We start from the raw sequence: 417705 nt of genomic DNA on the forward strand, positions 1-417705 counted from the left end.
GGGCCTCCAGAAACCAGTTCAATTCATGCTCACGTCTAGAGTCTAACATGTAATTCGCCTTTAACCTTCAATGCAGAATGTATTTTCTTGTAATTAGTGTCCACTGCAGGTATGTATAAGGCCTCATTAGTTAGCATAGAAGGGTTTTATTTTCATTAGATGGCAAGGTATGAGAAGACAAACTTGGCAAGGAGAAGTGCAGTAATGAGCAAGGAGGCGAGTTCTCATGAGAGAGGAGAGGAATGACCAGGATGAACGAAGTTGCAACTTATCGATGTGAAAAAGGTGGTGAAAGTATCTACTTGTGCCGGAGCCATGTAAATTTACTAGCAAGGGTCATGTGGGATTATCTACCCTTAATGCAATTGATATCTTATGCTGAACTCAGTGAGGGACGGGAGATTCCACAGACAGCAGATCTGTGCTTCTGCTTGTGTGGCTTTATACTACCTAACCCATTGCTGGAGTGCCTTCTACTGAAGACTCCGACAGCTGACACCTTTCTGATTTCACCTTTACCAAATGCTTCTTACCTTAGTGGTGCCCCTTTTAAGGTAATGTTGGGAAAGTTAGCTCGCTCATGCTTACTTTGGAAAATCATCTGATGCAATTTAATACTCAATTCTTTTTCCTGATCATCTTTACCGTGGAGGTTTGGCCTTACCTTGGTCTTTCTGTATTTCTATAGTATCATGTTGAGGGTGGTCTAAATGAATTTGCTCTAAATGTATAGTTAAACCTTACTAAACTCAGATTAAGTTGTTGAGTGGCTTATTGTGTGGCCACATGTGTGGCCACATTTGTTAGACTATATCGAGATGTAAACAAAGTGATAGTTTTCTCCCTTTATCTCTCATGTTGCTACAAATGTTGTTGGTCTGAAAATAAAATGTTTGAATGCGCCCAAGCTCCATCCATCAGCTGGTAGTATTATCGAATGGTTAGCTCTTGAAGTAAAGGGAGTTAGAACCTAACCAAGAGTAGTCTAGACCCCAACCTCCATGGCCCTACTCCAGAATCCAGGATCGAGATGTGGAGGATAGACTGAGTTCCAGTGACATGCATTGAAAAACCGACGGTGGAGGAGTGAGTATCACTAGGGATGTGTCTTTAACTGCCGCGGCCTGTGGAGGGATTTCCGTGGAGCAGGCAGGTGGGGGAGGGGCAGGGTGGGGGGTGGTAAACACCGGAATATGGATGATAATACATTTTTTAGAGGGCCCTGCATCGCATTTTGCGATGCAGGGCGCGCAACAAAATTAGTTTTTTTTATTTAATTGTTTACTTACCTGCAATCATCCATATTCCAGTGTTTACCACGCCCCACCCTGCCCCCCCCATACCTCCCTCCCCAGCCTGCCTGCCGCACGGAACTCCCTCCACGGGTTGCGGCTGGTCTTTAAGGATTATGCTTAGCTTGCAGTACAATACTGATTGTGTGATGTCTGGCTGATATGTTGTGAAAGTTGTATGAATGTGGTGTTAAGTTGTCGAAGTTGTACCGACGTGACCTAAGATCCCGGGATATATAACAAAGGTGCAGAAGACACTGTGTTGTTTTGCCTGCTATAGGTTTGTGGAGTTTGTCGGGAGATGTCATCGACAGCCCAAAGCAGATAGGGAACTTCCGTATGCCAGATAGAGTTGCAATTAGTGTGGTGAACCTTTTTGCGCAGAAGGGAAACTATACTGATCTAAGTGATTCCCCGCTGGTCGAAGTTTCATTTGTATAAGTGTGTTCTTTGGGTGATTGATTCTATGGATTCTTTTAGCAGAGCAGACAATTATTAGTTGTTGTTTTAGTATAAACAGAAGTAAATGAGAGAGAGAGAGAGTGTGGGAAAGATTATGAAGGAGGGTGAACTGCTGTGAGGAGTGAGAGTGACATCAGAGTGTGCCATGCTGGGATAGGTCGGTTGGTGTAACGCTGTGCTGGGATAGGGTGAAATTGTCCTTTGGATGCTGAGCTGTCATTGGTGATTGCAGCTCAATTGAAACATGTTTAATTTTGATTTGGTTGAAATTGTTAAAATAAAAGATTGACAAATGCGACTTTTTAAAGCAAGAAGTAATATGATACGAGGGGATGTAGGTGTGCCTACTAGAATTGTCGAGGAAGCATCACTGGAAGATACGTCAACTCATTATATGGTGACGAACATAGGGCTCCATACTATTATCTGGCTTATGAATTGGCACAGGATCACAGAGAAAGAACGTAAATGAATGTTTCCACGCACAGTACTTTCAATTTGAGAATACTTGACCATTTGATAGGGATATTATTTGCAATGAAATCATTACCTAGGCCTACACAATTTTAAAGTGCTTAATGCATGGAACCTATAGTACATGTAAAACAAAGAGACCAATCTCAAGGGAGGATGAAGAAAGTGATATGTGCATAAGCAGATGTGAGAGGGGATGACCAACAGAAGAGGTAAAGGGTAGACATGATTGAGGGAGTGAGACTATACCCTGTCATAACAAGTGAGGGAGAGGGAAATGCAGACAGTGACAGTGATGCAAGTGACAACCTTTAGGATGGAATGTTAGCTAAACGTACACCCCCATGTAATCAGACGCACATGGGAAGTGGGGGAAATATGAGTGGTACTGGTTGTTCTGGAAGTGCTGCAGCACAAGTTGCTTCTAATCCTGGTATTGTCTGGGTTATATAAACTGGCACAACAGACTATAGCAGCAGGAAATATGGGAGAGTGTGTCCCAGATTCTTCAGGAAATTGTAGCACTAATTTGGCTTTGAAACTTCTGGATGCTCTTACAGTACCAGTTAGTATTGGACCTATAGTCCCTATATACTGTCCTCGTCCTGTTGGGAATGAAAGTCAGGGAGTGCCTACTTCTACAGAAGCAAGGGTACCAGAAAGAGCAATAGATAACCAGCGAATGCAATTTGTCCCATTTGGTTTCAATGAACGCGAACCCACCATGTTCAGCAACTGCACACCCTTCTGTAATACAGAATGGATTCAGACATATACGGTCTTTTCCTGGACTGGCAGGTCTGGATTCCCCTTGTTGTTTTCTATCTAGGACCCCGATCAATATTGTGACCTCATGCCCCTATACAGCTATAATCAATACATATCCCTATAATGGCATAAACAATCAGAGCCATATTTCAGTAACTCATCTCTGCAGCTCATTACAGTACATGACACAGCAGAAGCCACTTCCTTAGATTCCTAGAAAACACACCGAGTTCTTCCGACAGCTCAAACCCCCCAGCAACCTGGGAAAGCCCCGCTTGCTTTGTTTTGATTAGTAATAGAACTCTTGCAAGCACTGTAAGAACGACCAGTTCTTAGTGACATCTTTATTGACGTCTTATGTCCAAAAACGTACGTCAAACTCGGCACCTTTCAGGTATAAATATACCAACGTTGCCTTAAGCAAACACGGTGGTGGTGAATACTGGAGCAGAACAGCTGTCCCTTGCAGAGAGCCCAGCACATGCGAGAAGCCCACGGACGCTGCCCCTCCTCCTTGACGCGCTGAGAAAGACGCTGTCTTTTCTCCTGCCGAGAAAATCCAGCTCCGGTGTTTCCAGCCTACCCTAGCGGGTGACTGGAATATCGAGTCCTGAGAGGAGATACCAGACCTCCAACATTCTATTCCAGAGGTACGGTGCTGACTAAACCCTTAGAGAGAATTCTTGAAGCAAACCCTTGGCAAAACCAACTTAACTTAAACTGCTACTTACTTACTCCCTCCCATGTATTAGGCTTAGGTCAGGTACACCGGGTAGGCGTAGTTAGAAGCACCAGTTGAGGACGTCAGACAAATGTATATATGAATGTATATATTTTATTCATTTTAACTATCGTACGGCTAAGAAACCATATCAATGCTTTTACAGTATTATTTCGTAATACTACTTTTACTGTACGCACTTTTTATAATAACAAGTCTTGCAATTGTGGCAATTAATTTCTCTTGCATGAGAAGGAAGACTGTTCAATAAATAATACCTTTTATTGAAAACGCCCGTCTCTCTATTCTCTGCATACTGGTGAAAGTAATTCTGCAGAACTGACTGAGTGAAATAGCTGTCTATTGTTTCACACGACTCTAGAGATTGACTCTTATTCTGAGGAGCAAAGTTGTCATGTTAATGCGGTTGTTGGAAAACTGAATCCCTTCTTGTCTGAGCCAGGGAAGCTGATCACTTCCTATTCAGTCAAGAAAGTTTCCAGTGACCTCTGAGCTAGCTGGTACAAACCCAATTAAGTCTAACATAGTCAGTAGAGACCTAGAAAACCGCAGTCCGACGTCTACACTGCTGTTTATGTTATTCCAATGCGCAGGGCCTATAGGGAAAATAGGAACTACACTACATGGCGCCCAACGTTTGGTAAGGCGATAAAACTAACACAAGACGTTAGAGTAACTCAGTCGTGCTTTTTCACACAGACCCTTTCTCCCGTAAATACTTCATTAGACGTCTGGAGTGGGTGAAAGGTTAAAATCCGCCTGAACTTAGTAGGAAGAGATTCCTATGTAGAGCTTCTGGTTTATTCAACGTTGAAGGATACAGTGTTCCAAAATATTGTGCACCTAATCTTTGTTTCCTTGAAACCTGACCTGCAACAAAAACTTCTCCAGTAGAATGGTAGAAGGTGCGGAAGAAACGGAGGCTTTGAGAATAGCAAATCAACTCCTAGAGGAAGACACAAGTCTCCTACAGACTGACCGGGATGCTATCATCATTCCGGTCAACATAAGAAAAACTATAACGTTAAAACTTATAGAAAACGGACTGACCTCACGAGGTGGTACCGTCATTTTCGTGATAGAGGCACACGAATATCGGCAGACAGAGGTATTCTATTCATGGATAAACTTTCCAGCGGCAAACACTACAACACATGAATTCCACTATTACAAAATAGAGGAACCACCGGATGAGTACGCTCCTTTCGAGGAGATTGAAATTCCATTAAAATACCAAGAGCACCTGCTCTGGTTTAAAGGCGCCCTAAAACACAATGATCACATCACCAGGCTCGGTCCACTAGGTAGACCAGGAGCAATGTGGCCGGTTCTAGCCAGCTACACACCACATCCGGACATTGAAAAAATGTCTCGCGAAGAGCTGCTAGCACAGCTTAAAACATCAATTAAAATACATAGACAGTTAGTCCAATATGTAATGCGGACTGCAACAGTCCAAACAGCTGTTAATGTTCCACAGCTGACCCCTCATCAGGGGAACACAAATAAAATTACACCACAGAACATACAATCATGTCTTGGTAAAACACCCATAAAACGGGAACAAATTCCTTTCTGGTTAGCACAGAAAATTACTCAAATAGAGGCAGTATTCCCGAATACTACCCCTATTGAGAAACACAGAATTCTGACCATCTGCCTTCCAATGGGGGTCGCACCACACGTGGAGGACTGTGACACTTGGGGTACAGTCTTTGCTTCCATTTACACAAAAACACATGGTGTTCCGTCCATGGCGGTAATACCAGATGTGCTAAAACAAATTCAGAATGAATACGGTCCAGAACCTGCTTTAACTCTTGGTATGAAATTACTGAAAGACTTCAGGTCTCGGCTATATTACTAGCCAACATAAAAGGAGAAGCAGCATCTGTGGCGATCCGCCAGAAATTGAAAGAAACAGATATAACAGATCAACCAATTGAGCTTGCCAGAATTATAGAAAAATGCTATGAAGAATTAGGCAGAGATAGTTTGGGTGGGAAACCAGTAAAACCCCAACTACTCGAAAATCCTGAAAAATTATTTATTAAAAATAATCTAAACAGTCCTAAAAAGAGCTGGGATAGAAATAAACAATCCACTCCCTAGGAAAAAGTTTTCCAGTCCAGAGGAAGGTCTCCTCGACGGAGGGAAAGAACTCCGACTCGAGAACACCAGTCTCCCCGGAGGGAGCCCTCTGAGAAAAGATATAACCTTAGAAATAGGGATAACTTGAAAAAGCCTGATAGATATCAAAGTATTGATACATGTCCCTCTTGATCTTTTTATTTTTTTTATTTTTATTTTTGTTGCAAAAATCAAATAGTATCATCATCATTATTCACATGAATGCCTACATCCCTGAGGCCGGCTTGTAGTATGAAGTAAATATAAACAATGCACATGTTTCTGGACCTCATCTGATTGTAGAACAGCATCATTTATCAAAATGTTCAGATGGACGGAGCGAATATGTGTACAGTAAAAATACAATTTGCTTTTTGTGTTTTTTGTTTTAACGTTGAACGTAAACTAAAAGAAACTGTACACATGAATCAGCATGACATTAAGTGAGATTCGGTATAGTATCCAGCATCATAGCTGTCATGTGAGGGACCAACCGTACATCCTCCATACCCCACACTCACCCGCACCCCCCGTCTTATTCACCTGCTACATAACCATCCCCATGTCCTCTATTCGAGTGGCTTACCATCCTGCCTCGGCCCCCATTCAGTGTTCTTCCTCATCATCAGAACCCTCAAGATCCTCTTCCACCAGCGGCTCACAGATATCCCCCCCTATAGGAAGTCCACGGTTGCCAGACCCCATTCCACTTGCGAGGGTTATCCCGCAATTTGTAAACTGCTCTTTCTGTCAACATTAGCATGTCCATGTTTCTGATCCACTGTGCCAGTGTGGGGAGGTCCGCCGATCCCCATTTCTGTGCGATATCTCGTTTGGCTGTGACAAGACCTATCGTGGTCCATACCCTTGCGTAGAAGGTAAGATCAGTAGGCCCCCACACATTCAGTAGACACATCCGCGGGTCCACTGTGAGTGAGGTGTGGAGTGTCTGTGCGATGGTACGTAGAACCCGCTGCCAATAACTAACAATATACTGGCATTCCCACAGCGTGTGTATAAACGTGCCTTCTGCCCCGCAGCCCCTGAGACAATACGGATGATCCGCCCTTTGCAGTTTGTGTAGTGTCGTTCGAGTGTAATAAATCCTATGTAAAATTTTTAACTGCACTAGACGGAATTTGGATGATATACCTGCCTCACGCGGAGATGCCATGGCTGCGTTCCAGTCGGACTCATCTAGGTCTCCGACATCAGTCATCCATTTGTCTTTTAGCTTCTCCAGTGGGTCAGGTAAGTTATTGATTAATTTGCGGTACGTCAGCGAGGTTGCGCCCTCCTGTAGGAAGTCTGTGAGCAGACGGTCCTCTAGCGGGGAGGATTCTGGTGGGGATGTGTCTGGTGGGATTGCCGTTTGTAGGGCATGTCTGATCTGTATATATCTGTATAATTCGTTATCCCCCAACTCATACTGTTCCTGAAGGGTCGCGAAGGAAACCACTCCCTCCCTAGTCCACATGTCTCCCACAGTTGATATCCCGATGTTATCCCATTGGGTAAAGCCCTTAGTGCGTCGCAGATGACCCAGTGCCTTGGTGTCCCATAAAGGTGTGAGTTTTGTGATGGTCCCATCCCATTGTAGCTTCGCTTGCGCCTTGTACCACAGTTGAACAGTGTGTTTAGTGGCTCCCATGAGTTTTGCCGCAATGCCTCGATGATATAGTGGAGCTAGCAAGCTATTCGTGCCCAGTTGTGCTCTGTCTGCCTTGAACGCTGGGTCATCTTGCGGAGTGTGCACCCACTGATTAAGGATCTTGAGTTGGGCCGCCCAATAGTACAGTCGTATATTGGGCAGTGCAATGCCTCCATCGTACCAGCTCCTATTCAGCTTTGTGTGGGAGATCCGGGCTGGTCGGTTCCCCCAGAGCAGACCCGTGGTCTGTGCCGTTATTTTTTGGAGGAAGCTGTCCGATATCAAGCGTGGGGCATTCTCAAGAATGTACAAAAAGCGCGGCAGGGCCATCATTTTAAATAACGCCGCCCTGCCCAGCAATGTCAGTGGGAGTTCTTTCCAGTGCTGCACATCGTTACGGAGTCGGAGCAAGGGAGGCTGCAAATTGAGCCGCGCAAACCCCGCTTTGTCGCGAGTAATATGGATTCCCAGATATTTAAAGGAAGAGGGAGCTATCTCCAGCGGACATGAGTCTGGAAGTGGCGGGAGTGGCCCCTTGAGCTCAAAAATTATCGATTTTACCCAGTTGATGGTATATCCTGATACTCGCCCATGTGAATTACAGAGAGCCAGGAGGTTGGGAAGGCTGTTCTCTAGGTCAGTAAGGTATATTAACATGTCATCCGCGTAAAGGGACACTCTGTCTTCCCAATGCGGGTCCCATTGGATCCCCCTCAGGAGCGGCGTGGTACGGATAGTGACCGCCAGCGGTTCCAGAACCAGAGCAAAAAGGAGGGGCGAGAGTGGAAAACCCTGCCGTGTGCCACGCCCTAAATGTATGGTTCGAGAAATGTGGCCATTAGCTACCACTCTGGCCATGGGATCTTTATAGAGCATACGTATCCAGGAGATAAACACTGGACCAAAGCCCATACGTGTGAGCACCGCGAAGAGGTAATTCCACTCCACCAAGTCGAACGCCATCTTGGCGTCTAATGATAGGATCGCGGCCGGTTCCCGCAGCATCGAGAGTCTCGCCACAACTCCATGTACCCTGCGAAGGTTTAAGGCCGTGCTTCGATGCGGCATGAAGCCGGATTGATCCGGATGAATCAGTTGATTTAAGCACGGCAGGAGTCTGTTCGCCAGCACTTTAGCTATTATTTTGGCCTCTGGGTTCAGAAGGGAGGTAGGCCTATACGATGTGCAGTCGCTGGGTGGTTTACCCGGTTTCGGGATAGCAACAATAGTCGCCATCCGCTGGTCCGGCGGTAATGTTCCCTTCAACCTACTCTCTTCGTACATCTGAAGAAGGGGCGCACTCAGGGATTCTGACATAATTTTAAACCACTCGATGGGCACCCCGTTGGGGCCCAGAGCCTTACCCGAATGAAGGGAGTTGATGGCCAATTGAATTTCGTCGACAGTCAAGGGGGCATCGATATCCTTCGAAGCCTCGTCCGTCAGTTTCGGCAGAGGCACACATTCGAGGGCGTTTCGGGCCTCATCTGCTGTTACCACAATCGCAGGAGTATACACGTCATTAAAGTGATCAGCCAGGACTTCCACTATATCACCTGGTTGGGTATGGACAACGCCACATGAGTCTGTGAGCTGTAATATGTTCCTACCTCCCCCTTGCTTCTTATCCAGCCACGCCAGGAGTTTGCTAGCTTTGTCCCCAATGTCATAGACCCTGTGTTGAGTCGCGGCAATGTCCGCCAACGTTACACGTCTCAAGTGGTCGGTGAGGCGGCGCTGGTGTATCTGTAAGTTGTGAAGTGTGTCCTCCGATGGGTCTGCCATATGGGCAGTGTTGGCCCTTTCGAGGCTCAACTCCAAATCTAATGCTTCCTTCCTATGTGCTTTCTTGTGGTTCGTAATTATGGCGATGGCCTGGCCCCTGAACACCGTTTTGTAGGCTTCCCACAATGTGGAGGGGGAGTCCACCGAGGACCGATTCTCCTCAAAGTAAAGCTGGGTGACTTTCTTCAGGCCCTTAGTTATCTGTGGGACTTTAAGATACCCTGGAAAAATCGGATATACCCTTTTTCGTTTGGTACCTGTGCTGGTGACTGTCAGAGTGATCGGTGAGTGGTCCGAGACTCCTCTCGGCTGTATGTTTGCCTCAGCAACGGTAAGAAGACCGTTGCCCAGTGTGAAAAAGTAGTCTATCCTGGAGAGACTATTGTGGGTGGCAGAGTAGTAGGAGTATTGTTGCTGACCCGGGTGCAGTGTACGCCACACATCCACTAAACCCTGTACATCCAAAAATGTCTGCAACCTGCTGGGGCCATCTGTGTGTGTTCGTGCGGGGAATCAGTCGAGGGTATCTGTGAGTGTCATATTGAAGTCCCCACCTACAAGCAGGTCCCCGTCAGGGAGATCTAGCAGGAATTTGCCGAGGTCCGGCAGAGCTTCCGAGTGCAATGCCGGCGAAATATATACGGAGACCACATTCAACAATTTTCCCTCCCACTGGCCATGTACTGCCGCGAAGCGGCCTTGATCATCGGCTGCCGTTGATTTCACTATGAATTGGGAGGATTTCTTCAGCAAAATACCTGTGCCACGTGACCCTGAGGTAAACTCCGTGTGTACTATCATATGATATCCTCGCCTATCTAGAGTCCGTGTGGCCACCCCCATCAAGTGAGTCTCCTGCAAAAGAACTAGGGCTGGTCCCTGTCTCTTAATGCCCTGTAACACCAGGCCCCTCTTGATCTTGTCCCCAAGGCCCCTAACGTTCCATGACATGACGTGCAAAGGGGCCGGTGTGGTATGGTTATCTATCCCGGCCATGAGAAAAGTGGTGAACAGCCAAGAGGCCAACTTGCCGTGAGCAAGGTGGTGTACGGAGACAAGTGTAGGGCAGATGTGACTCCTTCCAGCATTCCGATACCTTGCTGTCCCCAAGATACATGATGCTACCAGAATAATGAAACATACCAAGGAGCATGTGTGTGCATAAAACAAAAACTCGCAGGACCAAGTGGTCCTGAATTGTAAACATTCCTGAACCCCTACCCACCCTCCTCCCTGCCCCCCTGCTGCACGGACTCAAAACTGCCCGCCCCCCCAACTGAGCAGGGTGCATATCCCATCCCCAAAACAGTGTACTTGCGCGTTGGGGTGAGGTACTCTCCGCTGCCGGCAGTCTCTCATTCACACCCTCGGAGGTCCATCACCCAGTGTCCAATGGCGGGAAGTGCGTGTACAGCACTATATGTCTATTAAAGTACAAAAGTCTGAATATCACTGTTCCTCGTTCTCTTCTTGGCCGCCGTCTGCTCCCAAGGATTCGCTACTCTCTGGTCCTCCTCCCGAAGCCTGGGAGTCCGGGTGTTGACCTGTAATTCGGCCCTTCTTGGGTCGGTTGGTTCGTCGCGAGTGTTGTCCCGGCCTCCATCCCTCCAGCCATTCCTGTACAGCCTCTGGGTTGTCGAAAAACCACGTTATGTTTTCAGCTACCACCCTAAGCCTCGCAGGGAAGAGCATGGAGTACGGTAGTTCTCGTGTCCTCAGCTCCTTTTTTACCTTGAAGAAGGTTCGTCGCCTACGTGCGACCTCCGCCGTATAGTCGGGGAAGATGGCGATAGTAGAGTTCTGTAGTTTAATAGGAGGAGAAGTCCTGGCCGCCTGCAAGATAGCGTCCCGGTCGCGGAAGTTGAACAAACGGGCTACTATGGGCTGCGGAGTCGCCCCTGGCTTCGGCTGGCCCCCCGGCACGCGGTGGGCCCTTTCCACGGAGAAAAAGGTGGACAAGCCCTTCGGTTTAAGTTCATCCGTGATTAAGCTCTCCACAAACAAGTCAATGGCCCTAAGTCCCTCCGACTCCGGCACCCCAATAATACGGATGTTATTCTGCCTAGAACGCCCTTCCTGCTCATCAAGCTTCTCACAAAGCATTTTATTGTCCTGCGCCATCTTCCTCATTGCCTGTTGAAGTTCGGAGACGTCCTCCACTAGGGATTTCGTAACCACCTCCATGTCTTTAACCTTCTCCGACATTTTGTGGAGATCGGCTTTGAGCAAGGTGACATCCGTGGAGATCGAACCCACTGTCGTCTGTAGTTGAGCCAAAGCATGCATCACATCGTCCAGCGTCGCCTTCTTTCCTCCCGGGGTATCAGCAGTTTTGCTCCCCGGATCTTTCCCCGTCACTGGGGAGGTAGTTGGCTTGTCGGAGGTGTATCTTTCAATGCGGGTCTGTGTGGCGCCGCCCTTGGGACCTTTCCCCTCCATACCGTTGGGTTTCGTGCTTCTCGTACCTCTCTGCTCCAGGTTGTCCAGAGTGGCGTATTCGCCCTTCCAAAACCAGATGTAGTCGTAGATTGTGCTCAAACCCTGGTGAAGTGTTCCATAGGGCGAAGAGTGTCAGTAATCACTAAGTGCACAATAACTTCTTCGGCCTAGAAAATGGCGGCTGCCCTTCGCCGTCTCAGGATCCTTCACGCTTACGACCGCCTTTTCGATATCAAGGAGGGCCGGGGCACCGGCGATAATGCTATAGTCTGTCACACTCCTTTGGTCCGCATGCATCGCCCAGTCTGGCTGCTCGAGAGTTACGTGTCTTGTCGTCCTTCGCGGTCTGCGGGCACTTCCGGTCTATACCCCCAGGACCGTCGCACTTCCTGCTGGACCACTCGACCAGGGGAGACCCCGGCTCAGGAGGTTGGAGTAGGCCAGACCGCAGCCACGACGTAACTCGGTCTCCAGACGTCGGATTTGAATGCCGCTTTTTGCTGCTTACACTGCCCGGTCCTGGGCTCTGGTACCCTCCTGCAGAGCTTGAAAATTGTGTCGGATTATGTGTCGGATAGACGAAGAGGCCGCTTCAGCTGCGGAGCTCGTCCCTTATGCTGCCGCCATGATCGGCTGCTAGCCACGCCCCCCCTCTCGATCTTTTTCGCAGAAATCGGAAAGAAGAGGACGGTCAGACCCAAGGGAAGAGCACACCAAGTCCAAAGACAAGGAACCTGCTCAAAGTAAAAAATTACAATTCCCAAGGAAGAAGGTAGCCAGTATTAGAGTAATCGAACATGCCGAGAATACTGAGGACACAGCTGAAAAACGGAGAGTGGGCACAGACAATGCTAGACAGCAGAAATAACCATAGCTCGCAAGATCCTGATGAGTCATCTGGAGACAGTGGACACGAATGAATACATTCAAGTAGAAACTGCAGACAGCAGAGTTAGCGAACCTCATAAGATATACGAAATAACACTGCGTATAGAGGGAGATAAGACTAGAAGAATAAGGGGTCTATTTTGGGATAACCTCTCAAAAGGCTATGATATCCCCGTTAGCCGAGAAAGATTGGCCCCCAGAGTTTGTCAGGGAGTGCCCTCATGGCGAAGAAATGATTATGCCTGCCTTCTCGAATCACATTCCAATTCACACTAAATATGTATATGCAAGGAAATGGGCAGTAGCCCAGGCACCAGCATTATATAAAAATCATGTAGGATGGGATGAGGACTCTCCTCCTCACAAAATCCAGTTGAAATGTCAACCTACTGCACAAAGGCAGTACCCAATTAAGCAAGAAGCTAAACACAGGTCAGGGAGATTTTAGATCAACTTGAATACCAGGGGGTGATTGAAACATGCACCTCTCAAATGAACAATCCTTTGTTTCCTGTCTCCAAACCAGACGATTCGTATCGTCTAGTCCTGGACTACAGACACCTTAACTCGTGTTGCAAAACATTTGCGGTACAGAACTCGCACAGTGCGGCACTGATGAATAACATAGTTCGGAAAAAATATAAAACAACATTAGACATATCTAATGGGTTCTTTTGTCAAAATATTGCATCAGAAAGCAGGTACTTGACCGCTTTCTCAATAATGGGGTAGCAGAAAAATTTCTGTAGGCTCCCACAGGGGTTCAAGAATAGCCCGGGATTATTTTCAGCCAGAGTAACAGAGTTACTACAAATATATGATGATGAGGCATTATCTTATGTCGATGACATCTATCTCACGGACGACGACTTGGATACTCACTTGAAAAGGGTGAACACCATAATACTTGGGTTCGCAGCAGAGTGTTACAAATTCAACTTTAAAAAGTCAAGAATTGCCCATCTGACAGTCTTATTTTTAGGATACGAATTATCAAGTGAAGGAAAAAGCCTAGCGGACAACTTCTTAGAGAAGTGCGCTGTACTCCAAGCACCAAAAACGCTGAAGAACTTACAATCGATTCTAGGCTTCCTGAATTTCGGAAGAACTTACATTCTAAACTATGCAGAGAGGATTAAACCTCTCTACGAATTAATTAAACCTGATTTTAAACCAATCAACTGGACTCAAAAACACACAGAAATTTTGAGATCACAGCAAACAGACATGTTAGCAAAAACAAAATTAGAAACACGTGACAATACACGCAACCTTGTAATCTGAGTCATCCCAGGAAGATGCGGATTCACGTACCTGACCTCTAATGAGGGAGAAACGGTACCAATAGCTTGCAAATCTCATTTGTACACACAAGCAGAAAAAACATTCAGTCTCACAGAAAATACTGTGAAAGCAGTGCAAACTGCTATAGTGAAAGAACGAGAACTAGCACCAGGCAAAAGGATCACTGTTCTCACAGCAGAATCTGCCTTTGAGACACTATTCAGCCCAGTAAACCTGCCTACAGTATCACTGGATCCGAAATGGATACAGTGGGAAAATTCTCTTGCTGCAGAAGACGTGAAATACTATTTCGCCCCGCAGATGAAAAAACGGAATGATTTAAATTATGAAAAAGAATATCCTCTGCCAATCGAAATTCTCCCTCTAGAACAGTACTCCTGTATAATCTATACAGACAGATTTGTACAGCATTACAATGTAGAAAATAAATCCTACGATGCAGCCTGTGCGATTGTTAAAGGTCGCTGGCTCTGCGGTAAATTCAGACCGAAAATAACAAAAACTGAATCACTGAGAAAATGTTCGGCTCAGCGAGCTGAAATCAGATCTTTAAAGATGGCGCTTGAAAATGCCGAACGTGAATTCCCGACACTAATCGTGTGCAATTCGCATTTTTGCGTCAATTCTTACAATAATAATTTGCAGAGCTGGGTTCAAAATGATTACAAGGATGACACAGGTGCCACAATCAAGCATAAAATGCTTTGGGAACAAGTAGTTCTTTTACAGAAAGAACTACAAAAGACTCACGTGATACACACTCTGAGTCATCAACGTGATGGCGTTCACGTTGCAGGGAATTCATTGGCTAATACCGCCATAGCGGAAGCAACTAAACCGGCTTCCGTAGCCACAAAAAAGCGTTCAGAAAAATACATAGACGGGGAAACCATGCTGGCAGTAAAAACGTCTTTAAAAGGCAACTGTGCAGCACTACCCGTGAACTATCCACTCAATTATACATACGTAATTGATGGAAACTCCGTTCCTTTTGCTCGAATCCCTGGAGTGGGGGATAGGGTAATTCCAAACACGAACCGGAGAATCTTTTTAATAGCAGACGCACATATGGGATTGGGTCCAAGGCACAAACAGATGAAGGAATCTCTGACTGAATTACAAACAGTATACTGGTGGCCGGGGATGAGCCTGCACCATTATAAATTTGTAAAGAGCTGTCCAGACTGCGACAGAGACCGCAGTAACGAGTCAAGCGGAGTAATGCCATGGCCTTGTATGAGTGTAGAATAGAGCTATCTACACATGCAATCCAGCGCCCTATTAATTGTTTAAGACTACATTCACTATAAAATGTGGCCCCAGCGCTCGGCTGACGCCAAAACTGTTATAAAAGATCTGCGAGTCTTTATCGGCACATACGCAATTGCCATGCTTCATTCTGACCAGGGTCCTGCTTTTAGCTCTCGAGCTTATAAGGAGGCCATGACCAGAATGGGCATTGGATTGCGATTCTCTTGTCCCTTCCATCCTGAGGGAAACAGCGTAGTGGAAAGAAAAAACCGAGACATAAAGCAATCTATAACGGCAAAGGTATTAGGTTCGGGTGATGGGTGGGTCAAACATTTAATAAGTGTCCAACGTAGTCTTAACAACATGCCAAGAAATTTTCTAAAAGGTTTCAGCCCGTACGAACTATTGTTCGGAACTAGAATGTATGTTCAGGACTTTGATAGTCAGGCTTCAGTGGTAAAAGATAAAAAAAAAGACTTTGACAGCAAAGATCGTTTGGCTGTTTTACAGGACTTGAATGAAACAAGAAAATCCTTAAGCAACAAAAAGTTAAAGCAACAGCCATCTACCACTGAAGACACACCACCTGTCCCAGCAAAACCTGTCTGGATTCCAAAAATTGGGGATCTGGTCAGAGAAAAAATAGCGGTGAAGAAGGAATTTGGGCCTTCTTACAGAAAAGCAGTACCTGTCTTAGCAATCAACAGAACAAGATCAGTAGTACTACCGCCACTTGCTGGTAAAAAGGAGAACCGAGTTGTATCCATCGACCTGGTAAAACCACAAGCATGTGGCCAAAAAAAGTCAAAGTCAAAAATTTTTATTTGTGTAGGTACTCAACAGAGGACCACAAATTTACATTTTACAAAATTTTAAGAAGTAGTTACACATTTTTATCAATACAGTGTTAAAAAAGATTTAAGAAATTTATAAAAGTTATAACAGACGAATTCATTTGGAGGCTGTTTACATAGATCTATTAGTTCGCTCACTCGGGTGATTCTACAAGATCGATAAATGGGGGCAAGGAATCTTGTCCGTGCAGTAGTTACCTTCAAGTTAGGACACACGAACAACAGGTGCTCTAGGGTTTGGTCTCCCCCTTCACACAGGGGGCATATCAGAGATCCCTCTGGCTGCCATCTTATTGTGTAAGTTAGTATGGGTAAGGTGCCCAGTCTTAACAAGGTGATTGTCCTCCTTGCACCATGAGTCAGTGAAAACCCAATATATGGTTGTTTTTGTTTATACTCCAAAGAATCTACGAAAGATTTGTATATTGACAATTTTTTACAGTGTTGATAATCTAATTCGTAGCTTAATTTCGGAGTGAAGCATTTCAGGAAAAGTTTCATTTGAGCGTTTGTCCAGCCTTTTAGCATTTCCGGGGTAATCTCTGCCATTTGGAAGATTTTTGTCATATTTTTTAAAAACGTCTGATTTTTAAATGCACCCTCGAAGATTTCTTGTCTCAGCAAATGTCTTAATGTGCCCTCCTTTGCATGGAGAAGATTGTAGCTCCACCTGATTACATTTGCTACCGCCGTGGCGTAGGAGCTTGTGATCGAGAATTCTATACGTAACGCTTGGACTGGTGTGGAGTCAGAAACTTTCATTGTCCTTTTTAAAATTTTCCCCTCCTTGCGGTCCATATAGGTCCATTGTTTCATTGGAATGTATTCTGTTGCATGGTAGACAGTCAAAATATCGAGTTGGAAATATCGACTTACCATAATATCGAGTCTGTAATATCGAAGGAGCATAATATCGAAGGCAAGAATATCGTAGGACAGAATATCGACCCAAGGTAAGTAATATCGAAATACTTAATATCGATGTAAGTAATATCGAAGTTAGTAATATCGATAGCATATATATCGATGTTAATAATTTCGATGACACTAATATCGATATTTGTATTATTTTATAGTTTTTTATTATGTATGTGTTATATGTTTAATTTAAGTATTTAAAATAATTACTATTATATGTGTATACATTTTCTATAATAATATAGAAATTTATAAGGAAATTTGATGTTTTAGTACCGAGCGGGTTGTGGGTTTATAGGGGAATAGGGTGGGAAGTAATTTAATTATGGTAAATTGATTAATAATTAGTAGGATTAATTAATTAATTATAATTATTTGCTAATTAATATTGATTAATTGGGAAATAATTAATTGATTAATTGATATATATATATTCTTTAGCGGGATGTGGGTTTATAGGGGAATAGGGTGGGGAGTAATTTAATAATAATCAATTAATTAATATATGTTTTTAAATATTTATAACTAATTAATTGGCAAATAATTAATATTAATTAGTTAATTAATTAATATAATTTGGTACATATTTTAAATTAGTAATTAATTGGTAATTAAATAATATTAGTTAGTTAATTACATTATTAGAGTAATTTATTTATATATATAATTTTTAGTTACTGTTAATTATTTATTGGGGAAAATGATATTAATTATTAAATTATATTAATTACAGCTTATGTGCTAATATATTTATTTTATTGTTATTGTTAATTAATTATTAATTGCTAATTAAATAATATTATTTACCTTTGGGTTAAGGAGTATTTTTAGGGTTCAGGGTCATTTTTGGGTTTTTGGGTAAAGGGGTATTTTTAGGGTTCAGGGTCAGTTTTCTGTTTTTGGGTAAAGGGGTATTTTTAGTGTTCAGGGTCAGTTTTCAGTTCATGGGGAAAGGGGTATTTTTAGGGTTCAGGGTCAGTTTTCAGTTCATGGGTAAAGGGGTATTTTTAGGGTTCAGGGTCAGTTTTCAGTTTTTGGGTAAAGGGGTATTTTTAGGGTTCAGGGTTAGTTTTCAGTTCATGGGTAAAGGGGTATTTTTAGGGTTCAGGGTCAGTTTTCAGTTCATGGGTAAAGGGGTATTTTTAGGGTTCAGGGTCAGTTTTCAGTTCATGGGTAAAGGGGTATTTTTAGGGTTCAGGGTCAGTTTTCAGTTCATGGGGAAAGGGGTATTTTTAGGGTTCAGGGTCAGTTTTCAGTTCATGGGTAAAGGGGTATTTTTAGGGTTCAGGGTCAGTTTTCAGTTCATGGGTAAAGGGGTATTTTTAGGGTTCAGGGTCAGTTTTCAGTTCATGGGGAAAGGGGTATTTTTAGGGTTCAGGGTCAGTTTTCAGTTCATGGGTAAAGGGGTATTTTTAGGGTTCAGGGTCAGTTTTCAGTTCATGGGGAAAGGGGTATTTTTAGGGTTCAGGGTCAGTTTTCAGTTCATGGGTAAAGGGGTATTTTTAGGGTTCAGGGTCAGTTTTCAGTTTTTGGGTAAAGGGGTATTTTTAGGGTTCAGGGTCAGTTTTCAGTTCTTGGGTAAAGGGGTATTTTTAGGGTTCAGGGTCAGTTTTCAGTTCTTGGGTAATGGGGTATTTTTAGTAAATTAATTATTAATACTTATTGTTCAGTACATATATATTATATCTTTACTGTATATATTTTTATTTATTAATTTTAAACATTATTAGATACTTTTAAATATGTATATTTTATTTATTAGTGTTATATACTTACTTTTACATTTATATATATTAAAAAAAAAATCGATATTTTTAACATCGATATTTTTTACAACGATATTATTTTTTCGATATTTTTGTACTTACCATGTTGTAGATAGGATGTCGATATTTTTGCCCTCGATATTGTTGACTCGATATTCTTGTAGGTCGATATTTTTGTAGTCGATATTCTGTCATAGATCCCTGTTGCATATGACAATACAGGAGGAATTTTTGCCTTATATATTTTTATTAAAGAGGAGAAATGCCGATTCCCAGTTGTCTGATATAGTCTTAGGAGGGCCTCAGTATGCACCTCTGACTTCCTCATTAGATTTTCTATATGTTTTCCATTCGTAATGTTCTTCGAGAGGATCCTGCCTAGGTATGGATATTCACTTACTGTTTCTATTTTCTCTCCACCTAGACTCCATCTATATTTAACAGTAGATTTCTTCCTTGAAAAAACCACAATTTTTGTTTTTTTTAAATTGGGGATTAGAAAGTTTGTTTTTGAGTAATCATGAAGAATGTCCAGGGATTGTTGCAGACCATAGGGAGTAAGATCAAGCATCACAATATCATCGGCGTAGAGTAGCACTTGTATGTTTTGTTTAGCGATTTTAGGGGACAGATTTGAACCTTGATGTAATTGTTTAGGTAAGTCGCTGAGATATAAGGAGAATAGTAGTGGGGCCAGAAGGCACCCTTGCTTTAGGCCGTTAGATGTTTTTATCCTTTCTGTTAATCCCTTTTCGCCTCCCATTTGGACCTGGCACCAGGTGTCGGTGTGAAGGTTCACTATAGTTTGGAGTAGTAAATCTGGAATGCCAAGTTCCTTGAGTTTGCGCCATAGAGTAGGGCGATCTACTCGATCAAACGCCGTTGAATAATCTACGAACACTGCGTATACCGCCTGAGATTTACCTGTTACGTATTTGTCTATTATTGTTTGTATTATAGCAATAGTATCCGTAACTGAATGTTTTGGCCTAAAGCCAGCTTGGACCATTGGAATTTTGTTCAATGAAAAAGCCCAATCTTTTAATCTTTGTAAAACCTCTGCTGCGAAGATTTTTCCAGCAGCATCCATTAAGGCGATTTGCCGATAGTTTCCTGCGATTGTCTTGCTTCCCTTTTTATGTATTGGGATGATAGTGCTTCCCTGCCAAGATATAGGCATTTGTTCAGTTTAAAAAAAGTGATTAAATAGGTTTGATAACAACTTACTCCATTCTCTTGGATTTGCCTGGTAGATCTTTATTGGGATCTGGTCTGGGCCAGAAGCTCCTGTTTTCCTTGCTTTTCTTATGTTCCATTCCACTGAGATAGCTGTAACTCTATATATTTGTGGGTCAGCGTCTCCTTTGTCTTGTTCTGAGCTTTTCCCCTCAAAGTTAATCAGGTTTACTTTATATAAGTCTGTTAGATAAGTTTCCCAGTCCTTTGGTGTAACGGGTATCGCTTGTAGCTTCTTTTTTGTGCCAGTTAGTTTAGCTACAAGGGACCAGTATTTTCGGGAATTCATATCTTTTGCAGCTTCTTGGATGTCCACCCAATTACGGTCTTGATTTTCTTTTATTATTTTTTGCTTTTCTCTTCTGAGTTTGTTTTTTAGTTTATTTATTTCTTTCTTAATTGACATAGAATGTTTCAGATATTGTGCACGTACCAGTCTGTTCAATTTTTTCTTAATTATAGAATTTTGGATATTTAGTGTGTTGTTTTTATTGCAGCTATTGTTTCCGTAATTCACACCTTTTGGGGCACGTTGGAGTTTGTCCAATAGTAGATTTTTTAACTCATTAGTGATGTGTTCAAAATTTTCTATTGGGTCATCCGAAATTGTTTTTAATAAGAGATCATCCTGCTCAATCAGTGTCGATATTCTGTCCAATACTTTCGAGCTCCAGAAAATTCTTCTTTGGGCACTATTTACCACAACAGAGCTTCTATGGAATATTAGCTGCTTGTTAGTAGCTGTTTGAGGGCTCCATTCAGTTTTTAAAATCAGCAGAGCATGGTCGCTCTCTTGGCTTAACTGTATATTTAGGTGAGTAACAGTCTCCATTAAATTCATATTACAGATAATATAGTCAATAATGGATGAACTTCCATTACCCCGTCTGGTGTTCGATGCCGGAATGTCTCCTTCTATGTTTCCGTTCAGAATTACGCCTCTTAGGGAAGGTAGTGTCAATAATAGTAATTTCCCTCTTTTGTCACATTTTGCACCCTTTGGAAATTGCGGGGCTGAGAACTCGGCAAATTCCTCGTCATAAAGTTGCATTCATTTACCAATTTCTGGGTTTGAAATTTTGCCGTTTAGATCACCTGCTATTATGTATGGGATGCATGATTGATCTTCGACAATTTGTGTGATGAATTCCATGATTTCTAAAAAGGTATTATCGTAGTTCTTGCCCGGTGGGGCATAGACATTAAACAGCAGAAATGATTGTTTAGTTGCTACATCATGAGTTTTTAGAAGGATCTTTAAGCATTGCAGGTTTTGTGATTTGGTCTGGATAATTTCCTTGGCCCACATATAGTCCTCCTTCAATAGAATGGCTAGACCACCCTTTGCGTGGCCCCGAGTAGATGCTTTGGCGGGGATGTCATATACGTAGTAGTTATTTTGCGAGAATGTTTGTGTTGCCCAGGTTTCCTGTAGCATTAAGAGGTCCGGGTGGTTGTTTATGGCTTCCGTCAGTTTGATCTTAGTTTTCCCCGCTATATTCCATGATATTATTTTAAGACCATTGCTAAACCGGTTGTCCCGAACTTGATGTGGATTTATTGCTGTTCAAGTTCTCAGATACCCATGACCAAGATCTGATGCTTTCTCTGCACTCCTTTCCCTTTGGGTCTTGTTGCCATACTAACCTTTCACCATTTTCCAGTTTTACCTTCAAAGTGTCTTTCCCTGAATACTTAATTCCTGAATAGGTTGCTCGGGACACATCAGTTTCTCCCAGAGAATTTTTGTATTGCGAGTTAGAGATTCTCCATATTTGTTCGTCATATCTTGGGGGAGATCTGTTTTCTTTAGGATCCCTTCTTATATAGACATCGTATCCATGTCTGTGTAGTGTTTCCTTTTCACTGATTATGATTTCAGGTATAACGTTTGACCAGAAGGTCACTGTAGCTATTTTATTATTATTTTTTAGTGGAAAGATTACTAGATCAATCTCGTTGCTATTCAAGGATTCCAAAGGTTTGATGTGACGAAGGAGATTGATGATTCTTCTTCTATTTAGTGGTGCTAGGTCCATTGGAAAAAGTTCTTCAAGTTGTAGTGTTCTGGAGTATGATGTTCCTGCTCCATGTTGGTTTTTTCCTTTGTTTTTACTTTCGATCGTATTTTGGAGTTGTAATTCTTCAGGGACATTATACGAGACAAAATCCTTTGCAGCCGGATCTAGTGGTTTCAATTTCTCTTCTCTTTTTTTTGAACTAGTTTCCATATTGCCAGTAGCCCCGAGTTGAATAGGTTCAATTTCTAGTATTTCTTGTTTACTATTGGCAGTTGTATACTTTTGGAATTTCAGCTTGCGATTTTTTTTCCTATGTATACGTCTTATTGGTTTCTTCCTCTTTCTTTTTCCTTCTACTCGGTCAGTATTTATAGATTTGTTTGTTTTTTCTCATTTTTTACTTTCAGATGTATTGTTGGAAGTGACTTTTTGGGTATTTTCATCCAAATCTTCATCTTTTGGTGTATCCGATTTCATTACCTTTGTGAAAATTGGATATTGTTTGTCATTAACAGGTTTTTCTTTGAAAAGTCTTTTCAGGGAGAATATTGGTGTTTCATGTTGTCGTACTAACTTCTCCTTTTTTTGTTTTGGAGATACTGATGTTTGTGTACCACAATCATTTTTTTCTAGGTCTTTTTCGCTATTTTTGTGACTTGTGTAGTTCCTTTGTTCATTGTCATTGAACTTCAATTGGTTTTTTTCCAATTCAGGGGGTTCTTTCCTTTTCTTTTTTTCCTCTACTAGATGCTTAAGGATTCCAATTTGAACATCCAGGGTTTGGTCTGAATTTTCTAATATGTTCCCTAGAAAGGAAAGGACCGACTCGAGTATTTCATGTAAGGAGAACAAGGCTTTTGACATAGGTGTAGCTATGTTAGCTGAGTAGTTGGTTTTTATGAGAAAAGGGTCTACCGATGTTTCAAGTGTTTGAGGTTGCTCTTGATTTTTTTGTAAAGGGGGACTATTTGTTATTTTTGACTCATGTTGGTTTTGTGTTATCTTAGAGTTGTTTGCACAAAGTTCTTCCAGATGACAGGTATTTCCTGGGCCTTTTTTTGGTGTTGAAGATGTTAACTGATTTTCCTCGTGACCCTGAAATTGAAAATTTTTAGAGTTATTGAAAGACTTTTGGATATTGTCGGAAACAATGTCACTTGAGTTTGGATTTGGATTTGACCCAAGTTTGGTGAGCACACATTCTTCTAACCCTGTATGCAGTAGTGAGTTGGGTATTTCTTCTGCCACAAGTAATTTTTTGTCAATTTCATCTTTAGATATTAGAGTAGAGAAATATTCAGTAATGGCCGGGGTCCGTGTAATGCGACCTTGTTTTATTGATTTGTCTGATGATTTACGAACAGCGTCCTCCGTGCCCATACGTTTCATAAAGATGGTTCTGGATCGTAATTTTTTAAGACCCATTTCTTTTTGTTACCGCGATTTCTGTTGGTATTTACTTACTTCTAATCCCTCGTCGTTTTTAGAGCAAGGGTTAGCGCTAGTAGGGGAACAAGTCAGGAGAAGATTTGGCTTACCAGGAGCAGATGGTTAGCGGGGTGGCCCGTCCCGTCCTAGTACGACCTCGGACGGCCTCAGACGGCCCGCCCTTTGCCCGGGCTTATCCCCGCGCTTGGTCCCGCGCGCGTCCCGCGTCGCGGGGAGCGAGATGATATTTATACGTTTCGTTGGGGGCGTGTCCGTGGGCGGTTCGCCTGGGGGAAGAGGAACCAGCTGATCCCAGCTAGGAATTCTGGTCCTCGCAGTCCCCCAGGCTAGGTGCGCTCTCAGTGCACACCCTGGCCTCAACCCCTCTGACTCCAGCTGGGAGCGACAGGCAGAGCGTGCAGGATGCAGCTCACGCTCACACCAGCGAGTCAAGGGGAGGCAGCGCCACAAAACGATGATGGTTGATCGTCAGCTCCGTTCAGGCAGCACAGGTCACAGTCAATGTGGAAGGGTTCCACGCACAGCAAAGGAGAGTACAGCACCAGTTCCAAGCTCCGGTGAGTGGCGCCCGCGAAGCGGGTGTCACGAAGCTATATCCAGCTCGTTGGGAGCGTGTCCGTGGGCGGTTCGCCTGGGGGAAGAGGAACCAGCTGATCCCAGCTAGGAATTCTGGTCCTCGCAGTCCCCCAGGCTAGGTGCGCTCTCAGTGCACACCCTGGCCTCAACCCCTCTGACTCCAGCTGGGAGCGAGAGGCAGAGCGTGCAGGATGCAGCTCACGCTCACACCAGCGAGTCAAGGGGAGGCAGCGCCACGAAACGATGATGGTTGATCGTCAGCTCCCTTCAGGCAGCACAGGTCACAGTCAATGTGGAAGGGTTCCACGCACAGCAAAGGAGAGTACAGCACAAGTTCCAAGCTCCGGTGAGTGGCGCCCGCGAAGCGGGTGTCACGAAGCTATATCCAGCTCGTTGGGGGCGTGTCCGTGGGCGGTTCGCCTGGGGGAAGAGGAACCAGCTGATCCCAGCTAGGAATTCTGGTCCTCGCAGTCCCCCAGGCTAGGTGCGCTCTCAGTGCACACCCTGGCCTCAACCCCTCTGACTCCAGCTGGGAGCGACAGGCAGAGCGTGCAGGATGCAGCCCACGCTCACACCAGCGAGTCAAGGGGAGGCAGCGCCACGAAACGATGATGGTTGATCGTCAGCTCCGTTCAGGCAGCACAGGTCACAGTCAATGTGGAAGGGTTCCACGCACAGCAAAGGAGAGTACAGCACCAGTTCCAAGCTCCGGTGAGTGGCCTATAATCAACAGTAGGCCAAGTGGACTCCCAAGAAATAACAGAATACCCAAATTTGCAACAATCCAAGAGGTTCAAACTGAAAGACCAATCACATTTGATAAACCTGCAATGCACAGAAAAGGACTATGCAACAATGCCTTGGAACTCGTGTCTCTTGGAACTCAAATTAAAACAGTTCGTCATGAAACACCAGTCTACAATGATGTGGCATCAGAATGTGCTAATGAAAGGCAAATGGAGAAAACAATTCCAACAATCGACAGAACTGCCTCTGGCTACTTCATCAATTTCGATAACTTTTCTGAAGATCAAAGCGACCCTGAAGTGACGCCAGAAACAAAGACTTTTAAAGAAAAGGCAACAGAACTCTTTCATCAACTCAAGGAAACTTATCTTATTTCTCCATGGTTAGAGTTTTGGTTTGGGCTAGGTGTATTTTTCCTCCTGCTTTGGCTCATCATGGTACTTTGTTTGGGAAAATTCATTGAGGGAAAATACAGTTCAATGGACCCAGCAAGTCAGAACATCAACTTAGTTCTGAAACCTCACAAATCATCTCACGTCAAGAAAAGAGAACTATCATCAGTAAATGTCACAGCCATTCCAATACCCGGTGGGGTAGTGTGGGACAAGACTGACTATGAAATATATAGCCCGGTCGAGATCTTGAAATATCCTCATCAATTTAAGGTTTCATTAAGTGACTTTGTAAAACCAAGTGCATTCTCTGATGATTGGTATTTTGAAAGTATAAATAATATGATGTCGGATTTAGTGTTGTCAGCAAAATTTACAGAACATGATTATTTACAAGGTTCATCTAATTATGAACAAATGTACTGTTTTTCACATTACGCAGACCACTATTTACATAAATCTGCTCAACCTAGAAATGTTTTTAAATATAACCAATGGGAACATTGTGCTACTCCACCTAAAAGCAGTTCAAAAACATTCTAAGAGAAATTCCAATACTTCTCAGGGTTTAACACAAGTAATGCAGAAACATTTTATTATAAACTGTTGGATAAAACAGGACGAAAACCATGCTGACAAATACTAAATTGATATATTCAGAAGCATTTTATGAAAAAACGATTACATTTGGTTTTGATTTCTGGAAAAACAACATTGAAACAAAAACAATCTGGGGTACAAAAGATTGTCAGGTACAAGGCCTAGAAGCATTATTTTGAGCCTGCATGATCCCAGAACAAATAATGTTCTTAAATGACACAATTCACCAAACAACCTGTCTTGGCCTAGCTAAGATTAAGGACCTAAGCAAACCGTCTATTCCAAAGCCAATACCTAATAATGCTACCACAGATATTGAAATAGAGGTATACCAAATTTTACATCAAAACAGAACACATCCTGATTGGAAAAAGTGGTTAATCTGGCAAGAAGACTCTAATAACTGTCAAGATAGATTCCTGGACAAAGCAAAGGGGTTAAAGATGACCAGACCAGACCCTAGATACTCCCAGAGACAACATCGAGGGATAGTAACAACATACAGTGTAGGGAAACTGTGCCTTGAATGGCTAGAAACATCCACACTGGCAGAAATTAAGCAACACTTATCTTTACTTAAAGATGGTGCTGACTTGCGTGATTTCATTATGGGACCACGCAAACAGAGTCAAAAACGTTTCATAGCGGCAAGTGTATATGCGGCATACAACGAGGCATGGAAAGTAATGCAAATTGAAACAGCAGAAAAAATACGAGAAATTGATTGTATTAATTTGGAAAAATCACTTTCTGTGGTGGACAATGGGTTAATGACTCTGTCCTCCAGAAGATATTCACTGGACAGTATTGTATCATCTGCGATCGATATAATAGATAAAGACTTGCTATTGTTACAACATGGCCAGTCCCAATTACGTTCTATTGTACAGCTAGGCTGGACGTTGCAAAATCTTCGTTCAGGCTATGTGCCATGGCGTTTCATCAACACAACGTCATTGTTTTCTATCTTCAACCTCACTGATAAACAAATCAGTTTGGCACAGAAAGGAGCAGACTATACAATCCTGAGCATCGAAAAACTTGAGAGATTACCATTAACAATGTCAGAAAGACCTGTCATTGAATGGATAATACACAGGATTATCACAATTCCGATAACAACTTTCCGATTTAAAAATTGCCTTGAGTATATACCGACAGGCCAGTATGAAAGGTTGGGTAAAGGGTACATTAAGTCATCATGGAAATTACCATATACACACACATGCTACAGTGACAACGACAAAAATGTATTTCTTAGTGGTGAAAATTGCAAACATTCACTAGGCGGTATACTTTTGTGCCAGGGTATTAATTTACATGGGGCCTGTGAAGGGACTTCAAACAACCTTTCATGCCACCAACACGTCACACCTGCAACACAGATAGAGCCCTTCTTTAGGCAACTTTCTAACAGGAGTTACATTCTAATAACGGATCACAGCTGTTGTGGCTTGGTGCCAGGGGAAGCATATCTCATAAGCGTGACTTCCATGGTCACTTGCTGTATGCAAGCATTGTTTCCAAACGGCCCTGGAGATTCCGAGACTCCGATTTGGCCTCCTTTGAATATCTCTTCTATACGAATTGATACTTTAAGCAGAATGAAGTCTGTGCTTTTGCAGACAACAGTGCCCATCACGTCATCAAAAGAAACGTATGATCTCCAAGTTGCAAGGACAACATCGGAGATACATGAACTTTTATCAACAAATTGCCCCGTGCATTTCACAGAAATGCTCAGCCAAATCCTAAATATGTTGGATGCCATTGGTATCTCAAACGTATTTAAGACAATTTTTTCGGGACTGTTAACACCATTCAAAGCAGTTCTGGGCATTATTCCCAATTTTGTCCATTCATTCTTTGGCGGCCTACCACTACTTTTGGGACTCCTAGCAGGCATTTTATTTTTGACCCTTCTGCTCCGATATGGCAAGCCAAAACACAGACATGACTCTGGCAAGGATGGAAGAAACGATCCTAGCAATGCGCTACCGGGACCGCATAACTAAGGTCCTTGGATTGGCCGGCTGAGAGATCTGAACATGACCTGCTTTCTTTCATTCAGACCTATATGGCAGACCTGCATCTTACCTGTGCTTCGATGTATGCTATGCGGAGAAGAATGCGTGTTAGACACCTGTCTTGCACTACCATCAGCAGTACCAATGGATATCGATACTTTGCTAAGTCCTGTAACGGCTCACGCATCGTGTTGTCCCCAGCGGCTACCAATCCTGATGACGGCATTCGTTGAGACTCCTGCGCTACGACTAGGTGGCGGCAGTGGAGCAATAAATGAAAGCAGCATCACCCAGGTACGACCTTCTGTGAGCATTGCTGATCCAGACATCGATGATAGCAATCATTCTCACAACTGCCAGGTTACTGCACTATCGACCCTGGTAGACCTGTCACCTGAATATGTAGACCTATTCTTTGAGAGCCTGTCTGATATGATGTTCTCCCCTGAACCAAAACAATGAAATTTGGAAAACAATCCAGCGCACAGCGTTCCCATGAACTCTGAATTCGGCCTTCAGTTTTGATAAACAAAAGCTACTGAAAAGCGTTTGGAACTCTATTTTCCCGCTCCCCATGAAAATAATTTTTTTTTTAATCAGACATTTTTCAAAATATTTACCTTTTTACTGGCACAAATACTTTTGCTTAAAGTAGAACTATTCATAAAGAACAGAGCTTCTATTTTTAAGTAGATCTAGAGACAAAAAACTTTACCTCAGCCTCTAGCACATTTTACAGCAATTGTATTTATATGTGATCAAATAGTCTCGCCCTTCTTTTCTGTATTAAGAGACATATCATGTGTAAATTTTTCGCAAAATCGTTCAACTGATTACATATGCAATCATTTTTGAATGATTACTATGCTTGAAAACGTACAGTACCTATATTCTCATGTATTTCATATAAGCCATTTCAAATGCAATATGTATTTTGGGGTGGGTAGGAATACACACGCATCTTATTGCTTTCGTTTTTAGTAATTTGATGGACATAAATTTGTGGAGTGGGTGTTGTGTTCTATCTAGGACCCCGATCAATATTGTGACCTCATGCCCCTATACGGCTATAATCAATACATATCCCTATAATGGCATAAACAATCAGAGCCATATTTCAGTAACTCGTCTCTGCAGCTCATTACAGTACATGACACAGCAGAAGCCACTTCTTTAGATTCCTAGATAACACACTGAGGTCTTTCGACAGCTCAAACCCCCCAGCAACCTGGGAAAGTCCCGCTTGCTTTGTTTTGATTAGTAATAGAACTCTTGCAAGCACTGTAAGAACTACCAGTTCTTAGTGACATCTTTATTGACGTCTTATGTCCAAAAACTTACGTCAAACTCGGCACCTTTCAGGTATAAATATACCAACATTGCCTTAAGCAAACACGGTGGTGGTGAATACTGGAGCAGAACAGCTGTTCCTTGCAGAGAGCCCAGCAGATGCGAGAAGCCCACGGACGCTGCCCCTCCTCCTTGACTCGCTGAGAAAGACGCTGTATTTTTTCCTGCCGAGAAAATCCAGCTCCGGCGTTTCCAGCCTACCCTTGCGGGTGATTGGAATATCGAGTCCTGAGAAGAGATACCAGACCTCCAACATTCTATTCCAGAGGTACGGTGCTGACTAAACCCTTAGAGAGAATTCTTGAAGCAAACCCTTGGCAAAACCAACTTAACTTAAACTGCTACTTACTTACTCCCTCCCATGTATTAGGCTTAGGTCAGGTACACCGGGGTAGGCGTAGTTAGAAGCACCAGTTGAGGACGTTAGCCAAATGTATATATGAATGTATATATTTTATTCATTTTAACTATCGTACGGCTAAGAAACCATATCAATGCTTTTACAGTATTATTTCGTAATACTACTTTTACTGTACGCACTTTTTATAATAACAAGTCTTGCAATTGTGGCAATTCATTTCTCTTGCATGAGAATGAAGACTGTTCAATAAATAATACCTTTTATTGAAAACGCCCGTCTCTCTATTCTCTGCATACTGGTGAAAGTAATTCTGCACAACTGACTGAGTGAAATAGCTGTCTATTGTTTCACACGACTGTAGAGATTGACTCTTATTCTGAGGAGCAAAGTTGTCATGTTAATGCGGTTGTTGGAAAACTGAATCCCTTCATGTCTGAGCCAGGGAAGCTGATCACTTCCTATTCAGTTAAGAAAGTTTCCAGTGACCTCTGAGCTAGCTGGTACAAACCCAATTAAGTCTAACATAGTCAGTAGAGACCTAGAAGACCGCAGTCCTACGTCTACACTGCTGTTTATGTTATTCCAATGCGCAGGGCCTATAGGGAAAATAGGAACTACACTACACCCTGTATGGGAAACTCTCCTGAATGTACGAAATAGTACGCACTCCCTAAGGCAGCCCTACACAAAAAAGGACTTCTGAGAGTCAACATCTATTTGATATCCAGGATTTGGTTGAAGGAGCATAGCAATAATGATTCAAATAGGAATCAGAGTGCAGAGGTGAGTCGGGGAACAAAAAAATTAGCTGTAAAGGTAGATTTGATAGATGTATTTTAAAAAAGATTATTCATTGATTTTCATAGAGCGTCATACAATACACAGAGACAGCAGTATTTGATAGATGTACTTAAATAGAAAACTGAATTAGATGAAATGATAACTGGGAGTTTACAGCGTAATAGAATAGATACCTATCAACAGAATGAATTGTTATTCATGAGTAAAGATGTCAATAGGAGAGAAATTATATGATTTGGCACAGATACATGATGTTACTATAGAACGAACACAGACATTGCAGAAAAACCACAGACTTGCATTTATCGATCAGGACATAGAGAATCTGAGATTACCAGGACTTTAGACCCAAATTCGAGAGTTAATTCTAAACATTCGGATTTGGAGCACCTTAGGCAAATGGGAAGAAAGATGGGAGAAAAGAAAGAGTTCTAAAAGAACAACGGGAGAATATCCTCCTTTGGGAGAGAAGGAAGTGGGTGTCAAGGCTTTTCTATTGCGGGAAGTACCGAATGGAGGTTATGTGCATGTATCTTGGAGTAGAGGTTATCCTGCAGCTTTTACCAATGATTTCCCAAGGCTGAGAGAAAAGCCTGTAGAGTGGTACAAACAGGTTGATCGATTTGTGAAGATTTCGAAGGTGTTGTGGATTAATTTAAATATATTGTTCAGAATTGTAGTCCCCAGTGATTTGTGGTCAGCATGTAAAATAGCTATAGAATGGCCCAAAGGTAACCCCCAGAGAGAGATCCACTGACGCATGGTCCGTCACCAGTAATGATGTCGAAATACGAGGAGACTTGGTTGAAAGCTAAAGTGCGACCACAGGCTATTGATTGGGTAAAGATTAACAGGACGACTCAAGAACCTAAGGAGATGATTAATGCGTTTTATGAAAGGTTGCAGGCTTTCAAACAGTATAGTGGGATGGACACCCAAGAACTCAAGGATATGGTAAAGTTTGTGTCCCGATTTGTGATGGTGTTGAGACCTGAAATTAGTGTGATGATACAAAAACATTTGGTTTGTTGGCAGAATAAGTCTGTTGACGAAATTTTGAATTATACAAAGTATCCTTGAGATGCGATTGAGATCAAGCACCAAACGTTGAAGGAGAATTTGTTGGTTGCACAGATGCTCAAAGGGGTCAGAGACAGCCTTATGTAAGGACTACTACCCTTATACAAGGAGTCTATCAGTCTAGGACTCTGATGCAACAAGGTGGAAGATTTCAGGGCCAAGTAAGGAGAAGAGGTGTTCCCATAGATCCCAAAACTGGAGTTGATGTTGCCACTTTAAATAAGTCAAACCCATGTCACTTTTGTAACAAGCTGGAGCATTGCAAGCAAAATGATGCTTTAATCCTGCAAACCAATAACAGAATGGAGGATTAAATCAACCCCAGGGTAATGTCATGCAACTCCAGAATGTGGCCAGATCGAGATTCCAAAATCTGGCAGGTTCCCAAGGTCCAATGATGCAAGTACCACAGACCCCGATATCACAGCAAGCTATAAATAGTGCCCAATTTAATCAGAACACAGACATGAATGGGAATCAGAATTTGTACTTTCATAATGGCCAATACCAACAGTTTCATGTATTTGACACATCTATTGAGTACTGCTCAAATCAGTCTTATGACAGTGCATGAGGGGAGAGGAAGACTGTAAGCTTGGCGCAGTCTTAGAGGTAGACTAGAGTGGACCATACGTTGACGCTGATGTCGATGGCCTCAATGTTACTTTCCTGATTGACACTGGTGCTACCTGCTCTACTGTGAGAACAGCAGAGGTTCTAAACCTACCCCTTTCAGTAAAAACAAACCAAGTTGTAGGAGTTGCAAATAAACGATTGTCCAACCCCCTTACTGAAGGAGTGCCTTTGAAGATAGGGACATTTGAAGATAAATCATCAATTTGTGGTATGTGATTCTAGTCCTGTCTGCCTGTTAAGACGTGATTTGCTGTGCAAGTTAAGTTGCACCATCTATGGCACCCCGCACAGTATTGAGCTTCAGACAAACAATGAGGCCATTGCCTTTAAATTAGCAAGTCGGAACTTGCACGTTTCACTGCTCCCCAAGTTGACAGTGGAAGATTACTGTTAAATCTCAGAGATACAGTGAGAGACCTAGTTTGAGATTTTTCTGGAAAGGTTGTCGGACTCATCTGAGGGGATGAGCCAGTTCATATCCAAGTTAAGCCAGATGCTGAATACCCAAGAACACCACAGTATAAACTGAATATGAGACAGATGCTGGAATTACACCTGTGATGGAAACTATGATTGAGCAAGGCATTTTGAAAGAGGTACTGGCGAGTCCATGTAACTCATCCAGTGTGGGCTTGCAGAAGCCGTATGGTAAGTGCTGCAAGCACAGGATCTAAGGGAAAATAAATACCATAGTGGTTCCTTGATGTCCCGTGGTACGGAATCCATCTGTGATATTGTTTCAGATTCCATGTGAGGCTGAATTGTTTACTATTATTGATCTTTGTCAAGCCTTCTTTTCCTTTCCCCACCTTGAGGAAAGCCAATTCTTTTTTTGCTTTCCGGTTGGAGAATCATGTTTTAATGTGGTGTCGTGTCTCACAAGAGTATATGGAGAGTCCTTCAATTTTCAACCAGATTTTGAAAATTAATCAAGAGTCCCTGGTTATGCCCTGTAATTCTGTCCTGATCCAGTGCATCCATTACCTTCTGGCTGCATCGAATACTTGAGATGCCTGTAAAACTGATACAATTGCCTTACTGAACCATTTGGCTGAGAATGGACATAAAGTGTCCCCAAGCAAGTTGCAGTACTGTATGACAGAAGTCCTTTACTTAGGACATCACATTGTGAAAGGTATGAAAAAGTTGTCACAAAAATTAATTTTGCAGATCATGCAAATGATTCTGCTTCATAATGCAGAAAGAAGTCAGGATATTTCTGGGTATGGTGGGCTACTGTCGCCAGTGGATACCCAACTTTACCCGAAAGGCTGTTACTCTACTGAGTTTGACACACAAAGATGTGTCTGATCTGGTGCCCTGGGGCAATGATTGCTTGAACGCATTCCTGGAGCTATTGATTAAAAACAATGTGTAAAAGAAGCACAGTCCAGATGTCTATCAATCAGGTCTTGATTGTCTTGACCTAATAGCTGCCCTCAAGAAACTCATAACTATGAAAAGAGTGTGGTCATTAGGCAAAAGCTGCAAGTACATGAGCACTATATAGGCTTGCCTATACTTCATGGATTTTAAAAAAGGCCAGAGAAATTGTCTCCTGCGGTGACTAAAGTATTTACATTTGAAGGAATAAAACCAGTCGGGGAAGACAGGAGATGGTGAAGCTGATTAAATCAAAAAATCTAAGTCGAGTTTCTAAAAACCTGTTGCTAGCATTTATGAGGACTGAGAGATATTTCTCCATACCCTTCGTTGATTTCACCACGGCATGCCCTCTCACAATTGGTTACAAAAGCTTGTTGTTTTCACGATGAACAGCAGTATGTTTAGAAAACAGCTCCTTTACTATATTGTGGTCCTGTGACCTCACAGAGTCGGGTTTGAGAAAAATATCTGCCCTTCGTTTGGCAGTGAGGGACTCTTTTACATACTGTAACCAAGGAGTTTTAAGTGCATGGTCTAGTGACATGCAATCTGGTATGGTCAGAGGGTTTAACTCGGCATCTACTCTAGACCATATCTACAACCAACACAACAGGGTTCTCAATGCCCCCAGGTCAACTTTTAGTTAGCTCCAAGTTCTTCATGTACGGTAAACGAGGGGGTGCACTGAGGGACCTTCAGAATTCCTCTCAGGAACTTGTTTTGAGCAATCTGTAACTTATTAGCTCATGTATACCCCAATCTTCACTACCGTATAAAACCTTGGAGATACATATGGACTGGTATAACTTTAAAATCACGCCTGGTGACCATGACCCCAATCTGTGGGCATAGTTGGCAATGGCCCCCATTAATTTATTCATATCACTCAACTTTCCATAAATCAATTGGTTCCAATTAAGTTTTGTATCAAATAAGATTCCCAGGTAGGAGAAAACCCAGACTTTTGTTAAGGTGTGGGTCCCTACCTTAAAAGTTTTAGACTGAGTTGCTCGATGGCCAACTTCCAAAATGTACAATTCTGAGAAATTGACCGTCAGGTCCAACCTGGCCATAAAAGAAACAAACTCATCTATTAATCGCATGCGCGCTAGCGGGTTTTACCGCTGCGCGCTGGAATTTCAAAAATCCCGCGTTACGTGACAAAGCCAACTCGTCATGTGCGCAGCGCAGATAACGCCCATGACGAGCTGGCTTTGTCACCCGCATCGAAGGGGTTAAAACCTGCAGGCTCAAGGGTATACGTACCATAAGTACTGCGTTGTTGGCGTACAATACAACTGGCAATGATATCCTACCAATTCTGGGGCAGTCACACTTTAATGTAGAGAGGGCTGCTTCTAGGCCATTGATGTGGATGGCAAATAAAAAAGGGGCTAATATGCAACCTTGACAGACCTACCTGGTGCAGTTAAAATGTTCTGTAAGGCCCACCCCCTGAGAGTATCTAAACACCTCTGTGGTATTGGCATGAAGGTTCATTAACAAGGATACAATGGCGGGTTCAACGTCAAAGGAAATAAGTAGGTCTCACTATTTCTTGTGATTCACACGGTCAAAGGCAGACGTGAGGTCCATAAAAGCTCAAAGCAGACCACCAGGTTGGGCTACCGTATATTTATTCACTAATGGTTAAGGCATTGCTCGGTGGTCGATTTGCCCGGGCGGAAACCAAACTGCACCCCATAAATTATTCAATTTGTGTCAGCCAATTTTGAAAGTCTCATCAGTAGAACCAACCCATAACCTTGACTGCAGAATCAGTGAGGGATATGGGGTGGTAACATGGGGGATTGTCCTTATCCCCCTTCTTAAAAATCAGTATAATTTTGGCAGTTGACCAAAAAAGCTGCGCCCCTTTTCCAGCTGCAGCGTTTAGTACCATGGTCAAGACCGGGGATCAGACATCTATATTATCCGCAAAGAGATCCAGAACAATCCCATCGGGTCCGGGTGCATTGTTCCGGGAAAATGCATGTGAACTTCCTCCAGGAAAAAAGTAACAAGTGTTTCGCCCGGGCTGAGTTCTATCACGTTGTAAGTCTCTTCGATGTGGCCAAAGTTGTATCCACCTTTGAAGTTGTCAGCCCACTGTTCAGGGGTGATGTGATGGCGTAGAGCAGGCTTTGTTGGCTCAGAAAAGCAGGGTCTGTTTATGACCTGCCAGAAGAGTGTGCTATCACCCAGCTCACTGGCTTTAGATAGCCTGTCCCATGCCTGTCTTTGTAACAAATGCTTCCGATCTTTCAAAGCCCCCTTATAAGCGCTGCAGTAATTTCCATGTCTCAAGAGGACTGCTTTAGGGCTTTCTTCAGAGGAGGAGAGCCTGGGAGCCACCCTCACACAAGAAGTGGAGCCAGGGAAATGGGCACCACTCGCATTCTTTGGCAAAGCCCTCACTCCAACAGAGACCCGATACTCCCAAATAGAGAGATAAGCATAGGCCATTTACATCTATACCTCAGGGGTAGGCCATTCTGTGTGGTCACTGACCATTGGTCGCTTGTCCCTCTATTTTGTGGCACAGCACCACATCCTAATCCATGGATCGAGCACTGGGCCATTCAATTGCAACACTACCACTTGGAGATAATTTACCGAACTGGGCCTAGAAATCCAGCTGACTTCCTCTCCCGGTAACTACCTACTCATGCCAAAGACAACCACGACAGGTCGGAGGCCACGAGGAGTATGTCAGCATGGTGACACACCACGCATGTCAGCAGGCACTCAGCCTCCAGGAGATCAGTGATGCCACTAAGTCTGACTCGGTCCTTGTGAAGGTCATGGATGCCCTCCATCAAGGGTCATGGCAAAGCTTCTTAAGAGATGCCAACAACTGGCATGGCCCTGAAAAAGAAAGCCTGATCAAAATGTGGACAGTGCCTGATGAACTGAGCACCACTAAATAAGGATTAGTGCAGGGAGGGGCAATGCATCGTTATATCTGAAGACCTGCCTGACAAAGTGCTGGCCCTAGCTCATGGAGGACACCAAGGGACAGGTTGAATGAAGTCCAGGATGAGAGAAATGGTCTGGTTTCCCAGGCTAGAGACAGCCATTGATGAAGCTGTCAGATGCTGTCCTCCATGTCAAATCACAAGTCTCCAGGAACCACCAGCACGCATCATCACCGAGAAACCGAGCACCACCCCATGGTACCAGGTTAGCCTAGACTTTGGGAGCTTCCCAAATGGACGCTTTACCGCCGTAATGGTCGACAGCTACTCCTAGGTCTCATTGTTGAGCCTTCCTAAACATAGCCCTGGTGCTGAAAAGAACGTGCCACATGAAATAAAGACGGACAACGGCTCACCCATCCAGGGATCAGATTACAAAGAACTCCTTCACAACTTGAGGATAAAACACCTCAGGATAACCCCTCAATGTCTGCAAGCCAACTGCAAAGATGGGCGCTTCATGTGCACCCTGAACAAAACACTCAGAATCGCTGAAGGTGCCAATCCAGAACTGAGCATGCACAGGTTCTTAACCCTTTCCATGCTCATGACGAGCTCAGCTCGTCATGATGCACAGTTGAGCTGTGCTGATGACGAGCTGAGCTCGTCATGAACAGTGGTGAATCTGAGATCCCAGCACCGGGGGGGGGGAAAATGCACAGCAGCGATGTGGTTAAGAGAATACCAGGTAATACCTCACTGCACTACACAACGGTCTCCATTGTCCCTGACACCATCCCAGTCTTCCGAGGATGGACTCCACCTTTAAAATATCCAGCATGTGCCCTGGCCAGGTGCACTCAAACCAAGGTGCTCGCCAGCGTGAGGCGGCATGCAAGAGTCCGAATAATATCCCCTGGAGACAAAGTATTGATAAAAGACAGGAGACCAGAATGGAAGTTTTAAACTCCATTTGAACCCGGAACCTGGACAGTCATCCGCTCAGACTGTACCATTATCACCGCACGAAAGGGCAAAGAAACAGTCACTAGAAATGTGTCATGTTTCCAAAGAGTTGACTTCCCAATGCAACCAGTCTCAGAAGCAGAGGAACAGAAGAACGAGTTGTAGAGCTCATATTGGCAGCCAGGCTCCAGGGAGACCCCGGAAAGCAGCCCTATTCCTGCATCAAACGATTCGAAGGACAATGTTGTCAACTCCCACTTGGGCAGGCAGGAGTCTGAAAAAGGTAACAGCCACTTCTGCCATTAGCGATATATAACCACAGGGAAAATCCACCCCCAAGCCAGAAGCTCAGAGACTTTGTATGCCAAGCACAACAGCAAAGTCCCTCGCCAAGTTATGGAGGGATGTGATCCAGCGCAAGACTAATACCTAATCAGGAATTGATACTCAATATCATCACACTACAATGGCCCATACACATTCACCCAGAATCCCTGATGCGCTGGGGCCAATTTATAAAGACGTTTAATTATTTTCTTTCATAGATTCAAGTTGACACTGGTGATGCTGTGTGGTACCTTTTCTGTGCATCTATTGGAATCTTGCACTCCGGTTCTGTGGATGAGAGAAACATGCTCATGTGGTCCCCATGGGGAGCCTGTTCTGTGACTATTGTTTGTTGAGTTACACCTCTTCTGATGGGCCGGGGAATCTTTGCAATTCTAATGGTCATGTGTCACCTGTTCTGTGTTTGAGAGGGAAGCTTGCACTGCTAATGCCCATGTGTTATCTGTTAACTGTGTCGGAAGAAAGTTTGTATTCCCCCAGCTCAGGTGCAGCAGCAGTATACCAAATGGCAATGTGTTATCTTTGAGAAGCAGACATGTGTTACTGCTGTCCTAATGTTACATTTTCAAGCTCATTAACACATTTTCAATGCTAAAAAAATCCAAAACGACTGCCATTGCCAATGCTTGCTTCTGTAAAGGACTGACACATCCCTAATCACATGATATAGAACTTTGCATCTCTTTTGATCTGCAAGAGTTGTACCTGGTATCTGTCTTCTCTTTTCATTATTGTTATATTTTATATACAAGGAGTTTATATAGAAACAGTGGAGTCCCTCTTGTCCGTGAACATTTTAAAATTAGCTTAGAATATCCTAAATAGAAAGAAGTGGCTCCGAATAAGGTTTAAAATGGGAGAATTGTACGCCCTTATTTTTGAAAGTTAAGAGAAAAATGTTTTGTTAGGGGATGAAAAAGTCATTATCATTGCGGGAGACATTTTAATAAGGTAATAAAATATATATATATATTTTAATCTGTAAAGCATTGGAGTTTATTTTGTGTAACCCACACTTTCTTTGTAGATGAAAATTCACATAAATGATGCAATATAATTTGTATCAATTACTTCTAATTTTAGATCTTGCCTATTAGACAGAGCATGCTCTGTCTGTTGCGAGATGTATTGTGAGCTTACAGTTGACCTATAGCCTGCCCGTGCTTACCATTGATTGCCTTTTTGTCACCCTCATTTGTATGCTTCTTCCTCATACACTTGTGTAGGCTTTCCTTACTCTTGTGTTTGTCCCTCCCAAGGAGCATAGACGCATTACTTGTGTCTTTCCAGCGCTCACTTTTTATGTGCTGCTTTTTTATTTAATTCAAAGTAAGGAAAAGCTACAAGGAATTTAGTTTTTTAACTTAGTTGAATTGATTTACTGGCATCAGTCAATAAAGTTAGTTCTCAGGAATCTAACTCAAATGTAACCATAGGATAACGGTACAATTTCTTTCAATAAGGAAAACATTCAAAGACAAAAGCACAAGAATAAAAGAAGCACACGGAAAAATAATTATATCTGAAAAGGTATTTATATTGAGTTAATAAAAAAATTTGTATCGCAGGGAAATCAAAAACAGATAAATGTGAGCAAAACAAGTTATGGACAGATGTATGCATGAATCAACAGATCAGTACATAACAGTTCATCAACTCCTTTCTTTAGTACAATGTAACCGAGTCCATTCATGAACAAAGGTATACTCTTGAAGCGATGTTTAACTTTGGAGATGATGATTTGGTCGACGTTTCGGTCTTGGGTGCTGATGTCTATAAGACCATCATCAGGACTAATATTTTTGCACAAAAGTTGCCCCTTAGCAGTGCGGCCAAGAATGATCGGGCCAAAAGTACAATAAGAAGACTTGGATACCGCAAGTATTTTTGCTAGTATGGGTATCTTCTATTAGAGCGTCTGAAATGTGAGTAGTAGGTCCAATATATGGAGACCAAAGTTCACAAAATGGTTGCTTATAAGTAGATATCTGCACATAGCGTTTCGGGAAAATAAATCGTCAACATCAGCAAACGCTCCATGAGCATGTGAACACAATTTAACAGCTGTCTCATGTACGTCTCCCTCCTCCCGTAGTCCTCTGGTGTTCCTCTCTCTCACCCATATCCTTCTCCTCCATTTCCCTTACGTTGCTTTCTAACCTGCATGCTTTTCCCCATCAGCTCCACATTGCTGTTTTTGCCTGTTTTCTCCATCCACCGCAACACTTTGCTCTATATCGGTGTCTTTTGCTCACCTAAGCCCTCCATGTTGTTTCCTTCTGCCTCAACCTCCATGTCACTTCCAGTCACTCGTGCCCCCCCCCCATGTAGTGTGTTGTTAGAAACTGGGTTTCTGTTTGGCAGAGGTACGCACTTTGTCCAAGCAGGAGCTACAATCTTAGTAGGGGTAAGTGTACTACACACTGAAAGTTTACCCGTGCTCACCCTTGGGTAACCTGGCACAGAGCAGTCAGGCCAAACTAAAGAGGCAATGTGTAAAGATTTTGTTCACACACACACACGCGCACACACACACACACACACACACACACAGTAACAGTGAAAACACCACAAATGTACTCTACACCAATTTAGAAAAAAAGTCAATGTTTATCTAAGTAAAAGTAGAACAAAACAACAAAAATCCAACATACACAAGTCAAGTTATTAATTTTGCAAGATTAAATCAAAATGCAGTGCTTAGAGGTCAGTAGCTCCAACTGGGGCTATCTAGTTGTGCTTGACCGGTGCAAATCCAAAAGTTCTGTCCCACCGTAATGGAGCGTGGGCTGGATACCGGAGTCACGCAGACCCGCTGACAGTACCTTGTATGTGTTGATGCTCGGAGACGATGCATTGCAATACAGAAGTGACGAATCGCTGTCATAGGTGATACGTCGATTCCGAAGTCTGGAAAGTCATTGATGTGTCAATGTCAAGAGTGCTGTGTGTCGGTCACAAGGCATCAATACCCAACAGCTGGACTGAAGGCGATATGTTGGCTAGAAGCCACGTCGGGCATGCTTTGGAGTCAGAAGAGGGCATTGCAGACAGCAGTGATGCGTTGTCTGAGACTCACACAGCAGCAATGGTTCAGAGGCTCTGCTTCCAGAAAATGTCTGGGCTGCGTTGTAAGTCGAGGTTATTGCGTAGCGCACTTGTCGAGAAGTGTACACGGCTTCGGTGCAGGCATCAGTGATGCATTGATTTTGCATGGTCTGTGCAGAGTCAGAGCAATGCGTTGGTGTCAATACGTTGGTTACATGAGTTGCAGCACCAAACACTCACTGCCAAAGACCCCGGGCTGGATTTGTCACCACTTGGCAGACTCACAGCAGAGGAGCCCAGGTGCTGGTAGCAAGATGCAGGTGAAGTCTTTGATATCCCTCATACTTCAGAAACAGGAGGCAAGCCCAAATAAACCCCTGGAGAACTTTTAGAGATGCAAGATGTAGAGAGTACAGTCCAGTCCTCTCACTCCCAGGGAAGATGCAGCAGGTCATCACAACAAAGCCAGCAGCAAAGTGACATTCCCTCCTGGCAGCACAGCAGCTCATCTTCCTGGCTGAATGTCTTCAGTCAAGAAGTGTTACGAGTATCTGGTGTCAGAGGTCCAGTACTTATGCCCATTTTAGCTTTTGAAGTAGGGAGACTTCAAAGAAAGGTCTTTGTTGTGCACAAGACTTTGATCTTCCTGCTCCTGGCTCCAGACACACTACAGAGGGGTATGCAGCTCTTTGTCTGGTGAGGTACAAGTGTCAGCTCCTTCCTCTCGCTCAGAAAGACCCATGAGCCTGGTGATGGGCCATCAGGAAATGCAGAGTACACCTCAGCTCCTTTTGTGTGTGACTTTCTAGAGGGAATGCACAAAGCCCACCTGTCATCCAACCCAGACGTGTAGTCCAGGGACAGACAGAGGCATAGAATGGTTAAAGTAAGAAAATGACAACTTTCTAAAAGTGGCATTTTTAGACCTGGAATTTAAAAAACAACTTCACTAAAAGATGTGTTTTAAATGTGAGTCCAGAGACACCATACTACTCTTTCTATATTTTCCCAGTTGGAAGTTACACTAGTAAAGCGTTACAAGGCAGCTCCAATGCTAACCTATGGGAGAGATAGGCCTTGCTGTAGTGAAAAACGAATTTAGCAGTTTCTCACAAATTTTAAACTAATTTTAAAATCTTCACGGACAAGAGGGACTCCACTGTTTCTATGTAAAGCTTCTTGTATATAAAATATAACAATAATGAAAAGAGAAGACAGATGCCAGGTACCACTCTTGCAGATCAAAAGAGATGCAAAGTTCTATTTAATGTGAATAGGGATGTGTCAGTTCTTTACAGAAGCAAGCATTCGCAATGGCAGTCGTTTTGGATGATTTTTTGCATTGAAAATGTATCAGTGAGCTTGAAAATGTAGCATTAGCTATTTTTATTAAACCGAGTGGACTCCTTCACTTGTCCCAAGCGCAAATGCCGCATTGTTGACGCCACTCTCTACGGACAGCGAGGTCATGCAGTCGTAGAATTTATTTCCCGACTCTCCCGTCGGAGTCTTTTTTGCGCTTGGGAAAGTGAAGGAGTCCACTCAGTTTAATAAAAAATAGCTCCCTTCTAGCAGTGTCGTGTCCCTGGAGCCGTTCTTCATATTCAAACAGCACATTCGGTGATCCTTGGAAGTTTCCTTTGTGCCCCAAGTCCTGATGAGGCCCAGACGAAAAGGGCCGAAACGCGTTGACCTGACAGAAAAGAGAAGCCCTCAAAATAAGACTTTTCAGCAAAGGAAAAATACAGCATTCGGTAAGAGTGTATAGGGCGTTAGATAGATTTTTCGCCAAATCGGTGCTGCATCAAGGGCTAACTCTTGGATATGGGTTGCGAACTATAATCTATGAAAAAAAGTGTTTCCTAGCAATCCTTTAAGAAATTAGGGCAACAAGGATTCTTTTTGTTTGTTTGTTTGGATGTGACCTGTTGGTGCTGCCTTGGACCCTGCCCCATACTCACCTTAAGGCCAGAAGATTGGTCTTGTAAGTTGCTGAAAGTGTTTGTGTGCAGTATAGGATCCAGTATGTAGGCCTTGGAGTCTCAGAGACCCCTCTGAGAGAGTCTACTGCGTAAAGGGAGCCTCCCGCAACAGAGATAGAGAACTGATACCACTTCCCCTGGGATCACAGCTTACTGGACTTTGGACGTTGCTTTGACTCGTCTACCGGTTTGTGTCCCCGTCGCCCTTCCCCTCCTCTTTCCATGCAATGTCCTTCACCCTCCCCTCCCCTTTCCCTTCCCGCCTTCATTACCTGTCTACTTCCCCAGCTCCTACCCTCCCTCCCCTGAATCTTTCCCCTTGCCTGCTTTTTCCCTTCAGTATATTTGCTTATTGTTTATCTCGACCTTACAAGTAACTGTGTTGTCATGCTCTAATAACTGTGTAACCTTTGTAATGATGTAACCTGTAACTATGATCTGATGCTCATGTAAAGCGCTCTGATATCTCCGGGTCTAGCCAGCACTATATAAAACCTTTAAAATAAAAATAAAATAAATGAATATGTATAACAAAAAAGCCTTTTGTATCATTTTATTGTCTGTATGTCTAGATGATTTCTTTGGACAAATATACATAATATGATCTAAACCTAGTGCATAGACTGGTGCGTGTTCTTATATATTAGAATATATGGTTTTCTGGGAATTTTTCTCACCTGAGGGATTAAGTAAGGTTTCTTTCATCGTGAAAAACGATTGTCCCAGATCTGTTCCACAGCATCCATTCTTTTCTTTGTCGTGCATGTGGCTACATAGAGCTTACCTAAGGGGTGCCTTACATGTAATAAAAGGGAAGGTTTCGGACTGGCAAGGAGGTGAACTTGCCAGGTCGACATGGCAGTGTAAAACTGCTCACACAGGCTCTTCAGTGGCAGGCTAAAGACAGATTTGAAGGACTACTCATATGTGTGGCACAATCAGTGCTGAATGCTCACTAGTGGCATTTGATTAACAGGCTCTGTGCACCTGTAGAGCACTGAACTAGGGACATATTAATAAATCAAATATGCCAATAATGGAGAAACCAAATGCCATTACATTTTAGACTTAGAGCACATGCACTTTGCACTAGTCAGCAGTAAAAAAAGTGCCCAGGGTCCTAAAACCAGCAAAACAAAGTTCAGCACACAGTCAAAACAGGAGGTCAGAAGGCAAAAAGACAGGAGAAATCATGCGAAAAGATGCCAGGTCTAACACTTATTATATATTATGTGGATTTGTACAGCGCACTAATCACCTGTGAGGGTATCCAGACGCTTTACAGGTGAGCAGGCAGCTGTCGCCTGGTGAGGTTAATCGAAAAGTCAGGTCTTCAGCTTGTTATGAATCTCGAGAAGCAATGAGGAGGCTCTGAGGTGGTGAGGGCGGGCATTACATGCTTTGAGGGAGAGATATGAGAAGGTGTGGCCTTTGGCTGTGGCTTTGAGGATGCGGGTATGTATGCCAGTGAGAGTATGGCTGAGCAGAGGTGCCTGGAAGGTGTGTAGAAGTTTATGCGAAGTTAAGATATGCAGGGAAGGGCCGGTGTTGTGTGGTGCTTTGTATTTATATATGTGTGTGAGCTTCTGCCTCCCACCCACTCCCACCATATTGCTGACGGCCCTCCGGTCCACCATGTTACTTCTTCCACCGCCCCCACCCAACCCCATCCTGCATTGCTTACCTCCCTCCACTTTAAAAAAAAATGCATTCACGTTTTTTAGGGCTCGTCCTTTCCTTTTACGCAGTAATAGGAAACGAGCCCTAATGCAGTCAACCCATTTCTTAGTTCAGAGGATTTTGGGAAGTGCACGCCGCCTCATGCACAAGCATGCCTGAGCCTTCTGCCCATCAGCCTGCCAGTTCTCCTCCCCTAATTATTCACTTCACTTGTGACTCCCCACATCAAAGCCTCAGCCTCCCTCCCTTGCCGTTTGCTTCCTAACCAGCCTGCCTCGAGAGCCACTTTCACGGCCCTGCATTTCTCTCTCCCCCCCCTCCTCCTTGTGTCCACATCAAAGCAATCACCCTCCCTCTCACAGGCTTCTGAAGCTTCCCCCGTACTTTCACTTTCACGGCCGGGTCTCGCATTTCTCCTCCCCACCGCTTTATTTTCTTTTTATTAGGGCTCGTCCTATTAATTCCGCAAGGAATAATAGGACGAGAGTATTGTGAGTAAACCCACAGCAATGCCAAGAGCTTGTGTAAACATGGCATGAATTACCCTGAATCACCTTCTGTGAAAGCTTCACATAGAGTCTGAACCGAGCTGGCAATCTCCAAGATTATTTGATGTTTAGCTGCAAACATCGGTATTTGTAAACTCGCTCTCTCTGATCTTTTAACTCAGCCACATATTTTCTTTTCCGTTTGATTTATATTTTGGGTGGTTAGGTTCTGTAGAGAAGAATTCTGCCAAAATACGGAAACGTGATGCTCTCAAACGTATAAAAAACAAGCATTGGAAATGCAATAGGTCTCGCAGCATTAGAGTTAGTGCTTTTAGAATTGTTTATGGGTTTTTTTTGTACATCTTTAGCATTTTTGTTTCCTGTAGCCAATGCTAAAGAATTACAAAAAAAAAAGGCATAAACATTTCTAAAAGCTCTAACTCAAATGCTCCGAGACCTATTGCACTGTGTGAGGGTGAGGGGTTGAGGGTGAGTGAGGGTGAGTGAGGGGTTGAGGGTGAGTGAGGGTGAGGGGTTGAGGGTGAGTGAGGGTGAGTGAGGGTGAGGGTGAGTGAGGGTGAGGGTGGGTGAGGGGTTGATGTTGAGGGTGAGGGGTTGAGGGTGAGTGAGGGGTTGAGGGTGAGTGAGGGTGAGGGTGAGTTAGGGTGAGGGGTTGAGGGTGAGTTAGGGTGAGGGGTTGAGGGTGAGTGTGAGGGGTTGAGGGTGAGTGAGGATGAGTGAGAGTGAGGGTGAGTGAGGGGTTGAGGGTGAGTGAGGGTGAGGGGTTGAGGGTGAGTGAGAGTGAGGGTGAGTGAGGGTGAGGGTGAGTGAGGGTGGGTGAGGGGTTGATGCTGAGGGTGAGGGGTTGAGGGTGAGTGAGGGGTTGAGGGTGAGTGAGGGTGAGGGTGAGTTAGGGTGAGGGGTTGAGGGTGAGTTAGGGTGAGGGGTTGAGGGTGAGTGTGAGGGGTTGAGGGTGAGTGAGGATGAGTGAGAGTGAGGGTGAGTGAGGGGTTGAGGGTGAGTGAGGGTGAGGGTGAGGGGTTGAGGGTGAGGGGTTGAGGGTGAGTGAGGGTGGGTGAGGGTGAGGGGTTGAGGGTGAGTGAGGGTGGGTGAGGGGTTGATGTTGAGGGTGAGGAGTTGAGGGTGAGTGAGGGGTTGAGGGTGAGTGAGGGTGAGGGTGAGTTAGGGTGAGGGGTTGAGGGTGAGTTAGGGTGAGGGGTTGAGGGTGAGTGTGAGGGGTTGAGGGTGAGTGAGGATGAGTGAGAGTGAGGGTGAGTGAGGGGTTGAGGGTGAGTGAGGGTGAGGGTGAGGGGTTGAGGGTGAGGGGTTGAGGGTGAGGGGTTGAGGGTGAGTGAGAGTGAGGGTGAGTGAGGGTGAGGGTGAGTGAGGGTGGGTGAGGGGTTGATGTTGAGGGTGAGGGGTTGAGGGTGAGTGAGGGGTTGAGGGTGAGTGAGGGTGAGGGTGAGTTAGGGTGAGGGGTTGAGGGTGAGTTCGGGTGAGGGGTTGAGGGTGAGTGTGAGGGGTTGAGGGTGAGTGAGGATGAGTGAGAGTGAGGGTGAGTGAGGGGTTGAGGGTGAGTGAGGGTGAGGGTGAGGGGTTGAGGGTGAGGGGTTGAGGGTGAGGGGTTGAGGGTGAGTGAGGGTGGGTGAGGGGTTGAGGGTGAGTGAGGGTGAGGGGTTGAGGGTGAGTGAGGGTGAGAGGGTGAGGGTAACTCGAAATGGCCACGGACACACAATCAGAAAACACTACGATAAGCCTCAAGCTTTGAAATGTCCCGCTGTAGCTTTCACTTAATAACCTGATTTCTGGCTTGCGCTATGATAGGACACAGAATAACATCGTATGTGACGGTAGGAACGTTCCATCCGAATCTGTTGCAGAAGGAATGGCAAACCAGAGTACCCGCATCTATGGGTTGAAGAACATGCTGTTGGTGGAAGCAGCCATTGTAAGGTCATTAAGGACTGTGCACCCGCCTAAACAGACCGACTGTGAAACGGAAGCTCAAGGTCGCTAAGGATTGGTTCCCCCCAGGTGACTATCACGGAAAATAAGTTAGCCTCTACTCATAGGTGCACTTTATTTCGCGCCGGAAGTAGGCGGGTTCTTTGTCTTAGTGTAGTAGGTTTGCATTTCTCAAGAAATAAAGCATCTTCAAAAGACGAATTGAGTAGCCATGTTGGAATGGGGAACTCAGCGTATCGTATCCTATACTTATAGAGAAGTAATCCCCATAGTGCTTTATATTCCACTAAAACACCTTAATGAAAACTTAAAGCTTTCGATAATCAACAGACCGCCCAGTTAGAACAGTTACTACATCAACATTTTCAATATTCGTCTTATGTCTGTACGCCATATTTGAGTTAGCCGTCGAGTAACTGATGTGTGTGAGAGTAAGTGTGTCCCTTCGGCACCCAGACCCACTTCACCGGTTCCACATTATAGTCAGTGAGAAAATTCCACACGGCGATTTTATGGAGTTTTAAACACGTTTCGTTCGGCAGCACGGGAAATGAAGAAACTGGGCTTCGATGCAGACAAGCGAGCAGCAGGAACTCTGATCAACGGAACCGTAGTTGGATGCAATTTTATGCGGGTTGCGGAAAGAAGCAAACCAACGGAAGTGTGTTTGTTTTTGGTGATTTGAAATGACACCGTCTGAGCCATGAACCTAGACATCAAATAGTTGTGTTCCCCCGAACCTCCAAAGGCAGAGCTGCACTGCTCATGTGAGCAAGGAATTTCAACCAATTGAAGAAAAAATAAACTCAGCTGACAGTGGCGGACGCATACAATCAGTGCCGATGTGCAACTAAAATCCATTGGAATTGCCTTGCCAACAGTTCAATGTATGCCCAAAACCCATTACGCAAAATACATCTCGTAACAAGACGGAGGGAAGAGAGGGGAGGGGGGAGGAGAAATGCGACACGGCGGGAAGGGGAGGGGGCGGAGCGGGTTAAATTAAACTAACAAGACGGACGGAGGAGAGGGGAGGGGGGAGGAGAAATGCGACACGGCGGGAAGGGGAGGGGGCGGAGCGGGTAAACAAAGACGGACGTGCACGCGCTTTTAAGCTCAATGCGCATGCGCATTGAGCTTAAAAGTCACGGGCACTGCAAGGAATCGCCACGATTCCTTGCAGTGTGGATAAAGAGTTGATAAGCCCCCATAGTCTCGCTTGCTCGATGCGCATGCGCATCGACAGGCGAGACCTAAAAAGGGACACTTCCACAGTCATTTCCGCACTTCACTTCTTACTACTGTGAGGCTTTCATTGCTAGCAGCAGGAATAACATATTTATTAAACCTCTTACAAAGGATTACTGCCGGACCCTTTCCTGTTTGCAGAAAATACCGGGTCTTTTGCTGCCGTTCTGCTGGTGTTCCTGTGGGGGCTAAAAGGTGACGAGGGGTGCCGATAACAGCTGGCAGTCCCGTCCAGGTCTCCCCCGCTGCCGTTGCACTTTCATCTGCGTGCGCGGCCGCCGAGGGGGGAGACCACAAGCCCCACCACTCCCTGCGGCTGATTTCACCTGATCCCGCCCACCTAAGGATTGCGCGCCAGCCGGCGCTTTAAATCTGGGAGAGAGGTGCTGAGGAGCGGGTACCTCTTACAAAGGATTACTGCCGGACCCTTTCCTATTTGCAGAAAATACCGGGTCTTTTGCTGCCGTTCTGCTGGTGTTCCCGTGGGGGCTAAAAGGTGACGAGGGGTGCCGATAACAGCTGGCAGTCCCGTCCAGGTCTCCCCCGCTGCCGTTGCACTTTCATCTGCGTGCGCGGCCGCCGAGGGGGGAGACCACAAGCCCCACCACTCCCTGCGGCTGATTTCACCTGATCCCGCCCACCTAAGGATTGCACGCCAGCCGGCGCTTTACATCTGGGAGAGAGGTGCTGAGGAGCGGGTACCTCTTACAAAGGATTACTGCCGGACCCTTTCCTATTTGCAGAAAATACCGGGTCTTTTGCTGCCGTTCTGCTGGTGTTCCCGTGGGGGCTAAAAGGTGATGAGGGGTGCAGATAACAGCTGGCAGTCCCGTCCAGGTCTCCCCCGCTGCCGTTGCACTTTCATCTGCGTGCGCGGCCGCCGAGGGGGAAGACCACACGCCCCACCACTCCCTGCGGCTGATTTCACCTGATCCCGCCCACCTAAGGATTGCGCGCCAGCCGGCGCTTTAAATCTGGGAGAGAGGTCCCGCGTCACGGGACGCGCGCGTCGGGCGCCGGGCGAAGCCCGGGCTAAGGGCGGGCCCGTTTAAGCCCGTTCAAGACCGGCCAAGGACGGGACGGGCCGCCCCCTTTTCATCTGCCCTCGTGATTTAAGGTCAGTCTTCCTCATCTTTGTTTAGTTGCAACTGGTCCTTTTCAACAAGGAGTTAAGTGACAAGCCCACTAAAAACAACCATGACAACTGTACCTTTTGACGCCCCAAATATTAGGAAATCAACCGGGGGCTCACTTTTGGGTACCCTAGATAACTTCTTAGTCAGGGTATCGTCAGCCCTGGCCAAGGACATTGAACTTACCGAACAGAGACTTTCCTTGGAAACCCCATTTGATAAAAGATCCTCTCTGGGAAGCCTGGCAAAGGCAAGATCCCCTCTTCGCCATCTACCTAACTCCCAAGATACACTGCCGCCTTCAGGAGTTGTAGAGCGAAGTGACACCCCACAGATAGTTGTCATTGATGACATTAGTTCAAATTCCCCTATTGGGACGGTTGTTCAAAATACTGATAAGGCTACACTTTCCCCCAATATTAAAACCCGCTCAGCCTCTAATGCAAAATTATCGCTTCCCCATCATGATGTGGGAGCGGCTGCGAAAAGGAAGCGCACTGGCGCCCAAACCAACCTAGGAGGCAAAAAAGCCAAGACTGGTAAAAGGGACATGCCCAATGAAGCACCACCTGCAGGACTTCCATCTAGTCCACCCCTTCCACTAACAAATGCCATAGAAGAGCACAGTGGACCAAGAAATGTTCCGGAAGGAGAAGACCAATCTGACATGGGCCCACTCTTCTGGAAAAAGCTGGAAAGCACTTAAAAAAAAATGTGTACTCCTATTACTACACGTCTAGATTCAATAGAGAATAGATTAGTCTGCCTCGAACTCTCAGTCGCATCACTCCAGAAGCAAGTGGGTACGAGGGCTACTGACTCTGTGATTAGGCAGACAAAAACTTCAGGCCTAAGGCCAACCGATTCTAACGCTGCTGCAGCATCTAATAGTCATACTGTCCCCATCCAAAGATCCTCTGCCTTAACCTCTGTTGATACCTTACCCTCCAGCTTGCCACCAGGTGCAAATACTACTATAAGGGACAAACCTCATCAAACAGCTGCTGATAACACAGCACCAAGCCCTAAAAATCCCCCCTTGGCCCTGAACACTGATCCCTTGCCCAACATCGATCTTCCACCACAATCAGCGCCTTATGTGGTGGTTTTGGCGGGGGTCCCTGCTCTGTCTCAGGGAAAAAGGGAGACCTATGCAGAACTCAAAAATAAGTGCACCTTCTGGCTCAACCAGAAACGGCCACTTCATACAAACATTGCAGCAGAAATTCTTTTTGCAAGGAGAGTGAACTGGATTGGCAAGAGCACCAAAACTATTGTGGGGGACTGTGTCATTATTAATTTCAGAGACTGGAGGTGTGTCGAATTCATTTGTAATTGGCCCCAAAACACTCTGCTGCCCGGAATCTTTACACTGCCACTGTCCCACTTTTACGAACCCCTGTATCAAACCGTGAGAGACTTATTCCCACATGTTGAAAAGCTGAATTCATGTCCTCCAGGGAACATCATGCTCTTTAATAGATTTGATGCTTTATCTGGCTTGGGCGACTGCCGCTTTGAGTCCCAAACGTCTGCACAGAATAGCATATCCTTAAATAACGGGGGATCTGTGGAAAAGGGACTCAGGCGAGATCTTGATCAGTCACCATTAGATGCTACATTGGAGTTGAAGGGTGTAGAGGACCGTACTGACTTCACATCCTTCAGTGATGAATTCCCCTTGGTTGGGGACTCATCACTAAGAGGTCCAACATTAATTCTACCAGCACCCTCTACTACCGTTCCCACCCCTGTACCATCTAATTTAGCACGAAATGGGCCCACGAATGCCCCTGATGGATCAATCAATCTGGTTAATCGTGGCAAACAGCCACCTAGTATTTATAACCATAACAAAACATTAAAAATTCTAACCTGGAACATAGCGGGCCTCGCCGTTAATCAGGATAATCCTGACTGGTGCGCTTTTGTAGACCTCCACGGGATATGTATATTTCAGGAAACATGGGCTCTTAACCCTATACATAGACCGGGTTATGTTACGTTTATGGAGCCAGCTCTGAAGGGCCCTAGAGATAGACCATCGGGGGGACTATGTATTTGGATGAGTGCTCACCTTGGGCTTTCTGTAAAAAGGATTGATACTAACAGCCCTGACATAACCTGCATCATACTGTCACATATTAAAACACCTAAATTGGCACTCATTAATATCTACGCGAGGCCAGCAGGACAGGGGGGCACCTCCAAAACCTTAGACTCTTTGACCTCCCTTTTGTACTCCCTCCCGGGAGACGTTGAGTTAATGATTGGTGGTGACTTCGATTGTCACTACGAACCACTCACTGGAGTCCACCTCACCCCAACAGAAGAGGACGAAATATGGTCAATACCCCATCCTAGCATGTACCCAGCTAAACAATGGGCATCCACGGTCCTCCAGCTAACCTCCATAACCTACTCTTTTTCTATTAGAGCATGTAATGGGCGCTTTAAGGGGGACAGCCCAGGCCAATCAACTTATAGTGCTAGGGGACATTCCTCTGTAATTGATTACTTCATGGTTAGTATGCCCCTATGGCCCAGGATTCTAAACTTCCAAGTCTCTAGTCGTACGGAAAGCGACCACAACCCATTGTTAATTGAGATTAACTTTGACTTGATAACTGAGACCACCGAAACTTACGAAAATAGTGATCTAAGAATAAGGTGGGAGGAGAATTAGATGGGCCAACATGAAGAAATCCACAGATGAATTGGCTAAATTGTACCTGAGTATAATCCCCCTCCTAGAAAGGGCAAACTTAATTATGACTCAACCTTTTAGTGATAATGTACAAAGGTCCCTGGTAGGGTTGCATGAGGAACTAATTGATTTATTGGCAAAGTCCTTTTATATAACTATGCCTCGTAAACCTAAGCCTTTCGTTATTAAACACCCCTGGTTTAATGGGGGATGCAAAGAAATGAAGCAGGGGCTACTCATGGCATTGAAACAAGGTACCCCGGCCGCCGTGATTGAAGCCAGGCGTGCCTATAAACTAATGATTTTTAATGCAAAAAAAGAGTGGGAAGAAGATCGATGGTATGCCATCCGACTCGCACTTGAGGCCAAAGATACACGGTCCTTCTGGAACTTAGTTCACACAGGGAAACCAGAAGGTAGGACCTCAATTGATCCAAATATATCTGAAGAATCTTGGTCTTTATATTTTAAAGAATTATACTCTATCCCCCTAACACCAAATAGTTTAGTCCCTACTGTTTTAATGGATTTGGACCCTAATTGCCCAACACCGCTTTTTACCCTGGATGAGATTCTTATTGCAGTACATTCTCTGCAATCTAACAAAGCTCCTGGGTTAGATAGGATACCAGGTGACCTCTTCAAAGAAGAACCAGTAGTATGGGCCCCCTATCTGCTATTACTCTATAATGCAATTTTGCAGGGTCTACCTTTGCCAGCCACATGGCTGGGGGCGGAGATTATCCCCATCTTTAAGAAGGGTTCTCCGTCTGAACCATCAAATTATAGGCCAATCAGCCTCATTGATGTTAGTCAGAAAATCTATGCGAGACTACTTTTACAACGCCTACAGGACTGGGTAAACGATAATAATATACTGACCCCCCTCCAGGCAGGCTTTAGGCCCAAAACGTCTACCATTGACTAATTCTTCCGGCTCCAGGTTCTTTACTGGAAGCATGTTATCCTGGACCGGGGAAGTTTATATCTAACGTTTGTGGACCTAAAGTCAGCTTTTGATATGGTGGATCGTAACCAACTCTGGGCAATGTTATCATCAATGGGGGTGCCACTCTACTTATGCCATCAATTTAAACATCTACACGATGGCACCTATGCTAGAGTGCGTTTTGGGAAGTATGGTCAGTTAACAGGGCCCTTCCCGGTTGAGAAAGGGGTTAGGCAGGGCTGCGTTCTTGCCCCGACCCTCTTCTCCCTTTTTCTTAATGGGCTCATTGAAGACCTACTATCAATTAATGACATTGACTCCCCAAAATTAGCCTCGCTGAGGTTTCCTGCTTTAATGTTTGCAGATGATACTCTGCTCCTATCAAAATCCCCTATGGGTATGCAGAGGGTTTTAAACCAGTTTATCAAATTCTGCAAACACAGAAATCTAGTAGTTAACATCAACAAGACCAAGTATATGGTATTTAATGCTAACACCACCAACTGTCCTCACCCCATGATGGAAAGTAGAGCGTTAGAAAGAGTCCCAACATTTGACTATCTAGGGTTGACTCTCATAGACAAAATGGGGTGGGGAGCACAAATTGTTAAGGCAAACCTAAAACTAGTACAGACAAGTGGGGGAATTTTAAAAGTTCAAAAAAACTGTGCGAATAAAATTATAAGTGCCCCATTGGAAATCTTTAAAGTGCAAGCAAGATCTTCCTCCCTTTATGGGGCGGAACTTTGGGGACATGTTCCATCTACTGACCTAACTATCACAGAAAACAATTTCATTAGGCAAATCCTAACCCTGCCCAGAAGTACTCCTCTAGTTCCACTTAGGCTGGACCTGAATATTAGGCCTATAGCCGAAATCATCGCCTCACGCCCCCTTCTTTATTGGAGAAGGCTCTGGAGCACCCCCGAGCTGGAAAACTACAAAAGGGAATTAGAGGTGGTTCTAGCCTCCCCAGGGGCAGGTAGAATTCCATGGTTACGCTTTGTAAGACAGTCTCTTGCTCAAATTGGAACCGAAAATCTGTGGTTAAATCCTGAGGTCGCATCCTCAACTATTTCCCAAAAAACCTTGTCCAGTGCTGTGAGGGACTTTAGCCTCCGGAGGACCATCAGCTCAGCATCACCAACGAGCCTGATTGGTACCTTCCTGAGCCATAAGTCCACATACAGCTTTGAACAAGAAATTGACGTAATCCAACCCACTCTAGCGAAGAAGCTGTACCTACAGTTTAGATATGGAACGTTGCCCCTCTATTCTACGACCGACAGGTGGACGGGGGGCCAAATCCATTTATGCCCCGGCTGTAGAACCGAAAATGAAACCACCCTCCATGTTACTCTGTTCTGTCCAGCCTATTCACACATACGAAGAAAGTGGATAATACAATTATGTAACAATCTGGGCCTAAGGGACTACCAAGTTTTCGTTAGGATCTTAAATTCCGACATGAACCCTTTGATAGTGTTTGCTATCACTAAATTTCTGTTTTCTATGTGGTCTATACGAAGGAAATCACTTAATGACACGCCATTTTATGTTTAACCTGTTGAGACGCGATAAATATTTTGGACCAACAAATGCTATTTTAACTTTTTAACAAAAATTTTTTACATTATTTAAAATGTTATTGTCTTAAATAATTTGTCTTCGCCCCTCTGATTGCATACGATGTATTTTAATATTACAAATGAACTGTGGAAAAGTGAAAACGTATATTGCATGTACTTTTATGGTTAAAACTAACCGAAATAAAGTTTATTGAATGAATGAATGAATATTTATTAAACAACAATTCCAAGTTTGTTTGCGGAAAAAAGTAAGATAACGTTTTGGAAGGTTGCCTTTGTCATTTGTTATGACCGCAAACTATTACTTATGTTGTGGAGGCCAAAAGGTTCTAACGTGCAAATTCATGATATCGCATCTTTCATCTCAGAATACGCACTGGCCCTCCAGCTTCTCTGCAAATTTAATGCTTCTGAGGCATTCATTCGCTTACAATAACCACTTTTAGAGTAAATAAAGTCCAATTTCTGTCTTTGCTCTATCTGATCAGGTTATTTCATCTGGCCTCAACCTTTAGCAGAGTTTCAAACATGCTGTTTTCAGAAAGCAAAGTAGCGCAGCATACTAGTCTTTAATTGGGGTGCCTGCGCTCTTTGTACATTTTCTGAACTTCTTACGCTTGTACATTTTCTGAACTTCTTACGCTTGGATCATCAGGGTTACATCTTGAAGTGCAGATTAATATGGGAAATTTACTAAAATGCTTGCTGATAGCCGCGCAAAATTACAGCTGTTTGTGTGTTTGCCTTTGCATTGCATTTTCAGGGAAATCCCGCTTAAGCTAACTATGCTTCTGTGAACCGGAAAAAAGATGGGCCATTTATATTATGATTTTATGCCTCGCAGCAAGCATTGGCAAACCCAATAAATAGGTTGTACCGTTTTTTGCCAATCCAGACCTATTAGCTTGTTAAAGTATGCATTTCAACGTGGTTTGCCCAGGACCACACAGTTTCAGTCATGCGAGGGAGCTGCGATTAGAGCTGGGGGTTCAAGGTTAAGTTTACAATTTATCCCTAAATGAATCCATGCAGCGTTCCTCAACTTGTATTTGTCCCAAGGGTATGAAAATATGTTAAAACCTACTTACATATATGGTGCCTGACAGGACTTTGTAACGGGATGTGCCTTCTGCTCCCCTGATTGCACTCGTTTTTTTCTTGCCTTCTGCTCCCCTGATTGCCCTCGTTTTCTTGCCTTCTGCTTCCCTGATTATACTCGTTTTTTTCTTGCCTTCGGCTCCCCCACTCCATCCATCCATCCATCCCCCCACTCCATCCATTCATCCCCCCACTCCATCCATCCCCCCACTCCATCCCCCCACTCCATCCATCCATCCCCCCACTCCATCCATACATCCATCCATCCCCCCACTCCATCCATCCATCCATCATACTCCATCCATCCATCCATCCCCCCACTCCATCCATCCATCCCCCACTCCATCCATCCATCCATCCATCCGTCCCACTCCATCCATCCATCCGTCCCACTCCATCCATCCATCCCCCCACTCAATCCATCCATCCATCCATCCCACTCCATCCATCCATCCATCTCCATCCATCCATGTATCCCCCCACTCCATCCATCCATCCCCCACTCCATCCATCCCCCCACTCCATCCACCCATCCATCCATCCCACTCCATCCATCCATCCCACTCCATCCATCCATCCATCCCACTTCATCCATCCATCCCCCCCGCTCCATCCATCCATCCCTCCACTCCATCCATCCATCCCCCCACTCCATCAATCCATCCCCCCCACTCCATCCATCCATCCCCCCACTCCATCCATCTCCGCACTCCATCCATCCATCCATCCATCCATCCATCCATCCATTCCCCCGACTACATCCCTCCCCCACCCCCACTCCATCCCTCCCCCGCCCCACACTCCATCCCTCCCCCGCCCCACACACCATCCCTCGCCCACACTCCATCTCTCGCCCACACTCCATCCCTCGCCCACACTCCATCCCTCGCCCTCTTGCCCTGCCTCTATCTCTCACTCTGCCTCTGTCTCTCGCCCCTCTTTCTATCTTTCGCCCTCCCTCTATCTATCTATCTCCCTCACTATCCATCGCCTCACCACAGCATCACTAAGGGGCACCACAACATCACTATGCGCTACCACAGCATCACTGAACGCGACAGCATCACTCGTCGCCGCCACAACATCATTCAGAGCCACCACAGCATCAATCTGTGCAACCATTCAACAAAAACTGATTCAAATATGTTCTCTCAATGTTTCAAACTTTATTACAAATGTCACAAAAAATTTTGATATTTCACTTCTGTTCTTGTATTTTCATCACAATAAAATACATTAAACATAATCTTCCAAAAAGTTATTTGCAAAAGTTTAAGCTATTGCCATTATAAATTACAATAACTTTTATTTAAGTATTAAATATTGAAAAAAATACAACCCATTGTTATTTTTAATTTTAATACATCTAAGTCATGTAAAGACAACACATATTGCATTACAAATGCTATAGGTGTCACGTTTGCAAAAGTTAATACTATTGGCATTGTAAATGACAAAGTTATTAATTTTGCTATTTTCAAAACAAAAACATAAATACTAAATTTGTCATTTACAATACTAATACCTCTAACTTTACTAATGCGAGCCCTATTGCATTGCAAATGCTTGTTTCTTTTAAGCTGCAGATCCAACTTGGATCAGTAACTAAAAAGAAAAATAAGCTACCATATCATTTTTTCGGCCCGCATGCCTACAAAAGTTCTTTCCTTTTTGACCGTGTGCACATCTTTTTTTTATTTAATTCTTTAGCCATGCTGCTTAGCATCAGGGATGCTGTGCACCATGAGTGAAAAACGTTGACAAAGGTAATTGGTCACAAAGGCGAGACCTATTGGTTTTTGGCAATGCTTGTTTCTGTTTAGATTACTTGATAGAGGATACTGAATAAAACAAGCCAGGAAACTTGGCAGGCAGTCAAATAACTATTTCAGGGTCACAGTAACATTATAAACTATGCAGATAATCATTTGATGTTTACTGATTTGCATGTCGATCGTACATAACCTAATTGCCTCCAGGTGCCACCATGGCTAGTAGCCAGAACATATGTTTCCTAAAAAACAGAAGAAACTTAAAAATCATATTGAATTGCAGATTGTAGTTTAGTTTGGGGTGTTATTGAAAGGACATTTCCAAATTGAGTAAAATGTATGTCGTCTTTTGTTACTTAAAAAATAAACAGGTTATTGGCATGGATTGGAGCATTCTACAATTGCTGGATTTTTCACCTATAGAGTTTACATAAATGTGAGATCTAGCCATGACACACTACGTGTGAATGAGGCAGAATGTTATACGAATCTATGTTTTATGTTAAGTTCATTTATTAAGCGCCTGTGAGCGATGCTTCATGGCGTCGTAGAAAAAGTACAAAATAACCAAATGCATAAACAGAAATAAATAAAACTGGGGAATGTGAAGACAAGGAGCTACTGACTAAAAAAAGATTACAGATCTTTTATAAACCTGAATAAGCTGACCTCTGCCTGCAAGGAAGGTGGAGTTTGATGCAACCTTTGTTGCCACAACCTTTGGCAGTTACCACTGAGAAGGCCCTGTCCCAGCAGGAGACCGATCTGTTCCTAGGTACCGACAATATGCACTGATAAGCAGGTGATAAAGGCCTGCCTTGGGACACCACGTGGACGTGTCTAACCAAAGGGACAAGGTGTGCTCATGAAGTGCCTATTAGGCAGTAACTGAACGACAGTTTTTAGGTTTCGACCTGGCCGTAGCTCTGCGAAGCAGGGCTACGCCCAGGCGAAAGCTATTGTTTACATTATGGGGGACTTGAATCCGCCCCTTCTTCCATTGGCTAGCTCCATAAATGGAGACTAGCCATTGGAAGACAGCGTTGTCAATCAGTCTTTCCCAGTGAGAACGCGATTCGGGGGCGTTTCTGGGTCTTTTTTTAAGCCCCGCCCCTTGTTGCCGTGTGTCCCGGGCCGCACTGTGATTGGCTGCAGGCCCGGGACACCCCAGTGATGTCATTTCCCAGGCCGCGCTGTGATTGGCTGCCGGCCCGGGACACCCCCGTGACGTCAGCCAATCACAGCACGGCCCGGGACCTGACTGCTGTCGTGCTCTGTTAACACCCGAACCCGCTATCACCCAAGACAGCAGCACAGCGCCTTTCTGGCTAGCCGTGCAGCACACCAAAACATCGCACACATGATCACAACCAATAAATCGTTATGGCAATCACACAATCCCCCGGCGTGCAGCCCGCCGCCTGCCCGAAAATTTGCTTCAGCTTCCCATAACGGTGTACGAAGCGCTATACAAATGCTAAAATATCATTATATTCATAATGCAATTAAAATATTAGCACAAAGGAGCTGTTACCTGTGAAGCCAGGCAAAAGCAGTAGGTATGTAAATATTTAGCACACATGACAAACAGAATTGCTTCTAGGCGCTTGAATAACACGTTACTATTACCGCACTCATTTTATTTTCTGTCGATGGATGAGAAGCAGAGCCATTCCTGTCTGGACTTCTAAGCTGTAGAGGACTCTCAGATGGTTGTACAGGCACACAACCAACAGGTCTCTCAGTGACTTGCATCTCCTATTAAACTGGTGTCAGTAACTCAGGCAGCACCTCCGAAAATGAATTCCGCTCTAGCCGTGGGAAAAACAAGTCCTTTAAACAAGAAAAACAGAAATCTTAGTTTTAACCTTTCACGAGCACTAACTCCCTTACATGAGTGTCCGGGTCTCAAACTACTGCAGCGTCCAGCTGGAACTCTATAAAAAATTAAAAATCAATGGGCCACCTTTTAATTTTCTAAACACATCTGCGTATTCGCACAACAAAATGTGCTTCAAAAAGGACATTTCATAAAACCAGACACAGATCCCATTTTATATTTTCAATCGCTTTTGTTAGTAGACTGTAAATGAAAAGATTGGGGTAATAGTTATAGCACTAGCAAAAGGCGGCAGGTTCCCAGAGGTCTCTTCTTTCCAGAGAAACGCTCTCATTTGAAAGGTTGTTTTGAACTTATATTTTACTGTTTTTAAATATATTTTTATTTTTCTGTTTTACTCTACTGCTTTGTTTATTTATTGCTCTTGTCAAGGGGAACAGTCAAAACCTGCTAAAGTCCCAGCTTTCTGCCTGCTACTCGTCGGAGATTTAAGAAGATGAATTCCGCTTTTTGAGCTTTTTTATTGTAAACATATATTTATATAATTAATTCTATTCAGGAATTGAGAACGTTCCATTCGGTCTTGGCATGACGTGTATTGCCTAGCATCGCGCGTGCTGCAGACTTATTACAGTTCTAATTAATGGTTTCAGTGTTTCGGTAAACGTTCTCCGGGGTTCACTATAACACAGAGTGGCAGAAGGGGGAGGATCAGTAGAAAGACTGGGGAGGATAAGGCGACATATGGGGGGCGAAGATGCAGTGGCAACTGGTGAGGTTTGCGAGTGGTGGTGCTGGGCGTGTTTGGGGGGAGGGGGAAGAGATGCACTTGGGCTGCTCCAATGTCGTGTCCATTAAAAGAAGTTTCCCATGCTATGAGTAATGTAAAATGATTTAAATTATTATAAAGGGCAAGTTTAGATTTACTAGTGCAATTACTACAAAGATCCATACAACGTATAACCGTGCATTCTAATGATTATTTATGCCATGAACTATATAATTGCTGATGGTTGATGTGGCACAGAGCACCTCCTTCAGTCCCAGGGCAGAAGTGGTAGAACAACCTGCTTTGAAACCGGGTAACATGTTTGAGTCCCCGCATCTACAGTATGTACTGTGATCTTCGGAAAGTTGCTTAAGTTTTCCTGGAAATAAATTCATTAAAATAATAAAAAAAAGAAATCCCCAATACCTCCAAAGGTGATCTTTTCCAGGCATTCTACAGTCTGCTGTCCAGGGGGAGAACAGAGCGACGGCAACCAGATGCTGAATGATGCCTGCCATGGGTTACTGTGACCACGCATCCTAAGATTCTGTAAATGGCACAATATAAGTGCGTGTGAATTGCTATGTTCCGGACCAGCGAGCGTGACTCAGCGCCACTGAGGGCCATGCCTTTCACCCAGGCAGTACAGGCCATGTTTGTTTAATGGCTGGTGACTTGCAATGTTGTGGTCTGGCTGTGGGGTGACTATATTATTAGCTCAGGCGTTTGAGCTCGTGGGAGTTCACATCCAGATATATCAAATGATTCCACATCCATATGGCTGCCTGACTTGTGCGGTTAGTCAAAACTAATTTTACCGATCGTTATATAGATAGAAAGACAGACAATTAGATAGCTAGATCGATAGATGAACTGAGTCTAGTTTTTGGTAGGAATAAAAAAGCATTTTTTTTACAATTCATTTAATTTTAGGGAAGGATATGTGGCCTTGTGGCTGTAACTGGCCGCATTGAAATGGAACCGGATTCGAATCCCGGCTTCGCACATTTTCCGTGATTCTGGGCAAATCACTTATTTGCCCCGAGCCTCAAAACATGAATAACATTTTATGATACGTATATAAAGTGCCTTAAAGCACTCGGACAACTTCGTGGTACCTGTTAAAACTTAAATATAAATAAATAAATATATGTCTATGAAATGAGAGTTCTGAGCGTGTGTTTACGTGCATTATTGCAATTTCTTGGCGTTTGGAAAGTAGGACGTCAGTGCTGCAGTGCTCACTGGTCACATTTTTTTGTAATTCTATCCCGAAATAGCACAACGAAAGAACAATATAAAAATGCAAATTAGGAACATTACATTCTCAGCTGAAGCCAGTCTATTTGAATGAAGAAACACTTTACTACACTATAAAGTAAAGCCTCCCTGGCTTGCACTGGAATTGCTGGATAGCAGGGTGGATTATGCGGTGTGTGAAGCCTCCAGTGCACAGATTTATGTCTTGAGTGACGTCACTCTGTGTCTCATCCTTTTGAAGTTGTTAAAGCGGCGGCTCTGGACCCGGAGTACAAACATGCTGCAGCAGTTCTTGGAGACTGTTCTAGTTGAGCGAGTCAGAAAACATCGGCTATTTTATTTCACAATAAGACATGGGAAGTATCTTTCAGATCTTGAGGAGTACCTTAAGGAAGTTCGTCAACAAAGACCGGTAAGTGCCTGAACCGCATTTCAGCAAGAGTTTTGAAGACATAATTATAACACGCATTTGCAGAAGTTTGAGTTATTGGCATTGTAAATAACAATGACTTATTTCTGTGTTTTCAAAACCTGGAAGCAGTGTGTAAACACGCACTTTAAACTTATAGTCCTTGCTTATGAGAAGCACGGCTGGCAGTAAAAGAGGTGCAGTTACTGGCAGCATTGCTTCTCCTAAGCAACGACTACATGTATAAAGTGTGTGTTTACACACCTCTTGTCCTTTAAATTATCACTCCACTTTAAAAAACATACCTAAAAAACATTGTCATTTACAATGTCAATAACTCCAACAAATGCGAAACCTATTGCATTGCAAATGCTTGTTTCTTTAGCATCTTCAGTTGGAAAACGCAGGTATTTGACCAGCATTTTGTGCAATCAGTGAACTTTGATACTACTGAAGAGGCTGGGCCTACTCTTTCTGGCTCAAAGCAAACGCCCCCACCATAGCAAGCAAAAAGTAGCTATTGCCCCCGTTAACCTCAACAATATAAGAGGCATTTTCAATTCAATAGGTCTCGCATTTACGAGCGTTTGAGCTAATGGCATTGTAAATGACAATAGCTTAAATTCCCGCAAATCGAGTCCTATTGCATTGAAAATATTTTTGCTTGCAAGCGCCCCATTCCGCGCTTTCAAGTTAATAGAGGCTGTGCCCTTTACTTTAGTTTAGACAAGCCGCGTCTAAGGAAAGGGGCGCGGCCGCTATTAAAGTGAAAGCGATGTATGGGGAGCTTTTCCCCCAAAAAATATTTGTTTGTCAAGATGACAAACAATTGCTTTTTTTCGTAAAAGCGCCCCTTGCCGCCGTTTCACTTTAATAGCGGCAGTGGACTTTTCTTTAGATGCGGCTCGCCTAAAGAAAGGGGCGTGGCCTCTATTAACGTGGAAGCACGGCATGGGGTACTTGTAAACAGCACACAAAATTTGAATAAATAGTCAAAAAACATGCAGCCGCTTTAGGTGAGACCGTGTGTTGCCTGCAACAGCAGGCAGGTGAAAACAATTTAAAGAAGTAGTGCTTGGAGGCTGTGATTAAAGCCTACCGAGTATCAAAACACTTAAGAGGGCCAGTCCTTTTGAGAGTTTACAAGATGAGAAAAGACGGTACTAAGGAGGAACTACTAAGCCTATTGACCAATGAAAAGCCACAGTTTACAAAGGACCATGACACAAACCTATAAAAAATATGGGCAGAGAGTGAGAGGAGCTTCAAGTCCATACCTGAATACAGCATGCCTCACAGAGCACTGCATTCGCGACCCAGGCTCGACCTATAAAGAAGAGACTCGATGATGAGGGAAGGGCTATCCTCTCAGAATGTTTTTTTTTAAAAGAGTGGTTCACAGTGGTGAGACTTTAAAAAAAATGTATTCCTTTTATTAAGTTTTTTAGGTATACCATATCAGCAATACCACAACAACAACTTGGAGGTTACAAGTAAGTAGTTTACACAGTACAATTCCAGCCGGGGGGGCATATGCACCCTAGGGACCGAAACACAGTTTCTAAGATGCTTCTCCCGGTCTCTCTATGACAAATATATCAGGTTACTTTGTTCTACTCACCCTAAAGGTGGTCTGTTATTGGGGGTGGGCAGATATTTTCACTAACATTTCTGCCCGTTCCCCAAGATTTTCTGTTACTTTGTTGTCTCAACGAGACTGCTTCATAAGTTGTTCTTTGACTAGAGCCCACTCCATCAAACCTTTATTCCGGCGGTCCTTCCCTGGGGACCCCAGAGGAACCCCACGAATACCGACCCGTCTTTACGCCAGGACTGTGCCAAGTGCCCGCATTCGCAGGCGGATTTTACAATTTTGTTTCCATGACCACGTACTCAGCAAATATGTTTTAATCAATTTTTATCGTAGCCAGACCTGTTATTCTGTTCAAAGTTGTTACCACCTCAATTCAGACTTCCGTTACCTTAGGGCACACCCACCTTGTCTAAGAGGTCAGCATTGACTATAATACATCTACTCCAGAGGGATGTCCTACCTGAATAGATCAAGACCAATTTGCAGGGAGTCAAATATGTTCTGTGTAAGTAATGACATGTTATTACTCAAAAGAGGGTTTTGGAGGAGATCTTCTTGACCTGCTTACCAGGATTGAAGTGGGATTACAAATCGGCCCAGGCATGCTTAAAAAATGTCGCCCACTTTTGCATATTGCCTTTCTGCAAAACACTGCTTTGGGGAAGTTTTATAAAAAGAAGTGGGGTGATCTCTGACAGAGGCATGTCATCTTATCTTCACACTGGTGAAACACACCTGAAAACAAGTGAGGCCACTTCTGCTCAGGCCCCCTGCCCCCACTCAATATGCATAAATTAATGGGCCGGGCCAGCGAGAGAAAGTGAGTGACACCTCTATCCGTTGATAAAAGGGAGGAAATGGGCACTCATCTGCCTCCAGAAAGGCAGCTGAGGCACCCACTGGGCCGCTGGTGGCATCCGAACAACACAGACACTGCAAAAACCGGCCCCCAGGCTGCCCAAAAAAGTAGCCCACAGCTGGAACTCGGATAACAAGCCCCTCGGCCATTGCCCGAGTGTCCGCCTTACCAATCCGACCCTGCTGCTTACCTGCCTTTTTCCACTCAGACCACATTAGGTCCTCCTGGCAGTGTGCCGCCCAGCGGTTTCTATCTCTGCCTGTATCTCCCCTTCTGTTCAGGACCATCGTGGCATAGAGTGCGATAATCAATTTCCTACATCAGGCCATATCTAGTCATCTGCATGTTGTCACACGATCAGCCCAAGCCTCAAGAAACCTGCTCCAAATAGAACGAACTGTATGCCCCATCCTGGTGTATTGTTAAAAATTGGCCTGGTCTGAGCCTAAATTGCTCTTGCGCCTGCAGCTCAAACACAATAAACCTATTATTTAAGAACAGACCCCCAGCCTTGTTACATCCCCGTACTTGCCAAGCACGAAAAGACATCCCTTTCCATGTCTGGAAAAGGTTTAAGAATCCAAATGAGCATGAGACAATGACCATAAGCTTATAGTATGATTACTTAAAATCGTTACAAAACATACAATATCTAGATCTTTTGATGCAGGCGCCTTTGTTTGGTCATTATAAAAACAAAATGTTGTTAGGTCATAAGGAAGCAGTACATATCGAATATTTTATAGAGTATTTAAAAGCTTGATGGGGTTTATAAGTGAGCTAGCGGCATCATGTGTTTTTAATCGGGGGTTATAGAAGACAGGAAGGGGAGTGAGATCACATTGGAATCAGGGGACAATTCTTTGGAAAACATTCTGGGTGCAAGGGATGAATGAAGTGTTCTGGCGTTGTGGGTTGAGAACAGATCTGGAAAAGGAACAAGCATTGGCATTGCCAATAGGTCTCGCCTTTGGGACCTTATAAGTGTTTAGTTATCCAGCACAATATACTTGGTGCAACAACATCAAGTGTTGCATGGCTAAACACTTATAAGGTCCCAAATGTGAGACCTATTGGCTATGCCAATGCTTGTTTTGAGTGAGTGGCTCGTGCAGGTATGCCACTGTGAGGTAGAGATGCTGTGAGTGCTTTTACAGGAGCCCCTGTGACATTGCCCCTCTTCAAAATGCATCTTGGGTCTAGTGTAATACTTCTAGCCCCTATTTCCGATGCATCCTTAAATGTCCCATGTAGAGCTGGGGTTATCACTCCTATTACCCCTGCCCTCCAGTGACACTTTACCCGTTACGGGTGGTGGTGGTGACGTGGTGGTGGGGGTGGAGGTGGTGGTGGTGGACGTGGTGGTGGTGAACGTGATGGTGGGTGTGGTGGTGGTGGATGTGGTGGATGTGGTGGTGGTGGACGTGGTGGTGGACGTGGTGGACGTGGTGGTGATGGTGGACATGGTGGTGGTGGACATGGTGGTGGTGGACATGGTGGTGGTGGACGTGGTGGTGGATGTGATGGTGGTGGACGTGGTGGTGGTGGTGGACATAGTGGTGTTGGACATGTTGGAGGTGGATGTGGTGGTGGTGAACGTGGTGGTGGTGGTGGATGTGGTGGTGGTGGACGTGGTGGACGTGGTGGTGGATGTGGTGGTGGTGGACGTGGTGGTGGACGTGGTGTTGGTGGTGGACATGGTGGTGATGGTGGACATGGTGGTGGTGGACATAGTGGTGGTGGACATGGTGGGGGTGGACGTGGTGGTGGACGTGGTGGTGGTGGTGGACATAGTGGTGTTGGACATTTATTTATTTTTATTTATTTTTGTAATTTGTTGAGCGCGGCGAGTACCCGTGGGCGTCTCGGCGCTAATTGATTCCATTAAATTCCCTCATCGCTCATGGCAGGCTGTGTTGGACTACTGATCGAATAGCCAGGTTTTCAATAACTTTCGAAATTGCATAAGTGAAGGAGAGGACTTGATGCAGAGAGGCAAGGAATTCCAAAGCTTTGAAGCCGCAACTAGGAAGCGACGGTCTCCCCAAGATACTGTCTTGGATCGAGGAACCACTAGATGATTCAGAGTGGTGGATCGAAGCATTCTGGTTGGTTTATAGGGTGTCAGATTTGCCTTAAAGAATTGGGGAGCTTGGTCATGTAATGCTTTATACACTATGCATAAAGATTTAAATTTTATGCGGTTGCGGATCGTTAGCCAATGATAGTTTTTGAGGGTGTCAGATACTGAGGAAAATTTAGGTGTTCCTGAAAGGAGCCGTGCTGCAGCATTCTGTAGTGACTGAAGTTTGTTTATAATCCTGGTTTGGGCATTTAAAAATAGCCCATTGCAGTAGTCAAGAGAGGTTAGCACTAGCGAACTGACTAGTGTTTTTGCAGCAGTAGCTGGGAGAAAAGGAAGGACCTTCCTAATCAACCTCAGTTTATGGTGGGCAGTTGCCGCTACCTTGTTTGCATGTGCCATGAAATTTAGGTCCACATCGAAGGTTACTCCTAAGTTCCTAACCTTGAGTGTTGGTTTCGGAGGCTCACCCATTTCCGATGGCCACCAAGTTGATGACCAGTCGGGTCTGAGGGGTCCGAAAATTAGCACTTCCGTCTTATCGGAATTTAGCTTGAGACAGTTGCAAGCCATCCACTCACTGATTGCGAGCATTCCGCGCCGAAATCGGTCAGCCACCTCAGGTCCATTATCTTTAATACCCAGAACCAGCTGGGTATCGTCTGCATAGGAGGTTACGCTCATCCCATATGCCTTGATGACATTGGCAAGGTCCGACACATAGATGTTAAAAAGTGTCGGACATGTTAGAGTTGGAAGTGGTGGTGGTGGATGTGGTGGACGTGGTGGTGGTGGACATGGTGGTGTTAGACATGGTGGTGGCCGTGGTGGTGGATGTGGTGGTGGATGTGGTGGTGGTGGACGTGGTCGTGGAGGTGGTGGTGTTGGACATGGTGGTGGTTGATGTGGTGGTGGTGGACGTGGTGGTGGACATGGTGATGGTGGACGTGGTGGTAGTGGATGTGGTGGTGGTGGATGTGGTGGTGGTGGATGTGGTGATGGTGGATGTGGTGGTGGACGTGGTGGTGGACTTGGTGCTGGTGGATGTGGTGGTGGTGTTGTACATAGTGGTGTAGGATGTGGACCTGGTGGTGGTGGTGGATGTGGTGGATGTGGTGGTGGTGGTGGTGGTGGACATGGTGGTGTTGGACATGGTGGTGGATGTGGTGGTGTTGGACATGGTGGTGGTTGATGTGGTGGTGGTGGACGTGGTGGGGGACATGGTGATGGTGGACGTGGTGGTAGTGGTTGTGGTGGACGTGGTGGATGTGGTGATGGTGGATGTGGTGGTGGACATGGTGATGGTGGACGTGCTGGTAGTGGATGTGGTGGTGGTGGATGTGGTGGTGGTGGATGTGGTGATGGTGGATGTGGTGGTGGACGTGGTGGTGGACGTGGTGGTGGTGGATGTGGTGGTGGTGTTGTACATAGTGGTGTTGGATGTGGACCTGGTGGTGGTGGTGGATGTGGTGGATGTGGTGGTGGTGGTGGTGGTGGACATGGTGGTGTTGGACATGGTGGTGTTGGACATGGTGGTGGACGTGGTGGTGGATGTGGTGGTGTTGGACATGGTGGTGATTGATGTGGTGGTGGTGGACGTGGTGGGGGACATGGTGATGGTGGACGTGGTGGTAGTGGTTGTGGTGGACGTGGTGGTGGTGGATGTGGTGATGGTGGATGTGGTGGTGGACGTGGTGGTGGACTTGGTGGTGGTGGACGTGGTGGTGGTGTTGGACATAGTGGTGTTGGACGTGGACCTGGTGGTGGTGGTGGATGTGGTGGACGTGGTGGTGGTGGTGGACATGGTGGTGTTGGACATGTTGGTGGACGTGGTGGTGGATGTGGTGGTGGTGGACGTGGTGGTGGATGTGGTGGTGATGGTGGATGAGGTGGTGGACGTAGTGGTCGTGGCTGTGTTGGTGGACGTGGTCGTGGTGGACGTGGTCGTGGACGTGGTGGTGTTGGACATGGTGGTGGTTGATGTGGTGGTGGACGTGGTGGTGGACATGGTGATGGTGGACGTGGTGGTAGTGGACGTGGTGGTGGTGGTGGACGTGGAGGTGGTGGTGGGGGATGTGGTGATGGTGTATGTGGTGGTGGACGTGGTGGTGGACTTGGTGAACATGGTGGTGGTGGTGGACATTGTGGTGGTGCATGTGGTGGTGGTGGACATGGTGGTGGTGGACGTGGTGGTGGACGTGGTGGTGGTGGATGTGGTGGTGGTTGACATGGTGGTGGACGTGGTGATGGACGTGGTGGTGGACATGGTGGACGTGGTGGTGGTGGACGTGGTAGTGGTGGATGTGGTGGTGCTGGATATGGTGGTGGACGTGCTGGTGGTGTGATGGACGTGGTGGTGCTGGTGGTGGTGATGGACGTGGTGGTGGTGGATGTGGTGGTGGACGTGGTGATGGTGGTGGAAATGGTGGTGGACGTGGTGGTGGACGTGTTGGTGGTGGACATGGTGGTGGTGGACTTGGTGGTGGACATGGTGGTGGTGGACATGGTGGTGGTGGATGTGGTGGTGTACGTGATGGTGGTGAATGTGGTGGTGGATGTGGTGGTGGTGGACGTGGTGGTGGACATGGTGGTGGTGGATGTGGTAGTGGTGGATGTGGTGGTGGTGTGGACGTGGTGGTGGTGGATGTGGTGGACATGGTGGTGGTGGACGTGGTGGTGGTGGTGGTGGTGGTGGTGGACGTGATGGTGGTGGTGGACGTGGTGGTGGTGGTGGACGTGGTGGTGGTAGACATGGATGTGGTGGTGGACATGGTAGTGGTGGACGTGGTGATGGCGGTGGACGTGGTGGTGGTGGTGGTAGACGTGGTAGTGGTGGCGGATGTGGTAGGGGTGGACATGGTAGACGTGGTGGACATGGTGGTGGAGGTGGTGGTGGACGTGGTTGTGGTGGACATGGTGGTGGTGGTGGACGTGGTGGTGGACGTGGAAATGGTAGTGGACGTGGTGGTGGACGTGGTGGTGGTGGTGGTGGACGACTATTGGGTAGGAGGGTGCTGGTAGAATACGGATGCAGAGGAGTATCTCTAAGGGGGCACATGGGGCATCGCTCTGGTTGATGTTTGGGAGATGGGAGGGGTGTTCTGTGCAGAAAGGCATTATGGCTCTAGTAAATAAATAAATAAAACAAGCGCGGAACGGGAAAGTGAAAGCGACCGCATTCAGAGCTGAAAGTGCACACTGTGCTTAATGAGCCATGATGAGGGAGAAAAGCCAGACCGAAGAAAGTGTAAGTATAATAAAGATAGGTTTGACAATTCCCCCCAACAGCTTAAGGCCAAAGTGCAAAGTCTGGTTCTGGAAGGACTGCAGGATATTAAGAATATGACGACATGTGCATGGCGCTGGGGCATGGAGGACAGATGCGGGAGAATTATGCAAGGCTACTGGAGTTGGGACTTCAGGCGCTGTGCTAAATATTTTCGGCCTAGTATGGGGTATGCATGGGATGAACTGGGAGCATTCGAGTGCAGCTGGCCAGTCTGGGAAACGGTGACTCAGTGCTTGGCTATAAAGTTAAAATGCAAGTTACAGCATTGTGTAAAAGAATAAATAAATAAACTGTTTGACTTCTGTGAAAATTAGATAGTCCTGTTTCTTATCTGGTTGCGGACATATTTGATAAATCTGGCCATTTCAGACCTGTTTCCATGGAATATAAACGTACAATGGCTCCTGTTGACTGCACAAGTCCCATGCTGTATGAATATTGGTCTCAGTAAAGTCCGCCTGGCTTGGAACAATGCATGGCAGCACAGCAGTAAATGTGCTAAAGATTCTCTTCTGTAACTGCAAGGTCGGCACCCCATGATGGGCTTGAGTGCTTCTAGCCCCTATTTCCGATGCATCCTTAAATGTCCCATGTAGAGCTGGGGTTATCACTCCTATTACCCCTGCCCTCCAGTGACACTTTACCGGGTACGGGTGGTGGTGGTGACGTGGTGGTGGTGGACGTGGTGGTGGTGGACGTGGTGGTGGTGGACGTGGTGGTGGTGAACGTGGTGGATGTGGTGGTGGATGTGGTGGTGGATGTGGTGGTGGTGGACGTGGTGGTGGATGTGGTGGTGGTGGACGTGGTGGTGGACGTGGTGTTGGTGGTGGACGTGGTGGTGATGGCGGACATGATGGTGGTGGACATGGTGGTGGTGGACTTGGTGGTGGATGTGGTGGTGGTGGACGTGGTGGTGGTGGTGGACATAGTGGTGTTGGACATGTTGGAGGTGGATGTGGTGGTGGTGAACGTAGTGGTGGTGGATGTGGTAGTGGTGGACGTGGTGGATGTGGTGGATGTGGTGGTGGATGTGGTGGTGGCGGACGTGGTGGTGGACGTGGTGTTGGTGGTGGACATGGTGGTGATGGTGGACATGGTGGTGATGGTGGACATAGTGGTGTTGGACATGTTGGAGGTGGACGTGGTGGTGGTGGATGTGGTGGACGTGGTGGTGGTGGACATGGTGGTGTTGGACATGGTGGTGGACATGGTGGTGGATGTGGTGGTGGTGGACGTGGTCGTGGACGTGGTGGTGTTGGACATGGTGGTGGTTGATGTGGTGGTGGTGGACATGGTGGTGGACATGATGATGGTGGACATGGTGGTAGTGGATGTGGTGGTGGACGTGGTGGTGGTGGATGTGGTGATGGTGGATGTGGAGGTGGACGTGGTGGTGGACTTGGTGGTGGTGGACGTGGTGGTGGTGGTGGACATAGTGGTGTTGGACATGGACCTGATGGTGGTGGTGGATGTGGTGGACGTGGTGGTGGTGGACATGGTGGTGTTGGACATGGTGGTGGACATGGTGGTGGATGTGGTGGTAGTGGACGTGGTGGTGGACGTGGTGGTGATGGTGGATGAGGTGGTGGACGTAGTGGTCGTGGCTGTGGTGGTGGACGTGGTCGTGGTGGACGTGGTCGTGGACGTGGTGATGTTGGACATGGTGTGGTTGATGTGGTGGTGGACGTGGTGGTGGACATGGTAATGGTGGACATGGTGGTAGTGGACATAGTGGTGGTGGTGGACGTGGTGGTGGTGGATGTGGTGATAATGGATGTGGTGGTGGACATGGTGGTGGACTTGGTGGACATGGTGGTGGTGGTGGACATTGTGGTGGTGGTGGTGCATGTGGTGGTGGTGGACATGGTGGTGGTGGACGTGGTGGTGGACGTGGTGGTGGTGGATGTGGTGGTGGTGGACATGGTGGTGGACGTGGTGGTGGACATGGTGGACGTGGTGGTGGTGGACGTGGTAGTGGTGGATGTGGTGGTGCTGGACGTGGTGCTGGACGAGCTGGTGGTGGTGATGGACATGGTGGTGCTGGTGGTGGTGATGGACGTGGTGGTGGTGGATGTGGTGGTGGACGTGGTGATGGTGGTGGAAAAGGTGGTGGACGTGGTGGTGGATGTGGTGGTGGACGTGTTGGTGGTGGACATGGTGGTGGTGGACTTGGTGGTGGACATGGTGGTGGTGGATGTGGTGTTGGTGGATGTGGTGGTGTACATGGTGGTGGTGAATGTGGTGGTGGACGTGGTGGTGGACATGGTGGTGGTGGACGTGGTGGTTGATGTGGTGGTGGTTGTGGTGGATGTGGTGGTGGTGGTGGTGGACGTGATGGTGATGGTGGATGTGGTGGTGGTAGACATGGATGTGGTGGTGATGGTGGACGTGGTGGTGGTGGACGTGGTGATGGTGGATGTGGTGGTGGACATGGTGGTGGACTTGGTGGACATGGTGGTGGTGGTGGATATTGTGGTGGTGGTGCATGTGGTGGTGGTGGACATGGTGGTGGTGGACGTGGTGGTGGTGGATGTGGTGGTGGTGGACATGGTGGTGGACGTGGTGGTGGACATGGTGGACGTGGTGGTGGTGGACGTGGTAGTGGTGGATGTGGTGGTGCTGGACGTGGTGGTGGACGTGCTGGTGGTGGTGATGGACGTGGTGGTGCTGGTGGTCGTGATGGACGTGGTGGTGGTGGATGTGGTGGTGGACGTGGTGATGGTGGTGGAAATGGTGGTGGACGTGGTGGTGGATGTGGTGGTGGTGGTGGATGTGTTGGTGGTGGACATGGTGGTGGTGGACTTGGTGGTGGACATGGAGGTGGTGGACATGGTGGTGGTGGATGTGGTGGTGGTGGTGAATTTATTTTATTTTATTTTATTTTTGCCATTTATAAAGCGCGAACAAATACCCGCAGGCGTCTCGGCGCCATGTGGTGGTGGTGGTAGATGTGGTGGTGGTGGACGTGGTGGTGGACATGGTGGTGGTGGATGTGGTAGTGGTGGATGTGGTGGTGGTGTGGACGTGGTGGTGGTGGATGTGGTGGACGTGGTGGTGGTGGACGTGGTGGTGGTGGTGGTGGATGTGGTGGTGGTGGACGTGATGGTGGTGGTGGACGTGGTGGTGGTGGTGGACGTGGTGGTGGTAGACATGGATGTGGTGGTGATGGTGGACGTGGTGGTGGTGGACGTGGTGATGGCGGTGGACGTGGTGGTGGTGGTGGTAGATGTGGTAGTTTTGGCGGATGTGGTAGGGGTGGACATGGTAGACGTGGTGGACATGGTGGTGGAGGTGGAGGTGGTGGTGATGGTGGACGTGGTTGTGGTGGACATGGTGGTGGTAGTGGACGTGGTGGTGGTGGACGTGGTGTTGGTGGACGTGGTGGTGGACGTGGTGGTGGTGGACATGGTGGTGGTGGTGGACATGGAAATGGTAGTGGACGTGGTGGTGGACGTGGTGGGGGTGGTGGACATGGTGGACGACTATTGGGTAGGAGGGTGCTGGTAGAATACGGATGGAGAGGAGTATCTCTAAGGGGGCACATGGGGCATCGCTCTGGTTGATGTTTGGGAGATGGGAGGGGTGTTCTGTGCAGAAAGGCATTACGGCTCTAGTAAATAAATAAATAAAACAAGCGCGGAACGCGAAAGTGAAAGCGACTGCGTTCAGAGCTGAAAGTGCACACTGTGCTTAATTAGCCATGATGAGGGAGAAAAGCCAGACCGAAGAAAGTGTAAGTATAATAAAGATAGGTTCGACAATTCCCCCCAACAGCTTAAGGCCAAAGTGCAAAGTCTGGTTCTGGAAGGACTGCGGGATATTAAGAATATGACGGCATGTGCATGGCGCTGGGGCATGGAGGACAGATGCGGGAGAATTATGCAAGGCTACTGGAATTGGGACTTCAGGCGCTGTGCTAAATATTTTCGGCCTAGTGTGGGGTATGCATGGGATGAACTGGGAGCCTTCGAGTGCAGCTGGCCAGTCTGGGAAACGGTGACTCAGTGCTTGGCTATAAAGTTAAAATGCAAGTTACAGCATTGTGTAAAAGAATAAATAAATAAACTGTTTGACTTCTGTGACAATTAGATAGTCCTGTTTCTTATCTGGTTGCGGACATATTTGATAAATCTGGCCATTTCAGACCTGTTTCCATGGAATATAAATGTACAATGGCTCCTGTTGACTGCACAAGTCCCATGCTGTATGAATATTGGTCTCAGTAAAGTCCGCCTGGCTTGGAACAATGCATGGCAACACAGCAGTAAATGTGCTAAAGATTCTCTTCTGTAACTGCAAGGTCGGCACCCCATGCTGGGCTTGAGTGCTTTCCAAGATGGATTCAGTCACCTGATTGGGAATGGAACTAATCTCGCTGGCAGAATATGTTTTGGGACGTGTTTGCCTTAAGCTTGGTGGAGGTGGTGGTTGTCGGGGGTTTTCAGTTGTGGTGCAGGTACAGTCTCATGTGGGGATGTAAGTAGGAGGGCTTCCATATCCACTTCATGTGACCGGTGGTGGAGCTGCCTGACATCCTCTCCTGGCATAAAATCAGGGCTTTAGCACGCTCCTGACAAGCCCACGCAGCGGATCTTAGCGCTGCCGCGGAAGCATACCAACAAACACCTTGCCGCCATTACCGGCGAAACGTCAGGCCACGCCCCTTTCCTGAGGCCACGCCCCCGCCGATACTACATAAAGGACGCTGACTGCTAGCGCCTTCAGAAACACTTATCTCCTGAGGCGGAAGCCGGGAGCTCGACCCCTTATTATTTTAAAATTTTGAGTGTCACTATTTGTGTTTTAACTCACCTGACATCCTCTCCTGGCATAAAATCAGGGCTTTAGCACGCTCCTGACAAGCCTGCGCAGCGGATCTTAGCGCTGCCGCGGGAGCATACCAACAAATACCTTGCCGCCATTACCGGCGAAACTTGAGGCCACGCCCCTTTCCTTAGGCCACTCCCCCCTACTGCCGCCTTCCATCCCTATAAATCATGTGCATTTTACGGACAAGCAGCGGACGAGCGCAGCGGGCACGCCTAAAGCAAGCCCGTCTGCGCCCGTCCGCGACTGAACGGGGCTCGGGGCTGGACCCCCTCGCTCATCTGTACCCTTGGACATGACGGGAATGGGAACTCACAGCCATAGGATACACTATACTAGACAACAATTACTATCTCTATGCCCGAAACTTAAAAATAGCTGCTACCACACCCTGCAGGCTGACTCTTTACCTTTCTTCTGTGAGACCTGTAAGTACACTCTTCAATTCTTGAAGAAGGAAAAAAGGGAGACAGCTAAATTAAAAATGTTGCTACTAAATTGTAGATCCATGAAAAAGCATAAAACAGAGATATAGGATCTACTAACGGAGAGCAGCCCTGATGTACTATTTGTAACCGAGACGTGGCTAGACGAAGCTTCGTCGCCTGAAGCTCTCGAAGCCACTCCTCCAGGTTATTGCCTACTCAGATTAGATAGACAGAAACAGAGAGGTATGGGGTTAGCTCTTATCTATAAAACAGACTTAGAGTGTGAGAGAGCGCAATTTGAATGAAAAGTATATCTGTACCATATTTACAAGCATATCGCATAAACGTAGAAGTTGTAACATGAAATAGCACTTGTAGCGTAAAGTTAGCCGATGTAACTTAAGTAATAGGAAATGTATCTGTATTCACTTTAGAAATGCATTAGAAAGACCGTATATATAGTGGTCCAATATAGAAATGTGAAAATGCTTAAAACGTGCTAAACTGAATATACGTATGCAATTATTAAACGGAGAAAGAAGGTGAAATATAAGGCGAAGAAATGTGTAGACTATATAGCACTGTGTAGAAATGAGAATATAAGCGTTGTATTTTATGTAACATGGATTCAAGTATAATCACCGATTCGCTAATTCGATTATATATATAAATGTGTGTTAAAGGTTATACTGTGTAGAAGAAGGAGTTTTAGAAAGTGTGGTCATGTGTGATTTTAACCTAACTGACCAAGGGTTCGCGAGAGCGTAGTCCGCTGTATGTAATTTAGTGGGCTCACAGGAACAGGGGATAGCCTTGATCTGTACGTGCGAGACAAGAGTCAAAGGTCTTGCTAGATTTAAGGTGACAATGCTAGACGAAGTTTATGGCCTAAGTGAGATAAGAGACACTTGGAATTTGGGTCTTGTTTAGAAATGACCGTTCACAGGACCAAACGAGGTTACAATCACAAAACGAATGAATGGAGTTCTGTTGAGGTGATAGACTTTGCTCTGAAAGTGCCAACTGGAATGTCAATGAAGTCACCAGCACGAAGACGAAGATGGTGCCTAAGAAGCAAGGTCAACTTAACGGACGACGCGAAGAGATGAAGCTATGGAAAAACCCAAGAATGAGAGCATGTGTAAATGTATACGTGGTGGGCGTCAAGGGGCGTTCCATCCATACTGTGATTGTGTATTTAGGGACAGCACCCCGGGGAGAAGGAGAGCAAGAGCAAGCGCAGATGGCCTGAGGAGAGAGAGAGAGAGAACAGAGCGCAAGAGAGCAGTAGGCCGAGGACCCTTAGAGAGCGGATGGGTAGGCAGAGAGGGTACTGTTTCTCGATATAAGTTACCATTAGAGGCTAAGAGAGTTTGAACTTCTTTGGAAGTCAAACTGCTGACACCTTTTTTTTTAGGTAAGGAACTTGCGAAGTAGGGATGTCACCTAGTATAGAGTAGGGACAGAATTAACTTGTTTTTCTCTTTTATAGATGACGCAACGGATCCACTTTGTGTCTATGCTTTTTAATCTGTTGATTCTGGAATTGATATTAATTGTATTCTTTTGTAGACTTAGATTCTTTAGGGAATTTATGTTCCTTTTAGTTCCTGTATACTTGTTGAATCTTATCCTGAGAGGATTGTATATGCAATTAATTCTGATTTTATATTAAATTTTAAAACTTTATCAGTCGTAAGTGGTTCTTCAGAGTTGCGTCAGTCTATGGGGTTGATTTGACCTATGTGGGTTTGCCTTTTACTCAATGACAGAAAATAATCGATCCAAAAGGAAGAATGAGATAGGTATCTAGGTCATCAGAAAAGATATCAAAATCTCATTCCCCGCAAGTGCACCTTACTGAAGGCTACGCTACCTAATAGCGAGAGCGGCTTTTTCACAATAAAAGCAGGACCCAAAAACATCATTAACGGACTGCTTATATACCGCCCGCCCGGAGGGGCTGCACAGTTCGGCGAACAACTCACAGAACTGATAACCCAGCCAGCACTTCGATACAAAAAATTTCTCATCCTAGGTGACCTTAACCTTCACTTTGATAATACGGAATGTGGGGAGGCTCAGGCTGTGGCAGAAGCATTGAAATCCCTAGAGCTTAACCTTCAATCCAGATACCCCTTGCACCAATTAGGGCATCTTTTGGACCCCATCTTTGGTAACTGGGAGGGTGTCAACGTCTCCTCCCCCATCAGAACAATTTGGTCTGATCACTTTATCATTCCGTTCGAAATAGAAGGTATTCCTTCAGATATCAGAACTAACAATCCCTTACATCAGAAACGCAGAGACTGGAAAAAATTCAAGAAGGAGACATTCAAACTTGCCCTACTTGAGACACCCCCACCCCCTAGCAACACTTTGCAGGAGGCGTGGAACAATTATGAAAGTTGGGTGTCCAATGCATTAGATACGGTTGCACCCTGGACACTCAAACCTCCCGCAAGACTGACCAAAACTGCCCCCTGGTTCTCTCAAGAACTCAAAGGAGCTAAAGCGAAATGCAAAAATTTGGAAAGACAATGGAGGAAAAGCTACAATCTAGAAAGTAAGTCACACTATAGAACAGAACTAAACAAATATCATAAACTTGTAAGCGCAGCGAAAGGTGCCTACTTTAAGGGTAGAATAGAATCTGCTGATAACCCCACTAGAGAACTCTTTGCCATTTATAAAGAGTTAACGGTCCCGACCAGACTTGAAGCGCAAGACACCTACTCCAGCGAGCTATGCGACTCCATAGCTGATCATTTTGTCGGCAAGGTCGACAAAATATATGCCACTTTCACAGACGAGCTAGTGTAATACACCTTTTCTTACGGGGACCCCGTATTTAAACTAGCTAGTGTAATACACCTTTTCTTACGGGGACCCCGTATTTACATGTACCACGTAGCGCCCAGGTCCCCGTGACTGCATGGGTTAAACCCCCTTTAGTGTAATGACTTTCACAGACGAAGCTGATTCCTCAAGCAAACATATGGTAGTCCGAGATAACTCCACTGTTAAACCCCGTATGACATGTTTTAAAGTACCTGAGAGACAGGAACTGCTGAACATTGCTAATAGCATACAGTCTGGCTCCCCTTGTGACGTGTGTCCCCCCAATCGCTGTAAGGGAGTCTTGGAGAGTATGATCGATAAGATTACTCATATCGTTACTCTCTCTTTCCAAGAATGCCATGTGCTTGATGCATGGAAAACAGCCCAGGTTATCCCTTTGAAAAAAAAACCCAATGTCCACATCTCCCAACTTCAAAATCTTCGTCCCATCTCCCTTCTTCCCTTTTGTGCAAAAATAATGGAAAAACTGGTAAACGGGCAACTCATGAAATATCTGGAGGAGGAATCCCTCCTCCACCCTACTCAATCGGGGTTTAGAGCCGGCTACTCGACAGAGTCAGTCGTCCTCTATTCCACTGAGTGCCTCAGACAGATGGCGGACGAAGGACAGACAGGAGCATTGGTTTTATTATACCTCAGTGCAGCATTTGACACCGTGCTGCACACAACGCTGCTGTCTCGCCTCTCCGACATGGGAGTGGAGGGATCTGCCCATGCCTGGATAAAATCTTTCCTGGTTAACAGAAGTTTCCAGATGCACTGTCCCCCTTTCAAATCCTCCCCCCGGAAGCTGAGCCATGGGGTTCCACAGGGCTCCAGCTTAAGCCCTACCCTGTTCAACCTTTATATGGAACCCCTGGCTCATATAGTTGAAGCTTTCGGGGTGGATATTGTCACCTATGCTGACGATACCCAACTGATGATCAAGCTTTCGCTCAACCATACGGAAGATGCCATTAACTTTTCCAAATGCTTGTCATCAGTGGCAATATGGATGAATAACAACTGTCTGCGCCTGAATGGTGAAAAAACTGAACTTTTAGTTGTTGGTAAATCCCTCACTGCCTGGTCGCACATGTGGTGGCCGGTGGAACTGGGCAATTTTCCTTCTCCCGCGGACTCTGTCAGAAATCTTGGAGTGATGCTCGACTCGGATCTCTCTTTCAGGTCTCAGGTCAATAAAGTCACGGGCAGGTGCTTTAGCACACTAAAAACCCTCCGTAAAGTCCTTGACCTTCTCCCCAACAATGCCAAAAAGACACTTGGCAACGCCCTAGTAACACCCCATCTTGACTACGGCAATGTCCTGCTCCTAGGTCTAAGTAAAAAAGACCTGCACCAACTGCAGTGCGTGCAAAACGCTGCTGCCCGCCTGGTACTTAACCTGCCTCGTAGAGCATCTGGGAAGAATGCTCTAGCAAAGCTTCACTGGCTTCCGGTCAAGGAACTCATTAAATTTAAAGCCTTATGCTTTACGCATCGCATCGCGCAGGGCAAAGGCCCAGGCTATTTGCAAAAGCTCCTCACAATTCACTGCCCCACCAGAAACCTGAGGTCGACCGGAGCTATGCTGTTCAAACTCCCCCGTACCCGCAGAGCCAGGATGGGTGGTCATTCTTTCAGGTACATGGCTCCTAAATACTGGAATGAACTACCACTTGACCTTCGAATGGAACCTTCAGAAACTAGATTCCGTGCTAAACTTAAAACTCATCTGTTTCCAGTTATCTAATTCTCTCTCCTCCCTCTGACCCTTGCTTCTTTCTCTCCAACTTCTGTCTCTTGAGATATAGTAGCATTCTAGCGCGGGGACACACTATTTTTAGTGCAGCCAGGCGCTTTAGAAATGGCTTTATTATTATTATTATTATTATTGCGGATTTAATACAGGAGTATAAATAAATAAATAAATTGTGTTATAATCCCAGTTTTTCACGTCCAATTGCAGGCACTATGTGGCTAATTGTAGGTTGATTGACCAGGAGTTGTTAGCGCTTGTACAGATTGTTTTTATTGAAGATTTCATGGAGTTTTCCAGGGCGGTCAATATCTGGAAGTAGGACTTTGCCTAAGCGGCCAGGTTTTCTAGTTTTTGTTGCGCGAGCCCGAAATCTAGCCTGATCATGGTAGTTCTTATGAACTTAGGAAGTTTAAATAATTTCTTGGAAGCCGTGCACTGGATTTTCTCTAAAGCAGAAGTCAATTTGGCTGGGAATGCTTGCTGTTCGCAGTTAAGCACGGGGAAAGCTTTGCCAACACCACCCCCCGTATAGCAGTGGTCATTGGACTGTCTATAGTGGCTTTTAGTTTACACAGGGAATATGTGACCATTCTTGCCTTTCTTTTCATTTTATTTAAATGTAAAATTTTTTCCCGGTTTTGCTTAACCAAACTTCCAGGTAGTTGCAGTGTTGCAAGTAATCCAATTTTAGAGGCCCCAACCACCATTTACTGACCCTCTTTTTTGAGAACTTTCCAAAGCCAAGACATTTGTTTTGGTACCATTAGCAACAAGCTCATTCCTCTAGTTGTATGTGTTCAGAGCAGTAAGAGCTTTTTTGCAGGCCGATTTTTGTGTGGTCCAGCAGCACTAGGCTGTCAGCGTATTGCATGAGAGAGATTCTCCTTTTGCCAATTCTGGGGGTGAGTAGGGCGGTGCCAGTTATAGCCAGACCTAGGTCTGCTGTGTAGAGATTAAATAGAAGGGGGGGTCAGTCCACAGCCCTGCTTTAACCCTCGATCTGTTGATCTTAGTGGTTGCTGCCTCGGCTTTGAGTTTTACTCGGACCCATGTCCTTGTGTATAAGGACAGGATTGCACATAGACTTTAGGGTAATTGTTCCATTTCTCCAATTTCCCTTATAAGATGTTCCAGATGACTCAGTCATTCTGGCTGAGCAGACAATAAAACATGCAAACAGGGGGGGCGAAATACGAGAGAGCCAATATAGTGTCCACTATTGATCCCCCTGCATTGAACCCTGTCTGCCTCTGCCCATTGCGTAAGCTTCTGTGGTGGCGAATGCTTTGACCTCAATGTCCAGCAGGGCTATGAGCCGATAGTTGTTTGGGTCAGCGTTGGATCCTTTCTTAAAGATGGGCTGAAGGAAAGAACCCCTCCATGATTCGGGGACCTCTTCCAGGAGACAGCTTTTGGTGTACAGTGGTGCTAAGGTTGAAGCCCAGAACTGTGGATTTTTTTTAATAGAGGCCCTGGGAGGCCGTTGGGCCAGGGGCGCCATCCCTTCTTATTTTCTTTAGTACTTTGAGGATGACAGCTTACCTCGTTCCTAGGGGTTTCCTTGGGTTTGCTTCCTTGTTGTGCTGATCAAGGCTTCTCCCTCTTGGGTATGCAATCTGTGTGTTGACCTTCATCCCCGGGCTTGGTATTGCTTTACCTAGATAGCACCAAGACGTGTTAGCACCATTTGAATACTTTTAATAGAAGGTCTCTTTTCATGGATGAAACCCAGAAGATCCTGGTAGCTCTTAGTTGCTGATGTGTTTGGTTTAATCTTACAGACTGGTAAGATATCACAGTGAGTTATGTGCTTGCTAATGGGGTCCGAGTGTGATGGCCACGGTGGATTCCCCCTAAGATGGACTTGCAAGTCTGATGCAAGGTATTCTAATTTTGATTGCGTAAACAGTTGATCTCTGCAAAAAAGCATAGGTGAAAACATTACATAAACAAAACATTATTATTATTTATTTTGCTTTTGGATAGTATTCAAGAAGATCACAATACAGATGGTTAATTCCTTTATTCCCCCTTCTTAAAACTTAAAGCAACAGGAGAAAGGGCATAAGGAGAACAAATACAGAGCTCCATTTTGTCAGTAGGGACTCTCTAAGCACATGCCCTGCAATGGAACGTAGCCTGTGCCCGCTCAGGAACTGCACTTAAGGCTTTGTGGTAAGATGGGCAGAGAATGGGGTGAGTTGGCAGCTAAAGCCCTGGTTTGTAGAATGTGCACTGCCTGTAATGAGTACAATCCCCTCGGCCTTCTGAGAGATCTTGTAATTTAAGTCATTCTACGGGCTTACTTCCGCTTGTACTCAGAGAACAGTCTAAAGGTCCGAATGGACATTTCTGGCCTGGATCACAAAACAGGCATAAATTACATCATGCATAATAAATGCATGTGCATGGTTTTAATTTACACCCAATTGCTAATTCACAATTTTTCCGCTGACACCTAAAAACGTGCGTGTATCCTAGTTAAAAGAGATTTCACGAGTAAAGTCATCTTCAGGCTGCATTTAAAAACAATAGCTTTCGTTAAAACAAATCACAGATATGGTGGTCTGCTGACCCCCCAGACCACCATCATCCCTGTGAAGGCAGCAAATACAAATGGGCCGCAATTTGTGACCTACATCATGAATGTTCATGAGGTAGGTCGGATTGCGACCCACTGCAATTCGGTATTTTGTGAAGAACATACAGCGCTAGATTCATCATTGTCCCGTTTTGCGATTCTTTAATAGCGATTATTAAGGAATCGCTATTAAGGACTTGCAAAACGGGATTCATGTAGGAATCGCTAAATAAATTGCGATTCCTACACATTCCTTATTTGGGATTAGCAAATTGCTAATCGCAAATAAGGAATAACTCCCCATTCATTCCTATGGGCCCAGGAATGAATGGGGAGTTATTCCTTATTTGCGATTAGCAATTTCCTAATCGCAAATAAGGATGCGATTTCAAGGGTGCCAGGGGTATCTAAAGGACACCCTGTAGCACCCCTGAAATGTAAATTTAGACTTATGTTGCGCACACACATGTCCAAAGGACATGTGTGTGTCTAACATACAACTGAGAAAAATGCACAAAAGTGCATTTTTCTCAGTTTTCGCTATTTACCACGAAGTCAGACTTCGCGGTAAATAGCGGCAAAAAATAGCGAAATCGCAATTTTTTAATGGTTCATGAATAGCATTTAAGGAATCTCAAATTGAGATTCCTTAAATGCGATCGCAATTTGAAAAATTGCAATTTTTTGCGATTTTTGAAATTGCGAGTTCATGACCAATTGATGAATTCCAAATGCCATTTTTGCGGGCGCAAACGGCCGAATTCTGCGATTCGCACCGTTTGCGCCTGCAAAAATGCTTGATGAATCTCGCTGATAAGTCGGTTCGTGAAATACAGCTGAATTAGCCAAAAGTCGGTGCACAAATTGCGACCACTTTTAGAGAATCCAGTGTGTGCTCCTCTGGCACGATGTGTGTCTCATAATGATGAGCTCGTTAGAAGATTGTCTATAAATGTGCCCGATTCTCAAAAAAACTATGAGGCTATTGTGGCGTGAATGAATTTAGTGGGTTTCAAGCAGTGTACCATCAAGAACATAAGAAAGCAATGGTACGACTTGGATCAAGAACGAAGGAGAGAGTGGCCAGTGTTCTAACTGAGGCACATGGTACAGAAGAACGACCCTCTCCTCAGCCACCACAAACACCTCCAGAGGAACTCATTGAGTCTATCTTCGGGCCTGAGAGATTCATTTCAGAGCAATACACACATCACTATCACCCTCAACTGCTGAAGGTATGAGAATTCTTTTCAATGTTTATATTTAAACTTGACATTGACTTATTTTAATTTATTTGAGCTGTTTATGGCTTGGTTTTAAAATTTTAGCAAAGTGAGATAAAGAATGCAATACCACTCTAGATGAGCTTTTGGATTTCTATTTGCAAAGAATTATGGGAAACGTAGTGCTATCAATTTTTGTAGCCTACCGACATGCATTCAGAAATTTTCATACATGACCCATACAATACCAAAATGTAACAAAATCTACTTTCTACAACCACATTTGTATGAATAGCTAATATTTTTTTTAATTAAACTTAAAGCTGCAGTTTTGTTACATATCATCACAGTTATACACAGTCTGTTTTTGGGCAGATGTGCCAACACAGAGAAGACAAGAGCCTGACGCAGAGGCACCTCAAAGCACTGAATCTAAACTGGAAGAAGTTAATGAGCTCCAATACATCACCACACCACCTGGTCCTTCAAGGCACAGGACAAGAGTCAGCACCCTCTGAGGTTTTCCTGAACAGTCTGAGAAATCTCCAACACCCAGGGATATTCCACCACTGGCTATAAGGGCTAGGGAATTGTGCATGAGGATTTTACAGAGGTGTTGCAGTACTTTGAGGTCCAAGTGCTCTGTTGGCTTAGAGGCATCCATGTTGTCAGTGCAGCGCCTACAACATAAAAGTATAAAAGGAGTTAGCAAACAGTTAGAGGCAATTGAAAAAACAATAAAAGATGGTTTTGAAAAGGTTTATAATACCGTAGAGGACAATAAAACTATCACTGTGGGAAAACTTGCTAACATAATTGAGGCAGTGACTCATTTATGTACTGTTATGCAACAGGTAAGTGTGTCTCATAGATGTTGACATCACTAATATGTCTCACGTATCGATAGTTTCCATCAATCGGTTCACCGTCTTGCGGATGCTACTGCCACTTTGGAAGGCATATGGTTAACCTCCAATGTTGAAATGGGGCACTATAGTAGGGATGGGGCTCTTGGCCTTGTCTGTGTAACCACTGCCCTAGAAAGCATCCAAAACACACAAATAGCTACTGATGGTTAAGTAGATGGTGGAGAAATTGAAGAGGCTTTAAGCCTAAAGAGCATCTCTGTTTCAGAAGCTTCAGCGTGGTTGGCACTCCTAACCACGCTGAACCTGTTGCTGTGTCTGCACCTGCTACTACTGCAACCTCAGAAAAGGGGCAGTATTGGGAGAGGAAGAAAAAACATTAAACAACTGCTTTGTGGTTGCCATTTTTTCACGTTTTTTGTTTGATCAAATCTAAGTTTGTTCATACTTTGAGACAAGTATTGTGACTTGGCAATATTATTTACTAAGTACAAGCCTGAAGATGAAGGTTCTGTTTACTTCCAGAAGCGGCAACACAGTGATATTGTGTCTTTTGTGAAAAAAACACTTCTATCAGTACTTACCATCAAAGAAATGATTAGCAATGTCTGGTTGTCATGTTCATCCTTCGGCTACTTTTGAAGGATCGGGAGGTAGATATGGTAGTAGAATCAATTCATTATTATGTGTATATGATGGGGACTCCCTGTATAGTTGCTAAATTATGCACTAAAGTATAGGTAGCTATAATCTTACAGGAGATTTCAGGGCTTTATTGCAGTGCTCCATCAAACCTATGCAGGCACATACCTCTTCCCTTCAAAACTCGAATAGTTTGCTCAACTACAGAGTGTGCTCTTTTGTGAGGTTTATTGTATCTTCCCTCACTATGGGTGCTTGGGTTTAGATATGGGTTGAAATCCCAGGCATTAATGCATAAACAACATCTCATATAAAATAAACACATTGGTATTAATAATTCATATCAATAACCCAGGTTTTATGTGTCTAAATATCTATTGATACACTTAGCATGTACACGTCTATCACCAAAATCTCCTCTAGCTAGAGGACTGTAAATACCACAGTGCCTAAACTTTTAGAACTTGTGGCTGCTGCCTTGGAAATGTGCTACAATGTCTGTGATGTTACGTGATGCATTAAACACAACCTGTATATCTAATGAGTAAGTATGTTTCCTGTTTTTAAATAAATACTAATTAGCAGATGGTGGGCACATGCCTACATGAGTGCCAACAATGCAACCTATGACATGTGGCAAATGTACTATGCAATAAAAATGTAATTTGGTCAGTTATAAATCCTGTTGAGTGTGACGGAAAATGCTTTGGTTAATATTGTTTGCTAACATTACATCAAGAAAATGCCTAAATAATCTAGATAGGGCACTTTGGGAAGCACTACCTGACATCTTGATAACTAATGGAGACTTAGGGGCCGATTCCGATTCAGGTCGGAAGGGCTCCACCGAATCGGGCCTGGAGGCCCATAGGAATGAATGGGAAGTCATTCACTATTACCGATTCCGTAAATACCGAATATGTAATAGGGGGAACACATTCAAGGGTGGCAGGGTGTCACATGACACCCTGTTGCACCCCTGAATCGTGCATGTGTGCAAATGCGGCACACATACATGCCCTAGGGCATGTATGTCTGCCATATCGCACTTTTCAAAAAACACAAATTTGCTTTTTGAATGGTTTTCGATATTTACTACCAACTTGTAGTTAGTGGTAAATAACAAATCCTCTGATCACAAATGCACTCACTTGAGTGCTCCCTACATTGAGGATTCGGTAATTTACCGATTCGGTATCTTAAGGATTCAGTAATATACCGATTCCTTAAATTACCGAATCGGTAAATTACCGAATCCTTATTTATACCCACCTACATTGGAAAAAGCTAAATACTGGTCGGTAACGGCACATTTACCGATTTTCGGCCGTTATCGACCGGTATTTGGCTACCTACATGTGGCCCCAAGTTCTGAAATTAGATCCAAAATAACCTGACTACTAAGTCTGTATTTCTCAGAAATCTCCTCTGTTTGCAAGAAAGAGGTTACTCCTGACCCCGGATATCCTGTCCTGTCTCCTTCTCCTCTTCAGTCCAGCCAGTATCTGCATCCTCCTCGCCAACACATACAAAGCTGCCATTGTGAAAGGCGCTGGTAAATTCTGGTCCTGTTTATATGGGTTGCACCTGTTTACCACCTGATTCAATTTGGTGGTAAATTGCATGTGCAAAATTAGCATTGTGTGACTAATTGTTATTTGCGAATCCTTCGTACATTTAAAAAGTGATTTACTATTAGGAATTCCCTAGCAATGAATCGCTATTTAGAGTCAGTAAATTAATGAATCGCTAGTTATTGAGTTCGAAAAATATATAGCTATCAAATGGCCTTGGTATAGGTAAAGGCATTTTTAATGGCCAAAAGCCAGTTGGTGACTGGTTACCGATTTACTAATCTTTCATACATCTGGCTTTAAGTGAGGTTCACAAATATTATTGGGTTTAAAAAACACAATGCCAGCTACTAGATGATGTAAAACTCCTAGCTCTTAAAGCACCATTGCATGTTGCTCCATACACTGGCAAACCTGGTAAAAAGGAATGTGGGCTCCAAAGTGCAACTGGTGAGTAATCTTTGTCACTTTATTTGGGTACTTAGTAATGAGTCACTTCAAAAAGAAGGCCATTGATTCACTCTCAGACATTCTCTGCCATGCCACTGAAAAGCTCGACCTGACAGGGGAGGCATGTACGATAGAAGTTTTAGCAAAGCACGTCTACCGTTATTGCCTGAAACACCGGTGTTAGGTGCATGTGAAATACCTTCCGGACTCCAGAAACTGTGCATTGATGTAAGGTTTTAATATGCTGCAGCAAGGTATTCAATCACATTAACAAATGTTAAAAGATTGTCAATATATTGAATTAGAGTAGGACCCCCAGGAAAAACCAAGGTGTCCAAATCTTTTTATGAGGCTTGGGAAAAGATCTATAGAAACTCCCTAAAACCTTGATCGAGGTGCAAGTTAAAATCTAAAGAGTGAGAACATGGAGAGGAACTGGCTCTCTTGGTAAATGGGTAGGGCCCACTACAATAAACCATTAGACATTTGCGGGGATACAGGAAAGGATGGTGGTGGCTTCAGGACCCCTTGGAAACTAGGGATAACCATGTCCTGCCCGGATCCATACACATTGGTTTTTCCCCTCTTCTTGACAGGAAGTATGGGCATACTACATCTGTGAACAATTGACAGCAAAACACCTTGCTTACTAAGGTCTGTGATGTCTGGTTAAATCCCTGCCTCTGCTTTTGTTTTTAAAGGATGCTGTGGAATGCAAGACAGATGCCCTTGCAGCAGCAGCACAAGAGCTGTTGGCCGGAGAAAACTAAAAGGTAGTGCTTGTAAAGTACGCAGCGGAAGGACACAAGTGATGAGGAAATGCTCCAGATAAATGACAAACACAAGAAGAGGAAGATAAGCCCACACAAGCTAATGAATTACATGTAACTAAATGGTGCAAATGAGTTTGCATTGGTTTGTACTTTTTTCACTAGTGAAAGTTTCTGTGATAAAGCTCAATCACTGATATGATGCGAGTCTGCCTGTGGAATTGAGTTAATCAATTTAGGGACTGGTATTTAACAAGTTATTAAAGATTTCTGAAAGGTATGTAAATGTATTTTTCACCACATATACAGAATATGTTTTAACCAAATTTATTGTATGCCGCAACACAGAGTTTGTTTGAAGATGCCATTATCTCTCAAGGAAAGCCATGTTCATGCAGGAGAAAAGAACAGTCATGGAAGAAACCGTCTCACCTGATGTGCTCAGGAAACTAAAAAAAGGGCAATGAGAGCATGGATGTTGTTCACCAAAATGCGGGTAGCGGTAGTGACATCATATCAATGTTATGTTATGTTATGTTATTATCGCTTGTATAGCGCGCAGATGCCGCAGCCAAGAGGCGTCCCGGCGCTTTCCGGAGATGGTAAACACAACACAGCAAGAGTAGACCAAGTAAGAAAGCTAAACTGAAGAAAATAAGAAGGTTTTCAGAGCCTTCCTAAAAGGGAGCAACTCGGAAATGGAGCGGAGAGTGGCAGGTAAAGAGTTCCAAAGTGCTGCCGCCAACACTGAGAAAGAGCGACCACCCATTCTAGCTCTTTTAAAGCGTGGCACTATGGCAAGATTTGCACCTGAGGAACGAAGGGCTCTGGAAGGAACATAGTGTTGAATTGTCTGCGATAGGATAGGAGGGGAGGCAGACTTAAGAATTTTAAAAGTTAAGCAGAGAGCTTTAAACTTAATTCTTTGCCCCACAGGCAGCCAATGGAGGTCTTGGATAGTGCGGCGAGCAGACACAAATTTTGGAAGGCCAACCAACATCCTGGCCGCCGCGTTTTGCACCCTCTGAAGGCGAGCCAATTCTGCTTGGTTCACACCCGAAAACAAGGAGCTGGCGTAGTCCAATCTGGTAAGAACCAGAGCTTGGACTATGATCTGTCTGATATCCGCATCAAAAAACTTGAAGATGGGTCGGAGGCACCGCAGAGCACCAAAACAAGTACCAGCTACGCGCTTAGTGTGGAATGTGAAGGAGAGTTTATCGTCAAGCCACACCCCGAGATTTCTGACTTCGGCCACGGGGATGGGAGCAGGGCCCAATTCAGATGGCCACCATTGATCTCCCCAGAGTCCGCTTTCCCTACCAAAAATAATGACCTCGGTCTTAGAGCATTAAGTTGGAGTCGGTTGTTGGCCATCCAGCCTGCCACAGCTTTAAGGGCTGACTGAAAGGTAGGGGCATCCATGTTGGAATCACCATTGAGTGCCACCGCCAGCTGTGTATCATCGGCGTATGACACCATGGTGAGACCAAAGCTATGGGCTACCTCCGCCAGTGGCTGAACATATAAATTAAAAAGGGTAGGGCTGAGGGCCGATCCCTGCGGGACGCCCTGATGGATGGAATGAGAGGCCGAAACAAAGGGGGGAGTGGATACTTTAAAGGTTTGATCCGCGAGGAAGGATCAGAACCATTCCAGAGCTAACTCTCCAACTCCGGCCTCCATGAGACGGTGTAGGAGGATCTGATGGGAGACCGTATCGTATCAATCAATCAATCAATACATTTGTAGAGCGCGCTACTCACCCGTGAGGGTATCAAGGAGCTGAAAGGAGGGGGGTGCCACTACTGCTCGAATAACCAGGTCTTGAGGTGTCTCCTGAAGGTGAGATGGTCCTGGGTCAGTCGTAGGTGTGCGAGGAGGGAATTCCATGTCTTGGCTGCCAGGTAGGAGAATGATCTTCCTCCGGTGGTGGCTCTGCGAATCCGTGGGACAGTGGAGAGGGCGAGGCTGGTGGAGCGGAGCTGTCTGGTGGGGGTCTAGAACGAGAGGCAGTTGTCGAGGTATTCAGGGCCCATGTTGTGGAGCGCTTTGTGTGCGGGTTAGCAGCCTGAACGTGATCCTCTTGTTGACGGAGAGCCAGTGCAGGTTTCTCAGGTGGGCGGATATGTGGTTGTGGCGAGGGATGTCGAGGATGAGTCGTGCGGAGGCGTTCTGTATGCGCTGAAGCTGTTTCTGAAGTTTGCCTGTGGTTCCTGCATATAGGGTGTTCCCGTAGCAGAGGCGGCTGGTGACGAGGGCCTGGGTGACCGTCTTAATGGTTTCGGTGGGGATCCACCGGAAGATCTTTCGGAGCGTGCGCAGGGTGTTGAAGCATGAGGACGAGACTGCGTTGACTCGTCCTCTATGCTCTTTTACCCTCTGACATCACAGGATGAGACATCATATGGTGTTTAGCCTTGATGCCACAAGAAGTGGTGAAAAGAGTGTTTTCAAGTGTGAGAGAATGGATAGACTGAGAGGCCCTGTGTAAGAGGAGACAGTGAAAGAGACTGAAATGAGGGGTAGGAGTTGGCGAAAGTGATAGCAGGATATATGAAATCATCTATCATTATAGGGGTGAAGATAAGTCACTGGCAGACAGGAGCACAATTACAGTAAAGCAAACAGAGAATGGGTTTGGGCATCAGTAGTTGGGAGATTCGACGAAACAGGAAGAAACAGGGAAAATGAACGAGCCGAAAAAGCATTTGACCGAGTCACCTGGGAAGCACTCTTGAAAGTAATGGCAATATTCTGGCTTGGAACCCGGCATATAGCAATGATCCAGAAGCTATATATAAATGCAACTGCAAAGGTTTCTGTGGGTGATATTTTATTTTCTCAATTTTTTATATACAGAGGGACACATCAGGGATGCCCACTTTCCCCAATATTGTTTGCTCTATATATCGAACTATTTATAAGGCATCTTTAATGTCATAAAAGCATACAGCCAGTAAAGTGGAATGAAGTAGAACTGAAAATCACGGCATATGCTGATGACATTGCGATATTCGCTTATAATCCGCTGGCTTCTTTGCTGATTATATCAAAGGAAGTAGATTCATTTGGTTGTTTCTCCGGCTACAAGCTCAATCTGTCCAAAACCCAGATTATCTTGAACTTTCAGCCACAAAGTCAGACGTCAGTAGTTGTGAAGATGGCCACATACCTGGGCGTTCGGCTGAGTGATTCTGGCAAAGAGATTATTTTGCCTAACTATGAGCCTCTGCTGAAAACTGTACCTGCAAAGTGTGGATGTGGCATCAGCAACCTCTTAGTATACTGGGACGATGCAATGTTATTAAAATGAATATATTACCTAAATTTCTTTATTTTGTGCCATACCTCTCTGGGTCCCGGATTCTTTTTTAAAATGTTTGGAGGGAATCATCTGCAGCTTTATCCGGGGCTATAAGAGAGCAAAGCAGGCTATTACATTTCTTAAGCTTCAGTAGAGGCAGGGGGCTTCAATCTACCAGATTTTAAACTATATTTATGGGCAGCAGATTTATACTCCACAGATTGACAGATCCTAACTATTTCAAAAGGGCTATATTTAAGGCAGGCAAAGAAATAGCCACAATCTGGGGGGAAATTAGCTCTATGTACTCAATGCCTGTTTTACATACATATACCCCCCTATGGGATAATCCTTTACTTTTCATGATGTGGTGGGAAAGGCATGGCAACAAAAGGGGGTATATAATCTTGGGCATTCGTATGACGCTCAAGGGCTTCGGCCCTTTACCTCACTGTGGGAAGAGTAAGGGCTCCCACATTATTTTTCTTTAAGTTTCAAGTAAGGGATTACTTAATGTGCGGTTGCAAATCGGCTATCATGGAGGAGAGGGTAATCATATTCAGTGAAAGTGTGAGTTAGAGAAAGGGAAGAGAGTGAGACAGAGAGCACAAGAATAGGGAAATGAATAAGGAAAAGAGGAGGAAAGGGAGAAAGAGAAGAAAGGAGAGAAAATAGGAGAGGGCAAGGAATCTATGTAGGCAGAGGAGAATGGGGTAAAGCATAAGAGAAAGTGAGAAATGGAGTGAGAGGAAAGAGAAAAAGAAGGAAAATTGCATGAGGAGGAAGAGGTGCAAGGAAAACGAGGCCAAGGGAGAGGGAAAGATTGAAACAGAAGGAGAGATGAAACGAGAGCAAGCTAGACAAATGAACATTGAATAAGAGGGTGCACTGATGGTCCTGTAGCTAGTATAGAATTTGAGATTACCTCCCGGCCGGGAGGATAAGAATAGCAGCTGGACAGAGAGTAAACAGTAATCAGAAACCCGCCGTTTTGACACATACAGAGTGGAAAGTAGTAACAATAGAAGTTGTCAAACACAACCCAAAAGCTTTTTTGAAGGTGTTCTTTCACAAATATTGTCTTAGCTACTGGTTTGTTAAAGTCCTTTTAAAACAAGTATTGGAAATGCAATAGGTCTCGCAATAGAAAAGTTGGAGCTATTGGTTTTGTAATTGACAATTTATTTTTAATGTGTGGGTCTTTAAAATTGCAAAAGTAATAGCTTTGTGATTTACAATGCCAATACTTTAAGCTTTTTTAAATGTGACACCTATAGCATTTGTAATGCTAAATGTTTTGTGTGTACGTGACTTAGATGTATTCATTTACCAAATACAAATGGTTTTTAATTTTTTTAAATAATTAAGACTGAAATAAAAGCAATTGTGAACATCTCCAAAGTAAAAGCATATCTCCACCACAATAAGTGACACGCAACAGATATTCACAAACATTCTTGTCTCACGTTGCTACATCCAGAAATCTGCTTTTCTAATATGATGGTAAAAGGGGGCTGCATCCACCACTGCACCTTTGCTTGATTACTACCATACATGCCAACATTTTAGATTCGAAAAGTGAGAGGTTGACAAAAAATCAGGGGAATTAATTCCCTATTGACTTTTATTGAAGCAGATGCAATTTCATGCGGGAGACGGGTAAAATAAAGATGTTTGGGTGTTCAGAAATCGGGGTTCTCCCGCCGCAATCGGGTGTTTTGGCATGTATGTTTACTACAAAGACATGGAATGGCGCCAGACAAAAATGTATCGTGATTCAACCACAGTGCTCACATTATGCGACATGGCCCCTGTTCTCGTTGTGCTCTTCAATTGCTTATTCGCACTGCTGCAGCTGTGTATTATTTTCTAGATGCGTAAAGGTTAAAATCAAAGTACATTTCAGCAACAGTTTTCGTAACACACAGCAGAGGTATTCATATATTTATTTCTGGTAAGCATCAGAGAGTTGTGTGGAAAAAAATCAAAGAAAGAAAAAGAGTGCATTTGCGTGAACTCTTGTGTGTATGTGTGTGTGTATGTGCGTGTGTGTGTGTGTATATATATATATCTATACTACTATAATAAAGTAAGATCTGTGAACCTTTGAGGCAGGTAAACTCGGGAACCACAGCGCCAATTCAAACACCCGATACATCTTTGTAATTGTCAGGGTGTGCAGATGGACATAGGCTATATATTTTTTTTAAATATATACGGGGTTTGAAAAATTTTACATAAAAAAAGTAGTCCCTTGAAAGTAGCGCCGGCCGTGACGTGCGTCATGACATCAGGAGCGCGGGGAGGAGCGGCGTACACAAGTGCGAGGAGGAGAGGCGGGAGGAGCGTCGTACAGGCGGGGAGGAGCGGCGTACAGGCGGGGAGGAGCGGCGTACAGGCGGGGAGGAGCGGCGTACAGGCGGGGAAGAGCGGTGAGGAGCAGCGGAGGACAGGCGGTGAGGAGCAGCAGACAGGCGGTGAGGAGCAGCGGACAGGCGGTGAGGAGCGGCGGAGAGAAGCAGTGAGGAGCAGGGGAGGACAGGCGGTGAGGAGCAGCGGACATGCGGTGAGGAGCAGCGGACAGGCGGTGAGGAGCTGCGGACAGGTGGTGAGGAGCAGCGGACAGGTGGTGAGGAGCGGCGGTGAGGAGCGGCGGACAGGAGCGGTGAGGAGCAGCGGAGGACAGGCGGTGAGGAGCAGCGGACAGGTGGTGAGGAGCGGCGGACAGGTGGGGAGGAACAGTGAGGAGCAGCGGAGGACAGGCGGTGAGGAACAGCAGACAGGCGGTGAGGACTGGCGAACAGGCGAAGGTAAGTGAAGCAGCCGCGGGTGCGCCCAGGGGGCGGGCGGGGGTCCTGAAGCCTGATTGCTCCCGGACAAGGTCGGGACGGGCTGCTAGTATATATATATATATATATATGTATGTATATATATATATATATATATATATATATATATATATATATATACATTTCTGCAAAAAGAAGAGAGGAATGCCTAACTATTAACGGTGCATTTGCTCTGCAGCATCTGGAGGGTTGAGGGCTGGGTGCAGAGGGGGAGAGCTTGCAAAGAGCTGCACGCGCCCTTAGGCCGAAATCTCAGCAATGTGTTGAGTCTTGCTGCAGATAAGAAAGCGGCTCGGCATGAAGTTGTCTGGCAAAGCTCAACTCTCCAGGGGCCGCCAAGAGATTTGCATTTTATAAGGACTCTGGTCGTGCATGCTGTTTGGTTTGTTTTCCTGACGGGAGATATTTGCTTCCTGCAGCAATAGTTCTAATAGTGGGAGTTGTGTGAGGAGGAAACAGGGGTCACATCGTGTTATAGAGCGCCCAGCTGCTCCTAATCGCTGGGACACATTATTTTCCAAGGAAGTAAACATGGAATGTAACGTGAAAACAAGTTATGTAAGATTTTCCGTTTCAATCATTTTGTCTGTTAAGGGATCCGGTCGAGATGAAAGTCCAGTGGTCAGTATTCTGGAAAATATACATACACATATCGATTAGAAAATATTTGCTGGAATAATGACTGTTAAAAAAGGACTTTTATCTCTATGATCCCTATAGATGTCTAATGTTAAGGTATTTACGCGTGAATCTCGGAGGGTTAGCTTGTGCCGAGAGAGCATCTCCTGGAATGCGTTCAGCTGATAAAGGAGGGCGCGTTCTCGGCAAACTTAAAACGGTATGAAACTAGCACTCACAAGACAATGCATAAACAATGCGATAGTAAGATGGATAAAAGGCGCACAACCTTTACTGAAAATCAAATAGGCTTACACTTAATTTTTTTTAGTAAATCAACAAGAAAATAAAAGAGACCAAACTACGACAGAAGGCAGAGAAGGGGAGGAGAAATGCGACACGGCGGGCAGGGGAGGGGGCGGAGCGGGGAGAGCGGCGATGAGGGTGTGAAGCAGCAGGGGCCTTTGAAGTGAAGCTAAGCTTCACTTCAAAGGTGTGGGAGGAGTGCTGCTGGGGAACAGATGGCGATTTGATGATGTGCACGCGCATTTTAGGTCAATGCGCTTGCGCATTGACCTAAAAGCGCACGGGCACAGCACCAAATCGCCAGTCTAGGTAAACCTTATTTAAGCCCCTAAAGTCTCGCTCAATGCGCATGCGCATTGAGAGGCGAGACCTAAAAATGATAATTGAGGATGCGTGAAGTACAATAAACCATGCTTTGGTGATAAAACAATTGGCAATTTAATTTCCCAAATAAAGGTACCCCAGCATCTCTCCCACCTCAAGTGCCAGGAACCGATTAGTAAATAGTTTATAGCGTAGAACCTATGCCACAGCCTGAGGCAAAATATATTAATGAGTGCCCAGAGACACCAGTAGATAATGAAACTAATTCACACATGTTAAAGAATGAAACACAGAGAAGTGGTAGGTTGGAGAGGAAAGAAACAACACAGGCAAATTGTTTTAATAAAAGTACCTAAATCACAGTGCAAGCAGCGGAAAGACACTAAGTAAGCAGAATCAATTTGTGCAGGAAGTGATGCCTGGCCTGCACGACCAATTAAGAGGCAGTAAAGAAGAAGTGACACTGAAGCCAGGGAATGGTAAGCAATGGGCAGGCTCCAAGCCAGGCCCGGTTCTAGCGGGTGGGCTGGTTGGGCCCGGCCCACCCAAACATGAGCCTTGGCCCTTGCAGTGAGTGCTTGAAGGCCAATAGAAAATGGACACTTCAATTTAAAACGTTCCTCTGAACGTTGTTTTTCTTTGTGCTTAATTGGGCCTAGGCTCTATCTCACAGGCAGCCTCAACCATGCATCTCCTTTTAGAAAGGTGGGCTGTGTCTCGTGCAGCTTCAATAGAGGCATGGCGAAAGGGGACAAATCCTTTCTTTGGCACCGGTAACCTTAGCCTACTGTCCTGCTGCGTGGATAGATTTTTTTTCTTTGCACCGCACGGGAAAACTAGTTTATTTAATCTGATTCACCTTTCCTGGCCCCTGCAGCTGCTTATCACATCAGGCTGTGACACAAAGTTTGACTAATGGAGCAGGTAAGAGAATGTGTTACTATTTGTTTTTCTTTTTAAAATCTGCACAGGCCCAGCAGGACATATACTTTTTGGATGCTTCATTTAAACAGCTTTTTATCATTATCATGGCTGATGCAAGCCAACAATAAAAAATGTCCAGATAATGCTGGTGATTGATGATCTTGCTGAAGAGCAATCATTTGTCTGCTAGTAGTTTTTAAATGCAGATATACTGTTTTTTGTGGAAGCTCAGTTGGTTACTGCCTTTGTCACATAGATCGTTGTGTTACTTGCAGTTCAGAAGTTATAATCCTAACATAGGACAGTGACCAATGAACTGTCATCAAAGAGCTGCAAACAAACATGAATGGTATAGTTAGAACTTCACTTTTTTTGTTTTGTGATATTGGTAGAGATTTCCCAGTCTTTCATTATTCTAATGTTGCTTAAATGAGTATGTTTGGGCAGATATTCATTTTTATCAGTAAAGCCAACCCCCCACCACTGGAGTCCTCTTTAAATCCTGAGTTTGTGCTTCTCCAGACCAAACCCTCTTAAAATATACTGCCCACCAGTATGGATGACATGCGATTCATAAACCTTGTAATCCTCATTGGCTTATGTGACATTCCCTGTAGACTGATTTACAATCTTGTATTACTCATATACTCATAGTCTCTGTATAATGTGTGTGTGGTGTAAAGTACTGACACACACTACACTGACATGAGTAGAGATATACAACAAATGAAATGCATATGAGAGAGGGGCTATGGAAAGATGAGGGGCACTGTTGGAGGGTGGCAGTGAAGGAATGGGGCGAGGAGACCCTATGGAGTGATGAGGGGCACTGTTGGAGGGAGGCAGTGAGGGAATACGACGAGGAGGTCATGAGGGGGAAGGGGCAATGGGGAGAAGAGTGGCACTTGTGGAGTGTGGCAGTGAGGGAATCCGAGGGGGAGGTCAATAGGGTGGGAATGGAGGGATGAAGGGCACTATTGGAAGGTGGTAGTAAAGGTATCTACAGAGAAGGAGGTTATTGGTGTGGCTCCAAAAAGACGTTGTTATCGACCCTGTCATTTAATTAGCAGTCGGGTCATTAGGGCTACTGTGGAACATACTTTAAAGTGTGTGCTAATTATATTTACTGCTATATTCAATGTTTCAAGTTTGAAGGTGATTTTACTAATGTTTTTTACCCAGAAAAATGAAAGTGGAGCCCGTTGGTGGCTGTTATGGGGCTGGGGCCCAAGGCCAGCTGTGAGATAAGGTGTACTGGAGAGTAGTAGCAGAAAAGTGGATAATCAAGGCTGTAAGGGAGTGCGCTGCAGAGTCTAGGGTCAGGTGGAGGTAGTAACAAAGAGGGATTCTTCCTGAAGGCTTGCACAGAGGGAGCCCGAGAAGTGTCACTTGCCTAATACTCCCACCACAGGAACCACCTCTTCCCACAAAGGAACATTACATGGGGAAAAAACACTTTTTGAGAGTGATAACATTTAGAAAGAGATTTGGAAAAGAGTGCGTTTTACTGGGCCTTGTAAGACTAAGATAAAGGAGGGCCCTGAAGCAGGTCTGCCAAGACATATATGCGACAAATCGGGCTGTCGTGATCCACCCAAATGCACCCTTGGCCCACCCAAATAAAAATTCCTTGAGCTGGGCCTGCTGCTCCAAGCCATTTTTGTAAACAATAGTGTTTCACAAGTGAAAGCGCATGCGCTAGCGCAGTGACTCTGAACCTGTGGCCTGGGACCATTGGAGGTCTGCGACTCCTAATCAGGGGGGTCTGTGACTGCTTAGAAACTTAAATAATACTAACAGATAAAAAAAGTGCATATAAATGAAGAAGCAAACTGTACAATATTTTTTTTTCAACATTCTGTAAATGTGGGGAATGTGAAATTTAAAGATAAACATTAAGCTAGTATCCTCATATTGATTTGTGGGAGCAGTGGAAATGTATCAAAAAGAATACAGTATGGACCAGGAGTGGCCTCAGTTTAATTTAGATAAGCTCCGACCTTCAAAATAAAACCAACATGCTTTTTTATGTATGTGAATTAAATAGAATGTTTAATCATTTGTGTATTTCTTGGAATGAATGATTGTGTCTGTATCTTTTATGTATTCTTTTGCTGTTCAAATCAACGAAAATGCTTAGGTGGAGTCCCCTAGATTCAAGTAATGATGTAGTGGGGGTCCCCAGTTTTCAGTAATGATTAATTGGGGGTCCACAGAAGTCAAAAGGTTAAGAACCACTGCTCTAGGGCATGCCTGGACCCTAAACATTACTATTAGACACAGACTGCACAGCAGGTGTTCTGAAGGCAGCCCTTTCATATCCCTGCCATACTGGTGTACTAACTGAAGCTTTGTAAGCAGGGTGAAATTTATTTTCAGCAAACTGGTTATTGTTTACTCTGAGATACAATTCCCTTATTAATCTGCCCACTGATTATGTGCTCCTGGATGGACCCCGTGGAGTCTGTTTATCCCTGTTGGTTTAAAAGTGCCTTGTGGGGGTGGGGGGGGGGGAGGTCAATATAAGCTGTCTCTCGTATACATTTCTTCTCACCAACATATTATTGTTAGAGATGAGGGGGTGCTGTCCCTATGATACCCTTTATTTTAGATTAATTTATGGGCATGGTAGGCCAAATGAGGTATATCACAAGTCATCAGATGCAGCGTTTGACAGTACGAGGTTTTTCGGTATGTGTGTCACCTCCTCCCCATTCCAGCACTCAGAGTCGTCACGTATTGTCGGGAAACAGTGGCGCAACCTGAGAGCATTAGGGCCCGACAGAATTTCTTCTTTCATCACAACGCACAAATGCCGCCCAATGGATATCTTGGACGCGAGAGAAGAGGCGGGATCTGCGTCTGTGAACGCCCAATGGAAACCACGGTTCGACTTTTTTGATTGTGACGTCAAGAGTCATCGATTAAACAGGTATCCGTTTCCTTGAGAGCCTGGAGGCAGCAGGGCGGGGAGGTTCGAGTCAGCAGCCCTCCAGAGCCGCAGCGGCTAGGCAGGCGCCCCGAGCGGCCTCCAGACACACATTCAGAGGAGCTGGAGGTAGGAAGCTGCACTGGTGGGATGCTGCTGGGATGGAAACGACGGGAGGGGGCGCGGCAAAGGAGCGAGCCCGCTAGCTTTTCTGTGCGTGGTCGGTACGCAGCACGTGTGACCTGCTGACCTCAGGGGTCGGGGTCACAGCTGAGAGTGTCTGTGAGGTCATTGGGGCTGGGTCTTCCGGTGCTGTACGTAGACTCCAAGGGCGCTGTCTGGCTCGGTCCCCACAGGGGCGTGGGCTACTCATTCACAGACCTGGCACAGTGTACCCTACTCCGGGGATGTCTGACTCCTGTCCGCTCGGGCGTCTGCTGCAGGCAGGCGAGAGTGCAGTCCGGCTCCACCTCCCGTACAGGCGGTGGGCACCCGTCCTGCTACTCCCCTGGTACGGAAGTGCCTTTTTGGTGTTTTGATTTGTCATCGCACGGAGTCGTGGCTACCGAGACCGCTACAAAGAACTCCGACCGCACCCACATCCTTGGACCCCCGAGGCATCGGACAGTACGGTGACAAAGCAGGCCACCCCGGCGAACGCATGGCGGTGGGATACAGTGTCCGCATTGCAGAGCGTGTCCCCTGGACTAACCACCCAGGTACATATCGGTGCCACAGAGACGAGCTTCCTCCCTAGTATAGCCAAGGTGGCGATGTTACCAGGGCTCGTCAAGGCCTCCGACATAGGTCTGTCTGAGGGACAATCCCCCACCCGACAGTCAAGGCAGGAAGCGTTTACAGCGACCCAGACATAACCCGCTGTGCAAGACACTCCCACCCCCTAAAAACATGTTCAATGAGCAAGGTGATGAGGGATGTTACAATGGGCTCCAGGTGAAGTACCGGGGCAAGGGAGGCGCAGTGCCCAATATAGGGGAACACCATCTCGCCGCACTGTAAATACTCACACATCAGCTGTGAATTAAAAATAGTAAAACGAGCAAGGGGTGGTAGAATCCTTGCAGCTCCAGTATGAGCATAACGTACAAATGTTTCTGAAGATCATTAAAATGCCCTATTTAGTGGGGAACGAACCCCTTTTTACTGTTTTTGATTTTTGGATATTTATTTATGCCTCTAGAGACAGCCAATTAAAATGTAACTGTGCATTGCAGGTTGTACCGGAAGCAGACTGTCTTGTGGCCCAATTAAAATGCAACCGTATATGACAACGACAGACAACCTATACCGGAAGCAGACTGTCTTGAGTTCAATTGATAGCTTTATACGATTGTCTGCGAGGCCGATGGAACCAAAGTCCGCCACTCGTAAGGGAGGTCTTTCAAAGGCAATCGCGATATGAGGCTGGCTACATTCATCATATTCTGTCTTTGTGAGGAACTAGAGATTAGGCAGGAAAAAAAATACTGCCCACCTTGAGCTGTTTGGCAGCGGATGACTGAGCAAAGCAAGCGCCCCTGACCTTTCCTACGAAGACTAATGGGAATTGAGCCCTAACATAACATTTGCGAAAAATAGTGCAAATGGTACTTTTACAGCATGATTTAAGGAGAATGTGGTCGAAAACGGCATACTTAGTATTGCTGATTTATTACATTCTTTTCATTTACTACTTTCATTTTTTGTCTGCTTTTATCCATTATTTATTTGCATATTTTCTTTCTTCTGTTCAGTTTTCTGTTCATCTATTTCTTTTTAGCTTTTGTCCATATTTTTTTTTAATTCTTACCTTATTTGCTTGTTCGTTCCTTTTTTTTTTCTTGTAGTAATCTTGTCCTTATTCTCATTCCAATGTTTTTTTTATTCATTCCATTATTTAATGCTTCCATTTTTTTTCTATTTTCTTGCTTCTTTTCCAGCTTGCATTTTTCTTTTGTCCTTCCATCTGTTTTCTTGGTGCCCTTTTATTTTTCTTCCTTCCCTCGTTGCTTTCTTTCCCTTTTACATTATTTTGCACCTTGTTCACCTTCCTTTTATTTGTTTTTTTCTTAATTTGCATTCTACCGAGCCTCCTTTCTTTCCGCTCTCTTGCTTAGTTTGCATCTGACCCATCTTTATAATTTGTATATTGTCTTTCTTTCTGTTAACTTTCTTGGATTCTGTGGCAACCTTTGGCCCCACACCCCTGCTGTGGTATGGGAATTTATTCCTGCAGTTTTGAGCGAGGGCAGCGCATGCAATGCTGAGAGGCTCCACCCATATTTTTAATTGGCTTGTGTCATTGTCCTTCCTAAATGCTAGCTTCCGAGTCTTTATTAGGTTTGTTAACCTCTTAGGTGCTGCGCCTATTCCAATGGCCGACGGCACCACTACCTCAGGAGTGCTGCCGTTGGACGTTCGAACCTCACCTGCGCAATGGAACGTTCAGCACTTGAGCTGGACGTTCCATAGCTGCTAAGAGGTTAATCCCTCCTTGGTACCACCTTTTCTGCATTTGTAACCTCCCATGCGGACTGGTCTTTTTACTGGCATTGTTACACGGTCTGCTTTATAAGTAGGGCTCCTGGTTTTATGGTATTTCTTTTTTTGCCATTTCCGTCTGTATTTATCGATATTTATTTTCGGGCATGTTATCTGTATTTATCTACATTAATTTTTGCCACAAGTAAAAGACGATGCTATAGCTAGTGTTTTTCCACATGTATTCAAATTGACACTGCGCACATGTTTTCGGTTGTTATTGGTCAACACAATACATTCATATGAAATTTTGCAATTGTAGTACTAGGACCTGTGCATTTATAGTGACTGAGGACATATTGAGAATCTTTCTGGTTTGTTAATGAAATGAAGACCACTGAAAACCCATTCAGTATTTGCTGATGATACTGGAATGGCCAGAACATTCAAGAAAGATTACACAGTGTTAGCCATTCTTGCGTCTGAGAATGCCAGCCATATGTCATTGCACTGATGTCTTTTTGTGGAATATTGTGCATGAATATTTGTTGAGTTCTTGTTCAAAATTTTTCATTATGTCATCAGAAGCTCCAACCAACATTAATAAATATTTGTAATCATTGAAATCCTGACTAGACTAAACTTTCTTGAATGGATCCAGCATGGTAACCCCTTTCCAAAAAGAGCTGTAACTCATTTGTCCGGTTATGTTACGGCCTTGGACAGCATCCCACTTGTTTTCAGTGCATCTTTAAAAATAATCACCTCTTTAATTAGGGCATATGTTTTTTGTGGTAACGTTTGCAATAGACTGGTGGTCATTGGGTCCTGCATAAAGTCTTGCTCCAATGCCAAAGACATGTCAACATATATGGCTGAATATATTTGGTGGACATGTGTTTCTTCTGACTCCAGCTTATTCTGAATGTTGATGATACCAGTGGGAGTTTTAACAATGAAATGCAACTTCACATAGGAAGATTGGTGGTTTGCACTGTTGGGGCATAGTAGTTTTCGTAGGTGATCAATTTTGGATCCAGTGATTTCTTCATTGTTTACAAAAGTAACAAAGTAGTGCCATATTTCCAAAGTCTTGCTGCTCCCTCATACCAGTTGAACCATCGGATCACAATACCCACCCTTGGATATCCCATTCTCCCATCTACATTTCCTTGAGAATAAAAGTGTTTTAAGTTTTGTGCATACATTAAGACTGCTCCAGCCTTTATAACAAAATCATGCATGTCCCGGTTCTCAGTTTGACAGAGCATAATAAACAGCAGCATGTATAAGATGACATAGATCTTGTATATGAATGAAATTAAGCTCTGAGCAGCGCTCAAATCATTTACTGCCTTTGTCATATAGGATGCAGAATCAGAACATATTGCAACAAGGTCATGCCCTGAGGTACCCAACTTTTGAAGCACATTATATACAATGAATCCAATTTTAGCAGAATTTCACTGATCAGATTCAGTGATGTCAACTAAGGCTGAGCGGCGACCCTTTTCTTCATCATCGCTGTAATATGTGACCAATGTTCCAATGGCTGGATCACCATGCACCTCTGTGGTTTCACCAATTGTTCGAGATGGGGACATTAGCTACAGCTTGACATATATTTCCAAGCTGGGCTTCAAACACTTTGGGGAGATATTTTTCATTTGGCTGGATTTCCACATTGTCCTTGCTGCGGGGCACATCTGCCTAATCAGCTCTCCAGTTGGACCATCAGTCTGGTGAAGTGGAACACCACCTTCACACAGAGCTTCCACAACCTGGTGCGGGATACCCGCAGCCTCTTCAGTATTGTGGTGTGCACGAGTTGTGCATTCCTCCGTGGTCATTTGCTCCTTGTGGGCCTTCTTTACGACTGGAGAAGAAAGTCTCTCATGGGTTTTACTCCTCAGTTGGGCTTTGATATTATCTGTTGCCCTGTTTTCAATGTCAACAGTTGTTCAACATGACTTGGCAGGTTAACTTTTTCACTGCTTTAAGGGATACAGCTTCAGATTCTGCATACTCCTGTACATAATCAATGTCCTTGCATTTGCGACCCATCTCTATAAATATAAGGATTCAGCAATTAAGCAGTCATTGGGTTGATGTTTAAAATACTGTATGTGAACAGGACAAAACACATAGCCATTATCTGCACTGCGGAATTGGATACAGATATGTAGGAATTTTACCCCAAAGACATTGAAATCCGTCAATGTTTCTCGTTGATCTTAGCATGTACATTTTTAGTTGCAAACTTTATTTATTTTAGGAGTTTTATATAGCGCTGGCTTGACCTGTAGGTATCGGAGCGCTTTACATAAGGGAGAACGTGGACAGTACACAGGTTACATACAATAGATACATACATCAATGTCCTCCACTCAAAATGCAAGGGAAAGATCAGTTAAACATAGCAGAGCGGAGAGGGGGATAGGGAATAAGGCAGACAGTAATAGAAAGGAGAGTTCAAAGTCTAGTAGACCGGCCTAAACAAGGAGGACCTGATGTTAGTCCATCCCACCGGGCCCGAACATAGGCAGTCCAATTTGAAACGAGTGAGGAACCCACAGGAGGGTTTATGTCAAGGTTCAGTAGAGCAGCGGGACGGAAACACTCTCCCGAAAACAAGCATATTACTGCGAGGGCCATCAGAAGGGGTGAAATGGCCGCCTTGCACCCGCCATCACTGACTAACAGGGAGCAGACGAGAAGCAGAGGGGGAGAAAGAGTGGTTTATTGAAGTCCAACGCTGGGAGGAGACCAGCTGCAGAAATCAAATAACAGGAATGGGACAAGCTGCAAGAGGTGCTCCTGTGGGGAAAAAAAACACCTCCCAACTCAAAGATGGAGGGCTCGGTCAGTTATCGCCAGACCCAAGAATAATTTCTTCTTTATAAAAATAGGTCAGCTCCTTTCAAGATAACCAATTAGGTTTCAGGTTTTCGAGGAGCAGAGAAGACAGCTTGGTACAATTGCAGATGGCAATAATATGTTCATAAATACCAAAGTTCCTTCGTTGATATATTCAGTTAATCACCCGAGAGGGTATCCAGGCACTTGCAGGGTACGAGAGACTCCTTCAGATAGCCAGAGCATAAGATCATTTTGAAATTCCAGAACAGATCGGCCGGTCTTGAGTTAGAGGGCGATAGAAAAAGTATCCCCCCACTCGTTCTTCTACTGATGCAGGGAGTGTGGGCAACAAAGAGGGTGGCAATGGTGACGTGCTATGTAATCTGACCTCTGCAATCTTTTGTGATATTGGTAATCTATCAGTCATATCACAAAAATAAATGATGCACAACGACACCCTGGCCAAATTAGGAAAAAGAATAACTTTTGAAATTTGCCCCTTATGGCAGAAATACTCACAGCAGTGGTTGCCTTATTGTTCGGCTTCCCTCTGAGATAAAAAAGCTTTGAGGTTTCAAATTCTAGTTTTTCCAGTGGGGAGACAGAGTTGGACAAATGGTGTTTTTTTTTTTTAACTTGTTTAATGATGTGCTTTGCTTTGAAGAGTTACCCTCACCTTAGGCGTACACCATACTGACTTGAAGCTAGGTGTTTTATCGACCTGATAAGGATGAAAGGCTGAGGGGACCCACCGGATTCAAAACTGTGACCATGAAGTCGTACACAGTTGCACTGACTCAATATTAGTCCACTCGGCTGCTCGACGGCGGGGTCAGTGTGACACAGTTCACTCTAAGGTCAGGTGTGGAGTCGTATAGTGACAACCTCTTTTAAACAGTATGCTAATAATTACATGGAAGTACTAAGGTAATCGGGGCACCTCAAGGAAGTATTGAACGCTAAACTTAACAGGCTTACCTTAATTAATGTTAAACATGCAGTGACGTCAGGACCTTGCAGCAGCAGGCTAGTTAGTGCCACACACTGAAAGCAAGCCACACAAAGTGAACAGGGACTACTCGCATATAGTGCAGACTGACCTCCTACAAACACCATACGTCACATGTTACACCAGTATAAGTTTCAGCATGGTCCTCCGTCCCGCACACAGCGCAAAACTAGGACGAGGTGAAAACCACAAACGCAACGACCACATGTTGTGCATGACAGAAGCTAGCAGACTGCATACACGCATGTAAGCACCACGAACTGTAAACACCATGAGGGCATTAAACAGCGATGAGTTAATATGGGCGATGTGTGAGAATCTATTACAGACATTTAGATCAAAACATACCTCCCCTATGAAAAATGGTAGGGTGTCGCATCGATTATTTTCAGTATTATAAATAAATAAGCTGCTGTTGTGTTACATCAATATTGAAAACGCACCTCACTATCTCAGAATTATAGATATAAACACATTTAGAATTTGGAGGAGTGTTACTGTGCACTCTTATGACCTGGCCAAAGAGCATGAAAAGCTGAAACACATGCTTGTTCCATATTAAAAAGAAATTAATTAAAAAAACTGTAGCTTAGCACTCTTTTTAAGAAATATTCAAGGTGATTAGGGCAAGACTGCAGAACAGAGTTGGCTCTATCAGGGGGCCCATGAAAGATTAAAGTAAGGCAACATTTCAAATTACTGTTTAGCTGCAGGGTAACAGCCAAGAAGACTAGGGGGGGGGGGCACAGCATGCATAGGGGGAAATTGCAGCAGGGAAAGCTTCTGGAAAAGAGTGAAGACCTGCAGCACAGTTAGTAAGATAGAGGGGTAGGGTTGCAGGAGGCTGGTAGATGTACAGCTTCTGGAGCTGCTCTCGGTACAGCCCACGACATAGAGGGTATATCTGATGGGTGCTGAACTAAGTAGGGACGGGGTGCCAGCAAGAACGCAAGCTGCCGCCCCTTCTTTAGAATGCAGACAATGTAATCAATGTGCGATATGGCAATGGAAGGTGTTTGAGGCTTCCCGATTTACAGCCTAGATTTTTTTTTGTATGAATTAATAAACACATTAGCTTGGTCGTCTCGGCCAGCTTTAACACCTAAAGATTTTTCCGTTTATCCCCATGACCACCAGAAAACAAGCATTAGAAATGCAATAGGTCTCGCAGCATTAGAGTTAGTGCTTTTAGAATTGTTAATGGGTTTTTTTGTAAATCTTTAGCATGAGGGTGAGGGTGAGTGAGGGTGAGTGAGGGTGAGTGAGGGTGAGTGAGGGTGAGTGAGGGTGAGTGAGGGTGAGTGTGGGTGAGTGTGGGTGAGTGTGGGTGAGTGTGGGTGAGTGTGGGTGAGTGTGGGTGAGTGTGGGTGAGTGTGGGTGAGTGAGTGTGGGTGAGTGAGTGTGGGTGAGTGAGTGTGGGTGAGTGAGTGTGGGTGAGTGAGTGTGGGTGAGTGAGTGTGGGTGAGTGAGTGTGGGTGAGTGAGTGAGTGTGGGTGAGTGAGTGTGGGTGAGTGAGTGTGGGTGAGTGAGTGAGTGAGTGAGTGTGAGGGGTTGAGGGTGAGTGAGGGTGAGGGGTTGAGGGTGGGTGAGGGTGAGTGAGGGGTTGAGGGTGAGTGAGGGTGAGGGTGAGTGAGGGGTTGAGGGTGAGGGGGTAGGTATTTTGGGATGCGAGGTGACACCGCCACGAGACCTTGTCATAAATGCATAAAAACATATCCCTATAAAAAGAAAACAAAACACGAGATAAACAACATCCCTTAAGGAAAGTTACGTGCTGTGAGCCGCGGGGAGGGCTGTCGGAAACACCTACGGAACTGACATTTTAATAACGCGTGGGCTGCAGGAAGGTCCCCCGGCACCTTGCAGAACAGAGCCTGCTTGTGATTGTGAACAGTGTGTGGTCGAATCTGCCCTCCAGCGGAAGGAACGCATCACATTGTAAATGCACGCAGCAGGGGGCGTCATGATTACCAGAGTGGGCACAATAGCACCGGAATACCGCCTATGGAGGGGTGTGGGCAGTCTGATTCTATCAGGCAGCCCCCTGCAGGTGCTGCGTGGGGTGGGGCTTGAACTACAGGCCGGGGAGCTTTGTGTACTGTGCTTGTGTGACTACTTTCAGTAAAAAACAAGCTATAAGACGCTAGCACCAGCGATCTGTAGAGGACGGGACAAAAGTGAAATGTTAAACGCTCGAACATCTAGGTACAAATAGTACCCTAAGTCTCAGCGTAAAGCGTGCCATTAGACTTTTCACAATATGATCATGTACACTTAAAATCTAGAAGAAGATTCCTGCAGGACTAATCTCAGCAAAGAAAGAAAAAAATCGGAGGAACGGCTCCATCATAACAACATACGATAACACTTCCATGGAGATACCTTGCTACCGCCCCGTTTACCCGCGTGACACTGGGTTCTCGCGAGGACGCCTGGTGTTTTTTTTTTTATTCCTACGTAATGTGCCGTGCTGCTTATGGCGGCGCTGGTGATAGTGCTGTAAGCTGTTGGGGTGAGTAAGACTCGTAATTACAGTTTTCGGGGTTCTTTTAATTTTAAAATCGTTGCGAAACGTCTCCGAAACTCACCTCAGGGAGATGGCGGGTTCAAAGGCTTGTAGTAGGAGGAATGTGAGTCTTTGTAAATAATTTAGGCACAGGAAGAGAGAGGGGTAGAACTGAGCAAAAGAACAAGACGGACGGAGGAGAGGGGAGGGGGAGGAGTAATACGACACGGCGGGAAGGGGAGGGGGCGGAGCGGGTACGGCGCTGGTGATAGTGCTGTAAGCTGTTGGGGTGAGTAAGACTCGTAATTACAGTTTTCGGGGTTCTTTTAATTTTAAAATCGTTGCGAAACGTCTCCGAAACTCACCTCAGGGAGATGGCGGGTTCAAAGGCTTGTAGTAGGAGGAATGTGAGTCTTTGTAAATAATTTAGGCACAGGAAGAGAGAGGGGTAGAACTATTGAGCAAAAGAACAAGACGGACGGAGGAGAGGGGAGGAGTAATACGACACGGCGGGAAGGGGAGGGGGCGGAGCGGGTACGGCGCTGGTGATAGTGCTGTGAGCTGTTGGGGTGAGTAAGACTCGTAATTACAGTTTTCGGGGTTCTTTTAATTTTAAAATCGTTGCGAAACGTCTCCGAAACTCACCTCAGGGAGATGGCGGGTTCAAAGGCTTGTAGTAGGAGGAATGTGAGTCTTTGTAAATAATTTAGGCACAGGAAGAGAGAGGGGTAGAACTATTGAGCAAAAGGCAGGCAGGGGAGGAGAGGAGGAGGGGGGAGGAGAGTAGGGGAGGCACGGCCTAGCGGCCGTGCAATCAAGTAGTGAGGGGGCGGAGCAGGGGGAGGCTGTGAGAGAGAGTAGGCAAGGCAGGCGGCTGGGGGCATGTGCACGCGCATTTAAGCTCAATGCGCATGCGCGTTGAGCTTAAATTTCTCGTGCACTGCAAGGAATCGCCACGATTCCTTGCAGTGTGGATAAAGAGCGGATAAGTGCCAATACTCTCGCCTTGCTCGATGCGCATCGACAGGCGAGACCTAAAAACAGTTGTCTCTTTATTGATCTTATCGAAATTGGATTACTGCAATGATCTTCTTGCCAAACTTCAGAAACTCCAGAGTGTACAGAATGCATCAGCAAGGCTTGTTTTCGACTTGCCTAAATTCCACCCCGTTTCATTTGCCATCAAGGAATTGCATTGGCTGAAGGTTGCAAACTTCATCAAATTTAAGGCATTATGCCTTACTTTCAAAGCTCTGGATATTGAAGGCCCTTGCTATTTAAAAAAAATCTCTCTCATGGTATGTTCCTAATAGAGAACTTCGCTCTAAAAATGCCATGACAATGCCTTGGTCCAGGTACAAGAGACAAAAATGCGGAGACAGTTGTTTTTCCACCGAAGCCCCTGCCCTGTGGAACAGTTAACCTATAAATATCAAAGCAGCTCCAACATTGTTGGATTTCAAGAAGCTAATAAAAACCTGGCTTTTTAATTCTTGGGTGCATAATCGCTCTCACCACCAGTTACCCTCACCTGACTGCCACTCAAACTGCGCCAAGACACCTATGGTTATTCGAGCTCTTTAGAAACATTTCAACATAAAGATATTGTACATTGCTAAATGGAGAACGCTCTTCAATCACATTGATTAGTTGGAGAATGGGGTGGTAAAGCTGATTTCCTTGGTTTGGGATTTTACAATGACTGAAGAAATAATGGAATGTCCATAGTGTTTGCTCTTAGGCTACAGTAATGTGTTTTTAAATTAACAATCCATTTCAGAAAGGTCAGCAAATTGAATTAATAATATAGATTCATTTTAGTGTAAAGATGGCATCTGCAAATCAATTGGTGCTGTAATTGTCCTATCTTTGTGTATACCGAACAGCTATGGATGCAATGAAGAAGTTCGCTTTTGCAAAAGCTGAACACCCCTCATGAATGAAGGATGTGCTTCAACTGGTTCTGTCTCTGCCTTCTTTCCTTGCCTGGCTTAAGCGTCCAAGTCATGGACTTCGAGACTTAATGCCCAACAGCTTGTGAAAGGTACTACTGCAATTGCACAAAAACATTCATGGCATGTAAATAATCTACTTTAATATGCGCCCTTGGTCGAGGAACAATTATGAGCTGCAACTTTACACAACTGTTACCTGTGCAACATCCCTGGCTTGTGCACACGACCTGGGTAAGGACACCCTCCCAACATTCACCACACAAACTCCCCAAAAACACACGTGCAACTGCACAAACACCACCATTGATTCTACACGGACATGCAATGTTTCATCAAGGGACCAATAAAGAGCAGAGGGAATGACAAACTAAACTGGCAGGTTAAACCCCCCCCCCCCCCCCCACATGAGGAAGGAGGACAGAGGATATGATTTCGGACTATGGTGCTGCACGTTCATACCTGGAGATGGTGAATTCCGAAGAGCCGGGGCAGCAACAAATGCTGACTCTATCAACACGGAGGTGTCTTTCTGGAATCTCGGTGGCCCAGTGGTGATCGTAGTGTAGGTAAAAAGGAGGAAATAGTGAGTACTTAAAATAAAGGGCAAACTTTATGAGGGTGGGCCCGGAAGGTGATTCTTCAATCTGACCAGGATTGGTTCAGGGGCACGGCAGTAGGTCACTTTATGACCCTGATTGGAAGGATTAGAAGGAATTTCTAGCATCTGGAAAAGGGCGTGGTGAGTAAACTCTGGATTTGAACACAGCAGGGTGGCAAAATTTGCTAGTATTTTGCCGTTTCTAAATATAAATACAGACAAAAGAAAAATAGTTCTCCAACTGTATTTATATGTGAAAATCAGTTTAAACGGAAGACCGGGAGCCCTAATTATAAGTCTGTGAGCACTATTTTATTTAATACTCTTCCCCCTATGCCACCCACTACCTCACAGCCCACTTTAACAACAGCACCTTATTTATTTATTTTTAGCAGCACGGTCCGGATTTAGCGGCCGCACTTATTTATTTTGCTTACTAGTGCCCATGTGGCACTTTCACATTCATAGAGGCCACACCCCTTACTTTACACAAACCTCGTCCCAAAAAATCTGTTTGTGAATTTGACAAACGGAGGCTTTTTTTTTGTTAAAGCGCCCATGTCGTACTTTCATGTGCTTTCACTTTAATGTTGGACACTCCCCTTTCTTTAGATACGGCGTGTTTAAAGAAAGGGGTGCGGCCTTCATAAATGTAAAAACGCAGAATGGGCAATAGTAAAAAAAAAAAGATTTGCAATGCAATAGGTCTCGCATTTCCGAGAGTTTAAGCTATTGCATTGCTAATAGCTTAAACTCTCGTTAATGTGAGACCTATTGCATTGCAAATGCTTGTTATAATTTTCTGCTTCTGTTTTGCCCGAACTGGCAGCCATAGATTAAAATTAGAAAATGCCAGGAAACAATTCAGTCTGCTGCTGTGGCACCCCCGTTTATTGTGATGCCCTTGCTGACCCTGAAGGTTTGGCAGATACTGCCACCAAGTCAGAATCTACTCTGTCCCTTCAACCACTTTGAGTGTCACCTGGCATTTGACTGCCTCTCCTAGTCGGGCCCAAATTGTACCTACTTGTCCTCTGATGTGTTTCCTGCCTCCTCGGCATCGAATTTTCTATATCTGGCAGAGTGCTTGGCTTTAACTTCGACCGCCCACTTAGCTGTTGTGTACATAGTGCTGAGCAACACAGTCACCTGTGCCAGGGTAAATCTTTTGCTAGTGCTTCATCCAAAATATTTGTGTGCTCCGTGCCAGGTTTACTTGCATTCTAGAAGCGACGATCTCCTTTAGTGATGCTTGACCATGCGTGGGAGTACAGTAAAAAAAAGCCAGTCAAAATCACCTGCATCTGGCCAGTAGGAGTTGGCAGTTCTTAGTGCTTTAGAACTAGGCGCTGCTAAGTGTTGCCTTCTGATCGCTAAACGCATGAACGTTTATCCATTGTGCTTCCACTTCACCATATGAACTCTTTGGAGTGCCATCTTAATAGAAGAGTTCTGGGAAGGGGCTTGAGGGTAAATATTCCAACGCGGTGTAATAATGCTGTTCAATATTTTTCGGACCCTAACCGCTGAGACAGGCCGTTAATCGAAAGTCAGCCTGAAGATTTCTGCTTTAAGCAAACTGTCGAAGAACAAGCGGTTAGGGCCTTTTTGGGATTGCATGATCTGAATGTAGGTTCACGTTTCTGACGTTTGTTCTCTCGTTTGTGGATCTGCCTACCGGTAGGTGAACATAGTTCTACCTGGGTGCAGCGGAGTACCACTTAGTTTCTGTAAGCAGATTTGCCCTTTGCTGCTGTAAATCCTGTGAATGATGCATAGGGTTTTGGCTTTCATCCTTAACTCTCGTCACTTTCTGGCCTTCTGCTTCCACACCTGTAGCGGTCGGTCAGTAAGTTTCTTTGGTTGACCGTGTTACGCTGCTGAAAGTGCTGGCTGTGAGTTTGAAGGAGCGGGAGGATTCTCCAAAGCGCGGGAAGCTGAAAATAAATGAGATTTTCCGTGTTGTTGCCCTGCCCCCCTGCGGAGCAGATCCGAGTTCTATGTTAAGTAAGTCCCTCGGATTTTTAGGTCGAAGGCCTAAACGGCTGCGCTTGCGCAGTCTTAGGCATGAGATTTAATGATTATTAGTAGCGCAGAAGGTCCCGCCTCCCTGCCCTCTCTCTCCTTCATTGGCTGGCTTCCTAAACGGAGGCCAGCCATTGGAGGAGAGATGCGTCACTTCAAACAAGCCCCGTCTTTTTCGGATTTGGGGGCGTGATATTTTGCATTCTTTAGCCCTGTGACGTCGTCCGTCACTCAGGACAGCAAACCACGCCCCCAATTCCGAAACATTCTGAGCTGAGCGGCCGCCATTTTTTTGTTTGTGGTTGTTCTCTTCGGTTGGCAATGCAAGGCGCGGTGTCGGAGAGCAAGCAGAGGACAGGCCTGTAATCTATTTTCAATAATTTATTTTGCAAGTAACTTCTTTTGAAAGTGTAGTCTGGTTGTTGCTGCTGCGTGGAGTGCCCGGAGCGGGGAAGATGACGAGTGCTTCAGAGCGCGGCGGAATGTGGGGCCTCGCGGAACTGCCGAAGGAATTTCTCCCCTACCCCGTCCAATGCAGTTCTCATTGGAGGTGTACAACACACGGGGGCAGCCTTGTTTCTTGTTTCTAATGAAAAGAGAATGTTTTTTATTATTTTCCGCCTGCCACCCACATTCCCGCTCCCATTCTTGGGGGGCATCGGGACCTCGGGGAAATGCTGCTGCATGCCCGCCAGGCACGGCGAAACCTGGTCTGTGGTTTCTGCGTGGCTGACAACGGAGAAAGGAGGCGGATCGAATGCCGCAGATTGAGGCAGATGTCGGGAGCAAAAAGCTACGTGTGGGTCTAAAGAAGACATGGGCCCGCTGCGGGAATGCATTGCGAGGTGTCTCACAAGCGACGCACAACCTCGGTGGCCATGAGGTCCAGAAGGAGGGGAAGGTGAGTGTTAGGAAACGTACACTCGCATGCGGTTGTGTGGGTAACATTGGTGATTTTCAAATCACCCGGCCGTCCAGACTCTGCTCCCGGCATCAGCAGCTCGGCCCGCTCGAGCAGACCGAGCCACCGTGGGAGATGATCGGGCGGAAGGAGAGCAGCGCACTGTGCAGCTCTTGCATGTTTAGACATGGGGGTGCCTGCGGGGTTTCAATGTGCTATTCACCCTCCCAGTCCTTGTCCCAGGGCAGCGCGTGCTCACCAACGCATGTGTCCCCTCCGCGTGTGACTCCTGATTTTAACATGCTCTCCTCCCGCCCCCCAAGCCACCCGCGCCCCCCCCGGCCACCCGCTCTTCTCGCCCTGGTCTTGTGAGCTGGCCACCTGCAACCCCCTCCCGCCCCCCCGAGCCCGGCGTGGCCGGGGCCCGCTCTCCCCCTTCTCGCCCTGGTCTTGTGAGCTGGCCACCTACACCCCCCACCCCCCCCGAGCCCGGCATGGCCGGGTGCGATGTCTGCTCCTCCGACTCTTTCAACGAGGACATCGCAGTGTTCGCCAAACAGGTCTCCGCATTTTATCCACCTTTGCCCCTTCACCCACCCGAAATACCACCACACTGGCCCGGCAGGGCACACTGGCTGGCTGCAAACAGCCGCTGCACGGTCACTTCACGCGTGTTGTGCTCAGTCCTCGTGCACGTGGCTGTAGCGCCTGGCAGGCGGCTTCAGTGCGCTTGTGTGTATGGAGGGTGTACCTGTACAATGTGCACTTGGAGACATTCATGGCTGTTGTAATATACGTACTTCTGCAGGCAGTGAAAAAATCTAGCCGCGATTAAGAAAGGGGAGGGGAGAATGTGCTGCAGCTGAAGGGAGAGCCCCGGACCCATGGAGGTAGTTGCCCGGTCATCCCAGAACGGGGAGAATAACGAGGTGAGGTTATTATCTTGAAGGGGCTGCGAAAAGGGAGGGGATTGAGGGACAAGAGGGAGGACACACACAACATGCATAAACGATCCCAGTTTATTTAAGACTCCGAATCACAGCTCTGCTCTGTGTGGCGAGCCAATGTCCATCCCCAGGCATGTCTTCGCTGGTTCTAGTAGCCCATCCACAGTCTGTGGCAACCAGCTCCATGGGAACACATCTGCAGTCCATGCACTTCTTAGGCGCGCGTTCAACGGCTGATGCCCTTCCAGACTCTGTGTGGAGATCCCATGTCCTTCCCTGGGTATATCAAAGCTGGCTATCCCCGTTCTGTGCACCCGGCTTTATGGGCACATCTATAATCCTGCGTTTCTTAGACGCGCGTCCGTATGCCGCCCGCCCGACAAGGCTCTGTTTACATAAACCTCTAGTCGCTTAAGAGAGCAGCGCAGCCCACCCCATGACCCATATCTCTGCAACTACATACAGAGCCCATGCACTCTCCCAGAATCATTTACTTATCCACAGTCTTTGCCTTCCAATGCCCCCCATACCCTGTGTGGCTCTATAGTCAGCCCCATCCCCAAGGTGTGTGCAGTCACTGACCCAACACTGGTACGCACACTGCATAGTAACACTCTATGTTCTCGACTTTATATGTAGCCTTCCCCACCCATTTTTTTAAATTTCTGCAACGTTTATGCACGCCCAAAGTGTATGTTCTGCGAAAGATGAGTGCATAACCCCGTCTATGACTGCCCTACGCCTGTGTATCCTCCCAGCTGTAAGATCCAGGCACACTTTCAGTGATTACGATTGGGCCCTCCCACCAGGACCGATCGTGGGTTTGAAAACAGCGTTTCAGCGGGGCTATTCTGGGCATGCTGATGCAAGCTCTTCTTTTCCGGGAGAGTCCCCTGACAAAGTAGGTTTACCGCGACTCCAGGACTAAGAGGATCTTGATTTGGGCTTAAGCCCCGCTGCGGAAAGTATAACTTTTTGGGGTTTGCGCAGGGATTTATTGAAATGTCTCTTTTAATTAAGACAGTCTGCATAATTGTACTGTGTTGGTCATTTGGCACATCGTTGCAGCATTTTCATTGTCCTGACTTTTTGTTCAACTTCTCAAGTTCTAAGCAATCCTCTTCCCTGCCCCCTGGCTGTGCTTGCTCCCCTGCCCCCTGGCTGTGCTTGCTCCCCTGCCCCCTGGCTGTGCTTGCTCCCCTGCCCCCTGGCTGTGCTTGCTCCCCTGCCCCCTGGCTGTGCTTGCTCCCCTGCCCCCTGGCTGTGCTTGCTCCCCTGCCCCCTGGCTGTGCTTGCTTCCCTGCCCCCTGGCTGTGCTTGCTTCCCTGCCCCCTGGCTGTGCTTGCTTCCCTGCCCCCTGGCTGTGCTTGCTTCCCTGCCCCCTGGCTGTGCTTGCTTCCCTGCCCCCTGGCTGTGCTTGCTTCCCTGCCCCCTCGCTGTGTTTGCTTCCCTGGGTGTGTGTGGGGCTCTGGGTGGGTGTGTGGGGGGGCTCTGGGTGTGTGTGTGGGGGGGGCTCTGGGTGTGTGTGGGGGGGGGCTCTGGGTGTGTGTGGGGGGGGGCTCTGGGTGTGTGTGGGGGGGGCTCTGGGTGTGTGTGGGGGGGGCTCTGGGTGTGTGTGGGGGGGGGCTCTGGGTGTGTGTGGGGGGGCCTCTGGGTGTGTGTGGGGGGGGCCTCTGGGTGTGTGGGGCTTTGGGTGTGGCTCTGTGTGTGTGTGTGTGGCTCTGTGTGTGGCTTTGTGTGTGTGTGGGTGGCTTTGTGGGTGTGGCTCTGAGTGGGTGTAAATGCAATAGGTCATGCATTTGCGAGCTATTACGCCATTGGCAATGTAAATGACAGTGCCATTTATTTATGATTAAAAAAAAAGTCATGAGCAATGCCAATAGCTCTACCTTTAATAATGCCGAGACCATTGCATTGTAAATGCTTGTTTTGTGTTGTGGTCAAAGGGTTTAGTCATGTTATAATGGGCTAGATTATGCTGGTTTCCTCCCAGCACCAAGACGTGATTTACTCACAATTTTAAAAGAGATATCTCATTTGTTGTTGGTTGTGGTTGAGGCTTTGGTGATATTTGGCTACCCCAGTTGTCGTTTAGATGGTTGTGAATCTGTGTCCCAGTCAGCATCTGTACCAGCGGTCTAATGCACACCTTGAATAGTGGTGGTGTAAGGGAGGAGTCGAGCGCCTTGATACACTCTCGGGTGACCAGCAGCGCTCTATAAATGCTTCTTGAGCGATTGACCGCCACCTGTCCTCTTATTAGAGCGTGATCCCAGAGCTCTAACTACACCTGTGTGCTTCGGTCACAGTGGAAGAACTAGATATCTTTTTAAAGGCAATTTCAAATACCCGTGCCCATTCTCTTTATCTTAAGATGAACTGTGGTCCGCTGTATCGTATGTTAGACGTCAGTGGCAGTGTCTGCAGCAAAGCCTGTGCTTGCTTCACATGATGGTGCAGGCTAGTTCTGTGCTGCATAGTTCACTCGGCAGCATGTTGCTACGTTATCACGTGCTTAATGCCAACATCTGCGCTGTCATCTGTCAATTTGGTCCACCAAATGGGTTAATGTCTATACTGGGTGTTCATTTCTTCTCATTTTGTGTAGTGATCTGTTGCTTCATTGTTTGTGGGGGTGTTTTTCATTTTTAGCTTTGGCATTAAACAAGACCTTTTGGTAATTTATCTATTGGTCTATTAATGTGTGGTTGACGTTTTTGATCCACCCACCACATCATACAGTGTAGGGCACAGTCCGCCCATGTCATCCATTGGATTTTTCCTCTGTGTTTTCCACAGTGTGCGCTTAAAATTAAAAAGTAACCACCCTACTACAGTTATACAATAAAGGTAGCAGAGCCAAAAATCATCAGCCAATCCCAGACCTATTGGGTTTGCCAATGCTTGTTCTTCTCTGTTTTATTAAATCACTCATTTGACAGTAGTTCGGGTAGAGGCTTAGTGTATAAAAAGCCTGATTGGAATTGGTTTTGAGGTGGCCATCTCGTCCGTTTGTAGAAATTAATGTGCAGAATTTAGCAGTACATGAAAGCTTTATATTCCATCTAACTTTCCGGCCTTCTCTTCATTCACAAACCCAGTAATGTCCCCGACTATCCCATACCGATGTAGATGCATTTTTTCATACAGGCTACCTGCTATCCCCCTTACCCGAATGTCTTTTAAGCAGATCAAATTATATGGTGTGTGAATGTAGCTACACATGGTGTTGTGTATTACAGTGGAAGAGGCTTCATAAAGTATGGGCACAATCTCTGCCGAAGTTACAGATGCATATTTCAAATTAATTGTTTTCTACATTGGTTGTGTTTATATTAGGGAAACCTTTGACTCTTCATTTGCCGTTTCGCAGCTCACTGAGCCATCCTGCTGCCTCCTCAATAACTCGCATAGCAGCATCTTCAGAAATTAGCCCTTAAGAGATATGTGTAGAGACAAATGTGTGCCACATGAATCCGGAGAGAGAAGTAAGACACCTCCGGGGCAAGAATCTTTTAGAAATGAGGACTTAGGAATCAGCGTACTCTTATTTTGGTTGTTTCTAGAGCTCTTAATACAGCCCTCTAGTTGCTTCAACACACTGAGCGATGGATGGAAACAGAGAGGGCATAACTTTGTGAATGGAATGAGGGTTCTCAAAGTTTTTGGCCCAATGCAGAGCGAAGCACTAGTGAATAAAGGATAGCCAGCACTGGGGTTTTGATTAGTGGGATGGAAAGTTGGAAGCAGAAAAAACATGGCGGGGAAAGAGTAGAGAGGGTGAAAATATTATACTGGAACGATGGTGTTTAAGATATTACTGTCCAATAGTGAGTGTCTCCTTCCAGATCAGTTACTGCCCTATGGTATGGAATGAGTGGTCTACACCCATTAAGCCCTCGGTGCTAGCACCATGTGTCTGGGACAAGCGTGCTCGTACAAGTGGGACCAGTGAGACCAGAAGGCACTCTAGCAGCTGTTTGGTAGTCGGACCCACTGCTTTTTCGTGTATACAGTAGGCAGCACAATGAAGTCCTTAAGCAGTATCCCGCAGTCCAATCCATAAGGAAACCGTATCAATAAATCTAAATAATGTAAATAAAGCAACTATATACGATCTTTCCCTATATTAAGTATTGTTTTAGAACTTCAGAACAGAAAGCTCCGTTTAAATAAGCACATTTCAACTTCTACAAAGACTGGTCGTTATACATTGAATACCTCGAGTAGACCGCACATAAAATAACAATCATCCCCACGTCTTTTGAACAATGATGTATGTTCAAGCTTGCTTTAAACAATCAAAAACAAAGTTTGTTCATTTATTTTCAGTCCCCTTATTAGAATCCTAAATAGACCTAATATTCAAGCACCACCATCCTTTCCTTTCTAAGGACCACGGAAGTCCGCTAATCCACTCCTAATGTTATGCAGGGGTACATCTCACATGAGTGCCCCATCTTCTTCTCGCCCTTCGTTACTTAAGTCCATCAAACTGAATGTTCCATAGTGCTGCATTGGTCCTGCACGAAGCAACCACTTGATTTCTTTCTATTTCTTTATTTCTTTAAATACTTTCTTTCTCCTAAAAATTCACAAGTAAGTCTGAATTCCAAAACTACGCCTGTAATAGTCACAAACTAGCTTTGCTAGCCTCGATGGTACATGAGTTGCACAGACGAAGTGGGTTCCTCGGGTCGATAATAAAACTGATATTTTGACTCCCCACTCTGAATCAATCAGACATATGCAGGGCTTGGTTATGTGGCTGCAAGCTTAATTTCCCAGGTCACTCGGCCTGAATCTCCTGGAATGACGAATGCATGAAGTTTGCCTCCGCAAAAAATGCAGTGGCCGAGCTGTCGCGCCTATTGTCCTGCAATTGTAACTCTTGACACAAGAATAGGGATTGCAGGCTTTTTGAAGAAACAAAACATGATACTTAGTGATTTGAGTTTTGTAAAACACAAACACTGGTGACTTTTCTCCAGTGGCCTTCTTCGCAGGGTTCTTCCAGAAGTATGGGTTATTCGGTAGCTCAAGTTGTGGATTGCAAACCTCTTGATTCCACATGACCCTGTCTGCATAGCTTTGGAGCATTCTTTGAAGGTTGGTATTGTTTGGACTGCACAAGATCAAGACATTGTTATCTATACAGGAACAAGTCCTATGATCTGTGTTACTCAGGGGAAGTCTGACATCTTTCCCGTGTGACCTCTACAAGCATCACACGCGGTTGGCTACATGTTTGCCCCAGTTGTTTAGTAGCTGTGCAACTGTCCAGGACAAAATTATTGAAAACTTTTCAGTATATGAACAGTGTAGGAATGGGACATTGAAGCTAGTTTTAGGGTTATCTCTTACAGGTTTTTATTTTATCCGGGATTTAGGGATTTCCTTAATAGCAAGATTTAATCAAAGGGGCAATTCCCCGCCTGGCAAAACCTGATAGTCTCCAACTCAAAACCAGTCATCCTTTTAGTAGGAGAACCTAATTGCATTTTCCAGCTGGATTCTCTCTATTTTGGAATTTGTGTTTCTCATTCAGCTTCAAATTAATCATTGACTGTGACATGCAATTTCAAACCTCAACAGCTGGACAACAAGCAGTGTGTACCAGAAACCTATGTTTAACACCTTGGCTGTGTCGAACGTTCAGCACCCAGTGCTGAACGTTCGAATAACGAGCGCTGGCCCGCCGGCCAACGGTCGTGCGCAGCACTGACAAGGTAGTGCTCGCGACGACCGTTGGCCGACGGCAGCGCTTAAGGGGTTAAGCTTTTAATCGGGTGACTTCATACAAAACATTTTAACCAAAGCAATCAACAATTGCCTTGGTAGTAACCTCTTTTCCCTAGGAAATCAGTGAACCCGTTGCCTTGCAACGCAATAGAGGATCCATGTTGCTCAAAATAATGTTTTGCCAAGCAAAAACTGTAAATAAATGTAGGCAACAGGACCAAGGTCCGTGATGGATATCGCACATATGCTGCCAGCCACACTTTACTGGGTATGTATCCATAGTTGGTTCTCGTGTTAGAAAGTTTCTGACACTTAAGTGTTCCTGTATTTTAACATTGAGAATGTGCCTTTTTGATGCTCGTTGCATTATAGGTCTCTTTCCTTTTTTTCTTTTTTTAAATGTATATATTTTTTCTTTTTTCTCCTTTTGCTCTTTTGTAAATGTACATGTATTTATATAGCGCAAATCACCCACATCGCAGGCATCTATGCGCTTGCTTAGGGAACCCGTCCTGGTATTCCCCTGTGAGGTACCCCGGCAGGGTATCCACAAGGTGAAAGCCAGGCATCCCACCGCGAGGAGCCGTTGTGGAGATTAAGCAAGCTATTGCCCAGAGTCGCAGAGTGTGAACCCGTGAGTCGAGAAGGCACCGGAGCGAGAATTATCGAGTCCGTGGAATTATTGAGCCCAACCCCCGTCGGGCGGGGAATTGAACCCTGGTCCAGGGCCGATCTCAGCTTCCGGGTCTGCCGCCTCTAACCCCTGAGCCACACTTCTCCACTGTCTGATCAGGGTTGCATTTTCCTTTCCTGTTCATAGCCCTTTGTTTACTTTGGCCATTCAGTTACCAGCATGACTGCCTCTGTTTATTTTGAAGCTCATCTTCCAAGGCTTGATAGATAACTTAAATTAAATCGATAAAATTGCCGTCTTATTACTTTGTGCCAACCCAGCCGACCTTTGATGGCTTTCATCCTGATATTGCCAAATACCTAATCAAACGCCTTAGTCTTTGGCGCCTGAAAGCTTTTCCTGGTTATTAATTGTTGTTTGACTTAGCATAGATTTGGTCCACTGACTGATTAGCAGCTAGTGCGCGTTTTAACCTAGACCATTGCTTCTTCAAATGTTTCTTGGTCACTTGGTGTTTGGTTTTTCGAAGGACATATAATTGGATCATGCTATCCTTACCGTATACAGCAGTGACCTTTGTTATTGCTGTTCTGTTTTGGTTAAATGGCTCACAAGCCTTGGTAAATAAATGGTGGCCATGTTTTTCCTTTGTAAAGAATTTAGGCTATTGACTTTTATTCCGAGTTGCCTGTAATTGTTACAAAACTACATGGAAAAGTAGTCTTATCTTTTTTTTTAACACATGGAAGCATTACACCTTAGTACATTAGATTATATCACTGCATTGAGAGAGATTAATTAAGTGATACGTTTTAAACGGAACATAGAGGCAATCCTGCCACCCTGCCATGACAATGAAATTCTTGAATGGCTGGGCCCAAAACCGGGGTGGTGTGGTGAGCAAAAGAATGATTGATTAAACCCTTATCCTTGTGACTGGGGTGAATGTTTGCATTGTCCAGCATTCCGTCCATCAATTTTCTTTTGCATATGTTGCCTAAGTGGGAAGGATATGCCCAGAAGTGGGTCCTATGCTCAGTACACCACTGGATTCAAGCTAGCCTGGCTGATGAAGGGTGATACCCTGAAACTGGTCCCAGGATGCTAGTTTCCGGTCCAGGGAGGACCTGGCTTGGCAGTTCGGGCTGGATTGTTCCCATAAGGAACATGGTCAAGACTGATTTGCATATGGCAGGGTCCAAACTGGGGTGATGTGGTGAGCAAAAGAATCATGGATTAAACCCAGATCCCTGTGATTGGGGGTGAATGTTTGCATTGTCCAGCATTCCGTCCATCAATTGTTTCTTTTGCATTCTTGAATGAAGAGGCATTTACTCCTATTAGTGGGGATAAGTGCAAGTGCCTTGAGTAAACCTGTGGTCTAACTGTTTGTCAGACCTTGCTGTTTCAACAGAACAATTACTACCCAGCATTTGAACTTTTTCCCATAGGGAAAGCCCCTGACTGGCTAAAGGAATCCACGCTCTACCGACCTTTGACCGTATCGTGGTTCGTCAACGAAATTTTACTTTTTAGGGCGTTTATTGGGACTCGACCCTAAAATTTGAAGCACATTTTTAACGTAACACATCCAGAAGGAGATGTTACTATCCTGCTGTTCTATTCATTGTTGTCTCTTAGCTGTGCAACAGTGCATGCTAAAATAAATGTATTCAGTTTCCTCCCAGTTTTCTTTTATGCTGTGTTATCTATTGTTCTTCGGGACATTTTGTTTTGAAGTCTTGTAATTGCTTTGTTGGTGTATCTTTAAAACCTTCTGTTGATGTGGGTTGGTAGACATTTTTTACTTTATTTAAATATTCAGAAATAAATGTGTAGAATGGACATGCATATATTGTTCGTACAGCCATGAGCAAAAATATTAGAAAACTCAAAGGCGAAGTTTATACAGCGCATACCGTTTGTAAAAGTAAAATAAAAAAGCTCCCTTTTTGGCTCGTTTCCACTTGCACAAACTGTAACGACAAATTGCTTAATCAAGCACTACGTTCATTTTTGGGGAGGTAAACCACATCATAACCACTGGATCCTTCGTCTTGCATGTTTTGCCGTCTCCTGTCCACAGCCACAAATATCCTGTTTGTTCACTTTCTTACACTCCATTTTAGTACGAAAGCATGTCCTTTGTTGTTGTGGTGATGGTGTTGTATGTGCTTAAGTGAAAAAGCCTGTAATGTGAAGCGTGACTCTGTGTTCAAAGATTCGCTGCAATGTGAAACATCCAGACAATCTGGTTTGGCCTAAATCACATTGCTAATTACAGGGAACGGCCGCGCTGAAACCTCGCAACCGACGGCTGGGTCATACTAAGTAATCTTCTCTTAAATTACTTTCTTAAGGGATTCAGTTCACTTTTTAGGCTCCTCTTAAAAGGGTTGTGGGCCTTGACGTTTTAATTATCCAGAACAGTGAGTCTCAAAAGATTTCTGACTAGCTTGCAAGTTTGTGCGGTCCAAACCATCTCTGTTCATCCACCCGTCGTCCATTGCATCTGTGCAGATGGTCAATATATAATTATCTGGAACTGCAACCCCCCCCCCCCCTCTCCCCCACTGTGGGTAGTGTGAGATTTGCTAGTGCTACTCTGTGTCTTGCAGAGCCCCATATGAAATCGGCCAGCATAGTGTCTAGCTCTCTGAATGTGTCTCTGGGTATTTTTATTGGCATCGGTGTGAAGTAATAAAGGTGTTGCAGGTCACCATTTTGGAGATAACTATCTTCCTGGCCTCTTAGGGAGTAGCATGTTCCAGAAATGAGTCCTTATTCTCAGTGCCTTCACTAGTATCACATTACCATTCAATATATCTGGATCAGCCTATACATTTGCATTAATAAATGTTTGAGTTTAGCCACTTCCCATCTCTGCCTTTGTATCTCCTCTGGCAGGGAGTTGACTCCCAGTTTTAGATGCTCTGAGAAGATATTGGATTTACTTAATGCCACTTGAAGCCACGATAATCTGGCAAAGAGCTCTAGGGCTTCTATCACTTGTACGATGGGTGTGTCAACGCCATCCAAGTATAGAACTATGTGATCAGCGTGTAGTGAAATGTAATGTTTTGTCACCATCTTTGATCCTTGTGGAAACTCTTCCTTGTCTCACCCTGCTAGCAAACTGCTCTGTTGCAACAGTAACAAGTTGGGATAGCAGACTTCCTTGATCTGTTTCTGTATGTGTTTGATATGCTGCAGATATCTCAGTACCCGTCCTTACCGTAGCAGTGGTATTGGTGTATAGTATAGACACCCATGTCTGAAACTTTATGCAGCCCCGTTTTTCTTTTTTTTTTTTTTGCATTACTATGTATAGTTATTGCCAATTCAGTGTAACAAAAGCGTATTCAGTATCTGCGGGCAGATTTGCTAATGTTGCTGCTATAAGTCTCCTAATATACACGGTCGTGTTGCACCCTGATATAAACCCACACTGATCACTGGTTATTTGGAGCTTGGAGGAAAGCAGCTTGCTGGCTTGTCTTATTCAACACTTTATAGTCTGTGTTCTGCATCAGAAGTGGGTGGTATGAGGTCAGCTCAAGCGGACCTCTGGTCTTTTTAGGCAGTGCTACTATCAGTACTTTACATATTGTGGTGGGTAGGCTATGTCCCTTCCTGGCAGTTCCCTTGGGTGAAATCTGTTTGGGAGTGGGGGATGGGTATTCGCTCCCTGTCTCCACCTCTGCTTTTTTCTGTGCACTGGCCTCCTTTGACATTCTTGCCCACTCCCCCACCTGATCCGGTCCCATGTCCGCTGGTGTCAGCACTGTCCTCACCCCAGGTACTCGGTGAGTGCCAGGGCTATGAGACTACCTTCTACGTTCTCTTTCCCTTCATGCTACACTGTCAAGCTTGTGAATGTGGTTGCCTCGGAAACACCATGGAATTGAAGCACTGTCCGCAACTCCCCCCCCCCCCCTCACCGGTTCACTCTGCCCCAAAGTATATATATACAGGTAGCAATAAGTGATGCCCGTGTGGGGAAAGCAGGGAAACAAAACACGGTAAGGAGGGGAAACGCAGAGTCTTCATATACAGTAGTTAGGGTCGTCTGCTTGAGGGACAGGGAATCTTCTGGTGTTCTTTTCCTAAAAGACAAAGCATGTAGGTAAATAACAACCTCTCTAGGTATGTATGTATGTATGTGTGCTAAAGATGATGTACGTGACTACCTGTGCATATACTGCAGGTGTGCATAGATCACCAATGTCCTGTTCCTTCCTCCATGCAGAGATAAATAGGGAAAAAGATGCTGGAAACACCCTATGAAGTAAGTATATCTATGAACCCAATGCCGTAGTACATGTAAAATTCTTACATTAGAAGGAAACTATAGGTACCTTAGGAAAGTATGTCCATGTTCTCCTGTTGTCTTCACAAGAGACTGGATAGGGTGGTAGAACTGTATATATTCTGTGATACAAAATGCCACACATCAATGTTATATGAACAGCAGCACCCTGAATATATTAAAAGTAAGTTTACACAGCTCTATTACCTGTGTTGGGGGGATTCTGAGAGTCATAAACAATTCCGGAACTTCAGTAAACCCTGAGTCCCATAAATAAAGAGCGAACGCTCTATACAAAAGAAACAACTAGGTATTCAAATATACCCTGAACACCAGTTCCTAATCTCGGACCTGGCACGTAATAGTAACCACGAACAAATGACAAGCGCCACAAGAGACGTCTAGCTACACACCAGCTAGAGGAATTTGAGTACCTGTATAGGCAACAAACGAACAGGAGATGTGAGACACAGGAGCGACGATACCCGACTAGGACCGCAACGCCACCACCGTGACCCGGAAGCAAATCAGGACTTCTCTCATACCCGGAAGGAACGCGAAGCGCTCTACGAACAGCGAGGGAGGAGTTTATGCAATTCTTCGCGCATGCGCTTTGCGCGTCACAGCCATTGTGCCAACCATTCGTTTTGAGACCAACGCCAACCACGACTGCCGCTTTTGCAGGCACGACAGTACACCCCTCCTAAACCCCCTCCTACCGGTTTGGGCTTTCCGGGGTACCGTCTGTGAAACAAACGTAACAGCCGTGGCGCATGTATGTGGCTAGCAGGCTCCCAACTGCGCTCTTCAACACCATATCCCTTCCAATTAATCAAATACTGTAACCTGCCCCTACTTCTACGGGAGTCAATGACAGCTTTCACCTCGTATTCCTCATCATCATCAACCACAACAGGGGTAGGGGCCAAAGGAAGACTAGTACCTGGCGCAACAGGTTTCAGGAGCGAGACGTGAAAAACAGGATGTATTTTCATGGACTGAGGTAGTTCAAGCTTTAAAGCAACAGGGTTCACTATCTTGGACACAGGGAAGGGACCTATGTATTTAGGTTGAAATTTACATGCCCCTCTCAACGCAATGTGTTTGGTTGACAACCATACCTTATCCCCTATCTGATACGTGGATTCAGGTGTTCTACGCGCATGCGCTTTACGCGTCACTGCCATTGTGCCAACTATTCGTTTTGAGACCAACGCCAACCACGTCTCTGCCGCTTTTGCAGGCACGACATACACAGACCGTTTGTTCTACTTCACTGTTGGTTCTTATTCAGTCGACGTTTCAGGCGATTTGGGTCACAGGACCATGAGGCATCTTAGAAAGCATGCCTTTCTTTCTTCAAATTGGAAATCCTAGGTCCTGTTTCGATCTGGCTTGTTTTTAAGTACCAAGACCCAGGTTAACTGCTACATCATTGCTGTGTGTGAAGCAAACTGATTATTGCAGGTTTTCCAGCAGAACTTTGATTGATTAAATTTAAAAAACTAAAAAAAAAGTTATTCTCTTAAATTGTCTTGGATTGCTATGTCCTTCTCGTCGATGGCCAGAAGGGGGCAGAAGTGAGCATGTGGGGTGCACAGCATTAACCAAGTTATCATAACCGTCCATGTGGAGTCAGCAGATTGGACTGGGGTTCCATGGAGGATATTTGTGTGTCAAGTGAAGATGCTGCCCACATAGAAGCAGATTCGTGTAAAAGGATTTGCCAGATAAACCAAGAGCTGGTTTGTTCTGCCCTCGAACCTTATGATATATGTAGCCCAATTCCATAGCTGCCACGTGTCCCCATATCATTTCTATTAGCCAGCAGCAGCTTTCATGCTGATACTTTTGAGCTCATTCTAGTTCAAAGGAAACAGTTTCCAGAGTGAAGTGTGACTTGTCAACTATGCATTGTTGGTGTTTGAGAAAGTGCTCTGCTGCTGGGCCACTAATAGCAGGGCTGGTGTAAGGACAATAGCAGACTTTGGGGTATGTAATGGGCCCCTGCCTCCCATCCCTGCCTGTGGCGAGTAAATGCCTAGCTGCTACTTGTCACTAGTTCCTGGAGTCAGCTGTCCCAAGGTATTTGAAGGAGAGGACACTGGTGCCACTGGGGGTCTTTTGGGACTATCTTGAGAATGCTAGGGATATGCTGGCTTGATGGTAAGATGTGGGGAGCTGCAGCAGTCCCCACTTTTGTTGTAGTAGACGCACTTCAAAGAGGAAGATGGGCACTCCAGTGTTATCAGTTGTTCCCAAGGGACATCACATCTGTTTTCAGTTTCCACTACATCTAGCGTGCAGTCAAGTAAACATATGTAATGTAGTACAGAGTTTACATTTAAGCTAATGGATACAGTACTTAATGAATAAAGAGTGTGGTATGATTGCAAGCTAGCACCATTTAATCGTACTTCATTGGTTGGGTTCTAATGTCTAACTTTCTAGATGAGTGAACTCAATCTTTCAAATGCAAAGATTTAATACACATCATATGTTCTAGCAATACACCAGGACCCTGTTTATTTGTGCTCAATCATGCAGGGGCCAATTGGAGAAGGTTATTGATTAGAGAAGCGGCAAAGGAGAGGGGGAAAGGAGGAAAAGGAGGGTGGAAAGGAGGGAAAAGCTAGTTTTGGAGAGGGAGATTTAAGTTGTAAAGAGAGACCAAACTGGGCTCATGAGGCAGAGGAGAGGATGTAGAATCGGAGTTGTACTACAGTTATGGCAGAGGTATTGTGAAGCACAGTAGTTCTTAGCCTTTTGACTTCAGAGTATCACCCCATTTAGAATTATTTGTGGAAGATGGGGACCTCGGCCTAAGCTATTTCTATGATTTAAATCTCAAAACAATGCACAAAAATAAAGATGTGGACATCAACAAATATGCAAATTCTGAAATATTGAATTTAATTCACTATCAAAACACCACAATTTAATTTTCATGAGAAGGTTTGGGGTGTTTCAAAAATCGTTTTTATTTTTAAAAGACGAAACAGTATGCTGCATTCTAGTATATTGCTGCTGTTTTTTCTTGTAATGCATGTTCTTGTTGGTACATGCCAGTTGTTCAATGGAAGCTACTAATTATCAGTACTAGATTGTGTTTGTACTTCTTGCGCCACTCCTACAAATCAAACTACGGATAGCCACTTAATTTTTAACCTCCGATATGAAATTTCGTCACAATTACAAAGCATTTTAGATTCATTTTTAAATGTAGTTTTTTTGTGTGTATGTATAAATGTATGTGTGATGCTACAAAGAACTCCTGTTTCTTGCACCCTTTCGGAGTACGTGCTTTATATCATTTGTATGATGAAGTTTGGTGATAATCGGTGATCTGATTATGTGTGAGGTTAAAAGATCTGCATTAAGTATGCTGCTGCACACATTGGTGTTCAAAAGCATGTGATATTCCAGAAGTGTTTGAATATTTTCAGCTGGGCATGCCCATGACCCAGTTATGCAAAGTTGGCTTACTATCAATACAAAATTGCAGATTTGGCAAAGTGGGTTTAGAGGAATGGGGGTGTTAGGTGCAGCAGCATAAGAGAAAGGTCTAGTTGAAATATTGTCGATTTGTCAAACTGCAGTGAGGTAGCGCTGTAATGCTTAATATTCTACGAGCCCACACTAGTTATTTTTATCAAGGTTCGACTGTTGCACTGGTATTGCTAGTAAATTCTACGGTACATGCAAGTAATAGTTTATTTTATGAGCAAGTGCATCTCTTATAGATGATGCAACTCTTAGATCTACGGTGCCAGCTTAATGGTTTGGGTTTTTTTGTGTTTTTTTTTTGTTTCCCCAAGTTTGATGTAAGAGTGTTTTTTTTTGTTGTTGTTTTTTTTAGGCTTGCTTCATAGTGTTGGCAAGCACGCTTTTTGATATATAGAATTGTTTTCTTGCTATCGTGATTTAGATTTGCGACTGATTCAAATATTATTTATCTTAACCAATGTTTTAATAGTTTTTCTCCTTATTCGGCAGTAGACTGCGAGTACACTTTAGTCAGCAGTGTGCAGAACTGTGAACACTGAGGAAACGAGTTATGACCGCAATGTATGTCCCCATTGCTCACGTTTACAAATAATACCATCTTCGTTGTCATTTTACAATCTGAACGAATGCTGAAATAGAAGGTAAGAGGTCTGTACTGGAAGCATAGTGAGATCAGGACACTGGCACCTCTACAGTTTACCCACATGTCTATGCCTTGTGACTGAAGTATAGAATCTGAAATATCCAGAATAACTGATTGTCTGCATTCATCCCCTACTGGGTATGGAATCTCATGTGATATTCTTCAAAATCGAGAGCAATATTATAAGGTTTAATTTATGTTCGAGCCCTTCTCAAAATATAACTGCTTTGTCATATTGCCTTTCTTCTGTTACCATACCTGAAAACCTTCTCTTACAAAGTTCTAAATTGCACTGCCTAGTTAATTTTGCCTCGTGAGTATGAGGAAAAAAAACAAAATCTTTGCCCTTCCACAGATGTCTCCCATCTTTCTCAATCGTAGCACCAGGACACCCTCACTTTTTACAGAGCGCTTTGCAAATAGCTTTTCATGATCACCTTCCTTTTGTCAGGTATGTTACCATTTTTGTCATGCACATAACTGCATGATCACATAAAAAAATGCAACGCACATCCATAAATGTCTTATTCCGGATCCCTGCCTTGCTACATGATTTCCACAAGCATTTCCCTTCCCCCAAATGCTTAAAGTTCATAAATTATTGAGTGACATTGACGAGTGGCCAGGAAAATGCACTTGTAAAACTACTTTTGTTTCACTCAAGTTACGAAATAAATCCTCTTAAATTTGATGAGCTGGCTTTATTCTATAGTTTTAAATCTATTTAAAAAGAGGCAGTCCACCTGTTCATTAAGTGTTACAACTTTCGCAGTCCAAAGCCATGCTCATTAAGTATCACTCCACGCGCCCGATGTCTTGTGTGGAGCATGAAGTGTTAAGTTAGAGGGAACTGTGCTCTTATCTATAAAACATGTATTTTTTAAAAAAATGTAGCGCATTCTATTTTTCTATCTTATTAAAACTATAATTCTTCTCTCCATGCTGTTTGAGAAACTTTATACGTTCTCAGCATTCTCTGAGATTGCAGCTACAAGCGATTTAGGGAAACGTTGAAAGATTATTCACCTGCCAGCAGATTTCCAGGCAACTCTAACTTCATGTCAACTGAATTTAGCCTTTATTGGGAACACCATCTGCCAAATTGGTACCAAAGGAATACATATGTCGGTTACAAAATATGATTTGTTTTGAAGATTTTTTCGGACTCTTTAATAATTTAATCTAGGTTTTACTTTCCCTGGAGGCGTGTCCTTGTTCAAGGCCACAGAAAAATGTATATGTTCTAAGAGCGAAAGAAATATATATCCTAGTATGATCCATTTTTAACTAGTGCATCAAGTCCTTGTTTTAACTTTAATTAATCTAAATTTAACCAGTTTCTCAGTGTTTAATGTTGGGCCTAGCGTAGTCAAAACCTCTTTGTTTTGAACAAATACACAAAGCCTGTTTTAGGCCATTCTTCTTCAGCCACTGATTTGAAGATATGAATAACCTTATTTCAATCAGCCCAGAAGAGAGAGTTCATCTCTGACATTCTATTGGTTATTCTATATATTATTCTACCTCTTAAGATGTGCTTCCATTACAATGCATGAAGTGCCTTGTTTTTAACAGCTGGCAGGGACTATTAATGAACGCAGAAGACTTATTAGAAGGCAGGCTTCGCTCACTAGAAAGACATTTTGAGTGATTGAAGTTTGAGCGAAATATGGATATAAGTGCAGTGGAATATCAGGTGTTTTTTTAACAATATTATTTTGTTTTCTGAAGAATGTCAATATGGCCGCTCCCTTATCATTCCTGTTTGACCTTCTATTCCTATAAGTATAGGAGCCTGGTGGGTCCTTACGAGTGAAGGTGCATCCTGTGTCCCCAGAAGTGAGACTTTTTAGATGAAAAATTGTCTTATGTTCACTTTTGAAGGAAAAATGCTTCCTTTTTTGGTTAATGAGAGCTTTATGGGATTGGTGCATGGCAAATGCCATTGGAGACAAAATGGGGGGAGGGTGTCTGTAACGGCCAAAGCTGGCGACTTTGGACCTTGGAAGCCAGGTGCGAGTCTCTGCATCAGCTCAACAACTTGTTTATTCTCAGCAAATGACTTCATCTCCCCGCACCTACAAAAAATGATAGTACCCTTCTGTAATGTATTTGGTGCTCATGTAATGGGCTCCAGTACTTTTGTGCTGAGTTCGCGCTATATAAAACTTTTTTTAAATGGGCATACACACTAATAGATCTGGCGGAATAGATTGTGGGACAGGTTAGGAAAACCTGGAGCAGAACAGACCTCTGGCTGTACTTGGTGGGGGGTGGAGAAAACAGGAGCACAGGTTTTGGAAGTAGAAATCGGTAAGCTGGGAGAGTCATGGGAGTAGGGAAACGTAGATCTTCTTCTCTTGGCGTCTTTTAAAAATCCCATATTCTCCAGTTTGAACCTACCATTGAAAACAGCTAGAATAGGTACTTTGAAACGTTGGATTAAAATATTTAAAATCCACATCTTGAATGATGTTTTACAGATAAATATTGTCAAAGCTAACAGATCAACACTTGTGTTTTGCCAATCCTTGCTTATTTTGTTAAGCGAGCATACAGCCCATATCTGTTCCCTCACAGTTTGTCTTTACACAAGTGTAATGGAAGTGCGGGCCGGCGGTTTTATCACTTAGGTGAAATAGGTCAAACACAGTTTTATTTATATATATATATATATATATATATATATATATATATATATATATATATATATATATATATATATATATATATATATATATATATGATGTTTGGTTGCAGGCAAACAAAGTCAACCATTCGCGTAAGGAAATTTTCCTCAATGAATTGCAGCTTTTTGCAGTGCACCCTTCAATGCAGCACTGAAAAAGCTGCATTTCATTGGCCGATGTTAAACACTTAACATATCAACTGTGGTTTTGTCGTTGTGCGCGCTGCATATGAAAAGACCTTTACCTATCGATTTGGTTTTGCAGGCAAAAACGTGCATGCGTTGCATTGCTTTGAATGGCGTGCACGTTTGGCGATTACCTTGCAGGAGCAGCTTTTAAAACATCTGTTTGCAATTAAAATGATCACTTCCAGCACATGTGTTCTGCCTTTAGAGTTTAGCTTCTGTACATGGTATACGCCTCACTATATGCATTTTCTCCCCACTCTCACTGGCACAGTATCATTTATGCAAAAACATGAATAGGAAAGGAGTACATTTTAATTCCTACATTTGCACCCGGTGTCCCTGCTGTCTATGCTGTCATGTTTCCTTGGCTAAAACCGCTCTCGTTGTTTTGCCAGTTTTGGTGTAATTATATGAACGTGTTCGTTGTGGTGTTTTAGGTGCAAACTGTCGCTATTATTTTCTCTCTTCCGACGCGAGTGATGTGCTTTCGGGGGTTTTGCTTCTGTAGAGGGTATAAGCTTCTACTCCTACTACCTCCTACTTTTCCACTGTTTTCTCTCCATTCTCTTTCCTTCTTCTTTTTTTAAAAAGGTCAATTCACGGCACTGCAAACAAAACAAGCATTGGAAATGCAATAGGTCTCGCAGCATTAGAGTTAGTGCTTTTAGAATTGTTTATGGGTTTTTTTGTAAATCTTTAGCATTTTTGTTTCCTGTAGCCAATGCTAAAGAATAAAAAAAAAAGCCATAAACATTTCTAAAAGCTCTAACTCAAATGCTCCGAGACCTATTGCACTGTGTGAGGGTGAGGGGTTGAGGGTGAGGGTGAGTGAGGGTGAGTGAGGGTGAGTGAGGGTGAGGGTGAGTGAGGGTGAGTGAGGGTGAGTGAGGGTGAGGGTGAGTGTGAGTTAGGGTGAGGGGTTGAGGGTGGGCGAGGGTGAGGGGTTGAGGGTGGGCGAGGGTGAGGGGTTGAGGGTGAGTGAGGGTGAGTGAGGGTGGGTGAGGGTGAGGGTGAGTGAGGGTGGGTGAGGGTGAGTGAGGGTGAGGGGTTGAGGTTGAGGTGTTGAGGGTGAGTGAGGGTGAGGGCGAGTGAGGTGTTGAGGGTGGGTGAGGGGTTGAGGGTGAGGGTAGGTGAGGGGTTGAGTGAGGGTGAGGGTGAGTGAGGGTGATGCTGAGGGGTTGAGGGTGAGTGAGGGTGAGGGTGAGTGAGGGTGAGTGAGGGGTTGAGGGTGAAGGGTTGAGGGTAAGTGAGGGTGAGGGTGAGTGAGGGTGAGTGAGGGTGAGGGGTTGAGGGTGAGTGAGGGGTTGAGGGTGAGGGTGAGGGGTTGAGGGTGAGTGAGGGGTTGAGGGTGAGTGAGGGGTTGAGGGTGAGTGAGGGGTTGAGGGTGAGTGAGGTTGAGGGTGAGTGAGGGGTTGAGGGTGAGTGAGGGTGAGGGTGAGTGAGGGTGAGGGGTTGAGGGTGAGTGAGGGTGAGTGAGGGTGGGTGAGTGTGGGTGAGGGTGAGTGAGGGTGGGTGAGGGTGAGTGTGGGTGAGGGTGGGTGGGTGAGGGTGAGTGTGGGTGAGTGAGGGTGAGGGTGTGTGAGGATGAGGGGGTGAGGATGTGAAGGCGCGCATCCGTAGACAAAAAACAGAGTAACCTCTTACTCTTCTACCTTAAAGCGCTTTGGGCCTCGTAAAGTGTAAAAGCGCTACAATTGATCCATTAAAGTTATTTATATCCTGGCTCCAGTACCTACAAATACAGGGAGCATGCCCCCTTTAAAACCTTGTATAACACCTTTAAGGGGCACTAAAGCTGTGTAACTATTCACGCCCTGCGCAGTTCCTGGAGCGGGTGTTTAAAGTGACACCTACGCCCCTCACTGAGGTCTGAAGGCGCGCGCGCCTCCTCGGGAGGTTCCCGGGCAGTGAGGCGAGCAGCGGGCTGGGGTGTCTGGGGGGGTGGGGGGGGAGTGGGGGGAGTGGGCGCGTGCCGGGGGAGCGGATCTAAATAACCAATCACACCACATCAAATTAGACCGATGCAAAAACGCTGAGCAAATCCCCCCACCGGCCAGAGCTGGGAGCGTTTATCGTGCCTATAAATTAAATTATTGATACCAGATTGCAGACGATGCGATTGGACGGAGGGAGGCGGCGAGTCTATCTGGTCCCTGCCCCTCCTCCCGCCACGCTCCGGGGCAGCTGTGGGGGATAATCTCCTTCGAGCCGGAGGCGGGCAAGATGCGCGGTGCTGTCAGGGAAGAATGCGAGCAGCGGGACACGGCGCTGCTGTTTTCGGGGGGTCTAGGGTGAGTGCCACAAACTAGTGATGCTGGGACGCGTCCGACAGTTAGGGTAGTGACGGGATTGTATGTGTGTGTGCTTCGGTACTGGGACATAAGGGGGCGCTGCAGGTCAGGTTGCAAGGCTGGACAACTGCTTGGTGTCCTGGTAATGAAAAAGTAGGGAGTTGTGCAAGTAGGGGTTAAGAAGATGCACTGCTTGATCTCAGTGTGAGTACGAGTACAGCGGCAGTACGGCTGCTGCAAGTCTGGATTGGGCTGCACTGGGTGCTTGCACTGTGAGTACAGGTACAGGACAGTAGGGCTGCTGCAAATGGGGGGGTGGGGGTTAAGTGCAGCGAAAGCGATTACCTGCGGGGATAAAGAATAGGAAAACCTAACATCAGAATGTCTCAGGTAGCTCATAATGCACTAGGGATTGATCATGCACTGTTAAAACATAGGGGGCAATCTATTCGTGGTGGTACTCTAAGAGGCGTTTAAATGAGGATGTTAAAACCCACTTGTGCAGCTAGGGGGTCAAGTGCCTTTGACACATGGGATTTTGCGAGAGTGAACGGTAATTAATGTCTCTGCCCGATATGTCATGGACAGCCGAGTCAAGTGAAAGGTATTGTGGGCAAAGGAACTTAGTGGAAGTGTGAGTGGCAGACCAGTTGGTCGGCCATATGTGCCACTCGTTGAAACAATAAACATGCAGAATAAGCGTCATTATAGTAGGCGCGGGCGGAGTTCTTTTTACCTAGCGTGATTCAGGAAGTGTCTAAAGAGAGGACCAACAGTAATTGTTATCCTCATAAACATTGGGTGCAATCAGTTAAACAAACCGTGAGCGGTTAATACGGGTCTTTCGTGGACTTGTGCCGGTAAGGTGTCTTGTTTAAAATGGTGATTTCTGCCGTCTAGCGAGAGCAAAAGTGGGGCAGACTTACTTTCGAGCAGAGCTGCAAGGGTCTATCTCCTTCTTGATGTGGCTGGTGATGCGTGAAGTGCCGCGTGTGAGGTCCTGTTTAAATACTGCGTGGCGTGGCCAACGTGCTAGCATGCACGTTCTAACCTGTGTATGGCGCTGAGTTTAAAACCTGGAACTGGAGGTTTTCTCGAGCATACCTGTTGAAATTAACTTGTAGTCCAGAGAATTGCGTGTTATAGCTTAGGGATTAACTAATTTGTCAGCAGGATGTGTTTTGCGCAATACAGTACATGTTATGTACATTGTCAATTGCAAGCAGGAGAACAGTTTGTGAACTTTAACATCCTAAAGAATCGATGACCACATACAAAGTTAACATGAACTAATGTCGGATCTGTGTGAGACAGCAACAGGGAGCGTTGCGAGTGGCATACAAGACGGAGGGAAGAGAGGGGAGGGGGGAGGAGAAATGCGACACGGCGGGAAGGGGAGGGGGCGGAGCGGGTACAATAAACAAGACGGAGGGAAGAGAGGGGAGGGGGGAGGAGAAGTGCGACAGGGGAAATGCGAGACGGCGGGAAGGGGAGGGGGCGGAGCGGGTAAACAAAGACGGACGTGCACGCGCTTTTAAGCTCAATGCGCATGCGCATTGAGCTTAAAAGTCACGGGCACTGCAAGGAATCGCCACGATTCCTTGCAGTGTGGATAAAGAGCGGATAAGTCCCAATACTCTCGCCTTGCTCGATGCGCATGCGCATCGACAGGCGAGACCTAAAAATAAACTAAAGCATGCTCATTTGCAATACTAATAGCTCTAACTCTCCCTACTGTGAGACCTATTGCATTGCAAATACTCGTGTATTTTTGGTAGGAATGGTGGCTGAAACTTCTTGAACAAACTAGAGTTGCTCTAATTATTGAAATGCAAAAGCATCAATTCTTGTTTTCAATCTTGTATACAGACCTAAATTAAAGATAAAAACTACTGTACCGTGTAGGTAATTTTACATTTTAGAACCCCACCCATTACACCTGTGCTCCCTCGAGGTCGAAGTAAAAACCACACCTGATACAGCTTGTACCAGGGAGAAATCTATGCTGAAGCATGCCACTGTAATTAGCAATGGGTGAGTTATTTCTCCTAAAGGAAAAACTTTTCCTGGGTGTGTTTAGGGAGTTCTCTTAGCCTTAATTATTGGGTCAACCAAATGATATCATCTTGATGATGCACTCAGTTTACTCCAAATTTGACTTCTTACTACCCTAGTCTCTTTCTGAACAAAGTGACGTTCGTAGTTAAACTTGATACCACACTCCTGCAGTTATTTTGCACCTGGATGTCTTTTCCCAGTAAAATGATTTAGTGCATACGTTTTGATGATATATATTTTTGTTATGGCACCTAAAAGTTTCTCCACTCTTTTTGGTTGCAGCATGTGTCATTTTGCACACTAATAATATTTGATAACTTGCTCTTAAATGTGATTTGTGATCCAAGAAGCTGGAGACCACTCCTAAAGAATCCTGTCCTTACTTGCATATTAAAACACCTTTCTAATATCCCAAATACCAAGCTGACAGCCAACCCCGGAAGCCTTAATTCATCCCTATTACTGTTATCTCTGTTATTATTATTTTTTAAATAAAGTAACATACCATTTGTGGACAGACATTAGTCTGCTAGAGCTCACATAATCAGACAAGGGTCTAAAAACGGGCTGAGCGGAGGACTTTGGCTTCATTCATTTTGTTCATCAATCACCTTCCTTACAGCATCTTGCTCGTGTTGCAATTTTACAAGCCTGCCTAAGTAGTAGTTTCATTGTTCTTAACTTATAGACCTTGTTAATGCATAGCCAAGGTGTTAGACCCGTCTGCTTCTGAGAGTCCCCTCACCACTATGATTTCTTTTGTTCCCCTGTACCTCCCAAAATTTGTCGCTTTTCTTTGTCTACCAGGACCTTTTTGTGTGCTGTTTCAATGGGGCTAGATGTTCCTTGACGCCCAGTTGTTCACAAGGTTTTTGGCACCTATTCACAAGACACCTAGCGAAACCTGTGACATTATAGACTGGGATTGGCAACCTGTATGAATGACCTCAAAATGGTGGCCATTCATTTTCCTCATGAGAGTGACTCCCTGTGGAGCCTCCATGAACCCTGACCTTTCAAGGTTTTGGCGCCCTTTTACTTGGTGCGCATTCCTAACAGGAATTACTTTATTTCCCTCAGGTACACAAAATGGCTGCTCTAGAACCCCAGTATGGTGGCTGTTAGAGACCCAAATACCCCAGTAGTGCCATGTCATTGGCCTAACCCAAAGAAGGTTCTAGAACCTACTGGCACGAGCCAGCACCTCAGGGCACTGGCTATATAAGGTCCAGTCCCTGGCGGCCATTTTAGATGACCAGAAGACTAGATAGGATAATGATGTTCCAGATCTAGGTGAAGAAGGAGATTCCAGACTTGACACCAGATTGACACCTGCCCTGTTGACCCCTGAGGCGGCTGGAAGTGTGGCGGTAGAGCAAGCAAGAGTCACTGGCGTGGATCCTGACTGGCGTTCCAGTCAGCTGTGTGTGCGGTGACCTCGCGCCTGCAGCGCCTGCCCAGCGAGTGCCTCGTCACCCTCAAGAGACTGTGGCCGATTTTTCGTGTGCCTCCCCGCCCCCCCTGGTGGCGAACTACGACTGACTCGGGTCGTGAGGCGAGAGCAAGTTCGCCGCGACCACGAGCGTCCTCTGTGCCCCTTGTGTGACAGGCGCCTCCAGCGAGGAGCTCGGACGTCTCCGAGCTCCACCGGCGTAGAGTGCTTCCTGCGCAGACTGAGGTGAGGTGGTGCGCCGGGGCGGGGAAAGGCCAGCCTTCGTTGGGCGGGACTACTGTCTCTGGCCCTCCCCAGTGGATCGGCGGCTGTAGCTGTGGGCGGGAACCATCCCTGTTTGAGGAAGTCTGAGGGAGGTCCGTGGAGCCCCTGAGAACCCGTCGCGAGGCGAGAGAAGTGCTGAACCCGACTGAATCGCTTTTCGATTGCAGCCGATGTGAGGTGGGCCCGTTTCTTCAGGTGGGAAGCGCTGTCATAAAAGAACTGTGAATCGGCATTTATTTGACTGAGCGCGAAGATTGTGTGACCTCTACGGCAGCCCCGTTCGGCAGTCTAAAGACTTGGAACTGGTGCCGCCTGAGTGCTAGCAGGGACAGAAACCCCTAGGCGCCCTTAGACCCCCACCGGCAAACCGAGATCCCAACCCGGTGGCAGCCGAGTGTAAATGAAGTGTTCACTGTCTTTCCTTGCCTTTTAGATATACGCGCATAACCCCCGTGTGATTCTTAAAGAGTCCCAGTACTCCTTGTTAAGCCCAGAGAAGCCTGTGTACACTAATGGTGAAATCGTCATAAACTGTAAGAGTAATCTTTCCATTCTGAAATGTATTTGCAAATGTAGTGTTCCTGAAGTATTTAATTGGTGGCAGCGATACCAGAATGAATCTGTAGATGTTCTTGAACTGAACCAGTATTTACTCTGCTACACAGACAGTGATATTTATTCTATTTATTGACAATATTTATTCCTGATATTTAATCTATTTATTAATGAACTGTACTCCTAAGCTTATGTATTGAATCTATTCCAAAATCGAAACCCAGCAAATTGTGACCCAAAAGAAATGTAATTGTGCTTTCCAAATTGATCCCCATTCACACCAGAGAATTTTTACATAAAGGAATCGTATTTTTCTACAACAGTGGTGTGGTGTCCTTTTTGGTGGTTGTTCAAGGAGATATTATTGGGTCGAAGCCGGCTTAACACGATAGCCTTCACTTGCCTTGACACTTGAGCCAAGCTACCCCCTTTGTGCTGGGCTTGCCCATCGCAGGTCCAACACAAGGCAACTGGTATTATGCGATAGTCCAGCTGCGGCGATTTTTCAATATTTATAATTTTGCCACATAATCAATCATCTGCTGCAGCTTTTAACAACAAATTTTGTTTCCAGCGCAAACGCTTGAAAAGTTACTTAAACCCCAGCGGCACACATTACCATGCAGTGGAAGGCCTTTTGCAAAGGTTGACTGTTCACCTTTCTGTTGCTTATTGCTATATTTGTGTCAAGAATTCCCGTCAGGAAAGGGTAACCAGCACCAGAAAACACGGACTACAAATCCCAGGATGCTTAGCGACTACGAATGTTATGTAAACGGGAGAGCCGTTACATAACTCAAGGAAACACGCCCTATAAAAGGAGGAACCCGGAGGAAGAACACTGTCGGATATTGTGTTTCCACCGACATACCTGCTTCGTGAAGAGCAGCGTTCTGGAGTGGTACTCCAGTCAGGCAAGAACGGAGGTAGGTCGAGTCGTTACTCCCTGGGCCGTGTCTTGCCAAGCGTAACCTGTTTCTGTCCCGGAAGCTCTACCGGACAACCATTGAGCTTCGCCTTGACTCGGCTGAGTCTAGGCGCCTTGACACTTGCGCTGGTAGGAGCCGTAGCTCCCAGCCCGACCCGAGATACAGTGACTACCAGCTGTAACGCACACCGGGAGGTGTTTGCCGCGTTACAGACTAGGAAGTCCACAGGATCGATCGAGCGGCTGCTCTCTGTTCCGTTATCTCACTTTGATTTGGGCATCGGTGACGCATCACCAGGAGGTGACTTCGCGTCCCGGTGCAGTACGAGGAAGAGGTTGAGCGGCTGCTCCCTTCAGGTAGAGACCCTGGCTGGGTGTTTCCCTGACTCCTAGGTTCTCCCCTTCACTCTTCGTGTCCCTCACAGCCTACCGATTGGCATTGTCGGCCATTACTTATCTGCCCTCTGTTGGCATACGCCGGGACCGGCGTATATGCAGAGGACGGTTAGGACCATCCGGGCTGTGGGTTGGTAACATAGAAAGACTGGAGGATTCCAGTGACTATATCTTTTGATTACTTATTGTATGATTTATACCTTCATTAAAATAACTAACCATACACAAGTGGTTGTGTCCTCATTGTTGTGTCTGTAAACGATCCTGAGACGTTCAGGACGTTACAATTTGGGTATTAAACTAGTACTGATGAGGTGCACTCAATACCCAGACAGTGTTAAACAAGTGTTAAAAAGTTCAAAATAATGAAGTAATGCTATTAAATGTGCTGCATCACCCTGCATAATTTGGCCTTCTCCTGCTGCATTATTCCAGTGGCCCTGTCCATAGCCATTTAATACAGTAGGAAGGGGCTTCACATTTTGTATCCCTACTTGAAGATCTTTGTGGCCAAACACCCCAAGAAGGGGGGTTTACATTATTTTACACTAAGGGGTCATTCTTACACAGGTTTCTAGTTTAGGGAGGGTTTAATGAGGTTCGGTGTTCTTGGTTTGTAAATTTAATCACATTTTTGTGTGGATTACTTTTTCATTTTTAAATTTAAAAACGCTGGCTTCGTAGTAATTGTATGTGGAGTTTCTGCCTCTCACCACTACTTTTGGGAAGCTTTCGCCTCCACTGTAATTATATGGTAGTCGAGTCGCATCATAAAGCTTTAAGGGCGGGTTTCCTATCAATTCGGAAAAACAACTACTGATGTTGTCCCACTTCTCACTTGCATGCTGACAAAGATTAGGAGAGCAGCACTGCAGGCACACCACAAATAACCTTCTTGACAACCGATTTCTCAAGGTCGCTCGCGACACTATTCTGGGTGTGGGACAGGGCTTTGCTTTCAGTAAACATGAGTGGAACTTTGCTTTTGGTCAGTTGAGGCGAGAATGTGCTGTTCTTAAACATTGTTGGCGGCGTCCTGCTGTTTTCATTTTGAGAACACCATACGAGAGTAATTTTTGAATACATCGAAAATATTTTGAAAAGATCTTTCCCCAGAAATGTGACGTTCTGTTCAGATTTTAAGTTAATTCTTAATTGCTAATAATAATTTGTTTGTTCTTTGAACTTGAACATTTATCCCTTACTTCTGCACATTATTGATTTGTTTCAGTTGTTAACTGCACTGTGTTGGATGCCTGTGCACAAGCCTTGCCCGTGAAAAGTCTAATAATATTGTTATTGGTATCACATCTGCCATGTGCCTTACTCCACCATACTTTGTAATGCCCTGTGTGACATGACAACTGCCCTCTTAACTCAAGCGCCCAGTGCAGCGCGCTCTTGCTTGATACTTCTGGCTAGGCCGCGCACGAGCATGGGTGATCTGGATGTTTCTAATTTTCTTTTTTCCCTTCCTTCCAGGGGCTCGGGCTGTGTTCTGAGAGATGTCTTGCCCTGCTCAGACGACGGCGCAGGGCCGGGAAGCATTCAGGGTGGCGTCCCCTTTGTAAGAGCAGGCCTGCTAGGCTGGTTTTAAAAGGAAGCCTTGCACGGAGAAGGCGGAGCCATGTCGGTTATGATGGTGAGGAAGAAAGTGACCCGCAAATGGGAGAAACTGCCTGGAAAAAACACGTTCTGCTGCGATGGAAGGGTCATGATGGCCCGCCAGAAAGGAATCTTCTACCTGACGCTGATACTCATCCTGGGCACCTGCAGCCTCTTCTTTGCTTTCGAGTGAGTTCAAAGGCCAGCTAATTGGATCTTGTGCTCGCGACTTCTCACAGGGTTTAATGCTCCGGCCTTTAGTTCGGTCATTTGTGCCCGCTAAAGATGCCAAAGGATGAAGGAGTTATGTGTTTTTTAAAATTATCAATGGCTACCAATATTGCAGGGTTTGAAATGGCGTTATTGTCCAAGGCGCTCTGGAGTTAGTTTTTTTTTTTTAAGTGTCCATCCACTGAATATGCCTATTCTTGGTGATTGTTGGAGATGCAAGATTGGGTGAAAGGCAATTTTTTTCTCTACACCGAATGGGCCCTCTATATCTTGAAACTTAAAACACAAACATTGTTAGAGCTGGTTACTGAGATTTGTGTTGCCAACAGAGGTTGCTTTAATATGTATAATTTTCATTGGATACAGAGCCTGGTTGTCATTAAACTGATATCTTTTCATTTGTACATTTTGGTTGTGCGATATTACATTTGTTTTTGATTGGTAACTTTTGAAATGTATCTTCGTCTGGCTTAAAATAAGGTTTTCTGTATTATTTCAGGATTTTGGAAAGCAGCGTGATAGCTTGAGGAGTTGAACGCTTTCACATAAGATTTATGCGCTCTGCAGGTCACAGGTTTGAATTGTGGTAGAACGGCTAACACGTTCCTCCCACTGAGTCTCCTAAAGAGAGTACCATTGAGTTTGCTAGTCATAACAGGTTTTATGAAAGAGCGCTACAACATAACATTTTGTGACATCAATCCATGTAGAAAACATTGATGATTTGACCTCCACCATATCTGCTGTAGATTGCCAGTTTTTAAACCTTGAAAACGCAGTATTTTGATCCCTGTTGCAGTACTTGGAAATACCAGTGTTTAAAATTGGTTCTTTTAAAGAAAACCTTTTCCTGCCACCATAATTTTTCCCTTCTACCCTCTGCTATGTCGTACTGCACTCCTGGGAACGGTGGCTTTTATTTGTACACTCAGTCTACAGATATTTTTGGGCAGATTGTGTCCAGCGAGTTTTAAGAGCGTGGGATCTGGGTTGGAGCATCTTGTCATTCAGGATGTGTACATCCGAGTGAAGAGAAGACTATCCTGTCACTTGATCAGTATGACAATCATTTGGGTCACATTTTTAAGACGTGTGCTCCTATTCTTTGCAGAGAATATTAGTAACCACTTAGTACATTTGGACTCGTGGTAGAGGAAGGTTGTTTACAGTAAATGTGATTTTCATTTTTTATGATGCTAGCCTTTCACTGTTTATAAGAATACGTCTTTTATTATATACATGTCATGCGTTATTTTTCATGCTATTAGATTTTTACAGTACTGAAATATAATTTATACAAATCACCAATGCAAATTACACGTTTGTTAAAGGTTTTCAGCAAATAAAAGTACCTCTTCTGCTTCTTATGAAATCCATCCTTTTTTCCCCCTTCTGGTCTCTGCTGCGGTGTTCCATTTTACTATTTATCACTTCAGTTCAATTGTCACTTTTTGGGCTTCCCTGACAGCACACAGCTGTTGCCTGGAAGCCTCCCTGTGCATTGCCAGCGGGATGGCCACGAACAATCCTAGTGGGCACTTTAAATGTACAAGTGGAGCCTCATCAAGTTAGTACTTGGGTGCTCTATAAACAAGCCTCCACTTTGCTTCTCTAGCTGTTTATGAGCTGGACCTGCCATAATGTGGTCTGTAAATAATTAGATTTGAAAATAAGTAAACCCTACCCAAAGGGGCGGCAGGCGTGGCTCGCAGGTAGGGGCCACTTGGGGTAGGGAACGGTAGGGGTGCGCAGAGGCGGAGCTTACAATAGAAACATTTCCACAAGGCCGGCTCGCGCGTCTTCTGTGCTCCTGCTCTCCTGAGCCCGCTAACATGAAGCAGGCATCCAGGCTCCCTCCCCTAAGCCAATCACAACGCTGTAGTGCACCGTTGTGATTGGTCTGAGCGCCGTGACCCGATGTTCAGCCAGGGGCTATAAGGGTGGGCATGTTCTCCATGCAGGCTGTAATGCAGCCTGTATTGAGAAAAAAGAAGTGCGCAAGACTGTTTTAGGCGGCCCGAGAGGGCTGCCCAAACAGTCATTGCGCACTTGAGTGGGCAAACCACCCCGTCCCTGCCCAGCTCCGTGAGCAGAGCAGCCCCACCCTCCCACCCGCAAAGGAAACCGAACATGATAATAACTGAAAGTCTTCTTTTCTAGTGAGAAATCAGCCTGGGTATGTCATGGTGTGCAGTTTTCACTTCACGGTTGTGAGAAATTAGGTTGTTAGTTGAGGGTGGTGTCAGCCCTTCTCAAGCAACAGCCACAATCTTTGTCAGGGTGGTGTACAAAAGTGACTAAATTAACCTGTGCTTTACTCCTCTGGTAGTTTTAGTCCGTCTTAACTTGGAGACACTGTGTTAAGTATTTATGCAGTTCTCAAACAGTACTAAAGAGAAAAGAAACTCACGAAAAATCCCACACCAATTTTGAAAAATAGAGTAAAATGTAATACATTATTTGACACCAAAATGTCAAATATCCGACCAGTAGAACCGGAGATATGCAATTTCAAAGACTTAAGGTAAGCATAGTGCCTAAAAGCACAAAGCGCCACTGGTGGTTATCTGGTCGTGCGAGACCAGGTGACCAGTTTAGGCCGACCGCTATGCAGTGTGGACTAGAAGCAAGGATCAGGTTAGTCCAGCTGAAAGCTACCGACCCAAAGTCCAGGGCGAAGAGACCAGTTTACAGTGAAGTAGGTCTTGAGGAGCAGGTAGCGTGTCACGGATTGTCGCTGTAGCACGAAGATCCGGTAGTTGCTGGTGGTCACTGCAGGCTGTTGATGCTGTACCACGAAGTGCAGATCTCGCGTTGCCCGTGGTCTCTGTAGCACTAAGAGTCTGGTTCACTGGGGCTTCGCATTGCCGGATGTTGTCAAGAATGGGCCAATTTTTGTTCACAAATCTGGCCCATTCGCAGTCACTAAGAGCCAACAACGCCCGTATTTCTCCTTTTCTTCCAGAAGGAGCTCAACCGATGCCACCCTAAACATCCAGTACCTGGGAAGCACCTCTTGGGAATCAGGAACTCACTCCAGCAGAGGTCAGCTGGGCTCAGGCAGGCGTATAAGCTGCACAGTTGAAGGGAGGCCTCTGAAGCTCGTTGTGTTCCTGTAGCTCAGAACAGGAGGGCAGTTAAGTAGCCCATGGAGTTGCTCAGGTAGCCAGGGAAGAAGGGAGCAGGTCCAGTCTTCTCAGAAGGCATGGTGGCCTCCTTTTTTCAGTGTCCAAGAGTGTACTGCAGAGTGGGTCTGAGGGATCAGATTTGTACACCTGGTGCTATGTTTGAAATGGGAGAAGCATCTGGAGTTTTCACCCCAATAGAGGTGTTTGGTATTTTCTTCCTCCCTGTCCCAGTCTGTCTGCGGTCACTATAGGCTAGTGTGAAGTTCTTTTGTGTGTGAGCTAAGGCAGAGTCTTTGAAGTGCAAGTAAGGCTGTACACAGCTCCGCTCCTCATCCTTCCTTAGATGGCCCATCATGCCAACTCTCAGACCCTCTCTTGTGTGATTGTCTGGGAGGAATACGCAAAGGCCAGCTGCACTTTGTCATGTCACACAGGAAACCTGCTGCAGGCACCAAATGGTTAGGACAAGAAAATGACAACTTTCTAAAAGTGACATTTTCAGTATTGTGACTTGCATTTCTACTTTACCACTAAATAGGGCTTTAAGTTATAATCCCTCAGACACCAAACATGATATTCCTACCTGCTCCCAAATAAAAGTTAACACTTATTCAGTGTAACCAGGTGATCCAATGGCATCCTAGGTAGTGGAAAACTAATTTGTTTTCCACTACCAGCACATGTAAATCTCAAATACGTGTCTAACTTTTTAAACACAGTGCGCCATGCCCCATGAGCTGTTTAGGGCCTAACCTAAGGGTGACTTAAATGTATTGAAATAGAAGTGTTAGGTGTGGCAAAAGGTTTTTCTTGCTAGGCCGAAATGGTAGTTTAAAAAGCATACACAGGCTGCAATGGCAGGCCTGAGACATGTTTTAAAGGGCTACTTGAGTGGGTGGCATAATGAGTGCTGCAGGCCCACTAGTAGCATTTAATTTACAGGCCCTGGCTACCTGTAGTAATACTTTACTAGGGACTTTCAAGTAAATTAACTGTGCCAATTGGCTTTACGCCAACTTTAACTTGTTTAAAGGAGAGTGCACAAGCACTTTAGCACTGGTTATGAGTTGTGCACAGTCCTAAAAGAAGACCAACAACTAATTAAGCAAAACGGGGGTGAAAGGAGAAAGCTTGGGGGCTACCACCCGAGGGTGTCTCGTCTAACAACGCTTGCCAGGGGTTAACTAGCTAGCTATGGCATCATGTGTTAGTTGTTTCTGGATTCATATAGGCTGATTGTAATCTGCGAATGTAGGTATAATTCATGGTACCTCTCTGCTACTAATAACAGAAGGTCCAAGAACCAGAGCTCCAAGTAATACAGCTGTGGTGTACTGGAGTTATCCTTGTTCCTGCTGTCTTTTTAGAAAACTAACTGCAACTAACTTCTTAGACATTTAAACTGATCTTTTCAAGCATTCTTTTTAGTCTTCCTCGAATACACCCAAGAACATAGATTCCTTGATGGCTTGACGAAACAATCCGGATTGACTTTTATTGATCAAGACCTGCCACCATATTTACTCCTTTTGAATCTGTTTTGAAAGTCAGTTGTCCAACTGAAAATGTTGGTCTGTGGCAAAAGTTGTGTATGTGTGCGCTCTTTTGTATTACTATTTTTCAAATATAGTATTGCCTTTGCATAAATCATAGTTACCAGTTTGCAGTGCGTTCCTGACAGAACTGTAAACAAGTTATGTTTTCCTAAAGTCGGTGGTGTAAGACTGTTTCTTTATATCGCATACAAATCTATTATTTTTTTACTCCATATCTGGCGCTAGAACTTGACCTGTAGAAACTGTTAGGCACGTCATAGTTGCAACTCAAAATAATGCTTTATTCCCTCACCTAGAAGCAATCTGTATTACAATGATGGGGTAGAGGTACATGGGAATGGATGCCACTTTGAGGAGTGATACAGCAGAGTTGGATGTCTCTAGACAATCGTAGTGTTTAACATATCATTATGCATTTAGGTTCAGTAGCTATTGGCAGTGTCCTCAGACAACGTAAGGTAAAGTATGTAGGGAAGTGAACACAGACACTTTTGACTTGAAATAGCAGGCATTAGAGGACCCTTCTGAAGATGATCAGTGAGTTTCCAGATGTTCTATGAAATGGAAGGGAGTAGTACCTGTAGAGGATTGTGAGGTGTGAAACCAATCTGCATCTTGACTTTGGTATGTACTATAAGCCAGCCCGGCTGTTGCAGGTTGGGGAAATGACTGTAGTTCTTGGGAGGGAGAACTATGTGCAGTTTACAATATTTACTAGGGTTTGGAGGAGTTTGAAAAGTTAGCAAGGAGGCCTAGCACAACTGTTGAAGCAGTTCATCTCGCTGAGAAATTAAGTGAATTGACAACTTGGTGTAGTGGCAGTTGAGGTGGAAGCCTGTCTCTTGGACGGAATTTCAGTTGTCAGAAGTGTCGCACAAGATGACCATGGTGAAGAAGCTTTACTCTGTTTAATGCACCCCAAAGTTGCTACAGAGGGTAAAGGATTAACAGAACCAGGTAAATATCAAATTACATTATTGATTATTTTTTTTGGTTGGTGCAGTGGAAAAAAGTCTTTGCAGCACTGGAGATTCTGTAGGTCTAGCTGGTCTGGAGGTAGGGAAAAAGGGAACATTTTCTTTGGTGTCCTCCATAAAGTGGTGTGAGAAGTAGTTTTGCCGCTATGGGATCTAGTGTAAAGGGAAAATAGGGTCACACACTGCTTCATTGGAGTCAAGTGAATAGAAACAGTTTAGCCCTCATCAGTGATATATCGCTTGTGTAGTGTGCTACAGGACTCTAGCAATACCCCTAGACTCGGTCTATTGTTGCTTATGTTCCTAGCTGGCGGGGACCTGGCCTGGTAATTTGGGCTGAACTATTCCTAATGGAGCAAGACCAATGCTGATATTCATATTGCTGGTCTTTCTCTAACGTTACACAGTGTGGAAACATGGTTGCTTGTAATGCAAACGAAACGATTGCCAGTGGGTGACTTTAATTCAAGCATTTCTTACATTACTTTGTTGAAAAGGATTTGAAGTGGCATTGTGTGTTGCAGGTTTTAAGGCATTAGATTTTAGGTAGGCACACCCAACAAATTGGAAAAAAACGAGTTAAATGGGGGGGATGCTCAATCACAGTACAATGGCAATGCCCTATGTTTTGTTAGAGTTGTTGGCAAATCACGGTTAATGAATTTGATTGCAGCTGCACTTCATCGCTATAATTGTCTGAAGTGTTATTTGGAGAAGAAAAATCAGTTCTTGTTGCAAGTTTTATTTAGTTTTTTTGTTTATGTTTTATATAGCGCAAACTCGACCCGAAGGTATCGGATCGCTTTACATGACCACCAGTTGTGTTACAGACCAACATATTCATTTTGTTAGGCTTGGAGAGATTAAGTGATTTGCCCAGAATCCAAGGATGTTGCGCGTCATTGCTGAGACTCAGCAGATTTTAGGTCGACCCTCCAGCTGCCTGTCACAACTAGACCAAATGTGATTGAAGTGCGTATCCTTAAGTTCTGTGGGAATGTTTATTTCTGTCGGAAGTGTTTTTTGGTTTTCTCGCAAAAATGTGGTGTGTGCGCTTTACTTGCTTTCATAGAATTGATGAGCTCTGGTGAAGCTCTTACCTGTGAGGTAACTGCTCGTTTCTTTTTAAGGTGCACCATTTAAAGCACTTGATGCTGCTAGACCTAGTACAGCTTTCTTCCTCCTGCAGAGGGAAGCAAACCGTGCTTGTTACAGGCAGCTGTGTTTGAGGCAAAACACTGTTCACTGTGGAAGGAGGGCCTTTTTAATCGGAAAGTGAGATTTAAAGCCAGTGTATAAGTTAGTGGTCTTAATTTAAAAATGTGTTGTCTCGACGGGTACCCGCGGGACCCTCGTTTTCCTTCTCTGAAGGTGGGTATTTTCAAGATTAAGTAGATATTACCCCCTCTTATTCCTTCTCCACATCCTCTAGTGTTTCAAACCCTAACGGATAGGCAAATGGCAGTAACATAAATAATGTATAGGAGGTGTAGGATGACAAGTTGAATACAAGTCATTGCATTTGTGAGAATATTTGCCACAGAGGGTGCAGGATGGCCTATGTAAATTTTAGGATTGACCGAGCCGGTTTAAATTGAAACCGGTGTTTTAGGAGTACTGATTTGAAGGCATGTACTGAGATGGCTTTTGATGGATCTAAGAAGCAGGAGTCACTCGAACGCTCTTCAAAAAAGCACCTTTTCATATGTTGTGATGACAGCGGTGTGTTAGCCATTAATCTGCCTATAACTTCAAAGTGTGGAGGAGCACCCTACCTTCGAAAGGAGAGGTTGGCTGTTAAGAAACTAATTTTTAGGTCTGGACTAGATACGGCTTTCTTTTGGCCACAAAATGTGATGAAAAAAATCATAAATGAAAAAGGCATCCATCTATACATACCTGAGGCTTATGGCCAGTTCTCCTCATCCATTGATCTGTTCAGCAGTCTTTCATGTTTTTGCTCACCACAACATGGAGGCTGAGCCAGTCCGCTCACTTCAGTAATTTGCTTGTCTGCACTGAGAGCAACTTCAGTTTCTCTGATTATGTGCACATCGATCCAAAAGGAAGCGTACCTCGGTGCCAAAGATGGAAGGGCTATACTTTACTTTACCAGTGCGTGTTTTGTATTTCTTCATTTTTTTAAAATTTTTTAAAGTTTTGTTTTTAATCTTCCTGGTGAGTTCAAATTAGAGCTTTGATTTATAGAAATTCAAGACCAATGGGTGTGTTTTTTTTCTTTGTGCCTGTAGGAATCCTATTTTCCTGGATTTCTAGAATTGTTCTACGCAGCTAGGAATCAATTGTATAATTATATTAAAATTACGTGCAATAGTTTAAATTATGCGTAGTATTTACAGTGGCATGTAGCTGCCACTTTTAGGTAGCCATGTGTCTTCTGTTTGTGTGGTGGATGGTTGCAATAAATAAATTGCCAGTATTCCAATATCAGACATTTTCACTTTACCCATATTTGCATATTTTGATAAACTAGCCCCCAAAAGTTGTCTTTGTTCCTAGAGGATGGGACAGAGAGCCATGTTCAAATCCTGGACCAATGATTGTGTTGATGATTGGGTTATGGCAACGAATAGAGTTTAAAAAAGTAGTTGTGCTGCTGCTAAGATGAGAGTACCTTTTATTTATTTATTTTTTTTGTATTTTTTTTTTGCATTGTGGTTTTGCAATCTTGTAGCTGGTCCTGGTCTCTGTAGGGGGGCAAGGTCGAATGCAGAGCGGTCTTAAGTTCCACTGACTAATTTAAAATCTTTTGATGGCTATAGAATTGACCAGAGAACTCTGACAACGCCTTCTTCATCCAACAAATTAAATAGTATTGCATCCGGTTAGAAATGGGGTTTCTGTTTGGATAAGGTATACACCCTGGCCAGGCAGAACCCATCTCTAAAGTCAGGGAAAGCTAGATACACAAATCAGATAGCCTGTGTTCACCCTCTGGTAGCCTGGCGCAGAGCAGGCAAGTTTATCAAAAGAGGTACTGTGTAAAGTATTTGTGCAACACCCACAGTAACACAATGAATACCCCACAAAAAGACTACACATAGGTTTATAAGAATAGCGTTGTGTATTATTAGCAAAACAATATATATATATATGAGATATATGCTTTTCAAGATATGGCCATTTTAAGTCACAAGAGAAAATACAGTACTCATGGCTCTCCCTCTATTTCCCAGTTTTTGCATCGTAACGCTGGATTGAAGAGAAATGGTCAAAGGCGGAAGGAGGGGGCCCTTCATAGAGGCTGCCGCCTGGTATCAAATAAAAGTAGGACCGTGAAGGCGGTCAGTGGGCAGGGGAAGCTGTCCGCGTGGGCGTATGGGTTTGGAAAAGTACAGTATCTTGGAGTGTTGTTGGAGTGTAAGCCCACAGTGCCCTGGTCAGTCGAGGAGTTTGGCTGCAGTAGTTGTCATTGGGCCTCCGGATCGGGGCCCACGTTGTCAGTTTATCAGGATCCTCCGTGATGGTTGACGCAGGAAGCACCGTGGGACTCTGGCATGCGGAAGGCCAGTGTGCCTCGCACTTCAGTATGCACCCCTCATCACCAGGGCAACACGTTTTGGTGAGCCATGCTGAAGCCAGTGCAACTGCTTTAACTGGCGATTTGGCAAGAGTTTAGCCATTGTAGCGCGGAGTCCTCTGGAAAAGGGGACGGCGCACTAGTTGATTTGAAAACAGTCACTCTTAAATGCAAGTCAGAGCGGACTGCTCGACCTTTGTAGAACCCTCCTACTGTCTGGAGTTTGAAGTGTTTTGTGGCTCTGAGACTTCAGGGGGCAAGCTAATGAGCTCTTGGAGAACACTGGTAGTGAGCACAGCACAGAGGGAGCAGGCCAGTACACAAGGCAGGTTGCAGAATGTAAGTCCCTCCTGCAGCACAGTGCTCAGCAAGCAGCAGGCCAGCATAGCTAAGCAGTTAAAGTGGCAGTCCCTTCTGGCAGCACAACATTCCCTTCTGGCAGCACAACATTCCCTTCTGGCAGCACAGCAGTCTCTTCTGGCAGTGCGCTCTTGTAGAGTTAGTTTAAAGTTCCACACAGTGTGTGATTTGGCCAGAGCCATATTACTTGTACCCAAAAGTGTCTTTGATGTAGGTGGTGACTTAAAAAGAACTTTCTGAAATGCACAAGTATTCCTTTCAGCCCAGTCCTGCCTGCCAGGCTAACCCTGTAGGGTAAATCAGTGCTTTGTGTGAGGACAGGACGCAGCCTGTTAAGATGCAAGTGTGGGCCACCTCTTACCCCTTCCTGCCCAGTAAAGCGATCAGAATACAGATGAGTGATCAGAATGCAGCTGAGCCTCACCTTCCTGTGTTTGACTGTCTAGAGGGAATGCACAAAAGTGTAGCTGTCACCCAACCCAGATGTGTACTGTAGACCGGTTGTTCGGCAGAAAGTACAGAGAAATGTCCACTTTCCAAAAGTTAAAACAACTGCATGTTTGAGTCCTTTCTTTTCTTTGTTAAAAGTGTGTATTATTTTTGAAGAATACACTGTGGACTGACAAAAAAAATTCACAAAAACCAGTTAAAACTTTCTCTATATATGTGCATAATTGTTTGTTAGTCACATGTTTGCCAGTATGCTTGGAAATACATGTATGCCATGTGAGCATCTGAGATATTGAAGTGTGAGGAGAAGCAGGGTGAACATTACAAATAAATAAATGGCCTATGTTGGTCTAATGGGTACGTAATAATAGCGTAGCCTATACATTGAATGCACAAATCCATGTTATGTGTGGGGGTAGACTTTTTCATAAGATTTCACAGATACTGCCCCCCTTCTCCTCAACAGGATCACTTTCCGCCACAATAGACACTTTCTAAAAGTGGCATTACTAAAACTGTTAAATCCAACTTCACTAGTGAGGAGGATTTATAATTTCCCTTCTGAACCTATCCAATATGAAAAACCTACTCCTCTCTGATCAGGAATTACGGCTTTAAAGTATCTCTTAAGGAATTCCCAATGTTGGCCTGTGATAGGGGTAGGCCTGACAGTAGAGAAAAACTAAATAGCATGTTTGGCACTACCAGGGCATGCAAAACATAAAGGTACATGTCCTACCTTTTACTTACATAGCACTCCATCCTTTATGTTACTTAGAGCGTACCTTATGGGTGACGTATATTTAACAAAAGGTGCGTTTAAGGTTTTGCAAGTAGTTTTAAATGCCAAGTTGAAGTGGCAGTTAACTGCACATACGGGCACTGCAGTGGCAGGCCTGAGACAGGGCTTAAAGGCTACATATGTGGGTGGCACAATGAGTACTGCATGCCCACTAGTAGCATTTGAAGTACAGGCTCTGGGTATATGGTATATCACTTTATAAAGGACTTACCAATAAAACAAAAATTCCAATTGGGTATACACCAATGTCATCATGTTTAGGGGAGACACACATGTGCTTTAGCAGTGGTAAAGTGCTCAGAGTCCCAAGGCCAGCAAAAAGGAGAGGCAAAATACAAAATACAAACATCTGGGGAAACGCCACTCTAAGAATACCAGGTCTAACTCCACTTTCTGGCTAGAGTAATACACCAAGTTAAATGTAATGCAAAATACCTAACTGATCATTTGATCAAATGGTAGTTGGTTTATTGATGAGGTTTTTAGGAAAATATGTGAGCTTCATATTTTATTTAGAAGGGCTTATTCCTTTGGTACTGGTATCCTGCTCTGCCATCGGATACTATTGAAGCACAGAAGATTGTGTTAAAAAACAGCCATTAAGAAGAAAAAGAAAAGACAGGCGATAAAACAAATTGTGCATTAATGGCACATACATTGAGATCCAATTGTGTTTGATCTCCTGTTGACTAAAATTAACATACAAAGTTGACCATGAAGCGGTTTTACTGATAAAAGCGATTCCTGGGTTTCATATATATCAGATTTATTCAGAGATAATCTAGATTTTCATCCTCCTCAGTTATTTTCTATTATGGTCAGTTATGCTCCTACATCAGATATTTCCAATTGATATGGAAAGTCGTAACTGCGGTAGACCCAGATGATTAGTTTAGTAATCATCTAAAGATCACTGTTGATTGGTGGGTTACTCTGTCACCCACCTTACAGTTGTATTCTAGATTACAGGGAAAATTCTAGAAATGTGAAAAGGTTCAATAATCGTGCCTAAATTTCAAAAGGTAATACAAATTGACTTTAATTAGTATACGGTTCCTGATTATTCCCTTGGTCAAAACCTATTCCAAGCTCCTTTTAAAATAAATAACTGACCACATGCATTGAACACCAAGTGATCCCACCTTCTCAGTCCAGATTTAGAAGGGGATTTGCTGTGCTCTCAGAAGATTTCTTGTTGATCATTACCATGTGTATATGAATTTGTGGATTTACATTTCTTTGTAAAGCCTTTAATCTGAGGAAGATCAATTGTTTTTCAGCAGTTTTTATAGGGTTGAATCTTGTATTCAAGTCTTTTTCCTCCGCTATGTTTAAAAAATGCTGAATCAGTCCTCAGTGAATCACCCAAATGTTGGAAAGCAGGCGGGTTTGTGCATTATATTATACAAATAACTTACTGGCTTACAATTAAAGAGTCTCCGATTACTTCATAATTGCTTCCCCAATTAGTCTGCATCACTGTGAACAAATGCCAGAGCAGGTAGGGGTGTCTTTGTTACACAGGGAGTGTATGGATAACTGCAGAGGTTGTACGGGGTATTGAGCTTGAGAAGCCGGCATTCTAGTTTGCTGACTACTTAGTTCCACTGCTGACTGTGCTAGTGTCTTTGCCATGTTGACGTTTATTAGGTGAAGTAATAAGGGAGTGTTATGTTTTGAGTCTGAGCAGCAATTAAATTATTATTGGACATCATTCTCATTTATGCACTGTAGGGCATCTCCGCCCTCACCTTCACTTCAGAATTTAACCGCGATGAAAGGTTTTTGATGTGGTGAGCACTCAATGGATTCTTGCTGAGATTTCAAGCAAAAAAAATCTATTCTGCACCATCCTAATTTTGTGAAAGCATGCAGTGTGCTGACATAACACCTGCTGTGGTGAATAAATAGAAAATACCAACAGTACACCTCACTCCAGTTTTTTGGCGTTGATTAGGCAAACTAATATGTCAGGTGGATGATCAGTGTTCTGAATGTTACATAAATGTTAGTAACCGTAGGTGACACTGGAGACAATGAAGGGTGAAAGCAGTATTTTAAAATTATAATGGACTTATAAGTTGAGGGTCGGTTGTTTATGACCAGATTTGAGGTGCTGCTGTAGTGAGAGAAGTTATTGAGTAGAAATGGTTTAAAGTCTGGCAGTGTGTGGCTAGTGCATAATAAATCAGTTTGATTTGGTTTTGGGATTTGTAAAGCGCGTAGCTACCCATTGGCCGTTGTTAGACCTGGCATCCTTGGCATGGTTCGCCCTTGTCTTTTTGCCTCTGCCTCCTGTTCTTGCTGTGTGCTAGATTTCGTTTTTGCTGATCTAGATGAGTTTGGCACTGATCAGCAGTGGCAAGTGCAAGTGCTCCCTCTATAAATTGTGAATATGGATTGGTGTTTCCATGATTGGCTTATTTGACTTACTAAGAAGTCCCTAGTACAGTGCAGTGTGTGTGCCCAGGGCCTGTAAGTCTAAGGCTGCTAGTGGGCCTGCAGCACTGATTGTCCCACCCACAGAAGCAGCCTTCTCGGACCTGCCTCTGTAGATTCTGCGTGCAGTCTCTACTGCCATGTTGACCTGGCAAGTGCACCCACTTGCCAAGCCCTAACCTTCCCTTTTTATTACATATGAGTCACCCCTAAGGTAGGCCTAAGGTACCCCTGTGGGCTGGGTGCAGTGTATGTGAAAGGTAGAACACGTACTGATGTGTGTGACATGCCTTGATAGGAAATAACATGTATTTTGTTTTTCACTGCTGAAAGGCTATCTGTCCCATATGATGGAATGGGAGTTTATTTATAACATCTCACAAGTAGAACGTCCTTTTGGGACAAGGTGGAAGGAAGGAGTTTAGTATGCCAGAACTCCGAATATAATAATGCATCTTTTAGTAAAGAGGATTTTTATATTGTGTGTTTGAAAATGCCACTTTTAGAAAGTGGATATTTTCTTGCTTAGCCATAATTTGTGCCTCAGCTGGTTTGTGGATTGACTGTTTGGCTTCGGAGTGACCAGGGCAGGGGATGTGCCTTCACCTTAGACAGCCACTGGGGGGGCTGAATAGACCTGGGCCGCATTTAGAGTAGTGGTATGAGATTTCCTTGGACCTGAATGGGCCTAGTCTGCCTTACACAGTTCTGTCCTCTCCTCATGCCCGGAAGCTGGACCAGGGAGTACCAAACTGGTTTTGACTGTGCGCAGAGCCTCTCTGTCACCAGAGAATGAAGGAAAATGCTGCATAAATATTTGGACCCCAGAACTTTAGATTACTTCTTGACTCGAGGAACCTCTGCCAAGGAGACTAGCTGGGAAAACTGAAGGAGTAGTACTGCCCCTTTGCTGTGTGCTGTCTGGGGTTGACCTGCAGTGGCTGTTTCTGTCAATGAGAGCACCAAGACTTTGCTGTGTATCGGCTTGAAGATCTCCAAGGGCTTGGTGTAGAGCTCGTATCCTGTTTTGAAGTCTCAGGGACATAGACTTCATTTCCTCTGTTCTCCTGCATCTGGAACTGCTGTATCAGCTGCCACAGAGGGAAATTGAAACCCAGACGCTGGCCGGCCAGCGGCATGGTGACCAGCAACGAAGTCGCGGACACTGCTCGTGAAGTGCACCAGACTTGCACTGCAGCCCCGCCGCCTGCTGCCGCCACACTGATTCCGAAGCAATCACCAATGCCACTGCCTGCACCAGAGCAGACGGCATTGCTCGTGATGCTCTCCACGCACCGCCCCGACTTGCAACGCAGCCCGACTTCACCGACGCTGGTGCTTCATCATCGTGGAGCCGATACCTGACATGGGTGATTTCTATATCCATCAAAACCGGACCGTCGTAAGGAACGGACGCCTCGTCACCATTGTGACATCACCTCTCCGGCAACAGTAAGGAACCGAAGCCTCCCAGACCACAGTAAGGAACTGACTCCTCGCCTCTCCTTCATTGCAGTAAGGAACAGAGGCCTCACCTCCCTTTGGGTCATAAGGAACGAATGCCGTCCGGTGCCAACTGAGCATTACCTCCCTGATGCCGTGCACTATCTTTCCTTTCATCGTTTGCCAAGGTACTGTTCCTTAGGTGTCTGTGTGACTGCACCCGACACCTCGTGGTTGGCGCTGTACTTTGGATTTTCATCTGTCACGAAGTCGTTATAGCTCTAGGTGGAGTTATTTGTTGCTACAATCTGTATTTGTCTGAATAACCCATTTTTGAGGACATCTTGGTATATGTATTGTGGATTTTTGCCGTTTTGGTCTTGTTTGGTTTAGATCAAGATTACTCATTTTGCTAAACTGGTGTGGTGTCCATTTGTAGTGTTTTCACTGTATTATTGTATGTGTGCTCAAATGCTTTACACATTGCCTCTGAGATGAGCCTGCCTGCTCGTGCCAAGCTACCAAGGGGGTGAGCAGGGGTTGTCTAAGGGCGTAACTCCCTTATCCTGACTAGAAGCAAGGGAGTGTGGAGGTCTGCATATTCTCCATACAATGAGAATGTGATGACGACACAGTGGGTATAGAACAATAGAGAAGAGGCCCATGATTTTGGGGATACCTGCTTTTAAAGAGACAAATGTGCTGCAGCATCGGAAATAAGTGCTGGAAGGGTGATGCATTGATTTATTCTTGATTCCTTCAAGCTTTTTCAGCTCCCAGCAATAGGAACAACCAGCAGAGGCCCTGAACTAGAACAGGCAGACTAGAACTCCCAGCAGTAGGGTTCAAGGAAGCTGGTGGTGAAGTCTTTGTGACCCTGAGGCATCAGAACAAGAGGCAAGCACACACTAGCCCTTGGTGATTCTTTACAAGCAGGTACACTGCAAAGTTCCAGTCTTTGTCCTCTTCTTGGCAGAAGCGGCAAAAGCAGGCCAACCCAGCAAAGCAACATTCAACAAAAGGGCCATTTTCTCCTCACAACTCTTCTTAATTTGGCAGAGGCTCCTCTTGATTCCAGAAGTAATCTAAAGTTCTGGGGTCTTGGGTCTCGTATTTTTACCCCATTTTCTCTTTGTGGTTTTTTGTTGCAAGGGTCTCTGAGCGCAGTAAAAACAGTCCCTTCCTGCTCCAGCTTCACTACAGGAGGTGGAGACCGCATTGTGCAGAGCAGACCCAACCTATTCCAGTGCTAGTGAAAACTCCTCCCACCTCTCTAAATGCAGAAAGGTCTATGCAGCTGGGCCACGAATCCTCCAGGAAAGGCAGGGCACACCTCAATCCCACTTGGGACTGTCTAGGGTGAATTCACATACCCAGTTCGTCACTCAAAAAACCAGACGGTGAATACACGCAGAGGTACACAGGATGGTTATACAAGAAAATGCCCACTTTCTAAAAGTGCCATTTTCAAAAACACAATTTAAAAACCATTGTCAGGAGTTCAGAGAGCCTAAACTCCAAATCTCTAGCTTTTCCTAATTGAAAGTCACACATGTAAAATGTTACCGTGCAGCCCCAATGATAGCCTATAGGAGAGCTAGTCCTTGCAAAAGGAAAAACGAAATACACTGCATTTCATTATAAGGACGTGTAAAACACACCAGTACATGTCCCACCTTTAACACACATTGCACCCTGCCTGTGGGGGTACCATGGGCCTGCGAGGTGACTTTCATGTAAGAAAGGGAAAGATTAGGGCCTGGCAACTTGCCAGGTCGACATGGTAGTAGAGACTGCACGCGTAGACTCTGCAGTGGCAGGCCTGAGACACTTTTGAAAGGCTGCTGGCGTGGGTGGCATAATCGCGCTGCAGGCCCCCTCGTAGCATTTGATTTACAGGCCCTGGGCACACATAGTGTTTTGCTAGGGAGTTACCAGTAAATCAGATGTGTCGTTCGTGGATACCCAGTCATAATTACAATTTACACAGGGCGCTCTTGCACTTTGACACTGATCAGCAGTGGCAGTGTCCAGAGCTTCTACGCCAGCAAAAATGAAATCCAGCACACAGTCAGAAATGCAGGATGTAGAGGCAAAATGTTGGGGGAAACAACAGCAATTCTAACCATACCAATGAGAATAAATGTGGTACAGCATAACATTATTTAGAGCAAATGTATTAAACGCATATTAGCATTTCAGTTGTCAAATTCAATGTCATTACTCCTGTAGTATGTAACTGACATGGGAAAACGCTGGGTACTGTCTTTCAAAATCGAAGTTACTTTCTTGAAAGAAGAACTCTAATTGTCACAAGGCCTGTTCAGTGTGATTTAATCTCAATGCATGAATTTAATTCTTTGTCTTGGTTAAATAAATTTGTTTATTACCACTTTACTTGGCAAAACAGCATTTATAAAATATAGTGTATGTATTTACTTATGCATATAGTGTCTATTTATGGTTAACTATGTGTATATATACATGCAGTGTGTGTGTATATGTATGTATGTATGTATATGCAGTAGTCTGTATAGTTGTGTTTATCAGCATGTATGTTTATATAAGCTGCAAAACAGTTTGTGAAGTGACAAAACCAAACCGAAAAAATTGCTTATTATAGTTAAGTTAATTCACCATAACTCGCACCCCTATCATGCACTGCTCATGACCTCACACATATATCATAACTCAATATATAAATAATAACTTAATTGATGAAAGGGATTTGCCTTTACTTGATACTTTTTTTTGCTCTGTGTGGCTTGTGTGTGTACTGAAACTGTAGAGGGTGTCTTCAAAATTGTGGGCGCTTTTTTCTATAGGTTATGAAATGTATTTTCAGGTATGGTGTTAGCCAAGATCTTTTTGATTTTACTAAAATTATATGTATAACCTACTTAGTTATAGGGCCGTTCCTCTTCATCTCTTGGTCCATTATCATTCACGTTTTGCTTCTGCCCGCTACAGCATGAGGCAATGGGGCTGTACCGTTCAGCCATTGGCTAACTTTAGTGTTTTTAACTGCTTTCTACCCTTTCAGAAGGAGCCATTCATTCCACACATAAAGTAGTTTCCTTTATTGCCAAGTACTAATAAATCAAACTTTTTTCGGTTTTACATAGCTAAAACCATAAAAGTTGGATAAAATCCATCATACAATAAAATATGAATTCATTTAAAAATCACAATTTATAAAATATTAAGTGAACCCATTGCACATCCACCAAGATTAATCAATATCAGTAAAATACATGGTACCATAAAAGCATCCCCTTGAGTTGATTTTTCCTTCTAAAGTGATCAGGTCCTCCTCATCCGCTACGATCTAGCTGCTTCATTAACCAAATGGCTACATATCTAGGCAGGCCGGATGTATGACGTTTCAACGCATGCTTTTACCACGCATGCCTTTACAACGCAGGTTACAACGACTTGCGTTGGGGGGCGCTGGATAGTGGAATAGAAAAGTGGAATAGTTTAATTTTTTATTCCAACTCCGGTCCCCGTGGATAGTAGGGAAGGTGTTGGATAGAAATTAAACTATTCCCTATCCAACAGCGCCCTCCAGCGAAAGTCGTTGTAACGACTTTCGTTGTAAATCCTGCATTGTAATGGTAGTGCGGGGTAAAAGTTTAATTGTAAACTATGTTCCCCAGGCAGGCCCTGGTTTTCACAGCAGATTTTAGGAAGCCCACAATAAAGAATATACATTCCTCCTTCAACAGTTGAAGATATAGGAGGGCAGGGCGAGCCTGGGTAAAATGCATCTTCTTTAAAATGGGGATTAGAGGGGCCTTTGAGGGGTCGCAAAGAATTTACAGAGAAGCATAAAGTGTTGCAGTTCCTGTGGAGACTGTCCATCACAGCCACAGGGTGCCAACACTTGACCTCTACTGCATCCTTTGGGCCTAGCTAGCAGGAGGTGAAAGATTTATGCGAAACCTAGTCAGTAAAAACCGCTCCAATGTGGATAAAGACCCCAGGAGATGAGGCTTGGTAGAAGGAGATGTTTTGAGCATTAAAAAGATGCGAACATCCCTGTTCAGTTTCCTAAGGGTAAGAAAGGAATCCCTTACTAAATCCACGTCCTTTTTTAAGATGATTTTAGGCTTTAAATATAAATCAACAAGCCCTACCCCTTCAAGGCTATTTTTAATGTAATTAAGATGGGGAATTCGTGATACATTGTCAAGGGACATACACTCTCTTGAAATCAGATGATTAAGTGTTCATGCCAGGTTCAACCAACACTTCAGCCAAAACACAAGTGGACGTAGAGCCAGGGTGTCACTTAGAAAGGGGACCCCACAGTTCCTCATGGGCCGCCATATGCGACAGACCACGCGGAACACACAACAGGCGCTTCAAAAAGTTATTCTGGTCACCTGAAGGGAATCCACAGCAATATGCCCCCATATTTCACTTACATAACTAGGTAGAGCCACACTTTTCGCGGGGTACACTTTCAACAAAGCTGCGATTTGTCTACTCCCTAGTAGAGGCGAAATTGAAGATAGCCACATTCACCCGTGTCAAATCCCCCCTTTTCCTAGAAATATTTGCCCCCCATTTTATTTGATCATCCAAGAGGACCCCAAGATAAGAAAAAACATCAATTCGGGGGACTTTAGCGGGGCTGACTCAGAATTGAAATGGTTTTTTTTGTTTGAGACCTCACCTGCATTATATAAGATTTTGAGTTGTTAATTGATAAGTCCCGGTCCACCATGAAGTTAGAAAATGCATCTAACCAGGTTTGCAGGCCTATAGCAGACCTAGATAAAAGGACGGCATCGTCCCCATGAAGTAGAACGGGGAGGCCACGCCCTACACACGGATACTCTACCCCAGTAGCTCTTAATACTCATTCCAAATCATTAATGTAAAAATTAAACGGAAATGGGGCCAAGATACAGCCTTGCTGTCCTCCCCTCTTAATCTCAAAGTCCCTTGTAACACGGAGCACCTGAGCGAACCTAACATTGGCCTTAGTTGACTTATGAAGTTCCTGTAAAAAATTAACAATACTATTCTCTACCCCCATTACCCTCATGGACTGCCATAGTTTATCCCTATTCGCCGAGTCAAATGCGGAAGACAAGTCAATGAAGGCGAGGTTGACCGTACCTGGGCGCGCAACTGTGTATTTGCTTAATAACCTAGTTAGATCAAGAAATTGTGCCATGGTTGATCTCTCAGGACGAAATCCAAATTGGACGTCCGACATGATCTTGTGCTCCTTCGCCCAGGTGGATAATCTTTCTAGAAGTATGCGGCTGACAACCTTGACCACTGCGTCAAGAAGGGAGATCGGCTTATAGCAATAAGTACTATTCCTATCCCCCTCCTAGAAAACGGGGACTATGGTGGAAGTGGCCCTGGACTCAGGGCAGCCGTTCGAAGCAGCTGCATTAAACACAGCCACTAGGACCGGTGCCCAAAAGGATGGATCAGACTTAAACAAATCTGGGTGGGGGGGGGGGAGATACCATCTGTACCCGTAGCTTTATTACTGGATAACCCTGCAATGCCAGCTTCGACCTCACCCTGTTCAAAAATCACTACAGAGGCATTCGTATCAGGGCATGGCTGACCAATGTGCTCCATAGGGCAATCAAACATTGATTCAAAGTGGAGCACCCATTCCTCCTCAGTAATATGCAAATCTTAAGCCCCCCCCCCCCCAACTTCGTATTCAAAAAGTGGTCTAATAATGATGCTCCAAAACCTGGAGCTATTCCTGAGGGTACTTGACTCAATCAACTCCCTCCAAGCCTCCTCTTTCAGAATACCCCGCCGTTTGGCCAGACTTGTTTTATATTCTTTGCGGCGTACGCACACCTGGGATTGTCAAGCTGGGAATCCCAATTCTGGTTGTGTATGGGCCTTTGGGTAGGCCATGCGTGGGCCCCTTCCACCAGCTCAGTTGAAAATAAAATTTATATTTATTTTGGATTTGCAGAGGGGTGAGCCTGCCCTGGCCCAATAGACCCCGTGAGGGGCACCAAATTCTGGATGTGTATGGCCCTTTGGGTAGGCCATGCATGCCCCCCTCCACCAGCTCAGTCGAAAATAAAATATATATTTATTTTGGGTTTGCGGAGCTCATCATGGGTTTTGTGAGCACCAGCTGACTTGTGGGCTTGTTTTAGACCTTTCGTGGTCGAGTGAACCAGGATTTGCATTCTCGGAACCAATTAAAGGACATCTTGTAATAGCGGCCACAAAATGTTCTTCAAAGTTGTAAATATCGTCTGTGGATTCAACTCTTGTTTTGTGGAACCAAAATAGATGACCGAAGAAAAAGCTTGCTTTTCCAAACAGAATTTATTATTTTTTGAGTTCTGGATCATGCAGAGGTCCAAGAAACCTGGTTCACAAACATCTGGGAAATAATGTTCCAGATATCTCTAGAATTTCATCTCTTCAAGCCCAAAACGAAACTGTTTTTAAACACTAATTTATGTAAAATGCCAAACCAAACCATGGCATTTCCTCGAGTAAAGTTCTAACATCCTGCCACCTTTTGTGCATTTCCATTCAGCCAATTTTCCTTGTTGCAGAGCAAAGATTTCTTTAGGAATTAAAATTGGAAATGTCACTTTCGACGCCCTCTTTATTTGCCACCCGCTTGATAGAACAGTGTAAAACTTGCTATGCTGAACCCAAAGTGGGTGACCATTTTTTTTGGAGGGGGGGTTGGGGGGGGAACGTTTCTGCAGATTCATCGACCAGTGCCAACGTTAAGAAAATTGAATACCTTTCCCCAATATTTATCCTCTGTGGAATCCTTAATGGTAGTAAATAAAATGCTACACCTTGCACTTCTGCTTATTTATCGCATGTCATGGAGGTTTCCATGTGTATTTGCCTTTACAATAAAAAAAGTATTTAACTACAAAGAGTTCGATGCAGCTAGGTAAAATCACACTGAAAAGGCCTTGTGATTTGGGGGGTTATGACGTTAGTGTGTTAAGGCATCCTAACATGTCATTTTAGGCTTTTAGTTTTGTCGTCCTATTATAATGAAATGGCATTTGACTTTTGCAGTATTGTGCGAATGTGCTTTTATAAGTTATATATTGCCCCATTTATTTGGGGATTAAATTATTATTATATTTTTTTTTTTGCAGAACCTTAAATTGCATAAATGTGCATATTTGTTTAAACAAAGTGTCCAGACTAATGTATACTGCCGTACCCTTTTTTATATCTATAGATCTGGTATCGGCTTTGAGTAATGTTAAATTGGAAAATACTGAATAAATGATGGACCCTGCCTAGAGTAAGCACCTGACTAACTTTCCCCCGTGAGGTATCTTAACCCTTAAGTTTAATCAAGGGGGTTGTGTGCACACTGAATGGCACCCATCATCACCGTGCCTATTCCCTAGGGAATTTTAATTCAGATCAAACAACCGCAAAGGTGCACCACAAAACATGAAACAATAAGTGCAAACGACGTTTAAACACAATAAGAAGATATTCCTCAGAGATGTTGGAGTTCTTCTTTAAATCTTTATTTTCAAAAGGCAATGAAACACATACAGCCGACGCGTTTCGTCCCAAACTGGGACTTCTTCAGGGCTGTCGGTAAAAAACATATATACATATAATCAGTCTTTATGTACAAGAATCAACTTACAATTTAAAAACATTGACAATACCAAAATATATTAAAAACATTGCTACCATAGACGTGGAGCCTATGCATGCATTTGATGTTGAAGCATTAGCCCACTGCCAATCTATCAGCAGGGTAATACAAGATGGCCTAAGAATCTGTACATGCGTGTAAACATTGTTTCCAATTCAAGTATACAAAGTTACAATTCAAATATACATAGTTGGAAATTACACATACATCATACGGTTTCCAGAGAAAGGAAGCAGATATGTACACATGGCATAAGGCCCATGTGTCTGACCATGACACAAAGAAAGAAGTAAATTGGAAAAAGGATACTTGTATAAGTTTAAAGGAGAGCACAGAAAGGGCAACCCATTTTGAGGTTGAGGTACTTCCATGAAGGCAGCTTGGTGTTGTTGATTAAGCAAGCACCAAAATGTCTTTAAGAATAAGAGACCAAACAGGATTTATAATCCTAATTTTGCCTGGCAAGTCATATCACTGGTACGTAGAGTTCAATACTCATTTACCTTTAAGTCAGTTGGACGTCGTATGTGGGGAAGAATATGTGAGGAAGCGGGGTCCAGGGGTCACCTTCCCGGCTACTGTAATCCTGTTATATAGTTGTTCTTTCAGAGGTTGATTTTACAAGAATAGGTCTTAACTGGGATATGAAAAGAAAGAAGATATCTATGTAACCATACCAGACTATGTTATTGTGTTAATAGACAACAGAATCGGCAAAGTTTAATGAACCTTTTAGCGTCAGGCAGAAGGGGAAATTGGGCTCCTTATCAAAAGTTAAGTTTAGTTTGAGAAACGACTACTTACTATAGGTTTGCTAGCGGGCAACAGACAAAAAGTATCCTTGGAGTTCTTGGGTGGTATAAAGGGTCATGCCACCTTGCTCACATAAATGGCTCAGTCCGTATGCTGGAAGATATAAAAGCGCGAAGAGCCAGCTTATAACCTGTGCTAGGACTGGTAACATTACTGTATACAGACATTGGAGAGCCAATGGCCAAGGATCAAGTGCAAAAGGTAAATAACTACCATATAGTGATTACATGAGTCAAAAATAGAACTGGTGATGGACTGAAGGTCCTGTTAGTCCAATGGAAGAGGGTGTGGGCACTGTACCCCAGTAAGCCTGTTGATTAAAGGTAAATAGAATTCAGTTTACAAGTTGGGTCTAGCTCCAAGAGTATGAAAGACCATGGTTCTGTGTTAATTTATTTGGATAGGTATGACCAATATGAACATGGTTCCAAATTATACCGCCCCCGGTGTGGAGTCTAAGTTGCAAGAACCACGTACTAAACCCTTAGTGCTTAGTAGGCTAATATTAATTATCAAAACTGGTTATTACAGGGGAAAGAAAATCCCAGATTGTCCAAAGTATCTTAAGTAAGATGTCCTGGATAGTAGTTGCCAAAGTCTAAAAAACGCAGTGATTCTAATATGGTAGTTATGCCCAACCCCTGACCTAAGCTGTGGACCAGTAGTAAATCTGGAATTACCAGAAAAGATCCGCTGGTTACTTGTAGGCAAATGAACTCACCGTTCTTGATAAAGCGGCCGGCACCCATCCACAGCCCTCGTCCTGACGAAACACCCGCAGCGACGTCGTGTTCAAGTGTTGTGAGCCCATGCTGCTCGTTTTATAGCTGGAGTAATTGAGTTAAAGATCTACACCTGTCAAAATTCCCGCCGGCGTGAAGGAGCGCTGTGCGAGATGGCAAGGGCATAGCGTGATGCCGACTTGTGTTAAATTGGACTCTGTAAACATTGCTGCTCCTTCCCGCCATCATGTTGTATAACCCCTACCCTGCTGCCTTCGGCCGTTGGCCATCACGAGCACTACCTCGCTGGTGCTGCGAACGTCCAACGGCCGGTGCGGCCCCGTCCACTTATTAAACTGCTGCGAAATAACGGCCGCGGTTAAGGTGTTAATGTAGAATGTCTTATGTGCACTGTTACTCTAGCATTACGTTTTTGTTACATGTTTATTTGAGACTGTGCGTTCTGTTTTTAGTGATCTGCTAGGAAATGAATTTAAAGGGGGGCTTTTTTGCCCAGTGGCATTTTAATCTGATCTGTGAGTATGGCTGACTTATCAAGTGAAATTAGAACAACCCTTACAGATCAAAACGTTATTTGATTCACATGAAGAGTTTTCCCCCATAGGGTTATCTTTTATTTTTCAACCTCTTGTCCTCTATAGATGGGTTAAAGAAATTCTAGTATAAGTATTCTGGGGAGCCTAGACTACAGTCCTCCAAAGTTTACCCCCATATTGAGTGTGGATGTACGTTGCCCTCCAGTCCCAAGAGATGATAGCAGCTGCATTATTTTAGTCAAGAGGTATAGACCTGTTTAACCTGTACCACCTTGGAGAAACTGCATGTTAACTGTTTGTTGTAAAGGGATTGCCTGTTGCCAAAATCTGGTGTCCATTACCTATTAGTCTCCTGAATGGGCAATTAATTAATAGCCTGTATATGTCATGTGTGCATGTATATCAAGGTACGTGGTGTATAGTGGTGTCAATTTTGGTCACTGCGCCTGCTGCTCAAGATGGTGGTATTGCTAGCAGTTTGTTAGAGATGTAGATCTATTGATGTGTCTCCGGCTAATCTGCATCATAGTTAAAAGTTCCAACCTGGTCTTGCTTGGGATTCTATGCTTTCAGTACTCTGAGAAACAAGATAACAAATAGGAAGATCCACTTTTACAGTTTTCATTTTTTTTATTTGGGTTACTTCCCTTCGCCTAAAGTGGCATATATTCTGGGCCGTTTTATATATATTTAGCGTTTGGACATTTAGTGACTCTGCAATGGAACCTCCGAGTTGCTTTTCTACGCAGGATGGGGACAAATTCTGAACTTTTGGATGTGTTGCTGTTGTGACCGATTATGCGAAGAGGAGTCGATTTGCCATTTCAAGAGTTTTGCCCCTGCAAAGACATTGTCACTCACCTTTACGGACCTGCCATAGGCTACTGGCCCATCTACTTGGCCTGTCCAAAGCAACTGCCCAATCTCCTTGGAGGGTAGTTTTAAGGACACCCCTCCCTCCATCCCCCTCATTTTCCCCCAAAGCTAATTGGCCTTTAAAAGTAAAGTCAAAGCACTGGGATGGTTATACAGCTGCAAAATAAATTTCCTTTAAGGTTTTGTGGGGAGCTTGCACTCCGATACATTTAGGGTGCTACAATGCCTCCCTTCTTAATCCTCAAAGGGACCAAGAAATTTTACCTTTACGCTCCTGTCAGGGGATTGGTTGGGATTAGGTTTTATCTCCGAAATCAGTCTCCTGACACATGCCCCCCACCTCCCCCACCTAGAATTTCCCCGATCGGGGGGAAAGAGGAAATCTGGATAGAAAGTCTGTGTTACTCTGATCCGTGCACTTCCGGTGGCGGACCTCCAACTGGTATGGATGAAGGGCCAAGAACCAGTGGGGGAGCTCGTTCGTTGCAGCCCTTATTCAGTTGGAGCCAGGTAAGGGGAGTGTGGTCAGTGTACAGGATAAAAGACCGTCCTTCTAAATAGTACCATAGTTTCTCATACCCCACTTCAAGGCCAGGCACTTTTTTTTTTTATTTTTTATTTTTTTATTTTTATCGAGGGATAGACCTGGTCTCTGGGGAAGAGTTTCCGACTTGTATAAAGTATCGGCCTTTCAAGTCTGTCAGCGTCCAATTGAGGGGCACGGCTCCTATGCCAATTCCAGAGGCGTCAGTTTGCAGGATGAAAGGTTTGAGAAAATTAGGAGTGAGCAACACTGGAGATGTGGTAAGTATCGTTTTTAATTTCTCGAAGGCCATTCTCTCGTGGTCAGATGGGGTTCTAAGTTGAGAAGGCAGAGTAAACTTCCTCAATTGATTGGTGAGGGGTGTAGCATTGTCAGAGAAGAGGGATGTACACCGTCTGTAAAAACCGACTAACCCCAGGAAGGCCTGTAGGTCCTGCCTGGTGGTCAGAAAGGGAGTGTTCTGAATGACCCTGACCTTTTAGGTTTGTGGTTTGATCAGTTCTTTTCCCAACAAATACCACAGATATTTCACTTTATGAAATGCCAACTTCGATCTTTGAATTGATATGCAAGCTAGCCCTTCTTAGTTCAGAACCAAATTGCCGCCATTTTGTCAGATGTTCCTCCCACATTTTACTGTGCACTATTATGCCATCTAGATATGCTGATGAGTACCCTAGATGTTGTATCAATAGGGTATCCATGAGTCTTTGGAAACTGGCAGGGGCCCCATGTAGGCCAAATGGTAGTGCAGTGAACTGAAACAACCCGTCGGGAGTAGTAAAAGCGGTTTTCTCCTTGTAGCTAGGGTGTAGTGGGATCTGCCAATAGCCCTTGGTGAGGTCGATGGTAGAGATATATATCGAGCCTCATCCAGGTGTTCGATCAATTCGTCCACTCTCGGAAGGGGGTACCCGTCTTGTTTAGATATGCTAGTTACTGCTCTGAAATCAATACAAAAACTGGTACTCCCATCCGGTTTTGGAACCAGATCTATAGGGGAACACGAGCTGCTCTTGAAGGGTACTATGACCACTAGGTCTAGCATATCTGTCGCTGTCTATTTTAGAGTGTCCCAATGTTCTTTGGGAACTCAATAAGGTTTGTTTGATAGTGACTCCTTCTGTGGTTGGTATGGAATGACTTGCCAAGTGGGTTCTACTGGGTTGGTCTGAAAAGAAATCTGAGAAGGAGTGTAGGATGGTTACGAATTCCTGTTTTTCCTTACTGTTAAGGTCAGGGCTAATAAGAGTGGCATCAACCGTGGTCAAGGAAGCAGTCGCCACAGAGACTGCTCAAGTCTTGCTAGGGGCTGGACCCAACCATTTTTTGAGTAAATTGACGTGGTACATCTGGGTTTTTCCTGCTGACAGGCATAACCCGTAGGTGGTCTTCCCTATCTTCCTGATTATTTCGTATGGACCCTGACCTTCTTTCTTTGGTTAATGGGTGGAGTAAGGAAGGAGGATCAGAATCCATTCACCGATTTGGAACTCTCTCCATCGCTTGCCTTTGTCATAATGATATTTTTGCTGGCCTTGTGCCCTCTCTAGATTGTCATGGGCTAGGGTTCTTAACTTGTGCAGACGCGCTTTGACCTGGTTGACATAATCATTTAGGGCCTGAGCTTCTGTTGCTACCTGCTCCTCCCAACTCTCTTTTGTGATTTCCAGTAGGGTGCGTGAGCTTTGTCTGAACAGTAGCTCGAATGGAGAGATGCCCAAACTGCTCTGGACTGTACTGCGAATCACATCCCAGTTGATCTCAATTCCTTCAGTCGCCGGTTAATAGGTTTTTTAGTGTGAGCTTTAGGTTGCCATTGTACCTCTCCACAAGGCCATCTGTTTGGGGATGGTACACAGATGTTTTGGTATGCTTGCTATCCAACTGTTTACAAACACCCTTCATTAGCTGGGACACAAACAGTGTACCCTGGTTGGTGATAAGCTCCCGGGGAAATCCCATTCTGAAAGACTTCGATCAGCCTCTGTGCTATGGTCCGTAGTAGCTGCTCTTACGGGGAGGGCCTCAGGGTACCTTGTGGCATAGTCTACGATCATTAGGACGTGCTGGTGACCCTTGGTGGATTTAGGGAGAAGGCCTCTGAGGTTCATTCCTATCCTCTCGAATGGACGACCGATGATGGGCAGAGGCTGTAGGGGTATCTTTGAAGGCACATATGGATTATGTTTTTGGCATATGGTGCACTCATGACCATATATATATTTTTTTATCTGAAGGTATACCCCTGGCCAGTAAAAACAGTTCAGGGTTGCCTTACTGGTTATTTCGGCACCACAGTGGCCTGCCAGGAGGTGGGAGTGGGCAAAGAACAAGATTTGGTCCCTGAAAGCTGCTGGGACCAACTACTGGGGCGCCGCCCCTTCTTTAGCGATTCGATAGAGGAGACCCTTATGCTCTGAAAAACAAGGATCGGTTCTTCTAGAATAGTTTTTTGTCTCCCTTGACTTTTGCCAGGCGTTGCTAAGGGAGCTGTCATTTAGCTGAGCTACCCTTAAATGATTGTCCATAGCCCATGGTTCAGAAGTCAGCAAGTTGTCGTGCGTGCTTTGGCCTAAAGAACGGTATTTCAGTGTCTTGGCTAAGAGAGCAGGAAAACCAGGATCATCCACCCCTAGTATAAGCTCTTCAGGGAGTAACAGAAGAACCCCTACGTCTGCTATGGTTTTTACCCCGGTCTCAGTACAAAGAGTCAACCGGGATACCTGATAATCCTTAATGTCCCCATGAACGGAACATATACTAACAGTCTGCTTGGGTATGATAGAGGACACTGGGACTATCTCCTCTCTGGCTACTGAGTGTTTACACCCCAAGTCAAGAAGGGCTGTCACTGGTTGTTGGTCCACGGTGAGACTTGCATAATAAACAGGCCCCATTTCTTGTGCATAAAGGACTGTTAGGGGAGCATAGCTGACGTCCATGGGTTCGTCTTCTGGTTTGTCTCTTTCTCCGGCAGAACCGGGCAATGTGGCCCCACTCGCCACATTCAAAGCATTGGGGACTGGAGGTAGGGAAGACTTTGTGTCTTCCAGCTCGGAGTCTGAAAGGCTCCATGGCTGGTTTTGGCGTTTTTCTTTTGGTTCTTGGCGGAGGGAGCCCCTTCTGTGGTTTTTCTTGTTTCCTCGTCGTGTTGCGGTATTCGGCCCATGTGAAGGAGGTGGCATTCTCTAGGGTTAGGCCTGCATGTTGACCGAGCCACCTCAGAGTTCCTTAAGGAAGGGCCTCAAGGTATTGTTCGAGGTAAATCTTGTTCATTATGTCCTCTTTGCTAGACTCCAACTGTTTCATCCACCGATCTGCTGCATCCTTCATTTTCATAAAAGAGGGATTTTTGGGGTGTCCCCCGGTGCTCCGCTCTCCTGTTGGAATTTCAGGCGATGCGTCGCATCATCCACACCTAGGTGGTCTAGGATCTACTGTTTTACCAGGCCATAGACTGTCGCCCCGTCCTTAATGATAACCTGGTAGGCGGCCTGTGCTTCGCCTGTAAGTATGGCGTCCAAGTAAAAGGGCAATCGATCCATAGGCCAGCCATTAGCTCTTGCGGCTCTTTCAAAGTTAAAAGAAGGAGATGGGGGTCTTCCCCTGATATGTATTTCTTAAGGGGAACCACTGTCTCAGGGGGTGCAGGACCTTTCCGTTGTCCCAGTCCCATGAGGAGTTGTGCCTACCCTTCTGCTATCTTGACCATATGGTTGACTTGGGTCTGGATGGCCGAAGTAAAAACAGCCCGATCCAACTCTGCTTGGTTCGAGGTCTTCTCTATGGCCCATTCTACTTGGACTGTTCTTTCAGCTGATACTCCAAATTCTCCATCCTGTATCGGTATGAGTCTATGCCCACATTCTCCACCACTTTTTCAGGGGATCGGTTGGGATTAGGTTTTATCGCAGAAAATAAGGCGATCGAGACTGGAATGAAACCTTGTTTCCCTTAGTTTTTTTAAATTTAAGTACAGCAACAAAAGGAAATGTCCAGAGTTCCTCTGCTTGGTTGGGGTTGCTCCTGTCTTCACTAAGGTGTTGGTCACCAACCGGTCCGGACCCCATAGAAACCAATAAAACGAGAAAAAGAAAACCAGGGTCAGTATAGAGGAAGATATAGCTTCCTCCTACAGGGAATGGGGGCGTGAGGGAAGTATCACCCAGATACAGTCACCAAGTGTTTGCCGTGTCCTGAAAATCCCCAGATTCTAACCCGTACCTTGTACAGCCACCCTCCTTCTAGAGCGTGGCGGGCCGATGTGTGGCGCTTGGTTCCCCTTGAGGACAGCGTCTCTCCATGGCTCTTTAGTCTCGGTGATACACGTCCGCTTCAGCGTCTTCGTCCACTCTCCCTCTGTCCTGGCCTCGTCTTCCGCCTTAGTCACTGTTCCCGGGGGCCTTCTTCCGTCCAGCTTGGACCGTTGAGTGAAGCTTCACTGGTCACAGCCCTTTGGTCTCTTCCTGGTGGCTGCCGACCAATCCCTTAAAGGGCTCCTCCACAGCCTCTATACGGAGGGACAGTACATCAGTCAAGGTGTCGGAAGGACAATATGGCACTGTAGTTTTTCTGTCATCCGTCTCCTGACGGCTCCATACCAGCCTATTGCTTTTGGAACAAGCACTGTTTCAAGATTAAACACCATTTGGGGTCTTAGCTATTTTTTGAAAACATTAAAGTGTATCTTGAGCAAGCACTGATAAATAGACTCATGGTCTAATTAAAATACACTTGCCTGTGTTACTGACATAACTGAGTGGGTCCGGGCCCTTGTTGAATGTTGGACTTTTGGGTTCAGGAGCATTTTACTATTTTTGTTGCTGAAAATGTTGCAGCTGATGCTTCAGTTCTGAGTTGTCCAACGTTGCACCCATAGCTGGAACCTCTAAATAGCAGCCTTGACCTATACTGGCAGGCTTCCTATATTGTATTTTATCTGGAAATAGTGCCCCATTGATGAGAACATCAAAGAACTGTAACTATAGCAAACCGGGGTCTTGGCTTATGTATCTTTGAAATAAGTGCCTAAAAAATATAGTTCTGCTATGGCTGAGGGTTTTGTCTTGGTATTTAACGAGTTAGGGTAATGCGGTCTGTGATAGATGGATATTGACTGAATACCTCTGAAACCGTGTTGGCTCTGCAAACCATCTCTGCAGTCTTACAAAAGCTAAAGAAGAAAGGAGGTGCTGCACAAGAATAAATAGCCCGCCTGCGAGACTGCTGAGGTGGTGGTGCAGTAAGGCATAAGGAAAGAACAGATGGACATGGCGGTGGATGCACCGGGACCAGAGATTACAGCAGTGGCAGCTTGCGTTCTTGCCCCACCTGTGCACCAACTGTGGTCTGTAGCTCTCCTTGCACCAGCAAACTTTTGCGACCCATGAGGATAAGAAGTTACACAGCAAAAAGAAAAACTCAGATCGCAGGTTCCAAGGCAGAAGCGCAGTTGTCGGTCTGTGTGTTTCCCTAACATGCTCTCCCTGTATTTTGTTGCAATATAAGAATGAATGTCTGCCTTCTTAAACTCAAACAACTGCATCTTTAGTATTGTATTTCCATAGCGGGACCAAGAGCATTAATGACAGCCAGGGAGATCTTTGCATGGAAAGAATATCCTGCAGCTTCCTATGCCATTTACTGACCTCTGGTGCTGTGGCTCCCTCCAACAAGACCTGAGGTGCAACAACGAGGGTCCTGGTGAGTTGTTTGCCTCAAGCAGATCCTACTTGTTTAACAAGGCAATATAGTTTTGCAAGCATTTTAGGCTAGTTTATTCTGGAATGTGTGTTTATTAGAATCTACAGCTGTTTGATCATTGTGGACAGGAGAGGTAGACCAATAGTTTAAAACAAGTAGAGTATCTCGGGCAGGACCCTCATCTTGAATATTTACATGCGCCCTAACCAGGAGAATTGTTTATTGTAATTTCTGGAAGTCTCGTTGCAGGTCTGTGAGCGGTCTAGCATAGTGTTTGGGTGCTATCTGCAAAGTAGTGCTCACTAGAGTGGTCGTCAAGTAAGTTAAGGAATCACTAGATCATAGTATTGGATTGAGTTTGCTCAAAGCAGAAACCTGGGGAGGCATAGCATGCAATAATAGTGCCTCATTTGCCAAGGTTGAAGTAACAAACCGATTGGAAGCTGCTGAATGTGGTACGGAGTTCAATGGCTCCTTTAAGAAAAGTATGGTGTTGTCTGCGAACGTTGTACATGTAAACTTCTCTGTGCTTATAGAGGCCCCTGAGATCGCCCCTTTCTGACTGTGCTGGCGAATGGTTCGTGTGAAAGCAAATATCGGGGGCGGGGGAGAGGACATCTTTGCCTTCTGCCTCATTCTATATTCATTGGGGAGGAAGTGGTACCATTAACCTGAATCCTAGCCATAGGATGGGGATACCTCACCATAATCCATTTCCACATACTAGGGCCAAATCCCAGGAGTTGAGACACTTTCATGAATGTCCAGTCGACCCTACCAAAAAACTTTTTGGTCAAGCGATGAGTACGGTGTTCTTGAATTTCATTGGAGAATTTATGATTATGTGTAACGGCTTTTTGTGTTAACGCCACATTGGCAACTGGAATAAATACTGCCTGGTCTATAAAGAATATTAGGTCTATGTTCAGGAGGGAGATGGGGCGTTATGAAGGGCACAGGGGTGGGTCCTTACCTGGACCGCTGCTTATTTACTTTTGTTACCGGGAATTGTAGGTGCGAAACTTGTGTTACAGGCTGTTGGAGGCAATTTGAAGAATGTACACAACTACAGTCTGACCTGCTGGACGAAATTACACCATACTTAGCTCTTGGTCCAGAAAGAGTGCTTTTTGTCATTTGACGTAATCCGTTCAGCAGTTTTTGAGTTATTAAAATAAATTTAAATTAGCATATCAAGGGACGAGGATCCAACATTCCCTGTGCTGAAATCTGTTTGGCTGCTAACACTTCAACCAGGAAGTGTTGCCAGCCATCTTGGGACTCTTTCAGCAGACCCTCACACAAAAAGAAAAGGGACCAGGGTAGGAATACCCTGACCCCCTAACTGGTCTGCGGGACAAACTTTTTTTTTTTTTTTTTTTTTTTATTATTTTTCGGTGGGAGCTGTGCTTGATCTACGCTTTTCTACTGTTTGGCTCTCTGGTGGGCCAGGTCCAGTGGACATGCAGGAATAAAAAAAGGTGGGCACACAGGGCCTGCGCGGCCCCACTCCTTCCTGGGCCATATATGGCCTTGGGGACAACCACCTCGCTGGGGCTGGCGTGTGCAGTTCTAAGAAGCCATATGTGGCGCTGGGGCCCGCCGCCAAAGAGACTACTGCTTCGGTTTCCCAGGGTGCCCACCCCTGGGACATAGCGGTTTGCCTTGACTTGGGGGGAGCTGTCAAAACTCTCACCAAGTCAGTGCAAACATGAACTCCGCTCTCAGCAAGCGAGAGCTGTGAAACCACTCCCGCTTGCTGTGAGCTGGGATCTGGCTGTTTCCCTACCTGCTGTCAAGTGGGAAGGTAAACAGAGGCGGGCATTGCTCACACAGACTGGGAGCTGCATGTTTAGACGCTCCCTGTATGTGAGAGCAATTCTAACTCCTAGCTGGGGCTGTGGGGGCCTTGAGGCTCCCCAGCTGTTCCGGGTGGAAAAAAGGCAAGATCTGAAACTAGCAGAAAGAGGAGTGATCAAGGTGAGAAGCAAGCAGAAAAAAGCAGAATAGAGGTTGGAAATGAGTAGAGGCAGATTAGAGATCAGAAAAGGGCAGCAAGAGGCAAAATAAAGGTCCGAAACCAGCAGAATGAGGCAAAATAAAGATCAGAAAGAAGCAAAGAAGAGGTCAGATAGGCAGAGAGGCGCAAAATGGAGGTCAGAAATTAGAAGAGAGGCAAAATGGAGACTAGAAACCAGCAGAAGGAAGCAAAATAGAAACCAGAAACTAGCAGAAATAGGCAAATTAAAGGTCTGAAGTGAGCAGAAAACAAGCAGAATTCACTCTGGTACATTTCAGACATTTATACCCACTCAGACAGTCGGGCATGCATGCACCCACTTAAAGAATCACTCATACTCTCTCCCCCCCACTTGCAAATCTACTCCGACTCACGTACTGCCTCTCAGACACTCTCAGATTCTCACACCCACTCAGACACTTATAAACACTTACAGCCCCACTCATACTTTGACACCCACTTCCAATCCTACTCAGGCACTCCTAGACCCACTGCGACACTACTCACTCCGTGTCAAAGTTAAGGGGTTACAGTTAGGAAATAATATTTTTAAAAAAACCTTACAAGTTCACTTAAAACACCAAAGGTTACAAGGATGTTATAGTTAGGCAATACAATTTTAAAAAACTTGAATGTTCACTGAAACACCAAAGGGTACATTGAACGTTTTAATTGGGCTCTGATTTCACTAGTACAAAACCAGTAAAATTCAGCAGTTCTAGTTACCTGTGCTGTCTATGACTAACTTCCTCGCAATGCATTGCTTATGACCACCCATATTACATCACTCATGACATGGTCAGTGACATCACTGATGACAGTCCAAATGACATCACTGACACCATCCACAAAACCACTCACATATCCACTCACCCCATACAATCTCACACGCCCACTCACACAACTACTTGCATACCCATTCACAGACCTATGGAAGTACTTACACTGCCATTCACTTACCCATAGCCACTCACAGACCCACTCACTCACAGAGCCTGATCATACAACCAGTCACTCACACAGCCACACACTCACCTATACCTCTACTTACACATTTACTCCCTCATAGAGCTTCTCATACAACCACTCACACAGCCATTCAGATGCCTACTCGCCAACCCATACAGCCTGTGACACACCCACACGGTCAATGACACACACCTCCACTCACCCACCTATACAGCCACTGACACTCTCTCATACTGCCACTGACACTCACCCATACAGCCACTGAAGAACCCACTCACGAATACAGCAAATCCCCCACACTCACACACCCAGAAGCCACTCACACACCTGTACAGTCACTCAGACACCCACTCGCACATGGATACACAGTGATACAGCGACTCACAAATTTAGTTAAAAATGGAATCACTCAGTAGTACATGAAGTATAGTAATATAACTTTTGTGGTACCTTAGTATATACGTTTAACACCAAAATGTTTAGAGAACAATCACTGGATGGTGTCTACAGTGATCTCATCAGTGTCCTATTTGGTGTCCTAAGCAGTGCATTTTAGGGGCAAAAGTTAGTTAGCTCAGTTAATTATAACTGCTGAATCTCACTGGTTTTGTGTGAGTAAAATATTAGCCTAACTTTTCACGTCTCAGTAACTACCCTTATCCTGAAGGCTCTGGTGTCAACCAGTGCTACAAAACAAAATACGTCAAATAGAATATTGCTAAGATAAAATTTGCTTCATAATAAAAACTCCTACTATCCTCACCACAAACCGTGCCATACATAAAAACCAGCAGTTTGCAACAAGACTTAGAAATGAGGACTGGACTCCAAGACCTTCAATACCGAAATGCAAAACCAATCATAAAAGACCATCCCAAAGCACCTAATTTAAGTCATAGGACCCAATAAATTATTTCTCCAGTGAAACAGGCTGAGCTTTAGTCATTGAAACCACTTGGGCATTCACTACCTTCAAACTTCACATGATAGAAAACTGGAGTATGAGTTACACCAGCTGCAGAACGCTCAAGAAGACTTGGAAAATAGAGAGCATACACTTTCATGGCGTGCAAGAAGGGAAAGCACAATCTGAATGTAATCTTAGAACTTTCTGTCAAATACTAGGTCCAGGCAAATAAAATGTTACAGATGAAAGAACAATAGTATATACAGCTGAAACTAATTTCACATATTCTCTATGCGAAGTAGTTTCTAAATTGGTGTAAACTGTAGATGTCCAGCTTTATAGGAGGTCTACAAAAGAATAGAAATAACAAGTATTTGCAATGCAATAGGTCTTGCGTTTGTTAAAGTTAGAGCTTTTTAGTTGAGAAGTGTTATTGCCATTGGTATAATAAGTAAAAAAAAAACATTGTCATTTTCAATGCCAACAGCTCTAACTTTAAAAAATGCATTTGAGTATTTACACGAAAATTGAAATAGCACTTAGTGACTTTAAAAAAATGGAAAGCGTTACTTGCCCTAACGTATGGTGTGGGAGCACTTTGCATAATATGCACAAATTGATAAATTACAAGTATGTTCATGAAATACATGATGTTACAACAAGGGTTTCAAGATGTAGGAGTCAGTCTTTGCTGGTATGAATTATATGTAACAAGAGAGTGGCTGGGAGAAACACTAAGTCATGATTTAAAATGTAAGGCAGTGCTTAGAGTTGTCTGTACTAAAAAAAGGTTATGTCATAACAGTAACCCACTTACCGATCTACATAAAATGAAGCTCATCTGCATGTAATGGGCTTTTCTTTGCTGTAGACCTTCACTGTAACATAAAGTATGTTGACTGAGACTGGTTTTTATGACTCAGCCCCTTGCAACTCTACCCTCTTTTGTAGCGACACCTTAACCCCAAATTAATGGTTCCCGGAGTAATTGACGTTTTTCCAGCACTGAAGCAAAATGTCTTAACAAGCCTCCGTATGCTGTTCGCTCAACTTCGTTACTCTTTGCCTCGGTCCGCCACATCAACTACATAACTACTGGAGGGCGCATCTTTTTGTTCCTGGCTGCATGTAGTTGGAAGACCCTACTGTTGCAACCAGAGTTGCGATAGTGGCCTGTGTTGCGCAGAGGACAGATTAAGGGAGGGTGAAGGCTGCCCCAATCTGGGGGAAAAAACACGAACATTATGAAGTGGATACCGTGTCCGGTAAAATAAAATAAAGGCATGCAACACGAAGTGCATATATGGGGGGGGAGAAGGGGTGAGGGAAGTGGAACAGTGGCCTGATGGAGGAAGATGGACTGTAACAAACTAGCAGCAGGAGGGAGGAGGTGGCAGCTACAGCCTAGGGAGTGGACGTCAGCTCTTGCTACAACTTTATTAAAGCCATTAAAGTGAACACTTGATAAAAAAAATCCTTTGTTAAAGTAAATACAGCAAGCCGCATGTAAACATAGGTGCGTGGTCGCAATGGAAGAAAGCGCAGCTCAAAAAGAAAACAGTCAACACTGTAACTGATCAAGCAGGCAGCTTATAGCCCAGGGAGTGCATTCACATGTTCTCACAGCAGCTGAATACCGCGCATTACTCGTCGCTGTAGCAGTCTCTGTAACTTCTGCAGCGCAGCAGTAATATGCCCTTTTCAGGCCACAGGAGAGCGGCTGCTGGTACCGCACACTTCATCGTTCTTGTGGATCCGATCCACTGAGATGAAAGCACTACGGCTGGCTGTAAAGCGGGGAGGGGCCATATTTTAAAAAAAGGCGCAGTGTCCATTTCGAGCGTACGTTGGCATAAACCAAGTAATTTAAAAAATGTATCTAGCAGGCCGGGTGGCAGTGAACCAGCATAGCGTGTGCAGGAGCCGCGGTGCACAAAAGTAAAGAAATGGTAGTGTTTGCTTAAAGACAAAGTAGCTACACCACAGCGCCAGAGGCAGAACGCAATAAGGAGTCATTACTAATAACCAGTTGGGTGAGCTGCACAGCCCGTGCGTGCGACCCTGTTGTGAAAGTGGAAGCTTGCATAGCGTGCTGCAAATACAAAGTGTCCGCTATTGCTAAAGCTGGTGTCCCACCAGTGCTGTTTACATTAATTAAGCAAAGAGTTCTCCCAAAAGGCCAATGCAAGCTATAGCGTAAGAACACACGTAAATGAGCCAGTCCTGATCGGAGGTTATAACAGAAGACTAAGGAGGGACTTATAAGCCTATTAACAAATCAAGAGCCAACATTTACATAGGATAATTGCAGCCACCAGTTTAAAAGAAGGGTAGAGAGTGGGCGGAGCTTCAAGTCCATACCTTAATACAGCATGTCTCGAAGACACAGCGCAAGTGCTGCCTAGGTGAGACCTAAAAAACAGGATAACATGAAAGATGATATATGTATGGAGCAGCAACTGGCTTGTCTAATATGATCACTTACTTTCTGATAGATTAAATAAACTCATTGTTTTGGGTAAAGAAGAATTAAAAAATTGAAGAGAATCCATGAAAATGTCAGAATAGTTATTATTGAAGAGGCTGTAATCGAGATCCATTTATTAGTTGATTATGAACCCTTAAGCCTCATTAGGGTTTGAGTTCCCTCTTTCATATATTTCTTAATATTTACAATGCTACACAAAGGTTCATCCATAAACAAACCTAACATCAGACTGTTAGCTAATGTTACTTGTGTTTGCCTCACAAACATTTCTATCTAATTAGAAATATCCAAAACCTCGAAGTTTCAAGCAGTGGTTAAATACAGTATGTTTTTTGCACACACTGGAATATAACCTAACATTTGCAGTTTAATTAACTGAAGAATAATTGAAATTTTATGGAATTCCTGAATAAATGTCCAACACAGTGCTCTTAAAAATACCAACTACAATATAGAGATTGAAAAACCTCCATAAGAACCTTGGAAACTGGAAAGACTCGCAGATCTGATTCTCACTTTAGACTGTATGTTCCCCTTTGCTTCCGGCCTGAATCTCCAACAACATAAAATGTTGTCCTTGACCTTTTCTTTCCATTTAATTTTTATTGATGCCTCTATGGCCCTGTGACTTCAACTCCTTTTATGTGTGACTAGTAGTTTTATAATGTTTATACAAACATCAGTACAACATAATGAATGCAAAACAAACTGAAGAAAAACATTTAGCAGAAAACCTGATGAGCCACTGTACGATTTGGGGGTCTCTAGTTGGCACAGGTAGGTACTTGTGACAAATAGGGACCCTCTCCTCTAGTCAGAACAAGGGGATTACACTCCTAAAATAACCCATTCTCACCCTCTAGGCTGCGTGGCGCGAGCAGTCCAGGCTTATTTCAGAGGCGTTGTAAGTTAAGCAGTTGTGACCACGTACAGTAACCCAGTGACAACACCACAAATGGACACCACTCAGGTTTTATATAAAAAATAAGTAGACTTTATATAGAGTTACCACAAGACCATAAACGCCAAAAATACACACTATGATTACTTTAAGATGGAAGATTTAAGCTTCGTTCAATTCAGTTCTTAGATGCGACACTCTGCGTCAATTTACGTTAGTTGCGTTGCGCTTCCAAGACCAGCAATGTCACAGCGATGGGAAATGCGGCAAAGTTCAGATACAAAGAAATAAAGACGTTTAGAATTTCCAGATGAGGCACGCTTCTCGGGGATGCGAGAAGTCCTCGGTTCGATGCGTGGACTGCAGCAGCGACACCCTTACGATGCGACTGCAACAGCTCCAGCTGCGATGCTCTCCTCCATGATGCGTGACGCTTCCGCTCAATGTGACAACTACAGTGGCGACATCCTAGATGCGATGGCAGCAGCTCAGACGGCGGCGCGCATCTCGGGGATGTGAGGTGCTCTTGGTCGATGCGGCGCGATGCGACCGTTCCAGCGGCGACACCCTCCTACTTAGGGTTTGCGACGGCAGGCACAGCGACAGTGACACGCTCCGACCTCGTTGCGATTCTTCTCCTGATGCGGTGCAGTGCGACAACTACAGCGGCGACACCCTCCTTCGGAGTTGCTACGACTGCAGCAGTGACGGCGAAACGCTTCCAGACTGCACGCAGGCTCTGCAATGGCAGACCTTAGGCACATGTTACTAGGCTACTTCTGTGGGTGGCACAACCAGTGCTGCAGGCCCACCAGCAGCATTTGGATTACACGCCCTGGCACACTCAGTGCACTAGACTAGGGTCTGACAAGTATACCAAAATAGCCAAACATGGAATCACTAATCCATACATCAATTTACAATAGGGAGCACTTGCACTGTGGCACTGGATAACAGTGGCAAAGTGCCCAAAGCAACTAATGCCAGCGAAAACACTTGAGGCAACAGCAAAAAATGGAAGGGAGACCCACACCAATGGTCCAGGTCTAACAGACGCAAATTGTCTCAAAGTTCCACTAGTCTCAGAGTGCAACTGTGCTGGAAACCAGAAACTAGACAATCGCATGGTTAACAAACTCATGCTATGGAAGCCTTTGGTGTTGTATCTCAACCCCAAAGGGTTAACATCTTTTGATTTTCTTTGCAATTATATTTTAGATGCTCATTTACGTACATTTAGTTTCTTATTTTAAGGTAGCCCTGGTTTGACATGGTTTCTTAAAGAAATATTTCATAAGTGGCAGTCTTGAGATTTTTTTATTCGATATTCGTTCTAGTGCAAACTAAATAGATTTATAAATTAATGTACTATCTATACGTGTGTGTGTGTATGTGAATATATATATATATATATATATATATATATATATATATATATATATATATATTATATAATAGGAAACCTATATTTAGCACCTAGTTTCGATAGGAAAAGCGTTTTTTCTTTTGCCAGTATCTTTGGCGCTATTTGACAAATCTTAGGAAATTTTTTAAACTAACGGGGCGCTTCTGTCTTAAGTTTCGGGGTGATTCGTCAAGTGGGGGGAGAGAAAAAAAGCTGGTCCCAAAACGTGTTTTCTCCATGTTAATTTCCATTGGAAACTTTGGACAAAGCTACAGCCCGAACTGCACGGAATTACACCAAATTTGGCAAAAAGGTAGCTCTCGGTTCAGAAAGCGTTCATTTTTTTTTATGGTGTAAATCCGTTCAATTGTTCCTGAGAAATAAAAAAAAAAAATAATCCATCTGGTGACAGTTGTGGATCTGCAAACCCTACCAAGCATAATTCTGATTGGGAGGGACCGTCTCCTCCCTGGGGCTTTATTAATTATGCACAGGGGGCACGCAGCCATCCCTTAGCCCTGGGGACTGCCACCTCCTTGGAGCTTTCCTTAATTGTGAGCGGGGTGCCTCGCGATTTCCCCCAACCCCGTGGACCGCCACCTCTTCTGGGCTACTAAAAATTGTAAGTGTAGAGGGGACTCGAGCCCCCCACACTGCCCCGGGGACCACCACCTCACTGGGGTTATGTTCATGTTGGGAGGGGGACCGCACGGCCCCCCTCCAGTAGCCCTCCTAGACCCTAGGGACCGCCACCCCTCGGGGCTGGCTCCAGCAATGTCCCGGGGTGCTTAACCCCGGGACATTGCGTGTGCAATAACAGGGCGGGAGCACTGCTCCTGCCCTGCCATTGCAAACCTGTGCTTCGCTTAATGGAAGTGAGAGCAAAAAACTGCTCTTGCTTCTTCTGCAGCTCCCCTTGTCCAAAAGCAATGCTGGCTCACGCAGGTGGCGGGGAGCCAGCTGTGACAGTGGGGCTCCCCCTGTGGTCCCCAACGTTGAGGCCAGGCCCCGGGGATGGGGTCACGCAGCACCCTCCTGTAATAAAATTAATTTAAAAAAAATGGAGAAGTGGCAAAGACCGGGGGATGTGGTCCCCAGGGACAAAAATGGCCTCCGGAGGGGGTGGTGCCACGCCGCGCCCTTCCCGTTTCTTAACAAATAAAAAAAAGTCTCAGGCCCTGGAGGATAGGGTCCACAGGGCCCAAAAATACTTTGAGACGGTGCCCCCTAACAAAATAAGAGAAACCGACAACTTGCCGGAGGCCCCGCCCCCTCCCTGCACCACTCTGCAAACGAGCTTCCTGATCTGTTTTGGGTTGGGGTATTAAGCCCCATTGATTCCTAAGAGTCTTTGGGGGCCAACAAGCCCACCAGGTAGCTTCAGTAAGCCCTACACAGCTGGTTTGCTGAGAGGTGGTAGGAGGCCACGCCCCTTTTTACACCACTCTGCAAACTCTCCTTTTGGCACACTGCTGGTGGAGTAATTGGGTCCCCTTGAGTCCTGAGGACCTCTGGACTTAAGTGGACTTAATCCCCCTAGCAGCAATGTGACAGGAGGCTTGTTTGCAGAGTGGTCTAAAAAGGGTGTGTGGCCTTTGACCAGTCTCAGCAATCCAGCTGTGTGCAGCTTACTAGAGGTAACAGGGGGGCTAGTTGGCCCCAGGGACCCTCAGTAGGCAAGGGGACTTCATCCCCCCATCCAAGAGCGCGCCAGGAGGTGCGTTTGCAGAGTGGTAGAGAAAGGAAGCGTGGCCTCTCTTACTTTTTCTGCACCCCTCTGGCCTCTTTCTGCACTCTTTCTGCACCCCTCTTGCCTCTTTCTGCACCCCTCTGGCCTCTTTCTGCACCTTCTTCCCTCTTTCAGCACCTTCCTCGCCTCTTTCTGCACCCCTGTTCCCTGTTTCTGCAACTTGCCTCTTTCTGCAGTTCACTTGCCTCCTTTTGCACCTCTGTTGCTTCTTTCTGTACTTCTCTTGTCTTTCTGCAACCCTCTTGTCTGTGTGCACCTCTGTTGCTTCTTTCTGCACTGTTCTTGCATTGTTCTGCACCTCTGTAGCTTGTTTCTGCACCCCTCTTGCTTCCTCCTGCACCCCTCTTGCTTCCTCCTGCACCCCTCTTGCTGCACGCCTCTTGCTGCACCTCTCTTGCCTCTTGCTGCACCTCTCTTGCCGCACCTCTTGCCTCTTGCTGCACCTCTCTTGCCTCTTGCTGCACCTCTTGTTTTTCTTCTTCAATTTTTTCTTCTTTCTGTACTTTTTCTCGCCTCTTTCTGTATTCAAATGGGAAGTGCAAGCTGTCAAGTTTAAAGGTCTGCGTGCTCTCGTGATTGAGTTATGTGTCTACTTATATATGGATTCTCACATGTTATGCATTTGAAGATGGTAACTTAAAAAGTGCGTACTTCTCCTATAGGTGGTAAATCTTCTTAGTTCTGCTCTGTCTTTCGATTGCACTGGAAAACATGTCTTATGTATATCATTGTTATAGAGCCCCTCAAATATGCTATTGAATACTCATTTGCCCTGTATTATGAGCAGAAAGAAATGCATACACCTTTTTTGTACATACATTTCCAGAGCATGCATAACTTTACAACCTTCATGACAAAAGTGAGGTTTAAGACCTCTTTGGAGAAGGATTAGTGATTAGTCTACTTTGTATGAGTCTGTTGTAAGGTACAGTCGAAGTAGGCCTCTTTCTGCACCTCTGTTGGTTCTTTCTGCACAGCTATTGGTTCTTTCTGCACATCTTTTTTCTGCACCTTTCTTCCTCTTTCTGCACGTCCTACCTATGTAGGCATAGTTAGAAATTAGCATTTAAAAACTGTAGAAATTTACTGAAAAAAATAGGTATCGGGGACGTTCTAGTTGGGCTGACATTGAATTTGTACAAAACCAGAGAAATGTAGCCATTCTAGTTAGCTGAGCTAACTAGAACTTGTGCACCCGGAATGCACTGCTGATGTCTCTTATTACATCACTGATGACGACATCCACTTAATATCTGATGCACCTCTTCACACCCTAATATAACCTTTCATACAACCCACTCGAAAATGCACACTGCCATTATCAAAACCATAGACACACCAATACCAGCTAGTACATACCCACTCACTGATTCATAGGTCTACTCACACATCCTCACCCATACAGTCACCCATACACACAGTCACTCATCAATACAGCCACTGATATATGCACTCACACCACCACTCACCCATAGTTACTCACACACCTAGTCACCCAAATAATCAATCATATTGCCATTTACTCGCCTATAGTTATACACACACCACCTCACTTATTCGTACATATAGTAACTCTCTTCTTCAATCAATGACACAAGCACACATTCATACTCATAGCCACTCACACATGCTCAGTCATTTATATACTCCAACACCCACATATGCTGCCTTTCACATATGCACCACGAGACATCTATACACTCACCTACACAGCCGTACGCACACTCACTCAACCCTACCGTCCCCTCACACTCACTCATGAACCCATACACCCAGGCATTCACCCACTCATACATCCATGCAGGGAGTCACACAGCCCCTTGTAGTGTAGTTCCTATATTCCCAATAGGCTCTGCACATTGGAATAATATATCCTATAGATTTGACGTAGGACTTATGTCTACTAGGTCTCTATCGAAAATATTAGACTTAATTGTGAGTGCTAGCTCAGAGGTCACCAGAAACTTTCTCGAATAAACAAGAAGGGATTCGTTTCTGACAACCGCATTAACATGACAACTTTGTTTCCCCAAGAATAAAACTGATCTTCAGAGTCGTGGAAACAATAGATAGATACTTTACTCAGTCAATCGTGCATGCTTCGTTTCATCAGAGGTGCAGAGAAATAGAGAGATGGGCGTTTTCAATAAAAGGGTTTTATTGAACAGTCTTCTTTCTCAAGCAAGTAAACTGAACTGCTACAATCATACTGGTTGCAAAGTATAATGCGTACAGTAAGACGAGTATTATAAAATAATACTGTAAAATCATTGTATGGTTTCTAGACCATAGATATATACATACACAAATAACAAAGGCTAAAAAGTACTCAACTGGTGCTTCTAAAATGCACCTACACCAATGTACCTAACCTAAGTCTAGTACGAGGGAAGAAGTAAGTGAGGTGTAGCATAGGTTTACTTTTTCTTTGCCAAGAATCTAACCAAGATTTCTCTTGGGGTCTAATGAGCTCCGTACCTTGGTTTTAGAATGAAGGAGGTCTGGTATGTCTGTCTCGGACTCTATTTCCCAACACCCCACAACAGCTGGATTCTCGGCGACAAAAAAGGCAGCCTCTCTGTCAGTGCGTCAGCTGGAGGGTCAGCTTCCTTCAGCACTTGCTGTAGCGAGCTGCGTCGGACAAGTAGATGGTCGAGCTGCTCCGAACCACTTTGTGTTTGCTAGGGCAAGTGTAGGCATATTTATACCTTGAAGGTGCCTAGTTTGATGTAAAGTCGGACATAATACGTCACCAAAGAACCCCAGGGGAATGGTAGTTCCTTAAACTCCATGATTTCTAGGACAAATCAATATTCAAGTAAGGGGATTTCCCTGACTGCTGAAGACGAGTTTTCCAAGAAATCGTTGTGGCTTTTTGGAACTAGTGGAAGTAGCCATGCCTGTATTTGGACTGGATGGGTTCTGTCTAAATATGGGTATGATTTCTATGTCTATATAAGGACAATGTGATTTATACCTATATAAGGACATGAATCGGTAAATTACGCTTGGATTCTAAAATGCTACACAACACCCCCACCCACCCACACATAGGCACACATACAGGTACGCAACCAATCATTAACCCATATAGACACTCACCAACCCATGCAGCCACTTACACCCCAACTGACAGACTGATAGACGTTCACCAAGATTAGTCATTCACCCATGCATTCACTAAGACCTGTTCAATCACTCACTTATACAGTCAGTCACGCACCCACTAAATCATCTATTCATTCACTCGTACACCCACTCGTTCTTCAACACACCGTGGTGTATATACACATATAACATTCTAAAACTTTTTAGAAACACTCCATCACTAGATAATGTCATCAGTGCTGTCACTGACCATGTCATGAGTGATGTAATGTGATGTCATCAGCAGTGCATTGTGAGTTATAGTTTGCTCAGCTAACTATATAATGGCCACATCTCTCTAGTTTTGTACAAGTGAAACCTCCAACTTACTAGAACGTCCCTGAAAATTGTTTTTTTTTTCCAGTGAATTTCTAACGTTTTTTAAATGCTAATTCGTAACTATAACGTCCCTGAACATTGTTTTTTTCAGTGAATATGTATGTTGTGTGTGTGTATATGTGTGTGTGTGTGTATGTATGTGTGTAGGTATGTGTGTGTAGGTACATATGTGTGTGTGTGTGTGTGTGTGTGGATATAGTCTAAAGTACCCTGAAGCACTAGGTGGTCACTCAGCAGAGCCTCGCCATGCGGCTCTTTGATAGTCTTCCTTCCTTCTCTTAATTATTCCAAATGCCAACGCGTTTCGAGGAAAAAGCTCCTACTTCTCGGGCTGCCAACAATGAAACACCTGAACCTCGCACTCCTTTTACTTTGCAGCTTTAATGAGTTACATTACCACCCCCAGTGGGCGTATGCTCAGTGCAGGTTTTGATATATGCTGAGACATGAAGTCCTGAATGCGAGCTTCATTATTATCTTGCAGTAAGTTCAACTGTTTCATTAAATATAAAGACACATTTCTTTATCCTATAGAAGGTGTAGAGCATTTGGCAGGCTTAATTTGGCATATTTAGGCACTGTGCTGATACTGTCTTGATTCGTGCAAAACCTCCTCACCCTGCTGGTGTGTGGATTTCTCTTCCAGCTTTATCAGCCACGGTGCTCCTCCTCACGTCCAGGCTGCAGTGTTAATTTTATAGTCCAAAGTGCCCTGAAGCATTAGGTCACTCAGCAGAGCCTCGCCATGCGGCTCCTTGATGCCGCCTGCCTTCCTGCTCTTAATAATTCCAAATGCCAACGCGTTTTGTGGAAAAATCCCCTTCTCGGGCTGCCAACAATGAAACACCTGAGCCTCTCACTCCTTTTATTTTGCAGTTTTAATGAGTTTCATCACCGCCCCCCTGTGGGCGTATGCTCAGTGCAGGGTTTGACATATGCTGGGACATGAAGTCCTGAATGCGAGGGTCAATATTATCTTGCAGCAAGTTCAATTGTTTAATTAAATATAAAGGCACATTTCTTTGTGTGTATGTGTGTGTGTGTGTAGGTATATGTGTGTGTGTGTAGGTATATGTGTGTGTGTAGGTATATGTGTGTAGGTATATATGTACATGTGTGTGTGGGTATATATGTACATGTGTGTGTGGGTATATATGTACATGTGTGTGTGGGTATATATGTACATGTGTGTGTGGGTATATATGTACATGTGTGTGTGGGTATATATGCATGTGCATGCATGTATATGTATATGTATGTGTGTGTGTGTAAATAAATGGGCACTCTACAACAAACAAGGTTTGATTTGACCTGGTTTATAGACCTGATTTGCGTTATTTTGCTTTCAGTGTTCCTTCATAGTTGCCATGCTTTACATTTAATGTATGGTGCCAAATTGTGTGCTCCCTTTTCATTACAGGTGCCGCTACCTCGCTGTCCACCTGTCTCCAGCTATCCCAGTCTTTGCAGTTGTTCTTTTCTTCTTTGCCATGGCAACACTCCTGCGGACAAGTTTCAGTGACCCTGGGGTAATACCGCGTGCCCTGCCTGAGGAAGCTGCCTTTATCGAGATGGAGATTGGTATGTGGACTTAACGTGGAAAATTTTGTAGGGCATGTTGGGTGGAATAAATAAAGAGGAAGTAAAAGTTCAGGTGTAATTTTGTCTTGGAGGTAGGAGAATAACACATTCATCTGGGTTATTTGCAGTTTTTCTATGAAAAGCCTAATGCTTCCAATCGTCGGATATATGAGCGATTTTTCTCCCAATCAAGTATAATTCTGGCATCTTACTTGTTTTTCTCAAACTTAATTTATCAAAATGATCCTAAACTCCATCAGAACTTCTCAAATACTTTGTTATACATTTCACATCTGATTGGACTAAGTATGTTAGACATTTAAAACTGACAAGGGTGTCACATAATGAAGTTTATGTTCTGTTATGTTATCAGTTACTTGTAAAGCGCACCGCCACCAAAGGTTTCATGGCGCTGATCATGCATCAGGTTGTTACGTAAGGACCCATTTAAAAGGCTAACCCAAACAGCCATGTTTTCAGGGCCTTTCTAAATTCAAGTAGGTTATCACAGCTTCTAATTGTCAATGGGAGGGAGTTCCAAAAGGTAGGGGCCAGATAGGAAAACCTGCAGCCTCCCTGCCGTTTAAGTTTGATAGCCGGGACAGTAAGAAGATGAAGATGAGCTGAACGTAAATTGCGCCGGGTGATGTGCTTATTGATCATGATATTGATGAATTTTGGACTATTGCAATTCAGTGCTTTAAAAGCTAGACAGCCAGTTTTGAATGGAGCACGTTGCTTCACGGGTAACCAGTGAAGCTTCATCAACAAGGCCCTGGCAGAATGCCATTTTGGCTGCTTATAGATTAATCTAGCCGCCTGGTTCTGAACTATTTGCAATCGTTTGAGCAGATACTGGGGCAAACCGATGTAGAGGGAGTTTGAAAAATCCAGGCGTGAGAGGACCAACGCTATCACAACCTGAACTAGGGCTGAGTGCGTCAACAAGTGAGCGATCTTCCTGATTTTGCGTAGTTGGTATAGACTGGTGGAGATCACAGCACCCACTTGTCCTCTAAGTGAGAGGTCAGCTTTAATTACGACCCCTAGACTTTGTATGAAAGGGGACGCAGTAGGGGGAGGACCCAATTCACTAGGCCAAAAATGTGGTCCCCAGCAGTCCTTGCTCTTCCCAGGCAACACCAGTTCCCTCCTGGCTGGGTTGAGGTTTAAATGGTTACTATCCATCCAACGCTGAATGTGGAGCATGGTGGTTTGAAATTCCGCAGCAGCGTTAGGAGAGTCCAAAGGGAAGATCAACTGGAGGTCATCTGCTTAATTAAAGATGGTTCTTTTCCTATTTTTTAGTGAGTAGATCAAAGGCCTAAGGTAGAGATTAAATAGCAGTGGCGACAGGGATGAGCCCTGCGGGACACCACACAAGGTGGTCACTTTGAGTGCAGTAAGGGTACCAAGACGTACTGCTTGCGGTCTGCCTGTAAGAAACGACTTGATCCAGTTATAGGCAGAACCTCTGCTACCTGCTTGTTCAACACGGTTCAATAAGATGTTATGGTCGACCGTGTCAAACGCCGCTGACAAATCCAAAAGCACCAAAGCCTGGGAAGTCCCCTTATCGGAATTAACTCAATGTATCCAAAACTGCGAGGATTACAGACTCCGTGGAATGAGCTGGCCGAACGCCTGCTTGATTTTGCTCCAGGTATTCAGTTTGTTCGATAAAGTTCGACAAACATCTGGCCACATGGGCCTCCAAGATCTTGGCGAAACAGGGAAGAAGAGTGGTAGTTAGAGGGGGCTAGAGGATCTGCCCCGGGCTTTTTCAAGGGAGGGACTATCAAAGCGTTCTTAAAAGCACTGTGTACCACCCCCTTGACTAGAGATTCGTTCAGGAAGGGGAGGATGCTATGTCGTAGTGCTAAGCCTTGAGAATAAAAGGTGGGCAGCAATCATTGGGGGAACCTGACTTAACGCGGGTCAGTAGGTCGAAGAGGATATTAGGGCATGATACTTAGAAGTGGTTCATAGTGACTGAGTTTCTGGAGATGTCATTCTGTGGTTCCATATTAATAGTGAGGGGAATACTGGACTTAATGAGGGCAATTTTTTCCAGGAAATAATTATTTAGAGAATTACACATCTCTTAAGTGGGGGCCTGGTTAGGTAATATTCTTTCATCACTGCTTAGATCGTTGACTATTTAAAAAACTTCCTTGGTTTTATTATGGGCATTGAGTATTATTGCTGAAAAGTAAGCAGCTTTAGCAGACAATATAGCCTTATTATACTCCTTACGGGCTAGCAAAAACTGTTGTCCGTCTTCAATGTTGTAACAAAGCCTCTCTAGTTGACAGAGCTTGAGTTTTTGATCTTAGTTCGATAGTAAAACATTTATGAGCATCATTGTGTCTAGTATGAGAGAATTTAATCGGGGGGCATGTATGTCACTAGCCAACCTTAACCAATCCGCAATGTCATTTTCCATGGCGTCGACATTGGGATTAAAGATGGGTGGAGAACCAGCTAAAGTGTGAATAAATCCTTGTTTATCAAGAGTTCTCCACTTTCTTTTTAATCTTCCCGGCATGTCTGACCTAATAGAATATAACAATGAACTATTTTGTCTTTGTGAAAATCAGTCTTTTATTGATCTGCTTGTGAATCCAATTCCAACAATTACATTTTTTTTGTGTCCAAATTTTGTATATCCTTTATCCTTCTGCTTTTCCTCACATTACTACTTCTTTATGATGTTCCTTTTTTAGAAAATATTACTTGGTAATAGGAATAACTAAGGCTACTAAGGTTAAACTGATTAAGAAGCAGTGGTGGCTTTTGCATGTTCTTCTGGCTCTGATGGCCTTGGAAGCAGCCTGGCCAACAACACTGCTACGAAAGCCTTGAAACGTTAGGCAGTCAGACCTAAAGTGGAAAAAGAAATGTGTATATATACTGAGCACTTTCGAAATGCAGTCTAGATGCGGAGGACTCTATGGTCCAGTAGAAGGCTATTGGAAGCCGAAACATAGAACATAGAATGTGCTTGAAAGGGTTTTGTTTTGACTTCTACTGGTTGCTCCCTTGTGTCTGGACAAAGCTATACCTCTCTGAAGAGCTCTAATTAGACAAAACACTGTGTCAGGGGTTGCTTTTACTCATTTCAGGTTGGCTTGAGTTGGTATTTTACCATTTCAGAGCTGTAATACTGTGCCTGGAGTGATAAATGGCTTTTGTCATTTTACAGCTCGACAAGGACAGCACTGTTCGTCCTATGATTAAAGACTTTGCTGTAGAAATGGCAAAAGACTTTGTCCTATTCTATCTCGGCGTGGATGGCACTGTGCTAATCCCATTCTTAAAGCTTTTGATAGAAAAACAGACATTTGAGGTGAGCAGATCTAGAGTGTCGCTGGTGTTGAGTGCTCTAACAGGAGCTGCTTTCCACCTAAACTGAGAACTACCCAGAGTTCTCCTTCTTTTTTTGTGTGTGTGTATATATACATGGCCTCAGCAATGTCGGAAAAGAATTGTCGGGGTAACGCGAAGCTTAGAAACTTGGCAGAAATTATCACCCATTGAAGGGATACTACCATTAGCGGTGAAGCAACTACAATGACCAGGATGCTTGAGGTTGAAAGAAACGCCCATTGGAGGGCTGGACAATAAATATGAAGCACCGATATGGCCTTTGTAAGTTGAAGCGCTGCCCGTGATATGTGCCGTGCTCCTCCTCCTCCGAAGAAGACCGAAGTTACGGTTGAAATGCATTAGGTAAACGGAGCCGCTTAATAAATCAGCTGAATGAGGGGTCTGTTTCGTCCTCGGTGTCCTTATGGGAGGCCTTTAAAGCTGTTATTCGCGGACACGCCCTATCGTTAATAGCAGAGACCAAGAAAGCGAGGGATGGGGAGGTCGAGAGTCTTGAGGCTGAAATACTGGGCCTAGAAGATGACCTAGATACGGGTGTCACCCGGGATAGACTCCACACCCTTAGCTTGAAACAGTTTGATTACAAATCCCTTGTGACAGAGGCTGCCAAATCGATGTACAGAGAACAACAAGGTAGAGTGTATGACGTTGGTGACAAGGCGGGTAAGCTGATTGCCTTGCTTGATAAGGAGAGAGCGAACCGTGTGGTCCCTATGATTTTATAATTCCGAGGGTGTGGAGATGACTGACCCTGGTGAGATTGTGGAATCTTTTGCTGACTATTTTCGTGTGGTCTACTCCCCGGTGTCCGACAGAGACGAGGATGACTCTCGGCTTTTGCTGAGGGATATCACGCTACCCTGATTGTCCGAAGAGGACGGAGAGAGTATGGAGGTATCGTTGTCAGTTGATGATAGCTACTGGCATTTGTTTCCTCCGATCCGGTAAAGCCATGGGGCCAAACGGCCTGCCCATCGAACTATATAAACTTCGCCCGGACAAGGTCGCACCGTACCTCCGTGACATGTTCGCGGAGGCGCGTGACCTTGGCTACCTTCCGTTGATCAGCGCTTGGCTACCATAGTGGTGATTCCCAAAGAGGGCAAGCCTCATGACCGTTGTGCCTCATACCGACCTATCTCTCTACTAAACGCTGAGCCTAAAATCCTTGCGAAGGTTCTTGCAACTCACTGTTATCTGTGATCTGGTCCATCCGGATCAATCCGGCTTTATCCCGCACCGGAACATGGCTCTGAACCTGCGCCGCCTTTATGGCGTTCTTGCAAGGGCGGAGCTTCTGTCTGAACCAGCCATTTTGGCTTCATTAGACGCCACGATGGTCTTTGATACAATAGAGTGGCCGTATCTTTGGGCCACACTTGAGAAGTTTGGGTTCGGTGCGGGATTCATTAGTTGGGTGAGGCTATTGTACTAGGACCCTCTGGCTCGGGTGGTTGTTAACCGTAGAGTTTCCCAGCCTTTCGTTCTTGGGAGGGGTACTAGACAGGGGTGTCCGCTGTCCCCCCTGCTCTTTGCCCTCACCCTGGAACCGCTTGCTGCCTGGCTTCGATGGGAACCCTCGATAAAAGGCATTCGCTGGACCCCTGACTTTGAAGACCGGGTGTCATTATACGCAGATGATATTCTCCTGTACCTTACCTCCCCCCGTAAGTCGCTGAACATCCTTTTTGATGTCCTAACTTCCTTTGGTAAGAACTCCGGGTTGATTATCAACTGGTCTAAGTCCTGCGTATATGTAATTTCTGGTGGTCTCCCCACCCCCCCCCCTGAACCCCCCCCCCCTCCCCCGACCAAGTATCCATTTCAGGTTTCCCATTCCGCCTTCAAATATTAAGGGGTTTATATATCGTTGGACTCGGCTGCCCATTACGAACATAATCTCCTTCCTCCTTTGCGCCGCTTTAAGCTCGACGTGGATCGTTGGCGCAGACTGCCACTGTCCCCACTTGGTCGAGCGGCGCTGTTTAAAATGATGTCCCTACCCCGATTCCTTTATGCACTTCAGAACTCCTTTGACATTATTCCTGCACGCTCCTTTCGGGAGGTTGAGGGACTCCAGAGGAGACTTGTTTGGGACGGCCGAGCGCGCATTGCTCTCTTGAAACTGACTCTCCCCTGGTACGATGGGGGTATTGCTCTCCCGGACATCAGGAGGTACAATTGGGCTTCCCAGTTGTCCGTAATTAACCATGCCACATACGCTCCCGGGCCGAATCCTGCCTACGCTATGGACAAATACTTGTTGCCCGGTGGCGACTCTACTCTCGGACGGCGGGGAGGAAACTTACGGGACCTACTAAAATTGCAGTGCGTGTGTGGAACGATGCAAATGTGGCTCTGGGATGGAATGATCGATTGACGCAGGCGACCCCTTTGTTTGCTTTGGAACGGTTGGGGTGCCTCTGGAAGACAAAAGGTTTTGAGAACTGGGATATGATTGGATTGAACAGAGTAGGTGATCTTTGGGTGAAGGGTGCAGTTAAAACTTTCGCGGAGCTTTGGAGTGAATATGACTTGAGTGAGCGGGAGTTCTTTAGATACGCACAGGTGCGTCATGCTTTACTGTCTGTCTTCACGGCCGGTACTGTGGTTCCTGAATCTTCCCCACTTGAGGATCGTATACTTGACGGTCATCTGCCCGATAGTACAATTTCCTTGATCTATAAAAAGTTGATCAACAATCGGGCGGATCTCCTCGTGCGCCTCTGGAGATCTGGGCTGGAGACTGGGTGGAATTGGACGACGAAGACTGGCAGTCCGCTCTATCCTCTCCTAAAGAGGTTGCTATTCCGGCCCGTCTCCGCCTTGTTCAGCTGAAAATTCTTCCCCGCGTGTATGTAACTGGTCCTCGTTTGGTTGCCATGGGTTATTCGACGGATGGGTTGTGTAGGCGAGGCTGTGGAATGAGTGCCACCTTTCTTCACATCCTCTGGGAGTGCCGTGAGGTCGCTACGTATTGGCGCCGTGTGCATGCTGTGATGGAGTGCGTTATTGGGGTCGCTCTGTTGCCTGATGCTCGAAGGTGTTTGTTGAATGTGTGGGAGCCGAATGATTACAATGTGGCCCAGACCCGGTGGGCGGCCCTTGGGAACATGATTGCCAAAAGGGACATCGCACAGCTCTGGGGATCCCAACGCCCTCCCACCGAGTCAAAGTGGAAGGAGAACATTGATTGGTGCATGTTCAGGTAGAAGACTGTGTATTTGGCTAGGGGCAAGCCTAGGGCGTGGAGTAAAATTTGGGGCCAATGCAATGCATACCGTGGAGACATCTGCACTCCCCCCTTCGCCGATATCCCTGAGGTTTCTCAGTCCCCCTGACCTCTGAGGTTCCTCGATACCTTTCTCCTTGATTGAAAGTCCTGACTTCCCCACTGCTTCCCCCTCCCCCATCGGTTCCTCAGTGTCCTCCTGATTCCCTATCCATAATGGTAGGTCCCCAGAGTTGGAGCTCGACTTCATTTTTTCTACTTTTCGCCTGGAGTTGTTTGTTTCTTTGTTTTTCATTGTTCTTTTCATAAAATAAAAAATTGCGTATCCTGCATGCATCCTTATTGCCGATTGTGTATCCTGTACTTTTGCTGGACCTACCCGGGACCTGCTGCTATTTCACTGATTGCCTATTTATTTGATGATTACTAGCGGCCTGCCTCTGGGTTGTAGGTCCATACTTGTAATTCTTCTGTTTTGCACAATAACGTTTTTTTAAAAATAAATAAATCAGCTGAAATTGAACCGCGTTGTGTGTGCGACTCCACTCTTTCCAAGAAAGGTGATGAATATATATATATATATGTATGTGTGTATATATATATATATATATATATATATATATATATATATATATATATATATATATATATATATATATATATATATATATATATATATATATATATATATATATATATATATATATACACACACACACACACACACAAGGTTGTCCCCAACTGGCGTGGTATTCCATATACTCAGGTAAGCAGCAGCCCAGCGATGTACACAAATATTGCCATACGCGTTTCAACCTCGTATCAGCTCTTGTTCACTGGCGGCAAGAAGACCGAAAACGGGATTCGAGAACATGCAATTTATTTAAATAAAGAGTCCTGCCCTAATAGGCACAGTGGCATGCTGGTCATTGTAGTCTCCATAGCTGCCATGACTCCTCAAGTGTTCATAAACCAAGTGGCTCCGTACCTGCCTTCTTAAAATAAGTTACCCGGTTGGGCATGTGCTCATTGCGAGGCTTGCAAAGTTCCATCTTGCCTGTGTTGGCCACGCTGTCCCTCAATGCCTCTCAGTATCCTGCATGGAGGTCCCGCATGTGTTGCGGTGGGGCTTCGCCGCGGCTGGACCAGCCGCTTAACATAAAAACACAAGGTTGTCCCCAACTGGCGAAGCCACAACTCAGCGTGGTATTCCATATACCTGAGTATATGGAATACCACGCTGAGTTGTGGCTTCGCCAGTTGGGGACAACCTTGTGTGTGTATATGTGTGTGTGTGTGTATATATATATATATATATATATATATATATATATCCCAGCTCCAAACTTCCCTCAAATCCTTTAGGAAAGAAAAGCACTCGCGAGGATTCTTTAGCTCAACAGCAGTTTATTCAGAACAAACGCGTTTCGGATTTACATCCTTCGTCAGTGTCGTAAGTTACGACACTGACGAAGGATGTAAATCCGAAACGCGTTTGTTCTGAATAAACTGCTGTTGAGCTAAAGAATCCTCGCGAGTGCTTTTCTTTCCTAAAGGATTTGAGGGAAGTTTGGAGCTGGGATTTATATCGCGGTACGCCACCGCGTTTACTGCACCCGACCAGGAAGTGCCCCGCCTGTGGCGTGTGGAGAAGCAAGATATATATATATATATATATATATATATATATATATATATATAATGTATATATATATATTTAATATTACAGCTTTTGGGGCTTTATTTTGAGGGTGGTGCCCTATCAGTGGTTGGCAATGTTGGTGCTGGACCACAACTACTGTTTTTTGGCAGTAGTAACTTTTTTTTTTTTTTTTAATTTAAAATTTTTTTTATTGCGGAAACACAGAAGGCACAGGTCTTCATAGCCTCCCCGATGAGTTGAGGACAAGGATTAGCTACATGAAACGTTCAGGGTAAAACACAGCCATTTGGGCCCACATCCCGGAGGCTGGGCGGCGTAAAGTCCTAGCATGTCACACGTAGTCATAGCCGTATTGCGAACAATATGCATACATCGTTATATCCGCTTGTCTTATTTTTCTTTTTATATATACACGCTCTTCTATGTCCTCCATGTAATCCTACCCCTATCCCTCTGGATAGATATGCTTTTCAATAAAACACAATTTTAACATATAACAACCAACCCCCCTGTGAGTGGCATCAGTAGTAGAGTATGTGCAAAAGTCAGGTCATTCATGTGGGGCCCGAGGCGCAGACATCACATCTAGAAGTAGATCTTCGGGAATCAAAGCAATTCACAATATACACAGCAGGGAACATTAGTGCGCGCTGAGCAGGGCCTCACCACGGACCAAGCCTTCCAACCCATCTCTCTCCCAGTCTCCCTCGGAAGCAGATTCCCTAGGGGTGAACAATTCGGTACTAGTGGCATCTGAATCATCATCCGCCAACCCCTCCGCACACATCATTCTCCAGGCAAGCAGGATATCCTGAAGCTTCCCATCACGGCGTGTGCGCTGCATATGCGTCTCTTCAGCTAGGGACCATTCTCTAGCATCTCTCAGCCAGAGGGACATCTCGGGAGCTCTCTGCCCCATCCAAGTTATGGCCACACGCCGCCTTGCCAAGACTAGCAATAATTGTAGAAACTTGTAGGACAGGTTCCTCTTTTTGGGCTTGGGTACCAGGGCCAAGAGACAATGGAGCGGATCCAGAGTAATCCGCAGTTTCGTAGCACGACCAATATGGTCCACCACCTCCCTCCAAAAGTTACCGACCTGCGGGCACTCCCAGGCTAGATGGAAGAATCCAGCTCTCTCCGCCCCACACCTAGGGCAGTTGTGTCGCCTATCCGCAGAAATGCGATTCAGAGAGACCGGGGTTATATAGGTATGGTGGACAAAGTTAAAGTGGATGAGCTTGAACCGCGCATTACACAAGACTTTCCGGGTCAGGAGCCCATTACGTTTGCGTTGTCCTGGCTCCAGAGCCACCCCCAGGTCCGCCTCCCAGGCCGCCCAGGACGGAGCGGTCGGTGGGGTCGAATCCCGTCTCATGGCTGAGTACCACAGGGAGACCAGTCTCCTCCCTCTACTGCATGATAAAAGGATGTCGAGGGTGTGGGTCAGCGGCGGTGCCTCCGGGAATTGAGGCTTAGTTGTTTTAGCCATTTCCTGGAGCCCTCTGTAGTGCAGGTATTGCCCCCTGTTCAATTCAAAGGACTCCGTGGCCCGTTCAAAGGACACACAGGAGTCACCCGGATAGAGATCCGCCAGGGTCTCACATCCTCCGACCCGCCATTCCCGATAGGACACGTTCTCCATCCGGAGCACCGGTGCCAAGATCCACACCAGCAGCTCCCTATGAAAGTGGCTCGTCTCAATATCTTCTCTACAAATCGTTGCCAAACTCCAGCGGTGTGTCGTACCACGTAGGGCAAAGCCGCGTCTGCTCCCCTTCCCTGCATCAGAGCCTCTCTGAGTCTTCTCGTCTGCTCTGCCCATCAGTAGTTGCAGCTCCCAGTTGTCTTAATCAGGGAACCACCGTGCAGCTGGCAGAAGCTGTGCCGCATAGTAATAAAGGTCGAACCTAGGGGCCTCTAAGCCTCCCTCCTCCCATCTCCGGACCACTGTGCGTAGGGCAACTCTACTACGCCCGCCCAGAGCAAAGATGTGAGCAATGAATCGAGCGTGCGAAATATGCGAGGGGGAAGCGGGCACAGGGTATTTTGCAAGATATATAACATTCTAGGGAGCATCACCATCTTGGCAACCGCCAATCGTCCCATAAGGGAGAGAGGAAGTGTGTTCCAAAAGGACTCAGACTGATTTAGGGTCCGGAGCACTCGGTCGGCATTGCGGGCCAGCAGGAGTTAGTCAGTCGAGGCCACCTGAATGCCGAGATAGCGGAATGCCTCTCGCTCCCACCTAAGTTCTAGACACGGGAGATCCACGCCCGGGTCGGCGGTAGGACCCGCCAACGGGAAAAGCAAAGATTTTCCGAGGTTGATGCGCAGTCCAGAGGCTGCGCCAAAGCGGTCCAGAATCCGCATCAAGGCGGGAAGCGAGTCACTGGGGGATGTCAAATAGAATAGAGCGTCGTCGGCATAGAGGGAGATTACGTTCAGTGTCGCCCACCTTAATACCCCATTGCTCCATCTCAGTGCGAACTGAAACCGTCAAGGGTTCTATTGCTAGGGCAAAAAGGAGCGGGGAAAGGGGGCACCCCTGACGAGTGCCTCTTCCCAGGGACCACTCCTTCGAGCGGGCCGACCTCTAGCACTGGGTGCCCCATAGAACACTCAGATCCATTGACAGAACACCGGCCCATGTCCGGTCTCTGAAGCATCTCCAATAGATACCCCCAGTTAACCGCGTCAAAAGCCTTGGCCAGGTCGATTGACACCAGTACATGGGGATCTTCCCTCCCACGCACCTCGTAGATGATGATTCAGGCGCCGCAAATTCATCGCCGTGTTTCGGCCAGGGATAAACCCGCACTGGTCCGGGTGGATCAAGTGGGCCATGTGCGGGGCCAGGCGAGTGGCCAACAGTTTAGTGAGGATCTTTGCGTCTGTATTGATCAGAGTGATAGGCCGGAATGCTGCAACAGTCTCCACCCGGTTTCAGGATCATACAGACCTCGCCCTGGTTCATAGTGGGCGGTAGAATGCCAGATTCCAGGGCTTCATTATAAACCTGCAACAAGAGGGGGGCCAGGACTGCACCGAACGAATGGTAACATTCAGGTGGGAAACCGCCCCCGCCTGGGGTCTTTGCCCGCGGCAGGACAGCTAACGCGACGTTGATCTCTCGAAGCGTCAGCCCTGCATCTAGTTCCTCCGCTGCTTCCTTAGAAAGGGTCTGGAGAGCCAAGTCTTGAAGATAGGGCGGATAGGAGGCCTCCATGATCAAGGGGTCAGCTGCATACACAGTCTGCAGGTGCGATCGGAGGACTTCAAGAATGGCAGATTCTGAGTGTACCATGTTGCCAGTCGGAGCCCGTAGGGCAACTATCCTCTCAGGTGCGAATTCCCGCCGAAGAATCCAGGCCAGGAGCCGGCCAGATTTGTGCCATGACTTCCTTGAGGCGCGCCGTCATACGCGGCTTCGTGCCAGAGCGAGGAGGATGTCTATCCATATCAGGGTCCAATACGCAATTGAAATCCCCAAGCCAGAGGAAGGGAGCATCTAAGTCCGAGACAATGAGGTCCTGAAGGCGGGAAAAAAACTCGGGTCATCAATATTTGGTGCATAGGAGTTCAAGAGTAAGAATTCCCTATCATCCAGCCTGCATGTCGGCTTCAACATATTGAACAGCACAGGGAATCCCAGGTGCCACCCAAATAAGGACCCCCCTGGCATACGTGGAGATGGAGGAATGGAAGATCTGGCCTCTCCACTTCTTGACAGCCGCTGAGCGCCCTCCTCATCTAAATGGGTCTCCTGAAGGCACGCAACGGAGACCCCATGCTGCTTGAGGAAGGAAAGGACCCTGTGTCTCTTGGTGCAAGTACCCAAACCGCGCACGTTCCAAGTTAAGAATTTAAAACCCATGGTCGATGGTAGTGCCCAGCTGGGCCAATTGATACATACAATGCGACCTGCCACTTCTGGGCCCAGACACTAGCCAGACCGGACAAACCAGCCCACCCAGCCAGCCACATAGAAACCTGAATCACAATATTTTCAATGCCAAAAACATTTTCCGCACTCCCCCCATCCCACCCTCCCGAAACCCTCAAACTCAAAACCCCCTCAGAAACACTCCCCCCCCCCCCCCCCCCCCCCCCCCCCACCCACGAGCAAGAAGACAGCAACAACCAAAAATGCTACTACGCTCTTCCCCTGCCAGTGCCAGGACATACACAGCCACCCCATCCAACCCAATCAACACACACTCACACACAACCAACCCAATTCCAAACCCCCCCCCCCCCCCCCCCCCCCCCCCCCCCCCACAGCTCCCCTTGGGACCCAGCTTTCAGGACAATCCATGTCCACCAGTAACAGCCCCAGGTCGGGCCGGTCATCCATCCAGGATATATGGACACCACCCCGCATACCTCTGTCCAATGAAATGCAAGTCCTCCGTTCCAATCGGCTATCCAGGGACTCCTAGCAGACGTTAGGAGCATCAGTGAGCCAGCGATAGTCTACCAAAAGGTCCCTCAAAGCGGAGGAGATCAAACCCTAAATAAAACAGTACCTCAGGCTGGAGCCTCCTCCAATTGTGGCTCGGAAAGACCAGTTTCTGGGATCACTGGAGCCGTAGAGTCCATATCCAGCATAGTATCTTGCAGGGTATCCGGGACCAAAACTTCCCTAGGGGCGGATGCCCTAGGGGACTCCGAGGCGGCCCCTGGTGACGACGATCTCATAAGGAAAGCACCATCAGCTCCCACTAACTCGAGGCTCCTCGGAACCCCGTGATCTAGATCGGCGTCTCCCTCTAGCTCTACGTCGTCGGTGAGGACGGGTCCCCCACGACTCACGGGGACCACCACGCTCACCGGGGGGTAGGTCATCCCCCTGTATCTCCAGCCACTCCCACACCTCCGCTGGGGATTCAAAGAAGTGCGTGCGGCCCTGTGAGAGCACCTTGAGCTTGGCCGGGTATAAAAGCATGTACTGGAGCTTCATCTCCCAAAGTTTTTGCTTAACTCCCAGGTAGGACTTCCTCTGGCTCCTGTACTTGTTGGGTATAATCAGGGTAGATGGACACTCTACTGTTCTCTATCGTAAGAGACTCCGCTTCCCTTGCAGCCTTCAAGATACAATCACAATCCTTATAGTTCAGGATCTTTGTGATCAGAGCTCCACGAGGTTCACCTGGGCGCGGTGGGGGGACCAGGGCTCTGTGCGCCCGCTCGATGACCAATACGTTGGAGAGGCCGCGTTGGCATAGCTGGGTGCAGATCCAGGTCTCTAGGAAGCGCTCAGCGTTTCCTGCCTCCAGTCGTTCCAGCACTCCCTGGACCCTGATGTTGCTGTGACGGGCCCTACCTTCCGCGTCTTCAGCTCTTCTCTCCAAAGCTCTGGTAGTAGCAGTAAGATGTGTGACCTTCTTCTGCAAGGAAGCCACCTCGCCCTGCAGTTGGGTGATATTACCCTCAGCGTACGAGACCTTGTCCGCCACCTTACGTAGATCAGTTCGCAGCAGATTAACATATATTGATACAGTCTCCATCTGCCTTTCCAGGGCAGAATGGGATCCCTGTATGGCCTTCAATATCTCCGCGTAGGAGGGCTCTGCTGGTCCGTCTCCACCGTCTTCCGGACCCGTCTGGCACGTAATCCGCTGCGACGGCAGGCGCGGGGTGGTATACTGCACAATGGTGTTAGGCTGAGAAGACTTCGAGGACCTGTCCTTGCGGGTCGCCATCAGGAAGAGAAAGTCTCGCACCCCGTCCAGGATGTCGCAAAGGGTTCCCCCCAGCCAGGGCTCAGCACTAGGACGCTCTGGAGATATAAATGTCAAATATTATGGCTCACCTCCAGGCAGCAGCAACCTGGGGGGCATCCAGACAAATCAGAGTTGCAGTTGGGCCAAACAGGGGCGGAGGGCCGTTTACTTCTCCCGGTGCAGCCTTGACCTCAAATGTAGGAGTCCGTGTCTCCGGAGAGCGCCCTATGGAGGGGCGTTCAGTGGTGTACAAACTACCCACCGGGACAGGCAGCGGGGGCGCAGGTGATCCGGCCGATGTGGCGATAGGGCTCCTGTGACGAATAAGGTGCCCGGATCGCCGTCACTCACCCCCACATCCAGCGGCACGACCTCTGAGTCCCCAGGGGCGCCCCTCCGCAGGATCGCCCGATGGCAGCCCAGCACAGGTCAGCGGGCATCTAGATGGTGAGTCTCCGCGGCGCCGGAGGAGCGCCTCGACACAAGGGTAAGATGGCGGCCCAATGGGGGAAGGGCGCCGATCGGAGCTTGCGTATCCAATACCCCGAGCCGTCCCAGGCTGCCCGGCAGCCCCCCGGGGCCTCAGAGTAGATATATGCCCTCCGCAGGGGCGCCCACCCGGCGGCGGACTCCACTGCGTTGTGGCGTCAGGGGGAGGGGTGAGCGCCGCAATCCTCTCCCGGGATCAAGGCCCGACAGGACGCCGAGGCTGCCCGGTGGCACGAGAGCTGCTCTCGGACGTCTGCAGAATGTCGCCCCAGGTGAAAGAAGGCTCCGCTGAGGCTGGACCCTACAGTGGGTCAGTCGGGAGCTGCGTGCGGGCAGGCCACCTCCTCTATGGCGCTCCGGCGTAGGCCCAGACCACGGCCTCGCGTAGTGCACGCCGGAGCCCTCAGATCGCCCGCAGTATCTTCAGCACAATTTGCGCTTTCGCCCAGCGGCCACTTCAGCGCGAGGGTCCCTCCGGCACAAGGGAGGCTTCAGGTTCTTAATTTCGGAGTAAAACAGCCCAGGCAGGATCTGTTTTAAGGATATCTGGGTCCTCTGGGACGAGAGCTGGCGGAGCTCACGTCCTGTCGGCCATGCTGCTTGGCTATGCCCCCCAGTAGTAACTTGACACTTGTAAATTAGGCTCTTCCACATTTCAGGGTGCGGAGACGTACGTCTACACTCATTTGATTAACTATACACTCTGATTTTGCCAATAACCCAAAGTAGTAAATTACTTGAGTGCAAGAGTAAATTTACTTGTATTAAATCTGTGTAAATGTACTTGAACATGGCCCATGGTTCACATGATAGCAATTGAGGATTGATGTCTATAACAAGTCCCACAGGAATCTGTTGGCATAGGAATCTCGTTCAATTTCACAAAACATTTTTAAGAAGATCCTCATTTTGCAACAATATACTCACTGTTCAGTCAGCCTCCCCTTTTCTTACTTTATTCATTTTGAAGCGATAAATTATAAATTTGTGAACCGCGAAATAGAACAAAGTGGCACAGTATCAAACGATTACTAAAATGACTACAATGATAAACTATAACCAAAATGCAACCTTTGATATCGATTGCTGTTTGTTAATCTGAGAAGCAACTCCATTTTGAGTAGTTTTCAGGACACCCAAGTCCTATATGTTCTTATGCATGTATTATCATCCAGATGATGAATTACCAACATCTGTCTGTTTTTTATCGGAAGGTCAAAGTCGTTGGCTAAGAGAAGCTGTGTGTAATCTGGAATGCAATGTATGTAGGGTAGGAAGCCTTTGGGGATGCCCGTAGTCTTATTCTTTTTAGAACTGCACTTGTAGCTTGGTATATTGGTGGCTTGTGGTGGGAGGAGGTAAGGTTTAGTTTAATTGCAGATATTTTTACTTCTGGAACATGCTCAAATGGTGAGGAGCCCTTAATATTTCACAGCAAGGGCATGAATATAGAACTCGAGAGTATACGCAGTTTCATTTTCTGTCGCAGCAGTGTTAGTAAAGGAGCTAGCAACCATCCCATTTGGCAAGACTCCATCACAAAATAGTTCTTATTTGGTGATGTGCTTTATGTCGGTAGTCGTTAGTGAACAAGTTATGGCACTTTCTCTTCTTTCCAAACTCCTCACATAGATTAAGAAAGTTGCTTCCTGATTGAAAGAATTATTGTAGTGTTTGGCTATTGAGGGTGCTGGATTGAATGTTTTGTACGTCTGAGACAGCTGGCAGACTATAATAGTGCGGAGAAGAGCAGCTCTGCCCGTTACACCTGCAGACATAAGAGGGTAGATTTCCAACACAGAGCATTTATTTTTTGACCTTTCCTTTGCTCTTTTTTCCTCCAACTGGAGGGGGTGGGTGTCTCCAGCCACTACTAGTACCTCTCCAGAGTTAAGACGCCACTCTAGAGTAATTAAGAGAAAAGGCCGACCTCATGTCAAAAGAGTTGTTTGCTGAGCTACTGGATTCCATTAAATTAGACTGAAGGAGAAATTGAAGGCCTATGAGCAAAGATGGGGCGTGGATGTACCGAACCAGTAGGTGTCTTAGCTTACCTAGAGGGCCATGAGGGTTCACATCTTGATGCCTAACTTTGACCTTTGTAGAGCCCAAAAATACAGAATTGAACTAGAGGATGGTTATTGTGCTTTTGATTGAGGGGTACCAACTAGCGCAATTCAGCCTTTTCAATCCCCAAGGCACACATTGAGAAACTGCTTTGTAACATGCCCAGCAGAATGGTTGCCTGCACACCAAGTAGGATTTGTACTGGAGTATAAAAATACTGAGTTTGGTTGCCCTAACTTTAAATATTTGCTTTACCGTCCAGTTGTATGAAAATGAGTCGGAGGAAGGAAAAGCATTCTAATATCCAATAGCAGCATCCTTCTCAGTATGTGGATTAAAGTGGTTTTACACTTTGGTCCATGTGGGGCAACCTTTCGCTCCATTATTCCCCTTTCCCCAGACCAAAGTGTTAATGGAGGCATCCTGTTGCCCCATTAGGAGCTTGTGGTGGTGATGTAATGGAAAGACTGAAGTGCATCAATAAAATGTGGTGTTTAATAAAAATGTAAGGGGTCATATATGACCTAGATGACCCATTTCTTATCCAGTTGAGATATGGTTGTTTTGGTTAAGTAAGAATGAATGAGGACTTCAAGTATTAGTAAAAGCTGTTTTCAATACTAGACAAGTCAACCAAAATTATGGGAGTAAAGCCACTGATGGTTATGCTATTGAAACATGTCAATAGCAGATGACTCCCATGACTTGGTCTCACTGAATAAAGCAATCTGGCCTAATACCTTCCCTTTTCTAATGAGGCCAGATAACGGTCTCTGAAGTAATGGCGCTAGTCCTGTGATAACAAAAAGGGCAATTTCCCCAGATGATGGGTGTTGAGCAAGACTGGATTACACCAACTATTGTGGTAAGGGAAAAGGAGTATCATAACTTGGTAACATTGAAAGTGGACCAGTATCTGTAGGAGACACAATGTTGGGCCTGAGGCTTTCTTAGTAGTAGTGCAACATATTTTTCTGCCCCGAAGGGCTTTCATTTTCCAGTTGAGAAACTGTCAATGCAAGTGTCTTTTCTTAAGCCCTCAATAATCTTGGTCTCTCATTAGCTGTTAGGCTTATGAATATCACCTGGGTATAACACATTAATATATTCCTTGAATAGTAGTGAGATCCCTGAAGGCCAGTATTTTGATACAATTGTGGCCCAGCATTGTTGGGTCGCATGATGGATTCCTGCCAATTGTGCTTGGCAGTAGACCTGTCAATGAAAGCTCTTTGCCTAGAGTGTTAGTGAAATTCTTCCTTGGATTTTCCCATTCTTGTTGAAGCAGACAAATAAAACAAGCCAATCGAACCTGGTCAGGTTGGGATAGAGGCGTATATGGCCAAATCATAAGTTCTTGACTGAAATGTACCCTGTCTATGTTTACAAACGGTACGTTCGTTTAGAATGTTGCAGATGAGCCTTGATGGCCATAAATAGAAATGCCTGATTGCAAATATTGAGGTAAATGTATTAATTCTTCCACCACCCACCTTTGAAGACGGTCTCGTATCCATTTTCATTGTTGTTCCTTTTTCGTTCACATCTCTCTTGGTTAGCTAACTACCTTTGTCCTTGTGCAGAATGAGAGCCGTTAGTTTATTTTTATAAATATTACTGACTCACTCCTGCTTATTGCCTCACAGTAATAGTCACACCCATAGTTGGGATGAGGCTATAAAGCCCAACCGCAATTCTTTTACAGGATAAGATTTGTCCAGAATTCGGACAAATGTATTAGCTTAAAGAAAATCGCTGAACTAACTTGTGGAACTTGGCATTTTGTTCTGCATAAGTTGCTCTCCATGCTAAACATGCGGGGTAGAAACATAACTTGTTTGACTCAAAAGAAATGGTTCACAAAGGGACAACAAAAACAACCTTTAAACAAGCACTGGCAAACCCAAAAGGTTTCCTATTCAAGATCTTTTGGCTTTTTCAATCTTGTTTTAGCCACGTTGTACATGAGCGTGCCTCCTGTTCAGCATGGCTAAAAGTTAGTGTTGTGGAGTGTTGGAGTAGCGTAGAGAGTTGTGGAGTGTGATGGAGGGAATAGAGTGGTGTAGTGCAGAGTGGAGTGGTGTAGAGGGTAGATGGCATAGTGCATAATAGATGGCCATGGAGTGGGATAGAGTAAAGTGACGTAGAGTGTAGTATAATAGAGGAGTAAAGTGACATAAAGGATGTTGCGTAGAGGATCGTAGAGTGAAGTAGCAGAAAGTATAAAGTAGATTGATGTAGAGTGCACTGACATGGAGTAGCAAAGAGTAATTTGTTTCAGAATAGAGTGAATTTGTGTGGAGTGGTGCAGGGGAGTGGCATAGGGTTGAGTGCAGTGGTACAGAGAAGATTAGAGTGGTGTAGAGTTTAATGTAGTAGAGTGGTGCAGAGTAGAGGGATGGACTGCAGTGTAGTTGCTGTAGAGTGCAGTGGATTGTTTCAGAGTAGAGGATTGGCATAAAGTAGATTAACGTGGATTGGCATAGAGTGCAGTGGTGTGGAGTGGAGTGGTGTAGGGTGGCCTGGCATAGTGTGGCGCAGAGTGTAGGGGTGTAGAATGCATTTATGTAGAGTGGTGTAGAGTGCGTTACAGATACATGAAGTCATTTATGGGTTTATTTTACTCCTACTGTAAATGAAAAAATAAATGTAAAAAAGCTTTTACTCTGTCAACTGCACTACTGTCTCACCATATACCTCTTAATATATCCTTTACTTCCACTCTCTCACTCATCTCAAACCTCATTCTACTGCTATGATCTCCAAAATAACCCTTTCTAGACTCTTCCCTCCTCTATCCCTCTGGCTTACGCCAAACCTCATTTTACTACTATGATTTCCCAAGCAACCCTTTCTAAATTCTTCCCTCCTGTATCCCTCCTTTGACTCATTCCAAACCTCATCTTACTACTATGATTTCCAAAATAACACTCTCCCTCTTCTATTCCTCCATTATTCCATTCAATCCAACTAACACTCACATGTCCTCTGCTCCAATTTCCCCACACTAATCCTTTTGGGTAACCAGAGTAGTGTGCTACTTGCCGAAAAGCGCTTGTACGCCTTGTATGGGGTAGTAAGCGCTATATAAATGCTTACAATTTACATAGTGGTGCAGATTAGTGTAGTGGCATAGTGCCTTTATGTAAATTGCAATGGCACAGAGAAGTGTCATGCCGTGGTGGCATAGAGAACAGTGGTATGGAGTACAGTGGTGCAAAGTAGAGTAGTGGCGTAGAGTCCAGTGGCATAGTTGGTTGCACAGTATAGTGGCAGAGTGCAGTGGTGCAGAGTAAAGTGGTGTGGAGAGCAGTGACATAGAGTGCAATTGCTGGAGTGGAGTGGCATTAGAGACAAGACATCTTAAATTGGAACGACCATTACATTTGCATAGATGAACAGTTTTACTAATAAAACTATACAGGCACGTGCCATAATGTGTGGAAATGCCATCACCTAGTGTAATCATTTGTTTTGATTGTATTTCTTTCCACCACACTTCAGAATAGGCAAAAAATTTGCTTAATTTGTGCTTCCCTAATTCTGTAATGTTAAGTATCTGTACAGTACATTTACATTTTGTTGTGTGCTAGAAACCAAATAACATCATGACGCCTTCCACCCAGCTCCACTCCTGCCCCAGTATTCAGCACAATTGTCACATAAATCCTCTCACTTCGAAGTCGGAGAGAAAGGTTAACACCAAGCTCCATCGGAAGAAAGAGCCTGACATTTGACCTTTCTTTGAATACACACCAAATATGACCATATAAGAACAAGATTTAAAGGCCTGGTTACAGAAAACAAGCACTGGTGGAAGGATGACATAGATAGGATTTGGGCTACAGAAGGAACGAACTCTAGCTGGACCGCCTAAAACAAAGCCAGCAAATAGAAAGCAAGCAAATGTGAGTTACAAAACGCAGAAAATGGTAAGCGGTGGACGGAATTAATTTCCAGCAAAGCTTTCTAAATGTCCCTAAGATGTCATAGCGGAGACGCTGTCTACTACGCGGCGCTGCACATTACATTGCTATTGCTGGAACTGATAACTTGATTTTGCTTTCTGTTTTAAAAAACGATTTTAAAGTTCACTGATTACCTACCTGAGCACTCCTAGGCTCCGGTCCGACGCGGCTGGTGCCGATTATTCGGAGGGTCTGTCGGGAGGAAACAACTTCCGGTTGGGTTAGCGCTCTAGCATACGCGCGGCCACCGGTATTTAGAGAACCCCTGATGCGCACGCGCAGCGGACGTGTTCAGCGGGCGCGCCAAAGGCAAGCCAGTCTGTGTCCGGCCGGGAGCTGGGGCCAGGACCCCTGGACTTTTTGATAAAACTAAGTCCTCCCACCATAGCTACAATCCTCAGACACTGCGGAACCTAAGGGCAACCCCTGATGATGGGTGTCTTCACACTATGTGCCTGGCCGACAATGCTCCAAATTGTGCCCACTGATTTTAAACTCAAACCTCACACTAAGTCAGCACAGGGACCCCGGCAACCAATAAAAATGTTTCTTCTGAATTGTCGCTCCCTGATAAAGCACTCTGAAGAATTGCTGCTCCTTTTGGAAACCTTTAAATGTGACGCTCTTTTTGTCGGAAACATGGCTGCGGGACGAGGCTGATCCTGCAATTACACACATTTCACAGTCAGGGTATTCATTACATAGAGCTGACCGGGAAACTGGCAGAGGTGGGACTGGGGATAATCTTCAGGGATTGCTTCCGCTGCCGCTCATCTACTGCAGAAGTATCAGACTGTGAAAGCATGAGCTTCGCTCTTGATATCTCACCCACTGCTACCTTTTCTGGCCTGTTACTGTACCGACCACCAGGACCGATGGGCCGGTTTCTTGATAGCCTTCCGCCCATTGTCGCAGAACTAGCACTATCCGCAGCAAATTTTACAGACCTCGGGGACTTGAACATACACCTAGATGACCACTCTGATTACCAAGCAAGGGATCTTCTGTCCAGTTTGGCAGCCCTTCGAATTGTGCAGAAGGGCTTTGCACCAACACATATTAAGGGCCATCTTCTAGATGCGGTGCTTAGCAATAATTATAAGCTCCATGTGGGCCCCCAATCTCCCTCCCATGGTCCGATCATCTACTTGTACCTCTGAAGTGGGAAACTCTGATGCCCCCTGTAGTGCAGACTCTAGCTCCACTGTTGGGGAAGGAAGTGGTCGAAACTTTTTTCACCCAGTGGTCGACCTCCCTAACAGCTATCGTCCCTCTATCCGGCCCTGACCCAGGTAAAGCCAACAGTAACTTTGACAATTGGATACGGACCTCGTTGGATCCTATAATCCCTGAAAAAGTCCTATACAAAAAAACGAAATCAAGAGGCACCTTGGTTCTCTTCCAATCTAAGGGAATTAAAACAAAGATGTAGATAATCAGAGAGGAGCTGGAGGCATGCTCAAGATGCCGAAAGCAGAAATGCCTACAGAGAAGCTACCAAAGTATAAGGCGGAATTAAAAATCGCGCAAGCCGCACTTTGAGGCAGGATAAATGCGGACGCTAATTCCCCATGGGGAAATCTTCCGGATTGCTAAATCGCTCATTAACATCCCACAAAAACCCCCCGACCCTAGAGAGACCCAAAATCGGTGCGACAAGAAGGCTGAATATTTCCACCAAAAAACTCAGCTGATCTCCCTCTTTCACCCCGCCACAGGGCAAACCCACTCCTCTTGGTGCCGATAGTTGTTATGTTATGCTAAAATTTATTTATTAAGCGCACGTACGCCCTTGGGCTTCATGGCGCTATCGAAAGAGGAACATAACACAAGGTAGTGAAGCTAATAGTAAGCTTGTCTAAAAAGCCATGTCTTAAGAGAATGCCTAAATGTGAGGAGGTCTGGGCATTGTCTCAAAGATAGTGGGAGAGAATTCCAAAGGGTGGCTGCTAGATGGTGAAAGGAGCTGCCGCCCAGCCGTTTTTTCTTAAAAGACTGGATAATTAGAAGCTCTTTTTTAGCAGAGCGGAGGTTTAATGAGGGGCTGTATCTGGACACGAGTTGCGCAATGAATTTGGGACCGGTGTTATGTAGGGTTTTATAAATGATGCAGCCAGTTTTTAATAAGACTCTCTGTTCCACCGGCAGCCAGTGAAGATGTTCTAAGCCGGGTCTAATAGACTGCCATTTCGGCTGTTTGAGGATCAATCTGGCTGCTTGATTTTGAACAAGTTGGAGTCTTTTCAGCAAACCAACTGGGAGTCCTAGGTAAAGACTATTAGAAAAGTCCAACCGGGAAAGGACAAGGGCTATTATAACCTGAGTGAGTGCGGTTTGAGTTAGAAATTGAGAGATTTTTTTTAATTTTTTCTCAGTTGGTAGAAGCTGGCAGAAACGACAGCACCAACTTGTCCTTTCAGTGAGATATCGGCGCTAAGAGTAACGCCCAGACTCTTGACAGAAGTGGATTTCGTTGGTGGGTTTCCCAGATCAGGTGGCCAGAAGTGTGGACCCCAACTCAGCTTGCTTTTCCCAGGCAAGATCAGTTCTTTCTTGCCTGGGTTAAGTTTGAGATGGTTAAGACTCATCCACCTCTGAATGTGTTGCATGGTGTTCTGAAATTGCGCAACAGAGTCTGAGGTGTTAAGCGTAAACACAAGTTGAAGGTCGTCTGCGTATTTGTAAATAATAACATTAAATTGTTTTAAGGAGTGTTGGAGCGGGCGGAGATAAAGATTAAATAATAAAGGTGATAGTGAGGATCCCTGTGGGACCCCACAAGTGGATGAAGTTTTAGGTGCTGTAAAGGAGCCAAGCCTAACTGCTTGTGTGCGTCCAGAGATAAAGGAAGCAATCCAACTTAGTGTGGGGCCTCTTAGACTGGCCTGTTCGACACGGTTGATCAGAATAGAATAGTCAACCGTCGCCGATAAATCAAGAAGCACCAACGCCTGATGTGTACCTTTGTCCGCGTTGGATTGCGTGGTATTTTGGACGGCCAAAATCACGGATTCCGTCGAGTGACAGGGACGGAAACCGGCTTGGTTAGGCTCTAAGATAGTTGCCTTGGTTATGCTCTAAGATAGTTGCCTTTTGTTTACGTATTGCCCTCTAATGAAGTGCCTCCTGCTTGACGAGGGACTACTGAACACTCTAATGTCGAGAGTATCATCTGGTTCTCCGACTGACTCAGCCCTGCCACGCCACCTTATGTTAGTCTCTGATGTAATCCGGCCAGTGATCCTGAAGGTTTTAAACGCCTCCATCACCGCAGGAAAGGTGCCCCTGGCATGGAAATGTGCCCAAGTCAGAGCATTATTGAAAAAACCCAGTCTGGATTCTTCCATCATGGCCAACTATGGCCGGATGGCGCTCTCCCATCTAAAGCTAAACTGGGACAAGACAGAACTTATGTTCTTGGGTAAGTACCCGCCACCCAGAGCAGCTATAGACTGGCCGACTTGTATGGGCACTATGCCAGAGCCTAAAGACAAGATTAAGAGTCTCGGAGTATGGCTTGATAGCACTCTGCTTCAACCAGCAACCTATCAATCTCTCCGCCACCTGTTTCGGCCTGGTGAGGCTGCTGAGAAAAGTGTTGCCCCTCCTCCCTTTTCAGGCCCGAAGGATTATGGTGCAGGCTCTGATCTTGTCCCGCCTGGACTATGGGAACGCCCTGTACCTGGGTGCCCCGCTGATCACCATCAAAAAACTTCAGGTAACCCAGAACTGTGCAGCACGTTTACTCCTGAAGCTACCTCGGAGACACTCTGGGTCAGCCGTCCCGGAAAAACTCCACTGGCTACCTATCCAGGCCAGGATTCGATTCAAGGCGATGTGTACCCCACAAAGCTATGTGACATGCTGGCCCTGCTATGGTTTGCTCCTTAGTGACACCCTACCACCCTGCCAGAAATCTTCGCTCCAGCACATCCTTTCTTGCAGTCTCAGGGGAAATGCAACAAGCCTGATGGGGAGATCGCTCTTTCTCCTGGAATGCTGCTTCCTTATGGAACTCCCTGCCCCCCACCATACGCAGCGAACCTAATCTACAAAAGTTCCAAAAACTTTTGAAAACCTTTCTTTTCCACTAACCTGCGCAGCCTGATTGTTGTCTCTGCCTACCTGTCCTAAGCGCTACGAGGCCTCCGGGTAGAAGCGCGCTTTAGAAAACTGAATTTCATTTCATTTCATAAGCAAACCCGACAGCTGCGCGGTCTGGTAGACTTCGACCTAAAAAGAACAAACATGCTGGGTGACGCACGAGCAAAGCAAGAGATTGGACTTTGGTCTGAGTGCACAGGGATACCGCATCCTTTAGCTGCAGCTCTTCTAGACTGTTGGTTGATATAGGTTGGCTTTTACAGAGAAGTAGTCCTCTCCATGCATGATCTGCCAGAGCAAAGATGTTATGAACATCTGGCCTGCAGCCCTGACATCCTTTGTGTTTGGATGAAGGTTTTGGATGAATGTGGAGAGAAGGCTGCCATAACTAATGTGGGTACTTATATCATTTGATGCATCTGTTGGTGTAGTTTAGTGTTTTATATAGATTGCTTGTAAGTCTTCTTGAGTCCATGAAGTGCTGTGCTACTAGGCGGACTATTAACATGTGACATCCCCCCTTTTTTTTTTTCTTCTTGTTTTTGATGTATTTCTTAATTAGCATTTGCATAAGATCAAGTAAATAGTAGAACAACAAAGCAAAAAACAATTCTGCACCATTGTATCTCCAAGGTGTCCTAGGAATACCCCTTCTCCGGGCTGGCATGGTAGAGTATGCTCACATAAGTCCACAACATAGCACACTATGTAGAGAACACCTGATGCACACGCGTGGCGGACACAGCGGAGACGCTGTCAGCTATTTCTCCCAAAACCCCACACCGCCCCCCTTTTAAGACCCACGGTCAACCCCTGCAGCTCCAGGTCTCAATCTGCATGATCATGCTTTCATACTTTCTTCAGCCTATTCTCTTCAGCCACCGACCATTCACGGAAATCCGCCGTCCACTTACATAGTGGTGGCGGCGCTAGGCCTACCCATTGAAGTGTGGCACCTGGCCAGCACCAGGCCCAGGAGGGCAGACTTGAATCTCATCCTCTGACCTCCAGGGGGAACGGCAACCACCTGTCCAGTCAAGTCCGCACCCTGCCTAGAGCAGACTCACCCAGAACAAGAAAACCAGCCCCATCCTTCCTGGCATCTCCCAGAAGTACCCCCACTCCAGTGTATCGAATGCTTTTTTAATGATCTCCAGGAGTCTGGGGAGTAATTCATTAAAATAGAAATGGTAATATTGTACTGGGAGCCTATCTGGCCCAGGGCTTTTGCCCTTGTGCCATGTCCATGAATGCCCCCTGGAATCCTCCAGGTGCATCTCCTCCTCCAGTCCATCTCTATGAACTGCTTCCAATTTGAGGAGCACCACTCTATTCAGGAATACCTCTAAATCACCATGTCTCCCAGAAGGGCTGTGTATACTCTCGCTAGGTGATCCAGCAGGATCATGTTAATTGTTGTCTGCACTAGTCAGGGAAGGATCGGGGGGGTGGGGTGGGAGGGGGTTCTCTCAATGGAGCAACCAGGTCTGTAAGTGCCTGGAATTGTCCGCTGCCGATGGGCTGCACAGCCACGTACGAACTGACTATTGCACAGGCATGCTTCAACCAACGCTAACCCCTACATTCGTTCTTTCCACTGCCTGTCTCTGTAGTTGAGCTAGTAGGTCCTCTCCTTCCCGCAGAGCCTGCTCCAATTGTCACCTAATGCCGTAAATCTTGGTCTCTTCCCCTCACCACCACTTTTAAGGTGCCCCATTCCGTTCCTTGCCTCTCAGTGGTATTCCAGTTAGTATCAAAATATTCCTGTAGGGCTAACCGCATGTCTGTCTGGTACTCTGGGTCGGCCAAGGTCTCAGGTCAGAGACGCTACAGAGGGATGTTGGGTCGCCGCCTTCCCAAACTACACTCCAACAACTGGGCACGGTCCAGAAAAAACTCACCAGTTGCCGCCCACCTTGTATATTCAGTGCACCATCGTCCACCGGCACCAGCAGTAATTAATCTAATCGGCTATGTGCGCTTTGGGAAGGTATATAACAGGAGAACTCCAGCGGCTGGGTGGAGTTCCCGCCATATATCCACACAATGTAATCTGGACATTCTTCCGTAATCCTGCTGTCATGTTCTGCTTTATTCCCTCTCTGGTTGGGTGCCTATCTATTTGGCTGCCTAGCACACAGTTGAAATTCCCTCCGCTGCCCAGACAATCAGAATTGCCACCTAGGGCAAGAGTTCTTCTTCCAGTGCCAGAAAGACCCCCCCCCCCCCCCCCCCCCAATCATCTACATACTGAGTGTAGACATTGGAGAGGCACAATTCTATACCACCGAGTCCATTCCCTCTGTCTTACCTGCAGCTGATGATCTGAAGCAGGAGCCCAGATACTACCAATTAGAAACCCCCCTAGCATATGTTGAATAAGTCTACATTCTCTGCAGCTTCTGTGCTTCCCCGTCCATAAGGTGTCTCATGCAGCATGGCCCATATGCTCTGCAGATAGCCATGCACTCTGTATCTTTTCAAAAAGACAAAGGAGTTCAGGTCCCTCCCATTCCACATGAGGAAGCATGTGTTCCCATCATAATGCGATCAACTGCGAGTTCGTCCCCACTCCCATGGCCCCTCACCACTCCTGCTCCCCGTTGTCTCCTTGTACACCCACCAATAGGGTCAAGAGCTGCTGTGTGCTGCAATATACATACCAGACCCAACAATCTCTTCCTCCCTCCCCCTCCCAATTCCCTTCCCGGGAAACCCATTCACATTTAACTTGTCTCCTCAGCCATGTGGGACACCTGCCCACCTCTAAATTAAACTATCCCAAACAAGGTCTCCTACAGTCGTGTGTGGCAGGCCTCGAACCCTTCTTCTAAGATATCATGGGGGTGGGATGCGGTCTTGGATAACCACTGTAGGGCGACCTGGGTTACGCTCCGACTCCTGTGTTTGTCCCCAAGAGTCCCTACTCACCCACTGCTCTATACAGTCATCACTTGCCCACTCGCTGCCACTCTGTGATCCAGTATTAATCGCACTCCACACACTCACAACCACGAAACGGTGAACAGTACACAGTGGGAACAAGGGGGTCCCTGAGACACTAAAAAGTGTAAAGTAAGAAAAAAGACAGTAGAAAGGGGGTACCAGCTGTATACCGTGCCCACTCTGTGTTCTCCACGCCAAGCAGCCCACAACATAGTGTCCAGGCGCACAGTTCACTTGTGAAGTAATCCATACTTCCTGTCCGACCTGATCCTCTCGGGCTGCCCTGTCTCTGCAGTCATAAATTTGGTGGCTACACAGATACGTGTCTGGTTCTGGAGGAGTCGTCCCTGGTGCCCCACCCAGTTTGCCAGCCCACCACACGTGCAGAGACAAAGACCGGGGTCCAAGTTGGCAGGCCTTGGGTTAAGTGGATGCAAGGTCCGGCATGCCCACCACCAAATCAGAGCCGCTCCATTTGCTTGTATGGGCACCTTCCATTTTTGCAAGTATCCTTGGCTTCAATTACCTATTCATGTTATTATATAGTAGAATGCTACAGGGTTACTGGGCAGCCTCCACCCGAAGGGCAGGCAGAAACCCGAGGCACCTGTTGCTTTTAGACAAATTGCCTCCTTGGAAGACCTCTACACGGATGCATGTATGCTAAGTTGCAAGTGCTTGTATTCTCTATTTATTGATGTTATTGATGCACAAATAAGTGTTTGGCTTTTTTGTTGTTGTCCTGCTTTGTTTTTAGTCATTCATACTTTTAACTCTTTTAGTGCCTACGAAGTAAAAGGGACTGGCAATGCCAATAAGTATAAGGGTTGTAGGCCTGATCCATCCCCTGCCACAAATGACCCCACAGAATCTTTCCTCGCTTTAGACAGTCAGAAGATTTGAGATATAGGTTGGCTTTTACAAAGTAGTCCTCTCCATGCATGATCTGCCAGAGCAAAGATGTTCTGAACATCTGGCCTGCAGCCCTGACATCCTTTGTGTTTGGATGAAGGTGGTATGTGGAGAGGAGTCTGCCATAACTAATGTGGGTACTTGTATTTCATAAGGTCATGTACACAACCCGACACTTTACCCTTTTCCGTGCTCATGACGAGCTCAGCTCGTCATGAGCCGTGGAACGCTCACACGCAGGGATAATTCCCCTGCTGTGCTGAGCGTTCCACAGGAATAGGTGTGGTCATGACGAGCTCAGCTCGTCATGAGCACACGAGCACTGTCTCATGACGAGCTGAGCTAGTCATGAGCACGGGGGCGCAGTGCGCGCCCCCAAGTTCAAGTTCGGTAATTTGTATAGCGCACTACTCACCCAGAGGGTCTCAAGGCGCTTGGGGAGGGGGTTCATTATTTGTCGAATAGCCAGGTTTTAAGTTCTTTTCTGAAGGAGATGTGGTTCTGAGTAAGGCGAAGGTGAGTAGGGAGTGAGTTCCAGGTCTTTGCAGCAAGGAATTAGAAGGATCTGCCACCCATGGTGGATTTACGGATGCGCGGGACTGCGGCGAGGGCTAAATTGGACGATCTTAGTTGGCGGGTGGGTTTGTAGAAGGACAGTTGAGTGTTGAGGCATTCAGGTCCAAGATTGTAGAGGGCCTTGTGTGCGTGGGTGAGAAGGCGGAAAGTAATTCTTTTGTTGACGGGAAGCCAGTGGAGGTCTTTTAGGTGGCCGGTGATGTGGTCTTGGCGAGGGATGTCTAATATGAGTCTCGCTGATGCGTTTTGGATGCGTTGGAGTTTTTTCTGTAATTTTGCTGTGTGCGCACAGCGGGGGAATTACCCCCGCTGCGAAGGGGTTAAGCAATTCTATATTATCCTGTGGTAGAATCCAGGAATAATTTCTAAGGAGCAGTACCCACCCTCAAAATTTACATGAAGCTGCCCTCCATCTTCTATCTGCTGATCCGGTTTCAACTGGTTCAGAACTGAGCTGCCTTTATTATCTCAGACCTCTCCCGGATTGTGAAGATTAAGATTTTAATTCAGAGACTATTGCACAGAAATTAGTCCTGGTAGATCAGTTAAACTATTTAGCCTCTTAAACTGGCACAAATCGACTTGTCCTCTACTGCTTCGGGCTGCCCTTAGATGGACAAGTCATGAAGAATGGCTGCAGCTTATTCATTTTGCAGCTCTGTGGAAGTCTCCCTTGTCTAACCTTTTGGAGAAAAAGTGTCTCACTTGGTCTTGCAAGCTTTTTTAATATTTAGTTATTTACTCAGTTATATCAGTTGACGTTGCAATACATTTTGGAAGGTGTCCTCACCAGTGAGAAGCCTGATGCTAGGTACATGGTTCGAACTACATATATCGTTTTACTTTATTCAAAGTTCCTGGACCTTCCCATCTTGGTTTATCTCCTGCTTGGAGTTAATTGTCTGTACGGAACCACACACCTGTATTTTAAACCTCTTTAATTTAACCAGATTAAGTGTACATTGTCGTATTCCTCCTTGGACACATTTTCATTATTGCTGAATATCTGTTCTCTGTTTACAGAGACTGACTTTTGGCCTTTTCATACTCCCTGTTCGAGTCACTCTTGACAACGCTCCAGATGACGCCACCCTGGGATTGCAGTATATTTGATTGAACTTTAATATCGATTCTTAAGAGTGGCCTTTGCAAAATCGAGAGAAACTGATCTGCTTGCAGTCCGATTAAAGCAGCACGCCCAGTTGATAGCAGTCACTTATATCAAGCAGGCCCTGCATCTGTATTTGAACCTCCCACTTTCATTGGAAAGAAAATACAGACTCCGCATCCGTGGTCGGTTTGTGAGTGAAATACGGCAAAGCTGGAAATTCAAGAGAAGTAATCATGCATGCCTCTGTTTTTGCCCCAATATTGAAACCGAAAGAAAACTGCTCTTAGTATCCAAATTTCGCAAAGCTAATATAAGAAAATCCCAGTTCTCAATTCTACTGTGCTTTGGCTGTAACAACGGTATACTGAACAGCAGATTCACAAAATATATGAACATAGTCTCAAAATCCATAGAACTGCAGCCTATGTGATAATTTATTCATATCCAACCCTATATAGATGGGGGCGTGACCAGCCAGCGAAGCATGGGGGACGCAAATCCCTAGTGCTCTGCTCCAATACCCCTAGTTATCCTGTTTATCATCGAAATCCACCGACATTGGAGCTCAATCCAGCGGTGGATCTGTACCTACGCGTCAGCGGCCAGTTCTAATACCGGGCAGGAGTGGGAGAACCGGCGAGAGCTGAGACTGCAGACCCCACAGGCCCCGCCGGTGAGACATCTCCCTGAGTGGCGCCATTGTCGCGAGTGTGACATTCCCATTACTGGCCGGTCGCCGGTGTTACCAAAAACTGAGGAGGCGGTAGCAACGTCTTGAAGTCTCCTGGTCGTGGAGACAGTGCCGCCACCACTAATTAGCGTGGAGAGCACCGGACTACGGCCGGAACAGCAGCACTCCCCAGTCCCGCCGTGCACCGAGTAACGGTCAGTGGCATTGTCCCCCAGGCGGGAAACAGGTGCGGAGGTCCCCGAGCGGGCAATCGAGCGCCATCGGCTCAGCACCGGAGACGGGCACTATCAGCAGCTAAAATAAAACGTTTTTTTTTTTAATGCAAGGGCTGCTGACACCCCAAACCCCCCCCCCTCCCCCCCTCCCCTGCTGAATCATGCTTTCAGTGCAAGCGGTGCAGTACTGGGGGCCCTCTGGCACATATACCGGACTGCTGACCTGAGACCTCTGCCCTGCCGGATCACGCACACCTCGCTCTGTGAAGGACCACTACTCCACGGTGCTGGCGACGCTGTGGTAGCTGCAATCAACCAATCAATCGTATTTGTAAGGCGCGCGACTCACCCGCTAGGGTCTCAAGGCGCTGGGGGGGTGGGCTGCTACTGCTCGAAAGTCCAGGTCTTGAGTTGCTTCCTGAAGGAGAGATGGTCCTGGGTGAGTCGTAGGTGGGTGGGGAGGGTGTTCCAGGTCTTGGCCGCCAGGTAGGTGAAGGATCTTCCGGTGGTGGTTCTGGGATCCGTGGGACAGTGGCCAGGGCGAGGCTGGCGGAGCGGAGCTGGCGGGTTGGTGTGTAGAACGTGAAGCGGTTGTTGAGGTATTCGGGGCCCAAGTCGTGGAGAGCCTTGTGGGTGAGGAGTCTGAACGTGATCCTTTTGCTGACTGGGAGCCAGTGCAGGTCCCTCAGTTGGGCGGAGATGTGGCTGTGTCGGGGGATGTCCAAGACGAGTCATGCTGAGGCGTTCTGGATGCGCTGGAGTCTTTTCTGTAGTTTGGCGGTAGTCCCAGCATAGATGGCGCTCCCGTAGTCCAGACGGCTGGTGACGAGGGCCTGGGTGACCGTTTTCCTGGTTCCAGTGGGGATCCAGCGGAAGATATTACGAAGCATGCGGAGAGTGTTGAAGCAGGACGAGGTAACGGCGTTAACTTGCTTGGCCATCATGAGGGAGGAGTCTAGGATGAAGCCCAGGTTGTGTGCGTGGTCCGTGAGCTTGGGTGGGGGGACAAGAGCAGGGGGCCACCAGGAGTCCCAGGCGGAGATGGATGGGCCGAGGATGAGGACTTCTGTCTTGTCTGAGTTCAGTTTCAGGCTGCTGAGCTTCATCCAGTCTGCAATGTCTTTCATTCCGTCCTGAAAGCAGGCTCTGGCGGAGGTGGGGTAGTTGGTGAGGGAGAGTATCAGTTGTGTATCATCGACATAGGAGATGATGTTGAGGTTGTGCTTGAGTGCGATGACTGCGAGGGGGCTCATGTAGACGTTGAAGAGGGTGGGGCTGAGCGAGGAGCCTTGAGGTACACCGCAGATCTTGGTGGCTTCTGCGAGGAAGGGCGGGAGACGGACTCTTTGGGTTCTGTCGGAGAGGAAGGAGGTGATCCATTCCAGGGCCTATCCTTGGATCCCGGCGTGGCGGAGGCAGGTTGTCAGGGTGCGGTGGCAGACCGTGTCGAACGCAGCCGAAAGGTCAAGCAGGATGAGGGCGGCGGTTTCTCCGTTGTCCAGCAGGGTCCGGATGTCGTCGTTGGCCGCGATGAGGGCGGTCTCGGTGCTGTGGTTCGCTCGGAATCCAGACTGCGATGGGTCTAGGGAGCCGTTCGTCTCCAGGAAGGCTGTCAGCTGTTTGACGGTATTCTCAATGACTTTTGCAGGGAAGGGGAAGAGCGAGATGGGGGCGGAAGGTCTTGAGGTCTGAGGGGTCTGCGGTGGGTTTCTTCAGGAAGGCGCTCATCTCTGTGTGCTTCCATCTCGCCGGGTAGGTGGCGGATATGAAGGAGTTGTTGATGATGTCGCAAAGTTTTGGTGCGATGATGGAGTCAGCTTTGTTGAAGATGTGGTGTGGGCAGGGATCGGCTGGGAGCCAGAGTGGATGGTGTTCATCGTGTGGGTGGTATCTTCCGTGCTGTCCTGAGTCCAGGCGCACATGGTGTAGGTTCGGTGGTGGGGTACGAGTTCTGAGCGCCAAAGCTGTCGTGTATGTCGACGATCTTACAGTGAAAAAAGGTGGCCAGAGTTGCAGAGGTCTTGAAGGCGTGATGTCGTTGCTGCTGGGGTTGGAGAGCTCTTTCACGACGTTTAAGAGTTCCTTGCTGTTGTGGGTGTTGTCCAGTCGTTCTCTGAAGGATGACCTTTTGGTGGTGCGGATCAGCTGGTGGTGTTTGTGGGTGGCGTTCTTGAGGGCTGTCATGTTGTCCGTTGACTGGTTGTGGCGCCAGGCTTTCTCGAGGTCACTGCAGGATTTCTTGGAGTCTTTGAGATCGTTGGTGAACCACGCAGCTTTCTTGCTGTTGAGGTTGCAAGAGTGAGGGGGGAGGATCATCGGGCACGGCCTGGGGATTGAGACGCCCGCCTGAATCCGACCTGATTTCCGCACGGGCCACATGAGACGTCCCTGAGGCCTGCTGACGCGCTGAGTGCCCCTGCGCCTCTGAGCCTGCCTGAGCAACACCTTGGCTGCTGCTGAGGTCCCAACGTAGGATCTACTACCCGAGAAGAGTTCACAGCCATCATTCTCAGGTGTGAGGAAGGCCTTTAGCTCGGCGATCTGGTGAACCTGAGCATGTGGGCTGTTGCGTGAGGCAGTCACACTTGCGAAAATCCTCTTCCCGCCCCTCACTTGTTTTACTCACACGGGATAGGAGCGACCCGCTCTCGTCACCTGGCCCTGAGAGGGAGCCGTGAGTTGCACCGGACTGACCCAAACGGTCGCCTTGGTGATACGACATTGCCTCGCCATAGACCGGGCTCGGAGGCCGGATCTGGCCTAGGCTGCGGATGGAGGCGCAACGCAGCCGAGGGCCTCCCTAGCTCCTCACAAAACCTGAGAGATGGCGCTCCGAGATCTCGCGCTTCACCCGATCAATACATTTGTGCGGACCAAGTATCAATTTTACCAACAAACACCATTTGCTTCCCCATTGTAGCAGAGGCACTCAGGAGACAGATAACTAGCGCGCACAGGACTGAGTGCCCAATTCAACAGTTGAGACCCACAGCAGTAGAGGCATCACCAAAAAAAGGGGCGCACACGTGAGCAGACCCGACATCTAGATTTGTCCCCACAACTGAGTGCTGGATGCCAGTGGCGCAACAACTGGTGATGGGTCGCCTACACACCACCAATCAGCACCTTAATGTACGCAGCAGCAGTGCAGATCAACCAACGGCGCTAGATGAAACAATCACTGAAACACCACATGCTGCGTTGGCCACCAAACTAGACTCCATGCTGGCCGCAGTAAAAAAGATAGGAACCTCACTGGACCAGACTCTCACCTCACTTGAGTCCAAAATTGATAGTCACATCAGACTTTAACCTGCTGCGCGCTGATCACCAGAAACTCAGAGATATTGTGTTCACAGGAACAGTCGATTGCGGAACTGAGGCCAATCATTCAAAGTCACATGGCCGCCTTGCAGGACCTTCTAGACCGTGTGCACGACCTGGAAGACCAGGTGGAGGATGCAGAAGGGCGCTCCCGCTGCAATAACATCCGGGTGGTGGGTCTGCCGGAGGGCAAAGAAGGGCGGCGCACGGAAGAGTATACCGAAAGTTGGATCAAAGAACTACTCCCGAATAGCGCGTTGTCTGCCCACTTCGTAGTTGAAAGCGCTCACCGAGTCCCTGCACAGAAACCACCGCCGGGCGCCTGTCCACGCCCTTTCCTATTCATAGTCCTCAACTACAGGGACAGAGACTCGATCCTCAGATAAACCCGCAAGCTGGCAGACATAATAGTAGACAATAGCCACGTCATGTTCTTCCCTGACTTCACATCGCAAGTGCAACGCCGCAGAAGTGCGTACGCTACAGTGAAGAAACAACTGCGTGAACTGGGCCTCAACTACTCACTCCTCTTTCCGGCCAAGCTGTGAGTGGTCGCATGCGGAGCAACGCGCTTTTTTGACGCATTGCAGCGAGCAGCTCCCACCACAGCTCGGGCGACACAATGCCCCCCCCCCCCCACCCCTCACCCCCCCCCTCCTGTTTTCTCAATGTTGCTGGGTTCGAATCAATGCACACGCTACACACATCATGATGCCCCGTCCCTCCTGCCCATCCTTAACTGCCAAACAGCTATACTATGGTACAGGTCAGCAAGATTACGTGGTATACACACGCCAACACGTAGATACTCCATTTACGCCTATGTGTGGCACAGAGCAGTTGACATTGCGTTCCTCCAAAAGATGCACATGTCGCAGGCAGAGCTTGGTAGACTGCAAAGTAGATGGAGGGGACACATACATGGCCCAGTTTATTCGGCCCATGCGCGGGGTGCACTTGTCTGGCTAAGAGCAGGAGTCCCATTTGTCAGTGAACAGACACTGGTTGACCCGGAAGGCAAATACACATTTGTTAGCGGGGGACTCAACGGTGAGCCGATTCTCCTGGGCTCAATTTACGCCCCCAATATCAACCACTCCACCTTTCTAGATAGCCTCACAGGGAAACTTGCCAATTGGAGCGGGGTCCCCTGGCTCATCGGAGGAGACTTATTCATTATTAGATGTCAAACTGGATAGATCATTTCCACCTCTCACGAGGACCACTGCAGCGTCTAACTCGCGGGCCCTCACAGACTGGCTGACCTACTGGGCACTAATCTACATACGTCGCGCCACTAATCCTGATACTCGGATATACTCCTATTACTCAGCGGTACACAAGTTGCACGTGAGACTAGATAGGATATTGTGGTCCCCAGCGCTAATCCCGCTGATGGAACATACAGAATACTTAGGCCGCACACACTCAGATCATAACCCTCTACTCTTAAAATGTCATTGGGAACCTGGGCACCCCGAACCCCCCCCTCCAGCCCGCCGGCCCACCCCTACTTGGAGACTACAAACCTCTGCAAACGAGGACCAGCACTTTCGGTCGTTGCTGGGAACAGCTATTCTTGAATATTCCGGACTCAACGAGGGCACAGCTGGGGACAAGCTAGTGGAGTGGGAGACCCTCAAGGTCATAATGCGGGGGCACGGTCTGGACACGACCTGAAACATTCGCAAGACTCTACAATGCAACCTCACTAGAATAGAATCACATCTATTACGGTATGAGGCCCAGGGCGAGGAGAGAGGTAGAGACCATCCTTGCCTAGAGACATTACGCACACAACACGCCGAACTGCTTGATCTCCTCCGCTGCCACAACTATGCAGCACACACAGCCAGTACACACCCCTCCGCTGATCGTGCGGGACTGCTTAGCCTGGCTCATCGGGCAGGAACATGCCCACGTGCCCGTAAGCAGCCTATGGGCCGACACTGGCCTGCTAGTGCACACACCAGGTGATATTTACTCAGCTCTGACACACCACTATAAGTTACTAAAACAATCCCGCAGGTTACAGGACCCAGACGCCCTCTTTCTTCCTCCATCGGATACAACTACCAGAGATGTTGCTGGAACACATAGAGCTCCTAGATGCTAGGATATCCTTGGAGGAAATCAGGGAGGCAATCTCATCACTGGCGACGGGCAGGACCCTGGGACCCGATGGTTTCCCATCCGAATACTACAAGCCGTATCAAGTAACATTGGTGCCACAGCTGCATATACCCTCTTTGCAGCTTCGGTAGAAGCGGGGCACCTCCCCTCACTGCCTAAACCCGACAGAGATCACACTGACATGAGTTCGTATACATCCCTCTCCATCCTCAACTCCGATTACAAAATACTGGCTAAAATTCTAGCAGACAGACTAGCACAAATATTCCCCTCCCTGATGCACGCTGATCAAAATGGATTTGTACTGTCCCGTAGTACCTCCCTTAACCTACGCCGCTTCTTCCGAGTGGCGACCTATTCCACATGCGAATGACCTCCGGCACGTTGCCTTGTACTTGACCTTGAAAAGGCATTTGATTCCCTTGAATGGGATTACATGTTTGTGAACCTTGCGCGATACCAGTTAGGCCCCCACCTTTTTGCAGCTGACCCAGCTGCCCTATACGAACCCGATGATGAAAGTGAGGGTGGGCCCCTATATTTCCGAGGCCATCCTAGTGTGACGGGGCACGAGGCAGGGCTGTCCATTGTCCCCTCTCCTCTTTGCGCTAGCGATGGAGCCACTTGCGGAATCCTGGTCAACCCAACTACCAGATGGCATTCCACTAGACTGCGACGTATACGCAGTCTCGCTGTATGTGATTACCTGTTGATATATTGCAGGGATGTCAATCTGAACCCGGATGACCTGGCCTGTGTATCAGGTCTAAAAGTCAACAGCACTAAATCCAAATTGTACGCCTTTGGAGCAGGAGTTTCAGATCCAGGATTTGTGCTCAACGGGAGCGAGTACAATGGAGCCCAAACACGTTTCGTTATCTAGGCATACTAGAATACCGGCAACCGCAGGACCTCTTTGACGGCAACTTAGGCAGGGCTATAACAGCCATTCGCTCTCAGATGCGGTTCTGGAGCGCACTCCCCCTAACAGTCACGGGCAGAGTGGCACTGATGAAAATGGTGGCTTTACCACGGCTCCTGTACCACTTTACCAACCTGTCTAGTTATGTACCAGCCTTTTTCTTTGCCCAGCTAGGGAATTCAACTGGGGTCCCAACCGACAGAGTAGCGATACAGAAGTTATATTTATCCACAGATCAGGGGGGGTCTGGCGACCCCTTGCTTTGGAGATTATGTAAGATTGAGCATTACTACCTTGCGGCTCAGCTTCAATGGGTTGCCAGATGACTTGCAGATTGGCAGCGCAGTGACAAGGCCTCCACCCGACCACCATACACCATGCTGCAGATTCTTATGCTCTTCCATCCTGGAGCAAGCACACGTCCCCCGGAACCTTTACATTTGAACGTAGCCTACAGGTGATACCGGCGGAGCCTCTACCTAACACTGCATGTCACACCCTATGCCCCCCCCTCTCCCATTAAAGGGCACCCCCAGGGGTCCAACGACATGCACAGCCACCGATTTGCACCATTGGCACGTAGCTGGGATACGGACCCTGGGTGATCTTTACTATGAGGGCTCATTGATCCTCTGGCAGCAAATGAGGAGCTTCCCGCCTGCAATTTTTCCTACATTGCTCGCTGATGGCCACTCTTATTTAGAAATGGGGAGATCTAGACACTGAGCCACAAATGCACCTTACCATCCAATATCTTGTTATGTTATGGGACGAGGCAGACACCTGATGCGTTGGTTTGCCGCAGCAATTAGTTTAGACCCCCACGGACGCAAGTGGGAGCATGACGTAGGACACCAACTCTCAGATAAAACCTGGTCACAGATACTGGCCAGCCCGACTCATATTCCACGAAATATGAGACTCCGACAAATACAATCATTTATTACACAATGGGCGTACTTAACACCAGCTAACATTAACCAATACTTCCATTGAGCTGACTCTGCCTGCCCCCGATGTGCAGCCCTTGATGCAGACCAAGTGCACATGCTCTGGGGCTGCCCCAATCTTAGCACCTACTGGAGGGGAGTGGCAGATGCACTACATGACTGTGCGGAGAGAGAGAGTTACCATTTGAGTGGGAAGCATATTTACTACACATCTTCCGTAGGACACGCAACACAAAGGTCCCCTCCTGGTTCCTAGACCTTGGCATAGTCACTGCCAAGCGGCTCATCACGAAAAGATGGAAGGCGTCGGATCCCCCACAGGTACAGGCTTGGAGGTGTTCCACAATTGTATGGGCCAGAGCAGAGGGCATAGCAATCAGGCATGGGCCTTAGGGAAACACCTATAGCTGAAAATTGGGGTGAGATCCTGGCAACACTGCAACAATCCAGACCTCCCAACCCAGTCCCTTCAGGCATCTGGCCTACACATCCAACACCGCACATTCGACCCGCACCCATAGACCACACATTTGCAACCGATCATGTGCCAGCAACTAAACATTACCATTCCAATGCACCTGCGCTTCATAGCATTATGACAATTGTACTGCTAAGGGGCACCTTCGGAGGCACAAATATAATTTACATGTACTCAAACCTGCGTGACCGATCCAGCCCTACTCCAAGTTCACTACCCTATGTACACAGTTATTGCCACGTTAACTGCTTCGCCAATCTATCTTCACCTAATTGAATCTTAAGCACAATATACTCCGCATAATAAGCAACAATGTCAGATTTATTGGTTACGGACAAATTGGTAGTGAAAACAACCATGTGTTCAAACACTACGGGGAAACAAAACAAAACCAAACAAGCACTGGCGTTGCCAATAGGTCTCGCAGTAGGAAAGTTGGAGCTATTACAATTGCAAATAACAATGCCTTTTATTTTTGTTTTCATTTTAAAAACATAAAGGGCTTTGTCATTTACAAAACCAATAGCTCCAACTTTCCTACTGCGAGACCTATTGTGCACTGCACAGTGTGGGTGAAAGTGGCACTGCGTGGGTGTGAGTGGCTTTGGGTGAGTGGCGTTGCGTGGGTGAGTGGCGTTGCGTGGGTGAGTGGCGTTGCGTGGGTGAGTGGCATGAGTGAGTGGCGTTGCGTGAGTGAGTGGCGTTGCGTGAGTGAGTGGCGTTGCGTGAGTGAGTGGCGTTGCGTGAGTGAGTTGCGTGAGTGAGTGGCGTTGCATGAGTGAGTGGCGTTGCGTGTGTGAGTGGCGTTGCGTGTGTGATAGTGGGCTTGCGTGTGTGATAGTGGGCTTGCGTGGGTGATAGTGGGCTTGCGTGGGTGATAGTGGGCTTGCGTGGGTGATAGTGGGCTTGCGTGGGTGATAGTGGGCTTGCGTGGGTGATAGTGGGCTTGCGTGGGTGATAGTGGGCTTGCGTGGGTGATAGTGGGCTTGCGTGGGTGTGAGTTGCGTGGGTGTTAGTGGGCTTGCGTGGGTGTGAGTGGTGCTGTGTGGGTGAAAGTGGCACTGCGTGTGTGTGAGTGGCGTTGCGTGAGTGCATGTGTGAGTGGCGTTGCGTGTGTGAGTGGCGTTGCGTGTGTGAGTGGCGTTGCGTGTGTGAGTGGCGTTGCGTGTGTGAGTGGCGTTGCGTGTGTGAGTGGCGTTGCGTGTGTGAGTGGCGTTGCGTGTGTGAGTGGCGTTGCGTGTGTGAGTTGCTGTGGTGGGTAAGGTGGAGCAGGCGCAGCACTAGTTGTAACGGAGAGGGGGTATAGTACTGCAGTAGCAAACATTGAAGAGAATCCAGTACTCTGCTAGGAAGGTGAAACAGGCACTGAAGGGAAGGTGAAGCTATTGGAGCAAAAGTGAAAATGGCAGACAACGTTGGTGGCAAAGATGGTACAATCGTGATTATCCACATCACTGTATAAGCACAGGTGGTGAGGCAAGGTCCACTGGGAGTAAAGGTGAATAAGGGACAATACTGTGTAAACAAGGTGATGGGCAGAAGATTCTAGAAGCAAAGACAGGGGTGTCACTGCCAGCGGTGAAGGTGACTGTTTTTGGAAGAAGTGATGAACAGGTCACAGCGCTCTGGTATCTAGTTAAACGGGGTACAGTACTAGAGTAAAGAAGGGGGGTGATGCACAGTGCTTGCCTTCATTCAGAAGACATTACACAGTACCTGATGGAACATGCAAAAACAGTTCAGCTTGACTGAGATGTGATTATATTAGCTCCTTTCCTTAAGTGCACCAAAATTGGAAATCTTTGTTAATGGCTATAAATGCTGTTTTACTATTAGGATTCCTAATTTTCGTGAACGTTCTAGAAGCAAGTAACTATAGTTTAGAATGGGGCCTTTCATGCACCTAACTCCAAACAGTTGGGGCTCCCTGTGACTCTCTTGTCAAACATTGGGATGGGATGAGATGATATATCCTGATTCTTCGGCACTCTGGTAAGCTGAACACTAAATACTCGACCTGTACACGTTGCAATATTCTGTTCTGAAGACTGCAGGAACTCCGTGCACTTTGACAAGGCCCACCTTCCCCCGCTAATACCCAGCAGGATAGGGGTGTAACTTGATCTGCGGAGGGGAAAGGAAGACCAACCTTGCGACTTCATTTCCTTTGTGAGTTTCACCAGCTTGTCCCCTGCTGACGCCTGCTGCCTCTCCAGTCTGTGGATCGGTTTCTTGGGTCCGGTTTACAGCCCCCACATTCCTCTTTTGGCGACCCTCTCTTGTCTCCTCCTGATCAGCTTGCCTTTAATTTCTCATCGAAACCTTTCCTCAACAAGTTTGTTTACAATTTAGATAAAATGCCTGTGCTTTATGTATCCCCAATGACGCCTACGGCAAAATGAGAAACAAAAGAACATTTGCATTGCCTTTTTGCAAGTATTAAGTTTTGTTGTTGTCTTGCATGGTGACCTGAAACAAAGTCGCCCAATCTCCTTTCCAGAAGGAAAAAACGTTGTCTGCATCTTTGTGATACTGCAGCAGCAACTACTGTATCAATGTGTGTAAAAACGCTACACGTATCAGTAAAAGGGACAGGAACACTGCTTTGGCGCAAAATGTAATATACATTTGTAGTCACTTAAAAAACAAGCACTTCCTGATGATTCACCACAGAAGTAAACAAACTAACAAGAACATCGCTGAAGGAAGCTTTTAGGGGCGGGGAAGCCTGTTAATGAGGGGAAAGAGAAGGTCTGATGCTCCGATGCGAGGCACAGCAAATGGTGGTGTGTGACATGGCTGGTAAGCAATTAGGGGGGAGAAGTGAGGCCAGCCCTGTGTGCAGCAGGGGGCGGAGCGGATCGCTTTGAAGCAGCTCACGGCCTGGCGACCGTGAAAAAAAAAAAGCAATTAGGGGGGAGGAGAAGGGAGCTGGGGGAAGCTGTGGGAGGGAGGCTGATAGCATTGAGGTGGGGAAATGCTCGTGCTTGTGGTCACGGGATTTCACGTGAACTGTTAAAAAACCGAATTGCAATCCGGATGGTTTAACTTTGTGGTTTCACCACTATAGGTCTCTCTACGAGACCTAAAAAACAATACTGAAACACCTTTGTCGTATTCACATGTGCCGATGTGTAGTGACTTATAATATCTACTGTTACTACAAGATACAGAAATTATGAAATAACATCTTGTGTAAATGTTTACTAAAAACCAATAAAACCGATTTAATAAAAAAAAAGTCAAACCCTATATAGATGCAATTGATAATCAGGTGGGTTATTCCACTGTGCCTTTATATTTAAATTAGTGATATAATGGACGCTTAATTTGTAATAGAATAAGTACTGGTGCCCAAAGATTTGCTCAGAAGCCGCAGCCGTCACTACTGAATGTTTGGGTGCTAAAACTTAAACCCCCCCTCCCCTCCCCCAAAGGCTGCATAATCTTTATTCCACCTCATGCCTCTTTCTTTAACCCACCAACAGATATTCCCTGCCCCTTTATGTTACTCTTTCAGATTCTTTTTCATCCTGGTTTTCTATTTTGTCATTGTCTTCCCGTCTTTCTCTTCCTTTTGTGTTTTTTGTCTCTCTTGCTCTGGGCAAAAATCTGATGAGCAAAAATAATTGCCAGTCCTCAAAAATAATGGCTGATGGGCCACACCTGCAACCACCAGCTCAAATTAAGCACCTGATCTAGTAAAACCAATGGGCAGAGCACACGTTTAATTTTTGTGATCGCGTATCCACAATGTCATCTTGTATAAGCTGCATTGACAATAGTAGATTCCACAATATAAAACCATCGTTTCAAAGTGCTCAGAATACCCGCAGCCTACTTTTTCATGGAATAAATGCTAATTTCAGAACTGTGACACTGAAATTAAACGGATCTATGCATTGGACTTTACACACAATACAATGATACTGTAGCTGAATGGGTCTATTCACTGCTCTTTATATTTGGATTGCGATTTTGAATATAATGATTTTAATTATTGGCAATAAAATATATTCATATACAAAATTAGCCTAATTTTCAAAATCATAAAGAGGAAATGTTATCGGACACTTTCAAACGAGGATGGCATTTGGATAACAAAGTTTTCATAACCCTTATGTATAGGCTTGTGAATCCCAGCGTGCCTCAACTGAGGACAAGTTAAATTTTACACATTTTACAGCCCTCTTGCATCTGTGCATAAAGGTTAATGTGGCTGTCTACAGTATGTGTCCCTGTGCTATTTGTACAAATCGCTCCATTTGCATATTGGATCTAGCGTCCGATGGCTTCCTGCCCTTTAATATAATCACTCCAAAGCATTATAAAAAGAATGCAAATTCCATTCTCTGGTTTCCAAAAATGTTTAGTATCCTCCATTTATCTGGTGTATTTTAGCAGTGGTATTCCTGCATTTTGCAATGGGAGGAACACATTAAAAGGCGAAGTATGTAGATAAAACCGGACTGGGTGAGCTGTGACATATTTTGAACGTACCTGCCATGTGCCGCCGTTATGTATTCACCCCTCTGACATTGAATTGTACATCACATGATTACGCCTTGCTTTTGGTGCCTGTACTGATCTATGGGGATTCATGCATTTTGTTATATGCCTCTGCCAGCGTTCAGCATACAAAAATATGTATTTCTTTCTCTTGAACCCGTAGCTGCTTTTGTCTGAGTTTGTGTTCTAAATAGCCCTAGTTTCTGTGCCTGGTCTCATGTGTCCTCTTTTCTGAGCTGTGCTCGCTGGCCGAGTTTTCTACTTGCTATGCCATCTCGTCACAATGTAATTGAGTCTGTAAGAGGCACAAGGAGAAGACCCAATGTCGAAAAATTACTGGCACAAAGGGAAAACAAAATGATTTGGTTGTGTGATACAGTCGAAAATGGGCTGAATAGTCTTATTGAATGGCATACTCTAGCCACTCTTACATGACTGGCTTCACGCCTGAAATACATGTTTGAAGATGATCTTTGAAGATGATTGTTATTCCATTGGTTATCTCGACACTACTGGTTTATTCTCCTCACTATTTGAATACTTTGTAGGAATGATTAGCCTGAGTTGGCTACTGTTGTTGTTTCCGACATTTGCCATACAGACACTATGGTGGTTGTACGTCTAGCATGTGTGGTGAACTTTGCACCTATTTAACCGTCTTTATTATTTGTGTTATTAGTTTTAATTTTGAGTTTTGTACACGCTCACTGCATTAGCTGACTAGGCTAAGATGGCCGCCGCTCTAGCGGGCCGCGAGGATGTCATCACTCGAGTTTACTTTACCAAGCTATGGGTGGAGATCACTTGGCGTCCCGAGTATTCACCGGGGATCTAGCACGGACTCTGTAGAGCCGGCGCATTGCTGTTGTTCCAGTAAGTAATTTGCACCCGCTCCGTTTCTGGGGCTTGTTCTGTTTTTCGGACTGTAACACGTTTGTTTGTGCAGGCGAGTGCGTTAATGCTTTACTCTGTACTTTTGTAGACCCCGTGGCGACAGTCCTAACTGTAAGTTGGTCTCTTTGGCTATTGGGTGTATTGGTGTAAGGTTACGCAGCCTTAAGCATGATTTAGGAACGTCCCCCTGTAATTCTTGTTTATGTTATGTTTTGGTCTAAAGGCAGAACGACCCGTGTGGCGTTTTAGTTATCGTGAGTATTGCCCAGTTATTCTTTCGCTGATATTCTCTGTAGCATGCGATATAGATACACCACCTTACGAGTTTGACCCCGCATGTTCACCTTTTGTTGCATGTGGTGAGAGTTACATATTGGCATGGTAACTTGTTTAAATTAACACTGGAATTGGTTCTTTGGATCATTAGTTTTGGTATCACTTTGTTGGTTTTTTGTGTTGAGCTGGATATTGGTCTCCGTGTGCCTCAGGGTTTATTATTGCTGTTATTATGTTTGTATTAGACATTGCTGTGCAACGTCTCTGTCCTGAAGATGGTCCGACGGATCGACTTGACCAGCATGGACCGAAACGTCGACGCTTAACACCTGGCATGCAATACACTGTATAATTCACTGTATAATTTGATTTGTGAATTTTTATGTGTAAATATTTACTTTGATGTGGTCCGTAGATCGTAGCCACATGTTATGCTGAAGGTGTATGTAGACTATCAATCAGTTTACATGTTATGGTAGTCTGTCTGTTGCCAGTTCTGAAATTTCTTTCATGTATTTAAAAAAACGAAAATTGAGGATCAAAAATAAATTAAGTATATTTTTGATATAAGCCCTCTGGTTACCCTATTGACTTGTGTGATCACTCACGTGACATATATAAATGCAAAGTGGTTGTTTTGAATGATTCCTACCTGGACATTTAGCTTATATATCTCGTCACAAAAGCACTTGACTTCAGCTTGGCCTCAACTTGCTGTCTACTATAGATCTAATTTATGCAGAATGCGTTGCTCTTTATTGATGAAATGACTTGTTTATGCTTAAGTGACAGTCGTGATCCCACTAAGAGTGCTTAGGGTTTACTTGTGGAGTGGTGTGGCTCACTGGTTAGAGGCGGCAGACCCGTAAGCAGAGAACGGCCCAGGACCAGGGTTCAATTCCCGACGCGGCAGGGTCGTGGAGATGTCAGAACGGACTCGATAATTCTCGCCTCAGTGCCTACTCCAACCAGTTGCACTCTGCAACTCTGGGCATTAAGCTTGCCTCATCTCTACGACGGCCCCCCACAGACGCCAGGGATGCCTGGTTTCACCTTGGAGATGGTCCCTTGGAGGGACCATCTCACATAGAAAACCAGAACAGGATACTCCATGGAGTCACAGTGCGCTTTACAAGTACACCCACATTCACTTGTTGTCCGGTGATGGAGCACATTGCAGCAGTATTGTTATCCACTAAACAAGTCATGCCGTGTTCCTATTAGCGGAGACCTCCTATTGGTTTCCTCCTTAAAGCAGGGCATCTCGAGCCACCAGTGTCCCTTTATTTCGGACCTTATGCTTAAGTAGCTAATACACATCCCTGTCCTCAACAGTTGTGCATCTTTATCCTGTTGCTCCTACGTTTGTTTCTAAGAAAGGCAGGAAGCAGGCAGGAAGTATGTGAACCAGCCTTGAGAGGTGAATAGTAACGGGATAAAGAGATGAAGGAAATACATGACGAAGGAAATACATGACGAGGTTCTCTTGTGGTGACGTCAGGGGCGTAACAAACGCCCCCGCAGCCCCTGCAGTGCGGGGGGGCCTCACTCTCTACAGTTAATGAAGGGGGCCCCAGGGGGCCCGGCCCCCTCAGCTCTTCTGAGAGCTGTGAGAGGTCTGCGCTGAACTAGCAAGCCTCTCTCCCTCTGCGTCTGAAGCAGGTGCAGCCTGCTGGAGCCCCTCGCCCCCTCCCTCTGACTGAAGAGAAACAAAGTATCAATATACATTGTTTCTCTTCAGTCAGAGCCAGAGGCAGTCCCAGAAAGAGGATGTAGGCCCCAGAGACAGCAGTCTCCACTGCTCCTCTGAGGCAGCACAGAGCCCGGCCCCCACTCTCTCCTCTCATAAACAAAGCCCACCCCACAAGAAAAGGGAAGAGACAGGGACAAGGGTGGGGTGGGGGCCCCACCCCACAAGAGAAGAGAAGAGAAAGGGACAAGGATGGGGTGGGGTGGGCGTGTGGGTCCCACCCCACAAGAGAAGAGAAGAGACAGGGACAAGGGTGGGGTGGGGGCTCCACCCCACAAGATAAGAGAATAGACAGGGACAAGGATGGGGTGGGGGCCCCACCCCACAAGAGAAGAGAAGAGACAGGGACAAGGATAGGGTGGGGGGCCCACCCCACAAGAGAAGAGAAGAGAAGAGAAGAGAAGAGAAGAGAAGAGAAGAGAAGAGAAGAGAAGAGAAGAGACAGGGACAGGCCCCCATCCGAGAAGAGACAGGGACAAGGATGGGACGGGAGGCCCACCCCACAAGAGAAGAGACAGGGACAAGGATGGGGTGGGGGCCCCACCCCACAAGAGAAGAGAATAGACAGGGACAAGGATGGGGTGGGGGCCCACCCCACAAGAGAAGAGAAGAGACAGGGACAAGGGAGGGGGGGGGCCTCAGAGAGCAAGAGCAAGAGCAAGATACCGCACAGAGAAGTGCTCGGGACCCTGACAAGGCTGGGAGTGGGGGCCCCCAGACAGAGTATTCTCCAGGGCAAAGCTCACATGAGAAGGGACAGGCAGCAAAATGGTGCCCTCAGGTAAGCACTCTTGTTAGAACACACCATGGGCATCCGCAGGAGGGGAGGAGGGGGGCCGAGAAGGGTGCAAGGCAGAGGGGGAAAAGGGTGCAAGGCAGAGGGGGAGAAGGATGCAAGGTAGAGAAGGGTGCAAGGCGGAGGGAAGAAGGGTGTAAGGCAGAGGGGAGAAGGGTGCAAGGCAGAGGGGAGAAGGGTGCAAGGTGGAGGGGAAGAAGGGTGCAAGGTGGAGGGGAAGAAGGGTGCAAGGCGGAGGGGAAGAAGGGTGCAAGGCAGAGAAGAGAAGGGTGCAAGGCACAGGGGAGAAGGGTGCAAGGCAGAGGGGAGAGGAAGAAGGGTGCAAGGCACAGGGGAGAAGGGTGCAAGGCAGAGGGAAGAAGGGTGCAAGGTGGAGGGGAGGAAGGGTGCAAGGCAGAGTGGAGAAGTGTGCAAGACAGAGAAGAGAAGGGTGCAAGGCAAAGAGGAGAAGGGTGCAAGGAAGAGAGGAGAAGGGTGCAAGGTAGAGAAGGGTGCAAGGCAGAAGGGGAGAAGGGTGCAAGGTAGAGGGGAGAAGGGTGCAAGGCAGAGGGGAGAAGCGTGCAAGGCAGAGGGGAGAAGGGTGCAAGGTAGAGAAGGGTGCAAGGCGGAAGGGGAGAAGGGTGCAAGGTAGAGGGGAGAAGGGTGCAAGGCAGAGGGGAGAAGGGTGCAAGGCAGAGAAGAGAAGGATGCAAGGTAAAGAGGAGAAGGGTGCAAGGCAAAGAGGAGAAGGGTGCAAGGAAGAGAGGAGAAGGGTGCAAGGTAGAGAAGGGTGCAAGGTGGAGGGGGAGAAGGGTGCAAGGTAGAGGGGAGAAGGATGCAAGACAGAGAGGAGAAAGGTGCAAGGCAGAGGGCAGAAGGGTGCAAGGCGGAGGGGAGAAGGGTGCAAGGCAGAGGGGAGAAGGGTGCAAGGCAGAGGGGAGAAGGGTGCAAGGCAGAGGGGAGAAGGGTGCAAGGCAGAGGGGAGAAGGGTGCAAGGCAGAGGGGAGAAGGGTGCAAGGCAGAGGGGAGAAGGGTGCAAGGCAGAGGGGAGAAGGGTGCAAGGAAGGTAGAGAAGGGTGCAAGGTAGAGAAGGGTGCAAGGCCGAGGGGGCAAGGCAGAGGGGAGAAGGGTGCAAGGCAGAGGGGAGAAGGGTGCAAGGCAGAGGGGAGAAGGGTGCAAGGCAGAGGGGAGAAGGGTGCAAGGCAGAGAGGAGAAGTGTGCAAGGAAGAGAAGAGAAGGGTGCAAGGCAGAGAAGAGAAGGGTGCAAGGCAAAGAGGAGAAGGGTGCAAGGCAAAGAGGAGAAGGGTGCAAGGCAATGAGGAGAAGGGTGCAAGGAAGAGAGGAGAAGGGTGGAAGGTAGTGAAGGGTGCAAGGCGGAAAGGGGAGAAGGGTGCAAGGCAGAGGGGAGAAGGGTGGAAGGCGGAGGGGGAGAAGGGTGCAAGGTATAGGGGAAAAGGGTGCAAAGCAGAGAGGAGAAGGGTGCAAGGCGGAGGGGAGAAGGGTGCAAGGCGGAGGGGAGAAGGGTGCAAGGCGGAGGGGAGAAGGGTGCAAGGCAGAGGGGAGAAGGGTGCAAGGCGGAGGGGAGAAGGGTGCAAGGCGGAGGGGAGAAGGGTGCAAGGTGGAGGGGAGAAGGGTGCAAGGCGGAGGGGAGAAGGGTGCAAGGCGGAGGGGAGAAGGGTGCAAGGTGGAGGGGAGAAGGGTGCAAGGTGGAGGGGAGAAGGGTGCAAGGTGAAGGGGAGAAGGGTGCAAGGCAGAGGGGAGAAGGGTGCAAGGCAGAGAGGAGAAGGGTGCAAGGCAGAGAGGAGAAGGGTGCAAGGCAGAGAGGAGAAGGGTGCAAGGTAGAGAAGGGTGCAGGGCAGAGGGGGAGAAGGGTGCCTGGCAGATGGGAGAAGGGTGAAAGGCAGAGGGGAGAAGGGTGCAAGGAAGAGAGGAGAAGGGTGCAAGGTAGAGAAGGGTGCAAGGCGGAGGGGGAGAAGGGTGCAAGGCAGAGGTGAGAAGGGTGCAAGGCAGAGGTGAGAAGGGTGCAAAGCAGAGGTGAGAAGGGTGCAAAGCAGAGGGGAGAAGGGTGCAAGGCAAAGGGGAGAGGGGTACAAGGCAAAGAGGAGAAGGGTGCAAGGCAGAGGGGAGAAGGGTGCAAGGCAGAGAGGAGAAGGGTGCAAGGTAGAGAAGGGTGCAAGGCAAAGAGGAGAAGGGTGCAAGGCAGAGGGGAGAAGGGTGCAAGGCAGAGGGGAGAAGGGTGCAAGGCAGAGGGGAGAAGGGTGCAAGGCAGAGAGGAGAAGGATGTAAGGCAGAGAGGAGAAGGATGTAAGGCAGAGAGGAGAAGGATGTAAGGCAGAGAGGAGAAGGATGCAAGGTAGAGAAGGGTGCAAGGCGGAGGGGGAGAAGGGTGCAAGGCGGAGGGGGAGAAGGGTGCAAGGCAGAGGGGAGAAGGGTGCAAGGCAGAGGGGAGAAGGGTGCAAGGCAGAGGTGAGAATGGTGCAAGGAAGAGAGGAGAAGGGTGCAAGGTAGAGAAGGGTGCAAGGCGGAGGGGGGAAGGGGTGCAAGGAAGAGAGGAGAAGGGTGAAAGTTAGAGACGGGTGCAAGGTGGGGGTGGAATAGGGTGCAAGACAGAGAGGAGAAGGGTGCAAGGCAGAGAGGAGAAAGGTGCAAGGCAGAGGGGAGAAGGGTGCAAGGCAGAGGGGAGAAGGGTGCAAGGCAGAGGGAGAATGGTGCAAGGTAGAAAAGGGTGCATGGCGGAGGTGGACTAGGGTATAAGGGGAAGGGGAGAAGAGTGCAAGGGGGAGGGGGAGAAGAGTGCAAGGGGGGAGGGGGAGAAAGGTGTAAGAGGGAGGACAAGAAGGGTGCAAGGCAGAGGGTAGAAGGGTACAAGGGGGATGGTGATGAAGTTAAAAATGTGCCCCCCCTGGAAACATTTCTGTGGACACCCATGGAACGCACACTACTTTGTGAGGGAGAGTGGGAGAGTGTGGATAGAGAGACAGTGGAGAGAGACAGTGGAGAGAGACAGTGGAGAGAGACAGTGGAGAGAGACAGTGGAGAGAAACAGTGGAGAGAGAGAGTGGCTAGAGAGAGAGAGAGTGGAGAGAGAGAGTGGAGACAGAGTAGACAGTGGAGAGAGAGTGGAGAGAGCATGGAGAGACACTGGAGAGAGTGGAGAGAGAGAGTGGGGAGAGAGAGAGTGGGGAGAGAGAGAGTGGAGAGAGAGAGTGGAGAGAGAGAGAGTGGAGATAGACAGTGGAGAGACCGAGAGACACTGGAGAGAGTGGAGAGAGCATGGAGAGACACTGGAGAGAGTGGAGAGAGAGAGTGGAGAGAGAGAGAGTGGAGAGAGAGAGAGAGTGGAGAGAGAGAGAGTGGAGAGAGAGATAGAGTGGAGAGAGAGATAGAGTGGAGAGAGAGATAGAGTGGAGAGAGAGATAGAGTGGAGAGAGAGATAGAGTGGAGAGAGCGATAGAGTGGAGAGAGCGATAGAGTGGAGAGAGCGATAGAGTGGAGAGAGCGATAGAGTGGAGAGAGCGATAGAGTGGAGAGAGCGAGTGGAGAGAGCGAGAGTGGAGAGAGAGAGAGTGGAGAGAGAGAGAGTGGAGAGAGAGAGAGTGGAGAGAGAGAGAGTGGAGAGAGAGAGTGGAGAGAGAGAGTGGAGAGAGAGAGTGGAGAGAGAGAGTGGAGAGAGAGAGTGGAGAGAGAGAGAGTGGAGAAAGAGAGAGTGGAGAGAGAGAGAGAGTGGAGAGAGAGTGGAGAGTGGAGAGAGAGTGGAGAGTAGAGAGAGACAGTGGAGAGAGAGTGAGTGGAGAGAGAGTGAGTGGAGAGAGAGAGTGGAGCAAGAGTAGAGAGAGAGAAGGGAGAGAGGGTGGAGAGAGAGACAGTGGAGGGAGACAGTGGAGGGAGACAGTGGAGGGAGACAGTGGAGGGAGAGAGTGGAGGGAGAGAGTGGAGGGAGACAGTGGAGGGAGAGAGACAGAAGAGAGATTGTGGAGAGAGAGACAGTAGAGATAGAGTGGACAGAGTTGAGAGAGAGAATGGAGAGAGTGGAGAGAGAGTAGAGACTGACTGACTGACTCAGAGACTGAATACTGACTGACCGAGAGACTGACTGACTGAGAAACTGACTGAGAGAGAGAGTGACTGCCTGACAGAGAGAGAGAGACTGATTGAGAGTGAGACTGACTGACAGAGACTGGCTGAGGTAGAGAGAAACTGACTGAGAGAGAGAGGCAGAGACTGACTGACAGAGAGATAGACTGATTGACTGTGAGAGACTGACAGAGAGAGAGACTGACTGAGTGAGAGACTGACTGAGTGAGAGACTGACTGCGTGAGAGACTGACAGAGAGAGAGACTGACTGAGTGAGAGAGTCTGACTGACAGAGATTGACTGACAGAGAGAGAGAGACTGACTGACTGGGAGAGAGAGAGACTGACTGGGAGAGAGAGACTGACTGACTGACTGAGAGAGAGACTGACTGACAGAGAGAGACTGACTGACAGAGACTGACAGAGAGAGAAAGAGACTGAGAGACTGACAGAGAAAGAGAGACTGACCAACAGAGAGAGAGAGAGAGACTGACTGACAGAGACTGACTGATAGAGAGACTCACAGAGAGAGACTGACTGACAGAGAGAGAGACTGAGACTCTGACAGAGAGAGAGACTGACTAAGAGAGAGAGACTGACTAAGAGAGACTGACAGAAAGACTGACAGAGAGAGACTGACTGACAGAGAGAGAGCGAGAGACTGACTGACTGACTGAGAGAGACTGAATGACAGAGTGATAGACTGACAGAGAGAGAGACTGACTGACAGAGAGAGACTGACTGGCTGACAGACTGACAGAGAGAGAGAGAGAGAGAGAGAGAGAGAGACTGACTGACTGACAGAGAGAGTGACTGACTAAGAGAGACTGAATGACAGAGAGAGATAGACTGACTGACTGAAAGAGAGATACTGACTGACAGAGAGAGAGAGACTGTGATGGAATTGGGGTCAAAGTGTGTATGAAGCTATGCAATGCCTCTTAAGATTACTATTGTCTAATAAAAATAAAAATGTATTATCAAAATGTGCTCTTTGTGGTTACATCTGCTTTTGAAATACTGCATTGAAGCTTTGTCCAATGTCTTAAAACGGAAATGAGAAGGAGCAGTGGATGCACTTTTGTCAAAACTAAACGATGAGTGGGCCTGATGTTGTATATCATGACAGGAGTCGGCATCAGGAAACCCACATAACATTGGGCAAACTTCCCCGGCGTACTGATGGCAGGGACCCTGTAATGAATGGACCGCCACCTATGATAGCCGGCGGGCAGACTAAGCCCAACCTTTAACTCCACCATTCAGTGTTACTTGCAACGGCTGGATTGGTGATAGTGGCGTAACAATCGCCCGCATCCCCTGCAGTATGGCGGGTCGCTGGCCTGAGCGCTCTAGACTGGCACGGAGGATGGGAGGGGGGCCCCCTCCATGTAGTTTGCAGGGGGGCCCCCTCAAGTTTCGTTACGCCACTGGGTGACGTGCGTTTTACTGTTCATTTTGAGAAAGAAATGCTGACGTGCTCTTTTTGTCTCCCATGTTCTCATGCTTCTTCCATAAGTGACTTTAACACCGACATCTGCATTTTTGATAAAAACAGATTCTTTGCAGCCTAGTTAGCACACAATGAATGGCCTTTTTCTTATCCATTGGTAGCGTTTTCGTGGCAGTCTCTAGGGTCAAGGTCCTTCCTTTTAGAAGAAAACAAAGGTGGACTTTGGCTTCAGGCCGGTCTTAAAGTAAACATTTACTTCTGGTAGTTGGCAGTAATCCTTTTTCCGGTAGCAGTATTGTGGAACTAGATTTTTGATTGTAGCACATTGGGATATGTTTTTGCTTACGGTAAATAAACTGCTTTCTTGTGTTTTTCAGAGGCAGCTAACGGGAATGTTCCTCAAGGTCAGCGTCCACCACCACGTATTAAAAATGTGGAAATCAACAATCAGATTGTCAAGCTCAAGTACTGTTACACATGCAAGATCTTCCGCCCACCTCGTGCGTCGCACTGTAGCATCTGCGATAACTGTGTTGGTGAGCAATTTAAAATGATAATCGCACTCCTTGTGTTGTCCATTGGCTGCCCCACTATTATACGTCAGAGAATTAGTCGTTTCCACCTGTTGAGTGGCTTAAAGTGTTCACAGCTTATTTAGTAAGGGTTAAGAGTGGAGGAAGTTAGAAGATTTATGGCTATATGTATATCCTTTAACCCCTTCAGTGCTGATGACAAAGCCAGCTCGTCATGGGCTTTACCTGCCCTGTGCTTATGACGAGCTGGCTTTGTCATGCAAAGTGGGATTTATGGAATGGCAGTACCCAGCGGGAAAACCCATAGCAGCCAAGGTGTTAGAATCTATCCATTACTTGGTTTCAGTGTTTTGCTGACTGACTTACTGTTAAAACTCTGCAACATCGGGTCAGCCTTTGTCATATGCTCTATGTTGTCTTTGAAGTTAGTATTCATGTGGTGGCATATGGAACAAAGCTCACTGCGACCCTACTGCTTTGCGTCTGGGCAAGCATTACCTTTTTAGTGAGCTTGAATAGAGCGCATTGGGAGTCGGGTATGTAGAATGAAAATAGTTTTTTTCACTTCAAACCTACTGTATATGTGCTTGTCACTGTGCAGTTTGACATACAAGGTGGTACCCATAGCCAAAGAACTACAGGTAAAGCGAAGTGCATCAACCATTTCCAAGCTTGTTCTTGTACACTAACTTGTGCTCAGTAGTTGGCAACACAATATAAATATACTTTAATCATGTGAGACAAATTCTAATATTAATAATTGAAGATGTTAAAAAAAACTGCAGTTCAGAGGTCACAAACTAACTTGATGTTCAGAATGTCTATATTTGCATATTTATTGTATTCATGTATCAGTAGTGCAACTGCACAGATTGGTAATATCGGGTGCTATGCATAAGTTATGACCCCCCAGGATATAGCGGCATTGATTAGCAAATTTAGCGGCACAAATATGGAAATTTAGCGGCACAGATATGGAAATTTAGCGGCATTTTTGTGGCACTTTATTTTCCTTATAATCATTCATATTCAGCCTTAAATCGATAAACTGTTTTAGCAGAGTACTCCACTTTGAAATAGGCATGTTTAGAGCGCCTGCAGCTCATTGGAAGCATAGCTCCAATCCTAACCTCATGAGAGGGGGTCCTATTTCTCTCTGGGACGTTCTAGCATCCATGTACGCACCCCTGCTGGGCACCACTACCTCCTGGACCCATGAGGCATGATATCTTTTTCTCAGGTGCCATAGAGCACATGATCGTAGTGGGTGGAAGTGCATTGCCATGGCAATGTAAGCATGTTAAATATTGCTCTACGCAGCACTGGCATAATTAAACCAGAGGGGGCAAGGTATGTGGAGGGACCCCCTCCGAACTCAATCGGGAGCCTTCCAGCCAGATCATTGTGCTGACGGTGGCCTATGGAACTTGGGGGCCCCACTGAATCGCGGGGGCCTGTGTTTCGCCACTGCTACGCAGATCAGAGGCATGGGGTGGGTGTAAGCCCTTTCACAATACAGCCCCACCTCAATGTGACTTACAGGTGCTGTGTGTACAGTCTACATCCCAAAAATGAGACCATTTCCACCACAACTCCTCTGCAAGGAACCCCCCCCCCCTCCCCAGGCTTTTGGCACAGAAATATTTCTGTTACTTGCAGTTCTTACCTTGCAATCTTTCTGATACAGCCTAATGCCTTGTAATATGGATGATAGAGGACTCTTACACCTTGTAACCCTTTTTTTAGATGTAACTTCATAGACATTTAATTCACACGTGTATGATTTAATGTCTCTGTTTAATATGTGGGTGTGATGCAAAGCACTTACATCATGAATTAGAAAGAATAGCGCTATAAAAGAATTACATTAAAATATTTTAATTATAAGTGCTTTTTAAATTGTTGCGTAATTAGTCCAAGAGATCCCCCTCATTGTGTATGGAGGTAACTAGTCCAGTACTACATATGACCGTACCCAAGTGCATATGTTAGAAAGCGGCGGCCTGACCTACCGGAACATAGTGGGCAGAAGCCACAAGAAGGTTTGGCTTGTTTCGAGCTTGATGGTCCAGGACCACCGCATACGGAGTCAAAGCCAGGTAATAACTTGGGTTTTCAGTGGCTGTCACACTTCTTATACCCAGGCAGAGTATTGTTTACATCAGGGTTGAAGAAAATAGGCCCCAGTACAATTATCAAAGAATTGGTAAATTCAGCTTTGTTCCCCTGATTTTGATCACACTTTCACCCAAAGACTTCATGTGTTTTCAGCAGCCAACATAAACCAATCTGCAGAGTTCCATTGGCTCTCCTAATCCTGTTTGGGCTGGTAGCTGCTCTTACAGGCTCCCTGGAAAATAAGAAACCTAAAGTTTTTTTTCCATCGGAGGATGCACATAGATAGATTAGCATGTGCCCTGCTTGCCTGACTGTATGCGAATGCGCATCCATGCCTCAATATCCTGGGGGGGGTCTGACTAGAGACAGAAGCTAGTAGGGAGGGAGATGTATGGGTTTGGGGGTCTGGAGGGTCTGGAGGGTGTAGGGACAGGGTGCAGAGATGCCGGGGCAGTGATTCTAAGAGGCTTGAGGCACAGAGATATCAGAATGAGAGATGGGGGGGCAGAGGCCGTCAGAGCATTTTAGGGCAAAATGTGTGTCGAGGAAGGAGGCAGAGAAACTCAGGTAGGGGGCTGCACAGAGGAGCAGCACAGAAAGCTGAGAGAGGAGCAACATACAGGTAGGGTGGCACACCACGGAAATGGCAGGAATATATCTTATGTAGTCCAGCCACACCCTTAATTACATAGGCCACGACTCATTAAAAGAGAACTTTGTTCATCCCACTTAAAGCCCTGCTTTTAGTATATGGAAATAAAGTTTCTCACGAATGCTGTTTCGAAAATCTTAAAAAAAAGAATACAGTACATACTGACTGTTTACATAATCAGCCTGCTCCACTCGTTCTCTTATTTCCTCGAAAGACAGCGCAGCAAATGGAAATATTCAGACATCATATGATGATGAACCTTTACCTTTTTGCACATTAAAAATACAGCGGCAATTGGCGATTCTGTATCTGCTTTGCGAGGCACCAAAAATATTAACATGGAACCTTTTCAATCAAGGTTCGGGAAACGTGACGTTACCATTTCTTTTACAATTGCTGTGTACTATAGGAAATTGAGTTCCCCTTACTTCATCTATGCGCGTCTGTGAAAGACACTCCCGTTTACTCTGAGTTTCTAATCTTGCTGCAAAAGTCAGAAGCTTGACTCGCTACGAACTTCACAGGCATGCATCGTTAAACTCTGCCGGTGGCCCCCGCCCTCTCCAGTCCAGGCCGTGTTTTCATGCCCCTCCGAAAGGGAACAGAGGTCGAGAGGCGCCTGGTATTCTAAAGGCCACTTAAACAACGTGCCTAAAACATCGTGCCTAAAACATCACCAACATGCTAATTGATGAGCAGGCTTCCCCACGCACAGCCAGAGTTCAGTTGCGTTGACTCTGCCTGTCACAGTGTGGCTAAAGGAAACTACTATTGTAGGGCTCAGCTGTACGGAGACACGTAGTGACGTGTTTGCGTACAGCCAATAAGAAGCCATAATTTTTCATGCTTGCCGGGAGTCCCTTATTTTGCGGCCGAAATAGGAAATATCGCGGCCTTTTGACAAACCAGCTGATTTCGTGAATCGCGAAATCGCGAAATGCTGGAGGGTCTGCATAACATCCTATTTCAATGTATTATAGCTAATCTAGTAGTGAGTAGCTAAAAGGAGGCTTGCAGGGAGGTTGAAGGATCCCAAAGATTCTGGGGGGAGCCAAATTCAATGTAAAACGTAGTTTAAAGGGGGCGTCCTTTAAAGAGAACGTCTCATCCCTTGTAATCACAAACAATAAGCATTCTAGAATGCTTTGTTAGATTACGTCTGCTGATGGTTTGAGATCTATTGTGATGTTGTTCACTGAAAAACCCCTTTAAAGCAATTGTAATACAAACTGGAGTCGAGATACAGTAGCAACTATAACATTTAAGAGCTCATAATATAGAGGGTTACTTGAAGGTGCGAGGTGGAACATGGAGGGTATTCCAGGTGATTGTAATGGCTCCTGAGAGAGATTTTATTGTATTGGTCACATCGTTCACAATATAAAAACTCCTTACTGTCGTGTTTGCAAACAGTTCACAATGAGAATATTCTTCCCTATTATATTTATCAGCGAGGTTACAGTGCCAAACCCCTTACTTTTGTATTGAAGAATTTTAGTTTGCGATGTCCCAGGGACCTGTTAGTTACTTGGTCTCAATTGTGTGAATGGAAATCTTTTTACTTGTGGTGACCTCTGTACCAAAGACCCTCAAATTGGGACCAAATGCTCCTTTTAACGCTTGCCTCCAAAAATTAGTGTAGATCACTCCCAAGGCTGGCAGAGAGGCGCTGTGGGCTAGAAACTCAAAATATCGCAACCCACAATACCTCAATAAATCAATGCCAGTCCAGTGCTTTTCTTTTTGAAACTTTGAAAGTTCTTTAATGAAAATAGTTAAAGATTTCCTCTAGAAGTAAAAAATTGGAACCCTAAAGCAGCTTTGCAGATTAACCAGGGTGCAAATTACCTACACTGAAGAAATATCAGTGGCCAACTAACCCTGTAGATCTGGTCTGCTTCCATTCCTGTGAAGATACCCTGTGACAATTTGGGACAAGCAGGCTCGGATCATGGAAAAGTGCAATGATCAATTGTTTATTTAGGTGGTTACAAACATACATGCAAAGCAGATAAAATACATAAAATCATTAAATATGTATATACAGAATAACAAATCGGTGGCCTTCAAAATTGTAAAGTATATTATACCAAAATGTTAAAATAGGAGCCCTAACTGCTTACTACGAAACCACACGGCATATAAAAACTTGCAAAGACCAAAAGCAATGGCCGCACTCAAACCAGACTGGAGCACACTCAGAGCAATAAGAAAATGCGGAAAACCCTTGTTCAAGCAGTGATCTTATCCATTCTATTATTGTGTGCTTATAAGCAATACAAAAGAATAAAAGCTGGTCCACATCTTCCACAACATTACTAGTCAATCAATTCCCAGAAGAGGTACCACCATGCTTTCATTTAGATGTAAACCTATTAGTACATGCAGTTCCAAGTCTGAATTTGACATACAGGAATTTGGCTTGTTGTGGTTCTTTGTCATCCATGTAGGCTTCTAAACGGTGCAAGGGTTTATGAGCCAGAAATTTATCAGTGAGGCAGTCAGTTCTCGTAGATCAATGACATTGTTCCAAAAACCGGGTACCAAGAGGCAGCCAACAATGATTTTACATGGAAATACTACAGCAAGGGAAAGGACTTGCCCAATGTCAAAATCTCTTGGAGGCCATGCCGATACAATGATATTTATGGTGTAGACCATTGTCTTACCCAGAAAAGTAATAGTTTGAGGGCTGCTAAATCCCCAACCCTTTTCAAGACAAGATCAAAGAGTGGTAATGACTGGGTTCTTTGTTGTAAATTAAGTAATGATTTCAAAAAGTAAGTCTCCTTCAGAGTTAGATCTATTGAATTAACCCTTCCCCCAAATTTCAGCACCATATAGCACGGAAGGCTGGGCCTTAGCTCCATAAACCTAAAGGACCGGTGACCCGGATCTACCCATTGTGGCACTATGCATTTTACTGACTCTTGCTGTTCTCTGGGTCAACAATGCACTATTTATCTTAACTTGGACAATCCACCAAAATAGACTGTCCACTTTAATCCAGAGGCAACCAGATTGATTGTCCTTATCACTCATTACGCCCCCACCCCCAAGCCTCATAAGACATGGGTGGTAACGTCATGTGTTTGGTTTTTGAAACCTAAATCTCCAGGCCCCTTTTCACTGAAACCATTACATTTATTAAAAAGGTTTTATAGTCCTATTGTGGTGCATGATATTCATCAAGCAAATTGGAGTCCAGAGTCAATGGGGTTATCAATATGTAGGGAAAAGAATGTGGGAGCCAAAACGCACTCTTTTAATATCCTGTGTTTGATCAGAAACCTGTCAATAAGTTTGCCCCAGCTCACATGAGTGTAGTTATGTTCATGAAGATGAATTAGGTTATCTAATAGATACTCTGGGATACCCATCAACTTTAAAGTGTCTGAACGTGTGTTTCTAGGGACCAGGTCAAATGCAGCTCTCAAGTCTACAAATTCCACATATAGGGTCTTTTTTTCTACGTTATATTATTCAATAAAATAACTCCAGCAATTAAGACTTGATCGATAGTGCTAGTTTTCTCTCTAAAACTGGCTTGATAAGGCGATAAAGCTGGTCTCTTGCTCATCCAATCAAGATTATTACTAGAGATTGTTAAGCAAATATTTTGTGAAGATGATCCAGTTGACGGATGGATCTATAGTTCCCAGGTACTCCACTGTCCCCTTCCTTAGCCGCATCGCTGCGGCGGCTTTTCCCGCTGTGTGTGGCAATTTTCAAAAAGCCGCGTTACATGACGAGCTCAGCTCGTCATCAGCACACGACCGCCGTAGCTGATGACGAGCTGAGCTCGTCATCAGCAGCGAAGAGGTTAAAGATGGGGATGATTTCTGCCCCGTTCAGGAGGTCAGGGATGCTCACTACAGCAGTTATTCTGTTGGAAAGCAGGTTTATGTAAGATCCCCATACTTCCTGCTCAGAGCAATAAAGGTCCCCCAGACTTTGTCAGGGCCTGGTGCTTTTCATAATTGTAGTAATTTTAAAGCATTCACGGTGTCAGTTAGTGAGAAAAGAAGAATGGCACTGGTGGATTTACGTGAATGGGGGCTAAGAATCAATATGTACTAGCGTGCCTACAGGGTTATCGTTTGAATGAGTTAGTGAAGTGTTCAATCCAGACTTGGGGATTAAAATAATGATCTGTTTTAGTGCTACTTTGACGACTGCCATGTGCAATAATGTGCCAGAAAGCAGTGAGATCTTTTTTTTTTTTTCTTCTACAATTTCTAGGAGCTATACCCAGTTTGCATCGTCCCAGTTTTTTACTGACCTCAATCGCGCATTTATAGTTGAATCTTGCTTCTTCTAATAGAAGGCAGCTTAAAAGATTCATCTGCAAAAATAAATGTGGATTTGGCCTTCCAACAATCACTTGCATACCATGCGGTGGGCCTAATTAATGGTGGGAGTGGTATTCAAACAGTCTTTGTACATAATTCCTTTAGGATATTGAACAAGTAGTTATGGAGTTTTATGTCTAGGTAACTCAATGTAGGGAGTCGGAATAGTATTTTAAGAGCATGCCACTGTACTTCTGCCCCAGGGGTACCACGTTGGTTTACCAGGGCAACTGTCACAACTATGCCAAAATGCACCCAAAATTCCTCTCACTTATCGTGGGGAATGGCTGCACTATTCGGGCTCTTGGGCAACTGGCACCCAGGGAGCCCTACTAACCGGGGGCATTTCTGAAACCTAGCACCCTGGGAAAATCCAGTTTGGTGTGGAGCCCAGGGTGTTGTTTTACCCAGAAAACCCTGCAGACATCAAACTATGGGCCAAAACACAATTTCCTCCATATTTATGACAGAAATCACTGGCACATCATTCCCATGACCAAGGTCCCACCATTATGTGTTCATGCTCGTGTAATGAAACACTACCTCCCTCACGTGTGGGTGGACCTATCGTACTCATAGGAAAGTGCCGACAATGTGACGATATCATTGCCACTATGCTGACTTAACATGGTCCAAGTTTTGACTGACTTCTGTTCTCCGCAATAGGCCTGGGGTGGCATACCATTTTTATTGGGAGAAGTGTGGAAATACTGGATGGTAGGAATGTGTCAGTCCCCGTTGATTCCAGAACTTTCTGTCACAGGAGTGTGAAAAATGGTTTTACTTTTAGCCTAAATGTTATGTTTGTATTCTGTTCTGGGTAAGGAAAAGTTTGATCCATGCATGCCCAATCACTGCACTTTCCCTGGTAGTTTTTAGAAATTTCCCTAGGTGCTGACCGTCCATGAGACCAAATACCGCAGTTACCGTGTAGATATTGATTATTCTTTACGCAACACAACATATATACCTGATTGGACACTGAAATACCTTACACAGGTTGGCGTAACATAGAAATGGAGAAAACTTTGAATTATCGGCACGATAAAACGGACTTGATTACCTAGAAACAGTAGGATTAATCAAATAAGATGTTATGCTGACTAATGAAGTTGAGCATTTCTATTGATTTCAATTGCAGAATGTTTTCCCAAACTCCACATTGGTGCAAATCAATGTTGATAAGGTTGCATCTTTGAAACTCTCAGTATAAGTAACTTACATCATAAAGAACATACATTAATGGAAACATTTTTGTTTTAAAGATTTTTAGAATTGGTTTACATGTTGCTACTGTTCGTATGAGTAGGCCATATTTGGGATCGTTCATTTTTATATAACTGCTGAGTTGATTCACTAAAAGAAGAGTAGTCGAATGCATTTACATTTTCTTTGGGCGTGTCTGGGTGTGTGGGTGGGTGTCTGTCTGTGGGTGTGTTTTGATGGGAGCCCATTCTTGGACTGTACCCATGAAGCCGGTGAGCATGGCAGATAATGTGGTTTCTCATGACTAGCTTGGGACACAGTGCTGGAGTAGCAAATGGTACCTGTCAAACTGACCAGGTCACTCTATGCAGTTCTGACATCATCGATCTGACCACAATCTATATCATAAAGACAATTTTCCCAAAGGAGGAGGTGTGAAGGATGAGTATTAGATTGGAGACGCAGAGGAAAGAGCTCTTACTTTTTTTTTTTTTTGCTCTTTTTGCTCAATGACTTGAAATGCTTGGTAAGCTGCTGCTGTAATTGCTGATCGACTTGGACTCTTTTCCTTGCCAACAACCTAAACTCAATGCTCTGACTTTTCTTTTCCAATGAACTTGCTTACTGAACTCTTTTGAATAGATTTAGTGAGATACTAAATTGAAACTTTTCTGATTTTTGTTCTTTCCCTATGTTCGTGGGCATTTCTGTACTGATCCTTTGATCCCTTTCCAGAATGAGTTTTTTTTTCTATTTTAACCATCCTACTGCCGTCATTGGTAGTGGGAATCTATAATGCTTAATCCAACCTCTTTGAAATACTTTGACTAAATGTATAGTTTCATACTGCATGTTCTTGGCATTCTAACTGAGCTTATAAAATGATGATTGTATGCGTTGATTTTGGATCATTAATACAATAACAAATTAATCTAAATTTGCCCAAGTCTGTTGTTTCTTTAAACTTGACTATTTAGTATCGAGTCTAGATGCGCAATTGAGAGAGTGTTAGATTATTTTCAGAGCATCAAGTTCTGCTTTTTCTGTTCTGTGTTGCCACTGCAGAACTCTTAGTATTTATAGTTCTGGTTAGACTGAACTTCAGGAGGTTGGGTCTACCATTTTAATACTTTATATTTACAGTATGGTTCTGAGAGTAATTTATCTAAACCGCATTTTGAACTTGCAAGTTGGCCACTAATTAATGGTCCTCATTGGGTGGCTAGCTACGGTTTGGACATCCTGAAGTCTCAACCTTCACTACGACCAAGAACGATTCATCAGAGGACTAATGCCTCTATGGGTATAGTGTAAATCTGTGTTGAGTAGAAATCCACAGAAAGGATAGTTTAGTGGTAGAGAAAGTTTCTGCTGGATCACCTATATACCCAAAATGTTTGAAATTCAAAGGAAATATCTTTCCACATTGCATTTTGGCCCTTTCGTGTTGTGGGTGATAGGTCGACCTGCTCAAATGGGATACAATTTTATGGGGGCAAGTATGGGAACTCTAGGTGGTAGGACTGTAGATTCTAAAACGTTTCCTTTCAGAAAAGTATGGATCATCACATTTTTGCTGAAGTTTGACATTGTCAGGTGAATCTCAGTAAGAAAATGTGAAGGTATTCACCCAAGCCACTCTACCTTGGGCTTCCCCAGGTGTCCAGTTTTTAGGTCTTGCGGAGACAGCGCGCATGCACTGCTCGGAGAGCATTAAGTAGCTGCTTCAAAAAGCTCTACTTTGATGCGACCAGCTTATAGCGCGCGCGACCTGCACAGCATTTTTTCCGGTCGCGCGTGCGCAAAACTCACTTGACCAGCCGCAATTACTTTACCTTTCGCGACGCCGCAATGTAATACTGCTGTGCGTATGTTGCGAGAATCCACCTCCTCCTCCTAACACGAAACACGCTTTCCAGGCATTGCGCTTCTATCAATCTATGCAAAGCGGCTTGTGCGCTCAATCGAGTGTGCCAAGCGTAACCACTCCAAGCCAGACACCCCTCTTGTTGTTGTTGTTTTTTACTCTTGTGAATCCTGCCCCTGCGCGCACACACGGTCGGATCACTAGGACACCACTTCACGGATGACTTTTACTGTCTGGAGCAGCAAAGTACAGCCAGCCGTAAAAAAGGAGTTCATTGTTTGCCTGCCCGTTGGACATTTATCTCTCTTCACCTCTACCTTTAGCATGATTCCGTGGCAGGCTTTTCTGATGGAGCGAGGCCGATGATGGCTTTCTCTCAGGTATGCTCTTCAAAGCCCTGCTGAAACAAAACTAGAGAGGGAGGCGGCAGTGGCGCAAATCCTTCTATTCAGTACAGGCAAATCTAAGCTGAGGTGGGATCCGATTACAAAGTGCTTTTCCGAATATGCTGCCCTTCACCCAGGACCAGTTAGACTAGTTGCAGCAGCTCGACAAAAAGGCGTTATAAATCTCAATTTGTAAGCACGAGAGGGGGAGAGACACGTACATTTTTAAACCACTTTCCTTCCCTCTTAAACTGGCAGAGAATGAAGATTCCTTTCCTCCCCTCAAGTTATGCCTCTATTTTTCTCTGTTTTGTGGTTCATTTTTAAAACTGTGTTTTATGTTATGTAATGGTGGAAAGGCCGCCGCTGTGGAAGGTGCGTTTTCAATTTCTTTACTTTTATCTTCGAGAGAGGCTGGGAAGGTATGCTGTGGCTCGTGGTGTTGGCCAATATGTTTTCTTCTTTTAATCTTTAATCAATGCAGTGGTTATAAACTTCAGGTATCCGGGCCCATAAAACACGTTTTCTGTGGATGGAGAGGGTGCTGCCCTGCTCGCTATGTAAACAATTCGCCAGCATTGCTGTGCTTTTTTGTGTATTTTTTCATTTTTTGGTGGCATTGGGAATTTGGGGATATAAGGCAACGTACCCTGTAGACCTGTTAAGTTTTAGAAGCTCAACTACCTGGCTTGTCTCCAGCCATCATCTGGGTGCCTTTAGCTTTTCAGTGGTTTTTACTTGCCTTCCACTCCTCAATGGATTTTGGACTCTTTGTTTGGGGTACTCCCACCACAAACCGGTCTTCAGTGGGTTTACATTGTCCAAGAGCTGAGAAACAGGCTGCAGTGGACTATTGAGTTAGTGTTTTATACAGCTGAATACACGTATACAACCTTCAACCTCTAATTGTTTATGCCCCCTCAAAAAAAAAACCTTTAACAAACAACCATTGAAATAGGCAAAAACAAGTTGCCAGCATTGCAAGAACAAAACAGAAGTTTTTTTATCGTACATACATTTTCTAATATGGTTGTTCGGTTGGACATTCTTGGTCATATATAAGGTAACAGAATGCTTCTGGCACTTCTTTTATTATAACTTTTTAAGCATCCTGCTCAGCAGCCACACTTCTCCAAGCACAGCGTAAACGCATTTGCAAAGTCAATAGCTCGGTCTAAACACGTATAAGGCCCCAATGGCGAGACCTATTGGCTATGCCAATGCTTGTTATAAATGTCTTGGGTCAGGTTTCCCTGGGTGCTGACCAACCTTGAGCCCAAATACTGTTTCATACCATATCCTCAGAAAGATTGAAGTTCTATGGAATATCTTGATCTCCCCTCATTGCTTTTGGGGCCTTTCCTGTTGAGTGATGGGCCCAACCACACAAGTGAGGTAAACATTTTTTATTGTGGCAAGTTTGGGATCCCTAGCTGGTAGAACTGTACATTCAGGCACTTCTCATTTCAGAAGAGCATAGAAAAAGAAGATTTTTGCTAAAGTTTGATGGGTGTGGGGCATTTTGTAGTAAGAAAACGTGGGGGTATTCACATTAGCTACAACACCTTGGACTCCTGTGGGTGCCTACTTTTCCGAAATAACTGGGATTGCTGGTGTCCCTTATGGCAGGCTACTCCTGGGCCCAAATAATACGTCTTCCTACATTCCCATAAAAATGTACATTCTAAGGAGAAATCTTGATGACTCCCTGTTGCATTTTGAGGCCTTACTGTGGCAGGTTATACACCCACCCACACATCTGGACGCTATTTGAATTGAGAGAAGGGTGGGAACACATAGTAATAGAACATTTGTTATCCATTCAAAGTAATAGAACATTTGTTATCCATTGAATAGCCCTCCATTGTTGGCCTCCAAATTCAGTGTACATGAAGGAGCACATTTTGTAGCGCGCCCTGTGAATCACTTAACAATATGGGTTACTCTGAATTAAGTGCCTTACAAATAATCACAATTCCAAAGCTCACATTAGTGGGCATATTTTAAAAATAGAGGCCTTTATTTCATACCCATTTTCTCTTCATTATATGTTACAATATGAATTAATTCATGATCTGTACACAAAGAGAAATCATTTAAGCTGTAGCTCGGTTGCTGACTGTGGATACTGTGTTTTTGGACGGCCAACAAACTATGTACCCCTGCGACCAAAAGAGTCTGTCGCAGATTTCTATTTTGTCCTTCTTACTTTCAATACTTTTTGATTGTCATAGAATGTCCCTCGAATTCCCCTGGTTATCCATCTGTTTCACATCTTATTAACTTTAACTGCGAAATATGTATAAACTATACAAATCTGAATTATTTACTTTTAAAGAATCTGCAAAAACTGTGGTGAACTGCTTTTTTTCCTGCTCTGCCTGATCCAGATAGCTAGGGAGAGAGAAATCTTAGCATAGCAGAAATTTTATTGATGACATTTTGAGAAGAACAAACCATTATTGTGCAGCCCACTCTGAATAAAACTCAACTCTCACAGTGCAATATCCTTTTTTGGTACATAGGATTAGTGTAGTCTTTCAGACCAATCCACGTTTTGCCTTTAAATATAGTTAATAAATTGACCTCCACTGTCTGTGCCACACTACGTCCTAATGACTAGATGGAATAGGGTTCCTATGTATATTTATTGAATTATTGATTTAAAAGACAAAAGTTTGTTTTATCTATCAAAACCAATATTGCTTTCTGTTTGTCGATCACATTATTTTGTTACTCATGAGCTCAATGTACATTGCACTCACTTACTGCGCACACTGTAAAAAGAAGAGAGGGGTACTAATGGCCAAACCAGGCTAGCATATTGCAGTTGTCTTTGTTACTCTGCAGTTCACTGCATTTTGCATTCTGATGATGTTTTTTATTTTTCTTACAGAACGCTTTGATCACCATTGTCCGTGGGTTGGGAACTGCGTTGGCAAAAGGAATTATCGATACTTCTACCTCTTCATCCTCTCCCTTTCCTTCCTCACCATCTACATCTTTGCCTTCAACATTGTCTACGTTGCCCTGAGTAAGTTTTACTTTCTGTATTTCTCCACTGAGCCAAATCTGTTGGCGGATGGTGCTATAGCAGCGAAGCATTTAAAACTGATTAAAAGTGCGGTTGCTGGTGAAAATGTAACCTAATTGACGAAATTACCAGAATGTTTTTACCTCTACTCCGTTTTTCTGAAGTCCAGCACATAGTATTTTGTTCCTGAGAAACGTGCACTTGTATGCCGACTGTTGATTCACATGTGGAGCCCGGAGGTCTCTGTGTTACACTTGTAGCCTTATGTGTTGTATTACTTATCCATGTTTGGCTTTAGCTTAATGAATGCACTTGCAGCGTAAATTCTCAGAAGGTTGTATCTTCCCGAATGAAGTAAAGTCCTCACTTTTGACATGTGAACACCGAGGACTAAAGTTTGATATTGGCTGTTGGAATGAAGAGTCCATGCTTAACTTTGGGCAACTGTGCTGTTCAATTACATTTTTCTGTTAACTATTGATTTTCTCCCTAGTAAGCTGAAGAGTTAAGTCGGTCCTCTATGAATTGACCATGAGGCTTTCAGTTTGTGGGGACACCCAAATTGTGCATTTCTTTTAGATGGCGACTACTACTGCTGTTTGTTATGCATATTTATAGAGTACCTGGTAGAGTATCCTGGCACTAAGCAGGTGTGATTATAGCCACACCTAGGGCTTAGTAGGACTGCTGGAAAAGCCAAGTCTTCAGCTTCTTGCGGAATTCAAGAAGTGAAGAGAATGCTCTTATGTGTAGCGGCAGGTCAGTGCACACTTTATGAGCAATATAGAGGATGCCTAGACCACCAGATCTGGTTTTCCGTATGCAAGGAATGTGTGCAAATAGTCTGGACAAGCTGATGCGTCTATACTGTTTGTGAAAGCGCATTCCATTGTTGAGGTATGCTGGGCCAGTGTTATAAGGTGCCTTGAAAGTGTGGGTGAGGAATTTTAATTGTGCCCGTTTGTGAACTGGGAGCCAGTGGAGCTCCTTCAGGTGCAGTGTGATACAGGTGTGGCGTGCAAGGTTAAGGGTGCTTCTAGCCGCTGAGTTCTGAATGGCCAGCACCCTTCTGATGAGTTTTTTGTTGATTCCAGCATAGAGGGTACTCTCTCTGAGCAGTTAACTGTACCTATGGTGTGATTTTAGTAAAGGGACAGTCCTTGTTACCTGTACTCCGCAGAGGGAAGGCTGGCTATTAACCACAATGGACTAACCTGTTGGGATTCAGTAGAAAGTGTCCTGTCACCAGATATGGTCTTTTCACTCCAGAAGACACAATTTTTGCTATCCAGGTTTGGGTGGAACATTTCTTGGTTTGTACAGAAACCCAACTTCTGCAACCAGAATTGCTGCTGTGAAAGAGATTGCTGCCTCTTAAAGTGTAACATCTCTAACATGTGACATTTGATGTACCTTTGAGACAGATTTGGGTACTGCTGTTTCCCTGATCCTTTCGCATCGAATGCAGGCTGTGATGTTCTCAAGCTCGCACTTGAGGTTTGTTAACACTTTAGATTGGATGACTTGTCCATTGGCCCCACAACAATGTTTTTCGGGTGCACTTAGCGGTTAAAGGCATGTTGGGATTGTATTGATAGCCAAGAAGGAGCTACATTTTTCTGGCTTGCTTTGTTCATTCTTTGAAATGTAGTAACTTTTTCTTGTGCATAAGTATTGTTTTTTTTCTTCAAAGTAATGACTAGACAATGTTACTAAGGTTTATTTTAGTTTCATACTATATTATGAGTGAGTAACCATACATATATCACCTTGAAAAGTAAGCCTTCGATTGCTCAGAACCTTGAGAGAGTTCAGTGCCAGAAGGGACTGCTTATTTGCCTGGGACTCAAGTAATTGGATTCTCACATTTGCAGTAAAAAATCTGTTTTTTACTGAGCTTGCTCTTTTAATTTATGACCTTGATAAATAAAACACATTGGTCATTCTGCATGGGTACATATTAGGCAATTAATTGGAGAGCACAAGTGTCTGTTTGTTGGTAGGTGTGTACTAGGTGGTGTTATACTTCTAACCTCAGATTCCGGCCCTTTAGTTTATTCCCCAGGCGCCAGACTGCCTCTGGAAGGTTTTCGTAGCATGGCAAGTGATCCTGTGCACCGCTGTTAGTTTCACTCCAAATGTAACTGATCTGAGCCGCAAGATAGAGCCCCCCCCCCCCCCCCCCTCCCCCCGGTGCTGACGTAAGTTACTTTCTATCCTTGCCTTTTAATACAGATCCTACTCCTGTCTGTACTTAATAAACCCCTAAACGAAATTATGTGCATGGCAAAAATGCCCCCCACCCCCTAAAATGTTAGACTTCAAACGATGCCTTGAGTGCTGAAAACATTGGTTGCTCATTGACCCACGTGAGGTGTCTTTGGTGCTTGGATTCGGGGCATGACTCCAAGTCATGCAGTGAGTGCATGCTCATGCACCCAAAGGTGATTTCAGACCGCAAAGGTGCAGATCACTGGACACAGGAAAAAGTCATGGACCTTACTTAGGTCCCACTCCAAGTAGAGGGTGTGGACCCACTCCGGAGGCCGCCTATGTGAGCGATGGTCAGTGAGAGCTTGCCGGCAGCCCTGGAAGAATTTGAGGCTTTCTTGGCTCAAACCATTCAAGATTCAGCCAAATAAATGATTTGCATCTGGCCTTGATACTACGGATTGTGTAGGATGGGCAGCTGGCACCAGTATGGTGCTTCATTACCATATGTGGAAGTGATCCATAGGTTTCTTAAGAGATTTAAAGGCCTCCCTTATAGATATTTCATTCGATGGCTCATGTCTAAAAGCTGATTGGTTAATTGTAAGCTTTCGCCCTTACCAAACAGTTTCCTCACTAGTTAAGGAAATTCCAAGGCTAAACCTGGTTGGTGGTGTACAGGCAATGGCCATCTTCCCACCCACTTATGCAGTTACACCAGACTTTCATGGCCGAGGGCATGGATCTGGCTGGCAGCACACAGATTATCTGAAGAATTACCCCCCCCCCCCCCTACGCCCTTCTCTGCGAAAACAGCCTCCAAGCTACTGTAGCTTGCCTCCAGACTCGCAACCACCCATTGGGAGGCAGAATTCAGTACTTTCTGCCATGGTGGCAATCTTTTTTCAGCATGGTTATACCCTACCATTTTGTGTTTGCCCCACGGCACCTACCTTCCACACCTGATCAACTCTCAAAGGAGTAACGGTCTATTTTAATATTTTAATGCAGGGGGTACAAACTTTCCTTTCCTGGGGAGCCCATGAGTGTTCTGAACTCTGAAAGAAGGCTGCGTTTCCTTGTGCCAAAGAAGGAGATTGCCTTACTATGGAAAGACAAATTCCTAATGTTCCCGCTGGCCCCTGAGTCTGTGCACTGAATCTGAACAACTAGATGGTGGCCTTAGACCCGTAGGACAAACATTTTCATATACCAGTCCCTGCACTTATACAGACATGCCCTTCAGTTCACTATAGGCAAGAGGTATTTTCAGTTTGCTATGCTCCCCTTTGGCTAGGGGTAAGGTACATGACAGGGGTTTTCTGTTATCCAGCAGAAACACTACTACATAGCAATTTGTTGAAGTTGCGGGCCATATATCTGTAGCTGAAGACTTTGATTCTGCCCATCAAGGGCAGAGGCTGGTTCAGGTTCTCCAGGACAACATCTCCGCCATATGATACTGCAAGAAGCAGGGTGGAGTGGGGTTCTCGGTTGGTGCCAAGATAATCTGCACCTCCTGAAGTTGGCTGGAGCACCGGGGCTTATCCCTGATTGAGAACTCCTGGTGGAATTCTTGAATGCCAGGGTGGATGAGCTCTACACTTGCGCCTGGTGGATCACGAATTGCGTATGCATTCCAAGGTGGCACAGTGCATCTTCCCACAGAGGGGTTGGGGGAGGGGAACCAAGGCTAAATATTTTTGCAAACCATAAATGTGAAGTTTCAAAACATTTGTGTGGAGTTCCTGCAAAAACTTCAGCTAGAAGATGCATTCTGCCTGGTGTTCATCACTGGATTCCTGCACAGCTTCCAACCATTGCCTTCTCTGCTCATAGTTCTGAAGATCAGGTGCGACCAGGCCCAAGTCATCCTATGGGTTCAAGATAGGATCAGAAGTGTGTAGTACCCGTACCTTCTGGGCATGATTGTCTGTCCCCTGACCAGATTGCCACTCTGGAAAGGATAATCTGTCACAGCAGCAGGGCACTGCAACTACGCATTATACTCCTCCATGCATTAAGTTTGAGAGGTGGCTTTTCAATGAATTTTAGATAAAACAGAAGTTGCGGTGTCATTCTTGCTATCGCTTGTCAGTCTATGAAGTCCATTTATGCTGGATGCTGGGACAAGCTTGAGCAGTGTGTGGAGTCTGCATAACAAATGCTTCGCAATCCAAAATGTTGGATTTTGTTTTTGTTTTTTGTGTCTTTAACCCAGCAAGACTTTGCAATGGGCACTCTATAAGGTTATTTTCTGGCCCATTTGACCAGACCAACCACCCTTGTTTAAATCACCTGCTTTGCACAGTGCGACTTTAACTTGGACTTGACTTTACCCATGCGTACTTCCTTTGAGTCTATGCACAGCTGTTGTTTGCTTCATCTATCCCTAAATACTGTCTGTCTCATTGTGATCACTTCAGCTTCTCCCATGAGTAAACTCTTATCAGTACCCCTGCCTTACACCACAGTTTTTTCAAAGTGGTGCGGAGGACTGGAGTGGACTTATTACTGTAAGTCGTGACTTCTTTCAACTTTGGGCAATCATCACTTTGTATGTGCAGTGAAATGTTGTAAGGCACGTATTTAAATTCCCTAATTTGCTACTGTTTACTTGGAGACCACACAGGAATTCAACCCTTTGGAAAATGGAGAGGTGAGGGCAGGAGACAGCGGTGGGGTAAGCTTGACTTCTTCTTAGAGTATAGTATTTGCTATGGGTAGGGCCCTTATCCATGGATGATCATTGTTCATGACGAGGAAGCAAGTTCACTGTTGCATGCCATATATGTCACTGGTATTTGTCAGACCATCCCAGTTATGCTTACGCAATTTTTACAGGAATGTTGTTTCACATAGTCTGGATCTTCTTCATTTTTCTTTGCGGGCCTCTTGTTCTATTTTAAGTTTCCACTGTCAAATTATTTTTGTGTCTTAAGTATAGTGATACATTTTCCATTGCAATAAACTTGCATATCTAATACTCACTCTGTCAGGAGTGCTTCGATAGAAAGTGGCTCCATACGGCGATTGGAAGGCCTCCTAACTTCTACCTTAATTAAGATTACCAGTGAGGCCTCGACAGGGTTTGGGGAGTCGAGACATTAGCAGTACAGGCTGAATGGCGAAGGAACTGAGTTGGACTCGAGTTCTGTATCAGGGTGCTTGTATATTTTCATCATGAATGCTGCATCAGAAGAATGTCTTTTTCCCTGGTATGTGTTATGTTTTCATCTGAAATATCATCTGTTTCATATACCGAAGTTCTCTTCCATACCAACCCTGGAATATACCTTTTTTCTGGTATCCCAAGAGCATCAAATAACTAGGGCGTACACTTGCATTTAAATGTGTGCTTGCCTTGATGCTTCAATGGCCCAACGTAAAATGTGATCAATAAACCGAACTTTAGTTCCTACGTTGCTACCCATTTATTTTAGTCTGAGCTGTCGATATGACATTTATGGTTTTCTTTGATCTTCATCTTTCCTGATAATCATGTCTTCTACACCTGTCGGCATAGCCCTTTCCTCTGGAACCCTGCTGATCGATGTGCTTTAAAGGCTAAGCTAGATTATAGGGCCATGTAATTAAATCCCCTTTAACTATTCGTACTTCGTACTCTGGACATGGCATTATCGCTTGCAATTTTTTTTAGGAATGATTCATCATCTTCAGGAACTAGGTAACTTTTTTGTGGACTGGGAGTCCAGTTTTGTGCAGTTATCCCCTCTAGAACTAAACGCAACCCACCACTGTACTATACACTGTTCACTTAACTGACTTAACACAGTTTACTGGTTGACATTTTTTTTTTAATTGCATTGTAAAATATGTTGCAAAGTCATCCTGTGCCCGGGCACCCTCAACGTTTTGCTGACTGGTACTGGTGGTAGCTGACTCTGACTGACCCTGGGCTCTGACTAACCAGGGCCAGTGCTATGCTGAAAGAGACACTTAGAATACAGTGAAAACACATACATACTCCAGGGTACACTATGGGTTAGGGTACCCCTGTGATTGGGGTGACCTTCCTCCCCTATGAGGCCCTAGTACATAATGGAGGAGGGTGTTTGAAACTACCTTTTAAGTCCCTAGTATAGAATAGGGCAAGGCAGAGGCCAGAAGCCTTTTCTGCACTTGCATATGTTTGCTGGAGCCTGATGTCAGTTTAAAAGCAGCCCTGTGTTGCAGGGCTGCTTTTAAAATGAAAATTGTGACCTAACTCGACTTTGGTGTTTGGAGCACTTACATTTATAAACTACAATGTTTGGGGCATGGTAGGTAACCCCAGGGTCTCCCCTAGGTGTCCCGGGAGTAGGGTTGGGGGTCAGGTACTTATAAGGAGAATCCTTATAAAAAGGTTTTTATATGCCGTGGTTATTGAATTTGCAGGTTTCACGCCCCACATTGTAGTAAAGTGCTTTCTAAAATAGACTTTTGTGCTAGGAGCACTGTGAAATGTGGATTGTCAATACTTTTAGATTCATTTCATTTCAATCTTTATTCGGTTTAAAAAACCTTGTAAGATACAATACATTAAAATCATGACACATCATTATAATACATAGTAAATAGCAGCAGTGGGTAAAAATATATCATCACCTCTTATTTGTGCAAAGTACGCAAAAGTCATCTACACCGGGATTAACTAGTTCCTGGTCGGTCCCCTTTCTATAAAGAACACTAAGTAAATATACACAATAGTAAAATAATAAATTAAATATCTGTTTTGTTTAAAAAGTGATATACACCATAACAATAAGACAGGCAGCACTGTACTGACATACAGTCAATAACATGGTAGAATAGCCCATTACATTTAAGTTTTCTGATTTTTCTTTCTCCTAATCAAGGCAGCACATAGGAGAAAACGACTTAGGCTAAACACAATCGTTTGTGCAGTATCTCCTTTGAATATTCTAAGTCCAACCTTAATTTGTCTAAGGCCTAACCTATTACAAATTGGCTTGAGCTATTTTTTCCTTGCTTTAAGGTATGCTGGGCATATAAATAAAACATGAGACTCCTCTTCTTTCACCCCCATTTCACATAACTCACATATGTTAGAGCCAGCGACCCCAGTCAGCCCCTTATTACAGTTCCAGCTAGTTGTTCTATCTTTTAATAGCAAAATGCCATAGCGGAACTTTAAATATAGGCTTTTAGCCAATGGGGGGTGAATTTCGTCCATGAAGGGTTCTAGTTGCATGTTCATTTTAATTTCAAAAAATTTCGAAGTTAGAGTCCCTGTTCTGGGATTTGCAAGCACTGAGTCTCTAATATAGTCCCAGTACCTTTGCTTCAAGATGTGTTTTGAACTACTTGTAAGGGAATCGGGGTCAAACCAGAAATCGCTTAACCCTAGTTTTTCGAACCATTTTTTGACGTATTCTAGCCATGGCAAGGGCGTAATATTCTTTATTGCCAATATCTCTTGCAATGCTTCTCTATAGACAGCCAGCTCTTCAGTGGACCATAGACGGACCCAATAGAGTAGCGGGCGAAGAGAAGCATAATCATCAGTACGCCTAAAATTAAGGTCCCATAATGTGGGTGTCATTGGAGTTGACCCGGGTATCCCTAGAAGTTGCCTGATGAAGGAATTTTCCCTCACTCGGAAGGTATCCTTTAAAGCATAGGCCCAAAGGTCCGCACCATAAAGTGAAGAAGATTGCACTTTATATTTGAATAATTCGATAGCTGGTGAGACCGCTTTGTAATGGCTATTCTTGTGCTTCCTTAAGATTGGTACCTGATTTTGGGTTAGCCTTAATTTTGAATTCTCCAATTGCGTTTTCCATGTAACATCACTATCTAAGATAATGCCCAGGTATTTAAAATTAGGGACTTCTTCAATAGGTTCATTGTTTATTTTAAAAACCTTATTAAAGCCTTTATGGGGGTTGATTGTCATAATTTTTGTTTTTGAGGAGTTAATTTCTAATTCCTTATGACAATACAAACTGAATGTGTTTAAAAGGTTTTGGAGCCCCCTGGGTGTCTGAGAAATTAAAATTGTGTCGTCTGCGAATAATAGTGCCGGAACGGCTTGCCCACTCAATTTGGGAGAGTCATGCTCGCAGCCCAAAAGAGTATCAGGGATGTCATTGACATATAAAGAAAATAAGGTAGGTGCCTTTACGCACCCTTGCCTTACCCCTTTTGCTATTTTTATTTTCTCAGTGACTTCTCCATTCGGTCCCCATCTCACACGTGCATAATTGTTCTCATGGAGTCTAATTAAAATTTGAAGGATATTTCCAGGGACACCCATTTTGTTTAATGTCTTCCATAGGGCTGCCCTAGGAACCATATCAAAAGCTGCCTTCAAATCAACAAAAGCCACGTATATATGGGAACTCCTTATAATGGTATATTTCCAGACTAAACATAGAAATCTAAAAACCTGGTCAACAGTGCTTATCTTACATCTAAAACCTGCCTGATATTTTGTAAAAATAGAGTGCTCTTCAATCCAGGAGGTGAGCCGACCAAGAACCTGTTGTGCAAAGATTTTTTGTAGCACGTCAATAAGGCTGATAGGTCAAATCCCTCGCATTACCGACCTATCGCCCTTCTTGAACAGAGCCACAATCTCTGCCCCCTTCCAGGTTTCCGGAATAGCAGCTCCTTGAGCAATTTCATTAGATAATAAATTGATGTAAGGAGCCCAGATGTAATTTTCGTGTTTCCAAAGATCACCTGGTATTCTGTCAGGGCCTGGTGCTTTCCCTGACTTAACTGCCTTAATTGCGGAGATAGTTTCTGTTAGAGAAAAAACAAGGGGTGCATCATACGCTACCAAGGGGGCCTGCAAACTATCCCAACCTCCACTCTCACCTGAACTTGTGCAGGAATAGAACATAGTGAAATGCTCAACCCATGTCTTTTCCTCTAGAAATTTATCTTTACATTCTGTCACCCCCCTGGTGCCTCTAGCAATGAGGCTCCAGAAAGTGGTCTGATCTTTGCACTTACATGCATCCAGTAAATCGGACCAAACCCTTTCGTCCCACTCTTTCTTGGCCTTTGATAAAATTATTTCATACTGTGCTCTCTTAGTTCTCACAATATCCATTGAACCCCCCCTGACCGCTATAATTAAATCTGTCTTGGCTTTCCGGCAGTCCTGGTTATACCAGGTAATCCCGGTTTGTTTGCTCTTTTGGGCATTGTGTGATCTTTTTATTGCCCTGGTCAGGATCCCGCCAAGTTGGTTAATTAAATGTTCATGGGATTCTATCAAACTAAGATTTTGGATGACCGTGCTATTACCTAAGAGAGAAGACATATGGCTCACAAAAACATTATAGATTTGACTAATGATTTTGGAATTGTCTAATACTATTGGCCATTTCAGGGATCTGCGATTATTTGCCACTAGAGGATCTTGTGGCAAAGACATTATACTATTGGCGCTTTTGTCAAGGGTTTTAAAAATCTGGGTTTCGACAGGTAAAATCAGAGGATAATGGTCGCTTTCCGTGCGATCATCCACTAATAGGTCGATAGTCATAGGCCACAGGTTCAGGGAGACTAATAAATAATCTAAGTGGCTGGAGTGTGCCCCTCTAGTAAACGTTGGTCTACTGGGACAGTCTGAGGGCATCCGCCCATTACATGCACGTAAGCCCGATTCTAATGTCCAGTTCAATAATTGTAAGGCGCTCACTGAGCAAGGTGCTTTGTAATTTGTATCTACTAAGGGAATGTTGTTTGCCATATCCTCATCCTTGTGGATGTCTTCTAGACCTATTATGGGTTCAAAACCTCTATTAAAATCACCGCCTATAATCATTTGTGCATTTTGATCAAATCCCGCCACAAGGTTGCTCAGCTGGGTTACAGCAGTTGATTCTTTACATGATCGATGTGGTCTGTTATAAATATTGATCACGTAAGTGCAGCGACCCTTTGTATTTTTTAACTCGAGCAATAAAATGACGGGGTTATTAATATCAATTTGCTTGAAAGATAGGCCTCCTGTGATTTTCACCCAAACTGTTAATCCGCCAGAGGGTCTCCCCCCGTTTGTGTTTACTGCGGGTATAAAAAAAGATCTATAGTCCACCTTATAGTAGTTTTCAAGCCCCCATGTCTCCTGGAACATAATGAGATCCCCATTCGAAATGTAATTGTGCCAGGATGGGTCTGAAAGGTTTTTTTTCAGACCTGCTATGTTCCAGCAGATGCTTTTTATACTTCCTAGAACCCCTCCTGTTTCTGCTACCTGGCAAGGTGGAGTTACCCTAGATGTCTCAGAATGCAGTTGTTGTGTTGTTGTTTCAACAAGATGTAATGACTGTTGCAAAATTTTAATAGGTGCAATTTGCTTTGATTCGGCTTCGAGATACGAACTAGGGTATATGTGGTTAATACTACATGGCGTTGTCAGGGCCCTTCCCTCAAGTCAGTCACAGTCAGCTAAGCCAGCTAAGGCTTCAAACCTATTTGAAGTGCTAACTCCCCAGTTGTAGGATGGGGCCCCAAAGCCCCAACCATTTGTGGGGGCATTCCATCTGGGTGCAGGGGTAATGGGAAAGGGTGGGTTCTGGTAAGAGCCCAACCATCCTCCATTAAAGTCAGCATTACCTATGGTTGCTGGGGTATTAGGATACAATACATTCTGCTGCATGCCTGGCCATCCTCCATTGTATTTAACATTTCCTGTAGGCCCACAGTTATTGGTTATAATACCAGGCCCTCGTCTGCCCATTTGATTCCAATTTTGCCCTGTGGTAGTGTTTTGAAAAATATTGTGGTGATTTGGTAGCCATAGGCCTGCCCTATTTTGGGGAGCATAATTCATGTCAGGAGCTGATGGACCCCCTCCCCAACCATGATCTCGCGTTGTCCAAACTGGCTTCCGGGGTTTTTGATTGTTGGCCTTTTGTGAATCAGTATAGAAGAATTCTAATGTGAGAGGGATTATAGAGCTACTTCTTTTTTGTGGTGGAAGGATATTTTGCAAAATATCCGGGAGAGCAGCTGCAGTCGAAAAATTTAATATCACACAGTCGCCCTTCCATTTTTTTTTGTGCTTATTTCCTATCCAACCAACCCTCCTTGCTGTTTTAATTTCATCAGCCAACCGCTGTTCACCCCCCTGTGCTATCCGCATATTATTTGAGAGCCAGTATAATGCCTTACTTTTAAGTGATGAGGCTGACTCAGTTTGGTCCGGTGATAGGGTTGGTGTGTTGGCTAACACTAGCACTAACGGTGCTGCTTCAACTACAAATTGTGTTTGGTTTTCTTCAAAACTAGAGGGCACTGTAGCCTGTGTTGAATCAATTAATCGGACAGTTGGGGCTTCTAGTGGCAAGTTGTTAATATTTTGGCTAGAAGTATGTGGGTCTTCTGCAGGAATTACTCCTGGAGGAGTATCATCTGATGTTACCCTGGATTCAATATCTTTCTCTGGGGGATCACTGGCTTTGTTAACATTACTTAAGACATTACCTATTGCATCTGCTAAGACATTTTGTGTGCTTCCAAGTTTCTTTATCTCTGCAGAGAGTTTGTCAATCTTACTAATAAGTGGCTTAACAATTGTCTGTATTTTTATTTCTAACAGCTCAGCTATTTTTGACATTAAGTCCTCGTCCAAAATGTCCCTCAAATTGTTAACCTCCTTGATCTGGCAGATGTTTTTGTCCTTTGGTGATGATATGGTCTTGTTTTTTCCAGAACGTGCCCCCCCACGTTTGCTTTGCAATCTGCGACTGGCTCTAACTGCCCTTGAGGTCTGCTTAGCCGGTGGATCATCCTCCACATCTTCTTTGTCATTATTTCCTTCAGCCTCAATGACAAGCTGTGCATCTGAGTCATTTACCACGTGTTGTTCAATGTCCCCCGCATTCACTGTGCTTACATCAATGTTGACAGTTACTGGGGAGGCTGGTGCATGAGAATCGTTGTTAGAGTCTAGTAGCAGGGACTCATTGATTTGCGAGGAGCTGGGTGGGCTCATGGGAGGAAGAATAGGGGATTGGGACAGACCTAACGATTGTCTGCGTTCGCTGTTTATTTTGCTAACCACTTGGACAAGGTAGTTTTCCATGGTGTTCTTTGGTATTTCGGATGCCGTATGTGGATTTTTTTTTCGCATAATTTTGCAAGGTGTATGAAAGTCTTATACCCACTGCTCAGATAGTTAACAAATTATCGCTCCCAATGTTAAAACAAAAAGTCTTACTTCAATACTTGTGCAGATATCCAGCTGACTCCTTTCCGCATTTGTCAGTATAATTGGCGTTTCACGTGCGCCCCCTTCTTAACCCAGGCTCCTGGGCGATTCGATAGAAGCTATATGGCCTGCTTACCGACCCCCGTCTGGATGGCCTGGGCGCTAAAGGCGGACAACCAGCGTATGGAACACCACTGCTTGCTATTGTCACTCACGCAAATGATTTCCTGGTGCACAAGGATGAATGTTAATAGGGTGGCCTAGCCTGGCCGACTTGTGCCGATGAGGGCCCTCCCTTTGCCCGGGCTTAGCCCCGGGCGTCCTGCGACGCGGGGGTTCCCGGTCTTTATGGCAGCGTTGGCGCTCTCTGGGCGCGAGGCGCGTCACTCAGCACGCGCCGCCGCGAGGCCTGCCGGGATTTGTGGTCTCCCGGAGCGGCGGCGCGGAGTCCGGTGCCTTAGGACTCTTGGCGGTGGCGGCGATGTTCGTTGGAGCTCCCTGGTGCTCCCTGTTGCTGTGTCAGGCTTCGTCTGACTCTCGGCGGTGGCGGGAAAAGGTCAGTGCTTCCCCCCGCTCTGCCGGGGTTCCCGGTCTTTATGGCAGCGTTGGCGCTCTCTGGGCGCGAGGCGCGTCACTCTGCACGCGCCGCCGCGAGGCCTGCCGGGATTTGTGGTCTCCCGGAGCGGCGGCACGGAGTCCGGTGCCTTAGGACTCTTGGCGGTGGCGACGATGTTCGTTGGAGCTCCCTGGTGCTCCCTGTTGCTGTGTCAGGCTTCGTCTGACTCTCGGCGGTGGCGGCAAAAGGTCAGTGCTTTTAGATTCAGAACCCCTAAAGTCTTTCCTAGGTGTTCCAGGGGTGGGGTGTGGGCTCGGGTCCTGTAGGTATAAGCAGAGTCCTTATAAAACCGGTTTTATAGGTCCTGTTATTGAAGAAATTGCCCAGTCAATGTTTCCATTGCAGATCCCCAGCCTATAGGTTCACATTGGAAGGGTTTATTAGCCAGCGACTGGAGAAAGAAAAACCATAAAACTGGGATTAAAGCACTCAGTAGAATGGTAATGATAAATCCAACAATATGGTATTGTTGAATTTATTCTAAAATGTACTAACTTGTCTGTAAGTCAAAATGCAGACCTATTGTGCTCTGCCTTGATTGGTCCAAGATTAGTGGATTAGCCAGGCTGCTTTGAAGAGCTGCTTAATGACCCCTGGGATTAGGAAGCCTCTCATGGAGGAGAGGTTGTTTGGCATAGAAATGCCTGAGCGAGGGGTAGTAAATAATGCTCTTCAATGGACGTAGGAGACAAGCCCAAGACACCAGTTTCATTTACACCTCGGCTCTTTGAACCAATGCTAGGCTAATGGAAGGAATGAGCCGATTGAAGGGGGAGAGACTATGGAGATTACCCATCCTGGAGGCGTGTTTAGCCAGCTCTTCTCTCCCTGCTGAAAATTCTGACATATTGAATTTTGGAGGAATAGTCTAGGATATCATTGTGCGACACTTTAGAGGAAGTGGTCATGTTATGTTATGTTAAAAGCATTTGTACAGCGCACGGACACCAAGCGGTTTCATGGCTTTCATTGTCATGCTCTGGGGTGTTGTCCTGCACATCATTGGACAGGAGGGTCCTCCTGCTTGACCCCAGAGGACACAGAATAAGTATCTTTTTTTTTTTTTTTTTTTTTGGGGTTCAAATCTGCTTTATTGAGAAAAAAAAGGCATAGTAAAATACACAGCTTGGATCGCCTACATCCCGGAGGCCGGCAGCGAGAGAGGACATGCAATACACAGCCTGTTTGTCGGTATCCCGGGGGCCCGACGGCACATTACAGATTGAAACAGCGTAGTCTCTGTGTCCGATGACGTTGGCCAAGCTAGGATGAGCAGCAGTCGAACAGGTTTTTGTGAGCGAGATAAGACTCCCACTACTTTTTTGTAGATTGCATAACAGGAACCAAGAAACTCCCCAACTAGGTTACAACTAAGAGGTAGTGCATAACTGCGTAGTGGAAATGTGTGTCAATGGTGTATTATGGTGGACTCAGCAGGAGGCGCGGTGTGGGTAGTTATGTGTCCAGTGCTAATTCTCAAGGGCCGTTGGCAGCCGTGGGGTGTCAGTATTAGAAGCCATGGGGCACAAAGGACACAGCTCGCCAGAGGAGGCGATCTCGCATCGTGGTGGCGATGGGGACGTGCAGGCACGGAGAGGGGAGAAAGGGCATTCCTGCCCAGGCAGGGCAGCTCACTCTACGGGGATTCTACGGGGGCAGTGACCCATGTCCAATGAGGTAGGGCCGCGAAGCCATCCCGAGATCATAGGACATGCATGGGAAGAATGTCAATGGCGCTGGGGAGTGGTAGGCACGTCATCCGACTGCGCATCGTCGTTTGAGCGTTTAAGCAAGTAGTGTACCAGTGGATCCCAAATGTCCCTGGGTCGACACGAAAGAGGCAGCAGTTCAGCAAAGGTGGTATGCTGGTCCTGGCAGTATGTTAAGTCAGTCAGCCAGTCCTTGAACTTGGGCGCTCTGCCCCTGCTCCAACGGCAAGCAACACGCCGCTTGGCCAGAAGCAATGCCATGTCAATGAATTTTCTGTATTCTCTGGGCAACTGCTTGGTGTATCCGAGGACGACCACCAGTGGGTCTGCAGGAATTTCCTCGTCCACCATCTCTGCAACGGCTTCGATGACCTGTCGCCAGTAGTCGGCAACTTGGGGGCAGGACCACGCCAGGTGAAGAAAATCAGCATGTTCTGCACGACAACGTTCACAGCGATCGTCATCGGCCAACCCAAATCTATACTTCCGAACCGGCGTGTAGTATATTCTCTGAAGAAATTTGTAATGTATAATTTTTAATCTGCAACTGGCAGAAATGCGGGAGGTTAATGCACAGCAGTGTCTCCAGTGGTCGTCTGAAAGTTCCAGTCCAAGCTCCGCAGACCAGCGCAGGCGGGCAGCAGAGGCCTGCAATGGGACAGCACTTCGGATGTGGCGGTAGAGCCCAGAGACCAAATGGGTCCCATCCTGTGACCCTAAAAGGAAGTGTAGTGGCGGCAGGGTAGCTGGCTCATCAGGGTAGCCGGGTAGGATGTCCCGCATCCCGGCTCGCAGCCGAACATAATAAAAGAGATCAAGGGGTGTATGTTCGTGCGTTCCGAAGAAAAAGTCAGCTGATTTAAAATGACCGTCTTGGAACAGATCTCCCCAGCGGGTGATAAGAAGCTTGCCACAGAGCCGCTGGAACCCCAGCTCCGACAACAAGGAAAGCCGCGGGTGATAGGTAAGCGGTAGCCTGGGGGAGTAGGGCAGTATGCATAATAATCGCCTAGCGATGCGGCGCCATGCATCCAATGTACAGGATACCGAGGTATCTGCAGTGTCGATGGAAGCCTCGGGACAGTGTAGCAGGCCATTCAGCGGGAGCGGGTGTACTATCCAGTCCTCCACCGCTATATGTGGCATGAAGGGAGTGGGAGCCATCCAGTGATAGGCAAAATGTGCCTGTGCACTCAAATAGTATGTTTCAAAATCGGGGACATCGAACCCTCCCTGGTCATAGGGGAGAGTCAGCGTTGACCACTTTAAACGGGGAGATTTGCCACCCCAGAAGAGTCTGCGCAGTTCTGTGCGGAGTGTCTTGAAGAAGAAGGCACCAGGGTAATAGGGGATATTTAGGAAGAGGTACAGGAAGCGGGGCAGTATCACCATTTTTATGAGGGAGGCTCTTCCGGCCATGGAGAGCGGCAACGTAATCCACCTATCAACGGAGGTAGTCAATTTGGTCATGGCTACTCCATAGTTAGATCGGAGCGTTTCGTCCTTGTCCCGAGCGATACGGATCCCTAAATAGCGAAGGTCATCTCGGCACCACTCCAGTGGATAATCAAGGGGGAAGTCGTGCACCGCGTTGGTAAGAGGAAAGAATTGCGATTTGGACCAATTGATGTGAACACCAGACAGCCCTCCGAAAAGGACGAATTCACGAAGCAGGGGATTGAGGTGTAAGGACGGGTATTTAACGTACAGCGTGATGTCATCCGCATAGAGGGAGACATTGATTTGCCGCTGCAGGCATTGTACCGCTCCAGCTCGGTGTAATTGACGCAGGCGACAGGCCAGAGGCTCGACCGCAATAGCAAATAATAGAGGCGAGAGCGGGCATCCTTGACGGGTGCCTCTTGTAAGGTTGATGGGCTGTGACAGTTTTCCATTTATCAGTACTTTTGCCGTAGGGTCCGTGTATAGGAGGCGCACCCAGGCCAAGAAAATCTTAGGGAACCCCATACCGGCCAAGACCGAGAAGAGGTAGGGCCATTCGACAGAGTCGAACGCCTTGGTGGCGTCTAGGAACACCGCCGCCACTGGGACGTCAGGGTGGACCGTACGGAGCAGGGAGAAAAGGGTGCGGAGATTATGGGACGTGGATCTGCCCGCCACAAATCCAGACTGGTCGGGTAGGACAATTCTGGTCATGAGCAGCGAGAGACGTGTAGCTAGAATCTTGGCTAGGATCTTGACGTCGCAGTTCAGAAGGGAAAGTGGACGGTAGGAGTCGCAGGAGGTGGGCTTCTTATCTGGCTTCAGGAGGGAGGTGATAACTACCTCGCGCATAGAGCAGGGTAGTCTTCCATCAGCGAGGGATTCGGTAAAGACTTCACTAAGCACGGGTGCCATTATATCGATATAGGCTTTGTAAAATTCGGCCGGAATGCCATCAAGCCCCGGAGCCTTACCGTTTTTGAGGGACATGATGGCCTCACGAACCTCGTCCAGCTCGAAAGGCGCCGCTAGGAACTCCCTATCCCCGTCGCTAAGCCAGCAAAGTGCTACGTCATTTAGATATTCGGCATATGGTGCGTCCGCTTCCGCTGTGGATGTGTATAATGTCGAGTAGTGTGCTGTGAAAGCAGTGAGTATCGCATCTGAGTCCCTAATGGTGGCACCAGTCGCATCAGTAAGTTCTAATATAGTGTTGTGTTCTCGTGGTACACGTGTGAGTGCAGCTAGTACTTTTCCAGGCCTATCCCCCTCGCAATATCTCCGGGCCGCCCAGTGTTTGCCCCGGTACTTTGCTTCCCTTGCAGCTTCTTCCTCGTATCTGGACAATTTCTCCCTAAAGGTCACCTGTAGGCGTGGGTCAGTATCCGCCGCCATCTGTAGCTCTAGGTCCCGCAGCTCCCCCTCCAGTGTGGTGATGGTGTGCAAGATATCTCGCAGTACCCCGTGGCTTTTGGAAATGCAGAACCCCCTGATAGTGACCTTGAAGGCCTCCCATATGTGCTCAACCGACTCGACCGAGCCCTTGTTTCTAGGGAAGAAGTCTCTGATCTCCTCCCCCAGCTCAGTGCGGAAGAGATCGTCAAGGAGCACATCGGGGCCTAACCTCCACTGTGGTCTCGGACTGTCCCACCCAGGGGTCTGGAACTGCATCCTAACAGGGCTGTGGTCTGAGTAGGTTCTTGGCAAGTGGTCACCTCCCAACAGTCCCCTGGCAATATCCCGGGTGACCAGAAAGTAATCTAAGCGCGCCCATGTCCCGGTGTGAGATGTGAAATGTGTGCCCTCTCGTCCTAGGGGATGTAGGTGTCTCCAGGCATCTAACAGTCCGCCCTCCTCCACCACACCCTCCAAAGTTTCCCTGGCACGAGGCTTGTAGGAGCTGACACCATCCGCTCTGTCAAGGTGGGGCGCCAGCGCCAGATTAAAATCACCACCCCAGACGATGTGCCGTGCCCCAACGGAGACAATTTTACCCCACAGTGTGGAAAAAAAGACAGGTGAGTCCACATTCGGTGCATACATTGAGACAAATACATAGGTGTCATGTCCCACCCTTCCCCATAGCAAAACATACCGCCCCTCCCCGTCTATCTCCTCCCCAAAGCGTTGGAAAGGTACGCCACGGGCAATGAGTATCGCCACACCCCTCGCATAAGACGAATAGGAGGAAAATACGCGGGTACCAGCCCATTTCGATGCAAAAGACGTATCCCTACCCATGGGCATGTGTGTCTCCTGCAGCATGGCAATCTGTACATGATGTCTGTTTAAGTAGGCAATAACATTCCTGCATTTTTTGGCATCGTTCAACCCTCGGACGTTCCACGATAAACATGTTAGTCGCGCAGTTGTGTTCATAGCAGCCATGGACATAGTGGGACACAGAATAAGTATCTGAGGGGGCAGTGCCTCTCAGATCTGCTGCTTGAAACCTAAGAGAACAAGAAGGGTCCACTCTGAGGAGTTTGATATGCATTAACCAGGCCCTGTACTCTGAAGATTGCGCCTCCTGCACTATCCAAAGCTATAGCCCTGTGGCTCAAACCTGCTTCAAAAGGGCTTAAGAGTGGACTCCCTGCAAGCTACAGGTTAAACGAGCTCACCTGGACCATCACCACAAGAATCCACAGCCTGGAGTACTACCAGTGGATTTGTTAGGGTTTGGCCAAGTGGATTGTTTGGACCTTCAAGAGGAACCTCAGGAAGGAGTTCCTAACTGCATTAAGCCTGCTGGAAGAGGCTGCCCGACGTCTGGTGAGAAATCCTTAGATACTTGTTCAGCATTACAAAGGTACTATATCATTTCCCTAGACGGAATGGGGAGAAAGTGTGAAAAATGGTTTGGGAACATGGTCGACATTCTCAGTTGTTTAGCTTCAGGGTAACACAGTAGATAAGAATGTGTTTAAGAAAAACCTGTATGGGCAGGTGTGTACACAAAATCTGGGTGGGTGCATAGGTACATCATAGAAGGCTAAACAAAGTAAATATTTGTGGATTGAATGTGCATATGAGTTAGTTCTTTGACTGGACCAAGTAAAGACTTGGAGGTTTTCCTTTGTTGAAATTTCTGCAGGTTTCATTCTTGGAGGCTTTAAGTCTAGAAAGAATATTTGGTGGGAACAGTAGAGTAAAGGGCTTGAGTCAAATGCTGTTTTGGTGCATTAAAGCTTCTCCATATTAAGTGTTCAGTCTCTAGGTGGACCGTGAGATTTCTGAAGTTACATTTGGTTGCAGCTTTTACCGCTTTTCCAATTTATTTTCTCAATTTTTAGGTAGCTTGGCAGCGGTGCTGCTGCCTCACCTTTTATGATTGACTGAAAAGAGAGGAGCTTTGGCATGTTATGATCGGGTGTTTGTAGTGAGTGCAGTTGCTGCTCTCCGTAAAGAGCCTCTTGACGTTGGCACAGTTGGAGTTGAATGCAACCTTAGTGTAAACTTAATGCATCCCGCAAAGGTGGAGTTAATTGGAAAATAGCCACGTTTTTAATGCTTCCCTGAATGTTAAGATGTCAGGTGTTGCCCGGATATAATGTTGAATTGTTTAACTGCAGTATTTGACTGGACAGAAGATCCTGCAAAAGTCTTTGTATTAAAATGAATGCCATGTTGGAAAGCGTATGCTGTGTACAGTAGGCCTGATTTGGTTATGATGGTAAACCAGTGATGCCATTTGTCAGATGCAATGTATTCTGCCCTGTTATGAAAAGTTACAGCAAAGGCAAATGGGACTGACGTACAAAGATAAGAAATGTTAAAACTAACTGGCTTTTGTGAGTGGGTGGTTACTGTGCTCTGTTGAAACCTTTCTAAAGGTATTGTTGCACAAAATCTCACATATTGCTGTAGTAGCCACGGATTTTGGTTTTGTTTACCCTCTCTGACGAACCCTTGGAATACGAGATTTGCACTGTTAAGTAGGGGTGGGCTGAATTTGCTTAATCGCGTTACGCAAACCTGCGCGAAACTGTAAAAATTCTCTGCAAACACGCAGAAATTCCGCGAGCATGCGGAATTGCTTGTTCACGATGCTTTTTTACTGTTCGCAATCGCTGTTTGCGTGCTCGTGGGGGAAATATCTTGCGAACACGCATTTTGTGAACAAGCAAAACATTTTGTGACTTCACGGAATGCAGAATTTTGGGCAATTCGCGTTCTCTGCGGAACGCGAAATTACCCAAATTCCGTGAACGGAATTTACCGCCCAGGCCTACTGTTAAGCCCACTTAGGAGTTGCAATTATATGACTGTATGGCACTGGTTTTATTGTGGCAAAGCTTTTGTGCACTACACTCGCTCTGAGTCTGTTTTGGTGACAAGTCAATAATAAAGGCTAAAGGCCCGAATTATGTATTGGGGAAGGTTAAGTCAGATGCCTCATGTTTAATTTATTTATTATGACTGGTTATGGCAAAAGCAATAGGCCTTGATTATGAAACCCCTATTTTAAAGCTGATTGCCCTTTAGAGGTGGATTGTTATTACGCTATGTTAAAGCTTGTAGACAGGTTTTTTGTTACACAGACTATCACGTTACTGTAGTGGGCACTTTTTTTTTATATTGGTCAACCCCCCCTCTAACGAACACTGAGGTTAGAAGATTTGCAGTATGGTAATAGTGGTCAACCCCTCCAAGGAGGACTTTGATATTACCTTGCTGGCAGCAATCTTGTACATAAATGTAATTTTAGGACGGTCTTGTGGGAAAGATTATGCTCAAGTTGGTAGATCTGTGTTTGTTCATTGGGAACAGGTGTGTTCGATACTTTGTCTAATCTGTTTTGTATGACTGCTTACAACATAGTCAGTTGGCCTGATTTATGTTTTGTGAAAAGCATGTGTTAAAGCAAACGGGCTGGGTTGATGTTACACGTGTTAGAGCCTGTTGACAGGTTGTCTTATTACGTGCTATCTTCGAGATAATTGTAGTAAGCCATAGATATTTGATACTGTTTTGCTTCTTCCTATTACTAAGTGTAGAATATTTTTTCTATTTATCCTTGCTAGGCCCTTTTAGGAGGCGTTGTCAACTTTCATTTGCTTCATATTGGTAATTTTATGACTTGGACTGTCTACCCGCACCAAAAAAATCTAAACCTTTCAAGGACAGGTTCTTTTGAAACCGCTGTTTCTCGCACTGGGCATCCTGTCCTGCAGATGCAAAGAAAGGGGGACCCCCTCTGAAAGACAAATTGGCGGTCAGGGAGAAGAGGGGATAAAAAGTATACAAACCCAGCACAATGAGCTCCCTCAAGACCTAATTTTTTTGGATTTAATCCATCTACATTACTTGAGCATCCTATCCAAATAAGTAACCCACTTAAAATAAATCTAGCAAAATTAGTAAAAATATATTTATTTCATTTCTTTTATCAAAAATATTTTTCACTGATTATACATGTTTTTTTTTTTAACTCATTTATATTTTCAACATAAATTCAAAGTACAAATCAGCACAGTAAATACAACTAATTGACAAACCCAGGTGGAGAAAAACAATCCAGTTTCACAACAATCATTCAAAGACAACTCGCACACAGCCAGACAAACCATCACATTCATAAAATATCTGGGGAACACAACTACAGAATGGTAACGTGGTTTGAAAGACCAATGACAATAACTGCAAAAATGCAAGATGGTCTCAAAACAATGGTTGACTCGTTTCGGTGTCTTAGAGATGTGATGCCACCTTAATCATGACCTGCCAGATATATTGCCCTAACGAGGGCCACTCCACCCGGGAACAAAATACCATCTACAAAGGTATAAAAAACAAAAAAATATTTGGGAAAACCAGAATGCCCACTAACTATGTAGGAACAATCCTAATACAAAGGACCCCATTCATTATGGAAGGAACAGTATTTGTTGCTTTGACGTTATGTGCACAGAAGTATACAGGATATATCCATACCAACACAAAACACACCACTTTGCCCCTACCTACTTAGGGCTATAGTGGAGAACAGTGTGAAAACACCCAGTGTGATAAAAAACAATACAAACAAACATACTTGTATGTGACCAAACAAGGGTGAAGTTAATTTAAGATCCATCTTTCAAACTTCGCCCCACAAGAAAAAGGGGGCAATACCCTAAGCATACTTGCCACTAAAACAGTTTCCAAGTTTCCTATATATGCAATACACACTCCTGTGTATAGATATTTATTCCGGAGGTCGGATGCTTCTAAACAAGTAGATAGCAAACTCCACTAACAAGATCCTGTACGAGGCAAGATAAACATGAAAACAATTACACCATTTGAATGGAAAGGCGTATGATACAGGCTAACCCTCCATATTACACTTCTGTCAGCAGCAGAGCTACAGGATTTCTCCAGTATTTAGATTCACATGCTTGAATATTCCCCGTCGTCGGAGTGGGAGTCCCACGGTACATAAAATAGTAGTAAAATAAAAAAAAATCACATATTTAAAAAATGTCATAGTATTAATAATAATAATAAAATAGAATTTAACAATAATAATAATAGAATGTTTGAAAGTACCATAGAACATTATTAAGACATAAGGAAGCATTGAGGGAGAATCACTTTACTGGCATATCCATGTCGTTTTGATAGTCCAAATTTCAGCCAATCAGGCTGTCGCACCCTCTAGAACCTTCTCCTCAGAAGCGCAGGCCCTCAGATTTTCTACCGCACGTCGTGTGAAGGGAGTCTCCCTGAGCTCTTCTCAGTTTTTTCTTCAAAATTTCTACAATCTGCAAGTATTTTTACTTTTCTTCAAAGACGTCTTTATTTTCAACTCTGCTTCACCTGTGGAAAGCTTCGCCCTTTTTCAAAGGACCCTCTCTTTATAGTCCTGTCTTTTTTTTTCTGAATTTCAGGTGAGGAGTCGCAGGTTCTGTGGAACCCTTTTCTCAAAGGACCTTTGAGAGCGGAGAGGCCCGTCTCCTGTGGCTACAGGAGTTGTAGACTTTCCGTCACCCCTGTCTCTGACATGGGAGTGTTTGTTCTAGGCATGCTAAGTCCTCTCTAAGCATGGGTGTGGAACTGGGATTCCTTCTTCTTGGCCTCCAAGGATGAAGTAGGATCCTCTGGATATTGATCCCCCACGGAGTCTGCTGGCCTCCACGTCTACGGGACCTGGTCTCTGGCGTTTTCAGACTCTTACTGCCACCTTTACACTTTGAAAGGTGCCAGTCTGTCGACAGGCTCGTCGACACGCCAGTTGGCGATGAAAGACTCCGTCGTCGTCACTTCGTCGACGACGACGTTGAGTGTGTCGACGAGTCTATAGGCCATTTTCTATTTCTAAGTTTCCGTCGTCGACCGCCTTGTCGACTGCCTCGTCGTCGACGGTGGCTCTATCGACGACAGTGAGGACAGTGGCCTCGTTGTCGACGGTGGCCTCGTTGTCGACGGTGGCTCCATCAACAGTGAAATCAGCCTCGTCGACGGTAAGCCTCGTCGACGGTAAGCCTCGTCGACGGTTGGCCCATTGGCGACAGTCGGCTTCGTCAACAGTGGGCTCGTCGGCGGTAGCTCGTCGACGGTAAACTTTGTTGACGGTGCACTTCGTCAATCATTGGCTTCGTCCACGATTGGCTTCGTTGACTACAGAGCTGCATCGATGGTGGCCTCGTCGACGGTCAGCTCCGTAGACGTTACAATTCAGCAATTACTTCATCAACTTTGTCCAACAATGGACTTTGTCGACGACGGAAAGCTTCGTCGACGGTTGGCTTCGTCGAGGGTTGGCGATGTCGCCAGTTAGCTGGGTTGACACAGATGGCCTCGTTTACAGTTGGCCTCATCGACGGTTGACCCAGTCAATGGTTGGATTCGTCGACAGTTAACCTAGTTGCCAGTTGGCTATATGCAAGGTGTTTTTGTAGACTATTTATTAGCCGTACACTGCTTTTCCGCTACATCAATGTGATGGCGTGATGGCTCCTTACTCAACGCCATAATTTCTTGGACTGGCAAAAAACGTTGTTTTTCTGACGACAAGGCTTCCATGTCCTGTTCCATGCTGAAATTATACCCTCTTACACCTGAATCTCCACTACATTACCCTCCGGTGGATAGTGGAGGATCAAACCTCCTCATGGAGAGAACGGCGGCTCACTTTCATCTTCCCCTCGTCACAAGGAAAGAAGCAGACCGTTTTTCTCTTGGATTTTACAATTAACTACGGACACAAGTTTGTTCAGTTCCTCTGAAACCTTTTATTTGACAGGAGGTCTTTGGCTCTTCTTGTGCCCAAGATCTGTGCTGGCGGGTCTTTCACGCCTCGGACACAATATTTAAAACGCCATACAATTCACCTGCTTGTCTTGTCTCTCACCTACTACCTGACAATGGCTGCAACCACAGTTTCAGCAGGCAACTCTTTAGACATTTTGGGCAGGTACCGCTGCATGGGGTAGTCTGGCATGTTGGCGTAGGTAGCCCTTATTCCCAAATCCTCCTCGGCTGATGCTTTGAGGATCCGCAGAAGAATTGGAGGAGTGCATCAGAAACAATAAACCGTGCAGTGCACATTGCGTCTCCGAGTTTTTAGACAGCTCGCAGCAGTGGCAGTATTGCGTAGACTAGGTTGGCAGAACGCTCTGTTTTTTCGCCCAGACGTTCAGACTAAAATAATGGACGTACCTTTTATGGGTAATCCCTCTTTGGCCAACATGTTGAGCAGACACTGCAGACACTACACGCGCCTTCGGTTCTCTCCAGTACAGAAAGCAGCCCTTTCGTGGTGCCCGAGGTTGCAGCTCCACATCCTCTTTTCCAAGGAGCTCCACCCAGTACCACTCCTACAATCAGAACCAACTGCATTATTCGGCTCCAACTCATATACAGGAGGTAATTCTTCTAGGAAACAACGACTTGCTAAGAACCCACCCTTAATCCATCCCAAAAAGGCTGACGGTGGAATTTCTCTTTTATTCCATTTGGTCAACGATGCCATTTGTCTGTTGGGGGTTCTAATAGTTGTGTCGAAAGGGCACGCTCTAGAATTTGGCAAATTCCCTCTTGCTACACCTTTAAAGGGGGACCGCTACCTCCTCATTTACGCGAGTCATTTGCACAAGTTTCTATATTGTTACACACAGGGACTGTCTGAGTGGTTCCGAATCTCCAACAACAGAGTTAGTTTACTCTTAGTTCCTCATAAACAAGCAAGTCCGGTAGGAGGTGCCTGATTTTTGATCTTTGCGCAAACTTTTCAAATGTTGTACCTCCATAAGGTCCTGAAGTACTACTGCCAGAACGACTTTATAATTACACTCGTCTTCCTGGATGTCTATTTTCATGTGCCAATCCTTCCACAGCACAGGAAGTGGCTACACTTTACAATACGTACAAACCTTTTCAATTCAAGGTCCTACCTTTGGACTTAGGTCCGCTCCACGTGTCTTTACGTGGATCCTGGCACCAGTGGCAGCCTGTCTATGTCTGCAAGGCATACAAATGTAAGGTCCGTTTCAGTAGATCCCCAAAGTCATTCCTGGCCACGGCCTCCACCTGCATCCAGTTGGTTTCCAACAGCAGATTACACATGAGAAAATGCTAGAGGAGCTAACCAAGCAGTGGCAACAGCTATCTGGCTCATTCGACGACATCTAATTTTACTTTGGAATGAGGACACCGCTGGGCTGGTTGGCCCACACTCCCAGTGTCGCAGCAGGCCGCTCCCTCCTCGGATGCTCCACCGCTCACACTTACGATGCCTCTCTGGAAGGTTAGGGAGCGCACTTTCAGGGTTTTTTCCCATCAAAGGCCGATGTATGCCTTTCCAAGGCACGTCGCACACTAACCGCTTGGAGCTGTTATCCAGTTTCCTGGCTCTGACAGCCTTCCGCTTCCTAGTGCGAGAGGAATCCGTGTTAGCGTGTACAGACAATACTATCACTATACACTATCTCAACAAGCAAGGAGGTACGTGATCACTGTCGCCCAAACAAGCACAACACATTTGCGAATAGGCCATTCACCATCGCATTGATATTTCTGCAAAACATGTACCAAGGATCTAGAACGTCATGACGGACTCCCTCAACGGATTCGCCTACGACAACCACTGGTGGGATCTCCACCAACGGACCCTGGACCACATCTTATGCCTGGGGGGACAACCAGCCCTGGATCTGTTTGCAATGCCTCTCAACCGCAAATGCCTATACTAGGCAATCTGCCTTCCCCACAAAAGATCGTGCAGAACTGCATTCGATGAACTTGTCAACAGTATTTGCATGTGCTTTTCAGCCGATTCTGTTTGTGCTTAGTCTCCAGCGGAAAATGAGGTTCTAGCCATGTCACATCCCACTCTTTGTGCTCAGACGGCCTCGCCGACCGTGGTGCAAGGGTCTCCTCCTACTACCTTGCTTCCAACCTATCGGGCTTCGCCCTCTGCCGCACCTTCTGACAGTACAGCACGGATGGATTCACCATCTGCATTCCTCAGGCCTCCAGCTTGTGGTTTCAATCTGTGCAATCTGAATTTGCTCTCTTGTGCATTGCCGCAGACTGAAGGGAGGTTTCTCGCGAACGCAAGAGCCCCTCCACTTCTTAGACATATAAACTAAAATGTAAATGCTTTGGTATCTGGTGCGAGTCTGTCTGCATCAATTCTGTGCACGCTACCCCAGAGCAAACCCTACCTGTTGTTCTCCTTATGGCAAAGTCAGCCCTTTTCTCATTTAGTCTTGAAACGTGCTCGCTGCACTTCTCGTTTTCGCCATGATAGATTCAGGTCTCTCTATTTCTCCCGGATTATTCGCAAGTTCTTTTAGAGCCTCTACAGGATGTGTTCGCCCATCGGGCGTTTCCTGCCTCTCGGCGCCTCAACGTCATATTAGCCCAGCTTCTCTAAGCTTCTGTTGAACCAATCCATTTTTGGATTCGACATTTCTAACAGGCAACGTTTCTCTCCTACTCGCTCTCACGCCTTCTCGACGTGTGAGTCCTATTCAAGCTTTTGCCATCAAATATATTTAACTTCAACTTCCAAGTGACTCTCTGGTGCTGCGCACCAATCCATTATTTATACCACTGGTTCTATCTGACTGTCACCTTTATGAACCAGTCATCCTATGAAACTTTCTTTTTAAACCCTCAGTCTTCAGCTGAGCGCACTCTACATTCTTTAGATTTCGAACGATGTATTAAATTCTACATACAACGGACAGCTCCCTTAGCAAGCTAGACCACCTTTCTTGTGTATGCGTTTAGTGCATCCAGTGATCAAACAAACCATTGCCCCATGGTTTGACATCCACTAACTCTTTTTGTCATACAAAGATGGGCAAGCCCTTAAATACACTAGACTAGGGCAGTTTTCATACTCCACTGCCCTATTCGCTTGAGTGCCTCCATCAGATCTGCTGAGTGGCAACGTGGTCCAGCAGACGTATGTTTCACAAGGCGCTACTGTCTGGAGGTAATTGACAGCGCAGCCACTGCTGTGGGTGAAGCGGTGCTTCTGAATTTTTTCCAAGTAAGGTGAACCTCTGTTGCTTCCCTCCTCTCCCATAAAAGGTTTTTGCATTTTTGCATCAGTGTACCATTAATAGTATTTGTTTAAATATGCGATATGTTCATGCATTACGGTTGTAACCTTTTATGGATATGTTGGCTATTGCTTGCTATTCTATTCAAGCATGTGAATCTATGAAAGACACCCCAATACTGGAAAAGAACAAAAGTTACTTACCTGTAAACTTTGGTTCTCCAGTATTGGTGTCTTTCATAGATTCACATGCGACCCACCCTTCCTCCCCTCAGAGGCTCTCTTCTCCTCATCCACTCTTTTGTCACTCTTGTGCTACGAAAATCTGAGGGCCTGAGCTTCTGAGGAGAAGGTTCTAGAGGGTGTAACAGCCTGATCATAACGTCCTGGATATGCCAGTAAAGTGATTCTCCCTCAATGCTTCCTTATGTGTTAATAATGTTCTATGGTAATTTCAAGCATTCCATTATTGTTTATTTTATTATTTTTATTATTATTACTATGACATATATATTTTTTTATATATGTTTTTTTAAATTTATTTTTTACTACTATTTTATGTACCGTGGGACTCCCACTCCGACGACGGGGAATATTCAAGCATGTGAATCTATGAAAGACACCAATGCTGGAGAACCACAGATTAGTTCTCACACATGCCCAGGCCCCTGAAGGCCTTGCTGGGTGCACTCCAAATCATTCTCCTCCATCTTGTGAGTTGCAGCCCACATGTGCCCCAGATCGCAGTGAGCAGAGTCCAGGAAGTGGTAAAGAGACAGAACGTGAAAATAGTTTTTTAAACCACTTTTTGTCTTGGGAAGAGACAGCACTAGTCTGTGTTTACTGTCTATGCCTGTGGTTGTTACAGTTAAAAAATGTAGTTTTAGCCTGCCTGTAATTGGATATTTTATCACAGGTGTTGTGTTTTAAATGTGTGGTTTTCCCTGCCCATGATTGCCTTCATTTAGTGTGTTGAATTGTGGGATTTGCAGGCAACCTCTGTAGTTTGTCCCTCTTATTCCTTGGTGACAACTCTGTTTTCCCTCCAAATTTCTCCTTTGCTCTGTGCTTAGGCCTGAGTGCTCAAACAGTGCACCCCCAGCCATCATTTTGTGTTCACAAGCCAGTGAGGCCAGCCCCCCTGCCCCCCGCAACAGGGATTTTCTACATCAGAGGGTGCTTCTGTGAGCTGTTTAAACTGTATTTACTGGGGCCTGTGCACTTCGTTTTTTGGCCAGCAGGGGGAGTAAAGCTTTATTCAAACAGTATTGTTAGATTTCGAGTTAGTGAAGCCTTTATCTGCTGAAGTCTAAAGTTTTGGATTGAGCCTGTCTGTCTCCTAGGAGATTCTGAACAGGAGCAAGAAGCTTCCAACTCCCTGGCCAGCAAACCTTGTCTGAGGTGGCTGGGACCTTATATGGTGTCCTGGTGGTTGGCACATGTGTACACTGATTAGTGGTTGTATCTGTTGTTTCTATTGGTTTAGGGTTAATGTCCTCATTAGTTGGGTATTTGAGGGTTCTGATTCTCGGTCTGTGATTCAATCATTGCAGGGTTGGGACTAGGGCCAGGGTTCGGATTTCTATTGTAAGTAGGGACTAGGGCTTCTTATGTTATTGGTTGTTGTGAGTAGGGTGGGACTAGGGCTAGGGTTAGACCTTTAATTGGAAGTAGCTATTTAGGGCTTGTGGTGTGATTGGTTGTTGGACCAGTTGTGGGCCTAAGAGTACGGTTAGGCTTTCTATTGGAAGTAGGGACTAGGGCTGCCTGTACCATTGGCTGCTTGGACTTGGGTTGGGACTAGTGGTAAGGCTAAAGCCTTTATTGGACGTAGAGATCAGGGTTTTTGAACTGATTGGGTGCTTGGACTAGGGTTAAGATTGGCTACAAGGTCCTGGTCTCCTATTGGTTCTAGATGTTAGGGCTAGTGTTATGATTGGATAGTGTTAGGGCTAGGGTTCCCATTGGCTGAAGGGTCACCTGATTACTAGGGCTAAAAAAAGGCCAGGCTTAGGACGTCTCAGCTAAGGGTGGAGAGGACAAGGGTTGTTGCCTGTTTGGGCCTGTTCGAGACTGGTCGCGACTGGTCGCGACTAGGGCCAGAAATGCTGCCCTTTTTCTCATTTAACAATACCCAGCCCACACCATCCACAAACAGAGCAACACACTCACACCAAATATACACCACGCACAACACTATGCACAGATTGATGTACCAGCATGCACCACCAACCCAACCAAACCACATCTCAACACCCTACTATCCCAACTACCACACATATCCACCATTGCCCACAAACAGTACACAACTCTATCCTATACCACTAACCAATACACTCATTACTAACACAACGCCAATCAACACCATAAATAACTACATCCCACTCAGGCACACTCTCCCTGCTGTAATTACACCTAACAGTCCACCTTCTTATCACTAACAAATATATAATGATCCTTCCATCAGTTGACTTTAAAAAAAAAAAAATAATAAAAATAAAAAATCCTTCACTCTTTTATCCCTCCACTATCCTTTTTCTATCAAAATTAACAGACTAACATGTTCACTTCGCAAATTCCATATTCAACTATACTAATATACTGCCCAAATAACTGAATAACATATCTACTACTCAAATTACTCCATATTTATACTATACTAATTTTCAACACTAATCCTTTATGGGTTCCGAAGTAGCGTGCTACTCGCCAAAAAAGTGCTTCAACACCCATCAGGGGTAACCAGTGCTATATGAATGCAAATCTTTCTTCCCCTTTTATCCATCTGCTATCCTTCTCACTCCAAGTAACAGACTAATATCCACCACTGAAATTACCTCATATTGCACCATATTAATTCACCACTAATCCTTTATAGGCTCCCTGAATAGCATGCGTCAACAAGCGAGCGACAAATAAATACAAACCGTTGTCCTACTCTATCCTTCTGCTATCATTCCAAATCCAAATAACTGACTAACCTATCCACCACTTAAAATGTACTTGCATGTTTCACTATAGTAATTCAACACTAATCCTCTGTGGGTCCCGGCGTAGCGTGCTACCTGCTGAAAAAGCGCTTAGACGCTACCTCAGGGGTAGTAAGCGCTATATAAATGCAATTACAATACAATACCTAGTATAGATTTTCAATGATTGGCATATAAGACTGAACATCTCACCTGTGACCATTAGGGACTGTCTCGTAGTTTTACTATTTATAGTAGTCACTCCCAAGGGTAATACTCCTACATTCAAACCATACAAAAAAGAGAAAGAGAAAAACAATATTCAATGTCTGGCCACGCGAGCGCCTGTGTAGGCCTAAAGAAGCTATAGTGATAAACGTAACTCACTAACCTAGAAAGAATCTTCAGCAGGAATCTACGTAACAACCGTGCATCAATGTATAAAAATTCTCATGTGTGGGACACCAATATTCACAACAAAAGCCTGAGTGGTGCAAAGAGCCCGAGGAATGCCTGCTTTCAAAGTCTACCAGTTATCTAAATTTACACTGCAAAGAATAAGAGACAAAAATGCCCGTTTTATTAAACGTAACACCATATAGAGTGTAGTCTATAGCAGACAGACTCTGTTAGAGCTGCATATGCAGCTACTGATGTTCATAGATCCCAACTGAACTTAAAAGGGCCATAGATATTAAAATATCCCACAGATCCGATACATGTCTGTGCCGAACCTCTGTGTTTCCCATAGGTAGCTCCCTTGCCTTTTAACTGCGCAGGCAACCGGCACATCTACTCTTCACGACGACCTCAGCAGAGAAAGACGAGGCAGATAGTCCGAGCACGCATTTAAGTTGATGAAGGATTAACACCTGAGCTCACAGGCGCAAAGATGAAGGAAGAACTACGAATCCAGCGACCTGTCCGCACTAAAAATTGAGTAAGAAAACTGACTCAATAGTCCTGTGACAATTTGCCTGATCACATGTAAATATTCTCCTGAATCGAAGTGTGCTGGAGTGCTAGGCCCTGTGCATCAGTTGCTTTAGATTTTGGTTTTGTCCTTTTTGATGTCTCCGTTTTAATTTTTTTAATGATTCGTAGTAGCTCCGCAGGAAATGCCACTTAGCTGACCATTTACAGATCATTTCATCTGCAGTGGACAGCTTCCTATATAGCCACTGCTTCTAAACCGCAGCAGCCTTAAACATGTCGGCCAGCTTTAATCGGTGTACCAATTAATCACAGTAATTGCATTAGGATTTCAAGATCACTGCTTACTTATGTTTTAGTTTTTTACGTATGCTTAATTGGAACACATGCCTACCACGTTTATAGGGTACTATTTTTCCTTTTTAATTTATCTTGTGTATGCTTGTTGAGTTTGTGTGTACATTTGATTGTGAATTGAGTGAACAAATGAAAGAATGTGTCTGTGGGTGGATGAATGTTTTCCAGAATGCACTGAAGAGTGACCGCATATGCGTCTATCTGGTGATGAGTACCTATACCGAACAGTAACTGAAGAGGCACTTTCCGTTGTAAGCCAGGCCTATTGGCATTGCCAGCGCGTTAACTATATTTATACGTAGTTTTCTTATTTTAAGCGAAATCAAAATTTCTGTCCTGTTAACTTTGCACAACAAAATCCTTTTTAGTTATGTCAATATAATAATGACCGTGACGGAGTGAGACTGTTCGACATTTTGAGCACCATCTCTAGCTCAGAGGGGTGTCTATTGACACTAGTGTGTATGGCTGGTTATTACCAGACTGAAGGGCACCTCCGCAAGGAGTTGTAAAGGCAGACCGTTTTTTCCCATTGCGGTGGTGTTTATCAATGCTGCTGTTGGTGTGGTGGTCTTTCTGTGCTGCGTCTTTAAGCTCAGTTTATTACCTTTACCCTGTGCTCTCAGCCCTTTAAGTGTTCTAGTGTACCTGCTCTTTTACTGTTTCCGGTCTCGCTTCTGCATGTAACTCCAGTTCTTACTGAAGCTTTCTCTTTTCCTTTGTACAAATCAGTGCCTGTCTCTTATCCATGTTACACAGCCATTTTTCTGGTGCTTGTAGAGCTGTGGGTTATGAAAAAATACCCACTATTGATCAACTGCATGTTTTTGGAGGTACCCTATATCTGAGTTTGTTAATTTTTTTTCTTTTCTGTTCCGCAGATACAGTAAGAGTTGGCTTCGTTGAAACATTGAAAGAATCGCCTGGAACATATCCTTCCCCTGAAATTTAATTTTTTTTTAAAAACATGTTCAGTGGTTTGGTAATACCACTCGTACAAAGAATTTGATTACCTCTGGACAGGATGGGTGAAATGCATTGGGAAATGTTCTTGGCAAACTGGACCACACTTAAAATCAACATTAAAAAAAAATGCAATGCATAGATCTAATTCAACTTGGGCATATGTAAAGACATGTATTTTAAATATATGTGTAATCTAGAGGTTACAAAACTGAAGCATAACTTTTCAGCAAAGATTTGCTTCTGTCAGTAATTCTATTTTTTTGGCTTGATAAGTCGGTACACTGATGCAGCCCACCTCAAAGTGGGCCTCTCGGTGCTGATGACTAGACCGTGAAACATATCAGAAAAGCGTTCTTTAAGTAGATATTTGAAACTTAGCCAGCCCCCCAGTTTGAAGACCTCTGCTGTTCTGTATTACCTCCTCTTTCACTGAATTTAATCTTGTCAAGTACAAAGATTCGTATTTTGTTCGTGATGGCTTTGGAAATGACGAGCAATCTGATATTGTTTATCACCATTTTTGATTGCATGTAAGTGTTCTAGGATCCTGATCTTGGCCTTATGAATCTTACTGCCAATATATGCCTTCTTACATGGGCAAAACAATGCATAAACTGCAAACTCAGTGTTGCAAGACGTGTGTTCTGTAATGCGATATGGTTGACAGTCGGGTGATAATTGCACTTCTTTCCTATTTTTACTGTTTTTACATGCCTTACACTTTCTGCATGTGTAAAAACCTTGTATCCCCCAAAATCTTGTTTTAAGTGGTTCCACTGCTCTACATAGGAGATCCTTCAATCACTTTGCTCTCCTGAACGTGATCTGAGGAGATACACCCACACACTTAGCTATATCAGGATCTGTATGTAAAATTGGCCAAAACTTTTTCAAACCTTTCCGAATCTTATAGGCCTGGTTACTGTAAGACGTGATGAAACTAGTGTTTTCAGAATCTATTTTAGAGGGATCAGCTTTCTCTTTTTCTACCAATAGTGATTCTCTAGACCTTTCGGCTACCATAGACTTTGCTTTGTTGATTACTTTTGGTAGATACCCTCTGGCCAGGAATCTGTCATAATGGCTTCTTCAGCCATAAAACTTTGTTCTGTGCTGCAGTTTCTCTTTGCACGCAGCAGTTCGCCCACTGGAATGCTGTTGATGAGCGAACTTGGATGACAACTACGTGCGTGGAGAATACTGTTCCCTGCAGTGGATTTCCTGAAAAGTGAACTTTCCAATCTATTATTTACAACCTTCAATTTCAAGTCCAGAAACTCAAGGCTGTCCTTCGACCACTGACTTGATAGATGTAGATTAAATTCATTGCCATTCAATGAATTAACAAATTCTGTGGATTTAATTTCCGTTTCTTTCCAACCTATAAAAATATCATCAATGTACTGGACCCATTTGGCCACTTTCTCTATCAACATTGACTTGTACACTATCTTCTCTTCCCACAAACCCATAAAGAGACCTGCAAAAGATGGAGCAAAGCAGGTCCCCATAGATGTAACGAGGGTTTGTTTGAAAATCTTGTCGAAGAGAAAGTGACTGATCAAAGAAATTTGCCTACGTTTTTCGCCCAATACCACTATTATCATTGATAATTACAAAAGTTCACACGGTCCCCCTTGACACTAATCTGAATAGCACCACAACGGGCTGTGCAAAGATGGTTTTCATAGAGATGTTGCAGCAGAAAGTAATGAACTTACCAGCTACACAGAGCCAAGTTTCAATGCAAAGGGGACTGATTTAAATGTTTTATGTATATATGATTGATATATATATATATAAATCAATCAATCAATCAATTTGTTGTTGTTATTATATTATATATTTTATTTATATCACAACTCCCTTCTTCCACGAAGGGAATAAGTCAGCACTCACAAAAGTTCCTTTCCCAATCCTTTTTATTTCATTGTCATTACTCCAGCAATGCAAAGTAAGAACCAAAGCGTTTCGCAACCAACTGTCGCTGACCGTGAACAAGCGACAGTTGGTTGCCAAACGCGTTGGTTCTTACTTTGCATTGCTGGAGTAATGACAATGATATAAAAAGGATTGGGAAAGGAACTTTTGTGAGTGCTGACTTATTCCCTTCGTGGAAGAAGGGAGTTGTGAAATATATTGAAGCGGGGCTCTGCTTGGAAGTCATAGCACCGGTGAAAAGAGCGCCATTGGACCGCAGAATCGAGCCAAGGATATATATATATATATATATATATATATATATCACCCAGAGCCAACCTGAAAAATAAGAATTTGAAGGCCAAGCTCAAGGAAATGCTATGGCGCTAAATGGAAGCAATATGTTCATTGGTACAACTAAGTTTCATGTTTTTTATTCCGGAACACAGGACACCAGTCATTGAATACCTAGCTTATTTGCTAGACGAGAACCTAAGTTACACTTCGCTAAAAGTCTGTTTCAGTCATGGTTACATACACAAGGCTATGCATGGAGTATAGTTTTTTTCAGCGTGCCAGTCAACTAGAGATTCCTAGAAGGAGCAAAAAGAAAAGCACCATCCAGATCTTCACCAGTGCCCATGTGAAATCTTCATTGGGTTCTCACACAGCAGATGAAGCATTGAGACCACTGCATAAAGCAGCACAGAAAATAGCATTCTTATTCGTAATACCAATAACATCTGTATGCTTGTTAAGCGAGCTGCAGGAGCTAATCTCTCCGGAATCCTACTTGCAGATGCTCAAGGGCAGAGTGCTCATGTGGACTAACCCAAAGTTCGGATCATATTTCCATGCGAACCAACCCATTCAACTGCTGGCGTATTTTCAAATACCAAAGACACAAGCTATGCTCCCTCTAAGCTGTGCGCATGCCCACCTTCCAACTTCTCTCTTCATGCCGTGCGTTCGGAGGCTCTGAACGCGCACATTTAAAGGCGAAGCTTCCATGGCCTGATTTAGTTCAACAAAACACTTTAGTCTTTATTTTCATCTGCATCCGGCCAGTGTTTCGTCATTTTGAGAGTATCTCTCATTCTGTTCCTGTTTTCAGAAAAATAAAAGGACAGAGGAAACAGCAGTTGAAGTTCATGGACCGCTTTATAAATTCATCCATGGTTGCTCGGACAAATGCCCAGAGAAGCTTGGCACATAAATTAACTTCAGGTCTCAAATGTCTAAATCAATTGGGTGGACTTACTCTTTGATAGAACTCAGTTTTAGCAATAATGTTGAAGTAACTAGGCAAAAATGGACAAACAATTGTAACTTGTGTTTTTATGAGTATGAAATGAATGCATTTTCTCATCCATGTAACTTTCTCTTTTTCCTGCTCACAATGACATTCCTCTGGAAAAAAAACATCCAACATTCATGGTACTAATTTCAATGATAGAAAAACTGAAATCGTCATCATTCTTATCCCATAGAGAAAACCTTATTACAATAGCGGTGTGAGGCCATTGAATCCCTAAAGTTATGATCGCAGGGAAGTTCATGCAACGTAATCGACTGATACACATTCATTGGAACCTCTCTGAAGTCTTCTCTCCTGAGAGGGGCGGTATCGCTGTACAATGGATTAGTAAAGCTCACCCAGCTCTGTGAGGATTGGAGCTCAGCAAAGTAAAACGAGGGTGTTTGTGCTGCAGGGGAAAAAATAAGGCCTCTCCCCTCTAGCTCCTAAAGCTCCCAGATGATAAATGTCCCGACCAATGACGATATTTAATTATTCCAGGCAGTTAAAAAAGATTGTTACAAAAATATTAGCATTTGCTTTATTTCCATTTAGCGCTCTACTTAAGTTTGAAATTACTTTGAAGAAGGGATGCACACCATTTTTGAAGTGAGGTCTTTCTACTGAACTCTGAATGGCTTCTATTTAATATTTGGTGGAAACAATTTCACTATTTTTCTGCAAATCTATTTTTTCTCAGTTTGACATCCTGTTATAAGGAGTCACTCACTTGTCCATATACTGCCTGCATTGCTGCTCTCCGCTGGTGTAACCTGCACGTTCTGAGTTTTTCTTGGTTTGTTTTAGATTTTCCCTAGATCGGGACCTCCGACATTTGGAGGTTCTTCTGAATTGTTCTGGTGTGTTCTGTATATTTAATTAACTATTACTGGATTGACGGACCTCACCCTTAAGAAGATTTCATTTTATAGCTAATAAGCTAGCTCAACAAGCTAAGCGCTCACTACGGAGTGCAATCCACAATAATCCACAAGTTTGCTAGGTGTAAAGCAGTCACACTCATTTATCCTTCCGAAATTGAGTAATATTAACACATTGGCTACTTATGGACCAAAGGGGAAAACTCTGATTACAGGCACAATTTAAAAGCCCTTCAAAAGATTCAGAATAGACCTGATTAGTGTAGAGTGCTGGTAATCATCAGTTACAAATTATTTTACAGGCTGGTAATTACATCCAAAGTAAGCATTCAAATGGCACAAACCGTTCCAGTTTAAGCAACAGAAGCTATAGTTATCTGTTTTTGACTCTTTAAAAAAATGTTTGAAAGCTCAGTACCTCTGCCTGCAGCTCAGCACCTCTGCCTGCAACTCGCTTATTTCTAGTCTTCTGCTCTCAGCTTAGAAAGTGTGCACACAGACTGTCTGTAGTAAGACTTATCCATATGCTTGATGTCTGTAAGGCAGTCATGTACTACCTGTTCAGAACTAAACAAGTCAGGAAAGGAAACCAATTCTTTGTCTACTATACACCAGTAAATAGGGGCTCATCAGTTTAAAAAAACAAGCATCGGCATAGCCAATAGGTCTCGCTTTTGGGACCTTAGAAGTGTTTAGCCATGCAACAGTTGATGTTTTTGCACCAAGGATATTGTGCTGCATAATTACTTTTAAGGTCCCAAAGCCGAGACCTATTGGCTATGCCAATGCTTGTTTTCTGTGGAAGCACAACACTTCTGGCCAATCAAAACATGTACTCCTCGATACCAACATGTGAGCACAGTCCAAGACGCTCTCTACAGTACTCCTGACAGCTCTTCCTTAGGTTGATCAAATTACAACTGGCAAGCCAGACCTTAAAGGTATGATGATGCAGCTGTATAATTGTCTACATGCATGCATGGAGGGTGCAATTTCATTTTACCGATCTGAGATGGGTAAACAAAAGTGTTATTTGGCAGCAATTGATTAAAATATAAAATTTTTAAAAAGTGGAGGGGGGCATCAAAGCAGCGGATTCGGGTTGTGGCGGTTGGAGTATGGGAACTGAAGCCTACAAGGGAGAGAGCAACAAGGAGAGGAAGTGTGGGACGCACATGACAAAGAGAACAAAACTGGGGCAAAAGGCAAGAGCAGCACAGCGCTGGGAGGGAGCCGAAGCACATGGTCGAAAGTGAGCAACACAGAGCACTAGGAGGAGAGAAGCAGATGGATGAGAGGATTAACCGTGTGCGATGGGAATGGGAGGGGACAGAAGTACACCAGGGACACAGCTGGAAAACACATGCACACTTACCAAGAGGAAGAAAAAAATAGTTCCCAAAATGTAAGCAGTGGACATCACAAGTAAAGAGGCTAAAGTCTAGGAATAGGAAAAACAAGTTGGACAATGCAAGCCATAGAATAAGAAGCAAGCGAGAATGAGTGACAATAAAGCCAACCAATGGTGAGCAATGGGCAGGCTTTAAACCCACTGTAAGTTCATGGAAAACTGACAATAGGTTTGTTTGCATGTTTGCAGGCTGGTGGAGTTGACCTTAGGAAACCAAGTGGAACTTAGAGAAACAAAAATACTACCAAGGGACTCTGCTCAAATATTTCCCAAGTTTGTGGTGCAATACTTGAATTTCGTAGAGCATCAAAAGCAGAACCAGGCTGCTTCAGAGCAATGCCTGCCGTGGAAGATGTGAGGAGATCCATTTCTGTACCTCGTTGGGTAGTGCCGGGTAATTTTTAAGAAATTGGTTGTCCAATATGAACAAAACAGTTTATTCGCCAAGTGTGCAATACAGGAGTCCGTGCTCCACACCCAGAGGCCCTTCACAGATCATGTGTATTTTTATAAATTTGACATTCTGGAACTGGAGAGCGGCCAGTGGATCAGTTATTGCACTGAGTAGAGGGTCATGCATGGGAGTTTCTCTGGACCATATTTTGTAGATGTACTGGGACTTTATATCACTGCGCTTTAAGCGCAAATTAAAATTCTAAACTATATTCTCTACAGAAATCAAGTCAGCAGAGAAACCGGTCTAAATATGTGTGAAACTCGTTCTGAGGTTTAGTTAGTGCAGTAATGTTTACTTACTTTTTAAAGTAATTCCAGGTAATGAGAGCTGCTGGAGTGCGGAGACACGAAGCATAATTGTGCAGATCCTCATTGGTAGATTATGAAATTGTGTTAGATTTCTCAAAGATACAGGGCTCAGCTATCCAGGTTTCTGAAGGAACTGCACTTTCACATGGACAGGGCTAAGAATGGGGTCATTCAAACAGCACAGATGTTAGTCAAAATTGAGCTAATGCTGCCAGCAAGGTAAAAAAGTTACATATGTTTGAGCTGTAACAAATAGAATTCATTTGAATAAAAGTGTTCAAATAATGGTACTCAGTAGACCAATTCAGGGAAATGCATTTAATAATGAATACCTCTTAACTTAAAAGCCACGTTACATAGTATTACACGAGGTCGAAGCTGTGAACAGAGTTAAGGGGCCAAGGTAAGTGGTGGGATTTAAGAAAATACTGGGGATGTTCCCCCAACCTTAAGAGATGAAGAATTCTAAAAAAATGAAGCCAAACCGAGTCAAACAAAGTGCCCTTTCAATCAAAAAGAAGTCGAAACTAGCTGCTTTCAAACTATTTAATCAAAATTATTCAAACCATTACCAAAACAAAATGTGACTGTTACAGGTGTCTTAGGTAGAGCGGTTGCTGCAGTTTGTGATGATGCAACAACCCCTGCAGGTGGCCACAAAACTGAGCATCATCAGGGTGGAGTTGAAAATTTAGCCTATAACGCGCAGATCGATAATACACACAGACTGCAACGCAACCATTAAAACAGGGAGGGGGCTATGCATAGAAGCCCGGCGTGCTTGTAAGAGAGGTGTAGCTTCCTAATGGCAATTTTCAACTCCACCCTGATGATGCTCAGTTTTGTGGCCACCTGCAGGGGTTGTTGCATCATCATAAACTACAGCAACCGCTCTGCCTAAGACACCTGTAACTAACTGTCGCAGTTCATCAGCAGAACAATGAAATGAAGTGGAGATGGTCAACTGTTAAACGAAGGAATTAGGATCCGAGAAATCCTTTGTTTTGAAGCTGGGAGAGTTGTGATTATTGCTAGGGGAAGTGGCGTTGAAGTAGATATTTCAGGTTCATTTTAATTAACTCGGTGTTTGTTATGGTTCTGATCTCTAGGAAGATGACGTTCCACAGGTGCATTACGAAACGAGCATTGGCAAAGACAATAAGTTTCGCCTATGCAAGATCAATTTGCTTTGTTAGTGTTAGTTTTCCACATGTTGCAAGGCTGAATCATAGCGCATTTTTAAACTTTATTTTAAGCCATGTTGCACAGCTGCTTGTTGAAGAATAACATTGTCAAAGCCAACAGCTCTCATCTGCGAACCCTGTTGGCTTTGCCAATGCTTGTTTTCTCCCAAGCACAAGGAGATTAAGCAATTTGCCGAGAATCAAAGGAGAATGAGCTGAGGCCGGGATTTAAACCTGGCTCCTCAGTTCTACGATCTGTACTCTGCAGCTCTAGCCGATAGGCTCCTCTCCTCCCTCATTAATACCTTTGCATGGAGCTTCTATTGGGCAGTCCAGCGCTGGTATCATCGCTATGGATAATGGCCGACTTTGAAAGCTGCAAGCCTTGCTGCTTGAATGGACCCTGAAGCCTTCAGAAAGAAACTGCTTTCCAACCAAAATAATATAAAATAACTGTTAAATGGCAGTACTTTTTTTGCAGTTTTACGTAGCACAAACTCCACTCAAAGGCACTGGAACATGAGACATTGCTTAAAGTCACTTTTTTCTGTTTTAAGGCGCAGGTAGATTAAGTGGCTAGCCTATGTTAACAGGCTGTGGAACTTACACCTGCTCACACACCTGATTACCTGTTCCAAAATGGGCAGCTGCGACCGTAACACAACCTCTCCTCCCAGTTATTCTTCTACATAGTCTTGCACTGGGAAAGCACAGTAGTAAATATAACAGTAGGCTTTCTTTCAACCATGACGAAAAATGAAATGGAGGATTGAGATAACTAAGTGCTGAAAGTACCATGAGGGCTAAAATGTGACTATCAAACATTTAATGTATTGTGATACAGAGAGTTTCAGAAGTGAAGTGAAGCACGAAGAACAATGCACGGATTAAAAGGTGCTGCTCTTCATGAGATCATGCAAATAAGGAAAACGGGCTTGAGAGATGCTCAGACTAAAAATCTGGGTTGCGGTTTTAAGCGCTTCGAGATCGAAGTAAGACGCATAGAAAGCATAATCAGACTCGCGAACACAGTACACAACAGTTTGAAAGCTTATCTTCCATGTTAATCAGCACACAGAGCTGAAACTTTCAAGGTTACACCGACAATATTCTTCATTCTTCTACCACACTAAGAGTGGCCCCTGAGGAAGGTACCGTTTGGGTACAGAAATGCATCGGGCTCGCGATTAAGTTGTGTTGTATGTTAACATTGATTTGGATTTTTTGAAAAAGAATTGGGATTATTGACCTCATGTAAACACTGTTCTAAAAATGATTTATGATTGATTTATAACATGTGATTGAAAACATGAACTTTGATGCAAGTAAGAGAAATTAAATGAATGAAAAGTGCTTGTTGTATTCATTGATTTAGTTTGAGAAAAGAAGGTGTGAGAACACCACGTGAACAGTGCATGACTGGACTAACCCACAGGCTAGTCTTAACCCAGACTAAAAATCAAACACATGCGTTATTCTAGAATGCAACCCAAAAGGAAAAAATAAAAATTAAGTTCCTTGTAGAGCTTATGACCAATGAAAGGACACTGGCTGCAGTAAGCTGTAGTTGGTCCATGTTGCATGCCAAGGACAACACCGGTAGAAGTGAAATGAAAGCAGGAAGGTGATTAACTAATAAAAAGCAAGGAAACGATAGTGGAGTAGAAGTCACCCAATGGTAAGTAATGTGTGGGCTCTAAGCCTGTGTTAGGGGTTTCTTTGTGTTTACAGGAGATTTTGCAAGGGCTGTGCAGGCAAAATCGAAAGATTACTGAACAGTTATTTTTATATTTCTTAATACATAGCTGAAATGTTGGGGGGGGGGGGCGACTGAGCTCTTTAAACGTCATTGCCCACCTGATGCATGTGGTTTCCTCATTAAATATCAATTCTGCCGTAATTAGAAATAACATGAAATGCTTTTTGTCTTAAAATTGTCCTTCAGTTTTTGGTGTGTTCCGTATCTTGAGTTTTGTATTCTCTGAATCTATTGAGACTAATATTGCTTAATCAGTACCATACGGAGAGTATTTGTACTGGGATTTGACACCGTTCAAAACAGTACTTGCATAATTGGGACAATGAGAGTGACGCAAAATTCTATTCAGTCGAAAGCATATGCATCCAGAGTTATTAGTAAGCATTTTCACTATTTAACTTTATGGAATTCATTTGTACTTTAACAAAAATCAAGATGTACTGCGCAGTGAAATCTGTAGCATTGCTTTGTCTTTCCTGTGATTAAATTAAAATCGTGCTGCGTTCTGCACATCTGTGCACAAATGTTTTTTTTTATTTTTTTTTTACTGCTTTTCCATCACTCTTTATGTTTACTGTTTGTTATTGATATTGGGTCTCCACTGTGCTGTGGGGGTTGGCAGTTAAGAATGGCATCAGTTGCTACTATGATTGAACCAATGCCCCCTATGGCGACTTCATTATGATAAAGACTTCTGAGATGGAAATGACTGTTTTACCTGTATTCTTTTGGGGCATTGAGACCCAGAACCTGTTTATCCTCTGTGTTTTATTCTAGGTAGTATAGTTTGAATCTTGATTTCCTTAACCAAATTCTTACGGTTCTCGAGGTGTTAATCTGCTTTTTCACACTCTGGTCAGTTGTTGGGTTGACTGGTTTCCACACGTTTTTGGTATCCTTGAACCAAACCACAAATGAAGACGTAAGTATGCCTATTTTGCTTCTCATTGCATTGTAACGTTGAAAGTGTCTGTTTACATTTTGTCAGTTCTTAAACTTCCTTAACTTTGGCTTCCAGGGTTTTTATGGTCGGACATTTCATTTTTAGTTTTCTTTGAGTGTTAACAATATTTGACTTTCGTACAGTGCAGAATGAATACAACCATAACAGAGCGGTTGATACAAAACAAATAACATAAAGCAAGAGCAAAGAGTATTGGTTTTAGAATCTGATAGTTGTTACACCCTCGAAATTTTTCTAGGACGATCCGCATTGTGGTCACACTTGGGCCCTTCACAAAAGGGGACCCCTGGGAAATGATACTAGGCAGGCGCACAGGGGAAATAACTACAAGACCAACAAGAACAAAGCTGCTGCCTAGATCTGATTATTATGAGGGCTCTACCTGAGTCCCAAAATTTTAAGAATTATCTAAAGCAGACTGGAACATGTATTTTATATCACAAGGCCACAAAGATGGTAACAAAAATATTTCATTTTTATTATTTTCAAATTTTCAGTTCAAATACATTTCTAAATGAATCATTCTACATCCATAAACAAACTATCACAACTCTACATAATGTCCCACACATCCCTTCACACATACAAGCAGACATACTACAACTAGCATACATCCAAACAAGACCAATCAGTCGCCCAACTCAAAACGCAATCAAATTGCCAACTGATGATATGGCTAGGGTCCCATGGGGTTTCAGGCTGTTTTGAGACCAGTTCACACACTCTGGGACCATCTTCAAGCGCCGACGCGCGTTTCGGTGTTTGGCCTAGGCTAAGGCCGCACATTCATCAGAGCACAGTAGAGAAGGTTGCGGGACCGCAGCAAATTCAATAAATTCTGACAGGAAGCTCATTCAGGCCAGGGTTAATGGGTTTCGCAGTACGTCAAATGTGTACACTGGCTATACGAAAAAGCTTCAAAAGAATTTTGTGGGAAGGAGGTTTCAATTCTTGATTCCTGGTAGTTCAATGACAGGGTGCCCAGGTCGCTAAATGCAGATCCAGATAGAAAATGGCAGAAGAAGAAGTAAAGTAGAGTTCAGATTTCCCGCTCCTGTGCAGTTTATAGGTTCGTTAACCGACGGATGGGGCCAAAGAGTTAGCATACGACGTAGCTTTTGATCTCTATAAAATGCTCGATTGCTACCTCTCCGCTGTGGCATAAAGTTAGATCCGGCACGCACGAAGCTGCTTTAATCTGGTGAGTCGCGGCATCCAGGTCTCTTGAGGGTTGAGAATTCAAAAAAATCTCAAACTATGCCCTGATGAAGGTGCGGCCTTTTCGTTACCATCTTCGTGGCCTTGTGATATAAAATACATGTTCCAGTCTGCTTCAGATAATTCTTAAAATTTTGGGACTCCGGTAGAGCCCTCATAATTATCAGATCTAGGCAGCAGCTTTGTTCTTGTTGGTCACACTTGGGCCCTTTACTTGCTTTACTACTGTGAGTTAAACCATCCCTGGGGCATTTAGATAAAAATGTGAGGTCATAATGATTTCGCTCATATTTCGCATCATAGTTTCTTGTTTTAGTTGAGGCTCAAGTCTACAGTTCTGGATGACCTTCTCCCAGTCAGGCAGCCCTACAAATCTTATTTCTTTCAGTTTGTGTTTGGTTTCACCTTAGGTTGTTTTTCATCAGAGATGGCTTTCCCTTTGATGAAACTAAGAAAACTAATCATTTTGTCCCGTCTTCTGATATCATTTGATGCAGCAATTTGTGTCTCCAGATTTCCTTTTAAGTAGGCAGTGAGGAATGTGTTGCAGTGATAAATTCCTCTCCATTTGAGTTGCATCTAACACTGATAGCGATGCCCCACTTTCACCTTTTCCGCTGTCCAAAGGAGGTAATTTCTGCTTCCTAAAAATATTTGAGTCTTCCTCGGATGCATGCCCTGAAATAGCCATTATAATAAAAGATCTTCCACAGACTCTCTTGGAATTTCCTCAGAACTTCTAGGTCCTTTCAGTAAGCAACAGGAGCATTTTTGTTTTTAAAGTTTCCTTACTATTACCTTGTGATTTAGAGCCTCGCTCCTTGACTGAAGGATTTCTACAGTGCTGATGCTTTTGGTTTCCTTACACCATATGACAGATCTGCCACATCATACTGACTGAATATATTAAGTTTCCTTCATTCCAAATTTATCACGCTAAAGACCCTTCCCGTAGTATGTCATAATTGATTTGACCCTTCTTACCTAAATGGGCAGCTTTTATTAAGTTAACGGTAGCATGGCGCTCTAAACGAGAGAAATCCAGGAATAGTGTAAAAATAGAGTTCCGTTAATTTGTATATTGTCCACATCTGCTAGCATTTGGCGTTTTGTTCCCTGATACACTGAGTTGATGTAAACTGTTCCTATACAATCAAGTTGACACTACCACTTATAAGCAATGGCCGTTTTAGATTACAGTAACACCCTGTTGAAATTTGCCTTGTCTTTATGCGGTTCCTTCTGTATTTAATCTGCCTTCTTAAATATCAGAGGTCAGTAGAAAATGTGTAAAGTATTGAAGAGCTGTCCGTTCCTATTCAGTTTTTATTTTTGATGTAAACTATTAGGACCCAAAAAAGTGTTTTTTTTTTAAAACTTTAAATATTGCTTCCAAAATAAGTAATTATCAAAAAAGTATCACACACAAGCACGTTTTTAGCTGTGGTAAATGTACACATTAGTTATACATTTTTATAACTTATAAAAAAACAATATACATCCATAATGGTGTGAAAAAGAAATTATGCTGAAAAACAACCCCCTTGCCAACCATTAAATGCTACGTCAAAAAAAAAAATATATATATATATATTATATATAATATTAATATTTAACTGGTGATGTAAGAAACCTATTTTATAATTTTTACACAAATAGGGTATAAAAACTTCAAAAATAAACTAATATGGTCTTATAATACAACTAGAAAACATAGAGATGATATCTAAACAGAAGTAAGAGCTAACCGTGTTCAATATCAAAATACTGACAAAGTAAATAGACAACTTATTCTCATGATAAACATGTAAAAGTATGAAATATATAAAAGTTAAAAAACTAATAGTGATTATATAGTCTTTACTAACTACTTCACGACCTGCTTAACATATTTCGTGGCTACACTATTATTTCCTAATAGTCCTATTACTTTCATTTTCTATGCGCATTTTGGAGATCAGACACGCACCCCTTCATGAAAAGCCACGAATCAGGTGAAATGAGAACCTGCGAAAAGGTAAATGTTAATTTTAGCCGGTTACATAATTTACACCTACTGAGAATTCTCAGTGGAAAAAAGAGCCATGGAAAACGCCAGACATGTAACAGGGTTGAAAGGGTCACAAACATGATGAAAAACATGCATTTAAAAGACAAATAAGTGATTGATCCATTAGTCTATCTACACCAGTGAATGAGGAAATCCTATATAGTGATAATAATCCAAGGTAAATTTCTTTATGCCCACAGATGTGAGCGTGAAATAGTTAACCGGTCTGCGGTTCTTATTTGGATTCAATCTCTGTTCCTCCGCCAGTTCTTTTTAATTTTGAGCTTGATTTTTTTTGCTGGGACCAAAGATAACACAAGGATTGACTAGCTCCTTCGTTTAATTAAACCTGCCCTGAACCTTTATTTTTCTTAGTACTTTTTGATAGTTTGGTGTGTTTATTACACACAACACCTCAGTTTCGCTGGGGATTGCTTTCTGCTCAGACTAAACGGCCAAAGGTTTGCCAATATCACTTTTTGCAAAATCTGCTTGGATTCATCAGTATATGTAGTGCAGGTGCTCAGTCATAATTCATCTGATTTCCTACAAAGTAATGCCCTTTTTTTAACAACTTTATTTATTACGTTTTAATCTCCAACTAGTCGGCTGTACACAAGTCTGCTTACATTCATCAATAGGCGTTTTCTCGAGACATGCAGATCTCCAGCGATGCATCAATCAAGCACATTAATCCTAATGAGAGGAAATACATGAATTACAAATCATAACGAAGGCGGATACCTCCACCAGAATGACACAATAATAAGACTACTACATTATTATGAAACACCATCATTATCTGACGGGTCTGCCTGCTAACTTCCTTTTCCCGTTGTATTAAGCAATGTCCTGCATAATTCCCTCCACAGTGCAAGGTCCTCCGCCAGTTTATCATCCTTTCTACAAGTCTTCATATGCAGCTCCTCAGCAAGTAACCACTCACCCACGTCCCTCATGCCACCTCTAGTGTCGATACTCTTAGGCGCATCCAATATATAGCTACCTGCCGTTTGGCAAGCACCAATACTAATTGTTGCAGTTTATACGCTTGGGTATCTGCTTCAATACACTGCGTACGGTACAAAGTGATGTTCTTTGGCACTCTCTTGGCTGTCTTTAAAGTATTTGACAGCTTTCCTTTTCGTTGTATTCTAACCTGGCATCGCTCCTGCAGGATCCACACAGGGGACACAGCTAGTCTGTCAATTGTTGGTGGCACACTTTCATCTGGCGCTTGTGTAGGGCCTATTTCTTTGGAGTTTTGAGCTGTACATCAACCTACAGTCTGAAGATTCCCAATCTCTTTCAAGCAAGGCTGTTACAACTGACATAGGACCAAAAACTAGGGTAAAGCTGAAGCAGAGCAGCATCTCAAACAAGGATTTAGCTCCGGTGTTAGATCAGTCTGCTAATCAGGAGTCATCCTAAAACAAGTTCCGGTAAAGCCAATCTGCTTGTTTCTGGATGCCAGCTTTCTGACTTTCAGTACTTGTTTTTTTCTGTCAGGTTTTTTGTAAAGTTTTGTTGTTGGGGTAGCAGCCCAGCCACTCGCAGTGTAACGGTAAAAATGTTTTTCTGAAAAGCAAATATATTTGGTCTTTAAAAGCACATGTTGCCACACAAATACCTGGCCGTGAAGGGAACTACCTTTTGTGCAGATGTGCTAAATGTGAAACTGCGAAATGTTGTCTCTCATGGTGAAGTTAATCAATGGCTGAAGTGGAATGACCCAAATCAGAGTGATGTGTGCTGTAGTGGACTCAAGAAACAGACCAGTCGATGAAGAGGGTTTGCAAAAAAGCCGCTATATAAGGAAGTTTAACATTATTTATTTAGATATATATATATATATATGTATATATATATATATGTATATATATATATATATATATATATATATATATATATATATATATATATATATATATATATATATATATTCCGCTCCTCACTGCACCAGAGGTGGGGCACTCGCGTTACGGGTGCCGGTATTGCGGCGGTGCACCGCACAATATTCTCACTCCAAATCCTTTCTGAATAATAGAAAAAGAAACGGCACTCGCGGGGCTTCAGGTAGCAGCAGTGATGTTTTGTTTCAGACGCGTTTCGGATTACTTTCCTTCGTCAGTGTAAATGCATAATGCCGCAGATTAATTAAAAAAGCTTCCACTGTCTCCCCTGTGTGGCCTCTGCTTCTTCGCCAAAGGAGGAGGTTCGGTGTGATGTTACGCGCGGATGCCAGAAACGCGCTACAGGGGTCCCGTTCTTCTAAGTTGGCCCGGGTCATACTGGTGCATGCTCCGGCATGAATTCTTCTTCAACCAAGTTATTGGAAAGACCCGGATCACGCCACACAGCACAGACAACACAAGGGCAGCTGCAGCGCAGTCCGTGACTTCATGGAGGGGGGATTGAACTGTCATATCTTCCCCGACCCTGTGGACACTGTATGCTGGATGGCAGGAACGTTTGGGGACCGGAGGAAGCATTTTTTGAATCACAGTTACAGGAAATAGACTGTCAGCACATCGCAAATTGCCTGGACTTTGCCCAACCACATGGAAACGTCCCCGTGCAACACTTACCAGAGAAGGGGATTCTGGGACTCGTGGTCAGCATCGGCGGCGAGTGGTGAGCACACAACTCATGGAAGGGGGCAGGGCGAAATCTGACCAATAAGGGCCAGCAGGACATTCAAATAGCGAGTGGTGCAGTCGCCTGAACATTGCTAGGCATCTGAGGAAGGCCGCCAGGCCGAAATGCATAATGCCGCAGATTAATTAAAAAAGCTTCCACTGTCTCCCCTGTGTGGCCTCTGCTTCTTCGCCAAAGGAGGAGGTTCGGTGTGATATATATATTCCGCTCCTCACTGCACCAGAGGTGGGGCACTCGCGCTACGAGTGCCGGTATTGCGGCGGTGCACCGCACAATATTCTCACTCCAAATCCTTTCTGAATAATAGAAAAAAAAAACGGCACTCGCGGGGCTTCAGGTGGCAGCAGTGATGTTTTATTTCAGACGCGTTTCTGATTACTTTCCTTCGTCAGTGTAAATTACATGAAACGCTGGCGGCTGCCATTTTTAAAGTGCCTAGTGCAGATGCATGGAAATCAGCAAGAGACTATCGCGGGAGAAACGCGCCATCTTTAAGAGAAAATCTCTGTTGTAACAGTCGGATAACAAATTTCAAATTGTTGTGTATGCCAAAAGAGTAAGTAAGCCTGACCTTTTGAATAATTCACCCATTCACATGAAACGTGTAAATTCGACAAAATACAATGGTATCTTGCCGTGGATCGGCAATTGCAGCCTATTGTTAATGTGTTGGCTGACACCAGATGTCAAAGTAGTATTCCTTTAGTGTCTGCTTCTGTCAGTTTTGTGCTCTGAGTAGCAGTCCCTCTTATTTTGGGCCTTCCTTTTTAACCCCTTCCATGCTGGGCCGTTTCCGCCGCTGTGCGGTAAACAAAAGAAGAGGGCGGGCCGTGACAAACCCCAGCCGTCATCAGCACACGAGCGCCGCAGAGCGTGACGGCTGGGGTTCGTCACCAGCATGGAAGGGGTTAATCATGAAAAACACAATATAAACAACTGTCAGTCTCTTTTTGCTACAGTGTTCTAAAGTAGTTAAAATGCTTTACTCTACAATAAAGTTTTATACCATGCTGGTGTCTTTTAGTGAGGATTGAAGATAGGAGAGGGAGAATGTCAGAGTGAAGCTATACATTCAAATGAAAGTTGAGTTCTGGTATCCGACTTATTTTTGGGGTTGGTCTTTTGGGGGGAAATTGCGTGTGTGTGTGCTCGTCTTTGTCAATAAATTCAAATATCTGCCGTGGAGTTGGAGGCCCGCCTAACACAGGTTGACATGCTCACTGCTTTACTGTTTATTTACAGTTCACTGAGGAGCCAACGCTTTCTTTGCATGGGGTGAGCTGCAGGAGTGCTCATTAGGCCGCTGCATATGTATTGTTCTATTTGTTGATTTAGCATAAAGATGATCTTCATAGTTTTCGGGACTGAACCTTCTGATCAATAGTGAATTGCAGCTAGCATGATGGATAGCCTTATTCTCTTCCATGTTTCATGCACTGAGCTACACTCGTCCTTTTGAATCCACTCCTCTAAGCATGCCCCTGCTAATTTAATCTTTATTCGCTCTGGCGCTAGGCCAGCGCAGCTGTGTCAGTGGCGCTTTCAGTTAGCGACTTAATTTTGTTCTTGCGGATAGGCAAACATTTGTGCTGTTGCATGGAACCAGGGGTGCAACTAGACCCGAACTTCGAGGGGGCTAACACTCCCAGCCAGGGCTGGCCCTAGTGCTAGTCGTTAATGGTGCAACAGTCTTTTTTGGTGCCCCTCCCCCATTTCCTCCTTCTCCATGAATTTCCTCACTACCACTCACCAACAATGCACTTCCTCTCACTATAGCACTGATGGGAAAGTAGGATCTGCTTTCATGGCCACCCCCTCATTTTGCTGGTGTCATGTTTTTCTGACTAATCTGACTGGTATCCTGCTAATCAGTACCCCAGTCTCTGTGCTTCCTCCCTAAATTGGACAATGCGAGTACTTGGGTACCCCTCAGATTGGCTACTAATGTACCCTTTTAAGTCCCTAGTATATGGTACCAAGGTACCCAGGGCATAGATACATATGGGGTCTCCTGTGGGCTAAAGCATGTATTATGCCACCCTGAGGGGCCACTCAAATTGTGACTACAGGCCTGCCATTGCAGCCTGTGCAAACTGGTGCTAGCACCACGTACAACAGATAAAGGCTTACCTATGTCTGAGGTCCTTCCACTTAAAACCTAGAAGTCACGCCTAAGGCAGGCCTTTCAATCCTGAAGTCAGGGTGCTTGGTTTTAAGTTTGAGGGTGCCCCCTTCAGAGTCCTTTCTCTTGGGTTGTGAGTGCATTAGCCATTATGATACATAGAGTGGCCATGCGATAGCCATCTCTAAACTGGCTGTAACGAACCCTGTTGTGTTTGGTATCAAACCTGTTAGAATCATACCCAAACACCGTGAATGGTGTTGGGTGTAACGGTGTAGGGAGTATGATTCCATGCACTATAAAGCTCCTCTGGGAAGCCCTCAGTGCTCCCTGTACCAGTCTTCTAGACCTGGACAGCTATGGCCGCTGCCGGTCAGACACGATTCTACCCCCAGCTGCTGAGCCAGGCTCTGGCAGAGGAACTCAGGACAATAGGTTTCCTGTCAGAAGGAGATGTAACCACCTCCCAGACAGGATTTAGTGTTCAGTTCATACAAGCTCAGAAAGCCGTTGGCTCCTGCTCTGGTGTGAAACTGGACAAAGGACATGGGAGTATCCTCCCCACTGTCCAGCCCCTCCTCTGGAAGGGACCCCTGAATCACCTCAACCCTCTCCTTAGGGTACTTAAGTGCTTACCTGTGGATGGGTCCTTAGATTTGTCGTGGGACAACATTCAGATCCAACTCAACTTAATCTTCAAATTTCTCGGCATTTTGGACTTTGCTGGACTTTGCTTTGGAAACCAAGACTGCAACTGGGAAGACTCCCGGACGTCTGTGCCCGTGCTCCATACAGGTTCTTCACAAGGCCTGTGGACATCTAAGACACCCAAAGGAATCTCCCTTGGAGTGAAGGAGTCACTCCCCTTCATCTGCAAGCACCGCAACGCAGCTGCCCGGTCTGCTGATCTTGGGCTCCCACAGACTCCGTCTCAGCAACACAGGTGGTGATTTTGCAGCTCCCTCTGGGCCTGGCCGATATTCATAGCAAGTCTGAAGCTAGTGTCCCTCGTCAGAACCGCTGGAGCAGTACCCCTGTGCACGGTATCAACTTGTTGTTGCCAAGTTTCGATTGTCTCCTCCAGAGATCTTAGGGCTCCAAGAAGCTTCAGCCTCCAGCATCTTCTACAGCCAAGATGTTCGTCCTCACCGCATCCTCGGAACCATGGCCCTTCAACCCTGGTGAGCTGTTTAAGCTGCACTTGTGACTAAGGTACCTCTGGGCTGTAGGCCCTCTCAAGGGTCTTGATTGGCTCCCCTGCTTCCTCGGGCCTGCTCTGACTAACCTGATCGTGGTGAGTCACTTGGACCTTGCTGGTCCAGACATTGCACCTTTTTTTCGAATACTGTGCCTCTTGCCATTGCCAAGGCTTGTTGCTGCCCCCCGCAGACACTGAGCTCCTGGCTCTCAACAACAGACGTGGGGCGTCTCGTAACTCGATCCTGGTCATCCTCAGTGTCTCCTGGTCTGCACAGCTGCAACTTAAAGTGCCCCATCAACTCCTACATCTTTCGACATTGATGGGCATTAGTCTTTCGTGCCGCCTGGTCATTCCTGAGTGTCATAGATTCTGTCCCCTCTGCTTGCAAGTTCTTCTCACCTTGAATCCACTTCTATGTTCCACTGGACTCTTTCACCTTCTTTGCCAGCAGCATCTTAACTGAAGTCCTCGATTGTGTCTACGGCGGTTTCCGACGTTACTTCAAACCTATGCACCCGGCTTCCATGGTATAGGTATCCAGGTTCCTGTAGTATCCACATGTGGGGTGACTCTCACACCTTTCATCTTCCACCGTGTTTCTTCAGGGTCCACTGGGAACGGTCCTTTAAAACTACAACCGCAATGTACCCATTGACTTGTACTGAGCATGCGGTCATCTTCTCACTCTGCACCCGACCTCCTTGGGGTTTCTAGATACTCTCCTTGTTCCTTGTATCCCCGACTCTTCTTTGTCTTTGGAGCCCAGTCTCGACCGAGGTTGTGGTTTGCATTCCACTATTTTAGTATGTGGTTTGGTCTCCCCCCTGGACCCCACTATGTATTTGTGCTACTTACCTGTCCTATTACTGAAGTATTTTGTGTACTGTGGTTATATCTCCAGGTATAAGATATTGCAATGTATTAGTGAGTGATTCTAATAAATACCTATTTTGTGAGTACACTGTGTGGTTCTTTTTCACTTAACTCACACGATAAGGTTACGTACTGGTAAAACAAGCTGCTTTGCACTCCTTCTGAACTAAGCCTGAAGGCTGCTCTCCTCAGATACCACTTAGAGAGCTTCTATGGTTGTCTAAGACCACTAAAATCACCATAAGGGTTGTCTGGATTAGTGCAAACAGTGCTGCTTCCATAAGTGAGCACCATATACTAAGCCAGCCTCCCACAAGCACCTGACAAACCTTTTCTTTTTATAGTGCTACTCAGTTTACGCCCTCTCAGTTGATCTGCGTGGTACAGGTTCTTTGTAGCAGGCACATTAACCCTCTGCGCTGTGTGGGTGGCTGGAGTGCCCATGTGAGTCCACAGTGAGCGATGCAACAGTGTGAGAGGTGGGTAAGAGGAGTGACTGCAGGGTGAGTGAGGTGACCATATGAATTTGGGTGCTGATGTAAGTGCAGAGTGGGACAAATTAATGCATGGTTAATGATGGGCTTGTTTGAGTGAGATTGCAGATTGAGCAGTGAGGGGGCAGGTGAGTGAAGTGTCACGAGTGCACGGTGAGTAGTGTGCTCATATGACTGTAGAGTGAAGGGTGAGAATGAGGAGTGAGCTATCTGAATGCAGTGTGCATTCCCAGACACTTCAAGTAACTCCGCATATTATTGACTGGTGCGTGGGTTTCAGGTTGAAGTTCAACTATTGCTATTATAGCATTAATCAGGGATCGAGGGTGTAGGGAATAAATAATGTGCTGATCCTGCAACAAACTTCCAGTCTTATGATTAGGGTTGCCAGCTCATAATTTTCATGTCCCAGATGGTACAAAATAAGCAGTCGCCTAAAGCCGTATTTCCAGCACTTACCTGTGCATGCTTCAAACAGCAAATATGAATGTAAGGCACTTTTAATTGTGTTCTAGGGATGCCTGAATGGTCCATGACTGATAATTAAAGGGAACAAAGTTTGAAAAGCTACATTGAAAATAAATACATACCTTTTTGTTTATAACCCGATTTAGTGTCAAGACGACCATACTTTATATTCCTTTTCATGAAATGGATTCTCACACTATGGCAGTTAATGTAAAATGCAAGTGTAAGTAATAGGTAGAGTACGAGCCCAGAGGGTACTGGAACCAGAAAAAAACTAAGCCTCTGTAACCAGTTTACAAAGGTATGTATTCATGCAAATGGTCTTTAACCCCTTCGGTGCTCATGATGGAATGGTTTCGTCATGAGCGCCAATGCTCCTGTGCTCATTACGGAACCATTCCGTCATGAGGACAAGGGCACGAAATCCCTCTGCTGCAAACAGCAGAGGGATTTCTTTTTCTCCCCCAAAGCCTCGGGAGCTGGGGAAGAGCTTCCCCAGCTCCCGAGGCCCGGCCCCTCTCTTACCGTTTCTGTGAACTATCAGCGCGCACGTCGCGCCGACGTCATTTCACAGAAACCGAAACTGAAATGAGCCTTTAGGCTCATCTCAGTTTCAATTTCTACGTGCCCAGGGGGCTATCTCAGCCCCCTGAGCATGTCGAAAGACGGGAGAGGTATCATTGGAAAGGGGAGAATCTCCCTTTTCTAATGTTCTTAATTGGGCAAGGGCCTTTGCTCCCCATATGCATTTGGGCAAATGTAGTCTTTGCCCCCAATCTGCACCCCCGGGGGTCAGAAAGACCACTAGATACCAGGAATTAAAAAAGAATTATAATTAGGGGTGGGGGCTGCCCAATATGGGCATGCCAATGCCCCATCCCCTGCCGCAAAGGTAGTCTTTTTGCGCCCCCCCCCCCCCCCCCCCCCCCTCGGGGAGCAGATCAGGACAGTAGCCCCAATCTGCCCCCTCCCCCGGGCGGCAGAAAGCTCATTAGATGCCAGTTTTCTCCCCGAATAACCATTACCTTTTGACTTTCGATGCATTTCTGGCTTCCAAATGAAAGACCATGTGTAAAAAAAAAAAAAAAGTCATTTTGAAAAATGACCTATAATTCTCATGCTAGTATGGGTACTCCCAATTTCGGAAATGTGCAAATATCTACTGTTTCTAAACTCTATTTTGTTCCCATTTCAGAAATGCATAGGTGTCTTTCATACTAATTTTTCCAAGTATACATTTTCCCAAAATACTTGCTATATGCCCGGTACATATTAAAAAACCATTGCAAGATGCTGCTCAGTTATTGGCTCTGCGTTCGTCGGGTTCTTGGTGAACCTACAAGTCCTATATATCCCCACAACCAGAAATTTCCAGCGAATGTAACAGTATATTGCTTTCAAACAGCTGTCATAAGTAGAAGAAGCCTCAGGTGAAAACGTTGATACAAATGGCAGTTTTTAGGTCTCGCAGAGAGACCTATTGCAGTCGAACCACAAAGCTGACTTCACAATGCAGATTTGTAGAAGTGCACGTGCTCGTGACCGCGCTTCTATCCCCATGCCTTGCTCTTCAAAGGCTCCCCATACCATTTGCTCCTGCCTCCCTGCCCCCTGGTTCACACTTCACGGCCGCCAGGCCGTAACTCGCATTTCTGCCCAGCAGCTTCAAAGGGATCTGCTTCCCCGCCCACTGCTTCACACTTCACGGCCTGGCGGCCGTGACTCTCATTTCTCCTTCCCACTCCCCACAGCAATGCCAAGAGCTTGTCACAGTTGATGTGTTCTCTTTTTTTAGATCTCACGGGGTGTGATTTCCCTCTTTCACCCTGTCTCCTCTTTAGTTCTTTCTCTTGTGCCCTCGCTTGCTATTTTTTTCTTTTCCCTAATCCCCAACCTCGTATCCCTATTTTGCTCGTCATCCCGCCCTGGTATTGTTTTCTCCTTCCTCTCACTCTTCACATTTCTGTCTGCTACCTCTTTCATTTGTCTTATTTCTCTTGACATCCCTGTCTGTTCCTTCAACAGACTGTCTTTGTTTTCTCATTTTGCTCTTACCACGTTTTCTCCTCGCTCTGGCACAAAACCTCCTCTTTTTCTCCCTTTCCCTGCCTCACCTTTCTGTTTTCACCCGTATGACTTTCTTTTCTTCCATTTCCATCTTTCTCCCATCTGTTCTTTATTCCATTCACACACTGTACTCCACCCCCCCCCCCCTTTCTTTAAAATATTTCTTTATTGTTTAAGCCAAATCTTTGTAGGGCACACACAAATATGTCATTCACAAGCCCATGCCCTCCCCACCTACCATCAGTACATATTAGCACTTAATTAGACTCTTAGGAATAATGGGGGCTCCCAGGGGCGGAAGGGAGTGTGCCTGCGTTCACTGTGTGATTCAGTGGTGTGTCCCCGTGACGTGCACAATGCGCTGTATAGTACACGAGTCACCACTCCCTGGCCTGAGTGGGGACAAGCGCCTTCCTGCAGTGTATTCTAGCGCTGCGTTAATGTCCCATTGTGTGAAGCGCACGAGTAGAGGGAGGGGGGGGGGGGTGAATCTGATGCTGAGCAGTGGAACGCTGCACTGCTGAGTCCCGGCCTCTGTCTCATCTCGGACCCCGACCATCGCCGGAGACTCGACCTCCGGCGCACTCACCCGCCTGCCACCTCTGAGTCAGAGCGCACTCTGCTGTCACTGTCCCTGCACTCTCGTCTCAGTGTCAGACCTCTCTCACTCTCGTCTCAGTGTGTCAGTCCTACCCCCTTACTCTCCGCTCTCATCTCAGTGTCAGAACTCTCTTCCCTCTCACTCTCTGCTCTCTTCCCTCTCAGCTCTCTCTCCCCTCTCACTCTCCACTCTCTCCTCCCCTCTCACTCCCCTCTCACTCCCCTCTCACTCCCCTCTCACTCCCCTCTCACTCTCCGCTCTCTCTCCCCTCTCACTCTCCGCTCTCTCTCCCCTCTCTCTCCGCTCTCTCTCCCCTCTCACTCTCCGCTCTCTCTTCCCTATCATTCTCCGCTCTCTTCCCTCTCTCCGCTCTCTCTCCCCTGTCTAGGCTGCTCTCGGACTGTCTCCAGTGGCCTCTGTCTCTGGTCACCCCTCCTCACCATCACACACCCTCACATCCACTCACCCTCACACCCACTCACCCTCACACCCACTCACCCTCACACCCACTCACCCTCACACCCACTCACCCTCACACCCACTCACCCTCACACCCACTCACCCTCACACCCACTCACCCTCACACCCACTCACCCTCACACCCACTCACCCTCACACCCACTCACCCTCACACCCACTCACCCTCACACCCACTCACCCTCACACCCACTCACCCTCACACCCACTCACCCTCACACCCACTCACCCTCACACCCTCAGCCACCCTCACACTCTCAGCCACCCTCACACCCTCACCCACCCTCACACCCTCACCCACCCTCACACCCTCACCCACCCTCGCACCCTCACTCACCCTCGCACCCTCATCCTCACACACCCTCACTCACCCTCACACCCTCACTCCCCCTCACACCCTCACTCCCCCTCACACCCTCACTCCCCCTCACAACCCTCATACCCCCTCACCCCCACCCCCCTCACCCCCACCCCCTCACTCACCCTCACTCACCCTCACTCACCCTCACTCACCCTCACTCACCCTCACTCACCCTCACTCACCCTCACTCACCCTCACTCACCCTCACTCACCCTCACTCACCCTCACTCACCCTCACTCACCCTCACTCACCCTCACTCACCCTCACTCACCCTCCCTCAGTCACCTTCACACCCTCACCCCCCTAACCCTCACCCCCACACCCCCTCACCCTCCTCACACCCCCTCACCCTCCTCACACCCCCTCACCCTCCTCACCCCCTCCTCACCCCCTCCTCACCCTCCTCACCCCCTCACCCTCCTCACCCCCTCACCCTCCTCACCCTCCTCACCCCCTCACCCTCCTCACCCTCCTCACCCCCTCACCCTCCTCACCCCCTCACCCTCCTCACCCTCCTCACCCCCTCACCCTCCACCCCCTCACCCCCCACACCCTCACCCCCCTCACCCCTCACCCTCACCCCCCCTCACCCTCACCCCCTCAACCTCACACCCTCAACCCCTCACCCCCCCCCCCACCCCCTCACACCCCCACTCATCCTCACCCTCACACCCCCACTCATCCTCACCCTCACACCCTCACACCCCTCACCCTCACACCCCTCACCCTCACACCCCTCACCCTCACACCCCTCACCCTCACACCCCTCACCCTCACACCCCTCACCCTCACACCCCTCACCCTCACACCCCCTACCCTCACACCCCCTAACCCTCACACCCCCTAACCCTCACAGCATAGCATAACAAAACATAGCATAGCAAAACAAAGCATAGCATAGCAAAACATAGCATAACAAAACAAAGCATAGCATAACAAAACAAAGCATAGCATAACAAAACAAAGCATAGCATAACAAAACAAAACAAAGCATAGCATAACAAAACACAACAACACATAGCATAACAAAACACAACAACACATAGCATAACAAAACACAACAACACATAGCATAACAAAACACAACAACACATAGCATAACAAAACACAACAACACATAGCATAACAAAACTTTGCATAGCAAAACACAATACCACTCAGTGCCACATAATTATATGCTACATAATTACACTGCACTCAATGCAACATACTCTCCAAATACCACTCAGTGCCACATAATTACACTCTACTGAATGCAAGACACACTCCACACAATACCACTCAGTGCCACATAATTGTTACATAATTACACTACACTCAATGCAACATACACTCCACACAATACCACTCAGTGCCACATAATGATATGCTACATAATTACACTGCACTCAATGCAACATACTCTCCAAATACCACTCAGTGCCACATAATTACACACCACATAATTACACTCTACTGAATGCAACACACTCCACACAATACCACTCAGTGCCACATAATTACAAGCCACACAATTACTCTACTGAATACAACATACACTCCTCATAATACCACTCAGTGCCACATAATTACATGTTACGAACGTGATTCCAGTGGGTCACTGGGACCATCCCTGTGGGAACACCAGTTTCTCCTCTTATAACATCAGAGGATTCCACACAATTTTGTCTGTGTTATTAAGTAGATTTATTTATTCTTTATAAGTTTTTCAAAAAAGGTTCATTTGCATGATTGCATTATTCAAAGTTCATTTGCATGATTCCATTATTCATAAATGAGGCATCATCATTATAAATTATATCCAATGCATTTCGGGCTAACGTGTAGCCCTTCATCAGGGAATAATACTGTTGAAAAAAGTAAATACCACATATTTGTAAGCATGTAATATGGAGTATCTGACACATAGTAAAACAATTAGCTCAAAGTAGTCCAACATATATACTGTTTACATGCCTATTGTTGTATCAGTACAATGAAAAATGCACCAGAAAACGAGAACATTACTTGGTAGAGAACTTACATGCCTGTCTTTGTTCGTGCTGAGTTTGAACGCTAAACATAAATAAAAGGAGAAAATCAATTCTGGCTATCTCTAGTTTATGCCGTTGAATGGTAGACATGACGTATTGTTTGTTAGCTCACTAACCTGGTGTTTACGATCGGGAATCTTAATTACCGCGACGCTGGTTCCTTCTACTTGAAAACGCCACTGTCAAGAGTGTTTGCCGTTCTGTTTGTATAAACAGTGTCAGTCGCGATCACGTGATCAGAGGTAACTGAAAACAGACCAACTCGTGGAAGGCTGTGCTGTTTTTAGTAGAGTCTGAAATACTGGGTGATAACTAGAGTGTTTATCGTGATTACAAATGTCGGGAATATATGTCCTTAAAGAAAATAAATAAAAATAAAAGAAGATAAATTAATTTGGAAAATGAAAAAGAAAAGAGTGACCTCGAACCCTTGCCTGGGGAAAGTACATGACTTAGTGCAATGAGCTATATGTGAATCACATTATGAATTCATATGGGTATATACACTACAGTATTGAAAGAAATTCTTAAACAATCACAGTTGTGCCCCGACATTTGTAATCACGATAAACACTCTAGTTATCACCCAGTATTTCAGACTCAACTAAAAACAGCACAGCCTTCCACGAGTTAGTCTGTTTTCAGTTACCGCTGATCACGTGATCGCGACTGACACTTTATACAAACAGAACGGCAAACACTCTTGACAGTGGCGTTTTCAAGTAGAAGGAACCCGCGTCGCGGTAATTAAGATTCCCGATCGTAAACACCAGGTTAGTGAGCTAACAAACAATACGTCATGTCTACCATTCAACGGCATAAACTAGAGATAGCCAACATTGATTTTCTCCTTTTATTTATGTTTAGCGTTCAAACTCAGCACGAACAAAGACAGGCATGTAAGTTATCTCTACCAAGTAATGTTCGCGTTTTCTTGTGCATTTTTCATTGTACCGATACAACAATAGGCATGTAAACAGTATATATGTTTGACTACTTTGAGCTAATTGTTTTACTATGTGTCAGATACTCCATATTACATGCTTACAAATATGTGGTATTTAATTTTTCAACAGTATTATTTCCTGATGAAGGGCTACACGTTATCCCGAAATGCATTGGATATAATTTATAATGATGCCTCATTTATGAATAATGGAATCATGCAAATGAACTTTAAATAATGCAATCATGCAAATGAACCTTTTTTGAAAAACTTATAAAGAATAAATAAATCTACTTAATACCACGGACAAAATTGTGTGGAATCCTCTGATGTTATAAGAGGAGAAACTGGTGTTCCCACAGGGATGATCCCAGTGACCCACTGGAATCACGGTCGTATCACTTACTAAAAGGCGTTTTAGGGGTAACAACGCCACCTGCGGTGAACCTGAAAAAGACAAACCAATATAATTTCAAACAGCTGTGCACCCATCCAAATTATCTTGTTTGCACATAATTACATGTAACATAATTACACTCTACTCAATGCAACATACACTCCAAATACCACTCAGTGCCACATAGTTACACGCCACATAATGACACTGCACTAAATGCAACATACACTCCTCACAATACCACTCAGTGCCACAAAATTATATGCTACATAATTACACTGCACTCAATGCAACATGCACTCCAAATACCACTCTGTGCTACATAATTACACGCCACATAATTACAATCTACTCAATGCAACATACATGCCAAATACCACTCAGTGCCACATAGTTACACGCCACATAATGACACTGCACTCAATGCAACATACACTCCTCACAATACCACTCAGTGCCACATAATTATATGCTACATAATTACACTGCACTCAATGCAACATGCACTCCAAATACCACTCTGTGCTACATATTTACACGCCACATAATTACACGCCACATAATTACACTGCACTCAATGCAACATACACTCCAAATTCCACTCAGTGCCACATAATTATATGCTACATCTTTACTCTATCTATTGCCCTCACTCTATCTATTGCCCTCACTCTATCTATTTCCCTCACTCTATCTATTGCCCTCTATCTATCGCCCTCACTCTATCTATCGCCCTCACTCTATCTATCGCCCTCACTCTATCTATCGCCCTCACTCTATCTATCGCCCTCACTCTATCTATCGCCCTCACTCTAGACACTGGCCAGCTGAGCCCTCCCACAGCAGCTCCAGCTCAGACACACAACAGTTGCTTAAGCCCTATTAGCCCAATGGGCGATGTGCGCCTGCTTGGAACTATGCATTAGTATTACCAATAACGGAGGTAGAGTTGGGCAACACATCCATTTTAAATCATATTTTTGCAATTTTTAATAGAGGCAAGTGTATCATTTGCCCCTCATTTGCTATGCACAATGGTTTTGTGATTGGTATGGGGGCGAGGGGCTTTATGTTGGTGGGTTATTGGGTACATTGAGGTATGCAGGGAGTACAAGTAGGCTAGTGGGTTGGAGAGAATCATTCTGAGGGAGCTTTTTGTTGGTGCACTTTTTGGAGAGCTCTCTAAACTGTGTATGCAAAGAGGAACGTTGTCCTTCAGGTCACAGTTTTTGCGAGACATTGGGCCCGAGTGAGTTAATGCATAATGTTTGAATGCAGGTACTCTGCAACCTGGAAGCCCCTAATGGTGGAGATTTTTGGAATGAAGTGTGGAGCTAGCCAGTCCGTGGATTGTGGTCTTCTGCCTTGAAAGGTTACCTGTGTTTTTGTGAAAAATCACTGCTATCTGTTTAATTAAAATTATTTACTACTTGTTTCTCTCTATTGCTAGATTAAAGGGTCTTGGACAGGTAAAAACAGAGTGCAGAATCCCTACAGCCATGGAAACCTCCTGAAAAACTGCTGTGAGGTGCTGTGTGGGCCGGTGCAACCCAGGTAAGGCTCCCTGTGAGAGCAGAGTGTACTTACTTGGTTATGTCTTGTTGCAAGTACTTTTGCTTCCTACAAAATTGTTGTTTGCCAGTGCCTACCTCTTTCACAGAGATCTTGTCAGTTTCCCTTTGGTCTTTTAAATGTATGCACAAATTGTGGATTATGATGTGAACCCTTGATTCAAAGTTATAAATCTCTTCGCAAGATCGTGTTTTAGTGGTTGACCCTTCAGGATTTTTGTGCAAATTTTTAAAAAAATGTGCATAACCAAATTTTCTCGTAAACCTATAACAGAAGCAAGAGTATCGAGCCAGGTCTGTTATTTGTTCTGTCATTTCAGTCTCATTCGAAGCTTTCTGAAACGCTTCCTTTACCCTACTCTTTTCACTTTATACTTCCTGGCACCCAAAGAAACAATCGGCCAACCTGCTGAAGATTTGTGAACAAATGTGTCCCCGGTTGGCTGCTCTGGTCCCATAATGTAATACTTCACTGCTTGTATGATTACAAATACTGTGCTTGGATCAAACTATGTTGTTTTTAGCAGCTACTCTTAGTAATGTTGGCCCTGCATCTGTACCGGGCATCTGACATATGCAGTCCTGTATAATTCGTAGAGTGCTTCACAACCTTCAGTGAGGTTTTGTTTACGTGATAACTCTAATAAAATTAATTGAATGCTGTTGCTCGCCCTGCCTCAGAAATATACTCATAGTGAAAGTTGGCCCATGTGCTAGGGACTCCTCTTCAAGAATCAAGTGAGGATAAAGCTGGTGACTGTGTAGCTTCTTAAGCGCTTTCTCATTCTACCACTTGAACCAATAATAGAGCCGTTCCTTTTCTGGGTGTTAGATCCAGAGTGCCATCTGGGCAGCCTGTCCACAGTAGCATTTTAGTATTTGCTTTGCATACCTCGGAGGGGGATGTGAGGGTGGAGGGGGGCAGTTGGGCCGGAGCTTAAATACAACATGGCTGCCGATTTGTATAATGTCAGTGCATTCTCAGCGCTGTCATAGAAGTGATTTGGCTTTGCTTCTGGAGTGAGCATGATGAATAGAATACACTTTATTACTGGAGTATGGATGTTTAATTTCGTACCTTTTTTGAGGTCTCGTAGCTTAGCCGGTTATGGTTATACTACAGTGACCTATAAACTGTATTTGTAGTATGTGTCGCTGAAAAATAATTTGTATCAGTTATGTTTGATGGAGGTACCATTGGTTCACTTCGTGTAAAAGATCAGATTTGCAGTGAACCTAAAAATTTAGTATTTTCATCTTGGTATTGTTGGGTTATCACAGACCGCCACATAGAGCCTTGTATCTTAAACAGGGACACACATCCACTTTGAACTTGGTTACGCAAGTGGTTAAAATGTAACAATGCCAGCTAGAGAAGACCTGAAGGGGAAGGACTCACAGTTGACCAGATTGACATTTACATCGAGGAAAGAAAGAAACCGGTTTTCTGTCTTCCAGATGTTTCATAGAAAATATAGGGAGCCTGATCGTTTTGAATATGCAAGGAAGGCATGTTTTTTCTTTCTATCTTATAATGTTCGGAGAATCGAATCAAATATTTTGCAGGATTCCTGACCAGATACGAAATTTGTTTTTTAAAGAATGAGGGATGTACTACAGGCAAAAAGCCCAATTATTACATTGTGTTTTTTTTTTTTTAGGACAGGCCGGTTTCAGTTGACCTGGTGTGTCATGATCTATACATGATTTCAATTCTCACAACTACTGTGAGTCATCACAACACTGAATATGGAATTCTGGAAACCTAAAATAACAAATGTGCATAGATTACATCGTTGCCTTCAGCATTCTGTGAGGCACTCCTTCTGCTGTTCATCAGAATGCTTGAGAAATTTTATGAGTGGTTAGCAGGACTTTGCTCAGTCAGTCATAGGCGCCTCATCAGTGCTGCCAGGTGAGCCCTATTTGCATAGATTTTTTGCTGGTGGGTATAAAATTGTCTGATAAGCGACAAAGCGAAATCACGGACCCCATTTTCCGCTGGCTGCTGAAGACCTTGATGGACAGAAAGGGATTTTGTTCACCACCAGTATTTAGTTTAAAATGGGGACCTAGAATTTGCCTTATCCAGTGGGAAACCACAGATTTCTCAGTGTTATAAGATAGCTACTTCTGGCTCTGTGTAGGACATTCCGACCACAGACTTAAATCTCAGCAACGTTTGTTAGGTCTTTAACACTTCAGAGGCTGAATATGAGTAGCCACTCTGTTTGGAAACAGTAGCTCTCATGATCAGTTTTTAAAAAGCTAGACACCCTGAGAAGGGAACTGCACACTGCAGATGTTCAGGTATCGAATTAGTCTTCGACTCTGTTAGAACTGGATTTCCCATCTTAGCAGATCAAAATGTTAGTTAATATCCTGCTCATAAATACTTGTAAGCAAACTTTTGGGAATAATCAGAATCGTGTCCTATTTGCAGTCCTTTCATTTGCAAATGCATCTGTCTCAGCTAACCAAGTTCAAGAGACCAGTGAGGTATGTCTGGTACTTGGTCACAGGCGAGACAGTAGAACAGTCTTCAAATATATTAATATTATTTTTGGAATCCTTCAAAATGTCAGCGTGTACTCTAAAACGTTTCTTGTTGGAGATTCATGCTCTGGTGTAAGTTTACCAGATTAATTGGTTTTTTCATGAGAACTAATGAGTAAAGTTTGGAAAGAGCAAGCTACACAATAGGAGCACCTGGAATTCTCCATATCCAGTCAAATCACACTGGAATACACAATAGGGTAGACTGTTCGTCCTATGGCACCCTTGTTATCTGCCTACCCAGTGACTGAGCACATCGGAACAGTAGCTTCTGTCAACATGCCCAGCTTATGTTCAACTTTTTATGGTGAGTGGTGTGTTTGAAAACGTTTCCCGACACTGGTTGTTATAATTCCAGAATCTCCCCTTTTGCAAGATCACCTGAAATTAGGTTGGCATGTTTCTACACTTCGTGGTGCTGGAAAGACTGTACTTTGCATTGTATGTGTATCTTACAGCACTGTCTACTACTTCACAGTTGTTTTTCTGTATTTGCATTTTAGAATGTGGTAACCCAAATACTGTCAGCGTGTAGTACGAAAATCAAGACAGTCGATGCTTGAGCTAAAAATAAAACATCTTGAAATTGTTTTATTTATTTTTTAAGTATGGCCAAGCTACAAGGATAGAGATCCGATTGTGAGCTAAAGTAGCAGGTCATATGAAAGAAACTTGATCTCGATTTCATGTCTCTGGAAATTCCTTACTCTTCTAATAATTTTATTTTATGTGTAAACCTTGCATGTATATGCCTAATGCAAAAGTGTATGCTTTGTTATAATCTATTGTTTTTCTTTTTTTTAGTATGCTGGATAGGAGAGGCATTTTAGCAGAAACTAATGGGCTCCAAGGGACAACTACTCAGGAAAGCAGCACTGTGCCACAGAGTTCGGTATGTTGGTGTGCATGGTCTTTGTGCTACATAATCCACATCCAGAGTATATGGCTGGGAGAAGTTATTTTAATGTCGAAGTGTTGCTGCAAATTGGTCCTTGAATCCATTGGGCAAGGGTGAGGGAGGTAGAACATCTGGTAAGAAATAGTTACATCTGCATTGCCTAACTACTGTATGTAGTATGTTTTTAAAATTGGTAGCATATTTACAGCTGGAACATGTTCAGAAAAAAAATATTCCAGGCATCCATGTCTGGAATCATTCTGTATGCTTTCATCTCTGTCTACAAGACAGTGCTTCCAAGAGGATCTGGTGAGGTGTTTGAGTATGTCACTACTTCTCTCTATATCTATGGTTGAGACCATTACAATGGAGTGCATGCTTATGCAGCTAACCTGCAAAGACTACTTAGCCTTTCTGTCACTCCCAACAGAGAACTCTTTCCATCAGGATATAGTTTCTCTTGAATTTCTGAATTTTGGAGGCAGATATCTTTGGCGTTAGCATTGTGCCAATAATGTGCTTCCTCTGGAAGAAAGAAGCCATTGAATCTTACTCCCTTTACCACTTAATCCCCAAGGACAACAAAGGTCTGAGTCCCAGCCTGGATCTCCATGTTTCAAACTTGTTCAATTGGCAGAACAAGTTTGGGATACTGTCCCCGTGCCAAAATGTACTAGTCCTAAATGCAGGACATTGGTTGGCATCCGTAGATCTTCAAGGCACCTAGTTTAATCTTCCATTTCTCCTGGTGCACAGGCGTTACAGGAGGTTCAACTTGGGATCCCAACACTGTTGGTTCACTGTCTTGGCGTTTGACCTGGTTATCGCACTGCTTGTATTCTAAACAGTGCTACAAGTTGGAGTTATAACACAGCGAATGTTAGGAGTCTTGCGTATTTACGTACTTCAACTGGCTAATAATCTAGTCCCCTACATTGGTTGAGGAACACCTTTAGTGCACATTCTTTCCTCCATGAGGTGGGCTTTACTCTCAATGTCCCAAAATATTGCCTAAACTCAATACTAAGGTTTGTCATCACAGAAGCTGTACTGAAGACACTTTTATATGAAGGCTTTTCCTCAGATGATTGCAGATATTCAGGAGATGACTCTGAGATTTCTGACTGACACAGTTCCCAATCTTGCAGGTCTTGCATCTGCCTGGCCTCATGCCTTGTGCATCCTGTTGGTGCCAGATGGTAATTCATGGCTCAACAGTGGTGCCTGCAAAAGCAGCAGTTTCAGAATCAAGGAAGCCTCTTGGATGTCCCATTGGTACTCCCATATATACACTGATAGGTAGACCCCCTTCAACCTTTAGGTAGATCAGTTTTTCAACCCTCCACAGGCTACCTTGGTCACAAATTCCTCCTCTCTAGTTTGGAGTTTCCATATCGGGACCACTTTGCATCCTCCTGGTCCAGGAAGTTATCAGTTTTGTGCCATACGTTTCCCTTTGTATGGTTGCCTGGGGAATAACCTCCGGTTTGGCTTTTCTAATCAGTGTATTTGAAAGAAACAGGTTAGTATTAGATTCCTTACCTTAGAATATCCCCAGGCGTCAGTCTGGATCCGTAAACTTTTGCGTAGCAGTACCCTTGCGCGTCGGTAGGCGTAGTCTGCGGCTCCTTGTCCGCCGTCTGCGTCGTTGGCGCCGGGATGACGTCGCCGGAGTACTTAGACGCCGCCCTCGCTCGCTGACGTCAGTTCTTCTTTTTTCCGCGCCAGCAGAGCAGATCCAGAAAAAGTGGTACCCATAGTCCATTTTTGACTAACTTTTTCGATCCCGTTTTTCAGAGTCTTTTAGACTACGAACGGTGCCGGTAGGGATGCCTGGATTTAAACCCTGTGAGGACTGCGACCGACTGATGTCGGTTACCGACCCTTACGGCCGGTGCCTTCACTGTCTCGTCTTCGACAACCAGGCCTGCCCTGACTGCCGAGCCCGGACGTCGAAAGCTAGGTGGGAGAGGTCCCAAAAGCGGCTCGAGCTCCGGCAGTCAGCCCGTGCCGCGAGAGGTCCCGGTCCGGACGGAGGTCGAGTGACTGTCGTGGGGTCGGAGCCATCATAGCTCCGGGAGTCACAATCGGTCTTCAGGCTCGAAGTTCCTCCCACCCCCCCACCCCCTCTCCCCCCACGCGGCCGGGGGTTCGGGTGACATCGCCCACGCGGCTCCGTCAGAGTCGCGGGCATCGCAGCCTGCTTCATACCCTCAGGTCCCTGGACAGAACGCGACGCCAGAGGAGATAGAGTGCTTCCTCATGGCCATGAGGTCCCTCTCTCCTCCGACGGGCTCCGCGGCGCCTTCGGGCCCAGCGGACCCGTTTGGGGGCCCCAGCGGGTTGGGTGCTTAGGCCTCGATGCCAGCGGGTGCTTCGACTCCGCCAACCGCTTCGGGCCCAACGCCGCAAGGCCCCGCTGGCAAGGCCACGCTGTCCCCGATGCCTCCCTCAATCCGGTTTCCGGCGTTGGAGCCGTATTCGAAGCCGCTTGGAGATTTCTACTTCAACAAACCGGCCCCATACTTTGACAACCCTGATTATCAGGAGATGGGTGATGAGGTGTATTGGGAGTGGTCTGAGGACCCTCTGACACGTGATTGTCCATCTCAGCAGGACCGGACAGGTGAACTTGGGGATGCCAGTGGTCTGGACACTTCGCCAGCCGTGGCTACAGAGGAGGGGGCAACCTACAGTGTGGTGCTAGCTCAGGCGGCCAGGGCCTTGGGCCTTTAGCTCACCCTCACGGCCGTGAGGACAAACCTCCTCACTGAGGTCCTTAAACCGCAGTCCAGCTCAGTTGAGCCTCTGCTGCTGTTTAATGAGGCCTTGACTGACGTTCTTTTGGGCACTTGGTCCAGGCCCGCTACAGGTCCGCCTGTAGATAGGAACATGGCCAGATGCCACCTCCCGGCCCGGTGCGACCCTTGTTTACTGTCCACCCATCCCATCCCGAGAGCCTGGTCATCCAGGCCTCCAACTCCGAGACCGCATTCCTGACGGCTCCGCCCAATCAGGAATCCAAGAGGTACGAGCAATGTGGTAAAAAGGTATTCTCCCCCCTGAGTTTGGGACTGCCGTCTTCCAACACCGCTACACCCACTCTCTGTGGGACACGGTCGCGAACGTGCTGCCAGTCTGCCCGGCGGAGGTCAAGGCTAAACTCGCCCAAGCCCTTGCAGAGGGTCGAGATGCGGCACGTTTTTCCATCCGGTGTGGGCTGGATACCACCGACTCCCTGGGCAGAGCGATGGCAACGACAGTGGCGATTCGTCGCCACGCCTGGTTGAGGTCCGCCAACTTTTCGTCCGATGTCCAGAATACACTCATGGACATGCCGCTTGATGGCCGTCGACTTTTTGGCGACAAGGCAGACCATGCGATTGAGCGCTTTAAGGACTCCAGGGCTACGGCAAAGTCCTTGGGCCTCTCGGCCCCGCGCCATCAAACGGGTGCCTTTCGCTCCATTCGTGGCCAAGGAAGGGGCGCCCCCACACGTTATGCCAGCCACGCACCGCAGACTAATTTCCAACGCGGTGGCGGCTGTGGAAACCGACGTGGCAGAGGTCAGTCCACACCTACCTCTGCAGTATCCGCCTCAAAACCCTCCTAGTCCGAGCTTTCAGGCCCATGTGATGCCAGTGGGGGGCATGGTTCGCCTTCATCTCCTCCACTGGCGCACTGTCACATCGGACAGATGGGTGCTGCAAATCGTCCGAAGGGGCTACTCCCTCCCCTTCGAGGCGACCCCTCCAGCCATGCCACTGCGGTACCACAGAGTGTCGGGGATCACTTGCGACTTCTGCAGGAGGAAGTTACGGCCCTCTTGGCCAAGGGGGCCATCGAGCGCGTTCCTTGGCCAGAAGTAGGGTGTGGTTGCTACTCCCACTACTTTCTGGTACACAAGAAGGGCAAAGGGGGCCTACGCCCTATCTTGGATATACGGAACTTCAACGGCTTACTCCAGAAGGAGAAGTTCAAAATGCTGACACCAGCTCAGGTCTTAGCTGCCCTGGACCCAGGAGACTGGATGGTAGCATTGGACTTGCAGGACGCATATTTCCACATTCCCGTCCTGCCGGCCCACCGGCGCTAGCTGCGGTTCACGGTAGGCCACGAGCACTTTCAGTTTACCGTGCTCCCCTTTGGCCTTACCAGCCCCCCACGGATGTTCACGAAGGTGATGGCGTTGGTCGCAGCTCACCTGCGCCGGTTAGGGTTTTCAGTCTTCCCCTACCTCGACGACTGGTTGTTGAAGGCGGGCTCGCCCCAGACAGTCGTCAGCCACCTCCAGGTGATGGCAGACCTCCTGCACCAGCTGGGGTTCTCCATCAATGTGCTGAAGTCACACCTGTGCCCCTCCCAGAATATCCTATTCATCGGAGCGGTTCTGGACTCGGCGCATTTTCGGGTTTATCCTCCCGAACAGCGGGTTCGGGATATTCAGGCTCTGATTCCGATATTTCAGCCTTTATCCAGAGTCTCAATCAGGTTGACGCTGTGGCTTCAGGGGCTGATGGCTTCCTGCATCCTTCTGGTGCATCACGCCCGATGGCAGATGCGGGCTCTGCAGTGGGACCTGAAGTTTCAGTGGGCCCAGCATCGGGGCAACCTGTCCGTCCATGTCCTGATCTCGGAGGGCACTGCGAGACAGCTGCAGTGGTTGCTCACGGACCGCGATTGGGTCAGAGGCAGATCCCTCTCCCTCCCCCAGCCGGTGCACGTGGTTGTGACGGACGAGTCCCTCCAGGGCTGGGGTGGCCACATGGGAGAGGCGGAGATCAGGGGCCTCTGGTCTCCGGCGGAGTCCCGGCTCCATATCAACCTTTTGGAGCTGCGGACGATTCGTCTAACACTAAAGGCATTCCTCCCCTCTGTCCGGGGGAGTGTAGTGCAGGTGTTCACAGACAAAACCACCGCCATGTGGTACTGTAACAAACAGGGCGGGGTTGGGGACCCTCTGCCAGGAGGCGCTGCACCTCTGGCAGTGGCTGGATCAACACCTGGCAGGTTCTCTGAACGCCAGGGCGGACGAACTCAGCCGACGGTGCATGATGGATCACGAATGGCGTCTGAACTCTGACGTGGCGCAATATCTTTCTGCAGTGAGGAGAGCCTTGGTTAGATCTATTCGCCACCGAAGAGAACACGCAATGTCATCAGTTCTGCGCGTTGGAATTTTCAAGGCGGCACTCGCTCGGAGACGCTTTTCGTTGCGAGTGGAGTTGCGGTCTATTGTACGCCTTTCCGCCTATACCACTTCTGCCTAGAGTGCTGAAGAAGATCAAACGTGACCGGGCCCAAGTCCTCCTTGTGGCTCCCGACTGGGCACGAAGGTACTGGCATCCCAAGCTACTCAGTATGTCAGTTGATCCCCCGGTTTGTCTGCCTCTTCAGGAGAACCTTCTGTCGCAGCAGCAGGGGACGGTCCTCCACCCGAACCTGTCCAGTCTCCAACTGCATGGTTGGAGATTGAGCGGCGACAGTTGAGGCCATTTGACTTGCCTCCTGTAGTTTGTAATGTAATTCTAGCAGCCAGGCGTCCCTCCACAAAATCGGTATACGCCTGCAGGTGAAATAGATTAATGGCATGGTGCACAGCAAAGGCTGTGGATCCTCTCTTTGCCCCTATTTCTGAGGTTCTTCTCTTCCTTCTTTCTCTTGCCCAGCAGGTCTCTGCTCTGGGCACTATCAAGGGCTACCTTTCTGCCCTTTCAGCCTTTCTAAGGCTGCCTGATCAACCGTCTTTGTTCAAGTCCCCCATTGTAACCCGGTTTCTGAAAGGCATCACACACATGTTTCCCCCTGTTTGTGATGCCTCAGTGGGACCTGAACCTTGTTCTTTCCTATCTGATGTGCGCTCCCTTTGAGCCACTTCACAACTGTCCTCTCCGCCTTCTTACTCTGTAGACTGCTGGTTGCCATCACCTCTGCCAGGAGAGTGAGTGAGCTCCAGGCTCTCTCATAGAAGCCTCCTTTCCTTTCTGTCAATCCGGACAAGGTTGTGTTGCGGACTAGACCCTCTTTCCAGCCCAAGGTTCTCACGGCCTTCCACATCGGGCAGTCTATCACTTTGCCCACATTCTTTCCGCCACCGCATCCCTCAAAAGAGGAAGAGCGGCTCAACCGTCTGGACCCAAAACGGGTGCTTTCATTCTATCTAGATCGCACACGCCAGTGCCGGGTGGATGACCAACTCTTTGTTGGTTACGTGGGCGCTAAGAAGGGACGGGCGGTGCACAAGCAACCATCTCTGTGGGTCGTCTTGTGTATCAAGGCATGCTTCTCCTTGGCTAAGAAGGAGCCTCCTGTTGGGCTGGGAGCCCATTCCACTCGGGCCACGGCGGCTACCACTGCCCTGGGTCGGGGAGTCCCTTTGCAGGACATCATTCAGGCAGCTACGTGGACCTCGCTGCACACATTCGCAAGACACTACTGCCTGGACAGCCAAGTCCGGAGGGATGGCTTCTTTGGCCGTTCCGTCCTCCAGGACTTTCTGGTGTGATTATTGGTTCGCAGACCCACCACCGAGGTTGGTATTGCTGGGGTATCTATTCTAAGGTAAGGAATCTAATACCAACCTGTTTCTTTCAGATGAAGAAGTTACTTACCTTCTGTAACGATATATCTGTAAGAAACAGTAGTTAGTATTAGATTCCTTACCGCCCCACCCATCCTCCCCGTTCTGCGAACCGATATCTAGGGTTAAGGTCATCCCCTTTCAGGGCCCTAGTTTCAATGGCACAAGTGCTGGTTTTTTACATGGCTCTGCGTTTCTGGCGCAAAAAAACTGTGTATAAGAACTGACGTCGGCACGCGAGGGTGGCGTCTAAGTACTCCGGCGACGTCATCCTGGCGCCGACGACGACGGACGCGGTGCCGCAGACGACGCCTACCGATGCGCAAGGGTACTGCTACGCAAAAGTTTCCGGATCCAGACTGACGCCTGGGGATATTCTAAGGTAAGGAATCTAATACTAACTACTGTTTCTTACAGATGTATCGTTACCGAAGGTAAGTAACTTGTTCAATGTGTGTGTTTCCACTGATTCTTCATTTAGAAATTATCTGGGAGGAGTGGGCACAACTGATCCCGACCACAACTGATTAAGGATCTGGTACACTCATTAATGGGCACTCCACATTTGGACACCTTTTTCTTTTTGCACAGTAAAGACATCAACATAAAACAGTGTTTACCACAATAATCCCCAAATGCGGCTGCACACATGTGGTGATTGAGCAGGGCCAGCTGCAGTTCTATTGCCTTCATTATGAGGTTGCGGAAGTAATCTTGGTGGCCAGGTAACCAGATACGAAATCCACCTATGCGGGAACCTGAAACAAATTTGTTAAATGTTGTGTTAGAAGGCCTGAATAATTTTAAATCCTAATACAGTAGAGGTCATTTCATTTACAAATACTGGCAGTGGGCAGTTAGTCATAATATGAACACAATGTACACCATAAATATATAGTTCTTAAAATGTCTTTATATTCAAAGGGAAAATAGTCCATACATCAAGAAAAGTATATGGTTTAATTACCATCAATCAAATATTAAAGATGTCAAACTAATCTCATATTTAAACAAAATTTCACAGACAAAGGTTGTTTAAATATGGGACTTGTTTGACATCTTTAATAGTTGATTGATTGTAATCAAGCCTATATTTTTACTTGAAGTATGGACTTTTTGTCTTTTGAATATAAAGACATATGAACTATATATTTATGGTGTAAAGTGTGTTCAGATTATGACTAACTCCCCCTACTGTATTTGTATTTAACTTCTGTCAGCAGGATAAACTGATATAAGTGGGTGAGTGTGCATGGCCTTTACTCAATGTATCCAGTCCGATTTAGCATAATTTTAAATCCTGCCTTTATTTTCTGAGATTCACATTGTTCTGTGTACAGCAGGGTCTGGCAGTGGCTACTATTAAGGGTTATTTTTTTGTCTGCCTATTTGCCTTCTGGCGTCCTCTTTGCCAACCTTCCCTGTTTAGAGCGCTGTGGCACCTTTTTGTAATATTTGCTCAATTTGTTTCCTGCTGCTCCATTTATTGTTCCTTCTGTAGAATGTGAATCTATTTTTTAAATTTCTTGATGGCAACCCCATTCAAAGTGATGCACAGCCGCCCGGTCGACTTCTCACCTAGAAGACAATGTTACTTTTCACAATCACTTCAGCTTGTACGGTCTTAGAACCTCAGGCCTTCTCCAGTCATTCATGCTTCATTATTTTCTACCCAGACAATTTGCTCCTTTACACCTGCCTTTCCTACCCAAAGTGTTATCTGTATTTCACATGTGCTAATCTTTTACCCTTAGTCTTCCTATCCTCCCTTACATCCAACCAAGTAGGAGGACCAGTTGTGTAGACTACACCCTTAATGTGTGGTGTCATATTGATTTAACCACACATGGCAGGACAAAATGGAAAATCACTTCTTCGTTGGCTTTACTAGAGCCAAGAGGGACAGATGCACCATTTCTTGTTGGGTCATCCTCTCTATTAAGATCTGCTATGGAGGTCATTCACACCCATTCCACGAGGGCCAAGGCTGCTTGTTTGGCCTTCACCAGAGGCGCCCTGGTTGCTTGTAGCTGCCAGGTGACCAGTGACCACCTTTTTGTACTTTTTACAAGCACATATTGCTGGGTATTTTGCCCTGGCTGTGTTGTAAGACTTTCTGGTAGATAATTTATAACCTCCGATTCCTCACCTTAGAATATTCCAGGCACCGGACTGGATCTAGAGATTTTTTTGCAGCAGAACTCATGAGCGCTGGTAGGCGGTGTTGTGCATACAAGTGCCACCCCTGCAGGGCATCAGTTTCATTATCCAGTATTAGGGTATCTTTCACATGCCTGAATCATTCCCCGTTGTCGGGATTGGAGTCCCAGGTACGTAAATAAAGTAATGTCTCATTAGACATATAGAGTAATAGGCCAAGGGCCTCACATTAGTAACATATCCATGTCCTTTTGTAAAAAAGATCAAACTTCGGAGAAGAGCCAATCCGCTATCACCGCCCTCTGGAACCTTCCTGGAAGGAGCTCTAGTCCCTCAGATTTTCTACAGCACGTCGTGCTACAGGAGTCTCCACAGAGCTCTGCTCAGCTTTCCTTGTTTTCTGAATTTCCAGTGCTCTTTTCTTCAAAATTCCTTCATCTTTGTGGAGTTCTCAAACTCTTCATGGCAGATACCCTTAAGAAAGGCCTTTTTAGGTCCTGCGCTTCTTGTGGTAAAGAGCCTTCATGTGGTAAAGAGCCTTTATGTGGATGACCAACATAAGGACTGTCTCTACTGCATTTACCCAGATCACTCTTCAAAGGACTGTAAGGTATGTCATACCTTTTCTTCAAAAACTCTCATAGATAGGGAGGGACGCCTCTTAATTTGGCTGCAGATGCTTAAAGATAAAGACCAAGCTCAGTCTTCTGAGGAGAGTGAATGTTCCTTCAAGTCTTCACATTCCTCTCAGAAAAGACCTAGAGTGGCCTCTCCAGGACCTTCATCGCAGCCACCTCAAAAGAAGATGCACAAAGTCTTCAGAGGCGCATCCTAAGGCTCTGCCGGCGAAGGTTTCTCCTCATGAGGTTCTTGACACCTTCAAGAAGCCGGTTTCCACCTAATCGACGACTGCCATCTACATCTTTGACTGGAACCTCGTCGATGACGACAATCTCACTTTCTGTCGCTTCTTCAACTGTATCCAGGTCGACGACGACGACAACTTCATCTTCGACGGCTGGTAGGTCTATCCTGTCGACGATAAAAATAAATAAATCGTCGACTTCAAAACCAGCATCAACACTAAGATCACCGATGAGCGTGTCTACGTCAACGAAGACTATTCCCTCAACGTCTACCCCGTCGTCGACTAGGACTCCGTCGACAACGGCACCGTCGACAACGTCAACAGTCGGCGACCGCTCAGTCGCCGTTACCACCGGTTGTGCCCATTGACGTTTCGCCGTCGACAACAGAACCCAAGCTACACAGTGCGTATGTCCACCTCAAGATTACAAAAACGCACACCGACACGGCTTTGACTTCTACTAGTATGGTCCAACACTTGCCACCTACTCACCTCTTGGACGAGGAAGATTCTGACGATGGCAGTATGTTCAGAGCTGCAACAAGCCCATCTGAACTTCACGTTCAGTACCACGACCGCTCAGACTATGATGACCAAGAGCAGGAGGACCAGGTGGATTATCCTGAAGAGTGCCATCCGCCTCCCTCCTATGGTTTGCCTTCCTGCGTCCCTGGTTTCTGACCTCCAATTTCTAATCACTGATTATAAGCAGAGGTTTCCAACTTCGGCTACGTCTCCACCTCCTCCAGTAGCCTCTCCGCCACGAAGACCACGGCCTTCGCCCCTGATTTTGCAGCCTGGGTCTTCCACTTCACAGCCTCCACCTTCCACGGATGATGAGGAGGATCCACATGAGGAAGGGGAACTTCACGATTCCCAATCGACACATAATGAGTGGGATGGTTACGGAATTCCCTGTCCAGCATCCCCGGTGCCTACTCAAGCTGACTCTCCTCCTGAGGATATCCTGAGGTTTCCATAACATCTTAGAACGGCACAGCGTTTCCAGATACCTATGCCTTCCTACCAACAGGATTACTTCCTTTATGACTTTAAGGAACCTTTCAAAAAAATCTGTCAGGTCTATACCTATTATTGACTACATATAGGATCAGGGTGAAAAGATTATGCATAACCCTTCTTCTCTACCCTCTGTGTTGCCTCAGCTGGACCAGAAATACAGGGCTCTGTACACCGCTCCAGCATGCCTGACCGGACACCCCAAACCCGACTCACTTATCACACAGGCCGCACAGCAGAAATCTAACAATCCTTCCGCACCACTGGCCGCTCCTCCAGATAAGGAAGGTAGACGGCTTGATATTGGGAAACTTTTCTTGTCCATGTCAGCATTAACAGTGCTTGCGTCCAACTCCTTGGCACTGTTAGGATGCTATAACAGGCAGATGTGAGCAGACATTGCCCCATATCTTGGAGCCTTGCCGGATGATTCAAAGGAAGAAGCAAAAAAGATCTTTATGGATATTGCCTCTGCTAGTTTTCTCCAACTGGCCGGTGCTGCGGTACTACGGCGCCAAGGTTGGCTAAAGGAGACTGCATTCTGACCGGAAGTACAAACTAAAGTTCTTGACCTGCCCTACGACGGTCAGCTTCTTTAAGAACACATATCGATGACGCTCTTCAGGGCATAAAAAAGGATACCGATACAGCTAGGGCTTTGGGTACCGACAATGACTCCTCACTGCCACTAGTCTCAACTTCCTTTCCACCCTCCAGACTTGGAGGAAGATTTTCTCATTTTGTACACAATTGGAAAAAGATAACAGACCGCTGGGTCCTCCCGCTGGTTCAATTTGGAAACTCGCTGGAATTCATACAAATTCCTCCTCAAACCTCTCCCTGATCTATGCTTCACAAGAACTTACGTCTTCTACTCCTGGAACTTTCACTGATGCTCCGGAAGGGAGCTATAGAAAGAGTTCCTCCTAGTCAATGGGGGAAGGGGTTTTACTCCCGTTTTTTCCTGGTGCGGAAAAAAGAGAAGAAATGGAGGCCAATCCTAGACTTGAGAAATCTCAACACATTTTTAAAGAAGCAGTCGTTCCGCATGGTTACCATCCAAGAGGTGCTACAACTTCTCAACGCAAACGACTGCATGGTGTCCTTAGATCCTCAAGATGCCTATTTTCACGTCCCTATCCACCGCTATCACAAACGTTCCTGATGTTTGCTGTGGCAGGCAGGCACTACCAATTTCGGGTCCTGCCTTTTGGACTCGAATCGGTGTCACGCATGTTTACAAAATGCCTTTCTCCGGTGGCCGCATAGCTCAGACAGCAAGACAATCAAGTCTTTCCATATCTGGACAACTGGCTCGTCAAAGCACCCTCTCTAGAAGGCGCAACCAGGTCTTCTGACACTGGTCTACAGCTTTTTGATTGCTTGGGGCTCACTCTTAATTAAGACCAGTCTGTCCTCCAGCCTTTCCGGCGTATAACTTTCCTGGGTGCTACTCTCGACACGAACCAGAAGAAAGTTTTTCCCTCAAAAGAACGACGAGACAGACTTCTTTCCTTGGCAAATCGCATAAGCTCCAAAAAGTCTCAGTGCTCCTTTTTAAATCCCTGCTCTTCTAGCATTCTACTGCTTCTGCACTGTCGCCTCCACATAGGCCCTCTAAAAGAGGCACTATCGGCTCAATGGGTCCAATGTACGGGGTCATTCGATGATGTCATCCAAGTGACCCCTCAGATGGTCATGGCTCTAAGGTGGCGGATTCGCCCTCAGAACCTTTCTCAAGGCTAGCCTTTCTTGCTTCCAGCTTCTCCGCATACCATCACAACAGATGCGTCCCTGGAATGTTGGGGAGTTTTCCCTCCAAGAACTCCAGATCAGCGGAAAGTGGTCCCTTTCCGAGCGGAACTTCACATAAATCTCCTTGAGCTGCGAGCTGTCTATCTAGCTCTTCTGGCATTCCTTCCAAGGATCAAAAAAGTCTCTAGTGCTTGGACGGACAATACCACGACACAAGTAGGGAGGAGTTCATTCTCTGACCCTCTCTCACGAGTCACAAAAAATCTGGAACTGGTTGCTTCATCACAAAATTTCTCTTCGGGCAGAGTACGTTCCAGTAACGGACAATGTTCTCGTAGACTCACTAAGCAGACAACAAACGAATGGGAGTTGAATCAACAGACTCTCAACCGCATCTTCTCCCAATGGGGCACCCCTCACCTGGACCTATTCCCTACCATGCCAACACTTCGCAAGCTGGCGTCCCCAAAAGGGATCTCTAGGGAATGCCTTTTCGATCGCATGGTTCAACGTCTTTGCGTGCGCTTTTCCTCCATTTCCCCTGGGTCCTGATGAAGTTGAAAGAGGAACCTTGCACTCTCATCTTGATAGCTCCAGCATGGCCACGCTAGCACTGGTTCACGGAGCTTCATCTTCTCTCCCTAGAACCGCCGATCCCATTGAAACAGTTTCCCTCTCTTCTCACAATGAGCCAGGAACAAGTCCAACATCCAGAACCACCATCACTCAAATTATTGGCTTGGCTCCTGCGTTCAGAGAATTCCATGGCCTAGATATTCCTCTGAAATGCAGGGCAGTTCTGCCTCGGGCTCGGGCCAGTACCAAAAAAGCATATTCCTTAAAATGGTAGAGGTTCTGCATCTGGTGCAAGTCGAAATAGATACACCCTCTTTCATCTTCTCTGGAACAAATATTGCCTTACCTTCACCATCTTGCGAATTCAGTCCTTGCACACGCTTCCATTAAAGTTCACCTGGCAGCAATATCCCATTTCAGACAATCCTCTGCAGGCCCTTCTCTTTGGTCTAGTAGGTTGATTAAACAGTTTCTTAAAGGCCTATTCAGGATATTTCCTCCGGTAAAGACTTTACCTCCCACTTGGCAACTTAACACAGTTCTTGCCCAGCTTATGAAACACCCTTTTGAGCCAATACACAGTGCTGATCTTAAGTATCTCTCCTGGAAAACGGCGCTCCTTCTCTCCCTTACCTCTGCAAGGCGAGTAAGTGAACTTCATGCATTTTCTCTGAGTTTGTTCACTACCTGCTGTAAATTACTCTCTCTGCCTCCACTCTGTAAAAGGGCAAATCAGCTTGATCCCATTAGGAAGCTAATTCATGTGGCCTTAAGGGGTTATCAGCTATGCTTCTTGTGCATTCGGTTTTATGAGCTCATTTTCTTGTTCTTTGTTTACTGTGAATAATGCTGCTCCAATCATGTTACCGAGTAGGATTGTAAGGCCATGGCTATTTTATTTATTTATTTATTTATTTTCAGAGTTTTATATAGCGCGAACAAGATCTTTGCAGATATCAGAGCGCTTTACATAGACGGGTACATGAGGGAACAAAGTCAAATAGGTAGGTCGATAGTTCACACAGTACAGAAGGGAACATGAGGGAACAAAGTCAAATAAGTAAATCAGTAGATCATACAATACAGATCATAAAATTGGGTGGCTGCAAAGCAATCAAGTGGGTGTTAAGACAGCTCGTACAAATAGGTAAGGGGTCAAGCAAGTAATACAGATCATCGCAGGGTGTTGATAGGGTTCGAGATAGTAGTACAGGTGAATTTAGCCATGAGGATAGCTTTTACTTCTTTTTTGAAGATTGCAGTGGAAGAGATAAGCCTGGTTTCGGGAGGGAGTGAGTTCCAAATCCTAGGCGCCATTCCTGAGAAAGAGCGCTTGTATGTTTTCTCCTTCCGGAATCTTCGAGGTTTCAGCAGAAGATTGTTTGCGCCTCTCGTGTTTCTGATTCCCCCAGAGATTGTCAATTTCTGAGCAAGGTAGCCGGGTGAGTTTAGGTGTACCGCCTTGTGTGTCATGCAGGCTATTTTCAGATGTATTCTGGCTTCAAACGGCAACCAATTCAGGGATTTCAAGTCAGGGGTGATGTGGGAGTGTTTTTTTGACCCCGTGATGAGCCTCGCTGCAGCATTTAGAGATGCTTTTAGTGGTGCGGTTGTAGTTAGTGGGAGTCCGCAGAGTTTAGATTTTAAATGTCCCCTTAAGATATATGGTCATAAAACAGTTAAAACAAACAGGTAACAGCAGTGAATTGTGTAACTGTATAGATTATGCCCATAATTTACAAATTATGGGCATAATCTATAGTTACACATTTCACTAGCAGTTGGATGCTGGCTCTTGCTGGCAATTTCAATGTTCTGGGTCTGCAACAACTAGTCCTTGATCCAACTCTTGTAGCTGGATGCACTCTTAACCCCATGTCTCTCTGCGGCCTGGTGGTTTGTGGTGTCCCTTTTGCGTTGTGAACCTTGTGTATTGAGTTGGTTGCCATTTAGTTTGTTGTTCCCTCAGCTCTTGTGTCAGTGTACATGCAGTTGCACATGTGTTTTTGGGGACTGAAATAAATATGGAAAATACTAGCTGTAGCGTCGTCTTTTGCTTGTGGCAAAAATAAATGCGGATAAATACAGAAAAAATGCCCCAAAAATAAATATGGATAAATACAGACTGAAATGGCAAAACAATAAATACCATAAAACCGGGAGCCCTAGTTATGATCTTGTGAATTTGTGATACTGTACCATCAGAAATGTGCTTATCATTGCTTACTACTCTGATTCAGGCTTGTGAATCTATGAAAGATACCCTAATACTGGATATGGAATGCTTTACTTACCTGTAACTTCAGTTATCCAATTTTCATATCTTTCATAGATTCACATGTAATCCTCCCACCTCCCCTGGAAAGGCTCTGTTAGTCCTCTCAGTAATGCAACTACATAGCGCTGTGCTTACGAAAATCTGAGGGACTAGAGCTCCTTCCAGGAAGATTCCAGAGGGTGGTGATAGCTGATTGGCTCTTCTCCGAAGTTTGGTCCTTTTTACAAATGGATGTGAGGCCCTTGGCCTATTACTCTATATGTATAATGAGACATTATTTTATTTATGTACCTGGGACTCCCATCCCGATGACGGTGAATGATTCAGGCATGTGAGTCTATGAAAGATGCCAATACTGAAAAAACTGCAGTTACAGGTAAGTAACGCATTCCTTCATGTAAAATCATGGATTTGGAACCTGCCCTCCCCAATGTGTCGATTTTACGATTACTTCCAAACTTTGTTAACAGTGTGCTAGGTAACAATGTCCTCTTTGAAAACAGGGTTCAAGCTATGCAACTTCTGCAGTAAGCAGATGTTGATCATAGACCTGCAAAAGGTGTGTTTTTGATGCTTGGGCTACCGCTCGTAAATCATGTGAGAAGTGTGCCCTCATGCACCGAGCGGTACAAAAAGGGGGTGGTGATGGACGGAGCATCTGAACCAATCAAACACTCACACCCAGTCAACTGATCTGGGTTTAATCTATCACCGTTCTTTAGCCCACTCTGCCACCCCAGTTCAGACATGGCCATATGCAAATCAGTCTGACCCTGTGCCTCATGGGAACAGTCCAGCCCGAACTGCGAAGCCTTCCCTTGACCGGAAACAAGCTTCCGAGGACCGGTTTCTGGCATTTCAGCAGTCTTCAGCCCGGCTTGCTTGAATCCAGTGGCAAAGTGAGCAAGGGACTCACGTCTGAGCATACCCTGCCAACTTATGGCGAACAAAGCGGTACAAAAGGGGGTGGTGATGGACGGAGCATCTGAACCAATCAAACACTCACACCCAGTCAATAGATCTGGGTTTAATCCATCACCGTGCTTTAGGCCACTCTGCCACCATCCATCATCCCCTTTTGTATCGCTCATGCACCGAGGGCAATTTGAGACTGGGAGACAAAGTTGTATGATGCTTAACACAAGAAGTCTTGCCCTTTGTGTAGATCCTGCTCCAAGTTGCTGTCTTGAACTTGGCCCTGGTTACGGGGTCGTTTTCATTCCACTTTGTGCTCGAAGTTGACCGGTAAGTCGAGGTACAGGCGAAACACAGGCAAAAAAGTGTAAATGGAACTTCACCTAATCCCACCACTCCGACTACAAAGAGAAGGTACAAGAGCACAGAACTGTAAGTCCAACTCCATTGAGGTCACTGGTCATGGAGCAGATTCCTCAGGTGATCCTGGTGCTCTGCTAGTAACCGAGCTGTTGTCGACCCCCGCAGCCCATCGAGGTCTTCAAAGAGACCATGTTGCAAATCTTCAATGGGCTTGTAGTTCCCTCTGGCATACCTTTGGGCCCACAGAACCACAGGGGCCTCTAGTTGTTTTACTGCCAGCAGGTCCCTTCCAGTCACAGTCTGTCCTCTTGGAAGCGATTACTGGGCATGTATTGGCTCTGGTACAGACTCTACTACCGCCCCAATCTGCTCTGGGCCTGGGCAGTTGGATGGTATCCTTGGACTTGCAGGACTCATATTTTTGTATACACATCCTGGTGTCCCAGAGGGGTAACCTTCATTACAAGGTGGACCAGGATCATTTTCAGTTTGACATGCTCCCTTTTGTCCTCATAGCGACCCTTGGGTGTTTATGACGGTGGTGGTGGTGGTGGTGGTGGTCGCTTCCCGTCTTCAGAGGTCAGGAGTTGCTGTATTCCTGTTCCTGGACTCAATTCAGTTTCTTGGGGATCAGGGGGGCACAGTTCACAACAGCAGCAGCTTCACCAACATAGAGAGGATCCTGGATGCATTAAAGAAGTTGGTGACCTTTTGGAACATGCTGCCCCTGTCTCTGGTAGGCAGACTGACCATCACCAAGATGGTGCTACTGCCAAGGTGCCTGTATGTCCTGAAGACATCCTGCCCTCATCCGACGAGGGTATTCAGACAGTTAAACTCTATACTCTTGCTGCTTTGGACAGGCGTAGTAGGGTGTCTTTGCCAACGTTGACCAGACAGTATGCAAATGGGGTACTGGAGGTCCCACGCTGCAACCTGTGCTACTCTGCACACCTACAACATGCAGGCTGATGTAGGAGACCATTGGGAAAAGCATTTACTACAAGCTCTGGTGGATGTACAATGTCTGCTGGAATAAATAATGTAGGGGGTAGGGATCTCGAAGGACCTCCCATACATAGTCCGTCAAACAGCCTAAATCTGGTAATGTTTCGCCTAGACAGTACTGAAATGGGCCCCATTCCACAGAGAACTCACGGTCTGGACATTGCAGCTGATCAGACAAATGATGGACAATATGTCCTTCCAAGCCTGGCGGGAGGGAGGGTATGCACACCTCGGAGGCTTATACCCCAGCAAGACCTTCTTGACCTTTGAGGAGGTATGTCAAAAATGTGCACTCTGTCCTGGGCACCTCTTACATCACGCTGGACTGGCCGAAAAATCCAAGGTGACGTGACTTGGTTCACTATCCTGCTGCACCCCAACTCTGGGGATTCTACTGTGCGTGCAGACATCTGATAACTGTTGTACAGGACCATGCAGTCTGACACGGCGGCCCTGCCACAGGCACGTAGAGCTTGACACTGACCTGGACACTCCACTGGACGAAGGGGACTGAACGCGTGTTGGTGATATTATCTGATCAGTTTCTGGTATTGCCCGCTTCAAACTGGTACTGTATAACTTCCTCCAAAGGTCCTATCTCAACCCTAAAGACCTTCCAACGCATATTTACAGCCCAATCCGGCCGTTGCCCATGATGCTGTTCTGCATCTGGCATGGGAAAGCTGGGCGGTACAGAACTTCTGGTCCCAGGCAGTCAGTGACATATACACGACCACACACCTGAACATTGAACACACTTCTCAGAACTTCCTGCTCAACATCAAGAGACCAAGGGTCTGGATAATGGCATACAAATTCATACAGTTGCCATTGATGTTGGCCAGATGCAGGATCACCATCAATTGGCTGGGCAGAAAGGCATCCGGGATAGAACACTGGCATTAAGACATACATGAGTGGTCGCTGGTAGAGTCAAACCGTATGAAAATCTGTCAGCAGAACGAAAAGGTAGCTGAGGATCTTTAACATTGAAGCAAACGTTGTGAAACCCTCCTAGACCCAGTCACTGATGCAGAATCAATATACAGTGAGAGCTCCAATGACCCTGAGGAAGGTAGCACAAATTTGGAGAAGGGAGGGACTCCTGGCCAACGGAGAGGACAATAGAAATCTGTCAACACTTGGTGATGTTGTGCCCAGGAGGGCTTCTGTGGAATCTTGAGTGTGATAACTGGTTGGAGACACTCCTTCTCGTTTTGAACTCAATGGACTATGTACTCTGCGTTCCAATGACTCCTGTGTTTTGTTTTAAAAGACTGAAAAATAAAGTATACATTTTTTTTTAATTAAGCTGTTGGTTGTCATTTTTGTTTTGACGTTAGCCCAGCAACGTCTTGCAGTGGGCACTGTAAACGTTTTTGTTGGCTCCTTCGGCCTTTCTTCGTTTGCTGGACCAACTGACCTTGTTCAAATTATTTTGATTGGCTGATTTATAAAAAATGGTGACAAACTTTTTCTCCCATCAGTTTGGAATTCCACTGTGGGACCTTTACTTGGTATGGATATGCCTCCTGGCTTTGACTGTCTTCCTTATTGCGATCACATTATTCCTTATTGGGCATCCCCAAATGCGATGCAGTGTGCACAACGAAATTCGTTTTATTTATTTAAATGTTTACCTACCTGTAAAGCTCCGTAATCCATAGATTACTACCCCCCACTCTGCCCCTCCCCACGTCACCCCCTGCAGGTACTCCCATTACCGACCACGGCTGACAAGTTACCTTTGATAATTCTCTTTCTGATGATTACTCTCTAATCGGATTCCTCACTGCCATCACCCCTTCCCCTTCTGTGGCTTAGCCTCTATTGAACATCTAAAAACAGGAGAAGTTAGTACTCCGCAACTGTAACCAACCATTCTTTATGCACTGCCTTTGAGTGGATGGAAAAGCAAGAGACAAGAAACAGACAGCCCGCACTGGTGGTGGCTTTCACATGTGGCTCCACTTTGTCAGTTCCAAGCCGGAATGGAACCAGTGCAGAGCCGTGTGGTGCCACCTAGCAGTGTGCAGGAGCAATACTATTAAAAAAGATCTTTAAATTTAGTCTGGCACCTGGGGGATGTTTTATTGTGAGGAATCTGTGGTTAGATAGTGTCCGCTGTAACTTGTTCACCCCAGCATTACTCTATCCCTCCTCCCAGACGATATTGCTTTAAGAGTTATTGATTTGATGAGTAATCTGCAGAAAAATTTAGCTATTAGAAGAAAGTTACTTTTGGTGATGGTATTTCTGGTGGTTAACAGCCTTCTGGCAGATTCCTCACCGCTCTCCCTCTTCCCACAGTTAGTGCTGTGATGAATAAGATCCCATGGTGTACAAATAGGTGCTCAGTGTTTGTTGCTGATGTTGATATCCTTGATTTCTCTCTGCATCCCTCAATGGGGTGAAGAAAAGATTTCCTGAAGTAACACTCGAGCTTAGGATGGTGCTCAGCTGGTTTTCTATGACTTCAGGCACATTCTTGATTTACAATTAGCCCTAGACATTTCCTTCACTCCTCCGGTCCATTTTCAAACATATTTTATCCTTTATAAGATCGATTTGTATTCCTGAATTTCGTGCTCTGTCACTACATATTGATTGTTCTTCTGGGTACACATAATCAAAAGCTATTCTTGTGGTGTGTTGTAGTTTTATTTTGACCCTTAAATTATCAAATGTTGGGCTTCATCATAGTTTATTTCTGAACTTTGGGGTCTCCGTTTTGGTGGTCATTCTTTGATCTGGTCAGAGAGCTCTGCTGGCACCTTTTTCTCCTGCTGGTCATTTTAACTGCTTGCAAATAGTCACATTCTCTTCTTTGTCTCTTGTACCCAAGCAATTTCCCTTAACGGTGCATTGCCAACAGTAAACGTTTTGCACCTCCCCGGTCTCCATTTCAAAAGGGTGTCTTGGTAGTCCCTAAGGTTTTAGTGCCCCTGATTCAGTGCTCCTTTGCTTGCATAAGCCTCTACAACTTTTTTTAATGTAAAACGTGTCCTTGTCCTTAACTGTAACTAAGATGAATCTGTTGGTTTGTGTAGTGGCTAGGGCCTTGGATGTTACCGTTCAGTGCCCGGATGCTAGATTTTAATGGATTTCTTTTTGTGCAGCAGGGAGGAGAAATCGTTTCTTTGTGGTTTTTCTAATAACAATGCTTACCATATTTTAATGATAAATTATCCAATTTATGGTTTTCCTTTCTGTTTTGCTAGGTTGCTACAGCACCACTGATCCCCGGCGAGTCTCCTGTGAAACTTGCCACACCCGAGGAAACGCATGATCCTCTAGAGACACCCTTGCAACCACCAGACAACCCAGGAAGGGCCGAAGAGCAGGAAAAAAAATAGCATGCATTGAAAACGGACATTTTCTTTTGTTTTAAATTGAAAACAAAAATCATTTAAGAGAAAGTGGACACAGAGCAGGAAGATGAAGAATTGGCGATTGTCCTCTTACTTCAGTATTTACTTGTATTGCTTATGAACTTTGATGATCCACTTGGATGCAGGATGCCTATAGTTGCATCAAGGCAGACCAGTTGTTCTAGTGGAATGTGCCAGTCATATACGTAAGAAACAATAAATCCAAGAATGATCTATTTCTTATCCCGATTGCTGGCCTGATCAAAAGTAAATTTCCATGCATTTAGAAGGTGGGGAATTGCCCAGTCTTCAGTACATTCCTCTCTCCGGTGTGCCACTGCAAAATGAAGAAGAGTGCAGCTTTGCATTGGTATGGACATAGCTCTGCTTTTCTAGATCAAGACTAGACTGGGACACTCACTGCTGGAAATGAGCAACTCTTATGGAACAATGCCTTTGCCTCCAGCAAGACTTGCGTTGTGGTATGAAGACTGCAATGGAACACTGCATAGATATTCTTTTTCTCGTCATGCCGACCATCCCCTGTGGTGCTGGTGATATAAGAATTTGAACTGCATAGTAAGATTGCCTGCAATCGCTTGCCTGGCACCTACAACAATAAGTAGAGCTCTATAGCAAGGAATATGACGGAGTGAGATGCAGGTTCCCTTGGGAATGACAAAGGGCACATACTGTCTTGCGCTGCGCTGTGCAGGAAAAGCCAATAAACAATGAAAATGGGTCTACTGCAAAGCCTTTTGCATAGAATTTAATTAGACTCATCTCAGTACCATGAACATACCACATACCCTTATTTTTCAGTCATATCGTAGCTTTTAAAAGACTAGTGAGATCCGTGGTGAGTGAATCGAATGTCGCTTGCCATGATACTTTGTGTAATTGTATTAATTTGTAACATCCTTTCATCCATATCTAGGACAATACATCCCCAACCCCTGCCTTCTCCAGCCCCAGTAGGTATCATTGAAACCTGAAAGCTGTGGTCTAGTGAGCCATGGCTACTTCCGGTGAAACAGCTACGCTGTTGAATGCTAGATGACTGTATCACTGTTTGTAGCTTTTACTCCTTTGAAACTATACCCCTATTCGTGTTATGTTTATTACAGATCAGACAACTTTGTAATTGGATGATATTGGTTTAACTGAAGTGCAAAGCAGCTCTGTTTTCTGTGTAGTAAAGAATGATTTCCAAGATACTTAGTTTGAATCATGGCGCAACACAGAACACTCCTCTGAGTAGGATCATGACACAAAGAAAGGCGTGCTTACTGTGTAAAGGGAAGAACTCGCATCCTTGCAAAAAGACTTTTGAGATATTTATGTACCCAAAGCAACAGTTTACCTATAAAAGTCATCTTCTTGGGTTATGTCAAACAGTTTCTCATAGCAGCATATTCACAGTGTTCCCTAGATTGATTGAAGCGGGTTTTAATTCAGGGGTATCTTGATCGGAAAGTGTAATGGAAGTATGCACCCCGCTATTAAGTTTGGGACTTCCTCATCCCTTGTGGCTAGAGTGGGGGGAAAAAGTCAGTCTGCAAGATGTCAGAAGTCCGTAAAGTCTATATACACTTTGTTACAATGTCTACGGTCAAAGTGTATTAAGCAGTGTCTGTTATATAAAATAAGGCATGTGGAAGCTGCATTTGCTTTGTGGTCTTTATGCAGAGTTAAATTCAATGTTTATTTAAATGAAAAATGAGTGTACATTTTCCTAGTTTATTTCTCTCTGCCTGAAGTATTCAAACCTTTCAAGTGTCTGAGAGCTTTTCCTTGGAGATTTTTTTAATGAATGCCAATCACTTATTGCCATAATATTACTTGAAGCCTTCCTTACAGAACTTGTGCACCAGAAATCTGCGATCCTACTTTGTGGCATGTTATTTCTGAATCATAGCTTCTACCCTGTGTCTAGTCATTCAACCTGCTAGTGACCAAATCTCTGTAACTTTCAAACACATGTATTATTTATTTTAAACCTGTGTATAAATCTGCACTTTTTAGGTGAAAATACACCAATGACTAATATTTTTATTATATTATTTTGGATCTTTAACTGGTATTTTTAGTTTCATAATGAAGCAGTCGATCTGTATAAGAAATGTGGTGTCTTGTACTTTTTTTCCATTGAATTTGACTTGTTCTACAGACCGCATACACCTCTAACTCTGAAGCCCTAGAAATGGCTTTGTTAGTTTGCAAAATATTTGGGTGGTGCCGTGATTTGGAGCTGTCCCATTACGCAGACGTTTCCACATTCAGTGTTTAGAGTTGTGTTGGTGCACAGCAGTAAGAATGGCGGACACGTCAAGTGCTATGTTTGCTCATCTGCTCATGGTGTGGAATGTTGAACAGGCAGTTCTACGCAGAGATTGCTAATTTTGTTTATGAACGCTCCCTCCTCTCCCTTTTCGCTCAAATGACAGATATTTTGCCACTAGTTTCTGATTTTTATGCACTTTTATGTCCTAACTCTCCCTTTTCTATTTATTTTATTGGGTATTAAAGTTTTAGTCTAGCCCTGTGGTCTTCACATTTTTAATGCCCTATACTCCAGTGGAAAATAAATCTGGCCCCTTCAGAATTCTTCACAATTATTATATTCAATTGTTTAAATATGTCTAGACTTATTTAAATGTTGCAGTTACGTTCTGTCACTGTTTTAAAAATGCAATCAAATGCATGTTTACCAAAAAACTATTCTGGTCAGGCAGGCTTTCTAATGCGTACAATTATCCACACTGTGATTATTAGAAGTAGGGGTGAGAGTTTGGAAGAATTTTTGGAGTTCCTTCTCTTTTGACACACACTCCCAGCAGAAGTATAAATTACAAAACCTGCTAGTGATGTCCCATTAAAGAGCAGCTTACTGCCCCTCATTTTTTACAACTTAAAACAAAGCACTGTTATCAGCGTAATGCTGGTTTTGGCCAGAACCCCGTAGTTTGAAGACCCTGGGTCTAGCCCCAGAGTACAGCATAATGCTTCTATTACCGGTCATTTTGTTCTTGTATGCCCACTTCGACGCCCATTGCCCTGCCACATGATTTCTCACACTAGTCCTATATTCTCCAGCTAGCTTTATAGATTAAAATCAGTTTTTCTCTTGCTCTGGTACGTCCCTATGGGGCACTTGGATGGGTGTTTCTCCAGAATCATAGGTTATTTTCACTCTCTGGTCTCTTCCTTTAGGTTTCTTTCTGAACCATTCTAGTTTTAAGCCATGTGCATTGTGCCAGTGGCAGCACCTGGCCCTTATACTCCTGTGTCTTCTGTATGGGTAACACCCATCTGGTGCATGCCTATGCTAACCTCTGTGCAAACTGGTGTGCAAAGCGTCTCTAACCGGAGACCCTGGTGTCCCTAACAGAAGACCTTTTTCCCCTTTAATCTGATATGACCCTGTCCTGAAACCCCTTCCTATAGCATGCAGGTCGCTTTCACAGGTCTTAAATACATGATGTACATAGCCAAGGAAAGATGCTGAGTAGCACCAGGAATAGTGATCACTTTCTTCTATGTGACCACCTAGATCCAGTTGTTGAGGTCTAAGGAATACGCACCAAGCATCATGGAGCTGAGAGATTTTAGCGGGCCAAGCCCTCATCTTCTACTACTGAAGTAATGCAAGCATGCCTCTTTGCAGTCACTATATTGAACCCAATTGAGAACTAGGAAGGAGGGCAGCCTCAGTCTTGTGTGAGCTGCACTACAGCTTCTACAAACTAAAATAATCTAATGCGTAAAAAAAACCAACTAGGTTCTGAGAGGGATCTTCTGGTTTACCTTGAACACTAAGCCTTAAGCGACTGCCTTCCCCTAGACATATTGCATGTTGCATATAAAGAACAGTATCAGACACATCTTTAAAATTGAGAAGTAAACCGGATAACATTCAAAAACAATTTAATAAATAACTGCTACCCATTCCCCAAAGAATACAATTCAAAGCCTTATGCATTGCACACCAGGCGTTCTGGAAAACGGGCCCCCTCATCACCCATAACCTTGTGTCACACTATCAACCCACTAGGAATCTGCGTTCCAACCAGACCTTCACGGCCACAATCCCCAAAATAAAAAAATCCAGAACTGGCGATAGGACTTTCACCTACAATGCTTCCAAGCTATGGAACACCCTACCCCTCCACCTAAGGAAAAACCCCAATCTTACCTCATTTAGGAAACAGTTAAAAACATTCCTCTTCACTGCCGTCTGATAACGCCCTGGTCTTCCTCCTGTTCTGTTGGTTTTTAGCGCTTGGACGCCCCCGGGCAGCAATCGCGCTCTACAAATCGACATACAAATACAAATATAGCTGCGATCAGAATTGTGCAAAATTAAGCAAATCTGATACAGTAATTAGGAGAGAAGCTCAAAAGAACTTCCTTGTATTGAAAACACTTCCTGATGTATTGAATCCAGTAGTATGTTGTCCTTGTTGGTCTTTTCAATACAGCCACTAGTGTGTGGTGTTTTTTTTCACTGTCAAATGAGTCAAACATTTGAAGGCAAAGGATTTTTGGTTTTTGGAGGGGGGAGGAATCACAAAAAAATTGGATCTTCATTTGCCCACCTCAAGGGTTTCTCACAGCCCTGGTCCGGGTGAACCTTAAAAGACACTAAATTAATCTGGGCTCCACACCTGGCAGTTATGGCTCAGAGCAGAAAGGCTGAACTTGGGGCATAAAATCTTTACGCATTGCTCTATCAAAAATGAATACAGTCAAGTTATAAAACAATAAACAAAATGACAAAAATCAAATAAGGGCAACCAAAGAGGAATGTTTAAGGTTTTACTCCGATACGGCTCCAAAAAGCGCAAAGTGGAAATGGTTGCAGTAGACTGGGACATTGGCACAATTTGAGGCTGACCGTGATGGAGTGTGGGTCATCCTCAATCCAAGTTCTTTCTTGTCAAATATTTTACCTTTTGAGCAAGTTCTTAAAGTCCACATCCAACTCTTCTAAGGCCCCAGGACCTCAGGGAATGCATTTAGAGACCAAGAGGATGTCCGGCAAAGGCTAACAGCAGGATCCAGTACAGGTCCAGTTGTTATGGTCAGCTGGGTACGTCCGGCAGAAGGCCTCTCTTGCAGCTTGTTATATCCATGTGGCTTGAACAAGAGGTCACCCTTGGAGCCCAGTTCTTTGTCCTGGGTACAAGAGGGAGTAGGTACATTCTGGTCTCTGTGTTCCAGTAGGTGGGGCTGTGCGGCTCTCTACTGATGCCGCTCTGCTCTGTAAATGTGCGTTGTCCATATAGGGGCCACTTATGTGCAGTGATATGTTTGTTTCCAAGTCTCCGAATCTGGAGCTACCTCGTGTCTTTAAGACCCTTGCATCGAGCAAAGCATGGTTTTACTGTGTGCAAGGGACATGCTGTAGCAGGGATTCTGCTCCTACACACTCAGGACCACAGTGAATTAGGGTGTGCCAAAACTCGCCTTAGTACCCAAAATCCCCTACCAGACTAGCATCAGTGTCTCATTGGCTCTTCCATAACCCCAAGGATTAGACAACCCAGAGCATGGAACTTAGATTACCTCAGGCAATGTGGAACACATGAGCACTCTTTAGTTATACTAACAAATCAGTCCAAAACAGGGAGTAAATGAAGACACATGCAAGTTTGAAATATTTATTTTTAATGCTGTGTTCTCATGCGCAGTATCTTAGATAATACAAGCAGACATAATATAAGCAACAAGATTATCAGCATAGTTACTATTCCATAAAATACAAAGGGAGAAAGCATGTTATAATGCTAAATGGAAACCGGTTTAAAATATACCTATATTTCACCCTCCCTTGCTTGTAGGTTATTTTATATATACAGAAGGTCTCTTTGGGATTACATAGGTGGCCCCATACCTCTGGTATTTAGCAGAAGTGGAACACATCAAATTCTGCACAAGCTCTCAGCATACGAATGTTTCCAAGCATGTCTGAGAAGGCCTACGCAGGGCATTATTAAACGTGCCAAAATCAGAGGTGGCCACAGCTGCATATATGTTATGTCTAGAACGTGCACTGTTCAGTCCGAACAACCACTGTGTTGAAAAACATGTTATTCTCGTGTGAAGCAAAACACTCTGCTAAACTAAACTCTAAACATTTATTATGTGTGCCGTGTGCAGAAGGCAGCAGAAGGGAAAAATGGTGTTTAAACTTCTAATAAGCTCATGTCAACTTAACACAGTGTAAATGCAAGGCTCAGCCCCATGACAATGCCCCTCTCCCCCCCCCCCCCCCCCCCATCCATCCAAACTACTGGTTTTAAGCCCAGTAAGAACTGTCATAATCAAATGTCCGTTAGAGATCTTCACCAAATTTATCTGTAGAACCACAAACCTAAGGTCTGCACTGACTGTACGTTGACAAACCTGAAAGCTATACGAGACCACTAGGCAAAACTCTACGTTGCCAAATACCGAAAGACTCCTCTACGAGATCGGTCCAAGCTGAAAGTTTAGTCCTGTTTGAGATCCAGAAGTCACAGGAGCCATTCCTTGGGGTCGGTCTTCCTCTCAATCCGAATCTCCTGGTAAGTCGAAGGAAAACGCACAAGAAATCAAACTGGGACTCTGCCCCTTCCCACCACTCCACTTCCCTGAGAAGGTGCAGGTACAAAATCCTACATCTCAATCTCATTCTCAAAGTTGTCTCACATCTGGTCTCTGTTGTTTCCGAGAGGTAGGGCGGGAGTCTAACACGCTGAGTTCTGCCTTTGAGAAATGAGCATATCCAGTCAAGGGCCTTTCTGCGGATGCCAGCGTTATGGAGTCTGGCGGCTAGTGTGTGGTGGGAGACTGTCTAAGGCAGCTGAAAGGTCCAAGAGGATGAGTGCTGCCGTTTGGCCCTAGTCGAGGAGGGAGCGGATGTTGGTAGCGGTAAGTAGGGCGGTCTCTAAGTGGTGATTGCTGAGGAATCCGGATTGGGAGATGTCCAGGACGTTGGCTTCGATGAAGTTTGCTAGCTGGGGTTGACTGCCTTTTCGATGACCTTGGCTGCGAGTGGAAGCAGGGAGATGGGACTGACATTCCTGATGTTCTTTGGGTCAGCAAAGGGTTTCTTCAGGAGAGGGTTGACTTCAGCATATTTCCAGTAGTTGGGGAATGCAGTGGTTTCGAGGGAGCAGTTTGATCGTCTGGAGCAGGTGGGTGCGATGGCCGTGGCGGCTCTGTGGAAGATGTGGGGTGGACAGGGGTCTGCGGGTGCCCTGGAGTGAATGCTCTTCCTGGCCTTTTAGGTATCTTCTTTTGTGAGTGAGTGAGGGACATTTTGAACTATTACCAAATAAGGCTTAGTAGATGCCTGGCGCTATATACATCCAGACCTCCAAGACTTTCTATTACTCGCATGTCCACGCCTCCTACTCCTGCATTGATCATCTTTCTTACACATTCCCTCCAAGGATTGCTTGAATTGAGCATGATGTCTGGTACTTCTATTCCAGACTTAATAGAACTGCACTGGAGGTGTAGATACCCATGATCATAGAAACCTTACAGATTGCAGTTGAACCTGCAAAATCCCTAGATATTCATTAAATAGAGCCACCATCCATGATGCAAGCAAGAAATACTTTCCCCTTCAAGCACTCCTTGACAGTTCGCTACACCCTCTATGGGACTCTTTCAAAGCTTCAACTAGAGGAACCATTATCACTATTGAAAGAGCCAGAGCAAGGCAGGTCTGCCTATTAGAGTAGAAGTAACTACTGAAATTCAAGGCCTTGACCTTATGGATAAGCAAGCACCCTTGAAACTCAGAGACAATGATACTGAGGGCAATTAGGAACACGTAGCTGAACACTCGCACCACTCCCTGAAATGATTCTAAGATGATGCAACAAGGTGGGCATGATTCTGACACGGAAAATGAGACTTCACAGAACCAAATAACAAATAATGTGAATCAATAACTGGGATAGACACATTGCCAGTCATCCCGCCCTCCTACAAAATCATACGCTAGGACTGAACCCACAAACCAGGTGGAGGACTTGCAATAGTCTACAAAAACACAATTGATCACCACCTCCATGGCCTCGGACACCAACTTCATGGAACACCTCCACTACTAATTCCAAACGGACTACAGCATCATCCTTAAGGAAACCCTTGCCTATCGTCCCCTGGGCCCTGAGCAGAATTCTGCAACCACATTGCAGACTTCATTAATCACATCCATCAGATCAACCAACTACATGTGGACATATTCCCCCTGAAGACACCACAGACCTTAACTGCATAGCCTTCCTCAACACCCTCAGCAACCTACGACTCGTCCAAGGACCAACCCACACAGCAGATAACCTATATTTTCCTCCAACAGGACCACCACCCACAGGACCCCGCACACATGGTCTGACCACTAAATCATACATTTCAAGATACTTGCCCAACAAGCCACCCTACCAGAAAAACTCAAAGCACCATCAAGACATTGGGGCAAAATATCTAAAGAAAACTGGACCAAGACCCTAAAGGATCACCCATCCAACCACACTGGGAACCTCAATGTATACATCAAGTTCTTCAATAAATGACTTGCCAACTGCACAGCTCCCACCAGACACGAGATCTACAAAAACAACAAATATCCCAGTTGGTACACGAACAACCTCAAGGAGACCAAGCGTCATTGCAAACAACTTGAGAGAAAATGGAGACTCCACAAAAACACCACTGCAAGATCCTCAAAGCTGCCCTCTTCCTCTATCACCAACTACTACAAGACTCAAATAAAAAGACCCTACCTCTCCAACTCAAAGCCTTTTGTAACAACGGAAAATATTTACCATCTTCAAGGAGTTCTCCAATCCTGCAGCTGGCAACATCATCCCATTTTAAGCACTCTGCAATGACCTGTCAAACTTCTGCAAACAGATTACCAAGTGTCAACCCACAGGATACTGATACAAACTCCCCTGACAAGCCAGACACCTCTTGTATCGTCAAACGGCATATCAGCAACTGCAAGTCCCTCTCAAACAAAGCGGTACAAAAAGGGGTTTGTATCGCCCCCTCTCAAACAAAGACACCACCGCCCAGATGAATCCACTCCGGAGCCCCCTCAGACTTATGCCCCCACTTCATATACTACCTTGAAAGAGCCATCATCTCTCTCACGCTCACCGCTATCAGCATCTCCATTACCACTGCCACCTTCCTGTCTTGCTGGAAAAATGTAGACGTCAATGACCTTTTGAAGGATCCAGCAGACCCCCAACACCCTCAGCAGCTACAGACTCATCTTGCTCTTGCCTATAAGTTCTTGAGAGCCATCAAAAACTGACTTGTAGACCTCCAACTCCCAGATAGCGTAATCAGGCTTTTGTACCAGCCACAGCACAAAGACAGCCCTCGTTGTGGTCATCAATGATATCAGAAGCATCTTTGACAGAGGAGAAAGTGCTCTACTCCTCCTCCTCGACCCCACTGCAGCATTCAATACAGTCTTCCACAAGTCACTCATCAGAAAGCTTCAGTACTTTGGTATCTACGGGCCGGTCCTCAAAAGGATATCCTTAAGGATAGAACTCAACAAGTTAGACTCCCTGCCCCCACAACTCATAACCCAAAAAACTAATTTGTGGAGTCCCTCAAGGGTCGTCATTCAGCCCAACACTGTTCAACATCTACATAATTCCCCCCGCTCGGGCTCTGCATCAGTAAAGTATCCTAAGACATCAGCATAATATCCTACACCGATGACTCTTCTCAACCTCTCCCTTACCGATGTAACCAGTACAGCTAAAGCAAACTTCGCCAACTGTATGAGCAAATTTGCTGCTGGCTGAGACCACAGCTACCAGCTCAGCACAGACAAAACAGAAGTCATAATCTTTGGCAACAACCACTACCACTACCACTACTTGTGTAACGATATATCTGTAAGAGATATTAGTTAGTGATAGATTCCTTACTGCCTCACCCATCCTCCCCGTTCTGAGAACTGAGTACTAGGGTTAAGGATATCCCTTTCAGGGCCCTAGTTTCATGGCACCAGTAGTCAGTTTCTTGCACGGCTCTGCGTTCCTTGTGCGGAAAGTCGTGCACAGAATTGACAAAAGAGCTCATGGGTGGCGCCTAAGTAGTCTCCGTGATGTCATCTTGATGCTCATGACGCCAGCGATTGACACGGAGCAGCAGGACGCCACCTACTGACACGCAGGGGTACTGCTAACAAAACGTTCCGGATCCAGTCTGACGCCTGAGGATATTCTAAGGTAAGGAATCTATCACTAACTAATGTCTCTTACAGATATATTGTTACACAAGTAGTAACTTGTGCAGCCTTTCCAGAGCGTCCCCGTGGCAGAGAACAGCCACAAAGAGGTAGACAATAAACCTCTACTAAGTGACTGCACTAAAAAAAATGTACACTCCCGAAGAACAGCAGTGAGGGTACACACAGAAACACAACATATACAAGAACAAAAACGTGACAGTTTACAATTACTCCAACATACCACTCCGGTAGGAGGCAGATGAGATTGTTCAAGCAAAATGGAAAGAAATAACAAATGGATTTTAAATATAATACAGTATGGTTACTGCATAGAGTTAACGAAAAACAACCATCAAACAGGAGACCAAACCAAAAGATGTATTTAAAAGCAGAATTATCTCACCTAGTCTAAGATGTGCAGGAGCTTCAGTGGAAACATGCAATAGAGCACGTGCCACAATAGACTTGAAAGATGCATACTTACACAGCCCGATAAACAAAAGACACAAGAGGCTATTAAGATTTGTGGTGAACAAAAGATTCGACCAATTCAAAGTACTGGCTTTCGGTCTACAATCTGCACCAAGAGTGTTTACAAAGTGCCTAGAAGCAGTAGCAGCATATCTCAGAAGGCCGGGGATTAATTTTTACCCCTACTTGGATGTCTGGTTAGTAAAAGCTAATACTTAGTCTATGCAAACAGCATATACAACAGGTGATCGAGACACTAGTTCAACTGGGTTTCTCCATACATGGGAGAAATCCTAGCCAGAACACAAAGGTGTTCTTAGTCGCAGAGATAAATAGTGTTGGAGAGCATTCCAAAGCAAGAAAAAGAGATTGGCCTTATTGAAGGAGACTCATCTATACCAGAAGGGCCATCATCTGACAGCGAGAACAGTAGGGGAAATTACTAGGAATGATGGCCTCATGCCATCATTTAATTCAAGCTAGCCGGGCTGATGAGAGGTGTTACCTCGAAACCGGTTCGGTCCTCGGATGCTTGATTCCGTTCTGGGAAGGACATGGCTTTTGTAGTTCGGACTGGACTGTTCCCATGGGGCACAGGGTCAGAGCTGATTTGCATATCGCCATTGTTTAACCCAGGGTGGTGTGGAGTGCAAAAAAACGATGGATTTGGGTCCAAATCTTTGGACTGGGGTGAATGTGTGACATTGATCCACATTCTGTCCATCACCTGTTTTGTTTGAAATTGCCGCCATAAGTGCGCTGGGGATGCCCAGACGTGGGTCCCAGGCACTCCACACCACTGGAGTCAAGCTAGCCGGGCTGATGAGAGGTGTTACCTCGAAACCGGTCTGGTCCTCTGATGCTTGATTCCGTTCTGGGAAGGACATGGCTTTTGTAGTTCGGACTGGACTGTTCCCATGGGGCACAGGGTCAGAGCTGATTTGCATATCGCCATTGTCTAACCCAGGGTAATGTGGAGTGCAAAAAAACGATGGATTTGGGCCCAGATCTTTGGACTGGGGTGAATGTGTGACATTGATCCACATTCTGTCCATCACCTGTTTTGTTTGCAATCATTTAATTCCCAACATTCGTTTACACATGACCTTTTCAGGAATGGCTACAGATACAATGGTCACAGGCAACAGGGAGTTGGGACAGTCTAGTTGTCGCACAGACAGTTCATCAGGAGATGGCATGGTGGAACAAATCAAACAGCATAAAGGAGACTTTTCACACCACCAACAGTGACCATAACAACAGATGCCTCCCTAATAGGATGGGGAGCACACATGAACAACCTCAAAGTGAGGGGATTGTGGATACAGCAGGATTCAGTGAAACATCAATATTTCGGAGCTAAAAACAGTATTCTCAACCTTTCAGAAAGAGCTCTATGGGAAAAGGTTGTTGATACAAAAAGACAACACAACAATGTTTTACATATACCAACAAGGAGGGACCCAGTCTGTAACACAACACTTGCTTAAAACATTTTTAGATGGTCAATCCCAAGGGGAATAGACATAATAGCAATACACCTTCCAGGAAAGGACAATATAGAAGCAGACAGACTGAGCAGACAACCAATATCCTCCCACAAGTGGAAACTAAATCAAACAGAACTGCAAGCAAAAGATTTTCAGGAAATGGAGGACACCACAAATAGACAGATTTGCAGCACCTCACAATGCAAAATGCCAACACTTTGGATCCAGGTGACCTTGCAGTCAGTCCCTAGGGAATGCACTATGGATAGACTGGTCAGGGATATTGCTTACGCTTTTCCTCCAATACCGTTACTGAACAAGGGGATAAGCAAGTGCAGGATCAGCAAAATGACAATGATTCTCATCGCACCACAGTGGGCCAGACAAAAAAGAATGATTTGGTAACAATGCATAACGGAAAAAAAGTACTTCACCCAGAACCAGAGAGCTTAGGCTTAGTGGCATGACTCCCGAGGACTTAGAACTTTCACATCTCATACTGCCAGAAAGCAAAATGGCTGCTCTAACAGAAGCTAGGAAACCAACAACAAGAAAATGTTACACAGCTAAATGGAAAAGATATACACAATGGTCCCTTAAAAAAATGCATTTATAAGAAAATTACAAAAGAAAGAACTGTGCTAAAGTACTTGACATATTTACTACAAAGTAAATTATGCTATACATCACTAAAAATACACTTAGCAGCAATTGTAGCCTATACAAGAGGCGAAAACGGGAAAAGTTTCTTCACATGTAGTCTAAAGGTTCTTAGAAGGGGCAAAAAGAATTTCACCTCCAAAAATGGTACCAGCACCTACGTAGAACCGGAACATTGTTCTAGCACAGATTGTGAAAGCACTGTTCGAACCACAACACAAAGCAATTCCACAAATGCTCACGCTTCAAACTGCGTCCTTAGTTGCAATAACATCCATACGTAGAGTTACAAATACCAAGTTTCTTTCAAAGTCCAAAAACCAAAGCCAAAAAAGCTTTGCACACACTTGACGCAAGAAGAGCGGTCAAGTATTACATTGAAAGAAGTAAGGAATACAGGAAAACAAAACTGTTATTCGAATCCTTTGCAAACAGTTTTCTGGGAAGACCAGTAACCAAAAACACTATTGCAAGATGGATAGCGCAAGCCATACAATTATACCACAGGCAAGCAGGACAAACCTTACCAGGCGCCCCACGGGCACACTCAACAAGAAAAAATGGAGCAACTATTGCATTTCTAGCTAACACTCCAATTTAAGACATCTGCACGGCTGCAACATGGTCTTCAGTACACACATTCACAAAGCATTACTGTGTGGACATTGAGATGAACAAAGAAGCACCAGTAGGACAAAAAGGGTATTGCACCGTTACAACGCAACTTTTACAACGCACTACCATTACATCGCAACTTTTACAACGCAAATACCATTACAATGCATGCCATTACAACGCATGTCATTACATAGCAGATACTATTACAACGCATGCCATTACATCGTAAGTATAGGTAAGTATATTATTTTTATTTTATTTTACATTATTTTATTAATTTAATTAATATTAAAAATAAATTACAATATTAAATATTATATATATTATTTTAAGTAATTTTGGGGTATTTTTAGGTTTTAGGGCTGGGTTTGGTTTTTGGGGTACAGGGGTATTTTTAGGTTTTAGGGCTAGGTTTGGTTTTTGGGGTACCGGGGTATTTTTAGGTTTTAGGGCTGGGTTTGGTTTTTGGGGTACAGGGGTATTTTTAGGTTTAGGGCTGGGTTTGGTTTTTGGGGTACAGGGGTATTTTTAGGTTTTAGGGCTGGGTTTGATTTTTGGGGTACAGGGGTATTTTTAGGTTTTAGGGCTGGGTTTGGTTTTTGGGGTACAGGGGTATTTTTAGGTTTTAGGGCTGGGTTTGGTTTTTGGGGTACAGGGGTATTTTTAGGTTTTAGGGTTTGGTTTCGTTTTTGGGGTACAGGGGTATTTTTAGGTTTTAGGGTTGGGTTTGGTTTTTGGGGTACAGGGGTATTTTTAGGTTTTAGGGCTGGGTTTGGTTTTTGGGGTACAGGGGTATTTTTAGGTTTTAGGGCTGGGTTTGGTTTTTGAGGTACAGGGGTATTTTTAGGTTTTAGGGCTGGGTTTGGTTTTTACGGTACAGGGGTATTTTTAGGTTTTAGGGCTGGGTTGGTTTTTGGGGTACAGGGGTATTTTTAGGTTTTAGGGTTGGGTTTGGTTTTTGGGGTACAGGGGTATTTTTAGGTTTTAGGGCTGGGTTTGGTTTTTGGGGTGCAGGGGTATTTTTAGGTTTTAGGGCTGGGTTTGGTTTTTGGGGTGCAGGGGTATTTTTAGGGTTCAGGGCTGGGTTTGGTTTTTGGGGTACAGGGGTATTTTTAGGTTTTAGGGCTGGGTTTGGTTTTTGGGGTACAGGGGTATTTTTAGGTTTTAGGGCTGGGTTTGGTTTTTGGGGTACAGGGGTATTTTTAGGGTTCAGGGCTGGGTTTGGTTTTTGGGGTACAGGGGTATTTTTAGGTTTTAGGGCTGGGTTTGGTTTTTGGGGTACAGGGGTATTACGACTTTAAATAAATTAAATTAATTAAATTAATTAAATTAATTTTAATTAAATTAATTACCATATTTACAATTATAAAAGTAATTGAATTACATTAATTAAATTAAATTAATTACTTTATTTATTTAATTTATTAAAATTAAATAATATTATGTACAATTTTTAAATTAATTAAATTAACTTTATTACATTTTAAAAAAAAGATATACTTACCTATACTTACGATGTAATGGCATTCGTTGTAATAGTATCTGCTATGTAATGACATGCGTTGTAATGGCATGCATTGTAATTCAGAGACTCTGTCCCTCACCACCCCTTGTTGTAAATATTTTTGTCCACCCTAAGCGTGGAAGGGTATTCTCAGATGTGAGACCCTTGCTCATTGCACCATCAGGATTCAAGCAAACCGGGCCGAAGACGGCTGTAATGCCAGAAACCGGTCCCCGGGAGCTTGTTTCCTTCCCAGTGTAAGAATTGGCTTTTGTAGTTTGGTTTGCCCTGTTCCCATCATGCACTGGGACAGGAACAGACTAATTTGCATACAGCCAGGTTCTGAAACTGGGATGGTGCAGTGAGCTAAAAAACGGTGTTGGATCTAGCCCTGATCTCTTGACTGGGTGAGAGCTTTCTGCTTTATTCAGAGACTCTGTCCCTCACCACCCCTTGTTGTAAATATTTTTGTCCACCCTAAGCGTGGAAGGGTATTCTCAGATGTGAGACCCTTGCTCATTGCACCATCAGGATTCAAGCAAACCGGGCCGAAGACGGCTGTAATGCCAGAAACCGGTCCCCGGGAGCTTGTTTCCTTCCCAGTGTAAGAATTGGCTTTTGTAGTTTGGTTTGCCCTGTTCCCATCATGCACTGGGACAGGAACAGACTAATTTGCATACAGCCAGGTTCTGAAACTGGGATGGTGCAGTGAGCTAAAAAACGGTGTTATATCTAGCCCTGATCTCTTGACTGGGTGAGAGCTTTCTGCTTAATTCAGAGACTCTGTCCCTCACCACCCCTTGTTGTAAATATTTTTGTCCACCCTAAGCGTGGAAGGGTATTCTCAGATGTGAGACCCTTGCTCATTGCACCATCAGGATTCAAGCAAACCGGGCCGAAGACGGCTGTAATGCCAGAAACCGGTCCCCGGGAGCTTGTTTCCTTCCCAGTGTAAGAATTGGCTTTTGTAGTTTGGTTTGCCCTGTTCCCATCATGCACTGGGACAGGAACAGACTAATTTGCATACAGCCAGGTTCTGAAACTGGGATGGTGCAGTGAGCTAAAAAACGGTGTTGGATCTAGCCCTGATCTCTTGACTGGGTGAGAGCTTTCTGCTTAATTCAGAGACTCTGTCCCTCACCACCCCTTGTTGTAAATATTTTTGTCCACCCTAAGCGTGGAAGGGTATTCTCAGATGTGAGACCCTTGCTCATTGCACCATCAGGATTCAAGCAAACCGGGCCGAAGACGGCTGTAATGCCAGAAACCGGTCCCCGGGAGCTTGTTTCCTTCCCAGTGTAAGAATTGGCTTTTGTAGTTTGGTTTGCCCTGTTCCCATCATGCACTGGGACAGGAACAGACTAATTTGCATACAGCCAGGTTCTGAAACTGGGATGGTGCAGTGAGCTAAAAAACGGTGTTGGATCTAGCCCTGATCTCTTGACTGGGTGAGAGCTTTCTGCTTAATTCAGAGACTCTGTCCCTCACCACCCCTTGTTGTAAATATTTTTGTCCACCCTAAGCGTGGAAGTGTATTCTCAGATGTGAGACCCTTGCTCATTGCACCATCAGGATTCAAGCAAACCGGGCCGAAGACGGCTGTAATGCCAGAAACCGGTCCCCGGGAGCTTGTTTCCTTCCCAGTGTAAGAATTGGCTTTTGTAGTTTGGTTTGCCCTGTTCCCATCATGCACTGGGACAGGAACAGACTAATTTGCATACAGCCAGGTTCTGAAACTGGGATGGTGCAGTGAGCTAAAAAACGGTGTTGGATCTAGCCCTGATCTCCTGACTGGGTGAGAGCTTTCTGCTTAATTCAGAGACTCTGTCCCTCACCACCCCTTGTTGTAAATATTTTTGTCCACCCTAAGCGTGGAAGGGTATTCTCAGATGTGAGACCCTTGCTCATTGCACCATCAGGATTCAAGCAAACCGGGCCGAAGACGGCTGTAATGCCAGAAACCGGTCCCCGGGAGCTTGTTTTCTTCCCAGTGTAAGAATTGGCTTTTGTAGTTTGGTTTGCCCTGTTCCCATCATGCACTGGGACAGGAACAGACTAATTTGCATACAGCCAGGTTCTGAAACTGGGATGGTGCAGTGAGCTAAAAAACGGTGTTGGATCTAGCCCTGATCTCTTGACTGGGTGAGAGCTTTCTGCTTAATTCAGAGACTCTGTCCCTCACCACCCCTTGTTGTAAATATGCATTGTAATGGTACCTGCGTTGTAAAAATTGCGTTGTAACGGTCTGCGTTGTAAAATAACGAGTTGTAACGTCATATATCCGACAAAAAGGCTTGCAAAATCTATTCACAAACCAAAGTTCATCTTCCGCCAAGCCACCACAAGACTAGCAAACCACTACAAAGTCTATGCACAGCATGTGAATTCAGAAAAGATTCACGCTGCAAACAGTTTACCTGTCGGTGTAGTTTTGCTGCTTGAAGAATTTTCTGGATTTACTAGCGAACCCACCCACCTCTGCCAAGGAAGATGACAGTAGGATGAGGGAAAAAAAGAGAAAAAAAAAGAATCAGAAGATGGCGACCAAAGGTGGGAGCTTCTGGAGGAAGCCCATCGACGTCACAGAAAGACACCAAATTGTGGTATGTTGACGCCCACCAACAAAAACAAAAGAAAACATACTAAAATTCCGGACCCAACCACTAGATGATTGAATAATGCACAGCATGTGAATCCAGAAAATTCTTCAAGCTGCAAAACTACATGACGGGTAAGAAACTACTTGTTAGAAGGAGGTAGACAGAAAAGTAGAAATGCAAAGGGTAATCAAGGTAGGTAGAGAGAAATAGAGCAACAGATAGGTGAGAGAGAGATCTTGAGTAAAAAAACTGCAGTGGTAGAGTACCTCCTATGTTTGTTTTAATTGTTTTACTAGGGAAGCCCTCGTAAGCTGTGGGCGCTTGCCAATTGACCACTTTGCCATTGCTTTAAAACATCTGTCATAATTGAGATGATCTCAAAAAGAACAATTGATGGACAGAATGCTGAACAATGTCATACATTCACCTTATTACAGAGATCTGGGCCTAATTCCATAGTTTTTTTGCTCACCATGCCATTCCAGTTTGGGCCCAGTCATTTGCAAATCAGTCTTGACCCTGCGCCCAATGGAAGCAGTCCAGCCCGAACTGCCAGGCCAGGTCCTCCCTGGACTGGAAACAAGCATCCTAGGACCGGTTTTGGGTTTTCAGCCCTCATCAGCCAGGATAGCTTGACTCCAGTGGCATGGAAAGCACGGGACAAAAGAATGTTCAAAATAAGCATTCTAAAGTGCCTGCTATAGCAAACACTTTAGCATTTAGTTATCATAGTATTACATTTTTTCATATCAAGTAAAAGGAAGTAGCTGGAATTGTATGTATTGCAATGAAACACGTGGTCGTTGGGTTCCTGGACCAGACATATTTTTTCCCATAATGCGTTGCTTTCCACATCAAATAGTATCTCGTAGATCTGAACACCTAAGTACAGAAATCTTTAAAAGTGTTGTCGATGTGATAAAAATGTGCTGTGAGATGAGCACTGAAATGTTTCCATTCATAATCTTTCCCTGGGTTCAGTCCTGTAAATGAAGCAGTCTTCACATAGTTTAGCAATGTTTGAACCAGAGCAGTGTGTTGTGACAATACTTCCCAGTGTTCGAGAGAAAGGATACTTAGTAGAGAGTGGTATCTCTGAATGTGAACGCTGTAACTGGGATTTAACTGGAAGTGGCACTAGCCACCCTGTTGGGGGTGGAGAATAAGGTAGTGAGCTACGCTAAAGCCAATCAAGGGGGAAAGTTTAAAGCTCTGCTGCTCAATACTCTCATGATTTACTCCTGGATTTAATGTTTCTCACTGAAACATTGCTCACTCAATTTTCTAACCCCACCATCGCCGCAGCTATCCCTCCTGGATATAAGATTCTTAGGAGAGATCACCCAGTAGGTAAAGGAGGAGTAGCAGCTATCATTTTTAAGCAAGTACTACACCTGTAATACTATACCCCTAGACGCAGAATGCCCTGGCTTTCACTGTTCTTTATCTGATCACCAAACATTGGCCAGTGACCTGATATACAGGCCCCCCGGGCCTGCGGACGCTTTCCTGAAATCCATTAATATGGCAATCTCACCCAAGGTCCTCAGATAGTCACTTTCTGGTGCTAGGTGAACTCAATATCAATCTGGATAAACCTACTGAGCCTAGGTCATCTCCCTGACGGAGCCCCTTGCAGTCTTTAACCTGCTCCCTTATGTCTCCCACCCTACGCACAAGGGCCACACCCGCGACCAAATATTTTCCAATTCAGAGCTCGAGGTGGATCTACCCCTTCATTGGTGTGGTTTGATCATTGCCTAATCAGTTTCAAGGTTTTTAGGTCTGGGGTGGACTGTCGTCCCCAGCCAAGAAATGGGGAAACACTTAAAGACCTTTCTATTGGGTCTCTCCATCTGCTTTAAGAGAGGCATTGGAAATCTCTATGCCTCTACTATCAGGCGATACCGAGAGAGATGCTCTTCAACTTGAGACCTGGGTGCAGCATACCGCTTATGCGTTAGCCATTATGCCCACTCGCATTCCCAAGGAAGCCAGACTTCCTGCTCCATGGTTTAATGAGCTATTGAGAATGAGAAAGCACCTGCAAACACCTAGAAAGGAAGTGGCATAATTTTTTTAGATGTTGACGATAAACTTGAGTACAAACTGGCCTGAAGGCCCTTTATTCAAAAATCCTCAAAAGCTATCTGAAAGCTAAAATAGAGACTTCCTGCATTATAGGCAAGGAGATCTTTAAAATTGTAAAAGCCTTCTCTGCCCCGTCATCTGTTGCTAGGGCTTTACTCCTCTCTCCCGAATGGACTAACCAACTAGCGACTTTCTTTCACAATAAAATTGTGTCACAGGAAGAAGGATATTTCTTCGTAAATAGCAGACTCTCTTACCTCAAGAACACATTGGGAGGACACTTCCAAAGTCAAGGAGTATAGTACTTTCTATAAGAATAGGCCTTCTCTCAGGTAATAGAGAGGGCATGACAATTGAAAGTGTCTTTGAAGGAGGAGAACCTTGAGGTCTATTTTTAAGGCCTGGGAGACGGAGGTGGTTATGGGATGTCAAGTTAAGAACGTGCATTGATCATTAGCGACTTAGCATTTGAATAATTTTCCATTCCATTGTAGACCACGCCGTCTCTGGGCGGTGGGAGGCTGGTCGGCACCAGCCTAATAGGCAGTAGGAATTTTTCAGCTTTCATTAGCAGACACTCTATCCGTTAGTCACTGGGAGGAGCCATACATAGCAGAACTCTACGTTTATGGGGTTTTCCTTCTCTTCTGAGAAGGATCAAATTATTGGGGAAGTGTCTTTTAGGGAAACTGATTTTGAAGTCTGCTCGTAGGCCTTGGACGAGGTTGTGTCCCTGGGTACGTTGGTAGGGGACGAGTTAGATACCATGCCTATCTAAACATATTAGTGCTAGGGTCTTTTCCTGTTCTAGCATACCCCCTGTTCACTCCGTTTCATGACACGCAGAAACTATAGCCTTGCGCTACTCAAGGGTTTATCCCTCCCCACTCCCTCCAAGTGTTTATTTGGACAAACTAGTTCTCGGACCGGACATTCAGGTTGGATCTTGGTAGCAATGGGGACATTGTTGGCCCCGGCCTGTTCGTAGAGAACATATTTGGTTTTGTGAGGGGGGGCAGGGCTGCTTATGGATGTTTTATGTCTCACCTGTAGGATCAGCGCTGGAGAACAGCCCTACTCACTCGGGGGCCATCTGAACCAACTACAGGCTGATAGGTCTTAGTGCGATGGGGGCAGTGTGCATCACGCTGCTGCTGACAAACATGCACTCTATCTTAGTTAGCCCCATTTAGCGCGGACCTTTCTCGAAGGGGTCTATGCGCTTCACTTTAGGGACAAATCCTGAAGCCGGGTTTGGTGGCACATGGGACTTGATCCACCTCAGGGGTCGGAGTCTGACACCACGGAAACAGGTTTTTCTCCCGGTGGACCTTCCCAGCCGTTTATCCTCTGAGGACGATAGTCGAGTACTTTTGTGTTGGGCATCAAGATACTACTGCTATTCAGCGCCTAGAAGGATTCCCTTCTTCTTGGCAGACTCGATAGCTTTGGATCCACTGTGAGGGCACTCCCATAGTTAGAGTATTTATTTTGAGAGGATGTTAGGTCTTTTCTACATTATTAACAACATGATATACTTCTGCCCTGTCACCACGCTAGGGTTGGTCCCTCTGTACTCCTTCTTAGGATGTAATAGGGACAAACCAGTTTTCATAATAGATAAACAGGCTTTACCTGGGTAGTGTGGGGGGCATTTTTGGCCCCTGCCTGATTGCAGAGAACACAAATGGGTATGTGAGGGGGGCAGGGCTGCTAATCGATGTTGATTGTCTCACATGCAGGAACTGCGCTGTGGAACCGCACGACCCACTTGGGGGGCCACCTGAAATATCTACAGGTATATGGGTGAGGCACACTGGGGAAGGGGCAGTGAGCTGGGGTCTGGGTCTCCCAGGTCCTCCCCAGGAGTCATGTAGTGTGGGGCACACAGGTCACGCTCAATGGAAGGAATACTTCGGTGTCCAACTGTTGAATCTGACCAGAGCAGGCATTTCCTGTGAAATAACAGGATGTTTTCTCGTTACAAGTCTAGTTGTGATTCTATTGTCACTCACCATTGTGCTATGGTCATTCCAGTCTTCACGTTTTATCTACGACTTAGTAGCAAGACACAACACTACACCTGCCTCGGGCGTTGTATGAGATTTGTGGCAACTAAGAGGCATGGACTAAGCCAGAAGATGGGCTGGTTGTAGTTGTAGTGCTCTTTTTGTAGTAATTATAGTGAGGCTTTGGTTAGTTGGGATTCACCAGGTGATCTTCAGCACACTGCACGAGCACGCTGGGTAGCCCTGTTCATTAGTTGGGCCTGCTTAAGCCACACTTATTCCCTCCTACATTCTGGCCCACTCTGTGACATTCTCTTCAGTCGGATCACTGAATCTCCAGTTTCTTGTACGGTAGCCCATTATCACTAAGGTGATGCGTGAGCAATTTGCACTGTTCTTGGGCCTGCTCTAGCCGCACATACCTCCTACAGTCTGACCCCACGGTGACTTTCAAGTCTGGCCCCGTGCCGGGTCTGGCTGATACAACCAGCCTCGATCTGGCTCCACTTCTCTGGACACAGGTTACTGTGCTTGTGGCCAAGTAGGCACCTGGTTGGCGGATTTTACTTGAAGGGTCCCGAGGTGGCGGGAAAAATTCAACAGTCAAAATTCAACAACTAGGGTTGACACACTGGGAGGGCCCATGGCGAAGTCCACGGGTAGGCTTTTACCTGACAGTATTTCATTTGGTGTTTTTTTCAGATACCTAAGTAGGGTTCCCTTTTGCAAGTTTCACAGGCCAGGAAATAAAAGTGAGGAAGTAATAGTTCCCCTAGCGGCACTACATGTATACACAGTTGGATAAGCTTCTTGTTATAAGCTTCATAGGATCCAACGAAGGACAGGCAAAGGGGGACGATTTGTACAAGTGACAAACATGAGTAGATACTCTTCACAGTGTTAAAGGGATGTTGCTTTGGCAAAACTCTATACGGCCTTATATGCATGATGGAGAAGCTTGCGGTCACGAAGTGAGTTGTCCAACTAATGATGTTGGGCACCAGGCACCATAATGAGGCACTTCGTATTTTGATGTATTTTGTATGTTGATGTACTTGTAGGGCCCAGAGGGGGCAGGTAATATCAGTATTTATACACACTCCAGGGAAAAAACCAATGTCACTCTTTGTGCACTGAACTGATGGAAATGTCACACAGAGCAATTTAACCCATGTAGCCCTGTTAAAGGGAGGCCAGTTCGTGGTCGGCTATACATGTAAGCTTTTATTGTGGCTTCTTTATCTTGGGCAACTAAGCAGCATGGACTATGTCAACAGATGGACTGTTGGCAGGGCAGGCATGCACCACGAGATGGTTCCTCTAGATCATCCTAGACAGCCTACAAGTCCTGCCCTTTAGACAGGTTTTTGGCTCACGCGACCAACTGTCTTGCTTAGTTGGGGTGCAATTTGTTGAATGGAGCATGGGGGGAGAGCTTTTGCTGGCACATTTTGCTGGAAGTAGGCTTGTGGGGCATCTCTCTGTTCTCTTATCTGGCATGTTTTCGGTTTTTGACCCCCCTGCGGGTTTACTGCAAGTTCACTTCCCCAGGGCTAGGTAGTCAACTAAGGGGGGGGGGGGGGGCTGGCCTCCGACAGGCCTTGCCAGGTCAGAGGGAGCCAATCTTTAGCTAAAGCCTGTGGTGGTTATGGTGTTCGAAACCCAGCCCGGGGGTTCTGGGCCATTTTTTCCTCGTCATGCGCTGCAGGGGGCAGCGGGCTCTAGGTGCCTTTTTGAGGATCAGGCAAGGGTATGGTGGACTGAGGTGCGTGTCACTGTATTTACACGCTCACTGATGGGTTCCAGCGGATGCTCCCTGTCCACCATACAGGGAACCTGTTGACACACTAATTTTTCTAGTCGACACCATCCTGGTGTATATATCAGGGTCTCAAGCGGTTAGCAGGGTCCAGGCATCTGTGACCAGTCCCTGGTTCAGCAAGCAGTGTAGGTTGACACTTTGCAACATTTTGCAGTGTTTCATGATCGGACCCAATACTCTTATTCCCCAATCCTGAACGTGACTTCTGGTGTGGGCACCAAGAATCCCTTTGCGATTTGTGCGCTGGCCATCACGACATGTTATGGCACATGATAGAACGACCACATTGAACTTACGGTGGGTTTTCCACCAGTGGGGGACAGGTAATTTTCAGTGGTCAGACATGTCTCCATCTCTGAAGGCAAGGCGCTAGTCAGGGGAGGCGCTGGAGCCAATGCGCAGGAAGTCCTGCGCTGTGTGTAATTCAAGGAGCAGAGGAGACAGGGCGTCATTAGACTTAGGAGACACCATACTCCATGCGCAAGGGGCCTTGGGAGGATATTTTTACACTCCTGCCCGATTTACCTTGGACCGATTCTGGCTGGTTAGGGAAGAGGCCCTAGAAATAACACGCTAGGGCTGTGGCGGAGTTACAGGGCAATCCAGAGGCGGAAAGGTACCCGGGAGTACCCTCTTCAGGAGCACAAAGGATGCTGAGGCCTAATATCCCCAGGAAGTCTGTGCGGTGGACCCTGGGGGTGCGACGGCGCCCCGATATCCTACGGGCGGTTGGAAACTTGTACAACCGGGGGTCGTTTGAACGCTCTGCCCCTCGCAGGGGGGGGCGTGAGCAAGAGGGTGGAACAATGGTTCACCGGAAATGGGAGGGGCTATCTCCTCACCACAACCGCTAAGCAACGATTGTCTAAGGCCACGTTGCAAATTGGCCCATGAGGTGGTAGGCCGCGAGGGGCGGCTTGCCTTTGGATCGTCTGTATGATAACCCACTTTGTTGGCATGTGTATATGCTAATAAACCTGCAGCTACTTTTCTCCAACAAAAAGTTGTCTTGTCTGCTTATTTCTGCGACATGCATGTTGCTGCGAGCGGGCTGGTGAGTGGGCCGATATTGGCACTATGCTCTACACACACTCCTCAGTTGCTGGCCCTGACAGCCCTTCCCACATCCCTGCATGCGCAGTCACTGACCCTCGGAGAAGGTTCTACAGTGCTGCTTGCTCAGTCGCTGGCCTTGAGAGACAGTGCCACTATCTTCCAAAGCCCTGCTTCCGCAGTCACTGCCCCTTGGAGTACTTTACGCAGGCTTCCATCTCTCTCCCAAAGCTCCAAGCCCCGCGTGCCGTCTCTCGGGCCTTCGGAGCACTTCACGGCCCTTCCTGCCCTTGGCTCTCGCTGGCACAGACACACTAGCGCCAAGACTCAGCCATGCCGGAGAATGACACACACCCCGCGGGGCTCTGACCGGTGCGGCTCCCTCTATAAATAGGCTTTAATCAGCTGCGCGGCCACGAAGCCCCGAGGGCAAGGTGTGGGGTGGAGAGATGGGAGGCTGTCAGCAGAGGGGGCCGGGGAGGGGTGCACATGACAGATGGATCCGGAAGGCTGGAGGGCACTTTGAGCAGCAGGACATGGCTAGCTCTTTCTTGAAGCAAAAATACAAACGGCCTTACAGTATAAATGTGATGAGGGTCCCCTGCTTCGTACATACCTCACAGATAGTCATTGGCATTTGGACTAAATGGGGCACCACAGAATTGTTGCCCCCCCCCCCCCCCCCTGAAGGGTTGGGGCCCTCCTGTGCTGCAGAGGCCTATGTTACCCCCTGCCAGTAATGAAGTGGGAGTTTTGTGCAAACAGTTTGTTCCTAAAGGTGGTGGGGCATTTAGTACTTCTGCAAGCCGAATGTACTTCTTCGGTGCAGCCTGGATGTATCCATCACTCAGTCAGCGTAGGGGCAAACCCGGAGACAGACAGACGTGCACATACATAATCATAAGCGAGCGCGCGCACATTCATACTCGCGATTTATTACAGTAAAGCTAAGAACTCAAAATGTATACGATTGAAGAGTTAACGCTGTTAACACGGTCACCTCAGCACCTAGAGCGAGCCCTGCCTCTCTCCGCAGGCCAGCTCTCTCACAGTGCAAGGATGTGGAGGGTTTCACTATGGAAAATGTGAGGGCTGCACTAGTGGAGAAAGTGAGGGCGGTGAGAGGGCCAGACTAAGGGTGAATATGAGGCTGGGGCTGCATTGGCAGCGAAGGTGAGAAGGAAGACAGCTGCAACGGTGGTGAATCTGAGAATGAAGAGGGGTGCACTTGAGGTGAAGGTTAGGATGAAGGGGTGCACGCAGTAGTAAACGTAAATAAGAGGGGGGACACCTGGGTGACTGGAGGCAGAGAGGCCGGTGAAGGAAGGGGAAAGGAACGGACGGTCATCAAGTGAAAGAAAAGCAGAGGCAGCCGGAGGACGTCGAGTGATCCGACAGGAAACGAAAAAAAAACAAGCGATCGCGAAAGCGATCCTATTACACGGAGGCGAGTGGTGCTCGCACGCGCCGGGCGCGATAATTGAAAACATATGGGCTTTGGTGCGCGTAACAGACACCAATAGGCCATAGGCGGACATACGCGACCGCCTATGGCCTATTGCGTGTTGTTATAAAACAGCACGCATGCAAAGCCCAATCAAAATGGACCTTGAAATGCACATGCACGAGCTGTGTGGAATTTCAAGGTCCATTTTTGAAACCCTAGTAAAAGGGCTTTTCGCTCGCTTCGCTTGCGAGTCCTAAAAATGCTCCTGCTCGCTGGGAGCAGACTTTCGATCAAACTGATCTAAATATTGCTCCTGCCTACAGGGAGCAGCTTATAATGCCGCTCTTGCTGGATACGGGGGACTTGGGGCTTCCCCCCCTGACGCCCAACGACAGTATGGTGGGTGCCCTGGGTGGGCGCCTGGGGACCCACCTTTTGTTGAGCTGGGGTTCCCCGGGCCGAAGGGGCTACGTGCCCCACTCCCCCTTTAAAATGGCGCTTGCCTTGGGGATGGGGTCCTTGGGGCCAAGATTGGCCTGTGCCATGGGGGTGCGGGGTCCACGTGCTCCCCATAAAATGTGGATCCCGTACTGGGAGATGGGGTCCCCAGGGCCAAAAATCATTCGGGTGGGGGGGGGGAGCTCTGTTTCCCCTCCAACCCCCATACAGTGTGGCTGGCCCTGGAAGATTAGGTCCCCAGGGCCAAACTCAGCCCAGGGAGGTGGGGGCCAAATGCTCCTCTCCCCATAACAAGTGTGGCTGGCCCTGGGGGATGGGGTCCCCCAGGCCAAGATCATCCCAGTGAGAGGGGCACATGTCCCTCTTCTCCTATAAATCTTGCTGGACCCCTAGGGATGGTGTCCCCAGGGCCAAAAGCAGCCCAGAGAGGGAGGGGTGCTCTCTGCCCACTTCCTATAGAAAGTGTGGCTGGCCCTGGGAGATGGATCCCTGTGGCCAAAATCATCCCGTGGAGGGGGGCCACATGTCCCTCTCCCCCTTCAAATATTGCTGGGCTCCAGGGGATGGGGTACACAGGGCCAAAAGCAGCCTGGGGAGGGGGGCTCTGTGCCCCCGCCCAACAGAAAGTGTGGCTGACCCTGGAAGATGGGGTTCCTGGGGGAAAAATCATCCTGGGGATGGGTGGGCACATGCCACTCTTTCCCTACAAATATTGCGGGGCCCTAGGGGATGGGGTTCCCAGGGTTAATGGCAGCCTGGGGAGGGGAGCTCTGTGACCCCTGCGAATAAACGGTGGGGCTGGCCCTGGAGGATGGGGTTTCTGGGGCCAAAATCAGTCCGGGGAGGGGGCAGTGTTCTCCTCCCCTTACAGTTATTTCAAGACCCCATGCCCAAAATCATCCCAGGGAGGAGCCCCATGCCCGTCTTATAAAAAGGCTGGCCCTGGGGGATGGGGTCCCGGCACTTCAATCGGTCCATGGAGAGGGGCCTTGTTCCTCTCCCCATTAAAAAATGCGCCTAGCATCTACAATAGGCAGCTTGTACGCTCCCCCTACTGAGGCACACTTATGTAGATAGTAATACACGTCTCTGGGGGGAGACTTCCAGACTGCCTGGCAGGAATGGCCGGTTATTGGAATGACATCATGGAGCCCCTGGATCATGGGCATGAGACGGGCCAGGACCCCCATGGGGGAGAGTCAAAATTGCACCACCTGGTGGCTGCCCTGGGGTGGACGGTTGCGTGGCGGGCATACCACCCGGCTGAGCATGGCTTCACCTTTCTCTCCGTGGTGCATGGGTCTCTATCCAGGCTAGACTATTTCTTTCTCTCTCGCAACTACATTCACAGGGCTCTATTCTCCCCAGAAGTTTTTTGGATCACTCCCTGGTCACCCGTAAACTAAATATTGGGCAGAGAAAACCTCCCTTCAGATGGCGCATGTGACCTTGGCACCTCCGCGACCCTGCTTATCAAACTGTCATTCGGCAGGCGATTTCAGATTATTTGACAACCAATGCCCCAACTGCCCCTTCTAGTATCACATTGTGGGAAGCCCTCAAGCCCATGATCCGTGGGCTAGACATCAGCTATCATGCCAAGAAAAAGCATCGCCACCTCGTCCAGGTGATTGCCCTTGAAAATCACCAACTAGCGCTTGAGGTGGATATAAGGGAGACTGCAGGCCCAGAGCCGCAACATTGCCTCCTCCACGCCCAATAGCAACTACACCAACACCTTACTAACAAAGTCAGGGATATATGGTTAGCATCCCAACACTGAATTTATCAGTGGGGAGGGACAAGTTGAGTAAAATACTACACCGCCTTTGTCAAGCTAGGCTGTCCCCCGCCCCGGTAGCGGTGCTGCGAGATGTGGAGGGAGTCCTATGCATTACCCCCGACACAGTAGCCCAGATGTTCACATCTTACTATACATCCCTATATGATTGGCGGGATCTTATTTTGATAAAACTGATAGGCACCCACTCACAAACCCATACAGCCACTCACACACCCATACAGCCACTCACACACCCACTTATCCATAAAACCACTCACACATCCCCTCACTGACCTGCACCACCAATTACACAACTGCTCACAGACCCATACAACCACTCCCACACCCACTCACTGACCTATGCAACCACTCACTCACCCACTCGCAAAGGTTACAGTTCGGAAATAAAGTTTAAAACATCTTTGAAATTTACTAACAAAACCAAAGGTTACATTGACTTTATAGTTGGGAAATTACACTAATAAACTGTAGAAATTCCCTGAAATAACCAAGGGTTGTAGGGACGATATAGTTGGGAAATAGAGTTAAAAAACGTATAAATATACTAAAAATAGCAAAGGTTACAGGGATGTTATTGTTAGGCTCACATTTTACATGCACACAACCATAGAAATGCAGCAGTTATAGTTATCTCAACTAACTATAATGTACGCTCCCGAAATGCACTGCTTATGACCTCGCATATTACATCACTCATGACATGGTCAGTGACAACTTAAAGAACATCACTGATGACTTCACCCAATGACTGAGTGTTTTATAAAGGTTTATGAGTGTTAAACATATATAGTAAGCTACTACATTAGTTACATTAGTTCACTATACAGAACTGGCCCTGTGGCTTGCAGTACTATTAGAAAGCACTCGAAAGGATCCCCTTAGAAGCTTGTTTTCAAGAAGCACCAAAAAGCACAGAGCAGTATGTTGTGTTGTAATGAACTGCTCGCTTTCATATTCTCAGATAGGTGAGAAGTATATGTGCTCACTACACTTCACAATAAGGGGAATGTCTCCCCTCACGGTTTGGGTACAGTTGGGGACTGTTCAGGAATCCGGATATATAATATTCCATGGGCAAATACTTAAGTAGCTGTGTAACCTTGACATTTCATCCATCTAATTTTGAAAGAAGAACTATAATCCAAGATTTCTTCTCTTTCTAAATTTGATTTGAGCCATCACTTATCTAAATATTCCAGTAAAGAGGAAAACGTTGGTCTTGCTTTTGGATTCTTTCCACTTTCATCCCTATCAAAAATATAGGGGACATTCTGTCCACTGTATTACAAGTACATTTCAGTGAGTCCACTGCACATAAATGTCGACAAGGCATGCAACATGTTTTGACTGAATACCCAGTTCACCAAACCCTAAGGCCCTTAGTCTTTCCAGAAGTGCCCTTTAGGTAATTTAGTAGACTCTGCCCATATTGTTATGTTATGTCAATTTGTAGAGTGCGTTAATCACCCCTTAGGGTATCCAGGCATTTGAGTAGGAGTAAAGGCGAGAAGTCCCTGCATAGTTATTGGAATAGCCAGGTCTTCAGTGTCTTGTGAAACTCAAGAAATGAGGAGGAGGGTCTGATGTGCCGAGGGAGCTCATTCTTAGTTTTGGGTGCAATTTAGGAGAACAAGCCCCCTACTGCTGTGCTTTTGTGAATGAAGGGGCTGTGTGAAAGTTAGACTGAGCATAGATGTCTAGTTGGCTGGTGGAAGTGTATTTGGCTCTTCAGGTATGCTGATCCAGAGTTGTGCGAGGCTTTTTCGGTGAGGAGTTTGAATTGGCTGCATTTGTGGATGGGGAGCCAGTGGAGCTCTCTGAGGTGAGGTCACATGTGGTTATGGTGTGGGAGGTCGAAGATGAGTCCTGTGGTGGCGTTCTGGATGGTCTTGAGTCTGTGTGAGCTGCTTGGAGTTTCTGGCGTAGAGTGCATTGCCGTAGTAGAGTCTGCTAGTGATGAGCGATTGCATGATGGTTTGTCTGGTGTCTGTGGCAGCAATATAAAGATCTTTCAGAGCATGCATAGGATGTGGATCAGCCAGTGCTCACTGTGTTGACTTGTGCTGTCATTTTGTGCTTGTTGTCCAGGGTGATCCCCAAGTTTTGGACGTGGCTTTCCCTATCACTTTGGCTGGGTAGGGGAGCAGTGATATCAGGCTGAAGTTACTCAGTTGGTTTGGGTCGGTTGATGGTTTCTTGAGGAGGGCGTTGACCACAGAATGCTTCTAGACTTCAGGGAATGTGGCGGGTGTGATGGAGGTGTTGATGATGTGGATGAGGGTGGTGCTGATTGGTGCTGCTCTCACTTTGTATATGTGGTGGGGGCATGGATCTTTAGGGGCCCCTGAATGGATAGACTTCATGATTGTGGCTGTCTCTGGTCAGATTCCCATTCGGTTAAGTGGTTGTTTTGGTTCGTGATTGGCAGGCTGGGAATGAGATCTTTAAGGCTTGCTTGGTATCCTCAGTTGCTTGCTGTTTTTTTGTGGAAGAAGTTTGATAGGTCGTTGTAGAGTTCTTGGGAGGGGGGTCACACTGTTGACAAAGGCTGGTGGTGTGCTGAAGTTGTTGATTTTCTAGAGGATCTTCTTGCAGCTGTTGGCACTCCCTTCACTGCGTTCAGATATCACTCTTTCCTTGGTGTCTCTCTCTTGATGCTGGTAGTGCCGGAGTTCACCCTTGTAGGTAGGTCTGTTGGTGGTTTTGTGGATGGCTCTCCACTTTGTTTGCTGTGCCGTTTGGAGTCTTGAAGGCCATCTGTCTACCAGTTGGCTTGCTTGTTGGTTCTTTTTTTCTTGTTAAGTTTGATAGGTGAGAGGGAGCCTGCACAGTTCCTGATTCAATTGATGAAGTTGGTGATATCTATGTTGAGATTGTCCATAGGGTTTGATTGATCAGTGCTGAGGATGTTGTGCCAGTCTGCTTCTGAGATTTTGCCCCAGCTGCAGCTGGGTAGGTTGGCACTGGTGAGTGTGTTGATTTGAAAATGGATGATAGAGTGGTAAGTCCATTTGAGCAGTGACATGGGGTTGTACTTGATACTGTCATTATTGGTGAAGATGGTGTCCAGTATCTGTCCCGTGATGGGTGTTGGCTCTTTGACAAGCTGGGTTAGTTAAATGTTGTTGAGGCTTTCGAGTAGGGCTGGGGAGCAGGGGTTGTTACTGTCTTCTAGGTGGAAGTTAATATTGCCAAAGAGTATGAAGGCTCTAGAATCAATGGTTTAGGGGGAGCAAAGAAGTCTGTGATGAGGTTGGTGAAGGAAGCTTGTGCTCCAGGTGGTCAGTAGGTGAGAGCTCTGTTTAGGGTCAATTTATCAGAGATTTGCCGTTTAAAATGCAGGTGTTCCATGAATGGGGTAATACTTTTTGTGGACATTGAGCACTTGATAGAGACTTTGCAGATGACTGTAAATCCTCCTCCTAGCTTGGAACGGCAATCTTTTTGTGCATCTTGTGCGATCATGGTGATGTTAGGTGCTGATGTGGGTTTGAGCCAGGTCATTTGACGAAGAGGAGGTCTGGTATGTCCCTGCTCGGCAGGTTCCAGATTTTGCTTGAGGGTTTGCTGGGAGATCATATGTTGATTGGCATGCATGTAAGCGAGTGTTGCTGTGTGGGTATGCAGAGGCATGTGGTGTTAGTGCCTGCTTGGGTAAGTTGCTGTAGGTGAACCAGCAGTGGGTGCAGGTGAAGGCTCCTACCATGGTGTAAGGTGCAGTGCACTAGTATTGGGGGTTGTGGCGTCCTGGGTCAAGCCAGGGTCAAACCAGGGTTCCTGGCACTGTGCTCAGTCTAGGCGCAGATGCATATGCAATGTGGTCACACAGCAGCTGATATTAAGTATGGGGCAGTGGGCGAGCCTGCTGAGGCATAAGAAGAAGGGGCAGAGTGGAGACGTGGCAGGAAGAGCGGGTAAGGAGTGGCAGGAGGTGGAAAAAGGCATGCGAGGGGGCAGGGGTGATGGAGGAGCTTTTCTGAGGGGGCAGAAGCCCTGAAAAGGATAGAGGAGGCCCAGAAAATTTGTGGAAAGGTAAAAAACAAAAAAGGCACAAGAAAGCAAGCAAAGGAAAAGGTGAAAAGAGTGAGAGGAAAGGTGAAAAGAGTGACAAACACGATTGAAAAGAGCACAGCGGCACAAGGGGTGAAAAAGGGAGCAGGCAAGAAAGTGCTGAAACGAATGGGAAAAGCGTGTAAAAAGAGCACAGATGCAGAAGGGCTGAAAAGGAGAGCAAGCAAAAAAGCTGTGACACGAGAGTAAAAGGAGCACTAAGGTGCAATAGGTGAGAGCAAGTAGAAGAGCAAATTAAAGATTGCCAAAAAGACGCAGACGTAGGAACAGAGCTTGGCAGCACCCAAGGATCTGGTGAAAAGAGAGAAAGGATAAAAGGAGTTGATTAAGAGAACACAACAGAAGAGAGAGGGCAAAAGGAGCGAGGCAGAAGCTTCGAGACAAAGGAGCCTGTCTGAAAACGGGCCGGTCCCAGGTAAGTGAGGGTTGGGCCCCATATTTAAAAGTAGATTTGCTGACACTTTCTGAGGAATGGGCCACAAATACATCCTCAGACACTCTCAATTTATTTACATCCACACAGTGGAAGCAGTTGGATTTAGTGCTGTGGAGAGGCTGAAAGTGCATGAAAGACAAGTCCCCTTGAACCTAAGCATGTTGCCATGTATAGGTGTTAGGAAAGGTGAAAATGGCACTCTTGTGTTATTAGAACTTCAGGTGAGCTGGACATGAACCTGTAGTCAAACCTTAATCTAGGATTGTTTTCATAGGTGTCTTGTGTAGGCAGAAGCAGATGTTCATGGTCGAAGTGAAACTGCGATAAAGGCACCAACCCAATCATAGCTGATGGTATATATGTGGTGGTGATTGTATGGCTGTTGGCTGGTGGAATATGTGTATTGGTTTGCTACAGGTGCTTTATAATAAACTGACTGATGAGTAATTGAGTGGCTGTGTGATTGATGTTTCAGTCCAGTTGGTATATAAAGGTGATGTGCCTTTGAATGGCTGTGGTTTCTTGTGAGTGTTGTGTGAGTTGAGTCCATGACAGGTAGTATGAACGGCTTGTTTAGCATGCATGAAATGCGTTTGGATGGGCGATAAAGTCTTTGATGCCTTGATGTATCTTTATAGCTCACTAACACTAGGTAATGGTTTCAAAATCATGATACTGTATTGACGCTTCACCCTATTACTACCGGTAGTGCCAAAACCAACTGGTATGAATTTGTTCTTGAGTTGTGAATAGACTCGGAAGGAACATTTACATCCCCCCTGTTTTTGTAAACTGAACATCGAGAGGTGTCTTGGTGCATGGACCCCATTCACTTATCCACAATGCCCTCCAAATGTCCAATGTTACAAATCACTCACGTTTCTGTGATGGACACTTTCAGAATCTGTCTGTCTACAAAATTCCTACTAGTGAGTGTTTTCACACTTGTCCTTATAAAACTGCTAACCCCCTTGTGTTGCTTGGCCTAGCGCCTGTGACACAAATGAGTATATTTACTATGTTTTAGCTCCATGTTGGCATCACAAAAGTGCTGCAAAGTTATGCAAAATCTTTTTAAACTAATTTACTTTCTGCCGCTAAACTTGTTCAGCACTGGAAAATCAATTGAAAGTAGCGTAAAGCAGTGCATAGTGCTGCTTTATATTACTTGGCACCAAAGGGGCGTAACATAGGTGGTGTATGGGCATTCCCATGCAACCACCCAAGGTTTCTGATGCTAAGCCCTATTTACCTAAAAAGTAGACAAGGTTTAGCGTCAGAAAGAATAACCCACCTGAACGAGGCACTATCACGGAGAAATGCTTTAATTTCTCCTTTCTTTTCTGACTTTGCATGTTTGCTGCACCGTAGAGCAAACATGCAAGGTGGGAAAAGTGTAAGATTAGTGTAAGCAAAGTATTGTGCACTGGAAGGGGATCCTTCCAGTTCAAAACCTATGCTAGTCTCACATAGAGACCCTTGCACTATGGAGCAAAGGTGTGTACGTGGTGCATGGCAGCACATTTCTGTGCTGGCGTTAGGGATTGGGGAGGAGAGTGCCATATTTGAGTAAGTGTGGTGCTTTCCTGCTCTCTCCTCACGTAGCCCAGCACAGCGTTTGCAGCTGCTGCCCTGCGCTGCAGTAAATCTGTGCCTAACTGTCTTAAAAGGCAGAGTGTAGCCATTGGCAAAAGGGGTAGCTACTGTATTTGGGCCCGTACTCTGCAGCCTCCCAGGGAAACCTACCATACCCACACATCTCTGAAAAGCGGATACCTGGGGGAGTCCTGGGTGATATGCTTTGCATGGATCTCTGACCATTTCCCACCCACAATTCTTGCAAACCTCAAACTTTCCTTACATTTTTGTAAGCGAATTGAGGGTAATAAATGTAGTGGGATCCATGAAAATCAAACCACCCTGGAATCTCCTGGGTGTCTAGTTTTCAAAAATTTCTGTTGTTGGCAGGTTTCCATGGGTGGAGGCCTAGCACCTCCACTAATACTGCAGCTACACCTCTAGCTGATCTCTCCACTTAGTGCTTCAGAGCCTTTCGTGTAGCAGTCTCTTGTCCCACATAAAACAAGTGAGGTAGTGATTTTATTGAGAAACTTGGGGGAATTCTTGGTGATAAGAAATTTGTGCTCCTCCACAAATGGCATAACGTTCTTTCACAGACATGCGAGAAAAATGTGTTTGAGGTTTGCAAGGGCTTCTGGATAAAATTATCTGGTAAAAGCCACGCTCGTCATTCCACACTGGACTGTCCCGAGTGTCTAGTTTTCAGAAATGTGCAGGTTGGCTAGACACTATTCTTGGCTATTGCATTATTGCACTGCAAGGGACCTGGATAATTAACTGTTAGACTTGACATCTTTTGACGTGTTTCCCCTGAGTTTTTGCTTTCTGACCTCCCAGTTTTGAGACTGTTTTTGCTGGCTTAGTTTTTCTGTGCACTTTTCTCACTGCTGATCAGTGGTAAAGTGCAAGTGCTCCTGTAATAAAATGTGTTCTGGATTGGGGTTTCCATGATTGGCCTATTTGATTTACGTTTCATTCCCTAGTTGAGTGCACTGTGTTTGCCAGGGCCTATAAATCAAATGCTGTTAGTGGGCTGCAGCACTGGATTATGCCACCCACACAAACAGCCAATAAATGTAACTCCGGCCTGCCATTGCAGAGCCTGTGTGCAGTCTGGAACTGCCATGTCGACTTGGCAAGTGCACCCAGTTGCCAGGCCTTAACCTTCCCTTGTCTTACATGTTGGTCACCCCTAAGGTAGGCCGAAGGTACCCCTATGGGCAGGGTGCAGTGTACAGTGTATGTGAAAGGTGGGATATACCCTGGCGTGTGTGGCATGTCCTGATAGTGAATTACCGCCCATTTCGTTTTTCACTATTGCAAGGCTACCTGTTCCCCATAGGACAGAATGGGGAGTTTGTTTATAACGTATTATAAACGTTACTGGCTCTGGGAACTAGGTAGGAAAATAAAGTTTAGTATGGCTGGACTCAGAATCTAAAGATGCATCTTTTAGGGGAAGGTGATTTTTACATTCTGTGTTTGAAAATACCACTTTCAGAAAGTAGGTATTTTCTTCCCTAACCATCCAGTGTGCCTCTGCTGGGTTTTTGGATTGACTGCCTGAGTTTTGGATAACAGGGGCTGGGGAGCAGGAGTGGCTCTGGGCTGGGGAGCAGGAGTGGCTCCGCTGGGTCAGGAAAGGGCTGAATAGACCTGGGCTTAATTTAGAGTAGGGTGAGGAAATTTCCTTGTACATGAATGGGCCTAGTCTGCCGCTGACAATTCCGTCTCCACCTGCTGCCAGGAAGCCACTGTAGTGAGGGCAAAACTGGTTCTGTCTGGGCACAGACACCCTCTGTCTTACAGAGGACAAAGGATTTTGTGGTATAAATATTTGGGCCCGAACCCCTGAACTTTAGAACTCTTTTGGAACAAGAAGACTGCTAAGAAGAAGAGCTGGAGAAGCTGTGAGGAGAAACTAGCTCTTTGATTTTTGATGTTGCCCTGCAGTGGCTGCTTCTGTCTTGGGCAATGAAAGGACTGGGCTGAACTTTCTGCAATCTATTTTTTGTGAGTTTCTCCAAGGGCTTGAGGTAGAGCTTGCCCCCTGTTCAGGAAGTCCCAGGAACAGCAAAAAAGTCAAGTTCTTCTGCCCTCAGCACTGGGGACTGAGGGCAGAATATAACCGGACGCCATCCACAACACCGCTGCCAACCCAGTGTCCTGAATGCAACGCAGAGAGCACGGCCGCAACGCCGCACTGTGACCCTGATCTCAACGACGCCTACTGATGCGCCACTGAGCGGCTGCTCACACCGCGACCTGTGGGCAGCACACTCGGCACTTAACGGTGACACCTTCGCCTCCCTGGCGCCGCCGCGCCAAAATAATGCCGCTGCCTGCACCGTGGTTCAAGGGCACCGCTTGTAAAGTTACACGATGCACCGCCCTCATCCCACACCTCAGCCTTGGCCTACCAAAGCCGGTGCCATAGACTCCAGTTCGTCAGCCGACAACAGCGCATCAGCAACCACGACGCCGCTGCTTGCACCGTGACCTGCCAGCCCTGCGACGAGCACTGCATTCACTTGGCACCGCGACCCTGTTCTCACTGACGACGCCATCTGACGCCACCAGCGAGCCGCTGCTCGGACCGTGAACTGAGGGCACCGCAAGCCGCACCGCAGCACCGACGCCTGCCAACGCCCGTGCTCCTGACTTCAATAGAGATGAGTTCAATCTGCAACACATGTGACACCGACCTCTGTAACCGACGCCTTTGGACACATGCTTTCGGAAGCTCAACGAGAGGTTGCCAACACCATGCATTTCTAAATGGTACTGTTCACGAGTCTTCCCAACACCGTAGTTGGCCGTGACGCCGCGGTCAGCCAGACATGTTTGGATTTTGTTTGTTCACGGTGCCGTGATAGCCCCAGAGGGAGCTATCGACTTCAAGGAACTGTTTTTCAAGGTTATTTTGATAACTGACGATTTCTAAGTACTGTTTTGTGGATTTTTATCATTTTTGGTCTTGTCTTGAGTATATAAAAATACTGGATATTTTTCTAAACTGGTGTGGTGTCCTTTTGTAGTGCTTACACTATATTACTGTTGGATATGTGCAAATGCTTTAACATAACATAACATAAGCCTGACTGCTTGTGCCAAGCTACAAAGGGGGTGCGCAGGGGTTATTTTAGGAGTGTAACTCCCTTATCCTGACTAGAAAAAGGGTCCCTATTTGGACAAAGGTGCCAACTAGAGACCCCTATTTCTAACATTAGTTGTCAGCGGTGAGGATAGGACTTGTGTTTACTTGACTTACAGTGATTGGTGTGCACTACTACCATATCGCAGACCATTACGTGCCACATACTGGTTCTTTTTCTTTTTGGCCTATTTTTGATCTTGCCAGTTTGAACGTGCTACTTCATCATGCCTGAATCAAGAGCATCATCTGTTGTATCCCTGAAAGTTGCCTTTGAGGAGGATAGTTTGGAATCCTACAATGTTAAGGAATTGAAAGCGATTTGCATAAACCTAAAAGTCCAAGTCAGAAGCCTCACTAGGAAGGAGGAGCTACAAAAGGCACTGAGGGCCTGGTTAGCAGTCAGACATGCCAGCAAAGAGTCTGGTCTTCTCAGTTGAGAGGCGGAGGAGCCTATTCCTAGGATGGATGTGCTTTTGGGAGGGGGGAACCCTCCAGGCAGCAGTAGCTTGTCCCCAGAGGAGCTACAGGACAGGTGGGAAGCAAGGAAAGTAGCAGCAGAACTAGAAAAGCTTACGATAGCCATGAAGGAGAAATGGATGATGTTAGACTATGAGATCAGGCTAAAGAAGCTGGATCAGAGGAGTAGATCCGGCTCAGATAATGGCAGCAACCAGTCAGGACAGGCAGACAGAATTGTGCACGTCCCTCAGAATGTGGGCAAAGAATTCAAGAAGGAGGATGACATACAAAGGTGGTTTCAGGGTTACGAGGCAACGAAATGCATGAATGGGGTCCCTGAGAGGAATTGGGGAGCAGGATTGTTGCCTCATTTTCCAGAAGAAGCAAGGGATACTTTGATAGCTTTGGGTAAGGGGTGTAACCTCACCTATGCTGACATGAAGGAGGCCCTTCTCACTAAGTTTGGTCTCTCTCCTGAAAAGTACAGGGATCAGTTTAGGTCCAGTAAGAAGTCTGATGCCAACACTTGGTTGGAATGTGTAGATGTATTTTGCAGGTCTCAGGATGGTTGGGTGAAGGGCAGTAATATGATATATTTTCAGGGGCTGTGCAATTTGGTTGCATGGGAGCACTTGTCCAGTCTATGTGTTGCAGATCTGCACCAGCACCTAGTTGATAGTAAGCTGACTGACCCCAGGAAGCTTGCTATGGAGGTGGACCGCTGGGTGAGTACCCAGGTCCACAAGAAAGCGTTTGGGGGAGGATCAGTCAAAGGTGGGCCGTCCCCTGAAGTTTTAACGGACCGGGAGGAGGCTGACCTTGAGGGGAACGCCCTGTGCCTACTCAGCCCATTCCACATTGGATCTACTGGGAGAATGGTCTTCTGAATAGTGAGCCTAAGTTTGCTGAGCCTGGGTCAGCCCACGTGCTGGTGGTACTCCAGCGCTTCAGGACCCTCCTACTGGGTCTGGCTCATTTGGTGCAGGACAAGACCTTTGACAGGCTTGTCACCCACTTCTTTTGGCCCAAAATGCGAAGGCAGTCAGATGGACATTGCAGGTCTTGCCAAACTTGCCAGGCAAGGGGCAAGAGTAATAGGAAGGTCAAAGCTCCTCTCCAACCATTTCCAGTTGTCTGAACACCATTTGAAAGGGTAGTGATGGATATTGTGGGGCCATTGGGTCCCAAGACAGCCATGGTCTTGGTGGACCGTGCTACCAGGTACCCGGAGGCAATCCCTCTCAGGACAACGATGGCGCCAGTGGGGGGCCGGGCGTTAATGAGTATCTTTTCCCATGTGGGCTTCCCCAGAGAGGTGGTTTATGACAGTGGAACCAATTTCATATCAAACTATATGACATCCTTGTGGAAGGAGTCTAGTGTAACCTACAAGTTCACCACCCCTTACCACCCCCAAGGTAACGGTCTGGTGGAGAGATTCAACCAGACCTTGAAGGGCATGATTAAGGGTCTAACAGAACCAAAGAGATGTAAGTGGGACATCCTCCTGCCATGCCTTCTCTTTACATACAGGGAGGTGCCACAAAAGTCTCTTAGGTTCAGTCCCTTTGAGCTTCTGTATGGTTACCCTGTGAGAGGACCTCTGAGTTTGGTGAAGGAAGGCTGGGAGGCAGCTCCCAGGAAAACTCCCCGGGATGTGATTAGTTACATGCTGGCCTTCAGAAACCAAACTGCCGGCATCAGGAAACCTTTTCAGGTGAACCTAGAAGCAAGCCAGGAAGAAATGAAGAAGTGGTGTGACCAGAATGCCACTGTGGTCGAATTTTAACCTGGGCAAAAAGTGTGGGTCATGGCCCCAGTGGAACCTTGTGACTTGCAGGACAAGTGGACTGGGCCATTTGAGGTGGTGGAGCGCCAAACTGATGTCTTTTACCTGGTGGATTTGCGGACTCCATGGAACCCTTTGAGGGTCCTGCACGTGAACCGCCTCAAGCCCCACTTCAAGAAGTCCGAGCATGCTCTTGGCGACAGATGATGGGGTGGAAGAGGAAAGTGAACCTCGCCCTGACCCTCTGTCCACCAAGGAGCACGATGGGTCAGTGGAAGGTGTGATCCTCTCCCCTACACTGACCCCAGAGCAGCATTGGGACTGTCGCCCGTTGTTGGGACAGTTTGTCCCACTGTTCTCTCTGAACCCAGATGTTACTCACTGGCTGCTTCTATTATTTCCGAGAGAGGACGCCGCCCCGCGGTCCGTGCGAAGCTCGACGATCTTGGGCTATTCCCTGTTCTGTATCTATTCTGCCTGTGTCCCACTTTCAATGGAGAACAACCTCGGTGCTGGATCCTTGAAGATTTGAGCATTACGAGGCGCCGCCATTATTGAATATCTAGGAATATCCTTCTTATTCGTGAAAGACTCCATCTGACACGACGAGTATTTAACTCTGAATAAGGACCTTCTCCTGATTCAACCCTTCTTATTATTGTTCTTCGTCCTCAACAAGGACCCCTGACTTGATCCTCGATCCACGAACCTTCAGCTCACCTAGAATTTTAGCAGCCGGACCTGCAGAAATATACCCTGTCTCTCAGATATTCTCCCACTACAGACGCAGAGAGTACCTATAAACGCTGGTGAAACTCATATCGTGCTCCAGCGTGGAAAGTGTGTGTGTGTCCCCGCCCCCTGGTTATCTTCGCCCTGATGATGGTACAGCCTAAATAGGCCCTGCATCGAAACGCGTGTTGGCGTGACTCGTATGGATGGCCCAAAGTGTAGTTTTTGTTAAACCACTTTCCTTCTATCTTTCTGCCTCCATATTGTAATTATAGTCCTAGCAGCCACAAGATATATTTTTTCTGCAAACCTTGATGTACTTTTATGACTTTTATTTGTGTGATTGTACATTATTGTAATGAGTGAGTTTGAGAGTGAATGTGAATTTAGTGGATGATTTTGGGAGTGTGTGGGACTTGAATGTTTGCATTCTGCTTGACTCTAATTATGGTTCAATTCAAAACCATAAACACCACAGTTTTTTTCTCCACCTTATATGTAATGTGGAGTTTAAATTAATGTATATTTTTCTAAGTGTCCATATGAATCCTCTATATGAACTCAACAAATGACAAATAAATTATATATATTTTCACAAAAAAGGTCAATTTATTCTATGTTATGTATTGTTGGCTCTGATACGTATATTTTCGTCACCGTCTACTTGATTGTAAGAATCCCCATGGGACCATGAAGTTTACCCTGGCAGGGTATTTATTGTTTCTATTCAGCCGTTACTCACTGGTGTACCCATGACGTGGACACTGGTGACAGCCCTCCTGTGAAACAGAAGATTTACAGGTTGACTGACCGGGTCAGGGCCAGCATCAAGGAGGAGGTCTCTAAGATGTTGGCGTTAGGGGTGATCGAACGTTCCAACAGTCATTGGGCCAGTCCAGTGGTCTCGGTCCCAAAGGCTGCTGCACCCAGTGCCACTCCAGAACTGCAGTTCTGCGTGGGCTACCATGGGCTCAACGCCGTCACCAGGACTGACGCACACCCCATCCCCAGAGCTAATGAGCTCCTTGATCGGTTGGGAGCTGCCCGGTTCCTCAGCATGTTTGATTTAACGTACTGGCTGATTGCCTAAACTGATGGGGCCAAGGAGAGGTCAGCATTTTCAACCACAGAAGGACATTACCAGTTCGGGTGATGCATTTTGGGTTGAAGAATGCCCCTGCCACCTTTCAGAGGTTGGTTAACCAGGTGTTGACTGGACAGGAGGATTTCAGTGCCGCCTATCTGGATCACATTGCAGTGTTCATTTCCAGCTAGGAAGAACACTTGCAACACCTAGAGGAAGTGTTGAGGGCTCTGCAACAGGCAGGCCTCAGGATCAAGGCCAGTAAGTGCCATGTCGGGCAACGTTCTGTGGTGTATTTGGGACACCAGGTAGGAAACGCCCAGGTTGTGCCCCTACAGGCAAAGATTGACACCATTCTGGCTTGGGAACCCCCCAAGTCCCAGACGGAGGTGAGAGCCTTCTTAGGTCTCACCGGGTACTAAAGGAGGTTTGTTAAGGGCTACAGCATCATTGTTGCCCCCTTAACAGAGCTGACTTTCAGGAAGCAGCCCAAGAAGGTTATCTGGCCTGAGTCCTGCCAGGAAGCTTTTCATGCCCTGAAGGCAGCCATGTGCACGGCGCCCATGCTCTAGGCGCACCTGCTTATCCAAGGAATTTGCTGTGAAGACTGATGCTTCAGAGCCTGCTGTGGGAGCTGTACACTCACAAATGATCGAAGAGGGCCTAGACCAGCCGGTAGTTTTCCTTAGCTGGAGACTACTCCCCAGGGAACAGAGTAGGAGTGCCATAGAAAGGGAAGCTTTTGCTGTGGTCTGGGTGCTGAAGAAACTGAGACCATACCTGTTTGGGACTCACTTCCGGGTTCAGACAGACCACAGGCCCCTCAGATGGTTGATGCAAATGAGAGGTGAAAATCCAAAACTGCTGAGGTGGTTCATCTCCCTACAGGGAATGGACTTTAAGGTGGAACACCGCCCTGGCACAGAGCACTCCAACGCAGACGGTCTGCCCATGTTCTTCCGCCTTAGTGAAGAGAACTCCCATCCCAGGAGCATGGGTAGTACTCCCTACTTTCAGTTGGAGGGGACATGTGTTAGACTTGGCATGTTTTGGCGTGTTTACCCTGAGTTTTTGCTTTCTGACCTCCCAGTTTTGACTCTGTTTCTGCTGACTTAGTGTTTCTGCGCAGTTTTCTCACTGCTGATCAGTTGTAAAGTGCAAGTGCTCCTGTGGTAAAATGTGTTATGGATTGGTGTTTCCATGATTGGCCTATTTGATTTACGTGTCAGTCCCTATTAAAGTGCACTGTGTGTGCCAGGGCTTGTAAATCAAATGATGTTAGTGGGCTGCAGCACTGGATTGTAGCACCCACACAAACAGCCCGTAAAAGTAACTCCGGCCTGCCATTGCAGAGCCTGTGAGCAGTCTGGTACTGCTATGTCGACTTGGCAAGTGCACCCAGTTTCCAGGTCCTAACCTTCCCTTTTCTCACATGTCAGTCACCCTTAAGGTAGGCCCAAGGTACCCCTGTGGGCAGGGTGTAGTGTATGTAAAAGGTGGGATATACCCTGGTGTGTGTGGCATGTCCTGATAGTGAACTACTGCCCATTTAGTTTTTCACTTTTGCAAGGCTACCTGTTCCCCATAGGACAGAATAGGGAGTTTTTTAATAACATCTTATAAACATGACTGGCCCTGGGAACTAGGTAGGAAAATAAAGTTTAGTATGGCTGGACTCAGAATCGAAAGATGCATCTTTTAGGGAAGGTGATTTTTACATTCTGTTATTGAAAATACACTTTTAGAAAGTAGGTATGTTCTTGCCTAACCATCCAGTGTGCCTCTGCTGGGTTTGGGGATTGATTGTCTGGGTTTTGTATTACAGGAGCTGGGGTGCAGGAGTGGCTCTGGATAGCCTAGGTGGGTCAGGAAAGGGCAGAATAGACCTGGGCTGCATTTAGAGTAGGGGGTGGAGATGTCCTTGCACCTGAATGGGCCTAGTCTGCCTCTGTCAATGCCATCTCCACCTCCTTCCAGGAAGCCACACCAGAGAGGGCAGAACTGATTCTAGCTGGGCACAGACACCCTCTGCCTAAGAGGACAAAGCATTTTGTGGTATAAATATTGGGGCCCAAACGCCTGATCATTAGAGCTCTTTTTGACCAAGAAGAAGAGCTGGAGAAGCTGTGAGGAGGGACTACCACTTTGCTGTGTGCTTTGCTGTGTTGGCCTGCAGTGGCTGCTTCTGTCTTGGGCAGTAAAAGGACTGGACTGAACTTTCTGCAATCTATTTTTTGTGAGTTTCTCCAAGGGCTTGAGGTAGAGCTTGCCGCCTGTTCAAGAAGTCTTAGGAAAAGCAAAGACTTCAAGTTCTTCTGCCCTCAGCACTGTGAGTCTTGTGCTGCAACAGAAGTAAAAGCAACCCAACGCCGTTTATGACGCTGCTGCGGGCCCTATGTCCTGAAGGCACTGCAGAGGGCACCGATGCAATGCCGCACCGCGAACCTTGTCTCACCGATGCCACCTGCTGACTCCGCCACCGAGCCTCTGCTTGCACCGTGACCTGTGGGCACCGCACTCCGCACCGCCTCATATCACAATGATGCCTTGGCCTCCCCGACGACGCCGTGCCACGCCAAAATCAACGCCACTGCTTGCACCGTGGTTCGAGGGTACTGCTTGTAAAGTTACACGACACACCGGCCTCATCCCACACATCAGCCTGGGCCTACTGACGCCGGTGCCATCGACTCCAGTTCGTCAGCGCATGACATCGCTTCAGCAACAATGACGACGCTGCTTGCACCGTGACCTGCCAGCACCACGACGAGCACCGCATTCACTTCGCACCCCAACCCTGGTCTCACCGACGATGCCATCTGATGCCGCACTGAGCCGCTGCTCGCACCGCGACCTGGGGGAACCGCACACCGCACCGATGCACCTCGCACCACAGAACCTGACACCAGTCCTCCCGACTTCAACAGAGAAGAGTTCGATCTGCAGCGCGTGTCGCTTTGAGAGCCTCGACGACTATTGCACCGATCTCCGATACCAATGCATGCGGACGCCGTGCTTTCGGATGCTCAACGATAGGTTGTCGACGCCCTGCATTTCTAAAAGGTACTGTTTGCGGGTTTTCCCTGCACCCAAGTTGGCCGTGACGCCGCAGTCAGCCAGAACTATTTGGATTTATTTGTTCACTACACCGTTATAGCCCCTGAGGGAGATATTGACTTCAAGGAACTGTTTTCAAGGTTATTTTAATAACTGAAGATTTCTCAGTACTGTATTGTGGATTTTTATCGTTTTTGGTCTTGTCTTGAGTATATAAAATATTGGATATTTTCTAAACTGGTGTGGCGTCCTTTGTAGTGCTTACACTATATTACTGTTGGTTATGTGCAAATGCTTTACACACTGCCTCAAAGATAAGCCTAACTGCTCGTGCCAAACTGCAAGGGGGTGAACAGGAGTTATTTTAGGAGTGTAACTCCCTTATCCTGATAGGAAGAAGGGTCCCTATTTAGACAAAGGCACCTACCTCTGCCAACTAGAGACTCCCATTTCTAACATTAACCCATGCCAGAGTCAACGTTATGTGTCTTATTTTACACCAGCAATCCCTGGATCCTCTGGAACAACCAAGGGCAATTTGTTAACTCTTATATCGACTGCCTTTCCTGTGCGTTTCAGCAGAACGGTTCTGAGTGGTTGGAATATCAAACCACAAAGCTTTTGATTATTGATTATTACACCAACTGCTTTGATAGAAACAATCACATAATTATTAATACCTTGAGGAGTGAGCTCGAGGTATTTTTTTTATCAGGATCTGGGGTTTGCCCTTCCATTATATGGATGGGTGATTTTAACATCTGTTGATGTAATCATGGCAACACCGTGGCCTGTGGTTTAAGCAACACCCACAGTGAACCATTAATGCATTTTTCACATAACCCCTATGGGAAGGTACTCAATGAGCTCATTGTCAAATATCAATTTATTTTGCCTTTGATTAACTATTGAGTGCCCTGTTCTAGTAGTAACCTTCACTGGCAATGATTGCCATAGTATTATTGTCTTTATACTGTTTAGTGATGATTTGTTGGATCTTCTTACCGGTTATAATGTTGAGGATAATGTGTTCAGCGATCATAACCCACTAGCTGTGTATGTTTTGGGCTACACTCGCCCCAGGAATGATCACAATGTAGTAATTTTCTCAGTTGCCACTAAGAATAAAGGGTTCCTTCAAAAGTGGGCCAAACTGATAAGGTTCAGTTGTTTACTAACCTTATGAAAAATAACAGGGATGCACTGTTTTTATGCATGGATCTAGGTATGGGCCCCTTCTGATATTGGTGCATTCTTTGAGGCATTTTTTAATTCGGTCAAGTTGTTGCTTACTATCCAGGTCATGAATTGCCCTAAAAACCAACTAGGGGGTTCAATTCTAATTGCTCCAAACAGCATACAGCCCTACCAAAAACAACAACAATGGGTGCTCGAGACATTGATCTTATAAGATTACGTCGTAGGTCCTACACGCTGGAACTAGAAACAAGGACAAATTAGATCAGGTTAGAGGCCTATGAGACCCAGTAATAGAAAGGAGTCTCATCAGTTTTGGAAAGTGATGAATAACTCCTTTTCAAAGATGCCCCTGAAGCAGAGACTACCCTGGTTGTTAGTCCCAATAGTTGGGTTGCTCTTTTTAAAGAAGTGAATGGCTCTTCTCATCCATCCCTTCATTTCAAGGGTACTTTGACGAGTGATCCAGTGGCCTCAGACTTAGGAATGTCTTTTGATTTGGATCAAGTAATAACTGCCATTAACAGATGTCTTGTAGGCAAGGCACCTGGCCCTGATGGGTTTCCCGTTGATCTCCTTAAAGTCAAAGTTGATTTTTGGGCTCCTAAATGGTATATCTAAGGTTAGCCCACCGAAATCTTGGTCACACTTGGTCATAGTACCGATAATCAAGAAAGGGAATAGAGGCAGTCCAAAATGCTACCAGCACATTTCCTGAACAACTATGTTACAGTGATGATCATGGGTAGAATCATATTAGATTGATTAGAAGTCTGGGCTCAGGACAATCGAATTGTATCTGATCTACAATTGGGAATCAGTGCAGGATTAGGTACTGTGGAACAATGCCTAAACCCACAGTTAATAATTAATAAATATACTTTGGCTAAACCAGGGCAAGTTTATTTAGCCTTAAAGGACTTGAAAAAAGGACTCTGCTTTTTAATATGTGAATTGTACCAAACTTTGGAGTCTTATGTTGGTACTGGGAGTTGAGGACAATATTGCTAATTTTCTTGGAGAGCTACATAGTGAAGTATCTGCTTCTATAAGGTTTGGCCCTAAAGGCGGAAACTAGTATCTTCTTGGGGTATCTGAGAGGGATGTTTGCTGGCACCCTTTTTATTTACACTTTACACCAAGGGTCTAGAACATCCCCTGGTTAATTTAAACGCTGACGTGCCACATGTAGGTACCCATTTGCTCCTTATACTACTTCATCTTTCCTTATTTGGACATACTTTTTGATGATCGAAGCACTTGGTATTAATTAGGCACAGACACTGCAGCCAAGTTTGCTGGCACTGTGAAGGCCTGTTTAACTTTACCTAAAAACTTACAGCCTGATTCATCATTCTCCCGTTTTGCGAGGCCCTAATAGCGATTCATAGCGAATCGCTATTAAGGACTCGCAAAACGGGATTCATGTAGAAATTGCATGAAGATATGCAATTCCAACATATTCCTTATTTGCGATTAGCAAATTGCTAATCGCAAATAAGGAATAACTCGCCATTCATTGCTATGGGCCAAAAGGCCCATAGGAATGAATGGGGAGTATTCCTTATTTGCGATTAGCAATTTGCTAATCGCAAATAAGATAGCGATTTGAAGGGTGCCAGGGGTGTCCAAAGGACACCCTGTAGCACCCCTCAAATGAAATTTTACACAGGTGTTGCACACACACATGTCCAAAGGACATGTGTGTGTGTAACATGCAACTCAGAAAAATGCATTTAAATGCATTTTTCTGAGTTTTCGCAATTTACCACGAGGTCTGACCTCGCGGTAAATTGCGGCTAGAAATTGCGAATTCGCAAAATTAAATTGGATGATGAATTGCATTTAAGGAATCTCAAATAGAGATTCCTTAAATGTAATTCCTCGCAAAATTGCGAGATCGCAATTAGCGATTTTTACATTTGGGATGCTGAATCCCAAATGCAAAAATCGCTCTCGCAAAGGGCCAGATTCTCAGAATCTGGCCCTTTGCGAGCGCTATTTTCTTTGATGAATCGGGCGGTTAGGGTTTAAACCCTTAATGAGTTCCTGACAGTCAACAAAACCAAATGTCTGCCAGTTGCTACTTATGGCCATGGAGTATGGGAGAAAAAATATATTATGGCCATCCAGAGAGTTGAGAATGGTTGCCTGAAAAGGCTAATGGGGTCCATGCAGTATAGCCATCTATATAAGCCATGCAGAATTTGGCCTTGACTTTGTCACTGATCTCATTAGAATTCATCCTCACCTATTGTGGATAGCAATCTGGACAAAGCCTGGAGCTAACTTTAGCCATAGTGTGATTAGGGATTACATGCAATTAAAGCTGCCTCCATACCCAAGCTAATGTATATTAAAAAAATGACAAATATTCTGGGTTTTCCAGACTTTTATAGTAGTCCAGAGGCCCTTCCTATGGCTTTATGCCAGACCATTAAAGATCACTTTTGGAGTTCGAATCCGGTGTAACAGAGATCGCACTGATTCGGTTAAAAGGTCAGTGTGCGTGTAAAGCCCTTTGGATGTCAGACCCATTATGGAACCATATCTTACATGGATAGATAATAATTATTAGAGGGTTGTCTTAACCAGGCTGAGATTTAGTATTTTGCATTATATGGTGGCCTTTCCTGATCCTGTCAGATACCCTATGACTTTTGTACTGTGTCTGTGATAACTTGTCTGTACAATCTGCATTGGACTTAATGCTGTTTTATAATTTTATTGTACTTTTAGGAAAACTATTTCATTTCCTCTTTTAAAGGATATCAATATTAGAGATTTCAACACAACTATGTATTATTTACTATCTATTCCATCTTTAAAGGTCTGCCTGACCATTGTGAGCTATATTCAGCACGTTCTTGAGCATAGGAAATTTGAAGTAACTATCATGTTTTATCATATGCAGATACGAAGTATCTTCTTCATGTTCATATTTCCTGAATTTGTGTCGAATTTTAACTGTCCTTTCATTGATTATTTACAATGTGACATGTTGACACTTTTCTTTGTTCCATGCACACAACACTTTATCACCAGGGCCGGACTGGCTACCGGGCAGTTGTGTGTGCTGCCGAGCTGGGGGCTGTTTTCGTTGATAGGGACCTGCGTGTGAAAAACGAAATTCGTTTTGCTTTTTTTATTTCAATGCACACGCAGGTCCCCATCAACGAAATAAGCCCCCACCACTGAGTTATTAGCCCCCAGCTCTGCAGCACACACAACTGCCCGGTAGCCAGTCCGGCCCTGTTTATCACACTTCCATAGTCTGTCTGATATTGGAATATTGTTTTTAATACTATGTAATTATATTTTTATGATGTGCCTCAAAACTGTTTTCATTCGGTTTGTATATTACTTGTCTTTTATAGCTTTGGCCAAATAAATCTTATTTGATTGTTTGACCGTTTGCTAAATTCACAATTGTATCTACTTTTCAGAAATGTATACTGTTGGCCCATTTTGCAGGGTCATCCCTGAAATTTTTGCCTTCCTCCTGTATTTTGTCTGACCTGTTTTTGTTGGTTTTATGACTAAAGTGCATATGCTCTCCCTATTATTGATGTGTGTATTAGTGATTCCATGATTGGCGTGTTTGGTTTACTTGTCAGACCCTAGTACAGTGCACCGAGGGTGCCCAGGGCTTATAAATCCAAAAGCTGCTGGTGGGCTTGCAGCACTGGTTGTGCCACCCACAGAAGTAGCCTTGTAAAATGTGTCTCAGGTCTGCCATTGCAGAGCCTGTGTGCAGTCTGGTACTGCCATGCTGACTGTACAAGGGCACCCACTTGCCAGTCCCTAAACCTTCTCTTTTCTTCATATCAGACACCCCTAACGGTAGGTCCAAGGGCAGGGTCTATTGTAAGTATAAGGTTGCCATGGTGTGTGTGGCATGTCCTAATAGTGAATTACAGCCATTTTCGTTTTTCACTATTGCAAAGCTCCCTGTTCTCCATAGGCCAGAATGGGCAGTTTGATTTTTACATCTTATAACCATAACTGACTCAGGGAAACATAGTAGAAATTCGAGTTTAGTATGCCTGAACTCAGAATGATAAAATGCATCTTTTAGTGAAGTTGATTTTAACATTCTGTGTTTGAAAATACCACTTTTAGAAAGTAGGTATGTTCTTGTCTAACTATCCAAGCCTGCCTCTGCTAGGTTGTGCATTCATTGCCTGTAGTTTAAGTGGCAGGGGCTGGGGGATTCCAGGAGACAGATGAGTCAGCCCAGTGGTGAATAGAGAGATCTGCATCTAGATAGGAGGGAGGAGTTGCACCTGGGACCTGAATAGGGCTGTGCCGTACCTCCACAATGCTTGCTCCACCCCCCTGTGGTGCGTCTGATGTCTTTGCCCTGCACTGTGAAAGGAGAGCAGGAGTCATGTCAACAGAGTTGCTCCAGGACTGGTTTGGACTGAGCAAAGGACCCTCTGCCCTCAGAGGACACACAATTTTGGGGTATAAGTATTGGGACCCTGATCCCAATAATGTGATCACTTTTGGACAAACAAGAAGAAACCTTTGGTAAGGAAAGGAACCTGAAGAAACTGAGGAGAGACTATCCCTAAGCTGAAGTGCTGCTTAAGGGATTGGCCTGCAGTGATTGCCTGACTGCCAAAGAAAGGAGAAAGGACTATGTGTGCACTTTATTCAACTTGTGAAGGATCTCTAAGGGCATAAGAGAAGAGCTTGCCTCCTGCTGAAGTCTCAGGGACAACAGACGTCAACCCCCAGCTCCTCAAGAGTTCTTTGGAAGTGCCTGCTGCAGTTTTGGGCCTTCTGAGGGACTGTGTGTCGCAAGGAGCTGGAGGCCCGACTCAAGAGGAAGAAGCGTGTCACCGTCGAAGCAGCTGCCGTCGCATCTCTGAAAAAGGGCATCACAGCTGTAGCTGACGCATTGCACCGTATCGAGAGAAGCGTCTCGCAACAAAGAAGTGTGTCGCCGTCGCAGCCGCTGCATCTCTGAACAAGGGTGTCGCCGCTGTAGCTGATGCATTGCACCGCATCGAGAGAAGCATCTCGCAATGAAGAAGAAGTGTGTCGCTGTTGCAGCCGCTGCATCTCTGAACAAGGGTGTCGCAGCTGTAGCTGACGCATTGCACCGCATCGAGAGAAGCATCTCGCAATGAAGAAGAAGTGTGGCACCATCGCTGCCATTGCATCTCTGAACAAGGGTGTCGCCGCTGTACCTGAAGCATTGCACCGCACTGAGAGAAGCGCCTCGCATCCACGGAGAAGTGTGCCACCGTCGGAGCTGCTTTCGGAGTATCACTGAACAAGGGTGTCACCGCTGCAGCTGTGGCATCGAGTGGAAGCATCTTGCATCGAGGGAGAAGAATGTCGCCACCAAAGCCGCTGTCGTCGCATCTCTGAACAAGGGTGTCGCCGCTGCAGCTGACGCATCGAGTCGTGACTTCTCGCAACATTGGAGAAGCGTGCCGCATCAGGAAGAACTTGATGTCTTTATTTCTTTGCACTGGATCTTGACGCATTTCCATCTTTGCAACACTTTCGTTGCCCTGCGAGTCGCATCTTAAGATACATTGATTCAAAGTGTCGCATTTTAACAACTAAAGTGAACTAAGCTAAAACTACCATATTAAGTACAGTATAGTGGATTTTTGTCGTTTGTGGTCTTGTGATAAGTCTACATAAAGAATACTTATTTTTTATCTAAAACCTGTGTGGTGTCCATCTGTAGTGTTGTCACTTGATTACTGTATGTGTTCACAAATGCTTTACACAATGCCTCTGAGATAAGCCTGTCTGCTCGTGCCAAGCTACCAAGGGGGTGAGCAGGGGTTATTTTAGGAGTGTACCCCCTTACCCTGACTAGAGGCAAGGGTCCCTATTTGTCACAATTACCTACCTGTGCCAACTAGAGACCCCCAGATCTAACATATACCTTTCCAGCATCGCCCACAGGTTTCATGCCTGTTCCCACCATAAACTTTAAATACGTTAAAACTACAAATAATAGAAAAAGAACAGATCCTGTGCACAAGCACGTGTGGTAAATAGTCAGAGTATGTGGACTGAGGTTTCTACTCATAGTGAGTGATTGCTTCAAAAAAGAACGTAGAATGTCAAGATTCATGTGAATAAAGTTTTTTATAAGTCATGTAGTGGACAGTACAGTAAGATAGTAGCCAGCCGACACGTGTTTCGTCACACCGTGAAGGAGGTGTAACTCATCAGGGCTGTAAGGCTACAGGAATGGAAGCGTCTATGGATCAAACGTCATCCTCTAACCGGATGCCGTTTGTTCTATAGACGCACTTATCGTGTGCGCTTCTTTCCCGCTGCAGTCAGCATTCTAGATCAGGACGCCACTGGCCCTGCAACCCTTGCGTGACCTTTCAGCAGCTTCCTGGCGTGCATTGCCTCAAGTTCCTACGCGGACGGGGTCCTTCCCCCACCGCCCCGTGCTTTTCACAATCCCGCCATTCCCGTAGCCTTACAGCCCTGATGAGTTACTCCTCCTTCACGGTGTGACGAAACAAGTGTCGGCTGGCTACTATCTTACTGTACTGTCCACTATCTTACTGTACTGTCCACTATATGACTTATAAAAAACTTTATTCACACGAATCTTGACATTCTACGTTATTTTTTGAAGCAATCACTCTCTATGAGTAGAAACCTCAGTCCACATACTTGGTCTATTTACCACACGTGCGTGTGCACAGGATCTGTTCTCCTTCCAGTTGGTCCAGGCCTCCCTAGACCAGTCCAGGGGTAATTTTCCCAAAGGGTTTGTGTTCCCCTGTCCTGCTTTGCACCGCGTGCCTCCTGCACACCTTTCTCAGCCAAATTATCATACTGCTCAGAGCGCCACTACTTCCTACTCTCCCGACACAAACCCAGTCTCCAACCAAAACCAAATAATAGAAAAAATCGTCTGCCTCTAAGAAAATGTCAAAACTGTAGTAAAAAATGTTTTTTAAAAGCTGGGATGATTGGAGGAGCTTCGCGGGCAACCAAGATGGCCGCGTAAGCTCGGAGCTCCGCGGACCTTTCGATCCTCCGCAACCATCCTGCTCGTAATGCTGATCCACGTGGGTGGATACTTGTTGCTGATGGTCCACTGAGGCGAGAACCGTTTTCAGATCTTGAATCGGTGTCTCCTACGCTGAGCTACGTCGAGTGGGGCTCCGTGCCAGTCCAGTGCCATTGTCTCTCCGGACTCCGCCACTACGCACTGCCGATCTGCGGAGTGCCTGCCTGCCTTTACCAGCGGCGAGGTGTACTGGACAGCGGAGCAACCCTGTGACGGCATTCTACGGTCTGTCCCGGACAAATCTCTGGCTCCCTGGGCTCGGACTTGCCTGGCAGAGCCCTTTGTTCTCTTGGACCTAATATGGCGGGCAAGGGGGACCCCGATAAGACATCGAACAGAGGCGTCCGCGGCAAATCGCAGCAACAACAGAACAGGATTGAGCGCTATACTCAACCAAAGACGCCGCCTGTTACTGGGCCCTCTGCCACGAACATCCCTCACTCGGGCTCGCCGGACGGCTCTGAGCCCACTTTGAGTGACATTTTGGGGGCCATTACAAGTTTCCGGGCAGATATGCAGCAACAGCATGAAGTCCTTACACATAAGGTGGATGGCATGGCCGTTGATCTGACTCTCATTAGGGCCGACCTGGGTAAAACTAATGATCGAGTCAAGAATTTGGACATCAAGACGTCCAGTCTGACGGGAGACGTCTCGGACTTACAAACTGAAGTCCGGAACCTGCAGAGGACAGCGGAGCGATTTGCAAGGCGGCTGGATGACTTTGAGAGCCGTGCCAGGCGGCAGAACGTCCGCATCGTCGGTGTACCGGAGGGATCGGAGAGGGGGGCCCGGGACCTTCTCGTGGAAGACCTGATCAAGACTCATCTGGCGCCGCCTGGCCTCAGCAACTTTTTCTCGGTGGAGCGAGCCCACCGAGTGCCGGGTGGCCCGCCGAAGTCGGGCGTGGCACCCAGACCCATCGTAGCCCGTCTGCTCAACTTCCGTGACAGAGACGCGGTCCTGCAGGCTTCCAGACGACATGGACCGCTTAAATTCCAGAATGCCGATGTCCATTTCTATCCGGACTTCACCAGGGCGGTTCAGCGACAGCGCCAGAGCTATGCAGGGGTGAAGCGAAGACTGCGGGACCTGGGATTCAAGTATTCCATGATGTTCCCTGCCAAGCTCCGGATCGAGCACGAGGGTCGTGCCCTTTTCTTTGACTTCGCTGAAAATGTAAGTGACTGGCTGGACACTTTATCGACGCGCCGAGACGCACAGGAGGACCATGAAGGTGGCGCTGCTGGCGGCCCGGACCTATGAGACTTGGCTCTATAGTGGGTGATTCCTTGTCTGTAATATTTGCCTCAATTGACTATCGAATGTAGCTTTAAGATGCCGTATTACCTTTCCTGTCAGTACATGGAGGGTGGCGGGGGGTGTTCGCGGAGATTCCTCACTCCTCTGGGTGTCTTCTTGTAGAGTAGTTATGGGGCGACAGGCACACTGCTGGTTGGGGGGGCTTTTTAGTCATATTCAGGGGTGCAGGGTGGGGGGTGCAACTATGCAAGTTTTATTGTTTGTTTGTTCTATCTCTTTTTCTTTCTTGAGGCAATGGGCTGTGTGTTTTACTATGCAATTGGAAATCGAGTTGGTTGGAGTCGGGTGGGGCGGGTTGTTGGATGATGGGGGGTAGGAAATTGAAAGTGCTTAGCTGGAATGTCAATGGACTAGGTGACCGAGTTAAGAGAGGGGTGGTAATTCAACTGATAAAGAGGCACATGCCTGATGTTGTGCTTTTGCAAGAGACACACTTGGTGGGAAACTCCTGTAAGGCCCTGAATCGTAAGGGTTACAAAATGGTTGCCCACTCTGGGTTCTCCTCGGGTTCCCGGGGGGCGGGCATCCTTGTGCGTGCGTCCCTTCCTTTTGAAATAGACGTCACACTACTTGATGACAGAGGACGCTACACAGCTGTGGCGGGAAGATGGGAGGGGCGTTCCCTGGCGCTGCTTTCGGTTTATGTTCCCCCAGGCCTCCAATCTAGCACCTTCCAGGACCTTGGTAGCGCCATCTTGTCCCTGCCTTCGGGCCTGTTGATCCTAGGGGGCGATTTCAACTCAGTCTGCTCTGGCACCCTTGATCGCCAGCCACCGAGGGACCTACTGGGCTCCCAAATGTGGCTGCCGACCTTCCTCGACTCTATGGGTTTGGTGGATTGCTGGCGGCTACTGCATCCTGCGCTCCGCCAGTTTTCGTTTCTTTCCGGTGCCCATGGGAGCCTGTCCCGCATAGATTATGTTCTCACCCTGGCGTCGCAGTCGCCTGCCATCTCCGAGGCCCGTTTTCTGGCGAGGGGCGTCTCCGATCACTCGCCGCTGTGGGTCTCCTTTGATTTCGGTATCGTCCTGTCCAGCCGTCCGGCAGCGGTGAATCCTTGGTATTTCCGTAACCATAAAACGCGAGCACTCCTGGCTAAGACCATCGACCTATATTTCACTGAAAATGTGGGATCCGTTGGCTCTGCGGTCACCCTGTGGGAGGCATTCAAGACTGTGTTGCGGGGTGAAGCCCTAGCTCTCATTGCAGAGGCTAAGCGAGCTCGTGATGCCGACCTTCTGCATGTGGAAGAGGAAGTCCTGGATCTCGAGTCCCGTTTGGGGCCTGAGCCTGACCCTTCTCTCCTACACGAACTCTCCCTGAAACAGTCGGAGTATCATGATCTCGCTACGAATGCTGCCCTGGTTTTGGCCAAGGAGCAACAGGGCCGCATTTATGATGTCGGTCACAAGGCCGGTAAACTGCTGGCCTGGTTGGACAGACGGGAGATGGCAAGCCGGGTGGTCCCGGAGATCCTGGGCGAGGACGGAGTGGTGGTCACAGATCCGAGTGCCATTGCCGAGTCTTTTGCGGACTATTTTCGGGGTGTATATACAGCCGGCTCGGATCGTTCCGAGGCCGATTCAGCTGATTTCCTCGCGGCGATTGACCTTCCTTGTCTTTCGGAAGAGGACAGTGTCGATATGGACCGGGATATCACCTCGGACGAGATTGCTTCGGCGATCCGCGCCCTGCGAGCGGGTAAAGCTACCGGCCCCAATGGCATACCGGTTGAACTGTACAAGATCCGGCCGGATGCGATCTCTCCTTATTTGAGGGATATGTTCCTCCGGGCCCGTGAGGAGGGTGTCCTTCCCTTGGACCAGCGGTTGGCCACCATAGTGGTCATCCATAAGGAAGGCAAACCGCGGGATGTTTGTAGATCCTACCGTCCCATTTCTCTCCTCAACGCGGAGCCCAAGATCTTGGCTAAACTACTGGCTAATCGGCTGGTCGGGGTTATCAGCGACTTGGTGCACCCGGACCAATCCGGTTTTATTCCCCGCCGCAACGCTGCCCTCAACCTGAGACGCCTGCACGGGGTCATGGCCAGAGCTCACGCCCTTACGGAACCGGCGGTACTTGCCTCCCTTGATGCCACGATGGCCTTTGATTCCCTAGAGTGGTGCTACTTATGGGCGGTACTGACAAAGCTTGGGTTTGGGCCGGGCTTCCTGGGCTGGGTGCAACTTCTTTATGCTTGCCCTCTGGCTGCTGTCACGGTTAACGGTCGCATGTCTGCTCCTTTTGCGCTCCACCGCGGCACTAGACAGGGTTGCCCCTTGTCTCCACTCCTGTTTGCGTTGGCCCTGGAGCCACTCGCGGCTATGCTACGCTCGCACCCTGACTTGCATGGGATCTCCTGGTCCCCGGGCTTCGAGGACAGGGTCTCCCTGTATGCGGACGACATCCTGCTTTACCTCACCTCCCCCTGTAAGTCGCTTATTGTGGCGTGTGACGTGCTTAGATTGTTTGGGCGCTATTCTGGCCTGATTATTAATTGGGCCAAATCCTCCCTTTACATCCTCAAGGGTGACACGCCGCGCCTCCCTAGAGGTTGCAACATACAACTGGCCGGGCTGTTGCATGCTTATCTAGGTTCCTGATCGATACTGTGACCTTATGCCCCTATTCGGCTATAAATCCATTTATTCCCTATATTGGCATAACCTTTCAAGTGCGATTTTCTGAAAAGTCATCTCTGGCCTCACACGAACAGAGCCACATTCCAGCATGACTCTCTGCTACTTCCTTTGCGACCAATTAGTGCAATGACAGTGCAGCAGTCACTATCTGATATTCCTAGATAACACTCCGAGTTCTTCAACAAGATAAAAACTTAGCAAACTTGGAAATCCCCGCTTGCTATGTTTTGATTAGTAATGGAACTCTAATGAGCAACTGATAACTGTCACTTCCTAGTGACATCTTTAATTGACGTCTTATGTCCAGCAAACTTGCGTCAAACCCGGCACCTGTCAGGTATAAATATTACCAACGTTGCCTTAAGCAATGTGAGAGATACGAACTGCGAGTTCGTTGCCTGTTGCTGATGCCAGCTGCCTGCATGACCCTGTGTTGGTAAAAACTAGCACTCTGTCGCTGCAGCCTGCTATCCTGTGGTGGTGAAGCTGCTGATTACCATTATCGCCGCTACAGCGCGACCTATGGTGCAGTACGCTTGAGGAGCCGAGCAGCCGTCCTCTGCGAAGACATCCAGCCCAGCTGCCCGCGGACGCTGTCACCCCTCCTTCCTCGACGCGCTGAAGAGAGAAGCCGCTGCATTTCTCGTGCAGAGAAATCCAGTCCCGGCGCTTCCGGTTTACCCTCGCGGGTGACTGGGATATCGAGAGAGACCCCTGAAGGAGATACCAATCCTCCATCATTCTATTCAGAGGTATGGTGTTGACTAAACCCTTAGACGAGAATTCTTGAAACAAACCTTGGCAAAACCAACTTAACTTAAGCTACTTACTTACTCCCCTTCTCACGTGTTAGGCTTAGGTCAGGCACACTGGGGTAGGCTTAGTTAGAAGCACCAGTTGAGTATGTTAGCCTAATGTATATATGACTGTATATATGTGTTTATTACTTTTAAACCATTGTATGGCTAAGAAACCATATCAATGCTTTTACAGTTCTATTTCGCAATACTTATCTTACTGTACGTACTTTTCATAATAACAGTTATTGCAATTGTGGCAATACATTTCTCTTGTACGAGAAGAAAGACTGTTCAATAAATGTTAACCCTTTATTGATACGCGCCCGTCTCTCTATTCTCTACATACCGTGAAAGTAAACTGCACTAGACTGACTGAGTGAAATCTATGTCTATTGTTTCACACGACCCTAGAGATTGACTCTTGATCTGAGGAGCAAAGTTGTCATGTTGCACGGTTGTTGGAAAGCTGAATCCCTTCTTGTCTGTGCCAAGGAAGCTGATCACTTCCTATGCAGAGAAGAAAGTTTCCAGTGACCTCTGAGCTAGTTGGTAACACAACCCAATTAAGTTTAGCATAGTCAGTGGAGGCCTGGAATATAAGCAGTTCCACGTCGATACTACTGTTTATGTTATTCCAATGCGCAGGGCCTAGTGGGAAACTAGGAACTACACTACATGGCGCCCAACCGTTTGGTAAGGCGATAAACTAACGCAAGACTTATAGAGTAACTCAGTCGTGCATATTTCACACCCCTTTCTCCCGTAAATACTCCAATAGACGTCTGGAGTGGGTGAAAGGTTAAAATCCGCCCGACCTTAGTAGGAAGAGATTCCTATGTAAAGCTCTGGTTTATTCAACGTTGAAGGATACAGTGTTCCAAAATATTGTGCACCTAATCTTTGTCTCCTTGGAGACCTACTCTGCAAAGCCTGCATTTTTTTTTTTAAATGTCAGTAGAAAATAACGGAACCTCTGGGGCCGCAGCAGATGCGACTCAGCAAGGTCCCGAATACACAGACCCGGATGCTATTATCATCCCGGTCCACTTAAGAAGATCTATAACTTTAAAACTTATAGAAAACGGACTGACACCTCAAGGTGGTACAGTAATTTTCGTGATAGAGGCTCACGAGTATCGGCAGACAGAGGTATTCTATTCATGGATAAACTTTCCAGCGGTAAACGCTATGACAAAAGAGTTTCACTATTACAAAATAGAGGAACCTCCGGGAGAGTACGCTCCTTTCGAGGAGATTGAAATCCCACTTAAATTTCAAGAGCACCTGCTCTGGTTTAATGGCGCCCTAAAACACAATGATCACATTACCAGGCTCGGTCCACTAGGTAGACCAGGAGCCACGTGGCCGGTTCTAGCCAGCTACACACCACATCCTGACATTGCAAAAATGTCTAGAGAAGAGCTGTTAGTACAGCTAAACACATTAATAAAAATACATAGGCAATTAGTCCAATATGTAATGCGGACTGCAACAGTCCAGCCAGCTGTTATTACACCACAGCTGACCCCTCATCAGGGGAACACAAATAAAATTACACCACAGAACATACAGTCATGTCTTGGTAAAACACCCGTAAAACGGGAACAAATTCCTTTCTGGTTAGCCCAGAAAATCACTCAAATAGAGGCAGTATTTCCTGATACTACCCCTATTGAGAAACACAGAATCTTGACCATCTGCCTTCCTATGGGAATCGCACCACACGTGGAGGACTGTGACACTTGGGGTACAGTCTTTGCTTCCATTTACACAAAAACACACGGTGTTCCGTCTATGGCGGTAATACCAGAAGTGCTAAAACAGATTCAAAATGAATTCGGTCCAGAGCCCGCTTTAAATCTAGGTATGAAATTACTGAAAGATTTCAAGCAGGTCACGGCTATATTATTAGCCAACATAAAGGGAGAAGCAGCATCTGTGGCGATTCCACAGAAGTTGAGGGAAACAGATATAAAAGATCCTGTTGAACTTGCAAAAATCATAGAAAAATGCTATGAAGAATTAGGTAGAGACAGCTTGGGTGGAAAACCAGTTAAGCCCCAACTGCTCGAAAATCCTGAAAAATTATTTATTAAAAATAATTCAAACACTCCTAATAAGAGCTGGGATGGAAATAAACAATCCACTCCCAAGGAAAAAGTTTTCCAGTCCAGAGGAAGGTCTCCTCGACGGAGGGAAAGAACTCCGACTCGAGAACGCCAGTCTCCCCAACGGGAGCCTTCTGAGAAAAGATATAACCTTAGAAATAGGGATAATCTGAAAAAACCTGATAGATATCAAAGTATTGATACACGTCCCTCTCGATCTCTTCCACAGAATTCGGAAAGAAGAGGACGGTCAGACCCAGGAGAGCACACCAAGTCCAAAGACAAGGAACCTGCTCAGAGTAAAAAATCTCAATTTCAGAAAAAGAAGGTAGCCAGTATTAGAGTAATCAACCATGCCGAGAATACTGAGGACACAGTTGAAAAACGGGGAGTGGGCATAGACAATGTTGGACAGTGCAGCAGAAATCAGTATAGCGCGCAAGATCTTGATGAATCATCTGGAGACAGTGGACACGAATGAATACATTCAGGTTGAAACTGCCGACGCCAGACTTAGCGAGCCCCATAAAATATACGAAATAACATTGCGTATAGAGGGTGATAAGACTAGGAAAATTAAGGGTCTGTTTTGGGATAAACTCTCAAAAGGCTATGATATTCTGTTAGCTGAAAAAGATTGGCCCCCGGAGTTTGTCAGGGAGTGCCCTCGTGGCGAAGAAGTGATTATGCCTGCCTTCTCGAATCACATACCGATTCACAAAAAATACACATATGCAAGGAAATGGGCAGTAGCCCAGGCACCTGCATTGTATAAAAATCATGTAGGATGGGATGAGGATTCACCGCCTCACAAAATCCAACTAAAAAGTGAACCAACTGCCCAACGGCAGTATCCCATAAAGCAAGAAGCTAAAAAACAAGTCAGGGAGATCTTAGATCAACTTGAATACCAGGGGGTGATTGAAACATGCACCTCTCAAATGAACAATCCTTTGTTTCCTGTCTCCAAGCCAGACAATTCATATCGTCTAGTTTTGGACTACAGACATCTTAATACATGTTGCAAAACTTTTGCAGTACAAAACTCGCATAGTGCAGCCCTAATGAATAACATAGTTAGGAAAAAATATAAAACGACATTAGACATTTCTAATGGTTTCTTTTGTCAAAACATTGCACCAGAAAGCAGATACTTGACCGCTTTCTCCGCATTTGGGTCACAGAAAAAATTCTGTCGACTCCCACAGGGGTTCAAGAACAGCCCAGGACTATTCTCAGCTAGGGTAACAGAGTTACTACAAATCTATGATGATGAAGCATTATCTTACGTAGATGATATTTATCTCACAGACGACGACTTGGATACTCACTTGAAAAGAGTGAACACCATTATACTTGGGTTCGCAGCAGAGGGTTACAAATTCAACTTTAAAAAGTCCCGAATTGCCCATCTGACAGTACTATTTTTAGGGTACGAATTATCAAGTGAAGGGAAAAGCCTAGCGGACAACTTCTTAGAGAAGTGCGCTGTACTCCAAGCTCCGAAAACGCTGAAGAATTTACAATCCATACTAGGTTTTCTGAATTTCGGAAGAACTTACATCCTAAATTACGCAGAGAGGGTTAAACCTCTCTACGAACTAATAAAACCTGATTTAAAACAAATCAATTGGACTCAAAAACACACAGAAATTTTGAGATCACTGCAAACAGACATGTTAGCAAAAACAAAATTAGATACACGTGACAACACGATGGATCTTGTAATCCGAGTCATCCCAGGAAGATGCGGATTCACGTACCTAACCTCTAATGAGGGAGAAAAGGTACCAATTTCAATTAAATCTCACTTGTACACACAAGCAGAAAAAACATTCAGTCACACAGAAAGAACTGTGAACGCAGTGCAAATCGCATTAGCAAATGAACGAGAACTAGCACACAGCAAACGGATTAATATCCTTACAGCGGAATCCGCCTTCGAGGCGCTATTCAGCCCAGTAAACCTGCCTACAGTGTCACTGGATCCAAAATGGATAAAGTGCATAGATTCTCTAGGAGCGGAAGACGTGAAATACTATTTCGCCCCGCAATTTGAAGAACTGAATGATTTAGAATATGAAGAAGAATATCCTCTGCCAATCGAAATTCTGCCTCTCCCACAATACGCTTGTATAATCTATACAGATAGCTTTGTACAGCATTTTAATGTAGAGAGTAAATCCTACAATGCAGCATGTGCGATCATTAAAGGTCGTTGGCTGTGCGGTAAATTCAGACCGAAAGTAACAAAAACTGAATCAGTAAAGTACTGTTCGGTTCAAAGAACTGAAATCAGATCTTTAAAGATGGCGCTCGAAAATGCAGAACGCGAATTCCCCACACTTATAGTGTGCGATTCTCATTTCTGCGTCAACTCTTACAACAATAAACTGCAGAGTTGGATCGAAAACGACTACAAAGATGACACAGGTACCACAATAAAGCATAAATTGCTCTGGAAACAGGTAGCTCTTTTACACAAAGAACTACAAAAGACTCACGTGATTCACGCACAGAGTCTTCAACGTGATGGCGTTCACGTTGCAGGGAATTCATTGGCTAATACAGCCACCGCGGAAGTAACTAAACCGGCTTCCGTAGCCACAAAAAAGCGTACAGATAAGTATATAGACGGGGAAACCATGCTGGCAGTAAAAACGACCGTAAAAGGCGACTGTGCAGCACTACCCGTAAACTATCCACTCAATTATGCATACATAATCGATGCAAACTCCGTTCCTTTTGCTCGAATCCCTGGAGTGGGGGATAGAGTAATTCCAAACAGGAGCAGGAGGGGCTTCCTATTACTGGAAGCACACATGGGGTTGGGTCTGAAACACCAAACAATCAAAGCCTCTCTGAAAGAATTACAATCAGAGTACTGGTGGCCAGGAATGAGTATAGATATTCAACGTTTTGCTCAAAATTGTGAAAACTGCAACAGAGATCGCAGTAATGAACAGGCCAGTGTAGTTTCAGGATCCCTTCTAGACAGCATAAGGCGGTCTATCTGCGCAATCAAAGAAGAGAAGCGCGTCCCAGTGTACACCATTAAGACGAAAAGCACTTAAAAAATAAGGCCTCCAGCGCTCGGCTGACGCTAGAACGGTTGTAAAAGATTTGCGAGTCTTTATCGGCACATACGCAATTACCACGTTCCATTCTGACCAGGGTCCTGCTTTCAGCTCTCGAGCTTATAGGGAGGCCATGGCTAGCATGGGAATTGGGTTGCGGTATTCTTGTCTGTCGCACCCCGAAGGGAATAGTGTGGTAGAAAGAAAAAACCGTGACATAAAGCAATCTATAACAGCGAAGGTATTAGGTTCAGGCGCTGGGTGGGTCAAACATTTAATAAGTGTCCAGACTAGTCTTAACAACATGCCAAGAAATTCTCTAAAAGGTTTCAGCCCATACGAACTATTGTTCGGAATTAGAATGCGAGTTCAGGACCTCGATAGTCAGATGTCAGTGGTACAAGAAGAAACAACGCACTTTGATGTAAAAGATCGTTTGGCTGTTTTACAGGAACTGAATGAAACAAGAAAATCATTAAGCAACATAAAGTTAAAGCAACAGCCAAGTACCACTGACGAGGCACCACCCGCAACAGCCCCAGCAAGGCCTGTCTGGATTCCAAAGATTGGGGTTCTAGTCAGAGAAAAGATCGCGGTTAAGAAGGAATTTGGGCCTTCTTACAGAAAAGCAGTACCTGTCTTAGCAGTCACCGGAACAAGATCAGTTGTGCTACCGCCCCTTGCTGGTAAAAAGGAGAACAGAGTCGTGTCTATCGATCTGGTAAAACCACAAGCATGTGGCCTATAATCAACAGTAGGCCCAGTGGACTCCCAAGAAACAACAGAATACCCAAACTTGCAACAATCCAAGAGGTTCAAACTGAAAGACTAATCACATTCGATCAGCCTGCAGTGCACAATGAAGGACTATGCAATAATGCCATGGAACTCGTGCCTCTTGAAACACAGATTGAAACAGTTCGTCAAGAAACAACACCAGTCTACAATGATGTGGCATCAGAAAGTGCTACCGAGAGACAGATTGAAAGAACAATCCCATCAATTGACAGAACTGCCTCTGGTTATTTCATCAACTTGGACAACTTCTCTGAAGATTTAAATGACCCCGAAGTGATGCCAGAAACAAAAAAGTATTCTAAAGAAAATACAACAGGACTCTTTCAACAAATCAAAGAATTATATCTGGATTCACCGTTGATTGAGCATTGGATTATCTCAGGGGTATTCATACTCCTACTATGCCTAATTTTAGTTTTAATTTTAGGAAAGTTTATTACAATTGAATGGACACAGCAAGTCAGAACATCAACCTAGTCCTGAAACCACACGGATCATCCCACGTGAAGAAAAGAGAACTGTCAACAGTAAATGTCACAGCAATTCCAATACCTGGTGGGGTAGTATGGGAGAAAACAGACTATGAGATCTATGGTCCGGTCGAAATCCTGAAGTATCCTCATCAACTAAAGGTTTCCTTAAGTGACTTTGTGACACCTAGTACATTCTCTGATGATTGGGACTTTAACAGTATTAATGACATGATGTCTGATTTAGTAATGTCAGCTAGATTCACAGATCATGATTATTTACAAGGTTCATCTAGTTATGAGCAGTTATTCTGTTATACCCACTATGGGGATCACTACTTGCATAAATCTGCACAGCCTAGAAATGTTTTTATGTATAATCAATGGGAACATTGTTCTACACCACCTAAAAGCAGTTCTAAAGCATTTTTTGAGAAATTCAAATACTTCTCAGGGTTTAACACCAGTGATGCAGAAACGTTTCATTATAAACTGTTAGATAAAACAGGAATGAAAACAATGCTGACAAATTCTAAATTGATATATTCAGAAGCATTTTATGACAAAATGATGACATTTGGTTTTGATTATTGGAAAAATAATATTGAAACGAAAACAATTTGGGGTACAAAAGATTGGCAGGTGCAAGGCATTGAAGCACTATTTAGAACCTGCATGATACCAGAACAAATGTTATTTTTAAATGACACTGTACACCAAACATCCTGTCTTGGCCTAGCTAAGATCAAAGACCTTAAAACACCGTCTATACCGAAGCCAATACCTGAAAATGCAACAGCTGATATTGAGTTAGACGTGTCACAAATTTTAAATTTCAACAGAACACATCCTGATTGGAAAAAGTGGTTAATCTGGCCTACAGACACAAATAGCTGTCAAGATAGATTCCTGAATAAAACACAGGGGTTAAAACTGACCAGATTAGACCCTAGATACTCCCAGAGACAACATCCAGGGATTATAACCACATACAGTGTAGGGAAACTCTGCCTTGAATGGCTAACTACATCCACACTAGCTGAAATTAAGCAACACTTGTCTTTATTAAAAGATGGTGCTGATTTGCGCGATTTCATTCTTGGACCACGCAAACAGCGTCAAAAGCGTTTCATAGCGACCAGCATCTATGCTGCTTACAACGAGGCTTGGAAAGTAAAGCAAATTGAAACTGCTGAAAAAATACGAGAAATTGATCGTATTAATTTGGAGAAATCACTTTCTGTGGTAGACAATGGGTTAATGACTCTGTCTTCCAGGATATATTCTTTGGACAATATTGTATCCTCTGCCTTTGATGTGATAGACAGAGATTTGCTTATGTTACAACATGGCCAGTCTCAATTACGCTCTATTATAGAACTAGGCTGGACGCTGCAAAATCTTCGTTCAGGCTATGTGCCTTGGCGTTTAATCAACACAACGTCATTATTTTCCAGTTTTAACCTTACTGATAAACAGATCAGTTTGGCACAGAAAGGAGCAGACTATACAATCCTGAGCATTGAAAAACTCGAGAGATTACCATTGACAATGTCAGAGAGTCCTGTCATTGAATGGATAATACACGGAATTATCACAATTCCGATAACAACTTTCCGATTTCATAAATGCCTTGAATACATACCTGCTGGCCAATATGAACAATTGGGTAAGGGATATGTTAAATCTATATGGAAATTACCATACACTCATTCTTGCTACAGTGACAGTGACAAAAATGTATTTCTTAGTGGTGACAACTGTAAACACTCACTAAGCGGTATACTTTTGTGTCAGGGTATTAATTTACACGGAGCATGTGATGGAAATTCAAACAACCTATCATGCCACCAGCTAGTCACACCTGCAACTCAGATAGAGCCCTTCTTTATGCAACTCGCAAACAGGAGTTACATTCTTAGAACGGATCACAGGTGCTGTGGCCTCGCGCCCGGAAAAAGTTATCTAGTACAAGTAACGTCCATGGTCAAATGTTGTATGCAAGCATTGTTTCCGAGCGGGCCTCCAGACATAGTGACTCCTCTCTGGCCTCGTCTGAATCTCTATTCTATACGAATTGATACATTAAGCAAAATGAAATCTGTGCTTTTACAGACAACAGTGCCTATAACGTCATCTAAAGAGACGTATGATCTTCTAGTCGCAAGGACGGCTACGGAAGTCCATGACCTTTTATCAACAAATTGCCCCGTGCATTTCGTAGAAATGTTCAGCCAACTCCTTAACATGTCTAGTGCAACAAGCATCCCAGGCATATTTAAGACAGTCTTTACGGGACTGCTAACACCCTTCCAGGCAATTTTGGGAATCTTTCCTAATTTTGTACACTCCATCTTTGGCGGCATACCACTATTTTTGGGACTCATCGCAGGGATTCTATTTTTGACCATCCTGCTACGTTATGGCAAGCCTCGGCTCAGACATAGCTCCCATGGGAATGGAAGAGACAATCCTAGCAATGCGCTACAGGGACAGGATAACTAACGTCCTCGGATTGGCCAGGCTAAGAGATCTAAACATGACCTGGTTCCTTTCATTCAGACCGATATGGCAAAATTGCATTTTACCTGTGCTACGGTGTATGCTTTGCGGCGATGAATGCGTGTTGGACATCTGTCTTTCACTTCCATCAGCAGTACCAATGGACGTCGATACTTTGCTCAGTCCAATAACGGCTCACGCATTGTGTTGTCCCCAGCGGCTACCAATCCTGATGACGGCATTCGTGGAGACTCCTGTACTACAGCCAAGTGGTAACAGTGGAGCGAGTGACAAAAGCAACATCATCCAGGTACAACGTTCTGTGAGCATTGCTGGTCCTGCCTTCGATGACAGCAATCATTCTCACACCTGCCAAGTTACAGCGCTATCTAATTTGGTTGAACTATCACCTGATTTTGTAGACCAATTCTTTGCGAGCCTGTCTGATACGATGTTCTCACCCATAGAGAAACAATAACTTTTGAGAAGCTTTCCGACACACAGTGTTCCCATGAACTCTGAATTCGGCCTTCAGTTTTGATCAACAAAGACTGCAATAAGCTTTGGAACTCTGTTTCCCCGTTCAAGCATTAAATTTTTTTTTTTGAATTGGACATTTTTAATAATTCACCTTTTTTGGCACGAATAATTCTTTGCTTAACGTAAAAACTATTCTTAGAGAACAGAAGCTTCACACTTCTATTTCTAAACACATCTGGAGACATAACAACATAACACCAGCCTCTAGCACACATGTTATTACAATGCATTTTTATGTGATGATTTATCTCGCATTTCTTCTGTCAGAGATACTTCATGTGTAATTCCTTTTGCATAATCGTTCATTGATTTCAAATGCAATAATTTTTTGAATGATTTCAATGCTTTAAAAAACGTACAGTACCTAAATTCCATGTATTATAAGTACGCCTATTTCGAATGCATTTTTGTATTTTGGGGTGGGCAATGTTACACATACATCTAATTGCTTAGTTTTAGTAATTTTGATGGACATGATAACGTGGAGTGGGTGTTGCGTGCTTATCTAGGTTCCTGATCGATACTGTGACCTTATGCCCCTATTCGGCTATAAATCCATTTATTCCCTATATTGGCATAACCGTTCAAGTGCGATTTTCTGAAAAGTCATCTCTGGCCTCACACGAACAGAGCCACATTCCAGCATGACTCTCTGCTACTTCCTTTGCGACCAATTAGTGCAATGACAGTGCAGCAGTCACTATCTGATATTCCTAGATAACACTCCGAGTTCTTCAACAAGATAAAAACTTAGCAAACTTGGAAATCCCCGCTTGCTATGTTTTGATTAGTAATGGAACTCTAATGAGCAACTGATAACTGTCACTTCCTAGTGACATCTTTAATTGACGTCTTATGTCCAGCAAACTTGCGTCAAACCCGGCACCTGTCAGGTATAAATATTACCAACGTTGCCTTAAGCAATGTGAGAGATACGAACTGCGAGTTCGTTGCCTGTTGCTGATGCCAGCTGCCTGCATGACCCTGTGTTGGTAAAAACTAGCACTCTGTCGCTGCAGCCTGCTATCCTGTGGTGGTGAAGCTGCTGATTACCATTATCGCCGCTACAGCGCGACCTATGGTGCAGGACGCTTGAGGAGCCGAGCAGCCGTCCTCTGCGAAGACATCCAGCCCAGCTGCCCGCGGACGCTGTCACCCCTCCTTCCTCGACGCGCTGAAGAGAGAAGCCGCTGCATTTCTCGTGCAGAGAAATCCAGTCCCGGCGCTTCCGGTTTACCCTCGCGGGTGACTGGGATATCGAGAGAGACCCCTGAAGGAGATACCAATCCTCCATCATTCTATTCAGAGGTATGGTGTTGACTAAACCCTTAGACGAGAATTCTTGAAACAAACCTTGGCAAAACCAACTTAACTTAAGCTACTTACTTACTCCCCTTCTCACGTGTTAGGCTTAGGTCAGGCACACTGGGGTAGGCTTAGTTAGAAGCACCAGTTGAGTATGTTAGCCTAATGTATATATGACTGTATATATGTGTTTATTACTTTTAAACCATTGTATGGCTAAGAAACCATATCAATGCTTTTACAGTTCTATTTCGCAATACTTATCTTACTGTACGTACTTTTCATAATAACAGTTATTGCAATTGTGGCAATACATTTCTCTTGTACGAGAAGAAAGACTGTTCAATAAATGTTAACCCTTTATTGATACGCGCCCGTCTCTCTATTCTCTACATACCGTGAAAGTAAACTGCACTAGACTGACTGAGTGAAATCTATGTCTATTGTTTCACACGACCCTAGAGATTGACTCTTGATCTGAGGAGCAAAGTTGTCATGTTGCACGGTTGTTGGAAAGCTGAATCCCTTCTTGTCTGTGCCAAGGAAGCTGATCACTTCCTATGCAGAGAAGAAAGTTTCCAGTGACCTCTGAGCTAGTTGGTAACACAACCCAATTAAGTTTAGCATAGTCAGTGGAGGCCTGGAATATAAGCAGTTCCACGTCGATACTACTGTTTGTTATTCCAATGCGCAGGGCCTAGTGGGAAACTAGGAACTACACTACAGGGCAAGGCTTCAAGTATCTAGGGATCTATATCTCGAATAATCCCAAGGCGAGGTATGACCACAACTTACTCCCGCCGCTCCACCGATTGCGGAGGGATGTGGAGAGCTGGCGCAAGCTCCCTCTCTCTCTCCTGGGCCGGGCGGCATTATTTAAAATGATGTCCCTGCCCAGGTTCTTATATGCCTTGCAGAACACTCAGGACCTTGTTCCGGCTCGTTATTTTAGGGAGGTTGAGAGCCTGCAGCGTGCCCTGCTTTGGGATGGTCGGCCCCGTGTCGCTGTCCAGAAGCTTACGATGCCGTGGTATGATGGGGGCATTGCGTTACCAGATGTGCGGAGGTACTACTGGTCCTCTCAACTTACGGCTATTAACCATGGCCTTTACGGCCCTGTGGACAGTCCGGGCTATGCTATGGATAGATGGCTCTTGCAAGGCGGCAACTACTACCGCGCCCTCTATTCTAGATCCTTCGATCGGCGCCTCACAGGCCCGACCAAGGCGGCGGTCCACACGTGGCGAACGATCAATAAGATCCAGGGCTGGCAGGGCAGACTGACGAAATTCACCCCTCTATATGATTCAGATATCTTAGGCAAGCTCTGGCATACCAAGGGTTTCGCCAAATGGGACCTCATAGGCATTTCAAGGGTGGAAGACATGCTGGTCAGGGGGGAAGTCAAGACTTTTCCGCAACTACACGCGGAATACCGACTGGGTGGGACGGAGTTTTTCCGTTATGCCCAACTTAAGCACGCAATAACTGCCGCTAGATCGGAGGAGGGCGAAATCCCCGAGAGCTCCCCCTTGGAGGACAGAGTTCTGGACGGACATATGCCAGATAGCGCCATCTCTCTGTCCTACAAGAAGCTGATTAATGTTAGAATCGACCTCCTCCAGCGCTTGCGGGAACAGTGGATAGCCGATGGCCTGGAACTGGACGACAAGGACTGGCAGAGTGCTGTGTCCTCCCCTAAGGAGGTCGCCATCTCCTCGCGTCTGCGGCTGGTACAGTTTAAAATCCTCCACCGGGTGTATGTTACCGGCCCCCGGCTTGTACGTATGGGCTTCTCGCCTGATGGCTTTTGTCGTCGTGGCTGCGGAGCCCTTGCTACTTTCATGCATATATTATGGGAGTGCCCCATTATTGCCCCTTATTGGGAGAGAGTACATCGAGTGATGAGGGAGGTGACTGGAGTTGAGTTGGCTGCAGAGGCGCGTAGGTGCCTCCTCAATGTTTGGGAGCCGAATGACTATAACACGGCGCAGACTCGTTGGGCTACACTGGGCAACATGGTCGCCAAGAGGGATATAGCGCAGAAATGGGGATCCAACGCGGCCCCCCTGGTGGTGCAATGGAAGGCCAACATGGATTGGTGTATGCTGCGAGAGAAGACTGTGTATACTGCCAGGGGGCGGCCTCAGACATGGAATAAGGTGTGGGGGGCATGGAATGCTTACAGAGGTGACTTGTGCCTGCCACCAGAGCCGATTCCCCGCGATGAACACCTGTCGCTGTAGCCGATGACACCAGCTATGCTACTTGTATCGTAATTCTCCTGTTCCTTCCTCCCCCCCCCCTTTTTCCTACATCCTACTTACGTTCTTTCTAGATCTTACCTGCCTCTGACGCCTCCTACTGACTCGTAGGCATTTCTCCTTCTCCATTGCCTTTCTTTGCGCCCTCGGGCGCCTCTGTTTAGGTTCCTGTTTGTATATAAAATTAAAAAAAAGCAAAAAAAAAAAAAAGCTGGGATGATTGTGATAGCAGCGCAGCAAACCTTTCTTTGATGCCATTTTAGGCAAAAAAGAACCAGGCACTTTCTTGTGCAACACTATTTTTCCCCCAAAAACTCAAATGCAGCTATATTTTGGTTATTTTCTAAGGGGCATATTATCAAGAATGGCGTTAAAATTATCACTGTTTTAGCGGCAGGAAACTATAGCTAAAGTGGCCATAATGGGCTTGATAATATGCCCTTGTGAATTCCCATATACACCCATGTTCTGGTGTGAAGCTGGCCTTCTATGGGAATTCACAAGGGCATATTATCAAGCCCATTATTGCAGCTTTAGCGGCAGTGTCCTGCCGCTAAAGCAGCGATAATCTTAACACTGCTCTTGATAATATGACCCTAAGTCATTTCCTGGGGACTTCACAAAGCCTAAGAGCATTTAGAATCCCTGTGATGATGGGAAACACAGACGGAAATCTGGAAGGGATGTCTTATGTGGAATTATTTTAATGGGGAATCAGTGCAAAGTACCCCAAATAGCACAAAAGAGCTCAGCACTGGGGGTGGAAAAGCCTCAGCAGCTAAGGGGTAAAGGTTTATATTTTTTAAAGGGTTGCAAGGAGTTTTTAAATACCAAGGATGGTTAGTGCATACGGGTAGTAAGTAGATTTCAGATTCAAGGATGAGTGAGGTATAGAACTGGCAAGGGGTTCAAGAGTTCAGAGATTGGTAGTGTGTAGGGCTTTTGAGATAGTTTTAGGGTTCAAGAATGGTTAGTGCATAGTGGTGGTAAGAGGTTTTTAAAGATCAGGGATGGGTAGTAAGGTTTTTTTAGGGTCAGCGATGGGTAGTGCCTAGGGCTGGTAAGGGGTTTTTAGGGTTCAGGATGGGTAGTAAGGAGTTTTCTAGGGTTCAGGAATGAGTAGTTTGCAATTACATGAAGTAAAATACAATTAAATATATTTTATTTTATTTATTTATATATTAATTAAGCTTGTAGAGCGTTGCAGCTACCCAAAAAGGGTTTCCCGGCGCTGGACGGACAAGTGCAGGTGATAGCTTATTTATACTGATAGACAGAGCTACTGGCTAAATAGCCAGGTCTTAAGGGCTCTGCGGAAGCGTGTATAGATGGTTTCATTGCAGATGTCGAGGGGGGGGGAGAGATTTCCATAGGGATGGACCGAGGTAGGGAAAAGATCTCCCACCCACCCATCCTGAAGAGTTTGACTATGGGTACAGTGACATTTCCATGAGTTGTAGACCGTAGATGGCGAGTGGGAGTATAGGGACGGACAAGGGATTGTAAGTACTGTGGATCCGTGCCCATTTTGATTTTAAACACATAGCTCAGGGTTTTGAATTTGATACGACTCTCAACCCTGAGCCAATGTAGGTTGCGGAGGTAGCCGGAGATGGGGGTTGCTTTGGGAATCCTACACAGTAGTCTCGCTGCAGAGTTCTGTGCCAGCTGTAGTCGTCTGATCACTGCCTCGTTAGAGCCCAGATAGATAACATTACCATAATCCAGCCGAGATGTTATAAGGGCATGGACCACTGATCTCTGGGTGTCGTCTGGCAGCATCCAGATTATTTTCCTAAGCCATTTCAAGATGGTGAAACAGACGGCTGAGACCTTGACTGCCTGTTGGTGCATGGTTAGGGAATCGTTGATAGTAACTCCCAGGTTGCGGACGTGTCTGGAGGGCAGTGGGAGGGCGCCCATCTCGGCAGGCCAGTGTGACCGGCCCCATGGGTCTTTCTTTTTACCTAGAATCAGGACTTCAGTATTTTCGCCATTCAATTTAACAAGTTTGCAGTTCATCCATTTAGCAATTTTCCCTAAGCCTGACTGAAGGAGAGATGTCGAGCCGGGGTCAGTGCTCGAAAGGGAAAAGGTGATCTGGGAGTCATTCGCGTAAGTAAATAGGGTCAGGCCGGCTTGTTCGGCAATGTGCACTAGAGGCCTGACGTATAAATTAAAAAGTTGAGGACTAAGAATAGATCCTTGGGGTACCCCATAAGATGAAAAGTGAAAATTAGAATTGGCCAGGGCAGAAAAGATTTGAAAGGTGCGGTTGGCTAGAAAAGAGGAGATCCAGTTCAATGCTGGGCCGCAAATGCCTAGCGAGCTTAGTGTGTTGATGAGTATGGCATGGGAGATCGTGTCGAATGCCGCACTGAGGTCGAGCAGTATAAGCGCAGCTGTGTCTCCTCTATCAAGGTGGTGTCGCAGCTTCTCTGTGATCCCCAGCAGTGTGGTTTCAGTGGAAAATCCGGTTCTAAAGCCCAATTGAGAGGGGTAAAGGATTTTATTTAATAGTTTAATGTGTATTACTTTAAAATTTGAAATGAATTGCAAAATGAAATGATAAATTCGAATTTATTACATTTAAAATAATTAAATTAGATGTATTTATAAATATACATATATATTTACAAATATGTTAAATGACATACATTTTAAATTATTAAAGTTACTCACATTTTAGAAACCCAGTAGCCGTAATTGACAAATTTTTCTCATAACAGTGCAGCATCCAAATTTGCTGCAATGCATTGCACAAATGGCAAAATACAGCGCACTAAGGGGCATTTGTACAAGGGAATGTTGAAGCGTGATGTTAAGCACAAAATGCTAATGACACGCTCTGACATTCCAAAAACGCAGGGATGAGCCATATTTGCACAGATATGGCTTACCCCTGTGTTTTCCCTAGCAATGGTGCTAAATTAAGCTGCCTGGTGCCTGCGTCGAGGGAATGATTGTGTATATGCAAGAAGGGATCCCTTCCTGCACATAAACAATCATAAATGGCGATTTGAAACTTCTATACATGCTGCATTGTGAGCACACTTAAAAGTTCCAAATCGTCATTTTTTTAATGATTGTATATGTGCAGGAAGGGACACCTTCCTGCACATAAACAATCATTCATGGTGTTTTGCAGTTTCTATGTGTGCTGCACAATGCAGCACACATAGAAACAACAAAAACGAGGAGAAATAAAGCATTTCTACTCGTGTTGGCATGTTAAGACCCGGTTTTCCCTGGTCTTGATTTTGGCGCAACCTCCTATTTACACTACTCTTATAAATAGGGGGCAGTGTCAAACTCAATGGGTGTTGCGGTGGAATGCCCACCGCAACACCCATTCCCCATCTCTTTTTACGCTAAGTGTAGCATGAAAGAGGGCCTTATATACAAGGCATCGTTAAGCCATGTTTAGTGGCTTAGCGCCACATTTCAAATAAAATTGGTCAACAGAAGTGGCCCTGATATCCCAGATTTAAGGTAGGCCTGCAAATACGCCAGCCTAATTAGGCTACCTTCCTCCCTTTTTGATTTTGGACATTAGGAACTAATAGGAGTTCTGTACACTTCTTTAGATTCCAGTTCAGTGGATTCTGTGCTCCGCATCCCTTGCCGCTCACCGTAATCTGAATACAGATCGATCAGAAATTTCAGGTGACAAATTGTCTGCTTGATTGTTTGCTTGATATGACAACATGATTGTATCTTAATCCAGTATGATTAGTTTTCTGATTTCTTTCTTCTTTTTTCTAAATGTTTCTTTGAATGTTGTACAAATGTAAATATTTTATTCTCTGTTCAAGATAAGAAATGTACCTTGTTTTTTAGATATTGAGCATCTTTTTATTGACTTTACGAGACTCAATGAAAATTGATTGACTCAAATCCTTTAGCAACTGTCTAATGATTGTTTTATCCAAGCATTACCAGGAAGGGGTAATTTGTTTGGTATGGATTAGACATCAAGTTTTTGCCCGACACATGGAGTTTTTTTAATGTATCTATAACTTTAGTGACTGTTAACATGTTTTGTTATTAATTTGAATTCATTGTTTTAATGTAGGGAGTTTTTTCAGCAATGAAATATTCTGTCCTGATGATGGTCTACATGACAACTGCCCATTAGACCGAAACGTCGACACCTCCATCATCTCCAGAAACGTTGCGTTGGCACAAACACACATTTTTCTATTAATTATTTTTGGTTGTTTGTTATATTCACCAGGAGTTTGATGTTTTAGTTGTGAACTGTAGAGTAACTATTGTCTATCTCTGTTCATGACTGCTGCTTGGATTCATTTTTTGGTATCTGTCTCCCCAATTTAATTTTCCATCAGTAAAATTTTCTGAATATATTTTCTCTCTCTGTGTGTTCTCTTTTTACCTTCCACTGATTTATTTCAAATATTCACTAAGCATGATATTCTGTGGATTCTTTTGAGTGTGTTAGATATGTACGACTCACCACTAAGATTGACTACCTTCTGAAATAGGTCCCTTGTAGCATACTTTGACCTTAACTACATTGCAAATAAAGCAAAGCTCCTATCACCACAGTAACGTCATTAAAAGTGAAGTTGCTGTGGGGATAAGGACTTGTAAATATGCCCCTAGGTTTGGCCAGCTGCTGCCATCCCCTGTTCTGGTGTTAATACAAGCTTGCTTTGCACAAGGCACAACCTCACACCATGGTGGAGAGGTGAGTGTGCTGTTTAGTTTTGGATTTCTACTGGAAGC

At 45.6% G+C, this 417705-nt stretch overlaps 1 protein-coding gene across 1 annotated transcript; it reads left to right on the plus strand.

The window, feature by feature from the left end:
• Positions 1 to 98580: 98580 nt before the first annotated feature.
• ZDHHC9 (zDHHC palmitoyltransferase 9) lies at positions 98581 to 344326 on the plus strand. The gene is made up of 10 exons (XM_086918808.1): positions 98581 to 98734; positions 141027 to 141338; positions 188301 to 188461; positions 241467 to 241625; positions 255100 to 255237; positions 288052 to 288100; positions 298173 to 298275; positions 317735 to 317838; positions 321216 to 321303; positions 342054 to 344326. Exons 2-10 carry the CDS (start codon positions 141172 to 141174, stop codon positions 342186 to 342188), a joined length of 1104 nt encoding a protein of 367 aa, XP_086774934.1. The 5' UTR covers positions 98581 to 98734; positions 141027 to 141171; the 3' UTR covers positions 342189 to 344326.
• Positions 344327 to 417705: the final 73379 nt, after the last annotated feature.

This window comes from Lissotriton vulgaris, chromosome 4_1 (genome assembly GCF_964263255.1).
Source record: "Lissotriton vulgaris chromosome 4_1, aLisVul1.2, whole genome shotgun sequence".
In the NCBI taxonomy this organism is placed as follows: domain Eukaryota; kingdom Metazoa; phylum Chordata; class Amphibia; order Caudata; family Salamandridae; genus Lissotriton; species Lissotriton vulgaris.

What these genes read in the sequence shown, in the direction of transcription:
- ZDHHC9 (XM_086918808.1), top strand. Translation starts at nt 141,172, where the DNA reads ATGTCGGTTATGATGGTGAGGAAGAAAGTGACCCGCAAATGGGAGAAA. An exon ending in CATTGTCTACGTTGCCCTGA is followed by an intron (nt 255,238 to 288,051) that starts GTAAGTTTTACT and finishes TCTGTTCCGCAG; the next exon opens with ATACAGTAAGAGTTGGCTTC. An exon ending in GCACTGTGCCACAGAGTTCG is followed by an intron (nt 321,304 to 342,053) that starts GTATGTTGGTGT and finishes CTGTTTTGCTAG; the next exon opens with GTTGCTACAGCACCACTGAT.